Here is a 576,716-nt window from a genome sequence, read left to right as displayed (position 1 = left end):
GAGTGAGAGGGAGACACAGAATCGGAAACAGGCTCCAGGCTCCGAGCCATCAGCCCGGAGCCTGACGTGGGGCTCGAACTCACGGACCGCGAGATCGTGACCTGGCTGAAGTCGGACACTTAACCGACTGCGCCACCCAGGCGCCCCCTTTTTTTTTTTTTAATTTTTTTTTTTTTTGCACCTACTCTTAATTAACTGTGCCCACTTTAGTGTTCTAAATCAAACACAGTGATAATACTTGAGTTGCCAAAGGTTGTGAAGAGTGGCCATCTTTGACCAGAGTATGTAGTAAATTCTTTGGTTCTAAGTCTTAATATAGTAGTCCTTGAGCAATATTTCTCCATTATTCCTTTATTTTAATACATCTGTCTTTTTATATTGGACTGAGACTAGTTTACAGTGGGTCAGCCTGAATCACAGATGCCATATATTTGCAAACACTGGACAATGATCCTCCCACCTTCTTCGTGGAGGTGACCTGAGAAAGAGGAGTTGCTAGGAGACAGGGACAAGGCAGTTACCTTCCAACCCTGCTGAAATAGCTACTATTAGAATAGCACTCTTCCAGTTTTATTATATGGTTTAGAAAACAACATGATCTAATAGGACCATCTCCATTCCATCAAAGTATCATTGGTGACACATTTATTGGAATCTCTTAAACTTTTCTCCACAGAGAAGTTTCCAAAAACTGTTTCCTTTTATTTTCCATCTGATCTGATAATTCCTCCTTCATTTACCAAAGTCTAGTGATAATTGGTCCAAAGACTCCATAACACTGAAGCCCTAGGCATAAGTATTTTTTAGGTTAATGTACTCAGGTTAATGCATCCCTAACCTTAATATATTCAATGCATTTAGAAAAACAACTGCAAAAGAAAAAAGAATTTATTATTTATAATAGGTACACTTTGAGAGACATGTGTAAGAGTGACTGAATATTTTATTCTCTGTATCAGTAACATAGGTACTGTAAATTAGATACCAGGAAAAATGTAAATGCACTGGCCATTCTGAGATGATATGATAATGTAAAAGATCATAATTAGTCATTAAAATGTAAAATTGAAGACAACTTTTAAAAATACATTTCTCCTGGAATGTAGCTTATAAGTGTTTGCTCACACTTTAAATTATCATGCCTAGTGAATCACCAAGATAACCATTTGTTTTTAACATAACCTTTGAGTTTTCAGAATGACTTTTGTATATTCTCACTTTTATCCAGATCTGTTAATTAGATGCAGGAGAGTGTCAGTAAGCCAGTTAACAGTTGACCTAATTTTTAGAAAAAAACCTTATGAATTCATATCTTATGAATCTCACAGAAATGATCACTTAAAAAAGTACAAGTACAAAAATAATAGAAATTGTCCAAAGGCAATAGACTTCCTACCTTAGCATCGTTGTCAGTTCAAAGCATGAAGAATGTAGTACTGTATTCTAGAAGGAAAGCACATATAGGAAAAAGATTCCCAGACAACACTGAACTTCATGGGGATTGTGGGAGAATCTAAGACCCTTAACTAAGTAAAAGGCTCCAGTTTAGTTCCTTGTGTCCGTCCAACATCATGTCTTTCTCATTAAACCTGATCTGTGATAGATGTCCACTGGGATACTTTAGTATTTACCAATATATTTACTCACAGTGAAGTCCAGGGAAATTGAATCTCTGTCGCCTGATTTCTTTGCAAATTACTACTTTGCTTCTGTATGTTCTATCCATTCTGATGGTGTTGGTGGAATACTCTAACTTTGGTGTTCTCTTTGAGGCACACTCTAAATTATAGTCTCTATGACCACTGCCTTCCTTCAGCTAAACTGGCTTTCTAGATGGATGGTAGAAAAATGGCTTTCAAGAAAAAGTCTCTTTCTGCCTTCAGTTTAAACATAGAATTGACCCCCACATGTATGCAGTGCAAAGACACTAATCTCCTGTTCAATAGTGACCTGGGGGCATTTCTGTTTTATCTGTGCTGTCCATCTGTGGAGCACGTTATCAGTTATACTGATAAAACAGTTTGACTTTCCCCAGTTTAATTATATTATTGTAGGCCATTTCCCATGTGGTCACCATTTTTTAATGTCTTAATAACCTTAAGGCACAGTTCTTTTATGTCTGGAAGTCTTTGCAGTAGCAAACTTTGTACTGAAAAATGATAGACCTGTTATACCAGGCTTGGGTTCTTGGACCCAGCGACGGTAGAAACAAGGCTGGACCCAAAATTTAAAGGCACAGGCATGGATTTATTGGGGCGGCAGCTGCAGCCAAAGGGGAGACGCAATCTCTGCAGGTGTCAGACATGCAAAGGTCTCAGAACAACAGCCAGGGAAAGTTTTAAAGGAGTTGAGGTGGGAAAGCAGTAATATACTTAACCATGTAGGGGCCACGAATCCCAGGAAAGCAGACATGCAGGTGCAGTTGACAGAACTTGCTTCTTTGTACATTGTGTGTTTCATTTGCAAGTTAAGTCTCCACCTCTGGGCAAGTTTTTTCACATTAAGAAGAGTGGAAAAGCTGAAAGAAGGTTGAATTCGGGGGCTATTCCATCTCAGGTGAGTTTAAACCAATCTGGGCTTTCTCCTTGGTCCCTGCTTGCTCTGCAGGGAAAACTGTCACAAGATGCAGGGAGTGTCCCAGGTGCATATGGGCTTGTTCCCAAGGTCCCTGACTGTCTCATAACCATATTCAAAAATCAGATCTTAGTGTATACCTTGGGAGTCACATAAATGTTAACCCATCTGACACATGCTATGAGATATAATTCCTAGTGATATATCAATATGTTTGAGGGCATTTGTCCTAAGAACATGATATGAAATATGTATATTTATTTTTTGTGTGAAATCTTAGATGGTGTCAATGTAGCAACAGATTTTTTTTAAATTTATTTATTTTAATAGAGAAAGGGAAAGAGCAGAGAGCACACATGCACGTGGGAGGGGAAGAGAGAAAGAGAGAATCCCAAATAAGCTCAGCATTGTCAGCGCAGAGCCCAATGTGGGGCTCAAACCAGCAAACCATGAGATCATGACCTGAGCTGAAATCAAGAGTCAGACACTTAACCAACTGAGCATCCAGGCGCCCTGAGATTTTAAATCATTCAAAAACCAAATCATACATTTTCTTTTCACTGCCAGAACACTCTTGATAATTTTAATTGATCAGGGGCAGGGGGTGGTGCCCGGGTGGCTCAGTCTTGGTTAAGCGTCTGCCTTCAGCTCAGGTCATGATTTTGCGGTTTGTGGATTGAAGCCCTGTGTCAGGTTCTCTCTGTTGTCCACAGGGATCCTGCTTGGGATCCTCTGTACCCCTCTCTCTCTGCCGCTCTCCCGCTCCCTCTCTCTCCTCTTCCTCTCTCTCCCTCTCTGCCTCTCTCTCCCTCAAACATAAATCAATAAAAATTTTAAAAAGTATCTTAACTGATTGGTTCATTAGAAATTTGAGTGACTACGTAGTACCAGGCACTTCTCAAGTTAATCACTTAAAGTTTCACAGAACAAGAGTTAGAATTTCTGGAACTTTTAAACATCATTATATTACTTAGTCTTAATATTTTAAAGAACCTTAAAGATAAACTAACTTATGTAAAATGCATGTATACATGACTTCCATTTATATGTAAATGATAGAGTTTTATCATGGGCCCCTCAACCATACTCCTCTTTCCCCAAACCCCTTATCCTGTTCTACATTTTGTATTTCTAAAGCGTGTATCATTGTATAACCATATTACATAATTTACTTGTTGTGTTTATTTATGTTGTATCTCCTGAACAAGAATGGAGATTGATGAGGGTATCATAGACTGTTTTATTCACTGATGTGTCCCAACCCCCTGGAACAGTAAGGGCTCAATATTTGTAGAGTGGATGAATGAGTGAACTAGAGAGAATTTTTGCAGTTGTAGTTGATCCACAGTCAGGCTTCAGTTGTTTCTTTTTTCCGGACAGTATTCTTCCCTCTATGTCACATTTCTGGGAAATAATCAAACAGATTTTTGAGAATAGCTAAGATCTTTAGAATAAGAGTGATACATGCCACAAACTTTCTATGTGGTATTCATCAAATATTTGTGCTTCTATCTACCTACTAAATAAGAGAAGAAATAATAATCACATACCTATTCTACTGAATTAGCCCTGTGATATCAATATTAAAATCTCTTTATTTCCATTCAAAGCTTATCAAGAGTTGCCTGATTTGTACAACACTAGATTTGGACAACACCTTCACCTCCTGGTTTATATTAGTAACTGTAGCAACTTACATTTTCCCAACCGTTGTTTACAACTTTAATTGGTAGTGTGGGATGTTTATTGAACTCTCTTTATTTCTAAAACTCATATTTTTCCTTGAAAAGTAGAAACAGCATTTCTATTTGAGTTATGTGGGAGGGATACTTTGAAGGTGAATTGGATAAAATATTAAAATGCCAGGTGTTCAAATCTTGAGCTCTAAGAGCTACATAATTCCTTCCAGACACTTCACTTCAGTCTTTACGTTCAGAAAGTTTATTGTTGCTATATCTCATAGGCAGTTTAAGCCATAGTGTACTACCAACACATATTCTAAAACTCAATTACATTTGTGATGTTTTATCATCTCTTAATATCAAGTTAACAGAAAGGCACATCTGATCTGATTGTTCTTTCTCAGCCCAGGACATTTAATATATGTTGCTCTCCTATTGCGTAAAAGTAATATATTGCTATAAATACCTATCAAATACTTGATAACATGTAGAAACTATGAAGAAACTTAACAATAAGCTGCTACATTAAATTACCTTATCACCAAATGTTTTCCTAAAGCTCCAGATAGCAACTATTTCAGGCTTTGTGGACCAAAATGTCTCTGACACAAGTATTCAACTCTGCAGTTACAGCATGAAAGCAGCCATAGACAGTATGTGAGTGAATGCCATGAGTGCATGGCATGACTCTGTTCCAGTAAAACTTTATGTACAAAAACAGGCTGTCAGGGGCCTCTGGGTGGCTTGGTCGGTTAAGCGTCCGACTTCGGCTCAGGTCATGATCTCATGGTCCGTGAGTTCGAGCCCCGTGTCAGACTCTGTGCTGACAGCTCAGAGCCTGGAGCCTGCTTCAGATTCTGTGTCTCCCTCTCTCTCTGCTCCTCCCCTGTTCATGCTCTGTCTCTCTCTGTCTCAAAAATAAATAAACATTAAAAAAAATTAAATTCAAAAACAGGCTGTCAGCCTGGGCTGTCATTTGCCAACTGGCATCTAATCCTTTGCTGCTCAAAATGTGGTCTACAGACCAGCAGCATAGACCTCACAGGGAAACCATTGGAAATGCAGAAATTCAACCCACATTACAGACCTACTGAGTCAGAATCTGCATTTTGTCAGGATCCCCAGGGAGCTCTACTACACATTTTTTTAAATTTACCATCTTTTATTTTACTTTTTTATTTTTTAAAAAAGTAAGCTCTACACCCATCGTAGGACATAAATTCACAACCCCAGGATCAAGAGTATCACGCTGTACCAACTGAGCCAGCCAGGTGCCTTACACGTTTCAAGTTCAAGGATTACTTTACTGGATCATGCATACCCTTCCAGGGTTTGGTAGCAATGTGAGCCTAAATCTTTGTAAGATTGTTTGCATTGAGCAAAACAACCCACACCTCCCATGTGATAGTTCACTTGATTACCAGTTGTGGGGAAGAGAACATTAGGAGATTTATCTATCTATCTATCTATCTGTCAATTTTTAAGGATGGGTCTTCATAAAGTGAATGTCTACTTAGGTATGATTTTGAAAACCAAATGAGTCTATAGGACCCTCTGTGGAACACATATTGGCAATTTGATCATTGCCAGTACTCAATGTACAAATAAATTTTAGTTCAAGAGCATGTACTTCTAAGACATTGTGTGGAACTCAGGGTATATCTGATAAAAAATGATTATGAATATGGGGAAAGTAGATTCTGAGGATAACCTACATAAGCAGTCAACCATAATATAACTAGAATGGATTACTTTTGCAATGGAATTCTATTAGAACGTTATGTAAGTTCAAAATTAGAGGTTAATTTTAAAGAAACAAAATTTAATGAGAATTTTTTTCGTATCATGGTGGATGATTTGAGGAAGAGCATGTTTAATTAAACCAGGCATAAAAGGCAATAAATAGGGTCCTTTAAACAAGCTGAAATGGAGTGCTAAGTTCTCTGAAAAGCTTTTTTCGTTGGTCGTATTTATTTAGTGTCTAATTCATATCAGAATTCTTTCATTTGACCGTACAGGTACTGCTAGTATTACTTTCACAGTTATCATTCTCAATGGAGATCTTTTTCCTTTTAAATGTAAAAGAGAGGCAGGGTTTGAGGGGGACAGACTTTTCCTGAGGTAATAGTTGCAAGTTTGAAAGAGCCAGGGGAAGAAGGAAAGGGCTACTGTGGATACTGAGTACAAAAATAAAGTGATTGCCTAGGGTCAAATTTAAATAAGGTGTGGATACCAGCGTCCTTCTCCACCAGGCTCCCTGAATGAGGACTGTGGAAGTGTTGAAGGAGAGACTTTCATTGGAAAATTTCCTGCAGCTACCATTCATGTCATGTGTGACAGAAAAACATCTGGTGTTATTTAGTTCTCTGGGCTCCATGTCCCAGAGACCTCAACTCATCTATTACCTCATAACATGGTTTTCAAACTGGGCTCCATGGAGTCCCTCAGGCCATGCTGTCAAACATCGCCTCCAATAAATTCCATACACTTATTGGGCTTTGTTTTCAGCGTTTTGGAAAGAAAATGCTCTGCTTAAAATAAATTTAACTGACAAAAATAGTTCATTATTTGCAATACTTTTAAAAAAGGAATTTTGATCTTTGCCTTAATCCACAACTTCTGCCATTATATTTTACTCCACACCCTTTCTCTAGGCCTCTGACCCCTTGTTCTCCTAATGCATTAGAGAAGTCATAACATAAGTCTTCAACAAAATGATTAAAGTGGTAATCTTGCCAATATCTGTGGCAGTTTTATTGATTTAACTGTAGAGCTATTCATTCCTTATGTTATAAGGTTTCATAATTCATAAAGATACTGAATGACCTGTGTGAATCCGCATAAAGATTCTTGTTGTTTTAGTAAAGCCCTACAAATCCAAAATAGTTTTAAAGTTCCGTATCCCATTAATTGAGTTTAGTCTCATTCCTACGATGTAGGTCTTTTATGACTTGAAAGCATCATAAAAATAGTCATATAGTGAACAAGGTTTATGCACAAGGAATTTTTCATAAGTTCATAAGATATATATATATAAGATTATATATATATAGTATCTATAATAATAATATATATATTATAATAATATAATAATATCTTAATATAATAATAATTATTATAATAATTATTATTATAATTATCTGTGGGCTCAGAAAACTACCTGAAAACACATGAAAACATTTATGGGGATTTTAAATTTAAATTTTGAAGAAAAATCTTTACTTGCAGTTACTCTCCCTATTTATCCCATTTCTTCATAGTTGCCCTGAAATCCAATTTAGCTCTTACAAGAAATTTTAGTTCATTTGGATAAAAACAAAGTTGATTCTTCTTATGGTCTTTTTAAACTGCCATAAAAAAGCCCTTAAAATATTTATTCACATAACAGTTTCTCCTCCCTTTGCCATAAGCTTGACCTTTTAAGCTTTAAAACTTTAAAGTAAATATAAGTTAAGAAAAAACAATTTTTTTAAGTTCAGGAGATTTGATTTTTTTTTGTTTATTCACTTTTGCTTTTTTTCTGTATCTGGAAATGGACCTGGAATGTCCTACTTTTTACATATTAAAACTCGGTACAGCTCAAAACATGAATCCAAGTTTAATGCATTATAATTATAACCTATCTGAATTATCTATCTCTTACTGGTTCAGTGAGATGCTATAGAAGAAAGTCAGTATAGAAATGCAGTGTCTGTGGCTTTCTCCTAGAGATTCACAGTTCATAGCAGCAAAAAAGGAAAACCCAGGGTAAAGAGAACTGTTTAATTTAAATGCAGCAATTTTCCAACTTGACCACTGAAATGTTTTTTTGTTAAAATTCTGTTTAACACTTATTAGAATCCAACAAACTAATGTTTAAAAGATCATCCTTTGGAACTACTTCTCTGGCAGTATATAGTTTTCATTTGTTGGAAGAAAAATGCCCTGCATTGGATCACATTAAAAATAAGTCATCTAATAAGTTTCAGAGTTAATTTATTTCTCATTACTTCATGATCTCAACACTTCATCAAATATGTTTATGTCGCTGACAAAGCCTTATTCCAAAAGTGAGCTTTTTAATACTTATCTCTCACTTTTAATACAGTATTAGTTAAAATTATAAATGTTAAATCTGTGGAGAAGGTCCATAAATGCTTTAATGCATATAATTATTCCCAAGGCTTTTATTTTGGTTGAATAAGTAAACTATAGGTACAGGTTCTTATATAAATAAGTTTATTTACTTTTTAAATAGAATGTATGTCTGAAAGTACAATGAAATTCTGGCACCAACTACTTGGAGTTAGGCCCAACTCCTCCAGTTAAAGGCTTAGTCCTTCACAAGACCGCTCTCATTTCAGACATCAGCTGCAAGTTCAAGGGTCCCCAGTTACTACTGACAAGCTGGCTACAATTTTGGAGGTTCCTACAACCCCCTAGCTTCCACTGGAACAGCTCAGAGAACTTAGGGAAAGCACTATATAGTTGACCTTTGAACAACATGAGTTTAACTGTGTGGGTCCACTTATACACGGATTTGTTTCAATAAATATAGTATAGTACTGTAAGCATATTTTTTCTTCCTTACGATTTTCTTAGAATTTTCCTTTGTTTAGCTTACTTTATTGTAAGAATGTACAATATAATATACACAGGGTACAAAATGTGTGTTAATCAACTCTTTATGTTATCTGTAAGACTTCTAGTCAACAGTAGGCTATTAGTAGTTAAGTTTTGGGGGAGTCAACATTATACAAGTATTTTCAACTGCACTGGGAGTCACCATCCCTACCTCCCATGCTGTTCAGGGTCAACTGGACTTACAAGATAGAGTTTTATTATAGCAAAATGATATAAATCAGAAGTAGCCAAAATAAGAGACACATAGGCAAGCTCTGGGAGGGTCCCAATCATAAGGCTTCCATGTTCTCTCCCCAAGAAGCCAGGAGGCATCACCCTGTCTACACATCAGTGTGTACTTATCTGCCAGAAAGCTCATGTGAGCTTTGTACCCAGAGTTTTTATGGGGGCTTTATAATGTAGGCATGATTAATCAATTCTTTGGCACATGGTTAAGCTCAATCTACCCACCAAGAGATTGGGTGGATATCATGTGGCTTAAAACCCTGACTCTCTAAATTTGTTTTGTCTTTGTGGTGTAACCAGCACCACGTCCTGAGTCATCTCTTTAACATAAACTCACCTATAGTCCAAGAAGCCACCATGAATAAGAAAGATTCAGAAAATGTCAGGACTTGAAGGCTACCTCCCAGGAATCAAAGACAAAGAACAGCCACATCCCTTATTATACAGCAGAAAGCTTTAGAGTTGGCAATAAGAAATGGTCTTGATAAAAAACTTGTGCGTAGCTGTACCTAAATGAATCTGAATGTGCCTAGTCATTGGGTAACTCCCAGTATCAGAATAAAAACAGCAACAGAACCCCACAACTATTAACACTGATGTTGAAACTTCCTGAGAAAATCTATAAGCACCTAGCAGATATGAAGACATAGGCCTTCATATGTATATAAGTAAATACAAATAAAATTAAAGGAGCATTTCACTGTAGTTATATAAATTTTCCTGAACACTTCATCATGAAAATTTTAATTTATAACTTTACATCTACTGGATGTATGAGCTTGAATGGAACATTTGATTAGGGGAGTTTGGCTATAGATAATAATTTGGTTTTTCCATGTTACTGAGTGATCAGTCCTCAATATATAATTGCAAAAGAATGTTATTTGAGAACTTTTCAATGATTTTTTCAATATTTTTAAACCCACGAGGATAATAAAGTTCTAGCTAATTTTTTCTCATTCCTAACTGCAATCATGTACATATAATATACATTAAAGTAGCAGAGATTTTTGAGGTTGCTTTTGAGATTGATTCAGAAGTTTTAGTTAGAGTGCCAGAGTTGCTCATTCACACAACTGTAAATCAAAACCAACCAATATCTTCCATGTGCTTTTAAAGGGAATTCTTTATCAGCAGTACACCTTTCAGCCACACAATATAGTAATTGTGAAGGTTGTTGAAAGCTATTTTATCTGCTCATTCATAATTCAAATGAAAGAGGTGATTGGATATATCTCAAAGGCAATATGTCCTACGGCTGCCACTTTAAGCCTGCTGGTATTTTGTATTCATTTCAGTCTGAAAGAGCAATCAGAACAGATATAGGATACAGAAAATATGATCAAAAGTCAGGAGTTTGATTTTCCATGTGTCAAATGCAGTGTTGAAGTGCTGAAAGTTTTAATACCCTAATTGTGAAGTCATTTATTTTATTCTAGCATTCCTCAGAAGGCATAAATTGCTACAAGATGCTATCAGTTTATTTAGTCTTAAAATGCATCAAATGTTTCTGTCTTTCCATCCCCTATGATTGTTTGGTGTTAATTGCCCTCAAAAATGATCTTAGCAGAGAAGGCAAGGGAATGCTTATCTAGCAATTTACTAGTAGCATTAAGGATTTTAATTGTGCTAGATAAACATGACAGGCAATTATTGAGTGTTGTTTCATACTAGAAAATAAAAATGGAATGCTAGGCATTATAGTCTTTTGCAGTTTTGTCTTTATGTCAATGCCTAATTTATATCTGTTAACAATTTAATAGGTTGAATTTTCTTTGAGAGATGTTTTCTAGAATATGCTATTGGAAGATCAGACATAAAAGTGTTATATCTGATTACTTCATAATACAATGTGAATCAGTCAGAAGTCATACATGTTAAGTCTCACTAATGCCATAATACTTCAACAGATAAAATGGAAAGAAAGAATTTCCATTTATCTGTTACTTTGTGAAGTAGCGACATGAACAATCATGTGATTCTCTTTTCAACTCTGAGTACTAAATAACAAAAGGTTAAAAGTTTACTTTTGTAGTCATTTTGAAGGTGGGAAAATGCAAGTCTTCTCGAAATATTTCAATAATTTATTACCTTTATAACAAGAGATAAAGAAGGGTACTATATCGTAATAAAGGGGACAGTCTGAGAATCATATCTAACAATCATAAATATTTATGCCCCTGACATGATAGCACCCAAATATATAAAACAACTACAAACATAAAGTAACTCATTGATAATAATACACTGATAGTAGCACACTTTACGATCCCATTACATCAATGGACATATCATCTAAACATAAACAGGAAGACAATGGCTTCGAATGACACACTGGACCACAGTGTGAACTTAACAGATATATTCAGAAAATTCCATCTAAAACAGCAGAATACACATTCTTTTCAAGTTCACATTCTAGAACAGATCAGATATCTGTATATGCTAATATACAGATATACTAATATCTGATTAGTTTACAAAGCAAACCTTAACAAATACAAAAAGATTGATGTCATACCATGCACGTTTTCTGACCACAGCACCGTTTTCTGACCACAGCACCTTCTACCTACCGTGAGTGGGTAGAAGTCCACCCAATAAAAAAAATCTGAAATGCCACAAATATATGGAGGTTAAACAATGTTCTACTAAACAATGAATGGGTCAACCAGGAAATCAAATAAGAAATTTTAAAAAATACATGTAAACAAATGAAAATGAAAACACAATGAAAAATGAAAAATGAATGAAAAAACAAAGCCTTTGGGATGCAGCAAAAGTGGTCCTAACAGGGAAGTATATAGCAGTACAGACCTACCTTAAGAAGCAAGAAAAATCTCAAATAAACAACCTAACCTTATACTTAAAAGGGTTAGAAAAAGAACAAACACAAAGCCTAAACCAAGCAGAAGGAAGGAAATAATAAATATTAGAGTAGAAATAAATGATAAAAATAACAATAACAACAAAACAATAGAACAGATTAATGAAACTAGGAGTGGTTCTTTGAAAAAACTTACTAAAATTGATATACCTGTATCAAAAAGGAAAGACTTATCAGAAAGAGAAAGTACCCAAGTCAATAAAATCACAAATGAGAGAAGATAACTAGCAATGCCACAGAAATACAAATAATTATATGAAATACTATGAAAAATTATATGCCAATGGATTGGACAACCTTGAATAAATGGATAAATTCCTAGAAATATATGAACAACCAAAACAAAAACAGGAAGAAATAGAAAACTTGAACATACCAATAACCAGCCAAATAATTGAATCAGTAACCAAAAAACTCCCAATAAACAAAGTCCAGGAGCATGGACTCACAGGCAAATTCTTCCAGACATTTAAAGAAGAGTTGATACCTATTCTTTTCAAACTATTCCCAAAAACAGAAAAGGAAGGAAAACTTCCAGACTCCTTCTTTGAGGTCAACATTACCCTGATACCAAAACCAGATAAAGACTCCACTAAAAAAGAGAACAGTAAGCCAATATCCCTGATAAACAGGGATGCAGAAATTCTCAATACCAGACCAGTAAGCCAAATTCAACACTCAGCATTATATACTACATTAATAAAAGAAAGGATAAAAACCGTATGATTCTCTCGATAGATGCAGAAAAAGCATTTGACAAAGAACAACATCCATTCATGATAAAAACTCTCAACAAAGTTGGGATACAGGGAACATAACATAATAAAGGCCATATATGAAAAGCCCACAGGTAATATCATCCTAAATGGGGAAAAACTGAGAGCTTTTTCTCTACAGTCAGGAACACTGGGGATGTCCAATCTCATCACTGTTACTTAACATACTACTGGAAATCTTAACCATAGCAATCAGACAACAAAAATAAATAAAAAGCATCCAAATCTGTAAGGAAGACGTAAAACTTACACTATTTGCAGATGACATGGTACTCTATATAGAAAACCAGAAAGACTCCACCAAAAATTGCTAGAACTGATACAAGAATTCAGTAAAGTCACAGGATACAAAATTAATGTACAGAAATCTGTTGAATTTCTATACACCAATAATGAAGCAGAAGAGAGAAAAATTAAGGAATCATTCCCATTTACAAGTGCACCAAAAACAACATGATACCTAGGAATAAACCTAACCAAAGAAGTTAAAGATCTATACTCTGAAAAATATAAAACACCAATGAAAGGAATTCATGAGGACACAAAGCAGTGAAAAAACAGTCCATGCTCATGGATTGGAGGAACAAATATTATTAAAATGTCTATACTACCCAAAGCAATCTACTCATTCAATGAAATCCCTATCAAAATAGCATCAACATTTTTCACAGAGCTAGAACAAACAATCCTAAATTGTGTATGGAACCACAATAGACCCTGAATAGCCAAAGCAATCTTGAAAATCAAATCTGGAGGCATCACAAAACCAGATTTCAAGTTATATTACACAGCTTTAGTGATCAAAGCAGTATGGTACTGGTACAAAAACAGACACATAAATCAATGGAACAGAAAAGAAAACCCAGAAATGAACCTACAACTATATGGTCAATTAATCTTCAACAAAGCAGGAAAGAATATCCAATGGGAAAAAGACAGTCTTTTCTTTTTTATTTTTTTTTATTATTTTTTTTAATGTTTATTTTTGAGACAGAGACAGAGCGTGAAGAGGGGAGGGGCAGAGAGAGAGGGAGACACAGAATCTGAAACGGGCTCCAGGCTCTGAGCTGTCAGCACAGAGCCCGATGCGGGGCTCGAATTCAGGGACCGTGAGATCATGACCTGAGCCGAAGTCGGATGCTTAACCGACTGAGCCACCCAGGCGCCCCAAGACAGTCTTTTCAACAAATGACATTGGGAAAACTGGGCCATTTTCTTATACCATACACAAAAATAAATTCAAAGTGGATTAAAAACATAAATGTGAGACATAAAACCATAAAAATTTCAAGGAAAACATAGGCAGCTATTTCTTTGACATCAGCCATAGCAACGTCTTTATGGATATGTCTCCTGAGACAAGGGAAACAAAAGCAAAAATAAACTATTGGAACTACACCAAAATAAAAAGCTTCTGTACAATGAAGGAAACAATCAACAATTCTAAAAGGCAACCTGTGGAATGAGAGAAGATATTTGCAAATGGCATATCTGATAAAGGGTTAGTATCCAAAATCTATAAAAACTTATCAAACTCAACACCTTAAAAATGAATAATCCAGTTAAAAATGGACAGGAGATGTGAATAGACATTTTTCCAAAGAAGACATACAGATGACCAACAGACACATGAAAAGATGCTCAACATCACTGATCATCAGGGAAATACAGATCAAAACTATAATAAGATATTACCTCACACCTGTCAGAATGGCTAAAATCAACAACACAACAAACCAACAAGTATTGGTGAGGATATGGAGAAAAAAAGGAATCCTCTCGCCTTGTTGGTGGGAATGCAAACTGGTGCAGCCACTCTGGAAAACAGTATGGAGGTTCCTCAAAAAAGTGAAAAATAGAACTATGTGTTTACACAAGGTATACAAAAATACAAATTCACAGGGATACATGCACCCCAATGTTTATAGCAACATTATTTACAATAGCCAAATTATGAATGAGTATAGGGGGAAAAAAGAGAGGCAAACCAAGAAGCAGACCCTTAACTATAGAGAACAAACTGATGGTTACCAGTAGGGAGATAGGTTAAATTGCTGGTGGGGATTAAGGAGGGCACTTGTGTTGAGCACTGGGTATTGTATGGAAGTGTTGAATCACTGTATTTTATACCTGAATCAATATTAGATTGTATGTTAATTAACTGAAACTTAAATAAAAACTTTAAAAGTATAAAATAATGTATTACCTTTGAAATACTAGCATTCTTTGCCAAAGCTATTGATAACATTTGGAAATATTTGGTATTTTAAAAAATTGTGCTTTTACAAGCATTAAACAATTTGGTCACAGAATACCATTGATTTGGAAATGACTTTAGGCATTTCTACAGTTTGATTTTATTTCATAAACTATTACTTTGAAATATAAAATGAATTATTACTGGCCCTTTTGAGAGTTCCATTTTTAAGCATCTCCTACTGGTTTAGATAAATTTAATTTCTAAGCTATGCTATATGAAATGCAGAATAAGATTTAAAATTTGTTTCAGTTCAAAATAGTGAGATGGGCTTGTTCCCCTACCTCAAACCATAATCAAAGTCAAAGATTTAAGTAGACACTGCAATCTATTTGAAGAATAGTTACACTTTTCAAAATTTTGGTAAACACTGTCATAAGGTACTTTCATTTTTTATTAAACTTTCCTCTATATCATTACCAATAGTCTAGATGCCTTTTTCAGTATCAGAAGTACATTCAAAACTTAGCATTGGTGTCTTTTTTCTGTCTTTAGTGTTTCACAGCTGACAAAGCCCCAGCTGCCTCATCTGCCCTCTTGAAGGCTAGCTGAGACTAATTCCTACACTTTTGAAAATTCTTTCATTGCACCCTGCTCTTCATGCCAAATTTGTGATCCTATCTTTAAAAAGATTTTTTTTATACTTTACTTACAATTAGGTGGTACCTTCTGATGCATCAAATTCTCTCCTAGGAATAGTCCCCCCAAAAATACATATGTTCACCAAAAGACATATTCTAGAAGGCTCATAGCAATCTTGTTAACAATAGCTTCACATTGAAAAATATCCATTCATGTCTTCTGCCTCAAAAAATTAAAGATAGAACTACCCTATGACCCAGCAATAGCCCTGCTAGGAATTTACCCAAGGGATACAGGAGTGCTGATGCACAGGGGCACATATATGCCAATGTTTATAGCAGCACTTTCAACAGTAGCCAAATTATGGAAAGAGCCTACATGTCCATCAACTGATGAATAGATAAATAAGATGTAGTTTATATATACAATGGAATACTACTTGGCAATGAGAAAGAATGAAATCTGGCCATTTGCAGCAATGTGGATGGAACAGGAGGGTATTATGCTAAGTGAAATAAGTCAGGTAGAGAAAGATACCATGTTTTCATTCATATGTGGATCTTGAGAAACTTAACAGAAGACCATGGGGAGGGGAAGGGGGGGGAGAAAAGTTAGAAGGAGAGAGGCAAACCATAAGAGACTTTTAAGGACTGAGAACAAAGTGAGGGTTGTTGGGGGTGGGGAAGAAGGGAAAGTGGGTGTTGGGCATGGAGGAGGGCACTTGTTGGGATGAGCACTGGGTGTTGTATGGAAACCAATTTGATAATAAATTATATTTTAAAAAATATCCACTCACCATCATTAGAATGTACGAATAAGCCATAATATTATAAACACAATAGAATATTATATATCAATTAAAATGAATAGCCTTATGGGGCGCCTGGATGGCTCAGTTGGTTGAGCTTCTGACTTCGGCTCAGGTCATGATCTCAGTCTGTGAGTTCAAGCCTCAAGCCCTGCGTCAGGCTCTGTGCTGACAGCTCAGAGCCTGGAGACTGCTTCAGATTCTGTGTCTCCCTCTCTCTCTGCCCCTCCCCCATTCATGCTCTGTCTCTCTCTGTCTCAAAAATAAATAAACATTAAAAAATAAATAGCCTTCAACAACATGCAAAAATATGGATCAATCTCATGCCACACTATAGAATGAAAGAAAGCTTGCACACATGGTTATTCACTGTATGACTCCATTTATGTAACATTTTTTAAAAGTACAATTCTGCATTGTGATAAATTAGGGTAGCTGCCATGTGAGAAGGGATAGTGATTGGAAGGGAGCACCAAAGAGGTTTCTGGATTCATGTGTGTGTTCAATGAACTTCGTACTTATGAAATTGTACAAAAGATGCACGTTTGTGTATGGAGACTAAGTTTAAAACAGCTAATGTGTAACTTTGGCAAAAATACAGGGACTGTATGTAGAAAGATATGTACAAATCTGCCTCTCCTCCAGATTCAACTGGTTCTGACTTGTCTTACAACAGCATTCCCTAATTTCAGTCCCACACACTCACACATTTATAAATGAGTACAAGGATGACTGGTGAAACTTAGATAAGCTCAATGGATTGTATCAGTCTCAGTATCTTGGTTGAAATTATACTATAGTTACTGTTGTAAGTAACTAGGAAAAGTAGACAAGGGACCTCTTGATATTATTTCTCATATTTCTTGCAATTGTATGTGAATCCACAATTACCTTGATAAAAGGATTTCAATAAAAAAACAATGGTGAGTAAACGCAAGAAAATACATTAAATTTCTAAAAGTGAGACCCTATCCCAACTGAACTGTATCATAATGTTGGGGATTGCTAGAAACCTGCAATTTTAGCATGTGTTCCACATAATTTGTGATAAAGCTAGGAAATACTGTGTAGTAACTGGGTAGCTTTTTAACACTGTCTCAAATGTAACTTTGGTTACAAGCTTCTAGATGAAATTTATCATACTGGTTTTTAGGTGGTCTTGTTTTGCTATAATGAAAGGTTCTCTTTTAAATCTACCTACAATAAAAAGAATGAAATACTTAGGAATAAATTTAACAAATGAAGTGTTAAGATGTGTACACTAAAAATTAGAAACCATCAGTGAAAGAAATGAAAGACCTAAATAAATGGAAAGAAATTCCATGTATCTGGATTATTAAGATGGCAATACTCCCAAACTGATCAAGCTATTCAGCATAATTCCCATCAAAAACTTAGCTGCCATTTTGGGTAAGACTTGACAAGCTGATTCTAAGATGCATATGGAAATGCAAAGCACCCAAAAGCTGAAACTATCTTAAAAAAATAAGAGCAAAGTAGGAGGACTCACGCATTCTGACTTCAAAACTTCAAAACAAAGTTACAGTAATCAAGACAGTGTGGTATTGGCATAGAGATCAATAGAATTTAGAATTGAGATATAAACCCTTATATTTATGGTCAATTGATTTTCAACAAGGGTACCAAAATAATTCAATGTAGAAAAAATAGCCTTTTCAACAAATGGGCCTGGAATAACATGATAACCACATATAAAAGAATGAAGTTGGACCCCCCCACACACACAGCTTTTCATAACATATACAAAAATTAAGTGAACCATATTCCTAAATATGAGAGCTAAAACTATAAAACTCTTAGAAGAAAACCTAGGTGTAAATCTTTATTACCTCAGATTAGGTAATAGTTTTCTAGATGTGACCTCAGAGCCCAACAACCAAAGAAAAAAATAGGTAAATTAGACTCATTGACATTTAAAATTTCATTCTTCAAAGGACCCTAAAATTAAAAAGACAAGTTTTGACAAATGTAGAAGTTGGAACACGCATACCTTGCTAGTGGTATTATAAAATGGTACACTTTTGGAAAACAGTTTGACAATTGCCTCAAAAAGTTAAATATAGAGTTACCATATGAGCCAGCATTCCACTTGTAGATATACACCCATGAGAATTAAAAACATGTTCAAACAGAAATTTATACACAAATGTTCATAGCATTATCCATAATATACAAAATAGGAAAATAACTAAAATATCAATCAACTGATGAATGGATAAGCAAAATATATCTATACAATGGATCATTATTCAGTCACAAAAAGGAATGACGTACTAACATATGCTATAACCTAGAGGAACCCTGAAAACACTATACTAAGTGAAATAAGCCAATCAGAAAGACCACATAATGTTTGATTTCATTTTATGAGATGTCCAGAATTGGTACATTCTTAGGGATAGAAAATAGATGAGTGGTCGCCAGGGTGTCGAGGGAAAGGAAAATAGGAGATGGCTGCTAACGGGTATAGGGTTTCTCTTCGTGGTGATGAAAATATTCTAAAATTAGATAGTCGTGACAGTTGTATGACCCACTGAATATATTAAAATCCAAAACGTGAGCTGACTTTTATGGTATGTGAATTTTCTCCATAAAAAATTTATAAACCTACCTAGAGTTCCCTTGTACAAGTTGTTTATATTATTATCATTTTCAAAATCAAATCCTTGATGTAAAATGTTACAAGAACAATCCGTCTGCACATCAGAGTATTACACAGAACAGCCATGCATTTGACTCTCGACCAAGGGAAATTTTGCTTTCTCCACATTTTGGCCTGGAGAATACTAGTGATAAATTGATACTGTGAAATGCCAAGCTGGTAATCAGAGACTGTTCCAGGAAAATGCACCCATTTCTCAAATCACATCTGTAGATGATTAAGTTAATTGGCTGTGTGATTTGATGGAGCGAGTAACGGACTAAACCCCATCTCTTACTGTGTGCCCCCACACTTGTCAATTACCTTTCTGCATTTGTTAGAATATCTATCCAGTAGAAAATCAATACCTACCTGCCCGATACATTTATAAGATTTTTGAGACAATCAAATGAAAACAAGATGTAAAGTTGTTTTGAAATTGACAGCACTATAAAAATATGAGACATTATTTATTTAACATTCTTCACTCTCCTTCTCCGGATTTGATTTTCAAAGAAGGGAAAGCATAAGGTGCTAAGTTAAACGCTCCCTTTCAGATATTGATTGAGAGGCTCTGGCTTTCTTCTTGAGGAAGAACATTGCATGGACTCAAAAACTTGAACTTGCGTGACATTAACAGAGAGCATTTTATAGAAAACCGGTATAATTTTTTTAATGTATCATTCTGACAGCATGAGAATGATATAGCAGCAGACAGGTTATTGTCAATTAAACACGAGCTGTCAGAAAGTCAGAAATGTTGAGGTATGGTGAGCATGAATCCTAAGCAGATCATATGGCAGCTGCTCAGCTGTTATTTTAACAGAGTCTCTGTACGTGTGTGTCATTTTCCTGCAGAATTTAATTTGAGTCCCTAACGACGGAGACATCTTTGCATTTGCATGTTGCTGTCAAGTCGAACTTGGACCTTCTAAGTGAGCTAGCATGGTGGGTGGTAGTGTGCAAGTGACATGTGGAGGAGATGGCTCTCATCTCATTTTCTTCCATTTAGGTTACATCGAAGAGGCTTGCATCATCCCTTGTCCCTCTGACTGCAAGCTTAGTGAGTGGTCCAACTGGTCACGGTGCAGCAAGTCCTGTGGGAGCGGTGTGAAGGTTCGGTCTAAATGGTTGCGTGAAAAACCATATAATGGAGGGAGGCCTTGTCCTAAATTGGACCATGTCAACCAGGTATTTTCTCCCATTGATTCTTATATTGAGAATACTGCATATTGTTTACAATCACTGTGATCTATTTTTTTCTTCAAATGGAGAAGAGTAAATAATAGCCCCTTTCAAATAAGAAATTTGACCCATTTTACCTTTAGAATGCCTGAGTTAATGTATGTATGCTATTAAAATACCAAATCAGATGTATCATCTTTGCATCACATTTAGTACCCAGCATGTATATGCATATGAATATAATTAAATGGAAATTAAAACGACACCTACCTTTAAGATAATATCATAAAATTGTATCTAGCTGTGTGCTGAGAGCAAGATTGTCTCATTATTATACTTCCCTAGAATGTCAGAAAAGATATCTCAATTACCAACTACTTAAAATGAAAGCAAGTATATGGGTTGGGTCTAAAACTAGGAAATAGGTTTTGGATGTTCATTTAAATTTGTTTGATATAAAGTATGTTAAGAAAAAAAGAAATATAAAGATGACCTCAAAGTCAGTGTTACTATGTTATCTACCAATTTAGTCATTGACCTGTTCAATTTTATCTGGAACTTTATTTGATTTTGTATGCTCACTTCGTTGTCTGCTGTTCATAGTTGTTACTTGTGTTCTACTGGAGATATGAAGTAAAAAGGCTAATAGAGGGAATGGTGACAAATTCAAATGTAATATAAGATGTAGGCAGTTATTATCTTGTTTGACCTACATGTGAGTTAAAAAAGAATAAATTTAATATAGTATATGTAGATATTAAGGTATGAATTTATATTGTCAGAGTCAAATGAACTAAGTCATATATATGAACCAACCTTAAATATGTAGATAGGTTTCACGCATACACAGACCATCTAATTTTAATCTCCAAACACACTGCTTTCCAGTACACATACTTTACTTCCTAAATTAACTTAAATTATTAATGATAATAAAGGTATACTATAGGGTGCTCCCTTCAACTTGGTAAATGGAATGCCGCCCAATTCATGAATCAGATGATAAAGCCAATTAGATCTTCAAAAATAATAATGATGAACTAAAAATAAATGTACACCCTAGAGAAAATAAATTTTGAATAAAGAAATTAAAGATGAACAAAATGGAGAATTACATGCCACAGGAAGTACCACTCTGAAAAAAATCTTGGTTTTTCCCTTGAGTGAATTTGCTGCATGTTCCCTTAAAGGCAACCAAAGGCAAATAATACACTGCACTGCTGCCATCTACTGGTAATTGAGTTTCCCTGACAGAGTGAATATTTGCAAAGAAGAAAATTCAGTTACCTGACCCTAATGAAACAGAATAACTGAAATGTAAGGTTCATAATGCAAAAGAATATTTTTTACAAGTTTTGAAATCTTAAATTTTCAATGGTAAATTTAAATTGTAATAACTTTTGATCCATGATTCTAATAAAGAGAAATTTGACATATGCACATAGGTTCAGAGTGTGTGTGTGTGTGTGTGTGTGTGTGTACAGCCAGTCAGCCCTTCAATTAAATAAGCCATGCTTGCCTCAGCATCTTTTTACTAGTAAATTTTTAAAGGTTCAAGACCTTCTTCCAAGTTGTCTTTGCTATGAAAATTCTTTTACCTAAATCATTTCTCTGTCACTCTCCAACTCTGATAAAATTTAATTTTGATGGTGACATTTGCGTACTTGTTAATCAGCTTACTGGTGTAAATTACAACATTAACAACTGAAAAATTCCAGCTAAAACGAGAAATACTAGATTGCTGACTGAGTATAAATGTCCTACACTTAAAAAAATAGAATTTTCTAGGATTTATCAGTAACATGTTAGTAAAGAATATGCCAAGGTTTGTGTTAATTTTGAAAATTATAAGTCACATGGATTTTTTGCTATAATTCTACATTCCTCAATAAAATAATCAGTGGTCCATTGACTTGAAAATGGTCTTTGATTTTCCACTTTCTAATTAAGGAAGCAAATTCTCATTTCCTTGTAGATGGATTGATTAAATGTAGATGGATTGATTAAAATCAATAGATTAATCAATCAATCTATGGATAGATTTCATTCCCAATTTGGATCACAAAATATTTGCAGTCATTTATCAATCCCCCATGATATGTATTTTTAGGTCTAGTCAGTTTCTTAAGATTTCTTCATCCTGTTCATCTAATCTTTACCTTGACTGTGCTGTTTGCAATACTCATTTGTGTATCTTCACTTTTAACAATAATTAGGAGTTGCTTTTTCTCTTTTAGGGCTTAATAAAAATATTCTAATCATTTACCAAAAAAGAAAAGTAGACTTTTATGTGTGGATAACATAATATTTAAAACTTAGAACATGAATTTTTTTGTTCAATATACTGACATTTTTTCCTTATTTTTTTCTTTCTTTTCCTCATTCCTGTTGAACACTACTCCAGGCACAGGTAAGAATTTTTAAACCTCCTGATTCTTGGTAGAGTGCTGCTTGTTTTCTTTTTCACTCCTGACTTCAGAGAATGGATTTCTTTTTCTGCTGTTGTCTTTTATCTTTTACAGGGAGAAAATAGCACATTTTCCATACAATTTTTGTTTTGCATCTGTTTCTCTCTCTCTCTCTCTCTCTCTCTCTCTCTCTCTCTCTCTCTCTCTCTCTGTCCTTCTAGCTTGCTACCTGTGTTTTCTCATTTTAATATCAGGGCCTGAGATACAGGAGTGGGGGGAACAAGTTTCACTTCACCAGCCTTGAAAAGGCAACGACACCTCTTGTTAACGATGTCATGCTTCTTGGAGGGAGGGGTAAAGGTGCAGGTAGGCTGAGGATGGGCGGCAGGAAGTTGCTCTGAACTGATTTGTATTCAGTCCAGTGTAGGAGATTAAAATGAAAACCATTGAAAGATTAGGAAAAATGGCATTTCTCTTTCAATGTTTTCCTTCCCCACAAGTTGTAGGGCAATGTTTTACCTGGTAGTATTTAGTCCCATTTAAATACAGTACCCAATGTGAAGGTGATCATTTATAACAGTAATTGTGGATTCTTATGCCAACAGTGCATATGATTTATTCTCACTTGGAATGGGTCTCCTTTACTCACTCACTGAAATTTGCACAAAAGAATAGCTCCAAGGGGCTATTTATATCTATATTTTCTGGATTTTTCTGGAATTAAGTAGTTACAAAAAACAAACATATACTGTGTGTGTGTGTGTGTGTGTGTGTGTGTGTGTGTGTGTTGTGAAATAGGAAATAGAGTTGAATGACCATAGATTTTGAAATCATTTTAAAAGACATTTTTCTTTAACGGTTGAGTCAGCTGTGTTGCAGTAGATTATGGTTTATTTATTTCCTTGATTTAGTCATTGTTCTCCTTGAGAAAAGAGCAAAATTGGTTCATTGTTCTAAAATCCTGAGACCAACACCCCACCCTAAATGTGGGGCTTTCAGCCTTCATGGACACCGGAGGACAGACAAGTTTGCTTTGTGTTATGTGGCTCTCCCTGCTTTGGGCTGTAGCTGTATAATACGAGACCAATTTCAGACCTTGCTTCCAAGCCCTGAATGATTGAGGGTTAGTTTTAAACTATTTTTTACCGTTTAACTCAGTTTCACATATGGAATGCAAAAAAAAAAGAGTATAAATTCTTATTATTACATACATTTATTTGAAAAACAGGCCAAGTCATATTTTTTTAAAAAACAACTAGTTTTATATGCTTATTTACTTTATTAATTCATCTATTCATTCATTCATCTATTCAACAAACCTCTGTGGAATGCCTAACATCTGAGCACTCTGGCCTAAGCATTGGAGACACACAGGCCTGTGAACAAGACAGATGGCCCATGAAATCACAGTGCTGTGTGGTGTGGGTCAGTATGGGACAGTGTGTAATGGGTCTCATGTGCTCCACCTGATCAGATCTGCACCTGTGATGTCAAACCGGATCAAGAGAACACAGCACCGCTAGCCCTGCCCATCACTGCTCTAACTCTCAGATTTTCTATATTCCTAGTTTAGAATAATGAACAAGAAAGGAGAGGAGTGAAAAGAGTGTAATGATTGTTGTGATGTGAAGTGTCCCCACATATCCTCATCAGGTTCCCTGAGGAGAAATCCCTGAGAATTCATTGTGTGTGTTTCAGGTGTATGAGGTCGTTCCTTGCCACAGTCAGTGCAACCAGTACGTATGGGTCACAGAGCCATGGAGCATCTGCAAAGTGACCTTTGTCAACATGCGAGATAACTGTGGAGAGGGTGTGCAAACCCGAAAAGTGAGGTAAGGCCAAGCCTGGTTACGTGGACAAGGAACGTGCAATCTCCTACCGATCTCACGTGTGCCACTCTCACTCCTCCCCAGTCTCCTGACTAAAACTGTCTTTAGTTTTATTTCTAGGGAATCTGAGTGCATGGAAAACTCTAAGGGGATCTGCTTCAAGCAAAGTTTGTCACACTGGGTCTTCTGACATCAGGAGCCTCACTTCAAGGTGCTCCTGTGAAAAGAAAGGTTCACATATTGAATACAAGCTGAACTCATGCAGATTTTCTCAACCCCAATACCTTTTTTCTTAAAGGCCAAAAATATTTCTTACTGCTTTTTAATGATAATCTATTATAAATCCTTGCTCCTTTACATCAAACTGGCTAAGTTTTGAATATTCTCTTCTCCTCCAGGAAGCCTTCTCTGGCCGCACTGCCCAGTAGGGTAGCCACTAGCCATATGTGGCTATTTAACTTTAAATTTTTTTAATGTTTATTTATTTTTGGGAGACAGACAAAGTAGGGGAGGGACAGAGAGAGAGGGAGACACAGAATCTGAAGCAGGCTCCAGGCTTGAGCCATCAGCACAGAGCCCCACACAGGGCTTGAGATCATGACCTGGGCTGAAGTCAGACGCTCAACTGACTGAACCACCCAGGTACCCCTATTTCACTTTAAATTTAAACTGATTAAGGGGCACCTGGGTGGATCAGCCAATTAAGCGACAGACTCTTGGTTTCGCCTCAGGTCATGATCTCACAGTTTGCGAGTTTGAGCCCCACATTGAGCTCTGCACTGACAGTACTGAGCCTGCTTGGGATTCCTCTCTCTCTCTCTCCTTCCCGTTCCCTCTCTCCCTCTCTCTCTCTCAAAATAAATAAATAAACTTTAAAAAATACATTTAAACTAGTTACAATTCAATTAAGAATGCATTTCCTCAGCCACACTAGACACATTTCAAGTGCTCAATAGCCAGAGGTGGCTAACAGCTGTTCTGTCAGACTGCAGAGATATAGAGTATTTCCATCATCACAGAAAGTTCTATTGAGCAGTGTTGCCCTATAGTACCCCGTATACCCCTCTTTGTTTTGAAAGGATCCATTTACTGATCTGTCATTTTTATTAAACTCTATCATTTTCTCCAAACTGAGATCCTGTCATATTCATACAAATTCCCTAATGCTTAATACAAGTTTTATACTCATTAAGCTGCCCGTACAGTATCTGCATATGCCTCTTAGGGGTTCTAGAACCCTACCAAACAAGTGTATTTGGTTTTATTATCTCCACTTTGTAGAGTAGACTCAGAATTACTAAGTGATTTACCTAAAACACACATCTAGAAAAGTGACAGAATTGGCATTCAATCCACAGTCTCTTGTCACTCTTTTTTTCTATACTGAATTTTTTTAATGTTTATTTTTGAGAGCGAGAGAGAGAGAGAGAGAGTGTGAGTGAGTGGGGGAAGGGCAGAGAGAGAGGGAGACAGGGACTCTGAAGCAAGCTCCAGGCTCTGAGCTGTCAGCACGGATCCCGATGCGGGGCTCGAACCCACGAACCGTGAGATGATGACCCGAGTTGAAGTTGGACGCTCAACCAACTGAGCCACCTAGGTGCCCTGTTTTATCACTTTTTATACCAGTTTCTTCCAACCCTTCTGAGTGACACACAGTATAGACAAATGTAAAAACATCCAGAGCTTGACTACTTATGTTATGAGGAAGCCCACTGTCACCCATGATCTAACTTTTCATGAATAAGATTTATATTTCTCAACAGAAAAGTAGAGCAAATTAGCATTCGTATCATAAAACTTTGGCACACTGTGTGTAACTTTGCTTCCAGGAATAATAATTTCTATCTGTTTTTCCCAAGCCCTCTGAACTCTCAAGGTATTTTTCTGAGGAACTTAATAAAGGTGGAAGAGGGCCTGTGAGGTAATATGATAGGGAAATGTAAGGAAAAGACAGAGATTCCATTTTCCACCATTCCCTTCCAAATTTAAAATTTCTCCTTCAAATTTAAAAATACTTTCCTTATAAAAGTTTTTTTGATCAAGTTGGGCTTTTAGTTAGTAAGAAAAAGCATAATAAAGAACAAGTGGCACACCTGAGTGACTCAATTGGTTGAGCCTCCGACTCTTGCTTTCAGCTCAGGTCATGATCCCAGGGTCATGGGATGGAGCCCTGTGTTGGGCTCAGCGCTAAGCACGGAGCCTGCTTAAGATTCTCCCTCTCCCTCTGCCCCTCTCCTGACTTATGCTCTCTTTCTCTCTAAAAACAAATGTTTTTAATTAAAAAAAAGAAACTATTCTTTCAGCTTTCCCTTCAACTATCTGTGTACATGTTGCTTTTTCTTGGTTAATAAATATATATTCTCACCATTTCCAAATACCTCTTAATCAAAGTAACTTTTGAGATCAATTTATGTTTTTAGTAAACATCTTTAATGTAAATAGAGAAAAGAGTAGGTCAGTATTGATTATGATCTCTGATCACATAATAATGTTCCTTTTTGTTACTGACTGAGTAGTAAACCTCTCTAACCTTACCCTCTGCTAATAATTAAGGTCAAAATGTACTGCTTATATGCAAGCATTGGGCAACATTTCAGGATAGATGAGTCTGCGAGACAGCATATTCCAATTTATCCAATCCCATTCTTTCTCTTTTAGGATGGTATGGCATAGCATACACTAAGTGGCCGAAGTGATTTTCCATGGTCAGAAGGGATATTTGCTCACGGACATTATTTTTAGAATTGCCAGCACATGGTGACAATTAAAATTAATAATAATAATAAAAAGCAACAGATTTGGTTACTTTCATGGTTGCTTTTGAATTCTCTGCAATGTAGCCCCTTATTGTCACAGCTGTGGTGGGCCTCTGGCTCCACCCTTTGCCTTCAGCTTGGTTCTGCATGATGTTATTTCTAATACAGTTCAGTTTTCTCACATCATAATTCCGTCTCCTGTGGAAAGGAGAAAGGCCAAGAATGTGAATAAAGCAAATGCACTCAAAGTGCCTTCCTTTGTGCTTAAAACTTGATCCAAATATTTAGTCTGTACTCTAGAGTGATTTTAAAAGCTGGTTAATACCAAATGAAGTAAGTAAAACATAAAGAATCTGAATGTCAACAATAAGGGTCTTTTTAGCAATTGTGGCACCTTGAAATGAGGCTATTTGAATATAGACACTAAAAGTTACATCCATAACGTATTTTTAATTTTTTTCTTAAATGGCACAAAATAGTAAAGTTTGTTCCTATTTTGTGAGTCTGTTAAGAATGCTTTTCTCTGAGTGATAGAATCATGTGATTTATTTTTCTTCTGACTTTCCTAAACTGAATAAATTACCTATGTAATAAAAAATTAAAGAATAAAAGCCTGTGAAAATGTAGTTTTATGTATATAAGTACTTAATCGAGTATTGAACATCTGTCCTTAACTCTGGATCAATAGGTAATTTTGCAAGTTAATCCTTGTTCGCTGTGTCAGTGCCTACCATGAATTCAATCTTTTCTTAGCAGCAAATCCAACTTTTGAGCATTAAACTCTGCTTCATGTCCTCTCAAAGCTCCTGTCAACAGAACATTTTTCAGTGCCATTGAAGATAGAACTTTTTCCTGGGAAACTAAAATTCTCCCAAAGAAATGTATAATTTTTTCTTCAGTGATGAAATCAAATATCTACCTTTGCATGTTTTTGTGGTGGTTTTCTATTTTTATTCAATATACCAAAAAAAAAGATGCATAGGTGGTATTGTATGGGTATATTTTCAGACTAAAAATCCAACTAAGACATGACCAATAGCAGTTTTCCAGCCATTAAATGCATCCCACAGGAAAACAACGTTTCTCTTAAATTGGGCAGTACTGAATAGAAAGGCGTTTCTGCAGAGTAGGTTTGTGAAAATGCCATGTCCCCACTGATTGTAAATCCCTGGGAAAGGTGAAATTCCAGGTATAATTGATAATGTAATTTAACCAACAGTGTAAAACACTGCAATGGGTTTGAGAGGCTGAAGAACTCAAGCCTGCCTTTTTAGTTCCAGCAATGCATTCTCTTCCCCAACCCATTAAGCTGACTGACCCTCTCTGAGTTATAGATGAGGGATAAAGTTTTTCTCATCTACTAGAACAGTGCTTGGGGAGATTATTAACGTCTGTAAAAGTCAAGTCTGATACTAGCCACGTTAATTAGCTCCTCAAGAGATGAGTAAACAAGACTACCACGACTGCTTACAAAACAGTGAAACATAATAAAATGTTTGAATTGGTTCTGTTAAAAAGAAAACTAACACTAAAAAAGGTGAAGATACAGGATGATTGAAACAACCACATTTAGAGAATGTGTGCTATTATTATTACTACTATAATTGTTTTCACTTCTGGCTTTCTTTTAAAGTTATCAGCATATAGGAGGCTAAAATTACAAAACAACTTGATAAGTGCCATCAGTTATTTTTGAAAATACTTAATGAAACCTCTCACTAGGAAAGTTCAGGATGCCTCATCTTTTATCATATAAAAATCTAACTTCTCTATGGACTATACCATTTTCTTCTGAAGAAAAAAGTGCATTATATTCCAAAATTACAACCCCTCTATGAATCTCTGTGGACCATTCCCCATTAGGTGCTACATCATATATGAGTGTAAAAGGCCCTCTCCTCTCAGAGGAAGACTGTATACTGAGTTTATAATACACACAATGGCTATAATTATAAAAGATTATGATGACACAGTCAAGTGTGGATTTTATATCATACTGAAGCTCTGCACGTATTTATGGGAGGCAGAGATCCTTTCTTGTCTTCATGTTTGGAGAATTCAATTTATAAAATGCAAACTTTCCCACCTTCCAACACCTAAATGATGTCTTAGGAAGAACCATCTGTCCTATGGGTTGGCCATTGTTCTAATTGTCCTGGTTCTTTCACTGAATAGATATATGTTTTCTTGTAGATGCATGCAGAATACAGCGGATGGCCCTTCTGACCATGTAGAAGATTACCTCTGTGATCCAGAAGAGATGCCCCTGGGCTCCAGAGAGTGCAAATTACCGTGTCCTGAGGATTGTGTGATATCTGAATGGGGTCCTTGGACCCGATGCACTTTGGTAAGATGATGAACCATTTATCAATATAGAGTTTACCCAGTTTTTTGCCATGAAAGCTTCAGAGCTATTACTAAGAAAATAATAATTACTAAACCAAATTGCTTATGAAAGCAAGGGTGTTTTCTTGGCTACTTCATTCTATGATTATGCCATTTAAAGTCAGCAGTGTTTTGTCTCACACTAGAACAGCTCAACTTCTTGCAACCTTTATGCCTTCCGCCATCCTCCTAGACTCGCACAAAATACCTTCAGATTAGTTTATAACTACACAGCATGTTAAAAACTGCCATGGTGATAATGATTCCTTCCAGGTAAAGGGAAAAAGAATGAAGCTCTAGTAAAGGTACTTTAATGGTGTCAGGTTATTGTCATCCCTTGCTTTTTGCCCAATCCATTTTATTTAAATTGTTGGAATAATCTTTCACACAGTGGGGATACTGCAGCAGGGGTATTGACACTGAAACGCAGAAGATCCTGGCAAGAAAGGGAATCGAAAGAAGGAAGCTGTGTGTCAGTGAATCTCTTTCCACACGCTGACTCCGTGTCTCTGTGGGCCTGGAAAGCCAGCTGAGACTTTCAAATCACACAAAGCTTCTAGATTTCCACAGCCCGTAGGGGCTCTTCCACAGGACCCTGGGAAGAGTCCTTTGAAACAGAACTGGCTGAGCATGTAGGAAATGTGGCTTAGCGCAGGCACCTCTGCAAAGCTGTACGTTTCAAAATGGCATCAAAAACACGGGAAGAATACATCTGATGTGGAATTAATTTTCTGAAATACAACATAAGACAGTTTCAAAGAATTTACGATGCATGTTTTCAAAGTGAGATTAATTTTCTATCTCAGGGTTAACATTATTAAAGGTGCTGATTAACAGCCAACTGATAGAGCAGGGGCAAAACAGGGCTGCCGGTGGACTTGGATACAGGTTAAATAGCGACAAAGAATCAGCTCTTTAATAAGGGTATGCAAATGATTTTCTGTTCTAATTCCATAGCATCATATCTGAAGTTCCTGTTCTTAGAAACCAGATGTTTTCGTAACAAGACTGTGCCAGTAACAGAATGGCAAGCTAGTCTTTTTTAACTGCTGAATTGAGTTTGTGGGCATGTATATGTGCCCATTAGGAAAAGAAAGGTCACTAAAACTAGTTATTTAAAGCCACCCTTAAAATGGTCTTTCAGGTCTAAGAAACTTAGATGGATGGATGGATGGATGGATGGATGGACGGACAGATAGATAGATGACAGATAGATTTCTGTATTCATGATCTATAATAACTAATATGTTAAAATCACCCTTAAAATCATTTTTCAGGTCCAAGAAACTATATTAGATAGATAGATTGTTTACAAATTCTGTATTAGTGATCTACAATAATTAATATGATCATATGTGTGTGTTTACATATGTGTGATGGGATGTATTGATTGGTATTTGACACACAGACTCTTAAGCATCTTATAGCTAGATGGGACATCGGAAACTCATCTAACACTTGATTTTATAGATGGCAACACTGAGGTGTAATGAGAATGGCCCAAAAATTCTAACTCCTGCTCCAGTGCCCTCCCTCATATATTAGCTCTTGTGTGCCAGGGGATTCACCATTCTGAGGAGTTGTATTATTCTTTGTCAGCCTTGCAATCAAAGCAGTTTCCGGCAAAGGTCAGCTGATCCCATCAGACAACCTGCTGATGAAGGAAGAGCCTGCCCTAATGCCGTTGAAAAGGAACCTTGTAACCTAAACAAAAACTGCTTCCACTATGATTATAATGTAACAGGTATGTGCATAGTCATCTCATCACAGAGTTAAAGGCCAAATCCTGTGCCTTTCATCTCAGCAGTATTCCCGTAAGTATTGTTCCTCTCCATCTGGGTCCCTTTTGGGCATGCTTCTTACTTTCCCAGAGATAATTCTTTATTTAATGACAGAAATATTCATCTATTCCTCAGTAAACATCAGGATAGAGAATGAAAATATCACACAAACATTGAGCCCTTAAGGTAGATTGTGAATAGCCTAAGTGATCCTATTGAAGACATCCTCCCACTTTGGGAAGGTGCAAATAAAAGATACATATCTTTCCCATAAGTATCAGGTTTATTGAAAGATGTCTTTCTTCTTCAGAAGATGTTTAATACCTATAACATACTGGGACAAAGTTCTTGGTGTGGGGGCAGTTTATAAGCATGATGAGTCTGATGTAAAAATGTCAGCAATCTTAAGCTACCAAAAAACCGTATGAAGAAGAGACAAACATTTCAGCATTATCAAAGGTACAGATGAAAAAGGGTGAATGTTTTTTTCAGAAGAAAAGACTTATTATGACTTCATTTTTTCCCATAACCCTCCTCTCATACCATAAAGGCTCAAATTCTAAGAAAGAAGAGAATGCGTTGGTTTATATGATGTAAGGCAACACTGAAGCATATTTTGGAATTTTTCCCAAGTAATTTTCCCGCTGAAACAAACATTGTGCACTAACACACAGCACTCTAAACATTGTGCACTAACACACAGCAGTCAGATTGGCTTTTTGTCTCCTTAGGTTTTTCTCTTCCATTTCCTTTGATGATACAAAGAAGTCACAGTTCTCTGGGCCATGCTATGCTACCCTGGAAAGAAAGATTGAAAGAATTACTTTGCAAAAGACATGAAATAAAAGAATTAAATAGATATGGCCAGAGTGATTTTGAAATAAATAAGTGTATATTTTAAAACATTCTAAGTATGGACAGTAAGTGAAATAGTGTTTTGTTTGAAATAATGTTAAAATTTAAATTTCTACTTTTATTAGGAAAAAAACGTTTTTAGGTGACATTCGATCTGCAGGCCAAAGCCAGTTTCACACTGTCACCAAAAGGCTAGCTGTCAAGATTGTCAGGTAGACATCTGCCTTCAAGAATAATCCCCATAGCTATGTGCAACCCCAGCAATTCCATTTGACTCTTGATATGTTCAAAGCCGGGACCCATATGCTCTGCATGTGGGATGATTGATTGTGGGGCTTAGGAAGCAGTTGTGAATTAAATATGGGATTCAGGTCATCAGAGTTTCATTTGAAATCTGTTTCATACATAGCCTTCTGTTCTGATGGGCTCCCTTCCTTTCAGACTGGAGCACGTGTCAGCTCAGTGAGAAGGCAGTTTGTGGAAATGGCATTAAAACAAGGATGTTGGATTGTGTTCGAAGTGATGGCAAGTCGGTTGACCTGAAATATTGTGAAGAGGTGAGGGGATACTGTGTTATATCTTTGTGAGTAAATTCTTCCCTAATAATTTCAATTCATGCTGAGCCAAGTGACCTGTGCTCAGTGCAGCTCATTGCCAGCAGATGGTTTTCTATACTACTCAGAGGCTGTTAAGCACCCTCTTGAAAAGAAACACTGTCCAACTACTGATTTCTACACATAATTTCCTGTATTTTGTTCTGCTTGGAGCCCAAAGGTATGCTAATTAGCCTATTTGGAAAGAAATGCTTGGGGAACAATAAGTAATCAAGGTGAATAAAGGCAATAAATCTTAATCAGACTACTCATCATCTTTTGTAATTTCATGTGAATTTTGTGTTGCCTGGGACACCTGCCAAGAGCCATCATTTATTCTCTCTGTTGCTAAACATTGATCGCATGTGGTTTGGTAGCAGATTTTGATATTAGGATCTAATATCCAGCTGTGAGAGTCTAAGTACTCAGGTCTGGGTAAGAGAGAGCTTGAAATTCAAACAAAGGAATGAAGTCTGCCATTATATCTTTGAGGTGCAGAGAATTGTAACTGTTAATTTTCCAATTTATAAAAGTAATGTCATCATTTCTAGGTATGACCTTATGAAATGTGAGGAAACATAGTTGTTGGCCTTTCTCTTCCTGAAGCTACACTTCATGTTGTAATTATTTTGTCCGACTTCCATACCAAAAGGGTCCCCACATTCCTGACAGGTTTTAACTCCTCCTGCATCTAAACCCCACTGGGTTAAACATGAACCAAGATAAACAGGAGCCTCAATAGATCTTGAACACATAGAGAGGAGCTTATGATCTCATTAGGGTTCAGCAGACATGGTGACCATGACTTCTACCTACACATCTTGGGGGCTATATAAGCCCATGGTAAATTATTCCAGCTACTAAGAGGAAACTCCAGATGGAGATAATATCAATCCATTTAATATCTTTATCATGTAGACCTAACAACTTCCTTATATCTGTCCATGGGAATGGAGCTGCTAAGTGTTCTGAAAACAAGTTGTTTAGTTAGTAAATTCCTCCCACTACCATCTTATTACATAATTTAGTGTATTCATACTTTAGTTATAAATTTTATACCTGAATTAATTTGGTTTTGAAACTGGTAACATCAAAGTAATGTAACCATTATAAAAAAATAACATTAGTATTAATGAACATTACTATAGTCATATGCTGGCTGGAGAGCTTTGATCTACTTCCAGTTGATTAGTATGTCTCCTTTTTTGCAAACGTACATGTAAATGTCCTCCTGGATCAGAATGAAATATACATTAAATAGCTGAGAGCTTTGTGAAAGCTAACCCCAAATCATACAAAACCAATTAAAAAATAAGTGACTACAGGACAGAGGTAAAAATAGAGTCCTTTATTTCTTAAATGAAATGTGAGTAAAACCTTGAGAAATAACTGTTATTTTAATTATCCAGGAGCCTAGATAAATTTACTTTTATGCATTAATGTTACATTGTTTGAATACTGTGGTAACAATTAGGGATTCAAATCATAACATTGTAGTAATCACTGTCTTTAGGAAGTACAGTGCTACTCTCTACAGGAATTGGAATAAACAACTCCTATCCTGTTTATGCATCCCCATGGATGCGGTAGCATTAACTAATATCCCTGAGAAAAGCTGGCTATCTTTTTAAATAATGGATTGATTGCCTACCTACTAATACATGTGCAAACCCTGCATTCAGAACAACAGCAGTAGCTAACTCTTGCTGTTTCCCTAAGAACCAGAAAGAAATAATGCCATTCCCCCACAGCAAAGGGGACAATTAGGGTTAAACCTATCTAGCATTTATATAGCATTTTTTTCTTTGATGTTTTTCAGACATTTATTCATCCAATCCTAGTAATTGCTTTCTCCTTTCCTCTTCTTTGATCCCTGAACAGGTTTCTTTTCATTTAGTTAGACACATATGTTTAGATAGATGAGAGAGTAAGAGAAGAAGAAAAAAAGAGGAACAATAAATGTAAGAAAAAACCATAGTAGACTGTTAAAATGTCTTACCACTGGATACCAAGAAGATCTATAAACAGATATCCTTTTCAACTCTGCAGTGAAATAAGTCATAGTAGCTGAATTCTGTGATTCAAACCCTCTCTCCATGAAACTATTATCTGCCTTAAATGTTACACATCCTTATTAGCATATAATTGCCTTAAATCTCCTTTCTCCAACCTCCCATGATTTAAGTGACTTTTTGAGACCTTAATTAAGTGATATGGTAAAAATGTTCATACCAAATCCTCAGCTTTGTCAAGTATTATTGGTGAAGAATATAATAGGAATGCCTGGAGAGATGTGTACCATACAGTCACTGATCTGATCCTCTCTCAGTGGACAACTTAGAGCTGAGAGCTATACTTGAACCACAATATAACATTTCTTTGGCCATCTTTTACTATATACCATAGACACTATAAACTTCTCTTTCATGCAAAAATTTTAAAAACCATTTTAAAAATCCCAAGGATTAAAAACAAAACAAAACCTGTAGTCTCCTAACAAGCTCTTAAGCACTTCTATTTTCATGCTACTTTGTACCTTGGGCTTTTTAACTGTTTGCATATAAAAGTAGATGAGTTTGAAATCTCATATTTTAAAAGCAGGATGCTTAAACAAGGAAGGAACTCAATGCTAATAAAATGTCACAATATCAGAATCTAATGAGAGGCTAACCAAAATAAGTGAATTATACCTCAGCTGCTGAGGTCAGTTTTAGAAAAGAAAATCTTTGTAAAAAATAAATGCGTATAAAATATTCGTAGTCAAAAAATTCTGGCAACCCATATTTCCTTTTGAGAGAGATAACATACTTAACTATTATCGAATATTATTTCAATGTTATATTATTAGTTTTTGAGTGATAATTTGTCTTTTAAACCTTTTGTTTTTCAGTTTTAACATGACGCATAAAAAGAAATAATATCCCAAAGATACAATTATAAATCTATATATTGATGATATTCTTGGTTTTTAACTAATGGGAAGTAATCATGCTTACACCTATCTCGTTACTCCTTTAGGGAAAGTAAACCAATTTAGAGACTAAATCTACTTTTTTTTCATTCCTTATTTAAAAAGTTCAACAACGGGAATGCCTGAGTGGCTCAAGATCAATCCCTGCACTGGGCTCTGTGCTGGGCATGGAGGCTGCTCAAGATTCTCTCTCTCCTTCTACCTCAGCCCCTCCCCAACTAGCTGTCTATCTCAAAAAAAAAATTATTTTTTAAATTTAGGAGGTCAAGCGTAGCTCAGTCAGTTAACAGTCTGACTTGGTTTCAACTCAGGTTATGATCTCACAGTCTGTGAGCTCGAGCCCCACGGAGGGCTCCACACTGACAGCATGGAGCCTGCTTGGGATTCTCTCTCTCTCTCTCTCTCTCTCTCTCTCTCTCTCTGCCTCTCCCCCAATTATATATGCTCTCTCTCTCAAAATAAGTAAACTTAAGGGGTGCCTGGGTGGCTCAGTCAGTTAAGCCTCTGACTTCGGCTCAGGTTATGATCTCATGATCCATGAGGTCTAGCCCCACATCAGGCTCTGTGCTGACAGCTCAGAGCCTGGAGTCTGCTTTGGACTCTGTGTCTCCCTCTCTGCCACTCCCCCTCTTGCCCTCTGTCTCTCTCTCTCTCTCTCTCTCTCTCTCTCTCTCTCTCTCTCAAAATATAAATAAACATTTAAAAAAAGAAAAAAAAATAACTAACTTAAAAAAATGATGATAGCATTAGCTAAAATTTAAAAACTTTTTTTTTTAATTTGAAAAGTTCAACAACGTATATGGAGTAAATGGACTCCTCCGTTCATCCTGTGCCCTTTGTTCCCACTCTCGTGGGTTGAACAACTTTATAGTTTTAAGTTTGGGTGTTTGTCCTCCAGATACCATTTTATTTTATTATGCATCTTGCTTATTCTTGCTCTCCTCTCCTCCCCACTACTATTTTTTTTTCTTCCTCCCATCCTCCCTCTAATGATAAGACACATTATGCCATCCTTCCAGGTCAGTAAAACAGATCTACCTCTTTCCTTTCAGCTTGGCCTGGAGAAGAACTGGCAGATGAACACATCCTGCATGGTGGAATGTCCTATAAACTGTCAGCTTTCTGACTGGTCTCCTTGGTCAGAATGCTCTCAAACATGTGGCCTCACAGGTTTGTTTGTACCTTCATTAGCATTAGATTAATAGTCAAGGAATATGAAATATCACTCTTGCTTTAATGCTTACCAGATAATTTTCATAAAGGTTGAATCAGTGTCTTTCCTTTCAAAATGTCTGAGACTTGTCCCTTGGATCTCCTCAGAAGAAATGTCTGTGATGCCTTCTTTCAAGATAGATGCTTACACAAATATATCACTTTGCATCACTTTGTATCTCTTAAAGGAAAAATGATCCGACGACGAACAGTGACTCAGCCCTTTCAGGGTGATGGACGACCATGCCCTGCCCTGATGGAACAGTCTAAGCCTTGCCCAGTGAAGCCCTGTTACCAATGGCAATATGGCCAGTGGTCTCTATGCCAAGTACAGGTAATCAAATCTCAAGAAGTTGTATAGAGGGGTGCCTGGATGGCTCAGGCAATTAAGTGTCTGTCTCTTGATCTCAGATCAGGTCTTGATTTCAGGGTCATGAGTTCAAGCCCCTCATTGGGCTCCATGGAGTATGGAGCCTACTTTAAAAAAAGGTTGGGGGGGCACCTAGGTGGCTCAGTCATTTGAGTATCTGACTCTTGATTTCAGCTCAGGTCATGATCCCAGGGTCATACAGAAGAGCCCTGTGTCTGACTTCCCTCTGAGTGCAGAACCTGCTTAGGATTCTCTCTCTCTCTTTGCCCCTCTTCACATTCACTCTCTCTTTAAAAAAAAAAATTATATATATATATATATATATATATATATATATATAGAGAGAGAGAGAGAGAGAGAGAGAGAGAGAGAGAGGTGTTCTTTATCTGCAGAGATTTAGTTTCAGAAATATTTTTCAGAACTTAGAGATGACATGTTTCCTCTTAAAGATTTTAGGTGCCTTGCTATTTCATAACTGTTTAATTAGTTTTGATAACCAGCAGTCCCTGTCCTGTGTGTTTAAAATCATTTGGAGACAGATTCATTTTAATGAAAATTTATTTGCCTGTCTTCGGCTACAAAAAAAATAAATTGTTCATTGTATACTTTATGGCTAGTGTCCTACAGGACTTCTTCTCTAGGGTTTCAAATGCTTCTTTAACTGCTCATAAATCAAGATCAATGGTGCAGAAGATGACTAAGTGATGAGCTTGCTAATGAATTATTTTTCTTTTCCTAATTAGTTATTTCTTCCTGCGTTCCAGGATGCCCAGTGTGGTGAAGGGACCAGAACGAGGAACATTTCTTGTGTAGTGAGTGATGGGTCAGGTGATGATTTCGGCAAAGTGGTGGATGAAGAATTCTGTACTGACATTGAACCCATTATAGAGGGTAATAAAAAAATGGTTCTCGAGGAGACCTGCACCCAGCCTTGCCCAGGTAACAATAACAAAATGTTATTCATAGTTTGGTCATTTCTTACTAGACCTAGGATAGAGAAGAGGTTGCACTTGCTAGTCTAAGTTAAGGCATGTCAGCAAGTCTTCTCATTCAGTAGTATCTGTGTCAACAACTGGATACATAGCGTGGATGCAGGGGTTACTGCCTTGTTACTGCCAACTCAGGGTGAAGTCCAGGTGTCCCGTGTGGCCTCTGCTGCCACCCTGGGGTTCTAACACCCGCAGAGGAGGGCAGTTAAGGCCTTAGGCTCCTGCTTGACAGGGAACATATGAAAGGGAATTTGTATGTATTTAGGATTTCCAGGAGAGAGAGAAGCAGGGTTTTAACACAAATGGCTAACAAAAGATTTAAGTCCTATAATTAATGAAAACTTACTTTGGGTCCTGAAAAGAATCAAAAACAAAATCACACCTAGATACACTGTAGTTAAAACACAAAATGTAGAAAACTAGAGAACTAGTAAAGCATGCAGCAAGAAAAAAAAAGTACTTACCACTGGAAGACAATCAATTAGAATCATAAAAAATTCTTCTTAGTTACAATGAAAGTCCGAAGACAATGGAATATATGCACAGTGTGATGGAAAATAGTCATGAGCCTAAAATCCTTTCCCCAGCAAAATCATTCGAGAGTGAGAAAAAAATATTATGGAAGAAAATATTGAAAGAAATTACCACAATTCAGAGTTGGACACATGGGTTCATGCAGTAAAATGTGGAAAGCAAATATCGTATATCAAATAGTTTAGAAATAATTGGAAGACAGTGATAAGCTAATATTTAGGAAGTTGGGCTTGGTGCAGAGAACTGTAAGGTAGACAGAAGATCAAAATAAGCTCAACATCAAGCATGAGCCTAAGGCTTTGAGAAAGATGGGGGCAACAATATATTAGTAGACGAGAGAGAAATAAGACTGGAAGTAAATGGCCTGTATTTCACCCTCAGTGGAAAGTTTTTATTCTCCACTTTGCTTATAATTATGAGAAGAAAAAAATTGATCTCTTTAAGGAATGTGTTATTTTGAATAAGATCCCCAAAAAATAAAAATAAGGATTTGGCAAACAAATTTTGACTGGAGACAAAAATAGACTACCTAAATAAAAAAGTTATGGTTTAAGGAAATTTTAAAGACGGAGGACATATTTTCAAAAGTTTATTTTAATGGATTGAGGTCTCTAAATGCTGTAAAAAGCTTACGATATGGGTTGCTCATTCTCTCATCAGTTTATTCATTCTTAAGTAAATTATTTGAGATGATAATATTGGCAGTTTCTATAGTTTATTAAGATGAACTGAATAAAATTAAAACAGAGCAGTAAAGTAAAATAATCCCTGATATTTTGAACTATATGCTAGATTTTGAGGGCATTCCTCACAACCGTAACAACAGCCTTTGTACGTACTTATAGTTTCATCTACTTCAAATGAAGAAAGATCTTTTTAAAAATCTTACGTTCTAGACCTCGATTAAGTGTTGCTTCTTAGACATTCCTGCACCTGCTAATAATAACCTATTCCTGATCCAGCAATTCCCCTACTCCATTTCCTGCCCTCCCCCCACCCCCCAAAAAACTGGCCTGATTGCAGTCCACATTCTCACATACAATTCAATAAAATCATTTTGCTTCACAGCTGACCAAGGTTGAGGCTGTGGCAGCAGGTAAGGGCTCTGGGCAGAGCCAAGGACTGAACCTATGGGCTTTGATGTGCTAAATGGCCACATAGTCAAAAGGCACCAGAACTAAAAGTTGGAAGGCCTATCTATTCCAGAGCCAAATCTCCAGCGCCATGAATAGGATTATCGTGATAACCACAACACGGAGCAGCACTATAGCAGCCTTGCCAGGAATTCGTGTCTGCTTTCCTGTGGAGTTTGTCTACTTGTTTTCTTATACTTCCTACAGCACAATCACCCACTCATTTTATTATTATTATCAGGTGTTACTGGGGGCTAGACACAGGGCTCAATACATTGAGAGACATATATACCCTGTCCTCATTGAGTTTACCTTCTAATGGAAGAGACTGGTGCTAATCTAATAAGTAACATAAATAAACACAAGATTGAAATTTGTCCTAAGTTACCCAAAAGAAAACAAGATCCCACAATAACATAAAACAGAACAAACACACTATTCTAATTAAATTAATTACAAACCCAGAAGGAGGCTGCTCTTCTAAGTTACCATCTCTTCATCCGAGTTGCCAGTTTTCTCCAATAATGGGTTTTGAAAACTAGCAACATATGAGCTAATAAGCTTTAAAGTAAGGAAAATACTGAAGGAGGAAGTGCATTTTATATACTTGTCCTATCTTTTGCAGGCATAGTGTGGTTTATTATTATAATGGTTTATATGGTCAAAACATAAAAGTATGTTTAGTACAAGCCCAATGTCTCACTGTCATTTGCTGTTATTCAGCCTTTAAAGCCTGACATGGATTCTTTCGAGGTGACGATTATATAATTCACAGACAAATATTAAAAGATTTATTGAGTTTTGTTGTAAAATACACTATGTCAAGTGATACAATCACAGAGATAAAGCCTACCAGTAAAAAAAAAAAAAAAAAAAAAGATATGTTTTATTTCCATGTAGTTTGCAATCACTGGGGTATAGTTACATTACCTTTATCTTGAGAGGACTATTTAAAATTTTAATAGTTTTTCCTATGTATTTAAAAACTGAGTAACCCCAAAGTATTTAAACATGCTTTGTAGTTTCTTTTTCCTTAACACTTCTAAAATTTAGTAGAATTTTCTGCACTTCAGGATGACATTGACTATTAATGACATACTATAATAAAGGTCTACAAAAATCACTCCACTTTACTGTTATACATATACCTATTAGCCAGTTATTCACGTCTGGCCAAGATTTCTTAATTATAACACAAGACATGTTTTCATTAATCAGATCTCCAGGCAAATTTGTGCTAATATTAGGCATCTTCAGCATAATATAAGGCAATATGAATTATGCATATGGTATGGCTGGAATAATTAAAATGATAAGAATCCCTGTGGATTCGTGTCTATCATAATTTACTATAGCCTGTGTACAGTATCACCAGTCAGTCCTGAAGAATGGATGGGTATACAGGAAAGGTATATTTCATCAAATCCTCCTTGTTCTCCAAATGGTTGAAGATGTTGAACGCAGGATACACCAGGGCCCAGCAATTCCACTCCTAAGTATACACCCAGTAGAAATGCATATATAAGTTCAAAGACTCACACTAAGATGTTCACAATAGCAGTATTCATTATAGAAATAATGTATAACTCTCCACCTGCCCATCAAAAGAATGGTATCTAAATTTGATACAGTCATATAATGGAGTAAAATACAGCACTAACGATCACAGTGGAACTACATAAATACATGTGGATCCTGCAAACATAAATGAATGAAGTATTTTTTACAGATACGGATGGTACGATTCCATATGTCACACAAGAAAGGTTTCTGAAATTCTGAGAATGTCCTGTTGCTTGATTTGGGCATTGGCCGCAAACTTATAAAATCAGACTGTGAAAATTTGAACATTTATAATATGTGATCATTTTTCATGCATATTCTTCTTCAATAAATAATTGAAAAAAATAATTCGATTGAAGATGTAGGTCAGATAAAGTCACAAGGATTATTACTACTACTGCAGTTGCTGCTCAATTGACTGTCTCACCTCACACCTCTGGCAAGAAATAGGAAAAACTAAAGTATAAATGCCAGTTTTCTCAGCCTTGGAGTTCAAGTGTTTTTGAAATTATGCATATCTACAAGACAAATTTCATGTATATTTAGATTTTCATTGGTACTACCAAGTGCTTAATAAACCTCTTCACCATAATGTCAAGAATGGTGGTAGGTTCTTTTTGTTTTTGTTTTTTAATATATAAAGTTTATTTTGAGAGGGAGAGCACATGCACGAAAGAGAAAGAGGGAGAAGGGCAGAGAGAGAGAGGGAGAATCCCAAGCAGGCTTCTCACTAACAGTGCAGGGCTTGACGCGGGACTCAAACTCACCAACCACCCTGAGATCATGACCTGAACCAAAATCTAGAGTCAGATCCTTAACCGACTGAGCCACACAGGCGTCCCTGGAGTGGTGGTAGGTTTTAATCAACTGTTTGTTGTCTCTTAAGAGGAGGTGAATCATAAGGCACAAGATCCTGGAAGCTGTAGTTTCTATTCAGCAACATCCACTCCAAGACTAACATCAATATACACTTGTAAACCACATATAAACTTGCAAAAATTAAATACTTATCTAAATCCTATAAATATCATGTATGACTAGCATACCAAAAAACATTTCCCGGTGAGGTGAAGAAATATAATTACTAGCTGGACGGCTGCTGTTTATGGGTATGTGTATGAACTACCAACCGGTGTTTTGCAGGTGACTGTTATCTGAAGGACTGGTCTTCGTGGAGCCTGTGTCAGATAACCTGCGTGAATGGTGAGGACCTAGGCTTTGGTGGAATACAGGTCCGTTCCAGAGCTGTGATCATACAAGAACTAGAAAATCAACATCTATGCCCAGAGCAAATGTTAGAAACAAAATCTTGTGATGGTGAGTGCTGCAATTCATGAAATCTTTTCAATTTAGTTTTAAGAGACAAAAGCGTAAGATATAGAATTTTCTGTTCAATAAGTAAATTTGCTAAGATCTCTTAAGACTGAGAATTAAGAGTAGGATTCTGAATTCTAAAAAGTTACAGGAAGAAAAATCTCTCACCCTTCAAAAATTAGATAAGAAATGTAAAAAATGGTTCACAGTTTTATTAGCTACAGAAGGCCCAGATAATTAAGAGCACAGTATTTGGACACTCAGGACAATCCTGATCATGTATGACTCTAACAATATCCTTTATTTTTTTAAAAAAAATTTTTTTTTTCAACGTTTATTTATTTTTGGGACAGAGAGAGACAGAGCATGAACGGGGGAGGGGCAGAGAGAGAGGGAGACACAGAATCGGAAGCAGGCTCCAGGCTCTGAGCCATCAGCCCAGAGCCCGACGCGGGGCTCGAACTCACGGACCGCGAGATTGTGACCTGGCTGAAGTCGGACGCTTAACCGACTGCACCACCCAGGCGCCCCACAATATCCTTTATTTAAGTTAAAGGAAACAAAGATAAACTACAAATCCACATCAAAATGAGAGATTTTTATTATATTCTTATCAATTGATAAATCAAAGTATTGGTAAGAATATGACATAACACATGAACATACATGTTTATGTGTCTATGTGTGAATGTATACACACATATAGAGCCATGCACCCAATATAAACAGTACATGACATTTTCAAAAACAACAGAGTATTAAAATGTCATACTTTGGGAACACAGAGGCAGTCTAAATGAAAACAAAAGACTTTATATCTAGTGTAGAACATAGGTCCTCTCCTTCCTGCTTGTCTTTGGAAACAATTAAAGAGTATGACAATTAATAGCAAATAGGAGCCAAAATACTACTTTTTTTTACTGAAAAGTTGGAGACAAAAGCTTGGAATGTTAGTGAAGAAGGCTTAGAATAAAAGCCAAATGGGCTAAATGACTTAACCCAAGAATTAGGTATAATTATGCACCTTGTCAGTTGAATCTTCCCTAATTTACCAAACAGATGAACCATCCCCTACGTCCTAGAAGGGTGTAGGTAATGAAGTAGAGAAAAGTCAGGGGTTACAATAAATGAAAAAGACCCAAGGAAAAATTTTTTCACCCCCAAATGACAACGAAATAAAATTAGAAATCAGTAACACAGCAATTGCGAAAGAAATGTCACCATGCACACAGCAATAAAAACTGGAAACGACACTTCTAAAGCGTTACACATCAAATGGTATGTGGGATTTAGCACAAAAGTACTTACAAGAAAACTTAAAGCCTGAAATGCCTAAATAGGGGAGTAGAAAAGATTAAAATGAGCTAAGCATTAAACTCAAGTAGAATGTAACTAATACAGATAAATATAAATTCAGTGAGATAGAAAACAAACAAAATAATCAACAACCAATAGTTGACCAAACTAACTAAATAGACCACCTCAAGGAAAAAATCAGGAAAAAAGAGCAAAATAACTACTACATCATATAGAGTAGAGTTTTAAAAATTATGACTAGAGGTGCCTCGCTGGCTCAGTCAGTTAAGCGTCTGACTCTTGATTATGGCTCAGGTCATGATCTCCGGGGCTCGTGAATTCAAGCCCTATGTAGGGCTGTGCACTGATGGTGTAGAGCCTACTTGGGATTCTGTCTCTCCTTCTCTCTGCCCCCCCAAAATGGATAAACTTAAAAAAAATAAAAATTATCAATAAATTTTCCTAATAAATATAGAAACTTCAAGATAATCTAAATTTTATAATTTATCAAGAATGATACAGAATCTAAACTATAGATTATGTAACTATTAGAAACTCAAGTGTATCAAATATTTACTTATACATGAAACAAACTAAAACATAAATGGCTTTGAGTTTTACCAAACTTTCTTTTTGTATTTTTATTTAATTTTTTAAAATTTACATCCAAGTTAGCATGTCATGCAACAATGATTTCAGGAGTAGATTCTTAATGCCCCTTACCCTTTTAGCTGATTCCCCCTCCCACAACCCCTCCAGTAGCCCTGTGTTTGTTCTCCATATTTAAGAGTCTCTTATGTTTTGTCCCCCACCCTGTTTTTATATTATTTTTGCTTCCCTTCCCTTATGTTCATCTGTTTTGTATCTTGCAGTCCTCATGAGTGAAGTCATACGATATTTGTCTTTCTCTAATTTCACTTAGCATAGTATCCTCTAGTTCCATCCACGTAGTTGCAAATGGCAAGATTTCATTCTTTTTGATTGCCGAGTAATACTCCAGTGTGTGTGTGTGTGTGTGTGTGTGTGTGTGTGTACCACATCTTCTTTATCCATTCATCCATCGATGGACATTTGGGCTCTTTCCATACTTTGGCTATTGTTGATAGTGATGCTATAAACATTGGGGTGCATGTGCCTCTTTGAAACAGCATACCTGTATCCTTCGGATAAATACCTAGTAGGGCAATTGCTGGTTCATATGATAGTTCCATTTTTAATTTTTTGAGGAATCTCCATACTGCTTTCCAGAGTGCATTCCCACCAGCAGTGCAAAAGAGATCCCTTTTCTCTGCATCCTTGCCGACATCTCTTGTTGCCTGAGTTGTTTATTTTAGCCATTATAGCTATTCTGACTAGCCTGAGGTGGTATCTCTTTGTGGTTTTAATTTGTATCTCCCTGATGATGAGTGATGTTGAGCATTTTTTCATGTGTCAGTTGGCCATCTGCATGTCCTCTTTGGAGAAATGTCTATTCATGTCTTTTGCCCATTTCTTCCCTGGATTATTGTTTTTTTGGGTGTGGAGTTTGAGAAGTTCTTTATAGATTTTGGATACCAACACTTTATCTGATATGTCGTTTGCCAATATCTTCTCCCATTCTGTCAGTTGCCTTTTAGTTTTGCTGATTGTTTCCTTTGCTGTGCAGAAGCTTTTAATTTTGATGAGGTCCCAATAGTTCATTTTTGCTTTTGTTTCTCTTGCCTCCGGAGATGTGTTGAGTAAGAAGTTGCTGAGGCCAAGGTCAAAGAGGTTTTTGGCTGCTTTCTTCATGAGGATTTTGATGGCTTCCTGTCTTACATTTAGGTCTTTCACCCATTTTGAGTTTATTTTTGTGTATGGTGTAAGAAAGTGGTCCAGGTTTATTCTTCTGCATGTCGCTGTTCAGTTTTCCCAGCACCACTTGCTGAAGAGACTGGCTTTATTCCATTGGATATTCTTTCCTGCTTTGTCAAAGATTAGTTGGCCATACACTGTGGGTCCATTTCTGGGTTCTCTATCCTGTTCCATTGATCTGAGTGTCTGCTCTTGTGCCAGTACCATACTGTCTTGATGATTACAGCTTTGTAATACAGCTTGACATGTGGGATTGTGATGCCTCCTGCTTTGATTTTCTTTTTCAAGATCTCTTTGGCTATTCGGAGTCATTTCTGGTTCCATACACATTTTAGGATTGTTTGTTACAGCTCTGTGAAGAATGCTGATATTATTGTGATAGAGATTGCGTTGAATATGTAGATTGCTTTGGGTAGTAGCGACATTTTAACAATATTTGTTCTTCCTATGCAGGAGCATGGAATCTTTTTCCATTTCTTTGTGTCTTCTTCAATTTCTTTTATAAGCTTTCTATAGTTTTCAGTGTATAGATTTTTCACCTCTTTGGTTAGATTTATTCCTAGGTATTTTATGGTTTTTGGTGCAATTGTAAATGGGATCGATTCTTTGATTTCTCTTTCTGTTGCTTCATTGTTGGTGCATAGGAATGCAACCGATTTCTGTGCATTGATTTTATATCCTGCAACTTTTCTGAATTCATGAATCGATTCTAGCAGTTTTTTGGTGGAATATTTTGGGTTTTCCATATAGAGTATCATGTCATCTGCGAAGAGTTAAAGTTTGACCTCCTCCTGGCCAATTTAGATGCCTTTGGTTTGTGTTGTCTGATTGCTGAGGCTAAGCCCTCCAATACTATGTTGAATAACAGTGGTGAGAGTGGACATCCCTGCTTTTTCCTGACCTTAGGGTAAAAGCTCTCAGTTTTTCCCCATTAAGTTGATATTAGCATTGGGTCTTTCATGTATGGCTTTTATGATCTTGAAGTACGATCCTTCTATCCCTGCTTTCTTGAGGGTTTTTATCAAGAAATGATGCTGTAGCGGGGCGCCTGGGTGGCGCAGTCGGTTAAGCGTCCGACTTCAGCCAGGTCACGATCTTGCGGTCCGTGAGTTCGAGCCCCGCGTCAGGCTCTGGGCTGATGGCTCGGAGCCTGGAGCCTGTTTCCAATTCTGTGTCTCCCTCTCTCTCTGCCCCTCCCCCGTTCATGCTCTGTCTCTCTCTGTCCCAAAAATAAATAAACGTTGAAAAAAAAAATTTTAAAAAAAAAAGAAATGATGCTGTATTTTGTCAAATGCTTTCTCTGCATCTATTGAGAGGATCATGTGGTTCCTGTCCTTTGTTTTATTGATGTGAAGAATCACATTGATTGTTTTGCAGATGCTGAACCAGCCCTGCATCCCAGGTAAATCCCGCTTGGTCATGGCGAATAATTGTTCTAATGTATTGTTAGATCCGGTTGGCTAATATCTTATTGGGGATTTTTGCATCCATGTTCATCAGGGAAATTGGTCTATAGTTCTCCTTTTTAGTGGCGTCTCTGGTTTTGGAATCAAGGTAATGCTGGCCTCATAGAGTTTGGAGGTTTTCCTTCCATTTCTATTTTTTGGAACAGCTTCAAGAGAATAGGTATTAACTCTTCCTTAAATGTTTGGTAGATTTCCCCTGGAAAGCCATCTGGCCCTGGACTCTTGTTTTTGGGGTGATTTTTGATTACTAATTTGATTTCTTTACTGGGTGTGGCTCTGTTCAAATTATCTATTTATTCCTGTTTCAGTTTTGGTACTTTATATGGAGTTTTACCAAAATTTAAAGGAATAAACAACTCCATTTTATGTGAAATCTTAAAAAAAAATTGTGTGGGGAAAAAAAGATAAGGAAAATCCTCCCTGCTCCATGAGAGTGTAGCAGTAAAATTAGTCAATAATGTCACCAATGAAAATAGATGTCAAAATCATAAAAGATTATCTAACCAAATCCTTAATACCATAATTAATCATGATGTAAGTCATACCAACAGAAAAAAAGTCATAGGATTATTCAATGTGTTGTAGAAAGTAACCTTAATTCACAATGAAAACTTCCAATTTAACTTGAACTCGAAGGAAATCACCTAATAAATGATATCTACAAAAACTAACAGCATACATGATAATATCAGGGAAAACATTAGAGACATTCCCTTGCAATTGCTAACAAAGCAAGGATGCTCACTATTGCCAACCTGGTAAAGAAGGTTCCAGCCCAAGTGTAATCCGAAGCTTAATAGTTGAAAGCAAAGAAATAATCGGGCACATTACTATGATTTTCACATTAAAAATTTTAACAAACAAAATAGAAAAAAATCATGATCATCTCAATAGATAAAGAAAAGGAATTTGACAAAATACAACACCCATTCATGATGAAAACTCAACAAAGTGAGTCTCAACGAAGGCCATTGATGACAAACCCACAGCTAACATCATACTCAGACAAGCTCTTAGTTGTTCACCATCAAGAACAGAAGTACAACAAGGATGTTATCCATTCTTACCACTTTTAGTGTAGTACTCAAAATCCTAGATGTTGCAATCATACAATAAAAAGAAAAGCATGCAAGTTGGTAAGGAAGAAATAAAACTGTCACTGCTTGCAGATGATGTGGTATTATACATAGAAAACCCTCCCCCAAAAAACTATTACAATAAATGAATTCAGTTAAGTTGCAGGATACAAAATCGATATGTAGACACCTGTTGCATTTCTATACACTAATTACAAAGTAGCAGAAAGGAAAAAAAAACCTCCACTTATAATTGCACCAAAAAGAACAAAATACCTAGGAATAAACTTAACCAAGGAAGTGAAAACCTGTACACTAAAAACAATAAGGCATTGATGAGACATTGAAGACTACACAAATAAATAAAAAGATCTATCATGCTCATGGATTAGGAAAAGATTGTTAAAATGTTCATACTACCCAAAGCAATCTACTGAGTAAATATAATCCCTTTCAAAGTACCAATGGTATTTTACACTGAACTAGAACAAATACTCCTAAGATTTATATGGAATCACAAAGACCCTGAATAGCCAAAGCAATCCTGAGAAAGAGCAACAAAGCTGGAAGCAGCACAATCTCAGATTTCAAACTATACTACAAAGCTATAGTAATCAAAAACATGTGGAACTGGCACAAAATTAGACACCTATATCAATGGAACTGAATAGAGAGCCCATACTTACATGATCAATTAATCTGGTACACAAGAGGCAAGAAGATACAATAGGGAAAAGACAGTTTCTTCAATAAATGGTACCGGTAAAACTGCACAGCTACATACAAAAGAATAAAACTGGACCACTTTCTTACACCACATACAAAAATAAACTCAAATGGGTTAAAGACATAAATAGAATACATAAAACCATAAAACTCCTAGAATAAAAGTAGGCAGTAATTTGACATTGGCCTTAGCAACATTTTTCTAGATGTCCAGAAAGAGAAACAAAAGCAAAAATAAACTATTGGGACTACACTAAAATGAAAAGCTTTTGCACAGAGAAAGAAGCTGTCAACAAAACAACAAAGGAACCTATTGAATGGGAGAAGATATTTGCAAATCATAAATCCAAAAAGGGGTTAATATCCAGAATATATAAAGAAGTTATACAAAACACCAAAAAAATCTAAAAAATGTGCAAGGACCTGAATAGACATTTTCCCCCCCAAGAAAGAGACACAGATAGATAGCCAACATGAAAAGATGCTCAACTAATCATCAGGGAAATGTAAACCAAAACCACGATGAGGTATCTCCTCACACCAGTCAGAATGGCTAAGAAATAAATGTTGGCAAAGATGTGGAGAATAGGAACTCTCATGCATCCTTGATGGGAATGTAAATTGGTACAGTTAGTGTGGTCAACAGTACGTTGGTTACTCAGAAAATTAAAATTACCATAACCCAGTAATTCCACTTCTGGGTATTTACCCAAATAAAAGAAAAACACTCAAAAAGACCTATGCACCCCATGTTTATTGCAGCATTATTTACAAGAGCAAAACAAGCTAAATGTCCATCAATAAATGAATGGATAAATATATGGTATAATACACACACACACACACACACACGTGTGTGTGCAATATTCCATTACTCAGCCATACAAAAGAATGTGATCTTGCCTTTTGAGACAATGTGGGTGAACCTAGAGGGTATAATGAAAGTAAGTCAGACAAAGATAAATACCATATGATTACTCTCATATGTGGAACCTAGAAAACAAAACGAATGAACAAAACAAGAAAACAGATACAGATTCATAAATACAGGGAGCAAACTAGTAGTTGCCAGGGTAAGTGATAGGCGAAGGAGATTAAGAGTTACAAATTTCCAGTTACAACGTAAATAAGTCAGAGGGATAAGAGGGAATATAGTAAGATTTTAATAACTTTGTATTGTGACAGATGATAACTACACTCACCGTGCTGAGCATTTCCTAATGTGAACAGATTTGTTTTTTTAGTATTTATTTATTTTTGAGTGACAAGGCACAGTGAGGGAAGGGCAAAGAGAGGGAGGGGAAACAAAGAATCCAAAGCAGGCTCCAGGCTCTGAGCTGTCAGCACAGCCCCACCCGGGGCTTGAATTCATGAACCATGGTATCATTTTTGAACCAAAGTGGGGAGGCTTAACTGACTGAGCCACCCAAGCACCCTGGCAATTTGAACAGATTTTTAATGTGTTATGAGATATTGACCCAAAAATTAATACAAAGAGGTTGAAGACCAATAAGATCCCAGAATTTCAAGAAGGAAAAAGTGGGAGAGATTAGGGGACTTACATGGCTTTTTTCAAAATTTATTCTACAGCATTAATAATTTAAAGAGTGACAAGTCAACAATAAAGCAATTAAACTAATGAATCTCAGGAACAAATTGTCATATATGGATACATGACAGAAATGAAAGTCAGTAGGGTAGTAGGTGGGTAAATAATGTTGCAATAACTTGTTACCCGTGTAATGTTTTTAAAATTATCTTTATCTCACACCATACATAAAATTGTTTTAGATAAATTATAGACCTGAAAGTGAAATAGAACTATACAACATTTAAAAGAAAATATAGGAGAATATCATTATAAACTCAAGGTAGGGAATAATTTCCTACATAGGACGCAAAAAGAACAAAAATGGGAAGGAAGAAAAATTATTTTAAATTAAAATTTCAATCTTCTACATAATAAATGATCATAAACAAGGCTAAGAAAGAAACTACAGACTTAGAAAATATATTTGTGAGGGCAATTAATTTCCAAGGATTAGTATCGACAACGACTGATCCAAATTTTCTTTTGTGAATTTTAGATACATAAAAGTTTGTATTAAAAATGAAAAGATTTAAAATAATCATAAACCAATTTTGTGTAACCGTAAATAACATACTTGCTGAAAAATAATTATTTTGCAAAACAAAAACAGTAACTTTGACAAGTATGGTCTTGTTTTACATTTTTGCAAATCTCTAATATCTGGCTTAAAGGAAGACAGGTGGATTCTCTACTTCTGCATTCAATCTGTTGCAGTCTTATTTTGGTTTATGTATATGAAGAAAACCCAGCTCTACTCACATGAATGTGTACTTGAAAAAGTACACACACACACACACGCACCTGGGAGAATGTCAAAGTCTCCCAGGTTCTCTACAGGATACTTTGAGAACTGCTATCCTAGAATAAATATTTCCCACAATTCAATAAGAAAAGGCACAGATTTCAGTAGGATAAAAAAATGGCCACAAGATATAAAGAAGCAATTCTCATAAAAGGAATTCTAAATGCCCCCAAAACATTTGTTACTCTTTAATAGCTTTAGTAATTAGAGAACTACAATTTAAAGTGACAATATAGGGGCACCTGGCTGGCTCAGTCAGTTGAGCATCCGACTTTATCTTAGGTGATGATCTCGCAGTTCACTAGTTTGAGCCTCCTGTCTGGCTCTGTGCTGACAGCTCATAGCCTGGACCCTGCTTCGGATTCTGTGTCTTCCTCTCTCTCTGCCCTCCCCTGCTCACACTCTGTCTCTCACACACACACACACAAAAGTAAGTAAACATTAAAAATTTTTGAATGACAATACAGCTTCCACACCCACCAGACAAACCAGAAGTTTTAAATCTGGCAGTTATCAATGTTATTAAAGACTTAAGCAATGATAACACTTATTCACTGCTGGTGGGTGTGTGGATTGTTGTTTTGGAGAGGGAAAAAAAAGTTATATTTAGGAAGGTTGCAGCCATCCATATGGTGATACACAGCAATTTCTCTTCTCGATGTTTACTCTAAAGAAGCACAAGGAGACTTGCAGAAGGTGGACCACTGAGGCATTGTACTAATAGCAAAAATTGAAAACAACCTAAAAGGCCATCCAGAGAAGAAATAGCTAAAAACAAACAAACAAAAAACTGTGGCATTTAGTACAGTGGAATTTTATATAAGCAGTTAAGTAAGACCAGAGCTACATTATAAAAAAATCACATAGAAATATTTCTTCTACAATACTGAATGTTTCAGATTGATACATACAGTATACTTTTAGAATTTTTAATAATCCAGTTGACCTTTGAACATGGTTTGAATCCTGCAGGTCTACTTACATGTGGATTTTTTTTAATAGAAATGCAATAACTATACTTTCTCTTCCTTATGGTTTTCTTTATTTTAAGCACATAGTACATAACACATATAATACAAAGTATGTGTTAACTGACTGTCTATCAGTAAGGCTTCCGGTCAGCAGTAGGCTGTTTATAGTTAAATTTTGGGGAGTCAAAGTTCTACACAGACTTTAGACTGCATAGGGGTACATGCCCCTAACCTCCATGTTGTTTGAGGACCAGATGTGCTGTATTTTATGGATATATACATACCTCATATAATGTATTATATTAAAAATAAAAAAACATGGCAAAGGAATGCATGTATCTACTTTAAAATAGTGGCTTTTGCTGGATAGATATGGAGGAATATCACAACAGGAAGAGGACCTAATAATAGGACATCACGTTCATCTTATTTTTCACTCCCCAACAGACAAAAGAAAACTAAAGCAAACATGTCTAAATGGTAGTATTTGTTAAAACTGCATAAGTAATTGAACATTTTTGTTATTATTTGCCCCTGTATGTAAATTTGATATTTTATAATACTTTGAACGTTACGTTATATTAAAAATCCAAGTTCACATCAGATATGACAGTGGACATAAAACATTAGTTGGGATTTAGGAATGTATCGGGAATTTTATAACATTTCTATGGTAATTTTAGGACAGTAACATTCGAATCATTTTTTGAGATGGATTCACCACTTTTCAGTTGTTTATAAATATGTTCCTAATATACTTGCCCCATGATTGTCCTTCTAGACAGCAGAATGCTTCTGTTCATGTTTCTTGTGTCCCTGCAGATGGACAGTGTTATGAATACAAATGGATGGCCAGTGCTTGGAAAGGTTCTTCCCGAACAGTCTGGTGTCAAAGGTCAGATGGTATAAACGTAACAGGTAAACCGCCAAATTTTTTTGGTTTTTGAAAGTCTTCCTGTAACACACATGCAGTTGGTTAAACAATTAAGGAAACAAAGATACTCAAGGTATCCAAAACATGTTTCGAATTCAGTAACTAGGCTATATGTAACTGGCGACCAATGACTATTTTATTTTTTAATGTTTCAATTAAATTCTCCCTCATCTAGCCATTTTAGACATTGCTGCACGAATTTGGTTAAAATAGTCTAATTCCAGTAAATTATCATAATTCTCAGGTTATCTTTCCTAACAATTTTTATATGTGAATAACTTAACACATGCTAAATATATAGATATATATTTTGTTTCTGGATCTTAGAGACCATATACATGCAGACCAAAAGTATCACAAAGGGAGTATGGTTTTACAAATCTAAGTATCTTGATACTTAGATAATTCAGAAATCTATGTTTTAGTTTTCCATTCATTAATAGGTAAAAATCTGTTGGCAAATCTCAAGCCCAGACTATCTGGGCAGCTAACCCACTCTGTCTCCACTCAAAAATTCTATACTCAAAGAAGAAATCCAAATGAAAAATCTTTCTGAAATGTCCCTTGACCCAAATAGACCCCCAAAGAGCTTCTCTAATCTGCAATTACTTCAAGTCTCCTTATCTAAACTCAGTAAATGCAAGGGATCTTAATGTCCCTATGAAGTAGCAAGAAACTTGGCTCCAGGTATGTACTGAACCACCTTGCAAATTTCCTAGGAAAAAAAAAACAAGGTTGGAGCCAGAACCTCAACCTTAAACATATGACCCAAAGATCTAAGATCTCTCCTTCAACAATTTATTTGTGTAAGTCTAATCTATAGAGATCTTCATAGTGCAGCAGTAGCATGAGTTTTGACAGTTAACTGCTTTAGGGGAACCTGCTGACTTACTGCCATCGTTTTGACCCTCTGGCAGCGAGAGAAAGTAATGTGCATTTGGGTGTCTGTGAGTAATGTCCATTTATAAATTTAGCTGTAATATATACATCAAGATAACAGGAACAGGAATCAATATGCTTTTTGGAAAGCATCAATTTTTATATTAAATTTTAAATTACCTGCATTTATTTAAACGTAATTACTTATTTCCTCCCTATGAAAGCTGGAACAGGATATCAAATTATGTTTTTGTGAAGGTAAGATTTTATACATGACAAATCTGTATCAAGAAACCATTGATAATAGCAACCCCCAGTGGACACATATATAACAAAGAAGAGACCCCTGCCAGGAAACTCTTTGCTCTCTCTCAGTATTAGGCAGAAAATGTTCCAACCACACCACTGTTAAGAGGCATATGGGGAGAAAGAGTCCTGGGAAGGGAAGCATAGATTTTCTAAATTTGAAGTCATTTATAGAGGTGGTACATTCGACTCAAGTGTTGAAAATGATGGTCTGCATTCTTTAAACTATTCAGAGGGGCTGTTGCAGCTTCCCCAGAGGGTCCTATTACTTCTCAGGGCTTTTTTCCAAATATGGATGCAAATAATATTTGTTTGCCTTTTCTTCTACATATTAAAAGCTCTTTTCTCACTAAAATTGGGGATAGTCCCCAATGTCAAGGTAAGTCAAATTTTAAAAGACTTACTGTAGAAATCATATGCTTACCTTCTTTTTAATTCGTTAAACTATTCCATTTCTTTCTAATACTCTTTGATACCAAAAAGCCAACATGTAAATGATTTGTGATAAACTCTGTATGCATTCTTCTTCCATCTTTTAGGAGTGGTAAGATTTCTTTATGAGAAATAGACAAGCATGTGAAGTATATTACCTACCTTGACTGCCTGCTTCTGTTTTATGAAGTTGTCCTTATTAGAAATCAAGATGTTATTTTCCTTTTTCTTCATGTGTTTAATGATAATAACTCAAATGTGGACATTTAACTGCAATTGCCTTGCAATGACTAACTGCTTTCCCATCACAATTTTTTTTTGATAAACAGTGTATTTATATTATTGAGAGATAAGGCAAAGAATTAACAATAGTTAGCGTTGATTAAATCCCAGGGGATGATCAGTTCCATAAATAAAGGAAAAAACTTGCTTTCCTAAAATTCTGTTCAAGTGAGCAAGTATGGTTTGAAACTCTAAGTTCCTTCCATATCAGCAATATGGTTTTTCTAGGACATCTGTTCCCATCTTAAAACCTCACTTTTAACAACTTATGCAGGCACACTCTACTTGAAAAGAAGAAAGAGAAGGAAGAAAAATCAGAGCTGCAATGTCAAGTTTAAACAATAACATAAATATACCTCCTAGTAGCTACAAGTGTTTTCTTTCCTCTACCCCCAAAACTCCTGAATTAGCAGGAATTGTAAATTTTCTCAAAGAAATACGCATTATTAAAGAAGAACATGTATGTGGTAGTCATGTAAATTAAAGAGACATCTCAAAGAATGTGACAACTATTTCTTTGAATAGCCAAGAAAAAAGTTAACTTTGAAGGAAAATTAAATCTGTTTTGTAATGTTGAACTGGGCCAACAGGGGGGACTAGGATAGAAATAGCCCTTGTGCAATTAGTGTTTTCAAAGCAGCAACTAAAAAACAAGCGCTTACTGAGCACCTGCTGAGTTCCAGGCTCTGTGCCATCTGCTCTGAAGAAGAACAAGAGTCTCTGGGGCACCTGGGTGGCTCAGTCAGTTAAGCATCCAACTTCAGCTCAAGTCATGATCCCACAGTTCTTGAACTTGAGCCCCACGTTGGGCTCTGTGCTGACAGCTCAGAGCCTGGAACCTGCTTCAGAATCTATAACTCCCTCTCTCTTTGTGCTTCCCCTGCTCATGCTCTCTCTCAAAAAATAAGTAAATGTTCGGGCGCCTGGGTGGCTTAGTCGGTTGAGCACCGGCTTCAGCTCAGGTCATGATCTCACGGTCCGTGAGGTCGAGCACCGCGTCGGGCTCTGTGCTGACAGCTCAGAGCCTGGAGCCTGTTTCAGAATCTGTGTCTCCCTCTTTCTCTGACCCTCCCCCATTCATGCTCTGTCTCTGTGTCAAAAATAAATAAATGTTAAAAAAATAATTTTTTAAAAAAATAAGTAAATGTTAAGAAAAATAAAAAAGAGCCTCAAGTTCCTGTATAAAGTGGTCAAGGTTAACCAACTATCTCACAATCAGTTGCTCTCAGAAAAATCCATGGATTCCCAAAGTGGTTCAGGATTCAAAGACATGTCTATACAATAGTGTATTTCTATCATTGCAAGAGATGCTGCTTGTCAATGTATGATTTTCTGTTCTGCAGGGGGCTGCTTGGTGGTGCGCCAGCCTGATGCTGACAGGTCTTGTAACCCACCGTGTAGTCAACCCCACTCTTACTGTAGTGAGGTATGTGTGAATTCATTAGGATAAATAAACTAGCTTCATTATTTCTCACCCCACTGACTCTTGTACAGTCCATCCCCCCCCCCAAAACGCATGTCTTGAGGCCTGCAACTTAATTTCTGGACCTCTCCGTTTATCAATGTAAATAATTCTGAATGTACTTGTTTCTGTTAGAATAATTTGTGTACAGTAAAAAATGTATGTCCTTTTTTATGTAATTAAGAGAGAAACTACATGTGGTAAACTTCCAAAACAATACTTCTTGAAAGCCTTCTCTTCAAGTCCTATGTGTCATGCTTTCAAAGATCACCTTATATGTGTAGAAATCCTCTTGTTCTCCTGCAGATGAGGACATGCAGTTGTGAAGAAGGATACACTGAAGTCATGTCTTCTAATGGTACACTTGAGCAATGCACACTTATCCCCGTGGTGGTGATACCCACTGTGGAGGACAAAAGAGGAGATGTGAAAACGAGTCGCGCAGTACATCCAACCCCATCCTCCAATAACCCAACAGGACGGGGAAGGACCTGGTTTCTACAGCCATTTGGGCCAGGTGAAGTGACTAGACAGTGTTGATGTAGAATCTCTTACTTATACATTTAACCATGTCAAAGGATTAAAAGAATGAGCAAGCATTTTCATATGAGCTATTAATTATTTCATCTGTACTCATTTATTCTGATACTGCCATATATTATGTTTTTACTATTATAAAGAAAGCACTCATGCTCAAAGTTCAGAGAAATGACTTTCTTCTATGGAAAAAAAATTTAGGATATTAGTTATTTTGATCTCAGACCTACATTTACAAGTATAATTACGATCATATTAAATAAAGAAATCTAACAGTGAAAATATTAATGAGGAAAAAAGTGTATTGTCATTCAGAACTGGAACAAATAAAACTGTAAAGACATTCAAGAATTTTTCATTTGACCACAGACGGGTAATAATTTGAACCTAAAATAGGAACATCAGTAATGCAGTGCTGTGCCAAGGGGCACTTGGTGGCCAGCCCAATTTCTATCAGCTCTTCCGTTTGATAAACTGAAGTAATCAGAACCTGTACTAGCATCAGATACAGAAGGGCAGGGATGGAGCCTTCCTGTCTAGATGGGATGATCTAAATTTGAAGACTGACCAGACCCCTGTCATATTAAACAGACATTCTTAATGTGTCTAGTAATGGACTTGAAGCCAATACAGGCAAAAGCTTGAAGGTCTAATAAAATGCTATCCCTACTCTGCATACTTTCTCTCCCCAGTTGAAATCAACTATATGCTTATTCCTGGAACTAACGCTGGTGCTTAAAATTGTGCTATGAAGGCTATATGGTAGGTAACATCATGATGGTGTTTCTTACACCAAGAAAAATTACTAGTTAGTGACCAAAGGAAATCTCCAGGCAAAGCCAGGTGCAGTCTACCTTATACTTGTTAGAAACATGAGAAAAGAAAGAATCCTCATAGCTAGCACATCTCTCTTTGGAATGTATTAAGTCAAAACACTTTCCCTTACTGGAGAATCATTATTAGGATTTTAAGTATTTTCAGTTTTGGAGTGAGGTAGCTCAAATACTTTGATTTAACCACATTATCCCTGCCTTGGTAAGGTTCTTAGCTGAAATACAATATATTTTGCAAAGCTGACTTGTCTTTGCAAACACGGGAAACTCTTCTCTCAGTATTCAAGATCGTGGACCAGCAAATGGCTGTTAGCAATTGTGACCTTGAATAAGAATCCATGCAGATCTCCTCAAATCAAAACTGGTTTTTAAAAAGAGTGTTTTAAGTTTAATATATAGCTTTCCTAAAGTGAGTACTTTAGTATATTAAAAAGGTTTATGTTCTTAAAAAGTACATTTAGGCATTGTTCTTGGTTTTTGAGGAATTCAAAGATTATTTGTTGAAGAACTCTCAGGGCAGATTTTAAACCAGTGTCTAATTTTTTAAGTCTTTAGAATTGAAAAGAAGGCTATTTAGAATATTAACAGATTGTTTCCAACTAATGGACCCCCTGGGTTGATCCAGCTTCAGGCAGAAAAAACATTTGTTTTTGATGCCTTCCAAATATTAAATAAACCAGAGTGTCTCGGAAGTCCATTTGCCCAATCTATAATTTTTGCACCAATAGCACCTTTAATTTTATGTATGCAACAGAAAATATATGTTGATGTGAGTTTCAGATTAAGTTAGGTAAGGTTATTAATACTATCTTCTAGTTGAAGTTTATTCTCAACACAAAACTAAGAAGTTCAAAGAAAATAAGACCAGAAAACCAAATTAGGGAAGTTCCTGTCTTGCCTAATTCCATATAATAGAAAAGTTAGAAAAAAATTATTCAGAGTTAAAAAGTTATATGTTATAATCAAACTTGGCTATTTTCGCAAATGATGTTGTCAAATGAACCTTAAAATACAGTGTAAGTGTAAATTAGATAAAAGATTAATTCTAAAAAAATGTTGAATAGATTCACTTTCAATTCATCTAGGGAAAAAAAAAGGCTAAAGTGACAAAATTTATGTTCAAATACCTGTCTGCATCAACCCTAAGCTATTGGACTTTCTTGAAATTGCCTTATTTTTCTTCTTGTAATTGCCATTCTTAGAGTGAAAATCAGAACAAAATGTTTATTTAGCATTACACACATATTTGATTTGAACTAAAATTTAGTTAAGCAGCAGCAAAAATTTAGGCATATAAACTTGAAATCTGAACACAAATTTAATTGAAAACATGATTTCTTTGCCTTTCAAGTCTCATTGATAATTTACCTTTAATGAAGCAGCATCTAACTCATAGTAGCAGCGTTGCATTCATCATTAACTGTGCCTAAGCAATAATTCATTTTGTTTTGAAACAATGTGGTCATATGTGGCTGGTCATTGGTCATAGTTAAAGACTGTCTCATATATATATATATATATATATATATATATATATATATATATAAATATATAATCACACACCAAACTAATGTAAATTAATGACTAATATCCATTCTTCTTAGATGGGAGACTAAAGACCTGGGTTTACGGTGTAGCAGCTGGGGCATTTGTGTTACTCATCTTTATTGTCTCCATGATTTATCTAGCTTGGTGAGTAACTATTTCACAATCTAAGGGGGCACAACAATCTATTTCAGCAAAAATACTGTCGGTTGACCATAACACAGGAACAGCAAACTATATCAAATAAGTATTCCACATTGAGTGTTCGTCTGCAATTCTAAATAAAAATGGCTTCTGTCATAGTTGGTCTAAAACCTACCAAATCTGAGCCGTTTGAAATCTGAAAATGAGCCAGAGCTGCGCCAGGTCATCTTAAGTGTGTTCTCCTTGGTTCTGCAAGAGAATACTGCTTCATATGCTTACGGTGAACTCCAGACTGATCCTCAGTTACCACTGGAGGAAGAGATTATGGTCATACCTAATCCGATTCAACTACCTTTTTAAACATATATTATAAATTATGTATTATTTACAAAGATTTCTGCTCAAATATAAATGACTATACTACAGTATTTCCATTGTTAGTACCAGAGGAATTCCATTTGATAATTCACTTTTATAAGATAATAAAATACGGGAGGAGTTCTTTTTCAATTTTATTCAGACCATACCTAAGAAATTCAAAGATACCAGAGTATCCAATTCTAAGATTGAATTTAGGTCATACAGGCAATTAGCAACTTTATCAATACATTTCAAAGTTTGTCATTTGAAACAGTAAAATTTACAAATGATTCTTTCTCCTATTGTTGTTGTGTTGTTTACAGCAAAAAGCCAAAGAAACCCCAAAGAAGGCAAAACAACCGACTGAAACCTTTAACCTTAGCCTATGATGGAGACGCAGACATGTAAAATATAACTTACCCTGGCAACAACCAGTTTCAGATTTCTGACTTTGCAGTAGACATCCAGAAGCCACAAAGCTCTTCATACTGTGTGAATTAAAATGCAATGTAACTTTTTAAAAGAGCATCAAAGAAAGGAGTGAAAATCACAGTGCCATTGGAGATATTAAGACAGTACCACTTACAAAAAAACAAAACAAAACAAAAAAAAAAAAAAAAACAGCCCTGAGAATTCTAGGAGTTTTAGTTGAATACATGCTGCATTCTAAGTTTTCTGTGATCTTTTCTGAAATCTACGAACTGACAGTTCACATTCATCTCTAAAATATGGTTGTGGAATTGTTCAGTTAGGATGCCTGATCCAAGCCTCTGTCGGCAGTGTTAACCCGTAACAACATTTTAGCATGAAGAGTTTATACCAAGATCTCTACAATACTATAGTGAAGCATAACAACATGTATACGCAATTGAATGATACACATTACTACGTCAGACTATGTACTTGTTAATAAGCAATTTTAATGGTGAATAAAAGATAAGCTCTAAGCGGAGCAGAAAATCCATTGAGTAAATTCAGCATCTTGGTCGTTGATGATAGCTTTCATTAACCTGCATTTCAGAGGCAAAGACTTTCTTCTAAGAATTAGTTCGTGTCTTTCTCCAAAATACGAATGCTGGACATGTACTAGGATCTTAGAGAAAAAAAAAAGTCCTCAAGTTCAGTATTTTATAGTGGTTATTGTCTGGAAAACTTATTTGCTTGTGTTAATATATTTCTACTTTCCCTAATTTTCAAACTGGTTGCCTGCATCTCTTTTGCTATATGGAAGGCACATTTTTGCACTATATTAGTGCAGCATGATAGGCACTTAACCAGTATTGCCATAGAAACTGCCTCTTTTCATATGGGATGAAGACATATGTGCTCAGAGTGTCATGGAGACATTTGCAAGTTCTTGTATTCTAAAGAGTACAAAGTTCAGTTTGGATGGCAACAGGATGGAATTCGCTATTACATCTGCTGTATACACTCTTCCTCATTGCTGCAGCCATTGCGAAATCAACCACATGGCAGGGATTTAAATGTTCAAATCCCGAACTCATTAACCTTTCAAAAGATGGATCTCTCTAGTTGGTTTTTAATTGTACTTTGAAGGCTGTTTATGACTAGATTTTTATATTTGTTATCTTTGTTAAAAAAAGAAAAGAAAAGAAAAAAAGGAGCTGGTTGTCTTTTTAATTTTGAGCAGATGGAGAAAATAAGGTCTTGATAATTTTTGTAACTACAAGGAATCAAAATTGTGTGTTGACTCTTCTTTTTCCTGATTCACATTCTTCGTTTCATGTCAAATGTATCCATGGTTGTGTCTTTCTTACTACTAAAATTTGAGGGAGTCTTTGTATGATTTCAAAAGCTAAAATTTTCAAGAGAGAATAAGTGTTTTGCCCAGGGATTTGTTAAATATCTAGACCAAGGGTCGCAAACTTTTTCTGTCAAGGCCCAGATAGTAGAAATTTTCAGCCAGGTCTTTGTCACAACTTTCAATTCTGTCATCAGAAGAATGCAGGTGTAGACAATACACAGTACATAGAAGAATGAACACGGCAGTTTCCCTAGTAAACCTCCCATTATAAAGACAGTCATCAGGTCACATTCATTTGCAGGTTGTGGTTTGCTGACCACTGGTCTAGAAGTTTTTTCAGTGCTTACCTCTTAATTGTGTCATCTTTTGTTTTCATTCATTTACCTTAGAATATGAGAACTGTTTAATTTCAAAAGTGAAAAGGAGTCATTCAACTTTTTCACTGTTTTGGAAGTAGTTGTATTTTTCAGAGATGTAGCCCTGGGAAAGGCACAGTGAAGTACTATCTATCTGATTTGGTAGACTTCTTGTGTGTGAAAAGAAAATTCAAAAGGTGCCATTAAAAAGCAATTCCATTTTTCAGGCAACATTTACTGCAACAACATTTGGTAGAGGGGAGGACATTAGGTTTTCAGGTCTTTTAAAAATTGTATAATAAGCTATTTTATCTTAAACATAGCTGTGTTGCTATAAAAGTGGTTTAGACTAGGTGTTTTACATTCATAGTAGAGTTTGAGCTCCCCCTGCTGTTCATTGGATTATTTGCAACGATTACAAAAAACATCAGATTATCAGATGTTGTTGCCTCAAAAATTAACAAATTTCTACCTATTTCACTAAGAATTAAATGTAGAAAGCACTAATTCCTTATTAAACATTCACTGTATTAGGCAAAGCAAATCATTTAAAAGCAAATAGGTGGTCACAAAGATGAGAATTTTACTTTAAATCAAAGATTTAAACAAAAAAAACTCATGAAAACAAATTCCATTGCATCTGTCTTATTGAAGAGAAGGAATAAAAATCATATGATTGTTCTAAAACTGTGATCGTCAGTGTATGCACTCAGGGGTCTTCCAGATAATCCTCAAGTTGATCTCTTTGAATAAAATGAACTCCATTTGTACAAAATGGTTGAGAAATAATCTGCAGTTACTTGAATTTAGCTAACAGCCTTATAAAACGCGTGCAGCACCTACTAACTTTGAAGTTACTGAATAGAATAAAATAGCATTGCACAAAAGCTATACTTCTGATACTGTAAAAGGTCACTAATTCAGAAGGCAGATCAGTATCGTGTAACCCATATATTAAGAATTAATGAACTGATCAAAATTAATTTTATGAAAATACATTACTTTATTCATAAATTAGTTACATTTTACAACACTATATATATGAAGGAGACTGGGTTCAATGTGACCTAACACTAGGGAACGTATTGGAAGTTCACTGTTAGGATAAATACTGGGTGGCCTCTTGTTACAAAGATGGAAGGCAAGACATGTAGCCAGCTGGCTATTTTGGACAAATGAAGGTTACTATATTCATGTTTACAACATGAAAATAGCCTTAGTTTTGTTCCTGGCATGAGGCAATAATGAGTGAAGTACGTTACTGGAATGTCATAAATATTTTATTCCTCCTGTTCAATTCTAGCAGTTCAGGAGGGGGATATACTAGTAACTGGTCCATTGACACTTTTGCCTTACCAAAATGACCTGTGAGCCCACAAAAGATTTAGAACTACTGCTCTATAAACATGAAGGTCTGTTTGGTTTAAAAAAAAAGAAAAAAAGAATGACACAGTATTATACTATTTTGTTGGATTGTTTCAATAGAAACCACACAAAATTGGCACAACTGATCTCTCTTTAGAGGGTGATTTGCTTCTTTATCACTATCTAATCTAGGATATGGACCAGAATTCTTATTTGAAAGCCTTTTTGAAGACACTATAGTGTAGCTTCAAGCTAATTTAGAAAGGAGTGCATAGAAGCATGCTCTTAATTATAACAAAGCACAAATCACTTATGACAAAACAAATACTTCTTGAATTATCACATGTAAGATACTCTGCTAGACACTGTAAAACAATTAGTCATGACTTTTGTATGGAAGACATTCAAAAAAAAAGGAATTATGTTTAATGAGTGAAGAAGTTACTTAAATCACCCTTTACTCGATTTGTCTCTAGTGTGAGATTTTTACCTTGTGTAATGTCCATGTCTCAGGCCATGCTGTTAGGCTTTTGCTGTAACCCTCCTTTGCCCTCAGGTAGGTGGCAATGCTCATTGTGGCTTAATCAGAACACTGTTAAGTTCCTGGACATTCCAAGATAAAGCCACATATGCAGAACTTCTTACAGGAAGTAACATCTCTCAGTAACCTCCTCTAAATCTCTGTACTCATTGCTCCTTTATGATCATTTTCTCTGGTGTCTCTCTGCTCTCTTAATAACAATGTTGTCTACTTTTCTCAGAACCGCCATCTACCAATGCATGCTCAAAGTGTTAAGTAAGGGGGGGAAAGATGAAGCTATTCCTTACCTATTACAGTCCAAGTGTCACTTAGAGTGTGAACATCTTGATTCAAACAAAATGTAAGATGTAGAAGACATACCCCCCTCAAAAAAAAAAAAAAAAAGACTTTCTGTAAAAATGTCAATTTCTATTCTCTTAAGTATGACCCAGTTATCTCTTCCTCCTCCTCACCTCTGTGCTCATGTCCCACCCTGTTAAGAGAGGAAGGCAGGCCTGTACCTTACAGAAAGGAGAGCCCCTTCTTGGGCTCAGTGGGAGTTTGAATAGATTTGTAAGAATCATGCTTCCAAAATCATCTGAGATGTATGTGTAAAAGTATTGCCAAATTCAAACGTGTTTCTTGTTCTATTTCCCACCAAGTCCGAAGGTGTTGAAAGGGAGAGCCGTACAGGAAAGAATTTGTGAAGAATCTTGTCAGCAAGTGAGCTTTCTTAGGTCTAGTTTACATGTGAGAATACAACATCTGCCTGTCCCACCTGGTCCCATCTTCAGGTAGCCATGACTACAGAAGAGGATTTCGGCCCCTTAAACTGGAGTGTGGGCCTAGCAAGCATGACTCTTCATAAAAAGGATGTTTTGCAGTGTGATTATGGTAATTCTCTGTCTAGCAGGGACACTGAAAATGGTTATGTCTACTTTATTGAGTAAAACATGCTAAGTGGATAGAGTTAACGTTGTAGTTTTATGTTTTCATGCTTCTACCCAGCCAGATCTGAAAACGAGCAGTATACAAAAACTTTTAGTTTGTGGCAGTCATGTTTTCAGCAATCAAAATCTCTAGTCTATTTAGAATGTAAAACTGTCAGTCTTGTGTTTCGTAGACTTTTTTTTCTTAAAAGCAATAGTTTCTAGAGCATCTACTTTGAAACTTCAATGAAATTTTCACAACTATTTTTCAGCAATCTATGTGTGTTTGTTTTTAAAGAGTTAACATTAAGATCCCCTCTCTGGTACTTTTTCCTGCCTATTTGTAGCACAGAGATTTGAAGAGATCAGTATCTGTCATTGTAAAATATAACTTTATTAAATTTGCAATATGTCTTTATATAAATTATAATCCCCTAAGTGTTTTTTGTTAATTTAATTACCTGAATATTTATTTTGTTTAAATAAGGAGGCAGCTGTCTAAGAAGTTTTTGTTAATATTACTTTGTAAATTGTGTAATGTAATTTATTTTAAATTATGTACATTTCTTTTTTAATGCACAAGATGTCTATGTACAATTACAGATTTGAAAATAATGTCACTAGCTTTATTCAGTTAATACAGATGGCATGTGAAGATGTAATATGCTTTTTTACATTTTCATATGGGTTATTTGTAAATACGTTGCCGACAAACATAAACATGGAAATCATTTTCATTCTACTCAAGTGTACTTTTTAATTTGCATCATTTGCTGCTCATAGGTGGGTTAAAATATATATATATATTTCAGTGAATATCCACTTTTACTGCTCTATTGCCTGTTCCTGAATCTTTTTTTTTTTTTTTTAATAACTCTAGTGGAGAAAGTTCAAGAGACACAAACCTTAACTTTAAAAGTCTGCTGAGGCCACCACATTCATCATTGTGGACAAATGACCTGTTGGTGTCCAGTCAATTAAAAGAGCACCAGCAGAGGATAATAAGACACTCTCGAACAGAGTGCAACACTAACTGCCCCCTCAGTTGGAAGGCACATCCCTCCCTGTGCCTTTCTCCTTATGTCTACTAATAAAAGACCAAACCTATCAAACAAGGTAGGAGGTCACACATTAACAAATTATGATTCCCCCAGTTTCCAAATTAAGATGCGCACATTCACAAAATCAGAAAGGGATGTGTAAATTACTGCCAGTGCAGCTAGGAGTTAAAACATTTTCTGAAATAGCTGTTTGCCGCAATATAATTAAGAAGGGAACCCTTAAACTTCATATATGATACCCCTCAAAATATGCAGCTAGCCTCAAGTACTTGATGGAAAACTCATTTTCAGTCTCCTTATATTCCATATTGTTCATGACAACTGAATCTAAATGAAAACATGTTTCAATCACCCAGATAATTCTTTTTTATGTATCTAGATATGCAGTGTCAAATTACTAACTTCAGGTTTTATGTTGCAACTCCAGTTTATGTCCTGCAAACACAAACATGAACATGACTGGTCTATATTCCATATTTGCTTCTTCTAAGTACCTAGTGATTTCTGTCATTAAACTCCGAACATACTCCAAAGAAAAGCCAACACACACTTCAAAGTACAGTTCACATCAGTGTCCATTACTCTCCAAAGATACTAAGTACATACAAAATGTTTAAATGCAGTCATGCTTTCTATTATTGCAGGGTTTTTTTTTTTTTTTCCAGATGACCTTCCCTTCCCCTTTCCACCTTACTCCATAGCATCTCCCTGCTAAGGCAGCCTGATTTAACAATCTGATGTGGGTCCTGCCATGTTTTTCTTCTTGATCATATAATCTTCTAAGTATGATGCGAACAGGGGAAGGAAGAGAGAAAGAGAAAAATGGGCTGAATTTAGTAGATACAATAGAAATCGGTTTCCGTTTTTTATGTATTACTGTTTTCAAACAAGTAAAAAGGCCTTTGCCCCCTCCCAAATTTCATCAACACCTAAGGCAAATCTCACCATTTTTTGGTCACAATTTGAGTTATGACAAGACCCAAATCCATAGAAAATACTAAAGACTCCACAAAAAATTATTAGAAATAATAAATGAAGTCAGTAAAGTTGCAGTATAATACACAAAAATCAGTTGTGTCTATATACAAAATAGCAGAAAGAGAAAGAAAACAATTCCATTTACAATTTCACCACCAAAAATAAAATACCTAAAAATAAACCAAGGAAACAAAAAAACCTACATTCTGAAAACCAAAATAACATTCACTGAAGATGACACAAATAGGAAGATATTCAATGCTCATGGCCTGGAAGAATGAATATAGATAAAATGTCCATACTACCCAAAGAAATCTACAGATTGAATACAATCTCTATGAAAATACCAACAGCATTTTTCACAGAATAATTTGTATGGAAACATAAAAGACCTCAAATAGCCCAAGAAATCTTGAGAAAGAACAAAGAGGAGGTCACAATCCCAGATTTCAAGATACAGTATAAAGTTGTGGTAATCAAAATAACATGGCACTGGCACAAAAACACACCCATAAGTCAATGAAACAGAGCCCCCCCCCCCCAAAAAAAAAACCCACACTTATAGGATCAATTGATCTAGGACAAAGGAAGCAAGAAGATACAATGGGGGAAAGACAGTCTCTTCAGTACATGGTATTAAGGAAACTGGAAAGCTACATGCAAAAGAATGAAACTGGACCACTTCGTTACATCATCCACAAAAATAAACTGAAAATGGATTAAAGACCTAAATGTGAGACCTGTAATCATGAGACTCCTAAAACAGGTAGTAATTTCCTTGACATTGACCTTAATATTTTTCTAGATAGGTCTCCTGAGGCAAGGTAAACAAAAGCAAAAATGAACTTTTGAGACTATACCAAAACAAAAGCTTTGGCGCAGAGAAGAAAATTCTCAAGAAAACAAGACAGCCTATTGAATGGGTGAAGATATTTGCAAATGTTATATTCAATAAGGGGTTAATGTTGAAAATATATAAATAACTTATACAACACCAAATAATAATAGTAAGATTAAAATGCACAAAAGACATGAAAAGACACTTTTCCAAAGAAGACATCCAGATGGGTAACAGACACATGAAAAGATGCTCAATACAACGAATCATCAGGAAAATGCAAATTGAAACCACAATGAGATTATCACCTTAACACTGGTCAAAATGGCTAGACTCAAAAAATAACAAGTGTTGGTGAGGAGGGGAGAAAAAGGAACCTTCATGCACTGTTGGTGGGAATATAAATTGGTGCAGTCAGGATGATAAACACTAGAGAGTCCTCAAAAATTAAAAATAGAAATATGACGAGTGCCTGGTGGCTCAGTTGGTTAAGTGCCCAACTGTTGACTCTTGATTTCGGCTGAAGTCATGATCTCACAGTTTGTGAGATTGAGCCCTACATCAGGGTCTGCACTGACAGCCCAGAGCCTGCTTCAGATTCTCTCCTTCTCTCTCTGCCCCTCCCCCACTCTCAAACACATACATTCTCTCACTCTCTCTCTCAAAATGAATAAACATTTTTTAAAAATAGAAATACCATACAACCTGGTAATTCCACTACTAGATATTTACCCAGAGAAAAAGTACTAATTCAGGATATATGCACTCTATTTTATTGTAGCATTATTTACAGTAGCCAAGATACGGAAGCAACCCCTGTCCATTTATAGATGAATGGATAATGAAAATATGGTGTGTGTGTGTATATATGTATATATACATTATATATATATATATACATACACGTTTATATACATTACACACACACACACACACACACACAAAACGGAATAGTACTCAGTCATAGAAAAGGAGATCTTGCCATTTACAACAATAGGGATGGCCCTAGAGAGTGTAAAGCTAAGTGAAATAAGACAAATATAGTATGATTTCATTTATATGTGAAATCTAAAAAAAAAAAAAATTAGTAACAGACCAACTGTTGGTTGGTTACAAAGAGCCAACTGGTGGTTGCCAGAGATAGGAGAGAGAAGGAGGATGGGCAAAATGGGTGAAGGGAAGTGGGAGGTATATGCTTCCAGTTATGGAATGAATAAGTCTGAATAAGTCAGCAGGATAAAAGGTACAGCATAGGAAATCTAGTCAATGACATTGTAACAGTGTTCTATGTGGAGAGATGGTATCTACACTTGTGGTGAACATGTATAGACCTGTCACACATGTATAGACCTGTCAAATCACTATGTTGTACACCTGAAACTACTGTAAACTTGTGTGTCAACTATACGTCATTTAAAAAAAAAAAAAAGTCCCCATCAAGCTGTAATAAAACATCAATCTCTCTCATTTCCATTTCCTTGACAACTAGCAAATTTGAGCAACCTTTCATCTTTTAATATTGGATTCAATTATCTAGTACATATGATTTTTAAATAACAATTCTGTTGATGCCATGTGGTTATTAATTTAATGCCTTCAATAGTTTTAACCTTTCAGTAAAGAGAGCTTTCTGGATTTTATTCCTCCAAAATTAATTACTATTATTTTTGAATCTCAGACAGAGATGCTTTTACAATGGCCTCTGCCACCTCACCCTTTGCTCTTTGCTCTCTCCTGGGCATGCTCACCCCCATCTCATGCTGTCGAGGACAGTGTCACATGGGAGTGCTGAAGCTGGGTCCCAATGTTCTGTTAAAACCACCCTTTTCTCAAAGCTGTGCCCTTTCTCTTACTTCCACCGGGGACATTCTTTACTTCCATGTAAGCCTGGCCACTCTCTCACTTTATACAGGTGTGTGCTCAAATGCCACCTTCCTTGACTATCCTTGTCATTTTTATCCTCCTGCCCTTTTTTAGTTTTGTTTTTTTTTTTATGGCACTTGATACTACATATCTTTTTAGGTGTGTGTGTGTGTGTGTGTGTGTGTGTGTGTGTGTGTAGTTTTTTACACTTTTTCACACACAGGAGAGGCCAGGTCATCATTGGTTTTTCTCCTTGCCTGGAATGAAGCCCAGCACATAGTAAGAATAATGAATTCTTGTTGGATGAATAAATTAACAAAGTAATTAGTGAACTGCAATGTTTATGGGCAAAGAGTGGTTAAGATCACATAGCAGATCAAGTACAAGGAGGCCAGCAGAGTTAAACAATTCATCTAAAGGTGAAAGTTGTTAGTATTCCATCATGAATACATTTCATTTTAATTTAACTTTCCAGAAGTATGTTAACCTACACTCTTCAGAAGGCACACTGTTGACATAGACAGAACCCTAATAGAAGTGGAAGAAATAAAAACAGTAGTGACAAATCCTAACATCACAGGGGAGTGACCACTGAGAATATGCCAGTTATAAGAGGGAGCTGAGAAAATGGCAAACGAGGTAGGGAAGCTGATTAAGAACAGAACAATTGCAAATTTCTAGAAGCCCTTGTTCCAGGATAGAAAAGGAACCTGACTATATTATTTTATGGTATCAATAACAACCAAGTGAAATTCTATTTGCTTTAAAGCAGAAATAGAACAGTATAAAGTTACAATTCAGAGTGCTTCCTAAATCCCCATAACTCACTTTGGAACAATAGAGGGGGACTGTCAACAACCAAGCAAATACATTAATAAATCATTTAAAATTCATTCCCTATAGAAAATAATGTTTTGATTTCCTGGAAAAGTAACATAAATTTCAAAATCGGAGTCAGCCAGTAAGCCTAGAAAGTAACATGGAGGAGAAAGTGAACAACTTATGGAAAGGCATAGGCTCATAGCCCAGTCTTTCATAAACAGTGATCGGAGTGAAGACTCTGTCAAACCACGTCCCCAGGGACCCTCCAGCTGCTAGTCTGACAGCTGATATATAACCATACCCTTCCAAAATTTATCTTCATAAAAGGTTCACTCACTTATATTTGTCTGCTGGGGGATTTTTTTTTTTTTTTATGTTTATCACTTCTTATTATCTTTGCCAAAGGGCTACTAGCCTTTTCTTCTCATGGCACTACCTTACCACCTATGGGAAAAGTTATTTATAAAAAAAAAAAAAAAAAATCAAGAAAAAGTATCCTGGACATAGAAGGAGTCATTAAGTACAGAATTTTGATCTGGAATTGTATAAAAGACACTTGAAATATTTTTAATTTTTTTAATGTTTATTTTTTTGAGAGAGAGAGAGAGAGAGATAGTGAGTGAGAGAGGGAGACACAGAATCCAAAGCAGGCTCCAGGCTTCAAGCTGTTAGCACGGGGCTCAAACCCAGCAACCATGGGATTATGACTGAGCCAAAGTCAGAGGATTAACTGAGTCACCCAGGCACCCCACAAGAGTTAATTTTTGTGTGCATGCCTATTCTAATATCTATATGTAACAATCTACAGGAAAATCAAATTAAAAGGTGTCCTATAATGGAGTAAAAAAAAAAATGATAAAGTGAGGCCATGAATGGTAGTAATCATGATATAACGCACTTTGTATTATGCATTAAAGATTATGGCAATGTTTGACCAGTGATTAAAAAAAAAAAAAAACTAGAGAGGACTTTGAGGGTCACCTGGGTAGCTCAGGCAGTTGAGCATCTGACTCTTGACTTTGGCTCAGGTCATGGGATCCTGGGATCAAGCCCCTTGTCTGGCTCCAGCTGAGTGTGAAGCTTGCTTAGGATTCTCTCTCTCTCTCTCTCCACCTCTGCCCTTCTCTCTCTCTCTCTAAAATTTAAGAATAAACAGTTATTTGATACAATTCCCTTCAGAATTAGCACCATAGTGGCTTTCAAAAATCAGCAATTGCTGGCCAGAAACATTTAAATGTAATTATGGATCCATAATCAAAGCAGATGTGGCAATAAATTGGTACATTATCTCACTTTAGACTACAATGCCATGCATCAATACAGTCCTTTGGGTATGTAAGTATTAAGAATAGTTCCTACCACTGGTAATAATCAGTTTTTGCCTATTTCATAGCATCTGTTTTACTACAGGATCTGTTTTACTAAGGAAGGATCAAAAGCCTTGGTTAAAGGTTCCATTTTACTTTCTGGTAGGACAAATGAGCAGGGCTGGAACACAGAAGGAAAATAAATGACTTTTAAACTTAGCAAAAAGATTCCCATCAACATTCATAGTCAAAGATATGCCACTTAAAACAATGACCCAAAGATGGAGAAAATAAAGTTTGGCAATACATAATCTTATCAAATATGAGGAAAAAAAAAGATTTTTTTTAATCTTAGGAAAATATTGATTCTAGTCACTGAAGGGCAATGGGGACACTATCTTTTTAATTAAAAATAAACATATCCTTTGACCCAGTATCTCAACTTCTGAGAAATAATCATCAAGTCTACAGACAGAGATGATAGAGGGAGACAGAAAATGTATGGTGCATGTGCAAAAAGATATAAAGCATGTGTGCAAGGATATAAGGATATTTAGCACATTTGTAGTTAAAAACATGGAAGCAACAACAAAGAATATAAATAATGAAAGTTTAAGTAATGGTGCATATGTAACACAAGACACTATGCAAGATTGTGTCTTTATGATTTTTTTTAAATGTTTGTTCATTTAATTTTGAGAGAAAGAGAGAGAAAGGGCATGAGCAAGGGAGAGGCAGACAGACAGAAGGAGAAAGAGAATCCCAAGCAGGATCCACACTGTCAGCTCAGAGCACTATGCAGGGCTTGAAATCATCAACTGTGACATCATGACCTAAGCCGAAATCAAGAGTTGGACACTTAACCAACTGAGCCACCCAGGCACCCTTGTATGATTTTCTCATCGCTGTCTTTAATTTTTCACAACTCAGTAATGGCAAAAATTAGTGAGAAATCACAGTACACACACATATTCACAAAATATTTCTTAATTATGGTTTAAAAATGGTCTTCAAGCCATTTAATTTTTTTGATATTTACTTTATTTTTTTTAAATGAAATTTCTTGTCAAATTGGTTTCCATACAACACCCAGTGCTCATCCCAACAGGTGCCCTCCTCAATGCCCATCACCCACTCTCCCCTCCCTCCCACCCCCCCATCAACCCTCAGTTTATTCTGTTTTTAAGAGTCTCTTATGGTTTGGCTCCCTCCCTCTCTAGCTTTTTTTTTTTTTTTTCCCTTCCCCTCCCCCATGGTCTTCTGTTGAGTTTCTCAGGATCCACATAAGAGTGAAAACATATGGTATCTGTTTTTCTCTGTATGACTTATTTCACTTAGCCTAACACTCTCTAGTTCCATCCACGTTGCTACAAAAGGCCATATTTCATTCTTTCTCATTGCCAAGTAGTATTCCATTGTGTATATAAACCACAATTTCTTTATCCATTCATCAGTTGATGGACATTTAGGCTCTTTCAATAATTTGGCTATTGTTGAGAGTGCTGCTATAAACATTGGGGTACAAGTGCCCCTATGCATCAGCGCTCCTGTATCCCTTGGGTAAATTCCTATCAGTGCTATTGCTGGGCCCTTAGGATAAATCTATTTTTAATTTTCTGAGGAACCTCCACACTGCTTTCCAGAGCGGCTGCACCAATTTGCATTCCCACCAACAGTACAAGAGGGTTCCCGTTTCTCCACCTCCTCTCCAGCATCTATAGTCTCCTGATTTGTTCATTTAAGCCACTCTAACTGGCTTGAGGTGATATATCAGTGTGGTTTTGATCAAGCCATTTATTTTAAATGTTACAAATGATTGTAACATTTGAGAGTCAAGATTTTTGAGTACAGTATGAACCTCATTTCCTCTTAATCATGCATTTGTAAAGCCAACTTAAAAATCAGTTACAGGGGCGCCTGGGTGGCGCAGTCGGTTAAGCGTCCGACTTCAGCCAGGTCACGATCTCGCGGTCCGTGAGTACGAGCCCCGCGTCAGGCTCTGGGCTGATGGCTCAGAGCCTGGAGCCTGTTTCCGATTCTGTGTCTCCCTCTCTCTTTGCCCCTCCCCCGTTCATGCTCTCTCTCTGTCCCAAAAATAAATAAACGTTGAAAAAAAAATTTAATAAAAATCAGTTACAGACCAACCAAAAAACAGGCTCTTCACTAAAGAGAACAGATAGTTACCAGAGGGGAGGGAAGGAGAGTGGAGGTGATGGGTGAAACAGGCGAATGGGACAAAGAGTACATTTGTCATGAGCACTGAGTAATGTGAAGAATTGTTGAACCACTGTATTGTACACTCGAAACTAATATAACATATGGTAAGTATACTGAACTTTTTAAACGAATAATAAATATTTTAAAAAGCAATTGTGAACAAGAGCCCTTCAGTATAAATAAAAGAAAAAATAATTCTAAATACTGGTCATTCGGAATCAATCTTTTCTCCTGCCTAAAACCCCCTATCCTCCAAAATTAAAAAAAAATTAAAAAATTAAAGACAAAAAACTTTGAAACCCTTTGGCTCATTGTTGCTAATGTAAGACTGAACTTTGGAAATGCCAAAGAAATAACAAATAAGAATTATCTTGTTTTAGCTATTGCTAAACAAGTTAAGTTTAATGGACTGAAAAGAAAGGTTTCTGCAGCTGGAAAAAGCAGCCCCATTTCTGTCTGTAGTGGTCGGTGCTTACCAGATAATGAGCAAAATGTGTGCGGCTCATCTGGCCTTCGGAAAACATCAAATACCAACTAGGAAGCACAGAGAACTGATCGTTGTCTTTCTGATTAGATATTCAGCCTCAATTGTTGAAGCTAATAAAGTAGATAGTGAGGGGGGGAAATGTGTTTCAGAGGCCTCTGGGTAAAAATATTGGAACAAATGTTTATCTAATTGGATTATCACTATACATCTTCTGAAACACTGTATTAGAAGGCTGTGAAGAACAAAAACAAAAAACACATGAGAAGCTTTTATCTTCCACCCTAAGCTTGTTAGAAAAATTTGAAAACACTGGAACAAAACGTCAGTGGTCAATCCAAAGGCAGGTGTAATGAGACTATTATTTTGCCAAATGGGAAGACTTAGTCCTAGCATCCCCCAATTGCTTATCTAATATAACTGGTGGCAAACTATATTTATATACTACATCGAGAGGAAATTACAGACAACGCTGATAGCCTGAGAAGGGCACTTGGTTAGTGAGCAATCCAAAACCTCTCAAACAGAAGGAGAGGTGATTTAAGTATTCCCCAAATACAGGCAGTGATAAGTATTTCTCTACCAATTCAGTGAAAATTATGGGAAACACTAAGTACTGAGCACCATTCTAGGCTCTGAATGGTAGCAAGTGGCAAAAAAAAAAAAAAAAAAAAAAAAAAAAAAAAAAAACTTGCCTTCACTGATCATACATCCAAATAAGGGGAAAGAGACAATAAAAACAAAAATAAGGAAATATAATACAATGGTTGGCAAAAATTGCCATGGAGAAAATAAAGTAGAATACAGGTGACAGGGAATGCCAGAGCATCAAAGGAGAGACCCATATGGTAAGAATATTACTTTGGATTCCTGGACCCAATCCCAGGGGTGGATCTGGGAAAGATTCACCATGTCAACAAGCAATGTTCTGGACACCAGCTGGGTGTCCTACAATTCAACTCAATTCTGACACTCTCTACCCAGAGGTAACATCAGGTTCCACAGCTTAAGGATTCAGTCCTGCAATAATACCCATCCCCCACTTCAGACGCTAGTCACAACCGGCGTTGTTACCGGAGCTTCTGACCAACTTGCTACAAATTGGAGGTTCCCAAATGTCATTTCTTGGACTTCAGATGCGAGTCCCAAATCCAGGCCCTGATCTTTACTTCTGACCAGACCGGCTATAAATCAAAGAGCTCACAACCCACTGCTTAGTTTCGATTAATTTGCTAGAGCAGCTCAGAGAACTCAGAGAAACATTTTACTTACTCAATTACGGATGTATTATAAAAGGATAAAACTCAGAAACCGCTGATTTGCAAGGGGCAAGGCATGGGAAAAGGGCACGGAATTTCCATGCCATCTCCAGGACATCATGCTCCAGCACACGCTCGAGATCACCAGCTTTCCTAAAACCCTCGTTTTCCGTTTTTATGGAGGTTTTGTTACACAGGCATGATTGATTAAACCTTTGACCATTGAGGACTGAACTCAGTCTCCAGCCCCTCCCCCTGCCCCCAGAATCAGGGGGTGGGACCAATCACATGGTTGGTTCTCCTAGCAAACAACACCTACCCTTAGGTGGGGTCCAAAACTCACCTCATTAACATAATGAAAGACACCTGTGTTGCTCTCCATCCCAGGAAATTCCAAGGCTTTTAGGAGCTGTGAGCCAGGAAACTTGGACTAAGACCAAATAAATATTTCTGATTACAAATCACAGTATCACAATCTACTTAGAAAAGTTGAGCCTTGAAAGAAATAGAAAGGGGTCTCTTTCTTGTAGCCTACCCACCAGGAGAAGTGACATAGCAATTCTTGGGGGAAAGTTCTTTTGTTTTATAGAAAATTATGCACAATCGAGTGGAGTTCACTTTTCTACTTTCAAGATTCTAGTGATTTTTGGCATTTCTTTTCCTTTTTTGTGTTTGGTTTAACAAAGTTTATTCAAACTGTTTCTAAAAATGTCATTACTAAGTCTTTAGCCTGATAATTAAATTGGCGTCTTAACACCAAAATTGTAACTAAATGTTGCTTGTATAAACAGCAAGATTATAACCAAACACAAATCCGTATTTCCAATATCGGGGACAATTTTTAACATTTCTGTGGGCCAATTTATCCTCACATTTTGATGCCTTGTGGCTATTTATCCTCTGTGTGGTTTACTCTGTTCTTTTCATACCCAGCCATGGTGGACCCCGTATTATCACAGTGGACCCCAGGATAATATTTGCAGAATTCCTGGCATAAAATAGCTATTCAGTCAAGGTTGATTTCCTTTCTTCCTTTTTCATTCCCTCTGCTCAGAGCTACCATACCTGTCAATGGTTTTAGGGCAAGATTTGTTCCCTATACCAGGGTGTTAGCCTCACTCTCTGCTCATGACTTTTCACAATTTCCACTTGAAATACTGTCTTTATGTTTTTAACAGAAATCTGTTCTTTCAATATACTCCATAAATCACAGAATGATTTGCTATATCTGTGTGGCTGACCCAGAAGGTTGTCTTTATTGAAATTGAGGGTGCTTGTTCCTATCCAATGGGTGGGGATTGGATCTGTGTGGGGATGAAACAGGTGTGGGTGTTTAGTTCTAATCCCTTCAACTCAAAGAACCAACTTCATGGCTGAGGTCAAGCTGAGAATAGATCCCTCCCCACTGGGCAAAGACCTAGCTACCAGGACACTTTCTGTCTGGCATCATTAAAGCCCACCCCTGACAGCAGAAGCCCACGGGTGTCCTTTTTCCACCTCATGCCCCCTGTGGTGTGTGCAGGCTAACTATCACACTTAATCACTGCAGGAAATCTGACATATGGGGACAAAGATCTTTATTTTGTAGAGGGAAAACCATTCTCAAAGAGATTAGCTGAGTCTTCCCAAGGTCATATGGCTAGTGAGTGAAGGAGGAAGCTCCCCACACCGGCTGACTGTCCAGTCCCTATCTCAGTGCACATTTGTGTACCTGCAATGCCTGGCATGTGGCCGCAGACGTTGCTCTACAAGGTACGGGCTGCAGACCAGCTGCACCAGCACCTCCAGGAACCCGTTAGCAATACAGATGCTCAGGCACCACCGCACAATATGAACCAGAATCTTCATTTACACTAAGATCCCCAGGTGACTTGTATGCACATGGAAGTTTGAGAGGCACAGAGACAGGGCTTCATATGCGGTTACTAAATAAAGTCATAAAGAGAATGAAAGAACTTCTTAAAATATGTGGGATAGGTCAAGAAGTTATGGTATCAGTCACATAGGAGATCAAGAAGACACCAGAGGGAATGGATGGAAGGCAACATACAAGGGACAGCAGAGAAGAATTTCTCTGCAGTAAATATCACACTAAATGGGCTCAGTATGAGTACTCAATAGGACACAGGGAAAAACAACATCAATTCATGCCTATAAATAAAAGACACACTTCAGAACACTTAGGATAAGGAAAAAACTCACAAAACTTCCAGAGAGAAGAAACAGATTTACCAGGGAATGAGAAGCAGAGATACAAGTTGCAAGAAGAAAATGGAATAATAAAAAAAAAAGTCTGAGGGAAAATATACTCAAACCCAGAATTTCACACCCAGTGAATTATTCAAAGATGAGCAAAGAACATTGATTCAGTCAGGATTTTTAGTGGCAGATCACAGAATTGTTTCCCTCAAGTTCAAGCAGAAAGGGACATGTTATAGGCTCTTAGGTAGCTCACAGAACCTCTGGAAGGCCAGAGAACCAGGCCAGTAGTTCACACAGCCAGGAACAAGGCAGCCAGAGGCAGAACACTCACTTAGATCTTGGGGTGGAGCTGTGGACAGGATCCTGGAGACACCATTCCAAGCAATCCCTCACTCCTCCCACCACACTGTCCTTTGAAAGCTGGCTCCCACTCTGCTTTTAGGTTAATCTTTCAGCCCTGGGGACTAAGAGGCCTTCAGAAGTCCTCCATTCAGTGCCACCTGCTGGCAGGTAGGACTGGGTGGCTGCCAGCAGGGAATCACATGTCAGCTGGCTTTACGAGGGAGGAGCAATCTGTTCCAGCACTACTTGGACGCAAAAAGAGCTGTTCTACAGCATGCCAGATTTTCAAGGAGCTGGGGAAGCCCATAGAATGCCAGTTTACTGCAGGGTCAGGATTGTGCCATTTATCTAACAGCAGGCACAAGAGTAATCATTTTCTCAGCATTAAGGGTAAGATTTTCTGAAGAATACCTCCTGCATAAAAAGATGCAGGAAACATATATGTGTAGAAAACTCAGTGGTAGGAACTGAGTCAAAATTCATAGCCTCTGGGTTTTGGTACCAACCTAAGAGGTTACTGGAAAATAACCAGTAGATTCCTTTAGCCTCTTTATTTCAGATTACCTTTCAAGCATTAAAGATTCTCTTTTCCTTCTATAATACAATTTCAATTGTAATAACTTTCTTCAATAAAAATAACTTTATATTTTGGGAATATATTAATAGAATATCTGTGCAATTGCATTTCCATGATGATTAGTGATGTTAAACATCTAATATACAAATTTTTAAAGCTCTTGATTTATTTTGCCAATCACTCTCCAGAAATATTTTCACAACTAAAGCTCTTAACAATAGTGGCTTCTTTGCCCTCTCCACCACCCATGGGAAATATTTATTGTATAATTTTTGAACAGCACTGACCACATACAAGGAGAATGTTGCTGTAAGCTCCTTTGATTGCAGTTATACGGTGCTATGTTTCTTCAGTATTACACATGGATTTAGCAGGCTTTGGCACTAAAAATATACTTATTGAATTGAAAGCTACATTTTCAAACAAAGAATTGATCTTTAGAAAGATTACATGGAATGAAATACCTGATTTGACTCTTTTAATCTGCATTTTTTTCTGCCTCTCCTAACCCTGCGCCTCTAATTCGCAAGTATTCCTGTGGTTTCCCATCTCCCTGCAGACTCCTTGATGACAGTTAAGTTTACTTGTTGAATCCCTAGTTCATTTCACTTTCCTTCTATTGACATAGTCAGTAAACAGCAGTTATCCTTTTATAAATAAGAAAGGAGAGGAGAGCAGGAAAGCATACTCTTCCTAAGTGAGGAAGCTCACATGTCTTGAATGATGGCCCAACAACTCATGGACATGTTGTGCTGCACCCTTTCATCACAAGTAACACTTCCCTTTCTCTATCCTATTAACTTTCAGGTGTCGAATCTAGTAGTCAATCTTCTATTAATATCATGCCCTTCAGTTAGGAGGTGGATGCAGCCAAGTAGCTTCTGCTCATGCTTTGTGCCTTGAATCTCAGATTTAGTAACTCTCGCTTTATCTGTGAATTTTGACAATACAATTGACAGAAAGAAGAACTTCTAGTTTAGACCTTATCTGACAAAATTCCCTGTCTTGTGTGGAAACTGTGTGGAGATTTCCTTCTCACTGAACCTTGTACCCCACCCTGACTTTTTGTGCCTTTCTAAACAAAACAAGGAAGAGACATTTGGTTTCTTTCTTAGAAATATAAAATAGATAAATAGAAACACATATATTCTACTAGAACACAAAGGAAGCCATAAAATGGCTCAGACTTTACACATGCTTTAAAAAATGCATATATAGGGGCGCCTGGGTGGCTCAGTCGGTTAAGCGTCCGACTTCAGCTCAGGTCATGATCTCGCGGTCCGTGAGTTCGAGCCCCGCGTCGGGCTCTGGGCTGATGGCTCAGAGCCTGGAGCCTGCTTCCGATTCTGTGTCTTCCTCTCTCTCTGCCCCTCCCCCGTTCATGCTCTGTCTCTCTCTGTCTCAAAAATAAATGAAACATTAAAAAAATTTAAAAAAATGCATATATATGTATATATATACACACATACATACATACATATAAACAATCATTATATTGGGGGGGGCATTTAAAGAAAAATCACCACCCACCTTTCCAGAGTGAAGAAAAGGAATACATAGCTCATATAAGTGGAATCATGCAGTATTTGTCTTTCTAGGACTGGCTCATTTCACTTGGCATGTCTTCAAGGTTCACTAATGTTGTCACATATTGCAAAAATGTCCTTTTAGTAAAAGGCTGAATTCCATGGTATGTATGAATCACCTTTTCTTTATCCATTCATCTATCTATGGACATTATTTGTTTCCACATGTGGCTGTTGTGAATACTACAAATGGCAAACAAGTATGTGGGGAAAAAATGCTCATTGTCACTAATCATTAGGGAAATTCAAATCAAACTATAATCAGATATCACCTCATATCTGTCAGGATAATTAATATAGAAAAGGGAGGCAGCAGGTGTTGGTGAGAATGTGGATAAACTGAAACATTTGCACACTGCCTGTAGGGTTGTAAAATGGTGCAACTACTAAGGAAAACAATACGGAAGTTCCACAAAAAGTTAAAAAATAGAACTACCTATGATCCTTCAATCCCACTTCTGTGCATTTATCCAAAAGAATTGAAACCAGGATCTCAAACACATAATAGCACTACCATGTTTAGAGGTGCATCTTAAGATATGAAGAGATGAGATGAGGTCAGCCAGAGGCCCAGGAAAAGTAAAAGTCTCATGCACAAGAGTGTCTGCAGTTTGATACTGTCCACTGGTTAAGCAAAGAATGAAGTAAGCAGAGGCTAAAGCATTGATGTGTGTACAGGGGCTTCTGTATCACATTATGGAACTTGGCTTCTGTAACATAAGGCTGGGTGTTCACCAAAGCCATTTCAAGAGTACATGAAGGAGTTAAGATGGTGGAGTATATGGGGACTCTGAGCTTATCTCATCCCTGAAACACAGCTAGATCAAAATCAAACCCTTTTGAACACCTTGGAAATTGATCTGAGGATTAACACAACAATCTGCACAACTTGACTGAGATGTCTTGGAAGGTATACAGTGCAGAGAGGTGAATTGGGGGAGAGAAAAGCCACGGTGCCAGGGAGGGTAGGGAGTTGTTTCCATGGAGAGAGGATGGAGAGAGAAAGAGAAAGGGGGAGAGAGTGCAGAGTGTTGGGATCATGCAAGAAAATACTCCCCCTGAAAGTAGCTGGAGCGACAGAAAGAGAGAAGGAGTGAAAACACTCACAGGCAACTAGACAAGAAATCTGTTCCCCAAAACCATAGAGGGGGGAAAAGGAGAGGGTTTCAATACCACCAGTTTTTTTAATTTTTGTTTAACATTTATTTATTTTTGAGACAGAGAGAGACAGAGCATGAACGGGGGAGGGTCAGAGAGAGAGGGAGACACAGAATCTGAAACAGGCCCCGGGCTCTGAGCTGCCAGCACAGAGCCCGACGCGGGGCTCGAACTCACAGACTGTGAGATCATGACCCGAGCTGAAGTCGGACGCTCAACCGACTGAGCCATCCAGGCACCCCTCCACCAGTTTTTTATAATAAACAGCAGAAGGCAGAGTCTGAGTTTCAGAGCTCAGTGCCTGGCAGTGCTCCAGTAAGGAAGAAGGACGAATCCCCAATCCCCGGGAGTGGGCAGCAGCGCTGTCTGAGGGGCCCCTGTGCGGCAAGGGGAGAAGAGGTATTCCTGCTTGGAGTGTATTTGATAGAGACAATACGACCTCTCCCAAGGCAAAAGCCCCAGTGGGCCACAGAGAGCTGCCAAGTTTACTGATATAGGAACAAAGATATCGACTGAGGGCAAGCAAACCCTGGCACCTGCTGTGTGCTGTGATTTACCATAAACTCTGAGTCTCTGTCTCTGTGTGGTCACACAAGTGTTTTTTGGGGAAAATTGGCACTTGGCCATTTCTTGTCGAGACCCTTCTCCCAGAGGATCAGCATGGGTCTGAGCCTTGGGGATCTCTGAATTGTGGATTTTAGAAGGGGAAGTCAAACTTCCACACTGATTCTATGAGGCTAGCATTACCTTGATTCCAAAACCAGTCAAAGACCCCCAAAAGGACAATTATAAACCAATTCCCCTAACGAAATTGGATGTGAAAATTCTCAAGTGGATACTAGCAAATCGAATCCAACAATACATTAAAAGCATTATTCACTGTGCTCAAGTGGAACTTATTCCTGGGATGCAGGGTGGTTCAATACCTGCAAATCAATCAACATGATACACCACACTAATAAAAGAAAGCCTAAGAACCACATGATCCTCTCAATAAATGAAGAAAAAGCATTTGACAAAATACAGCATCCTTTCTTGATAAAAACCCTCAATAAAGTAGGGATAGAAGGAACATATCTCAACATTATAAGGGCCATACATGCAAGCCCCATAGTTAATATAGGGAAAAACTGAAAGCTTTCCCTCTAATGCCAGGAAGACAACAGGGATGTCCACTTTCACCATTATTATTTAACATTATACTGGAACTCCTAGCTTCAGCAATCAGACAAGAAAGAAAGAAAGAAAGAAAGAAAGAAAGAAAGAAAGAAAGAAAGAAAGAAAGAAAGAAAGAAAGAAAGAAAGAAAGAAAGAAAGAAAGAAAGAGAGAAAGAAAGAGAGAGAGAAAGAGAGAGAGAAAGAAAGAAAAGGCATTCAAATTGGCAAGGAAAAAGTCAAACTTCCACTCTTTGCAGACAACATGATACTCTATGTGGACAACCCAAAAGACTCCACCAAAAAATTTCCAGAACTGATACATTAACTCAGCAAAGTCGCAGAATATAAAATCAATGTACAGAAATCAGTTGCATTTCTACACACCAATGATGAAGCAGTAGAAAGAGAAATCAAGAAATTTATCCCATTTACATTTGTGCCAAAAACTATAAAATACGTGGGAATAAACCTAATCAAAGAGGTAAAAGATCTGTGCAATGAAAATTATAGAACGCTTATGAAAGAACCTGAAGAAGAGACAGAGAAATGGAAAACATTCGATGCTCATGGATTGGAAGAACAAATATTGTTAAAATGTCGATACTACCCAAAGGAATCTAAACATTCAATGCAATTGCCCTCAAAATAGTATCAGTATTTTTCACAGAGCTAGAACAAACAATTGTAAAATTTATATGGAACCAGAAAGATCCCCCAATAGCCCAAGTAATATTGAAGAAGAAAACAAAAGCTGGAGGCATCACAATTCTGGACTTCAAACTGTATTACAAAGCTATAATGATCAAGACAGTGATTGTAAGGGCACAAATACAGACACATAGATCAATGGAACAGAATAGAGAACCCAGAAATGGACCCAAAAATGTTTGGCCAACTAATCTTTGACAAAGCAGGTAAGAATATCCAATGGAAAAAAGGCAGTCTCTTCAACAAATGGTGCTGGGAAAACTGGACAGTGACATGCAGAAGAATGAACCACTTTCTTACACCATATACAAAATTAAAAATAGATGAATGACCTAAATATAAGACAGGAAACCACCAAAATCCTAGAGGAGAAAACAGGAAGCAACCTCTTTGACTTTGGCTGCAGCAACTTCTTACTAGACATGTCTCTGGAGGCAAGGGAAACAAAAGCAAAAATGAATTATTGGGATTTCATCAAGACAAAAGTCTTCTGCACAGTGAAGGAAACAATCAACAAATCTAAAAGGCAGAATGGGAGAAGACATTTGCAAATGACATAGTGGATAAAAGTTTAGTATCTAAAATCTATACGGAACTTACCAAACTCAACCCCCACCCCAAAATATAACCCAGTGAAGAAATGGGCAAAAGACATGAACATGAATAGATGCTTTTCCAAAGAAGTCATGTGGCTAAGAGACACATGAAATGATGCTCAATATCACTCATCATCAGGGAAATGCAAATCAAAACCACAATGAGACACCACCTCATATCTATCAGATTGGCTAAAATTAACAACCTAGGAAACAAGAGATGTTGGCAAGGATGTGGAGAAAGGAGAACACTTTTGCACTGTTGGTGGGAATGCAAACTGCTATAGCCACTCTGGAAAACAGTGTTGAGTTTCCCCAAAAAGTTAAAAATAGAACTACCCTACAACACGCAATTGCACTACTAGGTGTTTATCCAAAGGAAACAATGCTGATTCTGAGGGGCACATGCACCCCAATGTTTATAGAAGCTCTATCTATAATAGCCAAATTATGGAAAGATGCCAAATATCCATAACTGATGAATGGATAAAGAAGATTTGGTATATTATTCAGTGATCAAAAAGAATGAAATCTTGTGATTTGCAACAACGTGGATGATACTAGAGTATGTTAGGCTAAGTGAAATAAAACAGTCAATGGAAAACAAATATCAAATGATTTCACTTATATGGACTATAAGAAACAAAATAGATGAACATATGGAAAAGGAAGAAAAAATAAAATAAGATAAAAACAGAGAGGGAGGCAAACCATGAGAAGCTGTTTTTTTTTTTTTTTTAGTTTTTTTTAACATTTATTTATTTTTGAGAGACAGAGAGAGAGCATGAGCAGGGGAGGGGCAGAGAGAGAGGGAGACACAGAATCTGAAGCAGGCTCCAAGCTGTCAGCACAGAGCCTGATACAGGGCTCAAACTCACAAACAGCAAGTTTATGACCTGAGCCAGTCAGACACTTAACCGACTGACCCACCCAGGCGCCCCATGAGGGACTCTTAAAGCAGAGAACAGGGTTGCTGGTGGGGAGGTGGGTGGAGGGATGGGCTAAATGGGTGAAGGGCATTAAGGAGGGCACTTGTGTTGAGTACTGGGTGTTATATGTAAGTGATAATCACTAAATTCTAGTTCTGCTACACTATATGCTAACTAACCTGAATTTAAATTAAAAAAAAAATAAAAATAAAAAGTGCAATGACACAGCCAATTCTGGGATCACACACTTGGCCTGCTGAACTTTGAGAAATGGATTTGGGGGGATGGAGTAAGAGCTAGAGGCAGGTATCCAACAAGCAGTCCATAGCAATGATTCAGGAGGGAGAATGTGAGGGCATGAAGTGAGACCATGCAAGGAAAGGTGGGGAGAATGGAGAATTTTTTAGGTAGATTGAGTATGAGGGAGAAGATAGAGGAGGGGAGGAATCACTGTGGGCATCTGGGTTTTTCGTTTAGGAGATTGTGTGGTTGGCAGGTACTCTAAACTGGGCAATAACTCAAGAGGATGGACCCATTCAGGTCTGTACATAACAAGTTCCATTTTGATGTCCAATTTGTTGTTTTGTTTTAAGCTTTTATTTAAATTCCAGTTCGTCAACATATAGTGTAATATTAGTTTTAGTATACAATATAGTGATACAACACTTCCATACATCACCTGGTGCTCATCACAACAAGTGCACCCCTTAATTCCCATCACCTATTTCACCCATCCCCCCACTCACCTGGTAACCATCAGTTTGTTTTCTATAGTTAAGAGTCTGTTTCTTGGTTTGCCCCTTTCTCTCTTCTGCCTTTTACTCATTTATTTTATTCTTAAATTCCACATATGAATGAAATCATATAATATGTGTCTTTCTCTGACTTATTTTGCTTAGCATCATACTCTCTAGCTCCATCCATGTAGTCGCAAATGGCAAGATTTCATTCTTTTTATGGCTGAGTAATACTCCGTTGATGTCCAATTTGAAGATTCCTTGAAACTATAGGAAGAACAGCTCTTGGCTCAGTGCTTCTTAGACTGTTTGTGACAAAGTTTTTTTAAATTTCCATTCCATTATGAACAAAAAAAATAAATAACTAGGAAACATGAAAAAATGAGTAAGTAGGAAAAGTTTAAAAAAGCATACAAAATACAAATCCAAATAAAAATAAAATGACTCTGTCAATTAGAAGTTAGAAAATTTCTAACTTCTTACTCTCAGTTTCTTTACTTACGTTGTCATGAACCTATAACAGTTTGTCTTTCAACAGGGACCACACTTTCAGTAACACGGGCTATAGGCTATAATTAAAGATTTGAGGATCAACATAGATTTACCCTATATTTGTTTAGCATATACTGGCTTAATTTTGTTTTTTGTTTTGTTTTGTTTTGTTTTCTCCCTATTGCCATCAGGATAAAATCAAAACATCTTATTAAGGCTTACCAATTAAATTGTTTTTTAGTTCAGAGCTCCTCAAACTTTACAGTACATAGTAATCTCCTGGGAATCTTGTTAAAATGCAAAATCACATTCAGTAGGTCCAAAACAATGAGATTCTACATTTCCATCAGCTCCTAGGTGATGTTGATGCTTCTGGTCTATGGACCACACCTTAATAGCAAGGTCAATCAATTGCTTCTCAACCCTCAATATGTGCTTCCCAATCACGTGGGGTGGTTAGGCTGGCACCTCAACCACAGACATTCTGATTTTGTTGGGCTGGAGAGTTTTCAAAAGTCCTCTGGGTAATTGGGGCAGTCATGGTTGATAGCCACCAACCTGTAGCACTCCTTGCCCATTTTAACCCTCCTGTGAAAGGTAGGATGCCTAGCTTCTCCTTAGCAACCCACACTAGCATGGAGCCCCCAGAAGCCATGGGTAAAACTTATGATTGGCAAAACACTGCACATAATTAATGCATGCAACTAAGGTACACAATTTTATGACTTTGAAAATACGTCTAAACTTGTACCATCATATTATTGGTAATTTTTTTTATGGATAACATGTATAAGGACCTAGAAAAAATGGGATTTTAGAAACCAGAAATTCTAGGGTCTCAAATATCAGGTTAACAACTGTTCTGGTTTGTACAATTTATGGCCTATCATCCTAATTTATAGTTCCCCCCTCACTCTTAAAAATGTCCTCTTGTGAATAATAAATAACATGGTCGATCTACTTATAAAAGAGCAAAATATGATCACACGTAGATGCTCTGGCACTTGCTCCTATAGGGTTTCTTTGTGTATTGATGGCAGAAGAGCGCTCTGGGGAGCATCATGGAGCTACACAAACTTGATTTACCTTAGCTTTGGTAGGTCAGGTTTGTGGGAGAGTTGACAGGCAGGACCTGGCAGTTGCCCTTGAGCTCATGGGCTCAAAGATTTCCTTTTGACATACATAACCTTTTCCTTCCCATATGATCTCAGTCATTGTTCTCATCAGAAACTATGCCTTAATTACAGGTCCCCTGTGGACAAAGACATTTTTTGCTTTGTAAATCACTTTTGTCTAGATGTAATCATTCTGCTTCACGGTAGAGCAGAATCTCTCACAACATACTGTTCACCCTAAATTTCTCCCTTATTGTAAGATGGTAAGTTTTCCTACCAATAGAACTGCCTATCCTTTCCTCATCATGTGTTACATGATCAAAATTTTTATCTCTTTATATGTGGGGCTAACATCTGGATTTTTCATATACTTCTCCCCTGATTGGTATAACCCAACATTGGGCTTGACATTATAAGCTCAATTCAAATACTGACAGCCCATTACATGGATTGCTGGTTACTATTGTTCACAGTTGACATCATTTACATTTTTCACTGTGTTAACATTTTCTTGCAAGATGTCTCTCTGAGAAATTAAGAAGAAAAAAGTGGAAACATATTTTAGACAGTGGGTGTTGGGAGAGCATTACAGGGGTCGAAGAGGAACACCTGGATGGCTCAGTCAGTTGAGCATCCAACCCTTGATTTTCACTCAGGTCATGATCCCAGGGTTGTGGGATTGAGGTCCACATTAGGCTCTGCACTGAGCCTAGAACCTGCTTGGGATTCTCTCTCTCTCTCTCTCTCTCTCTCTCTCTCTCTCTCTCTCTCTCTCTTTCCTCCACCCTACCCCACCCCATTCCTCTTCCCTACTTGAGATCTCTCTCTTTCTAAAATAAAAAAAATAAAGAGGTACCTGGGTGTCTCACTCAGTTAAGCATCTGACTTCAGCTCAGGTCATGATCTCATGGTTTGGGGGTTCAAACCCCATATCAGGCTCACTGTCAGTGTAGAGACTGTTTGGGATTCTCTCTCTCACTCTCCCTCTGCCTCTCATCTGCTAGAGCTTTCTCTCTCTCCCTCAAAATAAATAAATCAATTTTAAAAATAAATAACTTTTTTAAAATAATATAATAAATAAATGGGACCAAAGAGTCTAAGCTTATTTGATATAATAGTTCTAACCAGCAAAACACCAAATTCAAAAACTGACATGTAAGTATTGGGCTATTTAGAAGAAAGGTGCCAAGAAAGCAAATCTCAAAGAAAATTTTGTGAGGGACAAGGTAGACCCAGGTGAGTCAGGACAACTAAGTAAAGCCTAGTTTACCGACAGTGACAGTAGCTATAAGAGGACAGTCCATAGATTTTAAAAAAGAAAAATGACCATTGCAGGTATTTAGTGTGGTTATGCACAGTTGCTTACAGTACTGGTTTATTTTACCTAATAGTCAAGTTTTATGAAATATCATTAAAATAAGATGTTTGAACTAAAAAAGATTTCACCATGCAACACATTTATGGAGTCTCAGGACACAATTATTTGTAGTGAGATATATTTAAGTATATTATTGGAAACAGTATCATTATTGGATTATTGGCTGTTATATAGGGATGTTCAGAATGAGTTGAAGCCGCTGGCAGCATTTAATGAGATTTCCTATTTTTCCTTCATTCATTCAGCTTTTAATAACACCAGTAGGCCTTGTCTCTTATCTCAGGGGCTGGCAACAGATAGTTGCTGGAGAAGAACCGCCCACAAGGCAGCTCAGGACCTCGAGTGCTGCTGCAAATGGTCTCAAGCATTTTAGGACCATCTCTTTATTCAGACCAAATCCTCTTTATTATGTGGTGTGCTCTGTCATAAATGATAACACTGAATTTCTTTTTGTTTGCTGACAACATGCCAGCTAAGCTCTGTGCAGTGTTGCAGGGAAAACATATTTTCTTTGAAGTATTTGCTTTTTGGCTTTTCAAAGGTTTGTCCTGTTGCTAGCTACATCTTTTGTATCTCACATTTATATATATAGTCTAGAATTGGAGAATTAAGCAAAAAAAAAAAAAACACAGCAAAACCCTGATTACTATTTGGGCACCGATTGAGTTTCATGTGTCCTTCTATCCTGGTAGGTAATGAACTAAGTTCATTAAACATTTTCATTACGTTTCACCATTCCTTGAAAATGTCTAAGCTGTTTATGTTCGAGCATGTATAGGCTCTCAGTTATTCATTACATTAAGCAGGGGGTAAAGAAAATGGTATGGGGTCCTTTTGGACACACAGGATTTTAACATCACAAGAATTTATATGCAAGCCTGATATATATAAAGCAATACTCTGAGTAAAATGTGTAATTATTGCAAAAAAATTTTGAGAACTCTGCTATCGTTTGCTGGGGTTAGCACCATAAAGTCTATTACCCTATTTTTTTTTTACATAGTTCATATCACAAATTGTAAGGTAACTGCAAGCTATATTCTTCTACTAAATAATTAATGTAACCATTAGTAGAGGCAGTTTACATGGCTGGAAGCGTCTCCATCTTTTATACAGTTCTTCCTCATTAAGTGTTTTGATGATGACGTGACAGACTGCCTCCATTTGTTGGGGATGTCTGGAAATTTGACAGTTTCTTTTTCAGCAGTCCTTAGAGCCCTAGGGATTTGGTTTTTCCTACTATGTTGAAGATGTGTTTTTCATTTTAAATTCTGTGATTTGCTTATAAAATTCTTCCCATCTCTGCCCCTTGTGAATTTTGCAGTTGGCATGAAATGAGAAAATTGAGGTAAATGCTACCAGTAGAATGACACTTATAAGTATTTTTTTTTTTTTTTTGCCTCGCTGTAAACCTGTCTTGAAGTCCTCTCTGTCCTCACAACAATGCATCTGCCAACACACCAGCAGTGTCCTTGGTTTTTGTACCAGGGCCATGGCAACTGCCTCCTCTTTGGTTTTTCTCCCGTTTCCTTCTCCTTTGTTCAAGTTTCTTTTCACATGCCACTTCCTCAAAGAATGCCCTGGTCTCCCAATGGAAAACAACACCCTATCACTCTCTTTTCTATTGCCTTGCCTTATGTTTTTTGGAAACATGTACCTGCCATTACTTGAAAATATGTTTATTGACTGTTTCCCCTTTAGAATGTAAATTCCATTGGTTAATGTACATCGTTCCCTGTCCCTACAGCAGCTAGAGAACTCCCTAGCCTACAGTAGATAGTTGATAAACATTTGTAATAAAGGAATAAACATCACTAGGTCTCAACAGCTTAACACAGTAAGAATTTCTAAAACACACTGGTTCTAATAACACACACAGCCACAAAACTATGGTTAGGTTCCTGTTCAAGATGGTGACATAAAAAGTGAATTCACTTCCCAGGAACACACGAAGTGTAGGGCTACACACAAAACAATTCCCTCTGAAAAAAATATTAAAAAGAGACTAAATGACTTTAATGTACTGAGGCTAAATGAAGGTCCATACTGAAGTCAGTAGGACAAGCTGGTGCACAATCAGTCTCACCAAAAACCCCACCCCTGGCCCAGTGACAGAGACAGAACTCAAAACCCAGAACTTCTCCCTGGAAACTGAAGGATTCAAACCCCTCATCAGGCATCCCCCCCTTTAGAAATGAACCTGAGAAATAAGCCCCCCAAAACATTCAGCTTTGAAAAACAATGGGGTTCCTGGCCACGAGATCCACAAGACTACAGAGACCTGAGAAATAACTCTTAAAGGGTTTGTACCCTCAGACTCACCTTTTGTAGGTCCCAGAGCATAAGCAGATGATCCAAGGGTGCCAGACTTGGGAGAGGCCCATTTACTTGTCTTGGAGCCTTGGCTCTAAGGATAAGCATCTGATTTGACACATACTAAGGGGCTGCTATGGTGCTATCTGGGCATGGAAACTGGTAGATGCCATCTTTGTGCTCACCCTTCACCTTGCTTCAGCTGGAGACCTTGTCCATCAGCCCCTTAGGAATTCTGTCATACATAAAGGTCAAAAACATAGAGTTTCTCTTTTGGGAATCATCCCTGACTCCAGTCCTTGCACTTACAAACCTAATCTTGACCACTGCACCAAGAAAGAAAAAAACACGAGATAACATAGACAAAAAAAGAATACCAGCACCTTTATCACTCCCTCTTCCCCACATCCACCAGAAAAAGCAAGAACTCTATCTCATGGAGACACTCCTTTAGCCCCATTCATGTTCATGCTGCATGTGAGCACACACTTGTGAAGCTGTGTAAGCCAGCCTTTCATGCTTTTATCATCACCCCTGCTTTACACAACCAATTTTTTAATCACTATTCTAATTCTCTATCAATCTAGTAGGGTGAGGATGATATAGGTCTGTCCATTATTGGATGTTATTGGCTATAAAATGAATTCTTTCTGAAGAAATGATAGTCAACCATCCAAATTGGTGGAGTATCTTCTGTTCTGGTTTTTTAAAAGTACTCTAAGCACGTGCATCTACCCACCAGGTAGTAAAACCTAGTCTAGAGTCAGTGTCTATCCCTTTCAGGACCCATTTGTAGACCCCCAGGGATACCAGCATCAGTCTCACTTGCCGGCTCTGTTTAGGGGTTTCCCACCAGGGAATCTGCCACATAGCCATCTGTAGTTTCTGTCTCTTTTGAGACAAATAAGGCAGATGGAATAGCTCTTAATGGCATTGTGTGCCTCAGAGGATACATGTTTAACATGTCTAGACTTAGCCCATCTCTGCATTGCTGCATTGCCCCCAGGTCTACTCATTTTATGGACCCAGGTGGCCATTTCAGTGGAGCACATGGGGATATCTTCTTGCCAATTTATCACCTTCAAAACCTGCAAAGGAATTCTTTTGATGGGATTTGACATGTCCTACTTAATGCACCCTCAAATTCCCATCGTGATTTCCTTAGCACCATGTCCCCTATGGTCATCCCTTTTAGAGGCCAGGTTCCATTGTCTTTCTACCTGACTGTATGGACAGGCAACTGGCCACTCTGGCAGCCATGCAAGCAGTGGATTGAAGACCAGTTCGAAGACTACTGCATTGGTCCAGAAAAAAAACAAAATGAAAGCTGAATGAAGGAAGGAGTAGTAGATGTGAGAAGATTTCTCCAAGATGTATGAAGATTTCTCTTCATATTAATGAAACTGAATTGATAGTACTTTGTTAACCATTGGATGAAGAAATAAATGGAAAATAATTCCCAGGAGCTAGCTTAATTGCCATTTACTAAAAGTGGTAATGCAGAATAAAGTTGAGATTTGGGGTCAATTGTTGAGTTTCAGACAACTCTAAGACATCCAAGTAGAGATACTCAGGAAGAAGATGTATCTACTTTTAAACAGTGGATTCAAATTTGTAAGTCATCAGCTCTCACCTGGATAAGATGCGAAGGGCCAACACTAAGAAACACCAATATTTAATGAGTAGAAAGATGAAGATGAGTCTACAAAGGATACTGTTTATATAGAAATGAGAGAACAAGGAGAGAGAGATATAGTCAAGAAGAAGAAAAGAACTTGTCAAAGTAGTGTAATAAGGCAATAATTTATATTTTGTAATACAAAATATTGTAATATTGAAAACTGGAGTTTATTATACTTGGTAGTTTGACATTGGTCAGAACAGGGTCAGTGGAGTAGTGGGAACAGCAGTTGGTGGAAGGAAAAATTGGAGGTCAGGACATGGAGACATTTTATGGATTGTTCTGTTGAGGTTTTTGGCAAGTAGGACACAGAGGAAATTTCTCTAAATAAATGAAATACATGATAGACCAATACAAATTGGGTGATACAAAAAGTAAAAAAAAAAGGCAGTTATTATTAAAGATATCTATTTTGAATTTACTGTATGAACTGTACTAAGAGTTTAGCATGCATAACTATTTTATTTGAATAAAGGTTTAATGAGGTAAGTAACATCATGTCACTTTAAAAGTCATAATAATTGGGACTCAGGTGACAAAGCAGGCATGTAAACCCCAAGAGTCAGCTTCCAGAGTCCATCTTCCTAGCCACTGGAATATGCCTCATGTATGTTTATTGAGTTGAAATATGCAGCCTAAAAATGTTTAAGTGTGAGACTCTCTTCTGGAACTACGGAGAATAAGCATTATTCTTTTTCTATATTGTTTATTTTTAAATGTTTAAAGAAAGCCCTCACATTATTCCACAACTTTTTTTCAAGGAAAACACCCCCAATTCTATCATTGTTCTTCAAATAAAATTCACTTCTCTTTAGGCTTACAAATCTTTTGTACAAAAAGATTTGAAGTTTACAAACTTTCTATCATACCAGTCATTTTACTCCAACATTCTCCATCATTCTTCTTCAGATAAAATGCCTACAACTGAAAACAACATGCAAAATGATGTCAAACCAAGGATATCCTTGGTATCCTTGATACCAAGCAATGATAAGCACATACTAAGATTATACTTACATTTCTTGGTTCATAGTGTCCTTTAAAATAACACTTTTCAACTGTCAAATTCCAATAAGAAATAGTAGTAAATCCTTCCCAGTTGGGCCCAAGATTCACTGATAAACTTCTTAAGAAACAGATTACCCTAGACAAAGTAAAAAATGCATCTCTGCCAAAATGTTATTTGATGTCAAAAATAAAGGAAATTGGTGGAATTCTCATTTCTTATAAATTGGTAATACCAAAAGGGTTCAAAATTTGCGATTTTTTCCACTTTCAGCAGATAGTAGAAAAAGTAATAAATAACAGCAACAACAAAAAGCATAATTCTCTTAAGTCAGCTCAATTAAAATTGATATTTGCCCAAGATAACAGAAATACAAAGACTTCCTCCATGTACCAGTCATGCTCTCTGTTATCGTGACCTCAGAAAATAAAGGCAGCTCTCTTCCTTTAATCATTTCCTATGGACTCCAACCACTCCTATCCATTAGTCAGGACTAGTCCAAAGGATGCCCACATACCCAAACCTACCCATTCAAGAGCAAGGGGAATAACGAAATACACCTTCAAACTCTCACCTCATCCTAGACACCTAACCAAGAGTCTACAAACAAGAACACTCCATTTTAAACAGTAGGTCATTTCCTGGATTAATGGGGTACTTCAGAGCTTCTGCTAGGCTCTGTGTAGCTGTGGCACAATCCTTAAAAGGCTTATGGCATCCAGACCAAAGTGCAAAGTGGTGAGGGCACAGTCAAGCTGTGGAGCCTGGGCCCATGCTCAACTAGCTGAAAGCATGAGCATTTAGTAGGCAACGTCCAAGGTGTACACCAGAGATTGCAGACTCCAGGCACAAAGGGAGAGTCAGGCCTGCTTGTGGGGTGCATTTGGCCTGCAGGGTTTTTGTTTTTACATGAGAAGTAGCAGACGGTCCATATGATATTTCAATTAAATGAGAAAATGATGAATTGTTTAATCAATCATACTGATACAACTGGATATATATCTAGAAGAAAATAAAAGTGGACCTTCATCTTTTAATATTTACCACAGTGAACACAAAATTATTTATCATTTTGAATATATCATAACATAATAAATGCATGTATGTATACATTTGCATGCATACATATGTATTCTTTCTAGAAGACTTCATGTTAAAAATAGGGATGGGTAGGACCTTCTAAACTAGAACTGCTATATAACTTCCCTTTTCTATTTTTCTCTGGAAATCATCTCAAATCTTCCCTTTCTCCTTTATCCTTCTCAAGCTCACCACACTACCTCCAAACAGCATCCTGTTCCATTCAACTGGTTAGAAATTCTTACCATGTTCCTCTTTTATTTATATCAGATGCTTTGACTTTTATTTGTCTCATTCATGCAAATAGATTTCCTCTTTGATTTTTCAATTGAAAAAAAAGTATTTAAGCCAAAAAAAGGATTTGGTAGTTTAAACTATTCATTTGGTTTAGAAATTAATTTTGCTAAATTAGAAAATGTCCATGGTAAATTGGCTTCAGTACTTTGGCTAACCCAGCAGAATAGCCTGTCAGAAATTATGTTGACTGAAAAGTTAACTTTTTCTCTCTTACCAGGTTCAAGCAAAATAAAAATAATGGGAATTTAAAGTTCGTTAAAATTTGTTAAATTTTAAATTTATTAAAGCAAAATTTGTTTAATAATTATGAAAATTTAAATTGTTAAAATCTGTTATAACACCAGACTGAAAGTCTTTACTGATTAATTGGAGTGCTTTCCTATATTTGTACACTGAGACTTGGTTCCCTTCAGCCCTTGATTGGTCAACTTAGTCATAGTGGTCAGTTGTAAAAGGCTTTCCTTTGTTAAATTTTCTCATAAACGTATACTTGTAAAGAGCTAGTACTGTGTAACCATACTGCCTACATTAAAATCTTAGATACACCACTTACAAGCCATTTGAATTTAAAGAAATTGACTTTCATGTGTTCCTATTTTCTTGTTTTTAAAATCTAGATAAAACTAATACCCTCTCCTTGGTAATAATGGTTGTGAGTTCTTTGTTGCTTCTGTTGCATCTGTCCCTTTTGAATTGGACAAACTGTACCTGCTTGATCAATAGAATACAGTAGAAGTAATGCTATGTTTAAGAGATTGATAGCTTCCTCTTCTCTCTTAGAGCACTTGTTCTTGGAATACTGCTACCACACTGTGCAAGACCTCAAGTAGCTACAGAGAAAAGCCATTCTAGAAAGGAATCACCCCCAGCCACCATCACTGGCTGGGCTGCCAGTCATTAGCCAGCACCAATTTGGCAGATGAGATGAGTAAGTTATCTTAAAAATTGAGATACATCACCTATACCACTTACCACTTACAGCACAGGTCAGCTAGTCCTACCAAACTATGCCCACATCAGAGATTTGTGAGTCAAATGAATTATTGTTTTTTAAGCCAATAAGCTGTATATCATTTGTTACTCAGAAACCAGTAACACAACAGTATTCGTTCCCTAGAAGTGACAAAAATCTAAGACATTTGGCATTGGCTTTGCGACCAGGTAGAAGGTAGAAGCTGGAAGTGTCTCCAGAAGGTTGCTTCTAAGAGCTGGAAGGGCCTTTCCTAACTTAGGGCAGGTGTAGATTTGAGAAGACATATTAGAATAACTATTCACTCTCAAGTTTTTGAAGCTTATGCTCAAAGTTTTAAAGTATAAAACAATTTAAGAAAGAAAAAGAGATCAATTAGTCTAGAATGTAATTAGCTGCTTTGGATCCAATTTAAGGGGTTGTAAAATAAGCTCTATCAAGAAAGTCTTAAAGTTCTAGAGATTAATTAATACTGGAATAGAAGTGGCTGGAAGATTTGCCAAACAATACTCAGTATATCACCTGGAGTTTTTCTCCACTGACAGGACAATAAAATATGTGCTTAAACAACAGCAGGAAGGAGACAGGCTAAATTAAAAATACACTTGGCAAAAGAGTTAAACTTGTAAGTCCTGAGAAGGTATAAATCAGTCACTTTTCCTCCGGGGGACATCCTGACAAGAAGCTGGGAGATGAACTAGTTGGCCTCACTATTCATTTGCATGCTTCCAGCTGCAAGTAATCCTTGTTCCAACTGCTCCAGCAGTGAAGCCCTGTATTCTCTTCAACACAGCAGAAGACCAAGACCCCTACCAGATTGATTGGAATACTGGCTCAGTTACATTATCAAGGGTCCAGATTCTTGGGTACCTGAGTCTTTGGTGAGGCTCATATCCTATCAGTGAGAACTTACATAACTACACCCAGTCACAAGGCTCAAGTTAGTCAGCCATATCTCAGAAAGAAGGGAAAAATAGATACGGAGGATAACCACAATCTGGAGCAAAGAGTTAGTGGCAAACAATACTGAGTTTAGCTTGTATTGCATTGCAGGCTGATTGGAAATAGCTTTCACTTGTGTTAAATAGAGTCCAAAATAAGAGACAATGGAGCCACTGTAGTAAATAATACAAAATTGTGTATTTCAAAGTTACTAAGAGAATAGATCTTAAAAGTTGTCATCCTAAAGAAAAAATTCTGTAACTATGCAGGGTGACAGATGTTAACCAGACTTATTGTGCTGATCAATGTGCAATACATAAAAATATTGAATCATTGTGTTTTACACCTGAAACTAACATACTGTATGTCAACTATACCTCAATAAAAAAGAAAAAAAAAAAAAACAACAACAGCAAGCAGTGAAGACTTGCAGATAAATCCTGTGCCCAAAAGGGTAGAGACAGAACCACTGGAATTATCTTTTTAATAGATACAATCAATAAGACTAAGAATTCAGGACTAGTGCCCAGCCAGGAATCTTTCACATGGTAGTAGGTAGATGCATAAATGCCAGGATGACACATCCTCAGCCTCCTGTTATAAAAGCAGTATGCTCCTGCTCTGAGCTGCTCTGACTTGGAGACTTCCCCATTCTACGTGAGTCACATGGAAGAAACTTTAGGTGGATATTGTTGGAGAACCAGGGAGCCAAGATGAAGCTGTGTCCACTTCCTTTTTTAACTCAACTAGTTATTTGCACTGCTTTGGGGAGTAACTTATGGCATAAATAACTTAGGCTGACAAAGAATGGCCATTCTTAGACCCAAAACTAGGCCTTGGTGGTTTGGCCTTTCTCATCAATACGATGTTCTCCATCCCATGAAGAGTCGGTGTTGCCCATTCTCTGCCAGGTGCAACACAGCACGAGGCATTTGGTGAAAAGGAGGAAAGCAGATTATGTCTGACACCTTCAGGTCTTCACAGCCCAGCTTCTGAATGAGTTAACTTACTGTCTTAGAACAAGTACACAGAGCTGCTACTTTGCATTCCATCACCAAATAAAGCCAATTTTGAAATATCTTACATTTTGGATGATTTGTACTATCAGTCCTTTCTAAATCAATGATTGAGTGTAAAATGCAAAATGTAAAATGCAAGATGTTATCTACATCCAAAAACTTTAATAGCCACGAAAACCCAATGTGTATTTTCCAAAAGAAATATTTAAAAGTCATGCTTTAATTTTCTGACAGAAAACTTGGGGTCATAAAACCACTTATTGCACTCATCCCCAAAAGAGCCATAGTTGGCACCTTCTGATTGTTAACTTCTGGGCCTGGTCCTTGTTGAAAGCAAGAGGATTGAGACAACCCTGCAGATTATACATGCATTTATTATCCTTTTATCTTTGTTTGAATCCTAGGAAACAGAACTTCCCTCAAACACAGCTAATCGTGCTGTAACACACACACACACACACACACACACACACACACACACACACACACACACACACTCTTCCACAGATGACTCAACTTTAAACAGATTGACATCAAATGTCTTTTAAGACTATGGCAAACACCTGAGGGTTTTAATACTGAAGTATGTGACAGCTAATGTCAGACAACCCTAAGCAAATTAATTATTATACAACACCGAACTTCAAATACCTGAATACACAGAAGTCAGATGACAGGGCAGCTGCACTGTAAGGCTCCAGGGAATATCATGTACATGAAAGACTGATATGGTGCAGAGTGAACCCTAGACAGCTACACACGTTATCCCAGAAGGTTTCTTCTTGCTGCCTCTAAACTTTGAGCTGTACATGAAACAAGGATTTCCCACTGCTGCTCTTTTGGATGACAACTCTTTTGGATGACAGCTCGTATCAAAAGCGAGCTCCCCTTGGGGCGCCTGGGTGGCGCAGTCGGTTAAGCGTCCGACTTCAGCCAGGTCACGATCTCGCGGTCCGTGAGTTTGAGCCCCGCGTCAGGCTCTGGGCTGATGGCTCGGAGCCTGGAGTCTGTTTCCGATTCTGTGTCTCCCTCTCTCTCTGCCCCTCCCCCGTTCATGCTCTGTCTCTCTCTGTCCCAAAAATAAATAAAAAAAGCGTTGAAAAAAAAAATTAAAAAAACAAAACAAAACAAAACAAAAAAAAAAGCGAGCTCCCCAACTTCCAATTTCCAGATTCTATCACTTTACACACGGTGCCAAATGAATGTGCTCGAGCTACTACTAAACCATGAACTCCAGCTACTTCTAAGCCTTCACGATGCTGTCTCACATGTTCTAGAAACAGGTGCCTCATGTTCTTCACCTCCAGCTTCACTGGATCACTTTGCTGCTGCCTCCTCAGCTTCTGGCCACCACAAGTATGGGTTAGACAGGGTACACCTGGGGGGCTGGCAAGTATCTCTGGACCGCCTACCACCCATGCGCTGCTCCCCTGGTGAAATGGAAGACAAGGTATTTATCAGATTCCCTTCTGCCTCTGTCTCCTGGGTGAAGGAGCAGAGGAAAGAGATAGTCTTGTGTAATGTGACAGCAGAAAATTCAAGAAAGGATGTAATTTGGGTCTCTTATTTGGATACTGGGGTCCAGGTGGCATCCAGTCATGCCCCTATTGTATTTGCCTCTGTGATCTTATGTTGAGCAAACAGGGGGCCTTTCTAATGCTGGACAGTCCCTGAAGGTCATATCAAGAGGACTCTGGGGACTGTTCCCCTGGCAGGTAAGTATGTGTAAGGAGAGACTTTACAGTGCTTCACTGGTGCTTCGTTGGTGAGGGAACTTGGTGCTTCGTTGGTGAGGGAACTTGGTGTTTCTGCAGCAGCAAGAGAGAATTTCACAGCATTAGAAGCCACTGAACACTAAGTGACTCTTCCTTGGACTGCTAGTAACACCCAAACTTCTGGGGAGATGAAAAATGTGCTTACCTCTATGACTCCATCCCAAGGGCAGAATTTCAATTAATTCCCTAAAGCAAAACAGAGACCAGCCCCTACATTTCACCTAAACTTTACAGAAGGATCTGGGGCAAAGGGAGGAAAGGGCAGTGTTTCTGAGCAGCATTATCTGTGGCTACACAGAGAGGGCATAAGCCTAGCTGTATCCTCTGGGCTCCTTGTCAGAGTCCTCTGTCTGAGCCCATGGCTCACGAGGACAACTTGAGGCTTTTCTACCAGGCTAAACATCACACAGATCCTTGACATTCATTAATGTTACTTTTCTCATTTCCCAAACTCGCCCTCTGGTCCAGAGCACACTTCTGGAGCCCTCATATTCTGATGAACAACTGGACAAACACATATGCCTTTCAGGGAAAATTCCACGAGATAATCACATTGACATCAGAACATCTCAAAGCTATGGCAGGATTGCAGACAACTTTAACTTTCTTATTTATACCTTTTTATTTCCTGGAGTGTTCACAGCATAAATATTATTTTCATAACAAGAAAACATAATAAACCATTTCCTTTAAAAAAATAAATCCACTTCTGAATAATGTTTGCTCAGGGGGCCTACTTTCCTCCAATGAAAATGAAATGTTCCTTTGAAAAGATTCATTTCAATTAAACAAAAATTGAAAATGAGCATGTAATTCAGATGTTACAAATCTATATGAAACAATCTAATTAAAGACTATGTTGTCTTTAATAAAATAGATATCCTTTTGTAAAGTTTATTTATTTATTTTCAGAGAGAGAGAGAGAGAGACAGCATGAGCTGGGGAGGGACAGAGAGAGAGGAAGAAAGAGAATGCTAAGCAGGCTTCATGCTATCAGCACAGAGCCCAACACAGGGCTCAATCCCACCAACTGTGAGATCATGACCTAAACCAAACCCAAGAGTTGGAGGCTTAACCAGCTGAGCCACCCAGGTGCCCCTAAAATAGATATTCTTTTGCTTGGCTAAGATGCTCTAAATCAAAGGAGAAAACACTAAGATAAATTCCCACTATTTTACTTTCCTGTTGCTGCTGTAACAAATTACCCTGGAGTTAGAGGCTTATAACAATACGAAACAATTATCTTATAGTACTAGAGATCAGAAGTCTAAAATTAAGGTGTCCACAGGTCTATGTTCCTTCTAGAGGTTTTAAGGGAGAATCTGTTTCCTTCCCTCTTTCAACTTCCAAATGTCACCTACATTCCTCCCCTGGCTTACCTCATGGCTCTTCCTCGAGTGGCTCAAACCTCTCACTTCTCCCATCACATCTCATTAACTGTGGCCCGATTGCCTCCCTTTTTTTTTTTTAATTTTTTTTTTAACGTTTATTTATTTTTGGGACAGAGAGAGACAGAGCATGAACGGGGGAGGGGCAGAGAGAGAGGGAGACACAGAATCAGAAACAGGCTCCAGGCTCCGAGCCATCAGCCCAGAGCCTGACGCGGGGCTCGAACTCACGGACCGCGAGATCGTGACCTGGCTGAAGTCGGACGCTTAACCGACTGCGCCACCCAGGCGCCCCCGATTGCCTCCCTTTTATAAGGACCCTTGTGATTACATTGGGCCAGCTTGGATATTCCAAAATAAACTCCCCATCTCAAGATCCTTAGTTTAATCACATTTGCAATATCCTTTTTTCCATGGAAGGTAATATCCTCACAGGTGCCATGGATTAAGACCTAGATATCTTTCTGGTGAAGGGGAGAGCATTATTTAGCCTAACATACCCACCTATATTAAAATATATTCTTAGAAAGTAGCTATCGTGATATTATCAACATGTCTACAAATTTCAAAATGGGAAACTCGACAGTAATTATCTATTTTTAAAATTCTCAAACCTCTTGCCTTGCATATATCATTTTTTAAATTTTTCTCTAATTTTATTGAGATATAATTGACATACAGCACTGTATAAATTTAAGGTACACAGCATAATGACTTACATATATTGTGAAATGATTACCATAAGTTTAGATAACATCCATCATCTCATATAGACACACATAAAAAAAAAGAAATTTTTTTTCCCTCATGATGAGAACTCTTAGGATGTTACCCTTGTGATGAGAACTTTCAAATATACCATACAGCTGCGTTAACTATAGTCATCCTGTTGTACACTACATCCCCAGCACTTATTTAACTTATAACTGGAGGTTTGTACCTTTGACCACTTTCCTCCAATTCCCTCTCCCCCTGCATCCCAGTCTGATCTCTTTTTCTGTTTGAAATTTTTATTTTAAATTCCACATGTAAATGAGATCATAGAGTATTTGTCTTTCTATGACCTATTTCACTTAGCATAGTGCCCTCATATTTTCATACATCAATTTTTAATAAATTAGCTGGATAATCTCATTTGAAACCAGTTAAACTGTAAGTATTCTCATGTGCGAACACAGCTTATTAGTAAGAATAGTTGCAAACATTTTTATGATCACTTTTTGGGAATGTAATAATTCCCAATTATTCACATATTATATCCATATATAATCCATTTAGTCCAGATGTTTTATAACATCTTCAGTGAACATTTGGACCTGTTCATTTCCTAGGAGGAAAAAAGGAAAGGTCTGGAGCGGGGAGGGGTGGGGCGAAGGTGTAGAGAAAGAAATAACTGAAGTTCAGGAGAGAGAAAATACACAACTCTCGGTGAAACTGTTGCTTTTGTCACTCATTAATCATATGACTTTAAGCAACTCACCTTACCATGCCCTCCAAAGAAAACTGAGGATGCTAATTCCTGCCTTGCCTACCTCACAGGTTGGGGCAAGAATAACATGAGATAATTGCAAACATAGGCTATTATTATCCTGCAGGGTGAAGCATTTAAACACCTCTATTTCATTTTCTGTTTGTAATTAGGATCACAGGAAGAAGTATTTCAGTTTGGAGCTCATTAAGCTATATCCCTGGAATTCAGACCATGGTGCACTGAATCTGAAATTTCTTCTATCTTCACATAAAACCTACCAGAAGGAAAAAGAAAGGGATTTTTTTTTTTAAAGTGTTATTTAAGAACCAAAGACGTGGGTGCCTAACTGGCTTGGTCAGTGGAGCGTGCAACTCTTGATCATGGGGGGTTGTAAATTCGAGCCTCCTGTTGGGTGTAGAAATTACTTAAAAATAAAATCTTAAAAAAAAAAAGAACCAAAGGTTTCTGTGTCATTTTCAGAATTGATTATTTCTTTTACTTAGTGAAAACTCAGTACATTTGTAAACTACTCTAGCTTTTATTTTTTCTACCTCCAAAAGATCTTCCAAAAGTTGTCATAGAACAGTGGAAAGCTATCCATAAAAGAAGGAGGAGGAGGAGGTGGAGGAGGTAAAGGAGGAGAAGAAACTCTTTCCGTATCAGGATGGCCTGACATGTATATTTTGAGCTCTCTCCTATCCTCTGGGAGAACCAGTGCATCATCAAACATGTTCATTCATATAACAGAATCACTTGGTTTAAACAATTTTAAACCTCAGTTGCCTACGTTTCCCAAAATTATGTTTTGCACACAAATCTTCAAGAGCTTCTTTAATAAACCATTGGCATTATCTTCCCCCAAGTACTGTATGAGGACATGCTCCAGATTCCATCCTGTTAAGAGCTACATGATTCAGCAATTCAAGAAGGGCTTCTGAGGGCGAGGCTGGCAGTCAAACGTAGAAATCAAAGCTAGCTTTGTGTACCTTAAAGAAAACCTGCTTCAACCTCTCTTTAATATTACTGAGAGCCGTCACATTTCTCTTTGACAAGATTGTTTGCATAAAGGTTTCTCTAGAGAGAAAGCCATGGGATTAATTTACTTCTGCCATCATGATTGACTACAGAGCAGCTGTCAGGCAACGGAAGTGTCTCCAATCTCCATCACAAATTACTTTAAATGGGTTTTTAGATAAACTTGCCAAGCCTGTTATGCCTAGCAGTTCTGACAGGAAAATGTGCAATTGACTTAAATGGAAAACAAGAGGATCTGTTTGGGGTCCTCATAATAAAACTGCCATGGTGCCTTTGTTTGCTGATGCTTAAGAGGCCACAGATGTCTTATGTATCTCTAGAAAATAAGAAACCTGTTGTATACACATTTCTATGTAGTTCATGATCTAGCATGATAAAGTTGAGCTTGTCTAAAGCAACAGATTACAAAGTAAGGCAACATGAGGCTTCAGAAAATGTTAATTAAAACATTAGTCACGTAATGTTGAGATTCCATTGTTTCTATCGATTGTTCTTAAGACAACAAATCCCAAAGGAGAGTAATGTATTTCTTGGCTCCACTTTTTCAGAGAGGTAAGTCATGTCCTGCAGTGTGGAAATAAGTGTGTTAACTATGGTGGACAAATGTCTATATCATGAGGAGGTGGTTTAATGAGTACTCTGAAGTAGGAACAAAAGGCATAGGTTTTGAGGGAAAAAACATCCATGAGATAAACCTGTTTAAATTCAGATTTGCCTTTTATTTTTAATTTATACAGCTCTGGGTGTTTTCTTATGTGTTTTGTTTTTTTTTTTTTTATCAAAGATTAGAAAGGGATCTTGGGTATCTTATCTGCTATGATTAACAGTGCAAAGGTAGGATGAGAATGTCCTGAATAACTCACAGGACATGAGCTAGAAGTAACCTAGGCTTTCAGTGCATACAGAGGACTTTATATGCTACTGAAGGATAAAATGGCCCCTTGGCAAAGCAACTATCAGAAGGATCCTGTTAGCAGAGAATAAGGTAAGAAAGCGGCAAAGAAATATTCTTATTATAAGAGTTATTATAAGAGTTATTGAGTATTACTATCACGTGCTGCAGTAGGTGCTGAGGATATACTAAGTAAGACAGGGTCTCTCTTCCCATAGAGCTCAGACTACACCATGGGAAGAAATAAAGTTATCTGATCATGTCAAAACGCTTGGAACTTAACTAAAGGAGAGCTTTAGAGAAAATTTTATGGTTTAAATGCTAAAATTAGGAAATAAAAAAGGTAACAAATAATGTTCTAAACTATAACCATAAAAAGCTAAAAATAATAATGAAGAGTAAACTAAATCCCAAGTAAATAGAAAAAAATAAAGAATAGAGCAGAAATCAATAATAGAAAACAAACAATAGAGAAAAACAGTACAATCAAAAGCAAATTATTTAAAGACTAATAAAATTAATAAAAGCCTAATCCAAATGATCAAAACACAAATTTTTAACACAAAGAATACACAGATTATCCATATCATGAATGATGAACAAACTTACTACACAGACTCTAGACATTGAAAAAATAGTCAGGAGATATTATGAACATGATATCAATAAATGTGACAACTTAAATAAAATGAGTAAGATTCTTGAAGGATATTATCAAAACTGATGTAAGAAGAAATATAAAATCCAAGTATCTCCCCATACTTTAAAGAAATTGAGTTTATAGTTTAAATCATTCCCAGAAAGAAAACTTGAGGTTCAAGTGCCTTCACTGGTGAACGCTTTTAAATATTTAAGGAAGAAATAGAACCAATCTTACATTAACTTAAAAAAATACATGATGACAGGACACACCCAAAAAATTTTTACCAAACCAACCAGTCTAAACCAATATAAAAACTGAAGAATAACATGAAAGGAAGTTGAAGATCAGTATAAATAACCCTCATAATATAGATATAAAAATCCTTTAAAAAATTTGTAAACACAGAAATACATAAGAAGGACAACATATGATGACAAAATCAAGTTTATCCCATGAATATAGGTGTTGGTGAAGCAATACTATTAATTAACCAATCTAAGTCACCAAATTAACATACAAAAGAAGCAAAAGAAAATGTACATGATCATATCAACATATGCAGAAAAAAGAATTAAACACAATTCAAAACCTGCTTTTGATAGAAACTCATTAAAGTAGGAATACAAGGAAACTTCCTCAAAGTAATAAAAGACATCTATAAAAAAACCTACATTTAACATCATACTTAACGATAAATCATTTCTCCCTAAGATAAGGTGCAAAGCAAGGATGTCTGAGTTCATCACTTCATTCAACATTATGTTAGACACGAACAATGCAATAAGGCAAAAAAATAAAATAAAATATATAAAGATCAGAAAGGAAGAATTAAAACTCTTTCTATTTCCAGGTGATACAATTGTTCACATAGTAGTTTGCAGGGAATTTAGGAAAACAACTATGAGAATTAATAGATGAATTCAACAAGATCACAGGATACAATGTCAATTATAAAATTTGATTGCATTTCTATATACAAGCAACAAACAAATAGAAAATGAAATCTAGGGGCGCCTGGGTGGCTCAGTCGGTTAAGCATCCGACTTCAGCTCAGGTCATGATCTCGCGGTCCGTGAGTTTGAGCCCCGCGTCGGGCTCTGGGCTGATGGCTCAGAGCCTGGAGCCTGCTTCCAATTCTGTGTCTCCCTCTCTCTCTGCCCCTCCCCCGTTCATGCTCTGTCTCTCTCTGTCTCAAAAATAAATAAATGTTAAAAAAAATTTTTAAAAAAGAAAATGAAATCTACAAACTATATGATTGATAATAGCATCAAAAAAAGTAAAATAATGGAGATAAATTTAATGAAAGATGTACAAGATCTTTATACTGAAAACTGCAAAATACTACTGAGAGAAACTTTAAAGATCAACTATATGAAGAGATATATAATATTTGTGAATTGGAAAAATCAATATTACTTATTAAGATATAAATTCTTTTTAAATTAATTTGTAAAATCAATGCAGTAGCAATTAAAATCCCAGCAGGCTTTTTTGAGGAAACTGACAAGCTGACTCTAAAACTTGGAGGGGTGCCTGGGTAGCTCAGTCAGTTAAGCGTCCAACTCTTGATTTGAGTTTAGGTCATAGTCTCATGGTTTGTGAGATCAAACCCCACATGGAGTTCCACACTAACAGGCACTAACAGTGCAGAGCTTGCTTGGAGTTCTTTCTTTCCCTCTCTTTCTGCCCCTCTCCCTCTCCCTCTCTCTATCTCAAAATAAATAATTTTAAATATTAAATAAAAAAACTCATGTGGAAATGCAAAGAACCTAGCAACATCAAAAAAAATCCTGAAAAATAAAAATATCAAAAATTTAGACTGCATAATTTCCAGTGTTGCTACAAGAATTTCTACGTAAATAATTCTATCATCTGAAAACAGAAACACTTTTGCTTTTTCCTTTCTATCTTTATATCACAAAATTCTGGTTTCCAGAATATAAAAATAAGTACATAGCAACTATAATTCAATATTAAAAAGAGAACAATGCAATTAAAAGTAAATGGGCTTATGGATTGCAAGAATCGATATTGTTAAAATGTGATACTACCCAAAGCAATCTACAGATTTAATACAATCCCTATCAAAATACCAACTTTTTCAAAGGACTAGAAAAAATGACACTAAAACTTATACAGAACCATAAAAAACCTCAAATAGCCAAAGCAATCTTTAGAAAGAACAAAGCTGGAGATATCACAGTCCCACATTCAAAATATACTACAAAGCTGTGGTAATCAAAATGATATGGTATTGGTACAGAAATAGACACATAGATCAACAGAATAGAGAGCCTAGAAATAAGCCCATGATTTTATGGCCAATTACTATGAAAAAGGAGGCAAGAAAATACAATGGAGAAAAGACAATCACTTCAACAAATGGTGCTGGTAAAACTGGACAGCTACATGTGGAAGAATGAAACTGGACCCCTTTCTTACACCAAATACAAAAATAAACTCAAAATGGACTCAAGACCTTATGTGAGACCTGAAGTCATAAAATGCCAAAGGGAAACAGACAGTAATTTCTTTGACATGAGCCATAGAAACATTTTTCTAGATGTCTTTTCAGTCAAGGGAAACAAAATAAAAAATTAAACTATTGGTATTACACCAAACTAAAAATCTTCTGCACATCAAAGGAAAGCATCAACAAAATGAAAAGGCAACCTACAGAATGGGAAAAAGATATTTTCAAATGATAGATCTAATAAGGGGTTAATATCCGAAATGTATAAACAATGCATACAACTCAACACCAAAAAACAAACAAGCAAACACGCAAATAATCCAATTAAAAAATGGGCAGAGGACCTGAAGAGACATTTTTCCAGAGAAAACATGCAGGTAGCCAACAAACACATGAAAAGATGCTCAACATCACTGATCATCAGGGAAATGCAAATCAAAGCCACAATGAGATACCATCTCACACCAGTCAAAATAGCTAGAATCAAAAATGACAAGAAATAACAAGTGCTGCAAGGATGTGGAGAAAAAGGAACACTTGTGCACTGTTAGTGGGAATGCAAACTGGTGCAGCCACTGTGGAAAACAGTATGGAGATTCCTCAAAAAGTTAAAAACAGAATTACCATATGACCCAGTAATTCCACTAGTGGGCATTTACCCTAAGAAAACACAAACACTAATTTGAAAAGATATATGAACTGATGCTTATTGCAGCATTATTTATAACAGTCAAGACAGGGAAGCAACCCAATAGATGAATGGATAAGAAAGTATAGTATGTGTGTGTGTGTGTGTGTATATATATATATATATATACACACACACACACACACATACTATACTTTATATATATATCACTATATATATATAATGTGTATGTATATAATGTATATAGTGTGTGTGTGTGTATATATATATATATATATACACACACACACATACTATACTTTATATATATATCACTATATATATATAATGTGATATTATTCAGTTATAAAAACAATTCATTCTTGCCATTTGAGACAACATGGATGGGCCTAGATCGTAAAATGTTAAGTGAAATAAGTCAGAGAAAGACAAATACCATATGATTTCACTCATATGTGGAGTTTAAGAAACAAAATAAACAAACAAAAAAGAGGCAAAATAACAACAACAAAAAAAACCAGACCCATAAATGCAGAGAACCAACTGGTCGTTGCCACAGGGGAGGCGGGTGAGGATGAGTAAAATAGATAAAGGGAATTAAGAGTACATTATCGTGATGAGCACTGAGTAATGTATAGAATTACTGAATCATTATATAGTACACCTAAAACTAATGTAACATCATATGTTAATTATACTTCAATAAAATAAATAAATACACAAAAATAAACAAATGCTAACAATCCAAAAAAATGGACAGACAGGAATAAACCTTTACAAAGGAAGATGTAAAAATGCCAATAAGCACATGAAAAGTTACTCAAAATAACACATTAGGGAAATCCAAATGAAAACCATAGTGAGATTCCATTATACATACACTGAAAGGCTACAACTGTAAATGTTTAAAAATCGATAGCCCCCTTACCTTGGTGGAGATGCAAAACAACTCGAGCTCTCGCATATTACTGGTCAGATTATAAACCAGTTCATCAACTATGGATGGAAACTATGAGTTTCTTATCATGTTACAAATACCCCTACTATATAATACAGACATTTTTCTAGGAATTCTACCCAGAGAAATGAAAGAACATGCCCACAAAAAGTAATGTACAGGAATGTTCATGGTAGCTTTATTCATAATTGCCAAAAACTAAAACAACCTAAATGTTCACCAATAGGAGAATGAATAAACAAACTCTGGGAAGCGCCTGGGTGGCTAAATCGGTTGAGTGTCCAACTCATGATTTCGGCACAAATAGTGATCCCAGAGTCATGGAATTGAGCCTCACATAGGGTTCCATGCTGAGTATGGAGCCTGCTTAATATTCTCTCTCTCTTTTGGGGTGCCTGGGTGGCTCAGTCGGTTGAGCATCTGACTTAGGCTCAGGTCATGATCTCACGGTTTGAGTTTGAGCCCCGAGTCGGGCTCTGTGCTGACAGCTCGGAGCCTGGAGCCTGCTTCAGATGCTGTGTCTCCCCCTCTCTCTGCCCCTCCCATGCTCATGTTCTGTCTTTCTCTGTCTCTCAATAATAAATAAACGTTAAAAATTAAAAAAAAAAAAAAGATTCTCTCTCTCTCTCTGTGGTCTCTCATCTTTCATTCTCTCTTTCTCCCTCCCTCCAATAAAATATAAGCAAACAAACAAACATTGGAATATTTCTACAATGAAATACTACTTGCAATTTTTTTAAGGAATATTCTATTAATGCATGACAAATATGGAAGAATCGCAAAAACATTATTCTAAGCCATAGAATCCTTATAGTAAGATTTCAACTATACAGAATTCTAGAACAACTAATGACACTGATAGAAACCAGAATTACCTCTGGGGGTCTAGGACAATGATTAATTAGGAAGGGGCATAACAGACCTTTCTAGAGTAATGGGAAAACTGTCTCTTCATAGCAGTGTGGCTTTCATGGAAATAAGTATTTACCAAACCTCATTCAACGTTAGGCTTCAGATATGTGCATTTCTCTGCATGTAAATTTTATATCAGTTTAGAAAATAAAATTCTCAAGCAAAACTGTAAAATGTTAATGCTTGTTAAATGTAATTGGTGAGTAAATAAGTGACTTTTGTTAATTTCTATTTTTCTGTAATTTGAAATAAAACCTAACTTTTGAAAATGAAGGAAACATATATTTTCAACAACAACTCTGTAAACTAGTTTTCTAGGAAATCCCAACAGCCCCAAGGAGGCACAAGAGAACATTGGGTACCTATGGGTTGGCAGAGGGAGAAGCAGGGAGTGAGAAGGGGAGTTTGGGGGGGGAAAACACACTTTGTTATTTAATCTGATTACCAGGACAGGGAACTTTATATTTATTTTAGATCTTATATGATGAGAATAGACATTCATCTTTGTGGTAAACATACATCTTATTTTAGGTTTTCTAAATCCCACAGTCAGTGGTTGTAGGATAAATTAAATCTATTAAAAAAATAATTTGCTGAGTATCAGCTACAAGGAGTATAGTCTCTTAAAAGATTCAGTTTTAAATGCTATATTAATAATTCATAAATACTGATTTTAAGAACAGTCAAATGTGAATGTGATTTGACATAAACCACAGCTATGCATGCCATTTTGCTTTACTAATGGGTGTATCCCCCCAAAAAATTATTTGATAAAATAAAATTCTGTAAATCAAGCCATTTATCTATCCACATCAGTTTTGTTTTCAGAATTAAGGTATAAAGTTATCAGTCCTAACTTAACAACATTTTGGTTATATTGTTATTTCAGAGTTCTCGTCATTTCCTCTGAACTGGCTTTATTACCTGTAGTTTCTAGCACTTCTAGTTTCTCTGTCCCAACAGAGATTTATAAACCAACATTTAGTGGACACCCTCTGGGTTAACTCCTAGCCCCTCCTTTCTGGGCCTTCTCACTTCCCTCCAAGCACACATTGTGTGGAGCATTCCCAGGGGACACGTTTACTAGAGTCACAGCTGATGGGACCAGGGTGGGAAGCATACTCACCAAAGAGGGTCACATGAGTTAATTCAATCTATGGATCTGGGGGGATGGGTAGAACTGGAACTGGAATCAGAATTGATTCATTCTGTTGCTCTAATGACTGAAGCATTAACATAGAAATTTAGAATTGTTGGGAGTAGTATTTCTGACCATGTGGCCTAGGAAGCAGAGAGCCAGTCAACAGAGAAGTGAAAGAGTAAAGCCAGAAACAAGGGAGAAAGAAATCCTCAGAGTGTGCAAGGCTTTAACTCTCTTGGTTCATAAAGTTCATCTGCAGCTCTATTAACCTTCCCCCACCCCCCCACCCCCAATTTAATTATGCTAGTTCAAAGAGGCCACCGTGACTGCACTCCCAAAATTCCTAGATCTGTACTGTTAGGGAAACAAGGTATATATCTCTGATCTCCAGTTATCTGTAATTTCTAACACCCGAAGTTCTGCTTCCCCTCCCCCCCCCAACACAAATTAACATTTGAATGCAGTAACAGAGACCTGTAGCAGGAAGAGTATAAAATTATCATCCCTTAGATTATCTCTGATGTAATGAAGCTCCACTTAGATATGTAGAGTATTTCATTTAAAGGAGATCAAATCTGTAACCTACCGATAACATTCTAGAGCCCTTAACATGTGTCAGGCTTTCTTCTAAATATGTTAGATGCATAATCTCAGTCAATCCTCACAACCACTCAGTCAAGTAGGTACGGTTATAACCAGTCATGAGAAAAGGGAGGCAACAGCATGAATTTACACACTTGCCCACGGGTAGCAGTAGTGGTGGGTCAGGCACTCAAACCTAGGGGTCTGACCAAGGCTTTTTTTTCCAACCAGCAAATTTCTCCCTTTTATGTATTTGTTTTTAATTGAAGTATAGTTGACATACAATGTTATATTAGTTTCTGATGTATAACATAGCAATTCCACAATTATATGCATTATCAAACGTTCACCACGGTAAGCATAGTTACCATCTGTCACCATACAAAGTTATTACAATCCTCTTGACTATATTCCCTGTGCTGTACTTGTCACCCCCAAGGCTTTTTATTTTATAACTGAAACTTTGTACCTCTTAATCCCTTTCACCTAATTTACCTAGCCCCCCTCTGGCAACTACTAGTTTGTTCTATTTATGAGTCTGTTTCTGTTTCATTTGCTTATCCATTTGTTTTTCAGATTCCACATGTAAGTGAAATATAGATTGTATTTGTCTTTCTCTGACTTATTTCACTTAGCCTAATACCTTCTAGGTCCAACGATGTTGTCACGAATGGTAAGACTTCATTGTTGTTTATGACTTAGTAATATTACATTATATATATATATATATATATATATATATGCCACACCTTCTTTTATCCATCCATCCATCAGAGGATACTTGGATTGCTTCCACATCTTGGCTGCTATAAATAATGTTACAATAAGCATCGGTGCATATATCTTTTTAAATTAGTGTTTCTGGGGTTTTGGGGGTAAATGTCCATTAGTGGAATTTTAAGTTTATATGGTATTTCTATTTTTAATTTTCTGCGGAAACTCCATACTGTTTTCCACAGTGGCTGTGCCAATTTACATTCTTACTAAGTCACTTGTTATTTTTGATACTAGTCATTTTGACTTGTGTGAGGTGATACCTCATGGCGGTTTTGATCTGCATTTCCCTGATAATTAGCAATGTTGAACACCTTTTCATGTCTCTGTTGGCCATCTGTAGGTCTTCTTTGGAAGAATGTCTCTTCAGGTCGTCTGCCAATTTTTTAATTTTTTATTTGGTTTTTTTATGTATGAGCTCTATGTACATTTTGGATATTAGCCCCTTATTGGAGGTATCGTTTGCAAATATCTTCTTCCATTCACTCGGTTACTTTTTCATTTCGTTGACAGTTTGCTTTGCTGTGCAGAAGCTTTATAGGTTGGTGTTGTCCCAATGGTTTCTTTTTCCTTTTGTTTTCCTTACCCGAGAAAAATCCAGAAAAATGTTGTTAAGGCTGATATTTAAGAGTTTATTGCCTCTGTTTTCTTTTAGGAGTTTTATGGCTTCAGGTCTCACATTTAGGTCTTGAATCCATTTTGAGTTTATTTTTGTGTATGGTGTAAGAAAAATGATCCAGTTTCATTCTTTTGCAGGTAGCTGTCCAGTTTTCCCAACACCATTTATTTAGATGCTTATAAACTTTAGATTGTGGTGTTATGAGAGAAGCTGGAGGAGGGAAGAAAAGAAAAGAAAAAAGAAAAGAAAAGAGAAGAGAAGAGGAAAGGAAAGGAAAGGAAAGGAAAGGAAAGGAAAGGAAAGGAAAGGAAAGGAAAGGAAAGAAAAGAGAAGGAACAAAAAATAACTGATGGGCACTACCTTCATTTGCCTTCATTTTGAATGAGGATATAAAACCACAAAGTGTGCCGTGCTGTAATGCTATTCAAGGTGACTTCCTACCACAAAAGGGCAAAAAAATCAGGTTATCAGATGGACAACAGAGGAAGGGCACACTGTGGCTCAAAATGTCACACTGCTCAATTTCATTTACTTGTCTCTTTAGTAAGCAGGGGTTGGAGAAAAATGACATGCCCCCGTTCCGTAATTGCTGAGCAGAGTGTAGGTGGGAGAAATATTTTATGATAAAAATACCAGTCATTCAGACTGTCTAAATTTCCTCAGAACTCCATATTTTTGATTAAAGGAATTAACCTGACCCACAATCCCAGAAGGGAGGCAAGCATATCTCTGTCATCAGCATCAGACATGAATTTGTCAGTGTCATTTAGGATTACCTTAATTTTCCACGACTCCCAGCCTTCACTCATCTCTCCTTGTCTCCTGATCCTTACTCAATAAAAGATATAAAATAGATGTATGATTTATGATGGCAAGGAATTCATGTCCGAGAGTCTCCCAGTGTCCTATTAAAATTTTAATTAAAAAAAAGAAAAAAACCCTCCTATCAGTACTGAAAATTAACTCTAATAATAAAAACTTTTCTATAATTAGGGAGAAATTTTCACTAATTATGACCTATAGAAGGTGGTGCTGCATTAATCCCAAAGACCAAAGGGAAAAAACTATATTGGGAAATGGCTGACAAAAAAAAAAAAAAGAGAGAGAAAATGATTTTCATTTCTAAAAGATATCTTCAAAAAGATGTAAACAGGCATGGCCTCTATGAAGTGAAAATGGGAAAGCATAAGCAAAAGATAGAAATGAAGGTGGAAAATGAAAGGTACATTTCTGAACATAAAAGCTGAAAATGGAGTGTGAAGGAAAAGACCAGTGAATTTTACTTCACGCAAAAAAAGTTAAAACTTCACAAATCAAAAAAGCCACATACAACAAGCTGGGGGAGTGATTGGCAGCATATATGATGAAAAATGATTAATAGCCTAACTTTATAAACAGCTCTAGCAAATCAACAAGAAAAAATGCCACAGGAGGAAAAAAGCACAAATAATTGCGAAAGAATTGTGATTTCTGGTAAACATAAAAGAATCCAGTGTGTTTAATGATCAAAGAAATGCAAATTATTCTTCAACGAGATATTCTTTATTCTCTATTTAGTCAAATAAAAATAACGTTGTCAAGGGTGACATGAAATGATCCTCTGATACAGCGCTAGCCTAAACAAAATTATTCTGTGAAAGGTAACTTTGTGATCTAAATCAAAAGCCTGAAAATGTTTTATAATCTTGAACACTTAAACTTCAAGAGAATTTGTCCTCAGGAAATAAATTTTCACTAATATATACACGTTAGATCAAGGTGGCAGTATTTCTAAGAGCGAAATATTTTGAAAAAAACCCTATAATTTTAATAATTAGAATTGGTTAAATAACTTTCACATATAAATATAAAAAATACTTTACAGACATTAAAAGTTGTATTCTTGAATTGCATGAATGAAGATGTTCACCTTGTAATGTTAGTTAAGATAATTGGAAACATATTGATTAAAGTTTCATTAAAGAAAAATTATAAATACATTATAGTATGAAATTACAAAGGCTGAAAGGAAATACATCAAAATGATAAAATGTGGTTATGTCTGGGGGCTCCTGGGTGGCTCAGTTGGTTGAGCAATCACCTCTTGATTCTCATGGTCTGTGGGATCAAGTCCCACGTCAGGATCTGTGCTGACAGCACAGAGCCTGCTTGGGATTCTCTTTCCGCCCCTCCCCTGCTTGTGCTCTCTCTCTCTTTTTCTCAAAATTAAATAAGTAACCATAGTTTTAAAAAGTAGTTATGCCTGGGGCACCTGGGAGGCTCAGTTGGTTGAGTGACCAACTTCGGCTCAGGTCATGATCTCACAGTTTGCGAGTTTGAGCCCCACGTCAGGCTCTGTGCTGACAGCTCAGAGCCTGAAGCCTGCTTCGGATTTTGTCTCCTTCTCTCTCGCCCCTCCCCCACTTGTGCTCTGTCTCTCTGTCTCTCAAAAATAAATAAATGTAAAAAAAAAATTTTTTTTAAGTGGTTATGCCTGGAAAGCAAAGTTACAGGTGTCTTTTTTATTCTTTATTTCTTTTATTAATATTTCTGAATTTTAAAAATTAGCTATAATGAAACTGCACTGTTTTATAAGGAAAATATTTTTAAAATTACAAATTGATAAAAATAAATACATTTTCACTCATCTATGAAGAAAAATATGAGTGAATGATGTAAGTAAAGTCATTTGACATGGTATGGTTCCACAGAACAGCTATAAGCTCCCTTTGTCCTTTGAAGTGCATCGGGTACAGCCTAAAATTTCCCATGGCATACAGTTACTATAAGGAGGTTAATGACATATTTTTATAATTTTCTTTCCCTAGGACAAAATGGCTGTGATATTTGATGGTCCCCAGATACTCTTAAATTTCAGCCTTTCTTCTAAAATCGTTTCTGTCATTAGTGTCACCATCCCACTTTTCCCAACAAATACAATGGATCTACCTCTGGTTACTCAACTCTTCAGAGGCTCTGCAAAATTTAATAAAAAATAACAAACCTAGTAAAATATCCAACAACCATTTTAGACAATTAAATGCAACTTTCAGTTTCACTATAGAAATTTTATAAATTGGAGTCTAGGCATTGCTTTGAAGTCTGATGAAAGGAGTAATTTGTATTCCAAGCAACAGCGCTACAGATTCAGACTTTTTCAAGGATCATGATTAAAAGTTGTGTTGACCATTCTATTCCACCAGATGGCAGACGTGGGATGCTACAAGTAACAAATTGAGTCATTTCTGAACAATAACTGAAAGACTAAGAAAAAAGACCATGAGAGGGTAAAATAAGGTTGAAAATGCTAAAATGAAGGAATACAAACAAGCAAGGGGGAAATATTGAATAACCACAGCTGAGATGAATACTGGGAAATAAAAGTGATAAATCTCTATTTTTATTAAGTGTACAATTTCAGTATATAGTTCACTCCCATTCATACTTTGCTTTCTTTGATTATTAAATGTTTTTCAGAAAAACATATATTCCACAAAGAAAGAGAGGTAACTAAGCAACCTTGAAAAGTAACGTTGGAATGTCTTCAAGTATGAATCACAGACATGCTGATGAAAAAATAATTCTTTGCTACCAGTGGTTATCTTAATAACATTATCTTTGTCCCTACTAATAACGATCCATTCACTTTTCTTCCATTCAGCAAACACTGGTGACTGTCTCTGTGCAGGCACTGTGCAATCCAGATTTTCAGTGACACTAAAATGTATGCATTCCCCAATCCTGTTCTACCAGTGATTACCTGTGCCTGCATCCAGCCCCAAAGAGACTCATTAGGTCGCCCAGTGAGTCAGTAACTGAGTGAAGACTCCACTACCAAGCTCCTTGTGATCTATACTCACCACCCTGCTGCAGTTTCTCTGTGTGATGTAACAAAGAACATACTACTCCCAGGCTGACATTTTCTAATATCCACCATCACTATACTATAGCTCACCAAGCAGCTATTTAGGGGGTAAACATACTCGTTTGTTAAAAGTTAAGATCTCACAATTACTACTTCATTTCTTTTACAAATATTTCTTGAATCTCTGCTACACCCTAGACACTCAATTGGGTTAAAAGGAAAAAGTTCCAGTAATGCCCTCTAGAACTATTACCTGGTAAAAGGGGAGAGGTGGTGGGAGAAGGGGAAGTGCTGACACGGAGTAATGGAGGGAGGGCTGGGACACCACATATCATGATTTCACAAGTGGAACCCAGGGCCCATAACAAAGGGGTGTGACATACACAAAACCATTTATCACATGTGAAATGGAACAAATACCTAATCCACGGTCGTCTGACTGCAAAGTCTGTGGCTTTAAGCTCTGGCCTACTTTACATATACTATATGCAAAGCAGTATATTCAGTTTCTGATATCATAACATTCTAATAAGGTATATGTCTTCCCAGGGTGCTTGGGTGGTTCTGTCGGTTAAGCATCTGACTTGATTTCGACTTAGGTCATGGTCTCATGGTCCACGGTTTCAAGCCCCACGTAAAGCCTGCTTGGGATTCTCTCTCCTTCTCTCTCTCTGCCCTCTCTTTCTCTCTCAAAAATAAATAAACATTAAAAAAAAAAGAAATATATCTTCCCTTTAAACCACTTATAGTCTAATAATAGGGATAAGTAAGTATATATACCATTTAGAAGGTGCTACTTTCATAAAAGTTCTAGAAGGCCAGACAGGTGGCATTATTTGTAACTGGGAAGAATCAATAGACACTCTATGAACGAGGTGACACTGAGCAAACCTTGAAGGGTGGGTAGGACTTGGACTGTGATACTGGGCACAAGTGATGGCTCATAAATCATGAACTGGGCAGAGGGAGCAGGGAGTAGTCTGGGCTGATTAGTGTGTCTACTTCGTAATTTAAAATAAACAATATAGTTTAAAAATCCCTGTTTCTGTGGCATATTATAAATGAGTCAAATATACATATATCAGATGATGGTAAATGAACAAAGAATGTCTAACCAGAGATAGAGCTGTGCTGGAGGGGACCACAGCCATCAAGGAAGAGAAAATGAAGGACAAGTGTTCCAGGAGAGGGAACAGGATGTGCCAAAGTCCTGAGACAGGAACACACAAAAAGGATAAAAAGAAATAAAATTAGAAAGATAAATTGGAGCATAATAAAGAAAGGCCATCGTATTGGCATAGATCATGATTCTGAGGACAGCTAAGACAGTTCCCAGATTTAACTGTGGCTGGAATCCAGAGATCACTTCTCCTAAAGGCTTTTGGACTCCAAAGCTAAAAAGTAGACTGTATTGTGCGCATTCCATTTGGTGACCCAAAAAGGAAAATTCTCCTCTTAAGGGTTATCTGTTCTGACATCCCACAACCTAGGTGGAAAGCAGTTGAATTCTTGAACACATTCACTGGAAGGAGAGATATAGCTAATAAAATGTGAATGTAAGGTGCTTTATAGTGCAGCAAAGATGACCCTGGCCTTCCATGCAGACTGTGTGGAGAAGTTCCAGAAGGCTGCCATCACTGTGCTTAGTAACAGGGTATCTGGTCAGAAAGAACAAGGATTATCCCTTGGTCAGTTTCCACATCTCAATAGTCTGCACTTGCGCTGTGAAGGTGCCAATGTTTGACCATGCTCGTGTCATGGGTCTGAATTGTGCCAGCAATGTCCCTTCACAGTGTTTATCATCCCATAATCATGTCCTCACTGGACTAGTCCCATCAATGGGTGGACCAGATTCAGTGTGGCCTTCCAGGGGCCATCTTTCTCTGGCTTTGGAATCATCCTCACTTGGTGATGGCTCCCACACATGGCAAGTAAAATTAGGGGCACACAAGGACACAAACAAAACACACAAAGACACAAATCTGCAACTCAGAATGGCAGCCTGATCATATACCTTCATCTCTCCTCTCTTCCCAAGATATCACCTTAACTTATGCTAATTAAATGATTCACCTCTATTCCAAAGATAATTTCTTTGAATTTAAATTAGGCCATTTCTGAACCCCCAACAGTTGGAACAATTTCACTGATTCCTTTTGGCTGCAGTCAAAACTAGAAGCAAAGTTTGGCCCTACCAGGCCTTCAAATTGAGTAACTCTTCTTTCTGAGAATAGAGAGGATGTGCAACAGTGCCCCACACTGTCGTCAGCCTTCAGATTGCAGGTCACCTTTAAGTGGCTTTCTATGCTTTTCCTCTGGATCCTTACTTTTTTCCCATTTTGGGAATGGGATTAAGTCTCTGGTTATTTCAAGAATGTCACACATGAACTTACCAACAACACTAAACTACCTGGACAAAGAAATATTTCTGAGGCTCTGATAATTGGTCCTTACCCTTCCACTAAAATCATCATTAATTGAGACCAAATTGCTAGTGCAAAACCTCTGTAGAAATCACCTAATGGCATTCATTTGCTGGGTCAAGAAGGATAGTGACTCTATTTCACTCTTCTACAAAACACTAATCCTTTAGTCTGCCCCTCCCAGAATTTAGCAGCACAATATTTGTCTGCAATTCTTAACAGTAAAACAGGGAGATTTCATGAATACATAAAAAAAGAAGAAGAAGAAGAATGTCAGGCAACTGCCAGTTACATCCTCAAGAATGTTGGACTGAATTTCAGGACATGAATTTTAAATTCTAACATAGTCAACCAGAACAATCAAAACTTAGATAAACTTCAACTGCCAAAATTAAAAATAATGCTATCAAGCAATGCAACATTATCAATAACGTGGAATACAATAACATAAGCATAAGTACCTAGCCTATTTCAAAAATGTGTTGACTAGCTATCTTTCTGTCTAACCAAATATTCTTCATTTGAAAGAAAAATAAAGATGTCCTTTCTCATCCAAATCGTCCTCTATATGTACCCAAATGTGCACCTGAAAGTCTTCTTTTCAAGCCTTTTTAAAAATTATTTTATTTTTAAGTAACCTCTATACCCAACATGGGGCTGGAACTTACAACCCCGAGATCAAGAGTTATAGACTCCATTGACTGAGCCAGCCAGGTGCCCCTCAACACTTTCCATGCATTATGTTTTAAAATTCACTACAGGGGTGCCTGGGTGGCTCAGTCAGTTAAGCATCCTACTCTTGATTTCGGTTCAGGTCATGATCTCACAGTTTGTGAGTTCAAGCCCCACATCAGGCTCCATGATGATAATGTGAAGTCTGCTTGGAATTCTCCCTCCCTCTCCCTCCCTCTCCCTCTCTCTCCCTCCCTCTCTCTCCTCTCTCTCTCTCTCTCTCTCTTGCTTGCATGTAGTCTCTCTCAAAAATAAATTAATATGCTTAAAGAAATTGCTTTAAATAAAATTCACCGTAAAATAAATCTATAGAAACACATGTATTTACTTGAACAAATGTGCCAAGACAAGTTGATACTGAGATAATATCAATAGACTGAATGAAAATGTTGAATTAAGAAGTTTGATATAGAAAACATAAGACGATACATTTTTTCCTTAGGGACAGGGAAGTCTTTTTAAAACATAGGAAAGGAAATACTAATAATTTTGACAATTTCAAAACTTAAAACTTTGCAAAGGGCATTTTTTTAAGTTGTAAAAGGCACCATAAAAATTAAAACATAAGTAACAAATTGAATTAAAAAAATGTTCCCATTATACATAAAAGGCAAAATACCAGAATCCAGAATACATATAAAGAATAAAAATCATCCCCCCAAAATCAAATCATATATACAGCAACTCACAGATAAGGGGAAAACACATAAATGTACCTCTACTTCATTAAAAACCGGATAATTAGATGTTAAAGCTCAATATTTCCTTTTTTGCCCATCAAATTAAAAAAAAAACTGATAACACCACGGTCTGAGCACGGGATGAGCAAACAGGTCACTGCATACCATGGGCACTACAAGCTGGCATGGCGGCCATTGGAGGGCAGTCTCTCTGACTGTATCTAAGACTCCTTGCATTCCTCCTCTGAATGCCACCTAGAAGAAGACTCGCACACCTCCACAAGAAGAATCTTCAAGGATACGTCAAGAATTGTTTGTATGATAAAAAATCTGTGCAGAGAAACACTATCTCTCCAGATGCTTAACTGGTATTAAGCAAAAAAAAAAAAAAAAAAAAAAAAAAAAAAAAAAAAAAAAAAAAAAAAAAAAAAAAAGGATTTCTCAGGTAGGTTGAGGAAACTCTTAAGTTAAATTAAACTGACCCGACTTTGTTGCCATGGGACTTCTCAGAGCATCAGATGTGCCTCCTGCACTCTGAGTCTATGAAGACCAATAGCAGGCAGCACTTAAAAAATTACTGAATTACCAAAATCTTTCACGGATACGAGGAACTAGTGGTTTAGAGAAAGAACTTGGAGAGTATGCTGAGCTACTTGGTGGTAAGAAAATGGCTGCGACCTCTTTCCACAGAAGAGCCAACAGCATGGTAGTCTCTGAGAAGGTAGTGAGCAGGCAGATTGAGCAATGAGTGGACAATAAAGAACTAAGACAGTGTAGCCTCTTCTTTTAGCAAAATTCAAAGAAGTAGGATCAGAGAGAGAGGGCAGTATAGGACTGGGGGCAGGTGTGTTTTGTACTGCTTTGTTTGTGGGTTCTCTTTCTGTTTCTGTTTGTAATGTGGAAGACACATGTATATGTTTGTAAGTAGTAACTGGTAATGGGTGAGTAGAGGGGCAGGATTTCAAAATGCAAACACGCCTTAGAAGTGTATATTACAAAAGAGGAAAAGATTAGCCATGCCTTGGAACAAAGCTTGAAATGTCCAGATTTCTCTAGTTTACTTCACACAGAAAGCTGCAAAGTTTATTCACGATATGATTGGTGAGGACAGTGAAGATGAGAAAGAGAAGGTGGTTAAAGGAAAAGGATGGATATTCTCTTTCAGGGGAAGGAACATAAATGATTTTATTTATGTATGTATGTAGGTATGTATGTATGTATGTATGTATGTATGTATGTATGTATTTATAACAACTGTTAAGCCTAGCCTTTGGGTCTAGATTTGAACTTCTGCATCAGAAGGGTAGGTGAAAGAATAAATATAGTATATGGATGCCACTAGAAATGTTCAAGTGTTGTTCTGGGCGATGAATTAAGTGCCACCTTAAAACAATTTCTTCAGGAAAATAAAAAGCACTCAATTCAGGCTGCACATGTTAGCACGACAGTTTTCCACAAGAGGGCAGCATGTCCTCATTTTTGAATAGGGCTTGGCTTACGGTTGGTTTCCATTCTCTTCTCCAGTCAAAATTCTTTTTTTTCCCCCTAGCAGACCACTGCTAAACATAAACGTGTTTGGTTTCATCTGGGAACGCTGATGTGAACATAATACATTCCTTCCCGATGCAGACACAGGTGAGATTTTATTGGACACATGTTCGCCATTTTCAGGAACACAGACCTGACATGGCATAAAAAGCATGTTAAATGACAACGGTTGACAGTGGAGAAGCTGTTTGAGATCCTGTAATTTCATTCTACACAAGTTGGCAGAAATTTTCTTTTTAATAAGCATTGTTGACTTTCAGAAAAATCTACCCTTCTCTCTTGGGTGAGTACATATTCACCAAAATCTTATAGCAACATATACTCCTTAGTGTAAAAATATGACAGATAAGGGTACTGTTTCTCAAGTTTCAAAAATATCTATACAATTTCGCCAGGACCTTGCTTCCAATATAAATATTATATTACAATGTTTTAATCTTCTAAGTACCAAAAAGGCGCTAGGTACTCTAGTTCATATAGTTATAGAAAATAAAGTTAAATGGAGGGTATTAATAATGTAAGAGTCCAGATTTTATTAATTTTTTAATTTTAATCTGTAGGAAGACAATGCTATAGTAGATGTATTTTCCAAAATGGTAGAAATTATTTTAATCCCACACCATTAATGTGAAAGTCAAGTTAACCACATAAACTACTTGGGCATTTTGCCATTTAAGTAACTGTAACTCAATGAAACATAATAGAATTTAAAATAAAATTCTGGTTTATTTTACCCTCATTAACTATGAAACAGGTTTGTTTGATTGGGTTTTGTTTTTGTTTTAAAGTCTCTGAAGCTTGAGTTGCTTTCCCAGAGTGAATTCTTTACTAATACATATCACCCTTCAAATAGAAGATTTCCCATCAAACTATTGGCATCCACTAAACACTAATAACCTAAGAATTCAGCCGTGCAGAAAAGCAATCTGAAGTGTCCAGGAATGAATTATTTGTTCTGCAGATGATCCTGCCTTTGCACAAAAGAAACAGGGGGAAGAGGAGTGCGTTGTTCTTTTGATAACAAATAACAGAGACCCTCCCTGAATTTCTCCTTTGCCTACTCCAGGAATGAAGATGGAAATGTTACCCAAAGCATCCCAGTCCTTGCTCATTATGATTCTGCAAAGTCCTGCCATTTAGGAATCGTGTCTCAATTTCTGTACAGATGAAGCAGGAAGGTCAGACCGAGCTTTAATCAAAGGTATCTCCCTGCTGGGCCGAGAGGCTTCCCTCTCTCATATATGTGGCTTTAATTCGGTTGCTCTTTTTCTTTTTTTTAAGGTGCCTAAAGCCATGTCGGGGCCTGGCCAGGCTGTTGTTCACTTAATCCCTGAAGCCGAGTGAGGACTCTGATATTGTCATTGACAATTTACTCTTGCACTGTTTCTCTGCTTAACTGAGAGGGGTTGTGTCACCGGTGCACCATCAAAAATACACGAAGGACTCACCCCTTATTGAGAGATGCCGTGTCAGTCGCGCTAACATTTGTAACACAACCCTAGCAATGAGCAGTCCTCATCCCTCACAGGAAGCAAGTGGGCACACTGATTCGAGAGGGATTATCTCCTCCAGGAGAGAGTGTACTATACTGTTATTCCATTTCCTTCAGAGGCTTTTCCCTTTTTTCTGAACTCACCATAGGATCTTCCCTCACCTATGCCTCAACAGGATTCAGCATCCCCACTGCCATGTGCACGTACCCCAGGTCCCTGACTCTCTCTCTTTCCCCCTACCCACCTCTATTGCTGGAAAGACCTTGATCATCTCCAACCCTTTTGTTTCACAGGAGAGAGAATCCTTTTTATTTTTCCAATGTCCTAGATGCCATAATTCATTCATTCTGCATTAGGTGGGAATTGTTGATTTCCTCTTGGGAAACATGGCTAGTTAGAATTGATAAATCAAGTCATTTGGGGGCTTATAATGGTGTCATAGCACTACATGGCAGGGCATCTCTCCTTCCAGGCTCTACATTGCATATCCCACCTGAGTTTTCCTCTTCAATTCACAAGTTTCTCAACCCTCACTAAAATGTGAGACTATATGTGTTATAGTGACTATAGGACTATAATATAATATATATTAGTATATATAATAGCCATATAATATAGCATATAATAAAGAAAACTTGATTTCCAGTCATCAAGCTCAAAAAAGCAAGGGTTTCCATCCCTGTACTTTAGACATAGGAGATGACTGGGAGGTGGCACAGCCCACCTGGGGCAAAACTACCTCCACCTTTATCAGCCCACTTTTCCCAGGCACCTCTTCCCCATTTTTCCTTCTGGCTGGCCGTCCGCTGCCAGCTAAAAGATCATTAAAACCAGCTTAATTTGGGGCCATTTCCAGGGAGGGAGAAGCAAGGAAGGCCTGCTGTATGACCTTGGAAGGCTGTTTTTCCGTGATCTAAATAAAGTCTTTGAAGTGACTCCAAGGATGTTATCCAGGATTAGAGACTTTCAAGAGAGCAAGGACCTTCACCGTGTCCTCCCCTTCCTTCATCTTAATAGCCTTTCTCTAATAAAATGCCTGTCCTTTGGCTTGAACACCTTGAACTATAGAATCTTCAAGAGATTAAGTAATAGTGCTTCAGGGAATCAAAAGAACTATTCTGTTAAGGCCACAAATACCTCCCTCCCTACTCTTTGGTTGCACATATTATCTGCTTTCACTACACAGTGCCTAGACATTTGAAAGCTAGTTACCACAGCCAGAATATTACACTGACAGAGCATCCTGGTAGCTCTGTCTCCAGTCCCAGTCATTACCCTCCTGCTGCCCAATATCAAGGGAATCAAAGTCAGGTTCTTACCTACAGGTCTTGTGTTCTCTACCCCATGAACAGCGACATTCTCTCTCTGTCTTTCTAATCTTGCAATTGTTAAGACTCTTGGTTGAGAGTGGCAAAAGTGGACTCACAGGAAAGAAAAGAATTTGTGGTTCAGAGAAGAAGGCATCTCACAGAAACCAAGAAAGGGTTGACCAGCAGACCACAGCAAGGGGAGAGACTCAGATGGGGTTCATGAATGGAAGCAGGACCATGGCAAGGCCCCGCACCCCATCTCTGCAGAGTGTTCTTCAGTCTTTCTCACTTTTCTCTCGCCAATGCTGGTAACATTTTCTCTGTTCCTAAGGCAGAAACACACAACAGAATTATCTTTCCCAGAACAAATTTTAAAATGCAGGCTAAAACTTTGATTTTCCTATGAAGGCACCTTAATCTTGGGATGTACACTGTGTTCAGGTGTATGTAGATGTCAGTACCCAATGTAACCAAATGGCCAGATAAAGGTCAAAAAGAGAGGATGGTTGTGGTAAGATGAATAATGGTCCCCAAAGACATCCAGGCTCTAATCTCTGGAAACTGAATATTACCTATGTGGCCAAAGTGACTTTGAAAATGTGATCAAGGGTCCTGAGATAGGAAGGTTACCCATGATGATCAAGTGAACCCTAATGGAAGCAAGTGTTCTTAAAAGAGACAGGCGGAGGGAAATTCCACTGAAAGGAGATGGAAGCTGAGAGTGGAGTGATATGTTTGAAAATGAAGGGAGGGGCCACAGACCAAGGAAGACAAGCAGGCATTAGACACCAGAGAAGGCAAAGACAAGGTTCTCTCTTGGAGTCTCAGAAGAGTGCACATTCCTGCCGGCACCTTGATTTCAACCCAGAGAAAACCATTTCAGACTTCTGGCATCCAGAACTGTAAGAAAATAAGTTTGTGCTGTTTTAAGCCAACATTGTGGCATTTTATTACAGCAGCCATAGGGAACTAATGTAGAAGTTCTTAAAATACAAGGAGGGGTGGAAATGCCTAGGATGAGAATTCTTGGTAAAGCTCTGAGCTGTCACTACAAAGAAGCCTCCACAATCCCGCCTCAGGAGGGGAGTGTCCCAGTGTTAGCCAGTGTCTGACTTCTAGGTAGCAACTTCAGACACATGCAAAGAAAGTACCTTATGACTGAACAACTAGATACAAATGCTTTCTGCTTTAAGGGGGAAAGGTTCAAAAGAAGTAGGAATAGCAATGAATGGTGACTTGGGAGGAAGTTCAAAGAGAAACCAGGTATGAGGTTTCTCAACCTGAACAGAGAAGGAAAGAGAGGTGTAAGGCCCTAGAAAGAACTCTACATCAGAAATTAGGGTTCCGTTGTTCCTGATTCTACTTACAGAGTAGGGTAGGTCCTCTCGCCTTCTTAGCTTTTGTCTAGGCATCTTTGACATCGGGACTTAAGTGACATGATCCTGAAGACCTCCTCCAGCTCTAGGATACTGTGATACTCAAATTTCTGTCTAGATTTTGGCCTAGGTATTTCAGTGTTCAACCCTGGGGCTCTTGAAGTTTACCTTCCTGTGCTCTGGCATGGTAGATACAGTGACATAAAATCCTGCATTTTATGCAGGAAACCCACAGATGGTCATGTATAAAACCTCAAAGATTATTTAGTAAGAAAGAGAACCAGAGAAGCTAAAGACAAGGCCCTTAAATTAGCCATGCAAAAAATCTTCACAATGGACTGCTTATTGAGGCAAATGTGAATATTCCTCAAGGAAATCTGGAGAAAGTTCTGCAGAGCTGAAGGTAAAACACAAAGCCATCAGCACCACTAAAGGGAAGAGCACATTCCCTGGTGATGGTAGAATTCAATGGTAACAGGGAAAAAATAGCACCTTTTAAGAAATAAGGTAATTTCTGTGTTTGGGAAATAAATTGAAGATAAGCAGATGTGCCTGAAATTGGCACATCAAACCATATTCCTCTCCTACATTCCTCATCTATGTTCCTTTTGTCAGCTAAAATCATAGCAATCTTAACGAAAGTTATTAGTTATTTCAATCTCTAAAAAAGAAAAAAAATGGCCATAAATTGTTCTTTCAACAGCCTCAAATAATCTGCACAGCTCTGTCATCTTTATGGAAATAAAAAGGTTTTTGTTCTGTCCTGAAACTCTAACAAAAAGGGAAGTTATGTGTGCCAATTGAATGTTGCCTTCATTTAAATGTAACAGAACCCAAAATACAGTGGTTTAATCAAAAAGGTCTCAGCTCTTCTCTCATTAGAGTAAGTTCAGAGGTTGGCAATCTGTGGTTAGTCCAAGGACTTCACAATGACATCAGTGTCTCAGCTCCTATCTTCTGCCCCGTCATCCTCAGCAGGTGGCTTTGTGTTACATTGTTAATCCATGGGATACAAGATAGATGCTCCAACTTCAACTCACTCTGAATTCTAGGCAAGAGAAAAGAAGGAAATGCTGAGGGCAAAAGGTGAAAGACTTACTTGTTCCCTTTCAAATGCTTTTCCGAAAGCAGCATCTACTTAGAGCTATGTCTCTCTTTAGTCATCCCCAGCAGCAGAAGAGGCTGGGCAATTCATGTTTTAAAAGTGGGCACCTTTCTTTCTTAAAGAATATCAGGATTTCTTTTAGGAATAAAGTAAAGAAGAATGGATACTGGGTGTACAACTAAAATGTCCACCATATTTTTGAAAAATTGTCAACTATTTTATTTGCTTCAATGAAAATGATCATTATGACTTCTCTTATAGCTATTTAAAAGAAGAAGAAGAAACATACTTTAGTAGTAGGGTGCATTCATCAAGAATCCTTGGGTGCATTTGCAACAACATGGATGGAACATGAGGGTATTATGCTAAGTGAAATAAGTCAGAGAAAGACAGATATCGTATGATTTCACTCATATGTGGAATCTGAGAAACGTAACAGAAGACCATCAGAGAAGGGAAGGGGAAAAATAATTTCAAACAGAGAGGGAAGCAAACCATAAGAGACTCTTAAATAAGAACAAACAGAGGGTTGATGGGAAGGTGAGGGGGAGAGGGGAAAGTGGGTGATGGGCATTGAGGAGGGCACTTGTTGAGATGAGCACTGGGTGTTGTATGTAAGCGATGAATCATGGGAATCTACTCCCAAGGCCAACAGCACACTGTATACATTGTATGTTAGCTAACTTGACAATAAATTATATTAAAAAAAAAAGAATCCTTGGTTGCAAGCAACTGAAACCAACTGACAAACTAAGGCAAAAAAGGGGAAGGTGGCTTGTTGGACATGTGCCAAGTTATTTCATAAAAGTGAAGAAAAGTTTGAATAACTTACTCTCAGAAAGAAAAAAAAATAAGGATGTTCCAAGGATGTCTTGGAGTTTTCCTCTACAAATCTGCCAATAACAGATATAGACCAAATAGTGCATCTTACAAAATAGCACCCTAAAATTGCAAGGTGATAACCGCCAGCTCATGTCACAGCTGGGTTTTTATTAGGTCATTGAATCATCCTATAAGGCCAGTATTTTCTGAATGACAGGGCATATGATAGGGTCCAGTAATCCCTTGGGTATCATCCCATTGTTTACTACTTTTGCTGTGAATTTAGGGGTCACATATTTACTCTGACAGAGTATATGACCTTCAATAAACTCAAAAAAGACGAGTATAGGAAGAAAAAGAAATATAAGTCCAGAACATGCATATCTATTCTTATAGGAAAAGAAAGAAAGAAAGAAAGAAAGAAAGAGAAAAAGAAAGAAAAGAAAGAATCTGATTTATTCACTGATGACAGGTGCCCAATTTAGTTGATCTAATTACTGGGTATCCAGGAAGCACCCCTGAGGTTTGGTGCCAGATTGTGGTTCAGGATTTGAAGCCATTGCTTGAAAAATTGGTCACTCAGCAATGATACTAACTAGGTAAGTCATATCTAGTGAGGTGAAATTCACAAAGTTAAGCCTATAGCAAGTATAGCATCTATCTCTGCCACCATGCCTGCTTTATTCATAAGCCGGCTGATTAAAACCTGTACTGCCTAATAAAGGCAAAAGACTGGTAGCTATGGGCCATCCTGTCTACCTGACAACTAAGAGTCTCTTCCACAGTGAAAGTCTTCTGAAAGGTATAAATGAGACACAACTGTTTTCATGCTCCAAGCTCATTCTGTGAGATCCAGTCAAACCATTCCTTAACTATCATGTCAACACTATCCTAATCTTGCTCTTTCCCAACAAGGGTCAGACAAAAACAATCGCCTAAAAATCAATACAAATCCTGATTTTAAGCCAAATTTCCTTCTAGGCAAAGTAAATAGCAAATTGTTATGTTTGGTTTTCTGGCCAGAGAGAGCTTTAATTTTCTCCACCATCTTTCAGGGCCATTCCTATCTGGAGCTGTAATACAACAGGCTACTTCCAATTCATATCAGTATTTTACAGAGAGCCAAGGAGAATGTTTTATCTTTAGCCATGTGGTTATGGGAAACCACCCATGAAACTATCTATAGGTATAAACTGAGGAACTCATGGCAATGTGAACGATGGGAACGTGTGCAACCTGATTGTACAAACTATTCGTGCCTTTGGTATCTGATTTGATGATGGAATATTACTAGCTATGCCCAGCTTTCAAGCTAAGTATATCAAATAGCATTAGTTGCTTATAAATAGTTCAAAGCCTGTAGTTGTCCAAGAGCAGGGATTCTGTCTTCACCAGAGTCCCTTTAAAAAGGAGGAGTTACCTAGAAAGAAGAGCATGGCTCTGCTCTCAAATTCTAGAGATCATGACTGGATTGTCCCATGAGGGCTTATCACAGACTCCATTGTGCATCCTGGTCTCCAAACAGTACCTTTGGAACTGCTGGGTAATTAGGGTTGAGTAAAAAACAACATGAACTTTACTATGAAAGAGCCAAATCTCTTGGTCTGGGAGATTTTCAGATAAATTTATAATTCTTTCTCCATCTTATCTTGCATGTTTTACTCTGTGTTTCCTTCTCTCACAGACTGGGTTTCGCCACCATATGACTTGCTTTGATCAATGGAATATGGGTGAATATGACAGTATTCCAGTTCCTAAAAGAGACTTTAAGATGTGACGTGTATGAATTGTTCTCTTGTGCCCCCACCCTGCACCAGGAGAACATCCCAAGTAGGTGGCACTCTTTCAGCTTTGGGCCTACAATGAAAAGACATAGAGCACACCTGAGCCCTCCCTGCTACCTGTAGGACAGCTGCCATGGCAATGTGTGATCAAAGAAAGGAAAAGTAAATGCTTATTTTTGCAAGCCATTCAGATTCTCAAGGCTTTTGTTACACAGTAAAACCTACGAAAGCTGACTCAAATTAACAAATAAATAGGTCACAGACAATACACAACATGTTCTTTCAAATAATCATAAACTATCTTCAGAATATGTAGAAGACCACCGTGCTCCGTGTTGTGCCTCCTTCTCCATGGTAGGAGACACCAGGTACATACACTTGCCCTTTACTTTAGAAATAATATCCCAGGGGTGCCCTCAGTGGCTCAGTCAGTTAAGCCTCTGACTTTGGCTCAGGTCATGATCCCATAGTTCATGAGTTCGAGCCCCACATCAGGCTCTGTGCTGACAGCTCAGAGCCTGGGGCCTGCTTCAGATTCTGTGTCTCCCTCTCTCTCTCTGCCCCTCTTCCCTGCTCACGCTCTCTCTGTCTCTCTCTCAAAAAAAAAATTAAAACGAAATAAAAAAATAAAATAGAAATAATATCCCAGAATACTCTAAATCTTTAATGCCATAGAAATGTCAAAGTATCAAACCCCAGAAATTTTGTAGGCATTATCTCCTAGCCCTTGAACCCAAACATCTGAGGTATCCCCCATTTCCTGTTGTTCGAGGCCCATCACTTTAACATCATCAGTGTAATGAACCCATATAGAAGCTATTGTTGATGGCTTACCCAAACCTCCATGTCCAAGCCAGTGCACCAATCCCTCAGCTCCTTGGAGTATTACAAGCTAATGACTTCTAGCTGCAACCTTTTGCCCAATGGCTACAGGCAGGAAGATACTTTTTGAACAGTGTCCCTCATGGCTGACTGTGTATCACAGACTTCTGGTTTTCTATCCCAGAATATACTGGGGTGCTTTCCCCTCACACACACAATCCAATGACCAATTCCAAATACCTGACTTTATAGATTTCCTGAGAGTCTACCTCAATGTCTCCCCTGTATGATGGCTATTTGGGTTGAGGTTATTAAGGTTGTAAGCAACAGAAATGGGTTCTGGCTAGCTTAGTTGAAAACGTTATTGGAAGAATATAGAAGTGGCCCCCAAATTAAAATAGGGGTTGAGCAATGAAGATTTGAGATGTGAAGAAACCATGGAAACTCCAGACATTTTCAGTTGAGTTTGAAGACCCTCTGTCTTTGGTGGTGGTTTTCGAGTTTTCCTGCACATGATAATTACAAGAGAATTATAAAATTCTGGTGTTGATACTCAGTCCATACCCTAAATGAGTTAAAATCAGAATCTTTTGGAATAAGACCCAAGTATCAATATTCTTTAAAATCCCAAAGGTGATTCCAATCCGCAGCCATTGTTGAAGGTATCTGTATCAACATCACCTAGAAGACTTATTAAAACAGATTGTTGGGCTCCAATCCAAGTTTCTGATATACATAAAAATCAATTAGAGATAATTTGCATTTACAGCAAGTTCCTAGGTGATGCTGAACCTGGGTCTGGGGTGGGCTTAAGATTCTGTATTCCTAACAAACTCTCATATGACCTGAGGCTGTGGACACTCCAATCACACCTGGGATAACAAAGTATGGAGCAGTGGTTCTCAAAATTTAGTAAGCATAAAAGTCATTGCAAACCTTGTGAAATGTATCTTCTGGTACTCTACCACTGGATTATGATTCATTGGTTCTGATGTGAGAGACAATATTTTCTATGCGTAAGTAGCTCCCAGATGATGCTGACGCTGTCAGTCCTTAGGCCACACTTTTCTAGCACTGCTCTAGAGTGATGGGTCTGAGCCAGAAGTGCTTTTCCCTCCCAAAGGGACATTTGGCAAGATCTGGATACATTTTTTATTGTCACACTGATGGGGAGAGAGGGGTACGAAGAGTGTGCTACCAACATCTAGTGGGTAGAAGCCAGGGATACAGCTAAACATCCCATAATGCTGAGATAGGACAGCCCCCACAACAAATTTTCCAGCTTAAGATGTCAAAGTGCCAGGGTTGAGAAACCCTGCTCTGGAGGGTGGCTGTTAACAACACTCAGCTGCTCCTCCCTACCTATCCATCCTGAGTTTGTAATTCCTGTGAGAAAGAATAACATTGTCTCAGCTTAGGCATCCATCCTTGGATCACTCAACTATGCCAAGGAGGCAAGTTCTTGGAGTACATACAAGACAACTGGAGACTCGGTCCTCAGAGAGAAGCAATAGAAGGCAGACAGCGAGTTGTTCTGAAAGTCAAGAGAAGGAGGGTAAGGTACAACTTTAGCCAAGACAATTGTGCTCACTAGAGCACGGGGGCAGTGGGTAATGGGCATCTTTCTGAGTAATGATGAATGATTGAGTCTTCACACACAGCAGTCACTGGAGCTGCTGCTGTAGCCTAAACAGCTGGGAACCTCATTCCAGGCTCTTGACGCCCAAGGTAGCTGCAAAGAGCTCCCAATATTTCTTTACTTCCTATATGTCCTTGAGACAGATCTCCATCCCTCAGGTACAGAGCCTATTTCTTTTCCTTGAAAACTGAAGCATGTACACACAGAAACAGGCACATGCATGTGTACATGCACCCCCACACACACACACAGAGTGTTCAATATTAATTTGATCTGAATAATCTATCCCCATAAGAACTGATGAAACACATAAGGAATTGAGGGATAAAGGAAATGATCTTGCCCTAGTCTTTATTTTCACTTTGGTTGTTCAATTCTGTCTCAGACACTAACTTTACTCTATCAGAGTTTGTCCTGGAATTATCACTTTCTTGAATGGGAGTAATAATAGCTACCCAGTATTGAGTACTCATTTGGCTATACATATACATATATGCATATTTTAATCCTCATAACATTCTTATGAGGTAGCATTATTATTATCAATGAAGAAAATTAGCCATAGAGAGGTTATATAACTTGTCCAACATCATGTATTTCCTAAGCAGTAGAACTGGAATGCAAACCCAAGTCTGTAAAACACCAAAATCTTTCGCTTATCCACTGTCTTCTTCTTTTCTCTCCCACTCTGGACTTTTCCCTACTTCCCAGTCCCAAGCATGAGACATAAGATAGCCCAACATCCTCAGTAGCTAAAACAGGTCAATAAAATCTCACAGGACCATCATGAAAAACAAATTTAAACCAAAAATGATCATCAAGGTTGGTTAACACTCATAGTACTTACTGCTTATTGAAGACCATCTGAATACTTACCAGAGACACATAACACCACTTAATAACAATAGAATTTTCATGTCAATCAAGATAGGTATACACCACATGGGTGACTTCAGGCCAGATGGTGAAGTAAACTTAGGACGAGAGAACCCCCATTGGAACCGTTTCCTCCACAAAGATACTACTTATGAGCCTGTTACTGCAAGTTGTTCCCTACAGATCACCCAGAAACATGCTGTCAGATCAGCCCAGCTGGAATGAACCCTGGGTGTTAAAGTAGGAATTTCCCAATGCTTTGTGGATTTCAGACCCAGTCCTTCACTAGCTGTTACAACAGAGGGTAAATGAGTGGAGCATGCATGTGCCATGCCAGCTCCTCGGAAGGTTGTGTCTCACTTAGATCATCAGAGCCATCGGCCAGCTGTCCTGCCATCCCTTATGCTTTGCACAATGCCAAGTATTCTGCAGATGGCTCCCCAAGTGCTAAATAATAACGGTGTCTAGATTTCAAGGGCTGTTTGCAGTACAGTCATTCTTTATACTCATTCTATTAACTGCCGTTGTCTTCACTGTTGGTGCGAAACAGTATTACGAGTGACAAGACGGACACCTGGTTAAAAGACATCTTCAGAAATACAACTCATCGCTCCCAATCATTTCGAACTCTTACAACATTTGACTGGAGCAAAGCATAAAAAATGTTAGTGGCTTGTCCTTTATGCTAGTTGCAAAATTTACAACCACTCCTCCACCTGCATCTTCTCTGAGATCCTATCTGCCTTTGAGGGCTAACATGACATAACTCTACTCCACTATATCATGCAATTGTGAAGAGGAATTTTCTGCTTGGAAGAGACTGTCTCATTTCAATATGCTGTGACATCTTTTGGAAACCAATATCCTCTATAATGGGGAATGGCTGCAGATCAAGGGCAATCATTTCTGTGATTTATGAGCAGTGCAAGCAGATGGTTTTTTGAATATTTGGCTTTTTCCCAAAAACCTCATGCAAGCTAAGCTGTTGTATCTTATTGCATGAAAAGCCTCTGATTCCAGGTACAGGGATGGGCTGACTCAGAATCTGACTTTGTACTTGAAAACCGGGACATGCTGGTAACCTGCAGAAAGCCAAGGAACTTTTTTTTTTTAATTTCTCCTACAGCTAGCAGCACTCATAACCACAGACCACGTTGTAAGCCAAAAAAGAGAAAGCCAGATACCTGGTCTGGAAGGTGAAGATGTCTCACTTTGCTATGGTTATTAGATTATCAATTTTCTCCCCTTAAGACCTGTGTGAATCACAGGGAACACTATTAGCCTGGCAAGAATTAATTATAGCCCTGATAAAGGTGACCTTCCAAACAAAAGCAAAACAGCAAACCAGTCTTTTGTGTGAAGCACCTGAGAAGTTAGAGGGGTTGACTAGGAGTCTAAACAGGATCTTGAAAAATACTATCTAATTCAAAAGGAGTATGTTGGGCTCTTTTAAGTGGGAGGCCAGGCTATGATAGGAAATTTTAATTATCTATATTATTCAATATTTTGAAATTTGAAGACTTTCATTGCAATTTGGCTGATTTTTTTCACAGGTAAAAGGAATGGGAATTTTTTGAGAGCTAAGGACTGATAATGGATAAAAATATATCATTTCCCCTCAACAGCAGAAGACTTGGGGATGTTGCACATAGAAGTGAAAGCAGCCAGTCAGAGTGACTTGAAACAGGAAACTGTGAAAAGTGACTTTCTCTACAGTTAATATATCTCACAATGTATCATTAGCTTGGGATACTATTTGTTGCTCTTTCTTTTCTGGAAGGAAGTGAGTAATCAAAATGAGTCTTTAATGATTCTACATTCTTTCCTGTAGCAATGAAAACCCTCCCTCTCCTTCCGTTTCTCAGGCCCAGCAGTATAACAACCTTCTCCTATTTAAAACTGTGTGTTCAGGATAGGTTCTAAGACAAACCTCCCACTGTGACAGATTTCCCCCTAGAAGGTGCCGAACATTCCAGAAATGAACCATGAGGCCTCTAGCACCCCCACCCGTACATCTGAGACCACACTTGGCTCAGCTCACCCGTTTGTCCTAGAAACAGGTACTTGCACCGTTCTGTCCATTTTCACACCTTCCTAGAGCAAAGGGTGGAGTCCTCTTCAAGAATGCAGCCTGATGGAGCACTTGGGTGGCTCAGTTGGTTGAGCGTCCAGCCCTTGGTTTTGCCTCAGGTCATGATCTTAGGTTCGTGGGTTCAAGACCCACATCGGGCCCTGTGCTGACAGCTTGGAGTCTGGTTGGGATTCTCTCTGTCCTTCTCTCTCTCTGCCCCTCTCTCTCTCTGCCCCTCTCTCTCTCTCTCAGGAAAAATAAACTTTTTTTTTTTTTAAGAAGAATGCAGACTGAGCCTCTTTAGGAAGTCATAGATTTTCAGTTCTATTAATATTCTTTTCATTCCACAAATTCTATTTTTATTCGCTTAATCACTCATTCACATATCAACTTAACAAATGTTTACAGAGCACATGTCCTAGCTTCAGGACACAGGCCTGTGCCCCCAGCTCTGAACAGAACACACAAGGTCCTGCTTAACTTCCTGTTATTTGGCTTTACCTTTAAGAATTTACTGAGTTAATTGCTTTATTTTTTTCTTGTTTAATAATGAAAAAATGTAAAACTATGAATTTGCTTCTGATTGCAGGCTTGATAAGATGCCATTAATGTTTTTACTTAACGACTTCCTTGCCATTGTTTTTTCTAATAACTGATTTGAACTTCTCTTTGAGTTTGCAGAACACCAGTTTGTATTAATGTTTGTTTAATCTTCACAAACAAAAAATTGGAGATATTTTGCTTCCTTATTATTAATTTCTGGTTTATTTTCATTAGAGCCAAAAACGTACCCATTATATTCTGCTTTCTAGAACTTATGGTTTCTTTGTGCACTAATAAGTTCTCAATTTTTTTGTAAATGTTTGATTGTGGGTTGACAAAAATGTATACTCTGTTAGTAATAAATAGAGTTTGAATGAAATATATTATAAATTATTTAATTCAGACACTATTATTTTATTTTATATACCATATTATTATACTATAATACTACATAGGATATTTATTATATATTATAAATACAAATGTTATAAATTATACTATTAAATGCTATGATTAATTGATTAAAATGTTCTTTTCCTTATGTGTGACTGATCTGTTCAAAACTCAGAGGTATGGGGGCACCTGGGTGGCTCAGTTGGTTGGGAAGCTGACTTCAGCTCAGGTCATGATCTCACAGCTCTAAGGCTCGTGGGTCGAGCCCCACATCGGTCTCTGTGCTGACAGCTCAGAGCCTGGAGCCTGCTTCAGATTCTGTGTCTCCCTCTCTCTCTGCCCCTCCCCTACTCACTCTCTCTCTCAACAATAAATAAACATTAAAAAAACTGAGAGGTGTGTTCAAAATCTCATATTTTTAGTGTTTTCTTATATATTTTGATTTTATTCAGTACATTCAAATTAATAACTATTACATTTATACAAAAAAAAAAAAAAAACCTTCCTGGTCCCCTTTAATGGTTTTTGCCATGAATTCTATTTTCTTTGATGTTAATATTACTATCTGTGCTTTATATCTGTTTGTGTTTGCCTAATGTATCTTCTTACTAGCTTTTACTTTGAAATACTCCTTCTTCATATATCTCTTCTTTAGCACTTACCTTTTTAGAATTTTTTTTTGCCATTTTATTTGATACGTGTTTGTTAACTATACTTGAACATCTTTGTTTTCTTATTAGAAAGGTCAACCACTTAAATGTATTATCATAATTTATATATTGGGTCTTACTCTATTCTTTTTACATATATAACATGTTTTATGCCCCCTACTTGCTAGACTTATTCTTTTATGTCTACTCGTTTTTCTCCCATGTTTTGCTATATTGGTCATACTTTCTGTTTTACTTCTATTTTTAAGTAGTAGATTACTTTTGGTTTTCCAAAGGTTTATATATCTGGTTTTCTATCAATGTCCACTTTACTCCAGCACCATTTGTTGAAAAGACTAGTTTCCCTCCATTGGACTGCTTTTGTACCTTTGTAAAAAATCAAGTAGGCATATTTGTGTGGGTCTATTTCTCAATTCTGTATTCTGTTCATTGATCTATGTATCTATCCTGCCAATAACATACAGTCAGGATGCTGTATAAATTGGGTACACTGATTCCTCCTAATTTATTGTTTTTCAAGTTGTTCTAGCTATTCTGGTTCTTTGACTTAACCATTTAAAAGGTAGAGTAAGCTTGGAGTGCCTGGGTGGCTCAGCTGGTTGACCGTTCGACTCTTGATTTTGGCTTAGGTCATGATCTCATGGTTAATGTAATCGAGTCCTGTGTAAGACTCTGCCTTGGGTGTAAAATCTGCTTGAGATTCTCTCTGCCCCTCCCCCAATTGTGTACATGCAAGCACACTCTCTCTCTCTCACATACACACACACACACACACACACACACACTCTCTCTCTCTCTCTCTCTCTCTCTTCCTCTCTCTCTCTTTTTTATGTTTATTTATTTTTGAGAGAGAGACAGCGAGTGGGGGAGGGCCAGAGAGAGAGAGGGAGACACAGAATCTGAAGCAAGCTTCAGGCTCTGAGCTGTCAGCACAGAGCCCATCTTGGGTCTCCAACCTGCAAACCATGACATCATGACATGAGCCAAATTCAGAGGCTTAACAGACTGAGCCACACAGGCATCTCTCTCTTTCTCTCTCTCTCTCTTAAAAATAAAATTTGGGGCACCTGAGTGGCTCAGTCAGTTGCGTGTCCGATTCTTGGTTTCGGCTCAGGTCGTGATCTCTGGTTTATGTGTTTGAGCCCCACGTCAGGCTCTACACTGACAGTGTGGAGCCTGCTTTGGATTCTCTCTCTCCTTCTCTCTCCCTTCCCCCACTCATGCTGTCTCTCTCTCAAAATAAATAACTAATTAAAAATAATAATATAAATAAAAAGTCTAATAACCTTGCGCGTATCTACAAAATATATGTCTGGGATTATGAAAGGAATTGATTAAACCTGTATATGAAGGGACACCTGGGTGGCTCAGTTGGTTGAGCATCCAACTTTGGCTCAGGTCATGATCTTTGGTTCATAAGTTCAAGCCCCACATCCGTTCGTGGCTGTCAGTGCAGAGCCTGCTTTGGATCCTCTGTCCTCCTCTCTCTGCCCCTCTTGCCACTTGCACTCTCTCAAAAATAAATTAAAGATATTAAAGAAAACCTTGTATATCAATCTGTGGAGAACTGACATTTTTACTATGTTGAGTCTTCCAATTCATGAACACAGTACATCTCTTCAGTTATTTAGGTAATCTTTGATTTCTTTCATCAGCATTCTTATGAAAGCATTGAATGTTTGGATTTAGAATGTAGTTTTTAGTATTCAAGTCTTGTTCACATTTTGATAGATTTGATAGTTTTACACCTAAGTATTTTTCTCTGGGGTTTTTTGAGCAAATTTAAATGGTATTTTATTTTTAAGTTTGATTTCTACATGGTCATTGCTAGTATATAGAAATAAAATAGATTTTTCTATGCCTCTCTAGTGACTCTACTAAACTCACTTATTCTATGAGTTTTTTTAATGCTTATTTTATTTATTTATTTATTTTTGAGAGAGAGAGAGAGAGAGAGAGAGAGAGCAAGTAGTAGAGGGGAACACAGAATCTGAAGCAGGCTCCAGGCTCTGAGCTGTCAGCACACAGCCCGACGTGGGGCTGGAACCCACGAGCTGCAAAATCATGACCTGAGCTGAAGTCAGACGCTTAACTGACTGAGCCACCCAGGTGCCCCATTAATTTCATGAGTTTTTATGTAGATTCTCTGAGATTTCTTTGTAGATGATTATGTCTTCTGAAAACAGAAACAGGCTTTTTCCTCCATTCTAATTCCATTTCCATTTCTTCCATTCTAATCTAATACTTTTTAGTTCCTTTTCTTGCCTTCTTGCTTTAGGTAGAACTTCTAGCACTATATTGAATAAAATTGTTGAGAGTAGATATCTCTTTACCTTCTTCCCAATATTAGAGGAGTATATTCAGTCTTTCACAAGTAAAATATTACCTTTAGGATTTTTGTACATGATTTTTATCAAATTTAAGAAGCTCCATTCTATTCCTATTTATTCTGAAAGTCTTTGTGGTAAATATGTATTGAATTATGTAAAGTGCTTTTTGACATAATAGGTACTAAATTATGACAAATGCTTTTTCAGCATTGCTTGCTATAGGCATGTAATTTCTTCTGTCTATTCTGTTAATATGGTGGATTACACTTGTTAATTTTCAAATATTAAACCAGCCTTGCACTGTTGGAACAAATCCCACTTATTCAGATGCATAATTTTTTTATATTTAGCTGAATTCTACTTGCTAATATTTTGTTAAGAATTTTGCCTCTAAATTCACGAAGGAGATTGGTCTATAGTTCTTTTTTTTTTGTACTGTCTTTGACTAATTTTTTAAGCTTATTTATTTATTTTTGAGAGTGGGAGTTAGGGACAGAGAGAGGAGAGAATCCCAAGCAGGCTCCACACTATCAGCACAGAGCCTGACTCAGGACTCAATTTCATGAACTGTGAGATCATGTCCTGAGCTAAAACCAAGAGTCAGATGCTTAGCTGACTGAGCCACCCAGGCACCCCTTGACTAATTTTTTTTTTTTTATCAGAGTAATACTAGTGTCATAAAATGAGTTGGGATATACTTTCCTCTTGTCTCATTTCTGGAAGAGATTGTATACAACTGCTGTGAATTCTTCCTTGAATGTTTGGTAGAATTCTCCAGGATAACCATCTAGGCTTGGAGATTTCTGTTTAGGATGTTTTAAAATAATGAATTCAATGTTTTAATAGTTACAGAGCTATTCAAATTATCTATTTTGTATTGGGTGAATTATGGTAATTTGCTTTTTTGAGGAATTGGTCCATTCATATAAACTATCAAATTTATGTGTATAAAATTGTTCATTGTGGTCTCAACTGACGTCATGGGAAATATGAGCGGCCTTCTTAACCTGGGAAGTGATGAGACCCTTGACTCCATTCTAGATGTCCTCTGACACTACTCCAGAAGGAGGAGTAGAAGTGCTTCATTACTGCACTGGGTTGGAAGTCCAAGATTTCTATGTGGTTTCCACTGGCACAGCAGAGTGTGTGAGGCCTCCTTACTACTGCCCAACAGATATGGAAGTTTGGGCCCTTACTCAGCCTTCTCTGACACCACCCTGACCTAAAGAATGGAAACCTTGTCCCATTCTGGCAAGGACAGAAGTCTAGGATACCCACTCAAACTTTGGTGTCATGGGTGAGAGAGAGGTCAGAGAATTTCTGAGTTCTTTTGTTATAATAGAGTGCTTATTGTCTAAAAGGTTTTCAGTATTTTTAGGCTTCCCCTTACCTGGTCCTTTGACTAGAAGGAAGAAGCTTTTGGTGGGATTTTTAAATCTGTATCCATTGGTTTTTCTGGGTTGCTGGCTTCTTTAGCTCCAAATCTGGGATGTATGAGGCAAAGAGGAAATCCAAGGGAATTTAGCACTGTGTTATTTCTTGGGTCCCAAGATCGTCAGTTAGTGACTTCTCTCTACCTTTCAAAGTCTTCTTATAGTTGTTTTATATGTAATGTGCAGGAAGTTTGTACTTAGCAGGAAGAATAAAGAGAAACATGTCTACTTCATCCTTTCAGGAGCAGAAAGGATGAAAAACATTTATTTTCTTTAAAAATAAAATTATTTTAAAAATCTTGTCTGGTTTAAATGTATCTTAATGTAATCTTTTTTCATCAGGAGTAATATGTGGGGTATATTTTCTAAAGTTCATAATAAGTACATCAATATATACTAAATAAAAAGTCTCTCTTTATACATGATAGTTACCATGACTAAACAGGAAATTCAGGGTTAGATCTCAAATTATTTTTACTTACTTTAAAATTCTGTAGACATTACTCCACTGACATCTAATGTTCACTATTATGCTGGATTAAGATCAGCTTCACTACATTTTCAGTTCTCACTACATTTTCCTTCTTCGTTGAAGATTCTTTATTTCCTGTTAAAATTCAGAAATTTCACTAGAATATGTCTAAATGTTGTTTTTCTTTTGCCCAATTTTTATGTGCTGCTGCAGGATGTTCTTCACCTCAAGAAGGTTTTACGCCATTATTTCCTGATGTTGCTCTGTTCAATTTTTTTCTCTTCTCTTGGAAGAACAATTTTCTGTAGGTTGAACTTCTCTTCTTTGCCTTATACACCTGTCCTCTTCTTTCTTGTTAATATCTTCTCCTTTTTTCTTATTCTTATCTTATGAATTCCGGGAAATTGTTGAAAGAAGTCTTTCAAGTCACCATTATTTCTCTTAAGAAATGATTTTTATCTGTACTCTAACATATGCTTTAATTTCCTCATTACATTTTAAATTTCTTTCCAATTTAAACTTTTCTTGTCAGTTCCCTTTTTACTTACAACTGTGTAGAAACCCCTTTCTACTTTTTTTATATCCTCTTTCTTCTCTCATTTTCAGAGATTCTGTGCTTTCTGAAAGTTAATTGAGTGCACAATTAAAATGTGATTTTGTTCCCTCAAGTAATCTCCTCCAGTTGTATAAGTAATATGTGAACAGAAAAAGCAATCAAACATGACAAAAATATATATAATTAAAAGCAAATCTCTCATCCCAAATATTTACCCCTTTCCTAAAATCAAAAATTGTTAATAATTTTTCATTTCCTTCCAGAAATATTTTATGTATACAAGAGCATGTAAATGCATATTTATGTTTTCTGTGCTTTTTTTTTTTAAGTTTATTTATCTAGAGAGAGAGATCAAGAAAGGGGCAGAGAGACAGGGAAAGAGAGAATTACAAACAGGCTCTGCGTTGTCAGCACAGAGTCTGACACAGGACTAAAACTCATGAACCATGAAATCATGACCTGAGCCAAAATCTAGAGTTGGATGTTTGACCAACTGAGCCACCCAGGCGCCCCTATGTTTTCTGGTTTTAATACAAATGGGATCATTTTATGTTAGCCTTGATTTTTTCACTTAATACATCTTGAAGATCATTTCATATTATCATATAGTAGTCTACCTCATTCTATTAACGTATGACATATAACACTGTTCTCAAAGTAGTGCACAAATAGCATTTGAACAAATATCTTTTTAACATGCTTATAAACACTTCATATGCATCACAGAATGGCTATCATATCCATTCATTGAAATAACATTGTTCTCAAAAATTTAACACTGTTCTCAAAGTAATGAGCAAGCACACCTGAATTAACCCACCATAATTCATTTATCCATATCCCCATGATGGCATTAAGTTGCCACAAGTATTTAACCATAGAAAATGTTCTTGAAAAGCATGGTCTTCCTTTGATTGTTGACTTATGTTTTGGGGGGGGAATTATAAATATTTACTGATTTTTTTTCTTTTTTTTCCTTCTATTTTCTTTTTTCTTGTTTGTGCATCCTTGAATAATAAGAGATATTTAAACTTGGTGCTTGCCCAGCAACAAAGTGACTTAATTCTCCTTTACTCTCCCCCCATCTACATATCTTCTGTGTCCTCCTTCCACACATAAAATGGAAGTGCTGACTTATTTTATAGTTCCATTCAGGAATGTTTGAAGGAAAACATACCAACATATTAATATTTCTCTGTGGGAGGTTGAATTAAAGGAGATTTTCAGTTTCATCTTTAAACCTTTTTGCATTATTTTAATCCTTTACACTGAAAAAAAACAGTAATGTTATAAGAAGAAAAAATAATGCGATGAAAATTTAAAATACAGCATTTAAAATATAGCATTTGCCTCAGTTCAATAATCCCAAATGTGGAAATAGGGGCCATTGAAGATGAAAACTGTCCCAGAACAGGAATTTAATCTCTATGCTATTTTTCAAAGTGTACTGAAGTCACTACATTGGTGGCAAGCTTTCTGTTGATCTTGGCCCTTATAACAGGAATAATGGATGCTCTTTAATGCCAACCCCAAAAACACTTCCCCCTTCTTTACTGCTAACAGAATCTCAATTTTATTTAGATTGAAAACAAAGCACAAAGGATTAAACAGATGAAAGTTTAATGAAAAGACTGTTTAGAGTGGTTGGGCAGGGTCCAAGGATCAGCAGCAGCAGAAAACTAAAAACCTACTCTAGGCCTGAAGAAAAAAAAGGACAAGAGGTTATTGTATCCAAGGGAGAGCAACAGCTGTGGGAGAAGGCCTCCTGGAAGTATCTGTGGCTTTTGGTATAAAGAGAATGGCAATACCAAAACCGAAAGAGAGCTGGAGCCTCAGAAGCAGCACTACTGAGTTGGATTTGCATCCAGTGGCAGTACAGGGAGGGAAGAAGCGGGGAAATAAATACCCCAACCATTCTATTCTCCTGCCTTCAGATCTCTGGTCATGTCTCCTAGTACCAAGACTCAATGAGAAGTCAAATTGGCAAGGGAGCTCAGATGATCTAGGCCACAGAGATCAGCCCTCTGAGGCATGGAGCAGGTTAAGAAGGGCAGTGAGACATACATCTTTTACGTTCTGTCTCACATTCCCCTGGCCCACTATTCTCCTCTGGCCATTTCTGTGTCAACCAGCTGCAGCAATAGCCCCTGGACTTAGCTATCTCTTATTCCTCGCAATCTTTTGCCTTCACTGGGTGAGACCCCTACATGAAACTAGACTGCCTATCCATGCTGCAGCATACTCAAAAGTGTACATGCAAGGTAGTTAGTGGCTGCTGGGGCAACCCTTAACCAATCAGGATTGGAAGCCAGTCAATAAATATATCCTCTTCCATGTCTTGAGCAAACCATTCTGGGAGTGGAACTACACAGTTCTTCAGAGAATTTTTAGCTAGACTGAGCCCCAGTCATTCATAACAGTAACTAACACTCAACTTCAATAATTCCATTCTTGGATTAGCTTCACCTCCTTCTCGGTGTTACTAATCTCAGTCCCCAGTTAGTGTTCCCTAACATCATATCCCAAAATAACTACCTTCATGTATTCATTTTCTCAAGTTCTGCTTTTGGAAGAATTCGAGATAAAATAGATGAAGAATGGGTAGTTCTGGAGGGGCCAAAGGAGAATAAGCATTCTCAGTGTCCCTCCATCTCCCAAGTGATGCAGGGGTAAGTAAGCCTATTCCAAAATGCAGGTATCAATTCTGATCAAGTCTATAGTAATGTTTTAGAAAAGGACGTGTGACCAGCTTGGGCCAACGATAAAAGAGAAATATGTTTTTCTACTTTATAATGTAACAAATTGTAGCACAAGGGTAGTTCTAAACAGGCCACCTAAAATGTGAAGCTGCTGCAAAACACATAATGTTTTCATTGGGTTCAAAACATAACTCCAATGATTTGGGTAAAAATACACACCATCAGTCCAACAATAGTTTATCAACTCCAAATTACTGGTGCCACAATTACAAATGAAAGCTAGGGTCCAGTACCTTGAGAAAGAGGAAAGACAAAGGGAAGCTTGCAGTTGCCATCAATGTCTAACCAGAGTCCAAGGGAAGGGAAAGCCCTAGGTTATACTGTTTGTCAAATATGTGGTTTGATTCTCCCATAGTTTGGAGGATGTGCACACTCAATTCTGATTCAACAAGATAAAGTTAATGGTATAACCAGGGGTTGGCAAATTTTTTTTTTAATATTTATTTACTTTTGAAAAAGAGAGAGGCAGAGTGCGAGAGCGGGAGGGGCAGTGTGAAGATGATGCAGGATCTGAAGCAGGCTTCAGGCTCTCAGCTGTCAGCACAGAGCCCGATACAGGGTTCGAACTCACAGACCATGAGATCATGACCTGAGCTGAAGTTGGACGCTCAACCGACTGACCCACCCAGGCACCTTGGCAAACTTTTTCTAGAAACAGCCAGCTATAAATATTTTAGGCCATACAGTCTCTATAAAAGCAGACATAGGAAATACATAAATAAATGGGTGTGGCCATACTCCATTGAAACTTTGATTACAAAAAGAGTTGGTGGGCTTGATTTTGCCTGTGGGCTGTAGTTTGCTGATCCTGGTGTTAACCAAGCAGCCCTTTGTTGCCCCCTCACAAAGAATCCAACTGCACCTCAATTAATACTTTCTTCAAAATGTGACTTCATCAGTAGGTAAAATATTAGACTATCCAGCAGCTACCCTCCAAAAATTTTATTTTCTCTTAAGAATACCAGTTTTCTAATATTTGTATTTCCAGAAAAAAATCAGATCAGCAAAATATTGTCTAATTGATATTTTAATTTATTCATCTCACAAAACACTTAGTATCTCACTCTGAAACTTCTACCCCCTAAAAATGATATTGAAAGCACAAGATCTGAAAACCTATCGTGAAAGTCCATCGATTTAAAAAACACTGAGTAGAAGTGAAGAAAAATACATTTGTTCAAATATAATCACATAACTAAACCAAAAAGTAGTCTCCTGGAGATAACCTTATGTTAAAAGATTTTCATGTTTTCTTGAGAGCCTTTCATGCTGAAATCTTCAAAAGCCCACTGGCTACACACAGTGTCAGAATGCAACAGTGATTTAACAACCCCAGGCAAAATTATATAACAAAGCTAGGCTATGACGGAGTGTATTTCTTATCCAGTGGTAAGTAATCTGCAATTGCACACATTAGAATTTGGTCAGGCCGCAGAAGCTAATTGCAATACCAGGCAGAGTGTACTCAAGGCTTAATTTACATCAAATAGAGAGGAGGCTTCCAAAACCAGGCATTGAATCTCATGTTGGAATGCTATAGCTTTTCCTAAAGCAAAACAACACACTACCAACATCATTGTTCAGCAGCACCATGGGTATCTCTGTGGGACTTTTCTAACAAATTACTGACAAGAGTTGGCCCTATTTAATCCATAATCATGAATGCCATCAGTGCCTATGGTTAGAGGACTATAAAGCCAAAGAATAGCACACACTCGGGTCTTGTTCAGACTAAATTAGTACAGAACAAGGGCCAGCTACCAAAGTAACTGCGACTGCATCTTTAGACAGTTCTCTCAAAATAGTTATTTTTTTTATCCTGAGGATTTAATGAAAAGATAAGCAATTCCTTTGAACTTAGGAATTTCTTTTTTTTTTCTGATAAGCAAATGTTTAATTTACTCATCAAACAATGATTTTTTTTTTATCAACACCCACATTTTCTATCAAAGATTACACACTTTTCCTTGGCATCTTCTTTAGATGTTCTTTAAACTGGATCATTGGTCATAATAGATAATGATATCCAACAGCTTATGGCTACATAGTGTACTTTGGACAGACTCCAGCAGATGCATAAAGAACATAAAAACCACTAACAAAACACCAAACACTGACAAGCAAATAGCGACATGTGTGTTCAGGTGGGAGCGTATGGGGCAAGATTCTTTCTGACTTACATTTTCTTAAAGGCCCTCCTGCGAGATGGATTATGTAGACACGAAGGAAGCCCAAGTCCAACACTTGGTAAGCTGGGAGATAGATAAAGCATGGCAGATGAAATAGGAAAAAAAAAAACTATTTAAAACATGCATGTGCTGCTGAAATTAATGGGAACTGGAATAAATTTGCATAAACAAAGAATAGGAGAAGTGATCTGATTATGAAAAGCTACAATAGTCCTACTTAGGGTCACATTAAGGCTGTGTTTAAGTCATGCATGCAACATTAGAGGTCAAAAGAAAGGCATCTTACTGAAGGCATACACTGATTTCATCCTGATAACAACCATATGAAGTAGATATATTATAACCAATTTCTTGATAAAGAAGTAAAAGAAATATGAGCGACTCATACAAGCTCATTTAGCTGATAAAAGGTAGAATAAAAAATAAAAGCAAAAAACAAAACAAAACAAAAACTCAGATCTTTTAGCTGTCTATCAATGCCACTTCTGCTCTCCCAGAGCATTCAGATAATGAAGGACAGAGAAGCACTCTAGTACTGAAGGGCATAGTAATTTTAAAGTCAGTCTGAAATGTTTTATTGCAGTAATCAGTATTTCCTCAGGCCTTGCCAGTTATTGGCAATCTGTAGGATGCCTTTAATGGTAATAACTCAGATTTCACTGGTCTTGCCTCCTACCATTGTTACACATACTCTCAGCCCTTTGCAAACCCCTCCACATGCATCCAGGAGTTTCGAGGTTGTCTCGCAAGTTATCACAAGCTGTTCTCTCACTGTCTTCGAGCTCTGTCTTTTCAGTGATGCCCACTCTCTTGAAACCACCTGAAGGCAGTGCCTCTCAGGACCACTCCTATAGCTGTTTCCCATGACAATGTGGATGTCTGACCAAATTGGCCTTACCAGCCCCTCAGCTTGACTAAACTTCAGACAGGCTTCTTCTTGACTCTAGCCCCCCACCCTCTTTCCCTTTTCTTACAGCATTCACTTTAGAAGACTTGTAATTATAAATTCTTTCCTGCCCCTTTGAGATGTAAATCTTCTCCCAGCCTCTTGCCAGTTTTACAACCCAGGAAAGTCTTTCTATAGGACTTGGGAGCCATCTCTTTGAAATATAATCATCCCAAAAGATAGGGCACCTGTTTCCCTGTCTGTGGGAGTGTAGGAGCCTGACCTTGATAAGTGCCAATTAACAAAAACAGATGGACTCACCACTATTATAGATTAACCTCCCCACTAACATCCTCTAGCTACTTTCCACAAGTTCACCCCAGGATTTAAAAACTCTCCTGTCTTTTGTCTCATTGCAGTTGAGTTTCAGTCTTACTCCCCTATTACAATGGTCTTGAATCACTCACTTTGCCTGTTTAACTCCGTCAGTGCAATTTTTCCAGAGCAAAAGTGCCACTGCCAAAAACTCTCAGACCAGTAAACCTCCAGGGACTCAAAGGGATACAGTGATAACACCTCTCTCCCTGACTCACACTTTGTAACTCATTGTGAAGCCAAAGGCACTATCAGGTTTCATGGAGTCCCAGATGGAGTCCCATATTTCATGGAGTCCTTTATGCAAAGAGTTCCTCTACCTCTGGTTGCAGCTCCATAGACTCATGTAGGAACAGACTGACAGGCAAATGCCATTCTTGCTCTCTAAGTCTCAATTCCTAAATCAACTGCACAAGCAAAGCAAACCACTTTTTTCATAAACACCCCCCCCTTCACACCACCTCACTTTTTGAAATACAAATGACCTTCTCATAGACTCACCTACCAGATGGCAATCATGCCCATTCATGTTTGAATTCCACTTTAGTCCAAAACTGAGATCTCTATTTCACACAGATGAGTAAAACAATGTGTTGGGGTGCTTAAAAACACAACAAATGAGGGGCGAGGGGAATGAAATATTTTCACTTTTTTCTTTACCCTCTTTGCATTGTTTGAAAGACCCAGTTCAAATGATCATTCACATAGCACATTTAAGCACTCATATGCTTAATACACCACACACTGATTTCTCAATTAAACTTTAAATGCCAGACCAGTAAGTTTAGAGCCATTCTGGAAGGAAGGAAGGAAGGAAGGAAGGAAGGAAGGAAGGAAGGAAGGAAGGAAGGAAGGAAGGAAGTGAGAGGAATGGGGAAGAAAGAAAAGGAAACAGGAAAAAAAAGTCTAGCAGGGTGGAAATCAAAGGAAGTTGATTTTAGTTCAGTATTAGAAAAGGCTAAAAACAATTACAGCAATCCAACACTCAAATCAACTGTTGTAAGAAAATAATTTTGTCCATGTTGGGAGCTAGGTAGAGGCTGGAGATAGTGCACTCAGCATGCTGTGGAGGAAATTCATGCATAAGGTAAGACTCTCAACTTATCCAAGGACACTTCCAACTCTGAGATGATGCTATGTGATGGGATTACTATTTATAAAATATTAATCTTTTGGATTCTTTAATGAGATTTCAATTTTTTTATATATTAGCACTTCATTAATAAAATGGAAAATATCACCCAAATATAAAGCATTTCCTTCTGAAATGAACACCTAATAACAGAAAGTTATTTTAATCAACATATCAACTTCACGTCATGGAAGTAAAAACATTGAATGGTGCATTTAACTGGATATTATATAGGTGCTGTTATCTTTGTTCCTCAGCATCATGTGTGAATTGATTTAGTTATTCCTCATGACAATCTCCATGCAATTAGGCATTGCTTACTCACAGCAGAATGATCTAAGAACTACAGAGAGAGGCAAATAGTTCTTTCTCTTTTTCTACAGGTATTTCATAAGAATACTTTCCAGAACTCTATGCCAGACATAAAACTACCACAGAAGACAGAATCCATACTTTTAATGGCCAATGTTAAGATGGGGGGGGGGGGGTCAGGGGGAGGGCTCCAGAAAGGAATCTGATATTTGTCTTTCAGTTGATCTCCCTCACTCTCAGGTTGGGGAGTGAGCAGCTGGGCTCCACCAATGCTGGAAATCAAGCCAATTGGCCTGACATCTTGGGCACTGGCTCAGATGAATTTCTGGAGGTCACCCAATCTTACTGTTGTGGAAAACCATAGAATATTAACATCAAGAAGAAACTATAGACTCTAGGACACCCTAGTCTTAGCTCTAGGATGTTCTAAGCTTGTGGGTAAGTCACCTAACCTTTTCAAACCTTAAGATCTCATACATATCTGCAAAAGGGAATATCCATATTCTGATTATCATAAGGTATTGTTGTAAAACAAAAGATAAAAATGCCACATATATGTATGTATTATTTAAGTGGTTATTATTTGGGGGGAAAAAATGAAGAGCCATTCCCATGCTCATTTGGAAGGACCTAGACCGTATGATTTCTATATGCCTGGTGCTGGAGTCACAGAGAGAAAAGGTAACAGGCTGCAGCAGCATTTTCAGACAGACTCTAGCAAAGCAGAATAGAATTGGAGATTCTACTTTCTTATCCTTCACCAATAATGTCAACTACTAACCAAGACTCTAAATATAGAATACAAAGAATTCTGCTTGTGCTGAACACAAAACGTTTCCTCCCTGTTCACAGCTTTGTATGTATTTAAAGCTCATGAATATAAGGTTACTATGAAAGTTATCCCCCAAATGGTGCCCTTTTTTGTTAGTAGAAAAATTTTTAATGATTTGTAAAAAGCATTTATTACAAAGCTTTTCAGCGCTAGAGGGATAGAGTCCTAAGAGTAATAGTGGGTTCTCCCCTTGACTACATTGTTTCATTCTGCTCTAACTGCTATTATTTACTTCTCTGATTTTGTTACCGAAGAGAGTAAAAGCCCATTACACAAAACCATTTAAAGAATTTATCGGTATTGTGTGAAATGCTCTGCTCATCAAAACAAATGGAGAGCAGACTTGTCTGTGATGGTTGGAATTCAGCACCCTTGGAATTGTGTCAAGAATATCAACAGGCAAACTCCCCATCCACTAAAAGCCCTTATGTACTCCTGGCTCAGACGAGGTTCTCAGATTTTAAAACTTGCAGTAACTAATCAGAATCACAATATTCAATCTCCAGTTAAAAATAAAGCATCTAACCACTGTTTCCTGAAAATATAATGCTATTTTTTCTGAAGGTTGGAGAAAATAATTTAATACCAAAAATGAAAATATTAACCATACTCTTTTCAAAATACAACTCCAAAAGGGAACAAGTCTGTTTCTTTTTCCCTTCCCTAATCGCTGTCTTCCTTTTACTTTTACCAACAATATTTTAGGTAGGCTTCTCTTTATCAAATTTTACTTTGAAGAAACTGAGTTTAAATTCTGTTGGCATTCTGGACTGCTCTAGTCAGAGCACACAAAAATACAGCCAAAGCATTACCTTTAAAGTCAATGCATTGGCTTAGACACTAACCAGCTTTCTTACAAAGATGCTTTATGAATCATGGATCAAGTGAATAGCATAATAAAAGCACACACTTCTGGAAGTATCCATCTAATGCATTTTAGGGGGACCAAAAGCATCTCATTTCTGAAACTATGGAAGTAAAATTTTAAAAAGGCTTATATTTATCCAAATCTACACTTTCTTTGGTCCCTTCTTCTTTTAGGGTGCATTACTTATTTACAATGCATTCTCCCTATGAGAGTCTGTGAAAGACATCATCCTGTTTGCCCAACACTCTTTTAAAAAATGATAAGCACATGAACATCCATTACTGAAAGTCCCCATAATAGAAGTAAAACAACTTTGGCAGCAAAGGTAATGGGAAGTGCACATACAGACACAAAGGCTAAAAACAATGATGAAGGTCATTCCCTAAGTGCATTTATAGTTAGAATAGTTGGTGAAGGTCTCTTGAATTTATTGTAGTATTAAGCTCAGATACAGTTTTATTTGAAATTTCCTCTTGGGTTTTTCCTATTTCTTTTCCAAATTTGTTCATGACTGATATTTTCTTAAAATTGAAATTGGAGCTACGAGGAATTTAACAAAACATGTTAGGGGTTCCTGGGTGGCTCATTCATTTAAGCATCTGACTCTTGCTTTCAGCTCAGGTCGTGATCTCCTGGGCATCAGATCAAGCCCCATGTTGGGCTCAGCACTAAGCATGGAGCCTGCTTGGGATCCTCTCTCTCCCTCTCTCTGTGCCCCTCTCCCCAACCTGCATGCTTTCTCTCTCTCTCAAAATAAGTAAATACACTTAAGAAAAAAGAAGACCACAGGTTAAATCACAGAAGAGATATTGTGTATAAATTATTAGCAGAGCAGTGAACAGGAGGAGATTTTGTTCCTACCCAGTCCAGTTTGCGAGTAAGAGCTAGCATTTTTCCCTTTTATCCTGGCTTGCATCTTTAAGCATCATGAAACCCACCCTTTATTTCTGAGGCTCTGAGTTTGTAACCATTAAAAAGGTCGGTTTCAAAGGAGGGAATTCAAGTACATCTTATAAAAGCTTTGGGCAAGTGTCAGTGGAAAACCCTCCCTATTCCTCCACCCCCAAAATTAATGGTTTTTTGTTTGTTTGTTTGTTTTGGTTCTTTTTTTTTTTTTTTTGCACAAACTGCATGAAGCACAAGGCATTGGCACAATGACATTCATTCAGCTTGTCTCCACATGGTATCCCCAAGGAGGGCCTTTGTCTCAGGTCTCACCAAATCCCCTAATGTATTTCCCATCCAACTCTTCATTTTTCCACCCCTAACCCAATGTAATTCTTTCCCCGGGGAAATTCTATTTTAAAAATGTATATTTTCCAGACTCCTTTGCAACTATGTATAGCAGAACCAACTTTGGCCTTTAATACTTTAATTTTTTTTTCTTAATGTTTATTTATTTTTGAGAGAGACAGGCAGACAGAGTGTGAGCAGGGGGCAGAGAGGGAGGGAGACAGAGAATCCAAAGTAGGCTCCAGCCTCTGAGTTGTCAGCACAGAGTGCAACACAGGGCTTAAACTCATGAACCAAGAGATCATGACCTGCACCAAAGTCAGATGCTTAACCGACTGAGACACCCAGGTGCCCCTGGCCTATAATACTTCAGCATACTTCTGGGAGTGTTTTCCTTTTCCTCTTCCCTCATTGCTTCCCTCCTCTTCTTCCTGCCTACCTAGGTAGGACACAGATGTGGGGCTGAAAGAGCACTATTGTGACCATGAAATCACCATGTAAATGAGAACCAGAGATAATTGGATAACAGAGCAAAAAGCCAGAGCCTTCATATCATGGAACTGCCTTGCCAGGCTTTTCTGGATTTCTTTTACTGTTACAGTCTTTTTTATTAATTTATTTTATTTTATTTTTTAGAGAGAGTGAGCATGTGCATGAGTGGGGATAGGAGAGAGAGGGAGAAAGAGAATTGGCGCTGACAGTGTGGAGCCTGACTTGGGGGTCAATCTCACTACCCTGAGATCATGACCTGACCTGAAATCAAGGGTTGGACACTTAATCGACTGAGCCACCCAGGCGCCCCTATTATTATAGTCCTAATGCCTGTGTGTCTGCCTCTTTCAAAGTCTTTCCTTTTGATTCTCAAGAGACTGTTTTGCTTCCAATTCAATTCAGCTTTTTATAAAACAAAATCTTCAGCTTTTGAAAATATTGATTTTGATGTGGATTTCAAGAGCCTATTTTGGAAGTCAAAAACTGAACAGCCATTGATTCTCTCTCTTTGCTTTCCAATTGTAACAATATTGACTCTCTTCAAGACAATGTGGAAATCTTTGACTACTGAAGGAATGATCATACTTAGAACTGTGAACAGGAAAATACAAATTGATTTAAGATATTATATTAAGTAATATTTTAAAAAAGAAAATAGGCTTATGAATTTATTCTGAGCCCTTTTACATGCCCAAGATTTTCTTGTTATAATCAATAAGCTAGGTTTCCCTTTGATCCTGTAATTCAGATTTGTAGGTTTGTCCTTGAGAGCAATAGGAAGCTGAAGCTTAGTCCTTACTCTCAATACACACATATTCCTCTAGTGCATGAAAACTATCCTATAGTGGATGCCAAACCAATCGAATACCAAACCCAGAAGACTTCTGGAAAATAAGAGTAGGTTATCCCCCGTAAGCCCTAGAAAGACTATGGAAAGTTTGTGGTCCAGAGTTCTGACAAAAAGAAAAACATATAGAACATATGGAACATACAGAACTTTATTTCTCTGGAGAATCCAAGAGAGCTCATTAAATCTTATCAAACCAGAGCCATAGAGAGTGATTAATTCTAGTGCGACTACAGTGATAGCCCTCTAGAGACAAAAGAATAAAAAGGAAGTAGATGTCAAGAGTATGTATCAGCATTTCAGAGAAGATGACAGACCTAGAACATCAAGCTTTCTAGCATGTCAGACCAAAGCCACTGATTTGCAAATCATAAGAAGTGTGAAGAATCAGTAGGGGCCACGTTAGGCTAAAAACTAAGGAACCCTTCCTAATACATGGCTTTCAGGATTAACAAAATCTCAACATCTGTCTCTTCAAATGAGAAGGAAACATACCAACTCTTAATGCCTTTATTTCTCTTGAGGAGCAATTTTCCATAACATACTTGGTGGAGAGTGAGATAATAACCTAACAGATCATCTAATATCATAGGAGTTTCAGATACTTTGAGTAAGAGTTCAAACTTCTAGCACAAATCTTAAAGCCCACTGATCCTTAGGAAGAAGTAAGCATAAAAAATTATGGGAAATAGGGATGCCTGGGTGGCTCATTTGGTTGAGTGACAAACTCTAGATTTCAGCTTGGGTCATGATCCCAGGATAGTGGGATCAACCCCTGCTAGGGCTCTGCATTGAGTGTGGAGCCTGCTTAAGATTCTCTTCCTCTCTCTCTCTCTGCCCTTCACCCACTCAAAAGTGCATGCACGTGTACTTTCTCTCACTCTCCCTCTATCTACAATAAAAAAATTAAGGGGCACCTAGGTGTCTCAGCCAGTTAAGTCCCCACTCTTGACTTCAGCTCAGGTCATGATATCATGGTTGGTGAGGACGAGCCCTGTGTTGGGCTCTGTGCTGGCGGTGTGGAGTCTATTTGGGATTCTCTGTCTCTTTTCCTCTCTCTCTGCCCCTCTGCATCTTGTGCTCTCTCTCTCTCTCTCAAAATAAATTTAAAAACATTAAAAAAAGAATGCTTTAAAAAATTAATCAAAAAATAAAATTTATTTTTTTTAATTTAAAAATAAACAAGATCATGTATTTGCTAAGTAATATTTTAAAACACAGTTTAACTCGTATGTCTAATTATGTTTTTAGAACAATGGAACATTTATAAACACTGGGTGTCACAATATCTTTATTACTACAATGAGTTTTAGGACCTTTTCTTTCTATTAAACATTATTTAAACATGCTAGCAGACTTTAATACAGGATTATTCATTATTCAGTCTCAAGGATTTGGCAAAATAATAAAGAAATATACTATATTAAATTTTTACCTGGATAATTGGCCTATAATACATTTTTATTAACTTATTTAATAAATGTTTTTATGAAGGTATAACATATACAGTACACAAATGTTAAATTCAATCACTGCCAAGATCAAGATCTAGAATATAACTGACAAGATTAAAATGAGAAATAGACAAATTCACAATCACGATTAATTTTGTCCATTTTTATATGTATTTTAAAGCTATGTCATTAAATACATACAGGTTTAAGATTATTTGGACTTCTTTTTTAATTGACCTTTTTTCATTATTAATTATCTTTTTATATCTTTCAATATTTCTTATAGAAAAGTCTTCTGTGCCTTACATTATTATAACCACCTTAAATTTCTTTGTCCATATGATCTATCTTCTTACATCCCTTTGTTTTCTTTTAATGCTAAAAATATTTTGTAAAAAATCATACAAAAGTTGGGAAGAGAAAGGAGGATGTCAACCAGCCAACATCAAAGTTTGGGCAGCACAAAGTGCTGCCTAGAGAGACTGGTAGTTAGAGCAGTCTGCAGAGATCAAGATGGCCACCAGCCAACAGAATCAGCAACCTGGGTCAGCCATATTCATGAGCACCATGGACAGCAAAGCTATTTTTCCCAATCATTCCTCCTTTTCAGGAAGGAAGAAGCAGGAGCTCACCCTTTAGACATGTTCTTGATGGTCTTATGCTCTATTATGGCTTTCTCCCAATAGATGTCATTGGATTTCTCAACGACCACATCCCTGGCAGTGCCCTCAATCCAGGCAGTGTGGGGGCAATTCTGGAGCCTCCGGGATTTGAACAGGGAGTGTAAAAGCTCTGAATACCACTTCTCTTACAGAAGGCGTGTTGTGCTTTGTGCCTGTTGAATGTGCATTTGGTTAGGGCCCTTCTTGAGCCTGAAGCAAGAAGCCAGAACAAAAAAGTGTTTATTCCTCTTCTTGTAAATGCTGCCATTGCAGTCAAAGATGTGCAAGTTGCTGAGGCCCAAACTTCAAAGCTCCACAGTAGCAGTCCCCTGTGTGCTTCACCAGGCTCTGGTATTGGAAGGTATCCAGCAGCAGCTTGGTTGTGCCCTGGAAGATGAGCCACTTCTGGGACATCTCCCAGTGCTCCTGCTGGCTGCCCAGGTCCAGCATGGCCACTGAGGCCATTGGGGTTGCTGGGGCTGGCTATGGCTGTGACAATGGAGGGGACAGCATCATGACCAGTGCCAGCTCTGGCTACATCTGCCCATGGCCTGGCCACCTCCTGGGCTTATAGCATCAACTACCGCTGGGCTCCTCTCCTCTTGCCTGGCATGTGAGGTGCCTTGGGGTGAACTGTGGGGCCTCTGGAAGACCCAGGCTGCTTCTCTTATCCTTTTCTTTTCTTTTGACTCTTATCCTTTTCTTTTCAATCTATATCTATATTTAAAATGGATCTCTTTACAGAGCACATACTCAGATTTGGTTTTTAATCCATTTGCTTTCTAGCGCCTAATCCATTTATATGTAATAACTTATGTAGTTGCATTTAACAACATCTCAACAGTCATTTCTCTTTGCTCCATATGGTCTTTGTTCCTTTTTTCATTTTTTCCTGCCTCCTTTAGAATTAATCAATTTTTTAAATTTCCTTTTATTTCTTCTTTTAGCTAGTTTGTTTACATTTTTATTACTTTTCAGAAGTTTCCCTAGAAATTACAATATTCATCTTTGCCTCCACACAATCATCCTAACATTAGTACTTTCATCACTTTCAAACAATAAAATCACCTGGCAACAACTTAACTCCATTTACATGCATCTTGACATTTATGCCTTTATAGGCATGTACTTTATATTTCCATTTTTTTAAACCACAAAGATATTATTTCTCTTGTTTTAAACACCAGTATCTTTTCATATTTACCCCTACATTTACACTTTCCATTGCCCTTTATTTCTTCCTGCCATTTTATGCATCCATCTGGAATCACTAACTTTTACTGTGAAGAATTTCCTTTAGCATATCATAGAGTCTGCTTCACCTCGTGACAAATATTCTCAGATTTTATCTGAGAACTTCTTTATTTTATCTTAACTTTCTTTTACAATTTATTTTGAATGACTTTATATTTACATAAAAATTGCAGATGTAGTACTGTTTATAGCCTTCACCCAGATCCCCCTTAATGTTACCATGTGACATAACCATGGCACACTTCAAAAGTAAAATACTAACACTACTATTAATTAAACTACATACTTTATTCATATTTCACCATATTCTCCACTAATGTTCTTCTGTCCTAGAATACAATCTGAGATAGCATATAACATCTAGCATTTTTATTTTCAAGAATATTTTTACTGTGTATGAAATTCTGTATTGGTCATTATTTTCCTTTTGGCTCTTTAAAGATGTCATTCGACTATTTTATTACACAGTTTCTACAAAAAAAGTTAGCCATTACCCTTATTGCTGTTACTTTAAAGATGAGGTATGTTTATTTTGCCTCTGGCTGATTTAAAGCTTTTTATTATATATTGGCTTTCACCTATTTAAATCATGTGCCTAGATATAGACTTCTTTGTACATGATTAGAGTCGACTGAAGTCTCTTGTACCTTTGTGTTGATACTTTCTTTTAATTTTGGAAAATTCCCAAATGTTATCTCTACAAATATTGCTTATCCCAATTTTCCGATTCTCTCTCAATTTTCCTTCTGAAATTCCAACATATGTATGCTAGAATTTCTTTGTGCCTTGTGTCCCCTGTACTTTGATTTATTATCATTATTTTTGCTCTCTTTGGTTTAAATAGTTTCTATTAATGTGTCTTCAAGTTCCTAACACTATCTTCCACTATATTCAGTTTGGTGTTCAGCCACCAAACTATTCTGATTTTCAGATATTATATTTTTGCTCCTAAATGTCAATTTTATTATTTTTATAATTTATAATCTTGTATTAAAATCCTCAGTCTTGAGGAAAGCAGAGTGGGGCAGGAGGTGGACTATAAGGAGTTGAGGGAATGTGGAGGGGTAATGAAAATGTTTTAAAACTTGACTGTAGTCATAGTTGTATAATGCTATAAAATTACTAAAAACTAATTTAATTGTACACTCACAATTGTACCTCAATAAAGATGTCAAAAATGAAAAATATTTCATTTTTTCATTCATTTTTGTCCATCTTTTCCTCTATTTCTTAATGTATTTAAAATAATTATTTTAAAGTCTTTGTTAGCAATATTTGATATGTTAATAGCTGGGAGAATCTGCTTTTATTGTCTATTTTTGCTCTTGCTTATTGGTCATACTATCCTACTTTGTTATAGTCTCATAATTTTTATTGTATGCTTGACATTGTGTGTGTGTGTGTGTGTGTCGGGGTGGGGGGAGGGGTGGGTAACTTGCAGCACTTGCTGATGATATTACTTCCCCCAAAGGATAGTTATTCTTTTCCCCTCTTTGGCAGATAAGTTGAAAATTTGGCTACCTAAATCCAAAAAGGGATTTAACTTAGTCAGGCTTAGGTTTCAGTGTTAGTAAAATGCAGTATATACCATTACTTCAAAAGTGTTTTTTGGGCCTGGATGTTCTGTACTATTTCTGTAGACTCTGGCAGGTCTTTGTTTAGCCCTGAAAAACTACAGGAGATTCTATTCTATCCTTTCTAGATTTTGAGCTTAACTCTATAGTTTCCTGTTTAACACTATTTCAAATACATATCAAATATAGTGATGTGTTAAATATTTTGATGTGGAGACTGGCCATGTCAAGCCCCCTTGTTCCAGCTGGGCTGTGTCTGTACACATGAGGAAACTGAAAGAAATTTTACCTGTGTTTTAGAAGTCTTGACCTTGTCCTTAATCTATGTTTCATGGGAAAAAGGAAGTATACTTTTGAGTCCAATCTGAATTCAATCAATCATACTATCTTATACAATTGCCAAAAGAATAAAATTTGAAAAAAATAAAAAGAAGAACCAAAATCAAAAAGCAGTGGAATGGCAGTTACCAGGGGCTGGAAATGGGAAAATAGGAGTGATGTTGTTTAAGAGTATATACTAGTATCCAATACACATTAAAGTGATTATAGGTAAGAAAACTGTAGTATAAACATTAATCTTGCTAAAAGACTAAATCTTAATTGTTCCTACCACTAGAAGAAATGATAATTATATGGCACAACAGAGATGTTTAACTAATACTACAATGGCAATCTTACTGCAATATAAATGTATCAAATCAATACATCATACACCTTAAACTTAGCATAATGTTATATGTCAATTATATCTCAATTTTTAAAAAATCCTCAGTTTTCCCATCAGCATGATTACCCTCTGTTTAGACTAAGGCCCATATACCTGTACCAAGTAAGCAAATGCCCCCAAAGAAGAAAATGACTGGCAATTGTGAACTCATCTAGGAAAAGTCTCTTCCCTCTCTGGAATTTCAGTTCATCTATTCTCCTTACTGATATACAGTCTAATATTTTGTAAACATAATTTTGCAATTTATCTTCTTTTTAAGATTTGTTATAGTGGAATTGTTGTCCTCCCATACTCCATTATATCATACATGTAATCATAATCTCAATCTTATTACACTTAAACGAACAAACATGTTTAATTATTTGAGATCCACGTTAAGAAATAGAATTGCATATGGTCTCAAAAACAAGTCTTTTGCCTATAATGTTGAACAGTATCTGGAAATAGTAATGATACTCTAGATAATATAAAATAATTGTGTTTGCCCCACCTAACCAGGTCTAAAGTGGCAAAGATGTGACCACTTTCCAAAACATGCCAATTAGAAAGCAGTAGATTCTTTTATCATGGCACTAATTGTGTATACCTGGGAGAGACAGATAGATAGATAGATAGATAGATAGATAGATAGATATGGATAGATATAGATAGATAGATAGATAGATAGATAGACAGACAGACCAATTTTCCCTGGAGAGTCCCAGTTTATGTTTACAATGATTAAGTAACTACAAGCAGTTTCCCTTTTACTCAAAAACATATCACAGGTTAATGATAAATTATGTGGTCCCACTTTAGTACATATATAGATATCAGGCATGAAAAAAGACAATATTCCAATTTTCACTGTACCTCCTACCTCCCATGTTTATATATGTCATTAGATCTTACTATCAACATACCACTATATTGGGTTTTTGAACCATGGTCCTGTTACAGCACCATGTGCCAAAACCAGAGCAAAATAAATGACTTACATTATTATACTTATATTCTAAGTATTCCTTAATAATTTATATCTGTAGCTTCAGAACTTTTTTCTGTTATGTTCATATATCTACAGCTTTAAGAAAAGCACTAACGAAAGGTTCACTAGTAACATAACCTTACACCCCCATAGGTAAAATGTAGTTCAGATCTATTAAAATATTTTTTATATTTGAGTATAAATTGTTTATAGTTTTAAGACACTTAGATACGTACTTTTTTTCTTTTAGCATAATATAATGGATACTTCAAAAACACAGCCAGAAAACAACTTTAGAATTTTCATCATTTTTATAGTTAGCATATAAAACAGGTTGCATTCAATTCTCCATGGAGTGAAGTTTGGAAATGAGGCTGAATTGTTTGCAGATGACAAATTTTAGACCCTAAAACATGCTTGGTACATTGAAGAAAATCCTGTTGGTTAAATCACTTGAGCCATCAAGTTTTTCTTAAAGTGTCTCGATATGCTTTTGACTGATACCATCTGTTATCTACTGAAAAAATTATTTTCCTTTGGAAGATATTCATCAAATTATAGGTGACATATTTGTTTGAGAATATACTAGACCATCTGGTTCTATAAAAACGTGTTTCTAAAAAATACTGCCATCCTATCTCAGCTACACCATCCGTATTTTTCAGAAGCTCTTTTTGTTACACTCCCAAAACAGAAACACATGATATTTTTGGCTCCTGGCTAAAGAAAGCAAGAAAAACATTTACAAAGAGATTTTTCTAAGCACCATGATATTTTACAGCTATTCACTAAAAGAATAAGTAGGTGACCAGCAGAATGGAGTGTGGAGAAGAATGGGAGAAGGCATGGTGGGCTCAATATTTCATATCCTGAATAGAAAGCCACTAAAACAAAGACTTGACAAAACCCTCCCTGCATATATGAGCTTTGTAGAACACCCAGTATATTATCCTATTTATAATCAAGAAAACTAAATTTTCTGTTTATAGATATACTCCCATTCCTATTAGCATTTTGCAGTCGCTACTTGGCAATGTAATAAGTTATTTTCTTTTCCTAAGGGTGCTTTTTTTGTTTATTAAAGTAATAGATGAAAAACCTAAGAATATAATCTCACTTCTGATTTTCTATTTGATTTCAGTAAACTTGTTAAAGTCCAAATTTTCTCTAACTACAAAATGGTCCAATTTCTCATCAGAGTTTATCTAAATCCGGCCAAAATTTCTTTTTTAACACAGTGAACTAAAGCAATTGCTCTCATACATTCATACTGTACCTCTTACTGGTCTTCACAAGTGACGGTGAACCACTGTGAAAGATAAAAGTTCAATATTCCTATTAAGGATATTCATATATATGACCTCATTTAAATGGTATAGTATTCATTTATTCATTTAAATCTATGTACTAAGCCTTTCCTATGTGGACAGCACTACTGAGCACTGAAGATCTAATAATAAACAAGAATAGTCATAGCTCCTGCCCATTGGGAGTTTAAAGTCCAGTAAGTGAAAGAGGCATTGTTTGCATAATTGATGGCACAAATGTAAAACTGCCTGTGTAAGGAGAGTTTTGGAGGCATGAAGTACATTATGGGTGCAAAGAGGGATCTAGGAATTAGAAAGGTCATGACAGGTGTCTGTGAGGAAGTAATACATGATATGACCTAAGAAATGTGAATAGAAGTTAATTCAGTCAAGAGGGAAGTAAAGAGCATTGCGGAAGAAAAAACAGTCCCACACTTGACTTGGACAGCACCTTCAGTGCAATATAATCCAGTTTATATCTGGAATATGTATATTCCCGTTGACTGTCATTTGACCTTTAACCAGATACTTGCTTCCCTTTCTGTCTGTTACATCCATGATTATTGAACCATCCTTTGTTTTTTTTTTTTTTTCTATAAATATCACTACTGAAGTAAATCTCTGAGCTGCTTGCTAGAGATCTTTTCAGTTGTTGCAAAATTGTAATAAAATGTTGACATGAGCTCGTAACTATCATCAAAAGTATTTATAACAGTCTTGGAGAACCCATTAAGATCAGCTTTTCTCAAAAGGACCCACCAGAGTTAAAGGGATTAAGCAACAGTACAAGCATGCTGGTGAGATCCTTTCTATTGTCCCAACCTTCTAGATTCTGAACTTCAACTGGAAGGTGCTGCTGAGCTGTGAAAAACTGGGCTCATTTTCAGAATGCTCATATGTCAAAGTCCAATGGGTACTATATCCATTTTCTATTGCTACAATAACAACTTACTACAAATTAGCATCTTAAAACAACACCAATCTATTATCTTATGATTCTTTAGGTCAGAAGTCCAGGTACTGGGTGGCTTGGTTCCTCTGTTTAAGAGTCTCATCGGCTGAAATCAAGGTGTCAGCTAGCTGTGTTCCATTCTAGAGGCTCTGAGGCTGAATCTTATGAATTCATTCAGGTTGCTAAACAAAGTCAGTTTGTGTGGTTATAGGACTGAAATAACCTTTTTCAGGTTATTAGTTAACCCCAATTGATTAAAAAAAATTCCTTCTCCTTCCCTTGTCATGTGTGCCCCCTCCATCTTCAGACTAGCAACAATGCATCAGGTCCTTCTCATACTTCAAATTGTTCTGACTTTTCTTTCAGCCCCATCTCTTCCATCTGCAGCCAGAGGAAGTCTCTACTTTTATAGGCTCATAGATTCTATCACCCAGATAATCCAGGGTAATGTCTCTCTTAATGTCTTAATTATATCTGCAAAGTCTCTTTTGCCATAACATATTCATAGATTTCAGGGATTAGAGCACTGGCATATTTGGAGGCCTATTATTCAGCCACTTTAAAAGATGATTACTTTTGAGACATCTTGCCATCTGAGGTAAGAGCTTATAAAGGTAATTTGGGACTGTAGTGTGGGTCCTATCAGTGACTTCCTCCAGAGCAAGAGCACATGATTTGGCATATAGGGAATATCAGGTTCCCTCAGACAGGGGAACTAGATAGATGTTTACCAAAATCTTAAGGTTTTGGTTCAGGAATTCTAGAGATATGTGAGGAATTCATGATCATATATTGTCTTTTTCCTGCCAAGATTGAGATTGTTCTTGGACACATTTGTGTCTGTCTTTTGGCTAGAATATTATATTTCACTCAGGAGTCTCTATATGTTTGCCTACATATCTAGTAAGTTACTTGTAAGCCCTTGTGTTTATGGTCAGCGAAATTTTCTGAAAACCTTTTAGATATATAACTCCCCATTTGCTGAGAGCAGCTATTCTCAAACTTTTGGTCTTAGGATTCCTTTATACTTTAAAAAGAATTGAGGATTCCAAACAGCTTTTTTTATAGGAGTTTTATCCACTGATTTTTTTAATATATTGTAAATAAAAACTAAGAAAAATTGTAAATATGTATTATTTTACAAACTAATAAAACAATTTCATATTAGCCTAAATAGCATATTTTATGAAAAAGAACTAACATTTTCCAGAATATATATACATATACAAATATATATGCATATATATATGAATATATATGAAATGTTTATTTCTTTTTGAGAGAGAGAGAGAGACCATGAATCAGGGAAGGCCAGAGAGAAAGGGAGAGAATCCCAAGCTGGCTCTGGTCTGTCAGTGCAGAGCTGGCTGTGGGGCTTGAACTCATGAACTATGAGATCATGACCTGAGCCAAAATCAAGAGGTGGTTGGTTCCTCAACCAACTGAGCCACGGGGCACCCTAGAACAAAAATATACTGAAGGAGAAGACTAGCATTGTTTTATTTTCTTGGAAAACTCTTTATTGTTGGATTTAATAGAAGATAAGCCATATTCTCATACCTGCTTCTATGTTCAGCCTATTGTAATATGTTATTTTGGTTTAAGTAACGAAGAAAATCCAGACTTATATGGATAAATAGTTGGAAAGGAGAGAATTCTTTAATAACTTTTCAGACAATTGTGAATATTCTTTGACACTAAAACTCTGTAACTGGCAGTTTTTAAAATGTTAGTTGGTATGTGGAACCTGATACCATATGAATGAACTTCTTATATGTCATTACATTAAAATCTATTGTTCTACTTTGCTTAAGTGGATCTTTTTGACACATAATGATTTTATAATATCATGCATTTGTCATTTGGACAATGTGTATTCACTGAATTATGCAGACCTTCCAAATGCTGACAAATTTTATTATAAAATAAAACAAAAGAATCATTTCAATTGATATCATCACCAAACTTAAAAAAGATTGTTAAATTATGAAGCTCTTAATAACAGATACAAGTTTTCTAAAATTCAAAAATTTTACTTGAAATTTCATCAGTGGCAACAAATACTATCAGATATTTTTTTCTGTTTTCTTTTTTTTTTTTAAGATTTTATTTTTAAGTAATCCCTACACCCAACATGGGGCTCAAACTCACAATCCCAAGATTAAGAGTCGCTCTACTGAATGATCCAGCCAGGCACTCCTCAGATGTTTTTCCTGAAGTGATACTTAATTCATTTTCAGAGAAATGTCTGCCAATTGCCCAAGTCTGAATAACCTGAGTTTTTCTTTTAAGTAAAAATAATACTCCATGAAAAATGTCATTAGTTGCAGGGTTCATCATTTGTGTAACCATGGGGTTATCTAACTCAAAACAAATAGATCTCCAGTCAAGTCCCCCCCCCCAAGGGGACTCAAGAGGACTTTTTATCTATGTATGCATATAGAGAAAAGGTCTAAGATAATTAAGAACATGTAATTATTAGAGATCATTTGAATTTACAATGCTATATTAACTATTGCTATGTAACAAACAATCCCAATATTTGAAAGATTTTTTTAAAGTTTATTATTCTTTACAATACTGTGGTTTGGCCAAATGTTTCTGCTGGTTTTGCCTGAGCTCACTCATGCAGCCAATACAGTTGGAGGGTCATGTGTGCTAGAACATACATGATGGCCTCACTTGCATGTCAGATGTTGGTCCTTGTTCTCACTGGGAGCTTTTGTTTTCCTTTGGGTAGCCTTTCATCCTCCAATAGGCTAGACTAAGTTTATTGCATGGTGATCTCAGAGCAAAATTTCAAGAAGGTGAAAGTAGAAATTGCCACATATTATTAGTCAAAGCAAGTCACAAAGCTTGATGGAAGGGCCTGCAAGACTCTATGGCCATTTTTAATCTATCAATATGACCACTGAAGGTCGCTTTTAATATGACTATAACAAAGCTGAGAAGCTTCAAATAAAATAGTGACAAAATTTCTTGAAGTCAGGGTCTGCCCTAGAACATGGAGGCAATGTATTCTCAAAAAGACAACACAAGTCTCAAGTGTGAAGTCCTCTTAAATACTGTTTGATTGCTTTGTAGAGCAGTGCTCAGAGAATGATGGGGACATGGCAAAAGGGCACAAAGGTTCACACTGGCAAGAGGAAGAACAATTTCAGTATAAAAATAAATAATAACAATAATAATAATGGATTATATCCCATTAAATGAGTCCATGAGTCCATTAATTTATACTAAGAAATAGAGAGAAAGAAGACTGTTCTTCCTTACAGTAGTTGTCCAAGTAATAAATAAAGAAGGAATACTGGAATTGGACAAATCACCATCTAACAACCACTTAATAATTTCTCTAGGCAAATATCATCAATAGATACTAAAACTAGTGGATGTAAGTTTGATGAGAAAAGGGGTATTGACAAGGTCTTAAAGTAAATCCCCATGAAGGCATTTTAGCTACAGCAAAGAGAAACCTGGCAAACATGACCTTAACCAAGTGATCCAAATTAAGTTCACCAGTAGTAGGAAAAACAAATGTCATGTGCCTCATGATAGTATGTACTGAGAAGAACAAAACATCACTTCTGTGATATTCTTGTCAAAACTATAGAGTTTGAATTTAATCAAGATGAAAAACCTCAGATAATACTAAGGTGAAGAAGATTTTACCAAAATAAATGAACTTCACTACTCAAAAATATCAAGGGAATAAAAGAAAAAGAATGATTTAGAAACTGTTGCAGACTCAAGGAAACTAAAAAGACATGATATTTAAATGCAACATATGTTCCTTGATTGGATCCAGTAATCTCATGTGTGCCCTAAAGGATATTAGTGAGACAATGAAATCTGAATGAGATTTTTTGGATTGGACAATAGTATTATTGTATTGGTGTTAACTTCCTGATTTTGATAATTGTGCAATGGTGATATAAGAAAATGTATCCCTTTATAAGGAATATACACTGAAGTGTTGATGGTGCTTTAAAGTATTATAGATCTGCAACTTATTCTTAAATGTTTCAAAAATTTTAATACTTATATGCATATTTACATAGAAAATAACAAAGCAAGTGTGATTAAAATGTTAACATTTGCAGCATCTATAGGAAGGGTAATTCATATGGAAGTTTTTGTAGAATCTTTACAACTTTTCCTGAAATAATTAAAAGATTAAATAAATAAACAAAATCAATTTTAAAACTACTCTTCCAAATAAAGAACCTAAATTATCTCTGTATGAACCAAAATATAAAAATGTATACAAAACTCTGGAAAGCCAGAATCAAATTACTAAGTCTGCTACTATTACTTATTTTTAGAACATTCTGATATCTCATATCCTAAAATAAGATAGGAACATTTTGACTGACACTTTTTAAGGCTAAGTTCTAAAATTCAAAGCCTAGTGAAGAGCAAAAGTTCATTTACTAAAAAGCCACTGTGGATGAGATTGAAAGTGCATCAGAACATTGCCAACAACAAAAACAAAAAGAACACTGCCAATATAACATCTTAGAAGGGAATAAGAAATCTACAAAAAATAAGTGTTAGAGAAATGTAACAATTAAGAAAATCCATGCAAGTACAGAGATCTCAGAGATGTCTGAATTAGTCCAAATCCATTTCAAAATCCCCAGTAAATGTCAAGCCCTTTTGATTCACCTCTATATTTGCAAAGAAATAGATGATTGAAAAAATGAAACCTAAGTAGAAACAATAACCTACACATTAATTGGGTTGCAATAAAGTTTTCCATGGTTGGTTCTAAAAATAATTATGTTCCAGTGCCTGGATGGCTCAGTCGGTTAAGGGTCAGACACTTAATTTAGGCTCAGGTCATGATTGATTTTGGCTCAGGTCATGATTTCACGGTCCATTTGTGAGTTCAAGCCTCGCCTTGGACTCCATGCTGACTGTGCAGAGCCTGCTTGTGGTTCTCTTTTTCTCCCTCTTTCTCTGCCCCTTCCCCCTAGAAATAAATAAATAACATTTTTTAAAAGCATAAAAATAATTATGTTCCCCTTACCAGAAAGGGACAAAAATCTCTGAAAAGGAAACCCCTGAATTATATTTAATGGTAAGGATCCTGGTAGGGCACCTTTTGGACTTGGGCTGGGGTTATGATCTCCCAGTTTGTGAGTTCAAGCCCTGCTTTAGGCTCTGTGCTGACAGCTCAGAGCCTGGAGCCTGCTTCAGATTCTCTGCCTCCCTCTATCTTTACCCCTCCCCTGATTATGCTCTCTCTCTCTCTCTCTCTCAAAAATAAATAAACATTAAAGAAAATAAATTTTAATTGAAAAAAGGATCCTGGTGACTAAGACCAAAAAAATGAAAGATAAACAGTCATCAGGTCATCCTTAATAAACATTTTTTTAAGTTTATTTATTTACTTTGAGAGAGAGAGAGAGCACATGTGTGTGCAAGCAAAGACGGAACAGAGAGAAAGGGAGAGAGAATCCCAAGCAGGCTCTGCACTTTCAGCCCAGAGCCCAATGCAGGGCTGGTGCTCAGTCTCACCAACCATCATGACTTGAGATGAAATCAAGAGTCATAGGCTTAACTGACTAAGCCATCGAAGCGCCTGACGAAACATTTCTGTATTGAGTTTTTATCATTACTCAAAGAAAATTTTTAAAAATATTAGTACAGAAATGTTTTAATTATTGATAAATGTTTTATAAATACTTTACATAAAATTACATTATTTAATACTCCTAATTATGGTAATACATGTACAAATGAAATATTACAGTGCAGGATAAAATGCAAACAACATTTTAGTTCATCTATGATTCTAATTTATTTTCTGACAGGAGCCTAATTTATTGGCAACAACTTGCATTTGTCATATAGATCAGATAAGTAATCACTAATTACAGTGAGATTTTAAGATTGCAAAGATGTAAATATGTATATAAAACCATGTTGAGTTAAAATAATGAACATCTTAAACATTGTTTTTATAGAGTTCAAGCAATGCTAAAAATTACCTGACTCCACAATTACCTTATTTGTATTATCTGAGTAAAATTTTAGGGATAAGCATTTAAGAGCAAGTAGATTTATTGTTCTTTAATGTCAGCTTAAATTGTAATTCTAAAACCTTTAATTAACTCTAAGACTTCAGACTTAATTAACTTTAAGACCTAAGGCTTAGAAATGTTTAAGTAATTAAAATAAATAGAAACTTCTTACAACAGAGGATGTGATACTTGGGAAGTAGGGACACTAGCAACAGTATAGTCACCACACAATAATTTTTACCTATATACTCTTATTTGTTATTCTTAATATTTTTAAGAGGATAAAACTAGTGGAGTGAAAATATTGTCTTAAATTATGCTTATAGGAATAATTATATTTTAAAACTAATGATTTAAATTTAAGTAGTATCATTTATTATTGTATCATATATGTATATATATTTAAAATAAAAACATTTGGAGGGAGTAAGATTAAATTTTAAAAGAAGCTATGTATAACAGAGCAGCTGAGCACTGGTGGCTCACAAAGAAAATTGGTCTTTCAGTGTACAACCTGTTTTAAATATAAGGCTGCAAAAATATTTTTGTTTTCTTCATATTCTACCCAGATGTCAGGATTTTTGCTTAAACAGTGCATATGTGTACTATTAAAAAGGTTTATTGAATTTGACCTGCTTTGCCATATTTCATAACTATAAACAATTATAAGCAAACAAATAGGAAAATAAGGGATTTCTTGCTTCTATAAAGCAAACATTCCTTTGGTAGTTATAATGTATTGCTATTCTGGTTAGTAACACAGCCAACATTGTGGCTATTTCTTGTTCTTTGGAACTGTGATTTTATCCAACAACAATTTCATTGTTGATCCAGGATAAGGCCCTAAATTACAAATAATAAAACTGACTAGGAGTTTCTTATGTCGAAATCATCTCTGGTACTCTCTTGAAGAAAAGACTCCCTCTCCTTTTAAGAAAGGATTGGTCTTGGAAAGGAGGGATACTACCAATAGTGAGTTAATATAGACTTCTCCAAATTTTATTAGTTAAATGAGGACAAGAAGCCCAATCCAATTAATCTCATTTAGGGAAAGTGTTATTAATATGAATATAATTTAGTAAGTACATAACTCCTCAGAATAGATGGAAGTGGACTCAAGTTCATGAATGTGGGCTGGCACAGTGACTCCCAACAAACTGACTTCTAAGAAACTTTTTATTCTATTTAAAATTTTAATTTTAAAATAGTTGGGCCCCTTCCTCTGTCTCTGATCAAAATGGAGAAACAAGAACTGAATTTTCTCTCCTGCCTGAAAAAACAAAAGACATACGAAATACATGAAGTTTTTAAGACATTGGATATTAGGCAATAAAAGAAAATGATCCTTGAGAGATGGAAAATAAATGAGATAAATCCCTTGATTGTTCCAACCAACTACTTTGATAGAGTTTCCACAGAATTGAGAACCAATAAATTAAATAAATTTAACAACTCAGAATTTCTTGAAAGCCACAAACTACCAAAGCTCACTCAAAAAGAAATAGATAACTTGGATATTCCCCTACATATTAAAGAAACTAAATTTTTAGTTAAAAAATGTTCTGATAAAGAACACTCCAAGCCCAGGTGGCTTCACTGGTGAATTCTTCCAAATATCTAGAAGGAAACATCAATTACTCAGAAACTCTTCTAGAAAACAGAAAAAGAGAGAACAGTTTGTAATTTATTCTAAAAGAAAGAACATTACTGTGATACTAAAACTAGACAAAGATATTACAAATAAAGACCACAAATCACTATTTCTCAGGAACATAGATGCAAATATTCAAATTTTTTAAAATGTTTTATTTTTGAGAGAGCAGGGGAGGGACAGAGAGAGAGGCGAACAGAAGATCAGAAGTGGGCTCCATGCTGACAGCAGCAAGCCCTATGCGGAGCTCTATCTCAGAAACCGCGAGATCATGACCTGAGCTGAAGTTGGACGCTCCACCGACTAAGCCACCCAGGCGCCCCTTAAAACAAAATTTTAGCAAACCAAATCCAGGGATATATAAAATTAATAATAGATCATGGATAAGTAATGTTTATTCTAGGAATGTGAGATTGGTTTATCATTTGAAAGTCAATCAATGTAAGTTACCATGTGGTAAGTTCCTCTCCCTAAGGAGAAAAAAACAAAACAAAACCTCAAGGCAACCTGGCTGTACACAGAGTGACGACCTTGTAACATGAGACCACTTAATCAGACTGCATGTTTGTGTGTTACCGTATATTGGAGACAAAAAAAATAGAGAATGTATTAAAAAAACTATGCCACATGGCGTTTGGGCCTCAGTTCTTGAGGTACAAACCCAACTGAGCAGCACAAATAAACTTGCTTCCTGGAAAGTAAACCTCAGTGTCACAGAGAATCCTGCTACGTTATTTGGGAACTTGCCATGGTGTGTTTCCACCTCCTTTGCCCCCAGGGTATGAACCTCTGAGCGCTAGGAGAAGCAACCTCGCCTGGTGCCAGTGGACCATTTGTTGCTTAAGAGATTAGCCTATACCAGTGCACAGGGGCAAAGGCCCTGTGTGTGCACAAAGGAACCCATGAGGCCCAGGAACCAGCTTACGGAATGCTGCCCATCAGACTGGTAAGAACCCAGGTTGGTTTTGGCAGACCTGCCGCTAAGAGGCAGAAGGGGAGCCTGATCATCCCCCCAGGTTGCCCTAGTAGTTCCACAAGGGAAGAGGAACAAAGCCACAACTCTAAGGCGCTGAATGTAGGGCAATGGGTTGGAATCCTTCTGTGAATGTGTTTGAATGAGACCGACAACAGAAAGGTTCCCACCTGACCAAAGGCTGAAGCGAGAGTGGAGTCCTGACAAGTCCTGATCCGAGGTTCCGTGGCAACCTCATACGGCTTAAGGCAGCGTCAGACTTCCCTAAGAGCCTGATCCAGGTCACGGATTGAAACTGAACCCACCAATGCTAAGAGGTGCCTGAAATATCTCTGAGATGAGAGTGGCCAGAAACAGACAAAGCAACTGTGAGTCCTCTCCAAAATAGTACCCCCTCCTTCCTCTTTTTTTCCCCTCATGTGTATCAAAGTTGTCTGTTAGGGGAAGGAAATGGGTGAAAAACAGAGTAAACTGACTCCCCTAGAGTGTATGATGAGCAATTTCAAAAAGGGACATTCAGGAAATTATGGTGTGAAATTAACTCCCAGAAAGCCCAGGACATTCTGTGAAATTGATTGGCCGTCATTTGGGGTGGGCTGGCCCTCTGAGGGTTCACTTGATAAGGAACTAGTTGGCCCAGTGATCAGGGTCATTGCAGGGGACCCAGGCCACTCTGACCAGTTTCCTTACATTGAATGTTGGCAAGACCTGGTCCTACCCCGGCCACCTTGGCTAAAAGTCTCTATTGAAGAAAGCTGTAAAGTCATGATGTCTCACGTCACGGCTTCTTTCAAATACTGGCCAGAAATTAAAAAGCCCATACTGTCAGGAGAACCTAAAGAAATCCCACCACCATATGCCCCACTGTACCCCTCACTGCCACCTGTGCCCCCCAGCAGCCCTCACTGCTGAAACCCTGTCAGAGTCTGCCCTTAGTCCCGAGGCCTCACCACCTCTAGCACCACCAGCCTCCCTGACCATGACTGAACCACCCGGACCACCAGTCTTAACCCCGCATATGCCCCCTGGACTGCACTAGAGAATCAGGCCAGCGGAGGCAGCCACTCCCTGCAGCAGCACCGGGGAGCCCTACAGATGTCACTGAGGGAAACCAGGGGACCCATCTATTATGATCAGGAAGGCCAGACCCAAGGAAGCCAGCGTGTTTTTGTGTCTGTCACTACAGAACTCTTAAATTGGAAGCAACATACCCCCTCCTATATGGAGAAACTCCAGGCTATGATCAACCTAATTCAGTCCATAATTTATACCCAAAAACCTACCTGGATGGACTGCTGACAACTTCTTCTGACCCTCTTCGATACAGAGGAGCATCACCGCATTACCTATGCAGCCCTAAAATGGTTAGAGAATGCCCCAGGTGGGACACTAGGCCCCCAGGCCTACACTTGGGCTCACTTCCCTGGGGAGGACCCCAAATGGGATACAAATGACGCCAGTATAGATGGAGGGTTTGCAAGGACTGCAAGGTATTAATAAGCCCTTCTAAATGGCATAAGGATGGGGGGGGAGGGCCATAAATATAAGTAAAACATCAGAAGTGCTCCAAGGACTCGAGAAAAACCTGAGCCAGTTTTATGAGACACTATGTGAGGCATTTCGTCTCCACACCCTCTTTGATCCCAAAGTGCCTGCTAACCAGGAGATAGTGCAGCTTTTGTAGGTGAGGCCCAGGGGAACATTCAGCACAAGCTGCAAAAACCAGAGGGTTTCACCAGCATGCCAGTCAGTTGCTAGAAGTAGCAACCTAGGTGTTTGTTAACTGTGACCAGGTAGCACCAAAGGAAGAACGCCAAAAGATGCAAAAACAGGCAGACTTGTTAGCTGCTGCCTTGGTGGAGTGGTCGGAATGCTCCTGGAAAGGTGCCCCATGGGGAAAGGGCCAGAAGATGGAACGACAGGGAGGGTCTCACCCTGAACCCAAATTAGGACAGAATCAGTGTGCTTTCTGCCGTCAGGAGGGCCCTGGAAAAGTGAACGCCCCCAGCGACTGGACAATTCTCAGCAAGGCCCCAAGCAGAAAGAGGACATGTGGTCCAGGGTCGGTACCAACTGGCCCCAAGCCTCATAGGGTCCCCAAAGATGATTCTGTGGGGATAACCGCCATGGAGGACTATGAGGAGGACTAGGACAGGTCGGGCTCTATTTTGTTAGGCCCTCAGGGGCCCATGGTCTGAATGAATGTGGCAGGTGGAGGGGGGGGTAACCCATTGACTTTATGGTGGATGCTGGAGCAGAACACTCAGCAGTGACCCAACCCATGGGCCCCCTCTCACAGAGACAAGTGGGGCCACAGGCAGTCAGATGTGCTATCCTTTCTTGCTGACGGTGATACAATTTAGGTGGCCGTGAAGTCATCCATGAATTCCTGTACCTCCCCAACTGCCCCACAGCTTTAATGAGCCATGACCTGTTGGAGAAGCACAGGCTTGGATAACTTTCAGCTCTCGGGGGCAGGCTGCTCTGACCCTATGGAAACCAGAAGCAAAGATTATGACTCTCACGATTCCCCAAGGAAAAGAGTGGCGTCTCTATAGTCTCAAGGAAGAAGCCCGGGCAGAGCCCACCCTCCAGAGACAATACTTTATCCCTCACAAGGCACAGAAAGAAATCCAAAAGCACCTGGAGAAACTTTTAAAGTATGGGATCCTCCTGCCGTGCCAGTCACTTTGGAACACACCCATCTTGCCTGTCCAAAAACCGGGCACAGATGACCATTGGCCAATTCAGGACCTGTGAGCAGTAATCCAGGTAACTGTCACCACACACCCAGTGGTCCCGAACCCCTATACACTTTTGGGTCTCATTCTTGCTGAAGCTACCTTCTTCACCTGTTTGGACCTTAAGGATGCCTTTCTCTGCACCCACCTGGCCCCCCAGAACCAATTGATCTTTGCCTTCCAATGGGAGGATTCTAAAAATGGTAACAAGAGCCAGTTAACTTGGACCAGGTTGCCTCAGGGGTTCAAAAACTCCCCAACCATTTTTGGCACTGCATTAGCCCCTGACTTAAAAGGCTTCCCAGCGGATCAATATTGCTGTGTCCTGCTTCGGTATGTAGATGATTTACTGCTGGCTGGAAGGTCCCAGGAGGGCTGCATGGAAGGGACTCAGCAGCTTCTTACCCTCCTGTGGAAAACCGGTTACAATTCTCTAGGAAAAAGGCTCAAATCTGTCAGGAAAAGGTTAAATATCTTGGCTTCCACCTGTCCCAGGGGCAGCACTAACTCTGCCCAGAGAGAAAGCAGGCTATTTGCTTGATCCCGGCCCCAACAACCCAATGCCAGGCTCGGGAGTTTCTCAGGGCTGCAGGTTTCTATAGAATCTGGATACCTAACTTTTCAGTCCTGGCAAAACCCCTCAATAAGGCTACAAAGGCAGGGAGAGAGGGAACCCTGATATGGGAATCAGTACAGCAAAAGGCCTTCGAGGAAATAAAAGGAACCCTTACTAATGCGCCTGGTTTAGGACTGCCAGACACAACCAAGACTTTTTTTCTGCATGTCCAGGAGCACACTAGTATTGCAGTGGGAGTCCTAACTCAGATGTTGGGGTCGTGGCATCACCTGGTGGCATATCCCTCCAAGCAACTTGACTCCACGGCCCTCTTAGTGTCTGAGGCTGATGAGTTAACCATGGGACAAGGATTGACAGTCCCAGTGCCACATTCAGTATTGACATTAATGGAATACAAAGGACAATACTGGCTAACCCATGCCAGGATGGTCAGATATCAGGGAATGCTTTGTCAGAACTCACGCATTCACCTAGAAGTAGTGCGGACCCTGAACCCTGCAACCCTACTTCCTGTTGGGCCGGGCCAGCCAGACCATGACTGCATTGAAGTCATGGATGAGGTGTTCTCCAGCTGACCAGACTTAAGGGACCAGCCCCTCAAGGACCTCGAGGCTGAATATTTCACTGATACTAGCAGTTTCCTAAAGAAGGGAGAGTACCTTGCAGGTTATTCCATAGTGACCCTGAATTCTGTCATTGAAACCGGGCCCCTGACAAAGGGGACTTCAGCACAAAACCAGAGCTCATTGTACTAATCTGAGCCCTCCAACTGGCGGCAGGGATACGTGTTAATATATACACAGACTCTAAGTATGCCTTCACCATCCTCCATGTACATGGGGCCTTATACAAAGAGAAGGGTCTAATAAACTCAGGAGGGAAGGACATAAAATATGCTAAGGAAATCCTTGAACTCTTAGACACTGTACAGGCCCCTAAAAGAGTGGCAGTCATGCATTGCCAGGGACATCAAAGGGGAGACAACACGGCTCCATGGGGAAACCATAAGGCAGACCAAGAGGCAAAGCTTGTGGCCTCCAAAGAAACAGTGAATCAGTGGCTTTAACCACTGCACTGTCCCCTAGTCCATTGGGCAGAAGGGGACCCTAATTACTCACAACATGAAAGTACTTGGTTTAAGACTGAAAATGGAAGCTACCTCCCATGTGAATGGTGGAATTTGAAGATGGCTGAGTAGCAATTCCTGAGGCTCTGATCCAACCTTTGTCAAGCAGTTCTATCAGGAAACTGACACTTAGCCAGACAGCCCTTGAGCCGATTTTAAGCCAATATTTCTACATCCCTCGACCCTCTAGCATAGCCTGGGCGGTATGTGAGTAATGTGAAAACTGCACCCGAAATAACCCACGTCAGAGACCCCAGGCCGCTCCTGGGTGCAGTGTCGGTGGAGCCCCATTTGAAAATGTGATGATGGACAGGGCACCTGAGTGGCTCAGTTGGTTAAATGTCTGACTTCGGCTCAGGTCATGATCTCGTGGTCCGTGAGCTGGAGCCCCACGTCTGGCTCTGTGCTGACAGCCCAGAACCTGGAGCCTGCTTCTGATTCTGTGTCTCTCATTCTCTCTGCCCCTCCCCCACTCATGCTCTGTCTCTCTCACTCTCAAAAACGAATAAATATTTTAAAAAATTAAAAAAAAAAGAAAGAAAATGTGATGGTGGACTTCACTGAGCTCCCCTGGGCTCAGGGCTGTAAATATCTGTTGGTCTTTGCGTGTACTTTCTCAGGATGAGTGGAAGCTTCCCCAGCTCAAACAGAAAAGGGACATGAAGTGGCCTGACTTCTTCTAAGAGAAATTATTCCATGATCTGGGATCCCTATCACTATGGATTCAGATAATGGGCCAGCATTCATGGCTAAGGTGGTGCAGCTGGTGGCAGAAGCGCTAAAGATAACTGGGAAGTTACACATGGCATACCCACCCTAGAGCTCTGGGAAGGTGGAATGAATGAACCGAACCCTGAAGCTGCAATTAAGTAAACTGTGCCAGGTGGGTACCTGCACTGGAACCAGATGTCACCTGGTCATACAAGAAAAGTGGGCACTTATCATGGAGGGCCCAAGGACTTTTGATATACCATGCAGAGGCTTAGATTTGGAGTAAGAATACTGACTCAGTGACAAATACACGTGTGAGAAAAACGGTTTATGTGCTTATACACCTGAGTTTTTATGCTCCAGTTGGAGCTGTGTTTCATGGGCTACTAGGAAAAAAGAAGGCACAATAGCACTCCTTCAGAAGGGGGTTGCTACATCAGGTTGTCAATCAAAGGCCTATAACCCTGTTAATTTTACCATCATTAACCCAGGAGACTACAAGTGGCAATGGGGCACCCGAACTGGCATCCGGATCTATGGGTGGGGCAGAGACACAGAGACTGTGCTATATTTCAATAGGGTTACTACCACCCATCCAACCACATCCCATCAAGTCTTCTTCTCATTCTATGAAGAAATAAAAAGTAGTCCCCCTCCCATTTCGGTCACAGCAAGGCATTTGTTTCTAAGCCCTGACACAGATTATAGCCCAGACCCTAAAGATCTCTTCATGCTAGGTATATGGGGCAACTAACATGGAGGATCAATGGCCATGGGAGGCCAGAGAATTAGATCCCCTCAAGCCTTCTAATGGAACAAAATACCCCAGTTCCACTACCGGGGTTTGGCTCCTCAAAACCTCAATCATTGGGAAGAACTGCCTTTCCCAATGGGGGAGAAAGTTCACCATCCCTGTTGGAAACTTAACATGCCTAGGCCAAAGGTTTTATAATTCAACCACTTGGGAAAGCCAATGGTGGGTGTCCCTGGGCCACCTTGAGCCAGATCCTCACCCCTTGTCTAACTTCTCCCATCTCCAGGAGGCTTAGGACAACATCAACGCAGCCATAGAATGGTGGGCCCCACGTGGACTATACTGGATATGTGGAAAAACAGCCTAGACATGTACTTCCTTCAGTCTGGTCAGGGTCATGTGTGCTGGGGACTATCCATCCATCTTTCTTCCTACTCCCACTTGACAGGGGGGAACATCTGGGAGTTCAAGCATATGGAGATAGGGAGACTCAAAGGAAGCAGTGTCACTTACAAATTGGCAATTGGAAAGATGATGAGTGGCCTCCAGAGCATATAATACAATATTATGACCCTGCCACCTGGGCAGAGGATGGGTCCGCACGCCCATTTACATGCTAAACTACATAACCAGAATATAAGCAGTTGTAGAGATTATAACCAATGAAACTGCCAGAGCTCTTAACTTACTAGCCAAGCAGCAAACCAAAATGAGCAATGCCATCTATCAAAATCGCTTGGTGTTAGATTACCTGCTTGCTTCTAAGAGAGGAGTTTGTGGAAAGTTTAACCTGAGCAACTGCTGTCTACAGATAGATGATGAGGGAAAAGTCATAGAGGAGATCACAGATCAAATGGGAAGGAATGCTCATGTCCCCATCCAGACCTGGAATGGTTGGAACCCCGGGGAGTTATTTGTAGGGTGGTTTTCAACTCTCAGGGGATTCAAAACCCCCATAGGAATTACCCTCCTAATTTTGGGAGGGTGCTTAATCTTACCTTGCTTAGCTCTCCTGGTTGTACAGTCTGGTCTCCAGTCTCATTGAGGCCATGGTTCAAAGAAAGACAGCCACTCATATAATGATGTTATGGAAATACAAACCTCTAAACCAAGATGATGCTCTTTGATCCAAAATAGAGGGGTCCAAGTCCAAAGGGGGTAATGTGGCAGGGTCTCCTCCCTAAGGAGAGAGGAAAAAAAAAACAAAACAAAAACCTCAAGACAACCTGGCTATATGTGTATGTGACAACCTTCACAACCCTGTAACATGAGACCACTTAATCAGACTGCATGTTTGTGTGTTACCATATATGGGAGACAAATCGAAAATGCATAAAAACTATGCCATGTGGCATTCAGGGCTCAGTTCTTCGGGTATGAACCCAACTAAGCAATGCTGGCAAGAATAAAGTTGCTTCCTGGAAAGAAAAGCCTTGGTGTCATGACTCCCTATGCAAGAATCCTGCTACAACCATATTAAACAACTAGAAAAGAAAAAGCATATAATATCTCAATGGATGTGAAGAAGGGCATTTGGCAAAATCCAACATCCTTTCCTGATAAAAACTCTCTCAACAAACTAAGAATAGAAGGAAACCTCTTCAACAGATAAAGGAAATTTATGAAAAACCTATAGGTAACATTATACTTAATGGTGAATGTTTCCCCCTTAATAAAAAAGACAGGGGTGTCTGCTCACACTCTTGTATCCAACATTGTACCAGAGGTTTTAGCCAGAACAATAAGCTGATAACAAAAAAAAATCTATATTGGAAAGGAAGAAGCACAATTGTCATTATTATAGATGATGCAATTGCCTATATAGAAATTCAATGGAATCTACAAAAAAAAAAAAGCTATGAGTTTATACGAATTCTTAATATGAGAACTACACATATAACCACTGTATTTTCAAAAGTTTTTTAGTATAATGCCTCTAATGCTTAGATTTCAGAAGTGATTTTAAAATGGGTTGAGCTCAGAAAAAAAAAAAGTGTAATTGTTTTTGTTAAAAGATGTGGAGATAGGGACGCCTGGGTGGCTCAGGCGGTTAAGCCTCCAACTTTTGTTTTTGGCTCAGGTCATGATCTCACAGTTGGTGAGTTCAAGCCCCTCATTGGGCTCTGAACTGACAGCATGGAGCTTGTTTGGGATTCTCTCTCTCCTTTCTCTCTGCCCCTTCCTCTCTCTCTCTCCCCCCTCTCTCAAAATAAATAAACATTTTTTAAAAAGATGGTGAGATAAAGTTCACTTATTCTAACTATAAAATATCAGTAAATAACCAAACCTCTGATGGTATTTATGATTCTTTAAAAACAGCATATACATGGATCAATCTAGCTGTAAAACTACTTGTAAAATAGGTAAAAGATTACATACAATGCCTTTAGGGATTCCCTGTACTGTTCATTGCAATGTAGTTATTTACACGGTTTCAAAATAATTAGGTAAACCTAATGTATAACCACAACTGCACCAGAAATGTCAGATTGAAAGCAAAGCTTATTTAATTAAGTATGACAAGCCTACTCTGAAGGAATAAGGACTGCACTTCATATATGGAATTTGGTCTGGTGCCTACTCTAACAGAGTTCCAGACTTACAGGACATATCACCACTCCTGGCAGGCCAGTTACAGTGAGGGATTTGGGGTCTTCAGAGGTTAACAAAATAATAATAATAATCCTACATTTTTAGGAATAGTGGGTAATCCTAGAAGAAAATTGCCACTTGTTCTTTGGTCCTTTGGCCTCGGAGTAGACAAGGTGACAAAAGCAGCTGAAGGAAGGAAGGAAGGAAGGAAGGAAGGAAGGAAGGAAGGAAGGAAGGAAGGAAAGAGGAAAGGAAGGAAAGGATGAAGGAAGAAAAACTAAAGGAAGAAGAAGGGAAGTGGAAAGTAGAGGACTGAGGAGAAAAAAGAGAAGAAAAAGTTGAGGAAGGAAGAGATGAATGAGGAGGGGAATGAGAAGAGAAGAGAGGGCATGGTGGGAAAAAGAGAAAAGGAAATTCTGGAACAATAATGTAGCCTGGAATTTTTTTTTAAATCAAATCTCTGCACAGAAGTTGGGGTGCCTGGATGGCTCAGTCAGAAGAATATCATTTTAACCTTGGGGTCATGAGTTCAAGCCCCATGTTGGGTACAAAGATTACTAAAAAGATTTTAAAATTTTAAATAAACTTTAAAAAAATATCTCTGGACAGAAGTTAATTCTCTGTCCTTAGTATGAAATAGCTCTAGTTTTTTTTAATCAAACAGCAAGAGTTCTAATCAACATCTTTAACTGAACTTAGGTAAATAAAGTAGGCCATGTTGAAAACAAAATAGATAAAAACTTTACTCCACAGACTATGTAAAACATTTAATATTGATTCTGAGCTGCCATGGGATTTTGCTTGGAAATATTCCTATTATAGAGGAAAAAGAATATTAATATGTAATGAAACACTGTGGATGACCTGATTAGCATGAACTCCATATATATTGCATCAATTAAGCCTATGTCTAATTTTTGTCATTTATAAAAAATGTAAAAAAGATTGACTGGACAAAAAAAAAATCCAGTAAATGATCTTAGCACAAATATGCAATGAGAATTTGCTTTTTGACTGAGACAGACCTTAGAAGATTGAGCCAAAAGGAGAACTTTAAATTAAAAACTGTCCCAAATCTGCTCTGCAAATTGTTTTTGTAATTTAATACAAAATGTAATTCCTCATCCCAAGGAAAAAAAAATTGGTATTCCTGAGGAATTGTTTAAGCACTTTCTGATGGATGTTAACTGGATTAAAAACCCCTTTGGATAAAATGGTAACCCATCCACTGAGTTGACTGTCATTGTTCTGAAACTAAATTTATTTTTGAATCTCGCCCTCTCTTCCCTATAAATGTCTCTACCAAAACAGAAATCCTTGAAGTGGCATGCTATTTTACAAGTCTGTAAAATTCTTGGCGTTTGTACATAACTAATCAGTCAATATTATTTAATAACATTTTGTGCAAAAGGAAGGGCACATTGTCAATTATTAACAGAGGTTTAAAAATGACAATGTTGAAGATAAATTACATTGCTACAGCTTAAGAAAAAACACATCAAAATAATCATTACCATAGCCACCAGTTTGAGGGGAAAATAATTCCAAGATTATCAGTACCAATATGTTATCTGTGACATGACAGCTACTCCTGGGGTGATACGGGGCATATATCTAAACAGGGGGGATAAGAAAAATGAATAATTTCCGGTGAGACTGAGGAAATTAGGAAAAAGCAAGCCCATGTTTAAGGTTTTGAATAGGACTAAATATCAAGGATTAAATGTCACAAATGGGTTATGGGTATCAGAGAAAGTAGTCAGAAGATAGCATGTTACATAAACATAGTGATTGAGAGGAAAGAAACAATACATAGTAAGAGGGAAAGAAAGCAGTATATCCATTGCCATCCCCTCTTCTACAGCATAGAGATTATGGTTTGCTTCAAAGGACCGACATGTACAAAGATATTCATAAAGTATTCAGCAATCATGGCCCTACTTAGGGCACACAAAAATCTACTTAGACTGTCAGTAACTAAAATTACCCCAAATTTATTTTTAATTACTACAAAAAATTGACATAAACACCTAGATATTTACTCCTCAGGATGTTTTTAACCCTAGGCTCCCCAAGAACACACAAATCATATCATGTGAAAAAATTAGAGTGGGAGAGTTCATAATAGAATGTTTAATTCCAAGTTACAAAAAATAAGCTAAGTACTATTTAAGGGCACAGATAAAAGATACTAATACAATAGATGAAAACTTATATCCACGTCCAAGAAGGTTGAGGGGGTGAGTACAGCTTTTCCAACATGTGTACCATATCTTCATTCTCTTTGTCTCTTGCAAACCAGGGAGGGAAGAGTAGCAAAAGCATATTTATAGGTATCTGGAGAGCCAGGTAATAAAAAGGGAGAGTCAAAAGTAGGAGAATATGGTAAATCAGGTTTTCCCAATAATGTATATTTATCAGCTGTTTATAACTTGAGCAACAGGATAAGAAAATATATTACATTTTGGTTGCCAGCCCCAAATCACATCATGTAATCCTTTAATTAGGATGGTTGTCTTTAGTGTGTTAATATTCTCAGTGACCATCCCAGAGTTCTGAGCTAATATAGGAAATAGTGACTTGGGTACTGTAGATATGAGGTCATTCAGGGACCCATCTTGCACCAGGTGTGATCAGGGAATTCAAATTTTCTTTCACACTAGGATATTAAAACTGTAAGAACTTCTTCAGATCCTAGTTCTTTGCCTGAACTACAATTCTCAGCCTTAAGCACCTAGAGGTCCTGCTCTGAAAAGTATCCTACTTCTGCTAGCCCCTTTCCAGCTGCCCTCAGAAGAATAGGGTTCAGATAATAAGGCAGAGAATAACAAGAACCTATGGTGAAGTCAATACATCCCAGTGATGCTGCTCTATGGCTCGCTTCCCTATCCAGATGTCACTCTACATCTCATCCTTTTGAAATGCATGCCAGACCTTTCAGGCCCCTTTTGAAAACTTAGACCATTTGTCTCATCTTAGATTTTCCCTTTGGTCTAAATTTCTTGCAACTAACTCTACCAGCTTCATTTGGAAACTTCTCCTTGCCTCTCACAGATTGATCAATTATCTATTGTTTTCACTCTTATAAATTAATGGAGTGTTTCCTCTCATTTCCTTGTACTCTTTCCCTTTTCCCATCAACCAGGATAGGGAACTCTACAGACTCATGGTTATCATGGAAATAATACAGAACAGAATTGAGTCAAATTCCCGGGTTTTAAAATCTATAACAAATACAAACATCTAAAGGCCAGGACTCTTAATTATAAGAGTCACTGGAAATATGTCACAAAGGTGTTTTCTTATTTTCTTCTTATTTTTACCCCCCAAAACTAAGTTCTTAATGTTTAAATTATATAGAACAGAATACAGAAGTATGCAAGTTAATGTAGGAGCTGACTTTTCCATCAATAAGAGATAAAGTTCAAAGATTTGCTGCAGGAACAAATAGCAGGTGAAGAAAAGAGCAATGGGATAAACTTCTAGTATTAATTTCAGACGAGGGACTTCACACGTACACACACACACACACACACACACACACACCAATCAGGGAGTACCTAGAAATACCTTTTATATTTAGAATGATTTGAAAGCAGACCACAAGACACCCTGAATTCTTTCCTGCACCAACACAGCACCAGAGTCAGAAAAAGTTCCCTTAAAAAAGCAACTGAGGCAGCCCATGGCCACGGGATATAGGAGAGCATCCGGTGTTTCCTGAGTACCCAAGTAAAATGCAGCAATGACTCAGAGAAGGAAGAAAAAGATAAGGGGTCACATAATTTTGACTGTCAGCAGAAGTAGTGCGGACAGAGTCAGAAACCATGCAGACATCAGCAGCAGATGATGGTGGGACAGAGGCCAACTTCCAAAAACCAAACAGAAGCTAGAATGAACAGAAGAGCACAAACCAGATACCCCTCTCCAAAGAGGAAATGAAATCCCTCTTTCATATAATGAAATCCAAGCTTCTTAAAGTATAAAGTATATACTCTTGGAGATGGGAGATAGAAACCCAAAATACTGAACACCAAAAATGATATAAACATCACTGAACAATACTCAGTTTACCTGAGAATGATAGATTAAATTTAATATTTTCAGACAGAGAGTGGGCTCAAGACAGATGCTAATAAGTCCGGTTATAAGACAATTAAGAAAATGATACATTTCTGTATATCAGAGTTTGTGAAATTATTTTTACAATATAAGACATTATTTCTCTTCTCTCCTACTTCCTAGACTAATTGAACTTCCTTTACTTCTCCTACTTAGTGCATGTTTTGGCACATGTTACTTTCAGACTCCAGAAGTTCAGTCCCACTTCCCAGCTTAACTAGATGTCTGGGCTACCACAGACATTCAGCAAATGGCATTGGACAAAGTCATTAGCTAAGTAAGTCAGCTAGATATATACTGCTCACAAACATCTACTTTTAAGTGTATCAATTTTTTAAATGTTTATCTATATTTAGTATTATTTGGTTTTATTAAATAGTGTAAAACTAATGCGTAGTTCCAAGATCAAAGAGTAGAGGAGAATGTGAAGAGTTTGTTGTGGTGATGCTACTCATTACTTTGAACTGTTTCTAAGTTATATGTCAAACAAAAAGAAAGTCATATATGAGTCTATCATTTTTTTAATTGCAACTAGTCTTCCCTTTGGTTGAAAACAATCAGTTGGAAACCACCTGTATCATGACACTATTTGTTATCTGAATTTCTCAATTTGGACACATCTGTTTCCAGTTGAATCATTTTTTGGTACATCAGAAGTGTTGTGGGTTTTGTTTGGTTTTGGTTTGGTTTTGGTTTTGGTTTGGGTTTGGGTTTGGGTTTGGTTTTGGGTTTGGGTTTGGGTTTGAGAGAGAGAGAGAGAGAGAGAGAGAGAAAGCATGAGCAGGTAAGGGGCAGAGAGGGAGGGAGAGAGAAAAGCTCCATGCTAGGCATGGAGCCCAATGCAGGGCTCAGTCTCATGGCCGTGAGATCATGACCTGAGCAGAAATCAAGAGTTGGACACTTAATTGACTGACCCACCCAGGTGCCCCACAAGTTTTTACATCTTAGAGCAATACATTATGGTAAGTTAGGCAGGAAATAGACTTTGTTGTTGTTGTGTTTAAGTAGTCTAGAGACTATTGTTAAAGGGAGAGTTGGCAAAAACCTGAATGATGTATGCTCAAGACCAATTTTAGAAAGAATACATGTGGAAGCTGGACTACAAGTGGATTTCTCTTAAGACTGTCAATTGTTGTGTTCCTCTGAGAGTATTTGTACTCCAGTTTGAAGGCCAGAACTATATATCATTCTAGAGCCGGAAATAGAGCGTGAATAAGATGAAGTCCCTGACCTCAAGGAAATGCTATTCTAGTCTGAGGACACAGATTTCTTAAAAGGCAAGTAAAAACATAATCAAGCAAGACAATCTCAGATAGCAGTTAGTGCTACAAAGCATTTAAAAAAGGGTGACAGTGTGGCCAATGAAAAATTCTCTGAAGGGATGACTTTAAACTGAGACCTAAAGGATGAAAAGGGACAGATCTAAATAGAACCAGAAGGAGAAATTTCCAGGCAGAAAGAAAACGAATCAGAAACTAACATAATCAGAGATGAGGGAAGAAGCCATATGCAATGAAGTGTGAGAAGTAAGCAACTGGAATGGACCTCTAGGTCATATGGAAGAGACATCGCTTCATTCTAAGAGCCCTGGGAGGCACTGAAGGTTTTGAGCATGAAAGTGGCATACTCTTTTATATTCCTTAAAGACTGACTTGTAAAGAAGGTATTACGGAGAGCCCAATTAGGATGCTTTTGTCATATTCCTGGTAAGAGATAGTAGTAGCTTAGAATACATTGAGAAAAATAGAAGGAGATGGCTTTCAGATGTATTACACAAAAATTAAGAATAATTCCTTGTGGTGTGTGTATGGGAGATGAAAGAAAAAGGGAAATAAAAATAATTTCCTCAATATTGTTTTATTTGAGTCACTAGGAGGATGATTAATCTGAGATAGACTAAGAGAGGAATATGTCTGAGAGGGAAACCAAGAGTTCAGATTTGAGTATGTAGAGTTTGAAGAGCTTATTAGTCCTCCAATTAAAGGTGTCAATTAAATATTTGTTTATGTAAGATTCTCAAAGAAGAGGTCAGGGTTGGATAATCAATTTAAGAATCATCAGTACATAAGTTGTATGTTAAAAATAGGCCTAGATTAAAATATATAAATTATATGTTAAAAATAAGTCTAGATTAACTCAATTGTGGAGGGAATGAAATAGGTAGAGAAAGATATATCAAGAACAATTTCTGAAGTAATCCAACAATTAGTACTCTATTGAATTTTGGAAAATAGAGATTCACTCGTGACTTTGACAAGGACAGTTCCATTGAAGTGGAGTAGGATTAAGAGTAAGCAGGAGGTATGAAAATGGGGGCAAGCAGTGGAAATGGTATGGTAGTCAGACAAGGATAATAAGTCAAGATAAGGTTTGGTTTCATTGTTTTCTTATAAAAAGATGGCCCTGGAATATTTATGCCTCCTTAAATGCCTACTTGAAATTTATGAAATTTATGCCTACTTGTGGTCCAGTCAATAATGAGAAGTTGATGATATAGGACAGCACTGAAGAGTCCAACAATGGTGGGAGAAAGTACTTCTAGGCTCAGGCAGGAAAGGGACACATCTGAACACACTGTGCAAGGAAAGAATGGGATCCATATTTAAAAAATAACTTGGCACCACAGGATGAAAACACTTCTACCTAAAATAACTCTTCTGGTCAGTAAATTGAAGCGGCCATACAGCACTGTGAAGAGACTGATTAGAGAACTGCCATCAGGGCAGATGACCCACTTGATGCCAACCCAGCTTATCCCAAGGAACATGTATCAGCAGCCTTCCCAGTGGTGTGATGGTAAACTGGGTCTCCAGAGTAAAAAAAAAAAAAAAAAAAAAAAAAAGGTGGCAGGGAGCGGGGTGGGGGGAAGAGTGTGGGAGAAAGCTGGAAAGAAAGTGAGAACGAAAGGAGGGAAAGAAGGTGGGAGGAAGGGAGGGAGGAAAAAAGGAACGAATGAATGAACAAATGAAGGAAGGGAGAACTGGAAGCCCCAAGAATCTGTCTCCTTACATAGGAGACAACAATTACACTGGCAGAATCTTTCTGGAATAACTGTTTTGGAACTCTGGAGTCTATAGAAGGCTTGCACCTACAGGCGAAGGCTTGGACAGTAAATTGCAGTTAATTTTGGTCAACCTGAGCACTTAGCACAGTAGCACTACCCATCTCCCACCTCCATAGCAGGCAGCTGTGCACGTGTTCTGGAGCAACCTGTGCCACAGCTGGCAGGAAACAGAGTAAGCAAAAAGAATCTGTGCTCTGATTGCTGAATGCTGCTTCTGATCACAGTTCAGAGACGTGGTTGGCTGTTGTTATTGCACCTCCCTTTAATACTGCAATCCCCTCCTTCTCAAGCAGAAGTGACTTCCAGGGGATTTAAAGGTCTAGCTCATTTCCTCCTGTCACCATTTCATTCTTATCTTTCCCCTTTTGGGAGCCAGAAATTAAAAATTAGGTCATTCTAAAGCAACTGTAAATATGGGGCAAATTAGAAAATGACTATGCACAACCAGGGAAAGGTACAGACTCACAAAAGATGTGAGAAGACCTTAAGCATACCTCTCAGGCTGATCCTTTTCTCATCAAATTTCATTTCTCTGATGGAAAGAAATAATTTCTTTATACTTGCTTAGAGTCATTCTGTTTTTTAAAAAAAGATGACAGATATATTTTTTAATAAATCTAGATTCACTAGTCAGCATAATACAAAGGATGAAGTAGCTTCTAAGTTGCCAATAACCTTAAGATTACAGTATTAAGAGGTTGAATCGTATAGCATGGAGCAAAGGGTGAATATGAAAAGGAAAGCAAAATCATTCTGTGTTTTTAAGCATGTCAAACTCTTTTATTGATATGTCCTATTCTTAACTTATCTGTGCTGAATAAATATAATGTAGAAACCAAATTCCACAAACAGCAAATAATAACAAAGAAGTGAAAGTATTTTTTGTCATCATGAATCTACAATTTCCGGATATAACAGATTCAGAAAGTACTAAGCAAACTGAATAGAGTTCTGAGAATGCTATGCAAATTTGCCAAGCAATCAAAACACTTCCAACAGAGGAGGTGGAGGAGGGGGTAGTGTGTGAAAAGCAGATCTATTGAAAAACATTTTCATGACATAGAACCACTGAATTAAATGACTTGCAAATAAACATGTGACCCTTGCAATAATTTCAAGTAACATTCAATATGAAGAAAAGATGTACATGAAAAACTTCCTTTAGGTGTATGAGCATTCAGATGAAAAAAATATGCTCAGTGAAGTAGAGAACCCAAAATGCTTTGCAAAACCCTGTCCATAGCTCGAGCATGATGACTTCAAAAGGGGCTACAGAAGGAAATGAAAAATTGGAATAAATACTGATCAAGCAATGAAAGGGCAAAATAAAAATGAGTTTTTATATCAATATATCCAAGTCCAGATATTATTTCTCGATGGAAAATCCAGAGATGATTAAGTCACAGTACATCAAAACCTGAATTCATCTCAAGTCTGTTGCCACATTTTCTTTCTCCAGATCTTGTTTGAAAACAGCCCATCTACCCAGGTCCCCAACAACAAACTTCAGTCATCTTTGAATCCTTGCTCTTTTTCATTTTTCTCATCTTTTACCAATTCTATTGATTTCATTACTAGTATACAGATACTCCTTTCCATCTGTATGTTAATGATATGAGTCAGAGCTTCATCAGTCTCTTGCCCAGGTCACTGTAACAATGTCTTAATTGATTCCCCTGTCCCCAGTGTTTCCCCTTCCAATCTATTATCCACATTGCTGCCAAAGTAATCATTCTAAAGTGTAAATCTTATCACATCACTTCCTTGATAAATATCCTCCAAAATTTCCCTGATACCAACTGGGATAAAACCCAGACTCCTTAGCAGGACATAAAAAGCCCTTCATAGAGACTAACCTCTTTTCTACCCATTCTTTCCCTAGATATTTCCTGACTGTCCTTCCAGATCCAATTCAAGAATCATCTCCTCTGAACATTCATTTGTGACACCCTTATCTGAATCAGGTTCCCTAACTCAGTAGTTGTTATTCCTTTTGTCTTAGAATTTACCTTAGTTTGTTGTAAGTGTCTGACCATGTCTCTTCATTCCTATGATCCTGTCAGCAACTTAAGGAAAGAAGCTCTTGCCTTTCATTTTTGGATCCCCAGCATGAAACATAAACACAGTAAGCAATTAAAGTCTTTGAGGGAGAAAAGAAATAGAGAAGCAAAAAAAGAAGGGTTCAACTAGATAACTCTAGGAACTTTATAGCTCTAATATTCTGCCTCCATAGTTCCATTTATTTGGCCAGACCCTCATGTTATGCACATAGAATCTACACGCAGTGAGGCATAAACTATCAAAACCAATAAGCTATTCTTTTCCCCAACTCCCAGAAAAAGCAGTCCCTTAATCACATAAGTAGCAGCAAGGAAACTTTTAAACAAGAGGAAATTGAAGTACTGTAAATTCTTAGGATTACCAAGAGAAATAGATCCCCAGGTGAAATACCAAAGACCTGGATTTTACCTCCAAAGCAAATGCCCCTAGAAATGTTGCATCACCACCCCCCACCCACCCCCATGACTGCAGAAAGTCATTATCAAAGCCCAAAGTCACAGAGGTGAAGCTTTCTATACACTAGAGGGCAGTCTTGGAGCAGCACTGGGTGTTTTCCATGCTGATGAAGTTCCTTTGTCTCGTTCCTTTTCTCCCCTTCATAGCAAGTTAAAATGTATCTTCCTTTATTCCTAGACTCAGCTAGGTTGTGCCCTCCTCTGTAGAATACCCATAATTCTTTTACAGAATATATCACACTGTTGTTATTATAGTTGTTATGTAAATGTTGAGAGGCATTTCTCCATGGGGATCTTGCATTTCTGCTCATTTGAGCAAAGAAACTGACAGATTTTATTTCCAACTATCTTTTCAAGGATGTGTGTATGGCAAACTGGCTTGCAAGACAAAGACAGTGTATCTTCTTGAAGGGGAAGAAGGCAGGTTTTTTCCTTACCTGTCTTGATAATAAAAGTAATGTCTCCCACCAAAGTAAAGGTTAGGCAAGTTTGCCAGTAGCCTCCTTCATAAGATGGAGAACTTCCTAAACTTACTGTTCCTCAACTGTGTTACAAACCTACCGTATACACATTTACCTGGGCCATTTCACATCACCCCATGGAACTTGGTGAGGGTGGGAAAGGAATCCATGAGAACATGAAGTTCATCATGCTTATTGTACTGTGAGCAATAAAGTCCTTTCCTCTGACCAATCTTATGTCTTAGGGCAGCATCTATGAAACTGTAGCTGGTCCACTTGTGAAGCATTTAACTAGAGTAAAATTTCCGACCCTTTTTGAGTTCCTGATAACGTGAAATGTGTGTGTGTGTGTGTGTGTGTGTGTGTATGTGTGTAACCTGAGTTTCTTCTGACCATGAACTCTTTAAGAGTAAGAATTGTATCTAATTCATCCTGATAATTCTAAGACCTAACTACTTAAAATTAAAATAGATGTTAGTTGAATAAAAATCTAATGATAATATGAGTAGTTAAGATAAAAACAGGTCAGGGAAAACCAGCTCATAACTTACAAATCTCTTCATTACTTAAATGCTTTTCATTAAGTTAAATTAATGATATTGTTCCAAGTTAGAAAAATACTAGACTGGGGTGCCTGAGTGGCTTAGTCAGTTGGGCATCTGACTCTTGATCTCAGCTCAGGTCTTGAACTCAGGTCGTGAGTTTGGGCCCCACACTGGGCTCCACACTGGGTGTGAAGCCTACCTTTAAAAAAGGAAAAAGAAAAATCCTAGACTGTTGTTCATATATATATATTTTACATGACAATTACTACCTTCACACCAACTCTCACACTATCATTCTATTCTTTTAATTTTTTTGCCCTACTTCTGCAAAATAAATGCATTCACTCTAAGTATCTAAAACATTTTATCACAGATAATATAAAAATTTACAAAGAGTTTTGCTTAAGTAAAAATGTGTACTTAGATGTAATCAATTATAGAAATGAGATGTCATTCTCTCTCCAATGGCTTGGCTTGAGAGGACATGGGGAAAAAAATCCCTTCCACAACATATATATTTAATGCCACAAATTTATATAGAAGAATATGAGTCTCATGGAAGATAAAGAACTTGGGACCATGATTATTCTTCTCCCCACTCTCCAAGTCACCATCAACATTACAGTTCAAAAGATCAAATCATGCTTTTTTGCAATAAAGGACAATGAGAACTTCTGACTAAAAATGAACCATAAGAAAGAAGGGGTGTATACCTGTGTTCTACATAATAATGTTGCTTTTGGATTCCATGTTTGGTTAACTTTGGAACTCATCCTTATTCATTTACTCTTGTACTATTGGTATGTCTGGAAAAATGACGCCATGGATGTGCATTCAAAAAGTTAAAGCATTATGAGGCACCTGGATGGCTCAGTCCGTTAAGCGTCCGACTTTAGCTCAGGTCATGATCTCACGGTCCATGGGTTCAAGACCCACATTGGGCTCTGTGCTGCAGCTCACAGCCTGGAGCTTGCTTCAAATTCTGTGTCTCCCTCTCTCTCTGTCCCTCCCCTGCTCACACTCTCTCTCTCCTTTAAAATTAAGTAAACATTAAAAAAAATGTTTTTAAAGTTAAAGCATTATGACTAATAAAAATTGGTGGCCAAGCAATTTGTTGTGGGTCTCTCTTCTGAGTGTAATAGTGAGGGAAAAAATGCCCCCTTCCTCCCTAAGAGGAAACCTCACAACTGGAAAAAACATCCAAACAAGTGGGAGGTTCAGTGGTGATAGCAATGGGATCAGCAAGTGAGATATAAGAATCAGGAGGAACAGAAAATTTACCCAAGCCATATCTCTGTGAATCTCCTGGGTCCTTATGGCTTTTCTCTTTGCATTGAGAACTGTGGACTTCAATGAAACTGGAGTCACCTGGTTGATTGGATGTACCTTACACATCAAGTTTCTAGGTGTCAGACACAGTAGGGTCCAGACAAAAGGTCTGACTTTCTATTTATTCTAAAACAACTGATACATGGGCATGTGTAGGCGTCCCTGGAGAGTCTTAGAAATGTTTGGGAAGGGGAACCTTGCTAGTAAACTGGGTAAAGTTTTAAAGCCATTGAAATTTGGTCGTAAATACAAATGCAATTTCATTTTATCCACAAGCTTGTGAAGTACAGGGGACATTTGGTAACAAAAATATCAAAGTACAAAAGATAAATTTCAAAGGAAAAGTTTATAGCTTGTCCTCTGCAGAACAGACTATCTATGACGCTCTTTCATCACAGTTAGTTAAATGAGGGTTCTGGCAGCGCAATGACTCAGAGATAACAAAATAAAGTTGTAACATCAGTATCCTCAAATGTTTGGGGATATATTTGAGAACATAAATATTAAATGTTGAAAAAGGGATTCAACCTGCCCTTCAAGTCCAGCCAGCTGGCTTTCCTCCATCATGCAGTGTCCTCTAAGATTATCCAAGTGAAAAACAAAACTCTCAAGGAGCAATGGACTATGGTACTTTGTAAAGAGGTGCTGAATTAATGGTTTTGTTGTTGTTATTGTTTTATTTTATGTTTATAAATAAAAAATTTAATTGTTCTAACTCCACAGGAACAGATACTTCATTTGAGGGCTGATGCTACAGTATAAGGGGCTGTGAGTACTTCTAACCAAATAAAGCCTTCTCTTATGTGTCCAACATTGCCAATGATAGATAAGTTTCAGCAACTCACTTCTTTTTTTAAATTTTTTTAATGTTTATTTTATTTTTGAGAGAGACAGAGACAGAGGCAGTGTGAGCGGGGGGAGGGGCAGAAAGAAAGGGAGACAGAATCGGAAGCAGACTCCAGGCACTGAGCGGTCAACACAGAGCCCAATGCAGGGCTTGAACCCACGGACCATGAGATCATGACCTGAGCTAAAGTCAGATGCTTAGCCAACTGAGCCACCCAGGCACTCCACAACTCATTTCTTTAAAGGGAGGCCTTGTTAACATTCAAGGTCTATTGGTTAATAATGCACTAAAGTAACTTCCCAATAGGGCAGTTATGTAGGGCCATTTAGAATCATGAAAAAAAGTGCAGAACAAGTTAAAAACATGACATGCAAACTTCATTACCTAGATTACCATAAAAGAGGAAGGAAAAAGGAGAAAACAGTAAAGAAGGAGGTGAGTCAGCTCCAGAAGCAAATTTCACAGAAATGACCTGAGTCCTGACAATTTGCTAAATATCAAAATTCCTTCCTGAAGTATGGAACTTGCTACTTTTTCTTGGAAGTGCACCTCTCAAAATTCTGTTAAATGACAGCCACTTAGGGGAATCTGTAAACCCTGCTTGGCTGTACATTATAGATAGAAGTACAATGTCAACTTAACTTAATACACTAAAATGAAACTCCCATCAAGAAGTAAAAGGATGATAGAAGCAAATGTTCCCCTAGAATGTATGATTAACACCTCTCACTATTTTTCTTAAGTTCAAAGAGCTATTATTAGAAAATTGTAGCACTGTGCAGTTAAGTGTGGCAGATGGCATATAGGAGTGAGTGGTGTGCAATTTACAGTAAACAAATTCTTTATCTTTGACGGGTCATGGGGAGAACTAAAATGATATCCAATTCAATCAGGGAATATGCTAGAAAACATTGACATGCAGATTCACTAATTATAGTGAAATGTGTTAAAAAGCTACAATTATCCCAATGGATGGAATCTTTTCCCATGAAGATTAAAAAAAACAACTAGGCATCATGGGCTGACAGCAGGATGCCATTTGTAAATGTGCCCCAGATTGGTTGACACCTGTTCAGAGAAGAGATTCAAGTCTTCAGGGCCTTCCACTTGGTCTCCTCTCAAGATAGGTACACTTTTTGATACTATATGTGAGTGTACTCTCATCAGTTGCTCTTGTAACAAATATAAGAGAAAAAACTGCAGCTGACATTTCACTTTGTCTCAAAAAGAAAAGGATCGTAAGTCAGTAGGGAGTGATTCCTATAATAACAATTAGGTTGGTTATTGTCAAAATAATATTCCAGAGTTTGACTTCCTCTGCTACAAAAAGGGGAAAGGGAAATAACACAAATATTATAAAATGTATTTTTAAAAAATGGTTGTTTGATCACACAGTGAACCATGACCATGAAAATATACCACATGATGAAATAAAAGTACAACAATTAAGAACCATCCAAATGATCTAGAATATGTTCTACATCAAAGCACTCCACAGAGTTTACTAGTGGTCAAGGGCATATGAACCTGCACAGGGATGCTCTTAATGATTCCATGTGGGACTTTGGTCCAAAGGGATGAGATCACTGCACTGGAGGAAGAGTTGAGTTGCATAATCCCTTTAATTTGATGATAAATACTGGGAGGTATAAAAGAACAGCTAGGATTTAAGGAGAGTGTCTTCTAAAATATCCTCCAGACATCTGGAGGCCTAGGAAATTTTGCTGGGTTTGTACCATTTTTGTGTGTGTATTATTACCTGTAACATAACCATTATCTAAAGAAGCTCAGGCTAGAATTTCTATTTGTCAACTACTATCTGGTGTGCCAATTGTACCATGAATGGCCTGGGTATCCCAGGCAAATTCTGGAACATAAGGCTGCAGACTCTGACCTGGAATAGTGGCCATGCCCATTTTAAAAATGAGAGATTGATTTCTCATTCTAACTAGGAACAGAAGATTCCCTGCTCCTTACAAAATGTAACAACATGTCATCTAAAAGAGTCATCTATATGGAGTGACTGGGAATTGTTTGTTCCCACTCAATGTTTATTGATTTTCCCCTAAAAGGGACATGTGACTTTATGTTGGGAACTGTAGGATAGGCCAATGTTTCTGGACCTGGGACAGATGTATGAAGAGATAACCACCAGGCTTCAGGGTCATATTTTTAAAAGATTCCTATTATATAAGAAGTGGTAGAAGAAGAAAAAAAACTGAACTGTAATTCATTGGATTTGTAATTCACAAGAACAAAGAGAATTTGATTTGGGACTTCAATTGTTTTGGAATCGAACTTAAGAATTCTGGAATTTAATTTCTTTGTGTTTTTAACCTTTGAACTTTAGTTTCTCCCAGGCAATTTGCTAATAGCATAGCACAGATATTCACATATAGGTCTCCTCTATATTAATAACATGTTATTATTGGAATATCTTTATGTGGTTTTATAATCTCATTGCATATCTGGTGACGTCTGGTAGACCATGTGTCTAAATATAATATGGGAGGAGAAACAGAGGGAGGTGATCTCTAAGCAACAGGGAAACCAAGGTCCTGGAATTAATTTAAATAACATACCATTCTTACTCATTTTTAGAACCTTCTGGACCAAAGTCTACACTGTTCACCAGTGGTCCCAGGAAGCTGCATGGCTTGGAATTAAGAGAATGACTTTAAAAGTTCAAAGTACTAATATGAATAAGAGGTGATCTCCCCTGGTGGGGGGGGGGGGTGGGTCATAGTCACATCCCTGGGGAATTATAGGCTAATTGCTAAGTCAAATGATTTAAAAGAGCAAAAAGTTGGAAATGGTTGGAAATGTTATGGGGACTATCTATACTTCGCTCTTCAGGATTCCCTATGGAGAGATTTCAAGTAGAGTAAGGCTTCTAAACCTTTGCACTAGCACTTTCTCACTGTTCACCCTGTATCTAGTGGGGAGAAATCAGTAGAGCAGGTTTCTAAATCAAATGGAGGCTCCTACTATGTCTCTTAAACATTGAGGATTTGTCTCCTTTTCTTCTCTGACCATCATTTACTCATTTAGAGTAAGTGGGTGGCAGTGCTATTGCACAGGTCTCCATCTGGGAAGCACTAACAACCTCATTTGTTCCTCTCATTTAAGCCACATTCTTCAAACTAGCATTAAAAGTAATGATATTTGACTGACTTTAGTAACTATCTCCAATAGTTCTGCACTCAGGCAAAGAATAAGCGTATTACTTATTAGTCTATTCAGATTACTAAACATTCTAATTATCTTAAGTATTTCAATTATTTTCAATATCAAAATGAGCACATTCACTCCTATGTATTTGCTCTGGAAATATCCTCTGATTTCTAAATACTTAGAACTTCATCTTTCCAGAAAAAAAAAAGTCAAGTGAATATACTTTTATAGATTTTATAAATCCCCTCATATTACATTTTTGGCAAAAAACAAAATCCCAAATTTCATTGGTATTGCATTCATATTACGAAGAAAAGTTTTCATGTATAAAATTTTTTTTACATTATTTTTTCTAAATTTTTTTAATCTTCAGATGCCCTCATCCTATGCCACTGGGTCAGAAAACCCAAGTTTATAAGGCAGACAATGTCTTCCTTTTGGACCATAATGGCCCCATCCCACCCCACTCTATATATGGGGAATTCCCTCCTCCTTGAATCTTGATGAGATTCTTGAGCCCATTCTAGGAACTGAAAGCTTTTTTTCCCCAGCTTTCCTTGTAGCTAGGTCACATGACCCAAATTCTCCCAATAGCACACAGAGTAGACTTTGGCTTAGAAGCTGGGATGCAAAGAAGCAGGGAGTGTGCAGAATCCACTGTGTTAATGTTGGCTGTAAACACAGTAGTTGAATCCATTTCCCAAAGGCAGCAGCAGTGAAAGCAGTTCTACCATTATCTCTATTGTCCAGCATTGATCAAGGAGACAATTCTATTGGAGACATGCGTTCTCAGCCATGTTGTCTTGATGGACCAGTTCTGCAGAGTATTTGGACTTTGTCTCTATGTCTAGAGACGTCTTCCAGGTCTAGTTTTCTAGCAGTCACAGAGATTGTTAACCATCTACTAGCCTTAATAAGTCTGATTTTCTACTTAAATTAGCCAGGGCTGGTTCTATCACCTGAAAGTAAGAATCCTAATGGATAACCCTGTCCCGTTAACACTATCTCAGTTTCTGTTCGTATGAACGATCTTTTAAAACAATCTGTCTCAGGGTTAAGTCCTAAGTTTTGCAGAGTTCTGCCTGCTTCCCTTCTTCTTCCACAAAAAGTTCCTAGTTCTGCATATTCCAATAGAGCAGAACTAGTCACAAGTGGCTACTGAGCACCTGAAGTGTGCTATACTGGGTTTCAAAGACTTGGTACAAAAAAATGTAGAGTATCTCCTTAAAAAAATGTTTCATATTAATTACATACTGAAATGGTATTTTGGAAATATTAGGTTAAATAAAATATATTATTAAAATTAATTTCCCCCATTTCTTTTTGCTTTTTAAATACAGCTACTAAAAACTTTAAAATTATATTTGTGGCTCACATTATATTTCTATTGGATAAGCATATGGGGGAGCAAATGTCATATATTTATATATTATCATTATTCCATTAACAATAATCCAAATACCCAGTACTTAAAAATAACAAAATCCTTATTTTCCACAATATAATTTTATAACTAGATCATTTTTATTACCAAGGGTAAGGAAAGGAGCTAATATAATAAAACTGCCCAGGTGCCTGGCATAGTGCTATGTAATTTGCATACATTATTTCATTTAATCCTCATTATCACACTATGAAGGAGATATTAGAATCCTCAGTTTATAAATGAGGATATATACTAAGAAGTTAGGTATTTTTCCCAAGTATATGTATCTATTACATGGAAAAGCAAGGTCTGGAATGCAGATCACTTTGTCTTCCAAGAACTATCTCCTCATCCTATGGGTGACACTCCCTCCCTCCCACTCTCACCCCATTAAACACTCAGAGGAAAGATTCCAAAATAAATCTACAGACCATGGATCAACAGAAATTCTTTATTTTAGCCTACACATCATATTGCTCTATATTTCTATTTCAGAAAATTATACTATTTCCCCTGAGTTACATTATGACTTACTGTTTCAGATTGTCAAATGCTATAACTAATGGGGATTTAAGCTTATTGGAATGAGACGTTTTTACTCAATACATATTCTGAACCTAAAGCAATTCTCAGTTTCTTCTCTTTTAGGTCTAGGTATTCAAGTCTAGTTTAACTTAAATCTATTCTGTAACACAGCTACTTTTGAATTATCTGTTTCAATCTACTGACTTTCTAGTCCATTTGGAACCCTTTGAGCCAATGTGGACAATGACTGTATTTCCTGTACCTATGTACAGGTGGTCGAATAATTTACTATGTGCAAGAGATTGTTTAGGAAATGTATTTTTAATTTATGGAAAACTGAAAATTTCTGAGACATTTTGATAATTTATGGGGACATCTGGAAAGATTATTTTTTTATTAGTAGGTGTCAGACTATTTGGAGTATTTGAAACTATACACAAGGTTTAAGAAAAAATTTGATACCACTATTTACAAGTTCAAAATAAATACCAAAGTAAGTTTAAGCTCATTAATTTAGACTTTATGACAGATTTTTTCAAAATCTCATTCTTTTTTTGCCTCTGAACTTTCATTAATTGTACATTAATTTGTCCCACATACATATTCATCAAAAACAAACTAAACTTGCTGTTCATTCTGTGATGGCCATAGAAGTAATAATGAGCTTGTAGAACCAAGGGCTCTATTGAAATGTTCCATTAACAAAAATCTTTACAACTTCTGAGTGCCAAAATCCACAAAGCTCAGAGCCTAAGTGATATGTTTCTGTATTAGTATGGGACTGGGATCTGAGAAAGGTATAAAAGGTGTCACAGCATGTCTTTTGGAATAATAAAATTCACATATTGAATTAACCTAAGTAGCTTCATGTGGGCACTTTAAAAAATAAGTTAGATAATATCTAAAGGGCCCTAAAATATGCCCAAAGGAGAGACACACAGAAATATATGTGTGGTTCTATCCTAAAGAAGTACACAGAATAACAGTGGAGATTAACAGACTCTCTGACTTCAAATGCAGGAATGATTGCCACACATGAAAATGATCTGAGGAGGTTATCTGGCCTTAGAAGGGGACAGGCATTGGGGAATGCAAGCAAAGAGAACCTCAAAGTAAAAATATAGAGGCAGGAAAGAGAAGCACATTTTGCAAGACAGCTAAAGGATAAAGTTGGTTGTAGCAGAATGTGAAGGAAATGAAAGGGAAAACAGAACATCTTTGCTTTAGTTTATGCTGTGAAATATCTTGAATGTCAGGTTAAATATGGGGATATTGTCCTACATATTATTGGGTAATATTAAACAATTTTATGCAAAATGATGAGAACATATTGATAAGATTTTGAATGAATGAGATAATAATGGGGAAAGGGGATAGGATGCATATGATAAAGCAAACACTGATAAAACTGTGGCTCTAGGCGAGCAATATGGGTAAGAGTTAAATACAAATTGAAACTAAGGTACAAAGCCTGGAAGTTTGGGAGAAGCCCTTAAGTATGGACAAAAATACAGATAATATGGATATTGCAAGAGGACGCTAATTTGGAAGAATAAGATACAAAATTCTGTTGATTCTGAGTTGACAACACTATTAACGTGACATTCAAGCCACTCACGACTGTGGACAGGCTTGTAGGGTGTGAGTTCTTTTTATTTGCTAACTGTACCAAATGTATTGAGTGCACTAGAGTGATATGAATAGTCAAAATCACTGAGAAATTGCTTATTATTTATTAGAATTACCTACCAGTTGAAAGAGCATAGCATGAAGTGATTTTTGAGAACAACCACAAATAATTGGGCAAATGAGCACGCATATGCAAAAGCAAAGAGACTACTAAAAGCATTTATCCTTTGAAGATATAAAACACCTAAACTAGTAATTGTTTCACTATTTTGTTTTCATTCATTGGCATGTATCCTTTGATTTGACATGATAAAATTTCTCACAACAGGTATTGTTCATTTTGATCTTGACTTTTCAAAAATTCAATCAGTAGTTCTTCAAAACTCCATTCTTATTCCATATTACTTTTATATCGTGTACCCAAACATAGAAAGTGAGATAATGAATAGTGGTGTTGAATTTGTTTATTTCTTTAATATACTTTACATTTCTAACCAAGATTATTGTTGAGTTTTCTCTAAATTACTTCAACCACATGATTTTCAAGAAGTACATGGGGAATTGTTTGGGGGAGGATATAGCTGGGAAGACTAGCTTTTATTTGACCACATACTGAAAAGTAATCATTTTTAACAGACTGGGGTCTTTTTATCTTTCTGTTGTTTGTTATCTAAAAATACCTCCCAAGGTCGCTCTTCTAAATCAAGCAAGTTTGGAAATAATAGAGATTTGAGAACTTTAGGAGCATTATAACAAGTAATGCTTGATAATTCTTTATGGCACACTGTAACAGACAAAAAAAATTACTTACATTTTTTTTCCTAACCCACTTCTACATCACAACTATAATAAAGATAGTACGAACTTTATTCTATCTTGATTCACTTGGAAAAATAAAAGTACATAAAAAAGTTCTAAGATAAATGGACTACTATTACTAGAGCCCCAGCTATTAGTGTTATTTATAATTGCTACTCCCTTTTAAAAGGAGTCTCTTGCCAAAGGAATCATAAAAGCTACCGATTTTCACTTCTGCAGAGATGGATTTGTGGATATTAATGTCTCCTTTTGTCACATCTTTTTATTTTATTCAGCAAAGTCGAGAGAAAAGCTAAACTAGGCAGAACAAATAGAAGTTCTTTGACTTGTATGACAGAAAATTCCCCCAGGTGGAAGCTTCAAACAGCTATAATAAATCTTGATTTAGAGAAGTGTAATATTTCACAATAGAAGATATTTCATTTCCCTAAGCTGCTGTATTGCACATGCCTATATGGGAAGAGCAAGAGACATGAGATTTTTATTGATTGATAAAAATAGAGGGCTGATAGTTACTTAGGATCTGGAAAAAAAAAGGCTATAGGTTAATTTGTGAAATTAAGATAATTAAGATAAGGCTATAAATTGTAGTATGGTATTAGTACCTATGCCATAGGGACAACGTATGTAAGGTCCTTGTCACAATCAGTAGGTATTCCATCAAATACCTACTATCATTGCCACCAGTGTTACTTTGCTTTTTTTAAGATTTTATTTTTAAGTAATTTCCAAACTCAACGTGGGACTCAAACTCCCAACCCTGAGAGCAAGAGTCGCATGCTCACCAACTGAGACAGCCAAGTGCCTCACTAGTGTTGTTTCTATCACTACTAATATACCTTAACCAACACAATATATTAATTAGAAGTATTTATATATTACATTTAAATGATTTTCATTATATCAGAGGTTATTATCAATTAGAAATCATACTTTTTTCCCTACTCATTTTCACACCTAAATGTAATTTAATATAAATCACAATTAGTAGTCATCATAAACCTATTTGATAATTTTTAACAGACAAGCTTTAAGCAGCCAAGTCCTCATTCTAAACATTCCATTTTAGTTTATTTAAACAATCAATATTTAAACCCAGAAAGAAATCTCTGATTATTGGTTTCATGAAGAAATGCTGGAGGCCATCATCAGGTAACACCATGATGTAAGTAGGGTTTTGGAAATGTGCTTCAAGAAGTCACAGAGGGGCTGGACTGTAGAGGAATGGAATGTTGACAGAAAACATAGTTAGAAGGCTGCTGGAGCTATGCAGGGATAAAATGAGAAAGAATATGTCCATTTTTGAAATAGTATGAAATGAAATGAAAAAATACAGTAATACCCTACTTAGGCAGAAATTAAGTTTTGGCAGATCCTACTCATTCAAAACAAAGCTAAGCCTTTATTACTGGAACAAAACAATGACCACAAGCACATGCACAAGGAAATAACACTCAGCCCTATTCAAAGTCTATTTTTACTTTGCATATAAATCATGCAATCCATCCCAGGTTGCAAAGAAAGTATTTTTAAAATGAAGGAGAATTTGGGAAACCTGGGTGTCTCAGTCGGTTAAACATCCGACTTCAGCTCAGGTCATGATCTCAGGGTTCATGAGTTCAAGCCCCACATCAGGCTCCATGCTGACAGCTCAGAGCCAGGAACCTGCTTCAGATTCTCTCTCTCTGCCACTCCCCCTGCTTGTGCTCTCTCTCTCTCTCTCAAAAATAAATAAATAAACATTTTTTTAAATGAAGGAAAATATAAATGTATATAAAAGGACAAAAACTATTACAGTAATATCTCTAGGGAACATTTTTATTTTTTTTTAATGTTTTATTTATTTTTGAGACAGAGGAGAGAGACAGAGCATGAACGGGGGAGGGGCAGAGAGAGAGGGAGACACAGAATCTGAAACAGGCTCCAGGCTCTGAGCCATCAGCCCAGAGCCCGACGCGGGGCTCGAACTCACGGACCGCGAGATCGTGACCTGAGCTGAAGTCGGCCGCTTAACCGACTGAGCCACCCAGGCGCCCCTCTAGGGAACATTTTAATCTAACATCATCATCATCATCAAGAGGAGTTTGGTTATAATTATAACTAACTCAACAAGAGAGAGAAGTGTTTTTTCCAGAATTCTTGAGTGCTACAGATAGTCAATAGCAAAGTGAGGCTGATTCTCAAGAGGACAGCAGGAGAGCAGTGGGGAGAGAAAATGGCCAATCTTCATAAGGGGCTGCCAGCAATAAGAAGTGCACAATTGGTAGGAGGCAGGAGAATCAGAGGGCATGAGAACTGAAGCAATGCCATGCAATCCCATGTCAACACTGTAATCCATGCACAGCTACAACCAGAATCAAAGTTCAGATGATGTCCACCTAAATTTCTGAAAGAGGATTTTGAGGACATCAACTTCCTGATTAATGAGAAAAGCCTAAGGTTTACTTACACATTACTGTTTAAAATTTCTGTCACCTGAGACAAAATAGCTTAACAGTTCTAAGAAGTAATTTTGGAGTCAGGCAGATCTGAGTTTAAATCCTTATTTCACTTGGGTTGTAATACTTTGGACAAGATATTTAACCTCTCAGTCTTTCTTCATAATAGTAATGATAATACTTTACTGGACTGTTATAAAGATGAAATAATATATCTAAAGTTGTATTAGTTACTGACTGCTATATAGCAAATTACCCCAAAACTTAGAGGCTGAAAATTTATCATGTCACAGTCACTTTATTCAGTCCACATTCAAAGGAAAGGATGACACAAGGCATGAAATCCAGGAAGTGGGATCATTTGAGGTCATCTTGGAGGCTGCCTGCCAAAACTGTGTTTAGCAAAGTGCTAGCATATAATAAGAGCTCAATACATGCTACCTCCTCTAACTATTATCTTCTGGAAAATTTACAAAACAGCTCTTTAATTATTGTTTGCAGATAAACGAGGTAAGACTTGTGCTCCGAATTCAAATAATGTCCTAAGGAGCAAATAAAATGGGATATACCCAAGTATGAAACTCAAATCAAAATATTAATCCATCAAGTTATATCTGAACACACAATATTAGAAATCATTTGTATCAGCGAAGAAGGGAGACAGAAGCAAAAGGCTGTGAGTAGGGTTAGCATCATCTATCCACTCTGAAGACTTGAAAAAGTGGCCTTTTCTCACCATGGCCACTAGATTCTTCCACTCTGAAACTGAAGACACCTGAATTAAGAAATACCCTGCTATCTCTCAAATGGTGATGAGGGGCAAAGAAAAATGAGTATCCTTTACCTGAGGAACTTGGCAGAATGACTAGGTAATGATTTCTGTAAATCAAATCAGATTTCCTTCACAGTAAGTGAATACAAGCTGTAGGAGAAAATGAAAGAGGAATTCAAAAATTTGATGGGCCAAATCCTGAACTATAACAACTGTCTCTCAAGTCTTTTCCAAGAAAATATTAAAGATGTCAAAAATGGGTCACTACCACTGTTATAAACATGAACAGCCCTCAGATAAGAATAATCTTGGATACTGTGGAAACCCTAAAAGTGACAAACTCAAATCCATTATGCTCTAAATGTATCACTGTCCCCAACCCACCCACCAGCAAAATGTCCTAAAACAGCTGCTAATTTAAAGGCAGAATTAATTATAAGTGACTTAGTGACAGATGCTCTGTGTTTGGACTCCAACTGAAGTCTCTATGTTCCGGGCACAATGCTGGTGTTCTACTCTAAAGATTTTGCTACAGCCATGCAGTGCTACTTGGCAGGTGGTTTGCTTGCAACCTGTTTGGGCATACCACTGTGACTTAGCCTAGTTTTCTGATCTCCCCAGTTTGCTGTCCCTCTTGCTAGCCCTTTTCTTCTTTCCCTATAGCTAAAGCACAGTCTTACTTGTCATAGTCCATCAAGACACAAGGAGAAAAAGGGATCCATACCAGATAAATTTACCTGCCTTTCCTTTCTCTGTAAGCCAGACCAGGTACTTCAGACAGAAAGCACTGACCCTGCAAAGAGTTACTTCCTTTTTGGGACTGTCACTGCTTCAGTAATTCACAGCTACTGTGTCTGTCAACAGTCCCACGTCCCCATAAACCATCGAATTCCTCATGCTAGAGAAGAAACCTAGAATGTTTTCATGTTTATTTTAAAATACATTTGAATCTTAGAAAAGTTAGAAATGAATAACATTTTTAAGGAGAAAATATATAAATGGAATACACTTTCTAGTCTAGTAGATGAATTATTTCAGAGTTCTCCATATCCTATATTTGGTAGAAGTCCTTGTTATATATCATACACAGAGGAAAAGGATGCCTTTGCCTTAATTTTGTACCTTACATGCCTGGGGTAAGTGTTGGCCAATGATACTTTTTATACTTTTTATTTTGATTAAGACATTCTTGAATTCAATTCAGCATATTTTGAAACCTGAATTGTAATATGTCATATAAGAAAACCCATGTTATTAATTATTTTTCTTTATAAAAATTAAGCTTCACCTATTGCTAAGTTTGGGGAAAATTATGGCGCTTGGGAAACTGTACTTTCCTTTTCTTGTCTAATTAAGTCATATTTTTTAGATATGTTTGACTATAAATGTTACTCTTATCCCATATGTTTTGCCCACCAAACTTCTAGAAACTTAATTCTCTTTCATAGATTCCACTCCTCTAATTGTCATATTTTCTTTAAATAGGTTCTACACTCAATTTGGGGCTTGAACTCACCACCCCAAGACCAGGACTCACATGCTCCATCAACTGAGCCAGCCAGGTGCCCACAGACTATTGTATTAACTTTGTGTAATCATTACATTTAACAATCATGACTTGCATAATATAACTGTGTCTTATTACCTCATAAAGTACACTCTAAATCCTTCCTGGTACCTGGATGGAAATTAAAGTACATCCCTTGACATTTTCTGGTACTTTTTAGGTAATAAAAAGTTCTATGGTCAAGTCTCCCAATACAGTTGCAGTAGAGTATTAGATGATTTATTCCCATAATGGTCAAAATTCAATCCTGCTTTAAAGTTAGAACAAATACCTCCTTTGAAACTTTTACATCAAGTTTTTGTACCTCACTTTGAAATACAGTATCCGTTTTCTCAGTACTTCAACTGAAACTTCTATGACAACATCCTTTTCTTATGATCCCTTTCTCCTTATGTTCACAACTTTTAGAGGTTATAGAATTCCACAAATATTAGCTGTTAGTATTTTAGTGCACCTACTCTCCATGTCAGATGGAAAATAAAACAAATCTGATATGTCAACTGATTTATTCTGTTCATCTTTCAGAAAAAAAAAGTGCCTTATTTTTTGTTTTATCTTTTATTCATCACAAGGATCATATGCTTTCTCCAAGTGGTAACAACAAAAGGCCTACATTTCATCGCAGGACCCTCATAGAATCCCATAGAAGACAATTTAATTCTAGTGAAACCTCACCAACTTTTTTTTTTTTTTTTAGAATATTAGACCTACCCCTGCCTGCTTTCCCCCTTGGTATAGTCCTGTTCTACTATTATGTAAATTACCCCATTCTAGTAGACATTCTGATTTTTCATCACTTCCCAAGTCTGTCCCCCACACACTATTACTATAGTCCCTACCATAGTCTTATTCATCTTACTTCTCTTCATCAATACTTTTGGCACCAAAACCTACTACCCTTACATAAATGAAAGCTTACCCAAACCTATATCTTAATGTGTGAAAACTCTTTTTCCTTCATTATTTTGGCTCATATCCTAACAGAAATTAAGCAGTGTATTGACATCGTATCTCTTACTGGCTTCTCTGTTAAAGGTTTTCCTGCCTCTGGCTCCTTCAACTCAGAGCAGACTAGAGATAAAAGGGCATCAGCTGTCTCTGTCCTTCTCTACCACTCACTGATCCATTCCACATGGCACTCAGAACAATTACAGGTCAAGCATGACATAACCATGCTTCGGGACACAGTTCCCCTACATGTTATGTACACTGCATCCACAGAATCTACTGTCTTCATAAAACCCAACCTTAAATCACTTATCTCCTGAACTTAGGGTACATTTTCTGCACCTCTTCTCCGAAATACAGATACAGAAATTATCTAGGTAATCCAGAAGATCTGATTATCTATCCAAGTACACCACTATCATTTTTGTGCTCCTAAAACACAACTCTTTTTATACAACCCTTTGTCTAAGTACCTTTAGTGGCTACCCTTACATACAAGAGTAAATGCCAGTTTGGATTTGAGCTCTTGCACTATATAGACCTAGTATTACTGTATTGAAGATAGGGTTGCCAGATTTAGCCAAAAAAAAAAAAAAACACACACACCAAAATAGAGGTTTTTATGGCAGTCCTTACTGAAGAATAAGCAACTGCAACAGTGAGACCATACTACTGCCAAACCAAACAAAAACTATGCTTGCTACTATTTAAAATTCTAAATAGTCAGTATAGCATGAACACTGACCAACTGGAATGGATGCAGATGGTTAACAAGCAATATGGCTCAATCAGTGTTTCCCCATAACACATCAGCCGTCAGCACTTTCCAACTCATGCTGTGGTCCTCAAAAGAAATACCAGTGCCCTTTTCTTTATCCCTCCAAATATTATCCTTCTTTTAAAGATTTCTTTACTGTTCTCTAAACTTTTCTGAACTAACCAAAGTAGTTTGAGTTTAGTAGCAAAGATCAAGATCAAAGATCATGCCCCCTTACTTGAATTTCTCTAACAAGGACTGCTTATGTGACTCACTTGAGATAATGCGGTCTGTGCAAAGCCAACTCTCCACAGATCTTTTGTATTTGGGCATATCTTACACACAGAGATACTGACTGCTTTTTGTTCTGGACTATCTTTTGAAGGATTATTGTACAGTAAACAGCCTTAGACAGAGATAGTGTTTCCCTCTGGAGTGAAGTGAAGGCATGTTTACTGCTTATTTTTAAAAATTCAGGTTCCCTAGGCATAGGTTTACCTTTTTGTAACAAAACCCAGTGAGTGTTCAAGTATTCCTCAGGCCCATGGGTTTTAGTTGGTTGGGACTTAGAAAGAAGGGTAAATGACTCAAATGTACTAATGCTTACATAGCCTGCTCTTCTATGAGTATTGAAGTCCTTGTTCTCCCACCTAAGAGTCTCATGTCTTCTGCCAGCATCCGTGAAACTATGACAAGCCAACTTGCAAGCTTACAAGTACAGTAAAATCTCAGATCCTTCACAGTTGTCGATACTCCCTTGTTGTTTAAATGCTTCATACATGTTGGGTGCCTGGGTGGCTCAGTCGGTTAAGCGTCTGACTTCGGCTCAGGTCATGATGTCACTGTTCATGAGTTCAAGCCCTGCATTGGGCTCTGTGCTCACAGCTCAGAGGCTGGAGCCTGCTTTGGACTCTGTGTCTCCTTCTCTCTCTGTTCCTCCCCCACTAGTGCTCTGTTGCTCTCTCTGTCTCAAAAAAAAAAAAAAAAAAAAAAAAAAACACCCTGGGGCGCCTGGGTGGCTCAGTTGGTTAAGCGTCCAACTTCAGCTCAGGTCATGATCTCTCGGTTTGTGAGTTTGAGCCCAGCGTCAGGCTCTGTGCTGACACTCAGAGCCTGGAGCCTGCTTCAGATTCTGTGTCTCCTTCTCTCTCTGCCCCTCCCCAACTTGTGCTCTGTCTCTCTATGTCTCTCAAAAAATAAATAAATGTAAAAAATAAATAAATTAAAAAAAAACACCTAAACAAATAAATAAATGTTTCATACATGTAAATATAACACCTCCAACTAGATTATACTTAATTATTCAATTACCTTTCATTTAATGCACATAGTGACAATTACACAAAAAAATCTCATTGAATACTTTAACATATTTTGAGAGGAAAAACAAAAATGCAAAGGGGAAGAGGTTATAGAGAATGTTTGGAAAGACTATTAACAAAGAAGCCTTCTTGAGAAATTGGGCATTGGCTAGATCCAGACAAAGCAAAAGAATCAATAAGAACCTATCTCCAAGTCTGATTTCTGAATCTGTGCTCATATTGGAACTACCTGCTTTGCAAAGAGTCTACCATCATTTATCATCCTTGCCATCCCCAACAAATTATTTACTTCTCTTATATGTCCATTTGATAAAGTATTAAGGATTCCACTGCCATGAGGGCAGCAGAGTTGGGGTGGTAGCAGAATTAGGAAGGCACAAATACAGAGCTTCTCTAAGCCTTGAACTAAAGCAGGATGGGCCAGAGTTAGCAATGATCAGGCTATAGACCTCCAAATAGCTATAGGCCACTCTGATATTAACAATAAGCCTGTGTAATGACCCTGTGCTGGAGCTACAGTAGAACACTGCTGTCAAGTAGAAGTTCATGCACCAGAGAACTCTGCTACATGAAAACTACAACATTCATTTGAAAAAAAAAATTTAAGCATACATTTTAAAATAGCTTGACATGAGAATGGCCTCAAGCTCCCTGTATTTATTTAGAGAGAGAAATTTGTAGTGGTGTTCACCACTGAAGCTCAGGTAGAAGTGTTCATATGATTACTAAATTGACCTCTCTAGTATTCCACAAGGGATCTGTGGTAAAACATATAACCTCTGCCATTACAAAGAAATGCCATTAGAATGACACTTGGTTTTTAAGTAGTAAAGTCCACACTTGGAAAATCAAAACCTTTCTTGACCTGAAACTTTATATTCCAAATAGGCACATGATTATGAACTAAATGTCAAAATTTTTCTAGTCTCTTTCTCTGAATTGTTTTAGTTTCACAAGACAATTTTGGATGCCCTCATGCTGAGTCTCATCACTCCTCAGAACATTTAAATTAAAAACGTCTGACAGACAGACTTGGCTTATGAATTCATTTTCATAATGTTCAAATATCCACATCAAGGCTCTGTGTTTGATAAGTAGGATTTTTTGGAAAAAAAATAAAGCATATTATAAGCCAGCAGGAGTCATCCTGCTACTTACATTTTTATGCAAGAATTAGATTTGAGGAGATTCCTAGGTCAGTGTAATCAACTGCAATTTAAACTTTTTTTTCTTTTGTAGGACTAACCAACTTCTAGAAATGGACTATGATGACTTCCAAATGTAATGGAAAATTGCAGAAAAAAAAAAGCTTTGCATTATGTTTTTCTGAAATCCTCAAGCTCCTTATCCTAAAATCTATAACTGACATATAAAAGGTGATTAAAGGAACAGGTTTATAAAACACATATTCTGTAAGTACTTTGCTTCTCTCCTAAGGCCTAAAACTTGGACATCAACATAGTTTACTTTGCTCAGTTCATCTCTGACTTCAGTCAGACTCTCAGCCTTAAGCTCCTCATTAGCTCCCAAGCCTCCAAAACTTACTCCAGCTGCCATGCTCTCTCTCCGTCCAACACCCCCAGGCTTCCAGGGTATGGCCATACTCAATGAATAAGAGTACCACGGTAAAGGGAAGTACCAACCATTTCACATATTACTCTTCTGAGTCCAAAAAAAAATGTACCTCATCCCAGGCTCTTGAGAATTATTTTCTTAACACCAGAAGGTTATTCTAATAGCCACCTAATATAGTACATGGCACATAACATGTACTCACTAGCTTTTTAACTGAACTAATCATAATAATTTTAAGCAGACTAAGAGAGAAGATATTCCATTTCTCTCACATTTTGTACCACAGATACAGAGCCCGATAACAACAGACTGACAAATCTTGCATAGAGAAAGGGAGACCATATGTGGTTAAATATAACCAAAAATTAGGCTGAAGATGTTACTCAATAATTCACTGTAGAAGCAAATTTGAGCCACTTGATATTCATTATCAATTCTTTGGGTCAGATAAATTATCATAATAACCATAGACAATTTTAAGTACTTATTGCACACAACATATTGTGGTCATCATGCTACATACATGGCCTCTGCACTGGGTTATACCACATGTATTGGCCAAGACATGCTAGTTAATACTATGAAACAAATAGCCCTGAAATATCAGTGGCTTAAAACAGCAAAGATTTATTTCTGGCGCATATTGTACAGCCAGCAGGGACCAGCTGGAACTCACAGGATACTACGTCAATACTTGCTTCCACCATCTCTAAGAAAGGAAAGGTCACGGCAATTTTTGCATTGGTTTATAAAAGCTCCTGTCTAAAAAGCTCACACATCACCTCCACTCACATTTTATTGGCCAAGCAAGTTACTTACTGACTTCAAGTGTGTCCAGAAGAAAAACCAGAACATTATTAACAGCCCTAATTACACCACCTTATAAAATATAAGAGATCTAAAAGAGATCTTGGAGATTACCTTGTAATATCCTGTCATTTTACAGATGTGGAATGGAGACCTAGAGAGATGAGAGTCACACAGCCATCAATGGTAGGGCAAGAAGAAAGAGCCTGCATCCTGCTATGGGAAGTTTACCCTCAAGCAATCATGCTATTGTAGGAAATATGTCTAGAATAATCATAGGTAAGACAGCATTTGCTAAGGAGGGCTATTTTGTTGGTTTATTTAGTTTGAAGAGTTTTACCATATATTTTAGTTTGGTTCTGTTTTGTCCAGATATCTACCTATGATAGAACCTAAAAAGTTCATTAAGTAAAGAACTTAAAATGACAACAAAGAATTAATTTAAAGTAACTGGAGCTAATATAGTAAGTTCAAACTACAATGATAGTAAAATATACTGCTGAGATAACCGAGGAACAAAGAACTTAAATAATTTGCCCAAGGCCACACATCTATTAAGTAGTACTACCTAGGATTTGAACTTGGACATTCTGTCTAGAATCTACACTCTTAATCTCTGCTATGTGAAACCACTACACTACATTTGAGGACATCATTTACCTGTTAATCTAAGTATGAAATAAATGCACACAACAATTTAGTGTCTAATTTTAATTTCCAGTTTCTTCAGCAACATATGGTTAAAGGAAATGTCCCTGGCCTATCTAGGTTATTTCAATCTTTCCATTGTACCTTTTAAGTTTCTAGAGGGCAGAGATCAGGCCAATATCTTGCACTATGCCGGTAATGTAATTAATGCTTACTAAATATTTGTGGAGAGAATTAATTAATTCAAGTTCTCCATTGTTTCTGATTTATCATTGTCACTTATAACATCTAAATTAGAAGGTCTTTTATTAAAAAGTTAAAAAATTTTTAATACACATTTCAAAAGCCTTTAGGTTCTTGGCTCAGGGAGGGGCCAAGATGGCAGAACAGCATGGAACTTTTTTTTGCCTCTCTTATCCCTGAAATACAGCTATATCAACAGCAAACCATCTTGCACACCTAGAAAAATGATTTGAGGATTAACACAACAATCTGCACAACTTGAACCACAGAACTCAGCATGTACCTGGCATGAAAAGAACTGGGGGAGAGAGAAACCACAGAGAGTAGGGAGCTGTTTTTGCTTGTGGAAAGAGGATGGAGACAGTAGGGAGTACAGGAAAAGCACTCCCCCCCCCCAAAAAAAAAAGCAGCAGGCGAGAAAGAGAAAGAGTGGACTGAACAAAAAAGGCAGAAAGGAGAAAGGGACTGCAAGGGACTGAACAAAAAATGGGAGAAAGGAGAAAGGAGAGGGTTTAAATTCCATTAAGATGCTATAAACGGGAGTACAGAAACAGAAACTCCGCATCTTGATACCTGGCAGAGTTCTGGTGGGAAGGATGAATCCCTAGGAGCAGACAGCGAGGTCTGAGGGGTCCTCAGAACACACAGGGGAGAGGCATTTTCCCTGATGGCAGGGCATTTGGTAGAGGCTGTGCAGCCTCCCTACAGGCAAAGGTCCCAGCAGACCCTGGAGAACAGCCATATTCACTGATGTTGGAACAAGGACATTAAGGGTTCACCGAAGCCTGGCACAAGATGAGTGTTGTGATTTACCGTAATCCATAAAATGCTGCTACTACACAATCACGAAAACTTTTTCTGGGGTGGGCTGGCACCTGGCCACAGTCTCTGGGCATCTGCAGCAGCACAGTTGCAAGAATATTCCAAGTTGCTGACTGGAATCAGGCCATTGCTCAGCGAGACCCTCCCCTCGAGGGGCTGAGTGGGTCAAAGCTTCAGGGTCCACAGAAGTGAGGGGTTTGGAAGCACAGCCCCATCTGAGATAAAACTGAAGAGGGAGATGCCACTTGGCAGGCTGATGGTTTGGTCACGGGCAGTGTAGAAGTGGGAATGGATGGAAGCCGAAGACAAAGGAGGGGTGTGCAATTGCCCGTGGGCAAGCAGAGTTCTGTTACTAGAGACTGGGTAGCTGGGTGATGCCATTTTCACCATTCCCACGCATGTGCATGCATGCCTACATGCACCACAGCAATCCACCCTGTATAGTAAGCAGCAACATCTAGTGGAGAATAGAGCCTCTACACCAAGCCCCACCCAACTGAGCCAACCATGCTCTAGAGGAACAACACAAATCTCTCTGCCTGCTTAGTGTACAGACTATAAACTGCTTCATAGTTTGATTTCTAGGGAAAATTGATGTAATTTCAATCATATTTCAATCTGTTCACTGGTCCATCTATTAATTTTTTTTCTTTTCCTTTTGTTTTCTTATTCTTAAATACAGAAAGAGAAAAAAATTATTTTTATTTTCCATTTTTATAAATAAGATTCTTGTTTAATTTTTTCTACTTTTTTTGTAAATTTTTAAAATTCGATTTTATTTCATCAGTTCATTTTATTCTACTTTATTGTATTCGTTTTTTTTAAATTTTCAAACATTTTCCTTTTTTTTCCTTTTCTTTTCTTTCCCTTTTTTCTCTATTCTCTCAAGCTTCTTTCAACAACCAGACCAAAACACACATAGGAACTAGCATCCTTTATTTGATTTTTTGTGCTGTTTTTAATTTTTTTATTTTTATTTTATTCTTTGTTTTATTAACACTTTTTCTTCTTTCAAGATCACAAAATGAAGCAATTCACCCCAAAATAAAGAGCAGGAAGAAATGACAGCCAGGGAATTAATCAACACACACACAAGCAAGATGTCTGACCCAGAATTTAGAATCACAATAATAAGAATACTAGCTGGGGTTGAAAATAGGTTAGAATCCCTTTCTGCAGAGATAAAAGAAGTAAAAGCTAGTCAGGACGAAATAAAAAATGCTATAACTGAGCTGCAATCTCAAACGGATGCCAAAGCAGCAAGGATGGATGAAGCAGAGCAACATCAGCAATACAGAAGACAAACTTATGGAGAATAATGAAGCAGAAAAAAAAAAAAAGAGGGAAACTAAGACAAAAGGGAACTATGTAAAATTAGAGAACTCAGTACTCATTAAAAAGGAATAACATCCAAATCATAGGGGTACCAGAAGATGAAGAGAGAAAAAATGGAGTAGAAGGTTTATGTGTGCAAATTATAGCAGAAAACTTTCCTAAACTGGAGAAAGACACAGATATCAAAATCCAGGAAGCATAGAGAACTCCCATTAGATTCAACAAAAACTGACCACCAACAAGGCATATCATAGTCAAATTCTCAAAATACTCAGGCAAGGAAAGAATCATGAAAGCAGCAAGGGAAAAAAGTCCTTAACCTATAAAGGACGACAGATCAGGTTCCCAGCAGACCTATCCATAGAAACTTGGCATCATGGAAAGAGTGGCAGGATATAGTCAATGTGCTGAATCAGAAAAACATGTGGCCAAGAATTCTTTATCGAGCAAGTCTGTCATTCAAAATAGAGAGACAATTTTCCTGAACAAAAACTAAAGGAGTTGGTGACCACTAAACCAGCCTCACAAGAAATTTCAAGGGGGGACTCTCCAAGGGGATAAAAGATGAAAAAAAATAGGAAAGACCAAAAGCGATAAAGACTAAAAAAGACCAGAGAACACCATCAGAAACTCCAACTCTACAGGGAACATAATGGCAATAAATTCCTATCTTTCAGTACTCACTGTAAATATCAATGGACTGAATGATCCAATCAAAAGACACAAGGTAACAGATGGATAAGAAAACAAGATCTATCTATATGCTGTTTACAAGTGACCTACTTTAGACCTACAGACACCTTCAGATTGAAAGTAAGGGGATGGAGAACCATCTATCATGCTAATAGTTGCCAAAAGAAAGCCAGAGTAGCCATACTTATATCAGAAAATCTAGATTTTAAAATATAGACTGTAACAAGAGATGAAGAAGGGCATTATATCATTATTCAGGGGTTGATCCACCAAGATCAACAACTGTAAACATTTATGCTCCAAAAGTGAGAGCACCCAAATATGTAAATGAATTAATCACAAACATAACAACACTCATTAATACAAATACCACAATAGTAGGGGACTTCAATACCCTTACTTAAGCAATGGACAGATCATCTAAACAGAAAATCAACAAGGAAACAATGGCTTTGGATGATACACTGGGCCAGATGGACTTATCAGATATATTCATAATATTTCATCCTAAAGCAGCAGTATACACATTCTTCTCCAGTGCACATGGAACATTCTCCAGAATAGGTCACATAATGGGACACAAATCATCCCTCAACAAGTACAAAAAGATCAAGATCATACCGTGTGTATTTTCAGAACACAATGCTATGAAACTCAAAATCAACCACAAGAAAAAATGTGGAAAGATAGCAAATACTTGGAGACTAAAGAACATCCTACTAAAGAATGAATGGGCTAACCAAGAAGTTAAAGAGGAAATTAGAAAGTACATGGAAGCCAATGAAAATGATAACATCACAGCCCAAAACCTCTGGGATGCAGCAAAGGCGGTCATAAGAGGGAAGTATATAGCATCCAGGCCTTCCTAAAGAAGGAAGAAAGGTTTCAGATACACAAATTAACCTTATATCTTAAAGAACTAGGAAAAGAACAGCAAATAAAACTCCAAACCAGTAGAATACAGGAAATAATAAAGATAAGAACAGAAATCAATGCTATTGAGACCAAAATAATGGTAGAACATATCAATGAAACCAGGAGCTGGTTCTTTGAAAGAATTAACAAAATTGATAAACACCTGGCCAGTATGATCAAAAACAAAAAGGAAAGGACACAAATAAATAAAATCAAAAATAAAACAGGAGAGATCACAACCAACACAACAGAAATACAAACAATAATAAGAGAATATTATGAGCAATTATACACAAGTAAAATGGGAAATCTGGAAGAAATGGACAAATTCCTAGAGACACATAAACTACCAAAACTGAAACAAGAAGAAATAGAAAATTTGAACAGACATTTAGCCAGTAAAGAAATTGAATTAGTAATCCAAAATCTCCCAAAAAACAAGAGTCCAGAGCCAGATGGCTTTCCAGGGGAATTCTACCACCATTTAAAAAGAGTTTGGGAATGCAAGCTGGTGCAGCCACTCTGGAAGACAGGATGGAGGTTCCTCAAAAAACTAAAAATAGAACTGCCCTACAACCCAGCAATTGCACTACTAGGTATTTATCCAAGGGATATAGGTGTGCATGTTTCATTGCGGACACATGTACCCCAATGTTTATAGCAACACTATCAACAATAGCGAAAGGATGGAAAGAGCCCAAATGTCCATTGATGGATGAGTGGATAAAGAAGATGTGGTATGTACATACATATACATATACATATACATATACATATACATATACATATACATCGTTCTGATTGCTGAGTAATACTCCATTATATATGTATATAGTAATATGGAGTATTACTCAGCAATCAGAATGAAATCTTGCCATTTGCAACTACATGGATGGAACTGGAGGGTGTTATGCTAAGTGAAATTAGTCAGAGAAAGACAAAAATCATATGACCTCACTCATATGAGGAATTTAAGAGATGAACATAAGGGAAGGGAAAGAAAAATAATAATATAAAAACAGGGAGGGGGACAAAACATAAGAGACTCTTAAATACAGAGAACAAACTGGAGGTTACTAGAGGGGTTATGGGAGAGGGGATGGGATAAATGGGTAAAGGGCACTAAGGAATCTACTCCTGAAATCACTGTTTCACTATATACTAACTAATATGGATGTAAATTTAAAAAAAATAAAAAATAAAATAAAATAAATATTCAAAACATAATTAAATGAGAGTAAAATATATGCTTTGTATATGTATTTAATAGCTTTTAAGAAAATATATATAAATGGTTGTGAATACTAAATTAATGCCTACATAGATACTTATATTAATTCTATGGGAAGTAAAAAGCAAAAAAAAAAAAAAAAAAAAGTTAACACCTATTCTCTTGAAGGTGTTCCAAAAAATAGAAATGTAAAGAAAACTTCCAAACTCTTTCTATGAAGCCAGCATTACCTTGTTTCCAAAACCAGACAAAGAGCCCTCTAAAAAGGAGAACTACAGACCAATTTCCCTGATGAACATGGATGCAAAAATCCTCAACAAAATACTATAATACATTAAAAGAATTATTTACAACCACTAAGTGGGATATATACTCAGGATGCAGGGCTGGTTCAGTATCCACAAAACAATCAGTGTGATTCATCACATCAATAAAACAAAGGACAAGAACCACATGATCCTCTCAATAGATGCAGAGAAAACATTTGACAAAATATAGCATCCTTTCTTGATAAAAACCCTCAAGAAAGTAGGGACAGAAGGATCATACCTCAAAATCATAAAAGCCATACATGAAAGACCCAATGCTAATATCATCCTCAATGGGGAAAAACTGAGAGCTTTCCCCTCAGGTCAGGAACAAGACAGGGATGTCCACTCTCAACACTGTTATTCAACATATATTGGAAGTCTCAGCCTCAGCAATCAGACAACAGAAAAGAATAAAAGGCATCCAAATCGGCAAGGAGGAAGGCAATCTTTCACTCTTTGCAGACAACATGATACTCTATATGGAAAACCAAAAGGATTCCACCAAAAAACTCCTAGAACTGATCCATGAATTCATCAAAGTCGCAGGATATAAAATCAATGCAAAGAAATCGGTTGCATTCCTATACACCAATAATGAAGCAACAGAAAGAGAAATCAAGGAATGATCCCATTTACAATTACACCAAAAACCCTAAAATATCTAGGAATAAACCTAACAAAGAGGTGAAAAATCTATACTCTCAAAAGTATAAAAAAGTTATGAAATAAATTAAAAACAAAAAAATTGAAAAATATTCCATGCTCCTGGATAGGAAGAACAAGTATTGTTACAATGTCAATACTACCCAAAGCAATCTACATATTCAATGCAATCCCTATCAAAATAACATCAGCATTCTTCACAGAGCTAGAACAAACAATCCTAAAATTTGTATGGAATCAGAAAAGACTCTGAATAGCCAAAGCAATCCTAAAAAAGAAAACCAAAGCTGGAGGCATCACAGTCCCAGACTTCAAGACATATTACAAAGCTGTAATCATCAAGACAGTGTGGTACTGGCACAAAAGCAGACACTCAGATCAATGGAAACAAATAGAGAACCCAGACATGGACCCACGAACATATGCCCAACTAATCTTTGACAAAGCAGGAAAGAATATTCAGTGGAATAAAGACAGTCTCTTCTGCAAGAGAGCACTCTTTCTGGTGCTGGGAAAATGGGACAGCGACAAGCAGAAAAATGAAGCTGGACCACTTTCTTACACCATACACAAAAATAAACTCAAAATGAATAAAAGACCTAAACATAGGACAGGAAGCCATCAAACTCCTCGAGGAGGAAGCAGGCAAAAACCTCTTTGGCCTCGGCTGCAGAAACTTCTTATTCAACAAGTCTCCAGAGGCAAAGGAAACAAAAGCAAAAATGAACTACTGGGACCTCGTCAAAATAAAATCTTCTGCATAGCAAAAGAAACAATCAACAAAACTAAAAGGCAACCAATGGAATGGGAGAAGATATTTGCAAATGACATATCAGATAAAGGGGTAGTATCCAAAATCTATAAAAACTTATCAAACTCAACACCCAAAAAACAAATAATCCAGTGAAAAATGGGCAAAAGACATGAATACACATTTTTCCAAAGAAGACATCCAGATGGCAAACAGACACATGAAAAAATGCTCAACATCACTCATCCTCAGGGAGACACAAATTAAAACCACAAAGAGATACCACCTCATACTAGTCAGAATGGCTAAAATAAACAACTCAGGCAACAAGAGATGTTGGCGAGGATGTGGAGAAAAGGGATCCCTTTTGCACGGCTGGTGGGAATGCAAACTGGTGAAGCCACTCTGGAAGACAGCATGGAGGTTCCTCAAAAAATTAAAAATAGAACTACCCTATGGCCCAGCAATTGCACTACTAGGTATTTATCCAGGGGATACAGGTATACTGTTTCAAAGGGGTACATGCACCCCAATGTTTAAAGCAGTGCTACCGACAATAGCCAAAGTATAGAAAGAGCCCAAATGTCCATCAGTGGATGAATGGATAAAAAAAGAAGTGGTATATACATACAATGGAGTATTACTCAGCGATCAAAAATAATGAAATCTTGCCATTTGCAACTATGTGGATGGAACAAGAGGGTATTATACTAAGCAAAATTAGCCAGTCAGAGAAAGACAAATATCATATGACTTCACTCATATGAGGAATTTAAGATACAAAATAGATGAACATAAGGGAAGGGAAGCAAAAATAATATATAAACAAAAGGAGGGGGACAAAACATAAGAGACTCTTAAATACAGAGAACAAACTGAGGGTTGCTGGAGAGGTCATGGGTGGAGCGATGGGGTAAATGTGTAAAGGGCATTAGGGAGGACACTTGTTGGGATGAGCACTGGGTATTATACATAGGGGATGAATCACTGGAATCTACACCTGAAATCATTATAGCACTGTATGCTAACTAACTTGGATGTAAATAAATAGTAAATAAAGCCTTTAGGTTCTTGGTCTGAAACACTGATACAGTCTTTAACAACTGTTCATTTTTGCCAATGTATGTTCGAGATTTTGGTTGTATATTTTGCCCCCAAAATAGCTTTTTAGTATCTATTGCCCTATTTTTGCTTTTTACCTCTCCCATGCTGGTTTCCTTTGGTACCATGTCCTGTAACCTCCATGTGCACTTTTAAGCATCCCAAGGAAAAAATTCTGAGTTTATGAAAAGAAATTCAGTTGACTACTACACAATTATACATGAATTCCCCAATGCCCCCTAGTGTTTTCCAGAATCCAAGCTGAGGGACTGGAGAAACAGGTCAGCGAAGTCTGGTACTAAACAGAAGATTCACAAAAGTCACCATTTCATGTAGGCAGGTACACTGGAAATTTCTGTTTCCTTAGATGTATTGATCACCAACTGTAACAAAATAGGCAGAATTCAGGCAGAAGAGGGAAAAATAGAGAAAAAAAGAAACTAAGAGAGACTATTATATCCTAAACTGTCCATATCAGAAGAGAGATCATGTAACAACTCCTTTTCTGGTTATTATAGTAAGTACCTGTTTCCTAATGAACTCAGCTTTGATAACTAATATGAAGTTTTTAAAGAATTGAAAAAATTAGCTTAGAGAGAATTTCTCAAATTGTGCTCCCTTGCCCAAGTTTTTCTCAAAATACTTATGTACACTTCATCTTAAATGAGGTTTTTGATCAAATAGACGAGAAAAAAGTTGAGTTTAAAATAATTAAATGGTTTTCTTTGTAAGACTTCTCAGATATTTTTCAATACACACAACTATATGAATAGAAATTTATAGGGTACCTTAAATTGACTGTATTTTCTTATCCTTTTACACCAGCTTTTGCATGTTCATCCATCTATAGAAAATGTGTATTTGTTGAACCATATGTGACAAGTAATTTTCTTTCAAATTCCAAACTGAGGACTTAAATTTTCCAAAAGCCCTATTGTTGAGAATCTATGTGTCAAATAAACATGCCATTTTAATAGTCCTTCTAAGCATATACTGCACTCTCCCTCTCTCTCACATACATGCACATACACACACATACACACACACACAATCAGTAAACTTCATGTACCTTGTTGGGGGAATTGATCATAATATTTTGTATTTCCTTACTTGGCAGGATCTTTCCATGAGTTGGATGCTGACTTTCTACCTAATTAACGCACAAGAATGACTAATATAATTTATCAGTTCTACAAGGTCCGGTAATGTGCTCAAAATTCATGATCTCTTCCATTATTCTCTTTCCCTCTGATTATTAGAGCCAGAAGAGCTAAGTTCAATTATTGTCACTGTCACTTACTCATGTAAGTTGGGCAAATTATTTCATCTTTGTTAGTCTGTTTCCTCCCTTACATTATGAATAGTAATACTTCTTTTGAGAGTACTTATGAGATTAAATGAGCACATTTTTAATAGAGGGCTAGCACAACTCATTAACAGGAAGTATTCCACAGATGCTACTTCCCATTATTCTGTCACACCATCCACCTCATCCCCACCTCCCTTTCACCTCATCATTAATCTCCCTAAATCTTTAAAAAAATTTTTTTTAACGTTCATTCATTTTTGAGAGACAGGGTGCAAATGGGTGGGGCAGAGAGAGAGGGAGACACAGAATCCAAAGCAGACTCCAGGCTCTGAGCTGTCAGCACAGAGCCCGACGTGGAACTCAAACTCACAAACCATGAGATCATGACCTGAGCCGAAGTTAGACGCTTAACTGACTGAGCCACTGAGGCACCCATCCCTAAATCTTTTAGTAAGAAAATAAAATATTCCACAGCATACTGTGTATTCTTTCTAAATCAGTGAATCAATTTCTAAATTGTGTATCCAACTGGTACAGTGAAGTTCTCTTCACAGGCAGTAAAATTAGAAGGGAAAACCAAAGGTACTACCATGCCATAGTGGGATACATTATCCAGTCATCTCTATTCTAATCCTTTCAACCATAACCATAAGGAAAAGATGCAACATTTCCTTCACTGAAAGGATTACAGACAAGCCTTATGCGAAGATGTCTAAGGTTTGTTGACTTATCTTATTTAAAGCAAAAATGTAAGTGATCTAATCTAGAGAATTGTTGAAATACTATATTGTACCCTTGAAACTAATGTGACACACTATGTTAATTATACTTGAATAAAAAAAATTTTTAAGTAATCTATCTATTCTGCATACCTCATTGACAAAGATATTATGATTATTGTTTAATTTGGTGCTGGTGAGAATGCAGTAAAAGGTTACTAATGCTAAAAAAAAAGGGAGAGAGAGAGAAAGAAGAAACATAAATGACTAATTTTAAGTTGTCACAAACTTGTCACAAAAGTGGAATTTCCTTGGGGCGCCTGGGTGGCTCAGGTGATTAAGTATCTGATTTCGGCTCAGATCATGATCTCACAGTGTGTGTTGAGCCCCACATCGGGCTCTGTGCTGACAGCTCAGAGCCTGGAGCCTGCTTTGGATTCTGTCTCCCTCTCTCTCTGCCCCTCCCCCCGTTCATGCTCACTCGTGCTCTCTCTCTCTCTCTCAAAATAAACATTAAAATAAATAAATAAATAAATAAATAAATAATAAGTGGACTTTTCTTTCAATTGTAAAATACGGAGTCAGTGACATTTCAGAAAGCCCTAAATTATGATATGATAGCACCAATTTATGAGGGGCAACTCAGGTCACTTCATCCTTTGGTCCTCTGGTCTCTACTGACCTAGATGCAAATAAAAGCTGCTTCTTATTGTGACTACAGTTATTTGCACAAACGGAATTATTTTGCTTCTTCTCTGTTATGACATCTTGTTTTGGAGATCGACTTGTTTTCACTCAACTTCCCAATCTGCCACAGACAATTTTTCATCACAATATCTGCTACTTCATTAAAGTAGAGTGGCATGACTGCTTGCCTGCATCAGTTTGAGAGCTCTACTCTTGTTCTGAAAACCTTCAGCTTCACATAACACATGCATATGAAAAAAGAATTACCTCTAAAGCACCACCACCCCCGCTCCCCCCACACACACAGAATCCAAAGATTTATACCTCTTTCTTAGTGGTAATGGGTTCAATGAATAGCTATTTGTTTTTCACTTAGAAGAAAAAATCCCGATATTCTTCAGCTACTTCAAAGAGGCTACAGGATGCTATAGTATCAAGATTTTTATCCTCTTCTGGTGAGATGTCTTACCAACACTTCCAGGGTTTTTTCTATTTTCCTTTCTCCTCATAGCATGAGGATGTGATAAATGTTGTAAACCAACATGACATTCAGTGGGACAGTGATACAGCTACATTTCCTTTAGACAAAATTGTAGCACAATGCTGGACAACTGATCAGACCCTGAGGCAAAACAATGAGTGTACTATTTTCCCTGCCAGGTAAGAACAAACTGATTCTGTTTGTTTTTTTTATTTTTATTTTTATTTTTACTTACTGGACAAAGAGAGAAAATAGTCACCAGTTTAATAGCTACACAACAAATTCAATGGGCTGTAATGATTCTCCCGACTTAGGAGACCTCATCAAGAAAAAGCAACTATAATTGAATTCACCACCTGATTAAGCTTATAATAATCTACCATCATTTTCCAAGATACATCTGTCTTCTACATTAATCTAACTGGGGATGTGATAAGAATCATCAATCTTCATCTTTCAAGCCTTTAGTAGTAAATAGTGGAACTAACATCTACAGTTTCCCCAGAGACACAGAGTTGATTTTGGTTTATTCTTTTGGAAAAGGAATAGAAATTTCAGGTGCTTCTACTTTGTCATTTCCACCACAATGGAATTCATACCAGTTGTTCTCAACCCACAGCAAAACTGTGATTCAGAAAAGTATATTTATATTTATGTTTTCTTTGTGCTCCTTACACCCAACTTTATAGATTTAATGCTGCATTTATAACATCTCCTATAAACAAAGCTTGAGAAGATGTTACTGTTGTTTGCCCTTTGAAATAGATTCATGTTTACATGAAAAAGAAAGATCATAAGCATCAAATAGAACCAAACAGATTTCTAATTGTAAACTAATCATTTCCTAAAGCACATGTGACCTAGTCCACAACAATGTTTCTAAGCTTCAGTTTTCTCATCTATAATAGGGTGATAAGTGTAAAGATTTAAGAGGCAAAGTCACTGAACATAGGCATTTATAGTAACCACAGGCAGGGTTGTAAAGCACACGCTGATCCAATTCTCCAAGGCTTCTACTTTTCCTTCAGAGTTTTCTGGGAGACACTCTGTTCCCCTTCTATGCTTTAGGCTAAATTCCCTCTTATGTATATTCCCTTAACACCATCTCTCTCCACTTTCTGGTGTTTGCCTCAGTTGTTATTTTATATTCATTTTTGTATTTACTTGAGTATTATCTATCTTTATCAATGCCCTCTATGCCCTGTGAGAGGAAGCCATGACTGCTTTAGCTCATCTTTGTATTCTTCGTGCTTAGCATAGGGCCTGACCATTCCAGACACTTAAAAATTAGTTGAGGGGCCCCGGGGTGGCTCAGTCAGTTAAGCCTCCGACTTTGGCTCAGGTCATGATCTCATGGTTCGTGAGTTCCAGCCCCACTAGATCCTGGAGCCTGCTTTGGATTCTGTGTCTCCCTCTTCCTCTGCCCCTCCCCTGCTCATGTTCTGTCTCCCTGTCTCACTCTCAAAAATAAACATTTTTTAAAAATTAAAAAAAAAAAGTTGAATGGGGCACCTGGCTGGCTGAATCAGTAGACCATGTGATTCTTGATCTTGGGGTTGTGAGTTCAAAACCCTGTGTTGGGCATAGAGCTGACTTAACAAAAAACAGCTGAATGAATGAATATCACAAAGGAACAACTAATGAGTACTTACTATGAGTAATACTCCATGCTTTATGTACACCACACATGTAACACCCAAACATCCCTTATATTTCTTCATTATAAATATGAGAAAGTGAGATTTAGAAAGGGCTCAATGTTAAAATTTTTCTATTTTCCTCATTGGTCTGAGTATTCTCTTCCCACAATAGCTTCATCACACAAAAATCTCAGGTGCATGATACCCTCCAGTGCAACACAGCTAACTTGGGAACTCTAGTCTGCATCAGAAACATCTGAAAGCTAGTTTAAGTACCTCTGTCATGCACAGAGATTCTATTCTGTAGTTCAGGAGAGAGACCCAAGTATATATGTTTTTATAAAATTCCTCAGGTGATGCTGATGCTAATGCAAAGACTATTCATATGTCGCTTCAGAAATTTTTAAACCTAGGACTCTAGAGTTAGGGAAGTAATCAGGTGGTGGGGTTGGAATGTTTAGTGGTAGATCACAGAGAACTTCAAAGGAAAGTCTTAGGGAAGAGAAATTCTTAGTCTTGGAATCTGACCTCCAGTATTCTGAAATGTCTAAGTGTTCTGTGGTAAGAGATTGTTAACTAGTACTGTGATAGGCAAAGAAACCATCAACACTGACAACTTAAAAAATGCATACTAGAAAGTTGGCTTCATAGGCTGAGAAATCTTGATTCTTTTTAAATAAAAGAACCACTAAAATTATTTATGGGAACTGTTTTACATTCATGCCTAATTACCATGCAGCCTAATGGCATTTGTATGAACTCCTAAATGCATGTGAGAATGTCTGTATAATTGAAACAGTGATCTCTGTTAATCTTGGTCTTTTTAGGTTATTTCCCTAGAACCGTAGATATTTGATCACAACTTTAAAACAAATAGTAAAGGTCTGATTGACATATATATATTTAGGGTGATTGTTTTGGATTAATTTATTTATTGTGATTGTTTCTGGAATTGTCCTATACACTTCTGGAAAGAGAAAACTGGCATATACTTTCTAGAGGGCAATTTGGCATCTGTGAGAAAGACAACTGAAGATTTTGGAGATGGACACAAAATAATCCATGCCCTTCTAAACATTCCATATGGTATCTCTAGGCAAGGGACAAAGGAGACTTATATGCCTCACTGGAGCACATTTCAAATGCTAACATAACTTAGGACTTTATATATAAGAATGGGCACTTTCACTCTATGAGTTAAATGATATACCTTGCCTTTGTTTGTCTTGGAGATTATCAGATTATTTTTCCTTAAAATATGTGCCAAGATCTCTATGAAAAACAAATAGAATTTTCCCCTTACACATTCAACCCATGTATCCCTTTTATATAATTCTCTTGGTTCCTCAAGTATTGACATTTGGACAGTATAATGAAACTCAACAAATTGAGCTAAAAATAAATAAATTCTCAAATAAAAAAAAACAAATCTGATTTTACAGATTTCAAGCTTCAGGCAACTCTTCTTCTTTAAAATAATATAGATATTATATTAGAATTAATATAGATATATAGGAATATACCATTATTAAGCTAAGACTTGGAAATCAGATTGACCATAGTTCAAATATCAGCTCTGCCATTTACTAGATGTGTGATCAGAGATTAAGTTCCTGGACTCCTCCAAGACTCAGCCCATTTATCAGCAAAATTAGGATACCTATTGCACAGAATTGATGTCAGAATTAAATGAAAGCATGTATTTAAGAGTGCATTAAAATGGACCTGGTATAAGGTCTTGATATCAAGAAATATGGCTTTTGATTATTACTAGTCATCACTGTTAATAAAAAAAAATATTGAGAACAATCATAATGGTGATATCATGAGGATACGAAACAAAGGACCAGGAGATCGTTCACAAATCTCAAATCTGTAAGTACCTTAGATTGTGGCCACAGATGTTTATAAACTCTCACTCATGCCCTTTAGACTCTGAAAGATGCTTTTCTTTCCTAGCCCAGTTTTTAAAAAATATTTAAGAATTTGGGAATCACACACCTGTTGAAAAAAATGGCAACTGTTCCTTTGGTTCCCAGTTTTTAAGTTTCTGTTTTATGCTTGTTTTGATGTTTTTTGGAGGAAGGAAACTATTGTAATGCTCAAATGGTAGCAACACTTTTATCACATGCCCCATTAGTCAGCCCTCTTGATATGAAAAGCTGAACTTGGTCCACACAGCTGTCATTTAGCATTCTCGCCTGTGAAAGGAAAAATTAAAGAAAGATGGAAACTTGCTATTTTTCTGTTTCAAAAATAAAACAAGGCCGGCAAAACTGTCATCAGGTCACTTTTCTCAAAAAAGCATTGGCTGCCATCCCAAAGGCAAATTGAATCGTGGAAAACATCCCCATTGATTTTTGTAGGACAGAGGAGGATAACCTGGGACATGAGTTGAAAATAGGAAGGAAACTAAAATGTAAATGAGCACCCATGAACTCACATTAATGTTGCCTTTGTTTTATTTGATGAACAAAGAAAAAAACCTGGGAATTGATTTTACTATTAAATATTACCTAAAGGTTGATTAACATAAAAGTCTTTAATTTGGAGCACTGAAGGTAAGATGAGGTATGCCTAACTTCCATGGATATTAACTTTGCACTTAGAATTATGTACAGGTAAATGACCAAGGAAACATTCTGTAAGACTCAGTTGTAACACTAGAACACATTAGCATTATTTAGGATCTAAGTGTTAATTATGATTTGACTCTCATTCTAATACAGGAGAGAAAGAGTAAATATCAGTACTGAATACAGATAAAAATCTCATGAAACCTTCTTTTTGGCAAGATAACACCACAAAGAATAGTGTTGTTGTTATAAAACTTTTATCCTTGGGGCCTGACTCATTTGGTGAAGTATGGGACTCTTGACCTCAGGGGTCATGAATTCAAGCCCCACAGTGAGCATAAAGCTTATGTAATTAAAGAAAAAATGTTCAAATAAACAAACAAATAAATAAATAAATAAATAAAGCTTTTATCCTCAAGCATAATACTTCAAAGACTGAGAAAGACATTATGTAATTAAATAAGTAATGAAATCATTTGTGAGAATAAGAAAGGATTAAGAGTTATTTGCTTTCTTCCTTGTGGTATCTCTTCACTAGCTTTTATTAGATGAAAAATACTTTTGAATGAAATTCCTAATGGAAAGTGCTTATATTTATATTGTTCTGAGTACTTTTCTTACACCCGTTTAGATAGATTCAAGTTACAGAAACATCCTATTAGAGTAGGTTTCCTTTAGAAGAAAAAGGTGGTCAGAAATTCTAAGGTCAGCTGGAAGTTAAAACTGTAATAAATTGTAACTAGAAAATAAAGGGTAAATTTATATGTGTAACAAAGAGGATAATTTTTCCTGAAACTTGACATAGCCCTCCACCAGAGTATTAATTTTGGGGATTATCAGTAAAAGATACTAAGTAAACTAGATCATAATTTATAATGATTTTTGTGGGAAATTTCATAGATCTAATCACAAAACATAAGGAGACACATAAATGGAAAAATTTATGTTAAAAATGAGGAAACAGTCATTTTATGACAAAGAACTATGTAGTTTCATGAAAATTAGAAAATTGAGTCAGTTAAGCATCCAACTCTTGATTTTGTTGTCTCCGGTCATGATCCTACAGATTGTGAATTTGAGCCCCACATAAGGCTTTGTGCTGACAGTGCAGAGCCTGCTTGGGATTCTCTTCTCCTGCTGCTCCCCCACTCACACTGTCTCTCTCTCTCTCTCTCTCTCTCTCTCTCACTCTCTCTCAAAATAAATAAATAAACTTAAAAAAAATTAGCAATTTAGCAAATTGAGATAATAGGTGAAGGGTAGCAAAATATGCCACATTAGCACAAAGAATATTTTAGCCTGAATGCAATTGAGAAGGAATATATACACAAAAAGCTCTTGGTCCTTCCCCATTTGCCTAAAAGTGGGACATAAATTTAAAAAGTTGTTCTCCCTCCCCTTTCCTCTAGGAAGGACACAATTTAGTCACCAGTGACAACTCTAGATTCTTATCAGTCCAAAGATGCAATAGAGGAATCTACATTTCAAACTTTACTTACTAGACTTTATTGTCCATTCATTCTCCCATACATTTACGTTCCCACAATTTGCCACCCCAGAAACTCAAAGTCTCTTTCCTTTGTCCTGTCACTTCTCTAAAAAATCTATTGTTCTATTATTAAGACACTGCATAAGCCTAAATGCTAATCCCCTTTTGAGTTATTCATCATTGAGTACTCCCAAGGATATGTGCAACACACATGTTAATAAACTTCTATTTGTTTTTCTTTTGTTAATCTGTCTTTTGTGAGTCTACTTTGCAGGCCCCAGCTGGAGAACCAAAAATGGATGGAGGAAAAAAAATTTTTTTTCCTCCCCTACATAGGGATTCAGCAAATTGGCAATAGTTGTACAAAAATTATTTCAATAAATATCTTAAGTCATGACAAGATTTAAATTGTAGTAATAAAAGCAGATATGATCACTCCACTCATTACAGACAATGAGATTGATGACAACATAAGAAAAAGGTGCCATATATTTAGCAGAACACCATGTGAATTATGAAGTTCAATATTTTAGTGCCAAGAAAATTAATAAAGAGCTACAGGCACAAACCTATATGTTCTCTTACTGAATTAATAAAAATGTTTACTTGAATGGAAATCACAGTGGACCCTGAACAATGTGAGGGTCAGGGGTGCCAATCCCTTTAACAGTTGAAAATCTGTGCATAACTTTTGATCCCCCCAAATTTGACCATCAATAGACTCTGGTTGACCAGTATTCTTACTGTTACATAAACAGTTGATTTTTGTATGTTATGTATATTATATGCTGTATGCTTACAATAAAGTAAGCTAGAGAAAAGAAAATCTTATTGATAAGGTTTTGGGGTGATGGGGGTTTGGAGCCAACAGCCAAGAAAGAATTCTTGAAGATGTCTTTGGTGCAGAAAGGTGATTTTATTAAAGCACAGGGACAGGACTCTGGGGGCAAAAAGAGCTTCACTGGGGTTGTGAAGGGTGACTGGCTATATACACTGGAGATGGGGGAGAGAAAGTCAAGAGGAAGTTTCTTAAAGGGATTTTCATATGCTAAAGACACAGATAACTGGGGGCCTAGCTATTGTTAAGCTTAGGTTATTTTTCTCTCTAGCAAGGCTTTAACACAGTAGGGAGTTCCTGGACTTGAGGTTATTGATAAGATTGCCTTTTTTTTTTTTTTTTTAATTTACAAAGATATTTGTAAACTGATGGAGACTCTATCAGTTTAACAGTTTGTTTTCTGTTCTTTCCTTTGTTCTTGGGCAGCCAGGAGTGCCTGAGGAAGGTTACACATATCCCACGTGGGATGGGGGTGGGGAGGTATGCTACCTTGTGCTTGGCCCTCAATTTGCCTTATGCTCCTTCATCATTAAGAAAATAGTAACAGGTAGGGAGCCTGGGTGGCTCAGCAGGTTAACTTCGGCTCAGGTCATGATCTCACAGTTTATGAGTTCGAGCCCCGTATCGGGCTCTGTGCTGACAGCTCCGAGCCTGGAGTCTGCTTCGGATTCTGTATCTCATTCTCTCTCTGCCCCTTCCCCCCTTGGGCTCTGTCTCTCTCTGTCTCTCAAAAATAAATACAAATGTAAAAAAAAAAAAAAAATTAAGAAAATAATAACAGAAAGTGCACTTACAGTACTATACAAAATCTATATAAGTGGACCTGTTGGAACTCAAACTGGTATTGTTCAAGGGTCAACTGTATAATCTAAATTTTAAATGTCTTTCACAAGGCCTTTGTTGTTTGTTAATACCATAAAATCAACTAACCATAGTTTTTGTTGTTTGTCTTATTTTGTTTTTATTTAAGTATATTTAGCATATAACACTATATTGGATTCAAATATACCGCAACCATAAGCCATGCTGGACACCAGTGCCAAGTGATCTAGAGGTGTCCCTGGGTCGCAGTTTCAAAAATTGGGGCTCCATATAAATGTATAAGCTCCTGCCTGGGAGGCAACTGTTAGCTGTGGTGAAGAGAAGGGAAAACACAAAGATAGCATACACGGCCTAACATTCCTTGAGAGTTCGTCCACAGTCCCCTAGATATTCCAAGTCTATTGTCTGGCCGAAGCTCCAGGACAACCAAGAATGCCTCCTTCACAGAAAGGCCGAGGGTCTCAGTCCGCCGTCTGTGTGGTGTCCTGGGAGTGGCAGCCTCCTAAGAACTATCTCCGTGATTGCTACAGTCCTGTGCGATCTAGGAATGCAAGCTCCCCAGCCACCAGAGCCAGGCTATTATGGGCATTCCCGCGGTTGCAACAGCAAAAACCAGGGCCCCAAACATGGAGTAAAAGCTCCCCTCTGGGAAATACTGGTACTCGAATGATGCAGCGAGAGAGCATGAGGATAGCACCCACACTCCAAGGTCTCTGAAAAGGATTACAGAGATGGCCCTTAGATGTATGTTTAATTAGAAGCCTGCCCCTCAAGCTGCAGGGGCAGCTATGCTGATGAGCTAATAGGCCTGTTCACAGAAAGACTGACCTGCTGCGTCTGTTGCCTCTTGCTGCGCTCTGGAGATCCTGGCCATTAAAGAACTCTTTCTCTGTTGTTGAGAGTCCTGTAGGATCCACGAGCATAAGCCCCACTGACCACCAGAGCCAGGCGATGTAGAGGTCTCGCCTGACAGAAGCCGCAAGAGCTGTGGCATCACCAGACACCAGAATAGCTATCCTGGCGGTGATCCTGGCGCCCTGCAGAACAGCGGCGGGAGCGCGCCACGACGACGCCTGCGGGCTGGCGTAACACAGGGGGAGAGCGCAGGTGTAGCTCCTCCTGGGGAAACAAACCTTTTTTTTTTTTTTTTTTTTAACATTTTATTTATTTTTGAGACAGGGAGAGACAGAGCATGAACAGGGGAGGGTCAGAGAGAGAGGGAGACACAGAATCTGAAACAGGCTCCAGGCTCTGAGTGGTCAGCACGGAGCCCGACGCGGGGCTCGAACTCACGGACCGTGAGATCATGACCTGAGCCGAAGTTGGCTGCCTAACCGACTGAGCCACCCAGGTGCCCCGAAACAAACCTTTTTAAAAACGAAAAAAGAGAGAGAGAGAGAGAAAGAGAGAAAAGCCTAGCATTCAAAAAAGAAAAAAAAAATGGCATCTGTGGCTAGAGCAAGGCAGAGGGAGGGCATAGAGATGGTATAGGTCAGGAAAGAAAAAAGAAAGAAAAAAAACTTATGTTTACAAAAAAAAAAAAAAAAAGATGGCCTCCTGCAGCTTCAGCAAGGCCTAAGGAGAACACACAGGTGGCCCTCACCAGTCTCCTTTCCAACAGACACGCCTGATGTGTGTCGAAAGAGATGCTTGGCCCCCAGGCCAACACTCCAAGACAAGAAACTGGGCCATTCAGCTGCAAAATCCTGAATCCCTAGATTGACTTCTTCTGCTCTGGGACCTGCAAAGGGTGAGTCTGAGGGCACAGGCCCTTTAAGAGTTATTTCTCAAATGTTTATAGTCTGGTGGATTTTGTGAACATTAACCCTGTCAGTTTTCAGAGCCCTAAAGCCCAGGTCCTAAATCTGGGGGTGCCTGATGTGGGGTTTGAGCCCTTCACTCCTCAGGGAGAACTCTGGTTTGGAGTTACCTCCCTGCTGTCACTGTGCCAGGGGTGGGGTTTACTGCCAGACTGGTTGTATCCCAGTGTCTCCTACCCAGCGCAGTGTGGACCTCCATTCGCCCAATGCATAGGAGTCATTCAGCCTGTTTTTACTGGATTTTTTTTCCAGAGGAAGTTGATCGAAATGTAGCTAGATTTGGTATATTTGTGAGAGGAGGTCAGTTCAGCTCTTACATTGCCGTCTTGAGCAGGAACCTATGGTGTTGTGTGTGTGACCTAAGGTGTGTGCACAGAATATCTTAGAAATGCTCACTAAAATACAAATGTGTTAAGCCATTTAGCCCTACTGAAACTGGGGCCTAAGAATGCAAGAGTACCGGGCTTGGAGGGTCCCAAACTGGCCACTCGCCTCAACAAAATCCAAAGACAGAGAGATGACAGGTGGTGAAACCAGAAAGGACTTTATTTCAATAAAGCTGATATCAGGAAGAGAGCAGACTAACAACATCTCAAAAACTGTCTCCAAAGTGCTGAAAATACTTCTAGGCTTATAGAAGGAAAATGTGGGCCAGAGGTCAGTGGGTGCCTGCAGGTTGGCAATGAAGATCAGACCCATCATTGTCTTGGGGTCAATCACGTGGGGGTAAGGCTGACATTAGTGCAGTAGAGCCCCTCCCTAAGGAATGTGGTGAAAACTTCAAAATGAGGGAAGGTGACCTGGTGATGTGCCAGTGCATGACATTCCTCATGACTCTGTAACCTAGAGTTATATATGCCTGTGCTGGTATGAATAAAGCTGCTTCCTGGAAAGAAAAGCCTCTGTGTCCCAAATCTCTGTATGTGACCCTCTGCTACATTAGGACAGTCCCTATAGCATGAGGGGGTAGTTTCTATTCTCAAAATAGGATGCTGTACCCACTGGGTCTCTTTTCTGAGTTACAAGATAAGCTGAAAAGAACTTAATCAGAAAGTACAGACTGAGGCCAAAATAGGGGTAGTTGAAGTCTTCTTTCACTACCAGTATTTATTCCTTTATGTTTATTAAGTATCAACTATAGGCCAAGGACTTTCCTAGGTATTACAGGCACAGCAGGGAACAAATCCATGAGCCAATGAAATTTACATTCTAAAGGGGAAAGAGTCAATAAACATATTTTCAAGTAGTGGCAGGTACATGTTTCCAAGAGACATAAGGCAAGGCAATAGAAAAGAGAGTGATAGGGTGTTGTTTTCCACTGGGAGACCAGGGCATTCTTTGAGGAAGTGGCATGTGAAAAGAAACTTGAACAAAGGAGAAGGAAACTGAGGGAGAAAAACCAAAGAGGAGGCAGTTGCCATGGCCCTGGTAGAAAAACCAAGGACACTGCTGGTGTGTTGGCAGATGCATTGTTGTGAGGACAGAGAGGACTTCAAGACAGGTTTACAGCGAGGCAAAAAAAAGTACTTATAAATATTCTACTGGTAGCATTTACCTCAATTTTCTCATTTCATGCCAACTGCAAAATTCACAAGGGGCAGAGATGGGAAGAATTTTACAAGCAAATCACAGAATTTAAAATGAAAAACACATCTTCAACATAGTAGGAAAAACCAAATCCCTGGGGCTCTAAGGACTGCTGAAAAAGAAACTGTCAAATTTCCAGACATCCCCAACAAATGGAGGCAGTCTGTCACGTCATCATCAAAACACTTAATGAGGAAGAACTGTATAAAAGATGGAGATGCTTCCAGCCATGTAAACTGCCTCTACTAATGGTTACATTAATTATTTAGTAGAAGAATATAGCTTGCAGTTACCTTACAATTTGTGATATGAACTATGTAAAAAAAAAAAAGGGGGTAATAGACTTTATGGTGCTAACCACAGCAAACGATAGCAGAGTTCTCAAAATTTTTTTGCAGTAATTACACATTTTACTCAGAGTATTGCTTTATATATATCAGGCTTGCATATAAATTCTTGTGATGTTAAAATCCTGTGTGTCCAAAAGGACCCCATACCATTTTCTTTACCCCCTGCTTAATGTAATGAATAACTGAGAGCCTATACATGCTCGCACATAAACAGCTTAGACATTTTCAAGGAATGGTGAAACGTAATGAAAATGTTTAATGAATTTAGTTCATTACCTACCAGGATAGAAGGACACATGAAACTCAATCGGTGCCCAAATAGTAATCAGGGTTTTGCTGTGGTTTTTTTGTTTGTTTGTTTGTTTAATTCTCCAATTCTAGACTATATATATAAATGTGAGATACAAAAGAGGTAGCTAGCAACAGGACAAACCTTTGAAAAGCCATAAAGCAAATACTTCAAAGAAAATATGTTTTCCCTGCAACACTGCACAGAGCTTAGCTGGCATGTTGTCAGCAAACAAAAAGAAATTCAGTGTTATCATTTATGACAGAGCACACCACATAATAAAGAGGATTTGGTCTGAATAAAGAGATGGTCCTAAAATGCTTGAGACCATTTGCAGCAGCACTCGAGGTCCTGAGCTGCCTTGTGGGCGGTTCTTCTCCAGCAACTATCTGTTGCCAGCCCCTGAGATAAGAGACAGGGCCTACTGGTGTTATTAAAAGCTGAATGAATGAAGGAAAAATAGGAAATCTCATTAAATGCTGCCAGCGGCTTCAACTCATTCTGAACATCCCTATATAACAGCCAATAATCCAATAATGATACTGTTTCCAATAATATACTTAAATATATCTCACTACAAATAATTGTGTCCTGAGACTCCATAAATGTGTTGCATGGTGAAACCTTTTTTAGTTCAAACATCTTCATTTTAATGATATTTCATAAAACTTGACTATTAGATAAAATAAACCAGTACTGTAAGCAACTGTGCATAACCACACTAAATACCTGCAATGGTCATTTTTCTTTTTTAAAATCTATGGACTGTCCTCTTATAGCTACTGTCACTGCCGGTAAACTAAGCTTTACTTACTTGTCCTGACTCACCTGGGTCTACCTTGTCCCTCACAAAGTTTTATTCTAGATTTGTTTTCTTGGCCTCATTCTTCTCCTAAACACCCCCAATACTTACATGTCAGTTTTTGAATTTGGTGTTTTGCTGGTTAGAACTGTTATATCAAATAATCCCCTTCTATGCTCCCCCAACACTCACTGTCCAAAATATTTTTCCCATTTTTTTCTTAACTTCCCCAATACCTTGAAAGAAAATTTTAAGTCAGTAAAAAATTTAAGTGACATCAGCTGTGAGCAATAGTAGCTGACAATCCATGTAATGGGCTGTCAGTATTTCAGCAGAGTTTACAATGGTAACAGCATGTGTTGTGTTGGTTTTAATGGGTAATACCAAACAGGGGAGAAGAAGGTAGAAAACTCAGATGTAGATGTTTGCTCCATAAAGAAATAAAAATTTTAGAAGGACAATGTAATACACAATGAGGAAGGGCTAGGTACTATTATTAGGAGGAAAATTTACCCTCTTAAACTGAGGGAGAAATTGAGGATGGAAATTATGTTGTAAGAGGTCCTGCTCTATGATAGAAGCAGAATGAATTATATCACAAAATTAGAGAAATGTGATTCAGAAAGCAAAAGTTGTCTTTGTCAGCAGGGGACTTGTAGTGAAGGCATGGTTTCTGATGAGAACATTGACTGAGATCATATGGGAAGGAAAAGGTTTTGTATATTAAAAGGAAATCTTTGGTCCCATGAGCTCAAAAGCAACTGTCTGGTCCTGCCTGTCAACTCTCCCACAAACCTGATTTACCAAATCTGAAGTAAATCAAATTTTCATAGCTCCATGATGCTTCCCAGATTGGTCTTCTATCAATACATGAAGAAATCCTATAGGAAGAATTATCAGAGTATCTGTATGTGATCATATTTTGCTCTTCTATAAGTAGATTGACCATGTTACTTATTATCCAAATGAGGACATTTTATTCTTTTTTTTAGTTTAAATTCCGGTTAGTTAACACAATGTAATATTAGTTTCAGGTGTATAATATAGTGATTCAACACTTCCATACATCACCATGTGCTCATCACAAGTGCATGCCTTAATCCCCATCACCTAATTAAGCCGACCACCCCTCAGTTCTGGTAGCCAGCAGTTTGCTCTCTACAGTCAAGAGTATGTTTCTTGGTTTGCCTTTCTCTCTTTTTTTCCATTTGCTCTTTTGTTTTGTCTCTTAAATTCCACATGAGTGGAATCATATGGGATCTGTCTTTCTCTGACTTATTTCACTTAGTGTAATACTCTCGAGCTCCATCCACATCACAGCAAATGTGATTTCATTCTTTTCTATGGCTGAGTAATATTCCTGGGTGTGTGTGTGTTTATAATCACACTATGTTTATCCATTCATTGATCAATGGACACTGGGCTGTTTCCATAATTTGGCTATTGTAGCCTGATATAAACACTGGGATGCATGTATACCTTTGAATTATTATGTTTATATTTTTTGAGTAAATACTAGTATTTCAATTGCTGGATTATAGGGTAGTTCTATTTTTAACTTTTTGAGGAACTTCCATACTGTTTTCCAGAGTGGCTGCATCAGTTTGCATTCCCACCAACAGGGCAAGTAGGTTTCCTTTTCTCTACTTCCTTGCTAACACCTGTTGTTTCTTGTTTTGTTGATTTTAGCCATTCTGACAGGTGTGAGGTGATATCTCATTGTAGTTTTCATTTGCATTTCCCTGATGATGAGTGACGTTGAACATCTTTTCATGTGTCTATGGCCATGTGCAGGTCTTCTTTGGAAAAGAATGTCTTCCGCCCATTTCTTAATTGGATTTTTGTTTTTTGGGTGCTGAGTGTGGTAAGTTTGTTATATATTTTGTATGTATGCTAACCCTTTTTTATATATGATGGGAAAGGTCTAACAGAAATCCGTTTATTTTTTAATTTTTAAAAATTGTTATTTATTTATTTTGAGAGAGAGAGAGAGAGAGAGAGAGACAGAATGCATGTGAGCAGGGGAGGGGCAGAGAAAAAGAATCCCAAGCACCTCCTGAACCATGACCTCATCATCTGAGCTGAAATCAAGAGTTGGAAGCTTAACCAATTGAGCCACCAGGTGCCCCTATTTATTTTTCCTAGGGAGAGAGGGAGAGAGCATGCCAGGGAGAGAGACAAAAGGTGAGGAAACAGAGAGAGAGAGAGAGAGAGAGAGAGAGAGAGAAAGAAATGTTAAGCAGGATCTACCCTCAGCTTGGAGCCCAATGTGGCAATCAGTCCCACGACGTGGTATCATGACCTGAGCTGAAATCAAGTCAGACACTCAGTTGAGCCCCCCGGGTACCCCTGGATACTAACCCTTTATCAGGTAGGTCATTTGCGATTATCTTCTCTCATGGTGTAGGTTGCCTTTAGTTTTGCTTTGGAAAAGCTTTTTATTTTGTTGTAGGCCTAAAGGTTTATTTTTCCTTTTGTTTCCCTTATCTCGGAAGATATATGTAGAAAGAAGTTGCTATAGCCAATGTCAGAGGTTGCTGCCAATGTTCTTTTCTAGGATTTTTATGGTTTTAGGTGTCAGCATTTAGGTCTTTAATCCACTTTGAATTTGTTTTTCTGTATAGAGTGAGAAAGTGGTCCGGTTTCATTGTTTTGCATGTTGCTGTTCAGTTTTCCCAACACCATTTGTTGAAGAGACTGTCTTTTTCCCATTGGATATTCTTTCCTACTTTGTCAAAGGTTAATTGACCATATAGTTGTGAGGTTTTTTTTTTCTGGGTTTTCTATCCTGTTCCATTGATCTATGTATCTGTTTTTTGTGCCAGTACTGTACTATTTTGATCACTACAGCTTTGGAATATAACTTGAAGTCCAGAATTGTGATACCTCCAGCTTTGCTTTGCTTTTCCAGTATTGCTTTGGCTATTCAAGGTCTTTAGTGGTTCCATACAAATTGGAGGATTGTTTGCTCTAGCTCTGTAAAAAATGCTGCTGGTGTTTTGATAGGGATTGCATTAAATGTGTAGATTGCTTTGGGTAGCATAGATATTTTAATAATTTTGTTCTTCCAATCCATGAACATGGAATGTGTTTGCATTTCTTTGTGTCATCTTCAATTTCTCTCATCAGTGTTTTATGGTTTCAGAGTACAGATCTTTCACCCCAAATGAGGACATTTTCAAGAGTGCGGGGGGGACTGTAAATAAATTAGGATGATAATAGCCATAAACTGTACAAACTAGAACATTTTTCACCATAATTTCTGGTTTCTGGGAACCAACTTTGCCTATGTCCTTGTGCATGTTATCCTTAAAAATTATCAATTGTATTATGGAAACACAAATGTTGACATTTTCAAAGTCATCAAATTACATAAATTGTGTATGTTAACTATGTGAAGCATTTTGTATACTAGTTATATCTCATTAAAACTGGGAAAAACTTGCCAGTCCCTGTTGAAAGACAAATTTACAGGTTTATCACAATGTAACAAAGAAATCAAGGGTAAGAGTTAGAAACTTTGATAGTGGTTTGACAGAGTCCTTTTATGTTTATTTGGGCTTTTATTGTGTATGCCTTTGTTTACTCTTCCCAGATATTCATTTTTTCCACTTTTCCTAGCTATTTTTCTGAGTCCATGTTGGATTGGAAATTAAAAAAAAAAAAAAAATAGGGTCTTTGTCACAAATAGTCTAAGAAGCACTGGCCAAGAGTTTTTCTAACCATACCTTCAAGGAATCTTCATACTGGGCATCGGAATGGAGTTTGTCCCCTGTAGACCTGAATGGGTTCATCCTCTTGAATTATCACTAAGTTTGGGGCACCCCGAAGTACACAGTCTCCCAAATGAGAAACTCAGATGACCACAGTGGTTCCTCCCCCTCATTTATCTTCTCCCTCATACTCAGTCTACCTAAAAATTTCTCACTTCAGTTTTCTTTCTACCCTCCTTGCATGGCCTTATGTCATATCCTTGCATTCTTCCTCCTAGAACAATGCCATGGACTCCTTTCTAGATACCTACCTCTAGGTTCATTGCCTCCACCCCCACATTCATCCAGTAAAAGTCCACCCAGTCAAGTGTGTGATCCTAGGATTGGGTATGCCACTGCACTCTTTACGTGGCTTTGGTGAACATCCCTCCTGTAAGTTAAAAAAGCAAGCTCCATAATGTAATACAAAAGCCCTCATGCCTGCTCCAGGTAGTCTAGCCATTTCTTAGTTCATCCTTTGCCTGCCTTCACCTAGCCTATGTACAGTTTGTAGTTGCCCTTCTGCACACAACTGTTGTCCCTGGGACTTTTGATCCAACTGGGTCTTTACCTGACCTCATTCCATCTCTGCACATTGTGTCACCTCTGAACATGGGAGTGCTATTATCTCTTTGAGACCTTGATGGCAGTTCTTTTCGGTAAATATGCAGAAGCGGAAATGATGGATCTTGGTAGTTCTATTTTTAATTTTTTGAGGAACCATACCGTTTTCCATAGCAGCTGCCCATTTTGAATTCCCACCAACAGTGTATAAGCGTTTCAAACTCTCCACATCCACACTGACACTTGTAGCCTTTTTTTTTTTTTCATATTAATCATCCTGACAGGTACGAAGTGATATCTCACTGTAGTTTTGATTTGTATTCCCTGATGATTGGAAACATGGAATATTTTTTCATATATCTGTTGACCATTAGTAGCATTATTCATAATAGCCAAGTGTGGAAACAACTAAATGTCCATAGACAGATGACTGGATAAAGAAAAGGTGGTATATACATACAATGGAATATTATTCAGCCTTTTAAAAAGAGAATTCTGCAATGTTTGAAAACCTACAGGAACTTTGAAGACGTTACGCCAAGGAAATAAGCTAATCACAGAAAGATATACTGCATGACTTCACTTATATGAACTATCTATTTCTTTTCCTGCCTGTGGGAAGGTGGATGGTGATTATTATCTAAAGGCTCCCCCAAAGGTTATATTTGCTTGGTGTTCTGGCTTTTTTTTAAAAATGTTTTTATGTATACCTGTGCAGGCTGCACCATTTTATGACTTCCTCTTCATTTCAATGGAACATGTATATTTTCTTTATATTCTTGAGAAAAAAAGAAACTGAATGGTTCTTCCTTGTTTTGATTAGAAAAGCACAAAAAGTCAAAGTGGGGTACAGAGTTCAGTGAGAAGGAAATCTCCAACAGTTTTCACACAAGCCAGGGCATTTTGTCAGATCAGGTTTACACCTGGAAGTTTTCATCTTCTGTTTATCAATGGCATTATTGACAAGTCACAGCCATAGCCAGAGTCACTAAAGTCTGAGATTCAAGGGGCAAGGTATGAGCAGAAGGCTACTTGGCTGCATCCACCTGCTAACTGAAGGGCATGTTATTTTTAAAAATTTTTTTTAATTTATTTATTTTGAGAAAGAGCATGAAGTGTGGAGGGGCAGAAAGAGATGGAGAAAGAGAATCCCAAGCAGGCTCCGCATTGTCAGCACCGAGCTGAATGCGGGCTTGAAGTCATGAAACTGCAAAATCATGACCTGAGCTGAAACCAAGAGTCTTCGGCTTAATCGACTGAGCCACTCAGGCCCCCTGAAGGGCTTATTAATAGAAGATGTGCTAGTAGATTTGACACCTTAAAGTTAATAGGATAGAGAAAGGGAAGTGTTACTTGTGATGAAAGGGTGCAGCACAACATGTCCATGAATGCTTGGGCCATCATTCAAGAAATGTGAGCTTCCTCACTTAAGAATATGCTTTCCTGTACTCCTTTCCTTTCTTCTTTATAAAAGGATAGCTGCTATTTAGTGACTATGTTAACAGAAGGAAAGCGAATTGAACTAGGGATTCAACAAGTAAACTTAACTATCAAGGAGTCTGTAGGGAGATAGGAGACCACCGGAATACGTGAGAATTAGAGGTGTAGGGTTAGGAAAGTTGGAAGAAATGTAGATACAAAAGAATCAAATTAGGTATTTCATCTCATGTAATCTTTATTTATTTGTTTATTTAAAGGGTTCTTTTTTACTTCATTTTTAAAATTTAAATGTTTATTTTTTTGTTTTTTTTTTAATATGAAATTTGTCAAATTGGTTTCCATATAACACCCGGTCCTTTATTTTTTTTTTTTTTTTTAAATTTTTTTTTTTTCAACGTTTATTTATTTTTGGGACAGAGAGAGACAGAGCATGAACGGGGGAGGGGCAGAGAGAGAGGGAGACACAGAATCAGAAACAGGCTCCAGGCTCTGAGCCATCAGCCCAGAGCCTGATGCGGGGCTCGAACTCACGGACCGAGAGATCTTGACCTGGCTGAAGTCGGACGCTTAACCGACTGCGCCACCCAGGCGCCCCATATAACACCCGGTCCTCATCCCAACAGGTGCCCTCCTCAATGCCCATCACCCACTCTCCCCTCCCTCCCATCCCCCATCAACCCTCAGTTTGTTTTCAGTTTTTAAGAGTCTCTTATGGTTTGGCTCCCTCCCTCTCTGATGGTTTTTGTTTTTGTTTTTGTTTTTGTTTTTTTGCCTTCCCCTCCCCTATGGTCTTCTGTTAAGTTTCTCAGGTCCACATAACAGTGAAAACATGTGGTATCTGTCTTTCTCTGTATGACTTATTTCACTTAGTATAACACTCTCCAGTTCCATCCACGTTGCTACAAAAGGCCATATTTCATTCTTTCTCATTGCCAAGTAGTATTCCATTGTGTCTATAAACCACAATTTTTTTATCCATTCATCAGTTGATGGACATTTATTTTTTTTTTTTAACGTTACTTGTTTTTGAGAGAGAGAGACAGAGGGTGAGTGAGGGAGGGGCAGACAGAGAGGGAGACACAGAATCTGAAGCAGGCTCCAGGCTCTGAGCTGTCAGCACAGAGCCTGACGCGGGGCTCGAACTCATGAACAGTGAGATCATGACCTGAGACGAAGTCAGATACTTAACCGACAGAGCCACCCAGTCACCCCTCATGTAATCTTTCTAAAGGTTGATTCAATGTTAAAAATGTAGCTTTCAACTCATAAGAACATTTTTTAGTGCAAAGCTTGCTAAATCCATACTGAATCCAATACTGAAGAAATGTAGAACCGTATAACTGCAATCAAAGGAGCTTACAGCAACATTCTCCTTGTATGTGATCAGTGCTGTTCAAAGTTATACGATAAATATTACCTGTGGATGCTGGAGAGGGCAAAGAAGCCACTATTGTTAAGAGCTTTAGTTGGTAAAATATTTGTGAAGAAAGACTAACAGTAGATGTCGAAAGCTTGAAAAATTTGTGTTTTTCTGTGTTTTCTGTTTCCTGCTCAACATCGCCAATGATTAGGACAGTGCAAGTGAGTGCACATAAAGACCACAATGAGATACTACCTCACACCCACTAGGTTGGCTGTGGTCTCTGCCTGCTAGGGCTGCTATAACAAAATACTACATGCTAGGTGGTTAAACAACAGAAATCTATTTCTCACCATTCTGAAGGCTAGAAATTCAAGACAAGGTGTTGGCCATTTGGTTTCTTCTTAGGCCTTTCTCCTTTGCTTGCAGATGGTTGCTTTCTTAGTGTATCTTCACGTGGCCTTTCCTCTGTGTGTGCATGGAAATAGAAAGATCTCTGTACTTTCTCCTCTCCTTTTAAGGACATTAGTCCTACAGGATTAGGACTCTACCCTCATGACCTCCTTAGTTATAACTTTAGTTATAGCCTTAAAGTCCCCCCCACACACTTCAAAACAGTCACATTGGGAGGTGAGTCTTTAATATATGAATTTGTTGGAGGTTAGGGGTGACACATAATTCAATTTATAACAATCTCATTGTTTACAATAGCTGCACATTAGAAATAATCCAAATACCCACCAATAGGAAATTAACTAAATACATTCCTATACGTTCATACAATGGAATGTATATGTATATATCTATGTGTATATATATACATGTATATATCTACACGCATATATATTAACAAGGAAAGATACCATGATATAGTGAGATGAAAAAAGACATGTTTCAATGCAACATATATAGTATGATCTCATTTTATAAATAAAGAAAAAATGCGTACACAAATACATTTTTAAATTTCTTTCCCTTTCTCTGTACCTATATATGATCATCCTGAAACACCATAAAAAGTAAAGCTAGGGATAAATTTACTGTATGGTGGACTATGATTGATTTATCATTTTTATCTTAAATTATGTTACTGCCTACGTATTTATATATGAACATATTTTATTCACATATTCCCCAAAAAAAGTTTTCATTTTTTAAAAAAATACTACCATTGAAACTGTGATTTACAAAGAAATTACAATCTTCAAGGCTTAAAAGGTAATCCAAAATAAAGAGTCTAAGGAATCTACTGGTTATTTTCCAGTAACCTCTTATGTTGCTACCAAAACCCAGAGGCTATGAATTTTGACTCAATTCCTACCACTGAGTTTTCTACACATATATGTTTCCTGCATCTTTTTATGCAGGAGGTATTCTTCAGAAAATCTTACCCTTAATGCTGAGAAAATGATTACTCTTGTGCCTGCTGTTAGATAAATGGCACAATCCTGACCCTGCAGTAAACTGGCATTCTGTGGGCTTCCCCAGCTCCTTGAAAATCTGGCATGCTGTAGAACAGCTCTTTTTGCGTCCAAGTAGTGCTGGAACAGATTGCTCCTCCCTCGTAAAGCCAGCTGACATGTGATTCCCTGCTGGCAGCCACCCAGTCCTACCTGCCAGCAGGTGGCACTGAATGGAGGACTTCTGAAGGCCTCTTAGTCCCCAGGGCTGAAAGATTAACCTAAAAGCAGAGTGGGAGCCAGCTTTCAAAGGACAGTGTGGTGGGAGGAGTGAGGGATTGCTTGGAATGGTGTCTCCAGGATCCTGTCCACAGCTCCACCCCAAGATCTAAGTGAGTGTTCTGCCTCTGGCTGCCTTGTTCCTGGCTGTGTGAACTACTGGCCTGGTTCTCTGGCCTTCCAGAAGTTCTGTGAGCTACCTAAGAGCCTATAACATGTCCCTTTCTGCTTGAACTTGAGGGAGACAATTCTGTGATCTGCCACTAAAAATCCTGACTGAATCAATGTTCTTTGCTCATCTTTGAATAATTCACTGGGTGTGAAATTCTGGGATTGAGTATATTTTCCCTCAGACTTTTTTTAAATTCCATTTTCTTCTTGCAACTTGTATCTCTGCTTCTCATTCCCTGGTAAATCTCTCTGGAAGTTTTGTGAGTTTTTTCCTTATCCTAAGTGTTCTGAAGTGTGTCTTTTATTTATAGGCATGAATTGATGTTGTTTTTTCCCTGTGTCCTATTGAGTACTCATACTGAGCCCATTTAGTGTGATATTTACTGCAGAGAAATTCTTCTCTGCTGTCCCTTGTACGTTGCCTTCCATCCATTTCCTCTGGTGTCTTCTCGATCTCCTATGTGACTGATACCATACTTCTTGACCTATCCCACATATTTTAAGAAGTTCTTTCATTCTCTTTATGACTTTATTTAGTAACCACATATGAAGCCCTGTCTCTGTGTCTCTCAAACTTCCATGTGCATACAAGTCACCTGGGGATCTTAGTGTAAATGAAGATTCTGGTTCATATTGTGCGGTGGTGCCTGAGCATCTGTATTGCTAACGGGTTCCTGGAGGTGCTGGTGCAGCTGGTCTGCAGCCCGTACCTTGTAGAGCAACGTCTGCGGCCACATGCCAGGCATTGCAGGTACAGAAATGTGCACTGAGATAGGGACTGGACAGTCAGCCGGCGTGGGGAGCTTCCTCCTTCACTCACTAGCCATATGACCTTGGGAAGACTCAGCTAATCTCTTTGAGAATGGTTTTCCCTCTACAAAATAAAGATCCTTGTCTCCATGTGTCAGATTTCCTGCAGTGATTAAGTGTGATAGTTAGCCTGCACACACCACAGGGGGCATGAGGTGGAAAAAGGACACCCGTGGGCTTCTGCTGTCAGGGGTGGGCTTTAATGATGCCAGACAGAAAGTGTCCTGGTAGCTAGGTCTTTGCCCAGTGGGGAGGGATCTATTCTCAGCTTGACCTCAGCCATGAAGTTGGTTCTTTGAGTTGAAGGGATTAGAACAAAACACCCACACCTGTTTCATCCCCACACAGATCCAATCCCCACCCATTGGATAGGAACAAGCACCCTCAATTTCAATAAAGACAACCTTCTGGGTCAGCCACACAAGTACAGCAAATCATTCTGTGATTAATGGAATATATTGAAAGAACAGATTTCTGTTAAAAACATAAAGGCAATATTTCAAGTGGAAATTGTGAAAAGTCATGATCAGACTGTGAAGAGCCTGATGTTTATGGGCAGATCGTCTTGCCATAAAACCATTTGACATTTTGGTTGTTCTGAGCAGAGGGAATGAAAAAGGAAGGAAGGAAATCAACATTGAGTCACTCTTTCATGCCAGACATTTTGCAAATATTATCCTGGGGTCTTCTGTGGTAATGTGGGGTCTACCACAGCTGAATTCAGCTCCCCCATCTTAGGGAGATACTGGCTATGAAAAGAACAGAGTGACCTCACAGAGGATAAGTAGCCTCAAGCAACAAAATGAAAGGACAAATTAGCTCAGACATAGGTTTTAAAAAATTTTTCCAGTATTGATAATTAGTTATGGATTTGCTTTTGGTTATAACCTTGGTTATAATCTTGCAATATTTGTTATAGGCAAACATTTTGTTATAATTCTGCTTTTAGGAGGCCAATTTGTGTTTGTTAAACCAAAACAAAGAACAGCAAAACAAAACTAGACTAGTGAAAGAATGGGTGATAGTTTTCCTAAAAACAAATTTTATCCTTATTAATTTTCATGAAGTCTATCAGAAAATTGCTTAGTATTTTATTAGCCATGTCAATATCTTTCCCAGAAGAGAGTAGTGAATTTCCCTTTCCCAGAAGGGAGGAGTGAATTACATTGCACAAAAAAAGTTCTGCCCTAATGAGGGTTGGGGAAATTTTCTTTGGTTAAGGATTTTCACCAGTTCCCTTAATGAAGCAAAACCAAGAAATCTGAAAGTGCACTCCACACATTATAAGGTATAGTTTGCTATAAAATGGTTAAAAGGATTTTTCCCCAAGAATTGCTTCAAGTCATTTTGGTGGGAAGCATTACAGGAGAGTACCCTTCTGTTTTGGTCAAGGTTTGACTTTTCTGAGTGGATTGTGATAATGTGATTTATAGTATTTGGTCTTATTCCAAGGTTCCTGGCTCATAGCTCCTTAAAACCTCTGAATTTTCTGTGATAGAGAGTGAAAAGAATGCCTTTTTTTATGTTAATGAGGTGACTTTTGGACCCCCACCTAAGGAAGAGGGCACTCACTGTCTGGAGAACCAACCATGTGATTAGAGAGCTAGGACCTTGAGGCCCCCCACTGACTCCTGGAGAGTAGAGAGGAGCTGGAGATTGGGTTCAATGGTCAATGGTTTACTCAATCCTGCCTATGTGATAAAGCCTTCTTAAAACCCAAAAGGATGGGGTTTAGCGAGCTTTCAGTTTGGTGAACGCATGGGGGTGCTGGCGAGGGTGTGGATGCTCTGTGCCATTTTCCCATACCTTGCCCTATGCAGCTGTTTCATCTGACTGTTCCTGAGTTCTATCCTTTTATAATAAACACCAATGATCTAGTGAGTGAAATGTTTCTCCGAGTTCTGTGAGCTGCTCTAGTAAATTAATTGAACCCAAGGGGTGGGGGGAGGAGTCATGGGAACCTTTTGATTTCTAGCCAGTTGGTCGGAAGCACATGTAACAACAACCTGGGTTTGTGACTGGATCTGAAGGGGGTGGGGTGTATTCTTGTTGGACGGAACCCTTAACCTGTGGAATCTGATGCTATCTCCAGATAGCGTCAGAATTGAGTTGAATTTTCAGATATCCGGCTGCTTGGTTTGTGTGATAAGCCCCAAACATATGCTGGAATTGGGTCTGGGAACCCAAAAGAAGATGAAAGGGGTATGTGACCTCATAAACTGTCTTCATTAGCGTAGTTTCTGTGCAGGTGGGCTACATGCTACACTAGAACATATTTAAATGTCCAGCACTTAAACTGAGCTCAAATCTACATTTTATACTTCTTCCTATAAACTACTCTACACTCTTATCCCTGTCCTCTCTCCCCTCAGAGCTGGATTTACTTACCATAGTATTTCTGAACTGAAGAGGTACCTTTGTGCCCTATTCACATCTACCTTAAATATATTTAAAAGGTGGGGCACCTGGGTGGCTCAGTCAGTTAAGCGTCCAACTTTAGCTCAGGTCATGATCTCCTGGACCCTGGACTGTGAGTTCCAGCCCCCCATTGGGCTCTATGCTGACAGCTGAGAGCCTGGAGCCTGTTTCAGATTCTGTGTCTCCCTCTCTCTCTCTCTGAGCCTCCCCCTTCCCTGCTCACGCTCTGTCTCTCTGTCTCTGAGAAATGAATAAACCTTAAAAAAATAAAATAAAAAAAAAATATATATATATACACATATATGTATATGTGTATATATATATATATTTTTTTTTTTTTTAAAGCATACAAAGCCCTAAATTCCTCATTTAGGGATAAGGTCAAATGGTAGGTATCTAGAATCAAGACCACACAGTACTGATGAGTTTCTTTCACTAAGCAAATATTTCAAATCTTTTTCATTTTGATTTGAGAAGGACACAAGTAAAAAACAAAACAAAAAACAAAACAAAAGCATGTACTTGAAAGATAAGAATAGTATACTTCACTGGAAGAAGAAATCCCAACATAAAGTGGGGCAATTGCATGGCTACAAATCAGCTTTGTCTAGCTTCATCACTGGGCCCGAGGCCAGCACTTGGTTAGTGTCATTTCTACTCAGGTCAAAAACAGGGAGAGAAAAACAGAGAAAGCCTTCTTATCCTACCCACTGAGTATGCTCATCAAAAGCAGAGGAAAGGAAAGTGGGAAAAAAGATCAAACCTGAATCTATCAATCAGTAACACTGAAAGGTATTGATGGGGTTAAAGAGGAAAGACTTGTAATTAGGCAGGCATGGCTATAAACTACACTCAATTATAGAACTTCTCTAAACTCCAGTTTCCTGCAAAATACAGCTAATGATATACCTCTCAAGGCTGATAAATGATTAAGAGTGTGGAGCTCAGCCTGGTGCCTAGGATATAGCATTGTATCAGCCATTGATATATGACAAAGATATCCCAAATTCAGTGGTATGACAACAATAAGCTTCATGCTCATCCACATGGTTCTAGAGTTGACTAGGGTGACAACTTCAAGTTGCAGGCGTGCAGGAAAGCTGAGCACATGTCTATCCACATGTCTCCCTTCTCCTGGCACCAGTGGGCTTCACAGAGTATGTTCTTATGACAGTGACAGAAGCACAATCGTGCAAATGTGATTCAAGCATTTGCTTATGTAATCTCCACTAACGTCCCATTGGTCAAAGCAAATCACATGGCCAAGCCCAGCACCAGTGAGGCAGTGGGAGGGAAGGGAAAGGTTGCTATTATTTTTTAAGTCAACTCTCTGTTTACATTAGTTTATATCCTTCCCACATGTAAAACACACTCCTCTTCATCCCCAAGACCCTCTAGAGGTCTCATCTAATCACAGCATCAGATTCGAAGTCCAGAGCTTTGTGATCTACATCAGGTCTAAATGTAGCTTTTCTTGATCCAGAGACCTCTTAATATAGTGTTAGGTTTTCTGCCCAGTACATATCCAACATACAAAAGTAGAACAGGGTTGGGATAAAAGTAATAAGAACTCCCATTAGAAAAGTGAACAGTTTTCCCACACTGATTTCTGCCTGGGGAAAATGGAACCTTTTTATATCTGAAATGATTTCAGTCTTCTAGTTCTGCTTGCAGTACTTTCCCCAATATAGCTCTTTTCAAAACATTGTTAGTTCCAAATACTGTGGCACCAAAATATATGACACCCGTATTTCTTTTTAAGACATGCCTGCCTCTCTCTAGAGACTCAATTACAGATAGTTTGGCAGTTTCGGGCATTTATAGACCAAAACTTTAATCTTTGTAGGAACTCTTTTGTCCATGTAAGAGGATCTAGTAGGCACCTTAATCATTTCAGGAGTCTTAGCAAGGACCTTAACAACCACAGTCTTCAATTCATCTTTACCCTGAGGCAATATCTTACTGGCAGTACCCTGAATTTGTTCTTTTCCTTAACGCTATGTCATAATGGCTATATGGTTTTGATGAGAAATAGTTTTATTTTCTACTTCCACTCCCACTGACATGTATTTTTTTAATGTATTTATTAAACACAACCTGATTTTTCTACATGAGTAAGGGAGGACCACCCATACCATCCTTCTTCAAAAGTATATTGGAAGTACATAGAGCCCTTCAGATGCAGACTTTGGTCCTGTAAATGAATTGTCAGACTATGGTTAAATCTCAGATAACACAGGGAATTTACAAAGAATCAGATAGATTCAGCAATGGGAGCAAAATTAATGATTGCATTTCAGGCAAATGATCTGTTCTTGGTGCTGGTCTTCCCAATGCAATAAGAGAAACTTAATAAAGAGCTTGGGAAGATACTCATGGACTAGTTCCCTGTAATATAGTGAGCAGTATTGATGAAAGAGAACAACCACTAGTGATTATACCTGGAACCTTGGTGTGAGGAGAGCAATTAGCAGCCACTCAATTAAAAATTCTGAAGGAAATGAACGTTCATAATGGATCCATGCAATTATGTGAAACTATACCTTCTCACAGTATCACTGGAGACTAGAAAATTATTCAGTATCATCAGTATGCCTTTTTTTTGATTGACAGATAGAATTGTGAATTATAAAGTTAAATAGAATTACCTGGAATCATGCTTTCAATCCTGTCTTTGCCATTCCTGACACACAAAAGTGGTTTCTGATTTCCTCTCCAGTATGATGAAAAGTCTGATCATAGATGCTCCACACACCAGTCCCATACAACTATAGGCCGTTCCCTAAATACACTTTTGATTCTTTTTCAATTCCCTGTGGCAACCTTCATTATCTCTGACCTGGATATGACAGTTGTGCTATTCCATCAGCCTTAGTTCTTATTCCTTTGTCTTTCAAAGCCTTGTTTCAATGTCATCTCCTCCCTAAAGCTCTTCCTAATTACATTGCTCAGAATTATTACCTTTACATAGTGTTCTGTTTATCTCTCATTTGGGGATAATCACCATGTAATGCATTTTACTATAGTCTGAAATATGGAAGTCTGTTGCCCATATTGGACAATAAGCTTCCTGAGGTAGCATATGGGCTTTATCCCATTTTATCCCTTGCACATGATGTTCATTGTTCTAAATTCTATTTTATGCAAAACTACCAACAATTGAGTCATTTGTAAACTGATTCAAACTTACCAGTATATTCAGACCCAAGTTAGATAGATATACCCATCATCCTATTGACCTAACTCAGTCCTTTATTTTTCTAATCCATAGTTCTACAGTCAATCCCATTCTCTCTAAACCCTTCAGAACATTCTTCCTATATAATTCCTATTCCAATTAGAATATTGCTAGCAATAGTAGTGACAGGGATTCTCTAAAGTATGTACTAGATTATTATGAAAATACATAAATAGGGGTATGATCATATGTGTATATGAGGTAGAAGATTTTTCAAAATTTCTGAGGCTAGCTACAGACGGATGACTAATATATCAGAGTGGAAAAGCGTAAAAACTTATTTATGAAACAAATTAGCTCAAGAAGAGCAATTCCTGAATACTGAATACTTATTTGATTGCTGAATGGAATCTTGGACATATATTTTATGAAGCCATGGATGAATAAGACTGGCTTGGAAATCACTGAACCTAGGTGTTAACTGAGCATGCATTTTCTTTGTGAAGGTCAGGTGAGATGAACAAAAAATTTTTTCTAAAAAAAAATCTGCATGTGAAAACTGAAGCTGAGGGTTCCACTTCATCACTCCATATTTTATATTTGGCCACTCAAAACTACAAGCAACAATTAATAAACAGAATTCTCAAGACTTTATTTGTGATAATCTCAACTGGGGAGGTGAGAAAAGTTGGTATCAGCCTTATCATGGTGAAGAATTCTCTAAAGAATTGATGCAGTGATCTCTCCATAGAAGGAAAGAGAAAGCCATATTGGATATATTTAGTTCTGGATATTAAGTTTGTTTTTGTTTAAAATATATGATGAATGTGAGATATGTTCAAAATGATGAACACAACCCAGTCATAAAAAATTATGGTTACAAGGTGCCTAAATCTTACTGAACTTGATCCTCCTCAAGAAGATAAATCAGTTGAGCCCCTACTTTTGCGAGTAGTTTTTAAGAGTGCATAAGTCATTGGGGGAAAACCTCACATCTGCAATATTCTGAGTATGGAAAGGAGAAGCTTTGTAGACCACAGAATGAAGTTGTTGCAATTGATGTGCTATACACATGGGCCTAGAAGCCCAGCTCTGCTGCTGTGTGCCCCTCCCTTTGCTTCATGAATAGGAGCCTTGGGAAGGGGAGCTACTGAGTTCAGTCATGGAGGTGCCATCAAGCCTGCATCCTTCACCAGTCTCATGCACTTTAGTGAAAACTTCCCCAGGTGTGACACGGAGTAGAAGAACAGGATGAGGGTGGGGAGTTGCTGCCAATATTTCCACTTAGTCTCTTCCTGCTTATCAAGAAAGTCTGTGTTCTTTTTTCAGTGTTTAAGTTCCTGGAATTGGATACCCAATTCTGTTGTTGGATCTGACTGAATTAGGGGAAAAGATGTAAGAAGCCTTCTGGCTAGCTCAAAGGAGGTACTCCTAACAATAAGTATCTTAATGCAGGTGGAATAAGTGTATGTTGTCAGTGGTATAACTGTGATTTTTTTTTTTTAGAGAGGGCCTGTGAGCGGGGGCAGTTGGGGGGGGGGGGCGAGAGACAGAGAGAGAGAGAGACAGAGAGAGAGAGAGAGAGACAGAGAGAGAGAGAGAGAGAGAGAGAGAGAGAGACAGAGAGAGAGAGAGAATCTTAAGCAGGTTCTATGCTCAGTGCAGATCCTGACATACGGCTCTATTCCACAACCCTGGGATCATGACCTGAGCTGAAATCAAAAGTTGAATGCCCAACCAACTGAACCACCCCAGCACCCCATAACTGCAAATTTTAAATCAGTGTTTCCTGTTCGGTGTTGTTTAAGTGTCTTTCATTGCTTTCAAGTTAATTATCTTCTAACATCTTCCTTTACATCTCTGCTCTGTATTCATTTTAACATAGATGTGTCCCAAAGAAACCAATCCAGTGCCTGAATAATTCTAAATCCTGGTGGAAAATCCTAAATTCCTGATATGTTAAAAATTATTTTCTTGTATTTCTGCTGTTTATTCTTTGGGACTAGGGACTGTTGGTTTTTCCCTTCTTTGATTATTCTAAAGTACTTCCTTGTTCTGTAGGCTTCTCCATCCACCCCATACCCAAAGGAAAGGACAGAACTACCAAATGGGTTGCTTGTATACATTCTTTTTACACCATTACTATCTCCAAGTCCTACTGATTTTATTTCAGAAAAATATGTATTTCCCCTCCCTCAGTGCCACCATCCCGTGTTTTTCCATGTTCTGTGACTCCTCCTCATAACTTTCCTCATTAATTCAAACAGAAGTGTTCCAATCCATATGCCACCCACCACTGGTGTTGTTAAAATGCAAACATAATTATTTCACCATTTTAAAGCCTTTGATTTTCCCATTTCTTCAAAATAAAATTGAGAATAGAGTATTTTGCATAGTAGGAAAAGCTATTCATAAGTTGACTCTACCTTTCCAACATTATTTCTTTCTACTTCCGTCCATGTACCCTTATTTATAGTCACCTCTACTTACTCCCAGTTTCCAAAAATATAACTTGCTTTTGTTCATGCTGTTTCTGTTTCTGAAATACTCAAGGACCACTCAAACCACCCTCAATCCCCGATGTATATAGTGAATTAATAACCACCCTTCTAGACCCTCCAGTTACAGGATAAATGTCTCCCTAGGAAGCATTCACAATGTATTTTGCATTCCATTTGTTGTGTGTTAGTGTCTTGTAATTAATTTTAAGTATAATGTGTTCTAAACACGAGCATGTGTTAGTGCAACATAGTGACTATGGTTTAAGGAAATTTTGGATTTCCTTTACTAGGTGAATAGCAATGAGGATGGGGCCAGAAGATTTCTAAAGACCCTTTTTATAGGCAAATATCTATTCAGTTAGTCTGCATTTTATTAAGAACTTGTATGTGCCAACCGTTTTATAGTAGGCAGAGACTATACAGATGAACAAGACAAAATCTCTTTTTTCATGAAGTTAACATTCTGAGGAGGGTATTGGGGCAGAGACAATGAAAAAAAATAACGTAGGGGAAGAGAGCTAATTCAAGTGAGAGCTGTCACCAAGTGTGTGAAGATCTGGGCAAGTTTAAGTGCAAAGACCCTGTGGCAGGAATGGGCTTCCTGTGTCCCAAGTACAAATTAGCAAACCCATGCATATGGAGTGAAGTGAGGGGACAGTGGTAAAAGAGGTGGAGAGGTAGAAGAGGCAGGAGGTAAAGGGTAGAGGGAACATCTCATAGGGCTGTGTAAGGAGTGATGGATGAAGCGATTTTACTGGGATTGTTCCCTATTTGTCTTCAAGAAGAAAAGCCTTGAAGTCATGAGCCAAAGTCCAGAGTAGACTGGAGTAATTGGGGACTAAACAATGCTTTAGACTTAAATTTGTAGGCCAAAGACAAGCACTGGAGTTATTATCTATAGCGACTCCCAAGAAGAGCACCTCCCAGTGTTTAGTTGGCTTTCTTCACAGACTGACTGAGGGGTGGGGGAAGTAAACAGAGTCTGTGCCAATCTTCCCATTTGACCACAGCTTGCCAGTGGGTAAGCTGATGTGTTTGGAGCCTAATTCAGTCTTCTAAAAGGTACAATATAGGGGTCACCTGGAAAGCTTGCTAAAAATACAGATTTCCATGCTCCTCAACATTCACAAATACTCAATGTATAAATAATGAGGATCTACTATACATATCTGGTGAAGGAGGGCAATATTTTCATTCTCATCATCTGTTCGTACAAATAAAAGGGTCTCTAAGGTACCATGACTATATATTAAAAGTTGCCAATGGCAGCTGTTTTCTTAGTGATGATAGAATTTATTTCCTTTACTTCCACTGCTGATACTCTTTAATAAGTTAGGAGCTCTTGTAATAGTAAATGTCTTTTAGAAATGGCTTTGTTCAGGAGTTTTCAGCCATAGATATTCATGCACCTATTTCCTTTTTCCCCCAAGTCTCATGGAACTCAGTCTTTTCTGGGCCCAGCTGGCCCAGAGATAGGGAGGCGTCTGGAAGATTCCTGTAATAGGACCCAGTACTGAGGTTAAATGAAAAGGGCAATGACAGATGTTTCCCTGAGATGCAAGGCTCTGTTTTGTTACAGTTGCCTTCCTCTTGTCATCTGCATCTGTTAGAGTGGTCAACCTTGGTGACAGACAAGAAGTAAATGCGAGATTTAACACATCTGTTGTTGAGCAACTGACCTTGCATAACATGACTGCAGAAAGCTGTCAGTTCTGCATGTCCCTAGTCTCTAGACCTTTGCACTCTCTCCCATGCTGCAATCCTGCTGACCTACTATCCTATACATGAAAGAATATTGCTAGCTGGCTGTCTGGGTCAATGTTTTCCATGATATGCCACATTCTGTGAGACAGGGACTTGGTGTTTCAAATGCATTTCTTTTCCTAACTTGTTGAAGCAGGTCTGGCTGGCTAACTGGGAAGTACTAGAATTTTTCAGTCTTAAACTTGCAGTTAGAAATACAGGTAACACCCTGCTTCAAGCACCATGATGCACATGAGATGGCAAAAGGATAAAGAAAAAATAATGATGGAAAATCTTTATCACAGAAAGAGTGGTGACATTTGTTTCCCATGTGAATGGTCCAGCAATTTCAAAATCAAAAATACCCCAAGTAGTTAATCCATGACCAGTAGGACCTCACATGTTCATCTAATGAGAAAATGTCCTTGGGCATTTTCCTGTAGCTTTGCTTATTTGCTTTTGTTTATATGTAATGATGAAATCATCTTTGAATTCATTCACTCTCTGACAGTTTCGTGAGGTGTTTAGGAAATGATTTGATTTCAAAGTCAGTCTAGTTATCTTAAAACAATAAAGAAATTATCTATCACAATTTCAAGTATTGATCTTTCCATAAACCTAATTTTAAACATTCATTATTTTATCAATTCCTTTGTTGTTATTGTTTTTTACCAAAACACGCCTCCCCTTTCTTATATCAAACAGAGCTTATTTGTCCGAATAAAACTAAGAGGGACACCTTTATTTACAAGATATTTGATAGAGTAGAAAAAATAAGACATTAGTAGATCAAGTTATCTAACTACATTTTTTTGTCCCCTGTTTAAGGATATAGCCACCCATGGGGCACCTGGGTCGCTCAGTTGGTTAAGCGTCCAACTTCAGCTCACGTCATGATCTCACTGTTTGTAGGTTCGAGCCCCTTGTCAGGCTCTGTACCGACAGTTCAGAGCCTGGAGCCTGCTTCGGATTCTGTGTCTCCCTCTCTCTCTGCCCCTCCCCTGCTCAAGCTTTGTGTGTGTCTCTCTCTCAAAAATAAATAAACATTAAAAAAAAATTTTAAGGATATAGCCACCCAAATGAGCCTATGAGGTCTAGGCATTCACTCACTCTTCTCCTAAATCTCATGTGTTTGCAAAGGCCATATTTTGTACATATCAGTCTTGAAAAATAAATGGAATTTTTTAAATTTGGTCCATCTTCCTGGCAGTGAACAGAAGGAAGATGAAACATATTTGCAGAAAAATGCTGTAAATGCATGTAAATGAAAATGATGGGGGGGAAGGGTACTCCGTCATGGCCAGTAAGTAGGACAAGAGATTTTGAATGTCAATTCAGATGTCTTTCCTGATTCCATCCTAGTGTATATGAAAACCCTACATGGGGAAAACTCCAAAGCCTTCTTGAAAGTAAGAAAAAGTTCACATTCTAGAGGGCTCTAGATATCAAACTACACAACAAAAAATTGTTACAGTAGTCCCCCCACCCCCTTATCCATTCCATGACCCACAGTGATGCCTGAAACCATAGATTGTACCAAACCCTATATAGGCCATGTCTTTTCCTGGACATACATACCTATGATAAAGTTTCATTGATAATTAGGCACAGTAAGAGATTAACAACAATAATAAGTAAATAATTATAACTAAACTGTAATAAAAGTTATGTGATGGTGATCTCTCTCAAAATATCTTAATAAACTGTACGTACCCTCCTTTTTGTGGTGATGTGAGATGATAAAATGTCTACATGATGAGATGAAGTGAGGTGAATGATGCAGGCATGGTGATGTAGTGTTAGGCTACTGTTAACCTTCTGATGATATGTCAGAAGGAGGGTCATCTGCTTCTGGACCATGGTTGACTGCAGGGAACTGAAACCAGGGAAGGCAAAACCACAGATAAGGGAGGACCAGTCTACTATTATATACAGCTTTTGGGCTCTTTGTTTTTTAATTCTATTATTTTAGTTGGACATAATCCTAGATTTACTTTCATATTCCTTTTGCTCTTCCTTTATACTACTGCTAAAGTAAATCTGGGTGGTGCTTGTGAAAACAAAAAACAAAAGGAACTAAAGAATATATGCGTATTTATTCTTTTTGGTGTAATTTGCTAGATCTATTTGTCTTTCATTATGTAAGTAACATACACAGATCTATTGTTTTTCCACGTGGTTTACTCATGTGGTATAATTAAAAGTAAATGGAATTGACAAGTCTGGAAGATGTTAAAATGGAAAGGAAAAATCTATTCGTCTTTAAGAATGTCAAGAGCTCTCTTATTTACTTATTGATAGCTACTACATTTGGCTTCAAAATTTTCTAGGCTTTTGTAAATAATCCAAATCTAATTGTTTCTTGTACAATATTCAGAAGGAAAAATTTTTTTCTCAGGGAGCAGATTTTCAAATCAAAACAGATTTGAGGACGTTGATTTTTATTACAATGTTTATCAGGGAAATAGGGAAACTTTCAAGAATGAAAACAGAATGCATTTCACAAATTTCTATCATGGTTTATGTTTTCCCAAGACCATTGTCCCCACCATTAGCTTGCTATTTTACAACACTGTACAATTCATCCTCAGAAAGGCTTAGGATGATGTCTACATGTGTTTTCCAGTTACAAATATCAGTGTGTGTGCGTGTTTCTTGGTGACTATACTTTGGATCTACTCACTGCATTGCAGTTAATTTGCTATATTGTAATTTGTGTGTCCTATGTTTACTTCTTCGATTTGATTATAAACTCTAAGAATATGCACTTTCATCTTTATATCCCCAGTGTCTAGCAGGGCCTGATACATAGAAAGTGCTCAGCGATGCCTATGGAGTAGAAAGTGGTCAGTTTAATAAATTAGTCATTCGATCAAAAAAGCTCACTTTAACCAGTTTTGCGTAGGCTTTGTGCACAGATTTTCTTTACGAGTAATAACAAATAGTGAGTGACATCTCAGGATGTGGTGGTCTCTAAGCTCAAATTCCAACTGAGAACTGAAGACACTGTTGCTCTGAAGCAAACTGGCTTCCCTTTACCTGCAAGCTTGACATAGGAAGAACATTAAGGACTCCAACCTCAACTTCTTGGGAGTTCAATGTTGTTGAAATAGTTATGAGTTTGTTCAAAACAGCATTGTCAGTAGCCTCATACAGAAATAACCAGTATCAAAGAGCAGAAGAAAGTAAATAGTACGTTCCTCTTAGTTGATGGCTATCAACAGGACTTTTTCCTACCATTTCTAGATGCTTTTTTATAATTCTGCACAACCACTTTTACTCAATTCATGTTTTCTTCTTCTTCGACTTATTTTGCAGTTGCTAGAAATCATACTGAAAGAGAAAAGAAGGAGAAAAAAACTCCATTGAGGATAGATGTATAAGCATAAGTTTACATGACAGGGATGTACCTTGATTAGTCATTTGGGTCCCCCACTTATCTTGAGGAAGGCTGTGCTCACAAAAATCCTGAAAGCTAATTATATTCCCTTTTGTTTTTCACTTTTGAGTGTGTTTAAAATTTTCATTAGTAAAAGATGCTGGCAATTTTGTTTGTGTGTTTTTTGTTTTCTGTTTTTTTACCTTGTACAGCAGCCTCTAACTTCCATCCCTACATATTTTCCAAAAAATGATTTTCAGTTTTCATTCCTGTAAGAAATGTTCTAGGCATATACACGTACATACATGTACATGTGTTTGAAATGGAATCGTTGTACAGCTGGCTTTTCCAATGCGCACTACTCATTGTAATGCTGGGTAATATTTCGTCATAAAGTTGCACTATGATTTGTTTAATCAAATCCCTTAGTGTCCAACTTGTAGATTGCTTACAATTTTTTCACCTCGGAATGGTGCTTCTGTGATTATCCTTCCATCTATCTTTGCACATTCATATGGGTATATCTGTAGAGAAATTTCCCTAGTAGTGAAATTGCAGGATCAAAGGAAATTTCATATTTTAAATTTTGCCAAGTATCTAGACTGCCTCTTCAAACATCATACCAAGTGACTTTGTCACCGAAAGGGTATGTGAACATACCTTCCACCCTGTCTCATCAAGCTCCCTCCCTCCTTTTTTTTTCCAATATCTATATTATGTTATATTAGTTTCAGGCATACAATAGAATGATTTGATATTTGAATACATTGCGAAATGATCACCCCAATAAAGTGTAGTTAACATCTGGCACCATATATAGTCACAATATTTTTTTTCTTGTGATGAGAACATTTAGCAACTTTCAAATACACAATACAGTATTATTCACTATAGTTACCATGCTGTACATCATATGCCCTGGATTTATTTATTTTATAACTGGAAGTTTGTACCTTTTTGACCCCCTTCACCCATTTTGCCCTCCCCGTCTGTCCTCCTTTGGCAACCACCAATCTGTTCTCAGGATTTGGTTTTGCTTGTTGTTAGATTATACATATACATGAGTATATACAGTATTTGTTTTTCTTAGAGTTGTTTTATTTAGGATCCATCCATGTTGTAAGTGGCTCCTCAAAAAAGAAATCGCAGGTGCATTTTATTATTAGGTCATAATTATTTAATATATTATAAGTATTGACAGATTATGTATAAAAATATAGTAAAAGCCGGAAAGACAGAAGATAAAGCTTAGTCCTCACACATTATATATGACTGTGGTTTGTTTTACTTTTATTACATTATTTTTGTCACAAGAAAAGTCCAATACATGCTACAGCACAATGTAGAAGGATAGGAACATAGTCAGTGAACGTATAAATTCCAATTTGCTCTGTCTCTGAGTCTCCTGCTTGCTGAGATAAAGAGGCAGGTTGTTGGCTTCAACTAGAAAAAAAAACACAAAGCCCATTACCCACAATTCCTTGCAACTTCTCTGCTCGATGATGTACCAGTGACAGTACAATAAATCTGCTTGTTCATGAAAGCCTAACGTAGCCCAGTTAGGAAGGTAGCACTCAGCAGGCTGTATCATCATACATCACCTGGAGGTGCTTCTGGCCATGCTCTAGAGAGTGACGCTGCTCTGATTTTTCTCCTTTTTGTCACTGACTCCTCCAGACATCACTGTCTCATTGAATGTAGCTGATTCCTGGCTATAGTTCCCCTCTTCTTGCTGTCTCCTATTATTTCTGTTCAGATAAATCTTCTTACTTTGGCAGAAGGGGTTGAATATACAGCCTCTTCCTCTTGCAGTAATCAATACTTGTGCAGAGATAAGCCAACCAACAAAGGGTGAACTAGAGCAAAGACTGGCTCTTCCCATGATTATATCTCGTGTTTGAAGGATTTCTAATCTTTATGGTGTAATCCATAAAAGTACTGCACATCTAGGAAGATACGACCACAAGATGGGCACCATCATAGTGGTGCCTCAAACACATGTAGGAGAGGCTTTCTAGATGCTTTTTTACAGAGCCACAAGACCCAACCAGGTATACTCCTGAATCTAGCATTATTTTCAGCCCATATCTTACAGACCTTACCCATGTATGGAAACAAATGAGACTTACACTATCTGCGTTAACAAAAATGACACTAACTTATGCAGTCCACTATGAAGTCTGGCCTAATGATTTGGGGGAGTCTCCATGGGATCACCCTAAAGTACCTACATACCAAGTGGTTAGTTCAGTCAGGTTACGTTGCAGCATCTGTCATGTTCTCTCTGGTCTGCTCCAGCCTCCTCCTTTGTAACTACTACGTGTAAAGGCACCTGCAGATGTCCTACCAGACATGCTTGCTCTGAGAACTTGAACATCTCTGTCAAGGAAGCAGTCTCCTGATCTTCCCCAAACTTCAGGGAGCTAGGGTGGCCCTGTGTTCCTGTGGAAGTGGAGAATACTCTTCTCAACCTTATGCTGCCCTTCATCTCCTGGGTACCAGACCACTCTGCCACTGCCCCTTGCCTCACACTTCCTCATGGAAACAGCTCCACGAATCTTGGCCTCTAGTCTCTCTTTGCAGGACTTGACCTAAGTCTCTAGAACTGGGCCATCATTGAGCAGCAGATCTGCCTTAGACCCCTCTAATACTGTTTCCAACCTTTCTAAAGTCTGCTTCCACTCATGCCTATCAACTCCTGCACACAGCCTGCACAGAGGCAACATAAAAATGGCTGTTTACACAACACCAGGAGCAATTGGGAAGCAGATTTGTTCATACTGATTTGGGAGAGTGTTCAGGAACTTCTTTGAAAACTAGGGACCTGGCAGACAGCATTTCCTCCCCTGCTCTCCACCCCCCCAGCATAAACACAAAGCCACCTGCAGAAGGCCCGGTGCACAGACTCTTGTGGCCTCAGCCCAGGGCTCAGGGCAAATTTAGTTACAGCTACATGCACGACCCACCTAGCCACTGGCTGCATTCCACGTCAGGTAGCACCCAGCTTCCACAGCACTTGGGGGATTCTGTCATAGGACCAGTGGTCCAGAACAAATTTTGCTAATACCGCTGCCAACTCCCAAGTTCCCAGCAAGCACGCCCCCTCAGAGCTGGCCTGCCTGGGCCCCACTAACACCCCAGAGAGCCAGCACAGCCCACAACAGACAGTGTCAGGGCAGTCATCTGCAGAAAGGATCAGTGACTCAGACACAACAGCAGGGCATAAGCACCACACGTAGGATACTCCACTGAAGTGCCAGGTTCTGGTGAACAGAGGACAGCAGGGCACTCCAGGACCTCTTCTTCATAAAGTCACTGCTTTCAAGAGCAGAAGACATAGCTGCCTTTCTTCACACGGAGAAACAGACACAGAGAGGAAGACAAAATGAGGAGACAGAAAAATTTATCCCAAATGAAAGAACAAAGCCACAGCCAGTGATATAAGTGAAACAGATAGAAGTAACACGCCAGATAGAGAATGTTGAGCAATGATCATACGGATATTCACTGCACTTGACATGAGTGGAAGACCTGAGTGAGACCCTTGACAACAAGGAACAACATAGCAGAGAAAAAGAACTCGTCTCCTGCACACGCAGTCCTCGGGGCTCCAGTCCTACTGTTTCTTCGGCCTTCCTGTTCAGCTTCTATGTCACACATTTACTGTCTAATGCAGTTCTTTGGCCCCCAAGACATGCACAGCTGCATTTTATAAGTCATGTGAAGTTATGCTTCTGTAATTAGAGTCTTCACTAAATTGTAACTGTCCACTGGATTGCCCTCTAGAAAAGGTTCTCGGTTTATTTTATTTTTTTTTATTTTTATTTTTTTTAAATCAGTGGTTATTTTTTTTTAATTATTTTTTTTAACGTTTATTTATTTTTGAGACAGAGAGAGACAGAGCATGAACAGGGGAGGGTCACAGAGAGAGGGAGAGACAGAATCTGAAACAGGCTCCGGGCTCCGAGCTGTCAGCACAGAGCCTGACGCGGGGCTCGAGCCCACGAACCGTGAGATCATGACCTGAGCCAAAGTCGGACACTTAACCGACCGAGCCACCCAGGCGCCCCTCTCGGTTTTTTTTAAATCACAGTTTTGTTTATTCCCAAACTCAACAGTTTTGAACACATCTGAGCATTCCATGTTCCTGCCAGGAATGTTCCGTGTCCGCTCAGTAGTGAAGACAGTTACCTAGTCTGATGTACAAGTCTCCATGGTCTGTCCCTTCCTCTTTTTTAAACTCTGCCTTCACCCCGTTACATCCACTTACCAGTCATACTGAATGGCTTTCAGTTTCCCAAACAAGTTTGTTTTCATACCTATAACTTTTGTTCTCAATATAATTCAGCCTAGAATACATCCCTCCCCACCTACTTGTCTCAAAACCCAGGTCAAGCATCAGTGCATTAATGAAGATATTTCTTTATCCTTCTACCTCCTCCCTCACTATGCTGGAAGAATTGATCACGTTCTCCTCTGACCCAACACCATACTCCATATAAAATTATACCATATCACCACAATATTTTATTTTACAACACTTGCTAAAATTAAGGGCAGTTTTGTTTCAGCACCTACCTCACCATCTGTTGCTCAGTAAAATTTTGATGAACTAATCTTTTGAAAAGAAAAAGTGTTAGCCCATCTTTGCAGACATACAGAAATAATAGTAATAAAGCCATTCTTTCCCCCTAAATGCTTAATTTAACTATATCTGGCCTTAGATAACTTTTTGCGTATAGGAAATGGTCCTATAGAATAACAAAATGAATAATACTATGTGGAGGAAAAAATGAAGAAGAAAATACATACAAAGCCGTAACATGGGCTATAGCTGCTGGTTTGCCCACAGCACATGCCCTTGGCCCACTTCTGAATGAAGCTTTGTGAGCTCTCTGCATTCTTGCCCAGAACCTCCTCTGATAGGTCTGCAGAAGCACAGCTGGTTTTTGTGGCAATACCATACTGTCTTGATGATGACAGCTTTGTAGTAGAGGCTAAAGTCTGGGATTGTGATGCCTCCCACTTTGGTTTTCTTCTTCAATATTATTTTGGCTATTCAGGGTCTTTTGTGGTTCCAAACAAATTTTAGAATTGTTGGTTCTAGCTTTGAGAAGAATGCTGGTACAATTTTGATTGGGATTGCATTGAATGTGTAGATTGCTTTGGGTAGTATTGATATTTTTAACAATATTTATTCTTCCAATCCATGAGCATGGAATGTTTTTCTCTTTCTTTGTATCTTCTTCAATTTCCTTCATAAGCTTTCTATAGTTTTCACATACTTTTACATCTTGGTTAGGTTTATTCTTAGGTATTTTATGTTTCTTGGTGCAGTTGTGAGTGGGATCAGTTTCTTTATTTCTCTTTGTTGCTTCATAATTGTTGTATAAAAATGCAACCAATGTCTGTAGATTAATTTTGTACCCTGAGACTTTGCTGAATTCATGTATCAGTTCTAGCAGACTTTTGGTGGAGTCTGCCCCCCTGAGATCAGGAACACGATAGGGATGTCCATTCTCACTGCTGTTGCTTAGCATAGTGTTGCAAGTCCTAGCTTCAGCAATCAGACAACGAAATGAAATCAAAGGCATCAAAATTGGCAAAGACAAAGTCAAACTTTCACTTTTTTCAGACAACATGATATTCTACATGCACAAGCACAGCTGGAAGCAAAGCTTCTCCTTCCCAAGATGAGTCAGTGGCTAATACCTCAGACTACTGTCTGTCAGGTGGGCAATCCCAGAGACATCTCGGGTGCTTGTCATCAGTCCTGGCAGAATCAAACCCCATTTCTTACAATCGCTGTGTCAATAGTACATGTTTCTATTAGCATTTACTTCTTCCTTTTTGTCTTACTGCTCCCTCACTTCTTCTTCATGAAATCACATTCCAGAAACCACTTGAACAAAAGTCTTTATTTCAGGCTCTGCTTTCAAAGAACCTAAACTAAGCCATGGAAACTTGTCCTGGACAATCCACTCCCACTAAAACATTAATGCATGAGGCTATATATCAGCCTAGATTAAAAGAGACCTAAGGCATATAACAGTTAAAGGGAATGTGTGGTTCTGGATGAGATGCTAGTTTGGACAAGCTAAATATAAAGGACATTTTTGAATTAATTATAAAAATGTGAATATGGTTCGGCACTTGAGAAGATAAAAATATACTAAAGTGGAAAAATAGATATTGTTAACTACACAAGCAGATTATAAAACTTTATCCCCAAAGACATACAAAAATTAAAAAATGATCCAGAAGGATATATACTAAGGCATTGACTATACAGTCTGTAGGTATTTACAATATAATCCCTTTCTTTCTTTAGTATTGCTTGTAAGTATTTTTTAATATTCTACCACACACATATACTGCTTCTCTAGTTAAAAGAACATTTTTAAAAAGCTAATGCTATGTCTGACTTTCAACCTATTATTTTGTTATTCTAGGACAGTTTCTATACAGTTCAGTGATGAATGAGTCTGAGAAACAAAGAAAAATGTAAATGGAGCAAATGTAAATGTAAAAGGAGGGTCCCATAATGCACTGTGGCCGGATAAGAATATATAAGCCACGACCCGGCTCCTGTGCAGACAGGATCCCATAAATATCAGAGTCCGGTTCTATGTGAGTTATATTCACTCCTCTCCGTAAACTCATTCACATGCACTCATTAAAATACTCAGAAAACACAGACACATTCCTCAGCCCAGATGGAGGAAGATGCTTGTTTTAAACAGTACTTTATAATTTATGATTGCAGGGATTAGGAGCCTGCCTTCCTGCTTACTAACTGCACCTGATGTGACTCGGCAGGAAACTTCCAGCACAACACGCACATTCTCCATAAGCTGGTTATCCTCCTATACACTTAATCTTTTCCTAACCAATCCCCCTAAAAGAAAATAAATATTTGTAGATTAAAGGAGAACTGCCTTCTCATCCTTTACAGCTGCTGGTGTGCAAGCTGTTAAGCACCGAGTGTTTAATTAATGGATAGATACCATTAGAGAGGCAGCTGGACCTGCATTCAGATGAGCTTGGATTCAAGGTGCCAGGAGATAAAGATCTGAAAGTGGAAAAGCTGAACTGCAGTTGGGTTCATTTATAAAAGAGGCTGTTAAAGGTCAGCTGTGTTTCCTTGTGCTAGAGATAAAGAGATGCTATTAAAAACAATGGGCAAGTAATTCATAAGGGAGCAGTAAGTCACTCATGTTAAATTAATTTGTCTTTCTGATAGCATGGCACTCATGATGGGGAAGTAAATTTACCTAAAGCCAAGATCTTTCGAAAACAGCCATTGATCATGTCTCCCTTGCAAAGCCACTGGAATACACGCCGGATGCCAGGCCCACTGGTCCTGCCTGATGACAGCATCTCCTTCATTCACTGCAGCCCCTTCCCTGTCTGAGAAGTCACCATTTTCCCTTTAGGAAAGTACAGTGGCATTTCTATGGGCGCACTGAGACGTTGAGCCTGCTGACATCTTCCATCTCCTCTGATGAAATAGCCAAGCATCAGGACAGCCCATCAGGCACACCATCCCACTCTCCTGTCATTTAGCAACATGTTAGAACATTCTAGCTCACTGCACTCCACTTACAACCTCTCCTCCTCCCTTTTCTCACTCCAGCATACCACATGTACAAACACATGCCAGGGTGAAAATTGTTAATTTATCCAGAGACTGTTATCTATAATCATGACTCCCATTTTATTTAACTCCACGTAGAGACCCGATAGGTTTTCTTTGTTCGTGTCCTCCTCAGGGTGAGTCCTTTCGTTCGGGTGCCATACTCCCTTTCTCCTCCCCAGCACATCTCCTGACACCAGCCTGTGGTGTGACGAAGGCCAGATGTTTTTCGTGTGGAAAGGCCGGCTTGCTGAATCACACCTTCATCTTCCTCTGGGCAAGGTGGAAGTTGTGTCTTCCTGCTGCTGCGCATGGGGACAAGAAGGAACAAATACACTCCGTTAGATGTGATCATGTGTAGACAGGCAGGTCTGGTCAGTTTCTCCCCTTCTTCTTGTTGCCAGAGGAAAGCTGCTTGTTTCTCTTCTATCTTTCTTGGGCTTGGAAATTAATTGGGGTCTTCCTTTACTTCCTGAAATTGTGGGGATAATGAGCAATTCCACCACAAAGGTCCATTTGCAAACAACGTGCATTTCCAGGCACACTAATGACAGCCCAGCTCAGCAAGCTGCTCACCAGTTCACAGTGTCAGTCACGAGTGTCAGCCAAAGAGAGACGAGCAGGGTTAGAGGCAGTTAATACCGCACAATTACGGCTGCTGATCATTTGCAGTTTTTAATAACAACTTTGCAATTCAGATTCTGCACTAAAAAGGGTTTCCAGATCAGATAATGCAAGTGTTTTTCTAAGCCTGTCGCCTTTGAAAGACTAGAGACATGTACGTGTTCAATATTAACTGCCCTAGAATGGATGCACCTTGCTCGTGTTCAGACTTCACACACATGATCTTAATAGGATGTGCTTTAGGTTGTAATCAGTGAACTCTAGAAATGGAGGAGGCCGAGTCAGGAAGGCTCTCCTCCTGTATTGGAAGCCAATGAGAAACAGCACATCACAGAATGAGCCAGGAATAATAGCGACAGCAAGAATTACTACTTACAGAGTACCTACTATATGTCATGTACCGTACCACTTATTATGGTACATTAGAATCATCTAATTCCTGAAACCATGCTGGGAGATGGGAATTGGTGTTTTCATTCTCCAGTATGCAAAGAATTATAGTAAAACTAATTTAATAATCTCTAAGATTGTATTCCCAGTAAATAGAAGAGACCGCATGCACTCAGGCTTCTTGCTCTGTGCCAGCTGAAATCATCTCTTGTGATACAGAGTTTAGCATTAACACTAACTCAGGAAAGAGCTCCAAGGTACTGGGCACATTCTTTTTGTTTTGTCTGCCCAGCTTGCCTCCCATCATAAAGTGGAGTCAGCAGCCACGTCCACTTGGGAATGCTTCTTCCACCATATCTAACCATCTCATTAAATAGGAACTGCTTTCTTCTTACAGACCCTCAGCCCCTTTGTCCACAGGCCAATCCCTAAGACCCCTCCCACATTCCTGACTATAATTGTTGGTGGGTGGGCACGTGAAACAGTAATAATAATAATTAGTGTTTTTAAATTTGCCAGACAATTGACATTTTTACTTCTCTTATTCTCATAACAATTCTGTGATACAGGTATTGTTACTATCTCCATTTGGCAGAGGTAGAGAGTGAAATCCATGTGGTTAGGTGTCCTGCCCAGGGTCATATTTCTAGAAAGTAGCAACGTTGAGATTTAATTTGTATCAATTAGCTTGTGCCACAAAAAATGCTAGGTTGACAACTCATTGGCTTAAAACAACAATCATGTATTCTCCTGGATCTGGGGGTCACGTGACTATTGGCTGGCTGAGCCTGGGGTCAGCTGGGTGGCTCTGATCTTGACTGAGATCACTCATGCCATTGAGCTGGAATCAGCACAGACAGCCTGGAATGGCTAGATGGCTGTGTTCCATGTGTCTCTGGGGACCTGAGGGTCTGGCCTGAGCATGTCCTCATGGAACAGCTAAAGAGCAAGAGCACAGATGGAAATTAAAGAGGCCTCCAAAGGCCTGGGCTCAGAATCAGCATACTACTGTCTTCCCCTCATCCAAACATGGTCATGAAGTGAGAAATGTAGTCTGTCTTTTGTGAGCAGAATGTCACAGTCAAAGACAAAAAATAAAGATGGAGGAAGAAGTGAAGAATAGGGGCCAATGCCACAATGTACCAATGATCCAATATACTTCTTTAGGATGTTCCATCTCAAGCTGGGGAATTTCAGGTCCTTGTTGGTAGCTGACATGATGAGAAACGAAGCTCTAAGATTATGAGCCTCTGCATTCCCCAGAGTGAGGGTGAACCTGGTCTGCAACGGTATGTGGGGAGAGATTCAGAGACACAAGACAGAAAGTCTCAGGGAGGCTCATGATCCTGGGATCAGTTGTCTTCAAGCCTCAGCTGTGTTCTTGCCTTTCTTGTCATTTGGTTGTTCAAGCCTGTTTCTGAGGTCCTCACCCCAAAGTCTTTTCATGTAGGTTCATTTTCTGCCAAAGGTTACTCAAAATGTCTTGAGCAATACAACACCCTATAAGTAAAAGTCAATGAATAAATCTGCAGTAATTCATGCTAAGATATCTAACATTCAACATATTTTTTGCCTCTACTATTTGCAGTGGATTAAAACTGAGTATCAAAAAGGTTGAATCCCTGTTCTCAGAAGAACTCATAATCTGGAAGAAGACACAGCACACACACACAGCTTGTGATACTGCAAAATGAGTGCAATTTGCTCCTTTAAGGAAAACAAAGAAGGTGGGATTAAACTTTGATTTAGACAAAAATGGGACTGCCTCAGAGGAACTGATGTTTTCTGTTAAGTCCTGGGAGATTAGGAGGATTTCTACAATCAGAAAAGAGAAAAGAGGTAGGTGGCAGTGAGGGGTTTGCTTGGGGGAGGGGGAAAGGAAGCAAGGGCAATGAGCAAAGTCATGGAGGCATAAAACTACGTATCTGGTGAAGGGATCAGAATCGCTTGCTGATTGATAAGAAATATTAAAGTGTAAAGTTGGAGAAAAGAGTTTGTCAGTGTGCCCCTAAGAATTATGCAAGGATTGGGGCCTGTTTAGCTGGCTAAATTGTTCTGCCCTACTTACCAGGCATTATGTCCCCAAAGTGCTATGGAATGTAGAAAGGGCCCCTTGAGATTGCCCTACTGCTTTTATCCTGATATTGTACTTACAAAGCAACCTTTTCATCATAATTTGGTTTCCCACATAAGCTGTCCTCTAGGGAGGAGCATGAGCTAACCAGCCTACAGTAATATTCCCATCTACCTGACAGTTATATTTCTTAGTATAAATTTTTAAATTGACAACCTAGTTTATAAAACAAACTCTTGGGAGTTTAGTGTGTAGTCAGGACTCTATTTTACAGAAACGCAACATAAGCTAAACAAAAAGAGTTTCCTAGAAAATTATCAGTTTGGCTCCCAAAGGAGGAGGTTCAGGTATCCGGGTTACTTCAGGGCCTTCAGGACATGGAACCCAGAAGTCCATGTTTTTCTCTCATCATTGTTTGGAGGTTTACTATACCTGGAAAGACACTGGCAGCCCTGAGAGCTTATTTTTATAAGTCACAAGCAAGAAGGAAGAAAGAAACTATTTTGCTCATTCTAGCAGAGAAAATCATAAAAGATGCCTCTTACAGTTCACATTTGGATTACATGTTCATTTGTGAGGGATGCGAAAGGAATGAGATACAACGATTGGTCCAGTCTAGATCATGTGGTCAGAGATGGGTGAGAATATTGTTCCAAAGTTTGCAGAGTGGATGGAGGGTATTTCCTTGGACAGAAAATTGCTGTCCCCATCTCTGTTTATCATGAACCAGTTAGCTCCTATGTCCAACAGTCCCCAAGCTAATAGATGAAACTGAGTCTGAACCTAGAAAGCAGAAGACTAGACATGGACTGTTCCCCTTTCCCAAGAATGGAGAGGCCAAACAAACGACTTTTAGTCTGGCACTGCTTTTCTTAAGTTATGATTTGAAATAATGCCGACTGAATAAGCTCTCAGACACGTCATAAATTAAGGCTGCAAAGGTCAACCCTGTGGGTAGGATATTAAAGTATGCTGAAGTGGAAAAATCTGGCTGAGCATCAAATAATAAAAGAGAATGGGTGAGTTTTTATCTTCTTTGCTCCCTTGGGGAGGCACTCATGTAGTACTCTGCAATATGACACAGAAGGTTTGGAATCAGTAGCATTCCAGATACTCAGGGAAAGGTGGAAAGAGGAACAGCATGCCCAGATCCCAGCCCAGGCAGCTGCTTTTCACTTATTCCCACCCCTTCCGGAGAAACTCAGCATTGCTTTCAAAATAGCATAGAAAACTTCGGTACTCAAAGAATCCAAGGGTCAACACTTTTTTGAGATTTTCTTCAGCCCTATTTAAACCAAGGACTGCTCTGGAAGGTCAAAAAGAACCCATTAATTACACTTGCTAAATTGAGAATAGTTAAAAGCATGGCAAATAATACAAAGTTTTGAAAGGGGGTCATGAAATACAAAGAAAAGCAATTGACATCAGGAGACCAAACTTCTGATGCTCATTCTGTGTGTGCTCTTGAGCAAGACATCCCCTTTGATGCTGTTTCTTCATCTGTGAAAGGCAACAGTTGGACAAATTAATCTCTAAGAATTTTCCACATCAGAAGATGTAAAATTTCACTAACATGCCCAATTCTTAACCTTTTCTGAGATTGATGTGTTTTCAGTGTGCTTTGTTATTAGTGAGGATGATGGGAACATTGGTGTGGCAACAGTGTCTATATACTAAACCATCCTCAATAATTAATTTACACAGAATAGAAGACCATTCAGCATTTGGAATCACACAGATCTGTGTTCAAATCATGTCTCTTCCACATGGCTTCGTGTAATGGACATTGTGAACAAAGAATCGCTAAAGCTTGGCTCTTGCATATCTGGTATGGGACACTCAAGAGTGGCTCCTTGATTTTGAGTCTGGGAGCAGCAGAAAGGTGGGCATAGAGTCTAGTTTTAGATATTCAAGAGAAAATGGACAGGAGGCAGAGACAGAAGTGAGGATGGAGGCCAAGAGCTACAGATTTTATATTTCTTAATGTTTGTTTATTTTTGAGAGAGAGTGCAAGAAGGGAGGGGTAGAGAGAGACAGGGACAGAGGTTCCAAAGCAGGCTCCACACTGACATCACAGAGCCTGACAAAGGGCTCAAACTCACAAACCATGAGATCATGACCCGAGCCAAAGTCGGACGCTTGACAGAGTGAGCCACCCAGGCGCCTCTAAAACAGTGTAAATAGTATGCTATCTCTGGGCTAGGAAGGAAAGAAAAGAATATATTTACATATGTCATTTGTATGTACTTTTGTGTTGTATGTTCAGAGAGACACTGGAAAGATATCCAGGAAACTATTAAAGTAGTTCACTGCAAGGCAGAGGGGAGGGAGTGCGGAGCATCGTGTACAGAAATGACATGGGAGGGAGACAGTTAATGCGCACCTTTTGATTGTTAACCAATAGGAAGGTAAGGCCTATTTTTAAAAATTTAAATTCAAACAAAATGTGGAATGTGGATTTGTTAGTTAAGGTAATACTAGTTTCAACTGAAAATAAATCACAAAAGTCAAAAGCTTAATACCATGCATGTTTACTTCTCACTCACCCCAACTCCAGAAGTGTCCTGTCATTCAGGGTCTACACTTCTTTCAAAATACGTGTCCTTCCTCCTATCTATCTCGGGTTCTCTGCATCCAGCTAGCAGGTGGGGGAACCATATTGCTTAGGCCAGAATGCAGCTATTTGACTACTTCTAACTAACTGCAAAGGAAGCTGGGAACACGGTCTAGCTGTGTGCCTGGAGGAGGAGATGAGTTTGATGAATAGGTAGTGTCTCTGCCACCAGTGGAAAGACCTAACAAAAGAGAGCTCTGATGCATTTTATTTCTCTGTTGAGTATATAAAATTAAGTTATTGCTAAAGCATTATTTTGAAATTGTGGCATTAACGTTAACTGTTGTTGCAAGACTGCTTTGTTGCTGTTGAAGAAATATGGACGTTCACTAATCTCATCCATTCATCGAATGCCTTAGTTGTAGATTAAAGGCAGCCATTGGAAGATCTGTCATGAGGGCAAATTTGAGGGTCTGCTGAACAGCAGGATTCTATTCAGGATCCTCTGTTTTGTTTACTTCAAGTAGGATGAGGGCCCTGCTCCACTTAGGAATCCCAGGAGATAAGGAGTATCCTATGCTTTGAAATGCCCCAAAGGTAGACACTGCTAGTACGACTGGGCTGTCCAGGATAGAGGTTATGTTCACTTACCAGTGTAAGGAAATTCAGACCAAGCAAATGAGATTATTAGGTGCGCCAATGACAGACACTGCATTGTTTAGAACACACCTTTCCAGAGTTATCTGATGATAGCCTCTAATTGCCTTGGAGCTATTTTGCATTTGAGGGCAAGGCCAATGTTCATGTCTGTGGACATGCAAATGAATTCTGTGTTGTGGAGGGCTGCTCTCTTGTGGAAAAGACACTGAGGGGTCCATTTATAGATTCAATTCAATATTCTTGACCGGTGAATGTATCTGTTCTTTGGATTCTCCTTTAAACTGGTTTTAACATCTGCCCGGTTCCTTTGTTAACAGTAAGTTAACAAAGGAAATAAAATCCTTAATGTACGTTCTGCGTATCTGCATGAGAATCATAATTTTATCCTCTTCTGAAATGTGTTAACACCAGTAATTATTGAGAACTAAGGATCTTTGCTTCTGGCTTTTGTCAAGCTTTGCTTTCTTTCTGTGGTTTGTTTACTTGTCTTGTTTTCTCTTGTCAGCATTGCCAGGAAAGCTGTTATGTAGTACACCATAAAAATCAGACCACAAAATGATTTTACCATCTTGCACTTGCACCCCCACCCCAACTGTTAGAATGGTAATGCCAGCGTAATATCATCAGAAAGTCTCTTCTGCTGACATTTCAAGCTCCCACAGAAAACGCTGCGAATTTTCTGAGAAGGCCTGGTTTGCAAGATTTGCTCCACAAAGAGGTTGGATAAGCACCTTGAATTAAACCTTCAAAGCAGCAGGCCTTTGGTTACTTGACCTGATTAACTTGGGAACACTGAAACTCTCTTCTTTATCATACAAAGTTTTTTGAAACCATCAGTTTTCATAATGAGAAACACTTTTGTAAACACACTTTTTTTTTGCATTTCCTTCTAATTAGCAAAACCTTTGCTTTGCACAAAGATTTCCATATGTAAAGTTTATCTGCAAGGAATATTTAGTGTGAAGTATTAAAGAATTAGAAGGCTAATTGAAATCACACTTTTCTTACTGATAACTTATCAAAATCTGTTGGTCTGTCCATTAAGATTTAGCTGCTTAGCCTCCAGGAAGCTCAGAGCCAAATTTGTGATTCAACTTTTCATAACTCAGTAGGACCTACCTAGCTGCATTCTGCCTTTTCCAGTCTTAACCTTGGCTCCTTATTTACATTTTACTTGTTACTGATTTTACTTTTAAGTTCATTTTCTTCTTTCATATTGTGTACATTTTATAAACCATCTCTACTTCTTTAGGGAATAGGCCAGATACAAAGAATGATGTTTATACAGGCACATTATAAATGCCTCTGTATTCAATCTTATAAGAGAAATTCCTGGAAACATCACTATTTCCTTTGTCATTGTTCTTCCCTGGTGCATTTCATTCAGAAATAAGGAAGCACTTGGGTGTTGTACTTAACTAGTCCATACGCTATGTAACTACCAGATATACTTTAGGAATGGACAAACAAAATCACAGTAAGGTCAATTGGTATATGTCTCAGTTCCTGCAATTATTCACATTGTTTAAATGATACCGTATTTTCAATCTCAAAAATATTTCTTAGCCATATCATTGTTTATTAGAAAAGTACTTTCTGATCACCAGATTCTCATCCATCTTTTTATAAACATCTCATGAGCTAGAAAATAGCCTGTCATTATGCTTAGAGGTTAAGAATTCAACTTGAACAAGTTTACAACTCAGGTTGTAAGCTACAACTAAATCATCCTGGGAATCCAGTGCTCCTCAGATCCCTTTATAGAGGTGAAATCTCCCTAAAAGGAATCAAAGTATTGCCTTAAAGGGGGAAAACAAAAGGGGTGGTTAGCTGCTTTTCCATTGTCATTGCAAGAGCCCATTTGATGATGTATTAAAAGCACACTGGACTAGGGACCACTTTCTTCCTAGTGTAGAGTAACCTTGGGCTCGAATAAACTCTTTTCCTTGCTCTAAAAAAAAAAACAAAAAACAAAAAACGAAAACAAAAACCACAACACTGGACCTGCAGCCCAAATGTGGGGCCAAGCCTTTGTTTTGCAACTCACTCAAGTGTAGTTTCCTACTCCTGTAAAATATGGGTAAAAATTCCCTATACTTTTCAAGTGGTTGTGAAAATTCAATGTGAGCATGTTCAGCATGGACCTCATCACCAGCTCCCTCCCTGACTTACAGTAGGAATTAACTCTGTGTGAACTCTAGAGCTTTTAGAGCCTCTTTCTTTTCTCGTGACCTGCTGCTATGCTCAAACAGGCTTCAGCCAACAGCAGCTCTGGGTTTTGGGTTTTACTTTTTCTCTGGGAGATGTCCTAGCCCTATCCTTGGACATCCTTCATTTTGCCTTAATTACCTTTGAGGAGACCTTCATTTAGGAATTACTTGTTCATTTCTGGCATATTGTATTTTCCAAAGTAGGCCACATCAATTTCTCTCATCCCATAGGCTCTTCTGCAGTGTGAAAGTAAAGAAAGGAAAAATTGGGGTTGTGAAAGGATTTAGTACCCAGTCTTAGGGTCTTCCACTTTCTAAACATGGACATCACTGTTTCATTGTCCTTCTGTTTGCCATCTAGAGGTTTAATGGGGAGGAATGGGAGGGACACCTTTATTTTATAAAGTGGAAAAGGAAAATTGAAAGCTTCTCCTCATGAGAATTCTCTGGCAGGTTAGTTTGGGGAAAATACTATTAAGGAAGTGGGAATCTGGAAATTGATTTCCTTAAGATTACCATAGGCAAGTACCTGTGGCCAGTCTTAATGTACCTTTGCTGGATGAGTTTCCTAGCTTGAAAGTATTGCTCTTTGCAACCATTACTTTGTGGTATGATAATTCAAAAACTAGTTGCATACAGTATTGCTAGAAGTTAAAAAAATCAAAATGAGGCTGGGCTCCATAATGGGGAAAAAAAAGTAGGTAACTCTGATTTAACAATATTTTCTTGTTGTATTTGTCAGACTATGGTAACTCTCCAAGGATATAGAATGGATATGGAATGCAACATTCCTCAAACCAATTTGGAGGGGAAAAAATTTTTTTTTCATGGAGACTGATATGAGAATAATGTTAAACTAAACATGTTTTTGAAAGCATAGGCTGTATTAGCTATCTATTGCTGCGAGACAAGTTAACACAAATTTTGCTTAGAACAACATACATTTATTATCTCACAGTTTCTGTGGGTCAGGAATTTTGATTGCAGGGCTGTGATCCAGATGTTGTCTGGGATGGATCTCATCTGAATGTCTACTGGGAAAGGGTTCGTTCCATTGAGGTGGTGGACAGAATTCATTTTCTTGTAGTTGTAGGACCGGGGACCTCGTTTTCTCACTGGCTGTTGGCTGGAGACCATCCTTAGTTCTTTGCCACTTTGGTCTCCTTTCATCAAGACCAACAAGTGAGCAGATAGTCTCTTCACAGGATGTTTGTTGCCATTTTATGTAATGTCATTATATAAATATAGTCATGTTCATCTTGTCATCTTTGTTACGATCAATTAATTAGAAGCAAGGTATAGGTTTCACCTGCACTCGGAGGAGATTACACAAATGCATGAATATCAAGAGGTAGGAATCATGAAGGTAAGAACTGCAAAACTGTCTGTACAAATGCCTTGTCTACCACCTACACCAAGAGACTTGAACAAACTCTGGCATAGCTTCTATCAGCTCAAGGCTGTGTCCCTAGGATGACAACCCTTGCTCCTTTAAAAGAGCTGCCTGGGAAAACTCAGTACTGCCAAAATAATGTATTGTTTTTTCTAGCTAAAATCTGATTATAGGTCTCTGATCTCCCTTTTTGTATTTACTTTAGAAAACTTGCTGTTGTAAATCCTTTCTCTGCCTCTTCAGAATATATCTTGTGCAACCCAGAAATGTCTTTCTCAAGGACCTGAGAGTCATCTCTGTGAAATGTGATCAAGAGAGATAGGGTCTCTGTTTCCCTTTTCCCTGGGAGAATTGGAGATTGACTTCAGTAAGCACCAGTTAGCAGACAGATAGCCTAATCACATTGACTAACCTTCCCAGTGCTTTTTCTTTAGCACACTCAGCAGTTAAAAGGCATCATTTTTGTTTCGGTGGAGTTGAATCAGTTTACACTGGGGTCTCTCTCCCCTACTGTTGTCACCTGAATAAAATCTGTCTTGCCACATTTGACAAATGTCTGACTGTTTTTTTCACGGGGGCAATCTTAAAGTTTACCTCCCATAATTACCCAGAGGTTTTGGTGTCATTTTGCTTTCCATTCTAAAACATCTAGTTTAGCAAAGTTGAGCTTCAATGAGCATTTTTGGATTACGTGTTTGGTTTAACTTGGGTGTTTTTCCTTTTACATGATAGACATTTTCCTAAAGAATGGTAATTGTCTTAAAATAAATTAATAAAAGTTAAACTACCAGGGAAATTAATTTTGAAAAGAAACACAAACAGAGAAATACATCGGGGTTGTAGGTCTGGCTCTGTGACATAGACTAGACTGAAATGAATTTTCTTGGTGATAAGGTGTGATTATCTTTAGGCAATCTAGGAAGAAAAAAATAAGTCTCAGCCTTACTGGAATAGAGAAACTGAGCTGGAATCAAGTAACACACCATTACTCCCCCTCCAGCCCCTCAATGGCAGTTCACTCTTTTTCCCTTGAAGGAATGAGGAGAATCCTAAGCATAGAAATATTTCGCTCAGGGGCGCCTGGGTGGCGCAGTCGGTTAGGCGTCCGACTTCAGCCAGGTCACGATCTCGTGGTCCGTGAGTTCCAGCCCCGCGTCGGGCTCTGGGCTGATGGCTCGGAGCCTGGAGCCTGTTTCCGATTCTGTGTCTCCCTCTCTCTCTGCCCCTCCCCCGTTCATGCTCTGACTCTCTCTGTCCCAAAAATAAATAAACGTTGAAAAAAAAAAAAAAAAAAAAAGAAATAACACTTCTTATTTAAAAAAAAAAAAAAAAGAAAAGAAATATTTCGCTCAGTCAGCTCAAGCCTAGGGTAGAAGAATTGATACAAAAGGAATTGGGATTTTAGACCAAGTATGTTTGCCAAGCAAAGGTTCTGGGATTTTTATTTGAACCCTTCAGTTAAAGAGTCTTTTTGAAGCAGTATTGGATCCAGAAGTGGTGACAGCACATTGTTCCCTCTGTCCTCCACTGAGGTCCACATTCAACCAAACAGCAAGGGCCACCTCTTGTGGTTTCTTACAAGGAGTGGGTCACTTTCTAGCACACATCTCTCCTCTGACCCTGTTGAGCCAGTTTATTTGCATCTCTCCCAAGCCTGTACCTCCAGCCCAGCTTGTCAAAGGGTAAATGTGTTTCCTGGATCATGGTGTGCTAAACCAGGAAGAAAAAGACATTGCACAGGCATTGAATGAGTACAGAGCAAGAGGATTTTGTAGGCAATGGGGTTTTCTTTTGTTTTTGTTTTTTTTAAGGGAAGATCATAGCTTCTTTTATGTTTTATATAAACTGTGGACACGAAGAGCTGAAATTTCCCTTTGACATTTTGTCTGTTCAATGAACTGCAGAAAATGCAAACCTTTACAAGCCAGAAAAATATATCTTCCTTGTGTGTGCTTAGAATATTTAAAGACCAAACTGTGTCTAACTTTTTTGTTCTCAAAGTTTTGGAAATCTTCCTCTTGATTTTATCCTTTTAAAAATTAATTGGTTCTGGGGCACCAGCGTGGTTCAGTTGATTAAGCCTCCAAGTCTTGGCTTTGTCATGGTCTCATGGTTCGTTGAGATTGAACCCTGAGTCGGGCTCTGTGCTGACAGTGTGGAGCCTACTTGGGATTCTCTCTCTCTCTCTGCCTCTCCCCTGCTCATGCTGTCTCTCTCTCAAATAAATAAACTTTATTTTATTTATTTATTTTTTTATTTATTTTTGGGACAGAGAGAGACAGAGCATGAACGGGGGAGGGGCAGAGAGAGAGAGGGAGACACAGAATCGGAAACAGGCTCCAGGCTCTGAGCCATCAGCCCAGAGCCTGACGCGGGGCTCAAACTCACGGAGCGCGAGATCGTGACCTGGCTGAAGTCGGACGCTTAACCGACTGCGCCACCCAGGCGCCCTCAAATAAATAAACTTTAAAAAAAAAAACCTAAAAAGAAAACTGGTTCCAATTCTGTATGAGTGTTTTAAATCAACAGTTATTTCCCTAGTTTTGTATCATCTTTAGTATTCCAAACTAATCATTTCTGTCATTGCAATGCCGTTATATAGTATCCTTGCAAATATGATTCTTGGTAAAAGTAATTTTATTTCAAAATCACAGTAGCTCTAAAATGAAATTAAGTTCTTTATAGATGTTTGCCTCCCTTTTTATATTTCAATTATTCCCCCTGAGACTTGGACCTACTTTCCAATAAAACTGTTTGTTCTCATATGGACAACTTCTTCTATATTTTTAATCTGTTAGTGGTTTGGTTCTAGATTCTTCATTTTAATATTGTTATGACTACATTAAGAAGTTTAAGCCTTGCCCTGACTGTTGGTCATTGAGTTGTAAAATCTGGACTAGGACCTTGCACCTCAACTACTTTCTCATTTAAGGTCTCTGTAGACAGTCATATTCTTCACGCTTTGAGTTTCCATCACTGTGTGTAGCTTTTCTGAGCCACTTGGCTAATATTACTAGCTTTATTTTATTTTATTACTAGATTATAATACCTTTTAAGCTTATTTAGGAGTCAAATGTTTGAATGAAATTATAAAGGATGATAATATTCCATAAGTTTGGAACTAAAAAGAAAAAGATTAATATCTACCTTGTACTAGAACACTGTCATATTCACTATTTATTTCACCATAATGTAGTACGTAAGTCTTAGTGATCTTGGTCCAGGAGAAATGCCTCCTTCCAGGGGCCCTGGCTGTCACAATGTTTGTAGCCTACTACTCTCTGCCCTCAGCTGATTGGATATGGAAAAACATGCGACTCAAGAACAGGCCCAATTGGTTCTGGGCCTTTAGACTTTAGAATTCGTTAATGAAAGTTCCTTGAGTTGGAAGATCTGGAGACTGTCTTATAGTTCATATGTTCATTTAGAACCTATGCTGATAAGTAATCAAAAAGAGGTTTTTTTTACAGGGAGGGAGACAGAAAAGAGAAGAGAGCAGGGAACCTATTTTACGTAAAAATAGGGGGGAAACTACAGAAAAATAGGCTGCCAGTTAGCTATCCCGATTCTTGAAGATTTTCTAATTCCCCATTCCAGCCTAAGAGTTTCAGGTATTTGGATTCTGGAAGACCTCTCTGTGCTCACTCAAGAAATCTCCACATAAGTAGGCTTGAGTGGATTATTATTTATAAACAAGCTATATATGACTAAGAAATTTCATAAGAATCCTATGAAAATTATATTTAAAAACTAGGGTGGGAGCACCTTGGTGGCTCAGTCGGTTGAGCATCTGCTTCTTGATGTAGGCTCAGGTCATGTTCTCAAGGTTGGTGGGATTGAGCACCTGCATGGGGCTGTGTGCTGACAGCACAGAGCCTGCTTGGGATTTTCTCTCACTCTCCCTCTCTTTCTGTCCCTCCCCTGCTGGCATGCACATATGCTGTCTCTCTCTCTGTTTCTCTCTTGAAATAAATAACTTAAAAAACTTAAAAAATTTAGGGTAGATTTTTGCTTAAAAAATAGTAGATTGAACTCATGCTTCTTTCTGCTGCCTCTCCAAGATCCAGTAAAACTGAAGAAAGAAAGAAAGAAAGAAAGAAAGAAAGAAAGAAAGAAAGAAAGAAAGAAAGAAAGAAAAAAGATTTGAAATCACAGGGACAAGGAGAAAAATAAAGTAAAATTTTGGAATGATGGAAGGAGCATTTTGAGTGGTAGCTGTCTTAGCTCAGTAGAGAAGGTGAGGGCCAGGTACTTGTAAAGGGGGATAAGAATCAGATCAGTTTGTGTCTCACACCTCATAAATACCCAAGATATTGACCCAGCAGACATAGTAGGAGGCTGGAATGAAGAGTGAAGCTAATAAACAACACAGATGAGGAACCAGTATCTAGGTGTGTTTCCCCAACCTGCACAGTCAGGTGAGTGTCTCTCTGCCTAAAGGAAAGACATCCACCCCTACCAAAAGACCAGAGGGCCTCAAGACAGAGAGATAGCAAGTACTTATAAGGACAGAGGGGAGCCTCCCCACAGGTTTATATGTAGGGCCATGGGACTCTAGCCCTACCAAGGCCCTGGCGCTCTCACCCTAGGCTTACTGTCCTAAGACACATAGTTTTAAGAAGGGGTCTGTAGCATTATTCTTGGAGGAAATGGCCAGACTCACACACACACGCAATTCGGAGGTGCTGACTTTTGCAGAGTCTCTTATCAACACCTCTTGGGGTGAAGCTCACCAGCCCACAACCTGCCCCATGTATGTCGTGTACATAGTGCCCATTCTTTAATGAGTGGACAATTGAGAATTTTAAGACGTTTGAGGAAAGCCTTCAACATGAAAGGGGAGAAAAAGGGGAAAAGGTATTTGGATGAACAAAAGGGAAAAAGAGACAATGCAAGATAGCTTTGGTTAAATGCAGGTTTGGAGGTATGGGTATCTATAAGGAAGTCTGAATTGCCCAGTGTAAGACATAGAAGAACAGAGACAAACGCTTCATTAGATGAAGAGATGAATTTGAAGACATCAGCTTTGTGAGAGAACAGCCTCAAATAAGGGAAGATAGGTGGTTTAGTGTAACAAGAGGAGGCTACTAATTCCAGAAAGCTGGACCTAGAAGGATATCTAATGATAGAAAAAGAAAATTTGAGGGGCACCTGGGTGGCTCAGTTGGTTAAGTGGCTGGCTCTTGGTTTCAGCTCAGGTCATGATCTCATGGTTCCTGAGGTCAAGCCCTGCATCAACTTCCACACTGACAGTGCAGAGCCTGCTTGGGATTCTCTCTCTCTCTCTGCCCCTCTCCTGTTCACTCTCTCTCTCTCAAAATAAATATACTTTAAAAAAAAAAGGAATTTTGATTATTGTCATAGAGGAACAACTGACTGCCTTAGACATAGAGAAAAACAATGAGGGGCATTAAAAACAACTTTGTAGGGTCGCCTGGGTGGCTCAGTCAGTTAAGCGTCCAACTTCAGCTCAGGTCATCATCTCATGGCCCCCGGGTTTGAACCCTGCTTTGGGCTCTGAGCTGTCAGCACAGATTCTGTCTCCGTCTTTCTCTGCCCCTCCCCCACTCCCCACTCCTGCTCTGTCTTTGTCTCTCTCAAAAATAAACGTTAAAAAAAAAATTTAAAAACAACTTTGTAAGTAAACGACCCAAGAGAAGAATGGGCAAAAGATCTGAAGAAGCACTTCAGTAGAGATTATATACAGGTGGCAAATAGGCACATGGAAAAGTGTTCACCATCATTAGTCATTAGGGAGGTGCAAAGTAAAACCATAAAGAGATGCCCATTTGAATGGCTAAAAAAAAATAAAAACAAAACATAAAATACCAAGTGCTGGTGAGAATGTGGAGATGTGGGGCAACTGTAACCATCATCTGTTGCTGGTGGGAATGTAAAATGTTGCAGTCACTTTGGCAAACTCTTTGGTAGCATAGTACAAAGTTAAATACACACCTACCATATGACCCAGCAATCCCATTTCTAGGCATTTACCCAAGAGAAATAAAAACTTTGTTTTCACAAAGATATAAATGTTTATAGTAACTTTATTCATAATTTTCAAAACCTGGAAACCGCTCAGATTTCTCTCAACTGGTGAATGTAATACAAAGTGTGGTACATCCAGGCAATCAACGCTACTAACAACAAAAAGGAATTAGCTCCTGATACATGAAACAACATGAACTACTTTTTAAGACTTTTTAAGTAATCTCCCCCACAGCATAGGGCTCATACTCACCACCCCAAGATCAAGAGTCACATGCTCTACTGACTGAGCCAGCCAAGGGCCCCATGAATGAACTCTTTTAAGTGAAAGAAGCCCCCCCCCCCACAAAAAAAAATGTGCTACATACTGTAGCATTCTATTTCTATGATATTCTGAAAGGGCAAAACAGTGGAGACAGCAAATGGATTAGTGATTGCCAGAGGTTAGGGTTGGGGAGGACAGATTGACAGTTGGCTATAAAGGGGCATAAGGTAATTTGGGGGTGTGATAGAACTGTTTTCTACCTTGACTGTGGTAGAATTGTGTGGTGGTATTTACATGACTGTGCAGTATGTCAAAAAACAAAGACCTGTGCATTAAAAATGTGCATTTTACTGTATGTAAATCATAACTTTTAAAAATGGTGGGAAAATGAGGTTTCTGGCTTGAGTAACCACTTGAGAAGACATTGTTAAGGTTAATAGGGAAGCTTGGCTGGGCAGCAGACAAGCCCAAAAGGAAATAAGGGCAGACTCTGCCTTGGCAAATAGAGCTTGAGGCAGCAGAAATAAAGACAGTTAGTATAGTAGTGGCTTGCTGTTTGGTATTCCATTATATGAATATACCAGAGTTTATTTTGACATTTGCCAGGTGAGGGACATTTGAGTCATTTCCAGGTTCAGGCTCTTATAAATAGTCCCTATACACATTAGTGTGGCTACTGAGGATTTGAGCAGAAAAGCCAGGGAGGGATCTGTGTTCCTAAAATGCAAACCCAATCATGTTATTCCCCTGATTAAAATTCTTCTCTGGTTCCTTATTGCCTACAGCAGTGATTCTGCACTGTGACCACACATAAGAATCACCTGGAGTGCTTCAATATGCTGAATGTTTGGCCCACACCCAGAGGTTCTGACTTAATTAAATATTGGATGGGACTCAAGTGTCAGGTTTTTGGGTTTTTTTTAGAGCTCTTCATATGATTTTATTTTTAAGGCTTTAAATCCTTTAAAAATAAAATTATTGAGATATAATGCTTATAACATACAATTTACCTATTTAAAGTGTACAATTGGGGGCTGAGTAGCCTAGTCTATTGAGTGTCTGACTTTGTGTCAGATCATGATCTCACAGTTCGTGGGTTCGAGCCCTACATCAGGCTCTGTGCCAACAGCTCAGAGCCTGGAGCCTACTTTGGATTCTGTGTCTCCCTTTCTCTCTGCCCCTCCCTTCATTCTCTCTCTCTCTCTCTCTCTCAAAAATAAACATTAAAAAAATTACAGTGTACAATTAAATTTCTTTTAGTATATCCCATTATTGATTTTTAAAATGTGTATTATATATATAATAAAATATGCAATTTTATTTTTTTATACATTTTTAAAATATCTTATTTTTAAGTAATCTACACACCTAACATGGGGCTCAAACTCACAACCCCAATGGCTTAGTAGGTTGAGCATCTGACTCTTGATTTTGACTCAGGTCATGATCCCAGCATCATGCGATCGAACCCAGCACTGGGCTCCACACTCAGTGTGGAGCCTGCTTGAGATTCTGTCTCTTTGTCCCTTTGCCCCCCTCTCCTGCTCATGTGTGTGCTCTCTTTCTAAAATAAATAAAAATAAAAACAAATCAAAATAAAACCCCACAATCCTAAGATCAAGAGTCACATGCTCTACCAACTGGGCCGGCCAGGTACCCCTAAACTTTGCTATTTTAAAGTGTATAATTCAGTGTCATTAATTACATTCACATTGTTGTACAGCCGTCACCACGGTTTCCTTATCCCTATTTGATTTCAATAAATGTCCAATTCTGCAGAACTAAATCCAAGTGCCTTAGGAAAGTCCCAAAACCTTTCATAAGAATACCTCATCATATCTTCCTAGATGCAGCTCCTATCACTTCCTGCCCTGTCTTCTCTTGGACCCAGACAGCCTGAATCATCTTTAACCTTTGAAAATTCATTATCTTTGCATATTCCTATTAAATCTCTCTGAAACATCATTCCCACTACTACTTCTGATAAAGTCCCATGCCTTCAAAGCCAGACTGAAGTATTATTTTTATGGAATATTTTTCCACTTCTGGGCTTCTTTATCTGCTCCCCTCTGTGAACTCTGGCACACTTTATCAACCTCTGTTGGGACACTTAACCATGACAATTTTTTATGTCTCCTCCACCAGATTCCCTCTGTCTCTGTCTCTCTCTCTCTCCCTCCCTCTCTTATGGTGAAGCTGCAATATGAACATAAAAATCCATGAGGCTGTCTTGAAGAACGGGTAAAAAGAGTCACAGACGATATGAGTGAGAAGTAAACTTTTGTTGGTTTAAGGCACTGAGATTTCTGGGACTATTTGTTTCCACAGCAAAGCCCAGTCTACCCTGACTAATACACGCATGAGGAATTCATTCATCATATTCACCAGCAGTTCTCTTGTAATATAACTAAATGGAGAATGTGGAACTCCAAGGTGGGAAAGAGATCTTGGGTTTGAGGGCAAGTAGGAGAGCTTGATTTTAGAGGAGTCTAGGCAAGATACAAGTTTAAAGGAAAGGTCTTGAGCAGAAATGGTTCCCCTGGGAAGATAGACTTGGGCTGCTGGGATGAAGGAAGAAGGAACTCACATACTGGTTGTATCTAAGGGGACTGAAAGCAAACAGCCTATTAAAACCTTTTACATAGACTGTTCCCGACTTCTAGAATTAGACATAACCAAATGTAAAATTTCAAATCCCAAATCAATACTTGGCAGAAAGATACAGTGTAAAAAAGAGAGAAAGAATCTTAACCCTGAACAGATGTTCCATTTGTTAATTTGATTTTTACTAACAAGATACATTTTTGACGGCACTGCTGAATGTACCAGTTTTGTCCCTTGTTAGTATAATCAGAAACATGTCTTGGTTCAACAGTGCTCTGGAGGTTGGAACGTGTTCTCCTTTATGATTTGCAACTCTGATTAGTTCTATTTTTCTGCCTACGCCACAAAAATGCAAATGTGAATTGAGATTCAGTGTAATTTCTGCTTCTTACATCATCACCATTTAAAAAAATTCAGACCAAATAGATATCTTCCTTTGAATCTCACTAAAAATGTGGCCTGAGGTGCACAAGGCAGAATATAGTTTTCCAATCGTCCATAATCATATGAACCTACTGTCTCACATTATTAAAAAACAAAACAAAATGGACATCTGTCATAGAGAAACATGTATGAATTAAACATATCCAGTCAGAAGTAAGTTGTTGAAAGGAGAAGAGTATATGTTAAGGAAGTATTATAATCTAGGATCTGCTTTAAAATCATTAGACAAAAGATTGGGCACCTGGGTGGCTCAGTCGGTTAAGTGTCCAACTTTGGCTCAGGTCATGAAGTCACAGTTTGTGAGTTTGAGCCCCGTGTGGGTCTCTGTGCTGACAGCTCAGAGCCTGGAGCCTACTTGGGATTCTGTGTCTCCTTCTCTCTCTGTCCCTCCCCCACTCGTGCTCTGTTTCTCTCTGTCTCTTAAAAATAAATAAAAACATTAAAAAAATTAAAATCATCAGACAAAAGAGAGATAAAGAGGAAAAAAATATGTATATCAAGCAAGCATTGCAAAATCTCAAGAAGTATTGAATCTCAGTTATGAGTAGATAGGGATTTATGGTACCCTTGTCTCCACTTTTGTGTATGTCTGATATTGTTGATGATAATAATACAGGGATCATAAGCTTACAGATAAAATACCTTCAAACATTTGGACAAATTGAAGGACACAACGTACAGAATTAGGTTCCTTAATCACAGAATTACATTGTGTTATATAAAAAAATAATAAGGATATTTTGCAAACAATAGGCTTGATTCTTTCTTCAGAGCTCTTTCACATATGTTATTTTCACCATGGAGCATAGAATGGCAGATTCCTGCAGTGATTATTACCTCTTTTGATGCTGTTTAATAAGCTGCCTTTCTCACTGCCCTGAAATCTGAATACCCTGAAAGGGTTCATCTGTCGTTAAAAGCAACAATGATCTTGCCTCACCTTTGGAATTAGACTCACTGTTAAAAATGATAGTTGGAACTGGCATGCATGAGGGAAATCCACATTTTCATCTCCTTATGTATCAACAAGGAAGATAATCATCTTCAAACTTATACATACAACATCTGATTTAATTGTCTATTGTTTTCTAGAAACCGTATCTATTGTTTGTGGCTTGAAATATGTATTTGAAATTAGTGATTTTTTTTTTTTGCTCTGTTGACAGTATCAATAAAGGTAGAGTATATCTTAATGTCTGGAGAGATATTTAGCATGCTGTAGGTGTAAATGAAAGACATAAACTAAGAGACAAAAGCGAACCTTTCAAACATTAATGTGATGTTGGCTGTGTTATTATGAGCCTAATGATATCAAGTGCACACAAGAACACATAGGTGTCATGCTGGGAAACCAATGATCTAGCTTTCATCTTGACTGCAGGCAAAGAATATCTCATTAAAGCTATAAATTTCATGAGTCTGTTCCCAAATTTAAAACCTTTAAGGAAAATGGCTTTCATGGTTCAACAGTTTTAAAGGGTTGTACTTACTTGGCTTCGTAACAAGGAAATTAATAGTTTTTCTAAAACAAATCAGAATTATGCCATAGTTGCATGTGTTGTCATGCTGTTGCCATTAGCACTTAACTTCCTCTCTAGATAACCAAACCATGGACTTCACATTGAATTCGCCACAGGGAGGCATTTATTACCTGCTCTGTTTGTTCAGGATAGTCTGGGATGGGGATGAAATTTGCTCATTCATGGCAATGTAAAAATTGTTTTCTTGAGGTAATGTGAAATGGAGTAGGTTTCTAATCAACCTTCACTATTCAGAGTGAATCTTACTTAGTCTACTATCAGGAGGAGTTAAGTTGTTCCAGTCCCACGCAGTGTTGGCAACCAACCAATCCAAATGCATGCAGGCCTCAGGGACCCAAGGCTTTGAGAAATGTCAGTGCGATTAACTGAACCTATTTCTTCTTTCTCAATGGACTTTTTAATAAATGTTAGGTAGCCATGTGAGAGATGCATTTGTAAGAAACATACTCCCGTTTTTTGTTTTATATACTTTTAACTTAAAGAATAATCATTTGTCCTATCCGAGAAAAACATGACAACTTGTAACGGATGTAGGAGAGTACAAACGTGTGAAATGCCTCTAGTGGTTAAGGCTTAAAGGAAAGACATTAGTGATTTACACACAGGATATACAAAACAAAATGAGCAGTAAGAATGTAATTATCGTTTTCAAAAAAGTGTTGGAGAAGCAAAACTACCTAGACTCACCTCATTTCATCTGGATGATCAGAATGTTACAAATGAAAACTAGTATACCCTGAAAAGAGCATATCCTGTTCGGTATGTGTGGAAATAAAACTCAAAGTTCATAGACACTTGAAACTCAAAGCAGTTCATTTACACTTACAGTTGGAGCACCTGGGTGCACATCTGGGTTCTCCCCTCACTCAAGCTTTCTAGTCCCAAGGGGAAAGGATAGACTTTATCCAGAAGATACAGTGATTTAAAAATTTTAGATTGTGTATAAATATACTTTGAACTGCAAAGGTCATTCAAAACAAATCATTAAAAGCGAACATGCAGTCATTAAAAAGCTTTAGCTACATTAAATGTTTTCAAATAAGGCATTCTACTGTTTTTTGAATGCTGAATTTTTTGTATGTTGTTTAATTTCTTTTTAAATTTTCATCAGCATCTTTTGTAGGTAGTGATTACTCCTAACCTTCACACACTGATGTTACAAATCTGCACAATACATGCAATTTCCCAGAAAGAAAATCAAGGGATTTTGTGAATCATACCCCACAGCTTAGTGTGACAAATAGTTGTTGAAAATAATAACCATTATGAAATACAACTTTTACTTAAAAAGAAAAAAATGCCTCCAGTTTCTGGCTCATTATGAATATTAGGAATAAGATTATTTAAAATATTCATGTAACAAATGTAATTCATGTAACTACATGTAATCCATGTAATTTACATGTAATGACATGTAATTCATGTAAATAAAACTGTGGGCATATATTTTCATTTATTTCATGTAAAACTCTGTAGTGGAGTGACTGGGTCGTATTAAGAGTATGTTTACCCTCATCCAAAACTTCCAAAATCTTTCAAAATGTACCATTTTATACTTGCACTGATAATCAGGAAGACACAATGACAGTTTCTTTAGCTGTTTGTCAGCCTCGTTCCATGGCTACATCGTTACTTTTTCAGTAGGCTTGTAAATGGCCATCCTGCAGGGATGGAGCTATGAATGGACACAACAACATTAGTGTTCACTCCTGAGAGGAGATTTGGTTACCATTGCTGAATGCCTGACTTGCCAACAGTAGCAGCCTGTCCTCAACTGCTTATCCATGCATTCTATAGCTGCATGACAATTACCACAAATTTAGCCGCTTACGACAACGCATGTTTATTATTTCACAGTTTCTGTGGAATGTGCGTCTGAAGTAACATGGGTTAGTTGAGTCCTTTGTATAAGTTCCAGTTGCTTCACCAGCATTTCATTATCAGACTTTATAGCCCAGGACTGTCCAGTGGAAATACAGTGGGAACCACATAGATAGCTATGTTACAAAAGTGAAAATTGTTGAAGTTTATTTTAATAATATATTTAGCCAAATCTATTTAAATATATTATCATTTCAGCATGCAGTCACAATAAAATTAATGAGATACTTTATTCTTCTTTCATACTAAGTCACCCAAATCTGGCATGTATTCTTAGAGCACAACTTAGTTCAGACTGGTCATATTCCAAGTGCTTAATAGCCACATGTGGCTAGTGGTTGCTGTATTGGACAACATAGAGATCTTTTAGTGGATATGCAGTGGTAATTGTGATTTTAGTTTGCATTTTCTCGATAACAATGAATCTGAGCATGTTTTCGTGTACTCCGTGGCCATTTGTGTATCTTCTTTTGTATAATAGCTCTTCAAATGTCCAGCACCAGGTGAATGGATCTACAAATTGTGGTATAGCATACAATGAAAAAGTACTCAGCAATAAAAAGGAAGAAAACTACTGATTCATGCAATAATCTGGATGACTCTCAAAATATTATGCTGAGTGAAGATAGCCGGACACAAAAGAATACATATGACATGATTCCACTTGTCTGAAACTTTAGAACAGGCAAACGAGTCAAGAAAGAAAGCAGATTGGTAGTTATAATAGGGGTGCATGAATGACTGCAGAACTGCATGAGAAAGCTTTTTAGAGTGAAGGAAATGTTTTATATCATGATTGGAGTGGTGATTATGGGATGTAAAACTTATTGAACTGCATATCTATTATATGTAAACTATACTCAATACAATTGATTTAAAGAGTAAAATCAGGGGGCGCCTGGGTGGCGCAGTCGGTTAAGCGTCCGACTTCAGCCAGGTCACGATCTCGTGGTCCGGGAGTTCGAGCCCCGCATCAGGCTCTGGGCTGATGGCTCAGAGCCTGGAGCCTGTTTCCGATTCTGTGACCCTCTCTCTCTGCCCCTCCCCCGTTCATGCTCTGTCTCTCTCTGTCCCCAAAATAAATAAACGTTGAAAAAAAAAATTAAAAAAATAAATAAATAAATAAATAAATAAAATAAAGAGTAAAATCAGTACATGTTAGTACCTGCTATGTACTTTCCAGGCCCAGTGCAGAGTAAAACTGTGGGGCCCCTTAGTTTAAAAGTATTAAGAATTTCAAGACCATGACAGCAGAGGGAGTTTGTCTGTTATTGAATTCCCAGTAATACACAGTGCATGGCATATATAGAAAGTTCCAGTAAAGTTCTATGGAATGAATTTTAGAACTGGAGCATCTTAGTGCTCAGCAATTTCCACTTGAGAACAGCTTCACACCTCTTCCTACTTCTGCTGTTTATTTCATAGACCTGAGGAAAGAGTAGAATTCTGAATACAGTTTAAAAAATAATGCTGGTCATAAGTATGATAGAAAAAAGTACTGATTAAAGTTGTTTTATTTTTAAATTTTCTAAAGATGGGAAGAAATATAGCCCAATCACTAACATGAAGAGTACAATTCAGTTGAGCAGGTGGAGATTATACAGGCATTTTGTCTTTTGAATATTCTCTATTGTTGGTCACAGGCTGACTTACAGTGGCAGTGTTACATCTAATATGAGTCAGGAAATAAGCTGAGTAATGGGAATATATATAGAGAAAATGGGTACATATAATTTTGCAGTGGTCTGTCTTCTTTAGAAATCAATTTTTAGGTCGTATTCAAATTATTAACATTTCTATTATTTTCTTCCACTCATGTTTTGGAGCAGGTGGAATACTAGTTATATATAATCCCTACTGTCACAGACAGTTTCACTGGGAGTTGGCTCTAGTGCTTTTCAACAACTAGAATAGTTATTCACGGAGAGAGGCACTTGGACTTACTTAAATGTGTTACAGACTGAATGTGGCCCCTCAACCCCTCATATTCGTATGTTGAAGCCCTAACCCCTCAGTAATGGCTACCTTCGGAGTAAGGAACTAATTAAGGTTAGATTAGGTCATAGGGTTAGATTCCTGATGGTAGGATTAGTGTTGTCTTAAGAAGAGACAGAGAGCTTGCCTGCTCTCTTGCCTCATGTGCGCACAAAGGAAAGACCGTGTGGGGATGCAGTGAGTCCACGACCTGTAAGCCAAGAATATCCCTCACCAGAAACTAAAACTGGGGGCTTCCAGCCTCCAGAACTGAAAACAGATCAATTTCTGTTATTTAAGCTACCCAGCCTGGGGTCTTTTGTTATGGCCGCCTGAGCTAATACAAAATGTAATACTCTACAAAATATTAAAAAATATATAAAATATGCATAATCTGACTCAAACAAAGTGACCAATTTAATGAGTTACATAATATGGGCAACCTAGTTGGGTTACAACGGGATTTGTAAGTATGTCTTGATGGCATGAATGTGTGGACCCTAAAAAGTGGAGAAATTCATACGGCAGATTATCCCTAAAGCAAATTCACTGTGTCACTCGCTGTCCTAAACCAAGGAGTGTGTTTTTTTTGAAAAAAAATTTTTTTTAAAAAGGGCAACTGGGGTTTTAAATAGTCAAAGGTATCACTTAAATATTTCTATTTAAAATGCCCGTCCAGCGGCTCAGGGTCACTGTGCCTCTCATACCACTCAGTAACTTCTTTTAGAAATGAAACTAATTAAGAGACCAGATGGCAGTGCACTCACAATGTACCGAAGGAAAAAAAAAGGCCAGAAAGTTACTGAAAAACCATAGAGAAGCAGTAAGCTGCTCTTATACTTCTTTCATCATAACTTAATCTACAAAAGATAAAGCAGGATTCTTGTGTTTTGGAGCAGGTGAAATGGTAGTTATAATTGTTTCACTTATTTCACTGAAGACAAAGTCTTCAAAATAAATTAAACATGGCTAAGAAGTTGGGGAAGAGGAATAACTAAAGAAGTAGCAGGTGATGAATGAGGTGCTAATAAGCAAGCCTGTACATTTTAGGGGAAGATAGTGGATGGAAAGAGGTACGGTATTAACAGGTGTTTCCACAGTAATTAAATGTGATATTCTTGGGTGAGACTGCTTGGGTTTGAAGTGTTGCTCTGCCAGTTACAAGCTACGTAACGTTCGTTACCTATTTCCTCTTATTTCCCGTCTAAACCTCGGATTGATCACTGGAAAATGGGAAAAATAACGGTAACCATCTTATGTCTTAACAGGGATGGTTAGTGGCATAATGTACACTAAGCATTTAGTATAGTACCTGCAACATCAAAATAAATGCTATGAATCATGTATTATTGCTTCTTTTTAAAAGTGACACTAGTAATGTAATTCCAATCTATGTGAATAGGGTATTTTGAAATATAGACTGATGTCTCACTCAAAAACAACAAAATGGGGGAAAATGTCAAATTAATTTGTATAGTTGCTTGTTGCAAAGGCCTGCTTTAGACTCTAACCTGCCTTCTCAGGCATTTGCCTCAAAATCTTTGTTCCAAAATTCATCCAAGGACTCTAGTATATGGTATAGAGCTGTTTTCCTGATACCCACGGTTATGTTACTTGAGGCTATGTATCAGTGAATTTAATGTCTTGCCTGCTTGTAGTTTTTCCCATTTCGGCTCACTGTATCATAACTGTCAGCACATCCCACTGCCACACCTTTATTGAACTTGTCAGATGCATGTGGTCAAACTGTGGCTCCAGGGCAAGTACGCAGATTCCACTCTCACAGGGAAGAACTTGTATGCTGACATTCTCTTACAATCCTTCCCAAGTTATGCTTTTTTTAAAAAACTCTGCCTTAAATCATCAAAGACATCTGCTAAAAACATCTGACTCTGCAAACAGCAAGTCGATTCATTGTTCCTGCTATAGTTGGTAAATGCTGGCTAAAAAATCAGAACCAGGGGAAGTCAAATGGCTGGTTATGAAAATCCTGATAAAGATAGGTATCAAAGGAATTTTAGAAAATTCTAAGCCAAAGAAATACAGATGGGAAAGTGTTCTTGAAATATCCAGGAAAGTGTGCAGGGCACAGCAAATAGTAGGTCCTTAGTATTTTGTGAAGTAAAAGTCATGCTACTTTGGCTGCAGAGAATGTGAAATTATTTCTTTTTAACCCTTACTTGCCATGCTAGAGTAGTATGTCATACATGAGTTGATGAAATCCCAAAATGATATTTCACCTGGTGGCACTGTTTGGTTTTAAGTGTTTTCACATGCATGTGTTTGCTGTTGATTTTTGAACCATGTTGTCTTTTCTTTATATTCATAATTGGAATTCTGTTAATGCCCCTGAAGAAGACAATAGAGCCCAGTAAGGGGAAAAATGACTGTGAGAGATTTTTGTTGAGGTCGTTCAGATGTATTAATACTTAACAGATTATAGGTTACGGATTAGAGAATATTCTGTCTCCATTCTCAGATTTCATTTTAGTATTTTTAGAAGGTCCTTTATTAAAAGTTTAAATTGCTTTAGAAAACATATAGATTCCAAGAACAAGGTCCTATTTCATTTTCAATGACTTTATTGAGAACATTTTGCAAATTAGATTTTACAATTTAACATTTTACAATTAGAAATTTTATCTGCTACTACATAAATTGCAAACTTTTCAAAACACTACAGAAAATCCTTTATTTCTTTGGATTCTTCTGTTCCATGCTGAGCTCCTGAGATAAATTTTTTTCTTTCAGCTTCATTTTCATCTTCCTGTGAAATAAATTTTAGAAAACATTAAAATGTAAACTTTAGGGCATTTTATCAGCTATAATTAATACATTTTAATTCTTTTTTCTCTGAAGAATTAACTGCTGTGATTCTGGCAATCCTAGAAAAGAGGCTAGAAACAAAACGGTAACATTATGTAACATTCAAATATTTATAGTGGGTGCTCATTTGCACTACACGTGGACTAAAATTTTCTGTATGTTCTTAAAAGCAACTTATTTTATTAATGACCTCAAATTACTTTTGAAAACACCTGCCCATAAAAAGTATTCATTTTAGGGGGGTGAATCAGGTATTTTTACTTCACTGTTTGATAAAAGTAAATTTAACTTCTGAGACACTTTATGTGCTCCAGCATGGCATTTTTGTCTTCTCTAACGTGCTTTCTTGACAGGCCTGCCAATTTTCCAATTACTTGCACCACCATATGTTATCTGAAGATCAGTCAACTCTAAAATAGGAAACATGGGCATGTCAGTCTATCGAATGCTTACAGTCTTCTACAGTTTCAATTCTAAGTGTGGCTTCATAATTCATAGCAGGGTCCTGTGGAACATGGTGAATAAATGAAGTGACTTCGTAATGTCTGTCTCCATAGGAATGAAGTGCATCTTGTGTTCAATATTAAATGGCGACCTCCAAAGTATAAATAATGAGAGTCTGGAAAAATATTTCACCTTATAATCTGTAACCCATTTCATCATCTATGTTCCTTCAACAATGCTAAGTACAAAGCAGTCTTGCTTTCCTAATGTTTCTAATAATTATCAAGTGAGAACTTTCATTTTTATTAACTGAAATTAAAAAGCATTGTCTACTGAGTTAAGCATAGGTAGCAATTTCTTAAGTATCTCTAGACAACAGTAATATTATCAGTGTCGCCAAATACATCACCCTTTATCTCAGAATCTTATAAAACCAAATTCAATCATTGTTGAGCTCTTAGTAAACTGACTTTATTAAATAAATGAAATTCAAGTATAATTTTTTCCCATGAAAAACCACATCCTTGCCTATAAATATTAAGGTGGAGAAGGCTTCCTTTATATACTTTGTCTCTAGGTTCAACAGCATCTGTGGGTTAGACTTTGTCAACATCAGAAAAGTAGAGAAATTACCAATATTATAAACCAATCTGAATCATTTATAAATATGTTGCATACAAGGGATGGGGCTTTGAATGTCATTTTGGCAGGCAATGTAATTTTAATATATTGTTCAAAGCAAAATAGTCACTGTATGTTGTTTTAATTTTTTTTCCCCAATTTGTCTCTACTGAACAGAGATACTATGTTTGATTGACTCTTGAACAGGTATTTTCCACTTTTGGGCAAGAGTTTCTAGAGATTACATTTTGATTATATCTTAACAGAAGCAAATTTTGCACTATGCTTTGCGCTGTCTTCTTCATGTGAGACACTGACAGAAGGTGTTAATTTAGCAGGTAAAGGTGGCAAGACATTTTTGTTAGGTAGCACTGAATTTATGTATTAAACAGATTTTTTCAATAAATACAGTACAGTTCTATACATGTATTTTCTCTTCTGATTTTGTCAACACCTTCTCTTTTCTAACTTTATTATAAGAATACAGTATATAATATACATAAGAAAATATGTGTTAATTAACTATGTTATCAGTAAGGCTTTTCTGGTCAATGATAAGCTCTATTGGTAAATCTGGGGGTAGTCAAAAGTCACATGCAAGTTGTTGGAACACCTAGCCCTCTCATGTTATTCAAAGGTCAACCATAGTTTATAAATGCATGTCTCTTCTAATATTGCCTCCTGCTCAGGACAGGTGAAGAATTGTTCCACATTTTTCTTTATGCTGAGGACATGTCTTACATGATCTTGCCTTTATGTACCTTTAAACCGTTTCCATAGGTAACAAGATCCTATCTCCTTTTTCCTCTGTACAAAGATAACTGTGATTTGGATGAAGAAAAGGATTATGAAGGGGAGGAAAAGGCATTTAACCCTAACTGCTAGAGTATAACACATTGTAATTGCTATAGTAGAACATCATCAAAATAATGAAAATAGCAATAAAAGCTTTTATTTATTTATTACTAGAGAGAGAGAGAGAGAGAGAGGAGAGAGAGAGATGAGAGAGAGGACAGGGGAGAGGGCAGAGGAAGAGAGAGAATCTTAAGCAAGCTCCATGCTCAGCACGGAGCCTGACATGGGGCTCAATCTCATGGGATCATGAGATTAGCCAAATTCAAGAGTCACATGCTCAACCAACTGAGCCACCCAAAGCATTCCAACAGGTTTTATCATTATAAATAAAACAGTAGATTTAGACACAATAAACCTCCATAAAGGATTTTAGAGGTTGCTTTATTTTTTTTTGTTTGTTTACAAGTGCTAATTTGTGTAAGAACTTTATAAGCAATTCAAGATTAATAAAGCATTGAAATAGCTCAGGCAGCAAATCAAATATCATTGACTAATGATTGCATAATGAATGAAACTGCAAATATAGAAGCTTTTTACCAAAAGTATTCTTCACTACTGAATATTAATGGCAGTAAAAAATTCTTCTGATAAATGGCACGTTTTTGTTTACTCTTTGCTGAGTTAAGACATCTGTTTGTTTCCCAGCAAAAGAAGACCCTTACTACACGGATCATTTTCTTAGTGAACAGTCCTGACAATTTTGACATTTGTTTCACAAGTGTCTGAGGCAGCCAGCAAGAAAATGTACCCTTGGGGCCACTGGAAAGTATAGACAGGTTTACCTCTTAACACTGAAGCTTGCTAATTCATACTCCAGAAAACATGTTGATTGTAACCACCCTGCAGATCTGCTAGTTACATGTGGAATTTCAATACCCACTCCCATAACAACAACCCATAATGCCAAATGACTGACGGTGGTTCTTTAGCCTTCTGCTCTTTTTACACTGACAGCATTGTTGTAGTAATGAGAATGAGAATGTCTAGGCATACACGGTCCATGGGATCACGGTCTAATGCTCCTGGTGGTAACATAAGACTGAGGGAGTTATTCTAACAGAGAACAGCAAAAACATTCTTACCTAAACTAAACATTCTAACAGTAAAAACACTGCCATTCTTACCTAAACTAAATCTCTGTTACCAATGAATAAAACTTGCAAGGTTTTGTTTAAATGCTATTAAAGCTTCCACTATCAATTGGAACAGAGGCACCCTCAATTTTCCTTATTACAAACTGTCTTAGTTTTCATAATAGTTCAAAGATTTGATGCCCATTAATAAAACCAATCCATCCTGCTTTTTCTTTCTTTTCGGAGATAACCAACTCCAAAAAAAGGGCAGTTATTTTAGCAGCTAGAATTTCTACTGCTCAGGTAATATTTGGACTCAAATTAGTCTATTAACCCTATAGACAGCCAAATTGTAAGTGATTTCTCTTTAAGTAGTATTATACAAAGGGACAACTTTCCCCATTGTTTGTTTTTATCTTTTAAAGAAGAATGTATAAATACTTTATAAGCAGATACCTGTCAAATACCACCATACCCAAGTGATTAAGGTTAGTATCACCAGTAATACTTATTCAAGGTAATTAACCCTTCGCTATGATGCACTAAAAAGGGCACATCAGGTCTGTGGTATCCTTCTAATAATGCATGATCTCAATCTAATCATGAGAAAGCATCAGATAAACATTATATAAAATAATTAAACAGTAGTCTTCAAACTGTCAAGGTCATCAAAGACCATACAAAGTTTGGCCTGTCACAGATGGGAGAAGACTAAGTAAGGGAACATGATGATTAAAAACTGATGGGATCCTGGACCACGAAAAGGGTATTAGTGGGAAAACTGGCAAAATTTAAATATGGTCTATGCAGTAGTTAATAGTATGTCTTGATGTTAATTCCTGGTTTCAGTTATCTACTTTAGTTATAAAAGTCGATAACACTTCAGCAAGCTGGATAAAGGGCAAATGGGAATTACGTGTACTATTTTTGCATTTTTCTAAATCTAAAATTATTTCAAAAGCAATTTAACAAATGGTGACTCAATGAAAGGTTTCTGCATTCAAAGTAAGTATCACGTATATATAAAGATTTTATGTGGAAAAAAATTCAAGGCACCTATAGCTGCTCACATTGAAAATACACAGTGAAAACAGTTTTGCTTTCCATTGTTCTACTTAAAATTCCTTTTCGTAAGTATCTCCAATGTTCATAATGGTGATGTTCTTAATTTTTATTCCTTGTTTATGCTTTCATGTATTTTCTTACTTTTCTACTTATGGATTACTTTTACCAACAGAAAACATAAGATTTTTTAAATAAATACCTTTATAATCTCACCCTTTGAAACTATTTCCAGAAATAAGCATAATGGAGGTCAATGTTACAAAGAGAATTTCAGTTGTTTTCACTTTACTGAATTTCTTACTTATAGCAGACAGATACATGGTATAGTACAGCAGTAAAATGAAGTGAGGAGGTGCAGCCTAAGCACTAACTTAACCTATTTCTATTTTCTTGGTTATCTTTAGATTTTAAATATTCCTTGGCTAATCCGAGAGTTATTGTAGTTGGATTCAAATCATAGTCAAAATTATCTTTATGCTTTAACAATGGTCTTTTTAAAAATGTTAGTGAATATATATGTGTATATATATTTATGGCTTTTGACAAAAAAGATATACACTTATCTGTTATGTTAGTTATAGAATAGGTTATCAAAAAGCATATATACTCTTCCAATCTATGGTCAAAAACTGCTGTCTTTATTTACTTAAAGTATGTTCCAGATATAATTCTCAACAGCATTTAAGATTATGCTTTAATACCGAAATGTGCTGGTTGCTGCACAATGAAGAAAAAATTTATCTTAATAACTGGAAAAATACTGATGATAATGAAAATGTTTTAGGCAAAATGAGCACGCTGCATGCTTCAGACTAAAATTAATTAGAGTTTTTAATGTTTTACAATTCCACCATAATTCTTTAAATGGTGCATTCCTTCATAGTAATAAACACTTGATCATTAAGTAAAGTGCAAGATGTGTGTGATGTGCTACATTTAACAACCTTTGGCTCTTTTTTCTGTACTTCTGCATTCAGTTTTCCAATGCACTGAATAAGCAATTGAAGACCACAATTAAATTCCCTGACTTTGCATATTGAGATTCTTATTTCATTTAATACAAAGGTAATTAATCTACCATTTTATAACTGAATCCAACTTTAGTGGGCCATGATAGATACTGAAATGAACTTACAAGAAATGCTTAATTAAATATAGTGTAAAAAGCATAAGATGGTTTTTTTTTCCTTATGACAGAAGTTGCATATTTAATTAGAAAGTCTAGGGCTATATTATAAAATTAAAGTAACTGGGGAGGTTCTTTGTAACCTAGCTCAAATACTTATGTCTTGTAAGTAAATTTCTACCTTTTTTTCTACTTAGTGGTTCAGAAAAGAAATAACCAAGGAAATTTCCCTTAATTTAATATTATAAATCATATCCTTTATTTTAATAGCAAGTAAAACAGATAAAAGGGCAGAAATGAATATCTGATTTCATGTATGAGAATACATGAACAATTCTGTTTCATTTGTTAAGCAATCACTTATCTCCGATTTGTGATTGTGGAACAAATTTAATGGACTAGGTTTGCTTTTCTAAGTCTTTAGTTCCTCTTGTCATGTTTTACTTTGTGGTGGCTTTTGGTAGCATGGAAATGGGGAAGTTAGAAATAAAACACTGGGTTTTCCAGTGTTTCCCAGAGCCAGAAAGACCCTCAGGACTAGCACAACCATCTGGAGAGGGTATATTTATATTAAAGGAAATGAAGATCAGTGAGTGAAAGGTGAGAGTCAGGCAAAATAGCAGAAAGGAAAGAAAGGAAATGAATGACGGATGGTAAGTGTGAGCTAGAGTAGGCTCTTAATGAACATAAACCCTATTCTATAAGTTTATATCCTTATTATCTTCCCATAAACATGAATAAAAAGCACAATTTCTGTAACATTAATTTTTAGATATTTCAGGTACGTTTAAGATATGAACCTTCTAGGGCTAAAAAATACCACTATCCTCTTCATATGGAGCTTATGGTCTTAAAGATTAAAAAAAAAAATCTTCTTATAGAAGTCTAATATCTGAGAAATAAGCATAGAAGTATATGCTAGATTCTGCATGAGATGCCCCTACCTTGATAACTCACCTTCATTTGTAACATTTTTGCTTTAAAAGATATTTACTTGAAGTATTCAGTTTTGTAAGTTGGTATGCAGTCAGCACTGATTATAGAAAAACAAAACAAAAATATCTCAAATTCTTTAATGGCCCAACATAAATATATTTTCAAGTGAGGATAGCAAAAGTTTTATATGTTTTTTTCATGTAGTGCCTTATTTATGTTTTTATTTACTTATTAATTTTAATTAGGCGTGGTTGACATAATGGTATATTAGTTTCAGGTGTACAACATGCTGATTGACAACTATATATATACTACTCAGTGCTCACCACAGTAAGTATAGTTCCCATCTGTCACCATACAAAGTTACTAAAATATTGACTATATTCCCTATTCAGTACTTTTCATCCCCATGACTTATTTTATAACTAACTGAAACTTTGTATCTCTCTGTCCCCTTCACCTATGTTTCCATTCCCCACACCCCTCCCCTCTGGCACTTATGTTTATTCTATTCAGGAGTGTTTCTGCTTCACTGTTTTTAGTTCCACATATAAGTGATATCATACTGTATTTGTCTTTGTCTTACTTTACTCAGCATAATATTCTCTAAGTCCATCTATGCTGTTACATATTCTACCGTAATTTCTTTATCCACCACAATTTCTTTATGCATTCAGCTACCCACCGACACTAAGATTGCTTCCAAATCTTGGCTATGATAAATAATGCTGCAATAAACATAGGGGTACATGTATCTTTTGAATTACTATTGTTTTTTTCTTTGAGTAAATACCCACAAGTAAAATTACTGTGTTGTATGGTTTTTCTATTTTTAACTTTTGGAGGAAACTCCATGCTGTTTTCCATAGTGGCTGCACCAATTTACATTCCCACCACAGTGTTTTAGGGTTCCTTTTTCTCCACATCCTTGCCAAATCTTGCTATTTCTGTCTTTTTTTCCCCACTAGGTTATTTATTTTGAGAAAGAGTGCAAGTGGGGTAGTGACAGAGAGAGGAGATAGAGAATCCCAAACAGGCTCTGTGTTGTCAGCGCTAAGCCCAGCAAGAGGCTTGATCTCATGAATCATGAGATGATGACCTGAGCTGAAATCAGAGTTGGTTGCTTAACCGAATGGGCCACCTAGGCACCCCATTTCTTGTCTTTTTGATACTAAGTGGTCTCTGTGGTTTTGATTTGCATTTCTCTGACGATCAGTGATGTTGAACATCTTTTCATGTATCTGTTGGCCATCTGTATACCTTCTTTGAAAAAATGTCTCTTCAGATCCTCTGCCCATTTCTTTTTTTTTTTTATTATATTTATGATTTTATTTTTTAATTTACATCCAAATTAGTTAGCAAATAGTGCAACAATTATTTCGGAGTAGGTTCCTTAACCCCTATCCATTTAGCCCATCCCCCTCCCACAAGCCCTCCCATAACCCTCAGTTTGTTCTCCATATTTATGAGTCTCTTCTGTTTTGTCCCCCTCCCTGTTTTTTATATTATTTTTGTTTCCCTTCCCTTGTGTTCATCTGTTTTGTCTCTTAAAGTCCTCATATGAGTGAAGTCATATGATTTTTGTCTTTCTCTGACTGACTTAATTTCACTTAGCATAATACCCTCTAGTTCCACCCATGTAGTTGCAAATGGCAAGATTTCATTTTTTTGATTGCCGAATAATACTCCATTGTGTATACAAGCCACATCTTCTTTATCCATTCATCCATCACTGGGCATTTGTGCTCTTTCCATACTTTGGCTATTGTGATAGTGTTGCTATAAACATGGGGGTGCATGGGTCCCTTCGAAACAGCACACTGTATCCCTTGGATAAATACCTAGTAGTGCAATTGCTGGGCCATAGGGTAGTTTGATTTTTAATTTTTTGAGGAACCTCCAGACTGTTTTCCAGAGTGGCTGCACCAGCTTGCATTCCCACCGACATGTAAAAGAGATCCTCTTTCTCTGTATCCTTGCCAACACCTGTTGTTGCCTGAGTTGTTAATGTTAGCCATCCTGACAGGTGTAAGGTGGTATTGCATGGTGGTTTTAATTTGTATCTCCCTGATGATGAGTGATGTTGAGCATTTTTTCATGTGTCGGTTGGCCATCTGGATGTCTTCTTGGAGAAGTGTCTATTCATGTCTTTTGCCCATTTCTTCACTAGATTATTTGTTTTTGGGTGTTGAATTTGATAAGTTCTTTATAGATTTGGTATACTAACCCTTTATCTGATATGTCATTTGCAAATATCTTGCCCATTCTGTCAGTTGCCTTTTGGTTTTGCTGATCGTTTCCTTTGCTGTGCAGAAGCTTTTAATTTTGATGAGGTCCCAGTAGTTCATTTTTGCTTTTGTTTCCCTTGCTACTGGAGATGTGTTGAGTAAGAAGTTGCCGCCACCAAGATCAAAGAGGTTTTTGCCTGCTTTCTCCTCGAGGATTTTGATGGCTTCCTCTCTTACATTTATGTCTTTCATCCATTTTGAGCTTATTTTTGGGTATGGTGTAAGAAAGTGGTCCAGGTTCATTCTTCTGCATGTCACTGTCCAGTTTTCCCAGCACCTCTTGCTGAAGACTGTCTTTATTCCACTGAATATTCTTTCCTGCTTTGTCAAAGATTAGTTGGCCATATGTTTCTGGGTCCATTTCTGGGTTCTCTATTCTGTTCCATTGATCTGAGTGTCTGTTCTTGTGCCAGCACCATACTGTCTTGATGATTACAGCTTTGTAGTGTAGCTTGAAGTCTCGGATTGTGATGCCTCCTGCTTTGGTTTTCGTTTTCAAGATTGCTTTGGCTATTCGGGTCTTGCTGGTTCCGTACACATTTTAGAATTGTTTATTCTAGCTCTGTGAAGATACTGGTGTTATTTAATGGGTATTGCATTGAATAGGTAGATTGCTTTGGATAGTATCGACATTTTAACAATATTTGTTCTTCCTATCCAGGAGCATGGAATCTCTTTCCATTTTTTTGTGTCTTCTCAATTTCTTTCATAAGTTTTTCTATAGTTTTCAGTGTATAGCTTTTTTCACCTCTTTGGTTAGATTTTTTTCCTAGGTATTTTGTAGTGTTTGGCGCAATTGTAAATGAGATCAATTGCTTTCATTTCTCTGTTGCTTCATTGTTGGTGTATAGGCATGCAACTGATTTCTGTGCGTTGATTTTATATCCTGCAACTTTGCTGAATTCATGAATCAGTTCTAGCATTTTTTTAGTGGAATCTTTGGGTTTGCCAGGTAGATAGAATATCACGTTGTCTGTGAAGAGTGAAAGTGTGACCTCCTCCTGGCTGATTTGGATGCCTTTTCTTCTTTGTGTTGCCTGATTGCAAAGGCTAATTAAGACTTCCAATACTATGTTGAGTAACAGTGGCGAGAGTGGGCATCCCTCTCCTGTTCCTGACCTTAGGGGGAAAGCTCTCAGTTTTTTTCCCATGAGGATGATATTAGCGTTGGGTTGTTCATATATGGCTTTTTATAATCTCGAGGTATGATCCTTCTATCCCTCCCTTCTGAAGGTTTTTATCAAGAAGGATGCTGTCTTTTGTCAAATGCTTTCTCTGCATCTATTGATAGGATCATATGGTTCTTGTCCTTTTCTTGCATTCATGTGATGAATCACGTTAATTGAGTGTGATATTGAACCTGTCCCGCATCCCAGGTGTAAATCCACTTGGTCGTGGTAAATAATTTTTTCAATGTATTGTTGAATCTGGCTGGCTAATATCTTGTTGAGGATTTTTGCATCCATGTTCATCAGGGAAATTGGTCTATAGTTCTCCTTTTTCATGGGGTCTCTGTCTGGTTTTGGAATCAAGGTAATGCTGACCTCATAGAAAGAGTTTGGAAGTTTTCCTTCCATTTCTGTATTTTGGAACAGCTTTAAGAAACAGGTGTTAACTCTTCCTTAAATGTTTGGTAGAATTTCCCTGGAAAGCCATCTGGCTCCGGACTTTTGTTTTTTGGCAGATTTTTGATTACTAATTTGATTTCTTTACTGGTTATGGGTCTGTTCAATTTTGTTTCTTCCTGTTTCAGTTTTGGAAGTGTGTATGTTTCTAGGAATTTGTCCATGTCTTCTAGATTGTCCATTTTATTGGTGTATAGTTGTTCATAATATCCTCTTATTGTTTTTGTTCCTGCTGTGTTGATGTAATCTCTCCTCTTTCATTCTTGATTTTATTTTTTTTTTATTTTTTTTATCGTTTTTATTTTTTATTTATTTTTGAGACAGGGAGAGACAGAGCATGAACAGGGGAGGGTCTGAGAGAGGGAGACACAGAATTTGAAACAGGCTCCAGGCTCTGAGCTGTCAGCACAGAGCTTGACACGGGGCTCCAACCCACACACCGCGATGATCATGACCTGAGCTGAAGTCGGCCACTTAACCGACTGAGCCACCCAGGTGCCCCTTGTTCTTGATTTTATTATGTGGGTCCTTTCCTTTTTCTTTTTGATCAAACTGGCTAGTTGTTTGTCAATTTTGTTAATTCTTTCAAAGAACAGCTTCGGTTGTATTGATCTGTTCTGTGTTTTTTGTTGTTGTTGTTTTGATAGCATTAATTTTCTGCTCTAATCTTCATTACTTCCTGTCTTCTGATTTTTGGTTTTATTTGCTTTTATTTTCCAGCTCTTTAAGGGGTAAGGTTAAGTCGTGTAGCTGAGGTTCTTGTTCCTTCTTTAGGAAGGCCTAGATTGCTATAGACTTTCATCTTATGACCGCCTTTGCTGCGTCCCAGAGGTTTTGGGCTGTGGTTGTATTTTCATTGGTTTTCCATGTACTTTTTAATTTCCCTCTTTAACTTCTTGGTTAGACCATTAATTCTTTAGTAGGATATTCTTCCAGTCTCCAAGTATTTGTTACCTTTCCCAAATTTTTCTTGTGGTTGATTCTGAATTTCATAGCGTTGTGGTCTGAAATATGCACAGTATGATCTCGATCTTTTTGTAGTTGTTGAGGGCTGATTTGTGTCCCAGTATGTGGCCTATTGTGGAGAACATTCCATGTGCACTGGAGAAGAATGTGTGTACTGCTGCTTTAGGATGAAATGTTCTGAATATATCTGTTACGTCCATCTGGTCCAGTGTGTCATTCAAAGCCATTGTTTCCTTGTTGATTTTTTGATTACATGATCTGTCCATTGCTGTGCACAGGGTGTTGAAGTCTGGTATTACTATCGATGAGTTTCTTTATGTTTGTGATTAATTGATTTATATGTTGGGTGCTTCCACAATTGGTGCATAAATGTTTACAAATGTTAGGTCTTCTTGATGGATAGACCCCTGGATTATGATATAATGCCCTTCTCCATCTCTTGATACAGTCTTTATTTTAAAGTCTTGATTGTCTGATACAAGTATGGCTACTCCGGCTTTCTTTTGTTGATCATTAGCATGATAGATGGTTCTCTATCCCCTTACTTTCAATCTGAAGGTTCTTTAGGTCTAAGTGGGTCTCTTGTAAACAACATATAGATGGATCGTGTTTTCTTATCCATTCTGCTACCCTATGTCTTTTGATGGAGCATTGAGTCCCATTGACGTTTAGAGTGAGTACTGAAAGAGGAATTTCTTGCCATTGTGTTGCTTGTAGTGTTGGAGTTTCTGGTGGTGTTCTTTGGTTCTTTCTAAACTTTGTTGCTTTTGGGTCTTTCTCTCCTCTCTCTCTCTCTTTCTTTCTATTTTCATCTTTCTCCCCATCACAGAGTCCCCCTTAAAATTTCTTGCAGGGCTGGTTTAGTGGTCACAAATCCTTTAATTTTTGTTTGTCTGGGAAACCTTTTTTATCTTTCTATTTTGAATGACAGCCTGCTGGGTAGAGAATTCTTGGGCGCAATATTTTTTCTGATTCAGCACATTGAATATATCCTGCCACTCCTTTCCGACTTGCCAAGTTTTTGCGGATAGCTGCTGGGAAACTGATGTTGTTCTTCCCTTGTAGGTTAAGGACTTTTTTTCCCTTGCTGCTTTCATGATTCTTTCCTTGCCTGAGTATTTTGTGAATTTGAGTATGATATGCCCTTGTTTGATGGTCGTTTTTTTTGTTGAATTTAATGGGAGGTCCTCTATGCTTCCTGGATTTTGATGTCTGTGTCTTTCCCCAGGTTAGGAAAGTTTTCCGCTATGATTGGCTCGTATAACCCTTCTACCCCTATTTTCTCCCTCTTCTGGGACCCATATGATTCTGAATGTTGTTCCCTTTTTAATGAGTCACAATCATCTACTAGTCACTAAATGTAACATTTCAAAAATCTCAAATGTGCTAATATTTAAGACAGTACATATAAACTTCTACTTTCCCTACAGACACTCAAGGAGAAGAAATATTTCTAAATTATGCTGTTTTATTTTTTTACCCTAAATATACACATACAGGTTTAAATTCCCAGGGATTTAAAAAAATCTACCAAATTAAAATGAAGTAAAAATAAGGTCTAAAAATGTCTTAAATATGCAAGATATGAGATAGGGCGATCACCAAAGTATAGTACTCAAAAGACTTCCAAGTTGGATTTCAAAAATCAGAGATTGGCTCAAAGTTTTCAGATATATATACACTGTTTACTATGACTAGAATTTATTGAGCAATAACAGTTATAAAAGCTGGAAAATACTTGTATGTAGCATATTTATTTATTCATTAACATAAGCAATAACCATGATATTGGGATTGGCCACTAGAAGACTACCATCTTTTTCTTAATTTTTTTTTTTAACATTTATTCATTTTTGAGATACAGAGAGAGAGGGAGACACAGAATCTGAAGAAGGCTCCAGGCTCTGAGCTATCAGCACAGAGCCTGACAGACAGCAAAACATTACCTGAGCTGAGGTCGGATGCTTAACCAATTGAGCCACCCAGGCACCCCAAGAGTGCCATCGTTAGTAGGATGTGACAACATTTTGTTTATCCTTCAAAATACAACAAGGAATTTGATGCAACACAGATTAAAAAGACACTGTATTTTTTAAAAGAAAAAAATTTTTTTTTGCTTAGTAAGGCCCTAAGGTTAATTTTTACCAAAATTAACTTCTATACTGCCATTAGAAAAATCATAATCTTTGGCCATTTTAACTGAAACCACAATTTAAAAAAAAAAGAAAGAGAAAATACATTTTATATTTCCTTTGCTGAGTTTTGATATTCTAAATAAAGGATGTTATAGCTCATATGTGTCAAATTACTGTCAAAGAAACAAACAGAATTTACATAAATGGTAATGGTACACACAACCTTAATATTACTTTAGAGAATGGGTAGAAGACAGTCAACAAGTAAAAAATACCATAAACTCCCTTAATGAAAATTATATTAACTTTTTTTTTTACATAACTTGATTCACTGAATGAAACTTATCAAAGTGAAAACCAGAATTTGTATTAAGATAAAAAGCTGACAGAATATTTCAGTAATTAAAATTCTTCTATTGTTATGGTTTCTGAGGCCAGATAAACTGTAAATGTTTTAAACTGACAAATTTCAGACTAAGAAAACTTCAAATATACGTAATAAAATCTAGATATTCACTAGGAACTTATAAACTGTCTCAATTTAAGTTATTTTCAATATATAATGCCCTTTTTAAGCAGGAAGTTGTCAACGTATTTATCTCCAAAGCCACATCAAAATCAAAGAAGGACTTGAGGCTAATTTGCAAACAACTAGGATATGTATGGAACATCTCTTAACTCGCTTACAGTTCTCAGAGTAATTAAGTCACAGAATATTAAAGTTGAGAGATTCCTATCAGATCTTATCTAATCCTGCACATTATATATGAAAATACTGAGCACTAAATAGACAAAAATACGAAACCACTTTCTTTACTAGGTTATCTAGGGTCATAAAACAACTCCCCAAACTGTCTTCCAAACTCAAATGATTTAAAACTACACTGCTAAAAGAAAATGATAACTTTACAGTGGAGAAACCTGACAAACACTAACTTAACTTGACTGAGCATGGTTAACATAACTAGTAATACATATTGACATGCTATTTCCCCTCATATGATGTACTGAGAAGGGACATCACCTCTAGTCTGTGGTAGCCTCAATCTAATAATGAGGAAATACCAGACAAACCCAAATTGAAGGATAGTCTATAAAATAAATGAATGATACTCTTCAAAAGTGTCAAGGTTTGAAAGGCACGGAAAGAGTAATAATTGCCACCATCCAGAATACCCATGAATGGGGATTCTGGACCAGAAAAAGGACATTAGTGACAAAACCAGTAAAATTCAAACAAATTCTATAGTTTACTTAAAAGTATTACAATATTAAGATTTGCGTTTGATCATTGTTCTGTGTTTATATAAGATGTTAACATAAGGAGAAGGTGGGTACTCTCCATAAAATTTTTGCAACTCTTAAAATCTAAACTTGTCTCAACACAAAAGTAAAAACAGATAAGCAAATAAAAAATCTTTGTTAGGATGATTTAGAAATAAATATGCTTTGGTTTTAAATACTATAAAGTTTCTCACCAAAGTAGTATGCAGAGGTAATCAGAGTTATACATAAAGAGGTTTTGGCATTTCCATAATATGAACAACTCATTACAGACTCTATAAAGTAGTGCCTTTAGTAAAAAAAATGCTAGTAAAATCATACAGTCATTCAGTGATGTTTCACACGTGTTCACCGTCATGTTTTTCTGATTCATGAAGTTTAACAACCATTAGAACAATATTCAACTGTAATACAGTAAAATATATGATTTGTTTTTATTATTTCATTTGGTCGTATTTTGGGTAGTAGATGTTCTTATTAATACTAACATGTTATTTTCGTACCTTTAATCAGTGCCTTCAAAAATGATGTCTGACTGTTATCTAGAGGAAAAGAGGTATTCTTGCTTAACAAAGAAAATTTCTCCAAAGAAGTTATCATTTGACCTAAGACTGACTTAATAGGGTACAGATGTCAAACCAAAGCAAAAATGTTAGTAAGTCAAAACCTAAAGATCAATCAGTTGATCTATTCATTTTGGTAACCCAATGACAGACCTGATTGTATTGATCAAATAATCTTTACATTTTAGAAGAGTCTGGAATATAGTTTGTTCATTGACTCATATTAAACATTATCTTACAGAGAGGGAGGCAAACCATAAGAGACTCTTAAACACAGAGAACAGACAGGGTTGCTGGAGGAGGGGGTGGGAGTGGGGAATGGACTGGATGGGTGATGGGCACTGAGGAGGGCATTTGTTGGGATGAGCACTGGGTGTGTATTTAAGTGATGAATCATTGGGTTCTACCCCCCACAATCAAAACTACACTGTATATTAACTAACTTTAGTTTAATAAAACTAAAACAAAAACATTATCTTATAAAGATGGTTTTAACTCTTGAGGTAAATTATTATTCCTAGAATAAATTCTATTCCTAGAATCTTATTCCCTTTTTACTCTTACAAAAATTTAATGAGGGGGGCCTGGGTGGCTCAGTTGGTTGAGTGTCTGACTCTTGATTTTGGCTTAGGAAGTGATCTCATCGTTCTTAGGAATGAACTCCATGTCAGGCTCTCTGCTGTCATAGAGCCTGCTTGGGATTCTCTCTCTCCTTCTCTCTCTGTCCCTACCTTGCTTGTGTGTGCATGTGTACTCTGTCTCAAAATAAATAAACTTAAAAAAAAAATTAATGAACAGTGACCATGAGTTGGACATTAGGCAAGGTATTGGAAATAACAAAGATGGATAAAAGTTCTTGTTGCCTAGAGCAGTCCATGTTCCTATTTGGTAGACTGGCATGCATACAATTACAATGCAATGGAGAAAGTACATCAGGCATATAAATGTGAAGAGAAGAAAACTGACCATGATAACACATAGAAGAGTTTGCCTTTTTTTAATGATTAATATTCTAGAGAGGTGGGCTATGTCATCAAAATAACAAACCTTTCCTCATGCCCAAAGATTAGTATTGTGAATCTTTAAAACAAATACTTCTCAGGGCGCCTGGGTGGCGCAGTCGGTTAAGCGTCCGACCTCAGCCAGGTCACGATCTCGCAGTTCGTGAGTTCGAGCCCCGCGTCGGGCTCTGGGCTGATAGCTCAGAGCCTGGAGCCTGTTTCCGATTCTGTGTCTCCCTCTCTCTCTGCCCCCCCTCCCCCGTTCATGCTCTGTCTCTCTCTGTCCCAAAAATAAATAAACGTTGAAAAAAAATTAAAACAAATACTTCTCACTGTAACTTACACTATCCTTGTATTAAGGTAAATTCAACATCGAGGGCATCTTTCAGAAATAAAACTATGTTTAGAAAGTGAATCTTAAAAACTTTACTCCCAAGTGAACAGATTAAGTTGCCTCAAATATCTCTATTTCAAGTTGAATACTATTTTCCCCAGAGTGAACCCATTAGTCTTCATAGTTTTATTGGAAATTAACAGCTCATTAGATGTCCAGTAACACATCTTCTATGGCACATTAATTTTCATGGGTTAAAAACTGATTTTGCTTCAAGAAAAATTAAAATACTATTTTAGAAAATTCCACACACAAAAATGCTCTAACAGTGGTTTTTCACAATCAGTGTCAAAAATAACAGCCACATTTCCATATCTAGAACTTGTAGATTACTGCTTAGCCACTGTTTTGCTTTTTTTAAGAAAAAGATTTCTAGACAAATGGCACCTTTTACTCTGCATCTGATTTTGTATGCTTAGTTTACTTCTGTCATAAAGGTGTCAGTCAATGAGGAGTTCTCTGACTTTATGCACGAAACTTTCTATTCCTCAGCACTCAGATTGTTCTCCATAACATGTATCACAATGAAAGGATCATTTACTTATTTACATATCATGTGTTGTCTTTCACTAGGGTGTAAGCTCCATGATAGAAGATTTTTCCCTGTCTTGCTTATTACCACAGTATCCTAAGGAATTAGTGCTATTCCTATCCTACTTTGGCTTCTTAATGAATATTTCTTGACTACATGAATAAATTTACTACTATACAGATGCACAGGAAACAAATAAATAATACTTTTGACTTTTTGTATACATATCAAATACCAAGTATTTACATACATTATATGTAATCTTCACAAATGCCAGGAAAGAGTAAGTGTTTTTAATATTTTCATTCCCATTTCTCATTGAGAAAATTGAGGATTGGAGACATTAAGGAACGGCTCTTAGTCACACACTTAAAAATATGACAACCTAGGATTCAAATTCAGCTCTGACTCCAAAGAGTCCTCTTTCCATACACCAAAGGGACAATTACAATTGCCTGTGATCAATACATTTTAAAAGCGCCCCATACATTCTGAAAAATAACTCAATTTTGCTCACTGGCTACTGACCACATTAATTATTCAGTTTAACAAAAAGATTCTAAGTCTATCTCACAGAAGTGACTGAAAAACAACCTTTAAATCCAAAACAGTTCTACAATTCTCCCTAAAGATAATCTGTAGAAATCTTGATAAACATACTGATTGCCTTTTCACTTTTTCAAATATTATGACAGTATTTAGGATTTGTTGTATGATATTTCCTAAATCTCATGAGGAAATAGAAATAGTTGAGAACAAAAAGGGTATTGGTAAAATGTCACAAGAATCAATTTTTGAGCAACACACAATTCTGCACTACTTTGGGATGACTGCTCTTATGTCTTCAAATAAACTCATGTAAAGATAATTTATTATCAAGGTCCATGGCTTTCTCAATTTTTTTACTAATTACTAACACAAAAGCTTACTTTTTGAGAAAATAAAAATAGCCTCTATTTGTAAGAAGAATCATAAGCCTCTAGAGGTAGGACTCCTCTGGGCTCTTGGGAATGCTGAGAGTTTAAACTCAAGGGTCTCAAAAGAAAATCCTGGTACAATATTAAATTGACTCTGACAAAACCCAATGATTAATGAAAAATGAAGTTACAGTGAAAATATAAAAATGACAAAAGTTAATGATCTCATAGCCACATTATGTGGCAGTCATACTGTTCAATCAAAAATCCATTAAACATTTAAAAGTTCTAATTTTCATAATACAGATGGTTCAGTAATTACCCAGGGAATTTAAATTTATAATTATCCGTTGCAATGAGAGGGTTTTTAAAGAATTATTTTATTTTGCTTATTTTAAAATTACTGTATTTTATCACAGACAGAAAATACATAAATAGAATGCAGGTCCTTTTTTTCCCATTTTCTTTTAAAATAGAAAATAAAGTATATGGTCTGTAATTCACCACAGATTGAAATGTTTTTGATAAATTCAATTTCAAAAGAATTATAAAACAGGAATATAACTGAGTAATAGTAGGCATTTGAAACTGTGACACCATTGTGTCCCATCTGACTGTAGGTAGCCTGAAGCAGGGCTTTATTCTGCTGATACAAAGGTAGTAAACCCCAAAATTAATTTGTGTTACATGTTTCACATCACAAGCAGCACAATAATATGTAATATTATGTTGACTTCTGAAAAGCCATATGGAAAACTAGGTAACATTGTTTTTTTAGAAAAATTGTAGGCTTCTAATATACAAAATAAATCTACATAACTTATTTAAACTAAGCTTTACTTAAAAAGTTGATGATGTGTTTCCTTCTTTCTTTCCTTTAGTTTTTCATTCAGTAATTATTTAATGAATACCTATTATGTGCAATATGTTCAGGGTAGAGAGGACAGCAAACACAGCTGATCCCGGTGATCAGGAAATTTATACACTTGAAGGGTAAAGTGTCTTTAATTCAGACCTATGTTCTTTATACCAGACACCTCCAGGTTTCTTCAGGGAATCAAATTATTTTTGTTATAAATGTTGCAAACATAACAGTAATCATAACTGTAACTTATAACACTTAACCTTTCAGTATTCCTTCTCCATCCTTTTCCCCTTTCTTTCCAATACATTGAGTTGGATATTACTTATTCCCTGGTATGTTTTTATATTTTAACATTTTATATGGCATCATATTATAATCTTCTACAGTTTGAAATTTCTTTTCTTTTTTTTAATTTTATTTAAACCCAAGTTTGTTAACATATAGTGTAATAATGGTTTCAGGAGTAGAATTTAGGGATTTGTCACTTACATATAACACCCAGTGCTCAACACAACAAGTGCCCTCCTTAATACCCATCGCCCATTTAGCACATCCCCCACACCCCCCCCCCAGCAACCCTTAGTTTGTTCTATATATTAAGACTCTTATGGTTTGCCTCCCTGCAGTTTGTTTTCAATATTACATTTTATCAATTTATTTACATTAAACTTTCTTAATATAAATGTTTTTAACTCAAACACTAACTTCATACACTTGAAACATACCAACTAAGGTCAAGGTGATAACACGCATACTGCTATTATTTAATCTTGTTTTGGAGATATTAGCCAACACTATTAGACAAGAGAAAGACAAAGTATAAAGTTGTAAAAGAGGAAGTAAAACCAACCGTATTTGTGTATACCTAGAAATGTCCAGGGAATCAACTGAAACACCCTTACAAACAATAAGAGAATACAGTGAGGACCTCTTTTGATAATATTAGGAAAATCAACAATAGGTTAAAAAAAACCCAACAGATTATTCAAGACAACTCTAAATTCTGTATCTGCGTTCTTCTAGTTACATTCCTAAATTTCGAGAGGAGAGTGATCAAAACAAGAAAACTGTCCACTATGTGTATTTCCAAGAGGAAATCGATACATAAGCAAGTCACATTTAGAGATAAATCAGGTATGGAGATAAGTTACAACAGATTTCTATGTTTTTTTTTCAGAGCACTCTTCTCTACTAAGAGCTGTTAAGATTTTAGAGATAGGAGGTACCTTACTTAGAGGATGGATCATTTGATCTATTCTTTTTTATAATGCTGATAGAAAAGCCATTCTTAGAGTACATAACTGACTTCCCCAGAGTCCCATAGCTAATTAATAGTAAAGTTGGGTTCAGAATTCATGTCTCCTAGGTTGCTGTCTGGAACTGTCTTTCATGATGGATTAATATTGACCGTAATGAAGCAATATGATTTTAAATCAATTGTTGGCAAAAACAGAGATTATACAAAACCAACAAAAAAATGTTGGTGACATTGTGTGTGTGTGTGTGTGTGTGTGTGTGTACACATAATCCATGGGTTGAATTTATCTTACACTGAAAAACAAGTATGTGATGTTCTTCCCCAAAACATCTACATGAGTACATGTCTAGGCTTTGGTGTCAGACAAACCTATTTGAATCCTGCTTTGGAACTTACTGTTGATGTGACCTTGGGAAAGGCACATGACCTCTTAGTTTTGGCTTCCTTATCTGTAAAATGTAAAAAAATAAAAACCTAGCCTCAAAACCTAACCAGAAGAAAAATTATAAGTTTTGGGGGGCCTGGGTGGCTCAGTTAATTAAGCATCCAACTCTTGGTTTTGGCTCAGGTCATGATCTCACAGGTTCATGAGTTTGAGCCCCACATTGGGCTCAGTGCTGACAGAGCAGAGCCTGCTTGGGATTCTCTCTCTACCCCCCTCCCCTGCTTGTGCTCTCTCAAAATAAATAAATACTTAAAAAGGGTAAGTTTTGCTTTCTTTTCTATCTACAATCCTAATTTTTCAATACAAATGATAATTGTTAAGAATTAAATTTACAATATAGAATGTTTTCTATTTGTTGGTTATCTACGAATATGTATCTATTATGTGCCAGGTTCTGTTCTAGGAGATGGAGAAACAGCATAACCTGTCCTCATGGATCTTAAATTCCAACAGGTTTCAAATTTTGATGTAGCAGAAAGAACACAGGAAAGGGATACAAACTGTGGGAGCACACCTTTTCTTAGACAAAGTAATCAGGAAAATACCTCTACTAAAGAGGTGACATTCAGGCTGAGACCTGAATGATATGAAGGAGCCATCATATACTAATCTGTGAGAAGATGATGTCCAGGCCTACAGAAGACAGGCAAGGACCTTAGAGTACAAATGAGTTCAGCATGCACATGCACCAGAAAAGTCAGCATATTTGGCACGATTAAATGTTAGGTACAACTATGTGGGCCATATTGGATATTCTATTTGCAATGAGAAGCCATTGGAGGGTTTAAAAATTTAAGTAATATGATTTGATTTTGAATTCGATGCTTGTTTGGTTGCAATTTAGAGAAAATAGAGGATAGGTAAGAATGAAAATAGGGACATAGGGCAAAAGGCTACTGCAATAGTCCGTATCAGGATGAGAGAGTGTCTTAAAGTATTGTAGTAGTAGTAGGAGTAGAAAGTAAATATGGTTCAGAGTATGTTACAGTTTAGAGTAAGGGCAGGCTGATAGGTAGATATGGAAATCAACAACAACAAAAAAGAATTAGGAATGATCCTCTGTTGTTGGCACCCAAAAATGGATAAGTTGGTAAAGACTATGGGAGACATAGTTGTGATGGGAGTGATGAAGAATGAGGACATAAGAATTCTATTTTGGCAGTATTGAGCTTAAGACAGTCTTTAGATATTCAATGCCAATGTCAGCAAATATTTGGACAGATGAATTTAGATCTTGGAAGAAGAATTAAGCACTGGTATTAGAAGTTTTGAAGTCCTCAACATATAGTTATTATAAGACTTTTGCAATCATCTAGGGAACAATACGTAAATAGTGAAGAAAAAGGCCCCAAGGACTAATAAGCCATGTTAATACAACTTAGGTAGAGGTGAAGAATTTAGCTAACAGGACTGAGGAGTTGCCAGTTTGTATGAAGAAAATTAGGGGACAATTGGGCCACAGAAACCAAGATAAGAACATTTTCAAGAAAGAGGAAATGGCCACTTGATTGCCAAAAGATATTAAGAAGTCAGATAAGATTCAAGCAGAGGTATGACTATTTTGACAACAAAGAGACTGTAAGTGACCTTACAAGAATCATTTCAGTAGAATGGTAGAGATCAAAGCCCAGTTGAAATAATTTAAAGAGGGGCCAGGACATGTCATTTTGCACTTCATCCTTCCTGTTTAATTTTAAGACTGGAGCTATAGCAGCAATCTTTGAACCATGGTAGAAAGACCAAAAGACTCATGGTAAAATTACTCCTCATAGTTTGGGCTTCTAGCAATACTATTTCTGGGCTTTTAGTCAAGCATTATATTTTATATCTTCCATATATTAATCAAACCTTTCCTGCAGCATAAAAATCTACCTCCTCTATACAATATATGGTATATATATCTCTGTCCTGGTCCCCTAGACTTTCAGCTTGAATAAGAAACAAAAAACAAAAACAAAAAACAAAACAAAAACAAAAACAAAAACTGCAGCACTGGTTTGCAGAGTCCACTGCATTTACTGTCCATAAGAACATCTTTCACCATCTCCTTTTAAGTCTGTATGTCCTAGTCTCAAAATGACCATATGAAGCTGAATATATGTATGAAAGGGAAACTTTCACAAAGCAGAGTCTAGAACTCCTTTAAAAAAAATGCATATATGTTGCTTTATACACTCAACATAATAGTCATTTCAGAATGATTTTATCAACTTCAGTTTAGTGTTCTGAGAATTAACACTACATGACTGTAATCGGGAGGTAATAACTGGAGAAAGGATGAGGTCAAAGTTAGGGTCTCTGAAAGACTGGGAGATATTAAAACATGTTTGTCAAAGAAAATTTAAACAAATGAAGAAATTCTTTTTCAAGGAACTAAAATATTTTCTATCTGATATTTCTCTGGCATTAGTGTCTCAAATGAAGTTTTGATTATAACAAAATTTTCTTTCAAAGTTAATTTATAACATTTAAATAAATAGGAATCCTCATGTTTTCATTATAAAGCACTAGAAACTGTCATAAAACATACTGTCATAAGTCTAGATTTTCCAACAAAACATTTTAAGATAATAGAATTAACTTAATACAGTTAATTAATGATGAAGAATTTAGGCTCAACATATTCAAGAGCTTATTTGCCACTATTAAAATTTAAAATTTTAAATATGAAATTTTTTATTTTCCTAAATTTGCTAATAACCAGTTTAAAATATGGTAATGTATAACATACAGAATAGAATAAAAATAGAAAACCAAAAACTTAAAAGGTTTATAACATTATATGACAATAATTTACTGTTTTTAATCAAACAGGATTATAGTACTGTTCATATATCTAATACATGTTATTTTTCAAATTCATTAGCATATTTCATAATGGTAAAAACAAAGCATGTAATTATTAGAAAAACTGGTCTTTAAATACTTTGATTAAATTAAGTATATGCTATAAAATATTATTGCAAAATTGATATGTAACTGTGCTAATGCTTTAAGACATAGCAGTGTTAAAGCTGGAAAAATACTTCCATAAATTATAACAAGTGAATCAGCGACTTTATATTATCATAAAAATAATTTGGAAATGCTAAATTCTTTTCTACCCATAATGAAATTGCCTAAGAGACATTTTGGAGATTTGCTCATTTCAGTCTATTTAAGTTTATAGCAGTGATAATGATACCATAGTGGTTCTTAAAATAATGTGAATTTTTCAGGTATGAAGGTTTATGCACACAAGCACTTTTATTTTCTTCTAGATCCTCAGTGAAACAGCCAGTGGAAATTTTAAAATATAGAGAGAGGGAGAGAAAGAGAAAGAGGGAAAGAAGAAGTGAGAACATATACCTACAGAGAGAGAAGTAGGGAGAGGGAGAGAGGGAAAGAACAAGTGAGAACATATGCCTATTATGATATTGGCATCACAGAACACTCCTACCACATTCTAAAAATATCAAGAAATTTTGTAGGGGACCCAACAAACAGGTTAGTTCTATTGCTACTGGTGTAGATACACTTTTACAGTAACTTCAGTTATTTTTTCCATAGCTTCATGGTTCTCATTTGTCTATATTCTCTGATAGACTATAAGCAAGCATCAAGAAGACAGGAGCTGTATCCTGTCATGGATGCCATGGTACTAAGCAACTATTATAGGGCCTTATACTTATAAAGTGCTCAGTAAATATTTGTTAAATGAAGGCAAGATAAAAAGGTAGAAAGAGATATACTAATATCCTAACAGTGGTTACCTGAGAGGTAGGTTAGGAGTTTTGTTTTCTTTATTCTTTTTTTTTTTTTTTTGCATTTTTTGAATGATCTTAGTAAACATATATTACTTGTATAATAAGAATATAATAATACATTTAAAAATGCAGCTATTAAAGTAATCTGCCACTTAATTCCTTACTAAACATACCACAGATAAACAGTAATATGAAAAAGTAGTAATTAAAATGATGCATAGTTATTTATAAAAAATTATGCTAAATGAAGCTTATGTATTTTATTTATTTACAAATTACTGTAGTATACCATCTTCAAAAATTAATTAAGGGCATATTTTAGCATAGAGACTATTGTTCAATAAAATTTTGTTTTTCATTGTTGGAGAAGTGAAGAAATGTAAAGTAAATCTGGATTCTCAAAGCCTGTCAAATATTTCTACATACGTAAAATCTTTTATACTTCTAATTTTTTAAAGTTTATTTATTTTGAGAGAGAGCAAGCAAACGAACAGGGCAGAGAGAGAGGGGGAATCCCAAGCAGGCTTCCCTGTCAGCGCAGAGACCCATGTGGAGCTTGAATCTGTGAACTGTGAGGTCACGACCTGAGCTGAAATTAAGAGTTGGAGCCCAACACCCTGAGCGACCCAGGTGCCCCTATTTCTAATTTTTAAGTAATGTAACCAAGTAGTGTATAGCTTGTTCCTATCCTAGACAAATACTTAACTACAAAAAGATGAAGCAGTAAATTACAGGGCTACATTTTGTATGAGCAGAAAATACTAGATTTTTCAAACTGGTAACTTTTATGACATTAGCCAACTAGCCATTAAATCATTAATGTCATTTTAATACTGTATGTTTATATAGGATAATTTGACTTTGAGAACTTAAAGTATTATTAACATAAGAAGTACTTTTTTTTTGCATTGTTTTTTGGTGGTTTTGTATAGTGAACACGTGACTAAAACAAAATCTTACTATTTTTCCCCCTATCAAACATAGTAAGATTTTCTTTAAGCTAGATTTGTGATAATGATAGGTTAAACTTGTCATACTATTTTTAATAAAATACAGCATCCTTACTTTAATATATGGAAGATACATTTTCAAGAAGGAAAATGCTGATGTTATCTTGGTTATAAGCTGGCTGCTGAAATGATTTAGATAGTTTTCTCTTCCATACAATATCAGTGTAAGGCCTTTCTTTTCAATGAGTTATAGTGGATAGTTCAAACCTATTTTATGTGTATCTCTTAGTTCAGAAAAATGGGAAAACATAAATATTTACTCTATATAGACAGAAAAGACACAAGATATAGATAAAAAATGATCCATTATAGAGCAGTGAATAATTACAATGTGTATCACTGTAAGAATGGAAAAGGGCATCAAGTATTTCCACCAGCTTTAAATTTGAGGATATCTAAAGTTACTGAGAAGATTTTAAATCTGTAATTTTGTGTGTTTGGGATATGTGTTTTTGGTTCACGAATCTACACTGATAATAAATTTAACATTGTTGTCTATAGCACACTTTGCCAAAAAGAGTAAAACTTTGGCTTTAATTGAAAAGCATCTCTAAAAAAACATGCCTAAAAAATCCTATAAAAATAAAAAATAATAATCAGTGGTGCTTGTTTTAAGTAAATTCTTCCTTTTACCTCTGATATTTAGATATTGAAAAGGTAGCTACGTAAGTTTTTGTGGACAAAAAATTCTCATAGTTGGATAATTTAAGGAAAATATGCTATTTTTTTTTCTTTCATGATGCAGTATTTTTTAAATTTTGGAAGACTACACGGTAAGGAGAAGGAAGTATCAGTTAGGAACAGCAATATCACTAATAAGCGATCAGTATAAAATTTATAGGTACTAGAAACAGTTTCAAACTACATTTAAAAATGAGACACAAAAATACCTGCTATCAGTCACATACTTCATTGATGCAAAATGCTGTTAATTTCAAATAAAATCTGTACACAGATTAAACCTTTTTGTAGGAACCATATATCCAATTAAGCTCTTGATGATCAAGACTATTATATACCACAATGCAAGAAAAAATTTTAAATAAGTTATTTTATATTAAAATGGGAAAATATTTGTCTACATATGCCAAACAATAAGCCCAATTAGATAATCATGGAAATGATACAATATTTGGGAAGTATATAGACACTGTAAGAGATTTAGTCACAAATGTACACAATGGAACACTGAATATCAGTACTATATTATGGCAAAGACCAATGGACTTGGAGACATAAAGTCTAAAGTCCTTAGCTGGGCCCTGCTGTTTATTATGGGTCTTTTTTTTTTAATATTTATTATTTTTGAGAGAGAGAGAGAGACAAGGGGGCAGATAGAGGATCAGAAGCTGGCTCTGTGCTGACAGCACAGAGCCTGACACTGGGCTTGAACTCAAGAACTACGAGATCATGATCTGAGCCCAAGTTGGATATTCAACTGACTGAGCCACTCCACCTGCCCCAATTACGGGTCTCTAACAATTCATTCACAAATCTTCTTGGAACTCCAGATTCTTAAATACAGAGATAACCTTGAGGGGGATGAGGTCTAAGAATATTTGACCAGTTGATCTGCAAAGTGCATTCTAGATTTAAATTCAAAGATTCCACCTATTCTAAATGAATAAAGAAGTATATGAATAGAACTCCTCATGAAACTGGTATTTTCCTCAAATAACCTTGAGGAACCATTTCTTTCCCTGGGTAAATGCTTTATAATTCTAACCAACTAAATTTTTAAGGTAGACATTACTTATTTGGAGCACATTTATAGTATCTATTGACCTGATACTAGCAATAATTCAGTATCATATGAAATGTAAGAATAATAGCTTAAATTAAAACTTGAGATGCTTCAAAAATATAGTATTCATGTGATCCTTTGTTGAAAATATGAAATAGTACTATGCTGTAATTCTATATTAATCCAGAAAAAAAGAGCCTATAACCAGATTTATATACGATACCATTGTTCTCAAAGAATCTTTTTGACAGTAACAATTTATAAAGAGCTACTGTAAGTTTTTTGGCATTCTATCCTTTGAGTTATGAAAAATCAAACATGAAACAAAATAGCTTGGCTTTGCTCACAAATCAGAACAGAAGATTATCTGTTTATAAAGTATTAACTATATATCATCATGATTATTACTATAATTGTATTAGTACATTACATCATATCCTATGGAAAATTTTACTCAACTCCCATCAATTCTAGAAACACTTACTATACCTTTTGTATACCTACTATAGCTTTTTGTATTAATAATTATCATGATGATGTGTATTACCATTTATAGAGGATTTAATGGGCCAAGAATTGTGCTATGCATGCTACATAGGCTATTCTCTGATCTTCAAAACAAGCTTATACAGTATTATCTTTAAGTTATCAAAGATGACATTGAAACTCAGAAGGGTTAAGGAATTTGCCCAGAGCATCACAACTACCAAATGGAGGAGGAGATATTCAAATCCAGGTATGACTGACCATAAACCTGATGTTCCTCAGGCATGTTTCACTTAATTTCAATCTTATAGAAATAGACATAAAGAAAGAGGTTACCCTAGGATAATAAACATAACACAAAACATACTGGCTTTTGACATTTACATGAAAAGACTGACCATACATCAAAGATGTTTCCCAGGAATTAAACATTTCTTAATGTCAGTAAGTAGTTGGGAACAATTTCAGATAAGGCTAAACTTTGCAACCTACTGCCATTCTATTGGCATGAAGCCAATCATTATAAAGGATAGAAATTTCAATCCTAAAACTCTTTCAAATCCTATCATTTGAAGCTTTTTGCCTGAACTTCTAGTTTCTTTAAATATTTCTATGTAAGATATTCTGCAGTTTATCATATGGTGAGAAAAAAATTTATAAATGTATAGCTCATCACTGCTGAACAATGAGAACATGAAAGCTTTAAAGAAATGGTATACAAAATTTGGATTGTAAGTAAAATGTTACTTCCACCTAGCTTATATTTGCTTCATCTGTATTCATATGCCTAGACATGTAACAAAAAATACTGACCTATGTATCAGTCCAAATGTGCTAGAACAGCAAGCATGTTCTAGTCTACAAAATGTGGATTTAGTGACTTCTGAACAATTTGGCTTTAACAGCAAAATTTAATAGAAAAGAATAAGATAGGATACATCATATATAATAAGGACAAGAAAGGCAAGTTTTGAGTGTTGAGTGTATATATACATAGAGAGTGTGTGTACAAAGGGTCTTTGAAAAGGCTCTGCAAGGGCTCAGTGTGTAGGGATATGTGAGAATGTGTCAGAATGTCTGTAAGGATGTATTATAGGGGTATAAAAAGGTTGGTGTACAGAGACCAATCACATATAAAAAAATGTGTGTAGGGACATACACAGGGATTTGTGTAGAATAATATGTAGAAATGGGTAAAGACTTGTGGCTCTGCAAATAACTGGCATCAGAAGCCAGCTCATCCCCACACTCAGGAATCCAGAAGTCAATGCCTTATTATATGAACTTGATTATAATGATGTCTTAGTACATTATTGTAAGAGTACATCATATCCTATGGAAAATTTTACTTAACTCTCATCAATTCTAAGAACATTTACTATATTTTGTATTCCTACTATAACTTTTGGTACCTTAAAAGATACACCAAAAGTTACTATTCGACTTTTTCATTTTTTGTAATTTATTTTCATTTCTTTCAGAAACAAAGCTAAATGCTTGGTATACTCCATACATTTGCCTTTTTAACATTTTAAATCACTTATACTTTAGGGGTTAATGTAAATCACATTCTTCATTTTAAACATAATAAAACTTTTAAAATGCTTATTTCAAATTAAAGGCTGATGATTTCTTTTGGCTATTTCCTCTCAAATATGAAGTTCATAAGAATGGACATTAGTTAACTTGATTGATTGTCCCCTAGGTCATCGACATAACCTACGTCAAATAGAGAACAGAGTTATAAAGAATTCCTATATGCAAATGAAGCTAAAGTCGTGTAATACCACTCAAATGTTAGAAAGAACCAAGTATACATGAAATAAAACAATGACTCTGAAGGTTAAATTAGATAAATGTCTTATTTGTAATAACAGAAACATACAAATTAAATGTTTTCTCTTAATAGGTCACTTGTAAATAAATCTGTAAATTTTTAATTAGTTCTGTGCTGGCCTAATGACTTTTGCTTAAAATTACTTTCAAACCAACTTCTTTTTATTGTTAATTTCAGTGGCCTGGAAGAAGAATACATAGCTAAAAAGCAGTCTGCTTATAAACAAAATGTTTTCATAAATGTTGTAAATATGAAAATAGTTGTTTTTGTTTGGTTTTTTTTTTGCAGGCCAGTCTAGTCCCTGAGATTTCTGTGGTGAGAATATCTCCAAAGTTATTGTTTGTAATAGATTGTAAGAACTCATACAGGGAAAAAATAAAATATTTGCTCTTAAAAAGAACATCCTTCTAGAGATATAAAATGATGAAAAATATAACAGATACCATATTTCCATTTGGTTACATATATGGGTTGCAAAATCACCTGTTACAAAGGCTCCAAATTCACTTAAAAATTGGAAATGCTATTTTATTTTTTTTTTTATTTTTATTTTTTAAAAAAATTTTTTTTTCAACATTTATTTATTTTTGGGACAGAGAGAGACAGAGCATGAACGGGGAGGGGCAGAGAGAGAGTGAGAGAGGGAGACACAGAGAGGAAACAGGCTCCAGGCTCTGAGCTATCAGCCCAGAGCCCGACGCGGGGCTCGAACTCACGAACCGCGAGATCGTGACCTGGCTGAGGTCGGAACGCTTAACCGACTGCGCACCCAGGGCCCCTGGAATGCTATTTTTAAAAATAAATTTGTATATTATATGGTTGAAGTCAAGGAGTTTTAAATTTAGTGATTTGAACCAAATAAGAATGGAGGTAAATAAATAAAAAGAAGTATGTCTTCAAGCCATACCAATAACAATAAAAAATATACACTTCTCAGTCTTAGTGTGCTTGTCTCCTAGAATCTGTTTTTCTGAAAATAATTATTGGAAATATCGACATGAGGTACGTTTTAGAAATTAAACATAGTATTAGTGTAAAATATATAGATTTATATGGTAAAACGTTTGTCATTGTTGTACTTCATTCTGCCAAGTATTTGCTGTGGCTCCATGAAACAATAGATCATATTACCTTGGACTTTATTTTTTTTTTAATTTTTTCTATACCTGGGACTTTTAAAGGAGAATAGGTCTTTAGTCTTTCAATTTACATGCCTGTTTCCCAATGAGATAGAATACTCAGGAAGAATTCTATTTGGCTCCCATTTTTAAGTAATATTTAGACAAAATGTCTTAACTCGTTTTTGAATCTTCATAGTATAGTAGTGGCCAGGGTAAAGGCATTAATGTGTGTGAATAAGTAGACTCATAATCAAACCCTAGAATTATAGAAGACAAAAATAGCATACCAACCAGAAGGGCCATAGTAAAACAAAGGTCAGATCATTGAAAGACTTCAAAATGTAATACACAAAAAATGTTACAAAGGAATCCTACTGAAACTTAGATTTATTAAGACTTATGTTTCACTCTCTACATAGATTTACAATTCTGTCTCCAACAATCAGAAAGTGATCTAGTACTTTATGGATTTATGGATTATGATCTCAAAATATGTTTCAAATAAAACTGATTATAATGACTGATGTCACAAATAGATCTATTTACTTCTTAATTAGACACATACACCGTGTGTAGGTCACAAAACTGACCTTATGAAAAAATACATTTTTTTAAATATTTATTTATTTTATTTGGAGAGAGGAGAGGAGAGAGAGACGAGAGAGAGAGAGGAGAGAGAGAGAGAGAGAGAGAAAGAGAAAGACTGCGCAGGGAAGGGCAGAGACAGAGAATCCCAAGCAAGCTCCTATGCTGTCAGCACAGAGCCCCATGCTAGGCTCTGTCTCGTTAACTGTGACATCATGACCTAAGCTAAGATCCGTAGTGACACTTAGGGGTGCCTGGGTGGCTCAGCTGGTTAAGTGTCAGATTCTGGATTTCGGCTCAGGTCATGATCTTGCCCCACGTCTGTCCAGCTCCATGCTGAGCCATGGAACCTGCTTGGGATTCTGTCTTTCTCCCTCTCTCTACGCCTCCCCTCTTGCTTGCTCTCAAAATAAGTAAGAAACATTAAAAAAACTTTATTAAAAAAAAAAGGTTTGACACTTAACCAACTGGAACACTCAGCTACCCCTTAATGCTTATTATGGAATATTAAGGAAAAGAGCAATGTAAAAGTTGTTTATGCTAGTGTTTCTCAACCCTTTGTTATTAGCATCCCCCAAAGAGTTTTCTTAGAAATTTTTTTCATAAGTAGGGGGCCTGGGTGGCTCAGCGGTCAAGTATCTGACTTCGGCTCAGGTCAAGATCTCATGGTCTGCGAGTTCGAGCCCATGTTGGGCTCTGTGCTGTCAGTTCAGAGCCTAGAGTCTGCATCAGATTCTGTGTCTCCCTCTCTCTCTGCCCCTTCCCCCTCTTTGTCCCTCCCCTACTCACGCTATGTTTGTCTCTCAAAAAATGAATAAATGTTAAAAAAAATTTTTTAAGAAATTTTTTCATAAGTGCCTCCCATGAAATTTTAATGCCACAGATATATTGTATATCTGTGTACGTGCTGTTTGTATAGCTGTACTTTATATAATAAAAAGGAGTTAAGCTTTATGCTTAAAAGAGCTTAACTCTTTATCTAAGGTTATGAATGATTAAATATAAATTTTTATAATTTATAATTTAACAAATTTAAAATTAAAAGCTATTAATATGTAACTTAACTGTGTAACTACAATTGCTGAGTAATCTTAATTTATAAATTAGGTCAAAATAATCCAATTAAAAATGGGCAGAGGACATGATTAGACATTTTTCCGAAGAAGACTTAACAGATGACCAACAGATTCATGAAAGATTCTCAACATCACTGATCATTAGAGAAATGCAAATCAAAATCAAAATGAGATATCACCTTATACCTGTCAGAATGGTTGAAATCAAAAAGACAAGTGTTGACAAAGATAAGGAGAAGATTGAACCCTAGTGTGCTGTTGGTATGAATGTAAATTGGTATAGTCACTGGGAAAACAGTTTGGAAGTTCCTCAAAAAACTAAAACCAGAATTTTTAAATTACCCAAAGAAAATAAAAAACATAATAAACTATGTTTACTGCAGCATTATTTACAATAGCCAAGATATGGAAGCAACTTAGGTGTCCATCCACAGATGAATGGATATGGAAGATGTGATATGCACACATACCCAAAATGGAATTTTACTAGCAATAAAAGAGGAGGAGATCTTGCCATTTGCAACAACAGGGATAGAGCAGAGAGTACAATGCTAAGCGAAATAAGTCAGACCTAGAAAGAAAAATACCATATAATTTCACTCATGTGGAATCTAAAAAACACAAATGAATAAACAAGAAGCAGAACCAGACCTATAAATACTGAAAAAAACTGATGGTTGCCAGAGGGGGGGGAATTGGGGGATGAGCAAAATGGGCAAAAGGGAGGAGAGATACAGGCTTCCTCTGTAATGTATAAATTACAGGAATAAAAGGCACAGCATAAGGAATACTGTCAATGATACTGTTATAGAATGTGTGGTGTCAGAGGCAGCTACACCTGTGGTGAGCAAAATGTAAACTATACTGTTGTCCAATCATGATGTACACCTGAAACTAATGTACCACTGTGTGTCTACTATACTTAAATCATAAAATAACATTACAAAATTTAAAATTATAATGTCAAGTTACATGTAACATAAATATGTAAGAATAACAGTGCAAAACTTAAATCATTCAAACTATTACATTTCTAGTAAAAGTAACTGAAAAATTAAGTAGTGTCTTAAAAGTCTTAAAAGTCTTAAAATTTTAGTGAACGTTAGGTTTTGCTTGATAAGAGAAAATAGCTGCTAAATAATCATTCATGTATTGTCAGTATTTTCTAATTTCAGGAACTGAAATAATTAATGATGGATTAAATAATGTTTATAATAGTAAATAACAAATCTTTTTATTCTTAAAGCCTAAGTTATAAACAGCGTCCACAAGATGGCCAATAACAGCCAGCAGGCAAATGTGAGATAACTTCAAGATAAAGCAATTGATGAAATGTCATATGATCACAACCATTTGTTTGTCACTGTTTTATAGCACTGATCATTATACATTTTTGTGTATTCTTCGTGATCTCAATGATAGTATTTCTTGTGCGATACCCAAGAAAACCTGAGACAAATTAAATACTAAAAATAAGATTTTATCAGAAAAGGTTCAGCGATAGAGGTCACAAACCCTCTTTGGTTTTTTTCCTGTGAGAACCAATTTTTGTCCCCTTGGAGCAACTCTGCCCTCAGAATGCATGGCATATGTTACGTTATGTTAAGATCTTTAAAAATACACATAGAAAAAAATAACAATGCTAGCAATGGCTATTCCCTAACTGGTGTCTATTTTCATATTTATATATTATTCCATAATAAGCATGTACCTCTTTGTAATTTTCAAAAGAGTAATTAAATAATTATGGCCATGTTTACTATGGGCATAATTAGATTAATCACAATCTTTTTTGTCTTAATACCTCACAAAATAGCTAGACAAGTTGCACTGGAGAAATTACAGGGGCGCCTGAGTAGCTTAGTTAGTTGAGCTTACAACGTCAGCTAACATCCTGATCTCATGGTTCCGTGGGATCCAGCCCTGTGCTGGACTCTGTGCTGTTAGCACAGAACCTGCTTGGGATTTTCTGTCTGCCTCTCTCTGCCCATTCCCTGTGTGCTGCTACTCACAATCTCTTTCTCTCAAAATAAACAAACATTAAAAAAAAAGAAATTACAGAATATGAGAATATGGTCTCATATATGTAAATTATGTTTATATATGTTTATTGATATTTTTAGCTGAGATATCCAAAACATTTGCAATGGACTAAGTTGATACACAGGGTTAAGGATGGCAAATGCCCTTCTCAGTTTCAACATTTTCTAGGATCCTATAATAATAGCGTATGGCCAAAAATATGCCCATCCTCCACTGTCCTTTTTTTTTTTTTTTTTTAAAGACAAGAAAGCTGTAACTGATGTGGGGAACAAAGGCAGAGAAATGTAGATAAAATTAAATTTTGATATAACGTCCAGCCCACTGACAAATACTTGAGGCCGGCAGAGTGTAACACTCCTCCAGGAACTTGCAACTGTCTTAATGTTAATGCTTTATTAGAGGCAAAAACAACTTTAGCGTGACAGTAGCTGGGCCTCCAAGGTTCTGTGAGTCTTCTTTAGCGTATGAAAGTCCTTTCAGAAATGTCCCTTACTTCACCTCCCCCAACACCCAAGTATATCATCAGTCACTCCTCACAATCCCAGGGCAGCTCTTTCTGCCCACTGGTCCTGTCCTGGTGCTTTAATAAAACCGCCTTTTCACACGGAAGACATCTCAATTCTTTCTTGGCTGTGGGCTCTGAACCTCAACACTTCAAACCACATCAATAACTATGTAAAGGATTTAAATATAAAAAAGGAAAATGTAATCCATTTTTTATTCATGAATGCTGACTTGAAATTTCTGAAAATTTGGTTTCATTCAGAGTATAGAATACTTTACTATGATAGTTATGTTATTTGTGGGTCAAAAGGATAAATACACTCCAATAGATAAAAACAGCCCACAAAGGCAAAAAGCCTACTGATTTTTTCAGCCCAAATAAAACTGAAGAGTTCTAACTCCTTTCCCCTTGCATCTTGAAAAAGACTGAATTAAATGCTAACAGACACAACTATTCAGCAGCAGCACTGCCAACGTGGCATGATTCGGCACGGTGGAAGTCAGAGCAGCTGCTAACTGCACCCAGCTTCGCCAACCTTAATACATATGTGATGAAAAATGAAGGACTTTAAAATACAAGAAATGCAAATAGAACTGATTTTACAAAGACAGGACAAGAATTAGGTCTGAAATGAGATGATGAAAAATTTAAACTGTTGTCAACAACGCTAACCTATGTGAAGCAAAGCTTACCAATTATTTCTGCCATTCCCCTCCCACCTCTGTTTTTTAATTCCAGTTGACTTTAATAAGACAAGTCTGAATGTATCATAAGTTAATTCTTTATCAGTTTTCATATATCATCCTTTACCTTGGTCGGCCAGCTAAAAATTATGCAAGCTATAAATTAGCTTTAAACAAGCTCTGAATCAGGTTTGAACTGGTTTTCGAATTAAAGAGCCTTCAGTATATTACAAGGTGCTGTCATTTTATTACCTCAATCAATTCTGTGTGGCCTGAGGTGGAAGGAAATGAATGCTGTCTTCATTTGCAATGGGTTTATCTCTTACAGCAGGCTCTGGAAACACAACCACAGCAATGAATTGAAAGCTAAAGTTACATTTGACATTAGCAATGCAGGAAACTGCTCCTTAACAAAGTTGGAGTTGCAATGGGAAAAAAAAAAAAGCCATTTCTTTACCATGAAAAGTACAAAAAAATTAACCCTTGCTTAAAATTAAATTTTTAAGGAGTATTTAAAAAATTATAGTTCTATTAAAATAATTTTAGATGATCCTCAAATGAAAAAAGTGAAAACAATGGACGTGTTCTCAGTGTTTTGTTAAGTAATAGACATAAAATATATATACACTTCATCTTTTTTTTTTTTTTTTTTTTAAGGCAGGGAGAGTGGTAGGAGAGGCAGAGAGAATCCCAAGCAGAATCCACGCTCAACACAGAGCTGGAAAGGGGGCTTGATCCCATGATCATGAGATCATCACCCCAGCCGAAGTCAAGAGTCAATGTTCAACCAACTGACCCACCCAGGCGCCCTTTCATCTTTATCTTATTAAAACCATTTCATTTCTTTTTCTTGTGAACATTCAACTGAATGGAAAAGTGAATTAGATACTGGTCAGGCTCATCGACACTATAACCAAACTCTAAAACACAGATAAAATAGCCCCACACCAAAGCTCCAATGAGTAAGTATTATTTATTATGGTCTCCATTTTAAAATGAAGAAATGAGGCAGAGATTAAGTCATTCACCGAAGTTTACCCAGTTACCTAGATTGTATGATTTTGAGTGTATTCCTGAAGGAGACTATTTGACTAAGATTATAGGAACCCTGAGAACACTGAAGAGACTACTTTCTCAGGAAATATTGTACCAGAAGAAGTAATGAGGGGCACTGATGACAGAAGGAATAAAACCACGTTTTAGGCCTTAGGAGGGTATATCAAGTAAAGAAAGAGGTGGGTTCCAGTGCCTGCAAAGATAAAAGGATATTATGTGTAAGTATGCTTAGAACATACATATATATGCAAGAAGACTTTTATTCTTTTGACAAAGTTTATTTAAAAAAGAGACTTATAGGGGCGCCTGAGTGGCTCAGTCAGTTAAGCATCTGCCTTTGGCTCAGGACATGATCTCACGGTTCGTGAGTTTGAGCCCTGAATCAGGCTCTCTGCTGTCAGCACAGAGCTTGCTTTGGATCCTCTGTCTCCCTCTGTCTCTGCCATATATGTAAGGGTCTATTTCTGGACTGTCGATTGTGTTGCACTGATCTATATGTCTGCTCTTTTGCTAATATTACATTGTCTTTTTTAAAAAAAAATACCACATTATCTTGATTACTGTTGCTTTAGAATAAGTCTTGAAGTCACAGAGTTTCAGTACTTCAGCTATGCTCTTCTCATATATGTTGTATGATTCCAACAATATGACATGTGGAACAGGCAAAACTATGGAAACAGGAAAAAGATCTATGGTTGCCAGAGGTTTGAGGGAAGGGATGGAGGGGTAAATAGGTGGAGCACAAGAGATTGTTTTGGACAGTCTATTCTGAATGATCCTGTACAGGTGGATATATGTTATCATAAATTTTTCAAAACCTATGAAATATACAATACAGTGAATCCTAATATAAATTGTGGACTTCAAATAGTGCCTCATTAATTGTAACAAAATGTACCGCAGTAATGCAAGATGTTAATACGAGAACAAGAATGAGGGGGCATATGGAAACTCTCTATACTTGCCACTCAGTTCCTGTAAGCTTAAAACTGCCCCCGCTCAAATTTTTATTAAAAAAGTTTTTTTTTAAACATTAGCTAACTGTTACTACACTTTTCAAACTTTTATGCAGTTACCCCCATAGAAACTATACGCACATTTTTTTTTTCTCCATGGATTCCCCTATGTTGCTTCAAATACCAGAAAGGCCTTTTAAGTATGGCAGCATATAGCAGCATTATACTTCTTTGGTTTGGTTTTTCTTTTTTTTAATTTATTTATTTATTTAGAGAGAGACAGTGCGAATGGGGGTGGGGAAGAAAGAAAGGAAGAGAGAGAATCCCAAGCAAGCTCCATGCTGCCAGCAAAGGGCCTGTGAACTCATGAAACCACAAGATCATGACCTGAGACAAAACCAAGAGTTGGACACTTTACCGACTGAGCCACCCAGGTGCCATCTTTTTTTTTAAAGTTTATTTATTTTGAGAGAGGGAGGGAGGGTGAAAGAAAGAGAAAGAACAAGTTGGAGGGGGGGGCGGGCAGAGGGAGAATCCCAACCAGGCTCTGCACTGTCAGCACAGAGTCTGATGCAGGGGGCTTGAACTCATGAACCATGAGATCATGACCTGAGCCAAAATCAAGAGTCAGATGCTTAACCAACTGAGCCACCTAGGAGCCCCCAACTTCCCTGGCATCTTAAAGGTAGGTTTAACTATGTAATTTATGACATGTAAGCTGGAGTGATATGTGTGTAAGTTTCCAAACATAATTTTAAAAAGCCATTCTGCAATTTGCCATATTTCCTGCTACAGTACCAGGGACTACCTATGTTGAAATAAAACTGCCTTCAGCTTTGGTCCCCAAGTTACTAGGATGTGCAGCATCACTCTGCCAATCTGTATTGATATGTTATTTTCATGAGAATTCAACTTGTGTTAATCCAGTAAAATTTTGAGATTTTGGGGTTTGTGTTGCATAACTTAGCCTATCCTCACTTACATTCCTATCAAATGCTACCTAGTTTTCATAATTACATTCAAATGATGTATTATCCACCCAAAGGGCCAGATTCATGCCTTATTATCTTAGTATATGTCAAGTACCTAGTGCAGTATGTGGCATACCTTTGAATACAATACAGATTTCATCCAATAACATAAGGTTACTCTTGCAGACATATTGGTAGGGCTATGATGAGAAAGAAAATACCTTTATAAATAAGACTGTTTCTTCTCAATTTATGCACAAAAATATGAAATATAGCTATTTTTTAAGATTAATTTTACCCTCTTAGACAATGCCAGTGTTCTTCGTTCTGGAGAAGACAATTTCTTTTTAATTTAAAACTGTATCTCTACTTCAAAGAAATTTACTATAATCAACAGGTACTTGTAGATATTAGCAGAAATGCTGAGTGAACTAGACAGGGATAGAAACTATTCTGAGAAAAGATATTATTTTAAAGTTGCTGAACAGATATTTTCTTATGTCTTTTACTCTTGGTCTTTTATACATATTTGGGTCATGGCTGGCAGAAATTTACATTTTCAGACAGCGTTTGTTGTTTCAACAAATAGCCTTGAGCATGTAAGGCAAAAAATAGAATCTGAACTATTTCCATTGTCATTCAACAAAATAAAAGTTTAGAAAGTAATTTTAGTAACAACTAATAGGAAATAAGGTAGCAGTGAAGGACCACTAGAAACAATTTTAAATCTATCTTAGAAAAAATTATGTGTAACATTGAAACTCCCAGTCTTCAAGAAAGTATGAAAGAAATATTCTGTTCCATTCGCATTTGTAATCTAGCTCGTAAAAAGAACCTCCACATAAAAAGATGAATAAGAATGCAAAGAAACCTCTACTGAATGCCAAATGAATAGTTTAGAAAAGAAATGAAAAAGAAATCAGTCTGGTCCTAAAGACTGTAGAGAAACTAGGACTTAAGCTGAAAGAGAGCTATCTGTAGTATTAGTGTGGAGGCAGATTACAGATAGCCTTGGAAGTCACGGTTAAACCCTGATGTCTGCCCTACAGTATGGACAATGGAGAACTCCTTCCTTGAGTTTTTTTATCCTGGAAAGGCAAGTGAAAAATAATCTTTCAAAAAGACTGATTTGGAAAAAGTGTGTATAATGGCTTACTGAGAATAGGAAACCAGATTTTGAAGGGAAGGATGATTTTTGGAAGAACAAAAACAAACATTTTTTTTTTTCTCCTGAGACAGGAAATAAGAGACTGAGGTAGAGAGTAATGAAAATTGAATTAGGAAAAGTATGAAAGACTATTTCTCAAGTTGAGAGGGAGAAGATGTGGATACAGGCCCTTTTCCTCAGTGAAGTTAAGAGATAGAGTCCTCTTGAAAAAATGAGGATGCTGGGAATGAAACAGACTTGAGATATGTGGCAAAGATTTGAAATAGCTGCCACAAGAAATCTGATAAGGAGCTCACAAAAGACAGCAATGAGATGTGGTTTAATGTAGGAGGCATAAATTTGTAGTGAATCTAGATTCCCAAGTTCTTCCAGTTATTTCTGGCCAGAAGAAAAAAACAGTTAAGATGAAACAATACAATGGATCCAGAGGGGCTCCTGGGTGCCTCAGTCAAATATCTTACTTCGGCTCAGGTCATGATCTCACAGTTCAGGGGTTTGAGCTCTGTACTGGGCTCTGCACTGACACTGCGGATCCTGCTAAGCATTTTCTCTCCCTCTCTCTCTGTCCCTCTCCCGGCTCACTCACTCACTCTCTCTTTCAAAATAAATAAATAAACTTAAAACCAAAACAAAACAGAACAATGGATTCAGAGAGAGCTGGGGAATTATAATAGAGGGCTCTAATGTTTTTTCTAAAGTATACATTAAATGGCAAAAAACAGGTTTCATTTTTTTTAATATATATATTTTTATTTTTGAGAGAGTGCAAGCTGGGGAGGGATAGAGAGGAGGGACAGAGGATCTGAAACGGGCTCTACACTGACAGCAGCGAGCCCGATGTGGGGCTTTAACTCATAAACCGTGAGATCATGACCTGAGCTGAAGTCAGATGCTCAACCAACTGAACCACCCACGTGCCCCCCAAAAATTGTTTTAAAAAGAGAGGGATAAAATCAAAAGGAAGAGGAGGGCCTAGGGACCTTGAAGAGCTGAGGAACTGGTAGAGAGTATGTGAAGAAGTGACAAAAACTAAAAAAAAAAAGAAAAAAAAAACCTTGATTTGAGTCATGGTGACAGGGTATTTGACATACTTACATTAAAGGATTCATGGCTTGGGTGAAATCTGCTCTCTCTGTATATCATAAATGGTCTGAAATTTCATTTTTTAAAGATAAGCACTGATAAAATACTTCAGAAAATATTTACTTCAAAGCCTCACACACAAAAAAATTGGTCTGACAATTCATTAGAGAAGCCTGAAGACAGTAAAGGTGAGATAAGAAAGAAAGGATTTCTTTAGAAGAGATGTTTTAAAGGGAGTCCCTCTATGAGAGGAATTTTCTGAAAAGTACTCAGAGCGTTTCCCCCTACAAGTCTGAGGGTCACAGAGACTGAGTGGTGATCCGCGTCTGTCTAGCTGTAGTGGCAGAGCAGCACAGAAAAAAAAAAATCAGGGCCACAGATGGAATGACTGTCTTTCTGAGCTTACAGAGCAAGAGTGTGTATGTGCTTATCTTAGGAATAATGATGAGATGTGAAAGAGAGAAGACTCTGGTTATCTAGAAAGGGATCTAGCTAGAGAGGACAGCCTATTGGGAATGAGGTGATACCAAGCAAAGAAGAGACAAAAGGAACTTCAGTTCTGAAAATGAGTTGTAAGAAACACACAGGAGAAGGCATCCATCTCTTACTCACATCTAAGGAACTGCTGGTAGGCAAGGGGTAACAATGAGAAATCACCAAAACCTAGAAAAGAAAAGTCGAAGTTCAGAATGGCCCCCATCAAACTCTAGATTTTCTAGGTTGAAGCAGGCCTGAGCTGGTGAGAGGAGAAGTTTTAACTGGTTGAGAGAATGAAGCCTTGACATTAAACTAGACTAGATTTATACACACACACACACACACACACACACACACACACACACACACACACAAATAATCCCTTAAGGAGACTGCAAACACCATGAGATATGCCCTGGAGTCACTGGAGAAAAGAAGATTCAGCGGAGCTTGTTTAAAGACACTAGGAAGAAAGAATTAAGTTGCTTTCTGTTTGTATCTGGTGTTAAATTCAAGAACAAAATCTATTTGTATCTGAATAAAATGAAAGACTACTATTTTAAAAATAGGAATCTGAATAGTCCTTTAACATGGAAAACAGATAAGATCACTCTATTGTCTTTTACACTCTTCATTTAAAATTAATTGAATACTGGTATCAATTTCAGACTGCAGGATTTTTTTTCTCAAATTGCTATGGTGAGTAAAAACTACTAATATTAATTTAAAAGCAACTAACCATATTTGACCCTATAAGATTACTATCCTAGAGAAGGTTTTTTTGTTTGTTTGTTTTTTTAGTGATAAAGGACCACGAACACTTAGAGTATTGATTACACCTCAGGGAAAAACGAGGAGGGGAGAAAGAGTAGGAAAAAAGAAAAATTGGGGGATTTTGGAACAGCTAAATCATAAAATTTATTTCACTGCAAAAATTAGATTCTTGAGTAGTAGACTTGGGAGCACTCAAAAGAAATGGAGAATAAAATGGTACTTAATGTAGTCATGCTGCAAACAGGTTAAAACTGCTACACTGTCACTAGTCAGAGAGAAAAGGTAGACAAGTGTCTAAATCATAGGGCACTTCGCCTTCTTGTAAAAGAGCAGAATGTTTTCTGAAAATATCTATTTCATTCACAATCCAAAATGACTTCCAGTGGGGACAAATTAATAACTGATAACTAAATTTAATGAGTAGATACTAGAATAAATTTTAAATTGAGTTATTAAGTAATGATTTTGTTATTGTTGTTGAAACTGCCGCATTAACATAAGGAAATAATGCTGAAACCTTATATTCATGAATTGCTTTAAGTTACCTATCTGTGCTTTGGAAACTGATTCACAGGTATCTGGTCATCTAAATCTAGAAATCTGATTCTAGAAATAGAATTCACACAATACTATAATGCGTAGTCTTTGAAAGTTGAGAAAACAGTCTAGTCCCTCAGGAACACAAAAGTGAACTAATAAAAATGAACTGATGCAGCCTGAACTTTTCAAAGTGATTCTTAAAAATTGTAACCTCTATATGCATACTTTAAAGAGTTTTCAAGCCAGTGAACCAGATAATCATTTGTAGCCATTATTGAAGGTACATTTAACAAAAAACCATCTTAACTTCAATGAAGATATAACACTACAACATAAACCTTTAAGAAACCTTCAGAGAAAACATTAAAATAGATTGCATCTTAGGTGACCAGAGTTTAAATTTAGCATATGAATATAGTTCAGAGGAAAAAAAGAGAACAATATATTAAAGCTAAAAAAACTTGTAGAACTGAAATCACTTCAGAACCAAGAGGGTTATGGGAGGTCACAGGTAAAATGGTAGAACACATAGTTACACATATGGATCTTTATCTGAGGGGATATCTTTATCTGAGGAGGGGACATTTTTTAACTTCAATTATAGGTTAGGTAACAATTTTCTATTCTCTGGCTGAAAAACAAAAAAAACTGGCAAAAGAATTAACCCAAATGAATCTAAATCATATTAAATTAGGATCTGATCCACTTACAGGTATTCTTTTTGAATAAGAGTTTTTTCTGTAAAAGAATGCTGATATTAAAAAATACATATACAAAATCTTTCAATTTGTACACAAAGTGGCTAACACTGAACAAATCAGAATATTCTTAGACTATCCTCGCCAAGAAACTAAATGTGGCTGGTTTTAGTTTCTTTTCACAGTACAGATTTTCAAATTTCACAATTCATGATAAACATTAAGATATAATATTTGATGCAGAAAAAGCATTTGACAAAATACAACATCCTTTCTTGATAAAAACTCTCAAGAAAGTAGGGATAGAAGGATTCATACCTCAAGATTATAAAAGCCATTTATGAAAGATCCACTACTAATATCCTCAACAGGGAAAAACTGAGAGGTTTCCCCCTAAGGTCAAGAACACGACAGGGATGTCCACTATCATCACTGTTATTCAACATAGTACTGGAAGTCCCAGCCTCAGCATTCAGACAAACAACACAAAGAAATAAAAGGCATCCAAATCAGCAAGGAGGAAGTCAAACTCACACTTTGTAGAAGACATGATTATCTATGTGGAAAACCCAATAGACTCCACCAAAAAACTCCTAGAACTGATCCATGAATTCAGCAAAGTCACAGGATACAAATATACAGAAATCAGCTGCATTTCTATACACCAATAATGAAGCAGCAGAAAGAGAAATCAAGGAATCGCTCTCATTTAAAATTGCACCAAAAATCATAAAATAACTAGGAATAAACCTAGCCCAAGAGGTGAAAAATCTATACACTGAATGAAAACTATAGAAAGCTTATGAAAGAAAATGAAGACACAAAAAATGGAAAAACATTCCATGCTCACGGATTGGAGAACAAATACTGTTAAAATGTCTATACTACCTAAAGCAATCTACACACTAAATGCAATCCAAATAACACCAGCATTCTTCACAGAGCTAGAACAAACAATCCTAAAATCTATATAAAATGACAAAAACCTCAAACTGCCAAAGCAATCCTGAAATAGAAAACCAAAGCTGGAGGCATCACAATCCCGGACTTTAGCCCATATTACAGAGCTGTAATCATCAAGACAGTATGGAACTGGTATAAGAACAGACACATAGATCAATGGAACAGAATAGAGAACCCAGAAATGGACCCACAGGTATACAGCCAACTCATTTTTGACAAAGCAGGAAAGAATATCCAATGGAAGAAAGACAGCCTCTTCATCAAATGGTGTTGGGAAAACTGGACAGCAACATTCAGATGAGTGAATCTGGACCACTCTCTTACATCATACACAAAAATAAACTCAAAATGGATGAAAGACCTAAATTAAGACAGGAAGCTAACAAAATCCTAGAGGAGAAAACAGGCAACAAACCCTGTGATCTTGGCCACAGCATCTTCTTACCTGATGTGTCTCCAGAGGCAAGGGAAACATAAGCAAAATGAACTATTGGGACTTCGTTAAGATAAAAAGCTTCTGCACAGTGAAGGAAACAATCAGCAAAACTAAAACGCAACTGACAGAATCGGAGAAAATATTTGCAAATGACATTAGATAAAGGGTTAGTCCAAAAACTATAAAGAACTTATCAAACTCAACACCCAAAAAACAAATAATCCAGTGAAGAAATGGACAGAAGACATGAGTAGACATTTTTCCAAAGAAGTCATCCTGATGGCTAACAGACACTCATCATCAAGGAAAAGATGCTCAACATCACTCATCATCAGGAAAATACAAATGAAAACCACCATTAGATACCACCTCACACCTGTCAGAATGGCTAAAATTAACAACTCAGGCAACAACAGACGTTGGTGAACATGTGGAGAAAGAGGAAACCTCTTGCACCGCTGTAGAGAATGCAAACTGCTGTGGCCACTCTGGAAAACAGAATGGCGGTTCCTCAAAAGACTGAAAATAGAACTATCCTATGACCCAGCAATTGCACTACTAGGTATTTATCCAAGGGTTACAGGAGTGCTGTTTCAAAGGGGCACATGTACCCCAATGTTTATAGCAGCACTTTTGACAATAGCCAAGGTATGGAAAGAGCCCAAATGTCTATTGACCGACAAATGGATAAAGATGTGGTATACATATACAATGGAATATTACTGGCAATCAAAAGAATGAAATCTTGCCATTTGCAACAATGTGGATGGAACTAGAGTCATCAGAGAAAGACAAATATGACTTCACTCATGTGGAATTTATGATACAAACAGATGAATATAAGGAAAGGGAAGCAAAAATAACATAAAAACAGAGAAGGAGACAAATCATAAGAGACTCTTAAATACAGAGAACAAACTGATGGTTGCTGGTGGGGTGTTGGGTCGGGGGATAGGCTAAATGGGTGAGGGGCATTAAGGAGGACACTTTTGGGATGAGCACTGGGTATTATATGTAAGTGATGAATCACTGAATTCTATTTCTGAAATCATTATTATACTATATGTTAACTAAGTTGGATATAAATTTACAAAATAAAAAAAGAATTCAGCCAAAAAATATATAAAAAAAAAATAAAATTAATTTAAAAAAAGATATAATATTTGACTCAGGAAAAATATAGTACTTAGTGCCTAATAAAAAATTCACTTTTAGATCCCTTTCCCTCACCTCCTTCCAAGCACAACAGATTAGATTCTGCTGGGTCTACATATATCATCCATATTATCAAGTAGTAGCTCCCCTAACACAGATACTCATTTCATTGAATTATGAAGGGCCTTGAGAAGTTATGGTCTGTCTTCTACACCTTACAGTAGGACCATCTTTAATTAATCTGTTTTAAGAATTACCTCTAGGCTTTATTCCCCTTTTCACTAGAAAGACCCAAACAGATCCCACTTAATAAAGGTATTTTTCATTTTCCTATTACCAGTGGTGATTATTTATAATAGAAAAATTATCTGAGTTTCTACACTATGAAAATCTACAGTGGCCTCGGGACAAAATCCAATTTGAGGATCTCATGCAACAAGGAATAAAAAATACCTACTTCAGCATATATGAAAGGAAGTTTCTAAAACACAGCCTCCAGAATCAGGCAGATCTGGGTTTGAATCCCGGTTATACCCACTGCATACATAATCCTTAACTTCTCTGAACCCTAATTTTTTTCCCCACAGAAAGGGAGATAAAAACAGTAACTACCTTAAAGACTGTGGTGAGAATTAAATGAGATTATACATTTTAAGTACTTAAATAATGCTAGGTACAAAGAGGTCCTCAATGATATTAACTGCTATTATTATTTCTAAAATGATACACTTTTATTTTTAAAATGTTCATATTTTTTGACCCAGCAATTAAACCAAGAGTATATCTATGCAAGGAAATGCACACTACTTAAAAGTCTGGTTAGAGAAAAATATCTAAAATGTGGAAAATGGTCACATACACAATTGCATAATTTGCCATTATATGACAAAATGTATAATATGAATGCAATTTTTAATGGGTAGGTTGTAGTACGATATACTACTGAAACATGAGCAGAAATGTAATGCCTATAGGTATTATAATAGAAGTAATTTTAAATATTTTCTGTTTTTTAAAATTTTCCAAATATTCTACAATGATCATGTATTACATTTATAAGAAATTTTAAAAAATGCATAATATGTCTAATTTCTTTTCTGACTCCAATTTTCTCCAGAAAAGCTGACTCAGAGGAAAAAAAAATAAGATAAGCATACATTTTTTAAAGATTTTATATAAAGGATGTTTGTTTTTATTATATTAAAAACTGCTAGTTTGAATTATTACTCTCTAGCATTAAAGTTAAACAAAACTCAAAGTATGACAACTCAATTATAGCATATTTAGTCATATGTCCAGAACAGTATTTCACTTGGAGATCAAGTTGATATGTATTCTGCTACTTAAACACTAAACTTACAGTAATTTTTTAAAATTTTTCCCTGACTTTATTGAGATATAACTGACATGTAACATTGTGTAAGTTTAAGGTGTGCAGTGTATTGACTTGATATACATATATTGCAAAATGATTACTACTATTGTGTTAGTTAACACCTCCATCACATCAAATAATTACCATCTCTTTTTTTTTTTGTGGTGAGAATGCTTAAATCTACTTTTTTAGTAACTTCAAAGTGTATAATACAGTATTCTTAACTCTGATTACCATGCTGTTCATTAGATCATCAGAACTTTTTCTGCATTCAAAGTCATTACACCATTTTATATACCTACCCAAAACTCACTTGTTCATTCTTCCTGTTAGAAGTTGCTACTGTAAGATTTTTTAGCTTTTCCTCAGGAGACCACTAGATAGTGGCAACAGAAAACTAAAAGTTATTGGTGAATTTATCACATTATGTCTTTAATTATTATACAAAGGATATTATTTTTATTCTTTAAAATGTTTATTTTTTTTTGATGGGGGAAGGGAGACAGGTGAAATATGACCTGAAGTGAAATCAAGTTGGATGCTTAAACTATTGAGCCACCCAGATACCCCTCAAAGGATAATATTTTAAAAGTCAGAAAGTCTCCCTTGATGAACATCAACTCAGAAAAAGTAGATAGATCATTAAATCCTAAATGCCATGTTTACCTGTAGCAAAATTGGGTGTGGTACTTAGCTTTGGGTATGGATGCTGTCACCTGCAAAGTAAGAAAAGACAGTGAAAAGAAGCCTATCAAAAAACCCAAAAGATATGGTCTGCTAAGAAGGGAGAAAACCCAGAGAAAATAAGTTCACTGAAAGGCAAGGAAGGAGTCTGCAAAAAAGGAGGAAGTTACCAATAGTATCAATTGCTGCAAAGAAGCAGAAAAAAATGAAGCAGAGTAACTGAGGAAGATTCTTGATGGGGGAAAACTGAATTTATAGCTCAGGGAAGATACCTATGATGTTGCTGTGCAGTTCCAGAACTCATAAAGAAGAAAGGGAATATGGTATATTAGTAACCCAGGAATGCTACCGTACTGAACCTAAATCAGGTATCATCAATCTACCTTGATCCTGCCTCGGGTGGGGCAGGGGGGTTGAAAGATAGTCCTATTATGAACAGTAAAGTGTGTAGGTATGATAAGTGAATACTTCAAGTAGAAACAAAACTATGTGTAAGAAATTTAAAAGAAATGAGGGTCAAAAGCAGTGGTTCTTAAACTTTAATTATCACCTGTGGTGCTTATAAAAATGCTAATTTTTGAGTAGCATTCTAGAAATACTGATTTAGTAGGTCTGTATAGGGCCTTCCAAACTGCAAATTAAACAGTACTTTAGAAGATCCTGGTGCAGGTGGTTTGTAGGCTTTGAGGAAAAGTCATTAGCATTTGGGCAATGTGAGTTGACAAGTGATGAAAATGTCAAATTATGATGTAAATCAGAAAACTGAAAAAATTCTTTTGTAAAGTAAAAGAAGTAATAAAGTGATGTTCACCTAACCTATTAAAATTAGTTAAGGGTGGTTCTGGGGTCCTGTCAAAATAAGAAGTGAAGCTAATAATTTAATATGGAGCAGGACTGGAGTAGGCTGGGGTCTATGGGAGGATAGTGTGGACCACAGTCTTATAATTTGCCTTACTTAGCATTTTTACCAACGGAAAAGAAGTTAAAAACAGCATATGTGATAGTCCCAAAAAGAGATAGCCAGTTTTTAAAGTAACATGAAGATAAACAGAGAAATTTATATGCTATGGCTAAATAAATATATGTTATTAATGGTTTCTTCTACTGGAAATCAGGGAAGTGGGTAGCGGAGAGGGGAAGAAATATGGGGTGTAAAGCAGGGCTCTGAAGAAGTTACATGTATAAATCACTACCCTTTGACTCATACATGTAAAGCACATATTTGAGATCTACTTTTCCAAACGAAATGCATTACTAGCATCTGAGAGTAAGTATAAATTTCCTTACTTAAGAAAGAGGCTTTCTCCTGGCATAAATGCTGTAAGACATATTGAAGGCATATAATCATGCTATGAAATTCCAAATATGTTTACACAGTATGCTCTAAAAGTTAATAACCTGAATTTCCAGACTCCACAAAGAATGTGAAAATGCTAGCCCAGAACCTCTCACATTTCCATCCTTTGGAAGTTTTCAAACATTTATATGGTAAAAGAATGTGCTGCTGATATATATGCCTGTTCTCTAAAAGTCATTTGTTAGGCTTGATGAAATCTTTCATTATCAAAAACTGTATATACTTTGACAAGGTAGACTCGTAAATTATCTTACACCTGTCTTCAATGATTTGTTACTTTTAAATTTTATTTTATTTACTTTTTATTTTCATTTCATTTTCAGGTTTATAGTTTTTATGACCTTCACAAGGAAATAATACCCCTCTCCAGTCTATGAGAAATTTCTTGGGTATTTCTTTCCCTATTAAAAAGTGTATCTTTAGGGGCGCCTGGGTGGCGCAGTCGGTTAAGCGTCCGACTTCAGCCAGGTCACGATCTCGCGGTCCGGGAGTTCGAGCCCCGCGTCAGGCTCTGGGCTGATGGCTCAGAGCCTGGAGCCTGTTTCCGATTCTGTGTCTCCCTCTCTCTCTGCCCCTCCCCCGTTCATGCTCTGTCTCTCTCTGTCCCAAAAATAAATAAACGTTGAAAAAAAAATTAAAAAAAAAAAGTGTATCTTTAGTTAAAAACAAGTTTCCATTTATGTCTTTTTCTATATATAGAAACATATATCAGTTATGTCTTTTTCTATTGTTCAATACTTGGTAGAGCCAACGTTTTAAATATGACAGTAAACTTTTACTTTTTAAATATCAGCCTTCTACTTACAAAGTAAAATAAATACATTAATGTATGATCTGTTCAATTCATAGAGGACTTTAATTCTATATTTAATGCAAAATAGTCATTATCATCAATATTAAAGAAAAAACTATTTGCTAATGATACACAATAGATTTAGAAAAAAATACCTTATGGAATACTATAGTATATAATTTTAAAAGTTTAGAGAGCCACAAGTGCCTTAGTTTAAAAACCAGATTAATTATAAAGATAACTTTCCATTACCTCTTAACCCTGGCAAGAAATTAAAGCAAATGGACTTTTCTTTGTGAATGAAAATGTTAGACATGACCTTACTCTGTTTCATGTGAAAGGGACAAGAAAGATTTTTACCTGGTGCGTTAAGACAAAAAATAAAACAGAAAACTGCTCTTCAGATTACTTTTTAAAAACATTTTCTACATTTGAAAATCAGGACATTAGCACCAATTTTGAATTTTTCCCTGTGTAATTAAAATGCTCATTTAATTTTTTTGAAGTTTATTTTTATTTATTTTGAGAGAAAGAGAACATGTTTGCACAAGTGGTAGAGGGGCACAGAGAAAAGAGGGAGAGGCCGAATCCCAAGCAGGCTCCACACTGTCAGCATGGAGCCCAATGCAGGACCCAGTCCCACGAACCATGAGATCACGACCTGAGCCAAAACCAAGAGTTGGAAGTTCAGCTGACTGAGCCACCCAAGTGCTGCTAAAATGCTTGTGTATTTTTAAGAATTAGAAGGGATGTCATTTACTGAGTATCTCCAATATTCCAAGTATTACCATTAAGCCTTTCACAAATAAGCAACCTGAAGCTCACTAAACTGAAACAACTTACTAATTTCACAAGCATTGTAGGGGCACCTGGGTGGTTCAGTTGGTTGAGCATCCGACTTTGGCTCAAGTCATGATCTCGTGGTTTGTGAATTCGACTCCCACATTGGGCTCGCTGGTGTCAGGGCAGAGCCCACTTTGGATCCTCTGTCCCCCTCTCTCTCTGCCCTTCCCCTGCATGTGCTCTCTCAAAAATAAATAAACATTAAAAAAAAGAAATATAATTGCACAAGCATTGTAAATAATATCTGAACCCAGTTTGTTTCTTTTCAGAATTCATAAAGCTCTTTGTTCTACAATGTATTGTGTACTTTCACTTTCTGTATACCTTAAATAACTCTATTTTGTTACTCAACAATGCCTCAGATTATAAGAAACCCCATAAATTTAATAGCAAATTTTTAAGAAAAAATATTATCACTTAAAAATATAAACTGCTTACAGACACCCTAATTTCAGAAATGTCAAAAAATGAACATGTTAAAATGTAAGAAACATGGCATAACATACATTGGCTATGCCTCCAACCCCTAATATCTTATCAATCTTGGTAAAGATTCTATCAGAATGTCTAGATTAGAATTCTTAAATATATTTGATTTCAGAACTCAATTCCATTAACTTTCAGAGTTTATTCTTTTGTTTTTCTTAGCCTAGATCTGAAGAAGTCTGTCTTAGTTGTAGGTAAAGGGTACTACCTACACCACAATATGTAGCTTAGAAAGATTACTTTTTAATAGATAAGTAATTCTATACAATGATGAAATAATTAAAATAAATATTTAATAAATTAGAATATGAGATCTCACTCTGTTTTTTGAAGCTAGGAGTTAAGCCTTCCCCATTATTTCCTTTAGCTTCACAGCTCTGAGAACGGGCTAGCCTTTTTCAACTAAGACCATCTCTTTAGAGCAAACAGTATCCCTCACCCTCAAATCATCTATAAATACTGGAATAACAAGTTTACATAACTAATGTAGTCTACATTCTTTCTTAATTCTTACATTATTATATAATCCAAATTTAATAATGCTGGGTTAATAGGTAAAAATATTCTTATTAACTTTTTAAAATCTGTAATGAAAATCCTTCAGTCTACCAGATTTTTTGTAGGTCACTTTTCCCTCCAACATAATATAAAAGTAAAAAAAAAAACTATTTTAAAACTAAAGGATAGTGAGTTTTGAAAGGCATTCCCATGTATGGCACCCTACTGTACTTTGATTAATTATCTCTCGGTTATGAGTTAGTTTCTTATCACATATGGTATTCCACAGCATGCTATGCAAACGCATCAGGCCCACATGCCATCTAAATTAGAAAGTGGCTTGGTTTTTCCAGTTTGTAGTAAATGCAAATTAAAAAGTGATTTAGTGTTTCAATTTTGAAAATTATTAATATGAAAGAATTGTCTAATTTTAGAAGTCCCAGTCATTTTTTTTCTGTGAATATGAAGTTCAAATACATACACGTGTATGTCATAAACACTAACAAACTGTACCTGGAGGAGAGAAATCATATGTACAAAAAGATTCTTAAGGAATACCTGACCATGACATATTGAAGTATACCAATACACTTAACATGTATTACATAGTCCCCATGGAAATTACCACAGAACTAAACAGATCAGTATAGATTCCAATTCTATTATGAAGAATAACCATAAACAGTCTTTGTTTGGCTAAAATTATTACTTGATAAATATTACCTAGGAATAGGTTTCAGAAAATGTCTAGGACAATCAAAGAACCTTTTTAAGCAAGCAATAATGACAAAAAATAAGTTCAGTTTGTCCATAAATGTTCAGTTTAAAAAAATACACTCTACTTTTTAAAAAAACATAGTGTCATCTGTAATTAGTAAAATTCTTAATGGCTATTACTTCTTACTGAATTCATACGTCATTGTTACTAGTCTCAAAGTACAATACTCAGTTAGAAACTAAGGGCTTAAATAAGATATTTATACAAACGATTTTGTGGAAAATGCTAGAGTTCAGGCATATAATAGAGTTGAGGCAATACCCTGAACATAACCCAGATGTAAAGCAGAAGATAACTGGAAGATTGTGGGTTTTATCCCCCACACTAGCAAAGAGGTAATCTAAAGTTTAATATGTAACTACAGCTATCATCAAGGATAACCACACCAGTTTTAATTCTCATAATTTTAGTAAGTCTACAAACCACCACAGATTTGTTCTATGGGATTCCACTGTAAGAAACTATATAAACAACTTTTCTCCAAACTTTTACATACCTGTATCAGTAAAAAAGCCAATCAGAATTCAGTAAAGCTTGCTAAAGCACACTGTTGTAAGTTCTAATGCTTGTCACACAAATGCTAGAATACTGAATTAAAACAGTTAGGTGTTATGTTTTACCTAAAATGACTTCTTTGTCAACCATGCTAAATTCAGAAACTTAAAATTTAACCTAATAAAATCCAAGAGGTCAAATGAATAGCTAAAATATTTTTAAAATATCTGTTTTAACGGGTCATTTGTATACTTCAAATTTAAAAGACCTTTAACACCCAACATGGGGCTCAAACTCACAACCCCAAGATCAAGAGTTGCATGCTCCACCTTCTGAGCCAGCAGGTGCCCCTTAATTTTATTTTTTTCATAAATTGTCATTATACATAAAATCAGACATCCACTTTCCAATATTACCAGGTTCAATTACATGTGCTAATTTAATGTACTATGGCAAGATACTCCTTGGAAAGATTGTCTTGTTCAGTTCTTAAAGGGGCAAGATTCACAATTAGTGTTTTATTTGAAAGTGAAATAGTTACCTATGCAGTTTTTACTCAACTATATCAGTTATAGAATTCTAGTTGCTTAATGCAGAAAATTGGAAAATAAAGATGAAAAAAAAATCATACTTTCCCTACTCAGGGATTTCTAATACAAATGATTACCAAAAAGTACCACTTGCCTCAGCAGACATGCATAGCATTTGTAGTTCCAGAAAATTTTTCATAGGGATTTAGATGACATTTCTCTACATATGAATTCAATTTATTATTGCTCTACACTATATAGATCAAGTAAGAGTGAACCAAATGGAGTTCTCCAAGCTAAGACAGTTAATCTGGTAGTAGTCAGATAATGACCTGTCATGTATAATCCATGGCTTTTCACCAAACAGAGCTTAAATAAGGATGAAAAGCTAAAATCATAACTGGCACAGTCACTGTAAAATACATGATGTATGACTTGAATGAAGCACTCTTAAAAAATATTTATATGTTCATTTAACCATGGCAAAAAAATGATCTTCATTTTGGGTGTGTTAACAGAAGTTGTTGAGATCTACATTAAGTACACTTTAGGAAAAGACTGAATAGTGAATTGTGCCCTATATTTTAAAAAAATTAAAAATTAAAAAAATACATTAAAAAAAAAACCTGTGCCCTATATCTAAAAAAAGTACTTAATCTACCTTGGGTTTTATATGTAAGTATACAACATAATTTTAAAATAGTTTGTTGACATTTCACTTGGGTTTTGGGCATTGTGTATATTTGTTTTAAAGTTCTAAAAAAGTTAATTTTTAGGTGAGAATCTTTCTTAATAACTGAAGACTTCATAAAACACATAAAACAGATTCTTATTCTTGACTGCTCATTAAAATAATTTAGGGAGCTTGTAAAAACATAGACGTCCACCCTCATTCCCTCTCTCACTTCTTCCTGAACAATTCAGTCTAAAGCCCATTAGGTTATAGTAAGCAAAATAGGTGTCCATGTTGGGTGGCAGTGGAGGGTGATGAGAGATTAGTTTTGTATCAGGGGACTAATTATATAAGAATATTTCAGAATAATGGGAACTAGTTTTCTGTCAGGGAGTTAGAAATATAGAAAGGGAGAAAACTGGAATGGTTTCCAGTATCTATAAAGGCAGAAACGGGTATGTGTACATATACATCTAGTCCTTCACTCTGTCTAGAAGAACTAGGAGGAATGACACTGCAGTAACAATGAGCACATCTAGTACCCACATCTTGGTTTCTAAATACTACTCTCCACTGAAAGAACTGGAGCTCCTTGGAGAAATGGCTGGTTCTAGGACTAGGGAAAGGGAAAGTACAGTTGAGTCTGGAATATCTTTAGTAAGGAAACACTTAAAGATTGCTGGGATCATGTCAAAAGGACATAGATGCCAAGCTGAAGTGGGAGAAGGCAGTCTGAAGTGGCTTCCATTAGCCAAAACTGGGACAATTTGAAGATCAAAATAAATGATAATAACCAATATAATCCACTGAATAAAACAGAAAATGAAAGTCTGATGAGGATAATTTGGATAATATGGATATTTGCATAGTCTCAAGGTTAGACAAATTAACGAATTAATTAGAAAAGGGAAGAGAATGGGAGAGACTTGCAGACAGCTCCTTAGTCAAGTGATTACCATCTATGGTTCATATTGAAGTCATGTATCACCTGAAAGAATGCATACTGCATCACATCTGTGGCATTTCTTATCAAAGATGCATAAAATGAATCTAACTATAAAAAAGATTTAAAAAATACAAAGTAAGACATTCTACAAAATAACTGCCCTGTAATCTTCAAAAGTGGCAAGGTCATGAAAATCAAGGAAAGAATAAGGGACTGTCCAGACTAAAGAAACATGAAAAATAAATGCAACAATGATTCTGTACTAGATCCTTTTGCTATAAAGGAAATTTCTAAGACAAATGGCAAGACTTGAATACTGAGGATTAGATGGTAATAACATTAATTTTCTGTTTTTGTTGGTTATATTTGGGACATGAAAGAGGATGAAAAAACACAAATGCAAAGCAGAGGTGTGACAAATGTGGTTTCTGAAAGATTATTTTAGTACCAGTATAGAAGTATGGTCTCCAGGCATTTTTGTTGATATGCCCCATACTAAAAATATTTTAAATATGTATCAAAATATTTGTGTGAAGTTATATCATGTTCCACAGTATTAATTATATTTACATTATAAAGCACAGACATACAAATTAAAATGGGATGTTATACAGAATTAAGTTGACTTAATTAGACATCTTGTCTATCTCTTAGGGTACAAACACTTCATTTGGAGGCCACTAGTAAAGAGAATTGGTAAAAGAGAAGAGTATGGCAGACCTATTTAGATAGTTTCCAAAACAGGAGAAACTGAAAGAATGAGGAAAAAGTGAGGCACTGAATCAACACAGGAACAATGGAGGAAAGGAACAAAGAGCACACTGGGGAAACATTTAAGCAAGAAAACTTCTCTTAGAGGACTCAGAGAATGATTTTCTGTAAGGCACAAGGATGGGTAAGGCTTGAAGATGATTCCAGGTATTTAGGTTGGGTGAACAAATGGAACAGAGAGGGAGGAAAACTAAGAGAGAGGTGAAGAGGATGATTAAGAACATGGGGCCCCTGGGTGGCTCAGTCAGTTAAGTGTCTGACTTAGGCTTAGGTCATGATCTCATGGTTCATGAGTTTGAGCCCCACATTGGGCTGTGTGCTGACAGCTCAGAGCCAAGAGCCTGTTTTGGATTCCCACCCCCCCCCCCCCACCCCCCGGCTCTCACTGTCTCTCTCTCAAAAATAAATAAGCATTGAAAAAAATTTAAAAAAGAACAAAATGCATTATTTTTCCAGGCATATAATACTCATTAACATTAGTATTATGGCAACATAGTAAAAAGCAGGGGAAAAAAATTCCTAAGGCATGGTGATAGGTAGCAATGAACTAGCTGCACTGAATATAAACTTAATACACTGGCTGGATAGCTGCTGCCTTAGTCAAATGTCTTTGAAGCACAGCCTATGGGAGAAGATATGTTTTGTGCATATGTGTTTCCATGTGTTTGTAAATGTGTAGATTTGTGTTTCCGTGTGTGCACACATATATGTATATATCTGTGTCCATGTAGTCATTTTACATGAAACCTAAAGTGAACTTAAGTAGGTTTATAATAGGTTGATAAGTCAGAGAAAGTCTTATCATGCCATATTTCATAGGTTCAGGTAGAATAAACAGTCATTTATATACAAATATTGAATGGTTATCTTGTCATACCTGAAAATGATATAAAATTATGTGTCAATTATTTCTCAATTTAAAAAAAGTCATTCTACTTTTAGGTAAATTGTAATTAAATCAATATTATTGAAACTACACTTAGGTATATTTTATCATGTGCTAAAACTTAAAATTATGGATTATGTTATGGTTAATCTTCTTAGACTTGAGCAGAATTTCCATAAAAGTAATAGGCAGGATTTGTGACAGAAGATTTTTGCCCTCACAAAGCCCATAACAATAAACCTATTACTTAAGAGACAAAGTCATGTATAAATATATTATGCTGAGAATATACATGGCATTATTTTTGTTTCCTCTGCTACACAAAATTTGGAGACAATGTTAAGAGTTAAATTAATGTTTAAAGTGCAATGTATTTTCAAGCACATATTCAACTATATATCCTCACCTTGTATTTATCTAAAATTCTAAGCAAAATAAATAACTTACTTGGGAGTCAAATTTTTAGAATAAAAGTTAAGACTCCTTGGACTTAATAATCCTGACTACCACAGAGAAAGGAAGTTGGATATACATTTATAGCTGTAAGAATTTTATACTTCACTCCCCACCCCCCCGTAAATTTATTAGCAACTGATTCACTTTCCTTCTCCTGGCAGCAACTATTTTTATCTTAGTTTTCATATCATTAAATATATGAACATGGCAAATACACACAGTATTACCTAACAAATAATAGTCCACTAAATGTAATAGAGGAAAATCAAGGACAAGCAAAGTATATTAATTTCCACTGTAGGTTTCTTTTAGGCCCTACAATGATACTAATTTTGACTGATACACTAGTTTTGACTCAGATATTAATAACATACTGATTTCTAAATTTAACAGCTTCTGCAGCAATTCACTGAATTATAAAGCATGATATTATCTATCAATGCTTTCTTTGGACCCAAACTAGCCAATATCTTTCTATGAAAAATGTAAACAAATTTACCACCTGCTAATTAGGAATGAACATCTTCAACAGTGAACAAATCAGAATGGATCCAACAACAAATATTAATTAAGTTTCCAGCTTAACTATTACATTAAATTTAATTTTTTATTGGAAAAAAAGCATAACTATACAATAGTCATGTTGATATGACAAAAATACAAATCTACTTCACTGCTGTAAACCTTATAAAGTAAAATGCTATGACATTCCAAAGATTAGACACTATATTTGGATGAAATTTTGATCATGTTGGTTGTTTATTATCTCGTATTCAATCAGAGGTCAGAATACAGAAAATATATTCCAAGTTTTCTAACAATGTGCCTTCTTAATGGATTTCCATTCAGAGTAGAAGACCTATTGTCTCATTAAGAGGGAAAACAAAAACAAAAATAAAAATATCTTATCCTTCTCAATGGCTACTGGCATCCTACTGCATTAAGAAATGTATGATAGGGGCATCTGGGTGGCTCAGTGGGTTAAGCATCTGACTTTGGTTCAGGTCATGATCTCAAGGCTCATGAGTTTGAGCCCCACATTGGGCTCGCTGCAGTCGCTGCTTCAGATCCTCTGTCTCCCTCTCTCTGCCTCTACCTGGCTCGCACTCTCCCTCTATCTCTCAAAAATAAATAAACATTAAAAATGTTTTTTAAAAGATTAAAAAAAAGAAATGTAAGATATACTCCTAACATATATATAAATAGGCCCCCTTTAATTTTCAGTATTCATTAATGAAGTTACTATATAACTTTAAGCCATTCCTTAAGCACTGTATACAATGCTACACATTTAAAGTAGTACAGAACCTTTTTAAAAGAATGTACACAAAAAGGTGTATTTTTAAAGGGCAATAAATATTTTTTTAAAAGATGCTTTCCTTATTTGCTTGTTTAGAGTAGAGGAAACCCCAAACAAAAAATTTATTAGAAAAATCATATTATGGAGTGCCTGGGGGGGCTCAGTGGGTTGAGCACCCGACTTTTGATTTTGGCTCAGGTCATAATCTCACATGGGATCATACCCCGTGTTGGGCTCTGTGCTGGAAGCACAGAGGTGCTTGGAATTCTCTCTCTCCCTCCCCTCTCCTTGGCCCCTCCCCTGCTCAAATGCTCTCTCTCTCTCTCTCAAAATAAACTTAAAAAAAAAAAAAAGAAAAAATCTTATACCACAAACAGTCCCATAAGACAACTCTCTATAATCTACAGTATAATCACTATTTTTTTCCATTTAAACACAGTTTCTGTACAGCATTTTTAAATTATGCAATATAACTTTTGCTATTAATATAATACCTCTTAATTCTGGGTCTTAATAAAATGCCTGGAAAAAAATTCTTGATATCGTATAGTTTAAAATCTTGAGCAAAAAAGTTTGATTATTACTAATAAAATGCAGAGTATATTCCACTTCAATAATCATTATGCTAATATATAAATTTTGTAATAAATTTGGTTTAAAAACCCTTTAAATAGCTTTTTTTCTATAATAAAATGTTTTTCTGTAGTTTTTCACAAATCACTTTTTATAGATGGTGTCTGTGGTAACCTGGAACAAATAATTTTAACTGAAAAAAAATACATTTTATTTTTGTTTTTATTTTTACTACAGCTTGTACATTATTAAAGGTAAAACTGCAAAAATTATACAGATATCCATTATGCCTTTAGGATTACTCATGATTTTGGTATGTTCTGAAAATAGTGGCTTTTTATCCTTTGGAGGATCTCAAATTAAAAATGGATCATTTATTAATGAATTAGTAGACTCAATCTACATACCACTCTCTATGGCCATTATCAAGGTTCTTAAACATTTGAAATTAGAATCTAAAGGCAACAATTTGGCAAAAAAATATGTATATGTACAGAAATATATATTTGATTCCACAATCAAAAAGGAATTTAGTATTAATTTTAATTGACTCTAGGAGAGACAAATGCATTTAAGTGGCATTTAAGAAAGATGGCTTCATGTCCATATTACAATAGATAGCTAATTTCCACTGTCTACTTACGGAAGAACAATCTGATTAACCCGCAGCTGATCAAAATGTCTTATTTCAAATATATTCAATATTTTTGTCAAACGAGTCAAAGTATCAGAGTCTATTCACTCACTTTAAAGAAACAATAATCTTAAACTGCAGATTACCACAATTTAAGGTTATAATATTGATATTCAAAAGATATAATTTCAATTTTTGGAGATAAACTATTAAACAACGTTATTGTCCTTTCTAATTATGTAAAAACTAGTTTTGTCAAAGAACAGACTTTTCTTCCCCCCCCCATGATCATCTGTTTTGTTTCTTAAATTCCATCTGTAAGTGAAATCATATGGTATTTGTCTTTCTCTGACTTATTTCACTTAGTTTTCAAACAGCCGTTATTAAAAATTAATTCACAATATACTTAATGAGTTATCTACAAAATAAAGTTGGATTTTATTGGTTATTCTGTTGATCCATATTTATACACATTACTATATATTTGTCAAAACAAATTTCTCATGACTCAAGCCAGAATTACCCTGCCATTCCCTAGGTGTGGTAAATAAGCGCAGGGTGACTTTCTTTGGTGACTAGAACACTATTTAATATATTACAGTAACATAGAAAATACACAAAATTTACAGCTAAAACATTTCAGAAGATATTTATATAACTTAGTAGAGCTGTTTATTCCATAATTTAAAGGCAATAAAATCACCATGGCTAAATTAGTCTTGAAGTACATTAGATTAAAATGTTGGTTATTCATAATTCTAATTCTCTTCAAAATCAGGAAGCTGATGGTATGATATGGCTATCAAAATGAAGTGAAACACTTTTTCTTATGGACTTTTCTCCTTACCTTAGAAGATGAAGAATCACACTCCTGACATATCCACCCATAGCCTGTTTGTTTAGGAGACTTTTTCAAAGGGGGATCCAAACAGCCAAAATGGTAGCACAGTCTGCATTCATCACACCTGTAGGGTAAAGAGATTTATGGTGTATCTAAATAATATTAAAAACTATCTTTTACAAAGACAAATGGCAAATTACCATACATTTCAACACTGTTAATTCTTCCCTTAGTTCACAAGATTATTAAATTAATGTCTATGACAGACAATCTAAAGCTGAAATCTATGTTTAAGGAGAAAAAAAAATACAACAATAAAATTAACAAACAAAATAAATATCATTCAGAACACTTTGATAGCAGAAATGTTGAGAGCATATGAATGAATGTGTATAGCCAAATGTGTTCATAACACAATTTCAATTTTAAACATCAAGAATTAATCAATTATCCATTAGTTAAAAAACATTTAATATAAGATGTATATAATTCTAGATTATGAATTTAATCTAATACATTGTGATTACTTAAAAAAATTTAAGCTGTAATCAATTCTATACAATGTACCTTATCACTCTTTCTCCAAGTGAAAGTAGATTGTGAATACACTTTCTAATGTTTATAGCATGTTAACACAATCTAGCAAATAAAAATCATTCTAAGAATTTGGTATTATTTTCTCAAATACAAAATATTCTCAAAATTACCTGTCACTCTCTCTCAGTGCATTTGGTTTTTCAGAGTACCTCCTAGTACATCCTTAAGCTTATCAACAAATATTTTGATACTGTCTTTGCCACCCTATAATGTGCAAAATCTAAGAAAACTATCATACCTATTCTTCGTTTCAGACAATCTCATCCTGCTGACAATGAAGAAAGATCTGCATTATTTCATTGTTTTGTACAATAAAATTTGCATCAGTTGGAATAACAAGACCAAAATTTAACAATAAACAACAAAGATGTATACATCTAACAGAAAGGATTTTGTCCTCATTTTATTTGTGTTCTTTTAAGTTAAAAAAAATACTTTTCTTCAGTCTGTCAGATTCTCTTTATTTACTGTCTCTCTTACTAATTTACAACTTAAAATGTTGAGAAATCCAAATACGAAACCACGAAGAAATTTTTATAAAGCATGTGTTACTCAATAAATTGAAAAATTACTATTCAATAACCTTTATTAGAAAAAAGGGGGGAAAGAACTATTGTTAGAAACAACACACCAAGAAAAACCACTGATTTTTAAAAACCATCAGAATAAAGGGGAGTATAAATCACATTTAGGTAAAAATTTCAAATCACGCTACAAAATCCAATGTCCCAAAGACCCATTTGGAGATCAAGTTTCAGAAAGTTAGCAACTTAGTTAAGTTACTCAGGTATAAAAAGTTTAAAACATAATATATTGTAAGTTTACCCATTTTTCCTGTAAACTTTCTCCTTATGAACCATATACATTTATGCAGTTTTCCAAAACCCTGATTTTAGACTCAAGACACGGACTCGAAAAGAATGATCTACCATGATAATTCTAATTACATGAAAAACGAAATCAAATAGGAATAACAGTACTTTATATACTATGCCAATATTATAAATAAACCAAAAACACATTTAAAGGCAGTCAAAGTATTCAAATACCTGTTGTTCTGTCATTAAGAAAAAATAACAGAGAATATATAGCGAACATCAAATGTAACATAAAGAAACTAAATGGCAAGCCCACACAATTTTATGTTCTTTTTTGTCAATATAACTTATTTACCTTTAAGTAGTTAAAACTTCAATTATATTATATATAGTTACAGGAACCTTCAGAATATGAGCACTTCTGAATTTATGAGAAAGTTAAGACTTCTAGATAGCTGAAGCCATATTCCTTCAAACATGAAAACTAGTGTTTCCACCATTTTGACGGAAAATTTAAAAAGAATCACATTCTTTACTTCAGCAAGAAATAAATATAATTTACTTTATCTTTGTCCTATCAGGGGCATGAATACAAGTAACACATGCTGCTAAGTGTTTAACTGTGTTTGGAGTACTATCTGCTGTTCTGTTTGAATTCCTGTATTCAACTTTCATAGGTTTTCAGGGTATTAATTTGCTTGAAAAGTGTCAGCTACTGCTTTCTGATATTGTAACTCTATTTGTCTAAGCATTTTCCTAACAATAATTTGTTGTGGATTTAGAAAACAGATCTTTAACCTTAGTAAGACTATGCAAATGGACAATAAAAAGACATGAAACTGAGAACTTCTGAGTTAAGTACACGGACTCAATTTCAGTTTACTACATAGTCTTTTTTGCTTCACTTTAGGTTTTGGTAAATGTTCCTTAGAGTTCAGATTGCCAATAATCTGGGCTCTTGATAGGTGGAGAGTTATGGTATTACTGTTTTCCTAGTTCATATCAAATTATAACCTAATTATTGCATATTTACTTTAAAACTCTGTGTCATAACTTCAAATTATGATTTCTATTGTATAAGTCACATCAAACACCATGATGAATATAAAGGTATATCTTAATTCGTTGTTTTGTAAATAATTTGTTTATATCACCTGCATAGATGAAGGGGATTCTTATTGTTACCTATGTATTTCCAGCTAATAACTTTAAGAATAAGTTTGCTACACTGATACAGTTCCAATTTATAGCTAATTCCAATTAACTGTAAAATCAGGTTATCAGCTCAAGAATAAATGCACTGGGAAAACAAAGGTTGTATATGCTAGATTTGTTAGACAATAATGTTGAAGTATATGCCATTTGGAAATGACCTAATTCTACTGATTACTTCATTAGTAATACCTTTTAGAATAACTTACTCTCCCTGTGGAACTCTAATGTATTTGTGATGGGTCTCAGAGGAAAGGCAGAATTTACTTGTCAGAATTAGGGGGTGATATGGAAGTTCTTTCAAGTTATAGCTCATTCACCAGTAAATAAAAACTGTAATCCCAAGAATAAATAGCAAAAAAGAGTAGTTAATACACTTAGGAACTGCTAAAATCCAGGAGGAAAAAACACAAAGAGAAATAAATCAATCCTGAAATCAATAGCTCTGTTAATAAATATGCAAATAAAAGTTCTTTCTACAAATGACTGAAGTTATTTCCATGTGGAAAAAGTATGGTTGTTTTTACATTAGAATATTGAGGACATCCATAGATTTATGTGCTGGTAACAAAAATATCCTGAATGATACAAGTAAACTTGAACAGAATGTGTACTAATTAATGTATCAGAGACGAATGTAAGAGATACCACTAAGAATCCTAGAAACCAAAGAATAATGTAGATGGTAAAAATAGTGGATTACTTATTTCATGCACATACAAACACCACTATGAAAACTCTGGCATATTTTGTCAGCCAATAAATTCTAGCTATGTTACAAATTCAGATCTTTTTTAAAAACTGAAAATCAGAAACTCCTAAGGGTCTGCAACCATTCTTCTACCTAAAAGCTGAAATAAAGTTGAAGTAGTTTTTTTTTTTTTTAATATGAAATTTATTGACAAATTGGTTTCCATAGTTGAAGTAGTTTTTGATCAAATTGTTATTTATAGTTTCTACTTCTATTTCTTACATATACCTGGAAACATAACTGCAGCACATAATATATACGTATTTCATTTATCAGAAAGAATAGTGAATGCAATGTTTTAAAATCTTTTCCAAGAGCAGTCATTGACCCACAAAAGCATAGTGATATGACACAATATACTTTATTATGGAACACAAATGTCTATATAAAAAAAAACATTATAATATACCAATAGCACACATACTGTATAGAAAGGCAATATCTTAAAATATTAAAAGAGAATATTAAACTAACCTTTAAAGAAACACTATGAATTCCTTTTAATAAAATACAAACTGGATGCTTAAAGAAGTATCCTTTAAACATCTAATATATTATACACATTGACACTACAGGGCATTCTAAAATTACAATTTTGATGAGAAAAAATGAATCCAATTTATAAGATGAAAGGAAACCTGATTGTTTAATTATATTTAATACAAATATTAAATACAACTTCCTAGGTATCAGATTCATAAAGGACACAGATGTGTAAATAATAAAGCAGCTAAATATATGTGGTCTTTTACACATTTAACAAAATGCAGTGACCAAATAAACATAGTTCTGTATGAATTTAAAATACTTACTTAGCATATGGTTAATTATAGCACCCTAGACAAAGAAAAGGAAGAAAAGGACTTATGTTCATATGTCCTCTGATCCATACAACAAACAGTCATGTGTTTACCTAGTTACTGAGAATATGGATACAAGTAAAAAGAAACAACGGATTTATTTCTGCCTGTGCCAAGAGAAAGGCTAAAAGCCAGTATTCCAAAGGATTTCTTTAACTATCTTAATTTCCAATTGATAATTTCACTAGGAGAATATGTTAAATAACTGTTTTTAAACTAACTAAAACAATTAAGTGTGCCTCCTATAATTTATAGCCAGAGGATAAGCTAAACTTCAGAAGAGAAATCTGTAACATGGGACTTGAAAAGGGATGTACATTTTTTGTGATCAAGTTGACCCATATTCACAGCTATTTTGTTATGTCAAGGAACATTTTATTAGATCCATGTCTATCATATAGAGTAGAATACTGACTCTAAAATATATACCATTACATCTGTTCACTTAAAAAGAAAACAGACTAAATACTGAGAGAACTGATGGGTTGGGTTTCCTTACTTTTTCATCATTTCTGTGTAAAAATTCTATACAAGAAAGATCAAAGGAATTGGTCTTTTAATACTAACATTACTTAAATCTCACTAGCAGCTTAACACACCCACATAAATCTATTAACAGATTGATAGATTCTTTCATTGAATAGTCGCCAATTATTTCAATTACCCATTTTAACAGATGGAGAAGAAGCAGGATTGTGGCCCATGAGTTAAATCACTTTTAAAATAATACAAGCTTGGACAAAATTCTGCATTCCTCCAATATCAGAATAACATTTCCTATCAATAAAGGTATATTTTATTCCTTATGTATTTTACAACAAACTTAGTGCAAACCACCTACATGAGCATTTTCCAAACAAAATAATTAGAAAATGTATTTTATATCAGTCTGCAAATAGAAGACTAATGTAGAGATCTTCAACATATTTTCACTAGTGCCACTATAGACTTCTATTTTTATCACAGGCAATAATGACTGAATGAGTGGTAAGAAAGACAAAAATATTCTTTACACATGAAAGTACATTAACTGGAAAAAAATCTGGATAATTATTGAAATCCAAATTCACATTTAATGATAGCTTAAATAATGAGATCAATTCAGTTAGCTACATCTGCAGCAGCCAGGTTATAAGATTCAAAGTGAAACAAAAAATAAAAATGAAACATAAAGAATTCTTAGAAAAATACACAATTAAGGTCAAGTACCTCCTCACAGCATGAGAGAATGATTAGACATTTCCATACCTGAAACACGTCTGCTTTGTTCTTTAATAAACTGATCTCCATCTGCTCATGCCCTTGGAAATTTTTCAGCAGTACAACCTGCTGTGCTCAAGCCCCACATAACTTTGTACTTCCCTGTTCATAATTAACTAATTATGCTCTAATCAATAGTGTAGATCCTGATTTTACAATGTAAATCAGATAAATGAGATAATAGCTGGGGGTCAATCTCATTTTATTTACAAAGCCCAGCGTGAACATCCAATTTCATTATATCTTATGTACCTGAACAGCAGTGAATCTTATCAGCAGGACTGCAGAAGTCTTAGAGTGAGCACTGGGAGAAAGAGGCCTACGTTTTTTAAAGTATTGGCAAACCATGTCCATCTCAGAAATATTTTTAATCACAATCCTTAACATTATGTATATTTACAAAGTGCTGACTCAGATAAGTAGGAAAAAATTGATCTCCATATGCCATGCAACCCTAAAGCTGAGTCTCTTAAACAAGTTTCACTTGTCAAAAACAATTTTAGAAAATATTTTTTTTAAATGTTACATTCCACTCTGCTATACAGAGTCCTACATTCCTTGAATAAATTTTGGTGAAATATTCATAAAATATTCTCATGTTGTGAATCAAGTACAACAGTGGTAAGTTTTGTCAAAAAAGGAACATTGTTTAAAAAGAGTGGTCTCATTAAGTTAAGATATAAACAAGGAAATAAGATAATGGTAATAAATGATCATTATTTATTGGTCAGCAATCTATTTTTAATGCCGTAAATGTATAGTCAGAAAAATACCAAGAAATACATGAATAATGATGGCACAGAAGTGAGACATAAATCATTTCTAAACTTAAGATGGATAAAGGTTAAGGCTAAACTTTTTTTCATGTTCAAACATAACCCTAATATCAAATCTTTTTTTAACAAAGGAATCAGTGAATTATGGACAAAGGCTATGTTTTTTGATTCACTTCTGTAATCTAAAATACTGATTTCCCCATAATTAAAATTAAAAATTAAAAACATAAAAATTAAAAAAAATTGTTTTACTGAATTTATAAAAATAAAGACATTGTATGTATTGTAGATGAAACTCCCACAAACTCTTTTATCTAGAAACAGATATTTCTGAAAATTTAAGGGCCTTTTTACGTACATTAACTCCATCCTCAATCAATCAAGGACAACCACAACACATTGATTCTTTTAAAAACCATTACATACAAATGGTTCTCAAAGTGGTGTCCCTGGCCAGCAGCATCACTCAGGAACTTGTTACAAATGCAAATTTTCAGGCCTCATCCCAGACCCCCTGACTCAGAAACTGTAGGGAGACAGGAGGAGGAGTAAAGTTGAAGAAGAGGACAGTAAGTAGGTGGAATAGCACAATAATCTGTGTTTTATCAAATCTTTCGTGGGATTCTAATATACTATAAAGTTTGAGAACCACCACTATATACTACTATGTCATTCTTCTTGTATTTCAGAGTCCTTTAATTTCCCTCCTGATATTTTAGTATTTTTTTCATTTCCCTATTACGTGACAAATAACCATAATTTACCTGGCATGCAAATTTTTCGTCTGTGAAATACACACCATTTAGTGCATATTTTCTTAAAGACACATTAATATCTTCTTTGCAGAGCAATTGGGCCAATCATGGAAAAGAGTTTTAAAACTGTGGAAAAATGAGAGCACTTAGGAGATTATTGGGAAAGTATGTTTTATTCTACTCCCTTTAAAAGTTCTCTTACTCTAAATACATGTTTGCAGGACCTTATGAATTAATGAGATTTGTATTTGTGATGTGTGACAAAGATTTTAGGGCTAGCACCAAATATGGAATAGCATATCCACCACTGGAGACTGCAAGATGGAGAATGATGATAATGTAGTATCATAATTAGAACCAAAGTGGAAAGGATTTTGATTAATAGTAACACCAAAACCACAAGGCTTAATGATTTCTCAAAAAACCCAAAATAAAATGACCACTAGTAATTTCTCAGCATATAACAAAGCAGGGCCAGGAAGATTAACATATTCTTTTAAGGAAATGGCAATCTGACATTTTCTTATAATCAGCTGCAGGTCAGCAATAGTAATAATTACCAACTTTTTCTTAAGCTTATGTAGAAATAATGAGTCTTCCGTTATTCCTAAAAAAAAAAAGCCAACTGGTTTTGCTACAGGCTAATATTTTTCCTCCAATATTAAAAGATCTTTTGATAAGTTAATCTCAGTTTATACATATTTTATATACATATTACTTTTATTAAACATCTTATCCATAATATGGTTCCTTACTATAACTATAGATAACTACCATACAGCAACTTTATACTTACACTTGCTTTTGATTATTTATAACACTGCCTACTCTATTCCTAAAGTTTAAACTATTTTTAATTGCCACTATACCTGAAAAGATGTCCAAAACCACAATTATAAATCAGAAAATTCCAAGAGACATGTTGAGAATTACATGTATATGTACATTTCAATTTCAGCAAAGAGTCTCTTCTAAATCAGTTCAAGATGGAGTGATGGAATATTCAACGTATGTCTGTCGTTGATTTAAAACTGGATCATTAAAACTTGAAGATCAAATTTTAATTCTGTAAACCTCTGGAAAAATACAGATGTTGATGAAGATCTTTCAGCTGGAAAGCTGTATAGTCATTAAGCTTTGTATCTCCCTCCTTATTTCATAACCTCTTATTTAAGGTTGAGAAAAATAAAATTATACTGAACACAGAAAGTTTGTATTAAATCAATAGACTGAATAAATTTGGGTATTACTAAAAAATACCTAGAGATCAACACAGATATATTTTACTAATGTGTTTAAAATCTGAAGTTGTAATAGTTTCATGCTAATAATATTAGTGCTTTCACACTAGGATTAATGAGCCAAAACTAGAATGGCATAAGCTTTCACAAGTCTTTCACTTTTGCTGAATAATATAAATAGAAATAACCTTTAATATGAGTCTATAGTTGTTTCCCAATGTTAACATTTCATATATGAATATATGTATTAAGCTGGATTAAACAGGATAGCAGACTAGTGGAATGCATTGTCTTTCTTGTTACTGGTATGTTCAACAACAACAGTGAGTAGTAGCACATGCATTTAAGTCCCCACAGGCTTCCATAGCTCTTCAGTAAGTCCAAACACCACATGTCATCATTTGCCAAAGAAGCAAGAAGGAAAGACATCACTTAATAGGAACAATTCTGACACGACATTATCTACTATTTTTCAACAATGCACATATCAAATATTTCTGATTAGTGCAAGGAAAAAAAAGTAGAAAAAGAAAAAATACAAAAAAATCCACACAGGCAAATTAACTGCCTTGTCAGTCCAAACAACAAACCAATCAATTACATTCTATCCAAACCTGACAAGCAAAGGCAACTTTTTGCAGTGATAAGCTTATGGGAAGGACAAGATAGCTGTCTCCTCCTTTACTTTATTTACTCTATTGAGAGTGTTATCCACATTTTTTAAAATCACACTTATAAAAGAGGTTTCCAGATTGCCTCCGAGGATGAGCTGTGGCAGAGTTGGGTCTCATGAAGGGTATTACACAGTAAAGTGATAAGAAAAGAATATTAACATTTAAAGATCATAGAGCAGCTCTGTACTATGTCTTATGAAACATACTAACAATACCACAGTAGATTCAATAACATATGATCTGGTCCAAAGAGACAGATACCCTAAATTGCCATGATCTTGTATAGGTTCTTACTAGTTAAATGAAATAATTTTATCATTTTGAAACACTGAGTTGCCTCCTCTTGTATTATTATTGTTGTTATATTATTATCAGTTTTAGTTGTCAAAATAAATCTATCTTACTAAAAAAGGAAAATATAAAAATGTTGGAGGGTTTATATTTACATAAGCAAACATGTATTTGATCAATAAATATTTTGAAAAATTGCAATCTGCTGTATTTTCTTCAACTATGGCAATTTAACATAGTTAAACTATGCTGAATGCTTGAGAAACTATGCTGAATGCATACTGTATGCAACTGTGTTGAAAACAACCACACCTAATAACTACAGGCTGGTTCTACTCAACTATAGAGTCTCAGAGAGGAATTTTCAAGCGATTCTTATCCCCTGTGCCTACACTGCCTTCCTTTGTTAAAGACTATATTAGAAATGTTTGGTTACAATTGTAAAGAGTATATCCCTAACTAGCTCTTTTAGTGGAATGTGCAACAAAATGCAGAAAATACACCTCACTGTAACGACCTGGTAGATTATGAATGTACTAATTTTAGCCAAAATTTCAAAACTTATCATGTCCATTATTTCTCAAAACTTTTCTAGTGTTTCTGTATTTACTTCACTATCAACTGTATCATTTGCTACCTTGGTGCCTTTATTTTCTGGAGAAATTTTAGGTGCTAGTGATTAGAAGAACTTTTTTTTTTTTTACTGTGATAATCATAAAAATTTATTTATTTCTTTCAGATACCCATGTAGCTGAGATGAAACTGCCAAAGTCGTCACCACATTATAGAGAAATTCATTTAATATATAACTACTAGAAAGATGTGTTTAATGCTTCTAAGTTCCATTGAGAAAAAGAAAGTGAAAAGTGGCACAATCACAGACACACACAGCAATACTGAGAAGAGCTACCATGCCAAGCTGAATAATTTCCAAGAAAGCCAAAAACAAAACTGTACAAGAAAAAAAAGAATGTGAAACACAGTTTTCAGAGAAATATACTTCTTGACATATGAGAAATAAACAGAGTTGAATTCCCTTGTTGAGTCACAGGGAAACAGAGAGGGAAGGTTGAATTCCCTTGTTGGATAGTCACATGTGTTAACTCTTCTCTGTGCTTCAGTCTCTAAGTGAAGAGCTTAAGCAGATTCTGAATGTGATATTCTGAGAACTGCTTTGACTGCAAGCTAAGAACTATGAGATAAGCATAATGCAAGAGGAAGCAACCACATCATTTACCACAGAAGTATAATTAAATCTTTAATTCCAAGTGTAAATGATGGAGACTAGCAGACAACCCAAAGATATGTTGTACTTAACTCTGATAGGAATTTGAAAATAAATACATTAGATATCATGGAAATCTGCTTTAAACCCCAATTAAATCTAAGCTAAAATTTAACTTAGAAAAAAACTAAGAGGCTATTGCTAATATTTCTCTATCCTAAAATTTCACTTAATATTCCAAATCTCCCTTACAGACAGAGTAGCAGTGTGACTTGTTTTGGCTACTATCCTTCCAAGGACAAAGACTGACTATGTGGTCTTTTACATCAGAGATCAAGTTGTGGCTTGTATTTATTCCACATGTATCTAGTAAGCTTACCTATAAATTAAGGTAGGAAAAAAAAAAGAATTAGCATTTTTTAAAGGGCTTCCCTGATGCATGCATCAACAGTCAGTACCTTGAAGAGTTGGAACTGCCTGCCAGGAAGCATCTACTTCTGACCCAACAAGTCAACTTGCTAAAGTAGTGTCGTCTGGAGAGAAGTATACCTCATGACTAGAGCATAAGCTACAGAGTCAAGACTACCCTAATTATACCACTTTCTAGTTGTGTCATCATAGACAAGTAATTCTTAGTCCTCCACTCATAAAATAAGGATAAATCTGCATCTATTCTGGGATTGCTCTGAGGAATACATGAGATAAATATGGAAAGCACTAACTAGCGCATTGGGTCCATAAAAAGCACTCTGTAAATCTCAGCAACTAATATGAAGAGCAGATTTATCAAGCAGTATAACAGTATTTACTGGAAGGGGAAAAAAACTGTATTTTAATACATAATTTATATAATTGCAGTACGTACTGGAATAATTTCTATTTCATTATGCTTAGTGCTCTGTACCTCAGTTTCCTAATTTCCAAAGTGGAAATATGAATACCTCATTGGACTACTGTAAAAACTGAATGAGATGATACATTTAGAGAGCAAAGAATAGAGACTGGGACATAGTAAGCATCTAAGATGAACATTAAATCCTAGCCATACAGAATTTAAAATAACATTTTTCTAGGTTCAGCTACAAATGTTAAAAATATTAGAGTCCGGGGCACCTGTGTATTTCAGTCGGTTAAGTATCCAACTCTTGATTTCAGCTCAGGTCATGATATTATGGTTTGGGACTTCAAGCCTCGCATCAGGCCTGGGATTCTCTCTCTCTACCCCCCTCTCTCTGCCCCTCCCCCAGGCGCGCGCGCCCTCTCTCTCTCTCTCTCTCTCTCACAAACTTAAAAAAATCTTTAAAACATTTTTAAAAATGAGATTCCTATACATTATTACATTGATATAAAAATCTACCAACTCCAAAATTTATACCCAGTATTATTTTCAAATTCATTATATTATGTTTATTTCATATGTCTGAAATTATACAAAATCAATACAAATCAAAACCTTGTTACAGAAGGAACAGATGAAAACAGGATGTTGATTAATAAAAAAAAATGAGAAAATATAGATGGTTTCTAATACTAGAACTTGGATTATGCTTGTTTTGTATGACTCCAAGACTAAAATTATAAGGAGAGACAAGTCAGTTCACTTGAAGAGAGAAACTACAAATGGTCAGACCTGCCTCAAGAGAAAATGGGTTACTAGGGGTGCCTGGATGGCTCAGTCGATTAAGCACCCAAGCTGACAGCTCAGAGTCTGGAACCTGCTTCAGATTCTGTGTCTTCCTCTCTCTCTGCACTCCCTTACTCGCACTCTGTCTCTCTCTCTCAAAATAAATAAACATTAAAAATTAAAAAAAAAAAGAGGGAAATGGTTATTACACACTTCTATTGGGGCAGAAGGTCTCTCCCTGTCACGTAGTACTGAGTGATACTAGGCAGATGATTTAAGTGGTGGGTGGATGGCGGATTACAAACTTTGAGACCTTTTCAGGACTGTACAGTATTTGTTTTGGAATCTCTTCAAGTTACGTAAGTTACACAATTTGAGAAAAAATAAGTTGATGCTTTACATATAAGAAAATGGACTTCAGAGGTAACTTAAGTCGAGTCATGCATCTAGCTAATAGCACAGCTGTGGCTAGAGTCCCAGTCTTCCCAAATAATTGAATACGTAACAGATAATCTCTTCTGGATTACTTAAAATATTACACATTGCCATGGAAAATAAGTAAAACATTTCAAAAACAAATTTTACTGAAAACAGATGACGTGAATGAGAAATATTTCATTGCTATATATACTTGAAATATTGATGTTGCTACCTCTAAAATTGCTTACTCCAGAATACCCACTTCACTATGTAATTAATATATATCATGTTCAGGCTTTTGTTTTCTTTAAATACAATTACTCGTCTACAATGTACTTAATTTTAAAAGAAAAATAAAATTAAAAATTCAAACACTGATAACATATAACATAAAAATATTTATGAACATACAAAATTATTTAAGGGTTTAGTGTTTTAATTAATGTAGATTTAAAAGTCAAAGAATGTCATATTAAATACTGAATGTGCAAGGCATGTTAGCCATTCCACACATCTAACAACATCACCAAATGAGTATACATTTTCTTTTCAATGTAAATTTTATCAGAATACACCTTAACAAGAAAAATTCAGTGGCAGCTGGATTACCTTCATTATCCAAATAGGAGTACTGTGAAAACTAAAATCTCTTCTCAAATTTTACTAGTAGAAAGCATTCCTAAAGTAACTAAAGGATACCTGGGTGGCTCAGTCGGTTAAGCATCCGACTCTTGGTATCGGCTCAGGTGATCTCTTGGTCCTGGGATGGCATGGGCCTGCTGGGGATTCTCAATCTCTCTCTCTCTCCCTCTCTCTCTCTCTCTCTCTGCCCCGCCCCCATGCTTGTTTCTCTCTTTCTCTCTCTCTCAAAATAAATAAATAAATATTTTTAAAAAACAACTAACTGGGGTGCCTGAATGGCTCAGTTGGTTAAGCATCCAACACTTGATTGTGGCTCAGGTCATGATCTCACGGCTTGTGGATGGGAGCCCCATGTTGGGCCATCGCTGAGTGTGGAACCTGCTGAAGATTCTCTCCCTTTCCCTCTGCCCCTCCCCAGCTCCCACTCTTGCTCTCTCTTAACAATAAATAAACTTAAAAAAAATAATAAAGTGTCCTTCACCAGATTCAGTTTATTTTCCAATTTCCTCTTTAGGTTCCTTTTATAATGTACTACACAGCAACATTTTATGTTCAAAAACATTAACTTAAATCACTGATCACTGCTTTTTAAAAAGCCAGGTCTAAGGCAAAAATGCAACATTCTTGGTGGTAGGGATAGGCAAGTAACTTCTAAGAACAGTGATATAAAACATTCAATTTTAAATTTTAGACTTGTGCCATAAGACATCTCTCTTACCCTAAATTTGTTCAATGAATGTTCATGACAGCCTTGGAATAATGCATTTGGAGAATAATGTAAAGGCAGGGTCTAGTGGAGAATAAAGAAGCAGGAGAATGCATGGCCTACTCTGAATAGTAGGGAGGATACTGGTAGGCTTTCTACAATGACTGCAGCTCATGATTAAGCCATTTTATTGGGCAAGAGAAAGACCCAGAAGTTTGGAGAACTGAGATATATTAAAGCTACAGAATGCAGTTAAACAGTGGCAATAAAATGAGTAAAGCCAGGGAGCCTGGTGGCTCAGTTGGTTAAATGTCCTACTTCGGCTCAAATCATGATCTCACAGTTCGTGAGTTCCGGCCCCACAGCGTGGAGCCTGCTAAGGATCCTCTCTCCGGCTCTCCCTGCCTCTCCCATACTCGCACTCTCTTGCTCTCTCTCAAAAATAAATAAACATTAAAAAAAAAAAAGTTGAATCAAAGCAAACAGAGTGGAATCCATGGATGTCTCATCAGAAGAACCACAGAAAGAAGGCAAGAGAAACACTGAAGAAGCTAAGGTGTACAGAATGATGTGGTAGACAGCAATGAAACAGATGTTGAGAAAGATCTCAAAGAAGCCACAAAAATGAAAAAGGGAGGGAATGGATATCAAGAAATATTTTCATGGAAAAATTGTTCCCAATTTATTCTGATATTTGTAGTTTTCAAATAACATACCAAGCTATATTTAAAAACTTTTTTTAGAACAAAATCATTATAATTCTATGAATAAAAGTAAATTCACTAAGATGCTATGAGATCATAGGAGTTTAAACTCTTCTTTTTGAAATTTTTTATGTATATTTTATAACGAACAAAACTTAAAATATACATGTTTCCACTTACCGGTCTTTAATTTTTTTTAATAATAAGACTTTATTTTTCAAACAGTTTTAGGAAAACTGAGTAGGTATACAAAGATTCACATATACTCCCTACACACACACACACACACACACACACACACACACACACACACACGCAGGCATGCACAAACACACGTGCTTTAAATGTTAAAGTTTGCATTTTCACATAACGGGCACTTTTGATAGCTCAGGGGTAAGGAAAAATGAAAAAGAAGAATGCCAGATAGAAACAGAGGAAGAAACAGACATGTGAAAATTTGGGAATGTGCACACTTCCTTGATTTTTATTCAGTGTAATGCTATTGGACAAGTCTCTTGAGTTAGACACAACAGAGATAAATATGAACTTTGAGAATCTGAAGGGAAGAGACTTTCAGATGAGGAATGAGCTAGCCTTAACTGCCTCTAGCATTCAGTGTATATTTTAAGATTCTTACATTAATTGTGAAGTAGTAAAATAATATTTGAAAAGCGTGAGTGATACATTAAGGATATATATTATGAACACTAGGGCAAATATTAATTCTTAAAACAGGGCCTAAATAAGACAACAATGGAGATAAAATGAATTTATAAAAAATACTCAATGCGAAAGTAAGCAGAAGGAGAGAATAAAAAATAGCAAAGACTAGATGAAATAAACAGAAAATACAAAGATGGCAGATTTAAATCCAACCATATCAATAATTATATTAACTCTAAGCAATGTAACCCAGTTAAAAGGCTAAGATTGTCAAACTGGATAAAACAGTAAGTTCCAACTATATGCTGTCTACCAGAAGTCCAATCCATTTTATTTTTATTTATATTTTTGAGTTTGTTTATTTATTTTCAGAGGGAGGGAGGGAGGGAGGGGGGGGGAGAGAGAGAGAGAGAGAGAGAGAGAGAGAGAGAGAGAGAGAGAATCAGCAGGGGAGGGGAAGAGTGAGAGGGATAGAGACACTCCCAAGCAGGCTCTGCACTGCACAAACAGTGCAGAGCCCAAAGTGGGGCTTCAACTCACAAACGGTGAGATCATGACCTGAGCTGAAATCAAAAGACACACAACCGAGCCACCCAGGCGCCCCAAAATCTAATCGACTTCAAATACAGTTGTGTGTATGGGTGTCTACATATGTATGGAATACATATCTCCATGTATCTAAAAATATATAAAATAATTAATTATAAATATAAAGCTATCTTAAGCATAAAGATATAGATAGTTAGAAGTAAAGAGGAATAAAAGATACACCATGTAAACAGTAATCAAAATCTTATCAGAGTGCTAATATCAGACTAAGTAAGCTTCAGAATAAGAATGTTACCAGAGATTAAAAGGGACATTACATTGATAAAGGGACCAATTTGTCAAGAAGAAATAATGTATAAAGCAAATACTAATAGAATTGAAAGGTGATACACATAAATCTACCATTACAGTCAGAGACTTTAATACTCTTAGTAATTAAGAGTACAAGTAGATAGAAAATAAATATTTATAAAAACACCTGAACAGGGACGCGTAAGTGGCTCAGTCGATTAAGTGCCTGACTTTGGCTCAGGTCATGATCTCACTATTCATGAGTTCAAGCCTCACGTCAGGCTCTCTGTGGTCAGCTCAGAGCCTGGAGACTGCTTCGGATTCTGCATTTCCCTCTCTCTCTGTCTCTCCCCCACTCTCTCTTTCTCTCAAAAATAAAAACATTAAAAAAAATTAGGGGCACCTGGGTGGCTCAGTCAGTTGAGCATCCGACTTTAGCTCAGGTCATGATCTCACAGCTCATGAGTTCGAGCCCCACAGAAGGCTCTGTGCTGACAGCTTGGAGCCTAAAGTCTGCTTCAGATTCTGTGACTCTCTCCCTGCCTCTAACCCACTTGCATTCTGTCTCTGTCTCTTTCAAAAATAAACATTAAGCGGCGCCTGGGTGGCGCAGTCGGTTAAGCGTCCGACTTCAGCCAGGTCACGATCTCGCGGTCCCGGAGTTCGAGCCCGGCATCAGGCTCTGGGCTGATGGCTCAGAGCCTGGAGCCTGTTTCCGATTCTGTGTCTCCCTCTCTCTCTGCCCCTCCCCCATTCATGCTCTGTCTCTCTCTGTCCCAAAAATAAATAAAACGTTGAAAAAAAATTAAAAAAAAATAAACATTAAAAATGTTTTTAAAAATTAAAAAAACACCTGAACAATAAATATATTGACCTATTTTTATAGGACATCTCTTTCAACAAGTGATGCATATACATTCTTTTCAAGTGCACAGAGTAAGATAGACCATATTCTGGGCCATAAAATAAACTTCGATGAATTTGAAAGAACTGAATTCATAAAAAAAAATGTTTTTTATAATAGTGTTTTGGCCAAGAGAACTGCCCTTCCTCTCTTAAGGCTCCAAAAGTCAATGATCAGGTTCAGCTAGGAGAGAATGGAGCTTTTGATCTTACGAGGTCCCTACATAAACACAGCTCTAGTATAAAGACTTGAAAAAGGCCAACTCATTTGGGTTTGGATCAATAAATATGTGAGCATATGCAAAAAAAGTCCAGGGATATTTAAACTCTGAGGTATCATGCCTATGTTGTTAACCTCTGAGTTCCATAACTAAGTCCAGCATCTGGTGCAAAGGGTCATAGAATAATTATCTGCTAAATGAATACCTTTCTAAAAATTTCCCCAAAGACTTGGAACTTAATATAATGAAAGGGTAAATCCAAGGGCTAGAGAGAGAACTGGCATAGGTACTGTTAGGTAGCTTATACCTGTGAACCTTTGTAAAACCACAGATACCCAAACTTCAACCCCATAGATTTATACTATGGATTTAGATTCTCCAAGAAGGTGTTTTTTTTTTTTTTTTCCTTTTTGCCTGTTTGGTAATTCCTTCCAAAGGTGATTTGCATCCCCAGCAAGCTTAGAACCACGATCTTAGGGCTTCAGCTAAAAGGGCTTCTGGTATAAAGCAGTGGTTCTCAAAGTATGCCCAAACTATCAGAATCAGCATTAATTGAGAACTTGTTATAAATAAATACACATTTTGAGGCATGTTCCCAGAACATCTAAAACAAAATTCTGTGGCTTAATAATCCTGTCAAGTAGTATGAATGTATCCTAAGAATTAAGCCCCTCTCCTTAAAGTAGAGCAAATGGAGCTGGTATGAAGGAAACCACAAAAAAAGAGGTATGGAAAGAAAGCTAAAGATAATAATAATAAAGAAGGTAGGAGACAAATTACAAATATTTCACAACTTAAGGTGGACTAGCTAACATTCAACTAAGCAAAGATAAGTTTTATTTACATGGAAATATTTTGATCACTAAAATAAATCTTTAAAAAATCCCACAGAGAACTATACTACCTCATCTTGAGGATCTCTCCTACTTGGTAGTTAAACTTCTCTGGAATAAGTCTGTGGCCCGGCTCAACCAAGGACACCTATATCCAACTCTTTCAGTTCCTCCATTCTTTCCCCACTTCCCCCTGCCCCTTTTTTTTTTTTCAGTTCCTCCATTCTTATAGAACATGATTTCCTACTAGTCCTTCAGTATCCATTCAGAAACACAGTCATTTACAAAAAAGTAAAGGTAGTAAAATTAGGACTGGATACCTGAGTTGTACAGAACAAATCTGTAACAGTTATGAAATCTATTTCCAGAGTCTGATTCCTCTCTATATTTATAACCCCATAACTTTAAATGCATTCTGGAAATTTCTAAAGCAACACTCCTAAAAAGAAACTTCATAATCCCAGATGATACCATTCATCTATTGTATGTCTCCAAAAATTAATATGGCCACTCATCTTTCTGTTACTAGCATCACCATTCTTTTCAATTAGTTATCTTAGTCAGTTTGGTTTAACATTCAGTTTTCTTCCTTGCCTCCCTGTTTTGGTTAATAGTGTTTTAACAGCTAGTATGAAGTTAGGTCTCCTGAATCTTTCTAATCCTTCAATTTTTCCATCACTCAAGGTTCCTAGCACCCAAACCTGTCTACCTCCAGTTGCACATTCCTTCATCACATATCAATCTTCTAAAGTACTATATACTCTCTATTATCTCTTGCCTTCAATGAATCCCCATTAGGACTCTTAAAATCTTTAGTTTGAATCTAAGGCCACACCTACCTTAAACCTACATTATACCTTATTCCAATGATCTCACATGCGATCAGGTGTCTTTATTCATGTTCATTCATTCTCTTGAAGGATTTGCTAGTTCTCATCTTAATCTCCTGAAACCTGCTCAGAATTCAAAACCCAGCTCAAATGACTCCTTGGTTTATATGAAGATTTCTCCCTTATCCTCTTAGGAATATTCCCATGATCCTCTAAATTCTTATGTTTCTTATATATCCTCCGTCTAACAATTTGATGGATGAAAAAATGGATTTTAGCATCCTTAGTAAATATGAAACAGACCAGAAAATAAATCTGAGACTAAACACAGGACTCTTATTTTAAAAAGGAATGAAGAAAAAAAAAAGATTTCATAATTTATTTACAAATGAAAGCTTCAAAAGAACAGTCAAGGAAATCTTTGGTCACTGTGCTCAATGCTCTACATGAAACTCAACTTTCCTTTTAAAAAATATCTACATTTACAGGCCATGTCACAACAAGGTCCTTGATATAACTAGGCAATTATTTGGTTCCTTGATAAATGACATGAATGAGTACCTGACAAGAGAAATTTGGATGTGGAAGATTTCAGTCACTTAAAAGGGAAGTTACTGATGGATGTAATTTCACTTGGATGTGACTGAATCCCACTGACTTAGTCTTTCCTAGGCCTATCTTCCTTGTGCAGCTGTCTGTGTCTATTATATGGAGTGTCCAACAGTTTCTTTCAAAGCAGAATTTCTCCTCCATTTGCTATTATTTGGAGAGAAGGTACTTAAAGAGTTACTTTCATATAGTTCAATCTATCAGTTCTCAAGTGCTCAAAATGGCTGCCTATTCATGAACTAAATCACACTTAGGATCCTTGGCTTCATGTATTCTTTATACTAAAAGATCACATACACACCCAGAATGCATAAACAATTTTACACTAAGTCACATTATGTGGCCACATTTTTAATAGTATAGTGACAAGGTAATAATCATCCTAACTTTTTCTACTCTTTACCCATAATGTTTTCCTCAAACTTGCCTAAATATTTTAGGAATACATACATACATTAAGTACCTCATTAAAAAAAATAACTGTTTCTAAGGTCCTAAATTTCACATTTTAAGAAACCATGGAGTATTCAGATAATTAGTTCAAAGAAAACCATGAAAAATTAAACAACTGATACAGTATCCATGAAAGGAAAGCTGAAGAAACCAGGTAATTCACTTCTTTTTTATTTTCTAAATTTCTTCCTCTCTCGTTCACCAAAGGACTAACGTTAAGGCTACAATAAAAAAAACAACAAAACAACAAACAAAACCCTATGGTTAAAAAGCAGCCTAATTCTTGTCTAGGACAGAATTTAATATAATAATAACCAACTTGGAAATATAATAATAACCAACTTGATAAAATGAAAGAGGTACTGTTTTGGAGACTTGTGTTTTAGTTTCTAATTCTAGTTCTACTAATGAAGCTAGTGTAAAGCAAAATTGTAGTTGATAAAAATAATTCAAGATGAAGACAACTCCAAAATGAAATGTAATTATTTAGAGTACTTCAGGTCAAGCAATGACCTACAAAGGGAGCAATGTTATATTATATACATGTATATGTCTATGCTATATATTTTTTATATAAGTTATTTTAATTATTTATCAACACACAAAGAGCCTTAATGAGACTGAAAAATGTGTCCACAGATGATGTGACTAGTATCAATAAATCACACACTGTTACCAAAAATTGTTTTTAGGGACTTAAGAGAGTCAAATGTCAGAACAAGAAAGTCTAGGAAATTTATTAAGTGAACAATTTTATATATGGGATATACTACTACTACTAAAATGAGTGCAGAATTTAAGATGTGACTGTGATGATTAAATCTCAAGAAATGTATCAAGGACTGGTTCCTAATTAAACTGAAGTGATAAGACTAAATGAATGTCACATAAACTTGCTACCATCATAGAAGGGAAAAGTGGAACCCAATGACACATGGTGACATGACACTGCAAAAGGTTTAATATTTCAGTATTTAAATAATGAAGTTAATCCAAAAGCAGCTGTGTTCTCCAAAATGACAACTAAAATGATGAACAGTCAAAACGTTAGGATAAAAGTGTTTAACAGTACACACAATTCATTAAAAGAAGAAACTGGTGACATGGTATGTAAAGCCACAACTGTGCACTATAATAGACTTTTTCTTTTAAAAAAGAGTGGAATTATTTTAAGAACTTAACACAGAACCTATAGAAACAGTATGATAGTGAACACTGAAGTCAAGAGGTGTGGGTTCTAAGCCTAACCCACACTAACCACGTGGTTTTTTACAAACCATCCACCATTCAAAAAAATGTTGAAAGATTATACCATGACAAGTTTTATCTTTGCTTGTGAGACAGAAATACAAATAAAGCTTTTTCATTAACTTTACAGTCTGATAAGGGGGGTCAAGTGAACAAAAGTATAAGACTCAAGAGAGATTCAATACAGGATGTCAAGTATTTTCACAGAGGCCTACATAAGCTGCTAATGTAGTAAGAAACAATCTTTGAGAAGGAGGAGAGTAAAAGATTAACAAAGGATTAAAGCAAATGTTAAAAGGTAAATTGGAACTTATCAGGCAGAGAATATGTGGAAAAAAATTTGAGGCAGAAGAAAAGTACAGAGTAATTTTTATTTTTTTTATTTTTTATTTTTTTTTAATTTTTATTTTTTTAATTTTTTTTTCAACGTTTTTATTTATTTTTGGGACAGAGAGAGACAGAGCATGAACGGGGGAGGGGCAGAGAGAGAGGGAGACACCGAATCGGAAACAGGCTCCAGGCTCTGAGCCATCAGCCCAGAGCCCGACGCGGGGCTCGAACTCACGGACCGCGAGATCGTGACCTGGCTGAAGTCGGACGCGTAACCGACTGCGCCACCCAGGCGCCCCCAGAGTAATTTTTAAAAACAGTATGTCAGGAGGTGCCTGGGTGCCTCAGTTAGCTGAGCATCCAACTCTTTGATTCTGGCTCAGGTCATGATCCTACAGTTCGTGAATTCAAGCTTCACATTAGGCTCTGAGCCATCAGTGCAGAGCCTGCTTGGGATCCTCTCTCTCTCTCTCTCTCTCCCTCTCTCTCTGCCGTTTCTATTCTCTCTCCCCCCCCCCAATAAATAAATAAAATTTACAAAATAAAAATATCAAAAACACAGTATATCAGAATAGCCACATAGCTTGTTATGACTGTAGTAAAGGGCACTTGTGAATAAGTGACAGGGGTCTAGACAGTTTGCTGGAGATGCTCTGAAAAGAATTAAGCAAATAGATAACATTAAATTATGTGATATAGAATGAGAGCTGTGGATACATTAACTGGAGAAAAAGGAAGCTATAAGGAGGAAGAAATTTTAGAAAGTTATCTGCAAAAGCTCACACATGACAAGAGAAAAGCCAAAATGAGGCAGTAGAAGTAAAGATGAAAAATAAAGGAAGATATATAAGGTACAGATTGCTATGGAGATGTGACTGGCTATGCCAGTCAGAAACTAAGTAGAGAGACTCTAGGTAGAATTAAAAATTTCAAATATTCCAAATTAAAAATAGAAATACCAGATTATACACATAGTAAGTCCACTACTGGATATATACCTGAAGAAAACGAAAACACTATTTCAAAAAGATCTATGCACCCCTATGTTTATTAAAGCATTATTATAATAGCCAAGTATGGAAGCAACTCAAGTGTCCACTGATAGATGAATGGATGTGGTTTATATACACAATGGAGTATTACTCAGTCATACAAAAGGATGAGATCTTGTCATCTGCCACAACATGGACAAACCTAGAGGGCATTCTGCCAAGTGAAATATGACAGAGAAAGACACTGTGATTTCACTTATATGTGGAATCTAAAACACAAAACAAATGAATAAACAAACAGAAGTAGAAACTACCTCTTAAATATGGAGAACAAACTGATGGTTGCCAAAAGGGTGGGGAATGGAGGATGGATAAAATGGGTGAAGGAGAGTGGAGACACAGGCTTCCACTTATGGAATAAACCAGTCATGGGGATAAAAGGTACAGTGTAGAGAATATAATCAGTGATACTGTAATAGCATTGTTTGCTGACAGATGGTAGTAGCTATGTCTGTGGTGAGCACAGCATAATGTATAGATTTGTCCAATCACCATGATGTACACCTGAAACTAATGCTACACCATGTGCCAACTATAATTCAATTAGAAAAAAAAAGAACATGAAAAAAATTTTCAGAGAATTCAGCACTAACAGGAAAACCAAAGATATAGAAAGATGAGATCACCAGGGACTATGCAGAATAAAAAAAAAAAAGGATATTGGGCAGAATAGTAAAGAACTGTAACATAAGCATGGAAGGCAGAAGGACACAAGTCTATAAAAGGACTGTCTGGGGAGATAGAAAACCTAGGAGAATGCCACGTCTTGAAAGCTGAGGAAAGTAGTCACTGAGAAGAACAAGAAGATAAAGAAGTAGGAAATAATCTGAGTCAAGGAGGATGGGTTCGAGGGCACTGGCAGAAATATTACCTTCAGAAGGAAAAGGGAGCACCTTTTCTAGTATACTGTTATTAAAAGAGGAGAGAGAAGGGTGATGGAAGAGATGCATAAATTTATAGGTTATAGGTTACGTATCAGAAAGTTTGTGCATTTCTGTCTGATAGTTTGTTTTCTATGTGAAGCAGAAGATGAGGTCATTGATTATACATGAAATAAGAAGGGAAGAGTATTAAGATGAGGTACATAAGGAGAATGGAAATAGGTGCTGCCAGCAATGAATGTTCAAGCTGACCAGGAAAATATGCAAGGACTGACAGACAATGCTGAGGGCCTAATTTATAATGATTAGGTATGTTAAAAAATATATACACTTACACACAAATGAATAAATTGTTTATACCTCAGTAAACATATCCTTTCACTCTATTTAGTATTTTGTTCCTTAATTAAAACTATGTGTACAAAAACTTATTTAGCCTATCTTTAGTCTTTTTTGAGGAGGAATTTTGATGTTTATTTCATCTGAATATATTTGCCCTACGAAATAGTAACTTCTGAGCAAAGCCAGGTTTTTGATATTTTATTAGCTTTTTTGTATGTGTGGTCAAATAGGGCTCTATTTTAACATTAAATTCATGTAATTAACTTATTTAAAATTTTTGAAAAAATTTTCAATGTTTTATTCATAATCCTACCATACTAAAAAATACCATGCTCATTTTTCCCCTTCCAATCTCTAGCTATCTATATATAAAATTTAGTGGTATATACTCATGTTCTAAGATAGATTTCTTCATTCCTATGAAATTATAATCTATAAAAGATATATAATATTTTGGTTACCCTGATTTGCTTCAGTTTATCATCCACATCCTATACCATGTTTAACCTGTTTTTATTTGGAGGTATGTGTGTCTGGGGGGGGGTGATAATTCTCCTAATAAAAATGTTCTTTTATCCTGCTGCTTTTCTTTGTGTACTTCTTTGTGATAATTTCTAAGGTGAAAGATTATTATGATGAAATATAAAAATATGTATGTAATTAACACAGTCTAAGCAGTGAAAGAATTTTTTTCCTTAAAATGAAAAAGTAGAATTACATATTAAATATACTTAATTTATAAAAGGTATTTTTTTAAATGCCAGAAAAATAAAAAAATACTATGTTATTTGCATCAGTTGATAGTGTCTGGTATTTGACAATTTGTAAAATATAAAGAAATAACTGCACAGGTAAACACTCTTTAAAAACCAACCATTGGAGTGAAGTAAAAGAATATGGTACTATATCAAAGTACCTACAAACAAACCAACCTAGAAAAAAAAGAGAGAAAAAAAAAAAAGATAAAGCAGCACAGTGTTTTCTATTGCTATGGAATTACTCCAGGAAGCCAAATTAAAGTTCTCAACCTGTTAACAAATTTCTTTAAGATTAGAGTAAAAAGGAGACCCAGACTGTTACACATTACAAAACAAATTATAACCTTATTTCTTATATTCTAAAATTGGATTAAGATATAATCAGACCTAACTTTAGCTGACTCTACCCTACCCAAGCAGTCAAAATTAGCAAAAACTAATAGTAACACATATTTTCAGATTAGAGATGATTCAGATTACAGTGAAATAGGTACTATCCTTAGAAACACAACAGGAATATGAAGGATAATAAAATTCATTTAAGAATTTTAAAATACACTTTCATAGAAGAGCAATATAGCCATGACAAAAAATTAACCAAATTAGTACACAAATTATAGTAAAATAAATGACAACAAAAACTACGATCCCAATCTAAACAAGGCTTCAGTTTTGTATATAAAAATAACTAAGCCAAGTTCCCACAATCTGTCACTCTTAAAATATTAAATAAAAGCCAGACTTTAATTAAAAACCATCCATTGTTATTCTCTAAAAATGTATAAAGAACATACTATGTGATAAGCATTGAGTTTGTGATTGGGAATATTAAAACTAATTTGCTTTAAATTTTTAGGTCTAGTACTTATACAATGAGAATCATGGGTTGACCAAGACATAGAAACTAAACTTAGAAAAAGAAGGACTAAACAAGTGAGAAATACTCATTCCAGAGAAAAACGGGAGGTCATATTAGGAAAGAGGATATAACATAAAATAAAGGGAGATGGCATTAAAGTAACAGGCAAGTTTTAGAAAGGAGAAATACCCTGCAATGTTTTGAATACATGTCATTTGGAGCTGTGAATACAGAAATGTAGCTAGAAATATTAAGGTCAGGTTTGAAAGACATTATATGCCACGTTATACACTTGATTTACCTTGCAAGAAATGGAAAGTTTCTGTACAAATTTAAGTGCAACATGAACAAATTCATCAGACAACTGGATAAAGACTAGAAACATCCAGACTAATGAAGGTGCTTGTTACCACAACAGACCAGGAGAGGGTTGATGAAGGTATACAATCACTATATATTTACATTCACTTAAACCTCACAGTAATTCTGTGGGATAGAAATGACTGGTATTCACAGTTTACAAGAAACTATGGCACAGTGATTATAAAACCAACTCAAAGTCATAAGTAGTAAGTATAGGGGGAGAACTTTTGAACCCAAAAAACTTGGTACCAAAATTCAACCATTTTAACCACTATTTTGCTACTGAGAACTAGAGTAAAACACTGCATAATAAAAACGAGAAGTGTTAAGAAGAAAGGTTGGTCACTAATGTTATATGTTGAAAAGAGACCAAATGCAATAAGTACTTAAAAACTTTAAAAGCCATTAAATTTAGCAATTCACGTTCACCAGTGACTTCTTCAACAGAAAGGATAATTTCTGCCTTAGGAATCAATCACCAAACATACTCAACTTACTCCAGGTCCAAAACACTTTATAAAAGATTATAGCATTAATGAGTACCATCAACATGCTTTAAAATTTAATTTTAATTAAAAAAATATTAAATAGATTTTAATTTATTTTCATTTAGAATAGAGTCTGAAAGCTAACAAATTATGTTTTTAAATCAACAGAAGAATACGGCATTCTAGTAAAGAAAAATAACATTTTTATATTAGGCTTATGTCAAAACGTAAAGTAAAAAATTATTCTTGGGGCGCCTGGGTGGCGCAGTCGGTTAAGCGTCTGACTTCAGCCAGGTCACGATCTCGCGGTCCGTGAGTTCGAGCCCCGCGTCAGGCTCTGGGCTGATGGCTCAGAGCCTGGAGCCTGTTTCCGATTCTGTGTCTCCCTCTCTCTCTGCCCCTCCCCCGTTCATGCTCTGTCTCTCTCTGTCCCAAAAATAAATAAACGTTGAAAAAAAAAAAATTTAAAAAAAAAAAATTATTCTTAAAGAGCACAGTATTTCAGCAGATCTTTAAAAAACATTTTGAGCAAATCTGTACATACATCATCTAAAAGGCAAAAAAAATAATATGCAGTGCCTAAGTAATGTATGATGTATTAGCTGGCTATTTCATAAAAACATGTCACTTTAGGGTTTTTTTTTCAGACATTAATATCACAACATTTACAAACAAAATTTTTGATTTGCCAAAAAGTACCATTAGCAAACAAAATGCATACATACAAATAAACAAAAAAAAAAAAAACCTGAAAGAAAGTATTTGCAACTTACACAAAGACATGTGATAAACTCAGTTTTTAAAAAGGGAAAACATAGGGTGCCTCGGTGGCTCAGTTGGTTAAACGTCCAACTCTTGATTTCGGCTCCGGTTATGATCTCAGGGTTGTGACATCAAGCCCTATGTTTGGGCTCCACACTTGGCATGGAGACTGCTTAAGATTCTCTTTCTCTCCTTTAGAGTGCGGAAGCTTTTTATGGAGATAAAAAGCTTCTGCACTGCAAAGAAAACAATCAACAAAACTAAAAGGCAACCGACAGAATAGGAAAAGATACCTGCAAATGACATATCAGACAAAGGGCTAGTATACAAAATCTATAAAGAACTCACCAAACTCCACACCTGAAAAACAAATAATCCTGTGAAGAAATGGGCAGAAGACATGAATAGACACTTTTCAAAAGAAGACATCCAGATGGCCAACAGGCACATGAAAAGATGCTCAGGCTAACCAAGAAGTTAAAGAGGAAATTAAAAAGTATATGGAAGTCAATGAAAATAACACCACAACCCAAAACCTCTGGGATGCAGCAAAGGCGGTCATAAGAGGAAAGTATATAGCAATCTAGGCCTTCCTAAAGAAGGAAGAAAGATCTCAGATATACAACCTAACCTTACGCCTTAAGGAGCTGGAAAAAGAACAGCAAGTAAGACCCAAAACCAGCAGAAGACAGGTAATAACAAAGATTAGAGCAGAAATTAATGCTATTGAAAGCAAAAAAAAAAACCAGTAGAACAGATCAGCGACACGAGAAGCTGGTTAGTGAAAGAATTAACAAAATTGATGAACAACTAGCCAGTTTGATCAAAAAGAAAAAGGAAAGGACCCAAATAAAAATCAAGAATGAAAGAGAAGAGATCAAAACCAACATAGCAAAAATAAAAACAATAAAAATTAAAAAACGAGCAATTATATGCCAATAAAATGGGCAATCTGGAAGAAATGGACAAATTCTTAGAAACATATACACTACCAAAACTGAAACAGGAAGAAACAGGAAATTTGAACAGACCCATAACCAGTAAGGAAAAGTTAACACCTATTCTCTTGAAGGTGTTCCAAAAAATAGAAATGGAAAGAAAACTTCCAAACTCTTTCTATGAAGCCAGCATTACCTTGATTCCAAAACCAGAGACCCCACTAAAAAGGAGAACTATAGACCAATTTCCCTGATGAACATGGATGCAAATATCCCCAACAAGATATTAGCCAACCAGATCCAACAATACATTAAAAAAATTATTCACCACGACCAAGTGGGATTTATACCTGGGATGCAGAGCTGGCTCAATATCCATAAAACAATTAACGAGATTCATCACACCAATAAAAGAACGAACCATATGATCCTCTCAATAGATGCAGAGAAAGCATTTGACAAAAATACAGCATCCTTTCTTGATAAAAACCCTCAAGAAAGTAGGGATAGAAGGAGCATACCTCAAGATCATAAAAGCCATATATGAACAACCCGATGCTAATATCCTCCTCAATGGGGAAAACTGAGAGCTTTCCCCCTAAGGTCAGGAACAGGACAGGGATGTCCACTCTTGCCACTGTTATTCAAAATAGTATTGGAAGTCTTAGCCTCTGCAATCAGACAACACAAAGAAAGAAAGGCATCCAAATCGGCCAGGAGGAGGTCAAACTTTCAGTCTTCACAGATGACCTGATACTCTATATGGAAAACCCAAAAGATTCCACCAAAAAACTGCTAGAACTGACTCATGAATTCAGCAAAGTTGCAGGATATAAAATCAACACACAGAAATCGCTTGCATTCCTATACACCAACAATGAAGCAACAGAAAGAGAAATCAAGGAATCGATCCCATTTACAGTTGCACAAAAAACCATAAAATACCTAGGAATAAATATAACCAAACACGTGAAAAATCTATACACTGAAAACTATAAAAAGCTTATGAAAGAAATTGAAGGAGACAAAAAAAAAAAATGGAAAAAGATTCCATGCTCCTGGATAGGAAGAACAAATATTGTTAAAATGTCGATACTATCCAAAGCAATCTACATATTCAATGCAATCCCTATCAAAATAACACCAGCATTCTTCACAGAGCTTGAACAAATAATCCTAAAATTTGTATGGAAACAGAAAGACCCCAAAGAGCCAAAGCAATCTTGAAAAAGAAAACCAAAGCTGGAGGCATCACAAACCCAGACTTCAAGCTATACTACAAAGCTGCAATCATCAAGACAGTCTGGTACTGACACAAGAACAGACACTCAGATCAATGGAACAGAATAGAGAACCCTGAAATAGACCCACAAACGTGTGGCCAACTAATCTTTGACAAAGCAGGAAAGAATATCCAATGGAATAAAGACAGTCTCTTCAGCAAGTGGTGCTGGGAAAACTGGACAGTGACATGCAGAAGAATGAACCTGGACCACTTTCTTACACTATACACAAAAACAAACTCAAAATGGATGAAAGACCTCAATGTAAGAGAGGAAGCCATCAAAATCCTTGAGGAGAAAGCAGGCAAAAACCTCTTTGATCTTGGCCACAGCAACTTCTTACTCAACACGTCTCTGGAGGCAGGGGAAACCAAAGCAAAAATGAACTATTGGGACCTCATCAAAATAAAAAGCTTCTGCACAGCTAAGGAAACAATCAGCAAAACCAAAAGGCAACTGACAGAATGGGCAAAGATATTTGCAAATGACCTATCAGATAAAGGGTTAGTATCCAAAATCTACAAAGAACTTATCAAACTCAACACTCAAAAAACAAACAATCTAGTGAAGAAATGGGCAAAAGACATGAATAGACACTTCTCCAAAGACATCCAGAAGGCCAGCCGACACATGAAAAAATGCTCCACATCACTCATCATCAGGGAAATACAAATCAAAACCACAATGAGATACCACCTTACATCTGTCAGAATGGCTAACATTAACAATTCAGGCAACAACAGATGCCTGAAGGTGAGGACGTGGAGAAAGACGATCTCTTTTGCATTGTTGGTGGGAATGCAAGCTGGTGCAGCCACTCTGGAAAACAGGATGGAGGTTCCTCAAAAAACTAAAAATAAAACTACCCTTCGGCCCAGCAATTGAACTACTAGGCATTTATCCAAAGGATACAGGTGTGCTGTTTCGAAGGGACACAAGCACCCCCATGTTTATAGCAACACTATTAAGAACAGCCAAAGTATGGAAAGAGCCCAAATGTCCATCGATGGATGGATGGATAAAGAAGATGTGGTATATATATACAATGGAGTATTACTAGGCAATCAAAAAAAATGAAATCTTGACATTTTCAACTACATGGGTGGAATTGGAGGGTATTATGCTAAGTGAAATTAGTCAGAGAAAGACAAATATCATATGACTTCACTCATATGAGGACTTTAAGAGACAAAACAGATGAACACAAGGGAAGGGAAACAAAAATAATATAAAAACAGGGAGGGGAAAAAAACAGAAGAGACTCATAAATATGAAGAACCAACTGAGGGTTATGGGAGGGCTTGTGGGAGGGGGGATGGGCTAAATGGGTAAGGGGCACTAAGGAATCTACTCCTGAAATCATTGTTGCATTATACGCTAATTAATTTGGATGTAAATTTTAAAAAATAAAAAATAAAATAAAAAAAAATGTTCAGTGTCACTCCTCATCAGGGAAATACAAATCAAAACCACACTGAGATACCACCTCATGCCAGTCAGAGTGGCTAAAATGAACAAATTAGGAGACTATAGATGTTGTAGAGGATGTGGAGAAATGGGAACCCTCTTGCACTGTTGGTGGGAATGTAAACTGGTACAGCCACTCCGGAAAATGGTGTGGAAGTTCCTCAAAAAATTAAAAATAGATCTACCTTATGACCCAATCATAGCACTGCTAGGAATTTACCCAAGGGATACAGGGTGCTGATGCATAGGGGGGACATGTACCCCAATGTTTATAGCAGCACTTTCAACAATAGCCAGTTATGGAAAGAGCCTAAATATCCATCACCTGAGGAAAGGATAAAGAAGATGTGGTTTATACATACAATGGAATACTACTTGGCAATAAGAAAGAGTGAAATCTGGCCATTTGCAGCAACGTGGATGGAACTGGAGGGTATTATGCTAAGTGAAATAAGTCATACAGAGAAAGACAGATACCGTATGTTTTCACTCATATGTGGATCCTGACAAACTCAACAAAAGACCAGGGGGGAGGGTAAGGGGGGAGAAATAAGTTACATAGAGGGAAGAAGGCAAACCATAAGAGACTCTTAAAAACTGAGAATAAATTGAGGGTTGATGGGCGGTGGGGGGAGAGGGGAAAGTGGGTGATGGGCATTGAGGCAGGCACCTGTTGGGATGAGCACTGGGTGTTGTATGGAAACCAATTTGACAATAAATTATATTGAAAAAAAAAGATCCTCTTTCTCTCTGCTCCCATCCCCCAACTGTGGCATATGCACATGCACATGTTCTCTCTCAAAAAATAAAAATAAAAAAGGACAGAACATCAATAAATAAAGAGGCACATGGAAAGATAACACATGGATGAGAAAACCCAGATGGCTAGTGGCTAATCAGTGTGATAAATTCTCAGTCTCATAGGCAGTCACAACATACAACCAAATGCCGATTTCTATCAACTGGATTGTTAAAAATCTATGTGATCATATTCTCATATATTTGTGTCTACTGGGTAATGAAGTAATTGTATCTATAAAATGTAAAGTACACACACACATCATATACATATATACATATACATACATACATATATACATACACACATACTTAATAAACATATTCTTTGGTCTAGCAAACTCACTTTGAACAGAGATCAAATAGAAAAAAAATACCATCAATAGGGAACTATTGTAATAAATCAAGGCATATCCACATTATATTTTTTAATTTTTTTAAAATGTTTTATTATTTATTTTTGACAGAGACAGCATGATGGGGGAAAGGGAGAGAGAAGGAGACACAGATTCTGATTCAGGCTCCAGACTCTGAGCTGTGAGCACAGTGGCAGGGGGGATTGAACCCATGAACAGTGAGATTATGACCTAAGCTGATGTCGGGTGCTGAAAGGACTGAGCCACCTTGGCGCCCCTGAATCCACATTATATTTTGTAGCTATATAAAGTCTGGTTTAGTTCTAGATTTATTGAAAAAAGTTTTTTGGTGTTCTTAAATTAAAAAAAAAAAAAAAAGCAAGTTTCAGAGTAAAGCCTACCATAACTGTAAAAGGAAGAGATAAGCTAGAGGGGGGGGAGGAGGTTAGTCAATGGGTTCTGAACATTTTGTTTGCACACAGATGAAGTATAAATGATCATACACTAAACTTAATATATTACACCTAAAGAGTGGGGTTTAGAGTAAGTAAGAAGTAAATAACATTTCTCTATTTGTTACCTACATGATTACAAACAATATACATTGCTTCGGTACTTAAAAAATCAATTCAATAAGTTGAATGTGTCCTAATCCAGTATCCAATTAATTCTCTTAAAATAAAAAGCTAGCTGAATATGCCAAAGCATTTGTTTTACTAATGGTTTTATTTATTTTTTCCAAGGTATGTGTGCATACGTATATTTGTTCTCTTTATGAACATTTTGTAGTTTAATAATTTTTAGTTGTAATGCTGTACTATAAGTTTTATAATTGTTATTTTAACTACATTTGTAGCAAAGAGTAATAGTTTGAAAACAGTGTTATAGAAAATGTCCTTATATATCTTATTTATGTAATATGACAATCCGAAAAACCAACCACACATTGTGCTGTTCCAGGTCAATTAATTTCCCATAGATCTCTGCTTGAACTACCTACTGCCATAAAAGGACTTTCCATCTTCTGGCTATGGCCACAGTCTCTCTTCTCCTATGGAATGCCTTGTTCCTTTCTTCTTTACTTGCTTAAACCTACCCAGCCTTTTACAGCCCCATTAGTTTTACTGGCTACCACTCATTTTTGACAATTATCTCACTGGGTAATCTTATACTGAGATTTCCCATTATGTAAAATTTGGGGGAAAACATTATTTTTATATGACAAACTTCTGTGGCTTTCTGGTCATGATGGTATGGGTGGGGTGAGAAAGAGAGAGAGAGATGGGGGGAGGGTAAGGGATTGGTGGGAGGAGGAGGAACTGAGGAGGATGTTGGGGGGGATGAAGAACGGGCGGGGGGGGGGATGAGGGACAGGGAGGGGAGGGAGGGAGGTAGAAAGAAAAAGAAAAGTACTTGTTCAGTAGGGCATACTTGAAATTTATCACTAACAAAACCCTTAAGTCATTTTTAGTTAAAAGCATGGGGATATATATCCATCCTGATGTGTTCTTTTAATCTTACACTTATTAGCAAAAAAATAAGGTAAAATGAAGATAAATAATTGATGAACTCCATGTAAACTCTACCATTTTGAGACATTTGGAAGAAAAAGCAGCAGAGTTAACATTTGTTAGAAAACTTATCTTCATTTACAGAGCTCAAAGAGAGCAATGAGTCTCCTACTGAGCTACTCATTCATGTAAAAGTCAACAACTGGAAACACACTGAGAAATTTCACATTAAATTCCCATTCCTTTAATAGATACTGCACTTTTTATGAATACTCCTATAATCCCAGGAGTAGGGGCAACCAAAGTAATGTTTGGTCAAACACTATTTGATGCATTTTTTAAAACAGGAGATACTAAGAAATGGTAATGTGCAAAACAGATTCTCAAGTTTTTGTTTGTTTTTAAATAATTTTGTGATTAGGCCCATACCCAGACAGCCACATCAACAGTAAAACCAAAAATCCATGCTGCAAAAGTCTTACAAACTATATTTTGGTAAGTCACTTTCTCTTTCTTGGCATGTTTTCATAGATGCAAATAAGCTTTGTACTAATTTTATGTGGACCAACTTTATAACTTAATTCCCAATAGAAATGTATCTTCTCAAAGTTAACAGGTATTGATCTTTTAAACCACTTAGTCTATCCACACTTTGTTCCCCTGTATGATCAGCTCTACTAATATACATCCAAAGTGTAATACAAAGGACACTTTCTGGGTTACATGTAGTAAGTGAGATGTATGCATTTATTAAGCAAAGCTTTCCTGATTTACTGACAGGTCATATATGTTTAAGGGTTACTAGGAAGAAAAAAGAAGAGGAAGAGCACAATGAGAAAAGAAATTAACTTTAAAGAATAAATAAGCCATCCTTTTGCAGATATAATAGAACTAAATGATTTGTATATCACAGTTTACATACAATGTAAAGAGGGAAAAGCCATGCTCCTAAAATCTTTTTTTAATTTATTTTGAAAACAGACTTCTATAATAGAATTCAGTGCTTGGTCACCCTTCCCCTACATTTCTGTCCTAACTGGTTTCTTTTAATGAAAAAAAGGAGTCAGCAAAACAAAATGCCACCATTAAATCATTTTGCAACATTTTGTGTCAAAAATGTAATGGGAAATGCACACATCAAGAGAAAGGTTACTGTTCTTCCAGAACATCTTTTCACTTGGTTCATGGCTCATCCTTCTACATAACTGTGCAGGCACTACTGATGGTTTTCTCTCTCAGTTTAATGTGGCATTTGAAGGATTATGGCATTTTCAGGAAACCACACTGCAGTGATTTTAGTGGTTATCTGGCTGAAAGTGATACAGTGATTTAGAATAACTGTGCTGTTTATGTACAATGGTAAAAGTCAGCTACCAAGTCATCTCACAATGTCAACTTAATTCTTGATTGTATTTTTTCTTAATAATACCTGAGGTCAGTCTAAAAAGTGAGACCAGAATTAGAGGAAGCTTCTTTTAAAGGGGAGCTTGCTGTATATCGATATATTTAGGTTTAAATCCTATTAAGTACATTGCAGTAGGAAGAGCTCATTCAGAAATTGATAATCCTAATTCATTCCAGTTGAGAAAAAGTATAATTTGCTCCTTGAAACTGTTCACAAAAAGGATTAAAATGAATTAAGAATTAAAAGAAAAATTTTAATTAAAATGAAATTATATAACATACCTGTAAAACAATTAGGAGATACAAAGTTAGAGTAAATATGAAACCTGCTATATTTACCTAGACAACATGTCATTTAAAAAAATGTTTATTTGTTTACAGTTTATTTTTAAATGTTTATAACATTTATTGTTAAATGTTTATTTTAAATGTTAAATGTTTATAACTTTTATTGTTTTTTTTTTAACGTTTATTTATTTTTGAGACAGAGAGAGACAGAGCATGAACAGGGGAGGGGCAGAGAGAGAGGGAGACACAGAATCTGAAACAGGCTTCAGGCTCTGAGCTGTCAGCACAGAGCCCGACGTGGGGCTCGAACTCACGGACTGTGAGATCATGACCTGAGCCGAAGTCGGAAGCTTAACCGACCAAGCCACCCAGGCGCCCCTAACTTTTATTGTTAAATGTTTATTTTGAGAGAGGAAGAGCAGGGGAGGAGCAGAGAGAAAGGGAGAGAGACAAGGGGGGGGGGGAGGGGGGGAGGGAGAGAGAGCGAGGGAGAGAGAGGGAGAGAGAGAATATCCCAAGCAGGCTCCCTGCTGCCAGCACAGAGCCCAAAGTGGGACTCAAACTCATGAATCATGAGATCATGAACTGAGCTGAAACCAAGAGTCGGACACTTAACCAACTGAGCCAGGTGCCCCAATAACATGTCATTTTTATCCATAATGTAATTTAGCCTACTTAAAAGTTCAACCTAGAATATTTTACCTTAGAAAATTAGTAAGAAAAAAGCTTCCAGATTAATAGAAAACATTTCTACTATAAGCCATTTCTCACAAACCTGAAAACTGAAAAGTATCTGCTTTATAATAACTCACATATTTTGGTAGGCTACTATCTATAAAATGTATAACTCAATTTAAAATCAGAAAAATATTATAGGCTAATAATACAATTAAAAATACCACTGTTGGTGAAAGTTTTATGCTGTAAATTATTCAGAATTCCATACACCCAAATAACTTTAATTTCTGAATTTTGTCTTCATTGCTATACTATTATAAAATCACAGAATGAAAATTAAAGGGGATTTTCAAATTGATCTAGTACACCACTCATTTTATGAATGAGACAACTAGTTCCCAAAGAAGTTATCTTCATTCCTGATGGTGACACAGCCTCTTGCTGGCAAAGCCTTACCTCAGATTCTAACCTCTCAATTTTAGCTCTATGCCCTCCCTACCGTTTTTCTTGGCTGATTAAGTTTTCAAGTGAGGCTCACTTTTTGAGTCTATTAAATATTAAATGTACTACCGCTCTCAAAAAGAGAGATTTTCTTCTGTTAATAAGCAGAAAAATTATCATCCTTATTTTCCTTATCTGTCTCTCCATATCTGTCAACACTATTAACTGGAATATTAAAGTTATACTAATGACGCACATTACAGAGAACGTGTGAATAAGAAGAATGAGGGAAAAGGAAGCTTAATAGTTTCTCTTCTCTATCCTTAATAAAACAGAAATGTATAATCATTTCTGTTCAAATAGCATACAGCTAACTAAAATACACGTGCACATGCATGTATACACACATTTTAAAATATGAGCAAGATTTCCCTACAGTTATGTAATTCTTAAGTTGTATATTTCTTAGATTTAAGTCTAAGTTTCATGTATCCTGAAGACTCAAATTCTCAACTAAAAAAAAAAATTAACATTTATTTCATGAATATTCTAAAATGATAATGTCTTATTTGTTAAGCTAACTAAATTTCAAAGGACCACAATCTTTGTCTGTTATCTTGTATTATTCCACTATTTACATGATCCCTCCTCTCCAAATAACCCTCAGATAACAATCAAGAGGCTTATAATATGTAACATGTATCTGTTCTACAAATACAATTGACAAGATGCAAAGATACTATGCTTGTAATTTTTTCCTTTTTTCTTTTTTTGCACAACTGGTGGTTAATACAAATACACCTCTCTTAAAATTTCACGTCATTGTGCTGGTATATTCAGAAATTTCCTTAATCTACAATTACAGCATAGCATTGATGTGTGTTGTTCTTTAAGACAAGACAAAGGGACTTCAAAAGCATTTAGTAAATAGATGACCACAATTAAAATTACCAATAATCAAAAAGTAAACACAAAGATGGCATCACAGATTTTAACAAACAGCAACCTTCAATTAATATATATGGCATTAAAGTTGTATGTATTTTAATATATTTTATATATACATACACAACATAAATATTATGTGAACATATTATAGTCATATACCTTTTAGATATTAACATTTCTTAAAATATCTGAAAAGAATGTAATCTTGCCCCCTAAAAAGGCAAAGGTATATTTCTTTAAAAACAAACATCACAGAGACAAACATCGTCAAAGGTTAGATCCATTATTAGTGCTATGATCCTCATTCAGTATAAAACATAAATAAAGAACAATTCAATAACATCTAAAATTAAAAAGGAAAAAGTAGTACATTTTAAGAAATCTTCATATCACAGAAACTCAAATAGCATGGTTAGAAGAATGAAGATTATAGCACTGAAGTCTCAAAGAATATCATGTAAACTATAAAATAAACACAATATCAAATCATCCTAAAGGGCTGTCATCATTTAGCCTACAACAAATACATTTATCAAAGTCAAGTTTCATCTAACCAGGGAGCTGAAATGCAAATTATGCTAAGAATATATAGGGTTAACAGTACAGACGCTAGAGCCTGACAGCCTGAATCTGAATATCAGCTCCACTACTTTCTAGTCTATGCAACTTCTGGGAATTTACTTAAGTCCTCTATATCATGGTTTCCTCTTCAATTCAATGGAGATAATAATACTCCTTAGCTCATAGGATGAGCATTAAATGATTAAATATGTATGGTACCTGGTACATAAGTGTTTTATTACAGTTGTTGTTGTTGGCATATGCAGAACATTTACAATTCCCTAACCATTTAGCCAACCCCTATATTTGCAATGATCTCATTTAATCCTCCAACAACCTAAGGGGTAAGCACTATTGATTATTGCTATTTTACAGGTAAGGAAACTAAGGCACAAGAAAGATAAGGGCAGCGCTAACTCACAGAAACAGGTTTCAAACTCAACTGAGTAGCTATAAATCCTCAAACTAATCATGTTACATAATACTGTCTCCCAATATAAGAGATAATAAAATTTAATAAAATTTAGGCTTTTTACATAAATCTAGTGGGCTTCTTTTAAAAATATCCAATGTTTAAAAATATCGAGGGGCACCTGGGTGGCTAAGTCAATTAACTGTCTGACTTCAGCTCAGGTCATGATCTCGTGGTTTGGGAGTTCGAGCCCTACATCGGGCTCTTGCACTGACAGTGTGGAGCCTGCTTGGAATTCTCTGCCTCCCTCTCTCTGCCCTTGTCCTGCTATCTATCTCTCTCTCTCAAAATAAATAAACTTAAAAAAAAAATTAAAAGAAAATATTGAGTTGAAGAGGGAATAAAATGGGATGTTTTCACATTTCAAGACCCCTTTTAGTATATCTAATTAGAAGTTCCTCTGCTAAAAAAAAATATCCAATCACACTTGGGACCATCACAATAGGTATTAGGACTACTTGCAATGTGATCTTACAGTAGGAAAGAAGCAACTCAGCCCTGAATACAGCATTGCCAAGTGGGAATTTATGGCCAAGGAAAAGGGTGGGGGTTAGTGGGTGGAAAATTACTAAGGGAAACATCAAAGATAAGGGAAACATCTGGCTAAACCAACCCAAGAAGACTGTTGCTGAAGATAGCCCAGGTGATCAGACATTACCTGGGGGAAAGTGGAAGGTGAGGAACCAGAGCAGATATCTAGGATGATCAGATATCAAGGGCAGGGGATTCTAGCTGAGGTGAGGTGACTTAGCAGGATAAACAATCTAACACCTATAAGAGCTAGAAAAAGAACAAAGGCCAAAGCCAATAGAAGGAAGTAAATAATAAAGATTAGAGAAGAAATAAATGAAATAGAGACCAAAAGAACATAACAGATAAATGAAACCAGAAGCTGTTTCTTTGAAAAGATCAACTTCATCACAGAAACAAGGGGATTATAAGAGAATATTATGAAAAATTATATGCCAACAAATTCAGTAACCTAGAAGAAATGGATAAATTCCTAGAAACATAATCTTCCAAAACTGAATCAGGAAGAAATAAAAAATTTGAACAAATCGATTACTAGCAATGAAATTGAATCACTAATAAAAAAAACAAAAACAAAAACAAAAAAAACTCCCAACAAGCTAAAGTACAGGACCAGATAGCTTCACAGGTGAATTCTTTTTTTTTTTTTTAATTTTTTTTTCAACGTTTATTTATTTTTGGGACAGAGAGAGACAGAGCATGAACGGGGGAGGGGCAGAGAGAGAGGGAGACACAGAATCGGAAACAGGCTCCAGGCTCTGAGCCATCAGCCCAGAGCCTGACGCGGGGCTCGAACTCACGGACCGCGAGATCGTGACCTGGCTGAAGTCGGACGCTTAACCGACTGCGCCACCCAGGCGCCCCAACACAGGTGAATTCTAACAAACATTTAAAGAAGAGGTAATATTTACTCTTCTCAAACTATTCCAAAAATATAGAGGAGGAAGAAAAACTTCCAAATTCATTCTATGAGGCCAGTATTAATACCAAAACCAGAAAAAGACAACAACAACAAAAAACTATAGGCCAGTATCTGTGATGATATAAAAATCATCAACTAAATATTAGCAAACAGAATTCAACAATACATTTAAAAAAATCAATCATCAGGATAAAGTGGGATTAATTTCAGGAATAAAAGGATGGTTCAATATTTTCAAATCAATGTGATACATCACATGAACAAGAAAAAAGAATAAAAAACACGAGAATCGCAAAGATGCAGAAAAGGCATTTGACAAGGTACAACACATATCCATGACAAAAACCCTCAATAAAGCAGGTTTAGAGGAAACATATCTCAGTATAATAAAAGCCATGATATGAAAAACTCAGAGCCAACATCATACTAAGTGGTTAAAACCTGACAGCTTTTCCTCTAAGATCAGGAACAGAACAAGAATGTCTACTCTTGCCACTTCTTCAACATAGTACTGGAAGTTCTACTCACAGTAATCAAACAACAACAACAAAAGAAATAAAAAGCATCCAAATTGGTAAGGAAAAAGTAAAACTTTCACTTTTTGCAGAAAGACTCAACCAAAAAACTACCAGAACTGACAAATGATTTCAGTAAACTCGTAAGATACAAAATTAATACGCAAAAATCAGTTGAATTTCTTTACACTAATAATGAAGTAGCAGAAAGATAAATTAAGAAATAATCCCATTTACAATTGCACCTCGGAATTGTAAATAATAGAAATATCTAGGATATAAAATAATAATAAAATAATAAAGTCCCTAGGAATAAACTTAACCAAGGAGGTATATAAAACATCCATGATCCACAAAACAATCAATGTGACTCATCACATCAATAAAAGAAAGGACAAGAACCACATGATCCTTTCAAATGCAGAGAAAGCATTTGACCAAATACAGCACCCTTTCTTGATAAAAACCCTCAATAAAGTAGGGATAGAAGGATCAGGCCTCGAGATCATAAAAGAAGCCATATACGAAAGACCCAACGCTAACATCATCCTCAATGGGGAAAACTGAGAGCTTTCCCCCTAAGGTCAGGAACAAGACAGGGATGTCCACTCTCACCACTGTTACTCAACACAGTATTGGAAGTCTTAGCCTCAACAATCAGACAACACGAAGAAATAAAAAGCATCCAAATGAGCCAGCAGGAGGTCAAACTTGAACTCTTTGCAGATGACAGGATACTCTATATGGAAAACCCAAAAGATTCCACCAAAAAACTGCTAGAACTGACTCATGAATTCAGCAAAGTTGCAGGATATAAAATCAACGCACAGAAATCGCGTGCATTCCTATACAACAACAATGAAGCGACAAAGAGAAATCAAGAAATCGATCCCATTTACAGTTGCACAAAAACCATAAAATACCTAGGAATAAATATAACCAAACACGTGAAAAATCTATACACTTAAAACTATAGAAAGCTTATGAAAGAAACTGAAGGAGACACAAAAAAATGGAAAAAGATTCCATGCTCCTGGATAGGAAGAACAAATATTGTTAAAATGTCGATACTATCCAAAGCACTCTACCTATTCAATGTAATCCCTATCAAAATAACACCAGCATTCTTCACAGAGCTAGAACAAACAATTCTAAAATGTGTATGAAACCAGAAAAGACCCTGAATAGCCAAAGCGATCTTGAAAAAGAAAACCCAAGCTGGAGGCATCACAATCCCGGACTTCAAGCTATACTACAAAGCTGCACTCATCAAGACAGTCTGGTACTGGCACAAGAACACTCAGATCAATGGAACAGAATAGAGAACCCTGAAATGGACCCACAAACGTATGGCCAACTAATCTTTGACAAAGCAGGAAAGAATATCCAATGGGATAAAGACAGTCTCTTCAGCAAGTGGTGCTGGGAAAACGACATCAACATGCAGAAGAATGAACCTGGACCACTTTCTTACACTATACACAAAAATAAACTCAAAAATGGATGAAAGACCTCAATGTAAGAGAGGAAGCCATCAAAATCCTTGAGGAGAAAGCAGGCAAAAACCTCTTTGATCTTGGCCACAGCAACTTCTTACTCAACACGTCTCTGGAGGCAGGGGAAACCAAAGCAAAAATGAACTATTGGGACCTCATCAAAATAAAAAGCTTCTGCAAAGTGAAGGAAACAATCAGCAAAACTAAAAGGCAACCAACGGAATGGGAGAAGATATTTGCAAATGACCTATCAGATAAAGGGTTTGTATCCAAAATCTATAAAGAACTTATCAAACTCAACACCCAAAAAACAAATAATCCAGTGAAAAATGGGCAAAAGACATGAATACACATTTTTCCAAAGAAGACATCCAGAAGGCCAACAGACACATGAAAAAATGCTCAACATCACTCATCATCAGGGAAATGCAAATCAAAACCACAAAGAGATACCACCTCATACTAGTCAGAATGGCTAAAATAAACAACCCAGGCAACAAGAGATGCTGGTGAGGATGCAGAGAAAAGGGATCTCTTTTGCACTGCTGGTGGGAGTGCAAACTGGTGCAGTCACTTTGGAAGACAGTATGGAGGTTCCTCAAAAAATTAAAAATAGGACTACCCTACGGCCCAGCAATTACACTACTAGGTATTTATCCAAGGATACAGGTATTCTGTTTTGAAGGGGCACATGCACCCCAATGTTTATAGGAGCACTATCAACTAAGCCAATGTATGGAAGGAGCCCAAATGTCCATCAATGGATGAATGGATAAAGAAGTTTTATATATATATATATATATATACATATATATATGTGTGTGTGTGTGTGTGTGTATACGTATATATACATGTATATGTGTGTGTGTGTGTATATATATACATACACACACATACACATATACACACACACAATGGCATATTATTCAACAATCAAAAAGAATGAAATCTTGCCATTTGCAACTACATGGGTGGAACTAGAGGGTACTATGCTAAGCGAAATTAGTCAGAGAAAGACAACTATCATATGACTTCACTCATATGAGGACTTTAAGATCCAGAACAGATGAACACAAGGGAAGGGAAGCAAAAATAATATAAAACCAGGGAGGGGGACAAAACATCAGAGACTCTTAAATATGGAGAACAAACAGAAGGTTACTGGAGGGGTTGTGGGAGGGGGAATGAGCTAAATGGGTAAGGAGCATTAAGGAATCTACCCCTGAAATCAATGATGCAGTATATGCTATAATAACTTGGATGTAAATGAAAAAAAATTTTTAAATAAAAAAAAATTAAAAAAAATGAACGAAAAGTAATTAATGGAAAAAAAATCCATGAAAGAAATTGAAGATGACACAAATGAAAAGATATTCCATGCCCATGAATTGGAAGAACCAACATTATTTAAATGTTCAGAAAGCAATCTACCCAAAACAATCTACAGATTTAATGCAATCACTATCAAAATACCAACATTTGTCACAGGACTAGAACAAACAATCCTAAAATTTGTATGGAACCACAAAAGACCCTGAAGAGCCAAAGCAATCCTGAGACAGAAAAACAAAGCTGGGAGTACCACAATTCCAGATTACAAATTATACCACAAAGCTGTAATCATAACAATATAGTACCGGCACAAAAACAGACACATAGATCGATGGAACAGAATAGAGAACAGATATAAACCCAAGCATAACTGGATAGTTAAACCACAACAAAAAGAGATGAGAATATACAATGGAGAAAAGATAGGCTTTTCAACAAATGGTGCTGGGAAAAACTGGAGAGCTACACATAAAACAAAACTGAAAACTAGACCATTTTCTTACACTATGCACAAAAATAAACTTAATATGGATTAAAGAGCTAAATATGAGACCTGAAACCATAAAACTCCTAGATGAAAACATTGGGAGTAGTTTCTTTTACATCAGCCTTAGCAACATTTTTCTAGGTATGTCTCCTCAGGCAAGAGAAACAAAAGCAAAATTTAACTACTTGGGACTGCACCAAAAAAAAAAAAAAAAAAAAAAAAAAAAAAAGGGCTTTTCTACAGTAAAGGAAACTATCAACAAAAGCATAAGGCAACCTATGGATAGGAGAAGATATTTGCAAATAATACATCTGATAAGGGGTTAATATCTAAACTATATAAAGAACTTATAAAAGTTAACACACCAAAAAAATCCAATCAAAAAATGGGCACAAGACATCAACAGACATTTCTCCAAAGAATACATCCACGTGACTGACAGACACATGAAAAGATGTTCAACATCACTCATCATCAGCAAAATGCTGATGAAAACTACAATGAGGGGCGCCTGGGTGGCTCAGTCAGTTAAGCATCCGACTTTGGCTTGGGTCATGATCTCGCGGTTAGTGAGTTCAAGCCCCATGTCGGGCTCTGTGCTTACAGCTCAGAGTCTGGATCTTGCTTTGAATTCTGTGTGTGTGTCTCTCTCTCTGCCCGTCCCCCATTCATGCTCTGTCTCTCTGTGTCTCTCAAAAATGAATGAATGTTAAAAAAAATAATTAAAAAAAAAACTACAATGAGGTGTCACCTCACACCTGTCAGAAAGGCTAAAATCAAAAACAAAGGAAACAAGTGTTACAAGAATGTAGAAGAAAAGGAATCCTCTTGCCCTGTTGGTGGGAATGCAAACTGGTGCAGCCACTCCGGAAACAATATGGAGGTTCCTCAAAAAATTAAAAACAATATTACCATATTATCCAATAATTCCACCACTGAGTATTTACCCAAAGAAAACAAAAACATGAATTCAAAGATATATCCTCCCCTATATTTACGGCAGCATCATTTGCAATAGACAAGATGTGGAAGCAAGTCAAGTACTGACAAATGAATGGATAAAGAAGAGATGGTGTGTATGTGTGTGTACATACACTGGATTAGTACTCTCTAAAAAAGAATGAGATCTTGACATTTGGAACAAACTGGATGGAGCCAGAGGATACTGTGCTAAGTGAAATAAATTAGTCAGAGAAAGACAAGTAGAGTACGATTTCATTGATACATGGAGTTTAAGAAACAAAACAAATGATCAGACAAAGAAAAGAGGGCAAATAAAAAAGCAGATTCTTAAATATAGAGAACAAATTGGTGGCTGCCAGAGGGGAGGTGGGTGGAGGGATAAATGAAAGAGATAAAGAGGATTAACAGTATACTTACTGTGATGAACACTGAGTAATTTATAGAATTGTTAAATCATTATATTACACAGCTGAAACTAATATAATAACACTATATGCTAATTATACTTCAATAAAAAAATTAAACAAAAAAAACCACAACAGGATTAAAACAGCATTAAAATTAAGAGATCTTGGAGGCCAGAAATTCAGGACAATACCTGAAATTGAGTGAAAAGGTGAGATTAACTGAGAGGTAAAAATTATTTGTATGAGAAAAACATTACAAAAATAAAAACTAACGTTAAAGATTAAAAAATAAAAGTGACTTAGCAGAGTTCTTGCTAAACCTGTGTTTTACAAAGAAGTACACAGATGAGCCTAGGAGGAGGTTCAGGAGACTGACTAAAGCTTGGATCAGAAAAAGAATCTTTGTTGCCTTTAGGAAAAAAATTTAAAAAAAATCTGTAACAAGAAATATGTATAATGGTAATATTAAGATGAAAAGAGCAGGACAGGAAAGTAAATAGGCTATGAGGAACTGGTAGGGAAATGATGGCAGAGGTTGCCTAAGGCTGAAGGTGGAAACTAGGTTTGACAGTAAACAGGCATAGAAGTTTTTGAGGTGATGGAAATATTGTAAAACTGGATTTTAGTGATAGCAAATCACTTAACAAATGTAGTAAAAGGCATTATTATGCTCTACACTTATAATGGCTGATTTTGCAGTTCGAACACTGGATCTCAATATATTTATTTTTTAAAAAGAAAAGAAGTATTTGCTATTTATCAATGAAAGATGAAGTTGTGAATTAAATTACTTTCCCCTCCTATTTAGGTAAATGAGACACCACAACATGAAAACAGCTTTCACTCTAAGAGATTTTTTTTTTTTTTTTTTTTTTTTTTGGAGACTGAAGAAAACATAATTACATTCTATATACAGAGTAGCCTAGAGAGAAATGTTACTGACAGAATGTGTTTCCATGGAGGGCTTGTGAGAGAATGTAAACAAATAAGCAGTATGGACTTGGGGACTTGGAATATCATATAATTTTTGATTATCGGAGCTAGTGTGCTAGACCTCAGATATGATATAGCCGAAATTCTTCTCCTAAAATAAGAAAACAGAGATCCACAGAGATTAACTGACTTGCCTATCAACATCCCTATATATCAATATATATCAGAATAATACAAATTAAAACCACAGTGGGATTCCTTCACATACCCATTAGAAACAGCTGATATCAAATAAAAATTAACATATAATTCATATGAAATTCTACAAGAGGAAAAGAAAAAGTAACATAAGTTTGAAAAAAAGAAAAGTAGGTGCCTTTGGAAAGAATGACTGACTGGAAAACAGCACAATTTTTGGAAGGGATGAAAATGTTCCAGATCGTACTAGAAATGGGGGGTTATAGGAGTACCTGCTTTTGTTAAAAGTCATCAATTTATTCACTTAACATTTATGCATTCCATTGTATGTAACAGACCATACACATACAGACACACACACACACACACACACACACACACACACACACACGAACTTAGTAAATTCACATATCGTAGTTGTTTGGGTTAGCAATTATGTAACGTCTTCCTATATATTCTAAACTCAAGTAAACAGAGAACTAACGGACATGACACTTTTAAATAAATTTTAATATGGACACAATATTTCCATAAAACTGTTTAAGTTTGTTTAATCATTTCATTATTACTTCAGAATTCACAATTTTAGGGACATTAAATTGTTGTTTGTCTATGTAGTTGACATAGTCTAGATTTTAGAACACTAAAACAAAACATGTATGATTAAGTTTCTATTTAGGTAGAGCCACTTTTTTACTTTTAATTTTCTGTTGTCTACATTCAAATGCAAAAAATATCTACTTTTAAAAATATATCATAAAGGATAATATATTTTAAAACTTTAAATAATTGCAATATATATGCTCCCTTTTTTTTCCTACTTATCTTTGATAATAAAGGAGAGAAAAACATCTTTGTTAATCAATAATCAGACTGAATTCTTTATACATTCTAGCATTATTCATGTATTAACTATTTGCATTCTTATAGAGTTTTATGTGTAGTATTAAGCTTATCCAATTAAGTAGCTTTTTAAAAGTTAACACAATTAAACCACCATGTTTTCAAGAATAATAAATTAAGCTTTCATTACTAAAGATGATCTCATAAAGCAATACCTTTGTAAAAGATATCAAAAGTTAAAATCAACTGTGTACTAAACAAAATGGAGATTTATTAGTATTTCTCAAAAGAAAGATGTAATTATGTTAAACACTCCAGAAAGTGACAGAAATAGGTGTTCTAATTTTACTGAATTTTAACCTTGCTTCAGTATTAGATATTATTCACTAATCATATCAGAATTTCCTTCAAAAGCAACTGTTTCTATAATCGTTATTAAAATTATATATAAAAATAAAAGAACAGTTAAATATCTAAGAAAATAAAGGTTCAAAGAGTTCATAATTATGTTCCTTGTTTACATTTAATTCCTAAAGCTTCATCAGTTTGGATTTAGAATGCCAGACTTTTCTTCTCTTTTGATGTGAACCCTGTTAAAGGAGTTAGGCAGCATTATTTCTTCAAGCCAAGAGTACAGGAAGTCCATATGTCTTCTGAGAAACCTTTGTATGCTGCTCTTTGTCTTTTATATTAAATCTAACATAACAATTAATCAGATTTAATATCCTGGCAATGATTCCATAATACAACTTCCTATGAAGTGTGTCAGCCACTAACCATCATGGTTGGTGAGGGTGGGGGTTGGTGTTCAGTAACTTGGAGCGAGAACATAAAGGTTTATGAGGGTAAGTGAAACAGAGACTATGCCTTCAAGATGGTTATACTTTCAAGAGTGAAAAGCCAAGTTAAATATATACCAGAGAGAGTAACAGCCAAACTTGAAGAAAGCGGTATAACACAAAGGCTGTCAGGGTGACACGAGAGGATACATTTTACCACATATAACTGAAAGAAATATTAAAATCCAAGTTTTAGAAATAGTCCTTTAGAATACAGTAATTCAATGGTACTAACCACTGACTCAGGAATACAAGACAAAACAAGTAAAACAAAAACCTAAAACTTATCCTTGTAATTGCTGATAGAGGCAAAGAATAAAAACAGAAGTTTGTACAGAAATGTCTTTGTACAGGAATGTCTGTTTTTAATACATTTGAAATTTTTTAGAAGACACAAATCATTTTAAAACTTGTAGTTGTTTCTAAGTTTTAATTCATAAGTATCCAAATAATATATATTTACACCATCACTTACAATCATGAAACTCCTACATGAGTATGCAAATTTTATCATTAAGAATGATTATGTGATAAATTGCACAAGAAATAATAAACTAACAAGTATGTAATCAAAATAAAATAATACATGCTATTTGTTTTAAGAAATCTATCAGCTGTAATCTCAACTGTTCTTAAAAAATAACACCAGGTTTCATTTTTTTAAGTAATTTAAAACAATCCATTTTCAGCAAACCGATGTCCTATGAATATAGTAACTGAAGTTGTAACTAATCTTAGCTTTACTCTCCAGTCTAATAAAATCTCTACGAGAAAACACCTTCTCAACTATGACACAGGCAATCTAATAAGCCTCCATCTGTGTTAGAACAAAACACGTAATTTAAAAACATCTGAGTAATCAAAGACTAATATTTGAAATACAAATCTGATAAATATAAATTCTTGCTGGTGTTCCAACAGCTTATGATACAATTAAATTTAGTTTTGGGGGGAACACTCAGAATCCAGATGTTTAAAATGGGAACTAAATAAAAGTGCTAATAATATTGTTAAGAGACCAAACAGACATCCTCATCTCATAACTAAAATGGTTAAATATCTATGTAATTTGCCATATACTCAAGAAGAATATAGTAATAAGCGTTTAATAGTGTGGACATAGCTATAAAAGTGAAATAGCTTCATAGATCATTTCCTACACTCAATGTGTCTGAGTAATAGCAACAATACAAGATAAAATTAAAGATGCTATTCAAGGCGACAATGGATTCTAGGGTTCTTAGTTTTAGAAACATTTTTCCTCTCTCCTATCTCCCATTAAGTAATAAAATGTGTCATACTGAGTTTGCACAGTTAAAGTAAAATTTGAGGTCTAAAAGTTTGGTCTTATTCTTAATTTGATAGTTTAATGAAGACTTAGAAGAAAGGCCCACCTATATCTAAAAATCTATCTTTTGCAAGTCAAATATGATCAAGAAGAGGGATCACTTCATTTCTCTTATTACACTGATGCATCAACTAACTAATCTCAAGTCTGTAGTTCCTAATTCCTTCCCTAATACACAGAAACAAATAATCCCCTATTCTTTAATGCCATAAAAGCAATCCTCCTTTATTAAGGCTTTTAAATATTTTCACCAAATACTTCTATTTAATGACGAATTTGTTCTAGGAATAAATTGTAACAGTATACATTTTTTTAATTAATTCAGCAAAGAATAATCAGTCATTAGTTATTATGAAGTAGTCATTCATTTACCAAGCATTTACTGAGTATTAAATGTGCCAGAAATGTGGAAACAAAAACAAATACTAGATCACTGCATGGGCCATAACTACCTAGAACAAAGAACATCCATTACAAAGAGATAAATGCCTAAAAAGACTTCACAATTTCAAAACAGAATTTCATTTTGGTCTTTAGCCCTCAGTAGCATAAAAAAAAATACATTTTAATTGGAAACTTCCCACATAATTTTTAATTAAATGTTAAAAGCAAATGGCAAAAAGGAAGCAGTATTTTTAAAAAATTTGTAAGATACTATAAACCATCCTTCTCTTTAAGACTTTGATCATTTTCAGATTCTTCATGTCTAGTGCAAATAGTTCAGTCTAATTATTTTAGAGAACATGTTTCAACAAATTCAAGTTTTCTGTCCCCCATATTCTAGAAATAATTAGATACAAAAACAGGACGTGCACATTTTCTGAAAAGCAAAAAATAAGTATGTATTATTACCGCAACATATTTACCGACTGGAACCCCTATTTCAGAGCCCACATATATGTATCCTTTGTATTACTAAGTAATACCACTACCCTACTATTTTATACGGAAAAAATATGATCACTCAGTAGTTATTTATATAAGTCCCTAATGGAAAAGAGAATAATTTTGATCATGTACAATAGAGGGAAAAAACTGAGACACAGAAATGGTAAATTACTTGTCAAAGACCTGAGAAAAACTTAGAGGCAAACTGAAAGTAACAGTTGGAAACTAATATTACAGTTAACTGATTAACTGAACTCAATTTCCAATGATATTAAAAAATTCCACATGTAAATTCACATATACACATATACAATAACTGAAAAAGCAAGAAAATAATTAGGAAAGAATTTTTTATATAGCCTGAATTACATAGAGAAGTGTGGTTTCAAAATCAAAGCTGCTAAACAGCAGGTTCTAGTGAGTCATATACATTAGTTCAAAGGAACTTGAGAAAATATATTCAGCAAAAGACTATTAATTAAATTACCACCCAAGAAGTTTAATTTTATAAGAGAACCTAACAGACATAATAAGTTTAATGTATCTCTGACTAAGCACTGAAATATATCTTTGGGAAAAATAAAGTTTCATTTAAAATGTCTTAAAATTAAAGTTAAAAAATAGCACGTGTACACAATATTTAAGATGCAACTTAATCATAAAAGTGTGAACCTTTGTGGGAATGATTTGCAAACAATAATGGTGCCAATTACAAAATAAAAGAGATGTTAAGGGAAATGGCAGATAATAGCTTATACGATTATCTTTTTAAAAAACACATGAAATTCTACATAAAATAAAATTCTTCTTTAACTCAAGAGCAACAGTGCTTAAATTGAATATGTATTTCTTTTTTACAGAGGATTCACATTATAACCATAAAACATTTTATGGCACTGCTTTATATCCAGCTTATTTTGTCCTCAAAAACATTACTATATAATATTTATAAAACATTTAATTCCCTCTTCATTACCTCTTTAAAACCTTTGCAGAAAATCTGTGATGTTATCTTCTTAACAAGGCAAAATCAAGGAAGAAGACTTTGTATATTCATTATTTCTAGAGTAACAAAAATATCTTTACCTTCCAGGAGACTTTCCACCAAATCCCAGACTCTGGCAAGTTATAATAATGCAATTAGGAAAGGAAATTTTACAGGAGAAACTAATTAAATAAGTGATAGGAAAGCCTAATACTATTTTTAAAATTTCAGCTATAAATGAAGGAAGATGGTGCCTACTTTTTTTTATGACAACTATGATATGATGTGTTGGACTTGCTCTTGCTATAAAGTGGTTTTTAAACTAAAAATTGAACATATAGCCTAGGTTCTTTCAAACACATAACCAAGCAAATAAAATAAATAGAAACCTGTAAAAATGTATAGGTCCTACAGCAAAAATGTCATGAATCAACTATCTTGAAAAAAATAAATAAGAGGGTTGATATTGACATAGGTTCAAATAATTAAAAACAGAATAACCAGCTCTCTATGTTTTAAACTATTGTTTCAAATTGATTATATCCCACAATACAACCCTCAACCCCAAGAGGATTTCCTCTAGACTGAATTTTTATTCATTATATAAGACTGTTTTATGGGATTCTTTTTCCTTTTATTTATTTTTACAGTTTTATGCACTCCATCATGTTATGCTTATGCTTGGGATTTCTTTATTCACATAAATCAGAAAATTATATTGTGGTCTGAATTATTCATGTGTATCTTCTGATACAGTAACTACTCCACCCTAAATTTAAATGAGTTTCATCTTCAGGAGAGTGCTCATGACATCTTATATGTACTACTTCAAAAATTACTGACCAAATATGATAGACCTTCTTAACTTTGTTGAAGCACTTTGCATTTCTTCACTGGAATTTTTATTTTCTCCTTATCTTCTTTAATGATAGAATAAAAAAAAAACTCATAAAATTTAAAACTGCATGTTTTTGAAGAATGAAAACAAACAGAAATTTGATTTTTAATGACAAATGACATCATTTTGGAAGCAAATATTTAAAATCATTTAATAGGACTAATATATGTTTCAACACCTTTTTCTTTTTGAAACACTTAATTTCTATGCCCTCAGTTAATTTCATACTGTTTTATCAAAAAACAATTTTTAAAAGAAATCAGAAAGGGTTCCCATAACATACCAAAAGACTCTTTGTTACTGTACTTTGAAAGAATGATACCTCTTTTAAATGAGGTTTCCTTTCGTGCCACCTACTCCTCCATCTCACCTAGGGTTTTAAATAAATTTCTTCATCTCAACAAAAGAAACAAAAGGTTAAAATTAACAGTCTCTGCACCCTCAGGAATAGCCACTGTGCAACATCAGCTGAGATTCCTGATTAGCATTATGTCTGATACAAAAAAAAAGGACCAAATCAAAACAAAGAAACAAAGAAGAAAACAAAACAAAAAACAAAATCTACCTAGGCCATCTTTTCACTTTTCTTTATTTCATAAGAGAGAAGCATTTAACACATTCATTTTGATAAATGGTAAGGAAGTGCTAATGAAGCTCTTGTCAATAAACAAGTGTTGGTCTTAACATTATTACTAATAAATTTCAACTTTTATAATATGTAACAACTTAGTAATTTTGCTATTTTATGAGATAAAGTAATAATCTTAGTATTAAGTGTTTATATCAAATTGTTTTTGTGGCCTCTATATACAGAGCACTGTGTCAAGTGCTCTTGTCAAGAGAAAATTGTTTCTTGTGTTCAAAATCCAGATTTTGAACTCTTAATTACATCTCAATCCAGAAAATAACCATGTGTGGCAGGTTAGTAAGAGAATGAAATGTTTCTGAAATACAGTTTCCACTAAATAAGATTTTAAGAAAGCCCTATACTGTGATTTTTTCCCCCATTATATCTGTGATGAGAAAATGATGAAGATGGAACCTTAATGCCCTGAAGACAAAGTCTCAACATCCCATTTACCTGACAAGATTTTCATTGTCTCCAGTTCCCTTGCAAGTTGCACATTCAGTTCGCAAATCTTCAGCCTTAGGCTTCTTTTGTAACACAGACTGCCTTTGCCTTCTCTCTCTAGGAATTCTTTCCTGCCATACAAGAGAAAACAAAACAAAACAAAACATAAAACAAAATCTGGATATGAGTAAAAAAGAAATAATTTAAGCAAGAAAGTTTTTCAAAGTTTAGACTGTGTAAAAAATGCTTAACTTATTCCAACCTCATGTTTTTCTTCCTCAGGAATGAAGCTTCGCTTTCGTCCTCTGGTTCTCTAAGAAAAAAAAGATGCCACAGAAATATCTAATGTTTAATTAATAATAATAATAAAATACTCTCTGTTAAATGTTACTGCTTAAGTTAAGGACTTGGAAAATTAGTATTTCTAATTAATATTGTATTCCTCTAGCAATATTTTGTTAACAATTTATCTATGAGAGATAAAAACATAACAAATTAAATGTACAATTTCTTACTTTTAAATTACACAAATTTCTGATAGGAAAAATAAGTTCTCCAAAATCAGAATGATTTTTTTCAACACTTTATACATGTCACACAATTATGATTTATCTAGAGCATTTCAATTTTCGTAACTTATATGCTTCTATAGCTGAAATGCTACACTTGGACTCCTCCTACTTCTAGTATTCTCATGTGTGTACATACATGTTTGTATAATATAAAGAATTTCTAACTGTCATAAAAAAAGTGGGAGTAAAAGATCTCAGATGTCCCCAAATCCTAGGTGAAATAAAACATGGTATAAATTACTTACTTTAAACGAATTTAGTTGAAAGTTTACATCAATTATTTCACAACATATTTACTATTACAAAGATGACCTCTACATGTTCAAAAATAATATATGGGGTGCCTGGGTGGCTCAGTCGGTTAAGTGTCTGACTTTGGCTCAGGTCATGATCTCACAGGTCATGAGTTCAAGCCCATTATCGGGCTCTGTGCCACCAGCTCAGCGCCTGGAGCCTGCTTCAGATTCTGTCTGTCTCTCTGCTCCTTCCCTGCTCACACTCTCTCAAAAATAAACATTAAAAAATTTTTTAATAAAAAAAGTAATATAAATACAATGGTATTTGTGGCCAATATGCTAAAAATCTTTATCCACATAGGACAGCCTCCTGTAGATGTGTAATCCCCATGTTCAGACCACAGCTCTTTAGAGAGACTAAAAGAGAATGGAGGCACCATTCCCACAAATTATTTTGCCTGACTGTTGAGATCAAGGAACATTCCCAAATTAGAACAGGTACCAATAATTCTAAACAGAAATGATGTCCAATACACTGATGTCTTCCTAAATTTACTCTCATTTCAATTCTTCATAATACTGAGTCCACTGTCATTTAATAACATTGCCAATTGCATACTGTTTAATCTACCCCTAGATAACCAAGCGTTGAATAAATTAGTCATTCAAAGGAAGTAAATTTATAAACTATATGTACTGCTAATCAGGATGTTCTAATTACATTATGGAATAAGTTAGAAAAAGACTATATCCAGGAAAAGGCTTTAAATGCAGGCCCTACACATTAAGGAGGGCACTTGCTGCCATGAACACTGGGTGTTATATGTAAGTGATGAATCATTAAATTCTATTCTGAATTCTATTCTGAAACTAGTATTAGGCTATATGTTAACCAACTTGGATTTAAATAAAATTAAAAAAAAAAAAGAAAAAGGAAAACACACACAAAAATAAAGATATTTTCTCCACACATACACACAAAAAAAGAAAAAAATCTTTGAAGTTACTGACTGAATTTACTGCCAGAGTCAATGAATTATTCACCTTTGTAACTCTGGTACACAGGAAGCAAAGTATCTGGTACTAAGTAAGCACTAAATAAACAGTGGTTGAATAATGCATGGATAAAAAAATTTAAGATAGATAAAATAATTAAGAGTAGGACCTACATATATTCATTCTTACTTCCAAAAAACAGTACTGAGCCTTGCTCCTCAAAATATCAGTCATGGCCCATAAATGCTGGCATTCCCTGGGAGCTTGCCAGAAATGTAGAAGCTCATGTTCACTTTGACATACTGAATTAGAGTCTGCCCTTTAACAAGATCCGCAAGCAAATTATACACACATTAAAGTTTGAGAACATCAGTATGAAGAGTCCTTAATACTGACACTTATCCAGGTTTCACCTATAACCTTGAAGCTAGCTCTTTACATATTCATCTTTCCTTTCTGTGACATTCCTGTTCTTTATGCTTTAATTTCTGTCCTCTGACACAATTCATCACAAAACTGGTAAAAGCCTTGTCCTATTCATCTTTCTTGACTTAATTAAAAATAATACAACATGTACTACATTAAAGCTCAATAAATTTGTTTTAATCAAATAAGTGGGTAGATTGAAACTCATAATTATACTAGATAATACAAATGATAAAACAACTGACAAAAAGGATAAATTACTGTTCCCTTCTCTACTGATCTATTTTTAATTTGCATAATTTATGCAATAAGGTCATTTCAATAAGATGATCCAAATAACCAATATCAAAGGGGAAATATCGAAATTACTCATTTGAGTCCCATAACATCTAGGAATCCCCAAAAGGCCTTCACACATTCCCCTATTTTTCTTCATTCAACCCATCTTTAGGTAATGAAGTAGCAATTCAGTTTCTTTCTTTATCTAGTAGTAAACTGCTACCAGTAATTGGGGTTCTTTTTTGCATAGAAGTCAACTACTACCAGGTTTTTAAATTATCTAACCATTGAATTAATTTTTGAAATATATATGTGAATGTCCTAAGTTCATGTTTGCAATTCTTTTGAAGATACACAATAATTTAACATTTCTGATTAATACTTTAAATCCTTAAACCTCTCATATGATTGCATCAATTGCAAGTTTTTCATACCCACACTGTAATTAATATCATAAGGCATAAAGCCAAGAGGTGATACCATCACACAATGGCGTAGTTGTATTTCTCAATAAATTTCTTATTTAACCATGTATATGTCTTTTGAAAGTGCTATTTTTTTCAAGTTTATTTAATTGTTTTGAGAGAGAGAGAGAGAGAGCATCAGAGAGAGGGAGAGACAGAATCCCAAGCAGGCTCTGCACTTCCAGCGCAGCGCCCGATGCAGGGCTGGATCCCACGAACCATGAGATCACGACCTAAGCAGGAATCAAGAGTCAGATTCCACCCAGGCTATTTTTTTAAAGTGCTATTTTTTAAAATGTTTATTTACTTTTTTCTGACGGGGGGGGGGGGCGGAGAAAGAAAGAGAGAGGGAGTGCGCACATGCACACGTGTGCATAAGTGGGGGGTGGGCATGTAGAGAGAGAGGGAAACACAGAATCCAAAGCAGGATCCATGTTCCAAGCTGTTAGCACAGAGCCAGACGAGGGGCTAGAGCTCAGGAACAATGAGATCATGACCTGAGTTGAAGTCAAATGCTTAATGGACTGAGACACCCAGGCACTGCAAAGTGCTATTTTTAAAATGAATATATTTATAATTACCCAAAAGAGTCATTTTAAATTAAGTATACTTATTACCAAATGGTAATCTTTGATGTATTTCTGTGGTAATTTTAAATAACAAAACACAAGTAACATAAACAATTTCCAGCCAGAAAAAAAAAGAGGTGTTATAAACAAGATGAAATTATAGCATCTTAGAGCTCTGAAAAAGCAGTCCAAAGAAGTGACTTGATGATTACACAGCTGATAACTGACAGAGGCAAACTTCAAACTCAGGTAGCTCAACTCTTAATTCAGTAATTTTTCTTGCATGGCAATCCAAGGTTAATAGTATAATCCCAAGTAGAAATGACTAAAATTATTACAAGAAAGCAAATCTCTTATTTCCACTTGAATACTTAAATAAATTATAACAGTGTGATGCCTAAAGGAAAAATTCTTGTATTTTGAAACAAGTAGAAACTTCCTTCCAATGAAGAGGAGACTTCAATACCTTAAAATGACACTATAATCTACCCAACTTGGCATTCTATACAGTACAATGACTAATAGAATCCAGTACCAAAGTAAAGTACAGAAATCTTTTTTTGGCATTTATCACACCAGTAATATTAAAAAAAAATTAATCCAAACACAGTTTTTTGCAATACCAAGTCCTCCAACTAGGGAAATACTGGAAATTGTTTTTTGCCCCCTAGGCTTTTTTTTTTTTTAATATTTATTTATTTTGAGGGAGATAACGCATGCATGTACACGTGGGATAGGAGCAGACAGAGAGAGGGAAAGAGTTTTCGTTTCCTAGTTTTAATGAAGTGGCAGCCACTGTAATAATGACAATTCATAACTGCCTACAATCGCAACAGATAAGATATCTTAAACAGGGTGTCCCTGAAAGACTCAGAAAATGTAAGGGTAAGAGTTAAAAAGGGAGAAGTGATGCAAAAAGGAATAACAAAAACATGTTCAACTCATGCAACAAATTTCAATTATCCAAAAGCTTGCTCTATCTTAGATATATAGAAATATTCATAACTGGGTGGTCATTTCATGATATATATACATTGAGGCTGATGTTATTTTAGAAGCATAATAATAATAATAATAATAATAATAATAATGCAGGGTGAAAACAGCATGTGGAAGAAGGAAGAATTTTATTTAAAAAGTATATGCTTTAGAACTTAACACAGATACATTATCTAGAATTCCCAATGATAGAGGGTTCAATTGCAAATATTTCTTTCTTTGAACCTCACTCCAAATCTTGACATATTTCTGGTTTTTTTCTGTGTTGTTATTTTGTAAGAATTTTATTATTGCCTAGGGAACAATGACAATCTGAGTTGCATAGATCACATCTACCTAGCTCTTTATCTGCCTCTGGTACATTTTTTCTTTTTTTTTTTTTTTAATGTTTATTAATTTTGAGAGAGAGAGAGAGAAAGAGAGCGAGCGAGCATAAGCAGGGGAGGAGCAGAGGGAGAGGGAGACACAGAATCTGAAACAGGCTCCAGGCTCTGAGCTGTCAGTACAGAGCCTTACGCGGGGCTCAAACTCACAAACCGTGAGATCATGACCTGAGCTGAAGCTGGACGCTCAACTGACTCAGCCACCCAGGCGCCCCAGTACATTGAAAACAGAAGGTGATAAACTACCCACAAAGAGAGTGTGCCATGGTATTACAGACAATGTATCTAAGTTAAAAAGGAATAAAGTATTTTTACCTACCAAGCATCATTTTAATAGTTTATTCATCCGAAAAATGTAATTAAATGTTTCAGTAATTTCACTAACATTTGGACTAGAAAACATGCAACGAATTTTAATTAATTCTTTAGCACTGGGGTTATTTTAATTTACAATGAAGCTAGATTCATGATGATTTTCACAAGGTTAGAATGATTCATTTGACAAATGAACTAAATTTCAAACTAACAGTACCTCAACATCTTTGATATCACTAAGATGGGTTTCACATATTCATTTGTGTGTTTTCTCTAAATTTAACATGTATCTTTTTTTCACAATTAATAAACTAGCTCTATGTGGTTAGAAGAAACATAAGGAATGCCTCCCTGTGTAATTTCTACATAAAAAGAGAAAATGGTTATTCGTGAACAAAATTCTAAATTCAATGTTAATTAGGACAATCAGGTCAAACCTTGAAAATCTGTTAAGCTAAAATTCGGATTTATGCTGAGGAATCAATGCCAGCAACTGTGTGGCAGTTGTACAGAATCGTTCAATATAATTTTTTTAAATTTTCAAAATAAATTTATGTAACATAAAATTCCTTAAAAAGTAAGTATATGTTTTCCAGTCATAAAACAATATATTGGAAACAATTACTTAGTAAAGCTCATATGATATTAAAAAAAAAATAAAAACTATACACGTATCAACAAGCACCATCTGTTTCTACTGGCTACTGGCACATAACAGATGGAATGGTGATCACCAAAAGTGAGTTTTCCCCCTTCTTGTCAGTTGGCTATGGAGTTTATTTTTATCTAATTTAATTTTAACGGGGTTAGGAAAATATGTAGAATGAAACTATGACTGATTTTTCTTAACACTATAAATTAAAATAACCACACGCCTAATTAAAAGTAGAAAAAAAATTATACATTGTACAAATTAATAAATAAGGATCTATAAAATCCTTCTCATGAATGGTGGTATATTCAAAATAAGTAAACTCCTTAAGCTCTGACTATTCTTTGTTGTTATTCTACATTCCAGGAAGTAAATAAAAATTACACATTTCCAACAGGCAAAAAAAAAAGCACAGCATGAGTCTTTGGGCTCTGAATAGATTATCTGAGCTAAGGATACCCATAGTAGATCCCTTCCAAGTAAGCCAAAGTGAGTTACATACAGTCCAGTTCACCACAAAAATTTCTGCCAGGGTTTTTTCTAAGGATCTTTAACAAACAGAGGCTATACAATCTGTTTAGTACTTCAGAGGTCACTTTAAGTCTAATAAGAGACTCAATCTCTGATATCTAAAGCCTCAAAACATAACCCTTTATTTCCAGAACTGTAACAATTTAATTTAAAAAGTATAAAGATGACAAGTAAGTTAAGACACAATGCACAGTAATCTTTAGTCATTTCAATAGGGCTAAGTCCACATGTTTCTGTTTCCACTTAAATTAGCATCAAGAATTACACATACACACACACACACACACACACACAGATATAAACACACAAAAAAACATATTCTGTTTTTTCAAATTCTTAGGATATAGGTTCTAACGTTGTTAAATAGGCTACTATTTTGCATGTGTAAAATTAGTTTAAAAACAAATGTAATGAAAGAACACTCTAGGATATTTGATTATCTCTCGAATGAAGAATGCCACTTGAAACAGGCTATTGACTTCAGACTTTAAGTTAGATGGAAAACAGTTTAACCAGGTGCTTAAGTTTTTTGTTTTTTGTTTTTTTTTCAAAATAATGATCTATAACAAAAGGTGCCCCCTGAAAAACAATATGCTTTTAGTCAAAGTTGCTAAAAAGTACTTGGACTTTTTAATGCATTTATTTTCCAAAAAAGGAGAGCTATAAAACAAAATAAAATGTATGAGATAGGAAAAAAGATGAGACAACTTCAAAGAGAGTAGAAAATGATGCATGTGTGTAAAAGACTATGAGAAGATAGGTCCCAATAAGTCCTTTGGCACTTGTATAAAAAGATGAAAAGTCACTAGATAATATAAAGTATAGAGAAAATGAAAAGAAAATCTGAATGCTTTCAAGTTACATTAAAGTTATAAGAAAATACGCCAAAAAAGTACAAACATCAATTTTAAACTAACTTCAAAAGGGACACAGGTAAGCTAATTTATATTTTCTTCAAAAGCAATTACCTTGCCTAAAAGCAAATGAAAAGTTTCCACATAAAAAAATAATGCAGAGAAAATGTCTACATAACAAGGTACTTACACAAAAGTAGCCCAGGCAGCCTTTGAGTAATTACATAGTTTCACCAATGAAATACAATTAATATATAAGGAGAAATGGACTAATTCCCTTCTAACCAATAGAGGACTAGAAAAAAAAAGACTCTTCCAAAGTACACTAGCTTCAGGTGCATAGCTATTTTGAAAGATGGAAAAAACTCATTTGTGAAATACTCTGTAAGTACCCGGTGTGAACCAAACCCTGTAGAAGTAGATAATAGACCTAAAGTGGTTGCCAGGACAGCTCCTATTCTCTTGGGATTTCAGGTCCACTAGTCTACAGATCTTGCTCAGATCTTTCAAAATCTCAACTATAATCAAAATTGTTTCTGAATTTAGAGTAAGTACTTTTTAATACGGTTAATATAAAACTCTACATTCACCTTAAAGATGGGTATAGGAAAAAAAAAAAAGATGGGTTAAAAAAATGCCTGACAACAAAAAATTCTCAAAAAAAAAAAAAAAATATAACTGGCAACTCTCAGGCAGGAATGGAAAAGGAAAGGATTCATTCAGACTGGCAAAAGGATGAAAAATATCAAGGATGGTAGCAAAAGCATTACTAAAATGATTAAACATAGTATCCAACTAAGATACTGGAATTTTAAGTGAAGGCAAGAGGTATGTGGGTAACTAGGACACTGTATAATTGTGACAAAAAAATGGCTATTGGACTAGGAATGTTAAAAAGGACCCATGACATAGTGAGGTCAAAGGAATTAGGATTTAATCATGATTATTTCACATACATCTTAAAATTAAAATCCAGTATTATTTCATATAATCCCATCTCTGTACCCATTTGGAAAACTCTTCACAAATATCCCTGATAGTCATATAGCTTCAATTATACCCAAGAACAAGGAAGCACGTTTTCATAGTAAGACAATTCTAATTGTTGTTGGTATCAGTTTTACTGTCTGAACTTATCCTAGCATTCAAGTAACAAAAGTTTAAATATTTAAAAATAAGTTGCCAGGGGTGCCTGGGTGGCGCAGTCGGTTAAGCGTCCGACTTCAGCCAGGTCACGATCTCGCGGTCCGTGAGTTCGAGCCCCGCGTCGGGCTCTGGGCTGATGGCTCAGAGCCTGGAGCTTGTTTCTGATTCTGTGTCTCCCTCTCTCTCTGCCCCTCCCCCGTTCATGCTCTGTCTCTCTCTGTCCCAAAAATAAATAAACGTTGAAAAAAAAAAAAAAAGTTGCCAGATCTCTATTATATAAAGGGTCTTTGTCCATTTATTAAACTAATAACATAAAAACAAACTTAATTACAATTGTGATAAGGACAGCAAAAGAAAACAGTGCTATGGGAATAATCTTCAATTATTCCTCAGAGTATCCTTCTGGAATTTGACTATAATATCACATTGGATTTTGCTTTCTGAGCTCATATGAACTAAAATTAGGGATGAGGGCAATAATAGATTATTTAAAGCTGTAAAACAGATGTGTAATCTCAGTCATTTTTCATTTGCTTAAGAGTCCAACTAGAAACATCATTTTAGCCATGTTACATAGCACAGATAAAAGAGAGGGAAAAGGTGCTGCATCATTCTTTTCTTTTTAAAATATCATCAGTGTCATTAGTCAGCAAAGAATGCAAATCAAAACCATGAGATACCACTTCACGCCCACTAGGATGACTATATAAGGACACAAATAAATGTTGTTAAGTATGTTAAAAAAAAAAAAAAAAAACTAGGATCCTCATACACTGCTGGTGAGAACAGAAAATAGTATGGCCAGTTTAAAAGCAGTTTCTCAAATGTTCAAATCAGAGTTATCCTAGGACCCAGCAATTCCACTCCTAGCAATACAACTAAGATAAGTGAAAACTCAGGTTCACAACAAGGCCTGTATGTGAATATTCATAGCAGTATCATTTATAACAGCCAAAAAGTGAAAAACAAAACAAACCCACATATATCCATCAAGTAACAGATGAATAGATAAATTTAAAAATCCAGTATATCCATATAATTGAATATTACACAAAAATCGAAAGAAATGAAGTATCATACATACCATAACATGAATAAGTCCTAAAATATTATGGTAGGTGAAAAAAATGCCGTCATAAAACACCACATATTATTCCCTTTATAAGGAATGTCCAAAATAGGTAAATATACAGTGACAGAAAGTAGATTAGGAGTTGCCCAGGGCGTGTGGCTAGGAAAATGGAGAATAGAGTCACTGGTAATGGGTATAGGAATTTTGGTGGGAATGGGGGTGCGGGGAGGAGCAGAGCAATAAAAACGTTCTAAAATTAGGGGCGCCTGGATGGCTCAGTCGGTTCAGTGTCTGACTTCAGCGCAGGTCATGATCTCACAGTTCACAAGTTCGAGCCCCGCTTTGGGTTCTGTGCTGACAGCTCAGAGCCTGGAGCCTGCTTTGGATTCTGTGTCTCCCTCTCTCTCTGCCCCTCCCCAGCTTGCTCTCTCTCTCTCTCTCTCTCTCTCTCAAAAATAAATATAAACATTAAAAAAAAAAGTTCTAAAATTAATTGTGGTAATGGCTGGACAATTCCATGAATTTACCAAAAACCACTAAATTATACAACATTAAATGAATGAATTGTATGGTATGTGAATTATATCTCAATAAAAGTTATAAAAAAAATCAGCCATAAGTTGATCATTTTTAATTGTAGCAAACTTTAAAGAATAATGAACCAATTTTCCATTACTGCTTAAATGATTTTATATTTAACTTACATCTAAATAAAGCAAAAATGCCTTTCAAAATCATTTCAATATCCATCAATGTTGAAAAAACTAATTAAGCACTACAAAATTCATCTACTGACTCTACATCATTTACTCCTTTTAAGTACTTATGTGATTTAGACTGGGATCACATGGATAACCCTGGTTAATCTTCCTATCTCCAGATCCATAACTAAATTTAATCATACCTGCAAAGTTCCTTTGCTATGTAAGGGAACATATTTACAAGGTCTGAGGATTAGGACGTGGACATTTTTGGAGGGCCATTATTCCACTTACCACACTAGAAATCAAATGTATACACAAACACATTTATTAAAGCTATCATCCTATAGATGGAGATGAGGCAATAACAATGACTATTTGAAAAAAATACAAGTAACACTTAAAAAACAAAATTCTGAAGTAAGTAACAATCACACAAACTATATAGACAAGAAATAAAATACTACTTTGGTTTAAAATTCAGCAACATAAAGGTATAAGGGATTTCACTCCCTCCCTATGCTGTCAAGAGATTACTCCACTCCCACCAGACACAGGGGGCATATTCTCTGGAGAAAAAAAACTAAACAGACTCTGGACAATGGATTATCAGGCACAGAGAAGCGAACAGTGAGACAGCAAAACAGAAACCAGAAGGTTTAAATGGAATTCTGTTTCTGAACTGTGAGACCTTTAGCCCTTTTTTCCTTACCTGTCCAGGAGTCTGGCAGTTAAAATTATACCTACCAGTTAAGAGATAAGAGAATAGTTCTACTGAACTGATGTAGAAAACATCTACAGATACTGACATTTAAGGTGTTCTCAAAGAATACGTCCCCAGATCATAAAATCACAGCTATAGGGAAAACAGCTTAAACTTAATTACTATATATATATATATATGGACATCAAAGGATCCCCAGGCATCTGAAAGCTTCAACATGAAAGAGACAAACACAAACAGAAATAAGGATCCCAGAGGAAACAAAGACAATGAAGGATACAAAAGAAAACTGAAAAGTAATTACAATAAATATTCCTAAAGAGATAAAAGAAGTTTTTGCCATCATGAAATAAGAACATCTGTTATTAAAAGAAAAAGGAACAGGGGCGCCTGGGTGGCGCAGTCGGTTAAGCGTCCGACTTCAGCCAGGTCACGATCTCGCGGTCCGGGAGTTTGAGCCCCGCATCAGGCTCTGGGCTGATGGCTCAGAGCCTGGAGCCTGTTTCCGATTCTGTGTCTCCCTCTCTCTCTGCCCCTCCCCCGTTCATGCTCTGTCTCTCTCTGTCCCTCCCCCGTTCATGCTCTGTCTCTCTCTGTCCCAAAAATAAATAAACGTTGAAAAAAAATAAAAAAATTAAAAAATAAAAAAAAAAAAAAAGAAAAAGGAACAATGAAGGTACATACACATCCCAAATCAGAAATTTAGTGAAACAGTTGGAATATAGAGTTGAGAAAATCTCCCAGAAATTTAAAAGAAAAAAAGAAAGAAATGAATATTATGATTAAAAAAAAAAAAATCAGAAATCCAATCTAGGAGCACTAAAATACAATTAGTGAAAGTTCCAGAAAAAGAAAATAGAAAAAGAGAAGGATAAAAATTACCAAAGAAATAATAAAAATTCATTTCTCAGAACTAAAATACATGAGTATTTTAAACAGAAAGGGTTCAGTGAGCTCCCAGAAATGAATAAAAATATACCATACCAAACAAGATACTGAATCATACCACTGAATACAATGGAAAAAGATAAAAAAGCCGGAGAGATACAAGACAGGGGGGAAAAAAAGAGTTACAAAAGCAGAAAGCAATACTTATAGCCAGGAGTCAGTCAAGTGATACCTTTTTTTAAAAAAAAATGTAGGGGCGCCTGGGTGGCTCAGTCGGTTAAGCGTCCGACTTCAGCTCAGGTCGCGATCTCGCGGTCCGTGATTTCAAGCCCCGCGTCGGGCTCTGGGCTGATGGCTCAGAGCCTGGAGCCTGCTTCAGACTCTGTGTCTCCCTGTCTCTCTGCCCCTCCCCCGTTCATGCTCTGTCTTTCTCTGTCTCAAAAATAAATAAACATTAAAAAAAAAAATTTTTTTTAAAAATGTAGTATTTTATGCACAGCCATATTACTATTGAAGCATAGTTTTTTTTTAATTTTCAAGTATGTAAGATCTCAAAAATTTACCTCTCACTAACCTTTACTAAGTAAGTTATTGAAGAAGTTGCCCCATCAAAATAAGGGAATAAATAGAAAAAAAAGTCTTTTTAATGCAAACAACAAAATATTCTACCTATGGGAGGTTAAAAGGAAGTCCCATGATGATGAAACAAAGTCCAAGGATGACAATGAAAAACAAACTCAGGTTAGAGCTGGAGGAGAAAGGGCTCCAGAGGAAAAATCCAAGATTTTTTTTATTTGATATGGCTGACCATATAAAAAAATTTGTGCACTAGAAATATTTTGGGCGCCTGGGTGGCTCAGTCAGATGAGCATCCGACTTCGGCTCTGGTCATGATCTCACAGATTGTGGGTTAGAACCCCGTGTTGTGCTCTGTGCTGACAGTTTGCTCAGAGCCTGGAGCCTGCTTCAGATTATGTGTCTCCCTCTCTCTCTGCCCATCCCATCATTCTGTGTCTCTGTCTCTCAAAAATAAATAAATGTTAAAAAAAAAAAAAAAGTATTTTACAAAGAAGTTGAAGATTGTAGCAAGAGTTGCTTTTAGATTCAAAGAAACTAAATAAATTGAAAAACAATGGAAGGCAAAGGAAGTCATTTTTAAAACTCTATTCATGCCTTCCTTTAAAAATAAACTAAATGAATGAGAATCCTTAAAATTTAATTCATCAATGGGATAGTCAGTGTATTGTTTCCTTCAGTGTCTGCCTCACCCTGCCTACTCAGCCTTATAACAGCAATAGGGTAAAAAGTGTTCATAAAGTGAGAAAGCATGTTTCTATTATTGTTAAACAATATTTTATCTTTGGGATGTTACTATCATAAAGAAGTCAGTATAAAATTGGCTAGGTAAAACAATCAAATGTCACTTTGAAAATAGAGCAAAAGGAAAATTTCAAAAACATAAAATCTTGGAAGCAAGTCAACAGACACATCTCATGGCCCATTTATTGAAAAGTGTCTCCTGGAAGCATTCATAAAGACAACCAATAATTATAATAAAGGTAATTTCCAGAAAGGGAAAATAAAAAGATTAACAATAAATATGGTCTTTAAAAATACAACAACTTTTATTACATGTCATGAAGCCTAATTACAAAGTACTACCTTCCCTAGATTCTTTGAGTATCAATGTACTTTAACTCTCTAATCAATTAAACAGTGTTAAGGATAAAATAATAAATGCAAATGTGAATTTTAGTTGTAGAAAGACTACAGATTATTTAACATATTTTATAAATGAAGATACTAAGTACAACAAGGTAGAAATTAAAGTACTTCTCCAAGGCCACACAAAGGGTTATTGGTGGAGTATGAACTGCAATTCAAATCTACTATGTGCTAGTCCAGGTACTTTTCACCCCACATTATGCTACCTTACAGGTTTTGATGTTATCTAAAACACTCAAGAATTTGATTTTTATACCATCTTCTACTTTTTTTTTTAATGTTTATTTATTTTTGAGAGAGAGAAAAAGAGACAGACGGAGGAGCAGAGAGAGAAGGACACAGAGGATCTGAAGCAGGCTCTGCGTTGACAGCAATGACATTTAACAGACCAAGCCACCCAGGCGCCCCTACCATCCTCTACTTTTTAAAGGGGATGATGCTACCAAAAAAAAAAAAAAAAAAAGTCTAGAGAGGAAAATATGATTATATTTTAAATGGATAGTTACTTTCTAAAGCATAATTATAAGTCATATCCATAAACAAGGTATTTCTAATTGAATAAACAGAGGAGCTATTTAAATTTAAAAAACTCTTAAATCAATCAATACATCAGAATTTTCTTAGCACAGAAATAATTAGAAGAGAAATGAAGTTTCCTAAAAAAAAATCTGTACCTATTTATCTAAAAAAATAAAATAGTGGATATATTAACATTTTTGCTGAAAATGTGCAACACTCATTAATAATTAATAATCTTAAGTTATAAATGAATCTGTATTCAAACTAAATTATTAGGATTTGATCTAATTAACTTCTCTAAAATTTTGTCCAGTTCATAATGCAAGAGGCTTTTGCTATCAAATTGGCTATTATAAAAACATGTTGTGGGGTGTCTGGTTGGCTCAGTCATTGACCATCGAACTCTTGATTTCAGCTCAGGTCATGATCTCATGATCTCACAGTTCATGGGATCAAGCCCCATGTCACCGTGGAGCCCACTTGGGATTCTCTCTCTCCCTCCCTCCCCTCTGCTCCTTCCCGTCTCACACTCATGCTCTCTCTCTCAAAATAAATAAATAAACATGTAAAAAACAAAAACAAAACATATTGTAAGAAAGACAGCTATTGGTATAATGATACCTAAATTTTTACACTAAATTCCCTGTATTCCCTAGTTAAATTACATTTATTTCAGGGCCACCTTTTTATCAGCATACCTCCTTGATGTAATAGACCATGTCTTCATTTTGGTGTTCTACTCAGGATTTGTTGGCAAGTGCCTTACATTATTAGTTGCTCAAGAGATACATGTTGAAAAAAAATTAACTTGGTCATTGTTCATTAGTAGGACTAGGAACCACAAATAAAGACTAGAGAGTATGGAAAGACCTGGATTCCCACACAGCCAATTTTTATTGCTTAAGACGGAGAACTATTAAACTCTGAAGTAAATTTGACTAAAGCACTCACAAAAAAAGATAACTGCTTATAGTTTTGACTATTACAAAGGAAATACAACATAAATTTGAGTTCCTATATATTATAAGCAAAAGTTTATCTTGAAATACTGTCTTCTCTTTACTGGACTCTGAAAGTTTACAAAAGAGGACAACATAGCTAAAGATCAAATAAATGAGGTTAGAGATTGTGTTGCATGCATCAGAAGTTACAATCTACCCTCTAAACGATATGAGATAAAGCTGAAAATGAACAAATCAAAGTAGATGAAAGAACTACAGAATTACTGGGATCTCAAAGGTGTGAAAAACAAAACAATTAACTCTTAAAACTAGAATACTATAAAATCATAAAACACACTATATGATACTAGATAGTGAATGAATCACAGATCAGTAAAACAGCAACTACAAGGTCAATAGGATTACAAAGTTGTTTTGGCTCAATGACAAACAACCTTGAAAGGCAGAAGAAAGAAGATATTACCTGAAACTAGTGGAAAGGAGGTACTGTAATAAAAATTCATAGTTGAAAGATTAAAACCACATAACATTTAAGAAATTCAATTTTTTTTTTTTTTACCAAATACAACAATCAAAGAAAAACACTATATGTGAAGTATCAGCATTTTACATTTAAAAGTGGGCTAGGTATATAAATTAATTCACTGTCCTATAAGAAGGTTTTCATGCAGGAGAAGAAAAGCATTCTCCCAGTACAAAAGAAGCTAAATTATATTATGAAATGAGATTCCAGTCCCAGAGACTAAATATTTTCATTCCTATAATGAAGCATACATAAAAAAATTCCCAATTATTATTACTGGCTATCAATGCAGCAGTGAAAACTACTAGTCTTCTCCAGATTGTATAATTAGACATGTGAAAGTTACTATTTTATAAAGTAATATTACCCTATGTACTGAATATATATATTAAAAGCATAGGCTCAACCCTAAAACACTGCATAAAAGCAGACTTCTGAAATAGACATTGGCAACAGATGGTACAAATTGTAGGAATTCTACAGAAAAGAATTGCTTAATGTAATTTAAATAAAAGGAGCTCTCTGCTGAAATCTTTGTGAAAAGCCCTTTACACATTTGTGTAGCTTCTATAAATAGAAGAACAGTGGAAGAAACTCACTGGGTTAACAGAGGCTGACCTAACATCACAAGAAACTTTTTTTAAGGTTCTCTACTTCACCCACGTTCCTTCCTTTTAATTAACTAAAAAGAAAAAAAAAGGGGGGGGGGGAAGAGAAAGAAAAAAGAAAGAAAAAAACCTATGACTAAAAACCTGTAACATAAATGAATGGCAAACATTGTGAGGGCTCAGCTGGACATTCAGCAAGTCAGGGAAGCAGTTAACCCTCTCTCTATTTTAAAACACTACTGAGTCTGTAAAAATTCCAGGTTCAACTTCTTTGACCTACACTGAAGTTATCCTTTTGGTATTTATAATTCTTTAAGTCACTGTCTGTATTTATGCTGTTAGTGATTATTTTAATCATCTTATCAAGAACTTATTGCATGCTCTGTCTGCACAATGCTCAGAGCTGGAAGAAAACATGAAATATTATCAGTCTTCACAGAGCAAAGAAAAGGGAGTGAGAGTAAAGAAGTCTGGAAATGTCACTTTTTAGATCACCTAACACTGCCAAGTACTACATTAGGCACTTTTAAAAACTGCAGTTGGTTAGTACGCTAGATTGTCTTTGGTTAATCTGACACACACCTCCATCACCACCACCATCACCTTACTCTGTTTAAGGCTGGAAACCACATTTCCCATAGTCTTCCCCCACAACCTTCTGTCTATGGTTCCATGTTAGTGACCACCGATTTGAAACATTTAAGTGAAGACCATTTTACTCAGGAGGTCATGGGAGTCAAATGCCTGGCTTTTTCACATGCTGTGCAGCCATATATCCCTTTCCATTTGCTCCCAAGTCATAGTCCTGGCAGGCTTTGCAGACTTCCCCACAAATCCTCATTTTTCACCTACCCAACAGTATTCTTAGGGCTAAGATCTTCACTGTCAAAGTCTCTGACCTGGTGTCAGCAACTACCACTGACTCGGAGCTTCAAGATAAATATTTCATTGACAATTTCTCTGATGTTTGACAGAACTCCTCTGACCAGTGGTGACAGATTTCTTGACATCTACAGCCCCAGATATACCAGCAGTGGTATAACCCACTAATTCCCCACAGAGTGAATTCCATTTTCTTGATCAAACCCTTAGTCACTAAGCTGCTGAAATCATGAGAAGCCTGTGATTCTGGCCTTAGGAGAAGTGCCAGGAACAATCCTACCCAGAAAGGCAGCACAATGAGTACTTAAAAATATGGGATCAGGAGCTATCTGATTCCCGGCTCTATCATTTAGAAGCTGTATGTCCTTCTGCAAGTTACTTGACATCTTTGCCTCAGTTTCTCAATTGTAAAATGGCAATGACATTAGTAACTACTTCGTTAGTACAGTAATGACAATATAAAATACAAAGTAAATCACAAGTAATGCGTAAATTAAAAAATGCTTTTCAACGCTTCTCATTCTGATTTTCTAAAACCAGATCATTCTTCTTTTACTTATTAATACTTTAATAGTTCCATGTTACTTGAACTATGCCCAGATTACTCTTCCGTAGGACTCACTGATCACCCTTTCCTTTTTTTGACAGATACACCAAAAGAAATGTCAGAAAATCAAAGTTCAAAATATGTACCCTTGTAACAAAGGCAAATTCAAGGCATGTGAATTAGACTGGGGGAGGGTAATGTTGGGAGGAAAATCAAAGGAGACTTTATAATTTTGAATTTCTTTTAACAAAAAGTATTAACACATTACTTTCACAGCTAAAATTCAATTTAAAAATAATTCTAACATTCAGAGTAAATGTTTAAAAATAATGATACCCTAACAATATAAGATAACATGAAAATATCAGAGAAAATGTCTGTTTGTATAGAAGTATTTTCTGAAAATGTAATATGATTTCATTCTTACACTTAAAAATAGCTCTTTTAACCCATTATTTTTAAACACCAAATCTCTAGTGCTATCATTTTTTTCAAGTAACTTTTCTGGATAACCTTTTAACATCTTTGGATAGAAAAATAAATTAGGAAAGTAACAGTAACACTGGGACTACATACATATATATATATATATATATATATATATATATATGTTTTAAGTTTATTTATTTATTTGAGAGAAAGAGAGTACAAGTAGGGGAGGGACAGACAGAGAAAATCCCAAGCAGGCTCTGCACCAGCAGCACAGAGTCCGATGCTGGGCTCAAACTCATGAACCATGAGATCATGACCTGAGCTGAAACCAAGAGGCGGAGACTTAACTGAATGAGCCACCTAGGTGCCCCAAAAAGCATCTGTATCTTATTGGATCTACTGTCTCAAAATATGCTGTATTCGTTCATATTTCTATAAATCTTTATTAAGGAAATCAGAGTAGAATAAAATGAAAAATGACTTTCCTCAGGATCTAAATAATAAAAATATATTAAGCCTTGCCAAAGTGGTCTATTACCCATTGCACTCTCTGGCTATGATAAATGGAAACTTCCTGTCAGCAGTAAAGAGTGGATGCCATTCTTCTAATAGCAGCCTTGTTCGGCACAAAGCAGGCAGTGGAGCACAAAAATTGAGTCCATGGGCCCATCTCTCTTAACACTGATCAACCAAATGAACAAATCCAAAAGATATCTGTTGCTTAATCAAAAAAGCTAAGATGCAATAAACCAAATGTTTTAGGTGGATTTGGAGTATTAGTTAGGCAAAAAGACCATTGTGTACTTCTCTATCTTCACTGCCAATATCAAAGTATATACTTTTTTTCTACAGCAAGTTTCATAGTATTTACAATTTAAAAAATTTTTTTTTCAACGTTTATTTATTTTTGGGACAGAGAGAGACAGAGCATGAACGGGGGAGGGGCAGAGAGAGAGGGAGACACAGAATCGGAAACAGGCTCCAGGCTCTGAGCCATCAGCCCAGAGCCTGACGCGGGGCTCGAACTCAGGGACCGCGAGATCGTGACCTGGCTGAAGTCGGACGCTTAACCGACTGCGCCACCCAGGCGCCCCAGTATTTACAATTTAGAGGGAAACAAGCAGACCAACACAGAAGAGCAAAATAAACATATACTGGCAGCCAATATATACACATGCTGCCAGTGTACTTAGAGATTTGCTGCTTCTAATTTTTTCTTTTTTTTAAATATCAATTTCCTCAAGGTAGAATAACCTTCAAACAGTTTATTAACTTCTATACTATTGCACTGTGATTAAGCACAGTGATGCCAATGCTCATATAAGCTTGGTGGGGGGGGGGTGGAATTCACACTCAGCTCAAAGTGCGAAGAAGTGTTGAATCTCATATTTTTTTAGTTAACCTATTCTTGAGAGATAGAGCATGTGTGCATGTGAGCAAGAGCAGGGGAGGAGCAGAAGGAGAGAGAGAAAATCCTGCACTGATAGTGGAGAGGCTGACAGGGGGCTCAAACTCAGGAACCATGAGTTCATGACCTGAGACAAAATCAAGAGTTGGATGCTTAGCTGACACTCCGGTGCCCCCGAATCTCATATCTAATGTGAATAAGCTCAGGTACACAAATTAGTAATTGGATATATGCCTGCCTTAGAGCACCATATTTCCAATGACACTACCAAAAGCCAAATGTTTGACGACTCCATTTGTACCTCAACTAAACCTCTAAATCTCTTCTACAAACCTTAAAAGAAAAAACACAGGTTCTTAATTCAAACTATTTGAGTTCAAGTCTTATTCTGCTTACTATCTATAAGATCACAGGTAGGTTACTCAAGCTTTCTGTGTCTCAGTTTTATTTTGAGTGAAATAGGTGTTATAATAGTCAAATACGAACTTATTTTTTATAAGAGGGAGTAGGCTGGAGGATTAGTACAGTGTCTGCATATGAGGCATACTCAATAAATGTTAGGTTTTACTACTAATTAAACAATCTTAGATAAAAGTAAACTAATCCCTCATGTCCTCTTCTGATTTACTGTCCTTTGCAAAAAGTAATGAAGTAAAATATCCAATGGTCAAATAGTAGGAAGAAATAAAAAATAATAAGCTGGTTGGGTTTACTGGCATTATGGCTAAACAGAAGTTAATAGTAGCAACATACAAGAATTTGCTCAAATATGCCAACATGTTCCCTTCTTTCCTTCTTTTGCTCCTTTACTACCACAAGAATGTTACTTTTAAATGTAAAGATATAAAGTATACAAAGTGAGAAAGTAATAACAGAGGTAAGAAAAGTTGTTCATCAAAACAGGACTTCAATCTATGGCAGCCATGATCCTGTATGCATATATGTCTATGTATATACATACACACACACACACATATATATACATATATACACATAGATACATATGTGTTTGTTTGTTTTAATTTGAGAGAGAAAGAGCATGAGAGGAGGGAGAGGGGCAGAGGGAGAGAGAGAAATTTAGGCAGGCTCCATGCTCAGTGCAGAGGCTGACATGGGGCTCAATCCCACAACTCTGCAATCATGACCTGAGCTAAAATCAAGAGTTGGACGCTTAACCGACCAAGCCACCCAGGCGCCCCTCATTTTATACTTTTGATGGTTCTTGGACAACTCTACAGAGACAGTCCTTCAAAAAAAATAAAAAATTAAAGTGCTGTATGCCTAATTATAAAGACTGAATTTTTAAAAACAAAATTACTCTAACTGAATATTAATTCACATATCCCACAAAAAAAAGACTTTTGAAACTAGAAAATACACTTTTACTAGCATGAAATAATCCAAACTATTTTTCTAAAAATTATGCTAGCACTATAGCCCAAGGGAACATATGCTTAACAGAAATGGTAGAAAGTTGTAGAACAAATCAAAGTTGTAAAACAAATGATCATTTTAATAGTTTTATTAAGTGATACATTATTTTGAAATGAGAAATTAAGGCCTAGGATATATGTCATGAATTCCCTATGTCACAAAGGTAAATCTTCCTCAAAATTTTGACAGAGTAATATGACTACTGTGAAATGAAGTACACTTTGATCAATAATGGCAGGAAAAATTAAAACTAACAAAAGAAATATTTTTTTTAATTTTTTTAATATTTATTTATTTTTGAGAGAGAGAGAGAGAGAGAGAGAGACAGAGAGACAGAGAAAAGCACAAGCAGGGGAGGGTCAGAGAGAAAGGGAGAGACAGAATCCAAAGCAGGCTCCAGGCTCCGAGCTGTCAGCAAAGAGCCTGATGCGGGTCTCCAATTCATGAATCACTAATCATAACCTGAGCAGAAGTCAGACACTTAACCGACTGAACCACTCAGGCATCCCCTCAAAAGATTTTGTTACTGAGAATCTTATGCGTATTATATCTAGTTTTACAGATGGGGCAGCAAAGGCCCAGGTATTTTAATCAAAATCACACAATCTAGTTAATAGGATGAGGAAGGAGGGAGAAGAATATGAACATAAATTGATGTTAATATGTCCCAGACATCATGATCGGTACTTTATGTAAATTATCTAATTTAATTTTCAAAGCAACTGTAATAGGCTGAATACTGGTCTCCACAATATTCATATCCTAATCCTCGGAACTTGTAAATGATACTTGATAACAAAAAGAGACTTTGTATATGTAATTTAGCCAAGGATTTTGAGATGAATTCAGGTGGGCCTGAATCACAGAGGTTCTTATAAGAGGGAAATAGAAGATCAGAGAGGAAGCATATGTGAGTTTGGAAATGAGGTAAAAGTGGAGAAGAGGCTTGAGCCAAGGAATATAGGTGGCCTCTAGAAGCTAGAAAAGACAAGGAAATGGATAATCCCTAACAACCTCTAAAAGACCAGTCCTGTCAACACCTTGACTTTAGCCTAATAAAACTGACTGGAGACTTCTGGCCTCTAGAACTGTAAGATAATAAATCTGTGTTATTTTAAGCCACCAAAATCATGGTAATTCTTATAGCACCTATAGGAAATTCATACAGCAGCTCAGCTGGGGAACTCAGGTAAGGATTAGGTAATTTGTTCAATATCACAATACCTCTGTAATAGGAAGTTCAATGTGGGGCACCTGGGTGGCTAATAAGTGTAGTAATACATGTACCAAAATAAAAAGTATAAGTAGAAAAATACTAGGAACAAGAATTGAAAATTAAAAGGAGAGATAAATCAGTTACTTACTGTGAAAGATACTTGGTTATACATACAAATGAGGTGGCAGTTAGATACCTAGATTCCCATAATTAACAGTGTGCTAAGAAAAGAAAGTAAGCTGCCTCATTTTTAACCATACCATCTAATTAAAATGTTAATATATCTCTGAAACAGAACTGATAAGATAAAAAGTTGAAGTAACAATAGGAACTCAGCCTAAATGGTAAGATCAAAATCAAGATGACTGAATCACTCTCCTCTGCATCTCTCATTCTTACATTCCTCGATCAGGTACTTGACCAATAGAATAGCCTCATCAAAGATTTTCTGAATTGCTGTATGGATTAATCAGGGGGGAAGGAAGGGAAGAAAAAAGTAAGAGTAATAACGATAAACATTATCCAGATAGTTATTTTCTAACTTCAGTCTGCATAAGAATAAAACCTAAAAAGTCTGCTTAAACCAACCCCTAATTCTAAGTTATTCGTTCTTGGATGAGTCCAAAACCTACATTCCAACAAACACCCCACAGATGACCTTTATGCAAGTAATTCGTGGCCTCTAGAACATCATTTCCAAAGCTGGTACCACTCAGCGCTATATGATACAATAAAAAATGGTCTTGAAAAAAGTGCTCTTTGATAAAATAGGTTAGGAAAAAGTTAAAGTAATCATTATTCTAAACAGTAGTGTTTCTCAGACCTTGAGTATACATCTGAATCCCCCAAGAAAGAAAGTAATCATACTGTATTTCCTAAAATTACTGGCCATAGAATCCTTTCTTGTGTTTTACCCACACACGTCTACAAGAAGACTAAGACTTTTACACAAGAAAACAAGAGACAAATAATACAGTAAAAGGAATTGGAATAAATTAGAAAATTCAAAAGCTTCCTTATAATTCCAGGCTGTAAGAACAAACAAGTAAACTAAAAGAAAATATGATACTCTTTTATCTGAAATAATACTAAACTATGGACACATAAATATCACTATAATATGTACAAAATTTCCGTCTCTGGTTAAAGATGATAACACTGGTCCTAAAGATTTCTTTAAACAGTAAAGAAAATGATGTTTCATAAAAGGATAATCTTTGCAAACACAGACACATGCTTTACTCGAATATCTTAATAGCCACATTGAAGTTATTGGCATTGAAGTTACAGAAAATGTATTAGAAATGAGCAGGCTTAGGGCGCCTGGGTGGCTCTGTCGGTTAAGTATCTGACTTCGGCTCAGGTCATGATCTCACAGTTTGTGGGTTTGGGCCCTGTGTCGGGCTCTGTGCTGACAGCTCAGAGCCTGGATCCTGCTTCAGATTCTGTGTCTCCCTCTCTCTCTACCTCTGCCCCACTCGTGCTCTCTCTCTTTAAAAAAAATAAACATTAAAAAAATTTTAAGAAAGAAAGAAAGAAAGAAAGAAAGAAAGAAAGAAAGAAAGAAAGAAAGAAAGAAAGAAAGAAAGGAAGGAAGGAAGAAGTGAGCAGGCTTGAAGGAAAATTCTGTCTAGTTCATTTGTAAACAAAATGTATTTGTGAGGCCAAAAAAAATTGTTTTAAACTAATGGGAATTATAAATAAAACAATTTCAAGTTGATTAACAGCATTGAAACACAACTATTTAAATTATCTGGGAGACAATTTCCACATCTGTTTCCTCAATTTCAAATAAGCTCATAACAGGGGCGCCTGGGTGGCACAGTCGGTTAAGCGTCCGACTTCAGCCAGGTCACGATCTCGCGGTCCGTGAGTTCGAGCCCCGCGTCAGGCTCTGGGCTGATGGCTCGGAGCCTGGAGCCTGTTTCCGATTCTGTGTCTCCCTCTCTCTCTGCCCCTCCCCCGTTCATGCTCTGTCTCTCTCTGTCCCAAAAAAATAAATAAACGTTGAAAAAAAAAAAACAACAAAAAAACAAAAAAACAAATAAGCTCATAACACAAACTGAATGAAATACTCGAAGTAACTTCTCTTATGATTAGATTAAATGTGTTATTACAGATTAAAGAAAATTTTTGAGAAAGCTGTTACTTTAAGGAAAAAAGAAAAAACTCTCTACAACTACAACAGGTAACAAAACAAAGGATGACAACTAACCCTAAAAACAGCTACATCTTGGGATGTCTGGGTGGCTCAGTCTGTTAAGCATCCGACTCTTCACCTCAGCTCAGGTCTTGATCTCAGCATCGTGAGCTCAAGCCCAGCCACTGGACTCTGTGCTGGGCATAAAGCCTACTTAAAAAAAAAAAAGTCTTCATCTCCTTCAGGAGGAGGCAGATTTTTCAAAAGTGTCTGCCTTGGTTCAGAGTCAGAAAGTAAAAAATGTCTCCCCAGGAATTCATAACTGCAAGCCAGCCTTCACTGGATTGGGGCAGAAATTGACACTATTTATATAATGGAAAAAGACACACACACCAAACTTATTTAAAATGGTCTTAGGTTAGGGGTGCATGGGTGGCTCAGTCGGTTAAGCAGCTGACTCTTGATTTTGGCTCAGGTCATGATCTCAGAGTTCATGAGATTAAGCCCCATGATGGGTTCTGCACTGACAGCATGGAGCATACTTGGGATTTTCTCTCTCCTATCTCTCTGCCCCTCTCCCCACTAACTCTCTTTCTCTCTCTTAAAATACATAATAAACAAACATTTAAAAATAAATAAAATAATAAAATGGTCTTAGGTTAGTACACCTCACCGGCACCTGGTAATAACAAATATAAATACTTTCTGGAAGAAATTCTTTGAACTCTAACCTCAAAAATTTTGTGATGAGAAATAGACTAACAACCTCATAGAAAAATCGGAGAAGACTTGCATTTACATTTCCTAATAGATAAAATACATAGATACTCAAAGTCATTAGTATTGAGACAAATACAAAATAAAATGATATACTATTTTACATGTATTGCATTGGAAAGCATTAAAATATTACACAAAATAAGTTTAGGGAACAATAGTAAGATTATTCATTGCTATGAATATAAACGTGGAATTAACTAGCAAAACTGAAGACGCACATATCCGATAACTAAGCAAATGAACACCTTGGTATATATCCTAACTCCTTGTTACCATGCTGCAAGAGACATTTACAAAAATATTCAAAACAGAGTTGTTTACAAAAGAAAAAAGATAGAAACAAAACTGCCAATCTAAAGAACAAAACATATGATCTATTGTTTTAATAAAAAATACTACACATTAGTAAAAATAAATGAACTGTAACTACACAGATCAGTATTTATGAATCTCATCAACAAAATTTGGTTAGGGGCACCTGGGAGGCTCAGGTGGTTGAGCATCTGACTCTTGATTTCTGCTCGGGTCATGAGCTCATGGTTCGTTAGTTCAAGCCCCTCATTGGGCTCTGTGCTGACAGCACAGAGACTGCTTCAGATTGTTTCTCCCCCTCTCTCTCTGCCTCTCCCCTGCTCAAGCTCTCTCTCTCAAAATAATAAACTTAAAAACAAAAAAAAAAAACAACTGGTCAAATTAACAAATACCAAAAGGAAAAGCCTGATTCCATTCATACAAAATTTAAAAACTGCAGAACTATGTATTATTTACAAATACACACATTTGGAAAGTCATTACTAAAAAAAAAAAGAAAAGAATGAGAAATACAAAGTTGAGGAAGGAGGTGATCTCTGTGCTAGCCAGGTAAGAATGAAATTACCAAGGGATTCACAGGGGACATCAGGCTTTGTTACTGTTTATTTTTGAAGCAGGTCAGTGGACACAGTGGGTATTCATTATTACTATGCTTTAAGTTGAATATATAAAGCATAAATTCTCAGTTATGTATGGTATATTTCATAATGTAAAACAACAAACTGGCCTCAGAATTTTGCCCTCAGAAGTTTGTGATGATTATGATAAACAGGGAAAAAAATTACCGTATTTCTTATTGGAATCTTCTTGGGTTCTGGGGGCATGTCCTGTGGAACAAATTTCACTGGTTCCTTAATCTGCCTCCTTGATCGTTTGGTACCATCTGGTAAGGTTTCCATGGCCATGTCTGCTTCCATGTCACTGCTCCCTGCCTGGTCACATTCTGAACACTGCCTATATAAAGAAAAAAATGTAAGTTCATACATTTATTTTTATCTTCTAGTGTTAGCTGTGGTTTCTATTAATACAAAATTCAGGTAGATGTGAAGAATATATGAAACTATATACAAGTATGTGTGACCACAGGGTATACAATGACTACATACAGAGAGGTACACACACTCCTATAAGAATGTCAACAGTAAATGTATAAAGCAATTCCATGTACTCTGTAAGTATCATAAGAACACATGCAATAATGCTACATGTTTAAGTAAACCCATGTAAGAGATTTCAGCACTGGTGGCACAGTCCAAAGCAACAGAAATGTGTCTCTCCACCTAGAAAAAAACTGCAATGGCAAATTTTCTTTAATACAATTATTTTAGAACTATGGATTCTACTGAAGGCTTGTAAATTCCAGGGAAAGGCTAGCACAGGTAAATCACCATCAATTTCTGTTAATTTCATTTCTCAGCAGTCAAAACTACCCAACCTCCAACCAAGCCACATGGCAGGCAGTTGTGCACATATTCCTGCAGTGGCTTACATAGTCAGTAAGAACCAGGATAGCCAAAACAAACCATGTCCTCCAAATATTGGGAATCCATACTCTGATTGGGAATTACTGCTTCTGATCACAGAAGTACAAAGAGGTAGGTGTGTGGTAAGGACCCTCCCTAAAGAATTTAGTGGAGGCTTCTCAGAACAAAGGAAGGCAATGTGACCCAATCAACTCCTATACAGGTATGTATAGCTCTGACACGACTCTGTAACTTGAAATGTGTCCAATCAGACTATATGTGTCACCACATATGGGAGACAAAGAAGTAGAAGTTGCATAAAAGGCTATACCCTGCTGCACTTGGGACTCAGCCTTTTTGGGATCTTAACCCACTGAGCCCAGGTGGCACAAATAAAGCTGCTTCCTAGAAAGAGGAACCTCAGAGTTCCATTTCTCTGTGTAAGAACCCTGCTATATGTGACCCCCCCCCCCACTTGGCCTGAAATGACTTCCAGTACTTAAAAGACCATTGTCATTTATTTCCACCTTCATTTTTCTCTTTGTCCTCTTTTTGGAGCCAGACATTAAAGATATAGACATTCAAAACATAAGTGCATATACAAGAAAAATTAGAAATTGGCCACCCTTGCCCAGGGAAAGGCTTAGAAAACATATGAGAAGACTGCAAGTTTATACCTCAGTCTGATCCTTAGCAGAGAGATAGCACACTATAATAAAAAACAACAAACAAACAAAAACAGTAATAAAACAGCAAATGCTGGGAATGGAGAAAATCTCATTTCTGAAGTTATTACATTATTAAACTCAAATGTCCAGTTTTTGACAAAAACCCCACAAGAAATAGGAAAAGGAAAGTATGGTCCATTAAAAGAGAAAAAAAATTTAACAGAAACTGTCCCAGAAAACCTGATGGCAGATCTACAAGACAAAGAATTATTCTTTAAATGTTCAATGAACTAATAGAGATTGTGGGAAAACACAAGAAACAATTTATGAACAAAATGGAAATATCAATAAAGAGACAGAAAGCCTAAAAATAAATGAAAAAGAAATTCTGTAAATGAAAAGTATAATAACTGAAATGGAAAATTTACTAAAAGAATTACAAGGGTAGATTTCCAGGGGCACATAGATGGCACAGATAGTTAAGAGTCTGACTTTTGATTCCAGCTCAGGTCGTGAGAATGAGACCTGCATTGGGCTCCTTATGGACAGCACAGAGCCTGCTTGGGATTCTCTCTCCCTCTCTCTCTGCCCCTCCCCTGTTTACATGTTCTCTCTCTCAAAATAAATAAACTTTACTTAAAAAAAAAAAAAAAAAGGCAGATTTCCAACTACACAACCTATCCTCACACCTAAAGGAGCTAGAAAACAGCAAATAAAGCCTAAAGTCAGCAGAAGGGAGATAATAAAGATTAGAGCAGAAATAAAATATATAAAAACAAACAAACAAAACAGTAGAAAAGATCAACGAAACCAAAAGCTGGTTCTCTGAAAGAGTTAACAAAATTGATAAACCCCTACCCACACTTATCAAAAAGAGAAAGGACTCAAATAGATAAAATCACAAATGAAAGAGGAGAGATCACAACCAACACCAAAGAAATACAAATGATCATAAGAGAATACCATGAAAAATTACATTTTAACAAGATAGGCAATCTGGAAGAAATGGAAAAATTCCTAGAAATTCACAAACTACCAAAACTAAAGCAGAAAGAATAGAAATTTGAATAGGCCCATAACCAGCAAAGAAATTGAATCAGTAATCAAAAATTTCCCAACAAACAAGAGTCCTAGGCCAGATGGCTTCCCAGGGAAATTCTACCAAATATTTTTTTTTTATTGTTTATTTATTTTTGACACAGAGAGAGACAGAGCATGAGCAGGGGAGGGGCAGAGAGAGACAGACACACAGAATCTGAAGCAGGTTCCAGGCTCTGAGCTGTCAGCACAGAGCCTGATGCGGGGCTCAAACTCACAGACCGTGAGATCATGATCTGAGCCGAAGTCGGATGCTCAACCAACTGAGCCACCCAGGCGCCCCTCTACCAAACATTTAAAGCATGGTTAATACCTATTCGTCTCAAACTGTTCTAAAAAATAGAAATAGAAGGGTAACTTCCAAACCCATTCTATGAAGCCAGCATTACTTTGATTCCCAAACTGGACAAAGACCCCGCTAAAAAGAATTACAGGCCAATATCCCTGATGAACATAAATGTATTAGCAAATCAAAATCAACAGTACATGAAAAGAATTATTCACCGTGATCAAGTGGGATTTATTCCTGGGTTGCTGGGGTGGTTCAATATCCACAAATTAATCACTGTGATACACCACATTAATAAAAGGAAGGATGAAAACTATAAGATCCTGTCAATAGATGCAGAAAAAGCATCTGACAAAATAAAGCATCCATTCTTAATAAAAACGTCCATAAAGTCTGGATAAATGGAACATACCTCAACACAATAAAAGCCATATACAAAAGACCCATAGCTAATATCATCCTCAATGGGGAAAAACTGAGAACCTTTCTCCTACAGTCAGAAATAAGACACAGATGTCCACTCTCACCATTACTATTTAACATAGTATTGGAAGTCTTAGACTCAGCAATCAGACAACAAAAAGAAAATGTATCCAAATCAGCAAGAAAGAAGTCAAACTTCACTCTTCACAGACAACATGACACTCGATGGAGAAAACCCAAAAGATTCTACCAAAACATTGCTATAACCAACACATGAATTCAGCAACATCTCAGGATATAAAATCAATGTGCAGATATCTGTTGCATTTCTGTATGCCAATAATGATGCAGCAGAAAAAAAAAAAATCAAGGAATCGATCCCATTTGCAATTGCACCAGACACAATAAGATACCTAGGAATAAATTAACGAGGTAAAAGATCTATACTCTGAAAATTATAGAACAATTTTAAAATAAATTGAAGAGGACACAAAGAAATGGAAAAGCATTCCATGTTCATGAACTAGAAGAAAAAGCATTGTTAAAATGTCTACACTACCCAAAGTAATCTACACATTTAATGCAATTCCTATCAAACTACCACCAGCATTTTTCACAGAGCTAGAGCAAACAATCTTAAAATCTGTATGAAACCAAAAAAGACCCCAAAGAGTCAAAGCAATCCTGAAAAAGAAAATTAAAACGAGGCATCACGAATCCAGATTTCAAGCTGTATTACAAAGCTATTGCAAAGACAGTATAGTACTAGCACAAAAACAGACACAGATCAATGGAACAGAACAGAAAACCCAGAAATGGACCCACAACTACATGGTCAACTAATCTTTGACAAAGCAGGAAAGAATATGCAATGGAAAAAAAGACAGTCTCTACAACAAATGGTGTTGGGAAAACTGGACCATTTTCTTACACCATACACAAAAATAAATTCAAAATGCATGAAAGAGCTAAATGTGAGATAGGAAACCACCAAAATCCTAGAGAAGAACACCAGCAGAAACCTCTTCAGCCTCAGCTGTAGCAACTTCTTACTAGACATGTCACCAAAGGCAAGCGAAACATAAGCAAAAATGAACTATTGGGACCTTATCAAGATAAAAAGCTTCTGCACAGTGAAGGAAACAATCAGCAAAACTAAAAGGCAACTGATGGAATGGGAGAAGATACTTGCAAATGTCATATCAGGTAAAGGGTTAGGATCCAAAATCTGTAAATAACTGATCAAACTCAACACCCAAAAAACAAATAATCCAGTGAAGAAATGGACAGAAGACATGCATAGTCATTTTTCCAAAGAAGACATCCAGATGGCTAACAGACACTTGAAAAGATGCTCAACATCACTCATCATCAGGGAAATACAAATCAAAACCACAGTGTGATATCACCTTACACCTGTAAGAATGGCTAAAATTAACAACACAATAAACAACAGGTGGTGGTGAGGATGCAGAGAAAGGGGAACCCTCTTGCACTGCTGGCGGGAATACAAACTGGTGCAGCCACCAGTGTGGGATACAAAAATACAGATTCAAAGGGGTACATGCACCTGAATGTTTACAGCAGCATTTATCAACAATTGCCAAACTATGCAGAGAGCCCAAATATCTATCAATTGATGAATGGATAAAGATGTGGTGTGTGTGTATACACACAAACATATATGGAATATATACACATATAAGGGAATATTATATATGTGTGTATACACACACACACACACACACACACATATATATATACAATGAAATATTAGCCATCAAAAAGAATGAAATCTTGCCACTTGCAATGACATGAAGCTAGAATATATTATGCTCAGTGAAATAAGTCACCCAGGGAAAGACAAATACCATATGATTTCACTTAGGTGTGGAATTTGAGAAACAAAACAGATGAACATATTGGAAGGGGTGGGGGAGAGAAGAGATGGAAACAAACCACAAGAGACTCTTGATAGATAACAAACTGGGTTGACAGAAGGAGGTGAGTGGGAGATAGGCTAGATGGGTGATGGATACTAAGTCAGGAACTTGCGATGAGCACTGGCTGTTGTATGTAAGTGATGACTCACTGAATTCTACTCCTGAAACCAATATGGCACTGTATGTTAGTTAACTAAAATTTAAATTTTTAAAAAATGGAAAAAAATAAAATAAAAATGAAAAAAAAATGGACAGACTTGAGCAGCAAACTTGAAAGAAAGAACAATGGAAATTACAAAGTCTGAGGAACAAAAAGGAAAAAAAAACTTGAAGAAAAGCGAACAGATCTTAAGAGGCATGTGGGACATCAACAAATGGACCAACATCTGCACTGTGGAAGGCTCAGAAGGAGAAAAAGGACAGGGAGAATATCTGAATAATGACTGAAAACTTCCCAAAGTTTGATGAAAGATGTTAATATAAACATCCAAGAAGCTCAGCAAATACCAAGGAAGATAAACTCAAAGAATCCCACACCAAGACATATTATAATCAGTATTTCCAAAGAAAAACACCCAAGGAAAATCTTCAAAGTATAAAGACAGAAATTCAGAATCATCACATATAAAGGAACCTCAGTAAGATTATAAGCAGATCTCTCATCAGAAATTTTGGAGGCCAGAAGGCAGTGGATTAATATATTCAAAATGCTAAAAGAAAAAAGAAAAAAAAAAAAAAAAAAAAAACCCTGTCAACCAAGAATCCTATGTCCAGCAAAACTGTCCTTCAGAAGAGTGAGAGAAATTAAGACAGTCCTAGACAAACGAAAGCTGGGGGAGTTTGATATTACCAGACCTGTCCTGCAAGAAATGCTCAAGAGAGCCCTGCAGGGTAAAAAGAAAAAGAAAAAAAAAAAACAAAAAAGGACACTAGACAGCAACTCAGAGCTATTATGGAACAATAAAGATCTCAATAAAGGTTAATGCATGATCAATTATAAAAGCTGGTATTATAACAATGGTTTGTAATTTCACTTTTTACATAATGTAAGAGATGAATACATTAAAAAAATTAATACCCTAAAAGCTAACATTATACCTGTTTTTAAAGTCCACATGCATGTTAAAGAAGGATTTAAATTAGATATGCAAATATACACAAATGACCAACAAGCACAGGAAAAGGAGCTAAACGTTACTAATCATTACGGAAATGAAAATCAAAATTATAATGAGACACCACCTCACATCCAATAGGATGGCTATTATCAAAACAGAAATAGTAAGTGCTGGCAAGGATATAGAGAAATTGGAACACTTATACACTGCTGATGGTACTGCTGCTGATGGTATATCTGCTTTGGAAAGCAGTATGGTGGTTCCTCAAAAAATTAAAAATAGAATGACCATATAATCCACTCTCAGAGACATCTGTACACCCATGTTCATAGAAGCATTATTTACAATAGCTGTAGGAGTAACCCTAGTAACTACTGATAAATGGATAAGGAAAATGTGGTACAGATATCATGGACTACCATTCAGCATTAACAACGAAGAGCATTCTGCAATATGCTACAGTATCGATGAACTTGAAGACCTTACTCTAACTGAAATAAGCTAATCACAATGAAAAATACTGTATGATTTCCACTTACATGAGGTACTTATGACAGTAGTTAAAATCACAGAAACTGAAAGTAGAATGGTGCTTGCCAGGGGCTGGAGGTGAGGGAGGAATAGGGAGCTACTGTTTAATATGTAGACTTTTAATTTTTACACTTAGAAATGATTAAGATGGTAAGTTTCATGTTATATGTATTTTGCTACAATAAAATATTTGAAAAAACATTAGTTACACTAAAATATAATTAACCCTGAAACTTCAGTCTATATCAGTGCTGTTCAGTAGAACTTTATATGATGTTAGAATTCCCTATAACTGCACTATCCAGTACAATAGCCACTAGACATATATAGCTACCGGGTACTTGTATGTGGCTAATGTGACTGAGGATCTGATTTTTTTAATTTTAATTTTAATCAATTTAAATTCAAGTTGTTACATGTGGCTAGTGGCTAACATTTGGACACTTGGACAGCAAGTCTACAAAATGTTGAAAATCTTGATATTCCCCATTATAAAAACCCATTTAAAAACATATAAGAAGCTGTTAAAAGTAAAATAGTTTTCAAATATTTTCTTCAAATTTAAAAGAATGATCAGGAAGTATTTCTTTCAAAGTCTAATTTATAGTTATCTTTATAAATATGGTTATAAGATAAAATTATGTTTGATATTTAGTTTATGTATCAGTACTCTTAGTTTATATCAATATCCTCAGTTTACACCAATACCGCTGAATGCATCTTAGCTTTCTCTTACCAAGTATTTTCGAAGATTTCTTGCCATGTGAAGTCAAAATTCACACCTTTCGCTCATTAATAAAGTAAACATTACCAAACTAATATTTATTTTTTATAAGTAACAGCTTTAAACTTTGAACTCCAGTAAGAGTTAAATGCAATATACCATGTGTTATGAAGACATATACATTAACTGCCAAAATACAAATTTATATTGAAGGCATTGATTTTAGTATCTAAAAGTTCCCCTTCATTTAACCAAAATTGTCAAGCAACATTTTAACACTAAAAAAGTTGACCAATAAGAAAAAAACAAGGAAATAATTTATCATGTGTTACTTAAAAATTTTTATGTCTATTCCAAGCACTTTATTCCTTGAATTCACAGATTACCATTAAAATTAAAATACAAATAAAATGTAATACACTAAATTGTTCCTGTTTTGTCCCTCTTGAAAGATTAAAAGATCAAAGACTGGTATGAGAACTAAACACCTAAACATATCTCCTAACTGAAATAATTAACATATTTTGAAATAATCTATTGGCAGTCCTAAATTGTGAAAACCCCACAAACGTTAAATACCATTAGTAAATAGTAACAAATACAACAAACATTAAAACAGAAATGCCTATAGAAAGATATCAAGTTATATCACAGAAAAGGGCCAGTTCCTTGTATTTACAGATTATAACCTTAAGTGATCATTTCTACCAGTTGATGTGAAATGTAGTCAAAGTTTCTCAGACAGTTCCAATTCATTTTTAATATACATGAATTTCTGGGGTATGGAAACAAGTCCCTTTTTTAGGACAAATCATTATTGTTGTTTTTTTTAATTGAGTTTTTTTCCCTTTTGTTTCTCATTTTGTAACTATAACCCTTGTCAGAACATTCTCTAATTTCTCATGGTCATTTCTCATCCTCACCAAAATACATTTAAGTAACAAAAAAACTTGCATTAGAGCCTTATGACAGTAGTACCATTATTCCCTGAACTCCACAAAACATTGAACAACACAGAAAATCAAAACAAAATGTAACCACCAATGAAGAAATTTATCTATTTCTTTTCAAAACAACTGACACGATAGTTACAGTACAGAGTCACATAGATGGACACACTACTTGAAATTTTTCCAACAGTGTATTAAATACTAAAGTCTCTTTTATGTATCCTTTAAGATATGAAAAAGCATATTTGCCACACTAATCAGTACAATAGGTCCTAAGAAATAATAATCTAGGATAAAACCATGGCCTGTCCAATTCAATGTTATTAAGTATTATTTGGGGGTAAAGTCATAATTATCTTTCATAATGTCAAAACACATACCTGGCTTCTTGTAATAACCCACTAAGCTGCTATCCTATATATTTAATCCTCTGTATTTTTACTTAATATATTCTACTAAGGGTTAGAGAATCCTGTAATTTATAATTCCCATGCAAAATATTAAAAATAATCTTAGGTAATCAAATATTGAATTAAAAAGGAATTTTAAAGTAATAAAAGTTCATGTCAGGAATTTATAGAAAAGAACAACCTTCATACTGAAATGAAATACCAAGAGATTTTCTCATTTGCTGTATCTTCTTCATCTCCTACACCATACATTGCAACTTATGTTCAGAAGGGGGATTAAAAATTTTTAACTACCAAAGAAAAAATATTTCATTCATTAACGCTAAGACAAGGAAGTAGACTAATTCAATTTATAGAAAAAGTTATTTGCATACATCAGAGAAAAAAGGATCTTATGAGTCCTTAAATGTAATAAATGCAATGATACTTTATTCCTCAAATATTATACATAATTCATGTTTGGCCTTTTTTTTTTTTTTTTTGCCTTTACAACTTACTTCCTTCAGTCTTCAAAGATTCCATACCAAAATTTGTTTCTTCCCTCATCTCTAAGCCTTTTCCCATATTTTCTCCTCTTTTTAGAGGAAAATTTTCACTGGTGCCTAAACCACGATGAGCTATCACATCAACTCTGTTAGCACAACTGTCATCAAAAAGATAAGAAATAGTAAGTGTGGAAAAAAGGGGACTCTCAGACACTGTTAGCAGGGAAGTATACTGGTGCAGACACTATGAAAAATAGTGTGGAAATTCTTCAAAAAATTAAAAATAGAATGCCTATATGATCCAGCAAGTCCACCTCTCAGTATACAGCCAAGGGAAAAATCACTACCTTGAAAAATATCTATATTCCAATGTTCATGTATCATTATTTATAATAGCAAAAATATGGAAACACCCTGTGTCTATTGATGAATGAATGGATAAAAGAAACTGTGGGAGAGATATATATATAATGGTATATTATTCAGCCATAAAAAAGAAGAAAATCCTAGCCATTCACAATAGCATATACGGACCTTGAGGGAATTATGCTAAATAAGTCAAAAACAAGTATTGTATGATCTCACTTATATATGGAGTATTTTTTTAAACCCACAAATTCATAAATAAAGAATACAGATTGGTGGTTGCCAGAGGCCAGGAGGTGGGTGCTAAAGGGGTAAAGGTGGTCAAAAGGTCTAAAATCCCAATTAAAACATAAATAAGTCCTGGAGATGTAACATACAACATGATGACTAGAGTTATCAATACTGTATTGTGTATTTTAAAGTTACCAAGAGAGTAGATCTTAAAAGTCCTTATCATAAAGACAAAAAAAAAAAAAAGTCACTATGTATAGGAATGGATGCTAACTAAACTTACTGTGGTAATCATTTCACAATATGTACACCTAAAACTAATCCAATATTTTATGTCAATTATCTCTCAATAAAAAAGGAAAGAGTTAATGGAAGAAAGGGAGGATAAATTATTAAAAATAGGGGAAGAAACCTTCCGTAAATTCTTCACTGAAGAGTTTGTGCTATAGATTTTATCTTAATAAACAAAAGTATATCCAAGGAATAAAAGGATATAATAAATATTACTCAATTATCTAATTGTCAAATAATACCCTTCAGAATATTCCTTTTTATTTTGAGAGAGAGAGAGTGAATGAGGGTGGGGGCAGGGGAGGAGCAGAGAGGGAGGGGAAGAGAGGGAGAGGGAGGCAGGGAGGGAGAGAGAGAGAGACAGAGAGAGAATCCCAAGCAGGTTCTCCACTGCCAGCATGGAGCCCAACACAGGCCTCAAACTCAGAAACCATGAGACCATGACCTGAGCTTAAACTAAGAGACAAACACTTAACCAATTGCTACTGAGGCGCCCCCAGAATATTCTTTAATTAGAAAAAGCAAGACAAATTCTGATCAGGTGGGTGGTGGAAACATAGATTACTCTAAAATTAAAAGAATTACTTATTATTTGGGCTATTCTACTAAATCAAACCCTTACTAATTTATACAGTATTACGCTTGTCTTAGAAGAATGTAAGGCAGTATACAAGGTCATATATTTAAAAAGAAACATACCAAGATAACATAAACTCAAAGCAAGACAAAATAGATTTCTAACACTAGAAGTAAATCCAAACAGTATACTTTCACTAGTCTATCACCTGCCAAATTCCCCATCCACCAAGCACTCTTCATCTGATTTGTCACCCCTAATCCAACCTTAGAAGATCCTGGGTTTCTCTCCTGCTCCTGCTCCTGGACAGCTGAACATCACTGGAAAAAAAGCAATTAACCAAACTTACTAAACTAATTCACTGAACATTCCTGTTCAGTATATACTATACATATATACAAACACATACACATATACACATATATGCATACGTATGCATATATATATATATATATATATATATGTATATGTATATATATGGCCTCAGCAGGTCGTTTATCTATTTTTTTTCCCACAGTAACTGTTGGAAACTATCTCCTGTCTTCTTAAGTTCCCATCATCACCCCAGGTCCTCTACCTCTCCACAGACTACTTCTATTTCACTGAAAAGTCAGAGCCTGTCTAATGTGAACTTATTCAACTTCCCTACTCTCCACCAATAATTACTTCTGCATCTTTATCCATTTCTTCTTTCCTGTTACATGTCTTAAATCAGTCCAGCACAACCAATCAACTATTGTGGTGTGGACCAAACAGAAAGCATCTAGATCTCAAACTAGTATCTTCCAAAAGCAGTGCTGATACTGGGAGGAGAGAAAAGCTAAGACAGCAGGTGCTTAGTCTATCATGCCGAACACAGTATTTGAGAAGGAAAGATTGCATAGTAATTCTAGCTAGCAGTGAACATAAAGGGGCATACCAGAAAGGGAGTTACCAAGTGCACACAGCATAAAGACAGCAAAAGCAGTGATTGGTGACATTCAGAAATGTATACCAGTAGGCTTTGTAGAAATTTAAGCCAGTAACAGGCCCAGTCATGAGATAAAGGTCCAGGAACCCTTTCCCTAAGAGGAAAGGACTTTTCTAGAACCTCTTTTCCTAAAAAAAGACTGAGAAGAACTAAACAGAAACAAAGCAGGGGTTAGGATTAGTGGTGTGTTAGTAAATATCTAACACCTAGCTCTCTATGGAAAAAAAGTGGTAATTTGTAGCATTTGCCAATTTCTGCAGTACAAATACTCCTAACCATAGTCAATTTCCAAATACCAACAAGGCATCAGAGAACGCAGAATGGGGAAAAGATGCATAGTAGCACACCATTACAGTTTTTCTACCATACATATACAATAGACTTAAGTAAAGAGCATACATAGGTAATATTTAGGAAGTGAAACTGTTTTAATGTTTATTATCTTTCATATAACTTCAAAAATAAACTGAAAATGTTGAAAAGAAAAAAGTGCCTCTCACATTTGAGATACACTAAAGAAAAATATAATTCTATAAAATTTACTCCAAAACTAATACACTCAATTAATTGCTAAGCAAAACTAAGTTGATTACAGAGGCCAAAGGAAATTTGATAACTGGAAACTAGAAGATATTGAAGACTTCACTTTGTTCCAATATTACCTTCTACTTTTACTTTAAAACACTGCAACCAATGCATAGGACCCTAAGTAGTTTTAGGTGTTTGGGGGAGAACTTTCACTAAAACATCCGAGGCAACGAATGCATTTTCATCTGAAGTTCTTCCAGAAACTTACACACTGGAAACCAGAACTCTGCAAGCAGAGCAATATTAGAAAAGTTCATAATCTCATTTAAGTAGAGAACTGCATCTCTCCATATCAAAGCACCTGGACCTGGAGACTACCAAACTGGCTTTCAATTTATAAACACCCACCTAGGATGCTTATTACCACTGCTGGCATTCTAATAAGCTACAGCATTTTCTTAGTAAACTCTGGTTTCAAAAGCACATATCAAAAAGTATATACATAAACTCCACTATACTCGAAAAGGGCATACTAGTAGGACTCTCTCAAGACAAACTGATAAAAGAACACTATGAAAAAGCAATCCTGTGAAAATGGTGAAACAATAGAAGCTTCCTAATAAAATAAACAGAGATTGCTTTATGAGATGAAACAATGAAGTCAAAAAACATGCTTAATGTGTTTCACAAACACATGACTTTTTATATAGATTATCATTTAAGAACCTGGGGTTTACTCTTTTCTAAAAGTAGAAAGGTAATTTGTCTAAACAGAATACTGATGTTTATTCCAAAGTTTTCCATGTCCTATATTTTTCCTATATAGAATCGGCCTATTAAAATTTGAGCGTATCTCTCTCCCTTGAACTAGAATTAAGGAAAGGATACAATTCATCATACATAAGCTTTTATAAAACATCTGTAGTTATGCAATACACCTAATAAAAAAAAAAAACCTTAGAAACGTATGTCAAATGTTTCTAGATTTGCAAAGAATGGTTAAACTTAAACAGAACTAGCATAAATGACAAATACCACAAGTAAAGCCTTGGGTGAAACTAATTAAAAATATTAAATTACAAATAAAAGCATGAATATGGAGGCAAGTTCCTGATAAATTCATTCAATTTCAAAACAAAAAGCATTAGAGAAATTCTTATAATAAAGAGAATTAAAACACCTGAGACAGAATTTATGCCTTAACTATTGATATCACAACAGCCTCAATTAACTTAAAATTCATTTCTCAAAAAAACTATTACAGATTTATTCATATAATATTATAATAAATATTTATGTCTGAAGTGTTCTCACCACAAAATAGAAAATGGGAACTAATGTGAAGTGACAGATATGTTAATTCGTCTGATGCTGGTGATTATTTTACAATGTGTTAGTATATCAAATCATTAAGTTGTATATCTTAAATATAATTTCTAATTGTCATTCATACTTCAACAAAGTTGGAAAAATATTAAAATATCAATTAAAAATGTGCTAAAAACTTCATTATAAAATAGGACATAACACTTCATCTTATACTATTGCAACAGAGAGCAAACCAGTTCTACCATTAAAATCTCTTTCATTTTACTTACCAGTAACTGTTTTTGGTCTTCCTTGGCATCCTCGTAAGAGGGGGATCCAGACACCCAAGGTGGTAATGGAGTTTACAGGTATCACACAATAAAAGAAGATGCTGATCATGGTTCTTCTTACAAATTCCACAACTTTGAATAAAGGCAGCAAATAAACGATTAGAATAATAATTATTTTAGTGAAACAGCTATTTACAGCACATTTTTTTAAATTTTAAAATTTCACCTTGGATTAATGTTTCTTCTATTAAAATCAAGTGTTTTTTTTCTTCAAACGTGCCTCTTTGTAACATCAATAATTATTAGTTCTAAATATTTGAGACTATAGAAAAATAGCTGGATCTAGTATAATTATTATTCTGGTGTCAAACTTTTCAGAGAGGCATATGTAAGACAGTATTCTCAGGATGCCTGGCTGGCTCAGTTGGTTAAGTGTCTGACTCTTGATTTCAACTCTGGTCATGATCTCACAGTTTGTGAGATCAAGCCCTGCATCGGGCTCTGGGATGACAGCACAGAGCCTGCTTGGGATTCACTCTCTCCCTCTCTCTGCCCTTCCCCTGTTTGCTCTAATAAAAAAACTTAAAAAAAAAAAAAAAAAGAAGATAGTATTCTCAACATCACAGCTACCTCAATTTAGTTATCACTTAAAACATTTAATATTAGCTCAACTTTTCTCTAGAAACATAACTATTAAACAAAAAAATTTTACAATTTTCTACTTCTCTCAAACTACAGAAGTTAATTTACAAACAAAATTGTTTATTTTAACATTAATTATAAGCCTTTCAATGAATCTTCAACATGTAAATAAGCTACATTTCTAAATAAGTCTCTTCAAAATCAGACTTTGAGTCTTAAAAGTACACCAATTGATATTTTTGTGAGGAATGGGGAATTTTGCATTGTTGTTACTGTTATTTGGATTTTTGTTACTTTTCAAGGAATCCAACTTTTCTTGTGCAAAATGTCAACTTAACTACTCCTGAGAGCACAGGCACCATGACTGGAATATCTCTGTTTTTTTATACTGGGAACATAAAGTGTGAAGAAAAAGTTGTTAAGAATCTCTAACAGCTACCCATCCATATAAGAAATAAAAATGATTTTTGAAGTTTTAAATTATCCTAGAGAAAAAGGGTCACATACACGCAACAATGACAACCAGTACTTGGTTCTCAATGCTACTCAAGTGAAAAAGGAAAATCATTTACAATACATTCTGAAACAAAAATGAACTGTGCTGACAAGTGAGAAGCACTCTGATATGCATGGTGGTTCCAAACGAACCAATTTTGTTTGGAAAAGCTAGACTGAGCCAAGAAGTCTTGGCTATGCAAAATTATGATAGAGACAAAAAAGTAAATAACAAAAGCACTTCTAGAAATAAAATTATTACAACTGAGCATATAAAAAAATATAGACAGATTCAAATCTAGAACTTATTTTCATTATCCACCACTGTACAAAGGCAGTAATTCAGATTGTATATGATACCCATCACTACCTAAAAACACATGCAAAGCTCTAAAACTCATTAAAGTAAAATAAAATATAAATGCCCATTAAATAATAGATTATTTTAATTATTTAAGAAAATGATCATCTACATTATTTAAAGTCACTTTCCAATTCCCCCAAGACAATGGATTGTTCATTTCCATGCAACTTTTGGACATATATCTCCACTTATTTAAAGGATACAAGTCATTAATCTTATCATTAAAAGAGGAGCAAAAATCTCTTCTCTCATTCAACCTAAACCATCTTTGATAAAGGTATTGATAAAATGAATTTCAAATGCATTTAACATAAATTCTAATACGGACATAATCCATTCACAAATATTTGAAGCATCTTGTTACTAAAAGTATGAGTTTAAAAACACACAATATTAATCTGTTATCATTTTATTACTTGCCTATAAAGTACTGCAGGAAGAATAGAAGTCTTTTGTGTGCCTCCTTCTTTTTTACTGGGTTTTCTCTCCTTGGGTGCCCGCAAAATTGCCGGTATGTTCAACTTCTATTGATTTGAACAAATGCAGTTTATTTTGTTTTAAAGAAAAAATATAAAGCAACATTCTCCTCTATTTGCCACTCAAGTCAACTAAATATGCTAGAATTGTGAGGGAGAAATGTCTTACCAGCTATTACACCAGCAAAAAGAATTAAAATGAGTTTCTGTCTCACAGTTACTCTCATTAAAAATCTATAATTACATAGTCTCATCCCTTTTCAGTGAAACACTAAAACATTATGAAAATTAAACTTCTACTTTAGCTTTAAAAAGTGAAAGACAAGGACAAGCATTTAAGAGCTTTAAAAAACCACACACAATACACTTGACAAAAAGAATATTGAAGCCGTTTATTTTCCTCAACATCCCAGCTACACGGTGCTCCATAGGTTAATTAGAAAAATTATCTTATTGGACCAAACTCTCCATAAAGTGAATGAGATTCTTTTTGGGTTTCTACTAATCTGTAGTATGCTGGCTTCTGAGACAGCAACCATCTATCAAAGTCATTTCTCGGTGGCCTGGTGGGCCGACATCTGTTCAACCAACTGGAAAAAAGTGTCATGCGAGTGGTACAAATGAATTCTACTTCTTCTGTGTATTTTACATTTGCACAAGGAAATTTGTGAACTTCTGTTAAAAGTCATTTAATAAATGACAATGCTCTTTTATGGTACATAATGCTTTACACTAAATAGAAGATTCTTATGAGACAATCTTGCAAATCAAGCCAAAACATAATGTTAGCTTGGCAAATAAATAATAGTCTTGCACTCAACATTAACTTCTCTAAATATAAAACATAAAGCACCATAATCTTCCCCAAATCCATCAACAACCTATCAATAGGAAGAAAGGTCAATTCTCCATAGGTGACTGCTTCTTCTCACCTCTTAAATTATGTTATTCATTGTAATATAAGCCGCATACATCCTGTTCACAAAAGAAGCATCTTGAAAGCTAGCATAGCACAACATATACCAATATGTATTATTTTCTAAAATATTAAGTCTACACAAATTGTATGATAAATTGACCCTTTGTAAACTTCTGAAACAAGTACAATGAAAAATATCTCTTCTTTGATAAACTCCTTCACAAATAAGACTACTTTCACAGTACCACAAGGAGTCTCCATCTCCTTCTAAAATATAACAGATTATTTGAATGAATTCTTAATTTATGAATTATACACAGTACTAAAAAAAGCATTCAAAGAAATCTATTTGGCAATGATTCTTCTTTTTAACACCAAGAACTTTAATAGGCTAGATATGCTCAAGGATAAAGTAAATTTTTTCATTACTACAATGATATCTACTTAATGGGAAAAACCACACTTTAGACTCTCAAGTTTCAAAACCCATCTCTTACATAGCTCAAAACCAGATTAACATAAAAACGAATCTCTTCAGTTTGCCTTTTAAATTTTATGTCAAAAAAAAAAAAAAAAGGTGGGTGAGAAGGGACTAAATATAACATAAGAACAAGATAGAAAAAAATGTGGCAAGGACTCTAAAACTGCTAAATTACACATAAGAAGAATGTGGTAGGAGCGAATTCATGCTTCACATCTTAGCTTCACCACAAATGACAATCAGAGCAAATGAAAAAGTTCTGCAAACAAGATAGCTGTTAAAACAAGCAAATTAAGCTACAGGTCCTCAGTAGGCAGCTTCCAATTCTCTAGATATATTTCAGGCATTATCATTATCCCAGAGGATTAGTTGGCCCTAATCAAACAGAATTTTTTAGTTAGGAAAGTTGTATCAGAAGTCTGATCTCTGAAAATAATATAGAGAATGAGAACAGAAGGAGATAGCAATTGGAAAGAAACTAACCTGCCCTGTGATTCTGCCTAGTAAGGCCCATATTCCTTGCCCTTCGCTTCGAAGTTTTCCATTCAGGTTTTGTAGTTCTTCTAAAGATTCACACAGCTACAACATAAATAATCAAAATTAGTATGCCAATAAAATATGTAGTAATCCATGGGAAAATTTAAATAATTTATCAACAAGTGTCCAAGAATATCTATATTTATAGTCCATATTTTTTATAGTCCATATTTTTAATATATTTAAGCCACAGTACCGAGGGATGAGGCTATCCAATTACTTAATCAGCAACACTAATAAAATGTAAGCATTTTGTTTTATATTAGCATTTTTACTGACAATAATAATACCTATATTTATCATTCGGTTACAGTTTTCTAGATATTTCATACACATTCTGCTAATTAATCCTTAAAAGTCTACCAAGATGCATTTCCACCATTTTCCCAATAAGAAAATTAAGGATTATATGGTGTCTGTGACTTGGCCAAGATCATAGAACTAGCAAGAATCCCCAGATCTTCTGAATCTAATCCCAGTACTCTTTTCACTACAGATGGCTGATATTGGAAACTTACCTCTTATTAATTTTTTTATCACTTAAAATAACATTACAGTAAGTCAATATAGGTTTTATATGCTCATGTTACTTATTATCTAACATTTTGGCCACACCTTGCTTTTATATTCTTTTGATCTCCCTCATCATTACAATGAAGAGGCAGAATGGAAATTTAGATTAGTAGGTATTTTTCTTAAATCAAAAGTAACATTACAAATTCCAGACAAAAACAATAATTTAAAAGTAAGTTTCTTTGTTTTCTACAAACTTAGAAAGTGAGGATCTACAGTATACTAGTTAGAAAGGAGTCAGGCTGGCCTCAAACCCCAACTCTATGACTTGACTATCTATGTGAGTCTGGGCAAATTACTTCACCTCTTTAGGATTCAATTTTCTCCTCTGAAAATGGGAGCAATAATTACAACTCACATTATAAAACAGAAATGAAAATTAAATGAGTTAATATATGTAACATGCTCAAGATTGTACCTGGCACGTAGGAAGTGCTTAGTGTTAGTGCTGATAATACATTCAATAAGAGTAGGAATTGTAGGGAAAGGTCTAAAGATTCCAGAAAATTTTCAAAATGGGACATACATAGAAAGCTCTAATATCACAAATGACATCCACAACAGATCATATTATGTTGTTTTGTAGCCGACTTACCTTATTATATTCCACATGGAGTTTTTCCTGTTCATTCTCTAATTTATCCTTTATATTCTTTTGTTCAGCCATATTTTCCTGAATTTGAATCATGCGCATATTTCTCTCTATTTAAATTAAATATCCAATTTTACTTATTAGAAAATAAAAGCTGATGTACAAAACACACAAAGGAAGAAGCTAGCCATAAAGATGATCATATGGATAATCATACATTGCAACATTTTTAACCCTATTTACAAATACATGAACTTAGCATTTTACAACAACGCACTACTTAATAGAAAAATAAACATGCTTTTGGGGCGCCTGGGTGGCTCAGTGAGTTAAGTGTCCGACTTTGACTCAGGTCATGATCTCACAGGTTGTGAGTTCGAGCCCCGCATCAGGCTCTGTGGGGCTCCAGCTCAGAGCCTGGAGCCTGCTTCAGATTCTGTGTCTCCCTCTCTCTCTGCCCCTCCCCTGCTCATGTTCTGTCTCTCTGTCTTTCAAAAATAAATAAATGTCAAAAAAAATTTTTTAAATAAATAAACATGCTTTTTACTTAATATATGTAATGTAGTATGGCTAATACACTTCTAAAAACTGACAGTGTATCAAATATTTCCAATAGCAAATTGTTCTCATTGAAAATGTGAATGTATCAGTGTGTATACTGACCAAAGTAATAATTCACAAAATCAGCAGTGAGAGCAGGTTGCTTATGCTTTCTCCTTCCATCCACACTAGAACTAGTATCTGAATTGTCCACTGGGAAGATATCTGTACTGATTCCCATTAGCTCTGCTTTCCGCATCAGTTTACGAATGGCTGAAGCACTGCTAGTGAGTGGTCTGGGCAATTTTTCCCTTGGAACCCAGGCCTGGGGTCTGGTGGATCGAGCTAGTTCTGCTTTGGCACGATATTGCTGAAGCCGGGCATTGATTCTTGCCTATAAAAGAAAAGCATATATATTTTAAAAGATATTAAAATGTAACATATTCCTTATGATTTCTACTTGTATGTTTAGAGATAGTAAAGACAACTAGAATTTCCTGTATCAAGGCAAATTGTATCTATCCACAGTTCTTAAGATAATATTCTTGGATTACAATAAAAGGTCTACCCCAGTAACGAATCCAGGTCCTAGTCTATGATCCGAGTTGTCAAAAACTAATTTGACTGAAGTTCCTTTTCTCAATACCTGCAAAAGTCTCTATAAATTCACTTAATTTACATAGAAATACATTTTAAAAGATGGGCAAACTGATCAAATCTTTTACATAAGCAAACACTAAAACAGACTGAAAAAAAGATACAACATACTGCACTGATAGAATAACTTCTCTAAGCCACATTTTTCAATGTATTTGGAAACGTGCTTTATAAAAGGCTTCTCTGTTGACTAAGGAGTAACATATTCAGCTACAAACTACACTCACTACCTTAATGACAATCTACTTCCTAGGTAACTAACCAAACTTCATAATTACATTTCACATGTCATTGGCACACACACATGAGATGTGAAATCCATAACCTTGAAAGAAAAAAACATGAGTTTTGGCATGAATCCCGTACCTGTGCTTCTGGTGACAGTTGCTTCTCCCTTTCTTGCAAAGACATTTTACAATAGGATTGTAGAGCCAAGTAGTTTTTTCTCTTCCATTTTCTGTCTAACCTATCTGCATGTTGCTTACAATAAGCAAAAAATGGATCTGCTATATCCTATACCAAAAAAAAAACAACAAAAAAACAGAAGGGAGGAGTGAATATTTTCACTTCAAAGGGTTATAAACAACCTAACACAAGAGATAATATTTGCTTTTTGAAGAATCTCCTATGTTGTTGGTTATTTCTAAAATAAATTACAAAAGTAACTTTTATACACAATGATAAAAATTGCTGCTTTTGAAACTTAATCCTGTATATCAACTTCAAATTAACAACTATTTTTTTCTTTAAAGGGCCTTGTAGATTTAAAAACACTGAAATAAAATCTTAGGTATTGTATTTAGTTAAACTTGTGTACCTAAAAAAATAAGCACTGTTTAAAACAAATAGAATTTTCATAATCGTAGGTAAAAGCCATCATTAAATATTAAAGTTATGTATACATAGATTAATATTACAAAAAATACATCCAGAAAATACAGGACTAGCTAACACAGATAAGTGGAACATTTTTAACTGGCTAGCAATGCATGGCCAGATTCTACCCAAGACAAAAATGGATTAAGAAGGCCAGACTTCTTTTTACTTTTTACTTCTATTTACTGTCAATTGAACACATCAGGTATCACCTTTAACTCTTTATACAACTTTAAAACCTCAAACAGAAAATATAGCTCTCTCATAGCCATCTCTCTGGATACTAACCTAAAGGGTCTATTTTTTATTCATAAAGAGTAGAGTACCAAAAAAAATTTTACTCTATCAAAAACAAAAATAATTTGTAAATATTTAGCCAAAACAAGTAATCTGCATTGTGATTGCCAAAAAAATAACTAGGAGTTCATTCTTTAGGTCTGTCCCAAGGAGAAGAAATAAAGATAAGCTCTCCATACATAGTTTTTATCCAAGTTATGTTAGAAGGGTCTCTTAGTAAGGTGAGATTTTACAACCCAAAGAGAAATGATGACACTAAAAAAAAGAAACAAATGAGAAAGAACAGAAAGGAATATAATAACAATAACAATAAATATGAGGTATCCTTAACATAAAAAAAGTGTATGAGGCAATTCTGTAGTGTGATATCCACAAATGTCACAATATAGTACTGTGGATAACATCACAGAATTTAGAAGTACAAAAAGCCTGGACACAATTTGAGCCACTGAAATTTAATGCATGAATGATTTCAGTCCATTAAGTCAAAGGTTATGGGGGAAAAAAAAAAATCAATAAAAATCTATACTCTATTTCCATTGTTTCAATGAGAACTTTCTACATGGTAACAGGGTGCGAACAATACCAAAATTATACTTTATCACAGAAGAAACTACCATATGGTTTACATGAAATATAAGTAACCTTAAGGGAAACTATATGGTGTGAAACAAATTTCTGTCAGCATAACTGAATCTGTGCTATTGTTCGATTTTAATAATAAATACATTATATCATAACATGGTTTGAACATTCAAAATAATTTGGAATTCACACAAAGCAGATCAGAAAGAATAGAAACTTTCGGGCACCTGGGTGGCTCAGTCAATTGAGCGTCCAACTCTCGATTTGGGCTTAGGTCACAATCCCAGAGATGTGGGATTGTACTCCATGTTGGCCTCTGTGCGGACAGCATGGAGCCTACTTGGGATTCTCTCTCTCCCTTTGCCCCTCTCCCCCACTTGCCGCTACCCTCTCTCTCTCTAAAAGAGAGAGAGAGAGAGAGAGAGAGAGAGAGGGAGGGAGGGAGAGAGAGAGAAAGAAACGGAAAAGAATAGAAACTTTAAATGTATCCTCACCACTGAGATAAAAAGTACTGTCAGAAGGCTACAAAAAGTCATTAGAACATAGTAAGGTATATGATGTCACTAGATGAAACTAGGGTACTTACTCTCTTTTTCCACCTTGCTTTTACTGCCTATATAAAACAGCCATTAAGAAGAAATCCCACTTAACAAACCAATCTGTAAAAGGGGTGGGAGGGGGAGGGGGGAGCTTTCTCGAATGTCATATAAAATTGAAACAGAAGATATGCCCACAAACAGTAGATTTGTTTTACTTTAAAATTTGTCTTTTAATTAAATATGCTATTATATTACATGAATCTTAGTCTACAGAAGTATAATAGCCAAGAACTTCCTTTAACAGAATAATTACTGCCAAGAGCAAATCTTATTGATACTGATTCTTGGGTTTTAAAACACTGTTCAGAAATCTTTATAATTTTCCAATTCTATAAGTGTTTATAAGAAGACATCAGAAACACATGTAAATAGACTTAAGTCATTCCCCACAAAAAAGTACACCTAACAAGGAAGCAAATGTGGAGAAAAGTCACATTTTGTTATTCTAGCATCCAGAATTCCTACCTAATCAATCAAGGGAGGCAGCAAGGCAAAGGAAAAGCCTCAGGTCCTGTTTCTACATCCTGATTTATTTCAATTTCCCCTGTAAATTTCCCCAGATGAGATTAGAGACAGAGACATGCAGACCACAGATGCAAACTATTTACTTAATGTAATATTGTGTTTCGTTTGTTTCATTTCCATGTGCATGCCTTTAGATACAGGGATGTATGCTCTAAATCACTATAGACTCCGTTACATTCCACTGTCCCATCATGCAGCTACTTTACACATTTTTGTTAGCCACTGTCTACCCTCCCCCCAAAATGTTGAATGGCAACTATACAAAGGAACCCAAACTGCCATAGTATGAGAGGTAAAGCTCTCAATAAGTTCTAAAAGAAATGGCTATAAAGGAGTCTTCCTGATTGCAAAGCTCAAAGTTTTCCATAAGTACAGTAATACCCTACCCTACAGACTCCATGATCTGGGTATTCACTTGGGATTTATCTCATCTTCTAAGTCTTACTTGTACTGCCCCTCTGCACTGCTGCCCACCATCTAGAGTGTAGTCAACACTAATCCACATAACCTTATTATATAATTAATTATGCTTCTATGTCTTCCTAAGAGCTGTAAAAATGCTCAAAATTTATCCAGTACCCTTCATCAATTAAAATACAATTCTTAAGAATCAAAGCTGGTACAAAAACACGTATCCAACACGTAACTGCTATAGAATTCATTTATTCATAAAATATATCCCTCGGGGTTCCTGGGTGGCTCAGTCAGTTAAGCATCCGACTTCAGCTCAGGTCATGATCTCACGGTTTGTGAGTTCGAGCCCTGCACCAGGCTCTGTGCTGACAACCCAGAGCCTGGAGCTTGCTTTGGATTCTGTGTCTCCCTCTCTCTCTGCCCTTCCCCTGCTTGTGCTATCTCTCTTTCAAAAATGAATAAACATTAAAAAAATGTAAAAAAATATATACCCCTCAAAATCTGCTCAACAAATTTTCATTACATTATCTTTTTTACTTGTTTCTTGTCTACAAAATAAATGGGAAAAGATAAAGACCCAATATAAATATACATATATATTTTTATGTAACACTGAAAATTTATCCAGTAAAAGAAGGAACACGACCAAAAGTTTATAGGTACACCACAGATCCACCATGAACAGATAATAAGAATTACCAAGCAAATACTCAAATGCCTATCTAACACAAGAACTTAAAGAAATCAACAAAACTTAGTCTCAGGACTCCTTAACAGTCTTCAAAATTATTGAAGACCTCAAAGAGACCTATGTGAGTTATTTTATAGATAGTCTCCATTAGAAATTAAAAAACAAAATTTTAAAACATTTATTCATTTTAAAATAATAATCCATTACATGTTAAGATAAATAACACTTTTACTAAAATACCATAATTTACATATACACAAACTCAGTGAGAAGGGTGGCACTGTTTTACATTTTCAAATCTCTTTAATGTCTAGAGAGCTCACTTTATTAAAGATGGCTGGATTCTCAAAACTATTTCCACATTCAGTATGTCATATTGTTATGCATCATATAATCCCTGAAAATCTCCACTATTGCTCATGAGATAATTAAGAGTAAAAAATGGGTGAGGAGGCGCAGGAAGATGGCGGCGTAGGAGGACTCTGGGCTCACCGCGCGTCCTGCTGATCACTTAGATTCCACCTACACCTGCCTAAATAACCCAGAAAACCGCCAGAGAATTAGCAGAACGGAGTCACCAGACCCAAGTGCAGACGAGAGGCCCACGGAAGAGGGTAGGAAGGGCGGCGAGGCGGTGCGCGCTCCACGGACTGGCGGGAGGGAGCCGGGGCGGAGGGGCGGCTCGCCGGCCAAGCAGAGCCCCCGAGTCCGGCTTGCAAAAGCGGAGGGGCCTGACGGACTGTGTTCCGACAGCAAGCGCGACTTAGCGTCTGGGAGGTCATAAGTTAACAGCTCTGCTCGGAAAGCGGGAAGGCTGGAGGACAAAGGGAGGGTGAGCTGCGGAGCCCCCGGACGACAGAGCTCAGTTTGGCGGGGAACAAAGGCGCTCGCCAGTGCCATCTTCCCCGCCCATCCCCCAGCCAAAATCCCAAAGGGAACCGGTTCCGGCCAGGGAAATTGCTCGCTCCGCGCAAACACCCAACTCTGTGCTTCTGTGGAGCCAAACCTCCGGCAGCGGATCTGACTCCCTCCGGCTGCCACAGGGCCCCTCCTGAAGTGGATCACCTAAGGAGAAGCGAGCTAAGCCTGCCCCCCCTCCCGCCGTGCACCTTGCCTTCCCACCCCAGCTAATACGCCAGATCCCCAGCATCACAAGCCTGGCAGTGTGCAAGTAGCCCAGACGGGCCACGCCACCCCACAGTGAATCCCGCCCCTAGGAGAGGGGAAGAGAAGGCACACACCAGTCTGACTGTGGCCCCAGCGGTGGGCTGGGGGCAGACATCAGGACTGACTGCGGCCCCGCCCACCAACTCCAGTTATACACCACAGCACAGGGGAAGTGCCCTGCAGGTCCTCACCACACCAGGGACTATCCAAAATGACCAAGCGGAAGAATTCCCCTCAGAAGAATCTCCAGGAAATAACAACAGCTAATGAGCTGATCAAAAAGGATTTCAATAATATAACAGAAAGTGAATTTAGAATAATAGTCATAAAATTAATCGCTGGGCTGGAAAACAGTATACAGGACAGCAGAGAATCTCTTGCTACAGAGATCAAGGGACTAAGGAACAGTCACGAGGAGCTGAAAAACGCTTTAAAGGAAATGCAAAACAAAATGCAAACCACCACAGCTCGGATGGAAGAGGCAGAGGAGAGAATAGGTGAACTAGAAGATAAAGTTATGGAAAAAGAGGAAGCTGAGAAAAAGAGAGATAAAAAAATCCAGGAGTATGAGGGGAAAATTAGAGAACTAAGTGATACACTAAAAAGAAATAATATACGCATAATTGGTATTCCAGAGGAGGAAGAGAGAGGGAAAGGTGCTGAAGGGGTACTTGAAGAAATAATAGCTGAGAACTTCCCTGAACTGGGGAAGGAAAAAGGCATTGAAATCCAAGAGGCACAGAGAACTCCCTTCAGACGTAACTTGAATCGATCTTCTGCATGACATATCATAGTGAAACTGGCAAAATACAAGGATAAAGAGAAAATTCTGAAAGCAGCAAGGGGTAAACGTGCCCTCACATATAAAGGGAGACCTATAAGACTCGTGACTGATCTCTCTTTTGAAACTTGGCAGGCCAGAAAGAATTGGCATGAGATTTTCAGGGTGCTAGACAGCAAAAATATGCAGCCGAGAATCCTTTATCCAGCAAGTCTGTCATTTAGAATAGAAGGAGAGATAAAGGTCTTCCCAAACAAACAAAAACTGAAGGAATTTGTCACCACTAAACCAGCCCTACAAGAGATCCTAAGGGGGACCCTGTGAGACAAAGTACCAGAGACATCACTACAAGCATAAAACATACAGCCATCACAATGACTCTAAACCCGTATCTTTCTATAATAACACTGAATGTAAAAGGATTAAATGCGCCAGCCAAAAGACATAGGGTATCAGAATGGATAAAAAAACAAGACCCATCTATTTGCTGTCTACAAGAGACTCATTTTAGACCTGAGGACACCTTTAGATTCAGAGTGAGGGGATGGAGAACTATTTATCATGCTACTGGAAGCCAAAAGAAAGCTGGAGTAGCCATACTTATATCAGACAAACTAGACTTTAAATTAAAGGCTGTAACAAGAGATGAAGAAGGACATTATATAATAGTTACAGGGTCTATCCATCAGGAAGAGCTAACAATTATAAATGTCTATGTGCCGAATACCGGAGCCCCCAAGTATATAAAACAATTACTCATAAACAGAAGCAACCTTATTGATAAGAATGTGGTCATTGCAGGGGACTTTAACACCCCACTTACAGAAATGGATAGATCATCTAGACACACAGTCAATAAAGAAACAAGGGCCCTGAATGAGACATTGGATCAGATGGACTTGACAGATATATTTAGAACTCTGCATCCCAAAGCAACAGAATATACTTTCTTCTCGAGTGCACATGGAACATTCTCCAAGATAGATCATATACTGGGTCACAAAACAGCCCTTCATAAGTTTACAAGAATTGAAATTATACCATGCATACTTTCAGACCACAATGCTATGAAGCTTGAAATCAACCATAGGAAAAAGTCTGGAAAACCTCCAAAAGCGTGGAGGTTAAAGAACACCCTACTAACAAATGAGTGGGTCAACCAGGCAATTAGAGAAGAAATCAAAAAATATATGGAAACAAATGAAAATGAAAATACAACAATCCAAACGCTGTGGGACGCAGCGAAGGCAGTCCTGAGAGGAAAATACATTGCAATCCAGGCCTATCTCAAGAAACAAGAAAAATCCCAAATACAAAATCTAACAGCACACCTAAAGGAAATAGAAGCAGAACAGCAAAGGCAGCCTAAACCCAGCAGAAGAAGAGAAATAATAAAGATCAGAGCAGAAATAAACAATATAGAATCTAAAAAAACTGTAGAGCAGATCAACGAAACCAAGAGTTGGTTTTTTGAAAAAATAAACAAAATTGACAAACCTCTAGCCAGGCTTCTCAAAAAGAAAAGGGAGATGACCCAAATAGATAAAATCATGAATGAAAATGGAATTATTACAACCAATCCCTCAGAGATACAAACAATTATCAGGGAATACTATGAAAAATTATATGCCAACAAATTGGACAACCTGGAAGAAATGGACACATTCCTGAACACCCACACTCTTCCAAAACTCAATCAGGAGGAAATAGAAAGCTTGAACAGACCCATAACCAGCGAAGAAATTGAATCGGTTATCAAAAATCTCCCAACAAATAAGAGTCCAGGACCAGATGGCTTCCCAGGGGAGTTCTACCAGACGTTTAAAGCAGAGATAATACCTATCCTTCTCAAGCTATTCCAAGAAATAGAAAGGGAAGGAAAACTTCCAGACTCATTCTATGAAGCCAGTATTACTTTGATTCCTAAACCAGACAGAGACCCAGTAAAAAAAGAGAACTACAGGCCAATATCCCTGATGAATATGGATGCAAAAATTCTCAATAAGATACTAGCAAATCGAATTCAACAGCATATAAAAAGAATTATTCACCATGATCAAGTGGGATTTATTCCTGGGATGCAGGGCTGGTTCAACATTCGCAAATCAATCAACGTGATACATCACATTAACAAAAAAAAAAAGAAGAACCATATGATCCTGTCAATCGATGCAGAAAAGGCCTTTGACAAAATCCAGCACCCTTTCTTAATAAAAACCCTTGAGAAAGTCGGGATAGAAGGAACATACGTAAAGATCATAAAAGCCATTTATGAAAAGCCCACAGCTAACATCATCCTCAATGGGGAAAAAACTGAGAGCTTTTTCCCTGAGATCAGGAACACGACAGGGATGCCCACTCTCACCGCTGTTGTTTAACATAGTGCTGGAAGTTCTAGCATCAGCAATCAGACAACAAAAGGAAATCAAAGGCATCCAAATTGGCAAAGATGAAGTCAAGCTTTCGCTTTTTGCAGATGACATGATATTATACATGGAAAATCCGATAGACTCCACCAAAAGTCTGCTAGAACTGATACATGAATTCAGCAAAGTTGCAGGATACAAAATCAATGTCCAGAAATCAGTTGCATTCTTATACACTAAGAATGAAGCAACAGAAAGACAAATAAAGAAAATGATCCCATTCACAATTGCACCAAGAAGCATAAAATACCTAGGAATAAATCTAACCAAAGATGTAAAGGATCTGTATGCTGAAAACTATAGAAAGCTTATGAAGGTAATTGAAGAAGACTTAAAGAAATGGAAAGACATTCCCTGCTCATGGATTGGAAAAATAAATATTGTCAAAATGTCAATACTACCCAAAGCTATCTACACATTCAATGCAATCCCAATCAAAACTGCACCAGCATTCTTCTCGAAACTAGAACAAGCAATCCTAAAATTCATATGGAACCACAAAAGGCCCCGAATAGCCAAAGGAATTTTGAAGAAGAAGACCAAAGCAGGAGGCATCACAATCCCAGACTTTAGCCTCTACTACAAAGCTGTCATCATCAAGACAGCATGGTATTGGCACAAAAACAGACACACAGACCAATGGAATAGAATAGAAACCCCAGAACTCGACCCACAAACGTATGGCCAACTCATCTTTGACAAAGCAGGAAAGAACATCCAATGGAAAAAAGACAGCCTCTTTAACAAATGGTGCTGGGAGAACTGGACAGCAACATGCAGAAGGTTGAAACTAGACCACTTTCTCACACCATTTACAAAAATAAACTCAAAATGGATAAAGGACCTAAATGTGAGACAGGAAACCATCAAAACCTTAGAGGAGAAAGCAGGAAAAGACCTCTCTGACCTCAGCCGTAGCAATCTTTTACTCGACACATCCCCAAAGGCAAGGGAATTAAAAGCAAAAGTGAATTACTGGGACCTTATGAAGATAAAAAGCTTCTGCACAGCAAAGGAAACAACCAACAAAACTAAAAGGCAACCAACGGAATGGGAAAAGATATTTGCAAATGACATATCGGACAAAGGGCTAGTATCTAAAATCTATAAAGAGCTCACCAAACTCCACACCCGAAAAACAAATAACCCAGTGAAGAAATGGGCAGAAAACATGAATAGACACTTCTCTAAAGAAGACATCCAGATGGCCAACAGGCACATGAAAAGATGTTCAGCATCGCTCCTTATCAGGGAAATACAAATCAAAACCACACTCAGGTATCACCTCACGCCAGTCAGAGTGGCCAAAATGAACAAATCAGGAGACTATAGATGCTGGAGAGGATGTGGAGAAACGGGAACCCTCTTGCACTGTTGGTGGGAATGCAAATTGGTGCAGCCGCTCTGGAAAGCAGTGTGGAGGTTCCTCAGAAAATTAAAAATAGACCTACCCTATGACCCAGCAATAGCACTGCTAGGAATTTATCCAAGGGATACAGGAGTACTGATGCATAGGGGCACTTGTACCCCAATGTTCATAGCAGCACTCTCAACAATAGCCAAATTATGGAAAGAGCCTAAATGTCCATCAACTGATGAATGGATAAAGAAATTGTGGTTTATATACACGATGGAATACTATGTGGCAATGAGAAAAAATGAAATATGGCCCTTTGTAGCAACGTGGATGGAACTGGAGAGTGTAATGCTAAGTGAAATAAGCCATACAGAGAAAGACAGATACCATATGGTTTCACTCTTATGTGGATCCTGAGAAACTTAACAGGAACCCATGGGGGAGGGGAAGGAAAAAAAAAAAAAGAGGTTAGAGTGGGAGAGAGCCAAAGCATAAGAGACTGTTAAAAACTGAGAACAAACTGAGGGTTGATGGGGGGTGGGAGGGAGGGGAGGGTGGGTGATGGGTATTGAGGAGGGCACCTTTTGGGATGAGCACTGGGTGTTGTATGGAAACCAATTTGTCAATAAATTTCATAAAAAAAAAAAAAAAAAAAAAAAGAGTAAAAAATGTATATACTGTTTTCATATTGTTACAAAGATAGTTTCAACCTCACAAACCTCTTGAAAGAGATTAAGGAGTCCCCAAAATGTGCTTTGAAAAAAACTGTCTAATCTAAAGCTAATAAACCTGGAAGGAAAATTGTAAGATTAAAAACACTTGTAAAGAGATAGAAATACAGATACTGAAGAAAGGGTAATGCTTTTATTTAAAGAAACAGAGCAAAGTTATCCAAACATAATTTCAGATCCTCCTATAAAAAATGCTGACATATTAATACTTTAAAACAACTTGGATTATGTTTCATTTTACCTGTCAGATCTCGCTATAAAAAGCTTAACATGTTTTCCAAATGTCTAACTAGCTTTAAGACTGAAAAACTCATATATTGTTTACTCTTGAAATTTTAGACCAGTGATCTAAGCAAAGACTTTAAAAATATGCTTGTTAAATTCTTCTATCATGCACACCTATTGTAGGACATAATAGAGTTATGAGACATCTTTTGAACATATTCACCAACGATGGTTTTAAATAAACCTACCTCTTCTGCTGCTGCCTCTGAAAGCAGACCTTCCTTCTGGGCACAGGTCACATGGAAATAGGCTCTGCACATCCCTGCATCACAGCTAATGCAAACTCCAGTTCTAGCAAAACGAGGGTCTTCACAGAAGCTACATTCCTAAAATGGAATAACAGGAAAACTCTCAGAATAAAAATATCTCTAAAACAAGACTGCATTCTCATACAAAGCGTCCATAAAATACAAATAGTGAATCAATAGCATATCAATAAAACAATAACTGTGGGCAAGAAAAGAGTTTATATGAAAAAATTCTCTCTAGAATTCTAATGAACCAAAATTCCACTGATACAATAATGATGACACTAATAATAATAATAATAATAATAATAATAATAATAATAATAAGGATTTACTATGTGCTAGCCACTATTCTAAACACTTTACATATATTAACATATGTAACCATTTGATCCACTATTCCACACTAGCATATGAAAGACGTATTACCTCCATTTTACACATGAGAAAACGAAGACAGGTTAAGAAATCTGCTCAGAATAACACAAAAAAATAATTGTCAAGTCAGTCTTCAAACCAGAGTAATCTAAAAGTCATTGTTCTTAACCATGAAGCTATAATGACTTGAACAACATAATACTGCTTGGAAAATGAAAGAAAATAAGTAAGAAGCCAGAGAAATTCGCCAAAAAAAATCTAGGTACTGGAACCAAAGAAATCATTTTTAAAATATCTTTAAGAGAATTAAAAAGTAATCTTATGTAAACAATCTGATGAAATTGGTTGTGATACACAATGTAGCCAACTAGTTAAATCCTTTCTGAATACAAAGGGAAGAACTGTAAAACTGAAAGTTTCAACAAATGAAATTACCCCCAATCCTCCCCAAATTTATTTTTTTATCCTTTTCACTATCTATACCACAGAGAGAGAAAAAGAAATCTAGTCTTAAAATATAAACTACTCTAATGATAGGAATCTTCGTTTAAAAAAAAAAACCTGCTAAACTGTGAAAGATTGCCAGTAGACATTTAAAGAAGAACTGTTTAGTAAATATATTCTAAGTAAATTAAATATAAGGGAAACATATACAGAAGAAAATTAAAAAGTTTCAGTAGGCACTAAAAATATCATTTTAATACTGTAACAGTAAGTAACTACCTAGGAGGTAGACAGCACCCAACTGATACATCAGCAATGAATGAAAACAGCAAGAATAGGAATCTGGGTATAGATGTGAAAATATACCCAAATCCTGACACTCTACTGCTTGGTTAAGGTTTTTTTTTTTTTTTTTCTAGTAACAGTAGGAGGCATATGGTAGGATGTATCAGTAAATAGTAATCTAAACATGAGACCAAAAAAGAGACAAAGAATGAGACAGGAGGAGAGAAAATGGAAGAGAGAGAAATGGAGAAATTAAATTATTTCAATAATGTCAACAGCACAAACAGAACCAAAGTGCTTAAGAAGTTCCCAAACTAATTTAATGTAATACGATGAAGTTGAAGGGATTTCAGAGTGAATACAAGAAAAAATTTCCTGACAAAAAGTCTTATAAAGACTATAGAACAATCTAACAAAGAAATGGGAATCTTCTTCAATTGCCTGAATCATTTAAAATGCTAGCAGAACTATGCTAAGCAACTGAGAACACAGGGGAGAAAGTAACCAGGATTAGGAAATGGATAGATAATGTGGTCTAGAAGAACTGTCCCAGTTATAATTCACATCACTGACTGTACCAATAAGCTAGAGAATACATAATTTTTTTACTCTACTTTCTAATCACACTTCAAAACAAAAGAAGGTGATAATGAAAAATCAGCTGACGATTATATATTTAATGATTCTCTTTTTCAGTTCAGAGGTCATTGCTGGTTTCAGTTATATGAAGTAATATCTGGTTCTTGTTTTTTTTATTGCTTCTAGATTTGTAATTATGATAATAATGTGTGCCTAATGAAAATTACTTAAGCCAGTCCCTTCTAGGCTCTGTGCTCGTGAATTCTGAAGCTGATCTCAAAAAGCACTAACTTTCACTTCCAATAATGGTGGACTAGGTAATACTAGGTAGGTATTAATCCTGCTAGAAACTAGAAAATGTGAACAAATTATTTTTTTTTTTTAACTATAGCTGAAGGCATTAGAAAGATAACAAGATAGTACAGAATTACCTGAGGACCAGGAAAGTAAGTTCACTGCTTGGGCCTGCTTTTCTCCCTGGGGTCTTTAACTAATTCTGGAGAAAAAAGCTGCAGACAGTTCAATAGAAATTACCCAAACTAAAGCACAAGAGTACTGGAGTGAGGCTGGAGGGTGAGGGATGGGGGCTGTGGTTAGAGCCTGAGGAGAATATTCTACATATAGCAGCAGAAGCTGTCAAATTTTTGAATTTTCATCATCAGAATTTTCCAAAAACCTTTAAGTTTCCCACCCACCTTAATGTATTACTGACACTATCAGTCTTCCTTCCCAATTTCCCAAGGGACAGTAATGGAAGAGAATGTATCAGTGCCTAATTGGTTCTAGTATTCCAGGGATGTCTATAATAATTATATACCTAAGTTTAAATTAATAAGTGTATTTTTTGTTTGTTGTTTTTATTTTTTGAGAGACAGAGAGAGACAGAGTGTGAGTAGGGGAGGGGCAGAGAGAGACAGGGAGACACAGAATCCGAAGCTCCAGGCTCTGAACTGTCAGCACAGAGCCCGACTCAGAGCTCGAACTCACAGAAGGTGAGATCATGACCTGAGCCAAAGCCAGATGCTTGACCGACTGAGCCACCCAGGTGCCCCAGTAAGTGTATTTTTATCACTTATAATCCTAAAGCTCAATCAATAAAAACCAATTTATAAATTATTGAGGCTGAGAATGATTTGCAAGGCAGGCTATGCAGTCATTTAAAAAAAAAAAAAGGTCCTTGAAACCTGAGTAAAATAATAGGTGTCCCTTTTCCTCTTTTCATAATTTTGGTAAATTTCACTTCAAAAATAAAGTCAGAAATTAGGTTTGTATTTGATCTTACTGATCTGAGAACTCATGTGTACTAGGGAGTATACTAAATGCCACAAAAATAGAAGTAGTATCAATTATCATTTTACCCCATAGGTAACTCTAAATTAAGAATACATGGAAGAATTTATAAATTACTGGCTTTCTGGGAAAATTACTAACAATAATAAATGATTTACTGCTAAATGTTCTACAAATAGTATCATTACTAATAAGCATTTCTGTAGTGAACAATGATATCAGTAAAAAGTCATATAAACAAATTTTTCTCTTTTAGACAATCAAAAACACTTTGCCTCACCTTGGCACCATATTTGGAATAGTTCATTTCTGTCAGTGTTACTGGTCGTAATTTGTCAATATCTCCAAAGGCTACTCCAGGAACATACAGGGCACAGACAATATGAACCCATCTATAAGGAGAGAAAAATATGATTTTGCTATCAAACTTTCATAAAATGCCCACAAGGAAAATAAACATAAAACACGTGTGTGCCATCACAAGTAACTACTGAAAGAATTCTATAGTCAGACCTTCACAATCTCCCACAACTGAAGAATATGGAATAAGCACAACTCAATAAGCACTACTTTTCTAGCAGCTTAGCCCAAGCTAAGAATTAACAACTATAATTGCCTTTCACTTAAATTCACTGCATTTTGCACTTACCTGTTATTCCTAAATATTTGCACAAAACCACTATACAAATGAAACGTCATTTTCTTACTCATGAGAAGATTCACATTCATTATTTTAAGCTCTCTGAGAAGGATCCTAATTTAAGAACTGTGAAGTAATTCTGTAGTAAGTAAGTAAAATTGCTCTTTCTTGTTACTGTTTTCTAAAAGCTGTTGGAGAGGCCATCAGGACAATTTAAAATTTGGGTGGGCGGGGCGCCTGGGTGACTCAGTCAGTCAAGAGTCCGACTCTTGATTCTGACTCAGGTCATGATCTCATGGTTTTTGAGTTCAAACCCCACATCAGACTCTGTGCTGGCAGCAGGGAGCCTGCTTGGGATCCTTTCTTTCCCTTTCTCTCTGCCTCTCCCCTGCTCATGCGCGCTCTCTCTCTCTCTTAAAATAAATAAACTTTAAAAAAATAAATAAAACAATTTTTGGTGGTCATCCTTTCTTTCTTCCCAGGTTAAAACTGATTGCTAGAAGACTGTAGACAACAGTTATATAATATAAGGAAGTCCTATCTCATTCAACTAATCTGTTCACCATTCAACCTTTGTACTTAAACTTACATGCCCCACATACATTTTTTTTAAGTCTGAATGATGCTGCAACACTAAACAAAGAATGCTCAAAGTTTTAGTACATGAAAAAGTTGCAGTACACAGAATGGGGAGTTGATTCTAATTCTTTTTTAAAAGCTGCACTAAAAATGCATTTAGGAACCCTTTGTTTACTTACAACCATACAATATATGGGATCAATGGTTTTAAAATTTTTAAACAGATCTGTATCACTTCTTTAAGAAAGAAGGTAAAAATGAGATGGTAAATCTGCCTTCACCTTGTGACTATATTAACAATAAATTCTGCTTTATCACAGTTTGAGAGGCTATCATTGCCACATGGCTGTGTTTTGTGACACACTGTAAGTTTTAAAAGAAGATGACTAAGAATCATTTTATAGAGGTCCTGGGGAAAATAGTTACGAATCTTTAAAAATTATCTTTTTTATTGAGAAGAAATTCCAAGATTTTGAGATTTTCTTGATAGACTGTTTTAATTCAACCTCCCAAATGCATCCCGCGGAGTTCAATATAAAGATACACATCTTCAACAAGCAGCTGCTTTCTCAATTTAATTTGCACAGTTTTTTCATGCTCCACTGGTGTATTAAATGCCACTGTACTCTGCAGGAGTTTATCTTTGATAAACCCAACAGCTGGCTGCTTGCTTCCTACTGACCTTCTGAAAATGTTTTAGTACAAGCCATGCAAGTACTACAGATTTAAACTGCCATTTCAGTGTGATTGGCACACAAGTGTATCATTTCCCCAAATCACTCATGTGAGGATGCCAACTTGGGTCTTTATTAAAACACCTATCAAACAGCTGAGACAATTTCCATCCTTTGTAATACCTGTTGTAAATATTTTTTTGTTCATTTGTTTAACTGCACAAACTTTAGAACTCTATAATTAATACAAATTGAAAAATCAAAACGAATAGTCTTCTTTGTTACTTTAACATCCATTTTGCTTGGAGCTATGATGACAGATGTTGATTGGGGAAAGGAATACAAAACAAGCACCACATAAAGCCATGAAGAAACAGAGTCAAATTGTCATAGCATAGAAACTATTAATAAATTCTTTTAAATTCACATATTTTAATAAAGAAAACTAACCAGATACTTATCAAAGGCTCAATCAGAATGGGAACAATTTTATTTTTAAAATATCTGATTTTTGAGACAGCTCAAGTGGGGGAGGGGCAGAGGGACAGAGGATTCAAAGTGCTGCTGACAGCAGTGAGCCTGATATAGGGCTCACACTCAGGAATCTAACTGTGAGATCATGACCTGAGCCAAAGTCAGACACACTCAACCGACTGAGCCACCCAGGCACCCCAGAATGGGAACTATTTTAATCAATCAAATTTGATTTTGAAACATGTGTTTGTAGTGCTTTTACAATATGTAAAATAAATCCACTTTCATTGTCATTTTCATTCCATTTATTCACTCATTAATCAATTACTAAGTCACTGCTAGAAACAGAGCACCACAGAGGCAGTTTAGAAGTTACAATTATGTAATGTGAAGTGCTTTCAGCATAGTGTTGTGCATGCTATCTCTAAGTTATTAGAGTCTATTATTTCCCATAATCAGACCACTTAGAGTAAAATACTCTTCCTAAGGAATGGAATAAAAATTTAATGACAAAAATGTACTCATGGTTTTCTTACATTAGATCACATCATTTCCTATGTAGAACTTGCAGCTCCCATCAGAAACAGGGTGAAAAAAAGCCCATGTGATAGAAGTCAATTTCAAAACTTCTTTCATTCTTTCCATATTTTGTTCTTTCTTTCCTCCCATTTTCCATTTGAAACTAGAATACTATATGGCTTTGATCAAATCTTCTTGGCTATTTTTTTGCCTTGAATCAAAGCATATCAAGCTTCAACAGTATCCATCAAACTGTATCAAGACCTATAATTTCCACCATAGCCTACAGGTAAGTGTGGGTATCAATGCAAATAAAATGTTCAAATACTATAATGGAACTTTTGCCAGGCCATACCATCAAGGTAGTGTCTACATAGGTAAGACCCATAGCAGTCAGTGCAAATATTTCTCAGTAAATCTAATTAAAGAGGCCTATCTTTTCTCCATACAGAAAAAACTTTACAAGCTATTTTGTGGATTATAATAGCATGAAGAGACAGGTACTTTATAGTTTTCCAATAGAACTTTCAAATTATGAACAAGAAAAGAGGTAAAACAAATTCTCTTCCCTAAAAGCAAACTGTTTTCCAAAGTTGCCCTACTTATTCACCACAATTTATCACCAAAAATTTCAACTCTTGGAACAAAATAGTTACCACAAGGAATTTATGCAGCTGGTACTCTATGATTACCTTAAGAAAGTAGAACAGTATTGGTAGTAATAAAGCACTAGTAGCAGCAGTGGAAGCAGGAGTAGAAATAAGGAGACATTTATTAACCACTTATGTTCCAGAAACTGTACTGTTTATAGGAATCACCTCATTTAATTCTCTCAAAAGGGCTAAGGAAATGGAGGTTTAAAAAGGCTTTATCACATGTCTATAATCACAGTTGGTAAGGAAAGACCAGAATCCAAATATAGGCAGTCCAACTTGAAAGCACATACTTCTAATGCTGTAAACTCCCGAATTCTGGTCCAAGTCAGTGCAAATGTGAAATAATGCCCATGTCAATGATACAGACTAAAGATTTTATCTTCTTGGATGGGCAATAAGGAAGAAAAGGTAAGATTTTTAGCCATTTTTCCCAGACACCAACACCCAGGGTTCTCCAAGATTCCATGGTAGATTCTATGTTGTCCCAACAATCTTGTACGGCAACATTTCTCACGGGCTTCCACTAACTCAGTTTGAAAAATAAGAAAACTATTTTTTACTTTACTAAAGTAATATGTATTAAATTTTAAAGGCTATCCTTTATTTTGGGATAAAATGTATATCCTATCCTTTTCAACATTAAAATATGGCAAACCATTCTGAAAATCTGTATAGGTTATCTTGTTCCCATCCGAATATTAAACATGTTTCTAAAAAAATATTGAAATAACATTATATCACAAAATAAAAAACAATATATTTTAGTACTCCTCTTATATTGGGGAAGGGGGGGATAGGCAGTGATCCACAAAATAAAATCTTAATCATCTATTCCAGATGGTAGTCTCTTGGGCAAAAACCAAAATCATGGGAAATGTCAACACTATTATGACAACAATCTCTCAAATTTAATAATAAAGATGAGTGTGAACATAGTGAAAAGAACATAGGTCTTTGTGCTAGTTATCAATTTACTGCCTCTCACCTCCAAGTCCACCTGTAAATATGTGCTAAATATGAAACAATGGACAAAATCCCTTTAGCATTTCTCCTTCACAGTGAGCATGATATTCTCCACCTGTAAATACCTGCTAAATATGAAACAATGGACAAAATCCCTTTAGCATTTCTCCTTCACAGTTAGCATGATATTAAGCTGTCTTAGGAGAAGTTGTAGACAGCACTGCAGGAGGAAGTTATTTCTCACCAGGGATGAAGAAGGACATCTGCCAGTGCTCTGCCTCAGCCACATACACCTACTCTCTGTGACCTCAGAGGCCAAGACTGGAGACAATTTTTCTGTGGCTCTCTTAACACAGACACCACACACTACAGACATCCCACCACTGCCCCAGCTCCCTCTGCAACCTGTGCTTAGACACCCACTTGCCAAGAACTAAAGACCAGTTCTGGCCCAAGCAAACCAGCAAACATCTCTGCCCTCTAGTAGGTTGCAACTACACCTTCTCCAACAAAGTTGAACCCCAGTCTGTGGTGGGGTCTTCCAAGTTGGTCATTCCCTGGTTACTCTCCCTCGGCCTTAGGATATCCTTTAGAGTTCTTTTATATTATAATTACTTTTCTTTTTAATTTTTAAAAATGTTTTTATTTATTTTTGAAAGAGAGAGACAGAGTGAGAGCAGGGGAGGGACAGAGAGAGACGGAGACACAGAATCCGAAGCAGGCTCCAGGCTCTGAGCTGTCAGCACAGACAGATGCAGGGCTTGAACTCACGAACCATGAGATACTGAACTGAGGTGAAGTCAGACACAACCAACTCAGCCACCCAGGAGCCTCTATCATAGTTACTCTTTATCATAGATTAATAATTCTGTAAATTAAACTTTCCCTTTTAAAATCACTGTATGCGTTCTGTCTCCTGATATACTCATTAAGTCAGATAGATCTGGGTTCAAATTTGACTGTTCATCAGCCTGTGGCCTTGATCAAATTAAAATTACTTAATGATCTGAGCCTCCAGTACTATACGTATAATATGGAAAACTTTAGCCCCTGTCTCATCATAGAGTCATTACTGGGATTAAATACAACTATGGGCATAAAAGCAAATACAGATAATCAATAAATGGTCTTTTCTCCTCCTTCCCCTGATGTGTAGCCTACTGCCCATTTACTCTATGCCAAATATATATATATATATATATATATATATATATATATATATAGACACAATCAAATCTAAGTGTGTAACTGAAAAAATTATAAATAGAAGAAGACACAATACAAAGCAGACACATTAACCCATCAGAATTATGACAACAACCTTCCAGCATCTGTCTCCTTGAAAATTCCATCCTGATTGGGACATAGTTCACAGCTAGGGGAAACACCACATTTACAGGCATCACAAAACCAAGGTTCAGTGGAGTTTTCAGAAGCTGAACTCATAATTGAGTCACTCTCTCCGTCAACTCCATAGCAACCTAAAAAAAAAAAAAAAAAGTATGATTAAATAATTAATAAAATCACAAAACAAAAAGTGGAAAAAATTCTGAAAAACTAATGGTTTATAAAAATGATATCAAAGTCAAAACACATTAGTGAAATTTTATAAAAATACTTTTCACCTACCATAGTATGCACAATGAAACAACCTTTTGAAAGAGTTTTAGATCTACTGAAAAAGCGTTACAGAAGTAGAAAAATATACAGTTCTTTAAAAAAATTTTTAATTTACAAAATTACATAAAAATAGAAGTTTTCATTAAAAAGAAATCAGATTACATCTAGGAACAATTGATTAACAAATATTTATTGTGCTCCCTTTGTAATGGACACTTAAATTTATATAAGACCATGTTCATGCAAAACAAACATACAATCAAAGAAGCCTCTAATGTAACTTTGGAGATGGCAGTTAAAACAAAAACCCATATAACCATAAATACAAAGTTAAGTATTAATAAAAGGAAAATAAGACAGAAACCCACACAGACATAAATTAAGGCTATAGAACAATTTGAATAGCTCGGACTAGAGTCAGACAAGCTGGGTTCCATTCATAGCTGAGCCAACTTCTAGCTCTAGAAGATAGTTGATCTTTTTTAAGCACTTACAATTCTATCTTCTGTAAAAATTTATTCATAACTCAAATTAATGAAAACAAGAAATTACTCTTTTTCTGTTTAACTTTATAATCTGAGAGAAGTTAAATTATTTAAGCAGAAAACGTGATAAAAATTTTTAAAGATCCTCATAAACATACCAAACAAACAAGATTAGTTAACATAGGTCTCTACATTTTATATTAGGTCATGTTATACTTCAACTATCTTTCAATTATTAAAAGCAAAAAGTTTCTTTATCAATGCAAATATACATGCCTGCAATTATAAATTATATTTAAAGTTACTATGTGGGGTACTTGCTTCAGCAGCACAAATACTAAAGTTACTATGTGGGCTTCTAGATCTGGCTAAACTTTTTATAAAATCAAAAAGATCACTCTTAAGATTGAACTTAAAAAGAGTAGATTAGAGGGGCATCTGGGTGGCTCGGTCAGTTAAGCATCCGACTTCAGCTCAGGTCATGATCTCACGGTTTGTGAATTCGAGCCCTATATCAGACTCTCTGCTGTCAGCACAGGTCCCACTTCAGATCCTCTATCTATGCCCCACAAGTGGGGAAGGGGCAGAACAAAAAAACATTAAAATAATGCTTAAAAAAATAAGCAGTAAAATAAACATTAAGAACAAAAATAGTAGATTAGATGTCAAACCTGTAAGCCAACAGGAAATTCAGGCACAACACCACTGTTAACATTTTGGTTAAGATCAGGTTCTCATTAAAATTCCTAAAACTCAATTTTATCAATGAACTCTGTGTTGATCAGGCTGTTATTGCCTGACAAACCAACCAAACTCACTAGAAAGTGATGTTATGGGGCGCCTGGGTGGCTCAGTTGGTTAAGTTGTCTGACTTTGGTTCAGGTCATGATCTCACAGTTCGTGAGTTCAAGCCCCGCATCAGGCTCTGTGCTGACAGCTCAGAGCCTGGAGCTGGCTTCAGATTCTATATCTCCCTCTCTCTCTGCCCCTCCCCTGCTTGCGCTGTCTCTCTCTCTCTCTCTTCCAAAAATAAGTAAACAAGAAAGAAAGAAAGAAAGAAAGAAAGAAAGAAAGAAAGAAAGAAAGAAAGAAAGAGAAAGAAAGGAAGAAAGAGATGTCACATCCATTGTCATGAATAATTCTTTCTCAGTATAAAAATACCAAGAAGATGTATTGGCATGAACAGAGTACTGATAAATATGGAATCCAATGAAGGGCAACTGAAAAGTTAAGAGATAATTTCACCCAGACTATAAAAAGCCATTCAACCTCTTGATGATTTATAATAAAGAGCACTGGTGACTACAATAGCCATGACTCCTAAATAGTTTTCTTTTCCCTAAATGATGCTTGACACAACACTTCATGTTATCTAATTTCTCTTCTTCTAGAAAGAAAGACACTATGCTTATGATAAAATATCCTTAAGAGAAAAAAAATTAATGCACAAATGGTAATAAATTACAACTTCATTCTAGGCCTAATGTATGCCCTGGTCATCTCTAAGCTTGGGTATTTCTCCAATCTCCTAAGACACATTTATTACCTCTTCTAGATAGGTTGCTTCTACAGACAGATAGCCAAATTATCAACCACTCAAAGATCTCTAGCCAGGTTTATTCTAAGGTAGTCTAAGTGCCAAATTTTAAGGGGCATCCAAAGTGACCTCCAATAAACTAAAAAAACAAAAAACAAACAAAAACAAAAACATACACACAACAAAACAAAACAAAACCACTATGAGAAGCATATATACACAATGATCGTATGTCAAAAGACTCAAGACTTAGCACACAGGTAAGTTTATATGCATGCAGTATAAGATGTGATTATCTGACCTGGTTACACACTAAATAGATAATAGGAGCCTAAACTAGAGAGTATCTTTTCACAAATACCAAAGATAGCCAATTAAAATAAATAACTATATAAATACTGAATTAAATCACCCAGAAAGAACTATACACAAGTAGAAAATAATTTCATCTACTCCTGAAACCAATACTGCACTGTATTTAATATTTAAATTTTAAAAAGGAAAAAATATGGATATAAAAAGAAAATAATTTACTAGATGTCATTAAATTACTAGATGTCATTAATAAGTCAATAGTCATATGTAAGTATTTTACACAATGCTAAAAACTGAATATAGATTATAATTAAAATAGGCTGGTAGGCAGAAAACTAAAAAGTTGGTTTACAACTATGACTTATATAAGCTGCCTCAAGCAGATGCCATAATTGTCACCTTTATGCTATTCAAAGGCATAAAGGCAGAACCTTATGGTTCCTTAACCATAAGGTTAATCATGTTAACCAGGAACCTTAACATGATCTGAAAATTGTGCAAAAGAATGCCAAAGAAAAGATTTCTAAGGACCCAGACTACAGTACATAAGATTAGCCAAGAAATAAAAACTCATTAATATCATTAAATTGTGGTTGGTAATAATCATCTTCACTTCTGTTTAGATATACATTTTTTAGATGGCAAACCCTAAAATGAAAAGGAAATATAATTTTCTTCTTGAGAGCAGTTATTATTGACTGTCACCAATAAAATAAAATTTTTCAATAAAGGCAACAGTAAACAAAATATTGTATTCAAAGCAAACTCAAAAACAAAATAAAAAATAATCTGCTTTTTCAAAGGGTTATACAATACTACAAGGAAAGAATCTATTTTCTTTATAAAATAATGTTCCTTTGAAGTAAATTCTTTCATCTGCATTCACACAAAGTAGGCGATTACCAAAATAACAAAGCCCCCAAGGGGCTATCTATTTTATTCATTTCATTCACCAAAATCAAGGTAAATCACAGAAAATTTCTGCGATTAGAATACAGAAAATTTCAATTCTATTTTTTAAAGAATATTCTACACACATAACAAAAATTTGCACAGAGATTAAGCCACCTACTTACTAACAACCTCAAGAATAATTTTTGAAGGATTATCCTTGGCAATTCCTGTTCTGTAACCTAGAAGATTGGTACTATGTAAGTTCAAACATCAACCAGCAGGTGCGTATTTCTTCTTCAGCTTCAATAAGATGATTCACAGTATGTTGTGAGATTTATAGAGTTCTTCACCTGCCACTTTTCCAGTATTTCTCTGCCATGCCTATTGGGTTTACTGACCAAAGTTCTAACATGTTATGTCCACTCTAATCCATTTTAATTAATGACTAAATCCATTTTTTAGAAGTTTATTTATTTTGAGAAAGAGAGAGGGGGGTAGGGGGAACGCATGTAGGTGTGCGCACACAAACAGGGCAGGGGCAGAGAGAAAATCCCAAGGCAGGGCTTCAATCTCAGGAACCATGAGATCATGACCTGAGCCACAGAAATCAAGAGTCAGATACTTAACTAAGCCACCCAGGTGCCCCAATGACTAAACACATTTTAAGATCTTTTTCTTTCTTCTATACAAAACAGAATAGAAACTACCATAAAACATGTAATTCTACCTATGTAATTCTACCTATGTAATTCTGAGTAGAAGATGCTAAAGTGCAGAGAATTTTTTTCATTTGGGTAAACACTTAAAATTAATAGACATATAAAACCTATTTCATATAGTTTTTTCATGTTTTCAAATGTTTGGACATTCAGAATTTGAAAACATGTTTCTATGGCCATCTAATTAGGATCAACCTCTGAGCAACACATGAAACCTACACAAATTGTATTTAAGGAAAACTAATATAAATGTGTCTACAATTGTTCTGATTTATACACGGGTATGGATAATCCAGTGGATTTTTTTTCCATTCAACTTTTCCCAGGGGAGCAGAAGACCTGCAGTCTTCCAACTTCCAACTATGTAACTTTGGACAAACCACATCTCTGAGACTGAGTTAAACTGATCTGCAAATATGTATTCAATAATATCTCTCCTAATTATCTCTCAGTATGGAAAGAAAAAAAATAGGAACCCAAAAGTTGTCATTTAAAATTTTAAAACATTTTTTCCGTTCTTAACATCCTATCACTAAGACCTCAGATTTTTATTAAAAGAAAAAAAAAATTCAGTAATACTATTATTTGAGAAAAGATGTGTGATACCTATGACAAAACATAAAAGAACCAAAGTTCTTGCTGACTTACAAAGTTCAAGTGGTTATAACTTGAACATACTTTACCACCCAATAAACATTCACAAGGATATATCTTTGCATATACTAAGAAATACAAATGGTCTAGGGCTAGTTAAAAGACAACAGACTGAAAATGAACAGGGGGAAAACATCTCTTAGTAGACCGTATCTCATTTAATGCATCAGCTAAGCCTAAGGTAACTGCTGCCAAGTGCATTACCTAATGCTCTATCACATACTATATGACACATATGTGACAGTTTTCTTCACACACAGTACAATCAGTGTATCAGGATAACTGACATTACACTCAGGGGTACCTACTATTACAAGTCAGTTATAAGACCTTGTCACAAAGGTGTTTATACTAAATGACTAGTTGGAACTCTTCAATTTCATAGAGAAAAGAGTTTCATCTATATTTGGATGAAGAGAGTACTCTGAAAAGCAATCAGACAGTTACACATTTTATAAGCAATATTTCAAGTACTGTCTTATAGCAAAATCTCGACTTAAACACTTCTCTTAATTATGCTTAAGAATAAGTATATTTAAAAAAAAGACGAAAAATAAAAAGAGGAAAAATTAGAAGAAAAGATAAAGGAACTATACCAAAACACTAACCTATGGTTGTCTGGATATTAGGACTATTAGAAATGTTTCTTCTCTCTGTTCTACATTTTACTTACTATCTGTGTATTATATCAGGATGGACAGTTTTCTCAAAAATGAAACATTCAGGAAATTTCTGTTTAAACCATGAGTGTTTAAGGAAAAAAAAATCCATGGCTGAATTATAATATAGAAGTTTGTCACTTAGGCACCTGAATTTAAAACAAACAAAAAACCCAGCAACACTAGCTTTCCATTATACTTCAGAAAATTTCCCTTTCTCTGGATTAATTTTATATAAAAATTCATTCTGGAACTTAAAAAGTAGTACAGAGAGATTTATAGCTATAACTGTATAAAAATGAACATTCTAACATTGAAAAATACCACAAAGTTAACAAGCACTGGAAAGGGTGGAAAAAACATTTACAAGAATCAAAAATATTAGCAACACATACAGGACAAAGGATTAACAATAAAACAAATTCCAGTAAATCAATGAGAAAAAGACAAGTAGAACCTATTAAGAAATGACAAAGGAAATATACAGCAAGTAACAGAAAATAAAATGCAAATGACAAGATACCAAACCTCACTCATAAGGTGAGCGCATATTTTAATAAAATGAGAGTCTCCAAAAGATTAAAATAAAATTTACTAATATGCAGTGTTATCAAGTAGTTTGTACACTATTGTTAAGAATATAAATAAGTACAGTTTTTGAAGGTCATTCTGGCAATTCTTTTTAAAAGTTAAAACATACTTATCTTTTTTGTTTGTTTACATTTATTTATTTTTCAGAGACAGAGACAGAGCACAAGTGGGGGAGAGGCAGAGAGAGAAGGAGACACAGAATCCAAAGCAGGCTCCAGGCTCTGAGCTCTCAGCACAGAGCCCAACGCGGGGCTTGAACTCACAAACCACGAGATCATGACCTGAGCCGAAGTCTGATGCTTAACTGACAGAGCCACCCAGGAGCCCCAAAACATACTTATCTTTTGATTCAACAATTTCACTTCTAGGAATCTATCCCACAGAAATTATTACATGAATATGTATGACACATACTTGCTAGTACTAAATATAAGTAAAAAACTAGACACAAAAAGAAAAATAAAGACATCGTTGAACAGTTCTATAACTACATACATTAAAAAGAATAATGTATCCATATGTACTCACATAAAAAGAATCTCAATATTAACAGATTAACAAATAAGTGAAATAAGACAAGTCACAGGGGAAAAAAAGTCCACAGTATTTGTACCATTTATTTAGATAGAGACAGAGCCAAGCAAATGCATAAGTGATATGTGTATTCACATATATACACTGGAGCCTGAGTGAAGGGACTCCCACTGGTCAAATCTGGACAATTTAACCATCAGAAAGAACAATCTGGTAATAGATGATGAGAACATAGTAATAATGAAAAGGAAAAATGGGAGAAGAAATTCTCCACAAAACAAATGCTGCCTAATAAACGCAGAGGAATGACAAAATTAAAAACCCCATCTTGCAGCTACATACATAATAAATGATTCTGGCAAGAACTCATATGCCACTATGCAAAAGATTATTGGAGAATAGGATATTAATAGTCTCCAACTTGTTATGCCACAGATTACTCATTAATTACCAAAAGAAAAACAAACGGTTTTAAAATGGAGAGTTCTAGTTGACATCACCTTAACTACCATCAAATTGGCATCATAGTTCTTTTCATGTGGTGGTAAACATCATCAACATAGTATTCTTACCAAAAAATGTTTAAACTGAATCTAATCATGAGGGGAAAAAAAAACAAAAAATCAAAAAAGGACAAATCCAGGTTGAGGGAAATTCTACAAGTTATTCTAAAAAATGGCTTAGATTCTTCAACACATGGTCATGAATGACTCTAAAATGTGTTTTAGATTAAAAGAGACTAAGACACAAAAAGCAACGCATAAACATGGATGGATCTTGGATAGGGAGTAGGACAGTACCACAGTGGTAACAGAGGTATAGAGGTCACAAGAAGAGTTTGCATATTACTGGCCATTAAATTAAAAAAAAAGAAATTTAACGTTTATTTATTTTTGAGAGAGACAGAGCATGAGCGGGGGAAGGGGCAGAGAGAGGGAGAATCCAATCCAAAGCAGGCTCCAGGCTCTGAGCTGTCAGCACAGAGCTTGACATGGGGCTCGAACTCATTAACTGGAGATCATGACCTGAGCTGAAGTCAGATGCTTAACCAACGGAGCCACCCCGGTACCCCATTAAATTTTTTTTTTAATGTGTTTACCTGTATGCACATGAGAAAGCAAGAAAAGTCTGGAAGAACACACGCCAAAGTTTTAAGTATGTTTATCTCTATGTGGTATGGAAGATATTCATTTATACTGATATGTTCTACAATGAAAATGTATTTATGTAATATAACAAAGTTAAATGAATAGCACCTGTAGGGGAGTTAGACTACCAGAGAGGGATTGGTGTGAATACAGACCAAATTAATTAGTGATTTCCTATGCAAAGAGAAGCAAAATTCAGATGAAGAACAGTAGTTCACTGTTTTTACTTTATGTACTTCTATGTTTGCAATTTCTGTACATATTTATATGTTACTTATATTTAATAAGAAATATTTTAATAAAAATAATTTTTCAAATCTCCTAGTAACATAAGACAGTAACACTCATTTAACACCTCTACATTTAGGTTGTATTTATAGAACATAAGGAATCTGGGTAGAGGGTAGAGCATATGTGAAAGCCCCCTAATATTGGAAAGGCAAGTCATTCAAATTGGCAGGTTATGGAATCTAAAAGAGTCCTGCTGTGAGTGTGAACTTTATTCTAGTGGGACAAAATGATTTTAAACGGAATAATATGAACAGATAGGCATTTCCGAAAAATTAGCCCTGAAGACAGTAGGAGAGCTGGAGCAAGAAGAGGCACATCTGTTTAGAAGTTAACACCCTAGCTCCCATCTGCCTCGAGTCTCAACCTTCTACTGGCTTAGACACCATTATTTTTTGTTTTCAGAGTTTCGTTATCTCTTCCTCTCTATGCTTGCTCCCAACCATTTCTATAAATAAATAAAAAGCCTAAATTTCTAAAAATCTCTTGGTGAGTCTGTTACCTGCCTTATATGAGAAAGTGTATTTTATTCTACAATGCCCTGGCTCCTTGCCATGACCTACACCTGCAGCTAAACTCCAGCATGACATCCAACTATGCATTCTCCTTCTCTCTCAAATTTTACTTCCTTCTAAACCAATATCATTCAAAGGATGATCGTCCCCACCTCCTGCAGGAGAATCCTGAGGTTACCTTTTAAAACTGTAGATAATAGAGTCCCACCCCAGGCCTATTATGTCAGAGTCTCTAGGAGTAGAAACCAGAAATCTGTTTTAAACAAGCACCTCAGGTGATTCTTTTCCACAATGAAATCTGAGACCACTGGAAAGAACATCAGATAACTAAATAGATTATCTCTATTCTAAAAAGCATTAATATGTATTTTGTACACCACCCAAATATCAGTCACAACCACAGGAGAAACAGAAAACATGCAGGAGATTTAGAATCTGACTACATAAAAAACACAGGTACTTGTTAGCAAGATATTTTCAGATTCCAATCCTTATATAGGTAAAATGGCTTCAATCATTCAAGACTATCTCCAAACAACATATTATCCCTAATTCATGTAGCTGGCAACAAATAGAACAAAAAGTATTTGCCATGATTCTTTACCACAGGATAAACAACCACAAATTCATCAAGGTTTTACTTCACATTTTCTTTAAAAAAAATAAATAAATAAGAGGGGTGCCTGGATGGCTCAGTCGGTTGAGCTCAGTCCAACTTCAGCTCAGGTCACGATCTCAGAGCTCATGAGTTTGATCCCTGCGTCAGGCTCTGTGCTGGTCGCACATAGCCTAGAGCCTACTTCAGATTCTGTGTCTCCCTCTCTCTCTGCCCCTCCCCTGCTGTGTCTGTCTGTCTGTCTGTCTCTCTCTCTCTCAAAAATAAATAAACGTTAAAAGAATTTTTAAATAATAAAAACTATACGTACATAAAATATCTCTAAATTGTCTAACACTCATTTCTTTTTTTTTTAATTTTTTTTTTCAACGTTTATTTATTTTTGGGACAGAGAGAGACAGAGCATGAACGGGGGAGGGGCAGAGAGAGAGGGAGACACAGAATCGGAAACAGGCTCCAGGCTCCGAGCCAACAGCCCAGAGCCTGACGCGGGGCTCGAACTCACAGACTGCGAGATCGTGACCTGGCTGAAGTCGGACGCTTAACCGACTGCGCCACCCAGGCGCCCCTAACACTCATTTCTAAAAATAAACAAGGTTAATGATTCTGTCCTAAAAATATTTTTCACAAGAAATACAACTTGTCTATACGAATACAAAGTAATCTCTGCTTTGATGAGCTTATTTTAATGAAAAGTAGCATAATGCTGAAAAGCAAGGAGCCATGTAAAACTGATTTCTAAATGCAAAGAAAAATTTGCATTAACAGTCCATAAATGAATTTAATAGTATAAAATGTGGTAAAATTCATAAATACCTTAAAATTTCATAAAAATAAAAAGCAATAAGCTAAATACAATATATTCAGAAATATATACTTTAGTGCAAGGATCAGCAGCCTATTCTTTGCATATCAAAATGATAGGATGCAACAGGAGTTACTCAAATAAGAGAGCTGAAAGCTATAAGAGAAAGAGGGAAGGAGAAGGGACAAAAGCAGGGAAGGAGAGTGTTTCGGTCTACCGAACCAACAGTTCCAGCCAAGGAGATACCTAACTAGGTGTTTCACCTGATAGCCCCTTGCTAGGTGTGTCTCACCTGACTGCTCCTCAGTGCTGAGGACCTGCACCGAAGCTTCCTGAAGTAACCTTAAAGTTACCCTTCACTCACTGTTATACTAAAATCTCCTCCTATGGGCGGAGCTTTCTGCCATTTTTTGAACACATGATGTATGCACCAGCATGTCGACATGTTAAGCATGTACAATTGAAACAGAAGCACCTATGTAAATTCCCTACAGTACTCCCTAATACGCTAAATAAAAGCTTCCTGTACTAACCCCATGGGAGACAGTACTTAGAGAGCTATCTTCCTGTTCCCTTACTTGTAACAATAACAATGCTTCCAACCCTTCCTTGGGTTGTGTTCAATTTGATGCACCCCAAACAACAAACCTCTTGAGTTCAGTTACAAAAAGAACACATGCAACTGACTCACAACTCACAAAGATTTACCAATAAGGTATGTTGCACTCAATACACCCATAGCACAGAATCTATAATTCATTTATAAAACTGTATTCTTCGCTCTTATTTTACATGTTTTCTTTCCTCTATTATATATAAACAGCAGAGACTATATCTGGTACATCCTCTAGTTTCCTAGCACAAAGTCTTAACATTTAAATATTTATAGAATCGGGGCACCTGGGTGTCTCAGTAGGTTAAGCGTCCGACTTCAGCTCAGGTCATGATCTCACAGTTCTTGAGTTCGAGCCCCACGATGGGCTCTGTGCTGACAGCTCAGAGCCTGGAGCCTGCTTCAGGGATTCTGTGCCTCCCTCTCTTTCTGCCTCTCCCCTGCTCAAGCTCTGTCTCTCTCTGTCCTCAAAAATAAATAAACATTAAATTTTTTTTTTAAAAATTAAAAATATAAATATTTACAGAATATTTAATATTTAAATAAATTTATTTAAATGGTAGTTAATGTTTACATCAACACCATAGAGAAAGCTGTGCTCACCAAATCTCTCCCTTCAATCCTCTCTAGGTGGCAAAAAAAGCAATACTAGAGAGACAGAAATGTTGATGGGACCCATGACTCAAAGACAGCAACAGGGAAGTCTAGTACTGGGGAAGTGGGGGTACACAAAAGAGTACTTGCAATACTTTCAGTGGTGTATGTACATAATAGATATTGCTACAGTCAACAGAAGGCGGGTCCTGGAGGGACTCATGCATTAAAGCCCTTTGTCTCTCTTAGTCCTTAGTAGACAGAACTGGTAGGATCCCAAGTGATTCCATTAACCCTTTCCCCTGTTGACTTGTGGTTAAGTTTCTACCTTTGTTAGTCTGGGAACCTGATAAAGAGTAGAGTATCAATTGTGTTACTTGGAAATACTGCTTATGGTAAAAATGACTCTCCTTGGCAGACTGCATCTGAACTGAAAGTAACAATAAATGGGGGCGGGGGGTGGGGGGAGGCGTATGCATAGCCCAAAGAAAATGGCTCCCAGATGACTACTTGCTTGCTATAGGGTCTATTACAAAGACTCACAAAAAATGAAGACCTTGGAGGCAACCTGGGATTGCGTTCTTTTAGCCTTCTCAATAAACTGGTGCTAAATATGCCCAAAGGGTAGCCCTGAAAATTTTAAAGTTTAGATACCCTGGTAATCATTGCAGAGCTACTTCTCTGTATTATCAATGGAACTAATGTTTTCATGTGTGTATGAAACATCCTGGGATCTTGTCAAAATACAGATTCTAATTTAGAAGGGACCTGTGATTCTGCATTTGTAACAAGCTCCCAGGTTACACAGATGCTACTGCTTAATGCTGTGGATCCATGAACCATACTTTGAGTAGCAAAGCTTTAAAAAACTACTGAAATAGGTAAGAGTGACATTTTAATTTAAATACTAGGAGTTGCAGAACATTTTTAAAACTTATTAACTTTAAATACAGCAAGAATTGTTATACAGGGAGAAAGACCTTGAAAATGAAAATAATTCAGCAGTCATGAAAGTTCCTATTAGGATAAGTGAAGAACTGACACTTCTAAGAGGCTGCTAACTCCATTTCAGGGGAAGACAAAATTAAAATGGAATAAGAACATGGTACACCTAGAAAGAGACAAAAAAACAAAAAAATCTAAATTATCTGGATCAAGTCACAAGTCATGACTTATTTTTTCAACTCAGGGTCTAATTAACATGGGCTAGCAACAGTGTAGTGACCCAAAAAAGGTCCAGAAGATATATGTTGACCAAGATGAATATTATCATACTGAGACTTATCATCATTACTCCTTCCCAGAAGATAAAATCAAACCAAAGATTATTAAGCAAGGTTTTTGTTTTTTTTTTTATTTTTCTATTAGTAGACTCCACTGAGGTAAAACTAGTGATGATGAAAAATTCTTCATAGCTCTATTAATCAATATAATTTATTTCTAATACTACCTAAGTATTACCAAAAATAACTTAAACGGAGACTGAGGAGTATATCCATATCAAAACAACCCTTTCTCAAACATACTACTCAATACTACCTGGTAAAGGAATTTTTTAGACTAGACAAACACAAATAACCTATAGGAAATCAACTTAAAAAGGATCAAAGTATAGGGGTGCCCGGGTGACTCAGTTGGTTAAGCATCCAACTTTGGCTCAGGTCATGATCTCACAATTTGTGGGTTCAAGTGTCGCATCAGGCTCTGTGCTGACAGCTCAGAGCCTGCAGACTGCTTCAGATTCTGTCTCCCTGTCACTCTGTCCTTCCCCTGCTCACACACTCTCTCTAAAAAATAAACATTAAAAAAAAAAAAGAGCTATACTCTTAAAAAAAAAAAAAAAAGGACCCAAGTACCATGTTTGATATGTTTACTGACAAACACCCTATAAGAATTGTATTAGAATATATTAACCATCACTTTAATTCATGTCTATGAAAAATACATTAATAGTTAATCACACTTGTCCCCTAAGCCAAAACATAATGTAAAATTACCAAAACTAGAAATGTTTCAAGCTATTAGTTCTAACTCTAGTAAGAAAGCAAGGGGGAAAAAAAAAAAAAAAAGAGGGAATAATATAATCACAATTATACAACACAATCTCCAACATTAACAAAGGAAATGGGAAATTACACTAGAAGGGAAAAGTTGTAACATAATTAAAAAAAAAAAAACCTCTCAAGAATTATGTTTTACCTATGATTTATAATTTGCACCTTAACTTTGAATTTATCTGAAGTTCACAAAATTCACAAAACTACCAACAAAGCAATAATACACAACATATTCACCTAAAGAGGTAGAAAAGTATTCAATTTCCCCATTTATTGTCTTTCTTATTTATTTATTCTACATATTAGCTACCTCTCAAAACACTTACAAAGCTTCACACTCAAGAGCATTAATTTCCCTTTCCTGTCTTCTCTTTTTCCTTCTTCCATAACAAAAATAGGTCTCCAATTCTAATGACTCAGTCTTACAAGAAAAACGAGCAATCATTAGCAAATACTTAAGAACATTTGGAACTTGAACTGCCATTAGAGTTGGTTAAATGAATTATGCAGGAAAATATGCTACATGACTCTACAGACACAACTTGCTTTGACCTAAATGGAATTACCACTCAGCTTGATCATCTTTGTCTGCCTTGTCTCAGAAAGAGTTTTTGGCTATTTTTAAAAAATCAGAACTACCTTAAAATAAGGTAGATTTGACATAAAAGAGGCTATTCACCTGAAGGACAGGTCCTATTATGAACCTTTAATACAACTCTAAGCATGTCAAGGGTACTAATGGGGTGCCCTTCCAGAAATCTACATTTGTTTGCACAATGAATCTACTGGGTAAGAACTCATGTTAAGAATCCAAGGTGCATGGGGCGCCTGGGTGGCGAAGTCGGTTAAGCGTCCGACTTCAGCCAGGTCACGATCTCGCGGTCCGTGAGTTCGAGCCCCGCGTTGGGCTCTGGGCTGATGATGGCCCAGAGCCTGGAGCCTGCTTCCGATTCTGTGTCTCCCTCTCTCTTTGCCCCTCCCCCGTTCATGCTCTGTCTCTCTCTGTCCCAAAAATAAATAAACGTTGAAAAAAAAAAAAAAAAGAATCCAAGGTGCATTAAGTCTGAATCAAAGACAACAGAACATAGAGGTGGTACATAGTACTGGTCCCCAGTGGCTTGAGTCCCAAAGGCAGGAGCTTTAGAAGAGTAATTGCTTTATTATTATAGCTGTGCAACCTTGAGACCACAAGGCCTCAGCAGTCTGTGCACCAGCACCAAGAGATAGCACCCTCAAAACAGATGGGAAACTATACATTCAAATACCTCCAGGGAAAAAGCAACTGACAAAAATGAGTAAGTGATCTGGGAAAGGATTATGGTGAGAAAACTAGGCTTCACCAGCAGGAGGGAGCCCTATTCAACTCTAGCAGACTGTTGCCCTCAGAGGAAATACTGCTGCCAGCACTTTAAGAGAAGTTTGAAATCCAAAACGTGTGAAATAAATATCCCAGTTTTTCAATGTTAGGAACCAATTCAATTTCTTAAAACCACTGTGCCAGCCTTAGAAAATATATCCATGGTCAAACCGATGACCTATGAAGTAGAGATAGTGCTTTCGGCATGGTGAGAAATCAACAACATTAACAGGAGAGGTCATGCCTGCATCACACATCAGCAATGAGATTTATGGATATAAGCAATGGTAACATATTTGTGATCAACAGTGGTGATGAATACAACAAACACATCAGCCGCACAGCAGCTGCTTTTGATAGTCACCTATTCTGCACCTGTTCCAAGGAATCTGAACATGCTGGGAGGGAAAAAAAAAAAAAAAGGGAAGAAAACAAAACAGACATACACACAACCATGTTGAACTAGTCTGTTTATATTCATTACCACTAATCACAAGTGGTCCTTTATAGCTTTCTGGCAATAAAATATACATGTAATATACATACATACATACACACACACACACACACACACACACACACAATCATATAGTATTATGTAAACATTTCCCTAGTCCATTTCATTCTTCCAAATAACTATTTTATACCAACCTCTCTTCCCAAATCTCCCACACCTCCCTCATCTCTACTCTTCTGCTAATGACTTTGCTTCCCATTTCACTGAGAAAACAAGAAGCATTCAAAAAATAAGTTCCACAGCTCCAACCACCACATCTAACAACCTACGTAATCTATATCCATATATCGTCTCCCTCCAGTTACTCTGGCTACTCATATTTACTCAGTCTCTCCACTTGGTGTTGGATCCTATCCCCTCTAGCCTTATACTCAAAAACCTTGCTCCAGCAACTCCTTCCTCTTCTCTCCTTAAATGATCATCAACTCTCCTTTTCCACTGGTCACTTCCATGTTAGTATAGCACACTAACATATTATATAATCTCTGCATCTGTGGTACACAGCCTCTAGGATGGTCCCAATGATCAGTGCCCTTTATATTAACAATTTTAGAAGGTCCCCTCCTACATTTAAAGTTAACTAGGGCTGGTCTGCTGAACAATATGTAGAAATTATAGTATTTATTTTTAAAATTAGGTTACAAAAGACACTCTCTCATATAATTGCTTCTATCTCTTTCTCTCTGATCACTCATTCTGAAGAAAAATGTCCTGTCATGAAGATACTCAGGCCCACACAGTGAAGAACTGAGGTCTCCATCCAAGAGCCACCAGAGAATGGAAGCCTACCAATAACTAGTTAAACAAGCTTAGAAGCAGATCCTCCAGCCTCAGTCAAGCTTTGAAATGGCTAAAGCCTAGGCCAACAGCTTTGACTACAACTTCATGAGAGACCCTAAACCGGAATCACCCAACTAACCACGCCCAGATTCTTTTTTTTTTTTCAACGTTTATTTATTTATTTTTTTTTTTGGGACAGAGAGAGACAGAGCATGAACGGGGGAGGGGCAGAGAGAGAGGGAGACACAGAATCGGAAACAGACTCCAGGCTCTGAGCCATCAGCCCAGAGCCTGACGTGGGGCTCGAACTCCCGGACCGCGAGATCGTGACCTGGCTGAAGTCGGACGCTTAACCGACTGCGCCACCCAGGCGCCCCAGATTCTTGACCATTAGAAACTGTGTGAAGTAAAAAATGTTTGTTGTTTTAAACTGATATATTGTGGGATAATTTGTTACAAAATACATAACTAACACATCACCTAAAATAAGAAGAAACAAACCCTCCCTCAAACTCCATAACCCTTTTAGCAAAGATCCCATCTTGCTGCTTCTCTTTATATAAAAAGTCATCATAGGAATTGCATTTAATCACTTTCCTTCTTCTATCCCCACTTGAACTCTCTTGAATCAAGATAACCACTGATGCTCATGTGACTAAATTCAATGGTAAACTCTTGATTACCATGCTGTTTTTGTTCTGTTTGAGAATATTCATTTCTGCTACAGAAAAACAAAATGAGATATAAACTTACATGTACAAAGTAAAGCATGTGCATACACACTGACAGAAAAGGACAAAAAGACCAAGAAACATTTAACATTCTTGAGGCACCTAGTTACTAAGTATAGAGAAGACAAAGAAGAATCAGGATATACTAAATACACATGAGACATGAACACAATATACATGAGGCCTTAGTATGGCCACCGATCAGTGACACCATTCTGACTCCATGTGTCCACAGCCTAAAAACACAAAGCCCATGACTATTTTGTAGGTTAACTGCAGAACTAAAGCTATAACCAGGCATACTTGTCCCTGGATCTAAGAGAGTGTGTCTTTGGCCCAGGGTACCATCTATGCGGGCTCTCGAGCTGAAAAGGCAGAGAGAGCCAGGACATACAATACAAACTCTGTGTACCATAAGATTCAGGTGATCCTTCCACCAACTTGTACTCTATCATAAGTGTGTTAACTAATCACATTTTTTTTCCCCTTGCTTCTCTTCATGTATTTTGTACTTATTTAATAAACCACGTAAGGCGCAGTTGGGTGGCTCAGTCAGTTGAGCATCTTGATTTCAGCTCAGGTCACAGTCTCATAATTAATGGGATCAAGCCCCATGTTGGGCTCTGTGCTGACAGCATGGAACCTGCTTGGGATTCCCACCCGCCCCTGCCCCTTCCCCATTCGTACACTCTCTCAAAATAAACAAGCTTCAAAGTAATAAATAAATAAATAAATAAATAAATAAACCAACCAACCAACCAACCAACCAACCAACCATGTAATATAAGCATTTTGTCCATAAACCTTTTCTCCCACAACCTTTGAGGTGGCTTATCTGGCAATATACTTGGGAGTCTACCATTGCATTAGGATAATTTGCCACAGGACATAGTCTTCCTCTGACTCTAAAACCAGAATTTGATAGTTACTCACTTTCTCTGTTTGAAACATTTTCCTTACATAGCTTCTGTGACAGTACTCCTGGTTCTTCTCCTATCCCATTGGCCATGTCTTCCCCATCTCCTCTGAAGTGCTAGAACCACTTTACTACTCCCCAGATAGCATATCCAGTCTCACAGCTTTAAATAAGATCTACAGGCTGATAAGTCCCAAATTTTTATCTCTGGTCCCAACATCTTACCTAAACTCCAGACAGTTTAAAACCAAATTTTTACTACTATCTACCTCAAAACCGATTCCTCTCTTGCATCATTGCAATGGTCTCCCTGATTCCCAATTTAGACCCACTTCAGTCTACTCCCAACCCAATAATCATTGGAGTGATCCTTCCAAAACATAAATCAAATCATATTAATCCTCTGCCCAAAATTCACTTAAGTCTCCCCACATCCATCACAGTCAAATCTAAAATCTATGGGGTGCCTGGATGGCTCAATCGGTTAAGCATTGGACTTCGGCTCAAGTCACCATCTCACAGTTTGTGAGTTAAAGCCCGCATCAGGTGAGCATGAGCCCCGCACTGCGTGAGCCCTGCTTCTCTCTCTCCATCTCTGTCCCTCTCTGCCCCTCATGGGATTCTCTCTCTCCCTCTCTCTGCCCCTTGCTCACTTGTGCGCGCGCGCTCTCACTCTCTCTCAAAATAAAAAAATAAACTGTAAACATTTAAAATAAAATAAAATAAGGAGCGCCTGGATGGCTCAGTCAGTTGAATGTCCAACTTTTGCTCAGGTCATGATCTCATGGTTCATGAGTTCGAGCACTCCATCGGGCTCTGTGCTGACAGTTCAAAGTCTGGACCCTGCTCCGGCTTCTCTGTCTCCTTCTCTCTCTCTGCCCCTCCCCTACTCACACCCTGTCTCAAGAATAAATAAATGTTAAAAAAATTTTTTTTAATAAAATAAAATTAAAAAATAAAATAAAATCTATGACCTGCAAGGCCTCACCTGGTTTAATTCCATCTCTACCTTCACCACTCGCAAGCTTGTTCACTTAGTTCCTGCCATTATATAAACACTCCAACCATGTTCCCACTTCAAGATCTTTACACTTGCTACTGCTTCTTTCTAGGGCACTCTTTTCCCAAATAGTTGCATGACTTGCTTCCTTACATTCTTCAGGTCACTGCTCAAATATCACCTTATCAGAGAGGATTTTCCATTTCACCCTTTGTAAACGCAAACTTCCACCTGCCCGTTAACCACCCCCATCCACAGCATTCCCAATACTCCTTGTCCTGCTTTATTTTTCTCCATAGTCCAGACTACCACCTGATATATATTTATTTTTTTTATTTCTTCATTGCCTGTCTCTTACTAGACATTAAGCTTCAATGTTTATATTACATGCCTAAAACCTATAGAATGCAAGCATATAGAAGATACTCAATAAACATTATTAAAAAATAAGTGAATGAGTAATAGTAATAGGAAACATTTCCATAGTTGAGACTTGGCAGCAAGGAAGGGAAGCTTCATATGAAGGCAAGAGAACTGGCCACAGAAGCACAGACCCTGCAGGTCCCATAGGCCCAGACGAATACCAGAACTATTTGGGAGGAGGGCTGTAACATCAAAAGAGCAGGTAAAGGCAAGGCCACAGAAAAACTGCTCTGTGGTTGTCATGGCCCGATAGAAAAAAATCAGCTGACAAGACGAAATAACAACTTTACCACAGAGAAACTTGGAAGACACTGTCTCAACCAATTGATCAAAGTAACATCACCAATAACTGGAAAAATAAATATTCTATGCTTCTTAATATGATACAATGAGAACACAACTCCTGTGGCATTCTTGCCAAAAGCATGTCACCTGAATCTAACCATAAGAAAAGATAAGAAAAAAATAGTATTAAGGACATTCTATAGAAGAACTGGCCTGTATTCTTCAAAAATGCCAGTGGCAGGAAACACAAGGACTCAAAAATGTTCTAGATTAAAGATGACCAAATAGGCATAATGACTGAATGCAATGCATAATCCTAGATTTTATTTTGCTCTAACTGACATTATTGGGATGACTGGCAAAACATGAAAACAGTCAGTAGATTACATAGAGTTCAATCAATGCTGAGTTCCTGACTTTGATAATTACATGGATGGTAAGAAAATGCTCTTGTTAAGAAGTACACACTGAGGTATTTAGGGGTAGAAGGGGACATTATGTCTACGGTTTATCCTCCTAGAGTTCAAAACAAAATTGCTACAGGACAGAAGATAAAATAGCAAAATATTACCATGTGGGAAATCTGAGTGAAGAATATATGGGAATTCTTTGTAGTACTCATAACTTTTCTATAAGTCAGAAATTATGTCAAAATTAAAAAAAAAATAAGTGAAAAAACAAATACATTAATGAAAAAGGTTCAAAAATAAAATGGGCAAAAATATTCTCAATATATTATAGTTAGTCACTCTTAGCTCAGATCTTAAAAGATAATCTCTAGAGGTGCCTGGGGGCTCTTGATCTCAGTTCAGGTCAGGACCTCAAAGTTCTTGAGACTGAACCCTGCACTGGGCTCTGTGCTACAGCAGGGAGCCTGCTTGGCTGCTTGGGGTTCTCTCTTTCCCCCGCTCTCTGCCCCTCACCTGCTCGTGCTCTCTCCCTCTCTCTCTCAAAATAAATAAACTTAAAAAAAAAAAAAAAAGACAATCTCTATAAATACTGGTTTAAAATTGAAAATTATAACCAGGAAAGAAGAAATTATGTATCACTAGACTTAGAATATAACTTTTTATTTTTAAAAAAAAATTTTTTTGGGGGGCGCCTGGGTGGCTCAATCGGTTAAGCGGCCGACTTCACCTCAGGTCATGATCTCACGGTCCGTGAGTTCGAGCCCCGTGTCGGGCCTGTGCTGACAGCTCAGAGCCTGGAGCCTGTTTCCGATTCTGTGTCTCCCTCTCTCTGACCCTACCCCGTTCATGTTCTGTCTCTCTCTGTCCCAAAAATAAATAAACGTTAAAAAAAAAAAAAAATTTAAAAAAAAAATTTTTTTTTTAATGTTTATTTATTTTTGAGACAGAGAGAGACAGAGCATGAATGGGGGAGGGGCAGAGAGAGAGGGAGACACAGAATCGGAAGCAGGCTCCAGGCTCTGAGCCGTCAGCCCAGAGCCTGACGCGGGGCTCAAACTCACAAACCTTGAGATCGTGACCTGAGCTGAAGTTGGACGCTCAACCGACTGAGCCACCCAGGCATCCCAGAATGTTAAATAACATTCTCCCAGACTAACATACTAGACTTTTTCCTGTATTTAAACAGACTTTTTTTCTGTATCTAAATTTCATGTAAAAACTAGAAATAAATGCCATCAAGAATGAAAATATTTTAACACTGATCTTCAAATAAATGTTATGATTTCCATATAATATTTCTATTTCAATCATTTAAAAACACATTTTTAAATTAACATAATCTGAAAAATAACACCCTCATACATTGAGGATTTGAGATGTCGCTTCAATTGAAACACCATGAAAGACTGTAGAACTTTAGAACAGTACAAATGCAAAAGACCTGATTTTACTCATTTAAATTCAGTGTCAATTAGCTGTTTCAACAAGGAGACAAAACAAAACAAAATTACCTTCATGGACCGTAATGCCACAATTGTCACACTGAATTATTTCATCAGCATCCTCGCTATTATCTCCAAGACAAACACAGCAAATCAGAATGTGGTCCATTTTTTGAGAACTCCAGTTTTGACTCTTCTCAAGAATCAGCGAGTCCTAATATTAAAATATATCAGAAAAATCACGTTTAAATTAAAAGATAATTTCAATAAATAAAATTCCCACTTAGTTATTTTATGGATTTCTAAAATTATGCTGCATTCTCCATTCTTTTAGTAATTTCAAAGCATATTACACTTGAAAACCCATCTCTTTGTCAAACGACCCTCAAAGCACCCTCTAATTTTTCATTTTCTCTACAAGTCCCATATTCTCTCTCCTTTAAGAAATGAAAAAGCAAGCATGCAACTCTTCATCTGCTTTGCCATTCCAGATTATTGTCTGACCCCTTAAACTAGGAGAAAGGAAAAATTAACTCACATGTAATTATTAACCGTACAACGGGTTTAAAAAGTTTAACACAGGGTTCCTATACTTTGGAAGCTTATACTCTTACCTTAAGGGAGACAAGACACACATATGTTAAACAGGAAAAAAAATCAATTCAAGATAACACATAAGCAAATATGTATGTGATGGCATAGTTACAGACTCTACACTCCTTAACTGCTGAGGAATTCAGAAGTTCCAGGGTCATCAAACTACTGGATGACAGATCCAAGAGAGCCTGCATAGACATATCTGTGTATACAGAGACAGAAAACTATCTAAAAAGGATCCAGATCGTCTAGTTGCTAAAGAGTGAGAGTACTCTAGTAGGTTCGTGTCAAGAAAGATCTAGTGTAAACTAATAAAGATATGGAGCTAATTATAATATAAAAGGAGGAAGACATAATAAATATAAAGATAAAATTAAAGAAGAGTTTACCTGTCTAATTTAAACTGCATTACAGATTTAAACTTTAAATGGTTAACAAGACAATGATTCTTATCATATATCACCAGATTGGGCATTGTATAAGACAGCACTTGAGTCTACGTATTTTAAAAACCTAACCATGTTTTTTCATATTCCTTTAAACCAATAACCACAGATAACATTTACAGTCATCATTTCATAGCAATTGTAAATGACATTTGTATGATACTTCAATGTCACAATCAATAACATTTTTTTTTCAATTCTGTGTTATACATCTAAATTGCAACTGATCTGTAAAACAAATCAGAAATGAAGGAAAAGTCAACAAGGAGGCAGTGTCACTTCTCTTGAGAATCTTACTACTTTAAAATTGGGGGCACTTGTCGATTGAGCATCCAACTCCTGGTTTCTGCTCAGGTCACGACCTCATGGTTTCATGAGTTCAAACCCCACATCTCTGCTTGGGATGCTCTATCTCCTTGCTCGCTGCCTCTGCCCCCTACTCAAGCTCACTCTCTTTCCCTCTCTCTCTTTCTGTCTCAAAATAAATAAATAAACTTAAGAAAACTGTGTATTTTGTTCCTCCTTGTTACAAAGCCAAAGCAGTTTGAGGGCTTTGGACATGAGTAGGAAATACTTCCTAAAAAGAAAACTCACGTTTTATAGTAGTTTGGTACATTGAACAAAACAAAAATCTACCCAGATTCTCGCTCCATCAGCCACGCTTCCAATGTAACAGCATTTGACTTAAAGCCCAATGTTCTTGGCTTTCATTCTCAGTTCCTACTTAATAACTGTTGAACCTCGAAGCTGTAGTTTTCTTATCTGTAAAGTGGTATCACAAAAATAATACCTACCTGATGAAATTGTTGTGAAAATTAGCAAGATAACTGTATGGTAACAATGTTCCCAAGACAAACGAGGTACTCAATAAGTGTTCATTCTCATTCTCCTTTCCTATTTCTTATAGGTGGTTCAAGAAGAGGAATATGAGCTGACCATTTATTATACTGAGGAATCTTCCTTGGAATCCCCCAAAATGTTGTAAGCTTCAGTGAGCACTGCTACTTTAAATATTTTCCTATGGTGTCCAAAAAAGACTTTTTACCCAAAATACCACATCTAGGTTAAAAAAATCATAGACTAGAAAAAGATCTAGACAATAACCAGAAACCAGAGTTTGATGATTGACAGTATTGGTGCTGCCAATACTTCTCTGGTGGAATTACAACAACTAATGAGCCCTTGAAAAAAGGTTTACCCATGTGGGAAACAAGTAAATTAGCACTAATAGGTAGCTCTAATTCTATTATTTTCCTATTTTTCCATTTTGCTCAGAAAAAAAAAAAACAGTAAATGTTTCAATTGTGTATCTATACCAAATTCTCTCCACACAAATTATCATTTAGAGGCAGAAAAATCAAAATTAACTGGTATTTCTGGCCCCCTGATCCCCATCATTTGAGACTCTTACCAGAAATGTATTTCAAAGACAAGAGTAATGAAGGGGAACTGGAGCCCTACCAAATGATTGACAGATAACGCTTCAGTGGGAAAATCTAAGCAACATATTCTCTTCAAATATTATGCTCCACGTTGTCGTTAATACATCAAACATGGGTTGAGAACACTTGTGATCAAATAAAAAGCAAATTTAGTATCAATTTTTATTGGCATACTTCTGAAGATGTGTATCATTTTTCAAGTTTCTGGACAAGATAGTTAGGCTCAAGTTTTTGCCAAAAAATATATCTTTTGAAAATATGATTTTTACATAAAAATAGTAATTGAGAAAGTAGGTTTGGAATGGCACAAGAGTATCACCTAGGATATAACTTTAATATTATAGAATAATGGAATCTAATGGTAATTAAGAATGGGGCACTGTAGTAATAATTCAATGACTATTTAGAGTAAATTATTTCATTTACCCTTGGGATTTAAAATTTACACCTAAAATGGTAATACTGCCCAATGTTCTCAATGGGTTCTAAAATATGTTTAGTGTTCATTTATATATGTATTCCACATAGATGCTTATAAATAATATATACAAGATAAATTCTATCTAAGTTTTATGTGTTTAATATAAGGGAATTCCAGGGGCACCTGGGTGGCTCAGTCAGTTAAGCATCCGACTTTGGCTCAGGTCATGATCTCACGGTTTATGGGTTTGAGTGCCGCGTCAGGCTCTGTGCTGATGGCTCAGAGCCTGGAGCCTGCTTCAGATTCTGTGTCTCCCTCTCTCTCTGCCCCTCCCCTGCTTGTGCTCTGTCTCGGTCTTTCAAAAATAAATAAATGTTAAAAAAAATTTTTTTTTACGGGAATTCCAGCACACTTCATGTAAAACTAGAATTAAAAGAATCCACTTGTTCTCAAGATGAGAAAAAAAAATAGTATACCAAAGAGTTTGAGCAATAGGTCTTCCCCTAAGTTTTTTAAGGAAGTTAAATCCTCAAGAATCTCAAATAAAATACAATATTACAAACTGTCTTTTTAGGTTTTAAAGCAGTTTGCTTTATATTGAAATGTGTAAAAAGGCACTTAATATTTAATAAGTCAGAAGCCCCAAATAGAAGGAGCTCTTTATAAATTTTGGCAAAATTTTTAATTACCAAAGTCAGATGACAATTGCCATTTCTTCACATCCATTTAACATCTAATCTAATCCATTTAACATAAGAGTATTTTATAAAAAGAAACCAAAAAACTTTCACCTGAAAATTTCTATTGAAATATGATATGATTTTCTATCAAATATTAATTCTCAACGAAAGCTCTCACTTCAAAGTCCTAAAAATGGGAACCATTCTCTGAAAATGCTACACACCCATCACCAAGATTTACTTCAGAAAACCAAAAAGCAACATAATATAAATTAATCTAAAAGCATCAAGATAAAAGTCTGAAGAAGACATATAACCATATTCCAAGGGGATTATTTAAACCATGCTAAGTTCAAAAATGTCATAATGTTACAGGCAAAGGCAAGTGCCCATATGTAAAATTGCAGGTTTACCAAATGCCCAGGTGTAAAACGTTAGTTCTCAAAGTGTGGTCTGTGGGATTCTGTTTCATAGGGTCCAGAAGAGAAAGGTTATTTTCATAACAATACTAAAGTTATTTGCCTTTTTCACTTTCTCTCATGGTTATATAATGTAGTCTTCCAGAACTACATAACATGGGATAGGGTCATCAATCTGACAACTGGTGTGCTTCTGCATGTCTTATTTTTTGAAATTTCTGAGTTTTAATTTGAAATGGTAAATAACAAAATATATAACCTACATTGGGGTCCTCAATGATTTTCTAAGAGCATAAAGGGGTTCTGAGACAAAAAAAAACAGTTTGAAAACCACTGTTCTAGAGTATTTCAAGGCCTATGGCAAAGGTATGTTAAGGCTTTTAGAGTCAATAGTAAGGGGTACAGGGGTGACTCAGTCGGTTAAGCACCCGACTCTTTGGTTTCAGCTCAGTCGTGATCTCATGTTTCATGAGATCAAGCCCCAGGTCAGGCTCTGTGCCCAGAGTGCAGAGTCTGCTCAGGATTCTCACTCTCCCTCTCTCTCTGCCCCTCCCTGCTCGTACTCTCTCTCTCAAAATAAATAAATAAACATTAAAAAGAAGAGTCAGTAGTTATAAAAGGTCCCCAGCCCCCCCCAATCAAAATCCCCTAAAAAAAACTTTAAAATTATTAAAGTTTCTGGGCATCATTTACAGGATGTCCAACATCAATTCCCTACAAAAGTACTTAACATAGCAGCTAAGAAAGTTTGCTGCTTATAAACTAAATATATCTCTACCAAAAAGTAATATTTGAATACTTAAAATAAAAGCAGAGAAAAATTAAACTTCTGAATATAATCAAATATATATGTATTAACTAACAGATACTTGCCAAGGTATCACTACCTAAAATAACCAGGAAGATTAAGATACAAACAATGGCCATAGGCAATAAGAATTACCTTTCGTCATTTTTACAAAATCAAGAGCACATAAACATGAAATTCAGAAATATAAAATAATAATCTCCATTGATTAGTTCTTATTAATTTTTTTTATCTAACTTGAGTAACATTTAAATAGAAATAGAATTATCAAAAATTACTGAAGAGTCTTGGGGAAAAATAGTCACCAAGCTTTCAGGTAGAATATTATCAAGGGAAAACTTTCTATCAGTTCTTCCACATCTCTGCAGGGGGTAGAGCAAAAGGAAAATTAACATAAATTAACACAAGAGAAATTAATTTAGCTACTATAAGCAACTTCTTGACAATTTTATTGAGGCACATTTCCAAGAAATACTCTGGAATCTCATTTCTTTGGGACTTAATCTAAATATATAAAGTCCCATTATTTAAAGTCTCTTCTGGTAGGAAAAAAAAAAAACTAAAATAGCACATGTGGCCTTCCAATGTACCATAAAGGACAGTCTACAACCTCTTAAGCAATATGTTATGTATTGAAGATTATTAACAAGTAGATAACGTATACATTCTATGTGGCAAATTTCTAAACATATGCTGGTATTTTCCACACCTTACCATAAATCTAACTCTGCCTCTGTCGTGAGCCAGCCTACTTTTGTGAACGTCAGACTAATAAAAATGATGTAAGAAAGTGATGCTGCCAAAGGTAAACTTACTAACTTGAGAGAGACTGAGTACTAAATACTATAAAATAAACTGGGTAAAGCCTAAATCAAATCAAATCAAAAAATAAACTGGATAGGGGCGCCTGGGTGGCGCAGTCGGTTAAGCGTCCGACTTCAGCCAGGTCACGATCTCGCGGTCCGTGAGTTCGAGCCCCGCGTCAGGCTCTGGGCTGATGGCTCAGAGCCTGGAGCCTGCTTCCGATTCTGTGTCTCCCTCTCTCTCTGCCCCTCCCCCGTTCATGCTCTGTCTCTCTTTGTCCCAAAAATAAATAAACGTTGAAAAAAAAAATTTTTTTTTTAAATAAATAAATAAATAAATAAATAAACTGGATAAAGCCTAAATCAAATCTGAACAACTGAATTTTCCATATTTCTATTTCCCTAAATTGGCACTGGGAATATGGAACTGTTTGTGCTATAGCATTGTAAATATCATATTCCAAATGACAATTTGCCATTACCTAAATATAAGAATTAGGATAGCACTGGAGGCAGGCAACATTCTTCACATGAAAGTGGATAACCTAGAAGTTTGCCAATGTTTATAATTTAAAATATAAACTATTTCATCACTACCAGCATATAACCCACTCAGAGCCTGTTACTTAGTATTCTGGTAAGAAAAATTACCAAGTTTTTAAATGAAACTTACTTAAAATAGGTAATCACTGCTATGAAAAACTTTTAAGTAGAAGTAATGTAAAAGAATAAAGTATACAAGGAAATTCTCCCTACCAGTTTACCCTATTTCGATGATATGAAGAAAAAAAAAAAAAGTGCTTGCTAAAGAAGTGAATTTTCATGACAATAAACACATTAACAGAAATGACAGACTTAATTATAGTTCTACATGTTGATGTAACAGGTACATCTACATGTAAGACGACAACTCAATCTTTCTTTTGAAGAAAAACATATACATAAACACACAGACAAAGAGACATAGATGTGTTTGACTGAAGAGTCTTGAATGTTGCATCTTGGGCCCAATGGATAAACCTAACTTTCGGTAGTAGAACTTCAAGTGGAAGGAGTCATTACTGTAGTTTTATAACAGAAATGTTTGTTTTATGACAGGAATGTTTGATTTTTCTTTTTCATTTCTTTGCAGACAGAACTTATTCACTAAATATATGTATACATATACTCCCTACATCTAAAGCAAAGACTTGGTGACTATTCGGATGATGAGTGTTACAACTGGTAAAGGAAGTAACCTTAAAGTGAGTCTCTAAAAGTCTGAGGCAATCATTAAGCTGTTTGTTGTCCTACTCTAGAGTATTCTAGAAGTCTAAATTTTCATGTGGATACAGGATATAACTAAGTTGAAATAAAGGTGACCTTTGTTTCCATAATTCACTGAGCACCGTTCAGCAGTCCTATGAACAATGGGATGAGAGAATAGAAAGGGGAAAGGAAAACTACCATTTCCCTAGTCTATGGGTATAAAAATATTTCTCTAACTATATAGACTGCAAGCTCCTTGAGGACGGTGATTGTGAGCTCCTTGAGGACGGTGACAAATAGTAGATACTCAATAAAGGCTGGCTGACCAAATGAATAAATGTTACAGTTAAGGTGCTCATTCACTCCCACAGCTGTCTATAAATAGGATTTCAAGGAAGCTACTTAATATAACGAGCAAAATGGTTTAGAGAAGAATTCCCTTTTCCCCAGACAGACAGATATCATAAAAATTGGGTTGATCTACCTCATTACTCTTGCTTTGAGATAGTGTCAGGCTATCATTGGTCAGTTCCTCATCATCAGCACTGTTTCTGCTAAGAACTTTACTCTTCTTCTTCTTGCAACCCCCTTCACTGGCAGGGCTGCTGTGATCTTCATCATTGCCTTCATCATTATCATCCTCATCACTTCCACTTCCCTCATCTTCATCATCTTCATTGTCTCCATCACTTCCTTCTTTCTGAGATGCAGATCTTCCCTTTCTCTTTACTACAGTAGGTCGCCAATCATTGTCATCTTCACTGTCATAGTCATCCATATCATTCAGCTCTTCCATGGATACAAAATCCAAAAGCGGTCGATTTCGACGAAGGTTCCACTTTTTTGGCTCACTGACTTGTTCCTCTGTAGTGGTTGTTGTAGTGGGGACTGATGGAGATGTGTTAACAGCAGGAGGACTTGTGGCTGGTGTGGTAGAAGCAGCAGAAGCAGCCACATTATCAGATACTGTCGCTTTTTCTTTCTCCTCTCTTTCCTTCTCTTTCTCTTTTTCTTTCTCCTTCTCTTTTTCCTTGTCTTTCTCTTTCTCCTTTTTCTTTCTAGGTCTTTCTCCATTCTCTTCTTCCTCCTTCTTTTCCATTTTAATTAACTGTTTTTCTGAGGACAGTATTTCTTCCTCTGCAGAATTTTTAAGTTGTTCTTTTACTTTAATATCTTCATTCAGTTCTTCTTCTAAAATATTTTCTTCAGAATCACTACAGGAACCTTCTCCACTGTCCTTTGAAGGATCTTCACTTCCATTACCACTCCCTTCAGAATCTGTTGAAAATATGAGAAAAAAAAAACCACACATATGTATATACATACACACACACACACACAACGCTGACACAAATGAAACCACCAAAATTTGTGAGCAACTTGCAAAACAATATAAACAAAGTTAAGTCAAAGAATGGTAGACATTCCCAACCTGATTAAATAAATCAATGAAGTTGGTATAATGGTTTTAATTCAATATAGCACTAATGAAGATGAATATATGTAACTCTAAATTAAAACATGCTTTAACAAGCAGAGCACTATTTTGTGTCATATAGCTCATGCTATATTTGGTACCCTAGAAACAGTTTTTTTCCCCTAAAAGTAAAGGTGTTTCTTTTTAAATTGGGCACTTAATTTTAACTTAATTATATAATACAGATCAAATTCTTCTTCTCTTCCATCTTCCTTTCATAAACTGTATAAACCTACAAGTGTTGAGTCACATTCAGAACAAGAAAAATCTGGCCCAAAAAACTTGGTTTCATTTCTTTCACTCTTTACCCAGCAAAAATGAGCACAGGTATCTATGATAGTCAATATCCCTAACATATCAATCAATTTTATGAGTACCAAGTTCACAGGTGAAAAGAGACAATAGCACTAGCACAGTTAATAGAAGTTGCAAGAGCTGTTATCGATTTTTCTGCTTATTAGGATACCTTTCCTATCAGTAAGAGCCACCTAAACTTTCAAAAACTCTAGGCAGTAACTACAATAGCCCCAGAATGAAAGAAATTAATAATTTTTTAAAAAGAGAATCTATTTTGGAAATGAGCAACCACAGTAGTCACTAGAAAGATAGGCTGAGAATATTAAAGAATTCATGCAGGACTTCAAGCTTTCTGGCAAGTTTCTTCCACTCTTGATGAGGGCAGGCCAGGCTGTCTTAGACCAACACTACCCAGTAACCTTCAAATCCTCTTTATACCTAATCAAATTAATAAAAATCTAAAATAAAGGAAAGGAGAAAAAAGGAAAGGAACAGGAAGAAATAAGAAACAACCAGTCATAATCAGGTCGTGGTCAACACCATCAGTAAAATCTGTAGAGTGATAAATTTTTTGAGCATATAACCAAGAAAAGGGTAATAAAAATGGTGGAAAAAAGTCTATGTTTCCACACCATTTTAATTTCTGTTAACCAGCCTTAGCCACTATAATTAACTGGGCATTAAAAGAAAGAAAGTTGTAATTAGTATCAAGTATCTAAAATATCCTAGGAATACTTTACAAATGATTGATTAAAAAAATCCTGCAAGTTAAATCACATAAAAAATAAAGACTAACATACAATAGATACTGGCTGACCCTACAAAATAATTGTCACTCTCAAGATGACCATGCAGGAACCCAAGACTTATTCAAAACTGTTGCAGGTGGGGGGAGGAACCTCTCTAAATAATCTTACATAGAACACAATGGCAGTACCATGTAGGTCAACAATCCCTTAGGTGAAACTTTTGAAGCCAGATGTCTTTCAAAATTTTGATTTTTTTCAGATTTTAGAAGGGTAACATGGTGTATACACAATATATTACACTAAAATCTCCAGTGAGGTCTGTGGCACTATCCTATAATGAAATACGTATCTGCATTAAAAAGTATGATAAGTACGATAAGGCAACACTACAAATAAACTATCAGTTCCAATTAGGTTTTACCATGAAACAAGTGTGTACCAAACTTAAGAAACATTTTTGGATTTGTGAGCTTCCTGAATTTCAAAAATAAAGAATATCATCCACAACTAGATAACTTGTTTTCAGTCCAGCAGTTCTGCAAATTGTTAAGAAAATTGTGATTTTTTTTTAACACCACTTATAATTAAACCCAACCTACCATGAGACACTACTTATGGTAAAATAATTTCTAGATATTTTTAAGTAAGGATCTAATAAATAATAAGCAGAATTAACTAAACACTTCTAAGTCAAAAAAGAGTCTTTGTGCATACTGACTACAGAAAATTGGAACATCTTGCAAGCAATGCCATAATTAAGAGAGATGGCCCCCATTAACAGAGATACTTTTTAGAAATACCTAAAAAGGGGCGCCTGGGTGGCGCAGTCGGTTAAGCGTCCGACTTCAGCCAGGTCACGATCTCGCGGTCCGTGAGTTTGAGCCCCGCGTCGGGCTCTGGGCTGATGGCTCAGAGTCTGGAGCCTGTTTCTGATTCTGTGTCTCCCTCTCTCTGCCCCTCCCCCGTTCATGCTCTGTCTCTCTCTGTCCCAAAAATAAATAAACGTTGAAAAAAAAAAAAAATTAAAAAAAAAAAAAAAGAAATACCTAAAAAGCATTCCTAATAATTTTTACCAATAAAAACAACAACAGATAACAAAAGTAAGATTAACTGGGGCACAAACGTGGGTACCTAATCAAAACTGAGACCAATCTAGGGGCAGCTGGTTGGCTCAGTCGGTTAAGCATCTGACTTCAGCTCAGGTCAGGATCTCTCCCTTCATGAGTTCAAGCCCCACGTTGGGCTCCGCGCCGACAGCTCAGAGCCTGGAGCCTGCTTCAGATTCTGTGTCTTCCTCTCTCTCTGACCCTCCCCTGCTCTCACTCTGTCTACCTCTGGTAGACAAATAAATATTAAAAATAATGTTTATAAATAAATAAACATTAAAAAATTAAAGAAAAAAAGCTGAGACCAATCCAACTTTGCTATTGCTTGGTAAATTTTACAAAATGTTAAAAATTTTTATGATTTTGTCTTGGTTGTTGTTGTTGCCAATGCCAATCATTTATTTTTAAATGTATAGGGAAATTGATACTCTTTGATTCTGTTTTTGTTTTACAATCATGTCTGAATAGAAAGCAATTTGAAAAAAGATTTAAATGCTTTACATATGTTAACATATTATTAGATGAATCTGAAATTTTTCCACAAATCCAAAACCTAGTAGCTTACCCAACCCTTCATTCTCCAAATACAATACATTATTCATACTCCAACTGCAGGCATCAGGATTATATCAAATTTTATCTTTCTTTGATTTCTGAAAAATAACTTCTTCACATCTGATTAGTCATCACTTCTTTTTGGTACATATGCACTTGAGGGATGGAGATAAACAATATTTAGTTACAAACATAGCTTGACAAAAATAACAATGAGAAAATCAGAGTCTTTGTCTATAATTATATTTTTGTAGGCTGCAAAGAAAAATTTCCTATTATTACAAATTCAAACAATGACTCTGTCAAGTTCCAAATCCATCACTCTTACATCTTTTTTTTTTAAAGGTAACAATAGACTAGAGAAATAAGTCAGATACATCACGTAAGTCAGATACTTAGCATTAGAAGCAATTCTAATTCTTCAATAAATTTATTTTTTTTTTTTAGGAAAAAAGCTTTAAAATTGAAATCCCTCTTTTCTATTCAGTTAAGTAAAAAGTAACCTTTCTCAAATACACAATATAGTAAACTCTCTCGAAACAATAGCTATTTGACAGTTAAGCAATTTTTTACAGACACAGATTTTAAAAAACAACTTTCAAGAATTCTTTCACAATATTCAATGGTTAAGTTCTCCCCATGATAAATATTAAACAATAAAATTGGTATGATTTGACTCAGTTTTATTTTAGCTTTGCCATGTAAAGAATCATCTTTGTTCATCAACCTTAATTAACTATTCCCTTCATTGATCTAATGCAATAGCGATTAGCATTTATAAATATACACAATACAGAATAGACAGATCACCAGTCTACAGGTTACTCAGTTATCTCCTTGAGGCCATTTTTGACTAATCCTGTACATCCTTCTTAAAAAGTCAACCAGTCAACCAACACGACTCCTCTTCTATTCATTATCTGTGTCATTTAACATTTTTTGGGTAAATTTAGACCAGTGGTTCTCAAGTAAGAACAATTTGAATTCTGTCCCTCAGAGAACATTTGGCAATGACTAGAGGCAATGGATGAATAGTCACCATGAGAGACAGGGGTGCTGATGGCGGTGGAAGGAAGAAGAGATACTACAGGCATTTAGTAAGTAGAAAACAGATGCTGCTAAACATCCTACAATAAACATGACAAGCCTCCATTACAAAGAGTTATGTAACAAAAATGCTAATAGTGCCAAGATTGAGAAACCCTAGTCCAGCAATATAAAGCCTCAATTTAACCTCATTATATTTTCCCAAGCACATCTCTTTTATTCTTTTACTCAATCCAAATCCCCAATCCCCTGGACATTTTCCAGGCTCCACACTTCTAATATTTAAGGTTTCCCTCACCTAGGCTGCTTCTCCTTCAGTTTCTAGTTCAACTCATCTCCTCAATGAATTGTTCTAGATAAAGTAGTCCTATCTCCTTGACTTAAACTACACAAGTAATCAATCATGCCTTGCACTGTTATTTTACTGATTTAATTATTCTAATATCATCACTTTTCTTTGTGAAATCACCATAATATCCAGCAAAGTGCTTTTAAACAAAACTAAAGATCAATAAACGTATCTTGACCAATTAGCCTAAATTAGATAAAGTGCAAAATACTACCAAAGCAAAGTAGCAGCCTGACCCTTCAGGTAAATTATTTTCTGGCAATTTGTCCTAACTAAACTAACTATGGCCCAAGATCTAAAGTTAATCATCCTACCTTGGCCAGTGTGTTAGTGGAAACAACACTGCTATTTTGTTTTATTTAGAAGGAATACAAGCACTCATCTTCAAAAACATTCCACTTATACATCAGATTACTAAATGTAATCTCTCCTAACCCCAATCCTAGGATCAAGTCTCAAATATAACCAGTCTAACTAGGTTAAATGATAAAACTGCCAATAATCTAAAATGGTAATTTTATGTGGTTCAGTTTAACATGTCTACATATGGTTCTTCTGGTGGTTATCACCATAATTGTAATGTTTTAAAACTTATTAATTTTACAATTTATTTACTGACTGCCTTCAACCAAAAATGAGAAATTTAGCTCTAATGTGACTCTTGATCTTGGGGTCGTGAGTTTGAGCCCCATGTTGGATGTATAGATTACTTAAAAATAAACTATTTTAAAAAAAGAAATTCAGCTCTAATTTCACATTAAAGAAAAAACAAAAGATGATCTATTTTCAGTTTGTACTTTTCTAAAGGACTTTTGGCCATTAACATCACTTGCCAATCTGATTGGCAGGTCATTTTTTGATCAGTATTTACCTTTTTGTATTTTATCACTGAGAACTACATGAATAAAATTATGTTTATCTGCAAAGGTATTGAATATAATCTTTCAGAATTGTCTATATTCTCAAAGCCAAACAGAAATATGAAGTTTTTTAGCCAGAATTTCTGAATGCAAAATGAAGAGCAAAAGAAATTGATGCACAGAATCCCATTAATAAAAATGGAGGCCAACCAATCTAATCATTTTAATATTAAGTTCTAAGGGAGTCAGTAGTTCATTCAACGAGTCATTTCTAGACATTGCTTTTAAAAGCTTTGATCAGACAGATGGTAAGCTATTTCTCCACCTCAGTTTCATCTACTCATACATAGGATTGGGATCCCACAACTCTAACATGACTGAAAACCAACGAAGAATCTATGTCTTATTTCTTGTAAGAGTTCAACTACCTCAGGCAAAGAAAGGATACAAACAGGAAACACTAGTAATCTAGAGTAAGCCACCACCTCAGCTATGGGGGACATGAATGCACCTTAACCAAAAATAGAAAATAAGATTCAATTGCTATTAACCACTTTAAACAAAATCATTTTCTACTATAATCTCCTTTACAATAGCATAAGAACTGCACAGGGGCCAAAGCAGTAAATTACAAATAGAACAGACTAGGTATGATACAAGAGGAACAGAATGTATATACATTTTTATTGTGTTTAAGAGATTTTTAAAAAAATTATCAGCCTAACAACTCATCCTCCCATTTTTCACACATAAGTGATAATTCCCATCAACTCTGATTAAGATTTACAAGATCAGGAATCTATATTTAGCTTGATACCAAAAATTATCTTGAGAAAGTAGTTTGTATCATTAGATTGTTTTAACCTTTGTAAAGACAGGTGATAGTGATACCTGTAAATGACTACATCTCAATAAAACAAAAAAACCTACCAAGTGAGGATTTATTGTCACAGAAACAATTATGGAACACTTAAAGATTTGGCTTTAGAGTTTTTTCATAATTGGTGTTCAAATAACTCATAACTTCTGAGACCCAACGACTGTTGTCACAGTTAACAACCTTGACCAAAACTACACTCTAACCAAAAATATTCTTATCTACCAAGGTTCTCACCAAGAGAACTTAAATAGTTTTGGATTTTACCTCCCGTCCCTTTTTTTCCCCTTCTTTGGAAGGACCAAACATCAGTGAATTGACTAAATGAGAAAGAAAGTAGCTGAGAAGCAAAGATTAAAAGGCAAGATAAACTTAACTTTTGATTGTTGGGAGTGACCTCAATTAGTCATAACATCCAGGTAGCTTCAGTTTAAAATCACATCTATTTACTTTTAGGATCAAAGCAGTGAAAAGATTATTAAATTTTGGAGTCAAAATATATCCATTATGGCCTAAGTGACCTCATGCAAGTTCTTTGAATTCAGGCCTGTTTTCTGTAAAATAGTATCTCCTTCATTAAGTTATTATAAAAGTTAAATGAGATTATGGAAATAAAATGTTCTTAGTAAATCACAATGCAAATTCTACTTGCTGATGCTATTGAAAGTAATATCAGAAACACAACATAACCTAATTTCATCTCCTACCATCCCTAGCAGGAGAAAAAAAAAAAAGAAAAACCAGAGGAAAGGAGAGAGAAAGGACTAAGTATAGAAAGCTCTCTGGAAGAATATATTAAAAGTACTAAAGGAATGAAATTGAAAAGGCTTTAACTTCTCATTTTATTTAAATCTCCAACAAAAGGGGACAGATTTAAAATAATTTTATTGTTCGTGTGTATTAGTATTTTTCACATAAAATAAACACAATTTGTATGCATTTCTCAGATTCCTGCAATTAAAACTATATACATGAAGCACAATAAACAGAAGATACCATGGAAAACCATATTTTCCTGTTTTCCATTTAGTATGTGAATATATGACCTTTTTAAAAAGTTTACTGTTTTTAGAATCACAAAGTATAATGAGCAAACATGTATCTTTATACTTCAGAGTTGTTTGGAAGGCCCAATCCACAAGGTCCAACACCTACCACGAAGTACAACTTTTCACACTGGCTAATTTTATTCTGGTAAGGGAGCTAACAGACAAACAGCAAAACTCCCCTCAGAGGGTGTCAAGTGATTTGAAAAGAACCCTGCTCATGGGCTGTATATGGCTCACGATACTCCCAGGGTATTTATTGATTTCGCAATACTTCTCGATTTTTTTCCCTCTATCCATAAAATAAGCATAAATACATTTTTGAGTAAAGAATAGAGAAAATGCTTTCGAATCAATGGAATACGTTTTTTTCTGCCTGCTAATTATCTGAGTATCAACATAAACAGAAGCAACGGCAGGTTCTAGTAAAAGAACCTTAGGGAAATCACACGGACAAAATAAGTGAAGTTTATGTGCTTCAACTTTAAATTGGCACTTAAATCAAAACCGATTTTTAATAGGCTCTGAAAATAAGCCCAATTCCAGGAAGCTGAGAAAAGGGAAGAGAGAAGGAAACATTTACCTGAGGCATCTCCAACTTTAAAATCACTGTCATCTGAACTATCATAATCGAGAGCTTCTAGCAGAGAAGCTGCCAAAGGCTTCACCTGCCTCCTCTTGGAGCTGCGATCCACTGTTAAGAGAAAAGCATTACATCGTCATTAATAATCACACCAAGGGCAGAAGACACCTGTGATGCTGAGGGAAGACACAGGTGACCTCGTGCAGGGAATCTTTGTCTAATTCAGTTCTCAGCAGATGGTGTAAGAAGCTCGCGGTGGGTACGCGGGCTGGGGAGGGCTGGGCAGCAACACCTGCAGCTCCAGCCTGGGGTACGGCAAAGGCGAACCCAGGCCGGCCAAAAGCGAAGCTGACCCTCTTGCACATTGTTATGTTTCTGCCACTTGTTCATAATCCCTCACTTAGATATGGTAACAGTCAATACAAAGAAACCGCAAAGCCCAGGTAATAAAAGAAGCCTGTTCATTCCCGTGTACGTGGAAGGTCCAAAAAAGGTCCAGTTTCCCGCAGGAATCTGCCACCCCCACCCTGCTCCCACAGGCCCTGACTTCTAGAAGGGCTGAAATGCACCCTTCTCCCGCCGGAGGCCTCCGACACACTTACTAAGGAATCCGTGAGGTGGTCGTTTGGAGGAGACCTAGGGAGAGGCTTCGAGAGCCCAGGCAGCGCCGAGGTCGGGACTGATACCGCGGCAACAAATCCGAAAGATGCTACTTAAAATCGGTGCAGCGACCGGCCCCGGTCCCCTCCCGCCCCCCACCCCGCCCCCTACTCCTCGCCGAACCGGCCCCTGCAGCTCGCGCCCCTTCCCACGGCTCCCCTGTCAGAGGCGCCCTCAGGCCCCAGCAGCCCCGGGCAGTAAATTTCCTCCGTCAAAACTGTTAGAAAAAAAATAAAAGAAAAGAAAGAAAAACTTTATTAGCCTGCACCAGATGCAACAAAACACCCAGAATTCGCAAAGTCCGAGGCCGTTTGCCTGAGACAATAGAGAAAGCAACGACCCGGATACAGCTCTGAAGAGAAGGAAGTGAAAATACACGGCAAAGCACGGCCCTAAAAGCAGCCACAGACGTGAACGCATGCGCCGAACTTGCCGCCGCTCTCCTTGTCTCTCTCTGTCTCTATCTCTCTCTGTCTCCCCAACCCCCCGCCCCGTGGGAGGAGGGGCCGAACAGAGCCGAGAAAGAACCGAGAGGAAACCGAGACGAGCCGAGTAGTGACGAGAGGGAGCCGAGAGTCCTCCCGGACCCTGCGCCGCTCTTCCTACACAAATCCCTGAGGTTTCACCGCCAGCCCAAATCCTTGGGAGGCAATTTTTGTTTCTGGCTTTTGTCGTGTAAGGAGTTACTCAGAGTACACTGGACGTAAAAAGAGACGTTGCTAACTTAAGTTACTACTAAAGAAACGTAAATAATACCGAGAGCCACACTCTACCTACTGCTTCTGTAAATTGCATCGCTTTAAATATCTTGGAACTTGAGAAAATTTTATTTTCCCTAAGAGGGAAATGAGGTGTGAGAATTGTATTAGACTTTGCTGCCTTGAAAATCACAAATGTAACAAGGGGGAAAAAGCATTGATTTAGTTATGTTAATATTACAACGAGTGTACTGTGGACAGTTATTTTCACATAAATAGTTCAATTTTACTAAGAGAAAGAATACATCTAGGGGGAAATATTCCATTTCACCAGTATATCAGGTATGACCTAGGGATGTGTGTCCATATGAACGTGACATAATGCCTTGCATCTGCCTAGGGAATTTATTTTTTGAGACAAATTTTTAAACCCATAAGAACAGCTCAACATGTACAAACGGATTTGTTATTTCTTCAACAGTTTCAAATGCCATATTACATACAGGTTAAATACTTTTTAAATGATACTAAAATGTTAGAATCTGAATAGTATTAATATTTTTCAAAGGTTATATATCAAGGGCTGAGAAACATTTGGATGAAGTTAATTCAGTTCATTAGTGTATTCCACACATAAACATGGAGTGGCAGTGTTTGTAACATGGGGAAGTAAATGTGTAGGAGTCAAATCATTAGTAGTGGAACTTACTCTTTAAAGAAACATGTTGAATTATTTTGTAAACTGGAATTGAATTTTATAATATTAAACTTGAAAAAAAATAGTATTCACTATAAAGACGTGTAATTTATGGTATGATTACGTAGGGGCTGGACCTTCTACAAGACAGTTGTCTTTTCTCCTCCAGAACTTAACTCGCTGTGTATGGTGAGAAAGGCTACCAGGGAAAAAGTACACATGCTAAAAGGAGAGAAAGCACTCAGGGAAGGCTTCCTGGAGTAAGTTATAGATCCAAACATAGCCTGAACTGGCCTGAGAAAGGGAGGAAAGGAGATGGAGGTGTTCCAGACCAAGGAAAAGTCATACACAAATGCTGAGGGCTAGGAAAGCATGGCTAGTTAAATTTACCAAAAGCTGGACTACTTCTAATACCCCAGGACATTCCACCATAACAGTAGTTGTACAAATTATATTGCAACCTCATCTTTCTGTGTTGCTCATCCCCGCTAAAAGTGTAAACTTCTCCAATCTCTAAGAATCTCTAGTGCCCTGCCCCAAACTACCACTGCTATGTGCCCCCTCAAGTGTTTCCACAGTGCTTTACAAACTAAATTCGAAAATTTTAAAACCTACAAAGTAATCCCTCTTCCTTTTCAAGGATCATTTATGCACTTCCTCGTCTAAAATGGGAAATTAACCTGCAGTCCTCTCAGCTGGAGGCCACTCAGCCTCCCACACTTCATTTTCTCCAGATCCAGAGGTAGCATCGTATCCTTCATATTCCCCATTGGCCTTCAGACCTGTTACTCCTCGAGTTAAAAGCCTAGGAACTTAATTATTTAACCAGCTCTACTCTGGGAACTTAATTTCCATTCTACTTCAAACATCAACCATACGGAGGTGCCTGGGTGGCTCAGTCAGTTAAGTGTCTGACTCTAGGTTTCATCTCAGGTCATGTCTCAAGGTTCATGATATTGAGCCCTGCATCGGGCTCTATGCTGACAGCTTGGAGCCTGCTTAGGACTCTCTCTCTCTCTCTCTCTCTCTCTCTCTCTCTCTCTTCCTTTCTCCCTCTCTCTCTCTGCCTCTCCCTCACTTGTAGTTGCACACTCTCTAAATAAATAAATAAATAAATAAATAAATAAATAAATGTTTATTTATTTTATAATAAGTTACTTTATAAAAAAAATAAGGATTGTTTTAACTCTGAAGTTAGAAAACCAAACATTCCACTCTCTAACAACCTCCTAGATTCATTGGGAGGAATTATGCTGAATTATCTAAGAAGGGAAAGACACTCCAAAAGCTAGCATTCAAGTTTCTATAGGAGGAATTCCAAGAAATAGATTGTAGTTTTTGTGTTTTTTTTCTTTTTCAAAGATTTTATTAAAGGTCTTTACAGAGCAAAATCCAGATTCCAGATCCACCTGCCAAGGAAACCTTGTTATGCTGTGGGTACTGTCTGCAGCATGGCAGGCCTTTCTGGCCTCCCACCCTTTTGTTCTGAGACGCGGGTGGTAGGCAGTATCTCATCTTTGGGTTCTACAATGCTCACATGATCAGGCAGGGGCTTCTTAGGGCCAGCTTCTTAGGGCCAGTCTCACCATCTGGGTCCCAAGGAATCATGAACTTCACTTTGATACCCAGTACACCCTGTCTGAGCAGCACACAGTACACAGCAGTGTCAATGTAGTAGTTAACAGGATCCCCACTGTGAATCATTAGGCCATCCACAAACATCATGGATTTAGCCCTATGCCTTCAAGTGTCCCAGACACTACGACCTCACAGCCTTTGGCCCCAGTCTTCATGATGAACCACAGCACACCATAGCAGGCCCTCTGAACAGCAAGGCCTCCTAGTAATGTGTGAAGCAGAGACTTTGCCTGGTCACTGGGACACAGATCTCTTGTGGCCACCTTTTCAGCGTAAAACTCTACACTGCCCTCAGGGAAATCAAACCTCTTCTGAACCAAGGGGTCAATTCCCAGATCCACCAGAACTTCTCACCAGAAACACTCTGAGTCCTGATGGCCAAGACAATGATTTCTGTCCTGGTTAATGTAACTCAGACCTCAACCCCAGAGTAGCCATGTTCAGCCAGCTCCTGAGTGAGAAACTCATTCAGTTCAGCTTTAAAGATGCCATCTGCCATAGACTTCCTCTTCTTGGAAATGTTCATCACCATCTTGCCACCGTGCACTGCTGATAGAAATAGATTTTCTGAATAAAAAAATATAAACACATTCATATTTAATAAACAATGCTTAATTGCTCTCTAAAAACAGGCTGTAATATATATTACCACCAGGAGTGCATAAGAATTCTTTCCAAACCCCTGACAATTGAGTATTGACAATTGAGTATTAGCAATCTTTTTTTTTCACTTTTTATTTTAGTTTTTTTAAATGTTTTATTATTTATTTTTGAGAGAGAGAGAGAGAGAGAGAGAGAGAGTACATGAGCAGGGGAGGGGCAGAGAGAAAGGGAGACACAAGATCTGAAGCAGGCTCCAGGCTCTGAGCTGTCAGCACAGAGCCCAAGATGGGGCTCGAACTCACGAACTGTGAGATCATGACCTGAGTCAAAGTTGGACGCTTAACTAACTGAGCCACCCAGGCACCCCTAACTTTTTATTTTTAAGTAATTTTAGATTTATGAAAGAATGCAACAATAATACTGAGTTTGTGTATACTTCTCATCCTGTTTCCACTAATGTCAACATCTTGCATCACCATGTTATATATCTATAAAACTAAGAAATTAACATTAGTACAATATTATTAATTAAACTGCAAAATGTGTTTGGATTTTACTAGCCTTACTAGTAATGTCCTCTTTTGTTCCAAGATCCCACCCAGAGGACCATACTACTTTATTTTTTAAGTTTATTTATTTATTTGGGAGTGGGGAGGTTGAGCAGGGGAGGGGCAGAGACAGACGGAAGGAGAGACAGAGAAGTCCAAGCAAGCTTCATGCTGTCAGCACAGAGCCCAACTTGGGGCTACATCTCATGAACCATGAGATCATGACCTGAGCCAAAATCAAGAGTTGGATGCTTAACCAACTGAGCCACCCAGGTTCTCCCACATTGCACTTAAATTAGCAATCTTTTTAACCTGTGCAACCCATGTGATAAAAGGAAAAAAAAAAGACAAGGAAGAAAAGGAAAGAAACAGAGAAAGAAAAAAAATTTAAATAGCAAATTGCTTTTTTTTTTTTTTCTCAACGTTTATTTATTTTTGGGACAGAGAGAGACAGAGCATGAACGGGGGAGGGGCAGAGAGAGAGGGAGACACAGAATCCGAAACAGGCTCCAGGCTCCGAGCCATCAGCCCAGAGCCTGACGCAGGGCTCGAACTCACGGACCGCGAGATCGTGACCTGGCTGAAGTCGGACGCTTAACCGACTGCGCCACCCAGGCGCCCCGCAAATTGCTTTTTTGATTTGCATTTAATAAATGTGAAAGAAACTGTTACTTGTTTTCCAATACCTATTAACCTTTCTTCAAAAATAAAAGCCCCAAATTTTGACCAGACAAGTTTTTCAAGAATAGATACTACATTACCTAACTTTCTCAAAGTTATATGTGGTTACATAATTAAGTTCTGCCAATGGGATGCTAGCAGAAAAGGTATGTGCAACTTCCAGGAAATTACATGAAATAAATTATTTCTTCTTTTCATGCCTTCTTTCTTTTCTTGCCTAATTTTAGGGCTGAATAGAACCTCCAGTACACTGTTGAATAAAGGTAGTGAGGGTGCGGGGCACCTGGGTGGTTCAGTCAGTTAAGCGTCTGACTTCAGCTCAGGTCATGATCTCACGGTTCATGGGTTTGAGCCCTGCATCGGGCTCTGTGCTGACAACTCAGAGCCTGGAGCCTACTTCAGATTCTGTGTCTCCCTCTGTCTCTACCCCTCCCCTGCTCAGGCTCTGTCTGTCTGTCTCTCTCTCAAAAATAAACATCAAAAAAAAAAAAAAAATTTAAATTAGTGAGAGTGCACTTCTGTGTCTTGTTCTTGATCTTAGGAAGAAAGCTTTTAGTCTTTCACTATTGAGTCTGATGTTAGCTGTGAGTTTTCATAGATGCCCTTTATCACATGGAAGAACTTTTCTGTCACTAGTTTACTGACTGTTTTCATTTTGAAAGAGTTTTGAGTTTTTTTTAATGCTTTCTCTGTATCTATTGAAACAATCATGTGTTTTTTATACTTTTGTAATTTTATCAGTATGGCATAGTACATTGATTGATTTTCATATGTTGAACCAACCTTACATTACTGGCATAAATTCCATTTAGTCATGGTGTATATGTTACTGGATTCAGTTTTGCTAGTATTTTGTTGAGTATTTTTGCATTATGTTCATAAGGGATATTGCTTTGCTATTATTTTTTGTACATAAAGAATCTTTATTGTTTATGAGCTGCTACATTAACATCTATAATATTTTTCTCTATGTCTTAAAGGCACACATTGTAAATTACTGTTGGCCTTAACTCTAACAAATTTGAATCTTCACATGATATGCCATCTTGTTAAAATACCTGTGTTACATAATCCATCATGTTTTTCGTTTTGTTCTATGTTCAATTTGAGATATTCATGCATTAGTATGCATATTATAAGAATAATTATTTCATAATAGTTACAATCACAGACAGCCTTAATGTAGTATTTTGTCAAAGCATATTCTTAATGTTCACAGTGATCTTCAACTAATCAAGCTGAACATGACTGTATAAGTGCCATCAACAATAATTATATAAATCAGATTTATATGTAAAAATGGTCCTTCAAACTACTCCTACAAAAGGTGGTGAAGTAAGCAGCAAAGTGTTATGTGACACTTTCTATATGAAAGAGGAACAAACAGGAAAACAAAAGACAGCAAACAGCAAATATGGAGACCTGAATTTCAGTCCAAGCTTTGCCACTGAATTTCTGTGTTACCTTTAAAAAGTCAACTTATCTCTTTGAACTTCTAATTCTTTCTTTTTTTTAATTATTTTTTTATTTTTTTAATGTTTATTTATTTTTGAGAGAGAGAGACACACACAGAGAGACAGACAGCAAGGAAGGGAGGGGCAGAGAGAGAAAGGGAGGCACAGAGTCCGAAACAGGCTCCAGCCTCTGATCTGTCAGCACAGAGCCCAACGCAGGGCTCTAACTCATGAACAGTGAGATCATGACCTGGGCCAAAGTTGGATGCTTATCTGAATAAGCCACCCAGGAACGCCTCCGATTCTTTCTTTCTTTCTTCTTTCTTTTTTCTTTCTTTCTTTCTTTCTTTCTTTCTTTCTTTCTTTCTTTCTTTCTTTCTTATTAATTTATTTGAGAGAGAGACAGAGCATGAGCAGGGGAGAGGAGTAGAGGGAGAGAGAGAATCTTAAGCAGGCTCCACACTCAGCATGGAGCCCAATGCAGGGGGCTTGATCCCATGACCCTAGGATCATGACCTGAGCTGAAATCAAGAGTTAGGCACTCAAACAACTAAGCCCGCCAGGCACCCCAAGCCTCTGATTCTTCATTTAGAATCTGGAGATGATAATAATAACTACTCTAGTTAAATGGTGTTGAGAAGACGATGACAAAGGACTCTATTTCCAAAATTACTGCAAAAAAATGGTAAAAAAAATCCAAGAACTAGGATGACATACAATGCAAATAATGATGTAAAAGAAAAGGAAAATAAAAGTTGTAATTAAATATTAATTATTGACAATGAAATTGTGGAATTTAATACAAGTATTAAGCAAGGATAGGTAACCAGAAGAGTCATAATTTTTAAAGATTATAACCAAACCCAAGAGAATTGGTGGTAAAGAAATTGGTGTGTGGGGAGTGTAAAATAAGAAAAATGAAAACAAAAATTGAATTGTCTTATTTGGTTTGGAAGAGGTTATTGACCCTGACTGTTTTGTTAAGAAGCCAGGAAAATACAAAACTGTTTGTTATAAATCTAAGGATAATAGATCTGATTCACAAAAGGTAGTAGAACATGTGAATTGCCTTTGTACCCTCCCCAAATTTCACTGAAATCACAGAAGAAACATAAAAATCGAAATAAGGCCATTAAACCATAGTATTGTTGTAAACCCAGGAGGAGTGTCACAAACTTTTGAGGGTTATCAAGGGATTTTGACAGTTATGGAAAGGTAGGCTCTGATTGCCAAAAAAATTCACTAAACTAAGGAGCTAATAATTTCACCCAGGTGAAAGAAAGGAGTTACTGAAGTGAGATTTTCCTTAAAAGTGTCTGTATAACCCTCAGATGAGAGATAATGAGGCCTTTGAAGAGGGCTAAGACTTAGACAACCGGTTGGATAATTCATTAAAAGGAAAAAAACCACACAGCGATCCTGTTTCCAGAGAAGCTGAAAACAATGTTTCTCTCCAGAATAAAAGTTCAAGTTCAGTTCTATTAAGCAGGAAGTCTGACTCCAGAAATTTTCAGAATGGGTACCAGGTTTATAAGAGAAAGAAAGATAGTGAGTCCACTATCAACTGCCAAAAGAAATGGAAAAATTCAGCATTATAAACTACTAATAAACCATAAAGGACAGCCTACTCATTCACATGCACCTTCCCTGTACCACCAAACTTCTTCCCACCCACTATAATCATAAGAGCAAAGACATCTATAAACAGAACTTGTATCCATTATCTATTTTCCAGGTGAACAGGGCTTCTTATTTAGGCAAGGTATATAAATTCTGGCTACCAATACCATGCAATCTATGTATACAGACATATGAGCAAACAAGATTAATTAAATATTAAAGTATTTAAGTATAAAAGTATTATACTTAAAAAAGTATAAGTATTAAAGTATAAAATATTAATTAAATATTAAATCTAACAACATGAGAGGAACTAAACTTTTAAAAACCTTTAAAACAATTCTATAATTCAGAAATATCAGGGCTCCTACATACATCATGAGATTTAGAAGGTAAAAGGGAGGCAGAGGTCATCTTCTGTTAGCTGTAGAAGCACCAAAACAAGCTCCATTCACATTCTGGCAGAATCTACTCACCAGCTTCAAAGGGATAAACTTACAGTGGAGCAGCAGTTCTGGAAAAAGGTTAGTGGCAATAATTGCACTCAATTTCTCACTTCTACATCACAGCTACAATTGTATGATCTTCAAACTAAAAGTCTCATTGGATCCCTGACTTTCATTCTTCCAGGCTTTCAAATGATTTTGTATGCACCAAATTTCTTTTCAGAGTAACATACCTAGACTGGTTTCTATTTCCTCTACTAAAATCTTAAGATGTTCAGAAAAGAAAGAAATAAAACCTCAAAATGGGAATCTAAGATTATTATTTGATGTGGTGTGGGTCAAAAGACAGTGATAATTTTTTTAAAATGTGTATTTATTTATTTTGAGAGACAGAGAAAGCACATGCATATGACCGTGGGACGGGCAGAGTGGAATGTGTGATAGGGAGAGACAGAATCCCAAGCCAACTCTGCACTGTCAGTGCAAAGCTCAATGTGGGGCTTGATCCCACGACCCTATCATGACCTGAGCCAAAATCAAGAGTGGACACTTAACTGAGTCACCCAGCCACCCCAACAGTGATGATTTTATTACCAGTGGAAAATAAGACATCAGTGTTCCCAGGCATGCATGGTAAAAGAGTTACTTATATTACCACATGTAATCACATGGAATAAGGTGCCAGTTGAAGGCCAGTGTTTGGTAAAAAGTATTTGTTATGATAGAATGCTAAGATGGAAATAAGAAATACTGAGCTGGGTTGTAGCCAGAAGAAGCCAGAAGCTAGCTGTCATTTATGATCCCAGAAAGCCCATGGATCATTTTATTTTGCCATAATTAATATTTTCAGAGATATTCAAGAGAAAGCAATATTGATGAAGAAAAGATTGTGCTTAAATTTCTGAACTTCAGGAGAATTCTTAATGTTCTAATAGAGAAAGGAGAGAATATAGACAAAGGAATAGGAATCAGATTCAAATCAGAATTCCCAACTGCAACTTTGAAGGTCTAAGAAATTCCAAGATCATTTTATGTTTTGTAATAAAGGGCTCATTGATAATCATTCTTTTCAAACATACTGACCACAGGATTTTCTTTAAGAATTTAGGCAGCAAGGATCTACTATAGTATTACATGAATAAAAACTTTCTACATATTTAATGAATACATAATAGTAAAAATATTTTAAGTTAACTTTCACAGATAGTATGTATGCACAGTAAAAAAAAATTTAAATGCACAAAAGAGTACCATGAAAATAAACTATCAGCTTATCTTTGTACCCTAGCCAGTCAGTCATCTTTCTAGATATAACAAGATTACCTTTTTTAAAAAAGGCGCTTAGCTCAGGGCTGAGTTTTTATAACAGCTTTATTGAGATATAATTCACACCCCATAAAACTCACCCTTTCTGGTGTAAAATTCAGCAATTTTTAGCATATTCAAAAGTTGTACAACCATCCACCACTATATAATTCTAGAACATTTACATTACTCCACAAAGAAACCTCATACCCAATAGTAGTTACTCCTCATTTCCCCTATTCCTAGTCTTCACAATCACCAATTTACTTTATGTCTCTATGGATTTGCCTATTCTAGGTATTTCATATAAATGGAATAAAAAATGTGTTATCTCATGTGTCTGGATTATTTTATCAAGCAATGTTTTCATGGTTCATTCACATAGTAACATGGCTTTTTTTTAAAACTCACATGACACCAGGAGTTAAGATGGCAGAGAAGTAAGGGAACCACAATTTCCCTCCTCCCTCAAACACAGCTGTATTGAGGTCAGAACACTTGGAACGCCCGGGAATGCAGGCTGCGGAGTGGCAGAAAAATCTCCACAGGTGGAAAGAGACAGCTTGGCAGGACAGAGGTGCGTGTTCATGAATTGGGAGAGATAAAACTGGTGGTTCTGGGCACGGACAGGAGGGGACCCAATCTGTGGAGAGACAAGAGGAAGGGAAAGAGAAGCTGTGGAACTGTAGTATTTTATTTGGACAAGAGAAAAAACTCTTCAGACCATGGACTAGGGAACAAAAAATATGGAGAGAGTCAGTTTCTACTTTCCAAACAGCCTTAGGAGATAAAGATCGGAGTTTTCAGGGGTGTGCAATTTTCTGTGGACTGGAGTGGGCCATGTGCAGGTGCCCGCGGTGGGGAAGGGGACCTAGCACAGGTATGCCGTGGTGATCTCAGGGGCACACTGGGAGAAAACAGTCCCCTCCCTTGAGTACTGTGGGAAGAGGGTATACTCCAAGGACAAAAGACTCTCTAAGCACCAGCCAGAGGCCCTTTGTCATCTGGGCAGAGTGGCAATACCCCAGAACCAGGTCATTTAAGACATCAGGTTTTGAATCCTAGCCCAGTGCCGAAGAGGCACAGGAGACTGTGGAACAGGGCAAGCTGCCTGCTGGCACTACACTGTGAGTGCTACCTGAACAGTGTGGTTTGAGACACCAGGTCTGGGGAGGAGAGATTGGGGTGTCACCATTTTTCTCCCTGTCACAAACATGGTGGGGTTTCAGGGAACAGGACAGCAGCCCTCAATGGAGGTGGGACACACACCAAACCTTGCCCCTCCATAGCTGGTAACTGCTTATCTATGGATTGAGACTGACACTGACTGAACCAAACAGCCTCTCAGACCAGCACAGCCTCTAGTTCCAGGCACCAACAGACAACTGCCCTGTGGTTTTGTATGGTTTCTTCAAGGAACAAATCAAAGCACACCTGGTAGAAGGTCCAAAAAATCCACCACTGTGGGGAATAAGTTTAGGAATTCCCAAGCTTGCACCAATGGGTTAACAGGGCTAGAGCAGAAAGCAGCCACAGGGCTAAAGTGCCCCCAGCATAGAACAAAGCAAAGAGCACGAAACTGCTTCCACAGGACAAAAGCGTCTGAGAATAGGTAAACAGAGCACAGAGCAGAAGCGCCCCCAGCAGAGCTGAAAGGTAAACAGTGAGAAAGACCTCCAAAGCAGGGTGAAATTGCCTGGAGCTAATTAAAAAAAAAAAAAAGTGCCTTGTTGACCCTGAGGCAGCATGCTCTATCCATCTTATCTAAGTTAGGATAAACAGACACAGCACCTGGTGCCTGCTGTAAACAGCCATCTGCTCAGCACCAGAATTTTGTTTTGTATTGACCCAAACCCCTAACACCACATATCTTAGAAAACCCCTTTCTCTCACAAACATGAGTTAATGATCACCGTTTTATTGTCTCTTTCTGCACATCCATCATGTTTGAAAGCCTTCTGATCCTAATAAATACAGAGCAAGGACCCTTACTCAGGGCTCTTGTCTCCTCCTGGACATTAGCCTCTCTCGTATTCAATTCTGCATCCGCTCTCTTGTTGGACAAGAGAGAACTCCAAACTCAAAGTCTGCAACACACCACCATGAGCAGTGGGATAGAACAGCTAAAGACGAAACAACAGAGTGCATGCAACACACTCCAAAAGTACTTCCTGAAGTGCCAAGCCCTGGACAGTGTATGGTCTCTTTTTAATATAGTAGTACTCACAGGTGCAGGACACATAACAAGCTATTAAAACACATAAAAGACAGAAACCTAGCCAAAATGATGAAATGGAAGAATTCTCCTCAAAAAAAATTCCAGGAAGAAATGACAGCCAGAGAATTTCTCAAAAAAGATATAAGCAATATGTCTGAACAAGAATTTAGAATAATAGTCATAAGACAAAATCTGTGCTTGAAAAAAGCATAGAAGACAGCAGAGAACCTATTGCTGCAGAGAACAAGGACCTAAGAAACAGTCACGAATTCAGAAATGTTGTAAGTGAGGTGCAAAATAAACTAGATGCAGTGACAGCAAGGATAGAAGAAGCAGAGGAGACAATAGGTGAAATAGAAGATACAATTATGGGAAATGATGAAGCGGGAAAAAAAGAGGGAAAAGAAATTACTAGACAATGAGGAGAGAATTAGAGACCAAAGTGATTCAATGAAACAAAATAATATCCATATCAAAGGAGTTCCAGAAGAAGAAGAAGAGGGAGAGAAAGCGGCAGAAAGTTTATTTGAACAAATTATAGCTGAGAACTTCCCTAACCTGGGGAAGGAAACAGATATCCAAGTCCAGGAGGCATAGAGAACTCCCTTCAAAATCAATAAAAACAAGTTGACACCATGACATATCATAGGGGAACTGGCAAAATACAAAGATAAAGAGAATTCTGAAAGCAACTAGGGACAAACAGGCCCTAAACTACAAGGTTAGATACATAAGGGTAGTAGCAGACCTGTCCACTGAAATTTGGCAGGCCAGAAGAGAGTGGCAGGAAATATTCAATGTGCTGAATAGGAAAAATATGCAGCCAAGAATCCTTTATCCAGCAAGGCTGTCATTCAGAATAGAAGGAGAGATAAAGGCTATCCCAGACAAACAAAAACTAAAGGAGTTCATGACCACCAAACCATCCCTACAGAAGATCCTAACAGGGACTCCGTGAGTGGAAAGCAGCAAAGACTACAAAGGACCAGAGACATCACCACAAGCATGAAACCTACAGATAACACAAGACACTAAATCCATATCTTTCAATAATCACTCTGAACGTAAATGGATTAAATGCCCCAATCAAAAGATATAGGGTATCAGAATGGACTGAAAAAAAAACAAGATCCATCTATATTCTGCCTATGAGAGACTCATTTTATACCTGAGGACACCTGCAGATTGAAAGTGAGGGGATGGAGAACCATCTATCATGCTACTGGATGTCAAAAGAAAGCCAGAGTAGCCATACTTATATCAGACACACTAGATTTCAGAACAAAACTGTAACAAGAGATGAAGAAGGGCATTATATCATAATTAAGGGGTCTATTTATCAAGAAGAGGTAATGATTGTAAATGTCTATGCCCCCAGTGGAAATACCCCAAAATATAGGTCAATTAATCACAAACATAAATAAATGTATAGATAATAGTACAGTGATTATAGGGGATTTAATACTTCATTTAAACAATGGATAGATAATCTAGGCAGAAAATCAATAAGGAAACAATGGCTCTGAATGACACATTGGACCAGATGGACTTAGCAAATATATTCAGAATTTTTCATCCAAAAGCAGCAGAATACACATTCTTCTTGAGTGCACATGGAACATTCTCCAAAATAGATCAAATACTGGGTCACAAAACAGCCCTCAACAAACATAAAAGGATTGTGGGATGGGCTAAATGGGCAAGGGTCATTAAGGAAGACACTCGTTGGGACGAGTAGTGGGAGTTATATGTAGGGGATGAATCACTGGATTCCAGACCTGAAATCATTATTGCACTATATGCTAACTAACTTGGATGTAAATTTAAAAAACACACAAATATAAAAGGATTGAGATCATACCATGCATATTTTCAAATCACAATTCTATGAAACTTGAAATCAACTACAAGAAAAAATTTGGAAAGCCCAAATATATAAAGGTTAAAGAACATCCATTAAAGAATGAATGGGTGAGCCAGGAAATTAAAGAAGAAATTAAAAAATATATGGAAACAAATGAAAATGAAAACACGACAATCCAAACCCCGTAGGATGCTGCAAAGGCAGTCATAAGAGGAAAATACATTGCAATCTGGGCCTATCTCAAGAAGCAAGAAAGGTCTCAAATACAGAACCTAACCTCATATTTACAGGAACTAGAAAAGCTGTAGCAAAAAAAAAAAGCCCAAAGCCAGCAGAAGAACAAAAATACTAAAGATTAGAGCATAGGGGCGCCTGGGTGGTGCAGTCGGTTAAGCGTCCGACTTCAGCCAGGTCACGATCTCGCGGTCCGTGAGTTCGAGCCCCACATCAGGCTCTGGGCTGATGGCTCAGAGCCTGGAGCCTGTTTCCGATTCTGTGTCTCCCTCTCTCTCTGCCCCTCCCCCGTTTATGCTCTGTCTCTCTCTGTCCCAAAAATAAATAAACGTTGAAAAAAAAAATTAAAAAAAAAAATAAAGATTAGAGCATAAAGAGTGTTTATTTAAACAATATAGAATCCAAAAAAAACCCAAAAACAAAACAAAACAAAAACCCAGTAGAACAGATCAATGAATCTAAGAGCTAATTTTTTTGAAAAAGAATAAAAAAAAATTGATAACCCCCTAGCCAGGCTTCTCAAAAATAAAAAAAAATAAAAAAAAAATAGGGGCGCCTGGGTGGCGCAGTCGGTTAAGCGTCCGACTTCAACTCAGGTCACGATCTCGCGGTCCGTGAGTTCGAGCCCCGCGTCGGGCTCTGGGCTGATGGCTCAGAGCCTGGAGCCTGCTTCCGATTCTGTGTCTCCCTCTCTCTCTGCCCCTCCCCCGTTCATGCTCTGTCTCTCTCTGTCCCAAAAATAATAAATAAAGGTTGAAAAAAAAAATTTAAAAAAAAAAAATAAAAAAAATAAAAAGAGAGAGAGAGGACCCAGATAGATAAAATAATGAATGAAAGAGCAGAGATCATAACCAACACCACCAAAATAAAACAATTATTAGAGAATACTATGAAAAGTTTTATGCTAGCAAAATGAACAATCTGGAAGAAATGGACATATTCCTAGACACCCACACACTACCAAACCTCAAAAGGGAAAAAATAGAAAATTTGAACAGATAACCAGCGAAGAACTTGAATCAGTTACCAAATATCTCCCAAAAAATAAGAGTCCTGGGCCAGATGGCTTCCCAGGGGAATTCTACCAGACATTTAAAACAGAGTTAATACCTATTCTTCTCAAGCTATTCTAAAAAATAGAAACAGAAGGAAAGTTTCCAGACTCATTCTATGAAGCCAGCATTACCTTGATTCCCAAACCAAAGACCCCACTAAAAAGGAGAATTACAGGCCAATATCCCTGATGAACATGACTGCAAAAATTCTCAACAAGATACTAGCAAATCAAGTGCAACAGTATATTAAAAGAATTATTCACCATGATCAAGTGGGATTCATTCCTGGGCTGCGGAGCTGGCTCAATATTCACAAATCAATCGTTATATATCACATAATAGAAGAAAGGATAAGAACCATATGATTCTGTCACTGCTGACAAAATACAGCATCCTTTCTTGATTAAAACCCTCAAGAAAGCTGGGATAGAAGGAACACACCTTAACATCATAAAAGCCATATATGAAAGACCCATCCCTAATGTCATCCTCAATGGGAAAAAAACTGAGAGCTTTCTCCCTGAGATCAGGAACACGACAGGGATGTCCACTCTCACCACTGTTGTTTAACAGTGTTGGAAGTCCTAGGCCCCAGAAATCAGACAACAAAATGAAATAAAAGGCATCCAAATTTGCAAAGAAGTCAAATTTTCACTTTTTTGCTGACATGATATTCCACACAAAAAACCTGAACGACTCCACCAAAGACTGCTAGAACTGATAACACGAATTCAGCAAAGTCGCAGGATATAAAATCAATGTACAGAAACTGGTTGCATTTTCCACAAAGACATGGAAAAAAATTCCATGCTCATAGATCGGAAGAACAAATATTGTTAAAATATTGATACTACACAAAGAAATCTATGCGTTCAATGCAATCCCAATCAAAATAGCACCAGCATTCCTCACAGAGCTAGAACAAAAAATCCTAAAATATGTATGGAGCCACAAAAGACCCCGAATAGCCAAAGTAATGTTGAAAAAGAAAACCAAAGCTGGAAGCATCACAATTCCGGACTTTAGCCTGTACTGCAAATCTGTAGTCATCAAGACACTACGGTATTGACATAAAAACAGACACTCAGATCAATGCAATAGAATAGAGAACCCAGAAATGGACCCACAAATATATGGCCAACTAATCTTCAACAAAGCAGCAAAGAGTATCCAATGGAATAAAGACATCTCTTCAGCAAATGGGATTGGGAAAACTGGACAGCAATATTCGGAAGAATGAACCCAGACCACTTTCTTACATCACACATAAAAATAAACTCAAAATGGATGAAAGACCTAAGTGTGAGATAGGAAGCCATCAAAACTCTAGAGGAGAAAAAAAGCAACCTCTTTGACTTTGGCCTCAGCAACTTCTTACTTGACATATCTCTGAAGGCAAGGGAAACAAAAGCAAAAATGAACTATTGAGACCCCATCAAGATAAAAAGCTTCTGCACAGCAAAGGAAACAATCAACAAAACTAAAAGGGAACCAACAAAACGGGAGAAGATATTTGCAAATGACATATCATATAAAAGGTTAGTATCAACAATCTATAAAGAATTTACCAAACTCAACACCCAAAAACCAAATAATCCAGTGAAGAAATGGGCAGAAGACATGAATAGACAGTTTTCGAAAAAAGACATCCAGATGGCAAACAGACACATGAAAAGATGCTGAAAGGGGCGCCTGCGTGGCTCAGTTGGTCGAGCGTCTAACTTCAGCTCAGGTCATGATCTCACAGTTGATGGGTTCGAGCCCTGCATCGGGCTCTGTGCTGACAGCTCAGAGCCTGAAGCCTGCTTCAGATTATGTGTCTTCCTCTCTCTCTGCCTCTCCTCTGCTCATTCTCTGTCTCTCAAAAATAAATAAAAATGTTTAAGAAAAGAAAAAGAAAAGATGCTGAACATCACTCATCACCAGGGAAATACAAGTCAAAACCACAATGAGATACCACCTCACACCTGTCAGAATGGCAAAAAATTAACAACTCAGGAAACAAAAGATATTGGTGAGGATGCAGAGGAATTGGGAACCCTCTTGTACTGTTGGTTGGAATGCGAATTGCCACTCTGGAAAACAGTATGGAAGTTCCTCAAAAAATTAAAAATAGAACTACTCTATGACCCAGCAAGTGCACTACTAGGTATTTATCCAAAGGATACAGGAGTGCTGTTTCAAAGGGGCACACGCACCCCAGTGTTTATAGCAGCACTATCAACAACAGCCAAATTATGGAAAGAGCCCTGATGTCCATCAACTGATGAACAGATAAAGAATACGTGGTATATATATGCCTTGGAATACTATTTGGCAATGACAAAGAATTCAAATCTTGCCATTTGCAACAACATGGATAGAACAAGAGGGTACTATGCTAAGTGAAATAAGTCAGAGAAAGACAGATATCATATGTTTTCACTCATATATGGGATTTGAGAAACTTAACAGAAGACCATAGAGGAAGGGAAGGAAAAATAAGTTACAAACAGAGAGGGAGGCAAACCATAAGAGACTTTTAAATACAGCGAACAAACTGAGGGTTGATGGGGGTGGGGGTTTGGGGCCATGGGGAAAATGAGTGATGGGCATTGAGGAGGTATGAGCACTGGATGTTATATGTAAGTGATGAATCACTGGGTTCTACTCCTGAAGCCAAGACTATATTGCATGTTAGCTAACTTGACAATAAATTATTAAAAAAAAAACTAACATGATACTATGAAATGTTATCAGTATTTGTTCTGTATGAAGATAAAATTGAGAGATGAGTACTTCAATATTTGCTATAATAGCTATTTATTAGACATTTCTGTTAGACAAGCTAATGTATTTAATTATTTTCCAGTGCATATGAATGGCAGTCTTAGGAGCTGTGTTTCACAAGGGGCAAGTCCCAAGAAAGCAGAGCAGATGGGCAAAGACAGCATCAGTGAAGCAACATCATAAAATGTACAATACTGGATGTTAGAGAGACAAATAAGGTTAGTTAGAGACAGGTTTCATGTCATCAACTCAAAAGGTGGAGAAGCTTTCAAACAAACAAAAATGCATAAATACCTTCTGTTCTTTTTTAATCCATCAGATCTTTAAGTAAAAAATCATAAGAAAATTCCCTAACGTTGTTGTTTCTAAATATATACAATTCATTAAAAAAAAATTAATGGAAAATATAACAGAGAAAAGTGAAAAATAAATAAAGATCAAAGGATCATCAAGAAGCAAACGGCTTTCTAAACACCATGCCAAGACCAAAGAAGTCTCTCTTGAGCCCCCTCAATTCATACTGCCAGTTCCTATAAAGTTAGTCATTATCCTGAGTCTAATACTGTTTTTACATTTTACATAAATGGACTCACACAGTATGTTTTGTTTTATTTCTGGTTTCTTTGACTAATATTTTTTTGGTGTGTGAGAATCATTTATGTTGTGTCTATTTGTAGTTCATTTGCAGTGTGGAAGCACATGCTTGAATGTACTACATTTACTTATTCATTTGCCCTTGATAAATATTTTTGCTCTTTCCAGTTCAAGGTTATTCTAAATAATTATTCTATATGCATTCTTGTTTATGTCTCTTGGTGCACATAAGCACACATCACTGTTGGGTTATCTCAGAGTGAAATTACTGTATCACATAGTATTCAAATATTCAACTTTAGTACAAAAAGGCAAGCAGATTTTCAAAATGTAGCACCAATTTATACTCTCATCAGCAATGTATTTAGGTCTGGTTTTCTTTTCTTCTATATGGTACTTAAAGAGAGTCTTGACTCTTTAGTTTGATATCTTATATAAGATTTGAAACAGTCTTTGTTATTATACCTCCAGTTTTTTCCCCCTAATCTCCTAGTCATCTCTAGGACTTCGATTTCATGGATCTTGGATGCTCTCTATGGAGTCTATGTCTTGCACTATCTCCATTTTGCTTAACAGTTCTTCTTTATTCTTTTCCTCTTGTGTTTTACTATAAGTATCTAGGACAAACAAGGCTGTACCTTCAACACTTTACTTGGCAATCTCCTCAGCTAAATATCCAAATTCATCATTGACAAGTTCTACTTTATATCCAACAAGGATCATCTTTCCTCCAATGTCCAATAACATGTTCCTCATTTCTCTGTTACCAGAAACACCTTTAATATACATATTTCTACCAATATTCTGTTTGTATTCTCTAAGATGACAGAAGCCTTCTCTACCATGCTCCTCACTTCCATTTGAACCCTCATCAGAATTGCCTTTGATGTCCATACTTCTGTCAACTGTGTCTTCAAGGTAATCTAGGATTTTTCTATCATGCACTTCAAAATTCTTTTAGCCTCTACCCATACCCAATTCCAAAGGCATTTCTTCTTTTTTTAGGTATTTGTTACAGAGGCAACTCACTTCTGGTACCAAAATCTGTCTTAGTTTTCAAAGTTTACCATAAAAATAATTAAAATTAGTGGCTTAAAACAGTAGGAATTTATTTTCTCACTGTTCTGGGGGTCAGAAATCTGAAATCACGAGGTTGACAGGGGCACACTTCCTCCCAAAACTCTAGGAGAGATTCTTTCCCTGCCTCTCCCAGTTCCTAGTGGCTCCTGGTGTTCCTGGGCTTGCGGTAGCATAACTCCAATCTCTGTCTCTGTCTTCACATGGACTTCTTTGTGTGTCTGTGTCTTCCCTTCTTTTCTTAAAAAAAAATTAGTCATTGGATTTAGGGCCTATCCTAATCAAGTCTGACCTTAACTAATTACTCTGCAATGACCCTAAGTCCAAATAAGTTCATATTCTGAGGTTTCAGGTATTCATGAATTTTCAGTGGACTTTATTCAATGCTCCACACTAATGTCTTTGAAAAGAAAAAAGATAGTCTGGATTGTCTGAATAACCTAGTCTGCCAATCTTGGAAGTGAAAGTCTATGAACAGTTTCTAAATTAAGTAATTTTAACTCATAATATTTCACTAGAGCCCCACATTTTGAGAGATCTTATAGTTCTTGGATAAAACTGTTGTAATTAGACTGGCTGGGATTAAAGAAAACATGGATGGATTATTCTTATTAAGTTTTATTATGAGGTTAATGCTTGATTTGAAATGTGAATTTGGAAGGTTCCTTTTCCAAAGTTATGGTTCAAATTTAATAGCATAGAAATTATCTACACCTTGAAGGTTTGCTAGCTGTTATGGACTGAATGTTTGTATGCTCCCCCCAGTTTATATGTTGAAGCCCTACCCTCCGATGTGATAGTATTTGGAGATGGGGGCTTTGAGAGGTAATTAGGTTTAGATGAGATCATGAGGGTGGAGCCCCAATGACAGGATTAGTGTCCTTATAAGAAAAAGAGAGGCCAAACAGGCACATGAAAAGATGTTCAGCGTCGCTCCTTATCAGGGAAATACAAATCAAAACCACACTCAGGTATCACCTCACGCCAGTCAGAGTGGCCAAAATGAACAAATCAGGAGACTATAGATGCTGGAGAGGATGTGGAGAAACGGGAACCCTCTTGCACTGTTGGTGGGAATGCAAATTGGTGCAGCCGCTCTGGAAAGCAGTGTGGAGGTTCCTCAGAAAATTAAAAATAGACCTACCCTATGACCCAGCAATAGCACTGCTAGGAATTTATCCAAGGGATACAGGAGTACTGATGCATAGGGGCACTTGTACCCCAATGTTCATAGCAGCACTCTCAACAATAGCCAAATTATGGAAAGAGCCTAAATGTCCATCAACTGATGAATGGATAAAGAAATTGTGGTATATATACACGATGGAGTACTATGTGGCAATGAGAAAAAATGAAATATAGCCCTTTGTAGCAACGTGGATGGAACTGGAGAGTGTGATGCTAAGTGAAATAAGCCATACAGAGAAAGACAGATACCATATGGTTTCACTCTTATGTGGATCCTGAGAAACTTAACAGGAACCCATGGGGGAGGGGAAGGAAAAAAAAAAAAAAGAGGTTAGAGTGGGAGAGAGCCAAAGCATAAGAGACTGTTAAAAACTGAGAACAAACTGAGGGTTGATGGGGGGTGGGAGGGAGGGGAGGGTGGGTGATGGGTATTGAGGAGGGCACCTTTTGGGATGAGCACTGGGTGTTGTATGGAAACCAATTTGTCAATAAATTTCATAAAAAAAAAATAAATAAAAATAAAAAATAAAAATAAAAAAAAAATAAAAAAAAATAAAAAAAAAAAAAAAAAAAAGAGGCCAGAGCTTGCTCACTCTCTCTGCCAAGTGAGGATGGCCTCCATCTGCAAGCCGGGAAAAGCATTCTCACTACGGACCAAATCTGTTGGCACCTTAACTTTGGACTAGTGAATGCTTGTATATTTATAGATGTTATTAAAGACCAACAAAAGTAGTTTGCTTTCTGTAGATGAGTAACACACCTTGACTGTCTTACCTTATGGATACATCAACTCTGCAGCCCTATTACAGGTACTTGATCATCTCTTTTTTCCACAGAAATTTATGTTGGGCAATTACATGGATGGTATCATGCTGATTGGGCTAAGAAAGAAGTAACTAGTTAGGACATAGGTAAAATAATTATATGCCAGATATGTTGGGAAGTGAATCTGACCAAAAATCAGGTTTCTGCCACCTTAGTAAAATTTCTAGGGTTCCAGTAGTCTGGGTCTGGGACATGTCAAAATAGCCTTTTTTTAATGTTTATTGTATTTTTTTTTAACATTTATTTATTTTTGAGACAGAGATAGAGCATGAACGGAGGAGGGGCAGAGAGAGAGGGAGATACAGAATCTGAAGCAGGCTCCAGACCCTGAGCTGTCAGCACAGAGCCCAATGTGGGGCTTGAACTCACAAACATGAGGTCATGACCTGAGCCGAAGTTGGATGCTTAACCGACTGAGCCACCCAGGTGCCCTGAGATAGCTCTTTCAAAGAGAAGAACGGATTACTGCATTTGGTTCCTTTTATCACAAAGATGATTTCTACTATGTGTGCCTCTTTGGATCCTGGAGTCAACATTTACCTCATCTGTGTGCTACTCTGATCCATTTACTGAGCAACTTGAAAAGTTGCTAGTTTTGGGCAGGGTCCTGCAACAGGTCTGGGCTGCCTCACAAATTGTTCTTCAACTAAGATGGATAACTTAGCAGATCTGTTGGTGCTTGAAGCAAATTACCATGCTACCTCAGTTATCCATCATGAACTGGGTCTTAACTGATCAACAAAGCTATCAGATTGAATACGCACAGTAGCATTTCATCATCAAATGGAAACCACCACCAGATGGATTTGAGCAGGTCCTGAATATGTAAATTGCATATCCATGTTCTATACTCCCCTCTCAACCTGAACCTATGGTATGTAGCATTCTCTATGACCAATTAACTAAGGCCTACTTGAGCCTAGTTTACAGATGGCTCTGTATAAAATGCTATCAACATTCCAACGTAGTGAGTTGTTAACACTTTAGTCCCACTCTGAATTGATCTTAAAGCACAGTGGTGAAAGATAATACAGCATGGTTTTCTTACTATTTTCCCTAGTTATCTACTAGTAAAATTATGACTTACCTGCAATTTACCTGCAACAAGTTACTCTGAAACTGTGGTTTTACTGACCTAGAAGTCATAATTTCAAGGGAAGAAAGCTCTATTACTCTAGTAGCTTGGGTGGTTGATTTTGATTAGCAAGGGTTAATTGGGATAAGTCAGCTTAATGAGAGCAAGGAGGAGTATGTCTGGAATGCATGAGATTCTCCTAGGCATTTTCTTACTATTCCTTTTCTTGTCAAATTCCTCCTTCAGTTTCCATATTCTTGAACTAGGTTTATATCTAATCCTGTGACAAAGGGCTCTAGAAACAGGGTCACTATGTCCTCATGGGTTCCTCCCATCCCCACAGGTTCTAATGTAGCTTTGCTTCTACACTTCATGTTCCTCCTCTCCTGCTTCCCCTGTTGATTTCAGACTACAGTAAGACACTGTATGATGTCTTATTGCTTATAATAAATTCCTTATTATATATGTATATTTCCTAGAAGTTCTGTTTCTCTGGCTAAACCCTGACTGACTTGATCTAGCTTTTCTGTCCTGACTCCTCTCTCCTGACCTGGTCCTGATTTTGTTCACATTCTCTAGGGTTTTAGCATTGACACTTTTTTCTTGTTACACTTTCCTTCATACACATTATTCATGGACAAGCTCATCAGTTCCTAATAACTCACTTATATCTCCTTTCCTTTTGAAGTTTACCTTTAGACCAAACTGCTCTCTTGAGCTGAAGAGAGATGTTTCTGCCAGCCTTCAGAGTATCTCTAGTTGGATATTTCATAGGCATCCTAAACTTAACATTTCCAAAGATGAATGTATATTCTTGATCTTGGTTAGGACACTATATACCCAGTAACCTAAGTCATCTATCAGTGTCTATTATAGCACATATCATAGAGCTTTGTAATAATTATACCCCTAGCTCCACTAGACTTGAAGATGCTGAAGGGCAGCAGTGTTCTTCTTATCCTAACCACTCAGCATGAGGAACAATACATAGTGGGCACTTAATACATGTTTAATAAATGAATAAATCGTGGGGCCCCTGGGTGGCTCAGTAGGTTAAGCATTGACTGTTTATTTTGTCTCAGGTCACGATCTCACAGTTTATGGGTTTGAAGCCTGCGTGGGGCTTTGTGCTGAGTGTGCAGAGCCTGCTTGGGATTCTTTCTCTCCCTCTCTCTCTGCCCCTCCCCTGCTTGTGCATGCGCATGCTCTCTCTCTCAAGATAAATAAACATTGAAAAAATGAATGAATAAATGGATTCATAGAGAAGATAGAAATTTCAGAGAGATAATAAATAAAAACACAGAAGAATACAACATAGCTATTCTAAATAATTTCTAGTGTGAAGATCTAGGTGTATGGTATAATTTTCCAAAAATTTTAAATATGCAGTTTTCCTAAAATATTATTTAACCATAAGGTTTCAGTAAAAATACATACCAGTTTTAAACTGTTCGAGTTTCTTTACTTTTTAGTATTCATTGAATTTTGTACATAAAGTTCTTCAGGTATTTAATTTAAACTAATGACAGTATGTGAAGCTATGAGATTCATAACAGTGGAAGTAAACTTTCATAAACCAAAATGTTTTCATTTTTCTAATAGAAATTTTATAATTAAATACAGCTTATGCTAAGTAACCATAATACTAGTGGAAGAACATATTTATTTTTAGATTAAGGATAGCTACAAAATCTCCATTAACAAGAGAAGGTGTAATTTGTATTTGCGTTATCAGAAAAACAACCACAGTTGTCAACTTATCTGGTAGAAAAATAATTAAATGCCTAAATGCAAGCAGAGTAAAAAAATATAAGATTCTGCCTTCAATTTGCATTAATATAATCATATTCCACGGCTCACTTACCAAATTATTCCTCTCTAAAGAAGCTATTTCTTTACTGTCACACATTAATAACAACACACAATCACTATACCTTCCAGAATTTTCTAGGCTCGAATTTTCAGAGAAACTATGCAAGAAAAATAATTTTTTGGAGGGTGTTATTGATATACTGCTTAGACTTTTTTAGAGCTATTCACAGTATAACTTACATTTAATTTAGATAACTAGTATTTATACTTTTTTGTATTTTAAAATTATTCACAAAACTAAATCAAACAAAGTCAGAGTCTTTAATCTACAGGTGATGGTTCTTTTAGCATTATTTAGACTACTTTTATTTGATTCCAACCAACTCCATCCACTAATGCCCATACTCACAATTCTTTTTAGTCATACCTCCTTCTTTTTCTAGACTTAATTTCAGTCACCTTGATCCTGTCAGACTTTAGTGAGAGAGCTACACCCTTATCTCTGTCCAGACCTTCAAATTGTTCAGTTGAGAGGATATACTGAGACACCTTAATTTATTGAGATGTTTTAATAAGGGTGTGATGGCTATACTCCTGATTGGGTCATTATCTTGAGATTTTAATTGATCTTTTTGGCTAAACATCAGTCTCTTATACAGGTAGAGATAATATCAGCTATATCCTCTACCTCTACAAGTCTCTGGATTTCTAGATGCTCCATTCCCTGTCACTGCAGCTTGCAAACCCACCGATTATTTTCTGAGCCCATCTCTTTATTGTACTTGCTTGTAAACTGTTGCCAATAGTACCTGGCACATGTGGCTAACATATCTTTTGCCTGCCATTTCACTGAAATCGGAGTTTATGAGGGTCATTAACTGCCTTCCAATTGAGAACAATTTCATCAAATGTTCTAGCACTGTATAACTTAAATTGCCATACTTCCAGTCTCTGGTAACAGTTACCTTGTTACCTGTTGCTGTCACCTGAATCCAATGCCACATATTTTAGGATTTTTATTATATTACTATATATAGTATAGTATATACTATATATATATATATATATATATATATATATATATATATATATACTCATTTTCAGTGCCACCTCATTTTCAGTGCCAAATTCTTTATTAGAGTAGGTTAAGTCAGGCTGCAGTAAAAAAACTACTCTCAAATCTAGTGACTTGCAGCCACAAAGTCTTATTTCTTATTCTCAATATATGTTCATTTTATGTCAGCAATGTCTCTGCTCCAAGTAATTTTCACTTGATCTTAGCCAAAAGGCCGAGAAGCGATCTGCTCCAAGTAATTTTCACCCTGACACCTGAGCTTCTATCTAGAACACTGTAGATCTTGTGGCAGAGAGAAAAGAAAGAACATGGCAGATTTCGGCTCTTAAAGCTTCTGCTTGTGCATGACACAGCTTACATGTTATGCATTCCATTTGCTAATAAAGGAAGTCATCCTATCAAGCGTGACACTGAGGCAAGTGAGTGATACCTCTTCCAGGGAGAGGCAACAGGTATTTGTATAGAATAAAATCTACCACACATACCAAAACTACTTCTAAAGCTAAAATGTATTTTTATAATATGTATCCTCCACTATGGATTCTTTTCCTTGATTGTCTCTTCTATTCTTCCAATCCCTGATTAAAATATAGGCCATAGACTCTTTCCTCTAACTTTAATATGCATAATTCAAACTTTTATAATTTGACATTCTGGTTAATATTTAATGAAATTTATAATTTGCAACCTTGCTTTGTTAACATTTCCAAAGGCATCACTTGTCTACCTATATTTTTGTTACCTCTAAAACTGGATTAATGACAAAAAAGTGAGTCACAAGATTTTACTTTCTTATTAACAGTGGTATTCATGTATACCTATTTACCTATTATCACTTATCATTAAAAATAAAATATTGCAAGAAGAGATTTTCCTCCTTCCAATTCTTTGCTGAAAGCCCACCTACACTTATTGCTGCTAGGTTTCTGTGTTTACTTTTAAATATTTTCCATGATTTTTGTGCCGATTTTTAAAAATATAGCCACATTCCTCACCACAGTCTATAAAGTCAATGTGAGAGTCCTTTACAACCTCTCTCATCTCATTTTCTTTTCTCCTTTTATATGGATCAGCCACAATGGCCTTGGGTTTTGTTTTTTAATCTCAAAACCATTGCCTTTGACAATTGGAACATTCTTCACCCATATCATCACCAGGTTACCTCCTTATTTAAGTTTCAGCTCAGATTTTACCTCTTCCGAGGGACCTTCCTTGTCTTTTCTCACTAAAGTAACATTCTTTCCTCCAGTCCTGCATGTCTTTCTCCCTTATCTTATATTTTAAAATATAAGTAAAATACTATAATATATATTTAAGTATAAATATACTTTTTATATAATTTAATATTTATATTATATATATATTTAAGTAGGCTCCATGCAACATGGGGTTTGAATTCATACTTAATATGAATTCATACTTAATATTATATATACTTAATATCTTATATAATTTAGTATTTATATAATAAATAAACATATATATATATATAAGTAGGCTCCATGTAACATGGGGCTTGAATTAACACTTAATATGAATTCATACTTTTTATATACATACTTAATATGAATTCATACTTAGTATTATATACACTTAATATTTTATACAACATATATTATATAATATATACATATATGTGTATATATTAATATGTATATATTATATAATATATATATACTTAAGTAGGCTCCATGCAACGTGGGGCTTGAATTCATGACCCTAGGATCAAGACCTGAGCTGGGATCGAGAGTTAGATGCTCAACCAACTGAACCATGTAAGTGCCCCTCTTATTACTATATTTTATTGGTTTATCACTATCTAAAATTATCTTAATTGTTTATGGTTTTTCTTTCCAACTTCCATGTAATCTCCTTTAGGACAAAACAACGTTCTCATTCAGTGCTTTCTCCCAGATTAGAAAACTGCCTGGTGCTGAGTAGGTACTTATTATAAGATTTACTGAATGAATGGACGAAACACCAGTCTTCCTAAGCTTCATAACCTATCATCTTAATCACAATTTATCTTTTTTCTTTTCCACCTTGTTGGCCTTATTTCCTCTACCTAACATTGCATGTTGGAATTCCTCAGCTCCATGTCCTTTGTCCCCTTTGTTACCTGCTACTTCGCTCCCTAAGCAATCTCATTCAGTCATATGGTGTCATTTCCTATGAATAAACTGAGCCCTAAATATATTTGTGTAGTCTAGATCACTTTTCTGCCCTACAGAAATCTACTTGTATTTTACATAAATACTTATCCATCATTCTCTATTGTTTCTCAATAACTGGCATCAACATCCAAACAGCTGGTCAAAACTGAACTTCTGAAATTATCCTGAGCTGCTTCTCCTCATTTCCCCATATTCAACCAATCACCAAGTTCTGTTGGTGCTACCTCTTAAATATCTCTAGAATCCTTTCTTCATCATATTTCCCACACGGGTCAAAGCTACTATTATCTCACAAGGACTACTACAGTGGCCTTGGACCAGTCCCTCCCCTTTCATGCTATCTCCTCTAATCCATTCTTCATAGACAAAGCAATCATTGAAAACTAAAGCAACTTTTTTTTTTTTTTTTTTTTGCATAACTTCCTAATGGTCTCAGCATAAAACCCTTAATGTACTGGTGCAGCAGATCTGATTCCCACCTTGCTCTCCCTCTTCAAGTTCCTACCACGCCACACCTCCTACACTTCCTCAGAGTATTTCAAGTTTCAGGCTGTCACACTTATCACTATTTTGTACAGCGGCATTATCCGTTTTCACGTGTTTGCTTCTCTTTAAGCCTGACGTTGCTTTTTCAGAGAAGCCCTTTCCTAGTCTTTCTTCCCAGTCCCAAACACTTGTGATATGATTCTTTAAACTACGCAGGATATCGGAAAGGGTTCACACTGTCCCCAGAGACCCCTGACTTTCAGATGTAAAAAAACCCAAAACCCAAAAAGGAACACACACAACAGATAAATGAAAATTGTGTTAGAGTACTGGAAAAACTATGTGTAGGAACATGACCACTGAAAACATTTTAAAAATTAATTTCGGGGGGCGCCTGGGTGGCTCAGTCGGTTAAGCATCCGACTTCGGCTCAGGTCATGATTTCGCGGTCCGTGAGTTCAAGCCCTGCATCAGGCTCTGTGCTGACAGCTCAGAGCCTGGAGCCTGTCTCAAATTCTGTGTCTCCCTCTCTCTCTGACCCTCCCCCGTTCATGCTCTGTCTAACGTTAAATAAACGTTAAAAAAATTTTTTTTTAAAAATTTAATTTCGGGTCTAGGGAGAATGTACAGTGGCATGGCACCTAACATTAAATCGAGGGCCAGGACCTGAGGATCTAGAGATTACGTTGACAGGACTATTGCCATCTTTAAGCCATTTACTAGCTCTTAACTTCTGCCCGTAAGCGACAATCTAAGACAGGAAGCAGCTGCAGTCTTTTTAAACCGCAGTCGCTGACCTTAGCAGCAAGAGACTCGACCTGCCCTCCCAGCGCCTGACACCCAGCAGCCACAGGCGCCGCTCAGCTCCCTCTGCGCCCGTCAGGACTCGCAGGCGCGCGCCAAGCACGCGCGCCCCAAGGGCCTCAACGCGCGGACCCAAGAAGACTCCGCCCACCCCATGTCTCAACGAGTGTTTTCCCGAGAAAGTGCCTGTTTAGTCAATCAAAGTGTTCTAGTTTCGACGCAAAATTTTACCGGCTAGAAGCATATATACGACAGGAACGAGACTGTTGCGCTTGGGACTGGAACGCTAAGGGTCTTTCCAGGTCAGTGCGGATGCTTGAGGTGCTGGATCAAAGCAGGCACTGTTAAGGACAGCTGCATCCGGGCGCTCTTGCCGCAAGCTGTCCTCCGAGCCAGGGGTCCTTAGGTAGGAGGTTCTGGGTGACTTTGGACGTCCGTTCATGCTTGGTGTAGGGACTGCTTAGTGCCGGGCCTTGCAGTTTTGATCTTTTCTTCTCCCCGAGCCGAGGCCTCTGCTGCAGCCATGTTACGCCAGATCTTCGGTCAGGCCAAGAAGCATCCGAGCGTAAGTTCGTGACCCGTTTTGCAGTGTTTTTACTTGTCCATTCTGTGTCCAGCTGCGACTGCCTCGGTTACCTGGGGACTTCCTCATTCACAATTATTAACCGTTCTTCGGGTCTGGACCTTGGCTCACTTGTGATATTCTCTTAGTTGTCCCAAGCCCTTGAGTTCTGACCTTCCACGCCATGCATTGAGGGGTTTGGGCTGGCAGGCGGAAGGTGAGGGATACCTTGGAGGAAAATAAGCCAGTGAATGTTGGAACAGTCGGGTGGTTGCACCTTCTTGTAAGTTGGTCCGACCCCGGGGTAGTGGTGCGTCGTGTGGGTTAGAGATCAGCAGGTCAGGTTTCCTGTTTGTTATGCTGTCTCTTAAAGACCTCTTACGGCACTGCACCACCAGGCCTTGTAGCAAATACAAATGTCTGTAATCTTGGACTTCTCGGTTTGCTTGACGTCTTGAGATTTTGGGGGAGCTTGGTAGCGCAGAGGTGAATCAGAGTTGTTCTTTTTTGTGTAATTTTTTCCGCAGCACATCAACGTGCTTTGGTCCTAAAACCCAGTTACTCAGTCTTTATCTTAAACCCATTACCTAACTACGAATTAAGCATGGTGGTAATATGTCTTCAGAAATTTATGCCTGTAACCGATGTTTGTCATAGGTATGTTTATATTTGGTCTATTTATTTCACAGAACTTATGTTTTTCATAACCCCTATATCAAGGCAGGCCAAGAAGTTGTTTTACAAGCCTCGAGATAAAGGAAGCTGGGAAATTGAATGAGAACGTGTATAAATATTAAGAGAGGTGGAGAAGACTTGACATATGTTCCTGGAAATTTAAAAATTTGAATCTAATTTTTTTCCACATTAAACCAGAACCCTCTTCACGTCTTTTGGAAATTACATTTCTTTCTTTTGAACACAGTTAAAAGAAATCGTACCTCAATTTAAGGTCTACCTTTATTAAAATTTTAAAACAAGGTAGAAAAATACCATTTTGAGACCTGAGAATCATTGTGTAGGAATTAACTCTAGTCTTTCTTTTATCAGTATCTAGGTATTTGAAGCTGGCCATTAATTCTTGCCTATTTTGTGTTTGGTTCTAGTTGATCCCCCTCTTCATATTTATTGGAGCGGGAGGTACTGGAGCAGCACTATATGTCTTGCGCCTGGCATTGTTCAATCCAGATGTCAGGTAAGTGCTTAAAAACGTTTAGTGGAACTTTGATGGTTTATTAAGCTGGTTTGGGAGCCACAGTCTTTAGGGAGGCAAAATCAAGTAGTAGAAAGAGCCTGTTTTATAGGCTTCTATAGGAAGTTCAAATTCTGTTGTCATTTTCTTTTCCTGGGTCATAAAATTGTCTAAATGTCTTTGAGTCTCATTTTTGTCATCCGTAGAGTAAACTGCTAATTATTTGGAGAATTCTTGTGAGAATTGAGATAACTATTTTTATAAAATACTTAATCAGAGTTGCTGATGCATGTAAATGTTTTTTGTCTGCTTTTTCTCAATAAGGAATGTTTCCTTTTGAAGTTAAAGAACCAACATGCAACAAAAAGATTGATGTATTGTTATTCTGTACTTTTCTATATATCACTTAGGGAAAGCCAAATGAATTTTCTTTACAGTTTTTAATGTTTTTATTTATTTTTGAGAGAGAATGAGCAGAAGAGGGAGCAGAGAGAGAGAGAGAGGCAGAATGAGAAGCAGGTTCCAGGCTCTGAGCTGTCAGCACAAAGCTGGATGCCGTGCTTGAACCTACAAACCACGAGATCATGACCTGAGCTGAAGTCAGCGCTTAACAGACTGAGCCACCTAGGCATCCCAAAAACAAAGTTTAAAGTTTCCTGTGAGAGGGATAGGGACAAATACACTGCCCAGGAGGCTCTCTGTTCAACTCTTTTTTCTAATTAACTACATAGGATTGCTAAATAGATCTCTGTTTCAACTCTACTGAAAACATCATACTCAATCTAATAGAAAATGAGATCTATTCAAAATATTAGCTCCTTAGGAAGTAGAAAACTATTTTAAATAGTGTTTTATTACTATAGTAGTTAATAATGTTTGTTTCTTTTAGTTGGGATAGGAAGAATAACCCAGAACCCTGGAACAAATTGGGTCCCAATGATCAATACAAGGTAAGCTATAAAATTGTTTCAGAATTGCTAGGAAGTATATTTTAATACGTTTTCTCATGTAGTAGTGTTTTTTGAAATTGGATATACATGTAAAATTCCATTATAATGAACTTTGAGGAAGTGCTAGATTGTTTTGTGAAATTAAAATGGCATATTTCCCTAGCAGAAATTTTTTTTTAAGGATTTTTTTATTCACAGACCTTAGACTCTGGATGTGAAGTTAAGATAATGTTTTCATTCTACTGATTTTATGGGCAAAAGAGGTGATAGAGCTATCACATACCGTTTTCTTAGATCTTAAATAGTCTAGTGCAGTGTTTTCAAACTTCAATGTACATGGGCCTCAACTGGAGAGGTGGTTAAAACACATATTCAGCTCCACGCCCAGAGATTCTTATTTAGTTGGTCTGTTGTGGAGACTAAGAATTTGCATTTCTAACAAGGTTTCAGGTGATGCTGATGCTGCTGGTCCATGGACCACACTTTGAGTAGCACTATTCCAGTGGATGGTTTGGTTGGCTGTTTTTTCTTGTTGGTATGGTTGAAATATTTCAGGTGAGGGTAATTAGGAAGAAATGAAATTGGTTGAAACTTAAATTTTACCATGAATCTTCTAACTAAACTTTTTAACGTCTTTCCGAAAAGTAATTTGTGGAACTACTCTTTCACAGAATGAGTTCATTGACTGAGACTTTATTTATTCTGTTGAGATATTGGCATATAAAATTATGTAAGCTTAAAGTATACAAGGTGTTGGTTTGATAAATTTTATATTGCAATATGATTACTATAGTAGCATTAGCTACTACTTTTATCATGTCACATAGTTACTATTGTGTGTGTGTGTGTGTGTGTGTGTGTGTAGAACAATTAAGACCTAGTCTCTTAGCAGCTTTGAAGTTTATAATGCAATATTGTTGACTATAATTCCTGTGTTGTGTATTCGATCTCTAGGATTTATTTACTAGTTGCAAGTTTGTACTCTTAAGCAACCTCTCCCAATTCCCCCATCCCTGGCTCCTGGTAACCACCATTCTACTACTTTTACATGTGTAGCTTTTTTAGAGTCCACACGTAAATGATATCATGCCTTATTTATCTTTCCCTGGTGACTTATCGTACTTAGTATAATGCTCTTAAGGTCCATCTGTGTTGCCACAAATCTGAGACCATTTATTCTCTAAATATAACCTTCCTTATGTGTCAAAATTTTGCATACAAAGACTAACTCTGGAAATGTTAAAACCAAGGGCAGCTTTATTAGGGTATAATTCACATTCCATACAACTTAACTATTTAAAGTGTATAATTCACCACATGCACCTTCCTTGGTCCTTCTACCAAATTGTGTATTAGAGTCTCTGGGTAGGTGTAGTTCAAAAAGCTCTTCAAGTGATTATGATAATGAAGGCAAATTACCAGTGCCCTGGAACATGATAACACATGTCAGTATAAGGACATGTGAGTTGGAAATGGAATGTTGCTGCAACAAAAATCTAATTTGTTTGGCATGAATGGGCTGAGTAGCCATGACACTTATTTCAAGTCTGGAAAGATGAATCATTATGTAATGGCAAAATATCTGATAAAGTATAACCTGCTGTAACTTGGAAGGTAGACTGTGTCTAAAGAAGTTTGTTATAGAAAAATATTTTGGAAAATAGGATGTTAGTAGACTGGTTGTATTTGCCAAGAGATGAACTTGTAGAAGAATTGGGCAATTTGCAAGCAGAAATAAAAGGGAACAAAGTCCAGAAAATAAGCCCAGAGTGAATGAAGCCTGCTACTGCTTCTAAACGCAAACAGTGAAGTAAACTAGATTATTTTCTTTATCATTCACTACTCACCTAAGAAAATTGGGGTTTGGGGTTTTTTTGTGGGTTTTTTTTTTTTTTTTTTTTTTTTTGCCTATTAACATCAGGTTTAGCCTCATGACTAGAAAATCATCAGTGAGGGGACATGATATCTCCCATCTCTGAACCAGTGTGTGGTTCCCCCATTGTTCTTTGTCATCTGACCTGAGACCAAAATGGACATGTAAGAGTTATTCATACAGCCCAGAATTGCAGTGAAGAGAACATGAAGCAGTCAGCTTACAGATGGCATATAATGCGAGTGAAACGTAAACCTTTGTTGTTGTAAACCACTAAGTTTTGGGGGTTATTTGTTGCTCCTTTGCAAATCTAGCCAAATGTAGACAAACACGAGGACTAAAATAGGATTTAATCATTAAAGACCCAGCAACACTTCTCACTTGATTAAATGCCCCAAGCCATGATCAGAATATGTTGTGCCTTCCCAGTTACTGTTCCAGAGACCTTCAAGGTAGCCACCATTAAATGGAGAAAAGGAATGGGGACATGGAAGCTGACAACTAAAACAGTTTTGAAAATTAACTCGTTACTTCAACAGAGAATTTTGATGCTGACACATGGAAGCAAAAAGAAGCAAATACATCAGAAGCCTACTAGTTTTGAGAAAATTGGCAAAGATATTATGACCTTTCCACATTGCATGAGTATAGGGGTTTGATCCTGCTTCTCATTCACTGGGGAGTCCTATAACTTGATCTTCAATTGCGTCTTTCGTAAAGTAAGAATGAGTAAGGTCGTGATAGTTAAAATAAACATAAAGCATTGTGCCCGGTGTCTGGCATCCATTAGAAGAACCCAATCAGTGTTTATTTTCTTTATGTATAGCTTGTAGTTCTTTTGTAGTATTCTTTCTAATTTTGTGAACAATGTTAAGGATAGCACACAATTAGTTTCTTTTAAAAAAAATCTCCTTTAGATTCAGTTACTTCATAGGAATACTGTCAGAACAAAGATCATTGCTCTGGGTTATTTGCACTTAGCTGTCTATACAACTTTGTGTATATCTCAAGGATAAGCTTTACAACCTGAGAGTTTTTCTTTTTTAAAAAGCTTAAGTAAAATAAGAATTTTTCAGTTAGAAATCAAGAAGTTAGGGTATGTTTGGAAAAATAAAGAAAAGGGTTTGAAGAAATAATAGATACAAATTTATGAGCTGCTTAAAAACCCTGAAGAAAGTGTTGGTGATTCTGCATTTTTAGTTCTTTTGGAGTTAAATAATGTGGTCTCCAAGTAATTGTAACACAACCTTGTCACTGTTCTCTAGCACAGGAATGAGTAAACCCAAGATTATAGCCTTATTTGAGCTTATGTTTATATCCTAATGTTTTCTCAATAGACACTCTAGAGATGTTTAAATACAAATCATTTAAAAAAAAGTTATTGGAGAGGCAGTTTTTTCCTAAAGCAATCATAGATTTATTTCTAAAATTAATTTCAGTTGAATATAAGGAAATTTTTGGAAATTACGGGCTTCCAAATATGTATTATTTAAGTACAATATGGTTTTGAAACAAAAATACAGTATTATTTAAGAACTTTCGTGCCAGAAGTGGTCAAATGGTCAGATTTTGGTGCAATCTGGCTTAAGAAATTAAGGGAACATACTAACACTGTTCTTTTGAGGTAGATTGAATATTTTTACCTTACCAAAATCCTTAAAGGACTGGAATTTCAGTGTCTTTCTTTGGATGACTTTTATATTGTTAAATATCTGTAATAAAAATTCATGTCTGTAATTGTTACTATAGAAAGCTGAATAAAAATAATTCTAAAACTTCTGTACCATCTCTGTGTATTTGATAGATTATCTAAAATATCTTTTTTCTTTTCCAAGTTCTACTCAGTGAATGTAGATTACAGCAAACTGAAGAAAGAAGGTCCAGACTTCTAAATGAAATGTTTCACTATAAAGCTGCTTAGAATGAAGGTCTTCCAGAAGCCATCCGCACAATTTTCCACTTATCCAGGAAATATTTCCCCTCCGAATGCACGAAGTCATGTTGATGTATTGTGTTGGGGTTTACACTGACTAATAAATATGTGAAACTTGGTATGTGTCACTTTTTAATGCTGAAAATTTGCTTTCAACTTTATAACTAGGGTATAGGAAATAAACTTAGAATTTAAGGAATTTCTTGAGTTTCCATCTGTTTATAATTTGAAAAGAAGACCTTAAACTGTTCAAACACTTTTTACTTTTTGTATAGGCCCTTGGTAACTTCACTAGAGCATATTTAACAACTGAAAGTGAATATTATGCAAAGGTAGATTGGGAAGAGTATTCAAGTGTCTTTGGCTTTGGCAAAGTGGAAACATCTGGATTTCTGTTACTGACAGATGTCAAAGTATATGCAGTTGTTAATGATTTTTACCATGGCAGTCTTTATTGTGAAGATTTTCAAGTTTATCAGAAATTGTACTTGGGTCTGAGCTCGTGGCCATTTTGTTTTTGCTGCGCTGGCGTAATCACACAACAGACTGCCTTTTTTAGTTCCTTATCTTCATGAGATAACCAAACAAAGTTGCATTTAAATACTGATGTCTTGTGTTAGCATTTATGTATATTTGATGAGTTGCAGTTTTCAGAATTTGCAAATGCTTCCGGTAGACCCTTGAAAAAAAAGGGAGCCAAACAAAATTACTGAATTTCACTTCTTTGAAGTTTATTAACTCAGCCTGATGAGGTTTTACCCTTATCACTTCAGTAAAAATGCTTCTTTTAAGGTTATCCGATGACCTCCATGTTTTTAAATTCAAAAGTCAATTATTAGTAATCACTTTGACCTAACATTTAATAGCTGACATAACTCTTCCTTGAAACATTCTCATCCTGTAGTCTCTAGAACAATATACTTTGTTTTCCTCTATGTCATTGGCTTCTCTACTCGGTTTCTTAGTGGTACACTTTCATCTTTGTGACCTTTAATATGGGATTGCTCCAAAGGAAAAACACTTAGGACCTTTTCTCTATCTGCAGTCTTCATCCAGTCTCATTTTCAAATACAATGCTGTGGATGTCCAAGGTAATTTTTCAGCCCAGATGTTTTTCCATGTGTATGTGTATGTATGTATATACACATACACGTATTCTATATGGATATACCTATATATTCACTCAACTCCATGTGGATGTCTAATAGGCATTTTAAATTTAACATGTCAGTTCTGAATTTGTGAACCTCTCAGACTCCGCATCTACAATCTTTAGCATAACTCTTCAATCATATCAGTTTATAGGAACACCATTCTTATAGTTGAGGCCAGAATCCTTGGAGTCTTAACTTTTTTGAATACCCTAATATATCATTAAGTCATGTTTGTTCTACCCTCAAAATATACCCAGAATTTCACTGTTTTCAACAGTTCCTCCCCTATCACCCTGATCCTAAACTGTTGTCAGCTAATTTCAGTTACTAAAATAACATCTCAACTAGTTTCCCTCTCTAGTTCTCAACACAGCAGCCTAAGTGATCTTTAATATGTAAGTCAGAATATGACAATCCTTTGCTCAAAGCCCACCAACATTTTCCCATTTTATTCAAACGCTAGATATTTCAATCTGACTCCTCTTTCTGTTGTTCTCTGCTCACACACCTCCACCAAATGGATTTCTTTGATCTTCATATCATGCATATTCTTGGCACAGGGATCTGACCTCTGGTTTAGAATTATCTTCCCCAAATATTGGCAAGGCTTGCTCTCTCACTTTTTCTAGTCTTTCTCCAGTGCTACAATGAAGCCTCTGTCCAAAATTTTGCACCCTGCTTCCACCCTCATCACTTTGTATCTCTTCCTATATTTATGACCATCTAAATATGTAATTGGCTTACTTATTTTGTTTGAAATCTCTCCCCTCACTAAAATTTAAGTTCCATCAGGACAAGTGTTTTTGTCCATTTTGTTATATCCATAACACCTTATGGTGGCACTTAGCACATAGTTGGTGTTCAATAAATACTTGGTAAATGGATACATAAAGGGTCAGTTGATTAAGCATCCAGAACAGAGTGTCTAGTCTTAAGTGACTCAATGGAGGCAGAGAATCAGAATTAGGGATGGCAGGGGCGCCTGGGTGGCGCAGTCGGTTAAGCGTCCGACTTCAGCCAGGTCACGATCTCGCGGTCCGTGAGTTCGAGCCCCGCGTCAGGCTCTGGGCTGATGGCTCAGAGCCTGGAGCCTGTTTCCGATTCTGTGTCTCCTTCTCTCTCTGCCCCTCCCCCGTTCATGCTCTGTCTCTCTCTGTCCCAAAAATGAATAAACGTTGAAAAAAAAAAATTAAAAAAAAAAAAAAAGAATTAGGGATGGCAAAACGCCTTTTAACAAAAGCACTCTGAACTGTGCTCCCTCATCATCACCCCCAGTTTATAATTTTTTTTCCCCAGTTGATAATTTTTAATAGGTTTTTAAAATTTCCAACTGGAGCATTATGCTTGTACTAAAACAGCATCTCCTATTCTGGAATTTGAAGGCTATTTTCTTTCACAACACTGCAATCAAGATATCAAGATGAAGAAAGGAAAAGAAGTACAGGCACAAATAAAACCAAATAGATCCTTTTTTTATTTAAAAAAAAAAAAAAAAGTCCTTGAGTCCCTGATACCATAGTCATCATTACCAAAACTATCCATTTTTTCTTTCTAATTATAAAAGCACAGTTAAAATAATTCACAGAAAATATATAAGGCTTTTTTTTTTCATGGTGTAGAGAATACGTTAGATGCTATTTGTAACTGCTTTCTCAAAAATGCTCAAGTGTGGCATTCAGAACCCCATTTTGACAAATAACAGTTACTGTTCAGTAAAACCATATACACTAATTTGAAGTTTAAATTTCAAATCAAATAATGGAAAACATTTATTATATATATAAATTATATGTACATTTACTACACTTCAACATTTCCCATTGTAAGTTTGTCCCTTTCCTCTGGGGTGGTTGGTAGAATTCATTTTTGGAGGGAATCTCTACTTCCCTTGGTTATGCAAAAGGTAATGAAAAAAACAAGAGAGGGTTATAAGAGGGCATTTTATAACAGAATGAAACTAATAAAAGTAATAGACATTTTTCAGCTAGGAACCACACTAAGCTCCTTACATGTATTCATTTATTACTAGTTACAACATTGTATGGCAGACTTATTACTCCTCCCCCACTTTTTTTTTTTTTTGACAAATTAGGAAACGAAAGCATAAAAATATGCCCAAAGTCAAACATGATTAGGAAGTGATGGAGCCAGGATTTGAATCCACGGAATTTGATTTCAGAATTCATTCTCAGAACCCTCTAGAACTGTGTCATAGGGTTGTCTTCAGATTTAAATAAGATATTATATGGAAGAAGCATAGTATATTTCCTAGCAGAATAAACATTACTTATTAGCTATTGTAATTATAAACCCTGGAGTTTATTTCTTCCTTTCCTTCCATCAGAAACTTTAATGCGAAACTTCTTAAAAGCCATGTTATATAAAACTTAAAGAAAAATACTATTTAGTAAAAGCTTATCCAGTTACCACCAATCTGATCAGATGATCCTGTATTGTAAATATCTTTGATTTCAACATCTGAACAAGGTGGACTACCTTTTGTACCAGAGCTTTAAGACTTAAGAAGTGGTGTGATTTATGTCTTTCACTAAGTTTGCTAAAGCAGTGCCTACCCACATAGCGTGCCATGATAATGTTCCACCCTCTCTGGTTTGCATTATGACTCAGTGAATTAAAATCTTGATATGCAGGTCATCTCTTCTAGGTTGAAAATGATACTGAGTTACTTCATGCCCGATACTGAAAGAATTCTTTAATGCTATATGAATGGCAAATAGCATCTGGAAAAAATCCTTAAGCCTTGCTGTTGTGTGTGTGTGTGTGTGTGTGTGTGTGTGTGTGTGTGTGTGTTTAAATCTTAAAAGGCAACAGCCTATGTACTTTATAATATTGTTTTCCTGTTTGTTCCTAACCAGAAAGGAGCTAATACTGCATAAGATTTTTAGACTCCAGGGGCGCCTGGGTGGCGCAGTCGGTTAAGCGTCCGACTTCAGCCAGGTCACGATCTCGCGGTCCGTGAGTTCGAGCCCCGCGTCGGGCTCTGGGCTGATGGCTCAGAGCCTGGAGCCTGTTTCCAATTCTGTGTCTCCCTCTCTCTCTGCCCCTCCCCCGTTCATGCTCTGTCTCTCTCTGTCCCAAAAATAAATAAACGTTGAAAAAAAAAATTAAAAAAAAAAAAAAGATTTTTAGACTCCATATTAATTCATACTAAGTGAAGATACTTTGCAAACTTAATTTGTTTTAAACTGTTCAAAGAGTAATTTATCCTTCCCATTTATCTAGTGTATTTAAACTTCTTAAGTTACAAAGCAACTTTGTTAGATTTCTGTAAATTGCTTTAATCCTGTAATTCTTATAAGGATTTTGTCTGATGTTCCCTCATGATTTCTTGTAGCAATGGTGTGCTGGTAAGTGCTTAACAATCAGCTCTCTGGGACAAAGAATCCTGATTTTTAGCAATTTTTGCTGGTTCCTGTTACTGGCAGATTAATGCTTTTCCCCTCAAAGTAGTCCACGTCCTAATGCCTGGAACCTAAGGATGTGTTAAATTACATGGCAAAGGAAAAGTAAGTTTGCAAATGAAATTGATATTGCTAATCAACTGACTTTAAAATAGGGATGTTTATCTTGGATTATCCAGGACTCTGTATAATCAGAAGAGTCCTTAAAAGTAGAAGAGGGAGGCTGAAGAAGAAAGTCACAGGGAAGTGTGACTACAAAATAACAATCAAAGAAATGCAATGTTCCTGGCTTTACAAATGGAAAAAGGGGCCATAAGCCCAGGAATGTAGGAGGCCACTAGAATCTGAAAAATCTGAGGAAACGGATTTTCTTAGAGCATCCAGAAAGAAATTCAGCCCAATGAGACCTATGACAGACTTCTAACCTACATAACTAAAATATTAAATTTGTGTTGTTTTAAACCATTGAATCCATGGTAATTTGTTGTAACAATAATAGGAAAATAATACACCCACCATGGCAGGGTTCAAGGTACCATGTTGGTGTTACTGATCACAGGTTGGGAAAAGATGAGAACATTCAGCTCTTAGGAACCGATGTGAACTGGTTCCCACACACCACTGAGTGGATTCAAATAGAAGTTTTGTTCATTTTCTTCTTATATTTTATGGTAGAATAATAAACTAGAAAAAAGTGACTAACAGAAATCTCATACTATCATTAAGCCATTTCCTAGTACTTACTTTTTCTCTGGATTTTTGGCAGCTGGAAGGTAGCTGCAATGTAGGAAGGGAGCAATTGGGGAGGGGAAAGGATATGGGACAGGATCATCATACTGAATAACTCCTGAGATGGCCTTTTCATGTGGACTGTGGTACAAATGACATCCCATGGAGTTGAGCAAAATTAAGTCTCTAAAATGGTTTTAGATTTTTACACAAATATGAAAACTGCTATTCTTTGATCAAGTGTGTTTTTTTTTAATTTTTGGGGAGATACTAAGGTTTTTTTATTTTTTTAATTAAAAATTTTGGATCATGTAGGAAAAAGAGTATGGGATTTGGAGTAATATATAACTTGAGTTTAGTTCCTGTCTAGCCAAAAGACCAAAAAGAAATGCAAGAAAGCAAAACACTGTAACAGAAATGAAGAATCCCTTTGATGGTCTCTATATAGACTGGATATGATTGAGAAAAAAAACTCTGAGCAAAGGAATATATCAATAGAATCCTTAAAAACTGAAAAACAAGACTGGAAAAAATTAACAACATCCAAGGACTGTGGGACGACTATCAAAAGTGTAACATGCATATAATGGAAACATAAGAAGGAGAAGAAGGAAAGGGACAAAGGAATATTTTAAACAATAATGATTGACAGTTTGCTAAAATTAAGGTCAGAAAGCAGACCACAGATCCAAGAAACTTGAGACACCAAGCAGATAAATTCCAAAACAGAACAAAATAACAAAAAAAAACAACTTATTATTTTCAAACTATAGAAAATCATATTTAAAGAAAAAAATCCTGAAAGAGAAACAAATAAATATGTTAAAAAAGGAGAGTAGAGGGATTCACATAGAATGCTCAGTGAAAACCACAAAAGGCAGAAAAAGAGTAAGAGACAAAAATGGGAACAAAGAACAAAGGCAACAGAGAACAGTGGCAAATATGTAATACATTATTCCAATTATATCAATAATCACCTTGAATGACAATGATCTATATGTACCAATTAAAGAGATTGTTGGAGTGGATCAAAAAACAAGATCTGGCTATATGTTGTCTATAGAAGGACATATAGATTAAAAGTAAATGGATGGATAAAAGCACACCATGCTAACACTAATCAAAAGAGAACAGGAGTAGCTATAATAACTTCAGAAAGAGTAGATATCAAAGCAAAGAAGGTTATCAGGGATAAAGAGGAGTGTTACATAATGATAAAGGGGTCAAATCTACAAGAAGACATAATAATCCTTCATGTGTATGCACCTAACAATAGAGTGTCAAACTATATGAGGCAAAAAGTGATAGAACTTCAAGGAGATACAGATGAATCATCGTAGTTGGAGACTTCAACACCCCTCTGTCAGATATGGACAGGTCCAGCAGGCAGAAAATCAGTAAGGATATAGTTGAACTCAATAACACTATCAATCAATGGAATATAATTGACATCTGCATAATACTTCATCCAGCAACAGCAGAATACATATATTTTTCAAGCTTACACAGAACATGCAACAAGACAGACCACATTTTATAACATAAAACACCCCTTAACAAATTTAAAAGAATAGAAATCATGCACTGTCTGCACCGAGACCACAATGAAACTAGAAATTAGTAACAGAAAATGAGAAAATACCCAACTAAATGGAGACTAAACAATACACTTCTTCTTCTATTTTTTAAAGTTTATTTACTTATTTTGAGAGAGAAAGAACATAAGTGAGGGAGGGAGAGAATCCCAAGCAAGCCCCACACTGCCAGCCCAGAGTCCAACATGGGGCTTGATCTCAATTGTGAGATCATGATTTGAGCCAAGATCATAAGCTGGTCACTTAACTGATTGAGCCACCCAAGTGCCCCTAAACAATACACTTCTAAATAACATATGAGTGAAAGAAGAAATCTTAACAAAATTTAAAAATATTTTCAACTAATGAAAATGAAAATACAGTGAATCAACATTTTTGGGATGTCGTGAAAGCATTATTAAGGGAAATTTATACCACTGAATGAACATACTAGAAAAGAAGAAATATTTTAGTAATCTAAATTTCCACCTTAGGAAACTAGAAAAAGAAGAGAAAATTAAATCCAAAGTAAGCAGTAGTAAAAAGAATAATAAGAATTTGAACAGAAGTCAGTGATAATGAAAACAGGAAATCAATGAAACCAAAAGCTGTTTCTTTGAAAAGATCAATAAAATTGAGAAGCCTCTAGCCAAGGCAGCTGAAAAAAAAAAAAAAAAGAGAGAGAGAGAGAGAAGACACAAATTAGTAACATCAGAAATGAAAGAGGGACCATTACGACATATCTCAGAGACTTTAAAAGGATATAAAAGAATACTATGAGCAATCCATGAATTTGATAATTTAGATGAAATAGACCAGTTACTTGAGCAATGCAGTTTGTCAAAACTTATATGGGAAGAAATAGACAATCCTAATAGGCCTATATCAATAAAAGAAATTGAGTCAATAATGAAAAACCATCAAAAGCAGAAAGCACCAGACCTAAATGTTTAATGGTGGTGGATTTCACCATTTAGGGAAGAATTATACCAATTCTCTACACTGTCTTTCAGAGGATAGAAACAGAGGGAATAGTTCCTGACTCCTTCTGTGAGACCAGAATTACCCTAATAGCAAAACCAGAAAAAAGACATTACAAGATAACTACAGAGCAATATTTCTCATGAACTTAGGTATAAAAATCTTCAAAAAATATTAGCAAAATGAATGCAACAATGCATAAAATAATTTACCAGGTGGGAAATATCCCAAGTATGCAAGTCTGGAGCAACATTTGAAAATCAGTTAATGTAATCCACACAATCACATCAAGAGGCTAGTAAAGAAAAATTGCAGGGGTGCCTGGGTAGGTCAGTTGGTTAAGTAGTCCGGCTGTGGCTCAGGTCAATCATGGTCTCAAGGTTTGTGGGTTCAAACCCCACATCAGGTGCTGTGCTGACAGCTCAGAGTCTGGAGCTTACTTCATATTCTGTGTCTCCTTCCCTCTCTGCCCCTCCCCTGCTCACGCTCTGTTTTTCTCTCAAAACTAAATAAACGTTAAACAAAAAAAAAGAAAAATTGCATAACTCTATCAGTAGAGGCAAAAAAAGTATTTGACAAAACCCCTTGGTAAAAACTTCATGATAAACTCTAAGTATCTAGGCTACAGGGAAATTCCCTCAACTTGATAAAATTTGTTGCAAAAAACCTGTAGCTAACATCACACTTAACAATGAGAAAACTTTCCTGTTAAGATCAGGAACAAGGCAAGGATGGCTTCTTACCACTCATTTTCAACATCACCCTGGAAGTCCTAGCTAAAGCAGTAAGACAGGGTGCCTGGGTGGTTCATTCAATTAAGTGTCCAACTCGGTTTCACCTCAGGTCATGATCTCACTATTTGTGAGTTCAAGCCCCACTTTGGTCTCTGTGCCATTGCTGAAGAGCCTGCTTGAGAGTCTCTGTCTCCTCTCCCTTTCTGCCCTTCCCTTGCTTGCATGCTGTCTTTATTTTAAAATAAGTAAATAAACTTTAAACCAATAAGATGATAAAAGGAAAGTAACTTATAACAATTGGGAAGGAAGAAATAAATACATTGTCTTTGTTCACAGATGACATGATCACCTATGTAGGAAATCTGAAAGAATCTACCAAAATGTCTGGAACTGATAAATGACTATAGCAAGGTTGTAGGATACAAGGTTAATATACAAAGATCAATCATTTGGGGTACCTGGCTTACTCAGTCAAAAAAGCATATGACTCTTGATTTTGGGCTTATAAATTTAAGTCCCACACTGGGTGCAGAGATTACTAAAAAAAGTAAGTAAACATAAAGCATTAAAAAAGTCAATACATTTCCTGTATACCAGCAATAAACAAATGGAATTCAAAATTAAAAACACAATACCATTTACATCAGCATCCAAAACAAGAGAAATGTTTAGATATAAATCTGACAAAATATATATAAGATTTATATGAGAAAACCTATAAATACTGATGAAAGAAATAAAATAACTAAATAAATGACGAGATGTTCCATGTTCATGGATAGGAAAACAATAATTTCAAGATGCCAGTTGTTCCCAACTTGATCTATAGATTCAATATAGATCCAATTCTTGGTAGGTTATTTTGTCTATATCAACAAAATGATTCTAAATTTTATATGGAGAAGCAAAAGATTCAGAATGGCCAACACAATATTGAAGGAGAACAAAGTTGGAAGACTGACAATACCCGACTTCAAGACTTACTACAAAGCTACAGTAATCAAGGCAATGTTGGTACTGGCAAAAGAATAGACAAGTAGATTAATGGAACAGTATAGAGAGCCCAGAAAAAATGGTTCAACTCTGGAAAACAGTTTGGTGGGTTTCTTACAAAACTAAACATGATCTTTGGTATTTACCCAAAGGAATTGAAAATGTGTGCCCTACACAAAAACTGAACATGAGTCTTTATAGCAGCTTTATTCATAATTGCCAAAACTTGGAAGCAACCAAAATGTCGTTTAGTAGGTGAATGGATAAATAAACTATTACATCTAGGCAGTTGAATATTATTCAGCACTAGAAAGAAATGATATATCAAACCATGAAAAGACAGGAAGAGCCTTAAATACATATTACTAAATGAAAGACGCCAACATGAAAAGGCTATATATACACTCTATGATTCTGACTGTGTGACATTCTGGAAAAAGCAAAACTATGGAGACAGTGAAAAGTTCAGTGGTTGCCAGGGGTTGGGCATGGTGGTAGTGGTGAGGAAGGGATGGATAAGTGGGGCAGAGAGGATTTTTAAGGCCCTGAAAATACTCTGACTGATACTATAGTGATAGATACTTGTCATTATACATTTTTCCAATTCCATAGAATGAACAACACCAGGAATGAACCATAATGTAAACTATGGACTTTGGATGGTTGGGATGAGTCAGGGTAGGTTTATCAGTGTTACAAATTGTAGCACTCTGGTCAGGGATGTTGATAGTGGAGGAGTTTATGCATGTGTAAGGACAGTGGGTATTTGGGAAATCTCTATAACTTCCCTTTAATTTTGCTGTGAACCTAAAGCTACTCTTTAAAAAAAAAGGGAGAGAGAGAGAGAGAAAGAGAGAGAAAAGAAAGGAAGGTTAAAAAAAAAATCCAGAATGTGACTTTCAGCCTAGATTCTTATTCTCCTTGGACCTCCCATAATACATGGCCATGAATTTAATATTTATGATGGCTACCCAAACTATGTATAAATCTACTTCCCCATTTCACACATTGTGAATGCAACACTGAGATTTTCTGTATATTTTCTGAGATTTTCTGTAAATTTTCTGAGATTTTCTGTTCCATGGGAACAGCATCTGTGCTTGTTTTGCTCATCATTATATTCCCAAGGCCTGACTGTGTCCCTACTTAATAGGCCTCCAAGTATTCATTGCGTGGGTATAGAGAACATAATGTGATTGCAGAGGCTTTTGATTTATAAACATTTTCTCAGTGACTGTATAACTTAATTTGTAGACAGTAGTTGAATTTTGAATGAATGTTTAGAAGCAAAAGCTCAAGTGCTTATAGGTTATTAAAATGAAAATAAAATACATTAAAGTGTGTTTTTTTTATATAAGCCTGAAGCGATCACATATAAAACAGCAATGAAATAGTGGTTGAGAAAACCCTAATTACTGACAGTTGTTTACTATGTAGACACCTTATATGACATTTCTACATGGAAGGTATTAATTTGAATTACTCTAGAAAAATCATGTATGTAGGCATTTGTAGTTTATCATTATAATATAGTGATATGTTCCCCCCCCCCCTTTTACTAGAATCCCACAGTGCCTAACAGTCATGAATAAATTATAGGCTTGTTTTTCATATTGAAGCAAAATGACTATGAACATTAAATGTCTTCTGCTTTTAGTTTCTGTACTCCAGGCAAATAAAACAAAAGACCTAGTGTATAATGAGAGTAAAGTACTCCATGGAGGAACAGAACTAGATGCTTGTTATTAATTTTCAGGTCCATAAACAAACAAAAATGTCATATTACTGGTCAATATTTGTACAAAAATAATTTTAATTTTAGTTTTGAACTTGAATTTAAAATAAGTGTAATTTTTTTAATTCAAGTAAGTGTTGGCAGAAGAAATGAGTATGATATTTGCTGGCATATAAACATGTAGACTTGATTATAGATCATAAACAATTGCAAGAAATACAGTGCTATTTATTTATTAGAATGCAGTGAGAATTAGTTCAGTGGAAAGAAAACAGAAAGACATTTTAGCTAATTTATATTGCTTCTTAAGAGCACAAACCTAATGAAATATTGTGTTAGGAAAGAAATGCTTAGAAAGCAAAGCACATGGAGAAACATTGAATAATCAGACTGCTAGGGATAAAAAATAAAGCTTCAGGAATTAAGGGATTAATTTTGCTTTTGCTTCTGTAATGGATAGTGAGGGGAGACCAGGGAGCTCATGTTTGAATGTGCAAGGCTATTTGCTTGGGTTATCTTACTTATTATCCTCCCATCAATCCTACTGGGTGCATTATTTTATTTATTTTCATATAGGAGAAATGAAGTTCAGAGGGATTGGTTGAATAAGTGATTTTAGAGTCGCACTACTAGCTTATAGGAACAGGTATTTGAATCCAAATCTACAAAGCTCCAAGATCTATTTTCTTTCTACTATCCCATACTTCTTCTCTGGTAAATTATTCCTACTTGTCCAACTATGCCTGTCAGGACAGCATGAGAAAAGTGTCAGTAATTTTGAGTACTAAAGCCATTTGCAAAATGATCTTGCTTTACAAAACTACAAACCTGGTGGGAGTGGCTTAATCTTGCCTTTACTATAACTTGCTCTTTTCATTGCCTTTGGGCTATTTGTATTCCTGTTTACACAGATGAAGAGATGAGTATTGCAATTATTAAGTAAATTACCTATGGTTACATAGACACAAATTGCTGAAATGGGATTTGAACCCAAGCAGGGTAACTCCAGAGTGCACATGTTTAACCACTGTGCTAAAATGTTGGGCTTCATGGAGAAGAAAATATAATCCTTCCTCCCTGCTTTAAGTTTCAGTATCTTCTGGTGATTTATACTGTTTATGGAAAAATGGCTGGGGATAAAGGGATGCGTGGGAGGGGAATGCAGAGGGAAGGGAACTCAAATGCAGTTAATTACTCTGGCGATTATTTTATGGTTTATACCTGCTCTTGGTGTATGTTGTGGGAGGCAGAAAAAAAAAGATATATTAGACAGTGATAAATAGGGATATAAGGTATAAGGTTTATAGCATAAGGTGTGTAAACTAAGAGTAAGAGATAAGACTGAAAATGTGTGTTGAGGACAGATCAAGAAAGGAAGAAAAGATTGAATTTTGTATGGTAGTTGAGGAGCACTTGATAGACACAATCATTATGATAGAGATTACCTTTAAGAGATTAATCTGGTATATTTTGTATATGGTGAGTTGGAGAGACAAGACCTTTTTTTTTAATGTTTATTTATTTGTGTGTGTGTGTGTGTGTGTGTGTGTGTGTGTGTGAGCGAGCCGGGGAGGGGCAGAGAGAGAGGGAGACAGAATCCTAAGCAGCCTCCAGGCTCTGAGCTGTCAGCACAGAGCCGCAAGTGGGGCGTGAACCACGAGATCATGACCTGAGCAGAAGTCAGACGCTTAACTGACTTGGCCACCCAGGCACCCTGAGAAGACCTTCAAATAGAATGTCCATCTGAAAGGCTGTTTGAAAAATAATATATGCTACATGTATTCATTAAGGAAATATTGTTAGAACAGTTAAATCTCCCTGTCTTAGCTGGGCTACATTATTAACAAAATACTATAGACTGGGTGGCTTAAACAATAGAAATTTATTTTCTCACAGTTTTAAAGGCTGATAGTCCAAGATTAAGGTACCTACATGGCTCAGTTTCTGGTGAGAACACTCTTCTTAGCTTGTAGCCTTCTCTCTATGTCATCACATAATGGAGAGAGAGTGAGAGTGAAAAAGAGAGAGAGTGCAAACTCTCAGGTGTCTATTTTTTATGAGGACATTAATGCCATCATGAGGGTATTACCCTCATGACTTCATCTATCCCTACTTATCTCCCAAAAGCCCCATTTCAAATGCCATTACATTGGTATTTGGGGCTTCAACATTTGAGGGAACATAAGCATTCAGTCCATAACACTCCAAATCTTCATGGCTTAACACAATAGGATTTAGTGAAGTCCAACACAGGCATTCCTTGGCAGGAAGGTTTCAATATGGTTCATATTCTGGAATCTTCCTCTGTGTGATTCTACCCTTTTATAGCACCTTGGAGTCCTCTGCATTTATTTGGCAGATGGGTAAAGAGAATAGAAGATCATACATGGGAAGTTTTATACAACATGCTTGCAAGTGGTTCATATCACCGCTGTCACACTCCTTATACAATAACTCCTTCATATATCAATAGCTAACTGCAAGGGAGACAGACTGGAGAATGTACTTTAGCTGCATCAGTCAAGATAGGTTAAGTTTTGCTATTGTAAAAAGCAACACCCAAAACTTCATTAACTTCACTAACAAAAATTTATTCTTCACTCAGACCATTTTCAAAACAGGTCAATGAGGGAACTCTGCTTTTCAAAATCACTCTGCACCCTAAGCTACTGAGGACCTTATTTCCTAGGCTACTCTTTTGGTCACTAAGAATTTGGCTCATTTGCTTCTCTCAAGTAAAGTGGCTACCTCCTAATTTGTATCTAGATATGGAACTAACCTCAAAGTTGAGATTGATTCCTGGGTGATACACAATAGTTTCTACTTCAGGGAATAATGTGTAGTAATTTCTAAATTAAATCAAGATATTGCTCCTCTTGATTCAGAGACTTGAGAACTATAAGACAAACTATATATCCCACATATTCAATATACAGTGGTAGAATAGGCACATGATAATCACAATAAACATTCCCATTCAGAAAGAGGAAGAATGGGCCAAAAGTCTCTGGCCTATTAGAATTCTGAAATCCCTGTATGTTATAAGGATCCCCAACCCTAAGGATAAACAATATCTTTGATTGGGTCGGTTCTATTTTCTAGGAGGTGCCCCCCAGTCCATTGTTCTCTGTGGCTCTCAGGTCTTGCTTTTTGAAGATTCTTCCTTTCCATTATTCCTCTCAGTTTCACCTTAAGTGAGCATTGTAGAGTATGTCCTCCTTGGAGGCTAAGTCACTTTTATTCAACCTGCTTTCTGTCCAAGGGAGTTTGGAAGCCAAGGGTCATTCTAAGTCTTCAACTGTCAAAGAAATTTCTAGTATAATCTTGTGATTTTTTAAAAAGTTTTTTTTAATTTATTTTGAGAGAGAGAGAGAGAGAGAGCATGAGCAGGGAAGGGGCAGAGAGAAAGGGAGAGAAAGAATCCCAAGCAGGCTCCATGCTGTCTCACGAATTGTGAGATCATGACCTGAGCCAAAATCAAGAGACAGACACTTCACTAACTGTCTGAGCCACCCAGATACCCCATAGACATGATTTTTTTTTGAAATAAAAAAGTTCTTGTACTTAATAGGCATTTAATATGATTCATTACTTTTATGTGCCAGTGACACATCCATAGTTCTTTTCTAGACATACATGGTTTTACTAACCTTTCTTTCTCATCCCCATCTGATCTATTATTAATATCACTCTCATCATTTTCCCCTGGTATCTCAGCTTGATTGGGGTACCTTGGTCTTATCAGACTTCAGTGGCAGAACACACCATTGGTTTATTTTCCCTGGGCCATTTTGACCAAAAAAACACATAATGAGAATTTATTCACAAACCTTAGGTTTATTCTCTGTTAGAAGGCTGTTTTACTTGGTCTTTCTTGCTCAGAGGTCTACTCTGCTTTATCTTTAACTATTTGGCCTCGAGGAGTTACCTCTTCCAACCCTACAAGTCACCAACATTCAGGTATTCTTTCTAAACCTTATATTCCTGCTTGTTACTAGCCAATTCATTTCATGACCTCATTTTCTTATAATATCTCATGGAAGGTAGACAACACCAATTAAAACATGCTACTAAACTTCTCTTTCTAACCTTTTCCCTTATGGCCACAAGTTCATTAGGTGTATAATCTTCCATTTAAGTTATTCCAGTTGTCAGGCCTATCAAATGCTTTGGCATGGCGTAGTATTGACAAATCATATTTTCACCTTGTGAAAAGAGTTTCCTGTTGTCTAAACACATTTGTTAGGTTTTGTTGTTATGGCAGCACCTGACCGGTAAGTACTAATTTCCGTATTTTTTCAGGATAGGGCAGGTATAGAATAAAGAACTCCCAAATCTCAGAGACTTACTAAACTAAAATTTATTTTTCTTTCATTCTACATTCCTGATGTGGGTTGGATGAGAGGTTCTGTTCATAAAGGACATTATGGAATCAAGGCTAGTTAGAGGTTTCATCTAAAAACCACTTTCTTACAAAAGCATAGGGTGACCAACCCATTCTAGTTTGTCAAGATCTTTCCTAGATATAGCACTGAAAACCCTGTTTCCCATGAATCCTCATTAGTTCCAGTCAAACCAGGCCTAAGACTATTTCAATCTTCAATCTCGAAGTCCTATGTCCCAGGAACCCACTCAGTTTTGGGCAAATTGGGATGATTGGTCCCCCCGTGTAATCCCTGAAGCAGTGGGAAGGAAATGTTACTCTTAAGGCATAAGCCCAGTAATGACTCCTGTTAGTTCTCCTTCCTCCCATTGGCCAATGCAAGCCAGATGTTATTGCCTAAAATCAAAGTGGGCAGAGGATCACAACCTATCCTGTGTATGTAAAGCAGAAATACTTAGTGAATACAAAGAACTATAGCACTAGCTTTGTGCTTAAAAAGAAGACAAAATAGTTTGATAAGCAGCTGGTTAGACTGCAGCCTATAAAACAAATTGTGGTGGCTTAAGACACTAAAATTTATGAAAATTGCACAAATAAAAGCAATATAAAATGGCAAAAGCAAGTATTTTATTAAAAAAATTTTAATGTTTTTTTAAATTTTATTTTTGAAAGAGAGAGAGACACAGACACACAGAGCATGGGCGGGGGAGGGGCAGAAAGAGAGGGAGACACAGGATTAAAAGCAAGCTCCAGGCTCTGAGTTGTCAGCACAGAGCCTGGTGCAGGGCTCGAACTCACAAACTGTGAGATCATGATCTGAGCTTAAGTTGGAGCTCAACCAACTGAGCCACTCAGGTGTCCCATTATTTTATTTTATTTTAATGTTTATTTCTTTTTGAGAGAGAGAGAGTGTGATTTGGGGAAGGGCAGAGAGAGAGGGAGACAGAGGTTCCAAAGCAGTCTCTATGCTGACAGCAGAGGGCCCAAAGCTGGGCTCAAACCCACGAACCTTGAGAGCATGCCCTGAGCCAAAGTCAGACCCTTAATCTACTCTGCCACCCAGGTGCCCCAAAAACAGGTGTTTAGAAAGTGGTCCAGAAAATCAGATCTGAAGGATAACAGGATCTGCCTTTGAACTATAAATCTGAACCTGGTTTTAGTTAGTATATGTACATGTACATATGATGGTGAAGATAATATATGTCGAATTTTATGATCAGTTACACTCTGAGGGTAAAATTTTGGAGAATATACAGGCAATGAATGCAGATCAGCCACTTGTAGAAATTTCTGTTTCTGAGCTCAGCAGATGTGAAAATGAACTTTGAGGATTTCCAAGTCTCTTAGTTACTAAAGCATAGGTTCTGAATAGTAGACAATCATTTATTCATGTATTAATTTATTCGGCAAATATTTATTGAGACAAACACAGAGACAGGGACTAAGAATACAGACATATAACTCCCTTCCTTTTATTGGGGGAGATAGATAAATATGTTAGTTATAGATTGTGATAAGTACTTTGAGGAAATGAACAAGATGATTAGATGGAGAACAAAAAGAAAAGGCAAAGAAGAGGTAGGAAGCATTCTGAATCAAGTTGTAAGGGAACTTCTCTGTGAGCATGTTATATAGTAGAAACCTGAAGCGTAGGCATGGCCAAGGGACAAGCTGTTGGAATAGCTTTACAGTCACAAGTGTTAACAAGTGCAAAGGCATTGAGCCTTGAAAGAAGAGCCACATGAAACATACATAGGTAGAGTGTAGTGATTGGAAAACTGGTACAAAAAAGATGTGAGAAAGGAGGTGGGAACCAGGCTAGAGTAAGGGAACTGGATTTTATTCTGATAATAGAAAGATTTTTATTCAGTAAGTGATGTGATCTGTTTTTGTTTGTTTCTTTGTTTTACAAAGAACAGTCTGATTGTTGTTTAGAGAATGGATGGAAGAGATCAAGAGTAAAGAAAGGCAAGGAGACTAATTAGGAGCCACTTTTAACAATCTTGATAAGTTAAAATTACCTTGGATTAGGGTGGTGGCAGTGGGGATGGAGAGAAGAGGATGGACTTTAGATCTAATGTGGAACCAGCAGCAATAGGACTTGATGGATGTAAGATGAGAAAGAGAAGGATTAAGAATGATTCTTTAGTTTTTGGCTTGAGCAACTTAATGAGTGGATGTACCCTTTACCAACCTATGGATAACTTAGGAAAAAACAAGTTCTATGGGAAAAATCAAGATTTGTGCTTGGACCAGCAGTTTGATACATGTGTTGGATATCCAAGTGGGTGTATACCGTAAGTACTTGGATATGTGGGTCTGGAGACCTGGAGAGAAGGCATTTATGAGATATTAGCATATCAATGGTATTTAAAGGTAGTGTAGTGGTTAAGAATGCATAGGGAATAGCAGATAGATACAGAAAAGAAAAAGGTCCTGGACAGATCTGGAAGAATTCCAACATTTAGAGATTTTGTAGAGAGGGAGGAGCAGAAAAGGAGACTGAGATGACGCAGCTCAGAGAGACATGGTGTAGTGTAATGGACACCAAATGAGGAGACTGTTTCAAGAAGGATGGTGCTGGTGGTGAATTGTACTATTGCTGAAAAGTTCAATAAGAAAAGGACAGAAAATAGTCACCACATTTGGCAACATGCAGATGCCACATGAGCAATCTCTATGGAATAAGTTGAAGAATGAGTGGAAAATGAAGAAATGGAGACAGTGAGTATAGATAACGATCTCCAGGCATACACTAATCATATTAAACATAAACAGCTGTATCATAATTAAGTGACAACTTAATATACTAAATGGAAAATTTACCAGTTCATAATTATATTACTTATCTCTAGATGGAAATTAATTTATAGATAGTGAGCATAGAACCCTACAAAAGGGAGACCAAAGTCCAGTAATCAAGTGGTGAATTCAACAGGCTCAAATGGAGAGTGACAATGAACCTAGAGAGAGGAACTGTTTTCATTATCACAGAGCTGACTTGGTTAAGAGCAAGGAGAATTCTTCAGATTTCGTCATTGTCTGAACAAAAATTTCCTCAAGACTTTTTCTCTTCACGTTGCTTTCTTACCTACCAGACAATCTTCTCACTAATAATTCATTGTCCCCAAATAACTTGATACTAGAGAGAAGGGAAAGAGAAACAGAGAGGAGCTTTGATGGAAGTATACAGATGAAGGGATTTATTTTGGAGATAAGAGGTTTTTCTTTTTTCCTAAGAGTCAAGTAGAGAAGATAGTATGTAATCAGACGCAGCAAAGTATGTAGTAAGTAGCCAAGTTATTTCTCTACAGTGGTGTACTAGTCAGCTCAGGCTGCCCTAAGAGAGTACTACAGACTGGGTGGTTTAAACAGAGACATTTATTTTTACAGTTCTGGAGGTTGGAAACCCACGATCAAGGTGCTGGCAAATTCAGTTTCTGGTAAGAACTCTTTTCCCGCCTTGCTGATGGCTACCTTCTTCCTCACATGACTTTCCTTCTGTGTGTGTGATGTCTCTTCCTCTTCTTATAAGGGCATAAGTCCTGTTTGATTAGGACTACACCCTTATGATCTCATTTAACCTTAATTACCTCCCTAAAGGCCCAGCCTCCAAATATGGTTGCTTTGGGGGTTCAAGTTTCAACATACGAGTTTTGTGGGAGGACATGATTCAGTCCATGACAGTTAGCTTTACTCTTCTGAAAAAAAGAGGGTGAATTCCCTTTGACATTTATAAGCAATGTATACTCATTTATTATAGTTTGAATCTGTTCTCAAGCAAGACATGGCAGGCTGGGAGTGGGACTTTGTATAAATACCAGGAATTAAACAGAATTGCGAAATGGAGTAGTAGACATAAACAAGAGTGTTTGGGAGAGTGGGGGCAGAGATGAAGAACAGACAATATTGTTTTTGTTTTTGTTTTTTTATTCTCAAGTTAGTTAACATACATAGTCTTGGCTTCATGAGTGGAATCCAGTGATTCATCACGTACATATAACACCAGTTCTCATCCCAACAAGTGCCCTCCTTAATGCCCACCACCCGTTTTTCCCACCCCCATTAATCCTGTTTTTTCTCTATATTTAAGAGTCTCTTTTGGTTTGCCTTTCTGTTTTTATCTTAAGAACAAACTGTTGCTAATGAGGGCTTCCTCAAAATGGGTGGCCATTGGATTTAAACTAATACTTTCCTAACTTTCTCCAAGTCCTGGCAGGAAAATGATATGCAAACAACAATTTTTGTGGCATTTGGAGTCATTTATATGAGTCTTAGTAGAAAAGTTATGTATTGCTTATTTTATTTTTTAGTAGTATATAGTTTAATAAGAATAATGAATAGCAAATAATATGGAAGATACTATTATTGAATTTGTATATAATTCTAAATAAAATCTTTTAAAAATTTTAATGAAAAACCTGAGTTTTCTGAGCATATCATTTTTAATATCAGGATGTTTTCTGCCTTAGAATGGCCATATGCAATTACTGATCAAAATTATTATGTTATGATCTGTTTAAATTCTTAATAGTTATTATTGATGAGAAACATTATTCACATAAGTGTATTAAAAATTAAAAGAAATTCTTTAGAATAATTTAATTTTATAGGAATTGCAATCAGTATTTTAAATGTGTAAATGTTAAATGTAGTACTTTTTTGAGATAGTGAAGCAAGATTTCAGATCCAAACTTTTTCAGACTAAGTGTTCATTTTATTTATTTTTAAGTATTTATTATTATTATTATTGTTGTTGTTGTTGTTGTTATTTTGAGAGAGAGACAACATGAGGGGCAGAGAGAGAGAGGGAGACATAGAATCCTAAACAGGTTCCAGGCTTGGAGCTGTAAGCACAGAGCCCAACCAAAGCTCGAACCCATGAATTGCGGGATCATGACTTGAGCTGCAATCAGATGCTTAACTGATTGAGCCACCCAGGTGCCCCCAGACTAAGTGTTCAAATGTATATGCATTATTAGGGGAATCATCCTGTAGCTAACTTGGTGGCCACTGAAAGGGCAATTTAACCAAGAGTATTACTTATACTGATGGATTTGGGGATATAGTCTCCAACTGTGACTGTTGGATCTGCTGCCTGACTTTACCCCAATATTCTGGAGAATGGGCTGTACTATTTTGATGCCTGAAACACAAACTCCTCCAACATCTTCCTGGTTCATTTGTGGGAATGGGCAGTGGCTGACTGCTGAACCAGATTTTGAGGATGTCTTGGTGATAGAAAACATCCGTGTTCATGCTCATCATTGTATGATAGAATAAGACACACCAAAGGATACTCAAACATTTTTTTTGAGGGCAGCACTTGGGCTGCCCCCTGAGAAGCCCCAGAGGAGTTTGCTTTATGCCAGAGGCTACCAGGTGGGGCTATGGTTGATCCAGGCAAAACTGTGCCTCTCTAAGGTTGAAGAGAGTTATCACTTCAGGGAGCTCTGCTCAAGTTTTGCAAAGAAGCAAGTAAAATCAGAAGAGGGATAATAGTCTCAAGGAACTAAGGGAAATTATAATAAGGAAAAAAGAGAAGGTTCATTTATATAGAACTTAAATTCTAAAAACTATTTTTTCTGAAAGCTCTTTGTATCCTTTTTTCCTCTTTTTTGTCTAACATATAAAAAACCCCAAATGCCATATTTATTTAGACCAATGGATCATCCAGCTCTATCTATGTATGTATACTGGAACCAAGAAATATTTTACGGGAGAATATAATTTTCTTCCAGGAAGTAATAAAACCACATTTTCTGACTTTCCTTTTTTTAATGTTTACTTATTTTGAGAGAGAGAGAGAGAGAGAGAGAGAGAGAGAGAGAGAGAAGGAAGAGAATGAGTGGGGGGAGGGGCAGAGAGAGGGAAAGAAAGAATTCCAAGCAGTGTAGAACCCCACACGGGGCTCAATCTCATGAACCGTGAGATCATGACCTGAACCAAAATCAAGAGTCAGACGCTTAACTGACTGAGCCACCCAGGCACCCCAAATTTACTAATTTTTATTAACACTCTGTTGTTAATAAGTCATCTGTACATTTGTGTCAATCTTCTTGAATATACTGTAACACTTTTCCAGTAATAGAATTTTTAAAAACAGCTTTATTGTGATAGGTTTCATACACCATACAACTCACCCCTTTAAAGTGTACAACTCAAGGTTTTTCGTGTGTTTACATACATGTACAAAATCACCACACTCAATTTTAGAACATTTTAATCACCTCAAAAAGATTTTAGGGGAAAAGCTCTGTTTCTCACCATTAATTATGATGTTAGCTGTGGCCTTTATTGGTCATATGTAGCCTTTATTATGTTGAGGTATGTTCCCTTTAAACCTACTTTGTTGAGGGTTTTTATCATGAATGAATGTTGCACTTGGTACTTTGTCAAATGCTTTTTCTGCATCTATTGAAATGATCTGATGATTTTTATCTTTTCTCTTATTGAGGTGATCTATCTCATTCATTCATTTGTGAATATTGAACCACTCTTGCATCCCAGGAATAAATTCCATTTGGTTGTCATAAATAACTTGTTTAATGTATTGTTGGATTCAGTTTGGTAATATTTTGTTGAGGATTTTTGTATCTATACTCATCAGAGATTTTGGCCTGCAGTTCTCTCTCTTTCTCTCTTTTGCAGTGTCTTAATATGGTTTTGTTATCAGGGTAATAATGTTGGCCTCATAGAATGAATTTAGAAGTTTTACTTCCTCTTCTATCTTTTGGAATAGTTTGAGAAGTATAGGTGTTAACTTTTCTTTAAATATTTGGTAGAATTAATCTGTGAAGCCGTCTGTTCCTCAACTTTTGTTTGTTGAGAGTTTTTTGATTACTGATTCAGTTTCATTGCCAGTATTCTCTTTGTGCAAATTTCCAATTTCTTCCTGATTTAGTTTTGGGAGATTATAAATTTCTAAGAATGTATCCATTTCTTCTAGGTTTAATTTGTTGGCAGATGATTTTTCATAATATTCTTTTATAATTCTGTTATATTTCTGTGGTCCTAGTTGTTATTTCTCCTCTTTCATTTTTGACTTTGTTTATTTGAATTCTCTGTCTCTCTCGCACACTTTTACAAAATATTTTGCATGAGTCTGGCTCAAGATTTATCATTTTTGTTGATCTTTTCAAAGTGCCAGCTCTTGGTTTCACTGATGTGTTCCTTTTTTTTTTTTTTTTTTAATTTCTATTTCATTTATTTCTACTCTTTCTTATTTCCTTCCGTTTACTGGTTTGGGGTTTTGTTTTTCTTTTCCCAGCGTCTCTAGCTGTAATATTTAGGTTGTTTATTTGAGACTTTTCTTGCTTCTTGAAGTAGGCTTGTATAGCTATAAACTTCCCTCTTAGAACAGCTTTTGCTGTATCCCAAGTATTTTGGACCATTGTGTTTTCATTTTCATTTGTCTCCATGTATTTTTTGGTTTCCTCTTTGATATCTTAGTTGACCCATTCATAGTTTAGTAGCATGTCATTTAACCTCCATGTATTTGTGTTTTTTTCCCACAAATGTCAGCCCAGGCATTTTCCAGAGATGCAGTAGCACCAAACTGCAGGAAATTGCAAGGGTGGGGACATGTGTTGCCAGCAAATTTCATGCTGGCTGGGGGCAACCTCCAGCTGCCAGGGAACCAAGGCAAGCCAGGTCAGAGGGGATAGATCAGCAGAAGCATGTGAGGGCAGGATGGCAGTGTAAGCAAAGTTTGCACAAGTCTGCTGTGGGAGAGGACCTGGAATTGGGGCCTGCCTAGAGGGGGTGTGTCTACAGGAGAAAGCAGGGGAACAAGTATTGACAGCAGGTGACCATCTAGGCTGGGGATGGGGGAGGGAAATGCATTTGCCAGCTCCTTTGTTCCTAGAGAAGTCTCCCAATGATCCCTGATCCTCCAACATGCACTCTTAGATTGGTAAACATATCTCACTCCGGTATACTCTAGGCATTTTTTCAAATTGCTGCTTCTAGGTTGTATCTCCATGGGGCTGTTTGTTTTGCTGTCTCTTCAAGGGTGGGGACTCACTTTCCTCTCATCCTTCCAGGAGCCTGCTGACTTTTAAAATTCTATGTTTTAAGCCCCAGTGATTGTAAGGATTCATGAAATTTGATCCTTCTGGTTTTCAAAACCAAATGTTATGGTGTTTTGTCTTCCCCACGTAGGCTCCCTGGTTTGAGATTTTGTTCTTTTCTCTCTCTGCACTTGCAGTGTCTCTCCCTTCTGTGGACAGTTTTGTGGGTCCATTTAGCTCCTGACTGCATCTCTGCTTTTCCTACCCTCCTTAATGTGGCCTCTTATCTACATTTAGCTGTGGAGAGTTTGTTCTTCCACCTTTCAGGTTGATTTCTAGGTTATTTATACCAATGTGGCTGTTATCTAGTTGTATCTGTGGGATGATGTGACTTAGGGTCCTCCCACATCACCATCAACCCTGAAAAACCTGATCCTTACTAAATTTATTACTACAGTGTAATCAAGTCTATATTATAGAAAATTGGTACCAGAAGTAGGGGCTGTCATAATACGTAAGTTTAAAATATGTGACGTTGTCTTGGGAATTTGAAGATAATCTTTAAAAAAATGGTTAATGGAGCAGTACCTGGGTAGTCAGTCAGTTGAAGGTCCAGTTTTGGCTCAGGTCATGATCTCATGGCTCATGAGTTTAGACCCCACATTGGACTCCCTGCTGTCAGCATAGAACCCACATCAGATCCTCTATCACCACCCCCTCTCTCCTCCTCCCCTACTCTCTCTCTCTCTCTCAAAAATAAATGGACATTCAAAAAATGGTTATTGGAGATTAGGAGGATAGAAAAAAAAAACATACTGCTATGGTAAAACTCTTGGGGAAAATGTTGTATGAAATGACTTAGAAGGAAAATCATGAGCCAAATGAATTTGTTATTCTTAGGGAAGAGGTTTTAAGGAAAGCATTATAAACATAAGTGAGCTTCTTTTGATTGCATTTGACAAGGGATTACAAGACAGAAACAATCAGAAAAGAATTGGTCTGCTTATAAGAAGGGATTAAAGGGAATGGAATGAGACTATAAATTCAGAAATTTGTAGGACTGGACAAAGAGACTGCCTCACAATCCCAATTAATAAATAAAAAAATGACAAGACTATTAAAATTCGGTTATATATTAAGGATTAAACTTTAATGTCTGCTGATGATATTCACTGGTAAAACTTATGAATGGTTTAAGGAAGCATTTAGTAAATACTCTAAATTGAGCAAAACATTCTTAGCAAAAGATTAAAGTGATTAACCTCTTGATAGGTTCATAGAATACATAATTGTATTGAAGGTGGGTGTGGCATAGTGGGAAGAAAGCAAAACAAATGAAACAAATAGCAAATTAAAGAAGTGTGTCTAGAAATGAATTATGGCTGTGGCTATTGGCACATCGAAATGACTAGAATCAAACAGATAAAACATTTGTTGTGTTCGTAAGAAAGTGGTACTGATAAACCATTATCCTGGAGTACATAAAGTTTATGACTATTTGAGGCTTTACATAGCTCATCCATTGGCAGGAGAAAACTCTTCAAACTTCATGAAAGGTCTATATCTTGAAGTCCACTTTTTATGTGGCCAAAGAAACTAAAGGGGGAGAGGAATATCCCAGAGGATGGTCCAGGGACCCTGAAGAAAAATGAGAAGGGTGTTACTTTCAGTAACCGAAATAAATGCTTAATCAAAAAACATTTCTCCAGGCGCCTGGGTGGCTCAATCGGTTAAGCAACTGACTTCAGCTCAAGTCATGATCTCGTGGTTCCTGGGTTTGAGCCCTGCATCGGGGCCTGTGCTGACAGCTCAGAGCTTGGAACCTGCTTCAGATTCTGTGTCTCCCTCTTTCTGTTCCTCCCCTGCTAGTTCTCTGTCTTTCTCTGTCTCTCAAAAATAAATAAACATTAAAAAAATTAAAAAAAATCATTTCTCACCTCATTTAAGGGGTCCTCACAATTCTGCCCTGCATATTTCAAAATTGCTAAGGACCAATGTTTTCTACAGTGTCTCCCAGTTTTGTTTTTTTTTTTTTTCACTTTGTGAATGTATTTATTTTGATTATCCTATTCTACTTCACTGTTGTATACTTCACATTGTGGGAATGATAACTTGCATTTTTAGTTCATAGGACTCTGGATCAAGAAAAACGATATCCTGGTCACTGGACATATTATATTAATCACTGATGCAGAGATTTTTGTATATTACTCAGAGATCCTGAACTTTGAGCTTGTTGGCATAACTTGAATTGACTCCACTGGGAGGTGATGAGTATATTTTGCCTGTGGAAGAACAATGAACAGGATATTTGGTGTGATGTTGGGAATATTATATTGGTTATTATTGCTGGTAACCAAATTTTTCTAGTTCTTTCCTTCTTTTGGGTATATGGTAGGATTGTTTTTCTTGTACTTTGAAGCTTGGTAGGACTGTGTGTCTTGCTTTGACCAATACAATGTGAGCAGTAATGCCATTTCTGGGTAAAATTTTAGATCTCTTATGTGACTTGCTGCTCTCCTTTCTTTTTGTCTTAGAACACAGGGATAGAGCCTTTTATGCTTGGGGCCCTGGGTGATGACAACCAGAGCTGACACCCTTCCCCCCCACCAACCCTGTCACCACCAGTGGACCTGTGATGATATCTTGACATGTATATATGTATATATCTTGACCTACATCTTTACTATGTGTATATGTTCTAATCTTTATTACAAGCTTAACTGATCCTCCAAAAAGGTCTAGACTCTAGTGGATAATTAATGCATGATTGAAATAACATTGCATTGAACTTGTGGGCTGTAACTGCTGAGGTATTTATTGACCATCCTTACATGATCAATTAATGTAAGCTGTCTCAACATTAGTTGGACTAGACATAAGCCAGAGACCTGAAACCTAATACCTATCCTGAGAATTGGAAATACTTTGCTACTCAACTTTAACATTAAGTGAATCAAGAGCAACTGGTACTAGCTCTAAAAAAGCAGATTCAATATGAGATGAGACTGAGGATATGTTATAAAACAATGTTAACTGAAAAAGAGAACAAGTAGCCTATGCAACACTGGCTTTTTTTAAAAAAAATTATTTTAACATTTAATGAGATTTGAATACAGATGTATACAGATCACATAATTAATTTACATTGTTAAGTCCTTTAGCACTTTATTGAACTAATATTCATATCTAATGCTTTGTATAGAATAAAAATTCCACTATACTTATTATGTAAATTAGTCCCCAAATAATTTGGTTGTTACCTTCAGCTATAAACAGATATGACAAATTCAAGCTGATTTGGGAAATTATTTAATTAGTGAGAGACAAAATGTGTGTAAATGAAAATGAAATGTCATATTGTACAAAGCAGTTTGAAGCTGAAGTAATATAATTTCTACATAAAATTTGAGCTTCCCACAAATATTAACAATGCAAAGCCAAAGCTGCATCTTTACATTTATATCTCTCTATGATAACATTTTTCAAGGATATGTTAATGTGAGTTACAGAAAATGAGACTCCTCTTGTAAAACTTTTCCAGAATGGAACTGAAGAGAAAAACCCTACATGTTTGTATATTTTACTTCAGTTAGATTTATTGCATGTTTATAATTTATATATGGAGTTTGTGTTTCAATTACATTTGCCCCAAAAAACTAATATTTATGTGTTTATCACCATGTGCAGACCTTGTGCTAAGTGCTATCTATCTACTATCTATCTACCTATCTATTCATTCATATTTTTATGCTATAATATTCCTTTCTCCCACAATATTCTCATATTAACTTAAGTACATTCTGGAGAACTGTGTAACTAATAAAGTACAAAAAAAGGAAAAACTTACTTCAGATGGATTCTACTCTTTCAAATGGAAATTTCATATGATTTTTTTTCTCAGTATACATTTAAATATCTCAACAGATGATTTAACAAGATATCTTGACTTAATTTTTCCCTGAGAACATTGAAAACTTTGATGAAATTGTTGAAGATAAAAGAGATTGTCTATTCAAACACAGAACCTTTTTTTTTTTTTTTTTTAATCTGATTTGGCAAAGAGATAACTTGAGTTGACTTAGAAGCAGTTTCTTTTTTATGGAAAAACTGCTGTGGTCCATTTCATTATATAAAACTACCAATGAAATTGAAGGAGTTTGGTTGTCTGTGCTTCTAATGGATGAAACCATCTCTTGTGGTAAATCAGTGTTTGTCTAGGGAGTGGGTAGATCTGCATTTCCTCATTTCTATGTGTCATTTCCTTTGGAGAAGAGATTCTTTTTCTATAGATATCATGGAAGGGAACTGGCTTGCTTCAGCAGCAGATCACTGGCAATCTATACCTGAAGACAGGAATAGTCAATTCATTGGACAAATATTTGTTGAGCTTCATGTATGGATCAAACACTGTGGTAGGTGCTAGAATACAGAAGTAAAACTAATACAAAAGTCTCTGTCTTAATTCTAGCAGAGGAGGGAAGATAATAAATAAGTAAAATATATTGTCTGTCAGAAGTTGATAAGTGTCCTGGAAAAAAATAAAGTGAAGAGGGGAATGGGAAATGTATTGGCTGGATTTACAATTATATTTATTTAGAAACAACTTCAAACTTAACAGGAAAAAAATGGAAGAATAGTGCAAGAAACTTCTTTTTTTAAGAACCATTTTAGAGTAAGCTGCTATCATTCCTGACTACTTTACAATAAACAAGAACTGTCTCCTACATCATCATAATATAGCCATCAAAATCAGGAAATTAGCACTGATTGTTCACTGCTCATGCAGCTTCATTTGTTGTCCCAATAATCTTCTTTATACAAAAAGAGCATATTCAGAATGACATATTCATTTAGTTGTGTCTTTTCAGTGTCTTAAATCAAAAATAGTCCTTTACTGATGGGGGAAAATCCTTTCACCATGTATGTGTGTGTGTGTGCGTGTCATTCAAAATAATTATGTTGTACACTTTATTTTTTTTTTAAATTTTTTTTTTCAACGTTTATTTATTTTTGGGACAGAGAGAGACAGAGCATGAACGGGGGAGGGGCAGAGAGAGAGAGACACAGAATCGGAAACAGGCTCCAGGCTCTGAGCCATCAGCCCAGAGCCCGACGCGGGGCTCGAACTCACGGACCGCGAGATCGTGACCTGGCTGAAGTCGGACGCTTAACCGACTGCGCCACCCAGGCGCCCCATATGTTGTACACTTTAAATGTCTTACAATCTTATTTGTCAATTAGACCTCAGTAAAGCCGGGAAAAAAACCCTCCAGATTTTAAAATATTTCTTTGACTTTCAACCTTGACAATTTTAAAGAATTAGTTGCTAAACATTTTGTAGAATGTTCTAGTATGTGGGTTTGTCTGATGATTCCTCATGGTTAAATGCCAATTATACATTTTGGTAAGAATGCCACATAAGTCAAATTGTGCTCTTATTGCATACAATCAAGTGAGAAGTTATTTCAATTTGTCTCATAATTGTTAATGTTAACTTTTATCATTTCATTAAGAAGACGTCTGTCAGGCATCTCCACTGCAAAGTTATTCTTTTTCCCTTCGTAATTAAAAAGCATTTTATGGTGAAATATTCTGAGAGTATGTAAACATCTCATTGCATATTGACTTTCATTCACTAGTTTTAGCATCTGTTGATGTTTCTTGTTTGATTATTACCATCATGGTCCATGACTTTCACTACATTTATTAGTCCTCATTCTACTATAGAGAAAATCTTTGTCTTTGAATTTATTTATTATTTGGAAAATTTAGATCAGGATAAACTCATGGATTTTATTTTATTCAGCAGGTTATATAATTTTTAGCATTATTATTTAATTTGATACTCAAATTTTCCCAGCTTTGTCCAGTGGAGGCCCTTTTAAGCTGACACCTGTGCCATTTTGACAAAGCCCCATCTTTGAGTCCTTCCTTTCTCTTTGGCATAAAAAGATGCATCAGGCCTATCTTGTAATTTCTCTACCTAGCCTTGGAATCAGCTACTTTGGAGGATCCCTGGATCTCTTAAGTGGAGAATGACATTGGATATTTGGAAACCAAGATCTGAATACTAGATATATTTTTTGTTAATGGGGTATGGCTACTCCCAAATCTTTTTAGTGCTCAGAGTTGGGTTTATATGTATGAAACCCATACATATACATATATGTATGCGTACATATATATATATATATATATATATATATATATATATACTTATACATGCACCTACATATTTATTTCTATATCTATGTATTCTGAAAGCATGAATTAACACTAACCTCCAGCTCTAATCCAATGAATCCACAGGGTTCATTCTAGTTTTCTCCCTTTCCATATTTGTAATTCCCTTCTCCCCAAGTGAGAAATGTGGCTGCCATAACCTTTAATATTAAGTATTAGATGAATATTTTCTGAATAGAACAAATCTCCTGTTGCTGCTATCAGCCCCCTTCTTCCACAGGGCTAAACTCTTCAGGTCTCCACCACTTTATCCTGTTGAGGTTTCAACATCCTGCTCCAAGTTTCCTCTCTCAATGTTCCCTGCACAAATGGACTCATGCAACTCATGGATTGCTGCACGATGCACAGATCTGCTGCCTCCACCAGCCCAACTCTGCATAGGTGACTACCTTTCTGGGCTTTGGAAAAAATTATTTAGGAAGGCAGGAAGAATACAGGGTTGTAATTTTCAATAGAGTGGTCAGGAAACATATTGCTAAGATTAGATGTGAGACAAGGTCTGAAGTTGAGGAGGGAGTGGATCATGTGGATATTTGGAGAAGAGTATTCTAGGCAGAGGGATTATTTTGTTCAGGGGTCCAGAAACACAAAGGTGCCCTGTGAGTTAAAAGCAGGGAGGCCGCCATCATTGGAGCTCAGTGAACAAGGGAGAAAGAGTAGGGAGGTCAGAGAGATGGCAATAAGACAGACTCTATAAGGCCTTGTAGACCATTGTACAGTCTTGGCTTTTTCTCTAATTGAGCTAGGTGCTATAGAAGGATGCTGAGCAGTGAAGTGATGTCATCTGACTTTTGCTTTAAAGGATGATCCTAGTTCCTGTGTTAAGAATAGACTCTGTGTGTGTGTGTGTGTGTGTGTGTGTGTGTGTGTGGTGGTTGGGGATGGGGAAGAGGGAAGTAGAAAG

General features: G+C 36.5%; 4 protein-coding genes and 1 pseudogene across 9 annotated transcripts in view; 2 read left to right on the top strand and 3 right to left on the bottom strand.

Moving 5' to 3' along the window:
- Positions 1-64,821, top strand: part of THSD7A (thrombospondin type 1 domain containing 7A) — a 258,940-nt gene extending 194,119 nt beyond the window's left edge. The window contains exons 14-28 of the mRNA XM_032592420.1: positions 20,089-20,267; positions 22,666-22,671; positions 24,368-24,501; positions 29,448-29,601; positions 31,239-31,383; positions 32,717-32,832; positions 36,892-37,009; positions 37,240-37,385; positions 38,186-38,360; positions 42,784-42,957; positions 53,538-53,633; positions 56,892-56,974; positions 57,317-57,527; positions 59,985-60,072; positions 60,753-64,821. Coding sequence (XP_032448311.1) covers positions 20,089-20,267; positions 22,666-22,671; positions 24,368-24,501; positions 29,448-29,601; positions 31,239-31,383; positions 32,717-32,832; positions 36,892-37,009; positions 37,240-37,385; positions 38,186-38,360; positions 42,784-42,957; positions 53,538-53,633; positions 56,892-56,974; positions 57,317-57,527; positions 59,985-60,072; positions 60,753-60,837 — 1,910 coding nt within the window. The 3' untranslated portion in view covers positions 60,838-64,821. The remainder of the gene's footprint in view (positions 1-20,088; positions 20,268-22,665; positions 22,672-24,367; positions 24,502-29,447; positions 29,602-31,238; positions 31,384-32,716; positions 32,833-36,891; positions 37,010-37,239; positions 37,386-38,185; positions 38,361-42,783; positions 42,958-53,537; positions 53,634-56,891; positions 56,975-57,316; positions 57,528-59,984; positions 60,073-60,752) is intronic.
- Positions 64,822-156,721: 91,900 nt separating this feature from the next.
- Positions 156,722-172,424, bottom strand: LOC115501647 (centromere protein V-like). The gene is given in 6 exon segments (XM_030296783.1): positions 156,722-156,823; positions 156,825-156,852; positions 156,854-156,952; positions 156,954-157,055; positions 157,057-157,238; positions 172,362-172,424. Coding segments are annotated over 6 exon segments (576 nt in total).
- Positions 172,425-293,229: 120,805 nt separating this feature from the next.
- PHF14 (PHD finger protein 14) lies at positions 293,230-510,767 on the bottom strand. Of its 6 annotated transcripts, XM_030308019.1 has the most exons (19): positions 510,344-510,767; positions 509,742-509,852; positions 501,280-502,073; positions 494,001-494,145; positions 472,748-472,907; positions 467,202-467,313; positions 463,886-464,023; positions 453,330-453,476; positions 452,430-452,700; positions 451,770-451,876; positions 450,548-450,643; positions 448,609-448,712; positions 446,688-446,819; positions 432,810-432,978; positions 406,992-407,042; positions 406,739-406,860; positions 353,943-354,060; positions 334,587-334,637; positions 293,230-293,452 (listed from the first exon to the last, which is right to left on the bottom strand). In XM_030308019.1, coding segments are annotated over exons 1-19 (2,919 nt in total). In that variant the 5' UTR covers positions 510,345-510,767; the 3' UTR covers positions 293,230-293,362. The 6 variants fall into 6 exon arrangements, with proteins under 6 accessions (XP_030163879.1, XP_030163880.1, XP_030163886.1 ...); XM_030308020.1 differs by lacking the exon at positions 334,587-334,637 and having other exon boundaries at positions 293,231-293,452; XM_030308026.1 differs by lacking the exons at positions 293,230-293,452; positions 334,587-334,637 and adding an exon at positions 328,307-329,074.
- A 2,455-nt stretch (positions 510,768-513,222) lies between these two features.
- Positions 513,223-513,966, bottom strand: LOC115500416 (annotated as a pseudogene).
- A 25,775-nt stretch (positions 513,967-539,741) lies between these two features.
- Positions 539,742-545,966, top strand: NDUFA4 (NDUFA4 mitochondrial complex associated). The gene is made up of 4 exons (XM_030308018.1): positions 539,742-539,906; positions 541,007-541,095; positions 541,982-542,042; positions 545,751-545,966. The coding sequence occupies exons 1-4, from the start codon at positions 539,865-539,867 to the stop codon at positions 545,805-545,807; spliced, it is 249 nt and encodes an 82-aa protein (XP_030163878.1). The 5' UTR covers positions 539,742-539,864; the 3' UTR covers positions 545,808-545,966.
- Positions 545,967-576,716: the final 30,750 nt, after the last annotated feature.

This window comes from Lynx canadensis, chromosome A2 (genome assembly GCF_007474595.2).
Source record: "Lynx canadensis isolate LIC74 chromosome A2, mLynCan4.pri.v2, whole genome shotgun sequence".
NCBI lineage: Eukaryota > Metazoa > Chordata > Mammalia > Carnivora > Felidae > Lynx > Lynx canadensis.
The sequence above is the reverse complement of the archived record's forward strand: the minus strand, read 5'-3'. Positions and strand labels throughout refer to the sequence as shown.

Coding starts and splice junctions, on each gene's coding strand:
- PHF14 (XM_030308019.1), bottom strand. Junction 494,146..501,279: donor CTCAAAGCAAGAGTAATGAG/GTAGATCAACCC, acceptor TTTTAATATTAG/GACTCGCTGATTCTTGAGAA. Junction 432,979..446,687: donor AAGACCAAAAACAGTTACTG/GTAAGTAAAATG, acceptor TTCTTTATATAG/GCAGTGTTCAGAATGTGACC.
- NDUFA4 (XM_030308018.1), top strand. CDS start 539,865: ATGTTACGCCAGATCTTCGGTCAGGCCAAGAAGCATCCGAGC. Junction 539,907..541,006: donor AGGCCAAGAAGCATCCGAGC/GTAAGTTCGTGA, acceptor GTTTGGTTCTAG/TTGATCCCCCTCTTCATATT. Junction 542,043..545,750: donor GTCCCAATGATCAATACAAG/GTAAGCTATAAA, acceptor TTCTTTTCCAAG/TTCTACTCAGTGAATGTAGA.